The 576,716-nt window shown below is 36.6% G+C and overlaps 19 protein-coding genes and 1 long non-coding RNA gene across 26 annotated transcripts; 11 read left to right on the top strand and 9 right to left on the bottom strand.

Moving 5' to 3' along the window:
- The first annotated feature begins 62,234 nt into the window (after nucleotides 1-62,234).
- On the top strand, nucleotides 62,235-73,094 carry LOC133526436 (segmentation protein Runt). The gene is made up of 3 exons (XM_061863066.1): nucleotides 62,235-64,488; nucleotides 69,346-69,480; nucleotides 71,189-73,094. The coding sequence occupies exons 1-3, from the start codon at nucleotides 64,041-64,043 to the stop codon at nucleotides 71,827-71,829; spliced, it is 1,224 nt and encodes a 407-aa protein (XP_061719050.1). The 5' UTR covers nucleotides 62,235-64,040; the 3' UTR covers nucleotides 71,830-73,094.
- A 57,856-nt stretch (nucleotides 73,095-130,950) lies between these two features.
- On the top strand, nucleotides 130,951-131,658 carry LOC133526619 (uncharacterized). The gene has a single exon (XM_061863312.1). The coding sequence runs from the start codon at nucleotides 130,951-130,953 to the stop codon at nucleotides 131,656-131,658; it is 708 nt and encodes a 235-aa protein (XP_061719296.1).
- A 35,809-nt stretch (nucleotides 131,659-167,467) lies between these two features.
- On the top strand, nucleotides 167,468-249,690 carry LOC133526689 (runt-related transcription factor 3-like). Of its 2 annotated transcripts, none has more exons than XM_061863398.1 (6): nucleotides 167,468-168,261; nucleotides 182,928-183,167; nucleotides 208,604-208,717; nucleotides 215,880-216,047; nucleotides 248,079-248,210; nucleotides 248,921-249,690. In XM_061863398.1, exons 1-6 carry the CDS (start codon nucleotides 168,138-168,140, stop codon nucleotides 249,439-249,441), a joined length of 1,299 nt encoding a protein of 432 aa, XP_061719382.1. In that variant the 5' UTR covers nucleotides 167,468-168,137; the 3' UTR covers nucleotides 249,442-249,690. The 2 variants fall into 2 exon arrangements, with proteins under 2 accessions (XP_061719382.1, XP_061719383.1); XM_061863399.1 differs by having other exon boundaries at nucleotides 167,469-168,246; nucleotides 248,921-249,689.
- Nucleotides 249,691-257,603: 7,913 nt separating this feature from the next.
- Nucleotides 257,604-290,979, top strand: LOC133526682 (carboxypeptidase B1-like). Of its 2 annotated transcripts, XM_061863389.1 has the most exons (11): nucleotides 257,604-257,754; nucleotides 257,879-258,103; nucleotides 263,092-263,216; nucleotides 263,876-264,203; nucleotides 264,340-264,578; nucleotides 264,978-264,980; nucleotides 286,831-286,991; nucleotides 287,599-287,730; nucleotides 287,919-288,015; nucleotides 289,872-290,018; nucleotides 290,477-290,979. In XM_061863389.1, exons 2-11 carry the CDS (start codon nucleotides 257,914-257,916, stop codon nucleotides 290,714-290,716), a joined length of 1,662 nt encoding a protein of 553 aa, XP_061719373.1. In that variant the 5' UTR covers nucleotides 257,604-257,754; nucleotides 257,879-257,913; the 3' UTR covers nucleotides 290,717-290,979. The 2 variants fall into 2 exon arrangements, with proteins under 2 accessions (XP_061719373.1, XP_061719371.1); XM_061863387.1 differs by lacking the exons at nucleotides 257,604-257,754; nucleotides 257,879-258,103; nucleotides 263,092-263,216; ... (1 more) ...; nucleotides 264,340-264,578; nucleotides 264,978-264,980 and adding exons at nucleotides 282,374-282,575; nucleotides 284,876-285,376; nucleotides 285,562-285,753; nucleotides 286,469-286,602.
- On the bottom strand, nucleotides 274,607-291,405 carry LOC133526681 (centrosomal protein of 162 kDa). The gene is made up of 6 exons (XM_061863386.1): nucleotides 290,974-291,405; nucleotides 278,645-279,191; nucleotides 277,809-278,330; nucleotides 277,294-277,511; nucleotides 274,659-276,477; nucleotides 274,607-274,625 (listed from the first exon to the last, which is right to left on the bottom strand). The coding sequence occupies exons 1-5, from the start codon at nucleotides 291,358-291,360 to the stop codon at nucleotides 276,247-276,249; spliced, it is 1,905 nt and encodes a 634-aa protein (XP_061719370.1). The 5' UTR covers nucleotides 291,361-291,405; the 3' UTR covers nucleotides 274,607-274,625; nucleotides 274,659-276,246.
- Nucleotides 291,406-292,097: 692 nt separating this feature from the next.
- LOC133526690 (uncharacterized) lies at nucleotides 292,098-303,227 on the top strand. Of its 2 annotated transcripts, none has more exons than XM_061863402.1 (8): nucleotides 292,098-292,243; nucleotides 295,557-295,723; nucleotides 298,129-298,331; nucleotides 298,720-298,809; nucleotides 299,911-300,385; nucleotides 300,750-300,877; nucleotides 302,607-302,741; nucleotides 303,090-303,227. In XM_061863402.1, the coding sequence occupies exons 2-8, from the start codon at nucleotides 295,570-295,572 to the stop codon at nucleotides 303,147-303,149; spliced, it is 1,245 nt and encodes a 414-aa protein (XP_061719386.1). In that variant the 5' UTR covers nucleotides 292,098-292,243; nucleotides 295,557-295,569; the 3' UTR covers nucleotides 303,150-303,227. The 2 variants fall into 2 exon arrangements, with proteins under 2 accessions (XP_061719386.1, XP_061719385.1); XM_061863401.1 differs by having other exon boundaries at nucleotides 302,607-302,760.
- An 817-nt stretch (nucleotides 303,228-304,044) lies between these two features.
- LOC133526680 (pre-mRNA-processing factor 6) lies at nucleotides 304,045-327,537 on the top strand. The gene is made up of 17 exons (XM_061863385.1): nucleotides 304,045-304,286; nucleotides 304,368-304,427; nucleotides 304,509-304,632; nucleotides 307,829-307,959; nucleotides 308,108-308,367; nucleotides 308,681-308,941; nucleotides 309,272-309,465; nucleotides 310,354-310,624; nucleotides 311,167-311,303; nucleotides 311,597-311,674; nucleotides 312,227-312,443; nucleotides 313,417-313,580; nucleotides 315,670-315,846; nucleotides 316,490-316,623; nucleotides 317,103-317,253; nucleotides 323,121-323,231; nucleotides 326,251-327,537. Exons 1-17 carry the CDS (start codon nucleotides 304,192-304,194, stop codon nucleotides 326,473-326,475), a joined length of 2,790 nt encoding a protein of 929 aa, XP_061719369.1. The 5' UTR covers nucleotides 304,045-304,191; the 3' UTR covers nucleotides 326,476-327,537.
- Nucleotides 327,538-328,234: 697 nt separating this feature from the next.
- On the top strand, nucleotides 328,235-331,808 carry LOC133526685 (uncharacterized). The gene is made up of 2 exons (XM_061863394.1): nucleotides 328,235-329,719; nucleotides 330,739-331,808. The coding sequence occupies exons 1-2, from the start codon at nucleotides 328,491-328,493 to the stop codon at nucleotides 330,974-330,976; spliced, it is 1,467 nt and encodes a 488-aa protein (XP_061719378.1). The 5' UTR covers nucleotides 328,235-328,490; the 3' UTR covers nucleotides 330,977-331,808.
- On the bottom strand, nucleotides 331,661-340,411 carry LOC133526691 (uncharacterized). The gene is made up of 6 exons (XM_061863403.1): nucleotides 339,729-340,411; nucleotides 337,419-337,573; nucleotides 335,904-336,440; nucleotides 335,335-335,447; nucleotides 334,730-334,873; nucleotides 331,661-333,727 (listed from the first exon to the last, which is right to left on the bottom strand). The coding sequence occupies exons 1-6, from the start codon at nucleotides 339,913-339,915 to the stop codon at nucleotides 333,592-333,594; spliced, it is 1,272 nt and encodes a 423-aa protein (XP_061719387.1). The 5' UTR covers nucleotides 339,916-340,411; the 3' UTR covers nucleotides 331,661-333,591.
- Nucleotides 340,412-342,251: 1,840 nt separating this feature from the next.
- Nucleotides 342,252-344,186, top strand: LOC133526693 (uncharacterized). Its single transcript, XM_061863405.1, has 3 exons — nucleotides 342,252-342,479; nucleotides 342,563-342,706; nucleotides 343,559-344,186. The coding sequence occupies exons 1-3, from the start codon at nucleotides 342,379-342,381 to the stop codon at nucleotides 344,184-344,186; spliced, it is 873 nt and encodes a 290-aa protein (XP_061719389.1). The 5' UTR covers nucleotides 342,252-342,378.
- On the bottom strand, nucleotides 344,184-376,219 carry LOC133526683 (probable ribonuclease ZC3H12B). Of its 2 annotated transcripts, none has more exons than XM_061863390.1 (4): nucleotides 375,855-376,219; nucleotides 351,908-352,084; nucleotides 346,933-347,165; nucleotides 344,184-346,569 (listed from the first exon to the last, which is right to left on the bottom strand). In XM_061863390.1, exons 1-4 carry the CDS (start codon nucleotides 376,077-376,079, stop codon nucleotides 345,474-345,476), a joined length of 1,731 nt encoding a protein of 576 aa, XP_061719374.1. In that variant the 5' UTR covers nucleotides 376,080-376,219; the 3' UTR covers nucleotides 344,184-345,473. The 2 variants fall into 2 exon arrangements, with proteins under 2 accessions (XP_061719374.1, XP_061719375.1); XM_061863391.1 differs by lacking the exon at nucleotides 375,855-376,219 and adding an exon at nucleotides 365,359-365,843.
- A 1,941-nt stretch (nucleotides 376,220-378,160) lies between these two features.
- LOC133526558 (early boundary activity protein 1-like) lies at nucleotides 378,161-385,459 on the bottom strand. The gene is made up of 8 exons (XM_061863232.1): nucleotides 381,762-385,459; nucleotides 380,294-380,440; nucleotides 380,127-380,213; nucleotides 379,600-380,040; nucleotides 379,398-379,514; nucleotides 379,143-379,255; nucleotides 378,905-379,048; nucleotides 378,161-378,434 (listed from the first exon to the last, which is right to left on the bottom strand). Exons 2-8 carry the CDS (start codon nucleotides 380,432-380,434, stop codon nucleotides 378,299-378,301), a joined length of 1,179 nt encoding a protein of 392 aa, XP_061719216.1. The 5' UTR covers nucleotides 380,435-380,440; nucleotides 381,762-385,459; the 3' UTR covers nucleotides 378,161-378,298.
- Nucleotides 385,460-385,587: 128 nt separating this feature from the next.
- On the top strand, nucleotides 385,588-395,163 carry LOC133526336 (uncharacterized). 2 transcript variants are annotated; one of them, XM_061862899.1, is made up of 7 exons: nucleotides 385,588-385,937; nucleotides 386,413-386,528; nucleotides 389,686-389,799; nucleotides 390,355-390,897; nucleotides 391,261-391,373; nucleotides 393,033-393,176; nucleotides 393,851-395,163. In XM_061862899.1, exons 1-7 carry the CDS (start codon nucleotides 385,754-385,756, stop codon nucleotides 393,990-393,992), a joined length of 1,356 nt encoding a protein of 451 aa, XP_061718883.1. In that variant the 5' UTR covers nucleotides 385,588-385,753; the 3' UTR covers nucleotides 393,993-395,163. The 2 variants fall into 2 exon arrangements, with proteins under 2 accessions (XP_061718883.1, XP_061718884.1); XM_061862900.1 differs by lacking the exon at nucleotides 389,686-389,799.
- A 3,309-nt stretch (nucleotides 395,164-398,472) lies between these two features.
- Nucleotides 398,473-401,496, top strand: LOC133526652 (U3 small nucleolar RNA-associated protein 14 homolog C). Its single transcript, XM_061863344.1, has 3 exons — nucleotides 398,473-399,206; nucleotides 399,463-399,655; nucleotides 399,898-401,496. The coding sequence occupies exons 1-3, from the start codon at nucleotides 398,554-398,556 to the stop codon at nucleotides 401,479-401,481; spliced, it is 2,430 nt and encodes an 809-aa protein (XP_061719328.1). The 5' UTR covers nucleotides 398,473-398,553; the 3' UTR covers nucleotides 401,482-401,496.
- Nucleotides 401,492-402,595, bottom strand: LOC133526653 (U6 snRNA-associated Sm-like protein LSm3). The gene is made up of 3 exons (XM_061863345.1): nucleotides 402,432-402,595; nucleotides 402,156-402,263; nucleotides 401,492-401,698 (listed from the first exon to the last, which is right to left on the bottom strand). The coding sequence occupies exons 1-3, from the start codon at nucleotides 402,450-402,452 to the stop codon at nucleotides 401,519-401,521; spliced, it is 309 nt and encodes a 102-aa protein (XP_061719329.1). The 5' UTR covers nucleotides 402,453-402,595; the 3' UTR covers nucleotides 401,492-401,518.
- A 126-nt stretch (nucleotides 402,596-402,721) lies between these two features.
- LOC133526651 (probable ATP-dependent RNA helicase DDX46) lies at nucleotides 402,722-417,777 on the top strand. Its single transcript, XM_061863343.1, has 18 exons — nucleotides 402,722-402,870; nucleotides 402,941-403,132; nucleotides 403,483-403,627; nucleotides 403,786-403,990; nucleotides 404,432-404,532; nucleotides 405,011-405,134; nucleotides 405,396-405,565; nucleotides 406,133-406,347; nucleotides 407,146-407,380; nucleotides 408,175-408,336; nucleotides 409,167-409,286; nucleotides 410,079-410,286; nucleotides 412,725-412,887; nucleotides 413,940-414,151; nucleotides 414,398-414,561; nucleotides 415,089-415,298; nucleotides 415,882-416,049; nucleotides 417,512-417,777. The coding sequence occupies exons 1-18, from the start codon at nucleotides 402,857-402,859 to the stop codon at nucleotides 417,752-417,754; spliced, it is 3,051 nt and encodes a 1,016-aa protein (XP_061719327.1). The 5' UTR covers nucleotides 402,722-402,856; the 3' UTR covers nucleotides 417,755-417,777.
- Nucleotides 417,778-419,635: 1,858 nt separating this feature from the next.
- LOC133526650 (uncharacterized) lies at nucleotides 419,636-421,533 on the bottom strand. Of its 2 annotated transcripts, none has more exons than XR_009800758.1 (2): nucleotides 421,520-421,533; nucleotides 419,636-420,305 (listed from the first exon to the last, which is right to left on the bottom strand). It is a non-coding gene; the product is annotated as an uncharacterized LOC133526650 (long non-coding RNA). The 2 variants fall into 2 exon arrangements; XR_009800757.1 differs by lacking the exon at nucleotides 421,520-421,533 and adding an exon at nucleotides 420,734-421,513.
- Nucleotides 421,534-451,037: 29,504 nt separating this feature from the next.
- On the bottom strand, nucleotides 451,038-452,180 carry LOC133526288 (enhancer of split mbeta protein-like). The gene has a single exon (XM_061862839.1). The coding sequence runs from the start codon at nucleotides 452,003-452,005 to the stop codon at nucleotides 451,400-451,402; it is 606 nt and encodes a 201-aa protein (XP_061718823.1). The 5' UTR covers nucleotides 452,006-452,180; the 3' UTR covers nucleotides 451,038-451,399.
- Nucleotides 452,181-498,659: 46,479 nt separating this feature from the next.
- LOC133526516 (enhancer of split malpha protein-like) lies at nucleotides 498,660-499,793 on the bottom strand. The gene has a single exon (XM_061863189.1). It carries the CDS (start codon nucleotides 499,485-499,487, stop codon nucleotides 499,008-499,010), a length of 480 nt encoding a protein of 159 aa, XP_061719173.1. The 5' UTR covers nucleotides 499,488-499,793; the 3' UTR covers nucleotides 498,660-499,007.
- A 55,402-nt stretch (nucleotides 499,794-555,195) lies between these two features.
- On the bottom strand, nucleotides 555,196-557,290 carry LOC133526534 (uncharacterized). The gene is made up of 2 exons (XM_061863211.1): nucleotides 556,663-557,290; nucleotides 555,196-556,516 (listed from the first exon to the last, which is right to left on the bottom strand). Exons 1-2 carry the CDS (start codon nucleotides 556,744-556,746, stop codon nucleotides 556,148-556,150), a joined length of 453 nt encoding a protein of 150 aa, XP_061719195.1. The 5' UTR covers nucleotides 556,747-557,290; the 3' UTR covers nucleotides 555,196-556,147.
- Between the last annotated feature and the right edge of the window lie 19,426 nt (nucleotides 557,291-576,716).

The following is a 576,716-nucleotide window of genomic DNA, read 5'->3' as shown; positions in this document are numbered from 1 at the left end:
GGTACATGTACGAACACAATACAATCATAAGAAATACACTAACATAAACATACATATATATATAAATAATATTGATACAAATATATATATACTTACATATACATACATATATATGTAACCAGATGAACTTACAAAGCAGAAACACTAAGATTTTCCAGTACTGCCAGCAAAGTGCTCACTTAAGGATTTTTTAAAAGCAAACCTGTTCGGACACTGTCTAATGTTGACAGACTATTCCAAAGGCGAGCCGCCTGAATAGAGAAAGAATCGGACATGTAACCAGTTCGGTGAGTGGTATAGACAGAGATAGATTGCCAGAAGAGCGAAGCTGACGGACACGAGAGACACCATAGTAATGGAAGAAAGATTTTAGATATTCGGGGGACTGAGGGTCGTTAAGAACAGAAAAGAGGGTGCAGAGCAGGCGAATGTTGCGCTGAATACGAATAGGAAACCAGCCAAGTTTTGAGCGGAATGAGGAAACATGATCGTATTTGCGGGGACAAAAAACAAAACGAATACAATTATTCATTAAACGATCTAATTTGTCCAAAAGCTCCTCATTTAAGTCCGGATAACACACATCACCATAGTCGATTATTGGTAGGATTAAAGTTTGTACTAGTAATATATTTTGGTTTTAATAGGTAAAAAGTGTTTAGGTCTGTTGAGAGCATGTGTGTGTGTTTATAACTTTTTATTTTACTTTCTATTTGTTATTTAATTATTTTTATTTTATTAACTATTTCTAGTGATCGGAACCCCTTCTTGGGTATAGGCCTCCTCCAGATGATGCCAGGCCTCTCTGTCCATTGCACTCTTTCTCTATTCCTCTCCTACTATCGCTTTTATATCATCTGTCCAGCCTTTCCTGGGACGTGCTATTTTCCTCTTTCCTCTTGGTCCTTCCAATCTTGTTGTCTCTAATGTCCATTTTTTGTCCGTATAACGTGCAATATGTCCTGCCCACCGCCATTTCTGTTTTAGAGCATAGTGTAAGACATCTATAATTTTTGTTTTTCTTCTCATATGTTCGCTTTTTACTTTATATATTTTTCTTATTTTAAGTATGGCATGCTGCTAATTTGGTTTTTACTTTTGTGTTATACGTCCAGGTTTATAAGATTGGTTATAATTTACTATATCAGAATGACTTTGAAGGTGAAATTTATTAAAATTTGTTTTTGTTTTAAAGTTAGTTAAACAAATGAATTTATATTCAATCAAATCATGTGGATTACAATATTTTTAAAGACAATCTATGAAAATCTAACCAGATTTTTAAGTACATATTATTAGCCTACAGATTAAACATAAATGATATAGCAACACTGGTCTGCTCCAAACTTTTTAAACTTCCACAAACATGTGAGGGCGGCTAAAATAGAAGTTGTTGTCGAGTTTAGAATTGTTTCGGCGAAAAAAGAAACTTTAATTTGGACGTTTTAAAACAAAAGCCGGGGGATAATGGCGGGGGCGTGTGTCCTTAAGTGCCTGCGTTTGCTGGCTTTCGTTTAAGCCTTTGAGAATTGAGGAATGCCTTTAATAAAACATATTGCAATTTTCACATACGTCGACAGTCGATGCATGTAAAATACAAGGTAGGTTTTTTATCTTATTCTACAAATAATAAAAGTATAGGTATATAATACAATTTATTTGTAGCCCATATACATTATACAGTGTGTAAGAAATATATTGACATAAATTTTGCTTAGAAATACAATGAAAATATTAACCACGCAAAATAATTCGACCCGCAATGTAAAGCAGCATTCCAAGTTACGAGATACGACCTTTTTAAAGTACCTGACAACGTTTGTTGGCAGTTACTATGAAAAGCTCGTATCTCGTAATATCATGTCATATTATGTCTCGTAAATTATGGAAGGTGGAGGTAAGGAATACAATCTCCATGTACCAAAAAGTGTCCGTCAAAAGCCTTAAAAAGGTGGCGCTACAATACCCATACCATACCCAGAATATAAAAAAAAAATCCTAGACAGCGCAGTTTGATCCGTCAAAAACGCCTAGGTTCTTAGCTGCTCTAGCGCTACTCTGGAGAGATTTGGAACTATAGTATTATTTATAGCTGACAGCTGGACACTTTTACAACAGTTCTTCCTATGGATATTTTATTCCTTACCTCCACCTTCCATATCGAAAATATTTGCAGAAAACATTGATGATCGGTAAATTTTCAAAAAATAATTACGGTGTCATAATTAAGTGTTACACGGATAACTTCTATAGATAGGTAATAGGTATCTGGTTTAATTTATCAGCCGTCTTGGTTTTATACACTAGATATTTCAGGTACCCAAGGGTTTATTGATTTACCTATTTGAGTTGACTTATATCGAAAAAAAAGTTTAAGTGTACAAATTACAAAACAAAGAAATGTCAGTTTTGACAGCTGACAGATCATATTCTTATCCAGTAATAGTAGGAAGTGTTGGATAGACGCTTTTGTAATTACTAACTCGACTACAGTGTAAATTAATAATGTAAAATATCTGTCAGACTAGCGCCGGCACGCCGGCATCCTTTGCAAGATGCCTGACGCGCTCCTTGCGGAATGTAGGTGCAGGCAAAAACTGGACGCTTCAAACGGAGGTGACCCGAGCGGCACGACGCCTCAAACTGTGCTTTAGAGGCTAAACCTTGTTAAAAATAAATATATGATAATTTAATTAAGAAGCATCGAGTTTCAGCTACCACACACCAAACTGTTTGGAAAGATATTTAGCTCTTTTTACTTTTAAATGGGTAATGAAATTGGTTTGAATGACAAAGAGGAGGCAATTATGTGGCCTGAACAAAGATATGTATAAGGAAATATAAATTAAAAAAAAAAGTGGGTATATAAGAAAGTCAACAATTTTCGCAAAAAAAAACAGCAACGAACAAACAAAAAAAACACACACAAGCACACTAGGGACAATAAGGTTGTTGACTGAATTATGAAATAAATAAATATATAAACATATTTTTTATATTATACATCGTGCATGACTAGCAGTAAAATTATTGAAAAAAATATATCAGGGGCATATTCGCAAAGGCGGCGTTACGCGTGGGCGACGTGGGCCCTCGCCTATGGCCTCGCGGTCCGAGGGGCCTCGCGCCTCAAATAAGTATATCTCGGACACAAAGTAAAAACTTTTGTTATTTCTTGCGCCACCAGAGGGCCTCGCTAAATGATCCTTGCCCTCATAAAATTTTGGTCTTGCCCCGCCACTGAATATTCGAGTCGACTATCTCGCAGTCGCAAGTTGTATACTTACCTCTTAAAAATAAGTATTTTTAAAACAAAAGTGAAAAGGTACAGGCAATAACTTCATGGATACCCTAATCCCAATTTGACTTGAAAGGTATTTCTGTTTTATCGCATGTTATACCTATATAGGTATCTACCTCTTATCCGACAAATTCAATAGATCAAAAAGACATATTTCAATAAACTTTGAGAGCCGCAGCTGCCACACGATATAAATTTAGATACAATATGCTTGCCTAATGAAAATGAGCCCTTTCTTTCACGGAACCCACCGGTCAAGCGGACCCTTCATCTAAGGAACCCTAATGGAACCCCGTATGTTTTAAATGGAAATCGCACTTGCAATTTATGTGAAAGGGTTTGGAAATTGTTCCCCACTCATGTTCTATATGTGTTTTTGCGCTAATTTTGCGTAATTTGGGCAGGTGGTGTGTTTTACGAGAGGTTTTATTGCGTTTTTTGTGCGTTTTGTTTTATACACGGGATTCTTCTAATGAGAGCTTTCGAATGGGATAGATGTTATATGTGCTCGTGATGTTCAATTCTAATAAGAAGGGAGCCAGCATATATGGGTACCTACCCTTCCGCAGGATTCCGATCTGGGTGATCTAGGCTAATATTAATATATTGAACTAACTATACATCCATGTTTTTTATGTTTTGTTAGGTATTAGTTTTAGTTTTGTAGTTAGTTTCAATTTTAGGTTACATTGTATTCTTATTTTGTTATTAATTGGGTAATATTTACTGTTTTTATAAAATGCTTATAAGAAGGTTTAATTAGTCGATGTTGTCGACAAATCAAAGAACCCGAAGGAACTGAGACCTGTTTGTTATTTATTAGGTATATTTTAGTATTTGAAGGCTCTTACATAGTTATACGTTTAAATAAAGTATTTAATTTTATTACTTTCAAATCTTATACCTATTGTCACATAGCGCCATCTAGTGGTTTTAGCGTAATAACTTCGTTGTTTTTTTTATTTCTCTTAGTGTTATATTTTATTAGAAATATTAAACATGATTTAATTTAATTAGTTACAAATATAAACAGTTGTATCCCAGCATTTTTTTCTGGATATCGTGTCGTTAGGTAATGAAACCTACATGTTTTAAAAGGTAGCACAATTGGACTGACAACACACAGTTCTGGCTGAAAAGAGCACTAAATTTGAAATGTAGGGAAAAAAAGAAGGAGAAGAAAAGACGGCATGGGTTAGTGTCAGAATACTGATTGTTACAAAAATTTAAATAGATATTTATAAAACTCAGCGTGGAAATTTATTGTCGGCATACGAGTATATAGTTCCGGAGATTCAGATTTTGGTTTCTGGGTAAGCAATTCTTACAAAGTGTTTTCATTGCAAACCAGCTTAATCCTAACTCGGAAGACTAAGTATTTATTCTTTCCAGATTTTAATAGGTCGAGGCAAATGTTGCTTTCCTTTGCCAAGTTGCTGAGGAAAGAGGAGCGTGCCCTTGAGCGTGGCAGGCTGATGTAAGAGACGGGTCATCTCTTCGTCCAGTTCAGGACGCCTTCACGGCCATTATTACGAGTTCCAACCCAAATGCTATTCTTGACTGCAGCAGACTTTTCTGTCGTCTGTCTTGTTCGTCAGGCGGAATGCAGAGGAGTTAATTCGGAGGAATAAACATCGTCTGTGGCAGCAGGTATGTGTTGGCCTAGGTATTATGTAACCAGCCGGGTACATTTCATAGATTTACAGGTTACACTATCTACTTATAAAACGTTCAACTTAGGTATTATCCGCCTTCACATACCGATCACATTTATATTTCCTAATAAAATGAGATCCTACAGTATTTCAAAAAGTCGCAAACGCGCATACTTACCGGTACAAAGAATTGAACAGCCTCCTAGCCTAATCGATAGGTAGTGACCCCACCTACGTAACAAGAGGTCCCGGGTTCGAATCCTGGTAAGGACATTTATTTGTGTGTTCATTACGTTTCATCATAGTTCATCATGTTTGTTCGTAAGTTATGGATGTTATCTATGTATCTAAGTGTGAACCTCGGCACACGGCGCTTGGGGTTGGTTTAAGTGGCAAGTGATGATGGGAAAAGGTCGGACGGCATGACCCTCTTTCCCTGGAAGATTGGATGGCCTTTAGTTTGGGATGCCACATACCCTTGCGCCGTTCCAAGAACGTCAAACAGAGCTAGTGCTGCCGCCAACGCGGGTGAACACCTCAAGCAGCGCAAATATCTGCATCGACTCTGGCTGTATGTTTGAGCCGTTTGGGGTGGAAACCCTGCGGCCGTGAAAAGTACTTACCTCGCGCAACAAGTACCTATGAATATCATCGTATATAACCCAAAAAGAAGGGCGACCGATCAAATTTATTGAAACACGGTTACCTACCATATTATGATGCACAATAGCTAAAATATGTGCTAAAATAACAGCAAAATAGATAATTTCTATAAAGCAAAATAACTCTATTAAATTAAAATACGCGGATATATTTAGGGTCAGCGGACTCCCCTACAAACTAATTAGCAGCAAGTTATTCTAATTGCAAATTCCAATTAGATATTTTGGGTCTCGAAGAATTCTTGTCGGTAAGATAATTGTTATCGCCGGCCCTTTGATTGATTCTGGAGGGAATTATTTCGGGACCTTTGGACCTTCTGGGGGAACTTTTGAATTTTCGAACAGTGGGTGTTTATTTGATCTTCTGTTTTGAGTTCGTTCATAATTACCTGTAAATTCATCTATAAATACAATACTATAAGTAGTCTTGTTATTTTAGGAACCTCATTAATGGTATCACCGTGTGGTTTACTTCTTGAATGTAATGTACTTATTAGACTTAAAATATAAACTTTACAAAAAATTCTCTCTTCTTATTTGAGCCCAAAATTGGTATAAAAACGGGATTATTGCGGAAAAATTGTTCAATAGATCTGTTTAATATCTGTGACTATATCACGATCTTATTTTTACAACGTGTTACTATGCCTGACACTTTCGCACTTACATATTTGATAGAACGTGACAGGTATAGTGACGAGTGATAAAAATGCGACCGTGCTACATCCGCTGGACATAAAAATAGAGCCTAAGTACTATATTCGAAAATACGATTCCTGATGACGTTGTTACGTTAGGTTACCTACTTACCTATTCTTATTGAAAGCAAATAATACATAAGGTTTTAGAATTATCAATAACACAACAAACATAAATGCCACGCCACACATTTAAACATTTCTTCAGATCATTACCATCTTGCCGAGCCCGCCAAAAAACGTCAAGTTTAGCCAGACGGCGTGGCACCGGTTTTGTGCCCAACGCTGGCCATTACCATTCGTTGCACAAGCAACGGTGAGCTTATTCCGGGTAAACCAGTTTAAAGTGGTCTTCGCATTTTACGCAGATCCACAAAATAAGGTGTTTCATAATAAAGTACATAGTTCCATACTAAACCATGCGATAATGGTATGGAAACTAGGTTTTTTTTTTTGTGATTTCAGAGTTATAGTAAAAGTTGATCATAGAAAGTGAATGCAATCGTAAAACGTTTATTCTTAAGAACCTACGGTTCCTTACAATGTAGTTTATCAACGTTTCTGAAATAATGTTTCGTCGCCTTGGGTACCAACTATAACTATTTTTTGAAACCCTCGTAAAATATTAAAAATAAAGTAAAATGTTATATTGAAATAACATGCTTTAGTACAACTTATTTCGTGTCCAAGGGCCAGCGTTCAATGTAAGGTCCAGGTCAATCAGGACGTAACAAGATAAGATGAATAGCCTTTCGGAGAAGCTTTTGGGAGTTTAAAACAAGTCAACAAGCCACAAGCAAGTTAAGTACCTATAGTAATCGTTATTTTAGGATGAAAGTAAAATGGACAGATTACCATAGAAATGGTACCTACCAATGGTACCTAATAGGAATCTACATTTTATCAGGATATTTGGTTATTTTGTACATTTCAAAGTCACAACAAATGTATTTGGTTGGCCTAACATTTCGACTCACGCAAGCTTGGCAGGCGATTGTAATGATGGCACAGGATTGAACCGACGACATGTGTACCATAAATCCGCCTGTCGGAAACGGTGGCCGGCCCACGGAAGACCTTGTTGATTTTGGGTAATGCCACTGTTATAAAACAACTGTGCAAAAACTAAAGGTCAATAAAAAGTTGTGAATTAATGATCTAGTTTTGTGTGGGCCACACATGGATTCGAGAATTTTGGGTCATACACAGATTTTAATACCAAAGTGGACAATAGATAAAAAATAGGCTTTGTGAAAATGAGGCCTTAACTTTCAGTGCATGAACCTAACTGCCGTTTATGATATTCCGTTTAAAGATTTTTATTTCTCGAAAGAATAACAATTATTCACTTACATGAGAAAAAACACAACAATCAATTACAAATTAAATTAGTGAGCAAAAATAGTAAATACATAAATAATGGTGCCGCGCTAGTAAGTAGTAGAAATACAATCTATAATTTCTTGCTTAATATATTCTTGCTTACTTTACAAATTAATGTTTACTAATTGAAAATTACTTATTTTATAGGACACAATCCCGATTTACTTTGAACAATTACTTCCCATCACCAAGTTCTTTCTAGTCACCTTCACCAAGGAAGAGTTTTGGTGGAAGGGCTTCCGCCAGCGGTTCCGTAATACATCGCGCTTATAATTTTTATTTTATTTTTGGATTTAAGTTATTACGGTTTTGAGGGGTATGTATATGTATCTGTAAATGCTAGTTTAAAGGTTGATATGCGTCTATGAGCCATTTACTAGTTACCTGAGTATATAAATGTTTCACTTTACATCACGAAATTCACCATATTTATATCTCTTAATAAATTAATTCAAATACTTATTCTTCTTCCTGGGGTCCGCTTGACAACTAATCCCAAGATTTGGCGTAGGCACTAGTTTTTACGAAAGCGACTGCCATCTGCCCTTCCAACCCAGAGGGTAAACTAGGCCTTGTTGGGATTAGTCCGGTTTCCTCACGATGTTTTCCTTCACCGAAAAGCGACTGGTAAATATCAAATGATATTTCGTACATAAGTTCCGAAAAACTCATTGGTACGAGCCGGGGTTTGAACCCGCGACCTCCGGATTGCAAGTCGCACGCTCTTACCGCTAAGCCACCAGCGCTTCTCATTTCAAATACTTACACAAAATTTAAATACTAAAATAAAAAATACTAAAAACTTAAATACTAAATACAATTCAAATACTTATTAGGTAGAATAAATTTACAATTCGCCGTTAACATTACCCTTTTTCAAGAGAGTTTGCTTATGGTTTCCATGGCAGAAGCCATTGCTAATATAAGCAAAATTTACCTCCTGCTTTCTTTATTATATACTTATGATGTCTTCACCCATCACGGAGCAATCCGGAACACCGGTTCCGGACATTTTGGGGGTGTGCGCGGAGCCGAAGCCAACACGTAGAGGGTTTGATACTTTAGTCAAATGTAAGGGGTACGCCGAGCAGATGCTGCCTTGTCAAGGAATTTAAAATGAACTATTAGGTTATTGGGTGGAAACGATGGTGTTAATACTGGGTTAAAGCACAGATCATATAATACTAGGTTAAAGGATAAAAAAAATCGGACGACTGTCTAATAAAACGTTATTGCTTTCTGGCTGACGGTGACTTGCCCCCACTAGATGGGCTCTAATTATTTTATTATAATATCTAGATTTCCTGTCTTCCATCATTAGATCAGCTCGATAGTACCATAATGTTGCAATTTCACCCGACATACATATGTATGCAAATTTTGAGCTTCATCGGAAACCAAAAAGTAGGTCAAGTTTAACTTGCAAGATTTGACCCGTACAAACATACATAGTCGTAGTCGCATTACCAGTTCAATATATATAAGAATTGTAATAAAAATAGGTAATGAGGGTTCACCCTTATTCCTACACAAAATAAGCCCTTTGTCTTCAAAAGTAGAGCACCCATACATCCCCACAGCTATCCGTGCCCCATCTATGCCCCCTGTGTACGCTCATAACATTTGACGTATGCGTTAATGAAATGGAGTGTGTATTTATTGAGTTAATTAAACCCGTCTTGAAGCCTCGGGTGATAACTCTTCTCGTTGCTTACCGCCTGGTACTTGTAGCTCAATGTCAACTACTTACCTGTACAAGATACAAGTCAGTTGCCTTTTTTTGCCACCGACTTAAACTGTCTTGAGTAACCGCTTGAAGTATTTAATTTTAAACCCTGGACAGTGTTACATAAGATTCATAATCGTAAAAGTAAGTAATTAATGTTAACCATTGAAGGCATCTTGGATAGTGTGGGCGTTTCTTGAGGATTCCAAGAAATAATTGTAAATGTTCTTGCACTTTATGATGCTCTGGTACTCGTAGTTCAATATCAACTATTTACCTTCTATAGCTAGATAAGCGCTATGTTTATAATAATAGTAGGTTAAGCATGTTTTGAGTCAAAGCGTGACTTTAAGGAGATTATTATAACTGGGCCGGATGATAATGTAAAGTAGGTAACTAACTACTTACTGATATATTATGTACTGATCAGTCTAATTATATAACATACCTACACTTAAATAACATGCACTTAACCAACGTATATTATATTGACACACTCCAATGTTAATTTAAGTTTAATCAAAGCAAGAGATTATTATTTATGTTCTTTGAAGCGCATATATGTGAAAGAGTCTTAATTTGAATAATTCATAACAATAATGAGATATTATTAGGGAAGAAACTCGTATTTAACGTTTGAAGAATCGACATACAACATCTAATGAAGCGGCAGTACCTAGGGTTGTCACTTAACAGCGGTGGTGCCCGAGTGGATATGACGTCCGACTTTCAATCCAGAGGTCGCGGGTTCAAATCCTGGCTCGTACCAATAAGTTTATCGGAACTTATGTACGAAATATAATTCGATATTTACCACTAGCTTTTCGGTGACGGAAAACATCGTGAGGAAACCTGCATACATCTGCGAAGAAATTCAGAGGTGTATGTGAAGTCCTCAATCCGCATTGGGCTAGCGTAAGGACTATAGCCCTAGCCCTCTCGCGCATGAGAGGAGGCCTGTGCCCAGCAATGGGACGTATATAGGCTGATTTTTTTTTAAGCAGGACTTATGCCAGTGCGGGTAAAGTTTAAATAGATTTTAAGAAAACAAAACTTTCGGTGTGTAATATTTTTATTGGTGTACCTACATACATCTCTTAGAGGAAACGGGTCCACCGTTTCTCCATACAAACTTAGACCCCGTTTACTTCTTTGGATATTAAACTTCCATTCCGTCCTTCCGATTTGATGAATAATAATTATGCCCCTCGCTTTACTTTTTAATTTATTAAATAAGATTATTGGAAGCTCTCTTATAACCACAAAAAACTCTCATAACAAAAACAAAACGTTTTTTTTGTTTCTAAACTGGAGTTTTATAAATTTTATTATAGATGTTGTTGTTAAGCGCTTGGACTGCTATTCCTCAATATTAAAGATCAATCTTAAATGTACGATGATAGATAATCATACACGTTTGTATTTAACTTTGAAAACTGCGTCGTCAAAATGATTTTAAGATTATTATTATTGTATAAGTATGTATGTTAGTTTGTAAGACATGTGTCTATGGGCCTTAGTTGCCTGAAAATAAATGATATTTAATTTACTTAATTTTAATTTAATATTCGGTTGGCAGCCCTGAAGTCAGGGCTCAATTCATTAGTGGAATATATGAGTGCGTGGTCGCGGAGATTAATTTCGAGCGAGCGAGAGTTTTCTTCATTACCCGATTTGTTGTGAAGGAACTTTCTAACCTGATAAACAAAGCGCAAATTGTGATCAACTTTTATGAAAACATTTCTTAATTTAAACATCTTCATTAAGACAGAAATAGAGCTTAAGAAAAACTAAGTTCGTAATTTTAACCTGTCTCTGAATAATATTAATCATAAATTTTGTAATTTATACCCTGCTAAAACAATACGTCGTATTTATAACCTTCAGTAAGTTGAGTATAATAAATACGTATTAAGTAAAATTGTATATAAGTGTGTGTAAATTTCTTAACCAATTTATATTATCAGATTATCAGTTACTCGTAAATTACTCAGATAAACAAATCAATGCAGAAGCCACGGCCATTATCCCAATCGCATACAATTTGCCTCATCTCAATTCGGCCCAATATCAGTTATTCCATACCCCGCCATACATCACTCTGACAGCCCCAGTAATGGAGACGTGCTACAAACTATAATTCCCTATCTAAATGCACCGTCGACAGGCATAAACAATTGAAATAATTATCAGGATAAGCCTCCCGGATCAACGGAAAGCCCTCGAGAATCCAACCCTTCTGAGAACAGCTTGACAGCATCTTATGCAAATTCACAAAACTTAACTAACTCATCCACCTATATCATAACCCCTTCCACCCAACGTCCAAAGTAAACCTTAAACATACGATATCAGAACCCCTATCAGCTTGTTGGTCAACGTGTTTTGTGTCGTTTTGGCATGAGTATGTATTTCTTGTTGCTCAATTGGCCCCACAGTCTGCGATATGGTAACTCGTGTTTCGTTTAGCCTCTTGAATACGGTGCGCTAAGTAAATCACTTGTTCCTACGGGTTCGACAGGAAGATGAATGACGTGCGATGTTTATTAGCGAGTCGTTGATTGCGTTAGGTGTATTGTTTGGCTTAAAAGATATTCGCTCACAATATCTAGCAAGTTACCTACGTTTTACAATGTCTCCAATTTCTGTTTGTCTTCGGTTATGGATAGAATCTATTTTTCAAGATATTTAGGAAATGCAGCAATTGCCGAAGTTTACTCTAAGCAATGCTACTTAGAGTAGATGCTCAAAGACACCTGTATTTGGGGATATTCTCTTAAAATCTCTATACGTAAGTTAAGTGTAATCAAATGTGACATTCCTTGTGTAAGGATCCTTATGCACATGGAGCGTAAGGACCCGTTAGGCATGGAATGCCATAAATTTTCATAATATTTTAACATTAAGTTTTGCAGCTAAATAGTTGTAAGGATAACGTAACCCATAATAATAAACATTTTAGGGATGTATCGTAAATCTATGGATAGATTTATTGTCATAACATACCACTCTATGATTAAGTAACCCTAAAAAAATCGAGTAATTGAGTAGATATTATGATTGCAATATTTAATACCTTATGTTCAAAAGTAGTAAATGTTGCACCTTTACAAGTAAATCTATAAAAATAAGTCGTGAATCAAAGACTATGATTATTACCATTTAAAAACTCACGGACTAATTGCGACCATATTTCAATATTTATTTATTTTAATGAGTACCAACAGCTACAAAACCATTATGCAGATTCAGTTAACAATAAAAAGCCAATTACAAGTACTCGCATAAAAATGGAATAAACAAATATCAAACTTTGCGCGCAATTTCACACAATGCTATCATGATTTATACATAATAAAAAAAACTCAATTATATACAACTCAAAGCATTGACACATATCTAAGGACGGGCCTAAATACGGGCACTAAGAATGGTACTAGTTCAGTGGTGTCACTCACTGTGCGTTATTCCGCTGTACTGGCCCCATTCTTATTGCCCGTAAGGCCGGTCCTTAGATATGTGTCAATGACTCAAAGCTTATCTAGGTTATAGAACTGCTAGAAAAAATAAAGTTTACTTAAATATTAAGCTCTCGGGCAAATTGCAAACCTGTTAAGAACTTGTGAAATTAAATATGTCAGTGTACATTCGAATTGGCCTCTACTCCTGAAAACATGTCACGAACAGCTTAAAAAACTCTGGAGTCGCTACCCCTCTGGTTCATTTGAATAAATGTCATTGAAAAATATCTTTCAATCGTCGGGGATGACAAGACGGGCTATCATAACTGCGAGTAATTTCTGCTATTGACAATGATGGCAGTTGACCAAGGTTTAAATAAAATATGTAAGGTTTAAATTAAATAAAATAAGACTAAAAACGTTTTGCCATTTCAAACTGGCTAGATGAGCGCGATAAATAATGTGAAGTCTAAAGTCAGAAGAAATATTAGAAAGATTTTTAATAAAGACAGTAAATGAAACAAATGTACAATGGGGACTGCTCCAAAGAACTTTTGAATTGCTGCCATCGTCACGTTTTTATCACCGCACCTCCCGCCAAAGGAGCACAGCTCATCCTCACTTCTTAGATACGTGGCACACCAAGAATAAGCGGGCATCTCGCTCGTTTCTTCCTAGAACGTGCAGAATGTGTAATGAGTTGCCTCCTGAGGTATTTCCTTTGCGCTACGACATGGGATTCTTCAAGAAGCGGGTATTTAGGTTTCTCAAGGGTCAGCAACGCGTAAGTGGCTCCTATGATGTTGCTTATGTCCATGGGTGACGATGACCGCTACCCGTCAGGTGTCTCGTCCGCTCGTTTGCTGACTATACTATAACATAAAAAAATACTTATATGCGCAACAAAGATTATATATCAAATGAACGTCAAATATTTAAAATGTGCAATTAATTTTGTTGAGTTGTTAGGAAAATAATAAGAAAATAAGAAAGAATTTTAACAGTACCTGTAGTCAGGGAGATAATTACTTGCGTTTATTTTCGTTGAGCGGGCCCACTATTTATTTTCTCTGATCTTCTTACTCACAAATTTAAGTCAGTCAGTGTCCACTCACAACAAAATAAAATGTACAAGGCCCGAAGTAGAACGGGATTGATATTTTAACTTTAAAATTGAATGCAGGCACGATGTATCGGTCGGCCATGATAGGTTTTTGTCAAGTAATATTCTGTCAAACTAAAAAATGACTGAATGCAGTTTTGACTGGTGGATATCCGGTGAATTAAGGAATGTAAATTTGACAAATACTGTTGCTAGATGAAATTATATTATTTCTATATATTAATAATTCCTAAACAAAAGTGAATTACCGCGGTTCGGTTATCATATTTCTCATAGCTAGGCACGTACCCAACGACGACCTGACTGTTTAGGGTTTGGTAGTCACCTAAAAACATAGCATAAAAAAACCGGACAAATGCGAGACGGACTCGCCCACCGAGGGTTCCGTACTTTTTAGTGTTTGTTGTTATAGCGGCAACAGAAATACATCATCTCACGGACGGACGGACGGACAGCGCAGTCTCAGTAATAGTACGGAACCCTAGAAATTGTGAAACAATAGCTTAGTAAATTCTTTAAATGAAAACTATAGCGCACATGATCGGTCTAGCCGTTTTTGAGTTATTGCAAAAATCTTCTTTTCTTAGCAAAAAGACGTACAAAGCGCTGCGAAGGTACTCCCTTATGCTTCTAATTACTAATTAATAGCCCTTGTTTGGCTTGTTCTGACAGAATGTTAACTACGAAATCCTACACTGTGCATGGCCCGACATCCTCTTGGCCGATTTTTTACAAATGGAATAATGGCCTTGATATAATTAATATCTTGTATGAGACAAAGTATTAAAAAAGATATTAAGTTAGTACTAATTGTAATAATTTTGTACTTACCTACTAACCTACCAACACGAAAGAAAGTTTACATTTCTTCCCAATAAATCTGTCTACAATGAACTGATCATGATGTATTGGTTGAGAGCTAGGTAGATATTAGAGAACTAATGTTTGCAATATAGGTACACTGAATAAAAACTTTTCATAGTCCGTACGCCCACTACAAAATTACAAATCTAATTTGAGTTGTAGGAAGTGGTATGATGGTGGTAACATCAAAAAGATACGTCCCGCTCACGGTGGGCCGGCTGTTATTCCTGTTATAAAGGACTGATATCATTAACTCTCCTTTTACAAGTATTTAAACAGCCAATAAAAAGTACAGTAAAAGAGGAAACTAGAATAACAAGCCACATAATGAAAGCACAATTTGAGCAAACGGGACATTAAAAAAGACAGCACAGATTAAAAAAAGTTGTCACTCTCCATTATGAAAATAATACAGCTTGTCTGTATTTAATATTAACGATTTTATCACATAGGTTTATAAAAAAGAGTACTTAATGAGCAGAGGCGGCGTTAGGCGTTGGCGACATGGGCCACCGCCTACGTCCTCGCGGTCCGAGGGGCCTCGCGACTCAAATAAGTATAACTCGGACACAACGTTAAAATGATCGTTATTTCTTGCGCCACCAGAGGGCCTCGCTAAATGTACCTTGCCCACATAAGTTTTAGCCTTGCCCTGCCACTGTTAATGAGGTACAAACAGAAAAATAGGTTTAACTGGCAACAGCCCTTAATTTTGGGTATGTTTTATAGAAAATACTTAAAATTTATTGCTGTGTTTGGCCTAAACAGTACTAGAGACGAATGTATTCAGTGATGAAACGAAAAAATTAAATTTTAATAGTGATTAGAAATTATATCTGATAAACTCTACGTCAGTATAGATACCAATTAACTCCCTTAGTAGCAGAGGGTTAAATCACCTCATTTTACATCCACTAAACGTACCAATAGCATTAACCCATTACGTGTAACTAACAAACTTTTTACTGACTCTACCCGCAAAACAATCCCATAACGAAACAACCCGCCGTAAAACGGAACGATTGTAGCTAACAGCTCTTCAAACCGACGGGTAAACATCATTGTACCCGTGTACCGTGCCGTGTACCCTATAATCGTGTAGCATGGGTAAAGGTTATCGCTCACATATCAATATGGCACTGCGTTACCTCATTCATGCGCTATCGCATTTTGGACGCAGTGAATGAATGAATAAAACAACGTCCCTCGAATTATATCGAGCGGCGATAAACAGTTGTATTGGACTATCACATGACGTTATCACGTGATAACAGTGTCCATTATACGCCCCCTGGTAATTAAGTAGCTAAATAAATATAATTTATAGCGCCACAAAAGATTCAATTACAATTAACTACGGAAAAAACATACATATTTCTTCCATTCTCAAAAGTTCAGAACCGGAGCCTTATTTCTGTATATTTTTAGGTAGTTTAGCCTGCACCAAAACCGTCGTGAGCTTTTGTTTCACCCAATGTCCTTAATTTTCAGAATTAATCAGATTAGAATCTAAATCTTTGCATAACCCAGCTTTTTCAACACCTTAAAATAAAATACAAGTAAGTTACAGTTACGCCAAAAAAACAGCGACATAATTATTGGTCAATTGTTCATTTTCGTGGAAAGCTGCCGTGTTGGCGTGTGAGCGTTAAACCTTACTCCCGCCGGCCATTACTTTTGAGCGGAAGCGTTCCCCGGTGAATAATTGAGCGGGAGAGATGGACCCGCGAAAATATGACATTTCGAGATTTGTCCAGGTGAGCGAATAAATAATGGTGACATGTTGGCGACAAATGACATGCTTAGTTAACTCTTGACAGCGGTCTGTGACAAATAATAATTGTGTGGGAGAGATGGATCCGCGAAAATATGACATTCCGGGATTCATCCAGGTGAGTGAGTAAATAATGGTGACATGTTGGCGACAAATGACAAGCTTAGTTGACTCTTGAGAGCGGTCTGCGACATAATGACTGAGCGGAAGAGATGGACCCACGAAACTATGACATTCCTAGATTAGTCCAGGTGAGTGAGTAAATAATGGTGACATGTCGGAGACAAATGACAAGCTTAGCTGACTTTTGACAGCGGTCTGCGACATAATGACTGAGCGAAAGAGATGGACCCACGAAAATGTGACATTCCTAGATTAGTCCAGGTGAGTGAGTAAATGATGGTAACATGTTGGCGACAATGACATGCTTAGTCAACTCTTGACAGTGGTCTTCTGTGATATTTGACATAATAATAACTGATCAGGAGAGATGGATCCGCGAAAATATGACATTCCGGGATTCGTCCAGGTGAGTGAGTAAACAATGGTAACATTTTGGCGACAAATGACATGCTTAGTTGACTCTTGACACCGGGGTGCGACATAATAATAATTTGCTACAGTGTGAGCAAGTGGTTTATGAAGATAACTGCTAAACTTTTGTAATTAACACAACTACTCGGTAAAAATCATACGTTAAAAATATCAACATAAACTTTATTTGACAACAGATGGGTACATAATATAATTTTCGTATTAACCTAGTCCCTAAAGTCGAAGACTGTACGGAAAACTAATCAGAAATATCGCAGGACACATTTACATTCTTTAAATACTTTACTATACAATTTTGGCTATTCAAAACATAAACTTAATATTGGCATATTTATATTGAATGTGGAGGAATGAATTGATTAGTGCTAAAACATACCAAAGATTAATACAGAATTCAGTTAAATTGACTTAGTTAAATGGTTTTCGTCCAATTTTCGATTATGTTTTACAATACTGCACCAAAAACACTTCTTATGGAGTATAAGCGGTAGCTTATAAACAAAAATAGCAATTAATTACTACTCAAAGGTAGGTCTGTAATCCTATAAGTAATAAAAAACATTCGGCGCACGACCGGACATGAACCAACGACCACCGGCGGCTCGCAGTTTTTATGGCCTAATGAGTTTTGAAAACGAAAATGGCCTGTTGGCACACTGTGGGCTGAAATTCGGCTCTCGTTGACATAGAAACCAAAATTGTTATTTTCAATTGTTTTGATTCAAGTAGGTTTTGCCGAGCATAGTTATAGTAACTGTGACGTCTTGTCTCCGTTGTATGACAAGGTGGTAAATAAAACACAGATTATGATCGTATGCTTTGCGACCCAGCTGCTCGCACGGCACTTGACAACCGAGTGTCGACTTGCAGGTAGTTTCACAAAATACATATTTTATTGTGTAAACGTCACAGTAACTTTTGAATTTAGGACAATTTTGCATTAAGTGTCGAGTTATGTTTTTTAGGGTTCCGTAGTCAACTAGGAACCCTTATAGTTTCGCCATGTCCGTCTGTCTGTCTGTCTGTCTGTCTGTCCGAGGCTTTGCTCCGTGGTCGTTAGTGCTAGAAAGCTGAAATTTGGCATGAATATATAAATCAATAAAGCCGACAAAGTCGTACAATAAAATCTAAAAATTTAATTTTTTTTTGGGTACCTCCCCTACACGTAAAGTGGGGGTGAATTTTTTTTTTCGCTTCAACCCTAGAGTGTGGGGTATCGTTGGAGAGGTCTTTCAAAACTAATAGGGGTTTTCAAGAAACATTTTTTAATAAAGTGAATATATTCGGAGATAATCGCTTCGAAAGAAAAAATAAATGTGTCCCCCGCCCTCTAACTTTTGAACCATAGGTCCAAAAAATATGAAAAAAATCGTGGAAGTAGAGCTTAAGAAAGACATTAAATGAAAACTATAGCGGGCATGATCAGTTTAGCTGTTTTTGAGTTATCGCAAAAAGTTTTCCCTTCATAGTAAAAAGACTTACTTTAATTAAGTACTGATTATGCAAATTTGCCTATTTGTTTAACTCGGGTGAAAGGTACCGTTTCATCCCTTGGTTAACAATTTAATATACTTTAAGCTCCAGTTTAGCTTATTGTGACGGAAGAGTAACTACGGAACCCTACACTGAGCGTGGCCCGACATGCTCTTGGCCGGTTTTTTTATTATGGAGCAGGAATAAAATCTTTTTTTTTTTACCGCAATACAAACCGTAATATCCTCGCAGATGGTTATACTACGAATCATTTGTGATTTTTTGGTGTACTACATATTCCCGTCACGGGTGCGTTTTTTTATATCGTTAATTGTTTTGTATGGAAGTGGTAAAAACTGAAATTGACATTTTAAAGTTTTTTTCTATTGAAATGGGTCTTGCCCATTATTTTTATGCTAAACTATGAATTTCAAACGATTTGGCACGAAAAAAGTCGAGTTATGATTTTTTTCAAAAACAATGTACCTAGCAGGAACAAAAAAACAATATAATTCAAGAATCGCAAAATAATAGCGTAATATCCGTAAAACTGAGATCATAACGATTGCTGCTCTGAGTATTTTTACCTTAATTACATGATAGCTATAACTTAGTAACAAGAACAGGAAATCAGCCTATCTCCCAGGTAGGTCCCTAATCCTATAAGTAATAAAAACATTCGGCACACGACCGGGCCCGGGCGACCACCGGCCCTTCCGCGCGGTTTTTGTGGCCCGACTTTATACTTCCGCCTCGGACATGTGAATAAACATGTGATAGAATTACATACGCGTAAAATGTGGAGCTTAGTTTAGAGTTAATTATCTTTGATAATGATGTCTATAATTATCTTTGATATGCTTCTGATCCTGAAAAAAATCAGATCTAATTGTCACTGGTCAAAGAAATCTATAAATTATATCTGAAAGATCTCTGAGACCATAAAAATCAAATCAGAAATGATCAGAAACAATAAAGCTCTTATTTTTTATACGGTGCACAAAACTGACGACGAAATCAGAAAACTCCATATTTATTAATTAATGTGACCGCGGCCGGCAAAACGTCCCTCTTTGTCGCTTCCCGTAAGGAAGAGATTTGCTTTTATCTTTATACGAATAATCTAACAAGGCGTCCTTATGGCAAGCGACAAAATTGGACGTTTTGCCGGCCGCGGGCACATTTATTCATAAACAATAATACCTTTGTGTGAATGTTACTGCTAATTTACAATTTAAAGAAATATATTTACAAATTTACAAAAATACCTATCTACAATCACAATACATACCAAATTGACTAAACTCCACAGTCAGCAGAAGAAGTATTGTGAGTACTTGAACAACACTATAGGTACTACTCGTACTCAAAAGAAAATAGGGGCCACTATATATCGTAGTTTTTTTTTTTTTGCATTAGAAAGAAGGCTAGCAATCTTGACGTGTCTTTTTATTAAAAATATCTTTTGAAAAATAACTCAAACAAATATTTATCAATTATAAATTATATACGAGCTTTTAAATTATTTTGCTTTCATAAGTAATTTAAACTAATTTTTTAAAAGCGTTTTTAATAATTTTCAATAAAAAGACATGTCGAGATTGTTTACTCTTTTTCTAATGCTAAAAAATTGAACTACTTATAAGAAGTTTGACCTTTACAGGAAATCTCAAGTTTATTAAAATATGTAAAACAAGACTACTTATTTTATTTTTATAATCCATAATAACAACCAATCCCTTGTTTTACTGTTATTAAAAAAGGACATTTTGCGAAAATACAGGATGTATAAAATATAAGATCAGTGGGGAATTTGTTATCTTTTCACAAAAAAATCTAGTGCACAAGGCTGTTTTAAATTAATATTAAAAAGTACTAAAGATTTACTCATTTGTACAAAAAATATAGGCGTTAACATGTTTTCCACTTTTTTATCCAAGTTGAAACGGCTAAGATCTAGAGGACTTATCAAAATTAATTAAAAAAAAAACGAAAAAAAAAAGAAATATACGCGGGCACGTGACTTTTTTGGAGGTCAGAAAAGATAGTTAACGATCTAACCCACCTGACCCTGATATTTAAATTTGGCAAATTAAAAGGCACCATATCCCTGTTTGAACGTTGTGTTTTTCACGTAACGTTGAAAACACGCAGTGGCCCCTATTTTCTTTTGAGCAGTATAAATATTATATTACATACTACTTATAGATTCTTAAACACATAGAACACACCCTAAGAAACAAATATCTGTGCTCAATCACACATATAAATTCTCTTACCGAGATTCGAACCCGGGACCATCCAATTTGTAGGCAGTATTACTTATCACTACCCACTAGGCTAGACCGGTCGTCAAAACTAATAAAACTTAAGATTTAAAAGTCATTAACACAATAATATATTTATTTTTTCTAACATTGGCAGGCTCGTGATTGATAAGTAAAGAAAATAATATAAAATTATACATACGTACATATATTACGTAGTCGACACTCGTAGGGAACCTTCTGTAAACATAGTAATTTCGGTATGCGCCACTAGCTTTGTACCTATATAAATACTATGTATAACGATGTAGCAGGAATTAAAAAAGAAACAATACAGAACAGCAAAGACAGTATACTATTACGTGTTTTTGTGTATGCTGACTATGAGAAAATTAAAATGTAGATACGCTCTTAAAACAATTTACTATAACAATTATTCACATTAAACGACTACTAAGTATGATCATGTCTAACTAGATCTACCAAAGATTTCCTAAAAATAGGTTGCATTTTATTAGGTTGCAATTACGTCAGGCGATTCGTCTGATCGTTTGCTCCTATATCACAAAAAAGAGATTGCTAAAATTAAGCACTTGCTTAATAAGTAGATTATCTGTACAATATATCTAATAATAATCATTTTATAATGATACAACCAAAAACCTCATACGATCGTAATCGTTATACGGTACGTAAACCCAAAACATCCTCACACATCCCATCTCGCCCACGAAGCTCTCCATACTGCCGGAGCAGCTGAAAACTTTAATTCGTTAAAGTAGTCGCGCGCGCCCTCCCCTCGGCGCGGAAAAACCGGGAAACTCCGCGAGCTCGCGCTACTAAGCCACGGAGTTCGGGGATTAGCTGGCAGAGGGCGTTGTTTTAATCCAATTACCAACACGGCTTCGCTGGAAATTTAGAATGGGTGTTGGATTAGGATTTTTTTTTGGCTTTCGGAAAAACTTGTATAACCTTTTTTTACGCAATGATACGAGTACCATAAACGATGTCTACTGAATTACAAATGGTGTGGATGACAAGTACGTATTCTAATTAAAACACTGACTGGTTTATTCCAGGGCTGAAATGAAATATGCATATCTAAAACTAAGTTTAAACAGGAACTCTAAAAATTACTAATTAATGTTATTTACATAGTAAAAGTAAACCCTAAACTCTTTTTTAAACGTACCTACGCTAGGAAATGTCAGTTTACTTCAGGTAATTAAAAGATTACTGATGTAGGTAAGTTCAGTCACATCTCCATAATAACGTTTGCATACAAAATAAACAGTGCACATTCACCATACGAATATCAAACAACGCATTTGTCACACCCGTCACTGAATAATCATTTAGTGCGTGGACGTGAATATTGAATTAGTTACGGGTGTTACATAATATTATTTATTTATTTTATCCTTATTTAATAGTATGCCAAAACACAAAAGAGAAAGATGTCTCCACCAACTATCAGGGCAAACTGATATGAAATGAAAGATGATATATGGCAGTAAATCAACAGTTAAATAGGTATCAAAAATTCATCCCTTATCTACTTCCCACATCTCAGGCATGTTTTTTTTTAATTTGATGGCAAATGGGAAATTAGGATAACTTATTTAAATAAAATTGATTCGCGAAAGCTGGTGCGATTCAATTTTGACAGTTGTGAAAATCTTACGCCAGTTTTGATTAATCTATCTATTATTTTTGTAATAATTCATTAACTACTCATTTCAGTAATTTCAAGAAAGTTCAGAAAATATGTACGAGTAATACCTAAGTAGGTAATAGGTAAGTACTAGTGATGGCAGGCAGCGGTAGTTGTAGGTAATGCGAGGTAGGCATCGGACGCTAAAAACCGGCCATGCATAATTACCTCCCGCGCGGATCGAGAGCCGTGTGTGAAACAGAGCCGACGATAGAGTTGACTTGGCCCAAAAATTATTATTTTTAAATTATCCTTTAACTTTTTTTCTTTCCTTAACCTTTTGAAATGTTGGCTTCTTTACTAAATATAATCTCTAATTACTTAGGTTACTAGTATGTAATATAAAGATTCATATGCCATTTATATCAATTTATTGATCATTGGTTATACCAACTACGTACGTAGCGTAGTCCGATCATATGAGGTACGTAGGTAATGGTACTAGATGAATGGCTTCGACATTCCAGCTAACTATTGTGGGGATCGCGCGGACATGAGACCGATTACTAACTAACATAACGAATAATAACTTGTCAAGAATTATCTTGGAAGATATGGGTTTGGAATCGATGCGGCAAGAAATGCCGATCGGCCACTGGTTTATACAGCCATAGCAATCGATGTAGGCTGTAGACTTCCTCCTCAAAATACCTCCTTAGACGCTGCAACTAGCATCTGTAAAGGCCAATCATAATTATGATAAATGAGGTAGTGAGGGACTTTTTGAGAGGATTTCTATCAATTTGTATTCTATTATATTCTATTCTAAAATACAGATGGTGGTGTTTCATGCCTGTAGTTTTCTATAAGACTCCCTTAACACAGTATGTTTACAGAGGTAGTGACCTGCATGTCTAATATTTGTTAAATTTATTTTATTTACTATAAATATACACAGCAATGAACTTAAATGTAAATGTACTTATATCATCACCGCAAACCACCTTATTTCATTATATGTAAACTCCACAAATCGTCACTCAGTATAACGATTCACTCTCTGTAACGTCGACATTTGTTGGCCATAGTTACTTTAGTTCACTTTAATATTATTTCTCTCTGTATAACGAAAAGTCTCTATAGCGTTAACGGTCCCTCGAGTGTCGTTATATAGAGTTTACATTTAAAACGGCTGCGGGTTCGGTTAAAAATTAATAAAATAACAAATGTATTAACAAAACGTTCCTATTAATACATATTCAATTGACAAATTACCATCTGGCGAGCCGTTTGATTGTTTGCCACCGAAGTAATATATAAAAAAAATCAAGCCCAAGAATACGTTTGTACCTTTTGAAATATTAAAAAAAAAAATTAAGCTAGTATTGAAATTCATGTTATCGTTGCGATTTTAAAGCCTACTATTTCACCGTTAATGACAGTTGCTGACATCTATGGATACTTTCCCCTTTCCTCGAATTCGCTCCTGAATTAAGGTCTTTGTAAATTACCTGAGCCTCTCCAAACACAGACAGTGTTAAACAACGTTGATTTAATAGAGCCATCGTATAAATCAATTCAGCATATAGGTTTGTACATATTATACAGCCTGTTTTCTTCAACCATCAACCAGTGACACTGAGCAACTTACACTATAGGACCAACCACGAAATCGTGATTTTTATTCGTGATTTCCTTGTTGCCTTATAGTAAAAGTTGCTTACATTCATATTCACTTAGAAAATATGACTAAGGGTTGAATAAACACCTAGTAGGTATGTAATTTTTGGCACCAAATGTTTATTGTTTTCCCACTAACTTAACTTATCCCCTTTTAACTACTTTTATCACAATACGTCGATCCCTATAAACCACGTATTTTTAAAATAAAACTTAACCACCGCTACTCCACAGAAGGCGCTGTGCTTCACCGGACTCTTTTATACGCGTTTGTCAGTGAATTACAACGAATGGCTATAGCAGCTTTATGCAGATTATTATGTACTGCCTTGCTTATTCATGCGTGGGTAATGCATTGTCCCTCATCCCATATACATATTGCGCATTACTTATTTATATTTAAAATAATGAATGAAAATAATGTGTAACAATCGCGAAAGTTTAAATCAGTGAATGAGGTAGGTATGTACTTGCATTCGGATTCACATAACGTTTTTTCGAAATATTTTTATACTTAGGTTGGTTGGACACAGTATTTTTTAAGATAACTGGCAACAGTTATAGATTTGAATTCAGAACTATCGCCCTGCCAGATGAATAAAGATCTGCAGACGGGCATTTGGAAGGTGGCAACCACCAAGAGTAGTCGATATTTGTATAATCTAACTGAATGTTATGAAAAAATATATAATATCAGAAATCTACGTCTGCGTTTATATTCGCCACCACAGATAGACCGCATTTCCTTATTACAGTACCTATTTATCTTAACGTCTTTCCCATCACGGAACAATGGTGTTCCGGACCTTTGGGAGGCATCACGGAGCCGAAGCCAACACAGAGAGTTTTGACACTTTAATGAAATGTAAGGGGTACATCGAGTGGCTGCTGCCCTTGCCCGTGTCATGGAACGCGCGCAGAGGCGGTACCCGCCAGGGTGTAAGGACTAACTGAGGGTTGATGGAATCTAAAATGAACTGGGCTATTGGGTGAAAGCGATGGTCTAAATACTGGGCTATGGGATAAAAAACAGGGCGCCTGCCTAATAAAACGTATCTAAATATAGTATCCAATTTTATTTCCAGCAGACTGTGACTCGCACCCACAAAAAGAGACATCTAGGGTGGCTCAAGGGCAACAACGGTATGAGCGGCTCAGGGGTGTTGAAAGGTGCCGCTTTTTACCTAGTGATTGACTGCACTCTGGAGCCCGAGGCTTAATTAAGTTCTACATTTTGAGTATTTTGACATGTGAAACTGAAATTGTATTGGTTTGTATTATAATAATGTTAATTACAATCCATATTATTTTTAGGTACTTACTTTTATTTTAAATCTAAAATTTAATTTAATTTTTTCATTTTAAACAAGGCTGAGTTTACCCTCTGAGTTTGAAGGTCAGATGGCAATCGCTTTCGTAAAAACTAGTGCCTACGCCAAATCTTGGGATTAGTAGTCAAGCGGACCCCAGGCTCCTATGAGCCGTGGCAAAATGCGGGGACAACGCGAGGAAGAAGAAGACTTTTATTTTAAATCTCAAATGAAATTTTACTCTTATTTAAAATTTCCGCCTCGCAAAAACAAAAACACATAAAAAAAAGCGGCCAAGTGCGAGTCGGACTCGCCCATGAAGGGTTCCGTACCATTTATGACGTATTAAAAAAAACTACTTACTAGAACTGGTTCAAACCAATTTTCGGTGGAAGTTTGCATGGTAATGTATATCATATATATTTTTTATATTTTTCATTCTGTTAGTTTAGAAGTTACGGGGGGGGGGGGGGGACACACACTTTTTACCACTTTGGAAGTGTCTCTCGCGCAAACTATTCAGTTTAGAAAAAAATTATATTAGAAACCTCAATATCATTTTTAAAGACCTATCCATAGATATACACATATGGGTTTGATGAAAAAAGATTTTTTGAGTTTCAGTTCTAAGTATGGGGAACCCCCAAAATTTATTGTTTTTTTTCTATTTTTGTGTAAACATCATAATGCGGTTCATAGAATACATCTACTTACCAAGTTTGAACAGTATAGCTTTTATAGTTTCGGAAAAAAGTGGCTGTGACAGAATCGGACAGACAGACGGACATGACGAATCTATAAGGGTTCCGTTTTTTGCCATTTGGCTACGGAACCCTAAAAAGGAAAAACAAAGCTCTCGCGGTCATACCATAATCCAATACAGGGAAAAAATAAGCTATTAAAAATAATTTCCGACTGACCCCGCCGGCCAGTAACAGAATTACGCGGCGCGCGTTCATTAGCCTTGTTTGCCGAAGCTTTTGCCGGCAATGAATAGATTTATACGAAGGCTATTAAATCAACGCGGTTCAACACTGTCTGTGTTTGGAGAGGCTCATGTCATTTACAAAGACCTTAATTCTGAAGAGGAGTCGGGGAAAGTACCTATACATGTCACCCATTGTCATGAAAGGTGAAATAGTTAAGAGGGAAGTACTTATACAACAAGAGGAAAGGTTTTTCCACTTTTAAATATTTTCCATTCTCCATGATTATTTTGTATGTGATTGACATAATGAAAAACTAGGTTTATGGATTTTCTTTTTTTTCAAAATTTGCAAAACAAAAAAGAAATATATGTATAATTTTAATTAAAAATCGGAACTCTTATATCATTAATCGTAGGTAGGTTAAGAGTCTGCAGCAAGCTCGGCCGGATTTACCTTCTCATACGAACGGAGTTTCGTTCTTATTTTAAAACTACGTGTTGGATGATAATGAAACTTTGCACATACTTACAATGACATTGAGGTATATCTAGCAACTAATTCATTTTTATAGCTATATCCAGCTTATAAAACAAAATAAATAGAGCAAAAAAATATATATTTCTTCATGAAAAATTTAAATTTGCTGTGTTTTTTTAAAACTACGGTATCTGAAGCTACATAAACTAATGACAGGCATAGATATAGCTTATCTTATTGTAAGTATTTACAAAGTTAGTCTTCGTTTTAAAATGAGAGCGTAACTGCGTTTGTATGGAGAATCAAGCTTGTAGACTTTAATTCTGGAGACACGTCGTATTTTTGTAAATACTCCGATAAGACGAGCATAGTTTATTTTTCTTGGGGCAAGACAAACGGTATAACGATTCCATACAAGTGTTTGTCTTGTCCCGGTGATATTCTTTGGCACAAGTGGGGATGGAGCTAGTCGGCGACGTGCGAGTGTGGAAACCCGGAACAAGACTACACACCACATGGTGTTCGAGGTTTCAAAAATCTAACGAAGAATGCGAGTTCATATATATCTGCATAAATGTACATTTTTTTACCAGTGTGTAACCGTCATACGATAAATAAATATGGCAATATCTCGAACCAGAGCAGCAGCAGCATGGGTCCATTTTTATCACCTGTCACTACGCCTATCACTTTCGCACTTACACACTTGTTAGAACGTGACAGGCATGGTGGCAAATGATAAAGAGCCGACCATTATAGACCTAATCAGGAATAAGTATGACAAATGAATACTATATGTATCACATAATCGAGGACGAGCGATTTGACTTTAACTAAGTTTACCCAACGTAGGTAACGTACCAAATAACATCAAAAATAAGTAACGCCTACCAGAACTACGAGCCACGCGAGCCTACGAGAACTATGCACTTTTTTATAACTAATCGCTCAGTCCGTGGCTGTATTACAAAAGTTAGACGGCGAGATCAGTATCGATTGGTCTCGCTACTCGGATTCAATTCGTGTTTGTTTATTTTCGCGATATCGGACGGATGTAGGTTTTCGGGTTTGCGGTGCGTCCGTGACTCCGTGTCCAGTTAGTTGTGCCTACAGTGTGCGAATACAATTGCGTATTTGTTTTTTATTTTTATTTTTAATCAACAAACCTCTTTTGGCAGGGTTTACTCGTTCAGGTTTGGGTTGTTGATTTTAAAAGTACGAGTCTAGGGTGGATTTATTGTGGTTTCTGTGCTTTCTTATACATTTAAGATACTTCTATGATATATCCAATGGAAGTAAACAGTGATAATACAGGAAGTTTATTCGTTACCTGGAATAATTCACGGGGTCAGTAAAGGTTATATTTATAAGCAACTTTTACTATGAGACCAACCCCGAAATCGCAAAAAAAAACTCTCCCATATGTCAAGATCAGACAACCAAAATGCATGAAACAGACAATTTTTTTTCGTGCTTTCGCGCCCCATCTAAATAAACATCCTGTATATAATATTTTGTCAGTATAACTAGCATGTGGATTATTTTATAGATGAACGAATGAATCTTCAACAAAATCATTAACTTAAAAGATTAAAGAAGTTGGCTCCAATAAAAAATGAGACACAAAACGCTACTGATCATTTTAAACCTATAAAATATATCTGTAATAGGGAAATTCTTAAAAAAGTGTATTTAACTCATTTGATATCGTATCTTGAACCGCTTATAACATTTTGTATGCAATGCATTTCGGCCACGTTTCTTGCTAATACATTTTTTTACATCTCAATTTCTGGTCAGATTGATATCAATACGAGCCCCAGAAATCCACCGAAACCAAATTCGACTCCCGGCTCCCTAATACACCGGCAACAAAAGAAAACATAACTCGTATTCGGAACCAAAATACCGTGATATCTTCAGAGTTTTTTGGCTAAATATCCCCAAAAGTAGGTTAGTAATACGGCCAACAAAGGCAGTATTTGAACAATGATGTTTCATAAAACCCAAACGGTTTAAAATTATAGGTTAATGTATTTGACTTACACCTTTTTAGTTTTGACATCTCTCTGACGCGGTATTACATGGTGGATATAATTAGTTATGGTGTATGGATTTAGATTTTGTTGCGATAATTTTTGAATGCGCCGAACAAACATCTGTTCGAGATTTGCGAATCGACAAGCATTCATATGTCAAGTAGAAAACTGATATGCCTAGCGAACAATGGTGGACTGGCCAGTGCACGAGAGCAAATGTTTGCATCGTGGTTTAATAATAGGTTCAAGTTTTAAGGAATTTGAGTGTATTTTTTAGACATACTATTAATAAGAATATAGTATTACTTACAGTAAATTTGGCAATTTAATTACACTTCTCCTTTTTTGTACTTTAAACATATCTATTCCTTAGTTATTAAAGCAACTGTATCATATCCGCGTGGTTTTCGATGATCAATAGTTATGCTTTATATTTGGCATGTTCACATAAGCCTGAGAGAATAGAAGAAAATTCAGGAATTCAACTCATAAGATAGACTATAAAGTATTAGGTACTAGAACTGTGAAGAAATGCAGAAAACGAATAGGCAGCATATATTTATTTATTTATTGAACAATATATGCAAATTTACAGTACTAGATCAAAGGGTACACTATGGGTACATTTTATATAGATTTAATAAGTAAAGGTAAATGTAAATAACCTCGGTTATCTGTCTAGCACAAAACGCTCACAAGTCGATTATGACAGAAAAAAGCCAATTTCATATATTCGTGTTCCGGCACGTGTCCACGCCATAGACACAAGGCTTTTTATTAAAATATTTACCCATGACCTTCGTCAAACTGACAGATTGCATATCACCGATGTGCACTGGGTTAAAATTACAGACGCTCACCGAGAACGGGCAAGTCGATGCTTGGAAGTCCAGTATAATCGCGAAGTCTGTTTAAGCATTAGGTACTTAGAGATCTCGGGGTCACTTTACGCTGGTTAGTTTAAGAACTCAAGCTGCCCGTGTGTATGCTGTCAATTGGATTGCCTGGCCTGTTTGCAGTCACGTTGACGTGCAAAGCATCTACATGACACCCAAGTTATTGACGACATGAAACAAGCAAAAATATCTTTTTTGCCAGTGGGGTAAGGACTTTATCGATAAAAATTTGTTGGTAATTTTGACGTGTCAGTGATGCGTTGATAATTAGCAGTATTTCGAGTAGCTTCCGACGTCTGATTTAGGAAAGAATACAATTTTTTATTTATTGTAGTTACTATGAATGTTAATATTTTCAATTTTGCTTACAATGTGGCAAAACGTTGAATGCTATAATTCCGTTTGTTATACTAACGTACTTTGCTATAATTAACGAAGCCAAAGTTTTTGTAAGATCTTTGGCTGCAACGATGCAGCTGTATTCAACGTACGTTGTATACCTTGAATCTAGTGGGTAGAATTAAAACTGGCCAATCAGTCACAACTCATCGTAAAATTATCGGATTTTCTTGTTACAAGTTATAGTTGCAGTTGGTAATCGAGATTTCATTTTAATACAAGTTGAAGTTTTGTCTAGTAACAGAAAAATGTCTACAGGTATTTTCTATACCCACCGAGAATTCCAACCAGACCAGCAATATCTCTAAAGAAACTTTCGTAAGCTAATATCTTGGTCAACATCCCACTCGCAAAGACAGCTTTATTCCTTATAACAAAGGTCTTATTTTCGAAAACAAAAGATAAGAAACCGTGAGATTGTTTAAGATGTTTCTAGAAATTGGTGCGTTCAGCGGAAACGGTCGATCACAGTGTAGATAAGTAGCGTCGTAGGAGGAAGCGTTTGGCACGGGCAATTGACGCCGCTGATAGAATCGCGACGGTTGCGCTTAGCTGGCAGATTGTGTACCGGGAGCTAGCCTCAGACTATTCAGTTAAGACATTTTTGGCACATCTTCAAAGCTTTTATTTAGGAATCCTTAGATTATGCTTAAAGGTTTTATTATTATTCGATTACAGTGTAAATATACTTATTTCGAAGGAGTCGTAGGAGGAATCAGTTTGGCACAGGCGATTGACGCCGCTTATAGAATCGCGACTGTTGCGCGACAGATTATATACCGAGAACTTTTTTTTTTTTTTTTTTTTTTTTAGTTTATTTCACAAATCACAATATACAATGTACTTATAATTAAAGTTTCGCCAAACTGTAAAACAGTTTGTTGGCGATGCGCTCCAACTAAACTAAAACAATAATAGGTACTGCTTGAGAGCCATATATCGACAACACAGCTGTCACCCGGCAAATAATAAACCGTATTTCGACGCAATAAGATGTCACAGCATTTGTCCGGTAAGTAATACCTACGCCGCACGGCTTACGCTAAATTATTGTTATTTCCGCGAGTAAAGGTGCAAATTATATATTAAAGTCTACCTTAGATCAAAATAGGGTTTACTATTGTAGGCAGGTAAGTAAATCTTTGTTTACATAACATTTTAGGAGTATAGTAATACGTATATTGTTATATTATTTAACATATGAATAGTATTTTATACATTCGGTTTTTTATTGTATGTTTTTTAGGACTTAGTTTTATGTATTTGAAATTTTGTATTTATCTAATAACATTTTTTTGAGTTGTAATTTCAAACTGCCTATTCTTAACTTAGTCTCGTCAAGCAATAGTGGGTACTCATTATAAATCTTTGGGATCATATATTCTCTTGTTCTTTTTCCGTAGTAATTTTTAACTGAAGGTTGCAATAGTTTAATTATGTTAGTTGACCTAGTGTTTCGTTTACTTATTCTTCTTACTTTAAATTCTTCACTATAGTAGCTATGTAAAACATTTAAATATACGACCTTACATTGCACGGGAAGAATACCACACGTTGAAAAAAGTAGATCGTAATTATAGCGGTGCTCATGTTTAGTGGTTTTATTAACCAAATATTTAATTATTCTTAACTGCAGTTGCTTTATTCGGTCCAAATACGATTTAAAGGTAAGCCCATAGCTACTGAGTCCATAGCTTATCAATGCGTCAGCGAGTGCATGGTAGACAATGTGCAGTGTGCGTCTATTAACTATTCGATTTAAATGGTAGAACTGACCCAATATAGATGTTAGTTTATTGCATACTTGATTAATGTGTAAATTCCAGTTAAAGTGCTTATCAATCAAAAGTCCCAAATATTTAAATTCGTTAACTAATTCTATTTTATTACACGTGCAGTTACATTTATTTATATATAAACATTGATATGAGTGTCCTATGACGTTAATATCATTAGGCAATATAGTTTTCGCCGCTTTATTATACGGAGAGTGTAGGATCATACATTTCGTTTTATTAATGTTTAGAATTATTCCATTATCATGTGCCCACCTGGTTATATTCTCAAAATCATCCTGCACTATGTCTACCATGTCTGCCACACACCTGCCGGCGAACAACAGGCACATATCATCCGCGTACATAACTACCTTACAGTTTTTGATGACATTCGACACGCTGTTCACATGCATGATGTAGCCGACGGGCCCGTATACCGAGCCGGTCGGCACACCGAGGCTGACGCGGGCTTCGTCTCCGGCCGTCCTATTGATGACAGTGCGCAGGGTCCTGTTCATTAGGTATTCACGGAACCACTGGTTTGTGGGGCCCCTGATACCACATTCATCCATGGCCCGCAGCAGCTGTTCATGGTCCAAAGTATCGAATGCTTTTTTGAAATCAATAAATAGGACCATGACCTGTTGTCCGTCGCCGAGGTTGTTATTTACATAATTCGAAAACTCAGTCAAGGCAGTGGTAGTGCTCCGACCTCTCCTGAAGCCGTGCTGGACCTGTGATACTATATTATGATGCTCTAAAAAATGGCTTACCTGTTCTATTACAACTTTTTCTACTATCTTGTTTATTACTGGTAATATAGCAATAGGCCTGTAATTGGTGTAATCCATATGGCATCCTTGTTTAAATATCGGTCTAATTAGCGATTTTTTTAATTGATCGGGGTATAAGCCTCTTGTCACACATAGATTTACAAACTTTGCCAAAATCACGCTAATATCTTTTTTAACCAATTTTATATCTTGGACTCTAATTTTGTCAATCCCTGGCGCTTTCCTCACGCTTAATTTATCAATAATTTTTTCTACATCGCTACAACTAACCTTCTTAAACCTAAAAGACACATTACTCGCATTGACATAAGATTCTCTGTTTAAAAATTTGTGGCTACAGTTATGCTTTATATTTAAAATTTCTTGTGTGAATGTATATGAAAATTTATTACTAATGTTTTGCTCACTATCCGATTTCCCCAGATATTTCGTTATCGTACTGTCTACATTACCTTTGTTCCGACCTAACCACCTATTTATATTACCCCATATCTTCCTAAAATCCCCCTCACATTTTTTTATCTCATCCTGCCTAAACTTATTTTTAGCAACGTCTATAACTTTGTTAACTCTATTTCTGTACCGCGTGTATTCTAACCTTAAGGTCATACTTTTAGGATTACGCTTCCAAGTGCGGAATAATTCATCTCTGTGCTCAATCATACCTTCAAGTTTTTTATTAACCCATGGTTGCGTTTCTCTTTTACTTTTTTGATTTTTAATTTCAATGAATGCATCGTTATAGATGTTGCTAAAAATAGTACATAATTTTTCATAAAGGATCAAAGGGCAATCGATTGTTAAAAGATCGGTCCAGTTAGTTAGTTTTAATTTTTCCATAACTCGCCTGTTATTCAGTACAAACCGCGCCGCTGGTTCATTTGCGCCAGTACCGCTTGGTTCGAAGTCCAGCCGTAGCCCTATCATATGGTGGTCCGAGAGCTTGCAAGTGAGCATATGCGCCGAGGCGCGCGATACACTGCGCCGGCGCACCCACGCGTGGTCGATGCACGACGACTGCAGCCTGCCATCTACTATCGCCTCGCGCGTTATCTCGGTCGCCGGTATGGCACATTGGAGGCCGTATCCACACAACATGGTTTTATAAGTTGAAATAATCCTATTCATGCTGTCTCCGCGTAGATCCAAGTTGATGTCACCAATCACCACAATATCATCTATTGATGGAATCTGTTTAAGTCGGTTTTTTATTTCCTCTATAAATTTTATTTTGTTAGACTTCGGCGGCCTAGCCTTATACTATTCGCTTAAGAAATTTTTTGCCATAAGCCATTGAGAATGATGGTTAGGTTACGTGACAAGGTTTTATTATTATTCGATTACAGTGTAACTAAATACGCAGCGTAGGAGAAAGTGTTTGGCACAGGCAATTGATGCCACTGATAGAATCGCGATTATTACGCTAACCTGGCAGATTGTGTACCAGGACCTGGTTTCAGACAGCTGTTGTTTAAAAATAATCTTAATAATAACATAGTTCAATTTTTTTTAAGATCCTTGTTTGAAAATACACTTATAGATATTATTTGTTAGACCAACTACCTCTCGATTAAGACCGTGGTTTCCATTGGCGAGGTTTATATTCTAAAGAGCTTATACTCTTTGACGCAAAGTTTTGTTGGTATTTGCTAAGTGTATCTTCAGTTTTTCAGTCTTGTGTCCCCAATTATCCATCTTATTCTTTACCTAGACGACAGCCTGCTCTTATAATAAGTTATTAACTAGAAAACCGTCCCTAAACCTGATGCGCCGTGTTTGCTTAAAGTTTTTGGCTACTTAGTAAAGAAGTAAGCTACATTTGCTCCAATATTCAATGGAAACTTCTTCGAGGTTAGTTAATTATTAAACCATCTTGAAATAAAGTATATACTTAAATAAATAACGTATGTTTTCTGTCCCCGCTCCCGTTCGGCGGCGGGTGGTGCGGTATCGGTTTCCCGCGACACCGCTTCCGATACTCCGCGCTTTAGATAAAAGAAACCTTCATATACTGGATACTATGTATTTTCACTCGACTGACAAAGGAAGGATAGTAATTTCGAGTGTTTGTTTGTATGTTCTCGCATGTTTAAAGTAGGTTCTGCTAGGTTTTCGTAGAATAAACTAGTATTTCACTTGCTTAATAGCTACCCAATTAATTTCCGCACCAAGTTGCTGTAAATCTCGGATTAATTAACTAAATAAATTTATATTGATAATGAAACCACAATGTTTGAAATGAAGAAAAAATCTACAGTTCCAAAAAGTTAGAGACTCTAAATACACTGCGTTGTACATCTTTTCTGAATTATCTACTTGTCGAAATTTAGGAAAAAGCAACGTGTTTCAACAAAACTTACAAACTTTATACCGGGTGGGGCCTGTAACACGAGCAAATTATACCTACTCCTCTAGCGATAACACTTTTGCTCCATAACTTTTAAAAATTATGAAGTCTTACGGTCTTTTTGTTTCATACAAATTAAATATGTAATATCTTCAATCTACACCATCATCACTGTCATTGACGTAACTTGTCACGCTTTAAACATAGCTAAATTTGCAATACATTCTATCTTAAAATAAACTTTAAAGTGTACTTAAGATCAAAAGACAATCTATTTTTAAAAGTCACTGAACAAATATGACTCAGTTTGGGGAATACAGCCTACGGTTTCATTTTTTACTCTTCCTATGTACATATCCAAAACATTCGTATTAATACTTTTAATGAAAGAAACAAAATAATCATCTCTCAACTCAAATGTTATTAACTTAAGTATTAACCAAATGAACCCCCGACAGCCCGATGCACGTCTTCCGCAATCGATTATCGTTTCACGCTTAATTGTAGCTTCGAACAAAAGCTTACGTCTGCCGTCTGATACATTCACAACCCTTTTCCTGTGACATGAGTCCGCCAGTATAACTCTGAACTTTTATTGCTTCTTTTTCTGCCTATGAAGCCGATGGTTCCTGATTCCAATCCTGGGAAGGGCATTCATTTGTGGGATGAGCATGAACATTTGTTCCTGAGTCGTGTATTTTTTATGTATTTAAGTATTTATATATTTTATATATCGTTGTCTAAGTACCCATAATACAAAAGCCTTATTGAGCTTACTGTGAGACTTAGTCAATTTGTGTAATGTCGACCTATAATATTTGTTTATTATTGAATACTAACTTCTTCCCGCGACTTCGTCTGCGTAGAATTAGTACCTACTTCATAGTCAATTTTAACCCCGTTTTCACCCTTATACTATCTTATGTCCTTTCCCGAAACGCAAACTACCTTATTACAAAATTTCATCTAAATCGATTCAGCGGTGTATGCGTGAAGAGCACACAAACAGAGAGACACGCAGTCAGACACTATTATTACTATTATTGTAGTAAGGATAGTATGGAAAATGGTGTTAACACATTGGTTCACGTTATACTACTTATACTAGACAATGGACTCCTAGTTATTGTAAAAGACTTAGTGAATATATATGATGCATAATGGGCCCATAAAGGAGGTATTATACGCTTGGTTGAACAACCGTTGTTTGAGACCAATGTTTGTATTCCTTAGGTCACATGTGATCGTATTTATGAATATGTAATATATATGCACTAAGCAGAGAAGAGTATGATTAATGATTATAATATTGTCACACAACCATAAGATCTATAGTTTAATGGCTTTATTCATAAACGCACGATAGGCCTAAATTAGCTATGGATGGTATGTCTTTATCTGTCATTTTGACTTATGTATAATGTAAGAAAGGGATAAAACATAATTTAACTAATTCAGGCAAAGTTTTATGAATAAAGGGGCAAACGTTTATCATCGTGTAATTCTAACTTTTACCGTATTTCTAAATTTAGATTTGGAAATACGGTACGTTTTAACGATCACATATCAATTTTAAAACGAATTTCAAATGTGTCATGCAACATTTAGATTGTCTATCAACTGCTTTTGAATTCAGACTATATTGCTCTCAAACTCAACCATCGATGTAGATACCTAAGATATCTATAGATAAACTTATAATATATTTTATTTGAGGGATAAAAACACATTTAACTTCATCACCTTTTATAACCCACGCAGTATCAAATAATCTCTTCACAGTATCTCCACATATTGAACTCTTTGTGACAATGTCTTTTTATCAGCGACGAAATCGAATGCCATATAATGCGGATGGGCTTCTCAAAGTTTTCTCAACGAATGTGAACCTTGTGTAGCTGTGATAAGGGCTAGTGGGGTTGGGTTGGGGTGCGAGTTTCGCGGGAGCCACGATGAGACCGCGCTGCGCCCGCGGTTTATGACTTTCCTTTAAGATTCGATTTACAGTATCGTCTTACAGGATGTGCCGAAAAAGCTATTGAATATATTAAGAAAGGTACTTAGTTGATATAAGTAAATACTCAGTCGGTAATTCGGGCAGCGAGATAATACCTTAGATGTAAAATATTTTTATTAATTTTGTCATACTCTAAACTTGATTATGTTTATTTTTAACCGAATTCCAAAAAAGTGGTTCTGGATTCGACGATGTTTAAAAAAAATTACCTCAAATTACAGACCCATAAAATCTAGGTTTTAAAAGCTATCTAGGGAAACATAATTATGGCAACAAGTGACAAGAAAAAGTTGATTCACCCTTTTAAATATAAGGGCATGCCAAAGTATCCGAAGCATATTTTTAACTTGCTGTCTAATAATTATAACAGCAGGTTGAATGTTAAACGCTATTAATTAATGAAACAAAATTTAATTTTTCCAACTGACTCTTACAAAAAAAAGTTATGGCAGGAACGTGCAACTTACATAAAGGGTTCTTTTTTGAATTAAAATTGGATTACCTAGATCGACTTTATTCGATCAGTAAGTATTTATCATACAGGTACGATACCAAACCAAGGCTTTGATGTATATATACGAGTAGCAGGGGGTTAGTTATCTCTGCAGCTCACTGTACGTAGTCTATGTGTAATTAATAGAACTAGCTACCCAGCCGTTTCCGAAGCTTTTATAATGGATTACAATATTTTGATATTCACAAGCTTTGTTTTAATTTTCCCTGTTAGTAACTGTATGTCTGAATGTATTTATTTATTTAAACTTTATTGCACGATATACAATTTTACAAGTGGCGGACTTAATGCCTGTAGGCATTCTCTGCCAGGCAATCATTGGGTCAAACAGAAACTTTATGTACACACTATGAACTATATATTATGTATACACACTATGTATGTATGGGTCAAATCTTAGAAGATAAATTTGACCCACACCGATTTTGGATTGGAGCTGAAAATTTATAAACATATGCCGGGTGACAACGCAAAATTATGGTACCATCGAGCTAATCTGATGATGGAGACAGGAAATGCCATAGGTGCTGTGTTGTAACAACGCAACCTAATTGCGTTTGGGGTTTTTAGAACTATCCCAGTGAGTATGCCTGTGAGAAGAAAAGTACCGTAGAGTAGTCACCGATAAAAGTTTGTAACAAAAATGTTTGTTTGCTACAAACTTATTGAAGTTCCGTTATATACTAACAGGTAATGGACTGATGGATCAACTATTCCTTACACGTAAGTAACTAAGTACACGGTAATGAATGAAAAGAACAAGTTGGTTCGGCCAGTTGGGCCATGAATAATATTTTTCTTCAACCCGCGGATCCCTATAATCGATATTCCACCTGTTACAGTTATCCCGACCCGGAACAATCGTAAAAAGCGCAACGTTTTATTTGTTTAGATCAAATGGAGTCATTAGGCAAGCCGCAGGAGACGCGGTTTATGTCTTTATTGGCCATTTATGGCGGTGATGGCTAAGATCGATCTTTAACAACTGACGGGCTGATGCCGATAAGATACCAGACATATGCATACGCATATATATACACTTACTGATCTACAGGTCTTATTATTTTAGGAACTTAAAAAATTTACACATTTTATTTACAAAGTATGTATTGGCTTTAAACATTCTCAACACAGCGTGTATTTTTGATACGACCGCATAACCAAAGGGATAGACTTTAACGCATAGTTTAGGCTTTAATGAACACACTTTCATAGGTTTATTCCATATAAAATAACTCAGCAAGCAATGTATGACTACTTTGTTTTAACTCCGTCGCATTTAATGACGCGACGTCAACTGTCATAAGTGACTATGATGTACAAAATACATTGCCGCTTGAAAAATCGCTATGCTCTGGTAGTTAAGACTAAATTAAAAAATCTTTCAGAATAGCGCTTGTGCACAAATCACGCACTTTTTGACCCTCTCCTCCCGCTTGGTGATATTTGGTGAGGTTCTTGTCTCCCCCTTTCGTCCCCCACATAACCTCACGTGTATTTTTTAGTTTTTTTTTTTTCATTCGACCTAATTTTAAGATAAACAGTATTTTATTTAGTAAATCTTGTTTATTCTTCTATTTTCGTTATGATGTAATACCTATATATTTATTATACAAGCTCCAAAATCACGTAAAATAGACTGGCTATTTTGAAGTGCGAAGTGAAGATTTATGTTTCACGAAACAGAGTAAAAGTATCTACTCATGTGGTAGATATTTTTTCTTAGTTTCGTTTACTGTAGAAAAATACATGTGAGGTCTCCTTACAATGGTGGCTGATGGTCCTAGTCGAAGTGCTAGCAGGAATTTTTAAATCTACATAATTTTAAGTATGTACTTTACTTTCCAAAATACGACATAATTATCGAATAGACTTTACTAGGTTCTCTGTCTGGTAATAATTGAATATATCTACTTCATATACCAATAGTGGTGTATGTATATAATAGTAGATTGTGTCACAAGGGAGCAAAATTACATTTATGGCGTGGGCGTGCATTGAATCCGGAACGAAGCGAAGGAAGTGTTGGTGCCCAAGGTGGAAATATGTAATTTTGCTACCATGTGGTCATGTAGTCATACTGCTTTTCACATCACCTATTATAGAGTACTGTTTCAAAATACTTTTTAAACTAAAATAATACATAGTAGGTAACGATGCAAAAAAAAAAACAAATATTAGTGTCCTAGAACAGAAAAGTGCCACTTTGATCCCTCCCAGCAGGGAAGAAAAACCTTTTTCCATACTGGTGATGTGAAAATTATATTTTGTTTTTCACGATCGCATGCAAAGGGCTAATAATTCCTTCTCAAGCTCTCAAGCAAAGCGTGCGCGCGCCTGCGGTCACGCACGAACGCGTGGATCCGCGTCCGCACACCACCTACGTGTAGACACTTTTTTATCTATCATTGACATTTCGTCACAAAATTCAAACAACATCGCACCTCTAGTCTAACTTTTATACTTATTGTTATATCCACCCATAGGCCATACATGCACATGCATATACAGACATATAAGCAGCACGTTTACACGATCTTATGTAAAACTATGAATTCCCGGTCCAACGGAGCGCGACCGGCGGCGGTCACGCACGGCTCGCGGCGCCCCGCCATCGCCGCGGCTTCGGTTAGACGTAATTACCAAACACCAATTGCCGCCATATTTTAGCCAGTGGAGGGTAAAAATGTGTAAAAGTGGCCGTTTTGGAGGTTAGTTACTCTGTGGATACTGTTATTTTATTTAGTATAGTGCTCATGCAACTGCGTAAACTGCATGTCAAGCCGCTGTGTAGGTAACTGCTTACCAACAGTCGTATGACGTATGGTGTGGAAAAAGGCTTACATTTTCTATTAACAATGTCAACTATTAAACAAATATCGGCGCCATATCTCAAATCAAATCTCAAAACAATCTGCGAAGTCTTTTAAGTAATGTGTATGATTAAACACATTACTTAAAAGACTTCGCAGATTGTTTTGAGAAGTTTCTTGAACCCAATTAAAATCATTTCCATCCTCATTATTTCCACTATCAATATAAAGGATTGCATATTCTAATTCACAAAATAACATTTTAAAGACAAAACAACATTTTTAATGGACGACAGGATACTCTTACTAAGTTTTTTTCGCGGATGGCATGAGCTACTCAGAATCTATACTACTCATTGACACTTAAAAAATAATCTCTCTTCTCTTCTTAAAATTGTGTAATTATGTAACTTTTAAATAAAAAAAATAATTATCATTATTTTAGAATGTTTTCATATTTTAGCGAGTATTTTCAATGTTTTGGCGTTGCCTGATGTAAGTTTTAGATTATAAATAAACAATAAAGATAGAAACATGAGATATTAATGAGAACAACCTTGTTTCCATAATTTTGGCCTTGGGTGTACTACTTAACATTGAAGAAACATCGAGCGAAAACCGCGTACGTGACGTAGCCTACGTACGTTAGAGACCCGGGGAAGGACATATGATAGTTGTTATCCATCATCATTTCACGCAGACGAAGTCACGGTCAGAAGCTAGTGATATTATAATCTGAATCTTTCCGTCGGGCCGTCATCCCATAAGAGTAAAGGTGCACGTGTCACCGTTGAGGTAAAGCGAGCACTTTCATCAGAGCTCATCAGCTAAGAGTTTCAGCCCGCCGCGCACATTGTGTGCGCCAAGTATTGTTGCCTAGGTCTGTTACTGCCATATGACTCTCTGAAAATCTGCTCAAAAGTTACTAACATTTGTTAAAGCCTGGTCAACCATTTCTGTTCTAAGATTGTGTATGAATATGAAGGGGTAACCTTCCATGCATGTAACCTACGTAACGGATTTTGAAATTAGTGACTTTTTATTGGACTACATACCGGCACATTTTACTTATGTAAGTAGACTCATAAACATTGGTAGTAATAAATATAGGTATTTATAGCTAACCTAGGTACTGTAATGTAGCGTAACGTAAGTTACAAAATCGGACATGTAGTAAATTACCTTCCAATATTTAATAACGAGCCTGCCTAAATAATAAACATAAAGAGAAACAGGTCTCACACAATACATTATATTTTCTTCTATCTTTATGGATTATATATGTGCAATATATTTAAAATAAATTAGATATCTTAAATACAACTAAATCAACTGACATCCTTAAACTACGTCCAAAAGAGAGGTATGGGCATTGTGAATTTCATCTCGCTTTGTGTGATAGGGCACAGCCAGTGGATGTCATTCCAGATCTAGAGCAGAGCCCAACTGGGGAAGTACCTCCACCTTAAAGAAAACCGCAGCCAAATAACACTAGACCCTACTCATACTGTTGTGTTCCTGCCGCTGAGTTCAACGAGGGGGGGGGGGGGGGGTTAGCGTCGGCAACGCGCATGTAACTCCTCTGGAGTTGCAGGCGTACACAGGCTACGGAGACTGCTTACCATCAGGCGGGCCGTATGCTTGTTTGCCACCGACGTAGTATTAAAAAAAAAAAAAAAGACGTCCTAACTTTGACTTGCCAAAGAAACAAAGCTCATCCTCACTTCCTTGTATTAGATATTAAGGATATCTCGAACGATCTTTTAGTTTTATTCTGTCAAGTGTTTGACAAGTGACAGATAGTTTTGCCGCGGTTTTGGTAAAATGTGACATTGACAGTTAGATTAGGACTGAGAGGAAAAAACTCAAGCGATTGAAGGAAGGATTTGTATTGTTTTAATTGTAAAAACTCAAAGATAAATAAACTATTATAAACTAATTCAGTATTTTAGTGAGACAATCTAATATCGGAAGTGGCAAAGAACTGAAGAAATATCAAAGAACAAAAAAAAAGGAAAACTGGGACAGGCCATCATGTTCAGAGTTCATGTTGACAGAGCAAACTGAGTGCTATAGTGTCTAACAAATCTTGAATCCTGAGTATTACATATATGAAAACATTTTACAGCATGAAATCATAGCTATAATGGCATATACCCATGTGAACAACAATGCTCATATGCTAACCTTAAAACATGCAAAGAAAGATACGAAAGTTTGGTTATTTAATATTGAGTAAAGCTTCATGTTAGAATTCTAAGATGAAATTGCAGGGTGAACAAGATGGGGGTTGGCATACCCACAAAGGCCTAATTGTTGAAGAATTATTGCACTCAAATATGCACTATGGCCGTGTGTAAAAGGTTTGGAGGTATAAAAATATATAATCACAAGATGAAGTGAGGTAAGGTCAAATTATAGAATGTTTCATTGGCATTCACATAATTTACAAGTAAGTATTGGTTTAAATAATGACATGTGAGTATTACTGCCAGACATAAAATTGACTAATACAAAAGATTAGTCGCTTTGAGGTATGTTTCCGACAGATCAAAATTGTTATGTTAACTGAATAATTAATATTTGTTAACATGTTTCAAATGAAATATATCAAGCCAGCATAGCCACTAAAGGCCTGTGTTGTCCAAATGGTATGGTTGTAGTAACATGTGCAGTAAAAAAGAAAAAAGTATGAAATTCTTTTACACATGAATTCTTGATGTTGACTGTATTATCAGAGGTAGTTAATTCAGTGATGAGTAAATAAGAATTAGGCCTGTTGTCTAATTCTTAGTTATGATACTTGTAAAAGTGGCCATTTATTAATTATTAGTTTTAGTTCTTTCGGCTCTGTGTTAATGAATCAGTCAATCAGGACACACATTTATATATCTATGCATATAGAATTATTATTCATAATAATATTTTGTTGTGGAATGCAAATTGTGTCGATATTAAGAGATATCGACTAAGTCTTGGTTAGTCATGAAGACCTACTTACTCATACTAATTACTTGAGTGCAACCAAAGAATGTTACTGAATGCCTTGCTACAAGAAGAATAATATTTCAAGATTCATATTACAGAGTTAACTTACAGTGCAATAATTTTACAGTAGAATCTGCATATAATGACATCAATCGATTGTGACAAATATGTCATACTAAGTGGATGTCATATAAAAAATAGTTGTTGTTTATGTTGTCTTAATTAATCTCAAATTCCTTTATGAGAGATGACTTTTATTAATTTTGTACCAATTATCAACTTGTCAATTAGAATCAAAACTAAACAACTTAGACGCCAAGCATGCACCAAGCATCCTCGCGTAGAAAGTGTGGGGACTGCCATAAAAACCAGTGAATGTGTCAGCCATGATTTGATAAAAATAGGATAAATAGGTCATACTAAGCGAATTGTCACTTTAAGCCAAGTCATCTTATGCGATTTTGTTACAAGGAATTTTATATTCAAACTTTCACACAATAATTATGTCATAGTAAGCGGTTGACTAATAAATGGATTCCACTGTATTTATCTACATGACGAGTGATAATGTGGAGTGAGATGTAACATGTTGCATGTTGTGTGTTGTTAGAATCTCCAAATGTCTTCACAAATGGGTACTGCAAGTGCGTGATGGGTGTCCTCCCCGAACTGGATGGTGCAAGGGATTCTTTACAGTAAAAGCAATCTGCGGTGAGAGATGACTGCAGGTATTATGTCAAAAGTTAAGGGGATGCTGTATTTGCTGCTATAACAAAAGTTAAGTATACTCCACACATGTTCCTTGTTTCAACAAGTTGAAGTATTTGAAAGTTTCATGCAAGCAAATTTGTTGAAATCTGACAATGTCATGAAATGGTAATAAATTATTGGCACTAGATAAACACAAGTGCTGTGATATACATGCATCCTTATATACATACCACCATACACTTCAAAAACTGCTAGTGTATATATAAAATACTTATAATAATAAGTGGTACAAGACATATTTTTAATTACAAGAGTTAAAATAAAATAAATTATTGGTATATAACATTCTGTATGGAGAATTAACATTAAAAGATCATAATCATAATCTTTTTTTTTGTTTGTGAGAAATGCATTGACATAAATATACTAGACAGGCTATCGAGAACAAATTGTGTCCGCCATTTTCGGCGTTTGACATCTGTCACTAAGCTAAAGAATAAGGATAGCTGTGTAGCTAGCCAGAGGCGAAACTGTTATGACAACTGTTCATTTTCTGTCTACATATGCATTGTAAAGAATCTAGATAAAATGTATTGTATTTCCTTATAAGTGTATTTAAATTGTTTTACGTATGTGATACGGACGACATTAAGATTTATAAAAATAGTCATAAAGCTTTGAACTTTCTATTTGACTCTCGTACTCGTAGCAATTTTGATCAAATCGCACTTATAGCATAATATACTCTTTAAATATGAGAAGAGAAGAAACTACAAAAAAAATTACGAGATAAAGAGTAATATATCATTATTGGTGTAGGTATATAATTATTATTTTGCAAAGAATAAGGTAAGTAATCATTAGTACCTATGTATTACATCTGCGAGATGTAATTTATGCGCCACAGAAAATGGCGTACCACCGTGAGTGTTTAAAGTGACGTTTGAAAATAATCTAAATGAGCTTAAAACAAGAGCTTTTCGCATTGAATCTTTATTATATTGCTTTAATTACGTTTCTTGATATTATTAGAATGCATTTTCATAACGCACAAAGGCATTTTCAGTTTATTTAAAAAAAAAAATAACTTTTTTTTTTTGTCACATGCGTGTATCACGCCTGTAGTCGGAGTCGTACTAAACCTAATGAAGTGCCGACACTTCATTGAGGTGTGGAAACATTTTGTTAGAGATGCCGACTCTAGTACAATGACTTAATGGAGAAATGGGTTACATTGCCGATAATTACTATTGTAACTAAGATAGCTTGCTATAGCTCATACAGTATTGGATCTACAACTTAAGTCAAAATTTTGATCATATGTTTATTGACATTATTTAATTAATACAAGACCTATTTTTAATATGAGAGTTTGTGACTTGTCTTGTAAGTTTGCATTTTAATGCAGTCAATGAAATTGAAGCCATTATCATTTTTACAATGGAGAAATGGGTTACATTGCCGGTAATTACTATTGTGACTAAGATAGCTTGCTATAGCTCATACAGTATTGGATCTACAACTTAAGTCAAAATTTTGATCATATGTTTATTGACATTATTTAACTAATATAAGACCTATTTTTAATATGAGAGTTTGTGACTTGTCTTGTAAGTTTGCATTTTAATGCAGTCAATGAAATTGAAGCCATTATCATTTTTACAATGGAGAAATGGGTTACATTGCCGGTAATTACTATTGTGACTAAGATAGCTTGCTATAGCTCATACAGTATTGGATCTACAATTTAAGTCAATATTTTGATCACATATTTATTGACATAATTTAACTAATATAAAACCTATTTTTAATATGAGACTTTGTGTCTTGTTTTGTAAGTTTGCACTTTGATGCATGTCAATGAAATTGAAGCCATTATCATTTTTACAAGATAATGTCCCACTGCTGGGCACAGGCCTCCTCAGTTCATATTTAAGTAATTCGTTTTGATCAAACATTTAGTAAAAAGTATTTTGATAAATTATTAGAAAATATTTAGTAAGCAAAGATAGTTCAACCGTAATTTCAAATGTTGAATGAAACATGCTATGTTAAGCCGAACACAGATATTGTCCTGAGTTATGATTGCAGAATGTACTGGCAAGAGTCTGCACGTCTGAGCGACAGTGCGAGTCTGGACTTCTAACGCGAGGCTACACGTCTGAATGGCGGTACGAGTCTGTACCGCTAAACGGCTGTGCGAGACTGGACGCCGGAGCGGTGCACGGCCGTCGGAGCAATTGGAGCCGCTGAGCATAAATCGGCAACGTCACGAGACCCCTGATGCGTTTTGGAAGGCGCACGAGGCGCAGAGGTTCTGCGGTGCTGCTTGCTGACATTCGGGGGCGAGGGCTTTTCTTCTGAAGGCTGAACTGATAACCGATTGTGGGGATTGCTCGAGCGCAGTCCTATGTTCGATGTCGCAGATGGTCAGATCACTACTGGCGTGACCATAACTGTGAGATGAGCATTGCCGCCATTGCCAACGTCGTGATATGGTAGATTATGTGCCTAAGGTAGACCTGTTTCCTGTTATATATATATTAGGTCGATCCGTAACTGAATGATGTATTGATGACTGCACTATTGAAGCAGATGCTGCATTTGCCCTATTTACTGAACCTCATGACTTATGGAATTATATGTAGAATGTATATAGCTATGTTTATAGATATGTTTAAACCTGTAACATACTTTGACTTTTTTTTTTTTTGTAATTGTTCTCATATAAGCGATTTGGTGTACACTGTAAGTTTGTATTGAAAATGAAATAAATAAATGTATAAAGTAGGTACACAAAATTCAGATATTTATAGAATTACAGGTGGAAATAGGGCAGTTAACAAAATAATAGGGCATAAGACCGACACAAGGAAAATGCAAAAATGTCCAGGTTATAGATTGTATACAGTCATGCAAATTTAAAGTATAGCATTATGATGATTGATATGTTGATGATTCAGGTTTAGCAGATTATTCAAAATATTTTTTGACTTTTAGATGATACAATATGATATGTTGATTGATCTGAACAAAGTAACCGATAGTGAGAATAGTTAGTGAAAATATAATTGTATGCCTGAAAAGAAGGCCATTCCACCTAACCTAAGAAACTTGATGTACTTAGTAAAGAAAATGAAAGTCAAAGAAAATGATTTTAGTTTATGAAAACGTCATGTTTATTGTTGTCAAAAGACATTCAAGTATGAAAAGATTTAGTGTTGCCTTTTTTGCTGTTATTTGTTGGTAAATATGGATAGACTGAGTGAACCGGTTCACCCGTCACACTAAAGACTGGTGCGGTTTGGATTTAAATGTCACATCAAGAGAATATCGTTAATGTTGTAGGCTGAGTGACCAGGTTCACGGCTACTCTAGAGATTACTGTGGCTTAGAATAAAATGTCGCACCAGGTGAATATTGTTAATGTTGTAGACTGAGTGACCAGGGTCACGGCTACACTAGAGATTACTGTGGTTTAGAATAAAATGTCGCACCAGGTGAATATTGTGAATGTTGTAGACTGAGTGACCAGGGTCACGGCTACACTAGAGATTACTGTGGTTTAGAATAAAATGTCGCAGCAGGTGAATATTGTTAATGTTGCAGACTGAGTGACCAAGTCCACGGCTACACTAGAGACTAATGTGGTTTAGAGTGAAATGTCACACCAGGTGAATATTGTTAATGTTGTAGACTGGGTGACCAGGCTCATAGTTACGGTAGAGACTAATGTGGTTTAGAATGAAATGTCACATTAGGTGAATATTGTTGATGTTTTAGACTGAGTGACCAGGTTCACACGACTGCACTAGCGACTAGTGTTGTGCGGAGTGAAATGGAAATGTCACCTCAGATGAATATTGTTGATGTTTTAGATTGAGTGATCAGGTTCACACGGCTGCACTAGTGACTAGTGTGGTGCGGAGTGAAATGGAAATGTCACCTCAGATGAATATTGTTGATGTTTTAGACTGAGTGACCAGGTTCACACGGCTACTCTAGTGACTTGAGTGGTGCGGAGTGAAATGGAAAATGTCACCTCAGATGAATATTGTTGATGTTTTAGACTGAGTGATCAGGTTCATACAGCCGCATTAGTGACTGGTGTGGTGTGGAGTGAAATGCCATCTCAGGTGGATATTGTTAATGTTTTGGATTGACAAAGGGGATATACACGGCCGCATATTAGAGACCAGTGTATTGAAGGGTGAAATGTTACAAAATTTTGCGTAAATAAGGTTAATTAAACAAATTCATGATGGCACATTAGAGACTAATGTATGAACTTATGTATACTCGTGTGGTTCATTGAAAAACAAGGTTTTATACTGTTCAGTACCTGCTAGATTGAGTTTGAGGACAAACTTCTAGATTATCAGGTTGGCCGAATATTAGATATTAAGGATATCTCGAACGATCTTTTAGTTTTATTCTGTCAAGTGTTTGACAAGTGACAGATAGTTTTGCCGCGGTTTTGGTAAAATGTGACATTGACAGTTAGATTAGGACTGAGAGGAAAAAACTCAAGCGATTGAAGGAAGGATTTGTATTGTTTTAATTGTAAAAACTCAAAGATAAATAAACTATTATAAACTAATTCAGTATTTTAGTGAGACAATCTAATACTTGACACGTGAGTGGCAAACCAAGAACAAGCGAGCATCTCACTCGTTTTTCCCAAGAACGTGCAAGTTGTGGAATAAGCTACCCTTTGAGTTGTTTCCCTTGCGCTATGACATGGGGTACTTCAAAAGCAGGTATTTAGGGTTCTCAAAGGTTGGCAATACATAAGTGGCTCCTTCGATGTTGCTTATGTCCATGGGCGGCGATGACTGCTTCCCATCAGGCAGCTTGTTTGCTCGTAAAAATAACATCAGTCAGTTCTAATATTCATCTTTCTATCTAAATGCCATGGGTGGCCACTAGAGTCCGACCACGCTAAGTCGGCCACCAAACTTTACACTGTCACGAGCGCTAAGCTGGTGCGAACTTAACGTGGTCGCAGTAGACAATTTCTGGCATAAAATATTTGCTTAGAGATTTCGGTTTCTAGTAATCAGTGTCCAAGACGTATATATTAATAAACAGCAAAGCATGTTGAGCGTGGCGCGGTGTAATGTTCGCGCGCGTTTCCGCGTCGGCGGCCGCCGACAAAGCGCTGACACCCCTAATGTCGCCCCGTGTGAGCTCGAGCCACCTCGGGTCCTGCGTGTGTGGTGCTCGAGCAGCCAGGGTTGTCAACAGCAAAATACATCAGCAACATACATCTTTTTCTTTTATTATTTTCATATGCTTAGCTATGGCATTTATAAATATTTTATGAAAAATAAATTTCCGCAGCAGTTATCGTTTAAAAAAATAAACGGATTAATATGGCATAATATATTTTTGAAAAACATCCCGACCCCGACGAAATAGCTTCTCTCGTAGTCATAGGTTAAACACAGAAAATATAAATATCTGCCAAAATTACATTATGCAAAACTACCCTTAAATATTTTTGCTAAGGCTATAAATTTAATAGTCGGTTTTAGCCTCATATAATTATAATATTTGGGAGACCGAGCTCGGAAAACATATAAAAAGTAAAAAATGCGCCTTTTCCCAGAGATAAGACCTAGCTAGATCGAGTTTTCGCCCCCGAAAAGCCCCATATAGCAAATTTCATCAAAATCGATAGAGCCGTTTCCGAGATTCCCAAAATATATAAGTAATTAAAGGGTCTATTATTTCCCATATAGTTTTAAGGGGTGCGCCAAAGTTCATATAAAATTGCAAATTCGATTATTGAAACTCCGAAAATGTTTCTCATAAAATTTTACATTCTAATGATCATTACACGTATTTATTTTAAACAATAATGATTTGAATGAACTTCGAATTTATTATATTATTATTCATAATGTCATTCCTCATAAATATCTCTATTGCTAAAATTGATGCATATATTATTGTTCGAATATCGATTTAAATTAATAAAATTGGAAATTCGATTACTGAATCTTCGAAAATGTTTTTCATAAAATTTTACATAGTTATGATCATTATTAATTTTAATTTTAAACAAAAATTATTGGAAAATCCTGTCACAAAGGTGGGTTAGGTTAGGTTAGAATTGCGACCCTCGCAGAACCGTAATCCTGCTAGAAAAGTGGGTTAGGTTAGGTTAGAACTGCGACCCTCACAGAACCGAAATCCTGCCAGAAAGGTGGGTTAGGTTAGGTTAGAACTGCGACCCTCACAGAACCGAAATCCTGCCAGAAAAGTGGGTTAGGTTAGGTTAGAACTGCGACCCTCGCAGAACCGTAATCCGGCTAGAAAGGTGGGTTAGGTTAGGTTAGAACTGCGACCCTCACAGAACCGAAATCCTGCCAGAAAGGTGGGTTAGGTTAGGTTAGAATTGCGACCCTCGCAGAACCGAAATCCTGCCAGAAAGGTGGGCTATATTATGCTAGTCCTCGTTTTGACTACTATAACTTCTAAATAATATATATATATATATATATTCTATTTTAATATAACTTCTGATCAAACAATTGTATGAAATAAGTTTATAAATAAAGAAATTCATACAAATAACATTATGAGCACCGATACATTCTCAGTAATAACATTCTGGGCACCGATACATTCTCAGTAATAACATTATGAGTAAAAAAAAACGGAATATGTATCGTTATGAATAATGTAGGTAGTAGTATAAAAAACCATTAAAAAAATATATGAGTAACAATTTTCGGAGAAACGATGATTATGACTACAAAGCGGTATCATTAAAAATATTCGAATAATAAATTGTATATGAGCCAATATGGACCCAGTTTTAAGTCATAATGTATGGTTTATCCGTATTTTTGTTAGTCATCATTTGGTTTTACTCAGAAACGCGTAACTTTTCAGAGTGTAAATTTATTCGATTCACTAGTGTAAATTTATTCGATTTCGTAACGTGACGTACGCGTTTGCGTTAAGTCTCATTTAGTATGGGATTTTGAGTTTCCAAAACGTCCCGCTTGGCGCGCTGTTTCTAAATTTTCGTACAAAATAACACTTAACGCAAACCTAATGATCTATGGGATAACCTTACGAAAAGTTAACGGTTTCAGAATTGTGACCAATGATAATCTGACAATTATTACATTATGACTTACAATAATTATCAAACAAAGGGATCTGGTCATTAAATTATAGATCTTATTTCAATATACCATATAGCAACAACTATTATGGGCAAAGAGTCTGGTCGAGTTATTTGCCACACATCCTAAATAGCCTTCCCAGACATATAATAGATAACCTAGATGAAGGTAAAACTCACAAACTAAAACTAATGTTAAAAAAGCACTACTTAAATAAATAAGTTGTTAAGTCTAAAAGCAGAAAATTACCAAAAATACCATATTAATCAAGTAATAATAATGTAATAAGAAATAAACCTTTATACTCCTTAGCTTACAATCTATAATAAATAGGTTATGCTAAGTAAAAAACAAAAAATGTGTAACTTTGTAACTAACTTTATTATAAACTGTTTAAGTTTAATTTTTTTTTTATTATAGTTTCGTTTAGTTTATTTATCTTTCAATACAATGTTCATAGTTAATGTAAAAGGATAAGCAATTACTTATCGTATAGTGATCGTCGGATTTAGATCTACATATAGTATATACGAAAACCAAAAAGCTTCTTCCTTGATATTGCAGATTAGCTATCTACCTTCATCATGAAATATATCGGTAACAATATTATTTTAATGATGAAAAGTTAATTTTACAACTTCTCATATTAGACACTTACATGTTTAAATTTTGCAGTGATTTCTATTATTATAATAAAATAAGGGCGACAGCTGATAACTATACAGTTACCAAAAGCAAGTGAGTGGTTATTTAACCTAAATTAGGGTTTCAAAAATAAAACGAAATGAAAAATCATTATTAAAACAAAATTAAAGTAAAAGAAAACTAAGTAGTTATAAAGTTCATCGGTGGCAACCCTGATGATGTGGCGGCTTGCTGGGAGCTCCGCGGGACGCGACGCCACCTTTGAACGCCTCTTATTTTGCACGACCCTTAATTATTGTGATTAACAACGGAATATGACTACCTACGTAAACATGGAAATATGGCTTTGACGAAATAAATGTGGTTTAATTGAAATAAAAGCTTTGACTTTTTACTTTCACACACACGTTAGCTTGCTAAAACAGTAGGTTTTTTACGGTTAGGTAAGTAATATCAAAACGATGATTTTGTATTTATTTTGGAAATTATTGTACACTTATAGATTGCTACAACAAAACCTCACGTGAAATTATTATTTATTTAATAAATCTTACAGTTTCTCAATGCGATAGTATAGACAGACAGGGCCAGAACATTAAGAAATTATTTACTATAAGTAACTAAGAATAATACAACACAAAAAATGTACATATTTGTTGTAATTTCACTCTCAGAACAATAGAATATAATTTTTTGTTTAATTTTATGGCTGTAATAAAAATGTCAAAACCGAAACTCTTAAAACTCCGTTACTTTAACATAATATCCTGTGGTCCTGTCGAAATATCCGTTTATCCATTCGTCCGCATGTGACAAACATTTAACTTTAAATTAATAAAAAATAAACTCCTTACTCATACCAAAAAATCAATTTTATGTTACAAATGCCTTACATCATTTTGGAAAAGAGCTGATACTCTTAAAACTGCTGGATCGATTTTTATCAAACAGCTAAGAACCATCGCAAGGAAATTCGCTTTTCGTAAAAAAACTGCATCGAAATCAGTCCATCTGCTGGAGACCTACGATGCCACAGACAGACTGACAGACATTGGCGTCAAACATACATAACACCCTGTTTGCGTCGGGGTTTAAAAACTGGTGTCACTTGTGACTTCCATAAAAAATTGTTCCCGCAAAGGGGAAATAGGGGTTAAAAATCGCAACGTGAACATTGGTAGCCATGGCAATACCTCGCGGGGCGCACGGCTGCTACTGAAAGAATGATACATCATCAGACCAATAATAAATCACACATGATTCAATTAGAAAAATACGGGGAGCGTAAAACGGTGGGAGCGTAAAATTTTGTCGTTTACGCTTACATTTGTAGGGTAATTTGACGCCCGGAATTGCGTCATCAATCAAGTACAATTAACAATGCGAGTTGATGTTTTGTTGATAAATTGCGTTTGAGTGTCGGTTTTGTTGAAAATGGAGATAAAAATGGTTAAACTCCCCTAAGTATTTTTTAGGAAAGCATAGATTATTGGGGCTTAGAGGGATTAACTTTTTAATTATCGTTAAGCGTCATGAAATTTGGGAATCCGCTTATTTGTGTAATGGATTTTTAATTTGTCGAAAGCAAACTTTAGGAGGCATACGAAGAAACTATAGCCTGTGGCTATGATTTTTCTCTTTTAAATAAATGTCAATGCTATTTTGACTGAACTGTACTCTATGTAAGTTATACACAGCTTGATAAGAAACAACTATTTATGGTAATTATTTGGCGACATATTATTGGCTAAGGTACGGTGTAACAAAAAGTTAATAGGGTTACTTAAGTAATTTATTTTCGTAATTGTTTTGCATATGTACCTACAAATTGTAAGTATTATTTTAATCCGCTGTAAAAGAAACTTTTTCTCATCCAAACCAAGCATTAATACAGTCACACCCGAGCTTTCACTGCACTCAATAACTCATTGCCAAAATGTAACAGTAGGGGAGAGTGGGCGCGTGTCACGTGCCAGTAATGAGTTCCACGTCTCCCCGCTGCCCTCTCGTATGGAATTTCACACATACCTCAATCCGTTGTTATTTGAATATGGCATCATATTTTTAGGGACTGCCTGGCATGCGTATGTGCGTAAGCATTTTTAGTTTACACATAGTCGTAATATTTTTGTGTAATGTTCGACGACCGGTCTGGCCTAGTGGTTTGAAGCCGATGGTCCTGGATTCTAATCCCGGTAAGGGGATTTATTTGTGTGATGAGTATAGATATTTGTTCCTGAGTCATGGATGTTTTTATGTATTTAAGTATTTGTATATTATATATATATCGTTTTCTGAGTACCCATAACACAAGCCGTCTTGGCTTACCGTGGTACTTACCCAATTTATGTAAGACTATCCCTATAATATTTATATATTATTTATTAATTAATGTTTAAAAATAAATAGGGTTTCTTTGATCTAAGCTTGATATCAGTAAAAGTGTCACATGTGTTCATATAGAACGAGTATCGAGGGTATTGTTATTGCCTGGTTTTTTTTTACCCACAGAGCTAAAACTGAATTACAAGATCAGTTTTATACATAATATGTAGTTATGTAGTTCTTGCAGTTGGGTGCCCGTGAGCATTGCGAGATATTTTAACGGTGCATTCCTGATGGCAACAGAAGCATTAATGTTATATGACTTTTTGTGAAACTCGACAAAAAAAAATGTTTTTTATTCCCTTTTTTTTAACACTCCTGTACATAAAACGTAATTTTTATTAATAAACACATAACCTAAAATTAACTAAAAAGTTTTTTTTTATTTGGAGGTAGCCTCTCGAATACATTTTTTAAATTTTTCGATATCAATCAATAGGTATGTCCAGACTAGACCTCATAGTGGCAATACCGCAGTCAAAAATTTGTTTTGTACCGACTTATGGCGAAAGAATGATTTCGAAAAACATTTAATTATCTCTGAAACTAGGCCTAATCCAGAAAATGTTATATGACATTTTAGTTTCTAAATATTACCAGGAATTCTTAGTTAAAATGTCTCGCAATGCTCATGACGATATATACTATATCTGTAAGTACATGTAGCTAACTGTATCCACTTTTAATAGAAGTGCTCTATAGGTAATAAATAATATAGAACTTCAACCTTGCAGACCCTATAGATCTCTAAGGCTAAATTGATAAACTAGTTTTTTGCACTTTGAGACATTTACACCTCTAAAGAATTCTAAAACTCTCTAAAACATCACAAAAATATTACTTATTCTTACTATTAGATGCAGGATTACTGTCATTATTATATTGCACTTAATCTAATCCTTAACAAGTACGTGAAAAATACAAAGCAAGTAAATATTAACGGCGCTTAAAGCACCATATTGTACAACGCACAAATTAAACTTAATTCCAAATTGACCAGCAACATCCGTTCCGGAAACCGTTCAAAGAAAAGTGGCCAATTACACCCATAATACTCGACGTCACTTCAGCCCAGTACACCCACTTCAACGCTTTATGCTCGCTGCTACGTCGCTAAACATTGGACGGAGTACCTTAACATAACTGCGGGGATATTACATACTTACAAAGAAATCAAAAAGTTCAGTCAAGCGATAAAAGACACTTTATACAAAGGCATAAGGGCTGATATGTGTGATATAGTTTAATATAGTTTTATAAGTAATGCGTTAATAGCTCTAAAATGTGCAATATGCGTTAAAAATGGGTTTATTTAGAATGTGCAACGTATTTGTATTAAGTACCAGATGTTGTAAGGGCTCTTTTTTTAAAGGACCTAAAGGCAGTTCGAATAAAATTAGTGATTTTAAGTATTTTTAGGGTAGTCGTTTCAACCGTAAGTCAGTAACTTTAGGAACTAAGTTATGACTTTACTAAGGATGTTGACAAGTTGTGTTCATACGAAATTCAATGCCTCTATTTGTACAGGGTGCAGCTAGGTAACTGCATATACTGTATATAAACAAAACCGACATTGTAGATTTCTAAAATTTAATATAGAATATCGTCCAACGGCGACGAATAGTATCGTGTACCCTACATATTTGTTAAGTAATATTCGGTAAAAAGTAATTTTTTTCAAGTTGCTGTTCTACCTACTTAATTGTTAGTAGGTAAAGCGTTTTAGATGTTTTTAGATTCAAATTAATCTATAACTATCTAAATATAGGTAATTACTGAATAACTATTACATACTTAAGTTTGAAAATGGTATAACACAAAGTAGTAATCACTGATAATAATATTTTTTTATTACAGCTTCCCACTTCGAAGCGAAATACATTGATTTCAACTAAGATACCCTAACATGTTTGCTACGCTAAAGCATTCCAAATTCAATTTTCCCACATTGTAATTCTTTAAATCATTTAAATGGTCTATAAAGAACATCTTGTATAATCTTGCCACACCTTAACCCTTCGAATGGGTACGCCGACATTTGCCGGCGTTCACCGACATTTGCCGACATTTGGCTGCAATTAACCGACGTTTGATTGCTTGATTGAGCCCCTGGGTCTTGGGGCAATTGTACCGTGCGTTCCGCTTGCATTTCCGCTACAGAATTACACGTTATATAACCAGAAAGTCCTATAACTGATACCCTTTATACGGTTATAATGCTTTTTGATTGATCAGTCTGCTCTCTACATTAATGTAGTATGTTGTCGAGCGATTGTAGATGGTATTTCGTTTTGATAAAGACTATGAATGGTACACGTGTGAAGTTAGTGTTGGTATCCGTTCAGTCGGGCGCTAAGTAATCGTGTGGGTTGCCTGTGTACAAACAACCGAAATGCTTCATTATTCTACGTCATTGAAACTATTGCTAACTTCATGACTTAAGCTAGATACCAATTTACTTGGATAAAATCTACCTTCATGCTTTATCAGCCGGTGGCGTGGCACTTTTTTCAGAATAAATGTAATTTCATTAATATTCTCTCAAGTTTGGGTGATAGAATACGTTAAACACGTGGCACTTTTCGTAGTATAAAAGCCGTACAACATTTTTTTACTTAATAATCATGTCGGGTCAGTATAAAGATAACTAAGGCTATGACCAAGGATAGCGGTCATATAATCCAGGCCAAATGTTCAAGCATAATTGCCACGCTATCTATCTATCCCAACCCAAATCCCCAGCAACCATTTAGAGCCGCAATTAAAAATAAACAAAGCATTAGAAAGCTCAAACACCGCCGCCCGTGCTGTCATAGAATTTTCTCTCAATTACGGCAATAAAAATAATATTGTACGTAAACAGAGACCGCTTTGAAGTACTCGCCGACTGCTACCGAGCGGTCTTATGCAACCCTCACCGTAAAACTATACAATGCGTCAGCGCACAATACAAGCATTTCTTCAAAGACCTTTTATTTTGGCCCAAACATCGGTATTGGGGTATTGTCGACCCCCTTTGTAAGCTATTTACCGACTTTTGGGTTAGTTGGAAAAAATGTGGGTCTCAATCCAATAGAATGGAGTCATCAGAGCGAAGTGACTGCACGGGGCTCAATGCTAATTTAAAAATAAATGCTAATGTTTGTGAGGTAGCGCCAGCTTTGGTAGCGAGATTGTGCTTTCTGATTTTATAATACATTGAATAAATACAGGTTTTAGTCAAATATATCTACTACATTATTCATTGTAAAAACAAGTTGTGTGTGAGATTATTTTATATACTTCCGCATTTTAATTTGAAGTAATTAAAAATCCATTCTGAGTTGATAAGTGACTTCACACGATTCAGTTTTGTGGGAAAAGTAGAGAAAGATACAGTATTCACTAATTTATTTGATCTAATTTTACTTTAATCTTTACTCTGCTTATCATGTAATGATTTTTAACAAGCCATTTCCGTCGGTATACAATTTTTTATCAAAAATAACTAAGAACCACCTCGAGGAACTTAGCTTTCACGATCTATCCAATTGAGAGCTACGATGCGAGCGATAACCCCTTTTTGCGTCGGGGTTTAAAAAATAATATTTACTGGTAACCCAACATGTGACTTTAGTAAAAGAAAAAACAACCTAGAAATATACACCTGTTAAGAACCAGCCTATAACCTAGGTAGATAACCTGTGTAGGTTGCTCCGTGTTTTCATTAACATTTCATATGTACACATTACATGATACAAAATATAATATTATTTAATTGCGAGCGTGTATTTCGATTTTCGTCTGATAATAAGCGGTCTTTTATGCTAAAACTAGGTTTTTATATCATTGATAAAATATGGCATAATAAATGGTGTTACTTAGAAAAATAATCGTTCAAGCCCGCATTTCCTGAACTTTGGATTATCTTGAAATATAGTTCGTACACTAGAGGTCGCTTATTAGTGTACTTTTTCACGTAGATTAAGGGAAATAAACGCCGTAAAGGATATCGTCATTTAGGGCCCATCGCATGTATCTTATACAGCGCGTATTTTTAGGCTTAGGCGTCATCCTAATACAACGCGACTACGCGATTATCGCCAATTCGCGCGAATTTTATTGAAAATTGAGAATCGTGCGACCAATTAGGACACCTATTCGAGTTCAATATTGTTTGATCGCACGTTCGCGCAAACCTCCGATAATCGCGTAGTCGCATAGTATAAGAACGACCCCTGAGGCTTTAATGAACACACCTTTTATAGGTTTTGCAAAAAAATGGGCGACTTTTTTTTCCATAAGTATAAAATAATTCAGCAACACCTGAACCGTTAGGTTTTTTTTAGTTATATTCTCTTTGCACTAAACTTTATGAAAAATATCATAGTATCATGTATTATCTATTTATTTGTACCTACGTTTTAATTAAAAAACGACTATGAAAATGCCTAAAATACGTTGTTTAGAAAAATACTTGACTTTGCATTTTGGTTCAAAGTACGGAGACTTAAATATAGGTAAGTTTTCAGAATTAGGACAATATTATGCTCCTTTTCTACAACGAAACATATCCATATTTTTTTCAATCTGTCAAATATTTGCAAGCAACGTCAACCTTAAATATACCTTAATTCGATGAAAGAAGTGTTACAAATGATCAGTGATCAATCTGTTAACTGTCAATAGGAAATATAATGAACTACGAACAAAATCAAAATACAACTTTATATGAAACGATTCCAGTTTTATTTACTTATATGCCAGATTTTGTTTATTTCCCTGAAAAAAGCTGCACTAATTTTACGGAATAATAATTATGCCGATAATTATGTTTTTCTTGTGAGATTTAAGCTTTCACTGTAGGATTTTTCAACATTCCCTTTTTATTTCGTGGTTAAGTTTAGAAACAATCGTAATCTAGAGATTATGACGATTAATAACAGGTACGTTTCAATCAAAAACGCTCCAGTTAGTTCTGGGTCCAAGTGCTTGACAAAATCGACGGTCTCCTTATGTACTATTAACAAACTATTATCTAAGCAATCATGCTTATAAATATATATGCAGGAGTGCTAAGCTAATAGTTTTGCTGTGTGCACCTAGAGAGATAGACTAAAACGTCGAAAGCAGTTTTTGCGTATTTTTACTTTAAAAAACTTAAAATTTCGGTCTGTAAGTAAGTAAACCCTATAATTAAATTCTCGCCTTGAAAACTAAAACTCGGTTACAGGACGCTTTTCGCAAAAACTCACATTAAATTTTATCTAACATGCATAGATATTTCAAACACACAGATGTTTTATTACACCAACATTATACACCGAGCTACCTGCCCACTATGAGTATAAAACATCGTAAAAGTAGAAACCAACATTTCGCCATTTGCAAATATCAGTCATAATCATAAACCAGCCAGTTTGCACTTGCCTACCCTTAGAGCTAAACTATCCTAACTGAAATATTACATAACCTACATTCTCAATCTTGTCAATAAAGAAATTAGGTCTAAATTTCCGCAATAAGTATTTAGCTATCGGCTTATTTGTTTTCAAGAAACGTATTTCAGTTTTAAATCTTTTGAGGTGTCTTAAGCCTATTTCAAACAATAGGCAATCGCAATTAAAAACAAAGATAAGAAGTTTGAAAGACGCCGCATGGTTGTTCGGGTCAACATAAAGCCAGGTAGTCAGGTCAGACCTTTACGGCCTGTGTGCGCTAACCCTTATCAGTGGGGCAGTTATCATAAATATTTATTAGTCTGTTTTTATTGTTTAATTCTATGCATGCTAGAGATAAGAGCGCGGGTTAAATTGTTCTTTTGGTATTTAGTTTATTACAGGAGTTTTAAAGTTCATACAAAATACCCTTCTAAAACAACAATGACCTCTATATGATTGTTCGTTATATCGGTAGGAATATTGATAAAATATATTTTATGACCTTTCGTGTTATTTTCAGTTAAGGTATTTATTATTTTGTGGGATTTCCATACTCGCAGAACAATTGAGAAGTATCGCATCACACGCGGACGTGGGAGCGTGTCAATCCAAGTTCAATAGAAAAGGAACTAGCAACGCAGCGGTCGTACGAGTATACACTGAAAAAAATAGATAGCCGAACTGGTTTTGTAACTTTACTAAGTAACTAAACTACGGTTATAAGAAAATAAACTTTGCATAAATTTACAAACTTATTTTGTAGTGTATACCCAGTACCTGAACACTGATAGCCAAACACGGTTTTGTAACATATAACACATAGTTCGCAAGTCCCAATTTTTGTGTAAACAGTAACCAAAATTTTGTTACAGTTATGCAAACATTTCTTTCAGTGTAATAATAATATATATTATAATTACATCCTTGGTTTTCAAAGGCCTATAGATTGCGCGGGGATATAGATCCAACGCGTAGAGGCCCCTTGGAGAGCTGTAATATCATGTCATTAATATTACATATAATAATAGGTATAGTATTATTATACCTATAGCCTTATAAGTATACTATAGGCAGTCGAGTTCACAAACATTTTACAAGCTAATGCTTCAAAAATATATTCACACGTCTCTAAGACACTTACACTAAGGTCCTGTAAATATATTTTTGGGAAGTTGACTTGTAAAGATGTTTATGAACTAAGATAAGTTGGCGGCGATTTTAATAGCCCAGCCTGTGCAAGTGTTAAGTAAAAGTCATAATTTCATAGAAGTTTGACGTTTTAAATCACTTGCACTGTCTGGGCTGCCAAAATCGCTGCCAACTTATCTTGGTTTGACTCTATGTTAGTGTGTAAGGTCTTTGTACTATGGGCATTGTTGTCTGATTTCAATTTTAAATAAATAATCCTAAATGTCATAACAATAAAACTCAGTGATGTTGCACTTTTATCGTGGATTCACTGGCATTGGCATACGTAGCGGGCTAGCTACATGATCCAAATCCTAACCTATTAACAGATGTCCCAATTGGGTACTTGACACATATTGAATATTATAACAAAATTTTGTTAAATGGATAGAAAATGAGCCATCTATTATAAAAAAGTGGAATTTAAAAAATTATACTGAGATTATAAAAAAATACAGGGCTCCAAAGTCTCAAAAAAAAAAAATTGTTGTCCTTCAAAAATAGAGGAAAAATAGTACCATTCGATTCCATACATTTTATTGAAAAATAAATTGTATGACAACTATACACATAAACGCAATATTTCAAGGTCAAAATGGCATTTTCCTTGATCTTCCATACATTTAGGACAGACTAATATAATGTGACGTCACATCATGTTGTCATTTTGTTAGAGGCGTTTCAATCGTCGAGTGCGTGCGTCAGACTTTAACTCTCATTTTTGACCTTTGTGTTGCTTAAATGCCATGAGTCCCATATAGACATTTGATCCTCAGGAAAATCAAGATCGTTTGACATTATTTACAAAAAACTGTCAAGTACCCAATTGTTGAAATTTGGTAGCGGGTATTTTATGTGAAAACAAATCAGGCATAAAGAAAATTATACGTTTTTACAATGTGACATACCTACAGTCTTAGATGGATCAGTGAAGACAGCAACCAAATTCAACTCTGTTTGGCATTCACGTACAATCCAAAGCTATAGAAATTTTCGCATTGAACATTGTAGTGTCAAACGTCAAGGTAAATAAATACTCAACTAGGTATGTAAATAACTTTTTAAATGTGTATACATTTGTGAGTTATGGAAAATCAAGTTTAAGCAGGCTAATGTTTCCAAATCTTCGCGGATGTAGGTAAGTATGCAGGTTTATTCACGTTTTCCTTCACCTAAAACCTAGTGGTAAATATGTATCAAATGATATTCCGTAAGTACATAAGTTCCGAAAAACTCATTGGCAAGAGTCAGGATTCAAAGGTGTATGTGAAGACCTCAACCGTCATTGAGCCAGCGTGGGGACTAATATAGGCCAAACCCTCTCGCGCATGAGAGGAGGCATGTGCTCAGTAGCTGAATTATTATTATTATTATTGTTTCCAAATTTTTATAACACGTTCAAACTTTCGAACATCGATTCCATATTTGTAACTGTTTTTTTGTAATTTTTATTGTTTGTAAAAATGGACATGTAAAAGTGCACCTGTGGCCTATTTGCTGAATAAATGTTTGATATTTCTTAACAATAAAGTAACTATTATCTACTAACTGAACGAAAGATAATATAAACAATAATTTCTCTCGTAGTACCTATTTGGAAGTAGGTAAGTATTACTCGTAATTATATAATGGATTATTATCCCATAATAACATAACTCACAACATAAGTTTGACAATGATTAAACAATAATTACAATTTACAATGCATCTTGCGTGTTCCAATATACGAAACCAAATTAAATCAAGTTAAGTTTTTAAAGTTCAAATGTCGCTCCAGAGCGCTTAAATCGCAAACGCATCGAAACAAGCCGCCAACTAACTTTTCCGTGCATTCTCGAAGTTTCCCGGAGCGCGGGAAAGTGGCGAAGTCGCGGCCCACCGCCACGCCCCTCTTGCGTCCCGCTCGCACGCGGCTAACCGCAACCGACTAATTCTTTCCGTACTTTATTTTCTTACAAGATATATTGGGTTTTGAGGTTTTCCATTTTGTATTTATTGAGAACTGGTTCTCAATACGTAACATATGATTCTTCAGGCTACGACTGTAGTAGGTACTGGTAAAGTTACTGTGAAGGATTATATTTAATTATAGTTCAGTAACTAGTTATAAAAACTCAGTTCCCAAGTATCTGAAGCATTTATTAATTAAAGTGAATGAGAATCAAATATATTTCCGTAACCCGCTTAAAATATGGCAATTACAGGCGTCAATCAAAAACCCCTGTCGTTGAAATAGCTCGCGTGCTCCGTTAATGAAGTGCCACCCCGCGAGTGCTCCCGGCTCCAAACATGAAAATCATAATTTTTCATGAGCTCGTTGATAGGTTTTCGCGCCGGCCGCGGTTTCCCGCCGCCCCGCGCCCTAATTACCGCCGCCTCACGATACGTCACCGCGGTGCCTCAAAAAAATCCTCCCATCCCTCTCCCACACGACACCGGTGAGCCGCGGTGTCCCACTCCGCTGAACATTTTTATAAAAACGCAGAGACCGACCGCTACTGTCCCGCTTCTACCCGCTGCGGCTCCGCGGCGCCCGCACCCTTCGTCTCCTTCCCGCTTTTTACGAGACGCAGGGGCCGCCACCCGGGTGGGGGGCGGCGACCGCGCGAACGCAAAATATTGACCATCGGAAAAAGTCGCGTCGTATCGCAGTCATCAGTCGAAACCGAGTCCTCGCGAGCACGCGTCCCCTTCGCTGCGACTTCGGCGCGAGTCGTGAGTCTTCGGATTGCGGTCACGGCGATCCCACCGCCCGCTTATTTTTCGATCCCCGCCCGACGTCTTCCGCGCGCCCAACAAGTGGCGTAGTCGCTCACACGACGTCGCACCCGCGTGAGCACAACTTTCCGGAGCGCGCGACTTTGTTCGAAATTTGATCGCGTGTTTGGAAACTTTTTCCGAGTGTCTATAAACTTTAGTGACGTGACGAAGGACTTCAGTGGCGTGTTGATACGAGGGTTAGACTGGAGTCGATGCACTTACCGCACGCGAGCCCTCCCGCAGCCAGTATGGCGGATGTATACTCCCATATCCACGATTACTACCGGCAGAGCCATGGAGAGCTGGTGCAAACTGGATCTCCTGCCGTTTTATGTTCAGCGCTTCCGAACCATTGGCGGTCAAACAAATCTCTACCGGTGGCTTTCAAAGTGGTCGCCTTGGATGATGTCCAGGACGGGACATTGGTGACCATCAAGGCTGGGAATGATGAAAATGTGATGGCCGAGCTGAGGAACTGTACGGCGGTGATGAAGAACCAAGTGGCCAAGTTCAACGACCTTCGGTTCGTGGGTCGCAGCGGCCGTGGGAAGTCCTTCTCTCTGACCATCACTATCAGTACCTTCCCCAGCCAAGTGGCTTCTTACACCAAGGCCATCAAAGTCACCGTTGATGGACCAAGAGAACCTAGAACTAAACAAAGTGAGTATCGGTTGTTAAGCAATTTACTTTTCAGGATTTTTTGGTCTTTATAAGCTGTAAGGTCTAGGACTGTAAGCTTAGGCACCTAGGTACTGTTTACAGAAATTAAAAAAATCTATTAAAAATTATAAAGATTACGATTAACTTCGAAGGTAAATTTTAACTTTAACACAAATAATTAAAAAAATTACGTGCTTGCCATAGACAGATTTCAAATTAATAGTTTTTCTAACATTTTATTAATACCTACATTAACCAACCAATGAAAGATTTATCTCATTCATTTAGTTAATTGTGCAATTTAAACTAAGTAAAAAACACTTTATATTACATTATTACATTTCTAATTCAATTGTCAATATCAACTTTATAAACTGTAGTAATAGATAATACAAAGCAGAGTTGCGCGCACGCTGGCACCCAGCCAGCCTCGCTGCGGCTGCGGCCCACCGCATTCGAAATAGTATCGGCCCAATATCAGTCATTTAATTGTAATAAACTTTTTACAACATTTAAAAATTAATCCAACTATTTCTTGAAATTTCGACGCGATAAAATAAAAGTCAGAGAGATAGTAAATTTCCTACAAACTTAGGTATTTGGATTTAATTTTTCATTTAACCCATTCAGTTTTTTAGGTTTAGCGGGCCCATACGTATCAACCATTTAATTCTAATAAACTATTTATAACAGAAAAGTTAATCCAATTAACTCGACACGGTACAATAAAAGTTAGAGAGAAAGTAAACTTTTTAAAAACTTACCTTGATTAAAGAATTTTTCAATTACCGATTCCAGCTTTTTAAGTTTAACGGCCCCATATCAACCATTTAATTCTAATAATGTTTTTACACCATAAAAAGTAAATCAAGCCATACTTTTTTAAATCTCGACGCGCTAAAATAAAAGTCAGAGGGAAAGTAAACTTATCAAAACTTATCTTAACTTATGTTCGTTAGAGGGATTATTCATTTCACGAATCCAATGTTTTAAAAACCTCCAGCCAGGATGATAATTTGGTATAGGTAAAGATCTTCGATCTATAAAGATGTAAAAGTAATGTACAGCACCCCTACATACAAACTTATATGCATGGGTGCTAAGCTAATCGTTTTGTTGACTGTACAAAATTACACCTTCATAACTACTTATTTAATAAGAAACTGCCACATTGCATGCTTAAATATGTATATAGGTATGTATTTAAGAATGTGCTCATAAATCGTTTCAGCATTAAGTGACTCGCATCACCATTAGTGCAGTTGTTCACCAGTTTACGTGAGAAGAACATCTTAAAGACATCCACGATTGCTCGTTTAATCCTCGCTCCCGAAATAGCCCGATTGTTGCCTGCTTTTACAGTAGAGTTAAATGTTTTGACAGGGCTTAAATGGTTATTGATGTTCACATGGTAAACATGCCTTTTAAATTGAAACAATGCCCCTGTAAGCATACATTTGTTTTGACAATGAAAAGCTAAACTTAACGATCAAAATCGACGTCGTACTTACTTTTTAATATGAATGTAATTATTAATTATTCACTTCGTTTAACATTTGATTTGCACATAAAATTTGCGTCACTACAATAACTGAAATACAATTAACTAACTGCTTTGGCTCAGCGATCCAAAAATAATCTTGGCCTCCGAAACGAGAGAACGCCACCTGTCCCGATCCAAACAAAAATACAATTGATTAACGATAAAAGTAAAAGGTAGCGACTATCACCACCGATAAAATAATATTAATTTATTGTGATAAACGCCATATCATCCAAACAAATGTTTAATGTTTCTTTGAAAAACCCTTTCTTTATAGTAAGCGCCAGCACATTCCACACATCAAATGTAATTATAAATGTTTTGACACCACAAATCTATTTCGGATGTTACGGCGCACCGAGATGTCTGTATAAACAGACGCTGCCCAAACTTCGGCCAATCATAAAAAGACAGTATGCGGAAAAACTAACATCCTCGGGTTATAAACATCAAAGGAAGTTAATAAAGCTATCAATGGCGTCGCGGCTTAGGGCACGGTAATTAAATGCAGTAAAGACTTTGAGGAAATAAGTATGGTTTACTTTAAGGCGTAGGCGCACCGGGGAAACCGATTCTCCTACTTGCTATAGGCGGTAATTAAGGTTGAGTTGATTTTGACGACCGGTCTGGCCTAGTCCGTAGTGACCCTGTTAATGAAACCGACAGTTATGGGTTCAAAAAGCACTGGTGGCCTAGCAACTTGCAATCCGGAGGTCACGAGTTCAAACCCCGGGTGGTACCAATGAGTTTTTCGGGACTTGTACAAAATATCATTTTATGTTCACCAGTCGCTTTTCGGTGATGGAAAATATCGTGTGGAAACTGGACTATTCGCAATAATGCCTAGTTTATCTTCTGGGTTTGAAGGTCAGGTGGCAGTCACTTTCATAAAAACTAGTGCCTACGCCAATTCTAGGGATTAGTTGCACAGCGGACCCCAGGCTCCCATGAGCCGTGGCAAAATGCCGGGACAATGCGAGGAAGAAGAAGTACCCACAACACAAGCCTTATTGAGCTTACTGTGGGTCTTAGTCAATGTTTGTGATAATGTCATGTAAAAAAGATCAAGTTATCAAACATTTATAATACACACTGACGCATTAAGAAATAAGCTAGGATCAACGTTACTACAAGTTACCAATATTGTAATTTTCATATTATAATCAAATTCCACATGACAACGAACGCAATACGCACAACCCTACCAATCCAAAATTAATATGAGCCTAGAAGTTTCTGCGTCACAATAATCCTGTTTAATATGCGGCACTTGCAGTTCCAGCGGTTACCAAGTTTCTTGAGCGGCCACGGGCGTAGCAGATGTAAACAATCTCGGGTCGCGTCGTAAACTCCGTTTGATCTCCCCGACCCCGCTCCCCTGACTCTAAAATATGGATTTTATGTCCCTGAGCTGCTAAAATACCCACACGCTGAGACCCTCATAACCCCGAGTCGGCATACTCGATATTTCTGTGAAGTTAACCTACGCGATGGACGTTACGAAGAAGTTATAGCAGCTACCCCGAATGCGGCGTTCAGGGAGACCTTGTTAGAAGAATGACTACTTCGACTAATGTAATTAATGACTTATAACTTCTTACCCCAAGTACTCTCACGGGCGCCTACAGTCATTTTAACTTGTCTTGTTAAAATGCGCGTTTACATGTTAAAAACACTATAACTCTTTAGTGACATTTGTTTGATCGACGAGCGGTGATTATATAAATGTCCCACATAAACCATTGTTAATATAAATAGAGACAAATATTCTAATAGTCGGTGTATACCGACACCGCCGCCGAGTTATGAGCCATAACACTCTGATTCCATTTATTTAACGCGCGCCCGTCACTTTCATTAATTTACGAGTGACAACACGCACAACACTCGCATCTCGTTCGAGTTATTTAATGCTTATTTGACACTTAAGTCGTATCTCATGCGTTTATTGTCCTGGTGGTACCAATTTGGCCGCGATGGCTTTTGATTTGAGACTCTCTTTAATGTTCTTTTGTTTTCCAAGACGCAAATAACTGGCAGTAAAACTGACGATATCAACCACGCACCACGCTACAAAAAGCAGCAGCTTCGGCGAGCCAAATATTTATCCTAAGTATAACGAGCGGGCATTAAGAATTACTCTGGTTACCCTTGTTAATAATTCGAAGTCCCGCATTCGTAAAGGGTCGGGGAACTGGATATAATTGAATACTGGCATTTACAAATGGAACGGGCCGTTTCCGAGTTCCACATTTAACTTATTATTGTTTAGTCGAGTCCTTTCCACGATCAACGCGACACCAGCGGCCCATCCATCACGTTGCTCGAAACATCCGCGATCGCAGAAATAACATCAGAGCTAGCTAACACCAACTTAGGATTACGTTTACAAAAACAGAGTGCGCATTAACAACACATAAAACTAATAAAAACGTCAAACGCCGATCATCAATTCAATAGCAAAACAACCAACGTTTAAAAAAGAGTTATAATTAGAAAATTTACTCAACTTGCACAATAAACTTCAAAAGTCGCTAAGAAGCTGTGTTTACATCGATAACAAAGTAGATGAAGAGCTCGTAAACAGTTTAATCTCGTAATAAAAAACCTATACACCTGAACTATATCGATCTATCGGGACTGGATTAAAAACACCGTAAAACAAAAAAAAGACGTCGGCAGTGGTGTCTTCAGTAGGCTATTGATTAAACAAATAAAAACGCGTTTCGCTAGCTGAAAGGCGATAGGCAACGTGACGGTGGAGGGTCGTAAAAACGTATGGCACAGAGGAACCGACTAACTGCAGTAGTAAACCGGCTCGTTTTGTATACAGGCCCCTTGTTATAGCTCGGTAAACAGAGCGCCGCCGTGTGTCGCCGCCTTTACAGCCAGCCTTTGTGACTTTAGTACGGACGTGGCTTGAGACGGTGGCGATTCTGACAAACAATCACATTGGTACTTAATGGGATTAGTCTGGATTCAATAGCGTATTTGTTGGTTACATTCTCATTTCATTATCCATGTTCCTCCAAGGAAATATCGCAAAGATACAAACAGAAAAGAGTACCCAATTCTGAATTTGTGAGAAGCAAGACAGGAAAACCCTATTTTAGTAGAAGTTAACAGTTTCAGTATAACTTTCTCGATGTCCCAGCAAGACTACCGTGGTAAACCACACAAACATTACTTACACAAAATAGTTTCGACCTCGAATTTTAGACCTCTATTGTTTTGTTTTGTTCAAAACAACCCAGTGTAAGAACTCCTTGAACTTTTTAAAACCAATACGCTAAACTGTTTTCCTTTTGTTACAGATTACGGATACGGGCATCCCGGCGCTTTCAGTCCGTTCCTTCTTAACCCGGGGTGGCTGGACGCGGCGTACCTCAACTACGCGTGGGCCGACTACTTCAGGCCACCGCAGATGCGGGATCAAGCCCTTGTTAAAGGTTCGTATTTTTATCATCACAACTTATTGATTCCCAAACAGCATTTGAGTGTTACCATTTAAGATGACCTCAATTCTACGTCTAGCTAGAGTTAAAGGGTCTTTTAATAGTTTCTAGAAACCACGAAGAACTTTTCGTCGCTTGACCTCCTTGTTAACAATGGATACTCGCAAATCCCTGAAAGCGGATCAAACAAAGCACCCCGTGTTTAGCACTCAAAAACTCCCAATACGTCCTTTTTTACCGGCATTTGTTAATTTAAAAATTCCCGATTTAGCAAACAGCACTCGAAAACATGTTGCTTGCAACAGCACCCCCTCAAGGCCGTACAATGCTAAAGCGGCTCAAATAAAAGAAGCAACTCTTGAGCGCTGAAAAACAACACCGCCCCGACCGAAGCAAAACCACCCGTTGAAGTCCGCGTAGGGGGAAGTGGGGAGCACCTATAGAAAAAGGATAAAAAAGCATCGCCTTCACGTTCGAGAGAGTGTGGAGTCAATTTTATTCCAATGTAGGCGGCCGCGCCACCAGCCACTTTTTGTTTCCGTCGTTGAAACGCGAGGAGCGCTGTACTCAAACGCCTACAGACTTTTATTAAACCTACATTAACTTCGTTTGCACAGCAGAATTCATAAAGTTGGGAAATGAATAGACACCTTAGTTTTATTACTATACTCGTACGTCGAATATTTGCCTGTTGTTGGGGTTTTTCTTCCGCTTCTCTAATTTAACATTTCGCTCTGATGCTCTTTCACGAACGAAGTTTTAAATTACAATTGTAGCTTTTTTAGTAGGTAACAGAATTTCGAATGACTCGAATCTACGTTTTTAACTGATGAGGTCATGAATTTTTTGCATTTCTGTTTCATAAACATGGTTAATTCTTTCAAGCCTAATTAAAAATAACGCACAAAGCAAAAACAGAATCAAATCCAACGAGCGGGGATCACCTCAATCAGGCGCGACGCCGATATTGGCCCCCACCTCGCCAAATTACCCCCTACTTACGGCCCCTCCCACCCTCACTGCCTTTAAAGTGGTCTGCGCACCACTGCTACTGCTTCAAACAGAAAAAGTGCAAAAGAGGCGAGCTCGGCACCACCTCGGAGCCCTTTGTGGCCCAATCTACGCCGGCATCGGCATCGTGTCCTTTTTATGCGCCTGCTTCTCTTACACGCTATCGAGAATCAAAGCTTGCACGGCGCTACAAGAACATTTTGAACACTGCTGCTAATGAAAATTTCACGTTTTCCGAGCCCTCTTTGTCCGCTCTATGCGATACATCGCTCCTTATCGCGATGGAGCTCTGTGGCACACGTGTTCGCGCGTGCTCGGCATCGCTAATGTCCCGACATATACTCTACTCAACAGAAAGGAGATGTATCGTGCCGAATTACGCCGGCGTGTCTGCTCCGTAAAAGACGACGTTCGGATAAATAAATATTGCACCCTCGCCCTCCGATATTGCGCTAAAAAAACATCCCTTTCGGTGAAGCCGCCTTTAAACGCCTACAGATTGTACATTATCCTTAGTACGATTATGCACCCTCGTTGTTCAGGGAATCAGCGGAGTGCCCGCGGGCCCGGGCGTCCCCAGGGAGCCGTATCTCATATTACGTCATGTCGGCAAATCAGACTACAGTAGCCGTCGTAAAAACCTGAATATTGGGTTGAATGGAAATTAACGTTTGTTTTTCTTTGTCAACAGGTGGAACCTTACCGCCTCCCGTGCCACTACCGGGAGCGGATCTCTTCCCGTTCCCTCCTGCAATGGCTAACCTGCCGCCAGGAGCAGGCGGTCTGATACCTTCGCCCGGCGCATTCCTGCCAGGCAATGGACTCTTGCCATTCGGTCCGCATCCTGGTGATTTGGCGTTGAAGTCGTTGCCTCCTGAGCTAACAATGAAAAACGGAATCAGTCCTTATGATGCCTTGAGACAGCTTCAAAGCAACGTGTCTTCATTGGACAATTCTAGTGCTCGTCTGTCTCCAACGAGCAGTAGGCAGAGCGGCAGTCCGCGCAGCATAATCAATGCCAGTCCGGATAGATCGAAAGCGGACTCGAAGTCTGAAGTGAAGTCAGAAGCCACAATCTCTGATGAGTCGGACGAAGAGCCGATAGAGGTGGTGAAATCAGCGTTCCACCCGACTAGACCTGCGAATGTTGAGTTGCAGGAAATGAAACAAGTACAGGCGGCTGACTCGACAGTGTCGGACCGGCCGCGTATGCGCAACGAACTTAAAGCGCCGACGCAGCGCACCACGCGCATCGTCTCTACCAGTCCCACATCAACCAAAATCGCCAACGGGACGATATCAACGCACAAATCCGTCTGGCGGCCATATTAACCATAGTAGTCAAGTGTTATCTTATTTGTAGTATCCGCTCTTCTTAGAGCTTGTTAAAATGTGATAAACCAATGAGCTTGTACATAAGGTGTAAAGATTTAAATTTGATTTATACAAGATATTTATTGTTAGCGTGATCTTAAGATTTGTGATTTAGAATTTCTAGCTGGTCTAGATTATTGTACCGATGCATGTAAATAGATATTAAAGGTACTTGAAATAAATGTACAATACGGTTAGTATTATTGCACATGTGTTCAAGCTTGTCTACATTAGAGTACCTAAGTATTGTTTATTTTTAAAATATTTTATTAGGTAGTACTTCATAGCGACGTTTAAAACCATTTAGATATAACAAATAGATGTATTTGACGATTTTCTTTGAAAATGACTGATTACTATTAATCTAAGATACAGAGACTTGTATCATTGTAAATAATGTAAGTACATATTTATTAACTTGACAAAGTGTAGATATAGTCATAATGGTAATTATGCCGGTTGTAAAAATGTATTTAGAAAATCGAGATAAAGAGAGTATTATAAAAATTAAAACACAATTTTATTACACATCCTAATTTCACCCCATTATATCTGAAGAGCAATTTTAACCAAGGATCTGACCTCCCCGGCTCACTCGATGAAAAGCCATGTGGTTATTGTTTGTTGGTATAAGAAGAAACAAACACATGGCAAGGCGACTACTGCGCCTTATTTGTGGCCGAACACGTACACAATCTGTCAAGCACATGTTTGCGAAGGACATTGCGGTGACTGGTACTCTATAAATTATACCTACATATCTGACAGTATTTACAATCTTAATTTCAGTAGCAATATAATTTATTTAGTGGAGTTACGAACTCCCACTAGTACTGCTAAATAAACTAATACACACTATAATTACGGAACAAAGTTGATAACAATAGTTATTTGTACAACAAGAGAGCAAAGTTTGATATTTCTTCGAGTGCTTATTTTGAGTCCTGCGAAGATTACTTTGAGTCCTCCCGTGAAGCGAACGATTCTAATTTCGAATCTTGATCGCAGGAAGAGACTCAAAAGCGCACGTGATGTAAATAACTTTGATCACGTGTAGTACACTATATTTTTCACGACAGCAGTGAGAACATATTTGGAAGGTAAAAATACAACCTGAAAAAATGTAATCCGTCTTCATCACTATTTCACTCATGTTTTCTTAAGGTATTATAACAATTAAGTTTAATTATCGCAATAAAACAAAACGAAATAAAATTTCAATAAAATAATACGGAAATAATGAAATAACTAACATCAATTGACATTTCAATCTACAACTTTTTTATAGAAAAAAACTTTGTAAGATACGGTCCGAATCGCGGATACAACTATTTGTCAACTAAAGTAGAGATCGTTAAAAGTAGAATTATTTAGGTTGCGTAACAATTGCGTATTTTTTTAAGTTCATTGTTTTTATTGAATAATAAAATACGTAAAATATGGTGTTTTTATTTAATTTTAAACTTTTATTTCATTAAATAATTATTACGAATTGGGAGTCGTAGGGTGTTTTGGAACGATTCGGTCTGACTTATTTCGGGCGTCTTTTATAAACTGTCAGTATACCATGCACTTATTTTTGTCTCTTTCTTTTTGCTTATGACGTGAAAGGGACAAAAACAATAGAATCCAAATATTTCGAACTTGTATTAGGCCCCGCACGTTGAAATGACATTCGAATATAAAGGTAACTTGAATGTTATTTTGTCTCACTCAGTGAGCAAAATGCGATTTTGCTGCTGACGTGAGGTGACGTGAAAAATAAAGAGTTTAGAGATACAGGAAATAATGGACGTGTTTGATTGCTTGAATCAGAAATGTCTTCATGATGCATGGTAGGTTACGTAAATATTGTAGTGCATATAAAGATTTAAACAAAACAATTATTTCAAAACTTATTCTTTTGGTTCTCACTCAGAATCATTAAAACATTAGATCTAGTGTAAAGATCCCTCGAATATGCCAGCTATCCGGTAGCCACTTAAACAACTTATGCAGAAAAACTTTTTTAATATGTAATTTCAAAAATTCCCAGTTAAATGCACCGCAAACCATTATCGTACATTTTATATTATTGGGAAGTTTGTCGAGTCTATTTGTTGATTGCAAACTAATTATATTTTTATCATAAGCTAGATTCGCTTCAGTCTGATAATCTTAGTAGGTAAGTGCTCAAGAAAATTCGGTCGGCGTTTGTTTTTATCTTATATTATCGCCGATTTTAGATATAGTAAATACCCCTATGGTGAGACTGGCACCAGTAATGGGATAGTATAAACAAATCCTGTAAAATTAAGTATTTACCATCCGTTTTTAAACGCTGACAATATTTTACCAGAAACAAAAGTCTAATTTTTCATTAATATTTGTTAGTTTGAAAATTAATGGCTTAATGGCGACACGACTGGAGCAAAAAAAAACATAGTTTTAATTTTAATATTGAAACCAATTACATCATCTTTCATTAAATACATTGAAAACATAAAGGACTAGGACATTCAACTTTTAACGCATATAGCGGTAAAAATTTACAGATGTCGTTGAAATATCAAAAATAATCAAAATTTTCTCTTAAATGTTCCATAATTGATGCAGTTAAAATAGATAGATTATTATTATTATGAAATATTTTGATTTGTGACCTATCTCGCTATATCGTAATCCCGAAAGGTATTCGTATATGTAGGTCTGCACCTCCTGTCTGCACTACACTGCTCGCCCTTAGAGCTGGTCAAAGATGCCTAGTCTAAATAAGATAGGTATACTTAGTCAAGAAATTGAGACCGGTTCCGCCGTGGCAGAGAGGCCTGGGGGTTCATAGCGTTAGCTGCTTTAGCTAAAGACGCCGGTTTGAATCTGGCCTTCACCACTGGAGGGCGTCGTTACTTTTAATTTAATATATCTATTTCATATTTTACTTATCCATAAAAACAAAAAAACAGCATTTGAAAGGGCTTCTAATTCTGATATTGAATAAAACCATAACCGCGTTAAGCACACCGGCTCCCACGACATCCATAGGTTGACCCCGTGTTTGAGGAGAGGACCGCGGGCGGGGCGCAATCAGCTAACCGGATCAGCTCGCAAACACAATTGATAGCGCACTGACTGGCGCGAATCGGGATTGTTTTAGGTAAGTAAGTGATTCAACTGACGCGTTGATGCGCGATCTAGGAGCTGTGTTCTGGCATCTGATGATATAGCTAGACGTATTTGTTGATTTTCTTTGATAATTACTGATTATTATTAATCAAAGAATACAGAAACTTGTATCATTGTAAAACATGTAACTACCTACTTACAAACCACCACCACTTACCATTACGGCTGATATAGTCACAGTACACTTTGTCAAGATAATATATTTAATATTATATATAATGGTACATCGGTCAAACTGATAGTTCGTATAACGAATCACTTAGAGATGGCGCAGTGGAATAAAACTTTTATTGTATGAAAATATAACTTTATCAATTTTTGGAATACGTATTTTAGGAATACTGGCATTTTGAAAATTGTATGTCGACCGTTTCTTTTTACTCGAAAAATGTTTTGTGCTAGAATTTTATACGACTTTCAAAGTGCCCTTAATCATCCCTTAATCGACAAAAAGTTTATATCAGGCTGTGAATATTATCTATTTGTGGTAGTTTTTATAATCTGAGTTGCTTGAACTGAACGAACTATATAAAACTATTTATAAAATTAAACCCACCGGATCAGCTCGCAAACACAACTGCCGGCCTAGTCAAGGAGACAATCGCTATCGCTACGACAACGAAATGCTTTGTGTCTCTCTATCACGACGACCGATCTGGCCTAGTGGGTAGTGAGTACTAGTGACCCTGCCTATGAAGCCGATGGTTCCGGGTTCAAATCCTGGTACGGGCATTTATTCGTGTGATGAGCATGGATATTTGTTCCTGAGTCATGGGTGTTTTCTATGTATTTAAGTATTTATAAATATTTATATTATATATATATATCGTTGTCTAAGTACCCTCAACACAAGCCTTATTGAGCTTACTGTGGGACTTAGTCAATGTGTGTGTAATAATGTCCTATAATATTTATTTATTATTTATTTATTTTTATTTATCACTCTTCCATATTAGTGCAAGAGTGACAGTTGCGTTTCTATCACTACGGAGCGTAAACGATTGGCACGTTGGTTGGCTACGCGGCCTGATAGGGATGCACTGACTGGCGCGAATCGGGATTGTTATTGATAGGTAGGCGATTGGGAGAACTAACGCGTTGGTGCGAGATCATTCTACTTAGGTGCTGTGTTCGTGCATATTATGATGTAATGAACGTGAATATCAGACACTCAAATAAACTACACTATTCGCCGATAAAATGTCCTCAGCTTGGCGAAAAAATAATACCTACCACTTAAGTTATATTTTGAAAAAAAATCTTGTCAGCAGAGCAAAATGTTTACCAAAACACCTAAATTTACTCTTAAGATTATTAACTACACATATTTATTATCTTTCACACGCTTCGCTGTAACCGTAAGTAAAACAGTCAAAAGGTAGCTATACAGAGTGTCGCGGCGTACCTACGGGAAAATGAATAGAGTCCTTCATTATGCCTGCCTTTGATTCGCATCTCTCATGATTCACTTTTTGGAGCGACTACGTAAATAACGAGGCTGCGTTCGGAGATGAACGGCAATGTAGGGGAAATTCTAGATTTCCAGGCTAAAGTATTATTAAAGCACATTATATGACGATGGTAATAAACAACATGTGATTATTTATACAGTAGGTACGGGCATAGACTTTAACTCAATTTTGTTGACCCATATACTCTAGACAATTTGGTTTTCAATACTAAATCTATGACATCTCCAATGTACAGTAAACCCTAAATGGCTTAACAATTAAAGTCCGTGAAATATCGGTATTAAAAATGTGCCAGAAATATCTATACACTTAAAATATGGGCAATAAAGTCGTGTATACATATTTTTGGCACTTTTTTCGTAACGATAATTTCAGACGTGACCGTACCGTGAGTGGAGTGAGAAATGCCATATTTCCATAGAAATTTGACATTAATGACAATGTTGCCACATTGTCATTGTGAATGACTGTAGTTATCTTCATTTACATAACACGTACTGTAAGTACAATTATATGAATTGTGTCGCTTAACTTCAAACTCGGATAAATTCATTCGACTCTCTTACAAAATATCTATTACCTGTTCATAGTACCAAAATTGTGATTGTTGACTCTATGTTATTTTATGTCTTTCTTCTTCTTGTCTGTTACCTTCCGTGCTTCTTCTCACTTGATGGTCTCATCGGAAGATCAGCGCTGGAAGCCACCAGCAATATGCTGAGATGAGGCCATTTCGAGGCACTTCATACTTTCTAGGTTTTTGTTATATTATGCAATTTGTCTTGTTAGTGTTTAAGAATAAAATAATTATATTCAAAATCGCAAAAAAAGACAGTTGGATTTATCACAGTTCGAAGTTAAGTGACTCTATTATGAAGTGTTTGTGTTTTATTAACCATTTGTATGTTTATATTTATTTAGTAGGTTAGGTAGCTTTCATTATTGTCTACAAAATATTTTTCACAGCGAAAGTAGTTGTTAAATTGCATTTAATTTGTGTAAACATGTGTACTTTTTGCGTTCTCATAAATTAGGTCAAGAGCGAATCAGTTGAAGTTCTCATACCTTTAATATAGTACCTAGTAATCGACCAAATAGTAAAATGCTTGCTATTATTTGTATACGTTGTCAGTAATCAGCTAATAAATATGCCCTCAATCAGTAATCAACCAATATGAGTTATCCTGCGCGTCATTTATAGCTACCACAAAATTTCTAAATACATATACTTATGTATAGTATAGGGACCGTGCGCGTTGGAGGGTCTGCCATCTTGTGGCCTGAATCGGAACCATAAACATGCACATGTACACGTCACATGTTTTCTTGTGCATAGTAGGTTCTGCCATCTTTTGGGCTACATCGGAACAAAAAACATCACATTTACGCCTCGCGCCAAAAATCTGACGGCTCCTGTGCTGCCTCCTACAGTTCATGCACGCTCCCTATAGTGTAAAGTGGGGCGTTAAAGGAGAACCATTTGTATTGAAAATAGATTTATTCTGTCTTAAATAACACAGTGCATTTCTGAACGCAGGCTAACCTTTACCTAGCACACCGTTGCATGACCACCCTATTTGGCCGTATTAAAAACTTGTGGGCAGACAGGCCCGCCGCGCCTCACTGGGTTTATACCATCGACTAACTTTAAAAATATCGTACTTCGCATTTATAAAAAGTTTAAATTTGTGTCCTATGCCAATTAAAATTAGGCTTAATATTATAATTAATAAAAAGGGGTAAAGTGAGGAGGAGAAAATGTAAGGTAGATTTTGAATTTCAAAATTTTGTTTGAGCGAATGTTTCAATGCATGACTGATTACGCTAGTTGGGGCGTTCGGCTTCAATGGCGTATGCAGAAATATATTTTGTTTCACGGTTGTAATTAGTCGACGGGCTCTATTCGTTTTTAAGAGGGAAGAATAGCTTTGCGATCCTAACCGACCGTACCTACATTTTTGATGAAATTTCCATTTCGGGAGAAAACTGTTTGTACTAACTAAATCTTAATTAAAAAATACATATTTTTTATACATCAAACGTATAAAATGTGATTAAAACTTGGTCGAACTCCCATACAATTTATTTTTTTTTGCTTTGGATAGGTCTTTCAAAATTTAAACGTAAAATTAATATTTTCCGAAATAATCGCTCCGATAGAAAAAAATATGTGTTTAATATGTGTTGTTGTAAGGACCAATTACTTATTTAAAAAAAAAACGTCAAAACCATTCAGTTCACGCTTAAGGCGTTTTTACTTTTGTAGCTGTTTGTGTTTTTTGCAAAAACACTTCTAAGTTTAGAGTCAGCATCAAAAAAGTAAATAAGTGGCTAAATATAGTACAATCTATTTTATGTTGTTTTTTATCACTTATAATTAATGTTTGTAAATAGTATAGCTTAGTATTAGGTATCAATAATCACGTAAGAGCGGTGCCTCCCAAAACAAGAAATATTGCTTACCGGGAGACACCATCCCTTAAATTATATTCACAGTAATTAATGGAATAAAGAATTTTGTATTTGGAATAAGAATGGGTTGCGCCCTCTCTATGTACTCTAAACATACGGTCAGCATTATATAACTATAGATTTGTTGACTCGAGTTGATGCCGACTGCCGACTGTACACCGTTCACACAGTTCACTTTACCGCGCTCGTGTAAAATCGCCTTAATTCACATTACAGCGACAGTGACAGGTGGAAAATGTTTTAGAATGGACGCGAGGAAAATTGTCGAACAAAGGATCGGGCTGGGGCAAATGATTTTTTATCGCGGAGCAGAACCCGCCTCGGGCTGTTACGGCCAAGCTGGAGTTTCTTTGGCGCGAACGTTTTATTTATTTATTTCAACATTATTGCACAATGCATTAGGTATTCTTTATTCCATTGGCCATACCAAAATATGGAGTTGACCATATAGCTAGAGTTTAATACAAGATTTTTAATACAAAACACATTTCATACATCAATAATATATACAGAATTAATAATAATTCGTTGAATAAAAAAAAACATAGACTAAATTACAGAACCTTAACCATAACGTCCATAACTTACCAAATAATAATACCTGATTTATGACAAACGTGTAATTACATAAAATGTGGCGGTTGGAACTAGTCAAGAATTTCGAGGCTGACTGCAGATAGAGTTGCAAATCGCAACTTGCGATAGATAGATAGATACATTCTTTATTCATATCCTCAACATACATGGCATTGGCATCAAAAGAAACAAAAAAGAAAAGTGTAAAATAAAAACATGCAAACTTAATTTAATAAAAAACATTTTTTTAGTTCATTAATACGCCATGTGCCGTGCCACAGAAAAGGCGCTGACTCAGCATGATGATGCAGCAAGCCACATCGGTGGTATTCTGCCAGTACCTTACACAAAAATGTGCAACGCTTTTTAAACACCTAAGTTGGTACAAGAAATAAAGAAAAACTACTGTGCAATTTGTGTGTGTGCCGTTTACTTTATAAGTATTATGTGAGTGAGTGTATACATATATGTGCGTGTGTGCATGTTTTTTCCATCTTATGGACTTTTGGTAAATTGTAATGAAGATAAAAAGGTAAAAACGCGGTTGGCAAAGTATTTAGTTATAGGAGGATGAAGCGAAAAGGAGTTTAAGGCTTACATTGTTGTTTCTGTTGATTAAAAAATTGAAGTCGATATTTTACTTTAAAAATAGCTTTGCTCTTTGATTGACGAATTGGTGGTGGTATATTTTTCCACAATTTTGTTGCGCAGTACCGAAAACTCCCTCTAAAAGCGGCAGACCGGTGCTGGGGGACCTGTAACACTATCGCTCGCGAGGCTCTCATTTGGTGATGAATGCAACTTTTTGCAAACCATAGGAGTTTCTTATAGAGATAAGACGGCTGCTTGGATTGAATAGTATCAAAGAGCAGGCAAGCGAACATGAGTTATTGGCGAGCGGCCATTTTTAACATACCCGCATTGTTCAAAAAAGGCGTGACATGAGTACGAGGAGGGATTTTAATAAAAAAAAGAAATAAGAGTGCAGAAATCTGGCACAAGAATTCTGCACTCTTTGGATAAGGCGCCACGATCGTGCTAGAAGGCAGGAACCATAAGCTGCAAGGCAATAATTAAGTTTTGATAAAACAAGAGCTTCACAAAGTCGCATTCGCAGGGTGACAGTAAGAAGATTTTGAATATTATATAGAACTTTTAAACGGTATAAACAATTTCTAACAATGTCTATTACATGCCTCTCGAAACGCAGATTTGTATCTAGCAAGAGTCCAAGATTTTTTGCTTCGTCAACGCGATCTACTTTCACATCCTTAATCCTAATGTTTGGTTGTTTTGAAATGATGGCATTAGTTTGATTTCAAGATCCAAGTACCATATATTTAGACTAATATCAGACTACTCGAAAAAAAAATGTAAATCCACCCAACCAATTCGAGCGTAATACTGATTGAAACGTAGTTTTATGGCTGTGATAGAAATAAATGCACGCTGCTGCTGAGATAAAAAAAAATACATTGCTTAACAAACACTCTAAAATTTAAAAAAAAATCTATGTGTAGATAAAACATTTTACATAACCAATTTTGAACATAACAAAATATATTTTTATACCAAAAAAACCGTGTGGCAATCGAAACCCCCGCCTATCCCCGGTTTTGCCGCGGGCCGGAGCGCGACACCACATATCGATAAGATCGGCCAACGTGCTTTTATTGTTTCAACCGTTTCAGCGGAAGACCCTCCCCCTTCCCCTCGCTACCGTCACCTCACCCCCGCACACCCCCCGGCGGTGAAAAACCTAAATGGACACTCTAAATGTCTATACCGACATTGGTACGTAAATTAAATATACGTGTATTGGAATTTTAGGACTAATTGGACCTTAATAAAACAGCTTGATGCTTTTATATATGAATGTACATATTTGTAAATCTTGAAGTACGATTTTCATATACGCATAAAAAATATGAATCATAAAAGTAAACAATTTAACAAACTTTCTCTTCGTTGATTTAGTTTTATTAATATCATACACACAAATTTCACATAGTTAAAATATACATTTCAGCTTACATTACCATTCGTATAATGATCCGCAATATTGTATAATATCAAATAAATAAATAAATCATAATAAATATACATTAAAACGTTAAAATGTCAAAATAGTAAAAGTAAAACTATTCAATTTTAGTAACTAGATAGAAAATACAAATCAAAATAATTAATATCAATAAATAAAAAATCAATCAAAAGTACTGTCATAAATAATCAATAAAAATTATTGTATGTATTGTGAAATTTGTGAAGTGTTCGGATAGACATTTGATGGTCTTAGAGGTCTTGGCCTTGGGTTCATAGGTTACAGGCGAACCGCTGATCAAACTAGATTTCATGCTTCGGTATGTTGTTTAATTTATTAAATTGTATCTATGTTTTTAACAGAAAATAAGTAAAATAAAATAGTTTAACAGAAAATAAGTAATAATTATAAGTATATATTTTTGAATGCTGATAACTAGAAATAGCTCTTGTAAATTGTTCTGTAAGTATTGATAATTAAATTGTTTCACTACGAATATAAGTAGAGTACATAAATGTAAATAAAAATTTACCAAATAAAAAATACTTTCACACACCCGTCGATGAAACTCAAAGAGCAAATTCTGCGTTTAACTTTATTATCACGCATTCCGCTCAAAAATTATCTCAATAAATCTCCCACGTCATCCCACTCAGTCAGGAGGGGACCGGACTCACTGGACAATGCAAAGAAGTCTGATAAAAATTTAATGCCTGTATAAAAAGGCTATAAATTTGATTTACTGCTCCGCCCCTGTAAAATGGGGTAATATCGAAAAATAACATGCGATAATGGTGGGTTTACAGGGTGGGGTTGGATTAGGCAATATTCGCGACTACTTACTTGTCTAACCTCTTATTTAACCGCCAAGCGATTCCCAAATATAAACCTTATTTGTTAGGCATTATGCTTGCTATTTAAATCAACAATGATGTGTATAAACGAGGTAGGGGAAGATAATGGTTAATATTTGCGTTCGGCTGTGGCCGCCGCTCGGCTTTGCTGCTTACGAGGATTCATTAGGGCCCACGTCAGTCACTGATGAAAGAATTCAGACTGTTGGTCATTTTTGCGCGTTCACAAATAAGTAATCTAGCTAATTAAAAAAGTAAAGTTCGGGAAATTCTAGAACATTCATATAAAAAAATTTAAAACATCGGTATTTTTGCAAAGTGTATGAATTTATTCTTGTGTCACCTCACATTTTGCCGAAGTGTGAACCCGTATGAAAGTCTCTAAGGATTCCATATTAGAGATATAGAAAATACCTGTTATATGTACAAGCTTTTAACTTGCCATATTAGTATGTATGTATGTTAATTTGTAGGTGTTGTTCAAATCTTGGAAGCTAAATTTGACCCTCTTCCCGATTTTCGATTGAGCTGAAATTTTGTATACATATGTAAATCGGATGGCAATGCAATATTTTGATAACATGGAGCTGATCTGATGATGGAGATAGGAGGTGGTCACGGGAACTCTGTGATAAACAACGCAAATTAATTTGCGTTGTTTGGTGGTTGGTAGAATTGTATCGATGTGTATAAGTTGCCTGTGGAAAGAAAAGTACAGTCAGCGATAAAAACTTGTGTGTTAGTATTTCAGCTCTTGTTTTCACGCAGACACCATCTTACGGTCATACTTCCGTTCCTAATACCTACAAAGATCCCTATGAAATTATTTTAAATAAATTTTAAGTAAATTATCTTTCCCTGTTTTTGTATGAAGCAAAATTATACGTCGATTTCCATAATGCCGTATAATAATTGGTTTCTATTGTCCATCTTTGCCAGAGTACCGGTATGTTTGCTTGCAAATGGTCCCGTTGCTTCCATTTTTTGCATCCTCCTAATTTGTTTTCTATTGCATAATTTACATATAACTGTACCGGCCAGAGAAAGGTGCCGTTACTCCACAAAAAGTGCATTACTTTTGGGTTCTACTTTTTACTGATTTTACGGCTGCTCCTAAACAAATAAAGACATTTTTATATTGCTCTGGAGCAATTTTCATTAAAAATGGGGCACCGTTATGCGTGGGTGCAAAAAGATGCTATTTTATGTTTAAACAAGAGCAAGGCTTTGTTTTGGAAAGTAATTTGCAAACTGTAACTGATTTGCAAAAGTTCCTAATTTCTTTTCTATTGATTCTCATTTCTTGGAACTCATGCGTCACTATTACGGATACTTTTTTTTTAATTTACAAATGAATGAAAGCCTACAAGGAGTACCTACTAATAACTAATTTGTTACAATTGTTATGTCTGCCTTCAGTAGCAAAAGTTTCAGTTCTATAAATTACCTTAAGCAATATTCATTACTCAAATAAAGCCTCAATCAAAATCTCCGCCTCTCAATTAGCCCGATTTGCTCTCGAGCTAAACCAAAGTCAATAAAATCCACCTTAGCCCTATACAAACAGCGGCATTAGGCGTAAGTCCGCAAGGGTCGGTCCTCGGGCCCACCTAAATCATAACAAACATCTTGCGTAACCCTTCGCCCGCCGTCCGCAAGTGCCGTTAATTGGTGACCCGGCCTAGGGAAATTGGTCCGCTGTACTTGCTTCCGTGACTTAATGACTAGCGGCCCAGTGGATGGACTACGGAACCCATTTAGGCATGTGCAATTTGTGTATGCGACGGGGTTAGCCGAGTGGATTTGGTGAGACTGATGTCTACGTAGGTATATAAAGGAGGATGACCGGCTGAAGCGAAAATGCAGGTTTAATTAAAATTTAACAACCTACGTTACTGAGTTTCTTTAATAAATTGGCAGTTCCGAATAAAGAGATAGGTACACAATATGTTAAGAGAAACATTTACAAGGGGAGCGAGGTCATAAAAATGTAAATATTACAGTGTATTTTGCGATAGTACGCCTTTATTTTGACGTCGAGATAAAACCGAAGCGAAAACAATTTCATCGGCTTCTTTCATCTCGGACTAAAGCACATTTTGCACATGGTCAAGAAAAAAACTGCATTACAAGGAAACGTTGAGGCAATAACTGGGGCAGGTACAAAATGTCGTCGAAAAGAAAAGCACGGTAGCTTTCCTCTGGCGGATATTTTATAGCTCGGGCCACAGTCATGTTCTAGAACAATGTTTTCGGGTGATTTTATGATTTTTATTGCATCCCTTTTTAGTTTTGCCGCCTTTTCTGTGTGCTTACTTTCTTTTTGATCTTTCGGCCGCAATAAACTACTTCTATGTGCTCAATAAGGTTATTTGTTTTACTCTCATGTTGGTGTGGCGGTGCTAGTTCTATTCTAAGTACCTATGCTTTCGCAGATAAAGTAAAAATAAAGTGAATCGTCGTGCACGTGGACGAGGAGGGAGATATTTAACGTGATTGAGGTAGTCAGCGGAGGCGTCGGCCCGAGATTAATCGTGTTCGAGTCTCATAATATTTATTCGTCTCATCAGCAGTATTTCGCAGATTTTCACATTTTTCTTGATTCGGACGAGGCATGGAATAAATATTAATAATAAAGGAGGGTTTGCCTTCCGAATTATTCCGAGGAGGCGTGTTGACGACTCCTAATTTGACGTAATTTGCATAGATTATGCCGGGTCGCTGAGTGCCAATCTTTTTAAGTGGCTTCTTGTACGCGGTGCAGGCCGCGGCCCAATAATGTCTGTTTATTATTTCAAGCAGATTTCCTGCTTTTTTATAATATTTTTGTTTACATCTTCCTTGTAGGCACTTGATTTGAAGGATTACTGAAAATGAGGGAGATTTAAGTGTAAACCACCCTTAAAAAAATTTGTTATATGTTAAATTTATTTCACCTCTCACTTCTCAAATGCTTTTTAAATGTTTAAACAGGAAATATTCAACAAAGTGCGAAATAATCTAGTTCCAACAAAAAAAATTGTAGTCACATTTCCAGGTTGCTTATAGAATTTATATGAAGTCAAATATTTTAGCATGGCTTCTCTGCCTAAATTACGCACACAATATTATCTAAAACATCGGTACTGCGACAAAACACACGTTCACATAACATTATGGAACAAATTCACGCACTCTGAATGTTCTATGTTGATCGAACAAGCCAAAGTGTGGCGGCCCGCAACCGCCGCGGTGGCGGGCCCAAGTTGTTAGCTGCTGATACTAATGATTAATCACTGATTACTATAAGTATATTTACATTATAAAACTTTTAAACAATTGTACAGATATTGCTTATCATTTATTCAACCAGTTAAAGTGCAGCATTGGCAACATGACGATACTTTTAGCGGTAACTAGCATTTTATACTTGTGTGATTTTGTATAGGTACTAATAAGAAGTGGAAGTCTAGGAATAGTTTTATAATATAAGTAAGAAAGCAATCGACAGCTACTAAACGCTACGCATCCAGCTTTATCATGCAAACGGCTAAGTAGTGGAACTCATTTCTTGCAAATTTATTTCCAGTCTACTATAACTTATATAGGTATATCTTTAAATCGACAGTGAATATACCTACATCTTTTAGGTAAGCGTGTTCCATTCTACACTGCATCGGCGCTTACCATCAGGTGAGATTGTAGTCATTTGCTTAGCTTTTTCCAATTTAAAACAAAAAACGGAATATCTATATCAATAGTGTGCGAAACGGCGGATTTATATAATACATACTTTCTTCTAAGGGTTCAAAGAAAGGCGTATCCAGGTTTCCAAAAAGTCGCTTTTGCGTATGTGACACCACTAGAAATTAAGGCCATTTTCGGTGACCACTTATCATCGGACGAGCCTGATTTACACAAATCTTATTACACACCTAAACCTTCCTTAAGAATCACTCTATTGATAAGTGTGAACCGCATGAAAATCCGTCCAGTAGTTTTTGAGTTTATTGCGAACATACAGACAGTCAGAACCGGTGGGGGACTGTTTTATAAGGTGTACTTAGTAAGAATAGTGATGTACCTATGTAATTTGTTGAAGATTGAAGGAGTCTCAACTTTTTACAAAAAAATAATATCCAACGTGAAACGCAAGTCTCTCAACATTTACACAATCGCACTTCGGAAAAGCATTATCATAACTCCCGCCTCCGGCATTACTCAATTTGGTCACAGGTGAGACGAATATGAATGAGTCGCGGTGAGTGAATAATACGGACACTGGGAATTCAGAATTTCAGCGTCTTTTGTTACTTAAATAAAAAATTGTTTTGCATATTTAGCTACATATATTTTATAGTACACCGTTCGGGAAAACTGGCGTCTTTTCAGTGGACACTACGAAAGTTAACGATTTGAATACATTTAGTTTTGGATATATTTAAGAAGTACAAGGTCAAAACATGGCTTTAAAGTAATTTTATTTTATAATGCCCACAGGGAAAACGTATAACCTTACCACTAAAAAGTTTTTAACCCACCCAGCATCAACGTTGTTGTGACGACCGGTCTGGCCTAGTGGGTAGTGACCCTGCCTATGAAGCCGATGGTCCGGGGTTCGAATCCCGGCAAGGGCATTTATTTGTGTGATGAGCACAGATATTTGTTCCTGAGTCATGGATGTTTTCAATGTATTTAATTGTTTATAGAATGAGGAGTTAAATAACAGAATGGAAATTGTATAACAACTTAAAACCAAATTTCAATTGCTTATCGTAAAAAAAATTAAAAAAATGGTACTTGGAAAGCATAATGCTCTAGTGCGGAATCGCATCACTTTCTGTACACTTTTTAGAACAACAATGACCCTCTTTCAGAGAATGAGAAATGAAAAATTAAATATAATCGCAATGTTCAAACCATGTTCAAACGTTAAAGTTGATAAACAAGACCAAGTGCGGGTAGTTCGCAAAACTCGTGCCACCAGTCTTCTCTGATACAACAGAGAAAATGCTGTCCTCAAAACAGTCGAAAGCAATTTTAAAACTTAACTATAAGCAATTAAGTCCTGTTTTCATATATAATAATGTGTAAAAATCGTGACAATTTAATTATCTACTGAACATGTTGCAACAATCCAAGGCATTGATAAATCTCGGATAATAAAAGAATCAGTCGGATAATCGGCTTTGCGAACAAGCCGTAAGGTCGCGACGGCTCGGCCTAATGCGTCGTTGAGTAAGACAAAGTCGGCCCTTAATCCGACCCACATTTGTTTACATTGCTTCCGAAATTGAATACTACGCTAATTATCAAAAAAAATATCTGCATCAAGTCGCAACATTACAACACAAATAGGAAACGATAATAAAAGGATGTATTTATAAGGAAGATAATCGGCTTTGCGACAAGTTGTAAGCCGTCGGTGAGTAAAGAAAACTTCTTCTTTCTCCGGCCTTATCCCATGTTCAGTTGGGGTCAGCTCTCCTAATCGCTTTTCGCCAGCTTGTTCTATTCTGGGTCGTCATTGGATCTAATTCTAGAGCTTCGAGGTCGGTGAGTAAAGAAAACAATGCCAATTATCTCCGAGTATATACGAGTACCTATGTATCCAGTCGTAATACAACAAAACTCTATTCATCTCAGCTTATTAGGTTTGGCTGGCTCGTGATGGATAGTCGTAATGCGTAGTTTCGTAAGACAAAACCGTAGTATTGATTAAGATTCGAGTCCTGTGAGACCTCTGCTTTAAGACTTGACTCAGTTTTTCAGTCACTTATGAATCTTATGATTAAGAATTTTGTAGAGACTTCAACTCTTTTCATATAACTCTTAATTTATTTACAGTCTTCAATTACTAATTGATATGTAGGTACACAAATCCTGTCTTTACTGTTACTCAGATTGAATCTTTCTATAAATTTAGATTTATTTATTTAATAATATGAAATTACAATATAAATTACATTAAACTAATCTATATGAATTTATGAATTTATCGATGCAATTTTTTCCAGAGGCTCGTGTCTTTTGAGACTAAAACAAAGTCAATAAAAAACTTGACTCAAAATAAAAAACGCGGAAGTTTTTAAAAGCGCTGTCCTGAAAAACGAATCAAGTTCTTCAAATTTAGACTCAAGACTCGAGTTCCTATCAACACTAGAAAAATGTTTGTTACCCCTTCACGCTTAAACCGCTGAACCGATTTAGATGAGATATCTATTTCGAGGCCCGGGGAAGAAGATATATTTTTATTAATCATCATCATCATCATCATCCCCCCAGACGAAGCAGAAGCTACCAACAATACAAAACATACTAAAATTATCAACAGCATAGTCTAAAATAAAAATAACATCACTGAATTCACTGAGGAGGCGCAATCAAAATTTGCTAAAATTACTTTCATTGCATAGTCTTAATAGTTAATTCGGAAGCAACGTAACAGACGCGCTCCTTACACGAGCCAGAGCTATTTGGGGAGCAGATTGAGTCAGATTAAACGCCTTACTGCGTTTACCTTGTTCTTTCCGTAATCTACTCCCTGTACAGTGGTTGTAAACTCGGCGATTAGAAGATGCAAGCCATTTGGGTATATCAACATGAATATCGTACAGTTTTATCGTATCAGAATGTGTATCTAAATCAACTGCGATTTGATATTTTAATCAAGCTATTCGTAACTAGGCCGATTTTTTTGGTTGTATTTTTGTCAAATTTCGACTTAATCGCTCCTTATATGCTAAATCTTTATGGGGAGCAGATGGAGTCAAAAGAAACTCCTTGCTGCATTTACCTTGTTCTTTAATTTATTTTATTTATTTGCGTAATCTGTTACTCTATATACAGTGGTTGTAAAGACGATTAGAAGATGCAAAGCCGTTGGCTTTTATATACACAAACATCAGGAATTAGAGTTAATAAGGGTACTTGTATTTATGTAAAAATATGTAACTTTCATTCTAAAAAGTATGCTTAAGATTTAAATAACATATCATAATAATATAATGAAAATATCATTATATGCCTACAAACATCAATATAGTTTATTTTCAGCGATTTAGAAACTTCATACCTTAAAGGGGGAAACATATAATTACATAAAGTTATAATTTTTTGATATAGCATTACAAGTAATTTAATTCTCACAAAAATTTTTGATAACAGGGTTTAACCGGTCAGCGAGATAAGATTTGGATTCAGTCTACAAAAATCTCATTCCCTGGCCACAACTATTCGCAAATTCCCAGGAAATTCCGCTTTATTGGCATCTCATTTTTAGTGACCGTGTAACTCGTGCCAAGTTCTACAACCAAAACAGCTAAGCGGAATCTCCTGGGTATTTGCGAATAGGTATAGCCAGGGGAATGTGACTTCAGGAGAATGAGAGTAGAATGAATGACCCAATTAGGTATGAGGTATCGAGGGCGGATTCTCACCGTTAACCGGTGTCTTCAGATATGCAACTGAAGGTGTGCGGCGGGATTGCTTGCTATTCGGAGGCTGATAGAGCGCTTTTCTACTAACGAGGTAAAAAAGGCGCATTATATTATCCAGTTATATTCCAAACCTAGCAAACGAGCACAGCCAGCGCTAATCCTAACCGAACTAGGGCGTTATTGGGTTGTTTTTTCAACATGTCCGCGTTGGGAACAAATTGAAATTCATTAGCGCGCTCCATCGGTCGGCGTTAAGGAAAATTAACGAGGCGAGTATGAAATAACGCCACATACCGCGGGTTCAGTGAGGCAGCTGCCTGACCGGCGAGAAAGCGGCTAGCAGATTTCCAGCTATAGAGTCAATATAAGCTACCATTTGCAACGACTTAAACAGAACAAAGTGAGATGGTGTCATTATATTGTCATATTTTCATAGAAATTAATTGACATTACAATGATGACATCACCACACTTTGTCGTAGCAAATGCCATGCAGGGTTAGCTTGGTCTGACTCTAGCTATCTACATACTAGCAATCGAATGTTTTCTTACACAAGAAAGTTACGTGAAGATGTTGATATGGTGCGAATAAAATATGTAGATATATTAATCATTGATCGCAGACTGTTCACACTGCCGATGAGATATCTATTCTAAGAGACAACACTCGCCCGCGATGAAAAATCTTGCTCATATCTAATCTATTATATACTATTTAATAAATCTATTTAATTATAAGTATTTAGTCTTAAGTTTTAAGTATTAGATTTATACTATACACTAACATATTGGTTTCTACCCTTACTTATTGGAAGAGCGGGGTTTTCTGTCACAAAGCATATTTGTTGCTTAACAAAAACCAATAAAATATTTTCACATATTTTTTTTTTTCATGTACTTGCTGGACGATGTATTATCATAATTGCTGTATCGCCGATGCTTGGTATAAATAAAATTACTTGTATGATATGAAATATATTTATAAGTATAATAGAAACAAAGAATACACTAGTCCGGATATGCTCAATCCTAGGCCCACACATACCTATTATTGTTATTCCTACTATGCCTGCTTAAGAGGCTGACGTGATCGTCCACACAGAAAGAGAAAATTTATCACTTCTAATTATTTTCCATTCTCCGTGATTTTTTAGTAGGTACTTATGTTATTGACACAATGAAAAAGTAGCTTTCTAGGTTTATTTTTCAAAATTTGTAAATAAAAAAATATATTTTTCTTTTTTCAAAAAAGCGAAACCTATAAACCTAGAATATATTATGCTGAGGCATCGTCGTCAAACTCAAAGTGATTTATTAAGATTAAGATTTAATTTATTTTATATTTTATTTTTATTTATAAAAATTATTATTTATGAATAAAAATAAAATACTTAAATACTTTTTTTTATTTTTTATTTTTTATTAAGATTTAGTTAGTGGAAAACTTTTCCTCCCGAAATGGAATTTCATAGAAAAATTCCCATTATTTCGTTACATTCGAAAAGCTATTCTTCCTTCTTAATAATATTACCCATGCGAATGTAACTCTGTCCGTCTATTACTTCTTCACGCTTAAACCGCAGAACCGACTAGATCAAAGTTTGTCGAATGACATCGAGTCCTGGGAAAGAAAATAGCATAGATTTCATCATGGAAATAAGGGCAATTTACTATGGAAATGAGATATTGAAGTACATACAAAATCCACGTAGACGAAATCACCGGCTGGAGCTAGTTGTATTTATATCTAGTTTTACCCGTTCTGTACACAACTGTACTTGAATTGCACTTGTATGTATATCCGGCATTAGGTCGGGCGCGTCACCGCACGCCGGTCATTCGGCGATTTTTCCATTTCGATAAAGTGTCGCGTATTGGTATCGATCGGCCGTCGTCTCGCTTTTCAGCTGTGGGGCGATTGACTCATTATTGCACTCATGTGTATTATTGAGGAAAAAAAAAACCACAACAATTAAAGTAAAATATACATAACATGTACAGACTGCATCAAAAGTAGCGGATGAAAAAAGTTTACCATTATCTAATAGCTTAACAAAAATAGATGTCTTTATAAACATATTACCTACATATTATGTAGAATAATTAGATTATCACAGATACTTTTGAACGCTAATGGTAGCGATATAGATCTCTATTTGTAAAAGTATTCCAGGGTTGCAAATACCCACAACTCAAGCCTTACTGTGGGTCTAGGTCGATTTGGGTAAGATTGTCCCATAATAATATTTATTACTTTTTACTTATTTATTTATATTATTAGTTAATTGTTCATAATTTTGTAACAGACGCTAATTTAACTACTATTAACCAACGACCATGTTAGCTTGAATCTTATGAGGCGCTGACTGCATCACCAGATTACCACCTAAAGCCGAATACACATCGCCCGATGTAAGCATACACTGTCAATATTTGGCATCTCTCGTATCTTAGACTGGTCTCGGACGTGATCTGAAGACCAATTCAAATGTACATATTGATGGATATCATCAAATATGATGTAATTTTGTTATCATCCGCCGGTGTGTCTCACTCGCGCTAGTATCTGTACGAACAAGTTACGTCCGGAATGCACGCGTAGAATGATAACATTGATAATACAATGACATCATTTAGATATCAAATGTACGTTCGAATTGGCCTCCTGCTAGATAAACGTAGAGAAATCAACGCTACGTAATATCGTAGCAACTGGCTATCCAAGGTCTATAACTGTATACCGGCGGTAAAGACATGGGAATGTGTTGAACTAAGCTTGCCAAGGAGCGTGAGTGACGTTTGCTTTTATATTTGCTTTGCGCTATAAGTTGGGCCTGATTTACGTACATGAATGTATCGTATCACTTCTACTTTCTTGTTTATTAATAGGTACGTGACGATCGTTTATTATCAAGCATTTTTATGAATTTTAGAGATACATAGTTGTTTTCCAATAATCCTTAAATTATTTTTAAAAGTTATACTAATCAAGTCCGCTATACTTCAATGTTGAGGTGAAAGCAAATTGAAACTATATTTATTTTCTAAAACAAAACCATTAAACCTATCAATCGGTCATTTTCCTTACAGTTAGTCACCATTGTCAGATTGTCACAAATGAATAAGTGCAGTTACTTGGTCACGGTCACTAGGAAGTGATTGTGTGCAAGTAGTGCAGCCCTTTCTCGGAGAAAGTCCTTTGTCAGTCCTGTTACTTTCTTCCCTTGGCGACTAACGTTACTCTTTGTATAACTGTATTACTGTACCAATAATAGCTTACGGTGCCTTGTGTAATTACGTATTCATAATTTGAAAGGGTTGCTCGAAAATGGTGCAGTGGGACCGTTATACGGTTTATGAAGATAACGGGTAACGTGACGTAGATCTGGACCGTTAATGCCGGGACCAATAAAATTGTAAAAGTAGACAATGTGGACAGTTCGAGTAACGGGTTGTTCTGAGATGGTTTGATTGGGCTGTTGTTCAATAAAAGGAAAGTGTTGGTCCCCGTTGGGTTGTAATTGAACCACCAATGACAGCTAAATAATAGTGCTGCGTGTGAAAGGAGAGATGGAGTGACGTCAGCGTACCACCATCGCAAACTCAACACAATAATTTATAAATCGGATTATTGATGTATGCATAAATATTGAATCATTTATTAAATCATACAAATTTCTTCAGTTCTATAAGGTTCGCATAGAGTTAAAACTTGCGTTAATCTTATAGATATACCTAATTTTAATTTGGTTTGTTTTTATATTTTTGTCGCTTTAATCGCCATCGAAGAACCTTGAGCAAAACATTAATTACTGCCAAAGTTCTCGTAAACTTAGAGCGTTGGCTTCCATTGTGTTTTTGCATTTTAAATTGTGTGCAACAAATCGCCACTTTTGTCATAAATAATAATTGCCGGGGACAGCCACTGGTGTTACTTTCTTTTGTTTGTGTCATTGTGACATTGGCTTCTGTTAGATGGTAAAAACATGACCCATTTCTGAGCTTTTGTTTTGGACCCATTACCAGATTGGGTATTGTTTATTACACGCGGAATTTATTTCAGTTTACGAAACAAATGAAGTCGGCAGGGATAAAGACAAGTTTATATAGCTTTGTTGCGAATCGGTTGCCAAAATATCTTTTCTGAAAGCAAATATTAAATTTATACTACATATAAAACATTTTTTGTGCCTACCAATGGCAAGGCGTCAAACATATTTTGTCTTTAAAAAGGGGCTAACTCAAAATCGCTATTTTATATTTGATATTTACACATTCATAAGGACAAATGGCTTGAAAAAAATCACTCGAAAACAAGATTATATTTGCGAGAGCATACTCTAAGAATAACTTAAAAAAAGTTAATATGGCTTGATAGAAATAAAAAACACTTAAACATGTTTAATTTTCATTTGTTTTCAATGGTATATCGTTACCCTGGATACCATAACGTTATAATTTTAGTATAAAATAGCTTAATGATACAACCGAGGAATTAGACTAGCAAAATTTAAAACGAAAGTAGACTTTTAAAGGAGTAACCCGCGCGAACGCGATATCTTTTGTTTCTTTCTAATTTCCTGGCTTTAGCCCCTTCTAAAAGTCATAAGAATATTGTTCTGAATTGTCCCAAAATAAATGAAGTGAAGCGAATTACGAATACATACTTGCAACTGATGTATATACCGTCGAGTTTCTTATCTTCGCCTGTGCTACCTATTTTCGCCTAGTTTGACATAAGTTGCCATTAACAAAATGTTTCTAATGGAAGCCTTACATAAAACTGTTAAATACAAAGTATTTTTTATGGGTGTCAACATTCTTCGAACAACCTGCGGCTAACTTCACACAGTTGACTTTCAGTGAGGTTTTTTCGCGACACCGACCAGACGTTTTTTTAAGCCAGTGTTTTAACTTAAGTTTTAAACAGTGATACGGACCAGGTAATGTTAAAATTTTTAGGTGATTATATCCTATAACTATTTCTTTTTCAATTGAAACTATTATTTAATGGCTAGCTTACGTTTAGAAGTCACAAGTGGATAAAACATTGGTGAGGGTACTTTGCGTCCATCTTATTGCCAAATTTCGCCTACACCTAGGGTTGTCAAATTTGTTGTACCACATTAATTGGTGGATGACATTACTTGTTTCCAAATTTAAATATTTTCTTGTGTTTGGTTTTTCGGAAATGGCTTTAACAATTTGGAGGAAAGTCAATAAGTAGATTAGATTACGGATGGTTCCGAATATGGGACAATGGACGATTATATCGCGGCAAATGCCTTTATACAGTTCCTGTTGAAGACCTTATTACTTAACATGATTTTAGACTGATAAATTTTGTTGAATACTATTTAATGCCAACAAAATGGCCATATTCTGTATAGCTGTCGCAAAATTGATATGTTATTACTTATTTTACGTGTAAGCCAAAGTCGGTACTATTATTGTTATTCGTAGTGCAATCGCAATAAAAAGAATATTTAAATTAAGAAGTTAAATATTTTAGTTTACGCTATATGAGTATATGCGAATGTTTATCTCTACTCTTGCCGATGTTGAGTAGATATTTTTATATGTCTAACTTTGAATAATAAGGTTGATTTGATCTCAATTACTATCACAATAATAAGCGAAAAGAGATAAGTTTTTGTTTAAATATAAACAATTTTATTAAAAATATATTTTTTTACTTATAAACCATTACTCCCCTTTATTTGGCATGTTGGTTAATTTTTGGCAGCCCTAGCTTCATTATAGAAAATGTATGTAAACAACTTCAGTCTGGTACCAAACTTCGCCTACCACACCGTTTTTTAAAAATATGCCTAGTCTGGTGGAGTCAAGGTTCATAGTATATTAACACATTCCAAGGAGATAAGACTTAACATGCATAAGTCACAGAAAAGTTTATTATTAGCGGTAAGGCATGCCATAGGCGAAGATTGGGAAAAATACCCATACTTCGCCTATTGCCTTCGGGTCCATTTATTACCAAGTTTACCAATTAAATTCAAAGCTTTAGTGGTATATACAGATAGTCAGGAGTACTAAAAAACGTTTTTTTGCCATAACGCACTAAAATGCTTTCAAATTTGAAAGATTTTTTGGGAAAAGTGTCAAAATCCAGGCGAAGATACGAAACTCGACGGTACATAAATAGTTTATCTCAAGGACTGTTTACAGTGAGTGCCTGAACTGATTCCTAAGTAGGTACCCAGTTTTCCAAATCATTGAACACTGTATTATAAAATTAGTACAATTTTTGTATATTCTTTGTATCTCTCCTCTTTATTCATACTTATAAGGTCCAGTTTGTCCAATACCGTATCTAAAACTTCCTAAACGCATAAATTAACATTGTGCTCAGTATGTTTACAGCCAATTTCCCAGACCGCATTCAGCAGCATTATTTTCTAACGAGCCTCACAAATCAGTGTCAGCACGAAGCATAATGTACGGCGATGACTAATAGAGTCACCTCAACACGACAGGTCCCGCCGTCCTAATAAACGACTCGATACGGCGACAACGACATCGACACCAAGCTTTCCCACCTATCAAAACGATAAGGTGCTAACAATGTATGAAGCTCATACGTTCTTACATCGTTTTGAGCTCAACTGGAGGCCTAGCCGCCACGCAGCAGCGTGAAATCGCCAACAACACACACAAAGCGCTTAACTACATTTAACTTCCTAACAATCAAACAACAGAACAAAGCTAAAAACAAATGAACACAATAGGCAACAATGGCATGAATTCTTTAAGATGTTCTCAGTAAGTGACACAATGACCGATGTCTTTGACCAACGATATCGCCGCTTTGTGGGCCGTTTATGGCACCCACGCGACACCATAATGGCATTAGTTCCACTGTTTTGGCAACATAGATTCCTGGCAATCGTCTCAGTTCTTCGAACGGGAGAAACTAGACTGCACTGGATAAAAAACTGAACGCGTGCCGGGGTTGATTCTGTTTTAATTAGCTTCTAGTAAACAATGTAAGCGGAGTTTTTTTACTCCTAATGCTTTAAGCTAAATGACTAGTGTAAGTACCTATGCTTGTTTTAAAAGGCTACCTTTTGCTTGTTTGATTTCACTTAAAAACCATTGAAAGAAGCTGTGATATAAATCGGTTTCGTTAGATAAGTCCTTTTCGTTTGGATGTCATATATTAGTTAGTTTTTCTCCACATAGGTTGGTTTACATTTATATTCGATTCACTGTTCAAAACACGTTTAATTGTTTATTTTAAAATCAATATATTACAAAGAAGTACTAAAAATAATAAATGTCCACGGTTTTTAATACAAGATAAGGAAAGCCACGATATAGATATAGGGAAAAGAGGTGCCTAACTACTTTTTTGCCCCATAAATTATTGAATACTCAACATTGCTGCATATTTTCTTTAAGCTTGAAAATAATCCGCGTTGTAGCGAATATAAATACCCGTCCATCATTACGACCGAGGCGACCAGTCAGACCGATAATTTGCTTGCAAATTTTTCACGTACGTTAAAGCGGCATTTTTATCGACGCACGGCTTGTGATGTGGACATTAAAATACGGCGGCGTAATTTTACGCATATACAACCAAAGGAGCCTATGTGAGTATAGATTGTAAAGTGACATGTGACGTTGTAGTTTTGTGAGAAGTCCGAGCTGCACTCGTTAACCCGGGCCTCCGAATGTTTGTCGGGTGACAGCGACGCATGTCGAAAATACTTAGTGGGGCTGCGCCTCATTATAATCCCTGCAGCCCTCCCGCCCTCCGAGGTCGCTCGGCCGATATATTAACACGTCCGTCTGCCCACTATGGATACGTGCTTTGGATTTATTTATTTTTTTCAATTGCCGCGAAATTTATTGATACAGCAACGCTCTAAGTGATCTGAGCTACTAGGTGGATTGGCAATGGGTAAATACAAAAAAAAAATATGTTGGTAAAGCTAAAAATTAGTCTCTTATTTCTCCCCCATAGTTTCCTTTTATCTGGAGATTATTAATTAACACAGCCCGATTATTTAACTAAGTATGTTGTTAGTTTAGATTGTACCGTTATAGCATAGTAATTTTTTTTCGAATGCGTTCATCCTGTTAATGTCCGAGAACAAAAAATGCCATAATCGAACAGCACTTTGAATAGCGTAGATTAAAGTCAATCAAGTGCATAATGTTTGACGATTCTAACAAGTCATCGCCCGGCAAGATGAAGGTATATTTACAATTCTGTCTCCTATTTTCTTTATTTTAAGCTCTCAGAGTTACGCTTCAGTTGCTGACTTTATCATTCTTGGTACTGATGATGATGAAGATAATGATAAACGACTTTCTGTTACTAAACTTTATCAGAAACAACAGCAATATCATCAAACGTTTTCAAGAGCTCTCAAAGTAAGATAAAAAAATTGTTGCGTTTTAATACAGTAGCACGTTCTTATCCATAATATATTACCGAAATCAGTGAGTGTTAAGAGAGCGGCAGAGAGCGGTGTGCCATTGTTATAATTTTCAATAAGGGGCGCGATCGAGGGGCATCGATCGATCCGCACTATGGGGTACATGCAGGGGCCCAACACACTACCCGGGGGTACTCCGGTGCATCCAGCGTCTGTGGTGTGCATCCAACTATAAATATCCGATGGGTGCCAAACTCTCATAGAGCAATAGAAAACACGGATTTGAAAGATCGATGGATGTCGTAAGGCGCAGCGAAAATAGACGTACACGATTTTTAAATATTGTTAGGCATTACTTTAAAGACATCATAGTCATGATCGCGTGAATATACCTAATGCAGTACTTAAATAGCACTTTACAATAACATCATACAAAATGTGCTACATAATCTGCGTCTGAATGTAAGTTTAAAACACTTTTAACATATTTATCCGTGTATGGGTAAAAATCTACAAGAAATTAAATAACACTCAAGCTACGAGCACTAACAGCCCGATTCGGAGAATGAGATCCGATAAAGATAAGTTCTGGTTTAGATATCGTTTGAATGTCGTATAATTGACAGAAGCAGCTCGATTCGGGCAACCAATGTCACTTTGACGTTAGAAATATCGTAATAGATAGATCTTATTGGGATCACAGCAGAATCGAAATAAACGTCAATTTTGACATGTCGTTTAGTTATCGTTTTTTCAAAGATCTTTCCAAGATCTTAAACATCTCTTAAATCATTCTTCGAATCGGCCAGTAAGTTATTTTCCAGTCAATGATTGGCTCTTCCTTAACTTTTATCATTTCAAGCATTAAGAAGTAAATGTGAAACATTTAGGATTGCTGAATATATAAGTTGATAGAAACTATACGAACTAAACAATCTAAATGGTAAATTGTCTTATCAAAACCCATAATAATTTCTAAAATAATCATAAACCTTTTACCCAATATGAGTTTCGTTAAGACAAATTGATCTCATCTCAGGGGCGTTAATGCCAAAAGCTTACTTAATTTGCTTTGAACGCGACGTCAGTAATTACTCTGCAATATGCCGCGGCACCAACTGCTCGCAACGTGTACCCTTGTACGTGTACCCAACCACCCGGGGCGCAGGATTCTATTAAAATCCAAACAATGCCAACTTCCCCAACTAATATCTGGACTAAATCCCTAATAAGTATGCCATTGTGTGAGAGGGACGTGGCCAAAGCGACAAAGAACACGTTATAGCGATCTCCAATCCAACGTCAGAAGCAAACGATCGATCACTACTTGCGTAGTCAAGCTAAAATAAACTGTAAACTACAGCGTAGAGAGTACAATTTTGATTGTATTTTTGTTAGTAGTTACGTAGTTTTAGTTTGGCGTGTGTCGGGAGCTGTACACGCGGGAGTGTGGTGAGCGTCTGGCCATGGAGGCTCACCAAACTTGCCACACTCCCCTACCAAACTAGATTTGCAGTCCGGTTATAATACGAAGGCGACCATTCATTACATTCACGCTTCTGTTCGGTATAATGTTTCTAGTTTCGTGACAGTTTCAATTTGATATTGGATTATGTAAGATGAGATGAAGCACGCGATCTGGAGGAGTGAAAAAAGCGGCTGGTATCGCGCCGATTTCGTTATGCGCTAAAAGCTTTTTATTCTTAGTCAATATTTTCGACAAGTTTCGTCAGTCCATTTGTCCTGTGTAAGTTTTAGGTCTATTTCGATACTGATGAAATTGTATTTATTTACTGGATCATTCCGGTTCTATTTTACTAATGTAAATTCATCAGAAAAAAACGATAAACATTCTTAGGACTAAGTATTGATGCCAAAAACTAATAAAGTAGTCAGTAGCTATTTAAATTTTAGAGTAGGTAAAAACCGGTGGTTTATGAGAAATGTCAGCACTTTTTTTAAAGCATTCCATTGATACATACGTATTAATATGTAGGTATATCAATAACTTCCATCCAAGATTAATTAACGAGTGATTTTTCCATAAGGTTTTCAATGACGATGACGGCAAACACGATAAAAGTTACGAACTAATCTTGGTAATACTATTGAACTAATATTTTAGTTATAACTGTATAGAATATGTATCTATTGTATCTTTATAGACAATCAATTTGGTTCATGATATCATTTAATACTTAAATTTTCTTTTTTGCCATTTTTGTGAGTATGGGTTATGGAAATTTGTCTATGCCTACGAAAGAAAACGGCATTCCTTTTATTAATAATGGTAATCACAGTTTCGCAGCCGAGACTAAGCGCTAAAGTATAGTGTCAACAAAGCTAAGCACTTTTCATGTACGGTCATGTCTGAAAATATTGATACGGACAAAATGGCAGAAATATGTATACACTACCGTAATACATGGGCCATAAAGTCGTGTATACATATTAATGGCACTTCGATTGTGAAAGAATATGTACGTGAATCTCTACAATACAGTGCACTATACTTCCTCTTAGTATAACAATTGGCAATCACAGTGTCCCAGCCGAGAATCAGTGCTAAAGTGTAGTGTCAACAAAGCTAAGTGTTTTCCGTGTACCGCTTCTTTGTGGGGAGCACACGGCACTCCCCTGACCTCTTGAAAGATCACGTATGTGAATTTCCTCAAAATATACCTCTACATACATTTCGACGACCAAGATTAGTGGTTTGTGTTACAAAATGATGTTTATTTTAAGGCATTGATTTAAACAACTGTAACACAATGCCATAAACTTTGACTGTTTTTAACGTTTGTGAACTTAATGTCTTACGTCAATAATTTTGTAATAATCGATCTTCTCAAAATTACGAGTTACCTACGTGATAAAATGTACTTTTTAACGATTTGTTACTATGTACTTTCCTTTATAATATTGAGCCCAATTGTGAAACAAAATCATGCTTATTACTACACAAGCATGACTTATTACTACGTAATAGTTATTACTACACAAACGTACTCGTGCATAATTTTATCTGAATATTTATTTTAACTATCACCACAAACTATAAACGTGCTTAAGTAGGTACAACGTAATGACTTATTGACAAATGATACGCACTTTAGACTATCGAATGCACTATCACATTACAGCCGCATATTCAAAAGTATCATTACGAATAACAAAAAATCTACAATAGTTAATTCGCGCAATATTATGATTTGTCAATTGTCACGTACGGGTTCTGGCGGCTGGCAGAGAACAGGGGCGAGACAATAGCGGCTAACTACCCCTTTCTTCCGAGGGAGGCGCGGGCTTAACCAAGCATACACTGCGTTTTGGGGTAGCCAGTGTGGGGACACTCGCGTGCAACAGTTTTAAGATTGCTTTGATTTTGTTGAAAAGTTTTATTAATACATAGTTAGCAGTGGACCCGGGTACGTCCTTAAATTATGTCCAAAAGAGAGGTATGGGCATTGTGAATGTCATCTTGCTTTGTGTGGTAGGGCACAGCACAGCGGATGTCATTCCAGATCTAGAGCAGAGCACAACTGGGGAAGTACTTCCATCTTACAGAAAACCGCAGCCAAATAACACTAGACCCTAATCTTAGTGTTGTGTTCCTGCTGGTGAGTGAGGTCGCCAGATCTCGACTTGGGTGCGGAGTGTTAGGGTCGGCAACGCGCATGTAACTCCTCTGGAGTTGCAGGCATACATAGGCTACGGAGACTACTTACCATCAGGCGGGCCGTATGCTTGTTTGCCACCGACGTAGTATAAAAAAAATAGTTTTTGAATAGGCTCATTAATAAATTGAATGTGCCTATGCTACAATTTAGACCTGCTATGGATATGACCTGTGAAGAAAAGAAAATTATTAGTTTTTTATTTATAGCTTTTGCTGAAAACCCAGTTTCAGGTTTACAGAAATTTGTTGTTAAGAACTTTTGTGGATGATTCTTAAATATTAGTCGGGATATCTGCAACATTTTAACCAATATTCGATTGCTTTATATATCAATTCAAACAAAAAAAACAAAAATCCCACATTAAGTTTGTTTCATACTCTTTACACTTGAATATATTAATTATACGTTATCCGTTATGGTAGGAAATACACAAATGCTAGTAGAACGATATAAAAACAAAAAAAAATGAATTATCTCGAAAAAATGAATGTGTAAAAATTTACAAATATAATTTTTGTCCCGCATTTTTTATACTAATGCCGTTGTACCCGACAGTCCCCAAAACTACTAGTGCTGGGGTCCCACAGCGCTACAATGCCTGCAACCGGATCGGCAAATTGAAATGTTTTATTTGGCCCCCGGGCTTGCGTTACGGGATAATGCCGACTTTTAAATTGATAACCGACTACGCCTCATATAACAAATCTCTATTTGGGGGCATCTGTAGAGCGCTCGTGTGCAGCTTACGTACCGATTTGAATAAAAATCGGTCCAATCTTCGATTTTTCAACTCCGCTTCTTTTAACTCATTTTTTGACCGAATCTTTCCTACCATTTTTACCTATAGCTTTTGCCTAGTATTATTGTGGTATTCACGACGACGTGTGCCTTGACTCGTATAGTCATGTTATTAAAGGTTAGATTTGACAAATTTGCGCTTCATCGTGGATGACACGAACATTAAGCGCGCTTTTGGAGCGCACGTAGGCGCGTACAGGCCAAAGTAGCGCGCGAGTAACCGCGAAATGCCGAAACCACCATATACGCGCAGAAAAAAAACGCTTATCTGAATCCGCCCTTTGCGTCAGCTAACTCTACACCAACTTTGGGGGCATTCTACACAAAGGTTTTCTATTTCGGGGACGTGACGCGTAGTGCAGCTATTATAGGTACCTTAATAACAAGCAAATATTTATATTACCTATATACCGTTGAAATTAAAGGTAAGCTAAGCTATCAAACGTTGTCATACCAAATATCGGCTTCTTTAGCTTTATCAGAAGTTAAAAAGTACCGTCACGTAGCCGACACTTTTCTTGAACACAGTTCGCGTCATCCACGATGACGCGCAGATTTGTCAAATCTAACCTTTAATAACATGACAATACGACTAATTCGAGTCAAGGCACGCGTCTCCATGACCCGATTGTACATTAACGCATTCACTGCCACCGACGCATATATGCGTTTACCGTCATACAAGTTTGTTCCTAGGTCACGCCCCCTGGCAGTGAATGCGTTAACCTGACGACTACGATTTTATTTTCATGAAAAACCTCTACTTGTTTCAAAGTCTGTTAAAAATTTTGCCTGTGCGCTTCATAAAAACGAAATGATTGACTCTTCATTCTTTAAAATTGGATAATTTTGATGCTACGGGAGTCACTCGACACAAACATACCTACATACATACGTAAATACGTAATAATAATTTTAATTATACGTAAATAATGCATTGTGCAAAGATTTCAACCCTTCCCATAGTCGGATAAAAATAAACTACATACACACCCACATGAATATAACTAGGTATACTAATATCATAATATTTTTTCCTACATCATGTTGAAACTAAGTAGGTGCAACTAAAACCCAGCTCTATGTTTTTAAGAAATAGAAAATTCTGAATACAATTAATTAAAATGTTGGAACATATCTGACATCATCACGATACGGTATTCGTAGATTTTCTCACACCATATCGTAAAACCATGCTTAGTAGTAACTATTTGCATAATTTATTCTCCAGTATTGTTTAATGTTTGTTATTGCCACCGTTTTACCCGGAATCCAAATGGTCTTATTACTATTTTTGACTTGAGGCCCGATTCGAACTTTAAGATACTTACGTCATATATTAGATCTAGATACGATATGAATCGGATATGTCTGTGTTAAAAGTGACGTTTTTGTTAGAAGAATCAGACCTAATATTTGACGTATCTTAAAGTTTGAACATATATTTTTTTTTTTGCGTTGCTTAGAGTGCCTCTATATAAAAAGATTATTATAATGTTAGGTAATTTTTACTTCTTCGATCCTTTGTAGAAATAACATATTTTCCTAATTCACATAAAATGTCGCTTTCCGTAAAATTGCCCTGGTAGGTAGATACCAACTTAGGTACTATATAAATACTTACCTATGCACGAACATACGTAAACTAAGTTAACATCTTCGCATCTCATGGGGTACTCGAATCTTCCTTTCGAATGACATTTGAATAAATCTTTTCACCTTAAACCTAATTCAATTAAATTTTTTTAACGCTACTGAACATTATCTGGTTAGTTTTAACCATACCTTTTAAACCAGCTTTGTGTTTCGCCGCCATCGATATGCCCTTTGGTATAACTTTCTGTAATTCTAATTCAAGCCATGTTGAAACTGAATAGAGTTTAGTTTCCCGTGAATATTTAAAAGAAGATGGTGTTTCGGTAGGTGACGTGAGTGTATTATTATCTTGTCTAATTTACATACGTCACTATTATTGTCCTAAATTGTATTATTTAAAGTTATGTAAAATATATATTGGTTAGAGTAGGTAACCGTTTTATCCAATTTGTTTTACCAACTAAGAAGAATTCTTAACGTTTTATTGATACTTTTATAGATAAATCAAAAGAAATGCGCAAATTGCTAACTTTTCATGGGACTTTATTTTCAAACCGTTTCATAGATGTACAAAAAATTAATGTGACCGATTACATCCATGTCTCATCGATTTATTGATGGAAGTGATGCCGCCCCGGTTACGATGATTCTGATATTTACCATAATAGGTAACGCTCGCTTAACCTTAGAATTAGGTATACTTAAGGAGCTCAATAATTATTTATCGTTATTTTGCTTGTTTTAAGTTACTTATTCTGTTTTTTTTTTGTTTAATGCCTGCACATACTACTGTTTCTGTTTAGCCTGATGGTTGACTGGTAGAGAATGCCTTTAGGCATTAAGATCGCCATTTGTACTTTATTTGTTATATTGTGCAATAAAGTTTAAATAAATAAATAAGAGCAGGTTTAACGACCGGTCTGGCCTAGTGGGTAGTGACCCTGCCTATGAAGCTGATGGTCCCGGGTTCAAATCCTGGTAAGGGCATTTATTCGTGTGATGAGCATGGATATTTGTTCTTGAGTCATGGGTGTTTTCTATGTATTTAAGTATTTATAAATATTTACATATTATATATATCGTTGTCTAAGTACCCTCAACACAAGCCTTATTGAGCTTACTGTGGGACTTAGTCAATTTGTGTAATAATGTCCTATAATATTTATTTATTTATTTATATGAGTTACATAATCATCGTCATCATTTTAAGAGCCTGGTTCTTGTCGGTGGATTAATCACCATTCCATTCATCTGTCTGCCTCTGTTTTGAGCTCCTGATACGTCACTATGTTGGCTTTCTGTTTAGCTTGGTCCATAAACGCGTCGAGGACTTCCTCTGCCTGTCCTTTTTCCATTATCCATTTAATTGTAGTCTAATATGTAATTCTGTGGCTCCAGTGATTAAGGGTAAGAGTCTCGGGCAGCGCAGGTGTAAAAGGGTGTAAGTTCCACGGAACACTTATGCCCTTTTATACCTAAGCTGTGAAAGACTGTACCTTTTTTCACTAGCTCTATAGAGTTATAGTGCCGAATCAGCTGCCTCAAGATAGTTCCCCTTCTGTTTTTCATCGTTTTCAGCAGACATTTTTAACCTACCAAATCCAATACTTCCTCATTTTGTTTTTTTCCACTGATATAAAACTAAAACCCCTCAGAGAATTTAAATGACTTGGACGAACAAGACATTTTATTTACATACGGCGGCACGGTGCCATTGTCAGTGATCATTTGCATGTTTTGTGGATATTTGTTTGCCACCGGCCTACCCGAAATGTTTGCTATGATTGATGGCCCATGGGCTGTAAAGCCGCATTTCGCACTTCAGTAAAATGGTAAAAAATTACTATTGTTCTACTAGTGGTATTCATTTTCGCATACAATTTAGTTTATATGAGTCACGTTCTAAGGCAGAACAGAAGGTACACTTCTAGGCCTTGCTTTTTCGGAATAGCATGGGTACTAAAATATTCGAGTTAGACTAGACAGAAAATCGTGTCTACTCCTTGATCAGTTTGATTAACGGTATGTAAATTGGTTATTATTAGATGGCCACAACTCCAGAGAAGAGTTCAAAACGCCAGCACTTCTGAAAAAAATAATAAGCTTCTGAAGCTGATTCTGGTCGGAATTATATCATTTAAAAAAAATATTTTAGGTACTTTAATCCAGCCATAAAAATTATATGGCTAGATTAAAGTAAAAGTGTCAGACCCAACAACGCATTTCTTATATTATATATTTAAAACATCGTCAAATTGTCAATGTCAAGTCTGTCAACCGGGAATAACCATGCTGTTGTAAAGTTTGCTTCCAACACGACAAATGAATGCATTAGGTAATCAGTTACATGTTATTTGTAAAACAAAAACGAACAGTATTCCAATTTCCGCGAACTGTACGCAATGAATTCAGATGACATGCTTCCACTTTCCACGTAAAAGCGCAAAATAAATAATTACTGATCATTTTTACAAAAGCGTACAATATGAGTTCACATCAACGAACCGAAACCGCCATTCTTATTAATATGCAACAAATTAATAAAGATGAAAACGCCGTAAAAACTCCGATATTGTGCTCTTAATAAATAGTGCGAGAGCCGGCGGTCGATTTTACAGTCATTACGGTAGCGCGTAGCGGGTAGCGCGTCGGCCATATTTTTGAACCCGCGTGACGGTACCGCGCGTCGATCGCGCTGCACCTATTATCGCAATGATATCGCGATCAATCGAACTGGGGTGGGGAGGGGGGCAGGCGCAAATAAATGTATCTGCCGGGCGGCGGGCGGATAAATACGCAAATAATACGAAACTACAAAAATCAAAACCCATCCGCCACTCGAGTTCGGTGGCATTGATGGAGTGTTTACTCTACTCCCCAGTACTGGTGCTCATTTCAGCAGCATCGTATATGTAAGTACACCGAGCTGCAAAGTTGCATAGACACATTATGTTTTTAAATGGCCATTTGATGTTGAGGCTGGGTGTACATAAGTTTTAGAATGTGATTTGAATTATTATTTTAGAAATAAAATTATAGTAGATAATGAATAGGTACATTGGTTCGCATAAATTTTACTTCTACTTTCACAGAATCTTTATAACATGTTACGCCTATAAAGTTAAGCTAGTTTAAATTAGCATGCAACAAATTTACATGGGAGTTTTCAGAAAATAGTGGACCCAAGACCCAATTAGTGTGACTAGTTAAGAAAAGTTAATCACTGTCAGTTTTGTGAAGGCAATTAATTAAGCATGAAATCTTTATTGCAATCAATTTTTTGTTTTTTTTTTTTTATATTGTAATTTTTCTTATAGTTTATAAAGTGAACACCAAAACCAAGTTGTTATCGAAATTTAATGCTTGATTATCGTCACAAAACTAACAATGATTAAGATTAATTTCTTAATAACTCACGTTAATTGGGTACACTATTTTCTAAAAACTCCCATGTAAAGATAGAATGATATAATTGTAGAAAATAAAAAAAAATATATAAAATTGCGTCGTAGCCTGGTATTTTTTTTTTTTGGAAACGTTACTTAAAAATAATAATTTAATTTTCCAACAATGTCTGTTTTTTATTCTACATTATGATAAAAGACATTCAAGTAGAGCACCGTAGCTGGTCAAGTCGCGCCCCGCGAGGCCATTATCAAGGCTATAGCTATTTGCTCCGAAAAACAAACTCTGGCGGGATGTGCGGGGCCCGTGGGAGGCACACAATGCAGCCAACTGTGCGTTCACAACGCCCAAACGCAACAACAAAACGGCACAACTATCTACGGGCTCTCGTACTAACTCGGGCCTATATGGTCGGGACAGTCTGACCACCCCTCCAACATTTGCATTCAGCGTGTATGCAGCTGCAAACGTATCGGCTTTGATTTTGACTGTTGCGAAATATGCCAGTATGAGTTGATGTGCATTTTTAATAACATTAATGAATTCGCACGTTCTGCGCGAAGTGTTAGAATTTTAACACTTTTTAGAAATCAAAATGCTTTTTTGTTGGCGTCTCTCGATGCTTATTTTAGGTGGTAAACTGACAGGTCTTTTGAATATTTAAATTTGCTTTTTTTTAATTCTAAATTATAAAATGGTATATGTCCTCATTTTATATTCTTCTTCTTCTTTCATGTCGAGGTTCCCCTAAACAGTGGATGCCCAGAAAGCAGCAGTGCTGACAGCCCTGACCGTCGTGTTCCTCATTTAATATTTTAGTGCCATAATATAAATTAATGGATTTTTTGCCAGAAATGCAGAAATTTAATGTTATAGGCGCTTAGTAGGCTGGATCCGATTCAAACGTCGCTCCGATATTTGAATGAGACGTGCGTATCTGATCTAGTGTGCTAAGCGCCGTAATGTGTCGAAAGTGAAGAACACACATTAATCCGTTCAATAACGCACAATCCGTGATGCAATTTGATCAAATAGCATCTAAAACCGCCTGGTGCTCTACTAATTTGACCCAGGCTTAGCTTAATATAGTTCGTGTCATCCACGATGACGCGCAGATTTGTGAAATCTAACCTTTAATAACATGGCATTACGACTCAAGGCACGTGTCTTCGTGAATGACACGATCTATAAAGTGAATGGCCGGTATTCCTGAAAAATAATATTTGGTAATGATTAACAAAGAACAACCGCAAACATTTTCAGATAAGAGGTGATAATAATTTGACAGAGTCCGCCATCGAGAACCTTACTTTTTGATGGCCTTGGTGAGCTTTCCTGTTTTTTTTTTAAATTGTATGAATGATATATTAGTGACCGCTTTCAGCTTATTGCTACGACATTCGATGGGTGTGTGTTGTATTTTTTAGTTAATTTGGTTCTGCTTTGTTGTGCAGCAATAGTAGATTGTTAACCAAGGGATGAAAGGCACCACTTTCTGTTCAGAGACCGAAATGTTGCCTTTCTTTCGCCCGAGTGAAAATGAAAAATGAAAATACATGTGCATGAGCGGCTAAGAATATTAAACTTCAGTAGTAGGTATTTCTTGAGTGTACTTTCAATTAACAATTTAGGTAAAATATCGTTATTTATGGAATGGGGAGTGAATCATCAGAATCACAACAAATCCATTGATAAGGTTTTGGCGAAAAAATCATTTTTGGTACAAGCTTTTATCGCTGACTGTACTTTTCTTTCCACAGGCAACTAATACTCATCGAGACCATTCTAAAAACCCCAAACACAATTGGGTTGCGTTGTTTCATCACAGAGTTCCTATGGCCTCCTCCTGTCTCCATCATCAGATCAGCTCGATGGTACCATAATATTGCATTGTCACCCGACTTACATATGTACGCAAATTTTCAGCGATATCGGAAACCGGGAACAGGTTCAAATTTAACTTGCAAGATTTGATTACAGACCGACACTCAGACAACGGGACAGGTGAAACTAAATAAAAGCTTGTAAAAACCAATTTTTTTATTGCTTATCGTACAAAAAAATTAAAAAAAATATATAGTTAGGAAGTCCAGTGCTCTAGAGCAGAAACGTATCGTTTTTTGCACCGTTTTTAAATCGTTTTTAGAACAACAACGATCGACTTTCAGAGCATGGCACGCACTTTCGAACCAATGTGACTGTTCATAGAGTGTCATTATATGTCATATTTTCAAAGAAATTTGACATTATTCAATCCAATTTAATTGATTTATTTCAGGTTAAAATGGGCATTACATTATTAACATTTTTCAAAATTGAAATAAAATAGAATAAAAATAAAACAATATCACATTAAATGTCAAATTGGTAATCAAATCAAAACCAAAATAAATTGCAATTAAAATATACAAATATAAAAAATAAAAATGGTCAAAACAAATTATTAAAAAGATTAAAATCACTCAAAAAAACACACACTATAGTGTAAAGTGCTTTTTAACTCTTTTTTTTTGTAATCTCTTGTTTCTATTTAGTTAATGCATATATGTTAGTTGTACATCTGTTATTGGCTATGTTTTCTGTTCACTATGCTATATATTACTTTTTGTATTGCTGTTGATGCCCCAAATAAATAATATATAAATAAAATAAAATAATAATAAACCTATAGGTACAAAAATGTCAATATAAATTAATTAATTAATATTTTGCATTTAAGTAATTTAATATATATGACTAGCGTTTTGATTTCGTTATAAAGCCATTGCCATACTTTGTCATTGCAAACGCCAAACAGAGTTAGCTACTTAAAAATTAAGTACATCGCTGTTATTTCTTTACCAACATAATAACAACAACAATTATTTCCAGGTCTCTGATCTCTCACAAATGTCAGCTTAGCTGCAACCGCTCTTATTTAACCACTAGTTCACTGGTTCACATTTGTTTTAACACAGTATCTATCAGTTCCTAACTGCCCGCATAGCCAACATGCCAATCGTTAACGCTCCGTAGCGTAGCGTAGTCATCTCTCTCTATCACTCTTCCATATTAGTGCAACAGTGACAATTGCGTTTCGTTCGCTACGGAGCGTTAACGATTGGCATGTTGGCTACGCGCGCTGGACAGATTCAGCAGCGCTGTGATAAATGCGTTCCGCTTCACAGAACGCATGAGCATTCCATTAATACGAACTCAGCTGTTACTCCCATAGTTTAGCATTAACCCAGTAATATTTTGACCCCTAGATCTATCAAATCTATTTGTAATATGAGATCACAATGACACCGGTACATTAGAGGCCGGTGCTCGGCAAGTGTCTGGAAGAAGAGTGCTGATAACCAACGCGAGGATTTGCGCTTTTCATATATTGTCATTTTGAATAACATTGTTTCGCGTAAATACTGTGCGAATCGCAAACATTTCCGTATTCCCACTATGTTTATAGCATCAACGTTTTAGAAAATTTACAACAATGTTTCTACATGTCACACAAACTGCAGAATGGATATGTGTCGTTTTCAATATGGATCTAACAATTCCCAATGACGGAGGGCCTTAAGAGCAGCAGCTTTAGCCCTCATGTATATTCAGCGAAAATTAATGGTCGGCGAAAACGTTTCATTTTCCCTAACATTCATGGGGGTCAAATCGGTAGCCCCTGAAGTCTTCTGTCTGTATAGGCATTTGCTAAAATAAACTTTGGTTAAAAAATTAGGTTAGGTAGTTTCCCAACAAGTGTGACTTTGTTATGTGCTGCATCTTTTTTATAACCATCACTTTAATAGGTACCAAGCAATTTGATGAATCACACTAAAGATAAAACATTCCACAAAGCTTGAGCCGCCACCAAAAACACAGCAGTTTAGTGTCGACAACTTCCACGGTCCTAACAAAAATTCATCAGACAAGCACCCAACTTTTCACATGAAAACATTCCACGAGAAGTATTACCCGATTTTCCCGATGTGTATAGATATCCGCCCCAGTGAAGCCTATCTTTTTTATTCTATTGTCGCCATGGAAAAATCCCGATCGCGGTCAAAATAGTACGAGAGCAAGTTTGAAAAGCCAGGAACAGGATACATATTTTATAAGTTCGCTTCGATTGTTCCGGTAGCGGTTTTTTTTTTTTTTTTTGCTACTCGTATCGCGGCCCGCGCTCGTCGATGTACCATCGACACATGCCGGAATATTATTTCTTCTATTTTTGAAATGCGGTTCGAGTGTTTGTTATAGAGTAACAAGTCTTTATGAAGTTTGAAATTCAGCACGGCTTTTTTGTTGGTCAAACTTGACGGTAGTTTTCAGAAAGTATTTTTTTCGAAAATGGGGAAGAAAACCGTGCGTGTTATATGTGGAAACAAGGTTTCTTACTTATCAAATGTAGCTGTAATTTAAATTAGTAGATATGCGTAATAGATGCTTGATGAATAAATATCAGATTAACATACCAGATTTAAAAAAAAAACGCGATTGAAGCCTCTTGAAAGTACAAAAATTCTGCATTAAAAAAAAAACGATGATGTTATAAGGTGCTCATTTTTGCCGTAAAATATCGCTTCATTCCCTGGTCAGTTTATAATTACTTCACAAACACTATCTAGTTAAGTAAACAGCAATACAATATAACCTAATCAAATGATTGCTTAAAAATGCGAAGCCGATTCAACATGTAACTGACAGTTGGCATCCATAACACACGATCTTGATGTCTGGCGCAGCAACAAAAACGCTCCTTTGTGTGGCGGTCATTAATTAAAGCGGTTGTCACCACGGCACTGGCAGATAAGCTGTTGCGATTTTTTAAGGATCAGGGCTACAAATGTGACATAGAAATCATGTACTTTTAGGATTTTTCCTGATTTTTTTTACATATAATCTGGATTGTGACGGAGTTTGTAGACTTTATCTATGAAAAGTATAGCAATACTTATAATAAATTAGCTTTTTCTGAGATTATAGATGATCTTTTTTCGCAGATGCAGAACACGTCTATCGTCTACCTAATACAAAACAAAAACGGGCCGAATTATTTATTTGTAATAGGTGCTTAGTTTAAGTGGTTAGGTAAGTACCACTGCTGCGTTCTTGACGAAATACAAAATGTAATTAAAACTTACGACATCATTTAATATCTAAATATACCACAATGTGACGCCAGAAGAATTGTTGCAGATAACGAAGCATTAAATAACTTAAACTAAAACATTACTATAAAGATTATATAACTGTAGTTTACTAAGCCTAGCCACACACCTCGAAGCAATTCATCATTATTTAAAACTTAATCCATTTGATGACATATTATTCAATGGCTGTAAAACCAAAGCACAATTTGTAAAGCTCTTCCTACGTTGACAGAAGGTCTATAATCGCCTGCAGTCTTCGTGGTCCACCTATAAACAAAGAGTGAGTTGAGAGCTATCAAATCCTTGCGTCCATTGCTTGACTCACGAGCCGGGCAGATGTTTACTCCTAGCTCCGGCTGTCCTATTCCGGTAAGTACATTAAGATGGACATTACATATTTTAAAACAATTGAGTTATTAAGGTGCACATTATGTAATCTTATTTCTTTCTCTTTTGTTCTTCTCGTTCAATGTTTATACTCAGTCTCACTGTCAAGGAACTTTATTATAAGCATAATAGGTATAATTAATTTTGTAATTTCGCACGTCATGTACTTTACGCAGTTTCTACCTGCGGAATCATGTAATTGGCTTACTGTATCTATTTCGCAACCTATTTTGTTACTCTAGCTGTAAGTTCTCCTAAGAAATAAAATTTTGTTACCCCGTCTGTAACAGATTTTCTGTTACAGACGGGGTAACAAAGACGGGTTAGAAAGGACAAATCGTATTGATTGAACCACCCACAAGTCAATAGCAATAAATATATATATTCCGTACATTTTGGCAAATTAGCTTTCAAAGTTTCCCATGAAAAATGAGAGTAGGGCTTATTAGTTTGATTTATTAAAACTGACGTCTGTTGCGCTTTTAACGTTTTATAATCAATTATGGGTGCCCGAGAAGCTTATCAGTTTTATGGTTTTTGACAAAAAACTATGGCGTCAGTGGGCAAAACAATGGCAAATTAGCGATGACGGTTAAAAATGACGCGTAGGCCGGCAGTATAGTGGCGACCGTGCGGCGCCAGGCGTTATTAATTGCCTTACGATTCGACGATGCGACTTCGCACCATTTTATTAGGATGCTGACGGCTTGTGGTGTTTTACAGCGGTTTGTTGAACACATTGGAATGTAATGATATAACTCATTTCTAATTCCTTTATTTGCATTCAATACACTCCACAGTATAGACAGTATAATAGTACATGAAACCCCTAGGGGTGTGGCAAAAGATAAAAATTAATATTTACTCAACAGTCAATGATTATAACAGTCAAAAAAAGTCAGAGCGAAATATAATACACATTATTGGTCAGCATATAAAAACATGTTAATTGGCTTACTGTATCTATTTCGCAACCTATTTTGTTACTCTAGCTGTAAGTTCTCCTAAGAAATAAAATTTTGTTACCCCGTCTGTAACAGATTTTCTGTTACAGACGGGGTAACAAAGACGGGTTAGAAAGGACAAATCGTATTGATTGAACCACCCACAAGTCAATAGCAATAAATATATATATTCCGTACATTTTGGCAAATTAGCTTTCAAAGTTTCCCATGAAAAATGAGAGTAGGGCTTATTAGTTTGATTTATTAAAACTGACGAAATAGGACCAATTATGGAAGAAAAAAGTTAACACAACTAACACTATTCACGGAAATTTGGACTTAAGATATTCTAAGCAATTAATTAACATAATGTTATATCCTTCTTTATTTAATCTCCTTTATTTAATTAATTGGCTCGAGTCAGGACCGCATACTCGTTACATAGATTCCGGAAGGCCGGGAAGGGCCCGAATAGGACCGGACGCATTGTGTCTAGTGCCATTGACTTTTGTCGCTTGAACGACGTGGTCAACGACTGCCATTTGTAAAGGCCACTTTTCATTCGTTCCATAAAAGATTTTAAGAGTAGGTGACGGTGGTGACACATGTGTGGACTCTATTGAAGACGCATGACTATTCGTCGTTATAGAATTTTATAAGTTGTTATAGTCTCGTCTATTTCATAGCTAAACATAAGAGCTCGGGTTTAAATAAGAAATCCAATGTCCACTTTGGCAAATGCTAGTTAATGCAACTTAACATCAATGCAGTGGACCAATTTGAATATTGGGATAATTTATTATTATTAATGGGGTGTTGTGGGCCTTTGAGTGCCACGTCGGCAAAGCAGTGATCCTTTGTGACGGCCCTTTATAGTTCATTACTAATGCCCGTTGAATCCAGGAAATTCCAGATTCTTTGGACCATAATACTCTGTACCTCATAGGGTTGCAATACGTGCCGCCCTAAGTAGGTACTTCTTTTTGACACTAGTGGTCCACAGTGGTACCAGTGTTGGGGTACTTTAATAATAGCTACAAAGTACAAACATAGAAGGTCCTTCTCAGTCTTCATAAATAGAAGTAGTAAATATGTAGGTCAATTCCGATGTATTTTGTATATGATTTTCTCTATATAACTATTTACTGTAATACGAAGAAAACTAAGAAAAGTACTTAAGTATAATTATATCATATCACAATAAGATTTACAAAATCCGTCACTAACACTTTTCTGCCATAAATGTATGAGAAAATATCAAAAGATATTATTTTACGCTGCATGCAGTGACATTGCACAAAGTCTTTCAGTGGCAACTACAAACGAAAAAGCGAGTGAGATATTTTATCTCATTCAAATAGAGATGTCTCACTAAATTTTATCTGCAGTAGAATTTCTCAGGAAAAATTAAACACGAGCGCATGCATCCAGCGACAGTACACAAACCCTTTTAGCAGCAACGACCAACGTAAAAGCGCCTCATCAAACGTCCATCTCCCGTTCTCAGCCTTTGCCTCGATGTGCAAGCGGGCGCCGCAAAAAGAACAAGAGTACGTGCTGACCCGATCATTAAATAGATTGATGGCACCTGGGTGGAAGGCTTGAGCGATAAATAGTGGCGATTCGAGTAATCCTGCCGGCGGCCGGCTGGCTGCCGATGGGCGGCATCCATTCTCTTTATTGCACCGTGCTTTATGCAGCCCAGGCCTCTTGCCTTGACGCTGCACCGAGGCGCACCTGACTTATTGCAGCTTCGCCGGCCCTTACTCAGCCTAAATCCATTTATAGCCCGGCACAAACATTTAGATATTCGACATCTATTGCAGTTTCTTATCTTGCATTATTAATTAGTTTGCTCGGTTTCTTGAAGTCTGTTGCGCTTTTAACGTTTTATAATCAATTATGGGTGCCCGAGAAGCTTATCAGTTTTATGGTTTTTGACAAAAAACTATGGCGTCAGTGGGCAAAACAATGGCAAATTAGCGATGACGGTTAAAAATGACGCGTAGGCCGGCAGTATAGTGGCGACCGTGCGGCGCCAGGCGTTATTAATTGCCTTACGATTCGACGATGCGACTTCGCACCATTTTATTAGGATGCTGACGGCTTGTGGTGTTTTACAGCGGTTTGTTGAACACATTGGAATGTAATGATATAACTCATTTCTAATTCCTTTATTTGCATTCAATACACTCCACAGTATAGACAGTATAATAGTACATGAAACCCCTAGGGGTGTGGCAAAAGATAAAAATTAATATTTACTCAACAGTCAATGATTATAACAGTCAAAAAAAGTCAGAGCGAAATATAATACACATTATTGGTCAGCATATAAAAACATGTTCGCTTGTATTGAAACTAGGAATTTAAAAAAATTAAGGCGCCAAAATACATTAAGTACTTAGCGAGAGGAACATTAAAAAAGCTGACATCGGTTTTCAAAAGTGGCTTCAACAGAATTGATGAAACTTACAATATGGAGTTTAGAAAGAAGAAAAATTTACAACTTTTTCAGGAATGAAATTAAGGTAAGACTTAATTCAATGGGAACGTTGTTTATAAGGGATAATTATCACTGTCACATTGATATGACTTAACCTATAAATGTTATGTAACTCTTGTGAGGCCCGGCCTACCTCAATAAGCGAGGTCGTGTCGCGCCTCACCTGAACAAACTGCTCGGATACGGCGCGCGTGTCCATTGTCTGACGGTACCTACGATATTTTCTTTATAATGAATTCTTACGTAAATCTTGCAGAAGCCTGTCCTATCTCTGTAAGCGGCCACGATAAAACTCGGAAATGGTGATACGCATACCCTCTCTAAATTAAATTTATCCAAATAAAATCAAGGAAGTCTATCTAAAATTGTAAATTGGAAAAAAATCTTCGATACGCACATTATATAAAATTTCTGAATTAGAAACTGTATATTAATGAAGACTGCCAAAAGTTAAATAAATTTTCCTATTTTAATATAATATTTAATATTTAATTCGCAAAATTTATTCGTAATGTAATATTTCACATTAAGTATAAACGGTATTATAACACATGTGTTTAGTAGGGAAATAGATTTTGATACTTGATGTACGGTCACGTCTAAAAATATCGATATGGACAAAGTGCCAAAAATATGTATACACTACCCTATGTTATATGTGGGCCATAAAGTCGTGTATACATATTTTTGGCACTTTGATCGTGTCAATACAAACACAAATTATACTTGCATACGAGTAAAATATACAATACAGCACAAATCCTCTTTATTGCTCAACCTCAGAATAATGTACATGGAAACACATAATACAAGAAAATATTTTATTTAGCTTTGTAGTTTATAGATTAATTTAGTTACATTTAAATTATTTTTTCTATGATTGTATATACCATTAGCTTTACGTTATTAAATACCTACTTATATTTATACTTATAAAATAAAAGATCAATGGAAACTCGTCCCAAGGCGCGCAGAGGGCGGGCGGCGCAGTTCCGGTCAAGTCGCGGGCGGCGCTCGGTTTCCGCTCGCCCAATTTGGCCACATTCAGCCCAAGGCGGGGGCAAGACGTCCTACATCTTACCCACCCTACCCCTCGCCACCGTATAAAAATTATGACAGTAAGCTCTCTTAGGCTGTCAAAGAACTAATATGCTTGAACGCAACGACTACCCCTTTTACTAAAATACAATATAATAATATTTTTAAATACAATTTTCTTTTCCCGGATGTTAAGAATATATCATCAGATGACAAACAAAACGATACGCTAGTACCGAAAAACACAAAGTTGTTTTTATTTCAATTAGTGAATTTTGGTTGTCACCTGAAGATATAGCGATACAAATATCTGTAATTTTGATACATAGGTACATAGTTAACCAAACTACATTGGGTTATTTTTTAAACTGGAACTAATACTCGTATTTAGGTTCCAGTTCCTAACTTTAGGACTCTGAAAAAATAACTTTTGTTTTTATTTGTGTGTATGACACTAATAACATCAGTCTTTATGCTAGCGGTTTCCCTATTGTAGTGTGTATCGTGATATTTTTTTTTATCACGCGAGTCGGTTGTGTAACTGTAACTATGTATGTTTGAAGATGGATTACTGGGTATAAATCTACTCTGTATACCCCGCGAGTCAAGGAAGAGTATATATAAGGAGTTTACCGTGTTTTTATTGCGGGTTTAGGAAGTTTCTTTGTAGAGCTAAATTGGTTTGTTATGATTTACTTTTTGCTTACACAATGGTGAGGTTTGTTGTTTATGTTATGAGATGATTTGCGGAATTTTATAAACTGAAGAGGTTTTGTAGACTAAGGATGATTGATTTTGTGACGTTTGTGTTAGTATACTGACGTTATTAACCAATTTTAAGCGACTCACCTAAGAGGAAAGTGGACGACAGCGGGACCGCTCTCCAGACAATTTTTGTTGCAATTTTTGAGTTTTTCTTGTTATCTGATGATATAGCGATACAAAATGTCTGTAATTTTGATACATAGTACCAAACTGTGATGGGTCATTTTTTAAAACCGGAACTAGTATTTAGGTACCAGTTCTTAACTTTAGGACTCTGAAAATATAACTTATGTTTTTCTTTGTGTGTATGATACTAGTAACATCAGTCTTAAGTTTAGCGGTTTCCTTATTGTAGTGTGAATCGTGATTGTTTTTTCGCGCGACTTGGGTGTAACTGTAACTATGTTTGAAGATAGAGTACTGGGTATAAATCTACTCTGTATACCCCGCGAGTCAAGGAAGAGTATGTATAAGGAATTTACCGTGTTTTTATTGCGGGTTTAGGAAGTTTCTTTGTAGAGGTAAATTGGTTTGTTATGAATGTTATGATTTATTTTTTGCTTACACAATGGTGAGGTTTGTTATTTACTTATGTTATGAGATAATATACGGAATTTTATAAACTAAAGAAGTTTTGTAGAACAGGATTTTATAACGTTTGTTAAATTGAGATTAACGAAAGTGGATGACAGCGCGACCTCTTCTCCAGGCAAAACAATAAAACAGAAACAAGGGCTTTTACATGTTAATATGCCTACATCGAATATGGTAAGAATACTTTCTGCAATGCTATTATCCAGAGAGGAAAATGGGGACTACGATTGTATGAAGGGGTCGTTCTCTTAATAGTTATAAAACGAAAATTCCTGAATATTAATAAGACTTTAACTAATATTAAATACTTGGATATATTCTTGAAGTTTTGTAGTAATAAAAATAAATATACATCTATTCCTGTAACTTAAAATCAGTTATAAGTAGATAATTGTTTAGTTATTAGAGCCCCGTTTAGTTAAATACCAAGCATTACACAAAATCCTAATATTAATTAGACTGGAGCAGCGGGCTAATTAGAAGATGAGCTGTATAAAACCCAGTGGCCATTAGGGGGTTCTTCGGGTCAGACCCTTACGGAGGGATGTTCATTCTGACCTCGGTCCATTGCTATCATTACTGGTGGCTTTGCCTTACGGATTGCTGCTTAGGATGCAGTAGGTTCAGAAAACGGGGTGCGGAGAAAGCGGAACGGAACGGAACCCTTTGAACGCTTTAGCCATAAACTTTCCGAACACCACCGAATGCGAATAGACTAAAACTTGCAAAACGTTCGCCAAATGCAATGGGCTGTGAACATTACCATAAACTGCCTTACCATATGAAGAATATCGAAAGTGAGAGTTCTGACCGTGAACACCTGAAAACGCTGCTATTATCTCACACACTGTATAGCGTTAAAGAATACCTTACTAATGACTACTCTGAATTAGACGTTGATATAATAAATGAAAAACAAAATAAATCGAATGAAAGAATGTAACTTTTATTGTAATATTTAATGTAAATATGCACATAATTATGTTTGAAGATAATTATTTAAAATATGTATAAGTTTGAGGTACAAATTTATATTGTGTTTTTATAATGAATACACTATTCTATTCTATTTCATTCGTAAATATCACTCAAGCACCGAAATCTCGGGCGCAAGAGAGCTAATACAAACCTTACTGGAAATCGTGAAGGTAACTTTGACAGCGTCCGCCATAACACCTATAGGAGTCCTTGGCGCTGTGGGCACGACTTAGTAACGACGACTTTAGGTGTTCTTGGCGTTCAAAACACTGACATAGATGTACTAGACAAGCTCTCGAGAACAAATTGTGTCCGCCATTTTCGGCGTTTGACGTCTTCTGTCACTAAGCTAAAGAATAAGTGTAGCGGCGTAGCTAGCTAGAGGCGAAACTGTTATGACAACTGTTCATTTTCTGCCTACATACGCACTGTAAAGAATCTAGATAAAATGTATTTATTTCCTTACAGGTGTATTGAATTTCTTTTACATGTGTGACACTGACGATATTATACTTTATAAAAATAGTCATAAAACTTTTTATATTTAACTCTCGTACTCGTAGCAATTATGGTCAAATGGCGCTTATAGCAAAATATACTCTTTAAATATAATAAAAACACTACGAAATAAAGAGTAATATATTATTTTTGTGTATATATTCCCGAAAACAATCTGGTAGGTAATCATTAGAACCTACGTGTTACATCTGCGAAATGTAATCTATGCGCCAAAGAAAATGGCGTACCACCGTGCACCGCGAGTGTTTAAGGTGGCGTTTCAAAATAATATACATGAGCTTAAAACAAGAGTTTTTTCGCAGTGGATTGTTATTATATAGCTTTTATTATGTTTCTTGATATTATTAGAATATATTTTCATAACGCACAAAGGCATTTCTCACCAGAAGTCGGATACGTACTAAACGCAATTAAGAGCCGGCACTTCATTGAGGTGCGGAAACATTTTGTTACAGATGCCGACTCTAGTACTATACCTCAATGGATCAAAAGGCTAAAAAAAAGTCATTAATTGTCGCAAATAAACAAAAAAAAAGACACACAAGGACAATAGGGACAACAGGGTGTAAGTCTCAATAAGATTGGACTTACACTTAACAGTCAACCACCCTAAAGGAATTTATAATGAATAAACCATGTTTTTAAGTTGTTGAACCACTTCCTTAGTCTTTACGGTTACATAACGATGTCAAAAAGCGCTTTTAATCTTACGTCCGTTTTTAATGTTCTTTTAAAGCTGGCCACACAATATAAGGAAGGGGTCCCGTGAAATCCACACGACGGACTCTGACCATGTAATCCCGTTCGTTCGCGAACGCGGGCGAAACGAGATCTTGAGAACCGGTTAAGTGTGACCTCGGGTTCTGTGACAATCACGAAACTTATATAATACTGGATTTTTTTTTTGTCTATATGCTCTTTAATTTTTTGGGCTATCACCCCAACTAAGTATAAGAGTCTGTGCAAAAAGAGAAGACTGGTGGAATGTACTCTTCTCTTTCCGAACAGACTCTAAAATTAGACTTACGGCCGATTTGAACTTTAAGGTACGTCAAATATGGTCTAGATTCGATATGGATCGGATATGTCAGTGTCAAAAGTGACGTTTTTGTTTGAAGAACAAACTTGTGACCATGTTGTGGTACTGGACTATCCTCCTGAGACCTAGAAGTAGTTGTTTTGTTTTTGAATTTGGAACCCCTAGTTACACAATAAAATTTTAAAATTGATTGTGGAATATGATTGGACATGTGGATTTGTTGGATTGATGTGGACAAAGATTTGTACGCAGAGTCTTAGGAGGCTATAGTTAGGTTTGTGGTACGTGCAAACTACAGTATTTTTAGAGTCAGACCAAGCTAAGTTGGCAAGGATTGTGATAGCCCAGCCTGTGCAAGTGTTAAGTAAACGTCATCATTTCATAGAAGTTTGACGTTTAAAAAAACACTTGCACTGTCTGAGCTATCAAAATTGCTGCCATCTTATCTTGGTCTGACTCTGTAAGCTTCTAGGTGACCGTGCGTAATCAAAGAACACTTATTACTAGTTTGTCTGAGCTTCACTTTTCACTAAAGGTCGTTGAGCAATTGAAATAATACCTTTTGGTCTCATTAAGAGTCCGGGGGTCTCGCCCTCGCGTTTTTGTAAAAAGAGGCTTAATTAGGGCTCATGCGGCTTCCCTACCCCTGTAACTTTTAATAAATGTTCGAGGAGCGCTCTTAACATGCCGTACGTATGTGTTTTATATGTATGTGTGATTGGAGGGTGTTTTAGGTAGGAGTTGATTTTGGAGCTGATAGGCGACTTTGGTAGCAGTGTCGTATGAGGTTTATTTGATTTATTTTCAAATGTAAGATTAATTTTCCCTGCTTAGTAATGTTAATGTCTATGCAAGAAGGGTTGCTGTTTTATGCACTATGTTACGAGTATGCACTTTCAAGCGATATGTCGTAAATCCGTAGGAATAATATCTGTCGAAGAACCATTTTTTATATATTTACTAATATATGTGATCACACATACAAAATAAATTTAAGGACCACGGCTGGTCCAGTGAAAATTAATTCCGAATTAGTGCTTATAGTGGCGTTATGGTGCATTTTTAATACACGCTTTACAACCGATCTGGCCTAGTGGGTAGTGACACTGCCTATGAAGCCGATGGTCCCGGGTTAAAATCCTGGTAAGGGCATTTATTCGTGTGATGAGCATGGATATTTGTTCCTGAGTCATGAGTGTTTTCTATGTATTTAAGTATTTATACATTATATATATCGTTGTCTAAGTACCCTAAACACAAGCCTTATTGAGCTTACTGTGGGACTTAGTCAATTTGTGTAATAATGTCCTATAATAATATTTACAAACATTATTTTAACTGGATCAGCGCATACGCTTAGCTTACGTATGGTATATTTTATATATCTAGCTATCGTTACGCGCTGATAATGTTCTCCTGACCGGCACAATCACTAAATGAAATTGCTGAAAATATTACTCTTTTTGTAATAAGTTTGCCGACCCCTACTAGAGGTATACCCTAGTTTTTTGAGTAATCAAGGTATCACCAGATCATTTCCCACAGCGAACGCGTGCGCAGCCCCCAGTCCTCGTGGGAAGGTATTACATATCTCGAACCACTGCAAATCGCTCAATGAACCCTCAGATCAAACGTCCGATTATCTCCAGCATCACGCCACTCTATCCTGGCCTCCGTACCCTCACCTGCCCTATCACAAAATCCCCAGAAGTATTAGTTTCACTAGCTCACCGTAAACTGGTTTTATTACATCTTATCTTGACACAACAAAGTCACAAGCGGTTATTAAGCTCAATGTCACTTAGGGCTTTCTGAATTCGAGGTTCGGATATTAATAAAACGATGCGCCCACTTATCAGCGCCATCTGTGAGCCGGCGGCACAATGACGGATCATCCCATAATGCGGACGGGAAAAAACAGAGCATTGTAAACGTTTTTGTCTGCCCCAGCGTGTTATTGTTGTGTTCTTTAATTTTATGGGGCTTTTTAAGCAAATGATACGGTTTTATCTTTCGCATCTGCGATCCGAGTACCTGTGAGGACAGATTTGCCGAAAGATAGGTTCCGAATGCGCTTCCGTTAGATAATGGTTTATTTTATGTAAATGGTCTCATATTTTACAGTCTCAGCTCATATGTCAACGACAGAGATTCCATCTGGTGTTTTTTGAGTAAAACGTAGTCGGTAGCTACGAAAGGCTACGAGACGTAGCACTAAATCGTAGCATAGATTAAAGTTCTCGTTGTAGATCAAAACTACGCTCGCATTACCATAAATGATTAACGGTTAATTTTTAAGGCTTTTACAATTTAAGAAAATACAATTTAAATTTGAACAAAAGAAGTTGGTAAGATTATGCCTTTGTAGATGGCACCGTCTACGCTAATATCTGTAACAATAACCACAAAAGTTGACCCAATTTATTAGCACTTGCAAGAAATTTCAAGCGCAAACCAGCTTCGCCTCTGGTTATTTAACTTCACCGAGCTTTTAAAGTCCGCTAGCCCCAAATAAATCCCCGATATAGGGACGAGAAATGAACACTGATAGTTGCTGGGTTAGATTGCGGCGGCCGCTTTTATTTTATTTTCGTTTCCGCAGTCACTCGCTTCAAAATCCCGCTCCAAATCCACTCTGGTACACGCTTTTCACCTTTACAGTGTACACGTACACTGTATCGTCTACCATCGTACGCACTGTTAACTGACTATTTGAAACCTTACTGCGAAGACTTTAAGACTACCAATGGTCAGCAACCAATAGTTGCTGTTAGTGTCATCCTTGCCTATGAAGTTGATGGTCCCATTTGGTGGGTGGGAAGCACTGGTGGCCTAGCGGTAAGAACGTGCGACTTGCAATCCGGAGGTCGTGGGTTCAAACCCCGGCTCGTACCAATAAGTTTTTCAGAACTTATGTACGAAATATCATTTGATATTTACCAGTCGCTTTTCGGTGAAGGAAAACATCGTGAGGAAACCGGACTAATCCCAACAAGGCCAAGTTTACCCTGTGGGTTGGGAGGTCAGATGGCAGTCGCTTTCGTAAAAACTAGTGCCTACGCCAAATCTTGGGATTAGTTATCAAGCGGACCCCAGGCTCCCTTGAGCCGTGGCAAAATGCCGGGACAACGCGAGGAAGGTCCCATTTGGTGGGTTTAAATCCTGGTAAGGGGATTTATATGTGTGATGAGCACGGATAACTGTTCCTGAGTCATGGGTGTTTTTTGTGTATTTGTACATATTTATAAATATTTATACCTGTATTATACAGGTATATCGTTCTAGTACCCACAACACAAGCCTTATTGATCTTACTGTGGGACTTAGTCAATTTGTGTAGGTAATAATGTCCTATAATATTTATTTAAATTGGGGTAACCCGGAAATTTTGGGCGGATTATATGTTCTTTGGTATCAGTCGTAAGGAACTTATATATTTTGTAAATTGATAGGAAAATGGAAGAATTGATATTATGAGGAGGATAGGCAGATTTGAAATTTAATGTCATTTGATCTACGTCGCTAGTGATACATACTATATATAGTGGTGCGAGCGAGAAGAGGTCGTCCTAATAGAATACTACTACGCGATTATCGAAATTTCGCGCGAATTTCATTCGTGCGAATGCGTGACTCTCGCAAGATTGTCAGTTAGAACGCCTATTCGAGTTGAGGCTCAGGACTGCTTCGTCCACAATCTTATTTTGTCACCTTTTTAAATCATCTACAATATGCCATGTCGTCAGCATACAATTACTAAATCGTCACCTTCCTAACTCGTCCACATTATTATTTTGACTACAGTTCCAGATTGTCTACATTCCTATTCTGATCAGGTGTATAGGTATACATACCTATATATGATCCTGACTGCCTTTTACTTCTATAAATGAAACAAATAAGGCACTTATCATTATGACATTAATGTTGGTACGAGTATAATGATTGTGACATTTCTATGTGACAATAATGCCAAGTTAAGAAGGTGACGAAATAGGATTGTAGACGAAGCAATCCTGAGTCCAAGTTGAATACGCTATTATCTCAAGTTCGCGCCAATTTTACTCATGCAAAATCGCGTCAATCTCGTATGCGCGTTATACGCAAATACGACGACTCCTAATAACATAGAAGTAACAGATTTTTAAAGTCAAAATTACGCTCCCCTCCTTTTTCCCTAACATGGCTGGTAAAATCATTTAACAAAATAAGTCTGACGCTAGATGATTGGTTAGATAAATTAACAAAATAACAAGTCAAATAACAAATAAAACGTTTGAAATCTATAATAACCAACCTATGCTGAATGGGTGCGAGAAATAAATCGCCAGACATTAGTAGGTGTACACTATTTAGACTAGAAGAATAGAATATAATAGAAAAAACGTTTATTTGTAAACCATCTATAAAATTTAGAATTATTATTATTATTTTCAAAATTGAGAGAAACATTATACTTACTTATCTTATATAATACCAGCACGTAAACGAGGTGCGAAAGTTTTTTAGGTAGGTATATTTACGTTAGCATAATTTTATTGTTTCTTACGGCACCCTAACATGTAAAACGACTTCGAATATTTGCTTATACAATTCACAAATACTTCAAAAACATTATTCTGAACCCCACACCACCTAACAAAGACGCAACACACCCCACATATACAAACATTAACACAATCCCATAAAACCATGCGTTCAATATGACAAACAAACATAAATCGTCCGTTTTACGTTCCTTGTCCCAAATTATGCCATCAAATGGCACCTCCGGTGTCGTAGTGGCGTTTGAGTGAGACTTCATACAGATTTCCATATAAATTTCCATACAAATCGGTTCGCCACGGTCGCCGCTCACGTCGCACCTCATAAATTTTGATTTTAATATTTAGCCTCACCCCTGTCGCGGGAATTATCAATTTGCCGACTGCGTGACTAATACAGGAGCTGCGTCCCCATTGGAGCTGCCAGAGTACAGGTTTGTAGAGGGTATATGCATTATATATGCAAACAATAAAAATATTAGAAAATAGTTATCCCGTTTTCGGTTAATTTTTTTTTATTGTAAAAGGATGAGGATCTATCTAAATATATTATACTTCTTAGATCTCTTTAAAAGTGCATCGTTTTGTACATCAAAATTAGCTCAATCGATTTGACGTTAGTTGAATATTCGTCCGTCAGATTATCCACAAAGTTTTCTATCCAAGTATTTCTTAAAGTGAGCTCATGATTGTATAATATAAGCAGATACATAACTATTCGTAGGTATATCCTCCTGGCCCTTATACAGGACGATTATTTTTAGCGCATGTATGTATACCCTGTAGGTCATATGAGGACATGGCATAAACAACATTGTCTAGGGAGCGCGGGTCCAATATTGGTATTCATAATTTATAACGAATGTTTCTGTGGCGATGGTCCGTTGGACAAAAATCGAAATAAAGTAATAAATAAAATAACAATTCACAGGGTTAGCATAATACGTGAAAGACAAATTTTAAATAAGAGAATTTAAACAATGTTTTTTGTTTTTTTATCATCAATCCATTTCAGAATTTAGATATTCGGTATTCATTGTATTATTTCATAATGTCACAGTGTGACAGTCACACTTGTTAAATATTGTAGTAGTATTAAATTAAATTAATAAATAATAAATTCCGCCATAAAAATAATCTTATACAAGTATCATGAAAGTTAGCAATACATAAAAACGGACCTTATCCCTCGTCGATAAGGATCTTTAATAACCTGCCAGACCACATAAAAAACGAGCAAAACCAAAATAAATTTAAAAAAATGTTAAAAAATTATCTCGTAGAAAAAGCCTACTACTCGGTCGACGAATACCTACAGAATAACAATGACTAATTATTATTACACAAATAATATTCCGGATAAATACATGCTACATCTTTCGTTCCTATTCCTATTCTTTTATTCGTTTTATACTTAGTAGATGTAAATTTGACATATAAAAATTATAATATTGTAATGATTGAAACAAGTATTTCATATGTGACGTATATCGTTTGTTAATGCATGTTAAGGGGATAAATTGATGACGACTGTATTATATATATTCTATCTGTAAGTGAATTGCAGTGCCCTCTCAGGGTTGTGTTGAGTTGAGACATAATTTATTAATAAGACCCTAAAAGCAAGGATATAAACGCAAAATGAAATTAAATAAATTCAGTTTGTGTGATAGGCGCGTTTCAAAACAACTTTGATAACAATGAAAAACAATTGACGGTTTTCCTGAAACGTGTCCGCATTCGAATTTCTAAATAAATCAGCAGGGGTTGTTTAAAAAACCGTTTATCCACGATCTTTCGCACAAAGGAAAAACGTACTAAGCGCGTATCAACTCGAATGCGTTTTTGTCGATTTTTGCTTGGTTAGTAAGATGCCCCGGTTGATTTCTTCCCAACCATAAGCCCGCACACGCTGGCAATAAGGGAGATAAGCCTAATCTATTCAAAATACACTTTTACTCGCCTTCGACATTATCACTAGCATAACTTGACCTCTACATTCCTACCAACTGTTCGTACTTGTAGGTTAGATTTATACTGGTCGGCTTCTATCGCCGTAGTCTATGAACGTCGTGAGTAGCAAGGAAGCGCAATGGAGACGTTCTATCGCCTTATTGGTATGTAAATAACCTCCATTGAACAGATCGGCCGATAGCTGCGGCAGCGTCTTTATGGTGCTGTCATTTACTGCCTTTTCAATCGGCGTCGTGACTGGTTAAATATTATGAAAATCTCTGGTCAATGCAACGCAGAGAATCAAAACTATTATATACTCATATACACCTTGACCTTAACTGGTTTTGTTAAATTTACTAGAAACTCGTTAGTGGCAGCAAGGAATCTACCCCAAAACCAAATATTGTAAGAGCGTTTTCACATTTTCCGATCCGATAGCGGATGTAGGATCCTACAATAGACCAGGACAAACAATACTAAAAGATACATAATTCTATGCCTTTCGGTCATTTCAGATCACGCACACTACTAGAAACATATTGCTACACATGCACGCACACAAACAAAAATAATCGTCCGCCATAGCTAAAACTGTCGGAAGCACCTTCCGATATCGGATGTTGAAAAAAGCTGCGGGAGAGTGCCATATGGCATGAAGTCCGTCTTTTTGCGTTATTTATCGTTTTTCAGTAATAATAAATAAATAAATAATAAAAATAAATATTATAGGACATTATTACACGAATTGACTACGTCCCACAGTAAGCTCAATAAGGCTTGTGTTGAGGGTACTTAGACAACGATATATATAATATATAAATATTTATAAATACTTAAATACATAGAAAACACCCAAGACTCAGGAACAAATATCCATGCTCATCGCACGAATAAATGTCCTTACCAGGATTTGAACCCGGGACCATCGGCTTCATAGGCAGGGTCACTAGGCCAGATCGGTCGTCAAAATAATGATTTAGTAAATGCATAAATAAACACAAAGAAGCACATATATTTTACAATTTATGTCCTTCCGACAGCCGACAATCGAGACAATCGAGATCGGACAATGTGAAAACGCTCTAAGTTCGAACGACGTCTGAAAAACTCTGCTAACACCGCCGCTCCCTTCTTCTTCCTAGCGTTTGTCTCGGCTTATAGCCACGGCTCATGGGAACCTGGGGTCCGCTTGGCAACTAATCCCAAGAATTCACATAGGTACTTACTAGTTTTTACGAAAGCGACTGCTATCTGACCTTCAACCAAAAGGGGAAACTACTCCTTATTAGGATTAGTCCGGTTTCCTCACGATGTTTTCCTTTACCGAAGAGCGACTGATAAATATCAAATGATTATGTACGATATAACATAAGTTTCGAAAAATACATTTCGGGGTTTGAACACTTAGAACCCGCGACCTCCGGCTTGGAAATCGCACCGCTATGCTAACAACGCTTTTTTTTCGATACCTAGGTCCCACAGGTTCCATAGTTATGGAACCCGAAAACCTAGAATGATACCTAAGCTCATTCACATGCTGGCAACACAATCCGACGATAAATTCCCATCGAACCGTCGCACGCGCGGATCGGCAAAAAGTTTCATACGTTGTTGGGCTAAACAACAGCCGCGTATTTTTCATATCGGTGAGACCCTATTTCGGAACGAAGCAAGTAAAACGTTTGAAAACCCTTAACACAACTACTATTTTACGTTTAGGATCTCTTCTTATTGGATGTTTGTAAAATGAAGCTTATGTCTCCGAGCTATAAAAACGAATTGATTCGACATAAGGTTTCACATAATCATAATGCTGTCAAAAATGATATTGAGGTTTCTAATATAATTTTTTTCTAAACTGAATAGTTTGCGCGAGAGACACTTCCAAAGTGGTAAAATGTGTCGCCGTCCCCCCCCCCCCGTAACTTCTAAAATGAGAATGATAAAACTAAAAAAAATATATGATGTACATTACCGTGCAAACTTCCACCGAAAATTGGTTTGAACGAGATCTAATAGTAAGTAGCTTTTTTTAATACGTCATAAATGGTACGAAACCCGTCATGGGCGAGTCCGACTCGCACTTGGCCGCTTTTTTAAGATTAAAATCATCAGCGTAATAATCTTCAAAAAAATCCTCTTAAATTTTACCAGAATACGCCTATCAGCTGAGCGCAGCTTTAAAACAGTTGAACAAAAAACATTTTCACCAGGGTGACCCAGTGATACTAGCTCTTTCTATGCCCATACATACATAAAGGACAGCAGTGTAAAACGATAAATGGTTTAGCGCAACACGGTATCGAATATACATTTTGATCCTGGTTTTTTACGCATCCATAAGTTGACCAACAACCGCAGGTCCATTAAAAAATATAGAATCTAGATTCGATATGAGTCTCAATGCATCTCGTACTAATACACAAATGCGAGCGAGATGCGCTTCCAATATCAAATAAAATCATACTTTTTTAAATTAGGAGCCTAGATGGCCAGTTTTGACGTTTTCGAATGCTTTTGTGAGAAATATCGTTGTTGCATAATGTTTTATCAACAGTTGTAATTATTTTCTAAAAATGCATTATATTTTCCATCTTTATCTTATTTAAATAGAACAGAAGTATCACGAGGTAGGTATGTATATATGTTAGGTAAGTACGCAATTTACTAACAAAATTACAAAATAAGAAATAACCCTTTATAGTGTAGGGAAAGCGTAAACTAATATTATTCTATTCTATTCTATTCTGTTCAACCTTTATGTAAACCAGTTGATCGAGGAACTCAGCAGCATGCATGTAGAATGTCATATTGACGGTGTCAGTATCAATAATATTAGCTATGCTGATGACATGGTGCTGCTAAGACCGTCCATCAACGCAATTAGGCAGCTGGTTAGCAAATGTGAGAACTATGCCGAGCAACATGGCTTGAGGTACAACTCTAAAAAGAGTGAAGTTATGATATTTAAATCGAATAAATATAACCCGACAGTTGTGCCTCCGGTAATGTTGGGCGGCGTTCCACTAAAGGTAGCGGACCAGTTTAAATATCTAGGGCACATAGTCACGCCGGACTTGCGAGACGATGCGGATATAGAGAGGGAGAGGAGGGCCTTGTCTGTGCGAGGTAACATGATTGCCCGCAGGTTCGCTCGGTGTACGAAGGAAGTAAAAATCACATTATTTAGGGCTTATTGCCAAACCTTCTACACCAGCAGCCTGTGGGTGAGTCATACGCAGCGCACATACAATACGCTCAGGGTTCTATATAATAACATATTCAGGATGCTGATGAAGCTGCCGCGATGTTCCAGTGCGTCGGCTATGTTCGCAGAGGCGCGCACTGATGGCTTTCACGCCGTCAGAAGGAAGAGAGTAGCGTCACTGCTGAACAGAGTACGCGGCAGCTCCAATACCATCCTGAGCATGTTCGCTGAGCGCTTGAACTGCCCCATGACAAAACACTGGGTAGAAATCATCACTGGCCAAACAAAGTGATGATTTCTACCTAGTGCCGCTAATAATTAATGAATTTAATTTATTTTTGTAATCATTTATTATGTTTGTAGCTGCTAAATTTGTTATTTAATCTATTTTTAGTATTTTTTGTAATGTGCCTTATGGGTTGGTATACCTGAAATAAATTATTTTTATTTTATTTATTTTATTATTATATGGCAAAGATGACCAATCTGTAAATTTTTATTTGAATTTTTTTTATACAGAATTTTAGAGGCGATGAGGCTTGAAACATATATTTTTTTAATATGGTCCGTTAAAGAGTTATTTTTTTTAAAGAAATAAGAACAATCAGGTATGAAAAATCAGGTTTCCACAGTGTATTTATTGATAGTATTTACGTAGGACACGGCGACAACAGACGCGACAGCGACACAGCTCCGCGTGTCAATTAGGCTTCATTCATTTATTCACTCCGCGCACTGAACAGCGATATTATTAGCGTTACTTTTCGGGAACGCAGCGGGTTGGATTTTAAAACTTTACTGAAAGGTTGCTGACCTTATATAGTATCGTTTTAAAAAGTTACTTTAAAAGTTTAAAATATTGTTTTGATTATAAAGGAAGCAAACGAGCAGATGAATCACCTGATAGTAAGCAATTACTGGCGCCCATGAACACCTGCAATACTGCAGTGTTGCCGCCTTTAAGATGAGAGTACGTTCTTTTCTTTCGACAGGGCTATAACCGCGAAAATCGAAGTTCGTAAAGTGCGGGCGTGTTTCTCTGTCACTCTTATTAAGTCTCGGTAAGAGTAAAAGAGAAAGATCCCGAATTTCGGTGTTCGCGGTAGGCCCCCAGATTACTCGTAGTTCATTAATAGTATTGACACATATGAACACTTACGAGCATACCATATTATGTTATACACATACAAATGTAACTTTTATTACGGCTATATTTTTGTATCAATACTACAATGGAGAAACAAGTATAATGGTTAGAACATCAAAAGTCTACCATACACGTTGCCAGCCCTTTTACTTTAAAACTGCATTAAAAAAAACTCAAAAATTCCCAAAAAGCAAAAGTTATCAATTTACAGTAAAATCCACTGCCATATATAGGTACATATTTGTCTACAGTTATTTTGTTTGCCTTAAGTACTGTTGCATAAAATGTTCACCTTGCTTAAAAATCTAAGTTTACTTACGGAAGTTTTTAAAGATTTAAAAAAACATGTTATTTGTAACAAAACCCTTATTATCAACATCTTTTTTCTATAAAGCTACGTACACAAGTAGTGCCAGTAAGCAGGTATCACTTCCTATGAATGGAGCCATATCAAGCAATTTGTAAAAAAATGTTATTGTATCGATATCGATATAAAAACGCATTATGTTGGTAAGATATCGCCTGGAGCTCGACCGGAAGCTCTTCCTTCTCATGGCGACGGACAAAGGAGTTCCATGACAAATTCGTCACGGATTGTTGTCGGACAATGACTGAGATGCATTGTCGTGACGTTTAATAAAATTTATTAACACATTCGCGGCGCGAATGTTTTTGGGATACGCTGGGAATTCGCATTTGATGCCTCAGTTAACTCAAGTTGCTTGTATGTTATGAGTAAGTAATTTTTCTATACCTATTTTAAAATTAAGTCGACGCAATAATATTGCATCGATAAGCTTCTACGATACCATCCCATGACAAGCATTTCAAAATATGATTATTTCTCCTGTGTATTATTCCTTCTATCATAAATGTATGCAAGTTATTGTCATATCTCATCAGGTGCCTTATACACAAATTTCCTCTCTTATTTCCAATCGTCTTCTAATCTGCTATAACAGAGTTGTAAGTTAAATGTATTAAAATTGTATGTAAACAAGGTTTTTAGGTAAGCTTTTTGTAATGTAAAATCCCTACTAATATTATACAAATGAAAATAACTGTGTATGTTTAACTGTTATCAATTCACTCTTAAAACAATCAACCGATTTATATCAAATTTTGTATAAAGATAGTTTGATGCCTGTGGTGGTAGCACGGTCGCATTTCTATCGCCTCTCACTATGCCTGTCATGTTCTAGCAATTATGTAAGTGCGAAAGTGACAGGCGATAAAAATGCAACCATGCTACCACCGCTGATGGGAAAGGGAAGGACAGAATAGTTTTTTCAATCATCCTAGTAATTTCACGAAGTCGCGGGCAAAAGCTAGTATCAAATATAAATACTTATAAAAACTTAGTTACAGCGATTTAGCCAAACAGCACGGAACCCCTGATCGCTAAACACGGTCCCCACCAATTTTTTCCAAGTGCCAATGTTTACTTTAGGTGGCGTTACAAAGACTAAGCCCGGGTTTTGTGCCATACGAGCCAGATATTAAAAGCACGTGTGGCCAAACAAAGGTTGCGTATGTGGGGGATTATTTGCCAATTTATGGGGCTTTTTGTAAATTCCGTTGAAAGCCCGCCGGAAATTTGGCACCGTTTCAACAAATGATCTTTTAACTATAAATACGAATAATATATTCGTGTGATAAAATATTTCGGATGAACTTTTTTTACTGGTTACGCTTTTTGCTGTTAAACGCAGTTATCGATTTGGATTGACACTTTACGAGTGAAATTTGAATCTGGGTATAATGGGTATGGTATTCTTATTCATATTCATATTTCTTTACTGCTATAACGTCCAAAAAATACAGGTGTTACGATAAATACATTAGTAGGTACATGACACCCTGTAAGGGCACTGCAACATTCTTAAATTGACACATTCTTGTGGTGAAAAATAAATTATATATCTATGAATAAACTAAATCTAACAATCCTAAATAAATCTAACATTAAACACACAATATAAAAACTTTTGAAAGAGGCCTCCTCGCGCAACCTCTGGGGCAAAGGTGCCTATCACACTGGATGCGTTACCGCGTTGAATTGCGATGGACACTTTTTGCACTTGGGTAAAATTTTGCATTACCTCTACCCTCGTTACCTACACCGTTACCTCTCGTTGCATAGGTATTCAGAAACTATTAATAATGACAGTGAGAGCAACCATTTCGGGCGCCGCGCGATGCTGCGTGGAGCTACAAATCTCCGCGGATGCCCATTAGAAGCGATAAAATTTTACGAGAGCGCGATTTGGATGGTTTCTGATGCCGGCGCGCATCACGTGGATGCCGCGCGTTTGGGGTAAAGCGAGGGTTACATGGAGCCCGAATTAAATCAGTCTCATTTTTTATACTACGTCGGTGGCAATCATTTAGCTCTCCTGATAGTAAGCAGTCTCTGTAGCCTATGGACGCCTGCAACTCCAGAGGTATTACATACGCGTTGCCGACCCTAACACTCCGCACCCTCTTTGAACTCTTCGCTGCGGTTTTGTGTAAGGTAGAGGTACTTTCCTAGTTGGGCTCTGCTCTAGATCTGGAACCCTACCAACACCAATTTCTACTAATATTATAATTGCGAAAGCAACGTTGTCTGCTCTGTATATCTGTCTGTCTGGCTGTATATTACCTCTTCACGATTAAAACACTGAATCGATGTATTAAATTTGATATGGAGAGAGTTTGAGGCCCGGGGAAGGACATAGGGTAGTGTTTAGCAAACATCATTATTCATCATTGTCATACCACGCAGACGAATTCTAGAAGCTAGTATTCAATAAGAGCGCGATTCGGATGCTTTCTCATGCCGCCGCACGTTTGGGGTAAAGTGCGGTTTATATAAAGCTAAGGCCTCTTACCTACACATAGGAACGTGGACCATTTGGAGGTACATGAGGGTAAGGAGCCCACTTGAAGTTAAGATCTCTTTTTATAATAGCATGAATTGCTTTCTAACTCCGTTCGCGGTAAGGTAAAGAGTTCCCATATGGCCCGATATATATAGGTAACAAAAATCTAATTCAGAAATAAATTCTGAAATTTTGCGAATTATCTTAACCAACTTTCTCACTCTCTACTTAAGATATTAATTAATGCAGAACAGTTACAACTTAAAATTACTCTAATCTTTATAAGTTTATCGTTCGCTGAAGTGAAATACTCGTAACCTGTGATAAACAGTGTAAATTTTAATGAAAAAGGGCACCTAATTGTAATGAAAAATAAAATCACTAGAATTAAAGTGGCGAGTTAAATAATTTATCTCCTATTACGTCAATTCCCAACATGTATAATTCCGGTGGCATGTAAGCCAAATCGAGATATAGTCACACTAATTCGGGAATAGAACACATTTAGCCATTCCCTTTACTCTCTTAATCACCAAACCATATCACTTAATTATCCTTTTGTTTTCTGCTATCCATTTTATCTTAATCCAAAATATGAAACAAGTTGGAAATGGTAAGAATGCCCAAAAGACTATAAGAATTTCATTATATCTGTAGGTGGCCTCAGGGCGGGGCAGCTATGGACATAAAATCTTATGTTGTAAAATAAATTTAAATTGTAATTATACGTTTCTGTGGTTTATGAACAAGTAAATTAGTGAATCTGGCGTGTTTATGAATAGTAGGAAGTAGTAAGAGTATGAGGGGTAGTTTCGAAACAACTTAATTTAAATGGCATCTTTTGTCAATAGCGCGCTTTAAAGTTTAGGTAAGGTCAGCCAAGGAAATTTATTTGCATTTGCCCCATAGTTGCGATTGCCTTGGCTGACCTTATCTATATATTCCGGTTACGCAATTAAAACTCACACAAATAAAAATAGTATTTCTTAATTGTAAACCCTTGAGGACATTGCTATTATAACTTAGGGCCCAGATTCACCTGCACTTTACGTAACTCTATTGTAATCATTGACCGCAAAATCCTTATCGACGGCTTTTGTCACCAAAAAATTCTCATCGCAATACCCATTTAACAACATTACTCACAACGACATCAGTAGTGACTGACACTTACTAGAAACCGTGAAAAAGCCGTCAGTCGGTGCCCCCCGTTGACACAGCCTTTGCGGTCGCAAAATGTCTCAATCTAGTTTTTTGTCAACTTTACCGAGTATTTCTGATCCATAACGTTGTCTAAAAGACGTAAGTATATAGCAAGTTTAACAACACTTACAGCAATTTATGTTAGTGTAGTAACATTAATGTTGACATGAGTATAGAGCAGGTATGGCCTGCTGAGAAGATGAATTTATTAAGACCTTTTTATATGACTTTTGCCGCTTGAGTTGTAGATACTAGGGATAAGTTTGAAAGTAGTGAAAGGTTGTTTATTGTTAGACGGTAAAAAATAGGTTGTTGGGTAAGCTACTGATGGAAACTGGGGCAAGTTGTATTGTGTTCATTTCACGGTCAGATAGGAGCAAATAGAAGTCAGAATCCTTTGTAGACACGCACTAAATGAGACAGATAACATACCTAAAAAGCCCCCAAAGGTTAACAGATAACATACCTAAAAATTCCTGAAGCGTAAAATATGTATGAATAAATTAAAAGTACGTGAAAAAAAATTAAGTAAATAACACCGATAGTTATACCGATAATATAACCCACACACAGCCTTAAAAAAGTATTGTAAAATATGAAAACGCAATAAAATAAACAATTTGCAAACACCTTCCCCAAAGAGTTATCTTAATAGCTTGCAAAAACTTTATATTCGCAAAAGGCTTATTACCCTTCCCGATTGTCTTTCGTCTAACGGCACAACAAAACTAACTGTTATTGCATCTAATAGTCCGCTAAAAATCCGCTACGACTATAAAACACAATTGGCGAAATTTTAGCAGGAGAAAAAACGTTTTTTTCAACCCTCGCAATGTCGCAATTATGAAGGGGTATAGAAAGCTGGCAATAAAACGCACCGCCACCGAAGGGTTGGCGAAGCCGCTATTTCTATGGCCCATCAGTGCCGGTTCCAGCTTGGCCACTTTCAAATCGAATGTCGTAAAATCTGGCCAAATGGAATACGGTGGTAAATGTGTAGTATATTTTGGCGTAATATTGATTGCAACAGATGAAATTCAGACGTTATATTAATTGGTCCCCTTCAGAAGTTAATGCAGTTTCATCAATTGGAAATTGGACGTCTTTCGTTTTTTTTGTCAGTGTACCTAAGATGTTTTTACAAAGCCGATATCAAATCATTTTCGTTTTCTGTTCCTGATGATATGATAAAAGATTATTTGATTGCTCATTCTACCCAATCAATCTGGGTTCTCCTAAATTGACAGTCCGATTTGGCAATCAGCTGGGCAATCAACTGTCACTTTAGTATCTGACTTACGCGTTATATCGAAGTAGATATCTGATGTAAATTCGTGCGATCGCGCACACATGCAACTCGAGCCATAAGATAACTCTAATTCCTATAGAGAGAATTGACTACACTACGCCACGGAGCGTTAACGATTAGCTCGTTGGCTACGCAGCATGGTACCGTCGTTACTTATTAACCCAGAAATTGACAGAAAATTATCACTGTCAGGTGGCAATTGTGGCCCTTCATCAAAAACACAGACCAGATTATTGGGTTCTCGTATTACATATTAATTGCTCGTTGTCCAGTAAAACGGTATTAAACATACGAGCAGTCCATAAAGTTGCGGCCTCCCAGGGTAACTTCACAACAGCCATTTCCACCTCGTCGCATTTGTAAACGATTGCGCAAAAAACGTTCTCCCATTGTACTATCTCATAAAGTAATTTGCACAAATTCGCAAAAGGGTTCAACTCTAACGGAGAACTTTTATTTGAAATACCCGTTACGCATTGAGTTCCGGTAAAAAATCGCGTCGGTCCCGCTAGTTGTAGTTTTATAACTCGTTTAGCCTTCGGGGTGTAAAATACCCTTTGTTTCATCATATTTAACTTCGTATTAGAGGTTTATAATGTCGGTTGCTTTTTAGCCGACTATGGCAAAGCCAAAAGACCAGTGCTCCAGAAGTGAAAACCAAGGGATGTATCTTAGGATGTGTGCGCGGATGTACTTACTGAGTTTTGCGTGTTGAACTATCGACAATAATTTGGTGGGTACCTGCAAGTTTTGAAAACTTGAAAGTTTTAAATGTTATAAAGCCAAAGGAATTTAGGAATATGACATTATATGTAGTCCGTCTACATAGTTTTGGCTAAGACAGCAGGCCAAGTGCTACGTCAAATAGCGTTCATACGTCGTTGCGTTGTCACTTATTCAAATCAGTGGATCTTAGACTTTTTATTGCAGGCATTCTTCACGTATTCTTATCACAAATGCGCTGAATGTGCTTCAAACGAAACTATAGTGCGATTTTGATAAAAATGAGGAGTAAACATGGAGTGAACAAGCTATAATTAGTATGAAATTTTATAAAAGGAGGCGAGACTAAGTATGATGAGATGTTTTATTTTACAGTAAATTGGTTTTTATAAAGTATATTAGTTTCAGTTTCCCCCTTAGCCTAAATTTAATGACCAATAATCTCCAAAAATCACTTACCCAAATACTTTCAGGCACCTAATCCTCTATAATTAGGGGCTCGATCCCTGAAAAAGAAATAAACCGTTTTATAACATCAACTTCCTTAACCCCACGTAAAGCCAGCCGTAAAACTCATAGAAGATCGGCTCGGCGATATGGCCCGGAAATAAATCGCCATTTAAAATCAATTTGTGTAAAGGCCCTGGAAAGTAGTTTGGTGACGGGGTCAGCTCTGTCAGAGTACATTTATGTAGAGTAGTCCATCTTCAAACAAAGATTGGCATAATCACATACCTAAAAGGGAGCATGCATAAACTGTACGGGGCAGCACAGGAGATGTCAGATTTTTGGCCCCAGGTGTAAATGTTTATGCTTCCAATGTAGCTCAAGATGGCAGAACCACCTATGCACAAGAAAACGTACGAGAACTACCGTTCTCCCGATCCATCTACCGATGGCAGCACTTGCTTTGGCGTGAAGTATCGAGTGTACATGTTTATATATTATTATGACCCTCCAACGCGCGCGGTCCCAATACGTATTAGGTACTACATACATGGATATAGGCCATGTAGATGATTGGTTAGGGTAGGTTAGGTTACCTATGTCCGGTTCCGCACCGTGATTGTTGAGCCGTTTAGGGTACTAGCTAAATAGGTTGTTCAATACTTACGTGTGCTTACGCTATACTAGAATGTCCAATTTACCTAGAACCCAAAATAAAAATATATTAGACAAGTGCATAATATTTTTGATAAGGAGTATATAGGTATGATGCCAAAGTACCGATAGCATTGAGTAAATCGACGAATCATTTATTTTAAATCGTGATTTTAAAAGCTCTTGAGCCAATGAGCCCATGACCCATCCTACTATTCATACATTTTTAAAAGTTAAACAGGGCCGGAGACAGATTACTGTCATAGTCCGTACACTGTTGCCCAGTTCGTTCCGCGTTATTGGCCTTTGTTGCCCGCGTGGGCACTAATATGACCTTAGAAAGTACGTGCCTTTTCATTGGTTACGTTGCCACTTTGCCATATCATTGAGGATTGAGACACTTTAGCTTGTGCGTTTTATGAACTAGGTTTAGATTCTTTTGTGAGTAAAAATAGATTTCTTAAGTATGCCTATTTAGTTTTTCTCCGTAGGCGGGAAACCACCTAAAGATAAGCATAAGCATTGTCGTTAAAGCACTAACTTAATGGAATAGCACACTAACATATTGTTTCAACCCAATATTGTAGTCCTCGAGACCCCGAAAGATCCTCAAGATCGCGTGAGGTTATTCTGTTCCGTTAACATCACATAATGCTTTTGTTACCTTATCAAGCGATCAAATTAATTAATCGTTAACCAGCTTCGCCGCGTCAACGCCGCGGAAGAAGAGGAAATGTCCCGGCAAAGGTAAACTCAAGGGGGACTAAACAAAGACAAAAAGATAAAGACTGTGAAGATGAAAAGCCCTGATCCTGACCATCGCCACTTGTGACAAGTGAGTTGCTGATATTTTAGAAATACAAGAATGACTGTTCGAGGTTCGAATTCAGGCCCTTATCGCAATCACAGTGTTCGGAAGCTCTAGCAGCAATAATTATTATCAGGAATACAATAACATGTTGCTCCAGCGTACACGTTACAGATACCTTCTTTACCATTGCAGCGAAATCAATACCACCAATGTTGTAGATGTCTACTCTGACGCCTCATCGCAACGTCATCATTTTTAACATTTTCAGAGAGCTCACTAGGATAGCGTTGCGTTTATTATGCCTGAGATCTCTCTTATTAGCGCAAGATAACAATCTTTATAATTTACTTATCTCTGACCATGGAAAAAGAGCGAATGTCCCGAGAAAGGTGAACTCAAGGGGTTACGGGACTTAAGGGCTTAAGCGAGTGCCAGCCTCGCCTCGTATTGGGGCTTACCGTGATTTACTCGTTACGTCGCCTCGCGGGCTCGCCTTTTCTTTTTTCTGTTTACTTAACGGCTCAGGGGTTACCCTTTATTGGGTAAAGTCGGAAAACTGATATCCCGCGCGACATAAAGTTTGGCGCGACTTACTGGTGGATACAGATTTGTATCGGATTTGGTTTTATGGGTAAAGAGAGGATTGGAACGGTTAAAGATCCGTGGAGTTTTATTAGGTTGACGTTGGTAGGTTTGTATAGTTAGTACAGAATTGGAGGCAGAAATATTATATTGACAATTGCACATATATTGTACTGCTGCTAGTAAATTATATTTGTTGTCTTGGATTTGGGTACTCGTATAATTGTAATCAAACTTCACAGGTAAGTTCGTTTGATTATTAAATATACATACCGCTTACAGCTATACAGAGGCACTAAGTATAAGCGGCTTTATTTTTACATTTACAATGGCAACAAAGAAAGCTTATGAAATAAGACTATTGATTATAAAAAGTTTCACCTTCCACAACTGAATCAATTTAAGAACACGTCAAACAGGCCAATTCGGACGTAAACTGATATCAGAATGAGATCTAAATAATGTCTTGTCACTTGACCGTGCATGTATTGACGCGAGTGAGACGCACGATTACTATAATTGACATCATTCCATATCATTCTCATGTCAGGGTAAGTTCGAATTGACCTAATAATCAAAAGAATCGTTTCGGCAGTATAGAAGGGGAATTAATTCAATAATCAGCCGTTAATAAAAGAGATCGGCAAAAAAAATTTGCCATGCAATCATTTGGACAGCATACAAACATTTTGATTGCAATAAATAAAAATCGAGCTACAACTCTTGTTTAGCAAATTATTAACAAACGGTCAACATTATAAACAATATCGATCTGCTTCTTTTATTATTTATCTACTTTATACCTAAAGAGTTGAGCTCCAAAATTATTATTTGGTCAGCAAGATTGAAAAATTGGTTGGTAAAAAAAACATGTCTGTAAGCAGTTTAATTGAGACGTATGCATATTAAATGAATGGTAATCTGATATAATAAGGTGGCTAGCGTTTGATTTGAAAAATCGACAGAGTTGCAGGCTGAGTGAAATCAGCCCACGTGACACGATACCAAGTAACCAAAATGTCAAGGTCATCTAAAACCGAATCAGAGCACCCCACTATCCACGTGGTCTTGTCTGGCCTACCTCTAGAGAGCAATTGCGAAAACGGAGGCGCGGAGGGAGGGCAGGCGACCAGCAAGCCGAAGCTGTGGAGCCGAATGTAGTAACCGTGCTGCGCTTCGTCACGCGAGGGCGAAAGGGCTGCTCTTCCGCAGCGCCGGAGCTACCCGTTGCGTCCCGACGCCCTCACCCCTCAAGATACCGTCCATATTGTAAATTTTTACCCTTGAATACACCCTCTCCAACAAAGAGCTAGTTGCGCACATTTTGTGAATGGACAGTAAGTATTTGAAGGACAGAATGAAAGAGAAGTAATCAAATGATGGTCAATACTTTTTTTTTAAATAGCTGATTAGCAAAGGTTTTTCAAGTAAAGTAACCAATTTTTCCGGATCAGGTAAATTGTTATCCAAAATGAAATAAACTGCCTACCCACTCATTGCTTATCAAAATTTGATTAATGGTGGACCGCATACCGCCGAGTGCCGATCAAATAATTAATTTGCCAACCAAATCAATTTAGAGCAGCTCAGTATGACATCAATTGCGAACTGGTTTAGAAATACTTGCTTACCAGAAGTTGCTGACCAAGTATACATTTTGGCTGACCAAATATATATTTTTGTTCACAAAATAGGAATATTTTGCAGATCAAGTAATGATACCCGTTTAGAAGTGGCAAATTTTAACTCACCGGCCGGCATCAAATATATGTTAAATTTTTTCCGCTTAATCTTATTGTTACATGGCAGAAATATATTATTTATATTATAGACTTGAGCTCAAGTATAGAAACCAATCATATTTTCAATACTTGCATTACATGCAAAAACGACTCCAAATTTTATTGAATAGTGGTAACCGACGTCGAACACACCGTCGTAAATCACCGCCATAGCGATAAATTCACAAGTATAACACGTCATTAATCATGCCTAAATAGACCTTAAGCGCCCACAGCCTTTTCAAGGGCCGTGAAATTTTGCTCAAAACTTTAGTAAACATTGTTCGCGCGTTTCTAAAGCCATTTTTAGGATGTCGACGGAATGTAGGCTTTTATTATGATTCGCTTACTGGTTCGGGCAAAATTTTATCTTTTATTTTCATTTTTACACGTTTTAATAATGACACAATTCACACGGAACTGTCCACTATATTTGCAAGGGCAGACTATTACTTAAAAGGTTATAAAGGTGGATCAATAGAAAACACACAAAACCACGGAAACATGTCTAATTTTCGTTTATTTTTTCTTTATATCCTTACTTTGCATACAATAGGAAGTATAATTTTAATATAAAATAGCTATACTTCGTTTTTGTAGCATTAGGAAAAGGGTAAACACATCTTGACGTGAGTTTTTATAGAAAATTATTAAAAAACGCCTTTTAAAAATAAAATAAATAATCGTATATGATTTATAATTGCTACATTTTTAGTGAATTATTTCACAAAAGTCTTTTATTGATAAAAAGACACGTCAAGATCGCTTACCAAAAAACCGGGCAAGTGCGAGTCGGACTCGCGCACAAAGGGGGTTCCGTACCATTATTTAAAAAACGGCAAAAAAAAATGTTTGTTGTATGGGAGCCCCCCTTTAATATTTATTTTATTCTGTTTTTAGTAATTGTTGTTATAGCGGCAACAGAAATACATAATCAGTAGAAATTTCAATTAGCTAACTATCACGGTTCATAAGATACAGCCTGATGACAGACAGACGGACGGACAGCGAAGTCTCAGTAAAAGGGCAAAGGTGTAGTTTAACCGTTCGTGTTAATATTGATACCCGAGCAAGCGGAAGATTCCAAAATTGAAACACGAGCGTAGCGATTGGTGCGAGAAGTGGAATCTAGAGCGTTGCGAGGGTTAAACAAACTTTTCCTCCGAGTGAAACACAACATTTTTCACCACACAAATCCAAATAAACGTAATAAAAAAAACATATATAATCATCATTTAAAAGTCAATTCTACCAGCTAACAGACGGAAACAACTCAAAATTTGCATGTGATTACTTTGCCATTAGTTAAATTGCAACTTTCTCATTAGTTTTTGAACAATCAAGAGGGCCTTTACCAGTTGGTGTGGTGAAAAATATATTTTCACTTTTTAGTGAACATATTCTTAGCCATTGATATTGCACGAGTATTTTATTTGGATACGGAAACAAAAAAAACACCAAACGAAATACCAAAATCCAGCTTAATTCACACGAAATCGCCATAAATCAAACGCAAACAAGATATTAACGTTAAAGTTGCATTGGCACGCTAGAGGTGACAAAAACTATTGCTTTAGTAGTGGCTTGAATAGCAGAATGGCGGCCGTGGCCTTTGCGGCCGGACTGTTGGCATTCTATTCAGTTAGCGTGGGTAAATGGCAATATTTGAGCCTAACACCAAGATTCTATCCAAATGGCAGCTTTAGTACTTGATTTTAGCAATAGTGACTCCATCATCAGACCAGGTCATTCATAGCATAATAATTGCATTGTTATGTGAGATACAGATTTACCTCAAAAGAGTCGCCTAAAATACTTGTATACAATTAGACAGACACTCCTCCCAATTAAGGAATTTTTGTACAAATGCGTCTAGGTATTTCTACCATAATAGAAATCGTCGCCGGTCCTAGACTCACGAGCGATGCTTTGCCTACTTATGTGTCTTTTACCGCTTGTAGAATGGGTTATGCTCTGAAAAATTGTTTGAAAAGCGACCGTTGGCTTTCTACCAGCGCACCATTTACGTGGGCAAGGCGTTCACCCTCAAACAGGGTCCACCATTTCGCTATTGCCGTCGTGTTACCGACTTCGCAGCTTGACCGAAGCTTTAGTGAAGGTCTACGTTTTGACTCTGGCAATTTGCTTTCGTATGTCCGGAAGTCTACAGATCGCAATTCGCAATCAAGTGAAACTTTGTAAACACGTTCAGTAGCTCCATAGAACTTTTCTGTAGATTGGTTTTTTGGAAAATGTTCAAAATGATGGAAATTGACATGAAGGACTTAAGTGCCATCACGGTCTATAGCACTTAAAACTATTGTGAGTACGCTGTAAAATGGATCAACGAAGTAAGTATTTTCTTGTTTTGCATGTTTACAGCTTATCAAGAGGTCTACAGCTCACAGAGCCACAAGTTTACCATGACTCACACTCACACATCATTGACTGGGTGTGAGCGGAGGTCTCAGTTTTAGCTTGGGTGCTTTCGTATGTTCTCCTCTACAGGTCGTAATTCTCAACCGATTCTCATTAAATTTTAGGAACAGTTTCGATGGTTAAATATAACTTTTTGTCGATTCAGTTTTTAATTTTTTTCATAATTGTGGAGCCATACATTTATTCAGTTTTAAGTTATGCTCGCGAGGTCTACAACTCACAAAACCACTAGTATATAAATGGTTAAAGTAACTCGGCATCACTACACCTTATAAAACAAAGTCACCCGCCGCGTCTGTCAGTTTGTGTGTATGTATGTTCGCGATAAACCTAATAATTACTAAAAGGATTTTCACGCGGTTTACCTATCAATAGTGTGATTCTTGAGGAGTTCAGTAGGGCTAAGATGGTCGGCTATTTAGCATTTGTCACCATGCCTGTCACGTTCTAAAAAAAGCGCGAAAGTGACGGGCATAGTGACAAGTGATAAAAATGGAACCATGCTCCCATCGCTGGTGTGTGATTTGTTTATTAGGGTTTCGTGTAACCCTTGCGAAGCTAGGGCAGGTCGCTAGTAATACGTATATATATAAACTACAAATAAAAATACAAGTTAATTAATATTTGGTTCTAAATTTCCATCACCGAAAAGTTGTTACCTAATTGACTTAAAAAAGCACAAATAAATAGCTAGAGACACCTGAAAATAAAGTCTGCACGTAGATATATGCAGATAGACTGATATCATGTATGTTGACGCAGACGCCTTTGACATGCAAACGCAGCACATAATGACGGGACAAAGCGTACATACCCCACTGTTTACCTTAACATAGGTATTCTACCCCTCCCAGCGTAACAACAGTAAGTGCATGACGATCGAAAATTCAATTTGTTTACTATATTTTCTTACTGTTCCAAGTTGAAACTGATTTTTGTTTTTGTGTTAATGTATATGAACGTCCAGGAGGATTATTTACGAATAATACTTAATGTTACTTTGGTACATACGTATAATCTTCTGGCGACTCAAATTATCAAAAAACCTGAACTTCATCAAGATCCGGATAATTTCATACATTTCGGTGATCCCAGATCTTGCCATACATTTCAGATCCGTCGTGCAAACCCTAGGTTTGTACAGTCAACATTATTAGTATCGCATGAAAAAGCTAAAGAATAAACATACTTAGCTGTGTAGCTATAGCTAGCCAGAAGCGAAACTGTTAGGCAGAAAATGAACAACTGTTCATTTTCTGGCTACATACGCACTGTTAAGAATCTAGATAAAATGTTTTTATCGCCTCACTTTTTAGGTATTATTTTTAATCAATGATGCTAACGCCATCTGTCGCTTAACGCAGTACCTACAACCAGTACCCCGACTTCTGTTTGCACACATAGAGCTCCCGCGGCGTCTCTTTTTACAACTCAATGATCCCTGTATTTTGACAAAAGCAACATGCCTTCCTAAGTGGATTATTCCTTCAACACAGATTTCACGTCACATTTGCCCGCCATTGTCTTGTCAATACCTTGTTACGTAGGTGTTGTTGGCAATGAATACGAGAAACTTTTTATTCGGCTTTTTAAGATCTTTAACATGGACATGGACAGCTGTGGATATGGATTGGGGAGCGGTAAAAAGAGCAAAGTACAGACATTTATGGAAGTAGTTCTCGCGAGTTACATACACATTTTTTATAAAACGATGATGACTTTCTGCCCTTATGGCCTAAATTCAAAATATATACTTCAGTTTTAGTTTGATTTACTCCTGTTTATGCCGTATTCTTCAGCCTTTGTAGTTAAAATCTGATAGACAAATTTGCCTACGCGTGCTCCCTGTTCTCCATGTCTATCAATACGAAGAAGACCGTAATATTAGCGCAAGGGTACACTTCTCAGCCATCCATTCTCCTGGAGAGTGGTCGACCAGTTCTGTTACTTAGGGTCCACCGTGTCGAGCAACCTCTCCATTGACGATGAGGTTGACCTTCGCATCGGCAGGGCGGCCACGACGTTCGGCAGGCTGCGTACAAGAGTGTGGAATAACAAACATCTTACTATCAGGACCAAGATGATTGTTTACCAAACTTGCGTGTTAAGCACGCTCTTGTATGGAGCCGAAACCTGGACGTCGTACGCTAATCAGGAACGTCGACTGAACACCTTTCGCATGCGCTGTCTTCGGAGTATTCTCAACATCACATGGAAGGATAGGGTCACTAACGAGAGGGTCCTGGAAATTGCGCAGCTTCCTAGCATCACTGCCCTACTGAAACTAGAGGCGCTTGCGGTGGCTATGGACAGCTCTCGCTTGCCTAGGCAAATTATGTTAAGCCAGATAGCATTTCAAAAGCGTCGCATTGGACGGGCCTTGCTGCGTTTTAAAGACTGCGTGAAACGCGACATGGTCTCTTTTGACATAGATAGAGGGACACTTGGGAGGATCTCGCGTCAGATCGTGATGGATGGAGGGGTGCCATCGCGAAAGGTCGCGATATTCACGACGACGCGTGGTTCCAAGACCTTGCCCGAAAACGCGCTAACAAGCACAACCCACCTGAAGTTGTTGCCGATATGGCTCCCTCCTTTAGCTGTCACAAATGTGGTCGCAAATGCCGGTCCCGCATTGGCTTATACAGCCACGAGAGACGTTGTCCCTCACATACAAACGCTGCATAAAATCATCTGTCAAGATGTTAAAGGCCTTATGATGATGATGATGATCTGCATATTTATGCTTTTAAGATATAAGTATGTGCATATTAAGCGGAGATGGCGGGATGACCTTGACAGCTTCCTTTAATAACTGGCCGGAGGAAACACTAAGTCGGGAGTCGTGGAAATTAAGGCGAGAGGCTTTTGCCTTTGCTTTGAAAATAATCAATTAATAATGATTTAGATTAGGTTGAATACAAATTTAAATCAATCAGATTTGGATAAAAATAAAAGTTAATTCCATTATTATGAAAAATGTCTTTAAAAAAAATCTGTCAACATGTGCTATGTCCGTTGCTAAATCTATTACACATATGTCTGTGGTTAAAGAGCAGAGATAAAAAGAGCAAACACTTTGACGGCTTGATCAAACATTGATACGTTTATCGTCACAGTCGCGAAATGCTTCAACCTTTGTGGCGACCACTCGTAATCCTGACAATATGGTAGGGTTCATGCATTGATACCTTTTATTCCGTATTTGTTGAACACAAAACCAAAACATATGGTTTGATGCTTACCTGGAAGTTTCTGTTTGAGATTTGTATTCTTTGTCTTTCCTTATGAAATTTTAAACCTTTAGTGAGCAAAGTTGCACAAAAATAGCCTACGTTTGCCATAAAGAGAGAAGATAATTATATCCGTAGAGATATTTATCTTTTCTATTTTAGTAACCTATGAAAGGTTCGGTAACACTTTAGCAACCTAGACTTTGACAGTTTGACCTATATTTGTCCAAAAAGTAAAAACGATTTTTTTATTTATCTTACATCTCTCAAACTCTTTAGTTGTCAAATATCGTTGTTCAAAAATGAATGTCAAAAATGTCAAAAACTCTAAATCATGACATGACAAACTATACAAATGGATATCGTTGAGATTCATAATGGCGAAGACGTCTCGAGAATATTTTTGTGTTTTGCTCATTAATGTTGTTTAAAGTGTAATAAGTATTGATAGCTTATTATGCAGTAAACTATCGTGGAAGTGTGCATCTAATAAAAAACTAATCTTGAAACGCGTTTTAACCATGTTTTAATCAACACCCGGCAATCCATCGTGGCTTTTAGGTAAGTGCAGCTATCTCTATACTAAAAGCAACCACCGAACAACGTCATGCTCTACGAGCACACTTAAAAGTTACTACTGAACAACGACATAGGCGAAATCATCATAGATTTGATGGAGGCCATATTTTAAAAGAAGAAGAAACTATACAAACGTTTTAAAATTATATTAATTTCTAGTGGTTTCAAATATTCTATTTTCCACTCTGACCTATGAAGTTAATATCGTTATGCGGCTGGTTTCTCTGCCATTGCCATTGTTATGAGGTAGATAGCAACCACTTATGTCACCATTGGTCATTTGTCAACAGTAAGTACATTGAGTCAAAGTAAGTAATAAATTATCTCGACATCCCAATTTGATAATTTAGTAATTTAGTTCTTAAGGATAGAGTTATTGTTTAAGATAACCTACATTTTTAGTTCTTGGAGTCTCTACAGACTAAATATATTTTGATGTTTTAAGCTGGACTTGTGCAATAATGAATAAAATCAGGCGTTACTTTGCAGAAATCCATAATATATACATATTTCTCTGCTAATCCGCAATTAGCAAAGTAATATTTTGTTTAAATTTTTAAGCTGGAAGCCTAAATATTGGTGGACTATTTGTAGTAATAATGAGACATTATTCATCGTTGAATCAATAGATCACAAATATCGTAAGACATTATTATATTATCAACTCATATGGTCTCTGCCTCCAAACATAATAGAGTTAACGCTGCCACATTGTCTGGCAAGTTATTTCTTTATAATTCCTATGGTTCTCCAGCTAATCGACTATCGCTCTAAACCCACTGTAATAAGGCATGGTTAATCGATTTCATATTTTAAAAAGTATAGCGATAAAGCACGTGCAATGCAAAACAAAGTGAATTCGCGGCATCACCTATAAATCAAGCATTATTATAAAAGGGCTTGTTCGAGTGGCCGTATTGTCGCTTTATGGATGTTATGCCATTCATTACAGGCCATTAAACGTATTATAACGCGTGCAGCAGCCCACATAGACCCCTGGCGGCTCCGTTGTTCACCGCACTTTTGTATTGCCAATGGCAACGTTAATGTGGACTCATGGGTCTAGTTGAACTGGCGAGGTTACCTCAGCAAGCTTTGTTTGCGCGAAGCGACAAGCCATTCATATATCGGATAATAAATGGCGAATGTTGATTGAAAATAGACACAAAGCGCTGTGAAACCGAAACGCCTCCGTATACGTGTTTGATAAGAATTTATGTGTGAACTGGAGAAACATTGAGATGTACGGGGGCGTGACGTGTAGTTATCATAACTTAGCCGGAGCCTCAATGAAGCTGTTCGATTGAAAAATTGTTATAGGCTAGCCAGGTACATAAATAAACTATGTGTAAAAGGCGATTGAAAAATAGAATGCAATTTGTTAGCAAGATGTGTTGTGTGGACTAGGTACAAACCAATTTATAAGGCTTAAAAGAATAAAGCATTTTGCGAATAAAACACATGGGAATTTAAGCGAAAAATTTCAACGGGTTAACAAGCATTTGATATATAAATATGTACTTGGATACAGCGCGTCTCTCCAGATACACAGAGGAAATAAAAATAATCTCCATTTCGCTAGCAAAATTACTAGCTTTAAATTTATTTATATACAAACTTATTGATAGAATATTAGCCAAAAAGAAAATTAAATAAGCTTTTGGCAAAAGTTTCATTTTTGTTACAAGCTGTTATCGCTGACTGTACTTTTCTTTCCACAGGCAACTAATACTCATCGAGACAATTCAAACAACCCCAGACACACTTAATTTGCGTTATTTTATCACAGTTCCCAGGGCCAGCTCCTGTCTCTATCATCAGATCAGCTCCATGCATCATAACATTGCATTGTCACCCACATATGTATGCAAAATTTCAGCTCAATCGGAAATCGGGAAGTGGGTCAAATTTTGCTTCTAAGTTTTGACCCACACTAATATAATTATTTATAACATAACTAACACAGTAGCATGGAAATAAGTTAAATAAAACCTTGTGATTAAAAAAAATATCACTTATCTTTATAGATAAATACATTCTGAATGTTGTGCCGATGAAATGTATGTCTACATTTCAGATAATTTTTCAAATAGAGCGTAGGTATATTGAAATATTGAATAAAATACATAATTTAAAGGCTTTTAACCGGTATTGACCAGCTATCACATTTAGCCACATTAGCTCTCGACAGTCGGGAAAAAGCCTAATTAAAACGAGTATTCATAAATCTATTTTAAATTAAACCTGAATAATCGGACGTTTCATTTGGATCCTAATAGAAATCCAATGGTAGCTTTTATTTTTAGTTTGTAAACTTTCGGACCTGTAGATAAGTATTCTACGTTTTCAAAATAAAATTTTGGGATGTAAGTGGAAGCACGAAATAAATATTATTATTTATCCACTCTTCTATCCGTCTGATCTTCTCATAAATCGGGTACAGACCTACAGATGATTCTAAGACCCACTCACAGGCTTAGTATTTTTACTGAGGTGTGCCAATAAAGAGTATTCTATCTATTCTATCCATCTATCTTAGTGATGTCATTGAATTAACTATAATTATATTTTAGCATTGTTTAAAAATACTTATTTATATAAATGAATATGAGTTATACGAAGGATCCGACTATAACTGTAACACGTGGATTAAATCATAACCCCCACAACCCGCGCTATCATAAATAAAATAAAATTAACAAAAAAACCAAATAAGACGTTACTTTTTTCCCGCAATCCGACTCCGCGAACATCTGCCGCGAACCCATTCACAAATAAGATTAATAGTTCACGCGTTTTACATTTATTCTTTAAAGAAAAACTTTAAAGAAGTTTATGACGTGGAAATAACAATTTGCAGTTTTGGTGAAACTACGACCTTCCTTTTGTGACCGAGAGAGGGCGTGACCACACTCGGCCCGAGGATTTAATGTTCTGCGATTCCAAAATGTTTTGAAACGCCGAATCCAAATATTTACTTACAATGCGTTTCTTTGTCGACGAACATTAACTTTTGTGAGATTTTATGCTATCTTGTGAAATTTATTGCCGGTGACACCATTTCAGGGATTATTTTCACGTTTTCATTGAAAGTTTTTTTAGAGGTTTTAAACATTACCTAGTGAAAATATCATAATCGAACTGTATGTACAGGCCATATAATTTATCAGTTATTATTTTCTATTTAAATGCAGAAAAACAGCAGCGAATCTAGATAACCCAGCACAACAAATACTAAAAAGTGCGGAACCCTCGGTGGGCGAGTCCGACTCGCACTTATCCGGTTTTTAATGGCTAAAACCAGCGGTGGCAGCATGGTTCACTTTCGCGCTTACATACCTGTTAGAACATGACAGGCATGGTGACAAATGATAAACAGTCGACCATCATAGCCGTAGGGCTATTGTTTATCTGTAGAGATAGCGGTTAAATTTCCGTTAAATTAATTATTTTAGTATACGTAGTTTATTTTGACGACTACTTACTTAAAAACATCAAAATATACGCAGATTTGCTCTAACTTCCAGTAATCCGCATTTTCCACTAATCCTATTGAAATGAAAGCCGAAAACATTGGCGCATTGATGTGATCGCATCAATCGTACCTACCTACTTTTGATTGTTTTGCACCTTGAGTGGTCTTATGCTTAATCAATTTGTATTATTTGTAGTTAATCAGTATACTTACCTATATTTTGCTTTATAGATACAATCATATAAGAAAATATTATAAGTAACCATTCTAGACACAAAAAAATCATAATTACTTGCCAATTTAATGAGGAACCTCTGCCCAACCCTCTTCGGTACTAGAAAAGCCCTAAAACACTATAGGTACCGTAACTTTATTGGTTATTTTAGTAAAGTTATTAAAGTTATTAAAATAAAAAGGTAATCTATAAACCTAGTTTTTCATTGTGTCAATAACATACTAAAAAATCATGAGAATGGAAAATATTTAGACGTGGAAAACATTTTCTCTTTTTGTATGGACGAGTATGTAGTATACTTCCCTCTTATAAAAAATAAAAATAAACAAAATATTTTTATTTCAGAACCATAAGAATTCCATAAAACATTGTTAGTATTCTTATGTTGTCATAGCTACATGTAAAATAAAAAAATAGGAATAAGTCTATTGCCACAAAAAATAAAACATTTTTGGAAGCACTAGCTTTTATCGCTGACTGTACTTTTCTTTTCTTCCGACTAATACTTGTCGAGACAATTCTAGCAACCCAAAACACAATTCGTTTGCGTTGTTTTATCACAGAGTTCCCATGGCCACCTCCTGTCTTCATCATCAGATTAGCTCCATCTCGTCAGAACTTTGTATGCAAAATTTCAGCTCAATAGGAAATCGGTAAGTGGGTCAAATTTAGGTTCCTAGATGAAACTAACAAATCAACATACTAAGCGTTGTTTGCACCAAACCGTCTGTCACCGCTAAAGCGTTCCCTGAAGTGTATTGTATGGTTAATCTAAAATATACTTAACGTTTGCCTAAAATGGCTATAATTCAACAACATGCCTATTAGACCAGGATCTCTAGAACTGTGTCGTAGCATGCATAATTATTAGACCGCAGTTTGACATCTGATCCCTGTAGAGGTGCTCCTAGACTTCTAGAAACCCGATGTTGCCAGGCTGAAAAGTGGTGCCGGTACTCCCACCAGCCCTTTGAATTCTTACAATTCTCAAACATTCGCCATCGAAAAATTCACTTTTTTCAAAACTTTGCCTTTTGAGTCTAGCTCTTGGTGTAATTGAACTACCGAATTAATATTGATATCAATTTAAAGCAAGTTTACAACCTTTATTTCGACATATTTTGTGTTTACAATTTTTTTTATTTTGAGTTTAATGCGTTTGAAAAATATGAAAGCAATTGTTTGAAATAACGACACCACTTTTGAGCCTAGCAACATCAGGTTTATAGCCTTTATAGGAACCTAGAAACTCCACTATAAGGATCAGAACTCAAACTGCGGTCTAATAACTATGCATACCTACGACACAGTTGTAGAGACCTATGTATATAGAACTATGCACATCTTCTCGTTATTTTCCTTTGCATAGTGCTGTCGTGTAAAAAGTTTCCTAACTTGCAAAATTAAAATCATTCTTTATTAGTTACATTTATGCGACATCTGTTAGCATTTGTGAGAACTATTTTTAACTGTTGTGCACGATGATCTGTGCTGCCATCTATGGCATGACAACGGAACTTTAAAGTGGTCTGCATAACCCTTGAGTTACATCTATGGCCCAGATAGTTTGACACCATGACACTAGATGGCGGAATAATATGTTCAAGCTTCTTTAAAAGACACATAGATGGCGTTTTAAATAAATAATACGCAAAATTAGAAAAATATATTTATATAAACGTCATCGGAACGGGGGCTAAATTCCTAATCATCCAAAATGTATAATTGTACCTATTATAATAGGTACCTTAAGATACAGCGGGCTCAGCCAGCAGAGTTTTAAAAAAGCGGCCAAGTGCGAGTCGGACTCGCGCATGAAGGGTTCCGTACCATTTATGACGTATTAAAAAAAAATCTACTTACTAGATCTTGTTCAACATTTTACCACTTTGGACACACATTTTACCACTTTGGAAGTGTCTCTCGCGCAAAGTATTCAGTTTAGAAAAAAATGATATTAGAAACCTCAATATCATTTTTGAAGACCTATCCGTAGATCCACGTATGCACGTGTACACGTATGGGTTTGATGAAAAAAAAAATTATTTTTATTTTATGACTTATTAAAAAAACTACTTACTAGATCTCGTTCAAACAAATTTTCGGTGGAAGTTTACATAGTAATGTATATCATATATTTTTTTTAGATTTTTCATTCTGTTATTTTAGAAGTTACAGGGGGGGGACACACATTTTTTCACTTTGGAAGTGTCTCTCGCGCAAACTATTCAGTTTAGAAAAAAATGATATTAGAAACCTAAATATCATTTTTGAAGACCTATCCATAGATACCCCACACGTATGGGTTTGATGAAAAAAATTTTTTTTTTAATTTTATGACGTATTAAAAAAAACTACTTACTAGATCTCGTTCAAACCAATTTTTGGTGGAAGTTTGCATGACAATGTATATCATATATTTTTTTTAGTTTTTTCATTCTGTTATTTTAGAAGTTACGGGGGGGGGGGGGGGGGACACACATTTTACCACTTTGGAAGTGTCTCACGCGCAAACTATTCATTTTAGAAAAAAATGATATTAGAAACCACAAAATCATTTTTGAAGACCTATCCATAGATACCCCACACGTATGGGTTTGCTGAAAAAAGATTTTTTGAGTTTCAGTTCTAAGTATGGGGAACCCCCAAAATTTATTGTTTTTTTTTCTATTTTTGTGTGAACATCTTAATGCGGTTCATAGAATACATCAACTTACCAAGTTTGATAGCTCTTATAGTTTCGGAAAAAAGTGGCTGTGACATAATCGGACAGACAGACGGACATGACGAATCTATAAGGGTTCCGTTTTTTGCCATTTGGCTACGGAACCCTAAAAATCATGGCGCTTTATTAGATCATGCGTTTACAAAAAAACATTAATATAAATCTTAAATAAGGCCTTTTTTACTAAATTTATAGATTTGAAAACCGATAAACAACTTTCGGTCGATAGAAATAAAATCACGAACACAGGTCTAAAACGCACCATTAAAAATTTAATATTTCAGCACAAAAATTCAAAATATGATAATTGCTTCCTAAAATGTGAAATTTTATTTTTGGTCGATTACTCATCGATTCAATTGAGTGCAAGGTAGACAATAATAACAAAATAAGCTTCAAGGTTTTATTGTTGTTTCCTTCAGTTTTTGCATTTTGCCAGATGTTGAATTGATAACTAAATAGTTACTTGTCTAAAGCATTGCGTCTAAACGATGATTCCGAGTTCTTGGTAGACCCTGGAGACACTATCAAGTTAAAAGTAACTGCTGAAAAGTTGTACCAAGAATATTTTACATAGGTACAAACCTTGCCTATATCATACAGTCCATAGGTACAAACAGTAGTTGTACCTATGAAAAGAATATCAATTTTTACATTTTTTTATATCTCTGGTTCCTATTTAGCTAATGTGATAAAACTAGTCAGCAAATAGACCATTTCATATTTATTTAAAAGAAATAAAGAGTTTAGTGATACTGTCAGTAGTTCATGATTCATGAATCATAATTCAATCCCTTTATTAAGGGATCCGGACCGGACCGGATCCCCATTCCGGATTTTATATCTCTAATTGACAAATTAAGCGCGCAAACCTTAATAAACAACAGTAAAAACATTAGTGAAGCGGCTCAAGCGACTTTCATTTTAAGTATGATTTTATTACGACATACAAAACGTTTGTAAAACCTAACGCTAATACCTCGGTGTTATCGCAAAATGTTTGACCCCTCTAATAAAGTCGGTAAAACGAGTCTATGTCAGCCGCGCCGTAAGAGCGAATCGATCGACACCTTAAATACCAAAATCAGCTCAGTTCTTTTCATCCAACCGTGGGATACCTAGAGGCTAGAAGCATATTGTGATAGTAGATACTGATGTGCCGTTAAAAAATATCTAAAACCGCATAATTTCTACTTGAAAAAACATTCTGAAACTTATTTTATTTCTGTATGTCAATCAAACGCGATTTTTAGCGATAAGTCCGCCTGTTGTTACCTACTCACTTATGTCCTTTCTTTGTTTGCAACATGTTTTTTTCTTTGTAGTGCACAATAAAGTATTTTATTATTATTATTAATGACAATGAATTATTCTATTTCCAAAATTAAAGTTTTGTTTATTATAGTTTTGTATAAGCCTTTAACTTTTCCATTTTTTTGGAAACTTTCCGCAACTTGCAAATCTGTATATAATAGTAATTTCTTGTTGTCAAACGATATTATGGATTATGGATATTCTTACCTATATTATTAAGTAGGTATAATAAATAAGTAAGTAATTTCATTCTTAAACCGTATCATAGAGAAATAAGACTATGACCGTATGCATTAGCACTAAGCAGATTAAAACTCTTAAAAAAAACATTGTCAATTAAATTCCTAATTCGACCGCAGACTGCAGCCTAAAACAAAGCAATTGCACAAAAGGGCACTAAGATCAAAGACCAAAGCTTTGTCCACGTGCCTTCGTTAACTGCCACCGCGTACCTAAAAGGGCGTAGGTGTGTGTGAATGGGTTAAGTGTTTGTTCTTTATGGAGAGGGGTTAGGGTAACCCGATTATGATGACCAAGACGGGGTGGAACGGGTAGGATGGGAATGGCTACTGACGACGTTGAAGGGTGCATTGATGTTGTTTAGAGAGAGAAAATGTTCAGTCTGTAATAATAAGTTCAGAGAGCGAAGTTTTTGAAAAAACGTACCGCTTTTTTATGGCTCCATACCCAAAGGGTAAAACAGGACCCTGTTACTAAGACTCCGGTGTCCGTCCGTCTGTCTGTCATCAGGCTGTACCTATCTCATGAAGCGTGACTAGCTATCACAGTTGAAATTTTGACAGATGATGTATTTTGTTGCCGCTTTAACAACTAATAGTAAAAAGTACGGAACCCTCGGTGGCCGAGTCCGACTCGCACCTGGCCGACTTTTAGATAATAATACGGTTACTAAAATGTAATTAGCAATCTTAAGGATTTCCTCTAGGGACTTCAGCTATTCGAATCCTGATTTTTTGACTTTCGCTTCGTAGAAAAATCACGAACATAGGTCTAAAACGCGGTTTAATTTGTAACAATTAGTACAAAAGAATATGAAGTAAAATGTGTGAAGCGCTTTTAGCCTGATCCCAGTATAACCCATTCAGCGCTAATCACGACACGTTGTCGTTTTACCTCTTCGAAGCATTTTCGCTAAATACCGGAAAATCCATGTTATCGGCTACGACCCTAGCTCTAATGAAATTATTTTCGATGTTTTGAGCAACATGTCAGGCATGTGGTTCGAGAGAAAGGCTGACTAAATTTATCGCCGATTAGAAATTAAAGGAAAAAGAAACGATTTCAGATAGCAGGCTTCAACTGCATTTTTGCGACTAATAAAAAAAAACTTTCTAATATACACAAAAGTATATTAACGTCTAAATTTGCAATTTTTTAAACCTATTTAATTTTGCATATGTTTTAGTTGGCAATATTGGCATTGTATAAAACTACTTACATTTATTGAACTATATCTAATGTTTACCATGAATAATCAAAAATAGAAAAAAGATTTACCACAATTAATTATGAATAAGTAGTGAAAATTCGCGATAAAAATGCTTGTAACTCCCAAAAATACTATGCATTTGACATTTTGAAAGACCTCCGTCAACACTAGCGCCCCTAGCGGCGAAATTAAGAGGTCTTAATTAATGCCAACATTGCCAACTAAAACGTGCATGGAGCAATGAGGGCATTGCTGCAGGCACCCATACATAGGAGGTTCTAGAAGAGAATAGAAATTAGTTAGGCACTCACGGTGCTCCCCTCTTACCATACGGTTTAAAACACTAGAGATTCACTGTTTTGCAAGTGTACGATATAATTATACCCGAGTAGCGCAGGAAGTATAGCCATGTTGTTGACAGGATCTTATTAAAACAGCGTTACTGTGTCAGGGTATCACTGAGCTGAAGGTTTTGCCACCCGACGCCCTGCGGCGCTAGACGGGGCCTTGAATGGACGTCGATTATTTCCGTGTGATTTGTAAAACAACTGAGGCTGTTTTTGATTAGTTTTGACACGACTTTGTCGATCGTCCTAGTGATTGGCGCGCATCTCACGCACGACTCACTTAACTTTGCATGCACGAATCAGCGTCAGCGATCTTCAAGGTCATATCAAAATAAAATCAAAGCCGTAACAGGTTGTTAAATCAGAATCGGGCTCACGGCCTCTTAGCTTAGTCGGTCTATAAGTCCAGCTTCTTACAGCCCGATTCGAGCATTAAGATACGTCAAATATTAGGATTAGATATGATATCGATCGCATATGTCATTGTCAAAAGTGACGTTTCTTCAAACAAAAACATCTCTTTGGACACTGACATATCCGATATTTCACGTATCTTAAAGTTCGAATCGGGTTTTTTTCGCCGCTAACCGTGCACATGGCGAGGTGACGGACGCCACAAGACTTCGGTTTGTTAGTAAACATTTGTGGTCGTGGTCGACCATGCCCGTGCCCGTGACCTGCGTGGTCGGCGAATTGATCGTCTGCGATTCACACTTTCAGCTTTCAGGGGCACTTGTGAATACACAGTTAATTTTACTTTGATAAATAATTAAAATGTAAGGAAAATAAATAGGTAATTAAAATATAAGTTGTTTTCAGACTTTGCAGCTTGCAAACAACTTTGTTAGTAAAGAAGGCGTTAAATTCAATTTTTGTATAAAATACTGACCATTCGGGTGTACATTTTTCATATTTGCCGCCTTTTTCTACTGACGGAAATGATTGGCCAAACTATAGTAGGTACGCGACGTGCTGGCCGAAAACTCCGAAAAGCCATTGCGCGCCGCCGCGCGCGTATTTTGTTTAAAAAAAAGTTGTGTGATTTTTTTATCTGTTAAACTGATACGAACCGAACTGTTGCTGTTTTAGTTTATTGTGTAATGTTACAAAGTGTTGTAAATAAGCTATTTTTGTGTATATGTTTCATCATTCACGGCCCGATCTGCAGCAACTAACCATACTTACTGAAAACTTTCCGATACTCCGGTATGGTACGGTAATAATTAAGTGGTGACTGATTAATAGATTTATTATAAACTACGGCAACCTTGAAATAAAAGAGAAGTCCTAATAACTTTTAAATAAAAAAAATTAAAAACCCCTTACGTATTATTAAAAATACATTAAGTCAATTTGGAAAAGAGTCGATACTCTTCAAACTGCTAGATCAATTTTTATCAAACATAGCTGAGAACCACCAAGGAAATTCGCTATCACGTAAAAAAACCGCATCGAAATCGATATATCCGTTTGAGAGCTACGATGCCACAGACAGACATTGGCGTAAACATATAACACCCCTCTTTTTTGCGTTGGGGGTTAAAAGAAGAATGAACGTCTTATCAAAGCTATCTAATTGATTTGCAGGCGAGTGCGGTGGCTTCGATGAAAAACGGACAACACTGCGGTTGCCAGCGGGTGAGGTCACTGGACCACATCTTCTTAACCAGGTGACTGTTAATATTAATTCATTCGTTATTTTATTAGCCGTTCCATGTGTGTGGTGGTCAAAACTTGTGGGATTAAGAGCAGCAAGCTTGGTTCTCGATACAAACGTAGTTATGCTCTCATTTTAAAACGACTAGAGATTGCTCTGAAACTTTGTACTTACAATATGAAAAGGTATATCTGTGCCTGTGATTAATTTATGTATTAATTAGCTTCAGATAGTATAGTTAAAAAAATATAGCGAATTTAATTTTAATTTGTTAATAAGCTGGAGCTATATAAACTAACTACAGGCATAGATATACCTCATGTTATTGTATGTTTAAAGTTTCATTATAATCCATCACGCAGTTTTAAAAGGAGAATGAAACTCAGTTTGTATGGGAAGGTGAAATTCAGCCGAGCTTGCTGCGAATTCTTGAACCACGGTTGTGCTTTGTAGGCTGTGTAGAGCAGAAAATCTCTATGAAACCATTAATTTTATTAATTAATTAACCGGTAAAAAATGGAGATCATCATTATATTCTTTATTTGAATTTGTTATCAATCGGTGACTGCTTACCATCAGGCCGGCCTTAGATATAAAAAAATCGGCTTTACAAAACAGTTTGAAATGCCGTTAATAGTTATTTGTTTTATAAAGGGGCAAAGTTGTTCTTTTAGGTGCCATGGGTTCAGCCAGCGGAGTTTTTGAAAAATCGTATCGCTTTTTTGGATCCAGAATACGGTTGCCAAAAAATATGAATAATAAAATAATCTTGAGACCTTTATCTATAGTTTGGCACATTCGTTCGTGACACTCCATGATCTGCGCGGAGGGGCGGGGGACGTTACTAGTCTATGACGTGTTGCTCACCGGCCGCGGCCTCACCGCTACGCGCGATATGATTAAGGTTACGGATATGTATCCCTTAAGTAATGTTCTGCAAATCTGCATTAATCGAATTGGTTTGTAATATTGTGTATACGTGATATCGATTAACCTCGAATTGAATAGCATTTTTCCTTGGCGGGTAATATTCCTGACGGTAGTTCTTGATAATTATAAGCCTGTACCTAAACATAATTTTGATGTTCCAGTCAACTTGGATCTTCCTTGAGTTTTTTTTAAATAGCTAATAATATAAATTACATACAAATTGTTTAATTTGACGTCTAATAATAAACTTTGCCTATCGACGGACTCATTTTTGCTTTGCATCTCGTGTGCATTTTGCTCGCCGACTGAGGTCTATATAAGGTCACCGGGGCGCTTGCTACACCAGGTGCCCTCATTCATTCACTCTATTCATCAACTAGGTTGGAGTATGTGTGAGCGATGGTAGAGCACGGAGCCTCGGAAACTGGGGAAAAGTGACCATAGTGTGATGGTCACCGGCTGAAGTCTTACGTTACTGGGGAGCGTGCTACACCAGGTGCCGTCATTCATTCATTCATTCACTCCATTCATCTACTAGATTGGAGTATGTGCAAGCGATGGTAGAGCACGGAGCCTCGGATAAGTACTGGGGAAAAGTGACCACAGTGTGATGGTCACCGGCTGAGGTCTTAGGTTACTGGAGAGCGTGCTACACCAGGTGCCGTCTTTCATTCATTCACTCCATTCGTCTACTAGGTTAGAGTATGTGTGAGCGATGGTAGAGCACGGAGCCGCGGATACTGGGGAAAAGTGACCATAATGTGACGGTCACCGGCTGAGATCTTAGGTTACTGGGGAGCGTGCTACACCAGGTGCCGTCTTTCATTCATTCACTCCATTCATCTACTAGATTGGAGTATGCGTGAGCGATGGTAGAGCGCGGAGCCTCGGATACTGGGGAAAAGTGACCACAATGTGACGGTCACCGGCTGAGGTCTTAGGTTACTGGGGAGCGTGCTACACCAAGTGCCGTCTTTCATTCATTTACTCCGTTCGTCTACTAGGTTAGAGTATGTGTGAGCGATGGTAGAGCACGGAGCCGCGGATACTGGGGAAAAGTGACCATAATGTGACGGTCACCGGCTGAGATCTTAGGTTACTGGGGAGCGTGCTACACCAGGTGCCGTCTTTCATTCATTCACTCCATTCATCTACTAGATTGGAGTATGCGTGAGCGATGGTAGAGCGCGGAGCCTCGGATACTGGGGAAAAGTGACCACAATGTGACGGTCACCGGCTGAGGTCTTAGGTTACTGGGGAGCGTGCTACACCAAGTGCCGTCTTTCATTCATTTACTCCGTTCGTCTACTAGGTTAGAGTATGTGTGAGGATTTGTTAGACCTGTACCCCAAAAACATAAAATTGTTGTAGTAATTCACCGAATCGCATTTCACCTCGATCTCATATTTAATTTTCGCATTGTGTCTCAATAGTTTTTTTTTCTAGTGGCTATAAGTTTTAGTCGCATTTCACCTCGACCGTACATTTAAACATCGCGTTGTGACTCAATCGTTTATTACTTTAGTCGCATTTCACCTCGATATTGTATTGGCGACGTGATTCAACGCAACGTCAACGTCACATAGATAAAATTTTAATGAGTTTGATAGCACTTGAGGCTTAATCCTACAAGTACAAAACGTGTTTAAAAAAAACACTTAATTTTAGTGCAAGCATCAAATTAACGTATCAAGTTAAATAGAGTCCCAAACAAACGTCGATCGCGGCGAAATGCCTCTTCGGTAACATACTACACGAAAAATGAAATACTACAAATTAATTATACTAATGTCAAAGGCTACGGGAAAAAGTGCGTCAAAGTAAAAAAATCCAGTGATATCTTTTTCATTCAAGGTGAAATGCGATTCGGTGAATTACTACAACAATTTTATGCTTTTGGGGTACAGGTCTAACAAATCGAGCATAGACTTTCGGATATTGGTAACAGGACAAAATTGTGGTCGCCGGCTGAGGTCTGAGGTCACCGTGGCAACCGGGGCGCGAGCTATACCACGTGCCTTCATTCACTCATTCCGTTCATCTGCGAAATAGGTTGGGGTATGACCACGGAGCTATTTAATATAAGTTTTTTTAACTCTCACTTTTAGTATGTTCCATGACCATAATATTTTTACCTGTTATAGTTTATGTGACTGCTATGTAACAAACAGCGTCATTACGATATTATCGTCTTTGTTCAATTTCACAAATTTTCAAAGATCAATTTAAAAATATGTAAACAAATCTAGAGTGTTTTCTAACGCAATAAATCATTTTTAAAGGTTAAGAGTAAACAAATATACTAAAAATAATATCGCCATTCTTTGATTCCACCAAATTTCAAACGTCGGTAGCGACCCCTAAAATATCAATTTAAAAATTTATAAAAAAATCTAGTGTTTTCTGGTGTAATAGATCATTTGTAGAGGGTGAGCGTAAAAATATATATAAAACTGGTTTGAATCAACCGCAGATCAGATATACCTATTATATCTGATCTGCAGTTACGCTGCAGGTTATTTCCGAAAAAGTGATGTTATTTCTGAAAAAAATGAAAATAAGTACTTATACTTTTGCGATTTCGGGGTTGGTCGTATAGTAAAAGTTGCAATATGACATATATATTCACCCCGTAAATTATTGCAGGTGACTAAATAAACATCCTGTATATTCCAAATATAAACGCGTTTAAATACAATACTAACTTGACAACCCTCGGGCACCTCAGACGGGACGCTCGGCTAGGGTTGCCATGTAATAGTACTTCCCTTGATGGTGGGGGGGACTTGTTGAATCGTCTCAGGGTTTTTGCTCAAACCTTCCTGAATTTAGTAACTAGCAGGAAGGACGCTGCAATACTTGAGACGCGATAGCAGATATCTCTTATTCGAATCGAATGAATTCTTGTGTTGGAGAATAAAGCTAAGTAATGTAGTTTTGGAATAAGGGATATAAATTTAATGAAAATTATTTAATTAATTTTCTTTTTGTTATATTCTTTTACTTATGTGTGTGTTACGAGTGTGTGTTTTTTAAATGTGTTTTTAAACATTTTTTCTTCTTCACGTGCCATCTCCGTCCAGGAGGTTGGCGACCATACGTCTATATGTCTCTCTATGTTATTTTAAACATAATATATATTTTTTTCTTGTATAAAACTTTAATATCGTTTGGAGAAATGGCTATTGAGGATATGTCAAGACTTTTAGGGTTATATATGGATTTTTTTCAGAATGTTCCATGTTTTTCTTATGACAAACCTACTCCCGGCTCCCGACTTTATATTAATACTAGACGAAAACCCGGCTTTGCTCGGGTAAAATAATAACTCTGGCACACTCAGTTAGTCAGTAGAAAAATGCGGCTATATAATTCTTAAGAAAAAAAAACCGACATCAATGAGGGAGACCGGTGAAAGAACGATTATTGTTGATTTTAGATTTCATACAATGAAATTAAAAAGACAGCGTCCTACGCCTAATTATGTAGAAAAGGAGATAACATGTTTTTTTATGCCACTGCACCCACCTTGACACATTTCAGATTTGCCTTATAGTTGACTGGTAAGATACCCGCAATAGGGTATTCGACTGTATTTAAGATAAATTATTTCACACCATGCATGAAATAAAGCACCAGATAATTATTAAAAAAATTAAATAGGATGGAAATATAAAACTGTGCCTTGAAAACCTAACTGCTTGGCAAAGAGAACAAATTGCCAAACGTGAACTATGCATCATTGAAGAGTTCCATTCTGTTCATCATCAGCAGTTCCACTTCATCAAATGTCATTTCTACAAATATAAATACTTGACTAAGATCACTATATATATGCCTTTAACATTTGAGGAGTTCCCTCGAGTCCTCATGGACCCCATCGTCAGAACTCGACTTGACAAAAATTTGCCTTTAAAATCTAATTTGCTTAACAAACACAGCGAAGAGGACAAATCGCCAAACGTGTACTATGCGTGGTTGAAGAGTACCATTCTGATCATCATCAGCAGTTCCCCTTCATCAAATGTCACTTTTTTAAATGTAAATGCTTGATTTGTTAAAGAAAATACAAAAATCACTATATGTATGCCTTTCATATTTGAAGAGTTCACTCGATTCCTCATGGACCCCATCGTCAGAACTCGAACCTGACAAAAATTTGTCTTGAAAATCTAATTTACTTAAGAAACACAGCGAAGAGGAGAAATCGCCAAACGTGTACTATGCGTCGTTGCAGTGTTCCATTCTGATTATCATCAGCAGTTCCACTTCATCAAATGTCACTTTTTTTAAATGTAAATACTTGATTTGTGACAGAAAATACAAAAATCACTATATGTATGCCTTTCATATTTGAAGAGTTCCCTCGATTACTCATGGACCCCATCGTCAGAACTCGAACTTGACAAAAATTTGTTTTGAAAATTTAATTTACTTAACAAACACAGCGAAGAGGAGAAATCGCCAAACGTGTACTATGCGTCGTTGAAGATTCTGATCATCATCAGCAGTTCCACTTCATCAAATGTCACTTTTTTAAATGTAAATGCTTGATTTGTTACAGAAAATACAAAATACACTATATGTAAGTATTTTACATTTGAAGAGTGCCCTCGAATCCTCATGGATCCCATCATCAGAACTGAGTTTTGACAAAAACGGGACCAATCTGTATATATATAAATTCAAACAAAAAAATAATTTTCAAAATCGGTTCAGAAATGACGGAGTTATGGAGTAACAAACATTAAAAAAAACAAAAAAACATACAACCGAATTGATAACCTCCTCTTTTGAAATCTTGAAGTCGGTTAAAAATTTAGGCGTGAAGGGTTGTCCTCCCATATAAAATTTTATTTACCGCGCCTTACTTTATACATCATTTACAAACAGTGACATACATAGTCATTCTTTAAAAAAAGTTTGTGCATCTTACACACCAACCAACCAACCAACATGCCGTCGCAAACGTGTTCACAATTTCCGAACGCACCCGTCGCTGTCATTTTCCAAATTTAATATGGCCTACCTTTCGTCACGTGTTTGTCTTTAAATTAACACTTTTAAATGCAAAATACGCGATAATCCGAATTTTGCCAATATATGTAGTCGATTCAAAACTCTTATTTTTTAACGCTCTTTCATTTGAGTATAATTTCATTCGGGTCTACCGTAAACCTCGACGGAATTATTAATATAGATGTATTTGTTTCTTATATAAAACTTAAATATTCTTTGGAGAAATGGTCATCGAAGAAATGTCAGGCTTTTTAGGGTGATGTATGGATTTTTTTCAGCATATTTCATGTTTTTCGACTGACAACCCTACTCCCGGCTTCAGAGTCGGGAGCGTCCGCGACGTGACGCAACAGGTGCATTTTTACGTCCGCGCGTCTTCGCGACGAGGGCGGGCCTGCGCCACGCCCACCGCTCGCCACGCCCACCGCCGTCTTACGAAACTTCACGACGAGAAAACGACCAAAGCGAACTTCAACGCCCTGGCTCAAAAGACTCACATCCTCGCCATAAATGTTAAAAAAAAAACCTCATGCGCTTGTTTTTCATGGTTTTTTGACGCGCGCTTGTAGCATTTTTACATGGTCAAGTGGTAAAAACTGTTATCGCGTTCAACACAACGCGCGCAATTATTTTTATATTGGAATAATTTATTATGTATTCAATTGTAATAACGAACTGTACGATAGGAATAAACTGATAATTAAAACGAACAATATCAAATTTCAGCCGACAGCATAATTAAGTGCTTGTTACAATAAACTAACCACAAGCATCATTAATTGTTGTCGAATGTGAAACGATATTAGATCTAGGTATTCGTTTTATTTCAGCTTAAGTAATAATTATTAATATATTCTGTTACTTGTCTTGTTTACAAACTTCACTGTGTTTGAAAATCTGAGAATAATTAAGAACACTGGCTTTATGGATGTCTCTTTTCGCTCAAACCGCAACGCCTAGAGCAGAAGAGCGAGACATATCTACTACGAAATGAAAAAGCTCATAATATTTCCCCCGCAACAATGGAGCTAAACAAAAATATTTAATGGCACAACTTTCTTACATCTCGCTCGCACGCTAACTTAAACAAGCGAGTGTGAATAGGATAGAGTTGTGCATTTTCCCAACAAATGAAGCGTGGCTGAACCGCAGATTGACCGCAGAGAAGCGAGTGACAGAATGACGGGCTCAGTCGTACACGGTCGGGCGGCGAGGCAGCACGCACGCCGACGATTGCACCCGAGCACTCACGGACATACCCGAAGTTGACGCATCGGAAAACTCGGACGCAACAGCTGATCGCGATCGAGCCTCGCATCGCCCGCGCACGCCTTGAGACTATTTCTGAGAACTTTAATCCGAATGTCGTCAAATTTATATAAAATTATTAGACGCCGAGTGAGTCAGCTAAGATGACGAAAGTTAAACTGAAGCCAAGGGCGACGTAGAATGTGAACGAACTGAGGAAAAATTGTTTGTTTAATTGTGAGTTTATGTGTTTGTTGTGTCCGTATAATAAAAACAGACTAAATAGTTATAACAGACTTCTTGCTATTTAAGACTGAAGTATAGACATTTTAATTAAATCCAAAGAATAATTCGCTAACTTAAAAACAATACTCATTAAATCGGGAAATAAACAAAAGAATCCAATTGGAAGCGCGCCAAACATTACCATAAAAAAAAACAATTGGAGAAAGTCTCCCTATACACAGATCCAATACCCAAACAGAGTAACACAAGGACTCGTCGTTATCAGTAGTGCTGTGTAGTGATCAAAATACACAGACTAAATATACAAGACAGAGCAACAAAAAGACAGTGGTTGATGTAGTGATGCAGTGAGGATGCACCTGCCGTACGAGGCGCGGGGCCGGCGCCGGCGGGACATGGACCCGGAGCCCTGGTGGCTGCAGTCCGTCGTGGACGAGACGCTAGCGGAGCACCCTGACCTCGGTGAGAACCATCTAGGTAAAGCTAATTAACGGAAATGACAAGAAATGTAAACAAATATGGCTGATTCATTTAATGAATGGGTTTAAAAATGTATACTAATTTCTATTTTTTTGTATTTAATGTTCTTTTAAATTCCGTGACGACTTTACAAAATAATAAAGGTAAATTGGTTTGTTTACATTTTTTGCCGTTTCTGTTGAATTCCATTATACATATAAGAATTAATTAATATGGATTTTAATATAAGAATTGTGAGGAAATAAATTTATTTTTGTCGGTAACGGGTATTAGTTAGAACAAGCGCTTATATTTAAGTCACAAGCAGGTATAATTGTAAAGTAATTCAGAGAATTAGTAAGGCAGATTCCATTTCAATTTTCAGTTATTTTGTGCTCATATATTTTGCATGCGAGCATATGGGGACCTAACACTATCTGTAAGAATAATACAAGCACAGACAAGGTATTAAATATCGACACGGAAAAAGTGTACAAAAATATGTATACCAGACCTTATTGCCCATACATATTACACATGTTGTTTAAATATTTTCATTGCAATCACTACACTGTCAATTGTACTCAATGGCATTACATAAAAACAATGTCAGTAATTTTACTTTATATATTTCTGTTTGTGTCTGGCGCGCAATATACCTATGTTAATTGTCTAATTAATTACTCACTAAATTTTCGATGAATAAAGGCATGAAATAAGATTTTTACCATCGTAACTATTACTTACCAATGTTCCATAATATTTTTTTTTACATTTTGTATGATTAAGCAAATATATTTAAGTTGATATCTCTTTCTTGGTATTTAGCCGAACTAAGATTGTACAATACAATTCATACATATTTAGTATATTTACGTATCCGTTTTTATTATATGTAACAATTATAATATGTAATAATGATTTTGTTAATTAATCCAATAATATATAAAAATGTTTAGCTGCCTTAGATAATTTTGCTTGGATATACAGATTGCACTAAAGTACTCGTAAAACCAGTACGAGAATGGACAGTTAAAATAATAAAACTAATAAAATAACATTTTAAAAGCCTCTAAACTCAATCGTACACGTAATTTTATAACTTATTACACAAATTACTTTATTAAAAATATATTCCTTCTGAACTTCGGTCGTTGAACCACAAATTAAATTATAAAATGTTTTTATTACGAGTATTATAAGTAGATATTTACCTAGCAAAATATATGAATGATTTATGAGTGGGTAAATAATCATACAGATAGAATGAAGATAAGCGACTTCAAAGAAAAGACATCAACGCTCCGATGTCTATCGAGGTATCTTTTTTTTTTTTCTAAACTTATCATGATAGAAATTCTTATATTTTTGACATCAATGCAAATTTATTATGTAATTGTCTTTCATGAAATAAATCATCTAATCTAATCTAATCTTAAAATACTTAATTCTACTTATTTCTTTAACGTATTCACGTTGTCCGTTAAACCACATTGTGTCCAGCGAGTGGTTAATTGGTTTCTTCAGTTAAAATATTTCTGAGTTTTAGTCATACATTCCCTCGCCTGCCAATGTCCTACCTACGAAAACGGTATTTTTTCGTTCCTTGTTAATTATTTCATTTCTAATTGGGCAATCTAATAATACGAAGTCGTTATCTAAAAACACATAGTCCTACATTTGAAGTATAACATAAAACGAAATATATGGTTATTTCGTAGTTTATGCAAAAAACCGGTTCCGATCCCCCCAACACCTTACCTAACCTTTCAACATGCAAACATTGATCTAGTCTGAGCTTAATGTTTCAGTAGTTGCTAAAATAAAAATTGGTTATACTTATTCGTATATGAAGTGACTAAACCCTCCAGCAAGCTGAAGATGCCGATTTGGATCCGAAATTAATAATTATGCGTTTTTTCTTATCATTTTGTTTGTAGGTACCATAATTTTCATTTAGCCTGCACTGTTGTCAGCCCGATCGGATATTTCAGTTACATCCCGTACCTTGTTCATTGCATTCGAGCGTAATTTTTTGAAACTGTTTTGTATTAAAGTTCTAATATAACTAGTCCTAAGTCCAAAAGTCGTCACCGTTCCACCCTGCAGTTGATAAGAGACAAAACCTATTACAATTAGCGACAATCACCTCGGGTTAGGGCGCACTCACGGTAATGAGCTCGTCGAATGAGCCCTAATGAGCGCTTGTCCGACATAACCGTCGATATTTCCACACGCGTGCTCGAAAAGGCCACAAGTCTATATAAACCACCACGGCACTTACGACATTTTGGTTATGTTATAATTTCCAGTTGATGCTGAAAAAGGGAATATGTCTGTTTGTGTTGCTGAAAGGCTGAGAACCATTCTCTTTTCGCATATTTTGCTCAATGTTGGGGTTTGAATCAAGTATTCTGGATTCCTATAGCTTTGATGGCAAGAATAATTTAAAGGAATTTTCCAAAAGAATGGACGGACGTCCACGGTAAAGGCAAATTCTCCCGGCACTTTTAAGCAGGGTCTTAAATTTATATGCAGTCAAGTCGTTTTAATTAAATTATCGCGGATATTGACGTCCACGATATGCTGTTACATCCACGGTTTTCCGTCCTTTAGGCCCCCCTACTCTATCATGATGCTAAAAAAGGGATAAAAGCTTACATTTAATTTATTTATTTTAATTTATTTTATTTATTTATTCAAGACAGATTTTTAGATATACATATGTACCTATACTTTTCTATTTTGAATTTTAAGAAGCATGAAAACAATATCGGAAATTCTATGGATAGGTACTCATACTAACATTAAACTTTTGGGTTAACTTGCGCTAAACATTATTTGGCAATACAAGTATTACGAGTACGTATATTTGTGTTTTTTTTATCAAGTTTACTCAAGTCTTGCGAATAAGGAAAACCCTTAGCCGGTCATTTACCTACTGCAGACAAAAAGAGGCATTATGTAATGTCATTGATTTCACGCCTCTATCAGGCACTGACTTTTGGGCGTATATTCAATTAGTGTGTTCAGAAAAACATGTCTTTGTACTTTTTTATGCCAATATTTAGCATTGCTTAGTTTGTATCCACACATGTCCGTGTATTTCTGGAAGACACTGCCTTCAGTGCACTGCAATGCAAATGTGGAGTGTGAATGTGCATGTGCAATGCTTTTGACAATTTCGGAAGAGAGTAGCTCAGGTCTGGGATAAGTGGCGTACGCAAAAAGATATCTGGGGTATCTTCTATTGTCGTTATTTATCATTTTTCTCAGATTTTGATAATATTGGGTGGATAGATATGATTATTCTGTACAACATAAGCGCAATTTCACCGTATCTTCTACAAAATTGTCCACTGGGTTACGGAAAACGTAGGGATTTTTCCGTAACTCAATAGGAATTTTAATTTTTTTGTCCCAAATTTAGATTTAATTACCAATGTAAAGCCACACCACCCATAAAAATTACAAGCCCAAACTCGATGAGGGCAGAATCACTTAGCGTATCCTAGCACGGCCTTTCATGTTATTTTAGAGTGTATTGAGAAGTAGAGGGGAACTAGAGAGGAGTTGGAAGGGATAGACCTCGGCGGACTTTCTGTGATGAAATCGGGGAAATCCTGAAGAAAGGCCAGGCCAAGAACACCCTAAGCCGGCGAGCGTGTATGAGGAATGGTATAAAAGTGAAGGACGCGAAAGAGGTATGTTAGGATCGTAGCAAGTGGAAATCCGTGGTCTCTGCCTACCTCTCCGGGAAACAGGCGTGACTATATGTATGTATGTACAATTTCTTCCTAGGAATACTAGTACCAGACATAGATATGTGTTACCTAGGTGTTACAGAGGACCCGGACGTGTCCTTAAACTATGTCCAAAAGAGAGCTATGGGCACTGTGAATGTCATCTCGCTTGTGTGGTAGGACTCAGCATAGCGGATGTCATTCCGGATCTAGAGCAGAGCCCAACTGGGGAAGTACCTCCACCTTACAGAAAACCGCAGCCAAAACACTAGACCCTACTCATAGTGTTGTGTTCCTGCCGATGAGTGAGGTTGCCAGAGCTCAACGAGGGTGCAGAGTGTAAGGTTCGGCAACGCGCATGTAACTTCTCTGGAGTTACAGGCGTACATAGGCGACGGAGAATGCTTACCATCAGACGAGTATAAAAAAGTATAAAGTCAATTGTAGGGCTGCGGCTACATACTGAGGCATTATTTCCAAAACCAAATAGAATAAGACAAATTAACGAAGAAAATCAGTAGCAACTAGCAAGTCCATTAACGAGGCTGGCGAAAAACTCGTTACGTGAGTGCATTAACGATAATTTGTTCCGACATTACACACGTCACGGAATCTAATCAACTGATTCTAATGGTGGGTAGAAAGGAAGCTGCCAAGTGGCTTAGTAAAATTCGAGTACCTAGGTATATATTTGTGTGATGAATGATGATAGGTACCTATTATTGTAACAAATCAACACTAATTTTTTAATTTTGTTTTTTTTAAAATACTTTATTGCTTAAGAACCAGATCAAGCTAAGTTGGCAACGATTTTGATAGCCCAGCCTGTGCAAGTGTTAAGTAAACGTTATAATTTCATAGAAGTTTGATGTTTAAAATAACACTTGCACTGGGCTATCAAAATCGCTGCCATCTTATCTTGGGCTGACTCTAATAATATGTGTTAGTTAATCTTTTGTTTATCATATAAGTAATCTTATTTAATCACAATTTTGTAGGTTTATTTTATTATGTTATATAATATTTGAATTTTCGGTTAAATTTCTCTTTATAATTTATAAAACTCTCCTTCACCAACATATATGTCTCTGTTTGACTTGTTTGGTAGAGAATGCGTTTTGGCATTAAGTCCACTATTTGTACATTTTTCTTGGTTTGTGCAGTAAAGTTTAAATAAATAAAAAATAATGCAAATGGTGAACTTACTTGTCACATGTACAGTTGTAGGATATTGAAGACTTAGACTCAAAGGTTAACTGGAAGATTAACTGGTCCCTTAAAGGGATAAGTTCGCCTTTGTACCTACTAATAATATGTGTTTTTGCCTGTTGTATGTTTCGGCCTTTTTACGATAAAGTGTTTTACTACTACACTGAAGAATTTTGGCAGACTATGGGTATGAAAACAACTTCTATTTTGACACAAAATAATATACGGGTCAGGCGATTGGTCTGCTCGCTTGCCTTCTATATCACATCAGATATTGACGACTTCTTACCACTTACTGACTATTAAATTTACAAACATTAGGTTATCAGGACGACCTGTCTGGCCTAGTGATGGGTAGTGTCCCTGCCTATGAATCCGATGGTCCCGGGTTCAAATCCTAGTAAGGGCATTTATTCGTGTGATGAGCATGGATATTTGTTCCTGAGTCATGGGTGTTTTCTATGTATTTAAGTATTTATAAATATTTACATATTATATATATCGTTATCTAAGTACCCTCAACACAAGCCTTATTGAGCTTACTGTGGGACTTAGTCAATTTGTGTAATAATGTCCTATAATATTAATTAATTTATTATTATTATTTATTTATTTATCAGCAATTTTGCCTCTCAATTTTTTAAATAGGTACTATAAAAACCGGCCAAGTGCGAGTCGGACTCGCGCACGCGAGGGTTGCCGTACCATTCTCTATAAAAACGGCAAAAAAACACGTGTATGGGAGCCCCCTTAATTTAATTTATTCTGTTTTTCAATATTTGTTGTTATAGCAGCAACATAAATACATCATCTGTGAAAATTTCAACTGTCTAACTATCACGTTTCTTGAGATACAGCCTGGCGACTGACGGACAGCGGAGTCTTAGTAATAGGTTCCCGTTTTTACCCTTTGGGTACGGAACCCTAATGAATCTGTTTTGGCGCTAATGTAATTTATAAACATAGGTTAGAATAAATCAAGTTAAAACAAAAATAGATGGTAACGTCATTCGATCATAATATGTTATAGACGTCATCATCATCACGTACCTATCTCGTAAAACCCCGTTTATTAATGAACTTGATCGTCACTTCAGTGATGTATCACCGCGGCCTTGCATCTTGTCCTGACCAAACCGTTCTAAATAAAAAAATTGCCCAGTGCTAGTAGGACTCGCCCACCGAGGGTTCCGTACTTCTTGTTATTTGTTGTTATAGCGGCAACAGGAATACATCATCTGTGAAAATTTCAACTTGTTATCACGGTTCATGAGATACTGGTGACAAACGGACAGATAGACAGACAGACGGATAGACAGCAGAGACTTAGTAATAGGGTCCCGTTTTACCCTTTGGCTTCAGAAGCCTAAGAATGGTTTCACTTCGCTAATTTTACGTCAGGCGCGGTAAAGAGTAAAACAATATCAATATTTTAGATTGATTTGCATAAAAATCGTTTTAAATTGCTGTTGTCCCTACTGTCCCGGCAATAATTTTATCCTGCACATCTATTGTCCTTAGGACCAAGGTGTAAAGACACAATATTAGGATTGTTTCATATTTTTTCGCGATTGGTGGCAGCAATTGGATACTTGACACATGCTGAATATTATAACAAAGTTTAGTTAAATGGATAGAAAATGAGTCATCCATTATAAGAAAGTGGAATTCAATAAATTATATTGAGATTATAAAAAAAATACAAGGCTCCAAGGTCTCAAAAATAACATTTTTTTTTTGTCTTTCAAAAATAGAAAAAAAAATGGTACTATACGATTCCATACATTTTATTGAGAAATAAATTGTATTACAACTATACACATAAACGCAATATTTCAGGGCCAAAATGGCAATTTCCTTGATCTTCCATACATTTAAGACAGACTTACACATTATCATTTTGTTAGAGGCGTTTTAATCGTTGAGTGCGAGCGTCAGACTTTCAACTCTCATTTCTGACCTTTGTGTTGCTTAAATGCCGTGATTCCCATATAGACATTTGATCCTCAGGAAAATCAAGATCGTTTGATATTATTTACAAAAAGTGTCTCTCGCCCAAACTATTCAGTTTAGAAAAAATGATATTAGGAACCTAAATATCATTTTTTGAAGACCTATCCATAGATACCCCACACGTATGGGTTTGATGATTTTTTTTTTTTAATTTTATGACGTATTAAAACAAAAACTACTCACTAGATCTCGTTCAAATCAATTTTCAGTGGAAGTTTGCATGAGAATGTATATCATATATTTTTTTTTAGATTTTTTCATTCTGTTATTTTAGAAGTTACGGGGGGGGGGGACACACATTTTTTCACTTTGGAAGTGTCTCTTCGCGCAAACTATTCAGTTTAGAAAAAATGATATTAGAAACCTCAATATCATTTTTGAAGACCTATCCGTAGATACCCCACACGTATGGGTTTGATGAAAAAAAAAATATTTTTTATTTTATGACTGATTAAAAAAACTACTTACTAGATCTCGTTCAAACAATTTTCGGTGGAAGTTTGCATGGTAATGTATATGATATATTTTTTTTTTAGATTTTTCATTCTGTTATTTTAGAAGTTACGGGGGGGGGACACACATTTTTTCACTTTGGAAGTGTCTCTCGCGCAAACTATTCAGTTTAGAAAAAAATTATATTAGAAACCTAAATATCATTTTTGAAGACCTATCCCTAGATACCCCACACGTATGGGTTTGATGAAAAATAAAATTTTTTTTTAATTTTTTATGACGTATTAAAAAAAACTACTTACTAGATCTCGTTCGAACCAATTTTCGGTGGAAGTTTGCATGGCAATGTATATCATATATTTTTTTTAGATTTTTCATTCTGTTATTTTAGAAGTTACGGGGGGGGGACACACTTTTTACCACTTTGGAAGTGTCTCTCGCGCAAACTATTCAGTTTAGAAAAAAATGATATTAGAAACCTCAATATCATTTTTAAAGACCTATCCATAGATACCCCACACGTATGGGTTTGATGAAAAAAGATTTTTTGAGTTTCAGTTCTAAGTATGGGGAACCCCCAAAATTTATTGTTTTTTTTCTATTTTTGTGTAAACATCATAATGCGGTTCATAGGATACATCTACTTACCAAGTTTGAACAGTATAGCTTTTATAGTTTCGGAAAAAAGTGGCTGTGACAGAATCGGACAGACAGACGGACATGACGAATCTATAAGGGTTCCGTTTTTTGCCATTTGGCTACGGAACCCTAAAAACTGTCAAGTAGCCAATTATTCTAATACATTACACCAACATACAACAATCCAACAAATCGGATACATTTACGCCGCTCTCTTGTTTTAGCGGTTAAAGTGCAATGGTAGGTAGAGGTAGCTCTGTAATCTGTATATCTCTCGAACCCCTTGCATAGCTCCGCTATTTAAAAAAATTACATCTAAATCGACAAAAAGTTCCTTATAATTTTATAACCTACTCACAAAATTTCACGAGAATCGATTCCTAAATGCGATTCGATTCCCAAGCTGAAACCACCTTACACCTTAGCTCTCGGTCTATCAATAAATCATACGGCCCGATTCGAAAAATGATTAAGACACGTTTAAGATCTTGGAAAGATCTTTAAAAGATCGATAAATAAATGACATGTCAAAATTGACGTTTATTTCGATTTCTCAGTGATCCCAATAAGATCTATCTACGATATTTCTAACGCCAAAGTGACATTGGTTGCCCGAATCGAGCTGCTTCTGTCAATTATATGACATACAATTAATTCTCAATTAATTCTTTTCTTAATGAAAACTTATCGAAACCAATAGGGCTAAGATGGTCGGCTCTTTATCATTTGTCACCATGCCTGTCACGCGAAAGTGATGGGCATAGTGACAAGTGATAAAAATGAAACCATGCTGCTACCGCTGAACTAATAACCATGCTAATTAAACGCCTTGAAACCCCTTTATGAATGAACTCGATCGTCATGTAGTGATTGAATGGTCGCCGGCGCATCCTGCGACCCTTATCCGACCGCACGGCGGTTTGCGGCTCTATAATTTGTATAGATACCAACTTCCGTAAATATAGAAACCGCGGTTACACTATTAATGCTTTTTATGACTTCCCTCACCGTTTCACGGTTAGTTTTTCCACTAACTAGTTTGCTAGTTAAAAATTGACACCGGGTTGCGGTGGATACTTTTATATTGAGATACCAACCTACTAATGTGATATTAGTCTCAAAACGATTCTGTCATAAAAACATTATTCGCGAAGTCGTGTAGCAGTGAAATTATAAAGCTTATTTTAGTTATTTTTTGGTTTTTGACTTATCTTTTGACCAATTCAAAACGGTCTACTTAAGCTCTATATTGGGGTGTACCTCTACTCCACTGTTGTTTGATCAACAACAACAACAATAAAATGTAATTTTGACCTGTGTACGACCCAAGCAAACAGACTTATGTCAGTCGACTTCACGAACATCTTTATAAGACAATGTTTCTAAAATATATTTACACGCTGCTAAGACCCTGACAGTAAGGTAGTGTCAATATATTTTAGAACATTGGCTTACGTAGGTAAGCCAATGTGTGTACCATAGAGAAATAAGTGAGCATAGAGTGCTCACTCCATACATCAGTTTTCTTACCAAACGCTTATTATTGTAGTCGATATCCAGCCTCAAGTAGCGGATTTATGCGTACTTCTACCTGAAAATAGATGTCGCGACAAAAGAAATGTCTAAAAAACCGATCATTTTCAAAAAATATCCGTTTTAAGTTGCTGTCGCCGCCCCTGATAGATTTATGTGGAATCACGGTGTCCCAAGAGTCAATGGTATTTAAGTCCATACAGTCCATTCATTAGTCTCGTCACTCTAGTCAGAGATCTTGCATTATAAAATTTATAAATTATACAAACTCATTATAGTCATTATCCTCCTTTCTGCAGGAGTCAGGATGAAATGGACCTCACAGCGCTTCTTAGAATAAGATGACGAGATGTTTCTTCTGTGAATAACATTTTATGCACCTGTAATATGTATTTGTTTGGATGTATTAGGTAAGGATAGCTTGATATTTTACTCACCTACAGTACAGTAGGTTTAAAATTGTATGGACAAGTTATTATGAATGAACCTGATGGTACCTACGTTTGTACAAACAGATTTTTTTTGTTAGAATGTATTTTTTAAATACTTACTAAGGTACATACTGCCATAGAGAAATAAGTGAGCTTACCTACTTATTTCTCTACGAAAGGTACATTATAAAAAAAAATCTCCAATATGCTCGGAAATGTTATGCTTATTGTAGCAAAAATAATATAGGAAGTTCTTCATTATAGTCGAGCTCAAATTAAAAAAATCAAACCATTATTGTCGTGTTTTAGCGGACGGGAAGTTTTGTTATATTACTGTATTGTTTTTTACTTTTTTTAAACATGTGTACACTAAGAAAACCCCAAAGAGCCAATTAATATAGCCGCGGGCCGCGTCTACACGACCCAGTCAACATCATTTCGAGTTAAAGGATAGAGTGAAATAGTAAGATAAACGACCTTACATATCTCGCTCTTACAAGACCGTCGTGTATGATCGTGCGATTTCTGCTGAATAAAATTAAAGAATATATAACTTTTATATTTTTTTAAGTATCTTATGCGTGTATTCTATTGAATGAACGAATATTGAATGGTACTGAATGGCAGAATAATTTGTGCCTTTAACTTTTTTTAATAATTAACGAGGAATATTGTTTTTGACGCGAAGGTTTGATTTGAGTGATGGGCATCAACCATCACTCAACCAATTGCCCTTTCCCGGCCTCTACAATAATATTATATTATACTACTACAAAAAAAATCTAAAAGGATTATCATTATCATAGTGGTTTTTTAAAATTTACTGACTCGATTACCCGAAATCATTATTCGTCACAATTTACGCATGTAAATTGACGATTTCCAGAAAAACGTCATACTCGTATATGAAAATAGGATTAAGGTACCTACTGTATATTTTTCCTGGAATGACTACTTACATACGAGTATAAGTCATATAACGTCCGTGTTTTATAGTGAAACTTATAATATATAATTTTAGGCATTTAGAGTAAAAATAATTCTGATAATTAAAATATACTTGTTTCGAGTAAAATAAATAATTAATATATTTCTAACTATAATTTACCCTATTTTGTTTTAAAACATGTATTGTAGGTATTTATTTTTTTGCAAGTAACTTTTCAGTGGAGCTTAGGCAGAGAGGATTATACTCTCTTACTCTATACATAACCCAAAAAATAAATGAGTATTTTTTATGCTAATATTAGTTAGGTACTACCTTTAGTACAGTCGAGTTCATAAATATGTATACATTTTTTCACCTTATAACAATGGATTAAGGCGAAGAAATGTATACATATTTATTTACTATTTACTATTTTTATTAGCATTGGCTTGGGTACAAAATGATTTAACAACTAACAAGTGAGAAATAAGAGATGAATAATTAAAACAGCAGAAAACAACAGAGGAAAGGACTTGAAATATTATCGTCAGTAAGACAAAGGGACAAAACTAAATTATTTAAACTTTATTAGCAAATTAGTTGACCTGATCATTCAGCAAGTATGCTCGGCATTTAAATTTAAAAGTAAGCTTTGCCAGATCATACGTCATCACAATTTTATTTTGCTGCCGTTACTTTCAATAATAACTACGTTCTATTTGGATTGAAAACAAGTACGTACACATTGTTTAGATATTTAATATATACACTACTATCCGTGACAACTATGTGTATTATTATATTCAAAGAGGGGGGATGAATGTAATGAACCGCTAATAAATTGAATTATAACGCTTAATAATAACCTTCCCATACCTACCGTTCGCCGATAGTGCATGAAGTCCATTTTAATCCTGTCAGTATCACAACATAACATAATTATTCCACGCAATGTTAGGAAAATTAATTTTGTTACGAATAGGTTTGGATAATCCAATATGGCAAACTAGATTTTATTATGTATATCAATTGTTGTCATTGTATACACGGTGTTCATGAGAAACTCGTAAGATTCTAATTTTAACAGTGAGTTCTTCATCATATTTAATTTTGAAGACTAAAATGTCCTATAAACATTTCTAGAATTCGCCTAGTTTCATGGTTAATATCAATTTAAACAAAAACATCTATGTATTGTTACTTTGTGTAAAATGCTTTTTTGATGGCGATGTTGCAAATATCCTTATTGTTAAATATCAAAAAGTGACAAACAAGATAACACTGCAAAAATTAGGTTTTACGAAAAAAACCACTTACAAACCCTCTGGTGTTGCAGGTGTCTATGGGCGGCGGTAATCGCTTACCATCAGGTTATCCGTCTGCTCGTTTGACTCCTCTATCCAAAAAAAAGGTTAAAATTAATTTTAAGTGACAGTTTTATTGATAAAATAATAATTTTTATACGCGTGGTTTAAATCTTTCGGGTTCCTCGTGAGCACCGTGTATATTTTTTTAATAATCCGTACAATGGAACATGATGTCAACACTGTTAACCACAATTTTACTTTAAAATATCACTATTTAATATCAAACTGCTAATGTTACATTTTCAAAAAAATTGTGGTTCACTCAGTTTTATTCTCTCACTTGTAAATATTTACCTCTTCAAAATTGTTTTATTCCTGTAGGTACCTACACAGTGTATCACACGGAAAAATGCTTGTCTTCTGCCAGCTCTATAACGAAACTTGTTTAATAAAAAATCGTCAACTTTATCTCTCGGCAATAACGCTAAGGTCGACTAGGGTCCGGAAACGACGGAATATTTTGATCTTTTCGGTCATACCCGCCGTTACATGCGCCATGCTTCTGCGCCTGCGACTATACTATCTGCAAATCAAACTGACGACTTCTCTTTCACACTTGTCTGGTGCTCAAAAGAGTGAGAGAGATAAGCCTCTACCACTATTCTCGCTACGGCAATTATTATATTAGTTAACTTTGCAATTAAGCATGCTTGCATCCGACTGAATCGACCTGATGGCGCAGCGAACGTGTTACACACTGTTGAAAACCAAGCTTCCGATAGTCCAAGGTCACCCTGACCTAGGTCGACTCGCAATACCTTTTTTCTGTTTTGTTGGCGTATGTGTTGCTGAGTAGGGATCCTATTTTAACGTCTAATGTTTATGTTTTTGTTTCAAGTGTATGTATTTTCAATGTAGGTGCTATGGTGTGGTGTTAAATAAATGTATTTTCGTTCTTCTTTCAATATAATCTGATGGCCAACCACCTCGGTCGGAAACTTACAATCTCACAGTGGTCGCGTGCATCGTTCCCAACCGTGTAGGGGTTATAGGGTTGTATGACCCTGGTCCTCAGTTTGGCTTGCGGCTACTATAGTAAACACAGTGTTTTCCTCAAACAATCGCATTTTATCTAAGCGTTGTTAATTAGACGCAACCCATGCGTGTGATAATACTTTATTATGTAAACCGTATGACCCTCGAACTCAACTTAATTATGTCAATCACGACTCTGGAATATTGGTTTTATTGACTTTACAATTTAAGTCTCATTTATAGAAATGGCACTTATAGGTACGTGCCCGAGTTCACCTTTCCTTTTCAATATGAGATGTGTAAATGTTTAGCCAGTTATATAGATACAAAATATGAAAAATATGATAATGATACACATGCTATTGTTTTTCGAATTTCGAAAATTATTTCTAAAGATAAAGAGGGGCGTTTCTTTTAAGAAATAATTTGAATGAATAAAATGGTCCAGCATTTACGCTTGTAGTATTTTAAACTTAATTACAAGCTCGGTCTTAATTAGTACAATCGTAGTCTTTTGCACGTTTTTTTTTTCAACATACATGTAATTTTGTCTATCACACGTGATATGCAAAAATAGTTAAATCTTTATCTCTAATTCTGTATTCCCTCGTTCAGCTATTTGTTTATATGTATTAACCTTGACATTACGCGATAGTCTATTTATGTCTGCAGTGGTTACCTAATTAAAACGATGATTTGTACTCTATTGTGTTATTATTTTTATAGAAAATTAAGAAATTAATTAATATTCACTGTCACTCACAATAGAAGACTCCCTTTTTTTTTGACGGAGTGGGAAAATAGAAGACTCCCTGTTGGTTATACTGGTGAAACAGAAATAATCAAATATCATAGTCTTACGTTAAGAAAACTACTTTTAAACTAAATCTTATTGCACCCCAAAAGAAAACATTATAATTATAACAGTTTCAAATACGATAAACTGCAGTAAATAAGTAGGTTGTTTTATTGATACGCCACTTTTTGATATTCAACAAGTTTAACACATATCAGTAAAAGAATAAGAATCAAAGTCAAATAGCGTTCTAAAAGTTTTAATCATGTGTTGAAAGATAGCAGTAAATTTACTGTGGCTACAAAGTTTTCTTTGACAATCCATCTCTATTCCAAATTCTCTTTGCTTGCATTAAATAAAGGTTGGCTGGTTTTTAGGGTTCCGTAGCCAAATGGCAAAAAACGGAACCCTTATAGATTCGTCATGTCCGTCTGTCTGTCCGATTATGTCACAGCCACTTTTTTAAATATGATATTAGTGACAAAAGCTCTTGTCAAATCCAAGTTTCTGACCCTGAAAGCCCTCTGGGTCATTCGTGAAGCAGCAATGTCGCTTGTATGAAAAATGAAAGTTTTGACAAAGTCGTGTTATTTTCAGTCCGCACCGGCAGCCCCGACTACATGTGCTCGATGCTGCCGCAGCACTGGCGCTCCAACAAGACCCTCCCTGGCGGCTTCAAGGTGGTGGCCCTCAGTGACGTTATCGACGGGACGCTCGTCACCATCCGAGCTGGCAATGATGAGAACTGTTCCGCTGAACTGAGAAATAACACGGCGGTTATGAAGAATAGGGTCGCCAAGTTTAACGATCTGCGGTTCGTTGGGCGAAGTGGGAGAGGTGAGTTATAACTTTATGACTCAGGTTCATCGAAGGGACGCTGGTTGCCATCCGAGTTACCAATAATGAGAACTGAGAAATAACACGGCGGTTATAAAGAATAGGGTCGCCGAGTTTAACGATTGGGGTTTGTCAGGCGAAGCGGGAGAGGTGAGTTCTCTCTTTCTTACTTTATGACTTAACTCGGGGTTATTAAAGGGACGCTGGTTACCATCTGAGCTTGCAATGATGAGAACTGTTCCGCTGAACTGAGAAATAACACGACGTTTATGAAAAATAAGGTCGCCAAGTTTAACGATCGACTCAGCGAAAGCCAAGCGAAAGAAACCACATAAACTAAGAACATTACCGTACTGAATCAGCCAAACTTTACAGCCCAATCTAAACTCAATGAAATCAATAACCCGATTATTAGACGGTTATAACCGGGTTATTAGACGGGCGGAGCAAATCACCCGGATTAGGGGAGATTAGGCAATTACGGCCGGTCCTAATCGGCACCGTCTCTGTAATGCCCGCAGTGTCCCGTGGCCCTAACTGCCCATTCTGTATGGCATAATTTGACTAATCGGAATAACATAATGTTCATAATGTAGGTACTACATGCACATAACATACACAAACCATTTTTAGCAGGTACAGTCAAACAAAGAACATTAAAAGGAGAGGAAGGAGGAAAGGAGTAATTCATCCGCTCTGTTTTTATTTAAAAATTTGGCAAAAAAGTAAAAGATTTTTCGTAAAAAATGTGACAATAGGTGATTATATTTACGTCGCTTTTATACGTACTAATTACCTACTAAGTTGGATTCTGGCATCAGTCGTATCCACTATTTTAGTTATCTTCACGTAAGTGAAAGCCAAAGCGCTAGAGCTTTGATATGTTAGCTACATAATTGATACAAAACTGTGGCGGGTGTCAAAAACTCTCTACTTGTAAATGAAACCCTTACCAAATGTCGCTTTTCTGTTATTTTTCACGAGGCTCTGAGGCTCATTTATGAAATATGCGCGTTCCGTTAGCGGGTAATAAAAGAAAATCTCCGCTAAACGATCACGCGATTAAGGCCCGTCACGCCGCGACAGCAATGAACAAAATAAGCGTTTGCGGTGAGGGACGAACAGTTTCTAAATCACGAATGTGAAAACTCGCAACTCGCAGTACACAGAACTCGTCACAGGGTTATGTTGTCTTGCCGTCCCCGTTAAGGTGCATCCACACCGCAGTTAACCTTGTGCAACATTAGGCAACGTAGTAACACTGTGCAACATTAGGTAACGTAGGTACCTACCTAATTAGTTACTTACTACTCGTATTTCACAGTATTGCTTCACAATTGCTCTACAAAAGTTAACTGCGGTGTGGATGCACCTTTAATCGTGCCGTTTTACATGTCACATTTGTAAGTGTACCTATTTGTAAATAAGTATGTAATTCTATAAATTCACTAAAATTCGCATTTTACAAGAATTTGGTACACAGATCTGTGTATCTAAGTACAACTCCGTTTTAATTACCTCTATTCATTAAACTTTTAATTTAAAAGTCATTCATTCTTCATTCAAGATAAGTAATTTTAATAGAGTGGGACTACGCTAACTCTGCATGGTATTTTCAATGACAAAGTGTGAAAAAGTCCTCATTCATGTCAAATTTCTATGACAATATAACGTTCACAATGACTATGACACTCCCCACTTTTTTCTGTTGGTGCAAAGTTAGTTTAGACGGATCTCTACTAAATTATACCACTACTTTACACTTTTTAGTCCACGATTGGTACAGCTCCATCACCTACTGTTTTAAACTTGTGTACTGTCTGAAGACTGCGTAGCGTTCGTGCTGTAAAATTAATATCAATTCATTTTCTATTACCGTGCAACTAAATGGATCCGCCACTGAATTATTACTTTACTTTGATAATTTTTGTTCGTCAATATTTACCGTCAAATAGAATTCAATAGTTATTCGTGCTAATATTGATACCCGAGCAAGTGAAAGATTCCAAAATTGAACCACGAGCGTAGCGAATGGTTCGAGAAGTGGAATCTTGAGCGTTGCGAGGGTTTCAAGGCACGAGGGTTAAACAAATTTTACCTCCCAGTGAAAAACAACATTTTTCACCACACCAACGCGAGGAAAATAATAACTATGATATCCAAAAAAAAAACAAACCAAATCAAATCCAAATAAACGTAATTAAATATTTGTCATCGAAAATCATCATTTAAAAGTCAATTCTACCAGCTAACATAAGGAAACTACTCAAAATTTGCATTTGATTACTTTGCGCCACATGTGGATAAAACGCAACTTTCTCATTACTTTTAGAACAATCAAGAGGGCCTTTACCAGTTGGTGTGGTGAAAAATATATTTTCCTCGATACTGAATCATAACATCCTCAATGCTGTTTAGGTCGTTCAGTAGATAAGTGAATATGTTAATATGAAATATAACATTTTACCGTTTAAACTATAGTTTGACAGTTTTTGTTTTTTCATTTTTCAGTAGATTTAAGTCGCACATGATCTTAGTTGTTATTCGGTAATTTCGGTTTTTTTTTTACAATGAATACCTACATTTGTATTGTGCTCAATGAAATCAAAGTTACCTATACAATTCGTTGAAGTAAGTTTGTGAATTACATGTAATAAGTAATAAATAGGTTAAAAAATAAACAATTTAAATGCTATGTAATATTAAAATAAGGATTTGTTTATTTTTGTTATCTTGTGAATAGGTACTCCCTCAATTCGATTTATAAACACAACAACATTAACTAAATTGTAATTAAAAATCGAATCGAAACCATTGGGCCGTGTTCATCAGACAACAGACAAGTTGTGAAAGAAATTTCTCATAAACTTGACTGGGTGTCTGGCGACCTTCGTGCGGAGAATATTTCACTCAGCGGCTAAGCCTGGCAATCCAACGAGGAAATGCAGAAAGCGTCCTGGGGACGATGCCCTGGGCAACTCTATTAGATTTTATAGACGAAAAGTGTTATTGTAAACAAACCGATTAACATACGTAATTTATTTAACAGCATACATTTTAGTAAAAATTTAGTTCATGTTGTTATGTTTCAGAAAACAATTCTCCCTATACTAGTAGTTAGCCCCGAACAGATTTATTAATTTAATTTTTCACAACTACTTCGTCGGCAATGGATCTAAAACTGCGTGCGATTTATTGCAAGGTCTGTGGAGCCCTGACTTAAAGATTTAAGTCACCATAGAGATTAAAATAAACGGTGTCTCTGGTAAGCTGTAATATTTCTTGTCAAATGTCAAATACTTATATTATGTTTATTTAATTTCATTTTGTTATCTTGATAATTATTTTTAAATGGTAAAAATAATCAATTTACAAACCGAGCACTTTCATTTGATACTAAACTCGACTATACTTTCTTGCAGATACAAGCAAATCTTATCATTATGGCAAGCGACAAAGTGGAACGTTTTGCCGGCCGCGGTCTTAATTGAAGGGCTTACCTTGTGACAAAGTGTTCAAGTTAGCTTTAGTCGCACCTGGGCAAGCGAGAAATGTGCACGTCCTAAAACGAGCTCCCGCTCACCGATAGAGAAAGAGAAAAGCTCATGTTTAAAAACGAGTATGACAAAGATGCGAAAATTAATCAAAAATAACAGATTTCTTCGTAGCTTTAGAAATATATATGGAAGTATTTTTTGTGCTCCTTATCTTTAAGTATAACATATCTATAGTTATATAATACCATTGATAACCCGTTGATTGACCCAGCTCATAAATTCATAAAATATAATACCCCCAACTATACTTCTATTTACCTAATATCATTTAAATTCGGGAAAATTTACTTAAGTTATTACGTAACAACCTATCCTCTGGTAGTTCAAGTTATAAACATCGAAATGTCGGGACGTGCCCCTAGCCAGCTGTGTGTTCCAAGTTGGATGCAAGAACTTCACTTTGCTTCGCTCGCTCGTTAGAAAATGACCGATATTATGGAAAATCAATATAATCAGAGTATCGAAACATCTTTTTTGAAAATTACCAAATCTTTTTTGAAGAGTTCCACTTACCATTTGGACATCTTAAAAAAATAAGCCTATCCATGCTTGCTTTGATCCCTGCATTTTCTGGAAAGAACCTGAGAATTGGCATCGTTTCACGATCAGATTCCTTTCCCACTTTCACCCCGATAGTCTCCGGATCGTGCGAGTACATATTTTAATTTCCAAACCGCACATAAACGACGTTCGCACTTTACTGTTCTATTGTGTTGCACCCAGGCAACTTTTCTACCATAAATGAGCATATCTGCATCTGCGAACACGTTCAATTTTGTACCTTATTGTGTAAGGACAAGGTATACTTTGAATGAGTTTTCGGATGTAATTGCTGCACATATTATTATGCTCAGAGATATATTATGGCCCCCATGCGCCGGAGTAGTAAAACGAGATCATTCCGTCTTTACTGAATATCATGAACAACTTGAAGTATATATGTATATGAATATACGTATGTACCTACTTAGATACAGGATAACATCATATGCTATTGTAAGAAACTTGTCGTAAAAAGTCACAGTCTATATAGCAGGTACGTATTTGTGTTAGTTAAGCATCTTTAGAAAACATAATAGTTCCCCGTAGTCTTGTTTAAAATTTAGTTACAGAGGGAGAAAAATTGGACATCAAAAACCCGATAAAGACAAAAAAGGACCCAAATCTGTAAAGTTTGTTCATTTAACCGAGCGTGTAAAGATTTTTATTTTAAATAGCGACAAAATTACCTTCCCATTGATTAAAGTTATACCGGACTAGATAGTCCCGGTCATGTAAATTCATTCAGTCGAACAGGATTGAAGACTTAGGATTGCTCGGTTCAGTTGACCGAACTAAACGCATGCCTTTACGCTTAAACGCATTTTAACTTAATTAGGTATCTGTTCGAAAAAAGCTATTGCCGTGTTTACTAAAGTGACTGAACTTGACATCCATAATTTTATCTCTTTCCGATTTATACCAGCGGTGGCAGCATGGTTCCAATTTTATCACTTGTCGCTATACCCGTCACTTTCGCGCTTACATACTTGTTACAACGGGATAGCCATGGTGTCAAATGATAAAGAGCCGACCATCTTAGCCCTGTAGACTAGATAATTAACGTCATCTTCCCTTACTCAAATGAACATAATGAAATTTGTATTCAACGATACAAAACGAATGGTATTTTTATTTCAGTTGGAATAAAAGTGTTTAAGTACTTTATGGAACAGAAGAGGTCTTTTAAAAAGCTTTTGAGACATATATAAGATGGCATAGAAACTACAAATACACATTGTACGAGTATACAAATAAAATTGTTACGTACGGGACATAGACCTAAGTTGTTTATACATCCTTTAAATAGTGATTACTGATTACTATAATTAAGGTCTAATGTCAAAAATCATTAATTTGAGATGTGGCCGTGTTGCAGGCACCATATGAGGTAGCTGCTGCCCTCAGTGCCCCATTCAAAAATACCATGTACACATCTCTTACCATGTTAGATTATTCGTCAATATCCTGAGCCACCGAATCGAGACTAACCTGTCCGAACCCATCTCATCACATTACCGACGCAGTGTTTTGATAATCACGTCACAAACGATGACAACGCTATCCGATTACATATTTGGACACCAACATTATTAGATCGTATCCATAAAAACTGCTAGTAAATAAACAAGTAACGAAGCGGTTTGAAAGGGTCATTCTGAACTGGTTTGAAGCAATGATGTGATTAATGTACGGAACTTGTAATCAAGTGGAAGTAACGAGTCGATATGATTGGACACTGAATTTTGGTGTTGAGAAGGTCATGTCCGAAAGCGTTATGTGGAAAGGTTTGTGATCGTTGGATCTCAAATTTCAGAATGATGGTTTACATAAGTTAGACTAAACGTACAGTCATGGACTTTAATTGCTGAGCCATTTACGGTTCAAGCAAATTTGGTAGTCAATACTAACGCTATGATATCTCCAATCTAAAACAAACCCTAAGCGGCTCTACCATTAAAGTCCGTGACAGTACATGGACATTTTTACTGCACCAAGCCTAAGCGTACCAATACCAACTTAAGTAATCTACATATTTAAACCATATTCCTAAGAAAAATTCAAGCGAACAGGAGTATAGGTAAAAAACTTAAGTCACCTTGTATGTAGTTGTGACGTGTTCGAATAGACATTTGTTTTGTTTGTGTGTGTCTTTTAAACATGTATTGTCTATTCGAACACGTCATAACTACATACAACAGGTGACTTACTTAAGTTTTTTGCCTATAGTGGAATTAGTATAATAGGTCTATTTATATATTAATAAGTTTCTAAAAAACAAAAAAAATCTGAGTTTGTTTCTTAAAAGAATGATGTAAAATATAACGTTATACAGAAACCTGCTTGCAAATTACTCGTATTTACAAATTACTTTTATATATTGCCTTCTAAGACTAATTTAAGACGCACTATGTGAAAGAACAATTTTATACTAATTTTAACTTTATCACTATTTATTCAAAGCCGAAAATTATAAAACGTTTATGTGTGGGTATATGGATGTCTTACGTTTGAAATTAATTATTTATATAATGAAATATTAATTGGACAGGGACAAAACAAGTTACACAATCTGAGATGCAATTTTAAAAATATCAGCTTAATGGAAAGAGATGTCTTGAATGGTCATTATCGCTAGGAGCCTGCAACGTAATTTTTAGATCAAGGTGTTGGTCAATATTAATACCAAGTCAAAGCTAATTTTGGAGTTTGAAACAACACAAACTCATGAAATATTACTTATTCAAATCATCTTAATAAAGGAAAAATAAAAGCTTGTACTTATTGAATATATTTTCTAAATAATGCTGGCTTCTTTTGCATTTCAAATGCGCCTTCCCAAATGTTATCATTAACAGGACTTGCCCGCAGCAACCTCGGTTCTCCATACAAACGTGATTTCGCTGTCATTTTAGATTTAGATTGTTCTGAAACATTGTACTTACAATAGAATAAGGTATATTTAAGTCTGTAATTAGTTTATATAACTTGAGATACCATAGTTAAAAAAACACAGCGAATTTAAGTTTTTCATACAAAACTTGTTTTTGCTCTGTTTTGTTTGTTTTATAAGCTGGAGCTATATGAACTAATTACAGGCATAGATATATATCATGTAATTGTATGTACATAGGTTCATTACAATCTAACACGTAGTTTGTATGGCAAGGTGAAATTCGGCCGAGCTTGCTGCGGACTCTTAATAACTAATAGAAATTGTTGTGTATTCTAGTTCTAGTAGCATTAAATAAGAACGAAACACATCAACACAACTAGCAAAAACAACTGTTGATTACATTGTCTAACTGAAACTAAAGTCCAAGTAAGATATAAGTCCAAACGAAATGAAGCCATCTCGGTACAAGTTGAAGTCACATTAAGAGCGAGCAGTAAATGGCATGACCAGAATGTGACCAAATCATTTTGTGTAGCGGTAATCAAGGTGTTACGCTTGTCATCGGACGTGTACGTTTTATTTTGACCTGTAGACTGTTAGAAAAGTTATATTTCTTGTTAAATACCAGAGAAAATACTCATAAGAACTACTTAAATGTACCATTGAAAATTTGATTTTTAGCACCACAACTTCTCCATTTTCTCCAACTAGGCATAGCAACACAAACTGAATATAGGTAGTTTTACTTATTGTTAGACTAGTTAATGATTTGTTAATATTACGGAACAGTATTTCCGAAGGCTATTTCATTAATATGTAAAATGATCTTAATAAATAATAACACGCATTCATAAAGGTATAGTAATAGCATCAGTTGTTCTTGATATAGCGTAACAAATTTGTCGACTCAATAATCATTATGTATATTTTTATGCGCCTAGTATAATAATGACGTTGTATTTTGAAATAAAGACATTAGCTGCCGAAGCTTAGCAAATGTAACTTCATCAGCCGTAACATTTCGGAATTCAACACATCAGAAACCGTCATGTGACATTTTTCGAGATTTATTTAATGGGTTTTATTCACAGCACAATAATACTCGTATCTCCCAAAAGTCTCGCAGATTATCGATCAATCTTACACTCGATGTTTTCACTCGCAAATTGCCCCAACGGAAGACCAGCGTTCAGCCCAGCTAGGCTAGCACCGTATTGAGTCGAGACCGTTTCATGGCTACATAATGTGAATATTATTATGTTATGTTAAAATGTGTTTCTGTAGGGTTAAGATGGTCGGCTCATTATTATTTGTCACCATGCCTGTCACGTTCAAACAAGTATGTAAGTGCAAAAGTGACGGGCATAGTGACAAGCGATAAAAATGGAACCATGCTGCCACTGCTGATTTTGTTTTTCGATTATTTACTTGTTTCTTCATTTACTTTTTGCATGTACTCGTACAACGTTTTTTTTGCCACGAATAAATAATCAATATTTCTGTTTCTATTTCCTTGCGTTCTAATATTATCGTAGAATAAAAAGCGATTTCTAACTAAGTACAATAGAAGTATACGTTCTCAAGATAATAGGTAACTTTACCCATATATTAGAGAAAGGGACCAACTCTTTGTCGTCGCACCCATTCGCCCGTCTAGGGCATATAACATTTTATGTTTATGCTCATTGGCCGTCAACAATACTGCATTGAGAAACCATGATCCTACAGACACAAACTACTCTTGTTGAAACTCGCTTTCCATTGACGCTGCGACACCTTCTTCACAATACAAGCGCCAAATCAAAGCAGCAATAAGTGTAAAACTTACGAAGATTTTTTCCTGAAAAGCGCATCATAGTAGCGGTTTGCAAAGAGACGAAACGTAGTTCGTCTTCACTCACAAATGTCACTCAGGATTTACGCTCGATCGTAAATCAAGATGGCTGCCATCCCCCCCTCCTTTCGCCTACCCACCTGCGCCTGGGCAGAATAATTGAATATTTCACGCATCTCTCTCAACACCTTCGACATCGGTCGTTGGAATACAATGTTATGTTTTATGGCTCCGCGCACATTGTGTTAGGTCCTAAACTGTTGATGAGTGATCACGCGAAATGCATTAAGTTTAATGGCGATTTTAAAAGCAATATTTCACATCGTTCGGGCACGCCTTTAGCGACTTATATTTTATGATGATTTGTTTCCTTATTTAATGCAGTGCGGCTCGATTTTGTAAAGTGCCTTTGAAATCTGCGACATGGATATTGAGACCTCAAAATAACCGATATCACTAAATCGAAAAGCACTAAAATTTTATAGTTATATGCTATCACCAATTACTCCAATCTGAGACCGACATAATGTAAATCCCACAGAACAGTAAATCCTATATGGTGGTTCTTCCCTCATTTGTACCAGATTAACCTATGCTTATCGTATACATAATATAATAGTTGTGTTAAAGCACCACATTACACTGTAAAAATGATGTAGAATACAAATGAAGTGTGAAATCGAGGTGTGATAAAATTACTGACATGTAACGACTTGTCGACTACAATAATTGTGAACATGAACATACACCACCACATAAGATAGATATACGTGCCGATAACTAGGTCAACGCAATTCCATTTGGTAGGTACATATAGTTTAAATAAAATGTAATTAGGTAGTGCAAAGCCTAGGCACGACTTTAAAAACTAAGTGAGGAGTGAAAAACAATTTTAGATTCATCATTCACATCATTCATGTAGGTGCTATTTTTTTTTTATCTCATTGCATTTGGTTTGGGTGGCCTCTAGAAAATATAATATTTATCTCTCATCTTAAACTACTTATCTAAGAAATATGTTAAACATTTTAGTACAACACCAGCCATAAACAGTATTTTTTTCACCTCAGCAGCTCGAAAAAGCTTACTTTCATCACTCCAGGTAGTGAGACAAATAAGCTTTTTAATTTAGTGAAGCCCATGAATACAGGAATAAAAATTTTACCTGATGTTGAATTTTTTTTACCTTTAATATGTTCTCACTATTGACGTGAAAAGTTATGTGTCACACGAGAGCAAAGTTATTTTACTTCTCGTGTTTTTGAGTCCCGAGTAGGCGACAAGTTCTATAATTGAATCACGAGCGAAGCGAGTCTAGAGAATCTAGAAATCAACACTCGCAAAAAAAACTTAACTTTCCTCTCTTGTTGCACAAATAACTATTTCTAGTTTTTAGGGCAATCGCCGCGTGATGTCCAGGTTACTTCGTACTACAGGTGAAATCAAGCGGGACTTTTTATCACCGATAGTAGAGTAAATCGTTAATTACAGGGCCACCTCATACTAATAAACCAGCCCAGTGCGAGTCGGACTCGCGCACGGAGGGTTCTGTATCATTATGCAAATAAATCAAGTTTGTTGTATAGGAGCCCCACTTAAATATTTAATGTATTCTGTTTTAGTATATGTTGTTATAGCGGCAACAGAAATACATCATCTGTGAAAATTTCAACTGTCTAGCTATCACGGTTCATGAGATACAGCCTGGTGACAGACGGACAGACAGACAGACACACGGACGCACAGCGGAGTCTTAGTAATAGGGTCCCGTTTTACCCTTTAGGTACGGAACCCTAAAATGAATTAAGTTTGTAAGTGAACATAATTCATTTTAGTATAAGGTGGCCAGTTATTAAAGAGTGGCCAGTAATTGACGATTTACCATATAGTACGGTCGCCAAATCTCAAAAGCCCTCTAGAAACACGATTTAATTGACTCGGCTCGGCCTTACCCACAACCGGTATCAATGTGTTCGGATAGTTCTCCTGATCACCGTACATGCGGTAGTAAAGCGGAAAAATGGTGGAGGGGATAGTAATGACGTCACAAAGATGGCGGCCGGACCTATTCTTTTTGGCGGTGTATCTCGAAAACCACTTAACCGATTTTAATCATCGAGGTGTCAAATAATAGCTTATATTATGGAGATTATTTCCTTTTCTACAAACATTTACGTGAAACCTATAGGAAAAAAAATAATCACAAAAAACAGTTTTTTTATAAAATTATTATTTTTTATTTTGTAAAAATCTCCGTAAATATTAGCATTTCGCAAATTTTGTTTAATATAAAACATATTGCTTCATTATCAAGGAATATAATGAGCCTTAAAACATACAGATCGAGTAATAAACAATGAAGCTACACTCATTTATTTGCGCATGGGTAACGATAACTGGCTTTTACCGGTCGAAACTGTGGTGACTGTTACGATACGTATTGAATGGAATTTATAGAGTATCGGTTTTAATTACTGAAATTATAATTAAAATTATAAAAACCAGACACAATAATGTTACCTTACTTCGACGTTTAGTCTCTTTTTTCGTCTTAATCATAGGTAGGTACATATTTCTTTATACTTAAAAATTTTATACAGGGTGAACTTTTAACCACCAGTCATACTCTGCGCAGCGACTTTATAGGTCATACTGAACAACTTTTACTATTAGTAGTCCCCAAGCCGCTCCGAGGCCAGATTTAATTGACTCAGCTCGGCCTTACCCACAACCGGTATCAATGTGTTCGGGCGTTTCTCCTGATCACCGTACATGCGGTAGTAAAGCGGAAAAATGGTGGGAGGGGATAGTAATGACGTCACAAAGATGGCGTCCGGACCTATTCTTTTTGGCGGTGTATCTCGAAAACCACTTAACCTAATAGCTTATATTATGGAGATTATTTCCTTTTTACAAACATTTACGTGAAACCTGTAGGAAAATAATAATCACAAAAAACATTTTTTTTTATACATTTGGTTGGTAGGTTTGTCTTATGTTTTAAAGCAGTAAAATCTTTCAAGTCGAAACACAGTATAAATATACATTTTGTTGTCTAATCTAAAAGTATGATGTTCATTGTTTAAGACTGATTAGTGATTACTGAATTAAATAACATGCTATTTGTTATTTTTGTTTTATTTTTTAAATCAGGTATTAATTTATTCACTATGTATCACTATACAGGCAAAATGTGTATCATAGTTGGTCTGTAAGTACTTACTACTTGTGTCGAATATAGGTATAAGATGAAATTTTAACCACCAGCCATACTCTGCGCAGTGACTTTACAGGTCATACTGAACAACTTTTATTATGGGACCAATGCCGAATCACGCAAGAAAATTTGGATCTGGAATGACACCCACTGGCTGTGCCCTACCACACAAAGCGAGATGACATTCACAATGCCCATACCTCTCTTTTGGACGTAGTTTAAGGACGTACCCGGGTCCATGACCCATGCTCGCCACACCGCTGCTTAAAATAAGCTGACGCACCGTAAATTGAACTGCGTAAAAATCGCAAAAAATATTACACGGAGATCTTATGGCAGACACCGTACCGGTGACGTAAAAGACGCAACTGTTTTGCGAACAAAAAAGATTCGCGTGAAGCACGTCACTGCGATTCCGTACCGTCACCGTTTTTTAAACAGCGGTGTGGGGAGCATGCGTCAAAAACGGTACGCATACGACGCGTCACTGCGATTCCGTATCGTGACCGTTTTTTAAGCTGCGGTCTGGTCGCACCTTGTATTGTATTGTATTGTATTCGGGCGATTTTTCCGCAACTCGACGACTTGCGCCTATTTTGCGTGATATGTTGGGGGTGGGCTAGTCCTGCCAGCCCAGCTCCTCGAGGAATCCTATCAAACCTTTGATGTTGAGTAGGACCTCGGGGAGGTCTCTCGGAGATCCGAGATGTTTAGCCCTGTACGGAGTCACTCCGCTGCATTCCAGCACCACGTGAGAGGCTGTTTCTTCTGTCTCCATGCAACCTTGGCACAGAGGACTGTCTGTGACACCTGTTGTGAAAAGATGTTTGTTAAATAGTCCATGACCTGTTATGACACTGGTTACCATACTCAGTCGGACCTTCCCTAGTTGCAGGAGCGCCCTTGTGAGTTTTCCGTTGATGCCAGGCATGGCTTCTTTTGCCTGTCTGCATCCAGTCTGGTTCAGCCAATGTTCTGTGTGTAGTTTCCCTGTACGTGCCAGCAGCATTGAGCGTACCTTGCTAAATGGTATCGGAAGAATCGGTTCCGGACCAATCGCCCCCGCATTCGATCCTTGCCTGGCAAGCTCGTCCGCAGCATCGTTACCTCGGGATCCACTGTGTCCCTTGATCCATTGTAGGGTGATCTTGTTATTATGACATACCTCCATTAGTCGTTCGTGGCATTCGTGTATAAGTTTGGATGTAACTATATGGCTATTTAGAGCCATTAAGACTGCTCTACTGTCGGAGAGTATGCGGATGGAGGATCCTACTACCTTCCTTCTAGTGATGGCAGCCGCCGCGTTTATGATACCCATGCACTCAGCTTGGAATACCGAGTTATGGGCTCCTAGCGGAGTGGTGATCGACATGTTCAGGTCTTCTGAGAAGGTTCCAGAGCCCGATCCGCTGTCTGTTTTGGACCCATCAGTGAAGATTCTCAGCTCCCGGGGATTGAGTCCTTCATGATTGTCGTCCTCATATAACTGTATTTTGTACCTTTTATCGAAGATAGCTTGTTTGTGAATCCGGTCCGTGCTTGACCTAAGCACTGGAAATTCGTCATACACCTTTTCCAGGCATTTTGTGTGAAGAGCTCCTGTGATGTTAGACCATATCTTGAGGGTTCGCAACCTTACCGCTGAGAGACTGGCCTCTTGCTGTATGTGTAGGTGCAGCGGTGGAAGGTTTAGCATGACCTCCATGGCTGCAGTCGGGGTAGACCTCGTGCAGCCAGTGGTGGCCGCGCATGCGAGCCTTTGAAGTCTTTGTAGTTTGTCTCGTACGTTGCCTAGGTTTGTTCTTGGCCACCAAACCAGAGCACCGTAACAGAGTAAGGGGCGGATTATCGTCTTATAGAGCCAGAGGGTAATTTTCGGGTTGAGTCCCCACCTCTTACCAATCATCCTACTGCACTGCCAGAAGACAACTCCCGCCTTGTCTATCCGTTTGTTGATGTGGTTGTTCCAATTGAGTTTATTGTCGAGAGTTAGTCCTAAGTACTTAACTTCATCGGACAGCTGTAGCTCAGTTTGGAAAAGTGTTGGTCTGGTAAAGTTGGTCGCACCTTTATATGGGACAGTCAAAATTTTTTTCGCGATTTCGGAATTGGTCCCATAGTAAAAGTTGTTAAGTATGACCTATAAAGTCGCTGCGCAGAGTATGACTGGTGGTTAAAAGTTCACCCTGTATAAAATTTTTAAGTAAAAAGAAATATGTACCTACCTATGATTACGACGAAAAAAGAGACTAAACGTCGAAGTAAGGTAACATTATTGTGTCTGGTTTTTATAATTTTAATTATAATTTCAGTAATTAAAACCGATACTCTATAAATTCCATTCAATACGTATCGTAACAGTCACCACAGTTTCGACCGGTAAAAGCCAGTTATCGTTACCCATGCGCAAATAAATGAGTGTAGCTTCATTGTTTATTACTCGATCTGTATGTTTTAAGGCTCATTATATTCCTTGATAATGAAGCAATATGTTTTATATTAAACAAAATTTGCGAAATGCTAATATTTACGGAGATTTTTACAAAATAAAAAATAATAATTTTATAAAAAAACTGTTTTTTGTGATTATTTTTTTCCTATAGGTTTCACGTAAATGTTTGTAGAAAAGGAAATAATCTCCATAATATAAGCTATTATTTCACACCTCGATGATTAAAATCGGTTAAGTGGTTTTCGAGATACACCGCCAAAAAGAATAGGTCCGGCCGCCATCTTTGTGACGTCATTACTATCCCCTCCACCATTTTTCAGCTTTACTACCGCATGTACGGTGATCAGGAGAACTGTCCGAACACATTGATACCGGTTGTGGGTAAGGCCGAGCTGAGTCAATTAAATCTGGCCTCGGAGCGGCTTGGCGACCGTACTAATACTTACGAACGTAATGAAATTACCTTAGGTACTTACGGTTTGATCGTATTGTCCATACATTACCAACATTCTAAACAGCGCTCGAAACCAGGTGAAATCAATCATTTAAACATAGAGTGCGCCACACCCGAATTATCTGCATTAGACATGTTAATCCACTCATTTTAACTGTAATTTTATTCCGTATTTATCGGTGCATTCATTACTGCTGACCGCAAATCGGGCGCCCAAAAAGCTCGCTATTTTCCCTGAACGCTACGCAATAGTTTCGGCACAGTGATACTGTTCTAGTCAGTATCGACTTCATCAACTATCAGTCCATCCATGACAGCTTATCAGTATTCCGATAGAGACCGTTTCTAAGCCCCATTGAAATTGATTATACGATGTAACAGAAAATTATTCAGCCTACTACTATGGAATTGTGTAGCAAACATTCGCTTTTTTCATAAACAATAGGTATACCAATGTATAACCTTTCGACCCACCGCTTCCGTTTTGTCAAATATAATAATATGTGTTTATAATTTTTTTTTTGTGTTTTTTTGTTATTTCCTTTCGCATTTGATACCTATAGAAATATCCTACGTGGGCGATCTCGTTGCGAACGCGAATGCCTTGGGCCGCCGCGCCGCACCGCTTTGCTTCGCGTTCGTGAGTTGTTCACTTACGTAAGATACGTAAGACGCTGCGTTAGCTGTTGACTGTATAAGGTTCAATTCAAACACTTAAATTTAAAAAAATCACTACTGTAAAAATTACATTTACTGTGACTCCCGTACGAGCAGCGCTCAGAAAAGACTAATTTCATTCAGCCAAACACGCCAACACATTTGGCAGGTAAATAATTAACAAACTCATGTAAATATGCGTTTTCTATTTTATCAACTGTGTCCAATTATTTCGATAAAATTGTGGCGACAATAATACTTCAATGTGTGCTAGCGTGATTGCTGGTTTTCGTAATAACATTGCAACAGTAAATAGCTTGTCATTTGATTTATAATAATTAACTGTTACCTCAATATAGAACTTTCTGATAGTGCATACCAAATATGACTCGGATGTACTAAATATTAAACCTCCCAACTATGATGGTCCAAAACTAACTAAAATCGTAAAATCTAAAAACGAAGATCATTTAAGTGTAACCATTAGGTACTTGAAGACGCAGTTCTAAGGATTTTTTTTTTCTACTCCCGTACTTTTATTTGTCATTTAAAGGGTCGTGCACACATCTTTAAACCCCAGGGACCGTGCGAAGTGCATGGTGGGGGTAAGTAAAGCGATCCCAGCGCATAAGGTGGTAAAAATTTTAACTAACTGCGGATAGCGTCTTTAACATTCCGTACAATTATATGGCTCGAAATGAAACTTTGATTTACTATTACTTGAAATATTCATTTAAATTGTATGGTGTAAGGGACCATTGTAAGCTGTATGAAATGCTTAATATAACTAACGTATTTATTTTGATAATTGTTACTAATGTATCCATGTAAATAGCTTTGCAAATGCCACGTATTACGTGATCTTTTTCTAGAAGTTACGAATATGTATAGTAAGCTATCCTTAAAAGATAGACATTTAACATCGCGGACTTTTTTATAGACCTATGAATGAGAAACAACTCCACCATACATTGTGTTGTTATAGCTCAAGCGGATTAGGCAGCGTTTTCGATTAAAGTTCCTAGCCAGCGTAATTTTTTCCAACAACTCCGTTATATTTCAAACAATTTACACAAAACCTTAACAAGTTATATACTTAAGCCTTCCTCAAGAATCACTCTATTGATAGATGAAAGTCGTATGAAAATCCGTTCAGTAGTTTTTAGTTTTGGAGTAGTTTTATAAGATGTAGTGAATTGACGTTTTCCCCTAGACTTGCGGACACTAGGTTGCGTGACAGTCGTGCACGCTCCCAGTCTATTCCCCAAAAACGCATTTTTGCATACACGCAGTATCTTTTTGGTACTTTTCGATACTTCGTGTAATGGCCACTTAAAGAATATTGTATGAAATACAATGTTGCCAACCTTATTTTACATGTCATCTGTGATAAATAAGTGAACCATAGACAAGTTTTTTTTAATTTCATTCATTAATATTCCCGCCCGTACCCTACTCTATTCTTTGTTACTTCTTGAATGAGGTTATTGTGGTTGTCGAATAAAAACTTAACTTTTGTGTTAAATAACAGTATATCTTTCAAGTTAAAATGGATGAAGACGAAAACTTAGTGTCTACGCCTGAAGAAATATCAGTGATGGCCCAAGAAATCACTAAAAAATTTCTGCCTTCAAAATCGCGATAGATGAAATGAAAAATATTTGTTAAATTTACAATTTTATTTCAAAGTAAGTGCTTGGTCGTAGAAAAAGAGTTGTATGCAACGTTGTTTAACTGAGTCAAAAAATACTCGCGGCGTCTTTATTAACAATTTTCGGCTTCGCCTCAAATTGTTACTCACGCCACTCGCCTTTTTTGACCTCTCTTAAACAACGGTTGCATAAAATACTATTATGACTCTATTCTTACCACGACTGACTTAGCAGTGTAAAACTGACGTACGGCCCGATTCGAACTTTGAGATACGTCAAAAATATGGTCAGATAGATTTGGGTTTCTTCAAACAAAAACGTCACTTTTGACACTGACATATCACTGGCTGATCTATGTGGCCGATTTTTTAATTTGGACCGCTCGATTTCGAGTTTTTAATCTCAATACTATCTCCACTACTAGGCATTTAAATTCTACTATTAGAATTGAAAACAATACCACTAGACTCCCAATTTCTATCGCACGTACTCGTATTTCAAAAAAGAATTTAGCGCTCGAAGTTTAATAATCGGCCCCCTTGTCTTGACGTAAATTAAGAGCAATTCCTAGCTGAGCAACTTTTCAAATCTCGAATTTTTGAAGCTATGTTTCTGTCGCGCTGCGGTGGGCGGGAGCCGGAGCTATCTCAGTGTGAGTGCGCGCACACAGACGCGAGACTCGTGCGCTCGCTCATTGCGCGCCGTTCCGTCGACATCGCCCGCGAGCCAGACGGAATTTATTCTGCGCTGCCCGACGCAAGTTGTTTTTGTTGTTACCACGTAATATTGTTTTTCATTTTTATATTATACTGTATCTATTACACCCTAATACCAAACACCCTATCACCTGTACTAAATGTATTTTACACCTATGATGACGAAATAATAAATGATTGATTGATTGATATTAATTACCATATAGGTAAAAACTGCAAAAAAGAATGATGTCTCAGCTTCGGTTGTCGTCGTACAGTCAAGTGCAAAAATATGTATCGAAAGAATCGTCTCATAAATATGGTACTACGCTCTTATTACAATGGAATAAGATGCTATGGGACATATTTTTGAGTAAGATGTGTACACCTATATTTTTACACTTGACTGTACCTATCCGTATCAGTAAATTGGGAGTGATCATGGTGTGTTCTGAAATTTTGTAAGTAGGTATAATTAATATAGTATAGTTTTTTTTTGTTTTTTTATTAATTTTTAAATGTTTCTGTTTTTATTATTATATTGTGTAATAAGTAATGTATGGGTCTTGTTATCCGAAATAAATGATTAAATAAAATAATGCCGGACAATTTTGGGACCAATTGAGAGAACTCGTGAAAAAATGTTTTTTCGAGATCTCAAATATCTCAATACGTGACAGATTCTTGAAGTATGTAGCGAAACGTTAAATAATAACCGTAGATTCGGCCTGAATTTTGGTAATCTTCAATATAGAACGGTTTTAGTTTTGTACCTGTGTAAAGATGAGACATACTTTTTTTTAGGGTAACGAGTGTTTTGCCATCAAGGGAGAACATTGGATGGTGAAAAAAAGTTGCTTCTAATGGAAAGAGAATAAGGTATCACAAAGAAATAGGTCCGGTGTCTACCCTTTTGTATCCGATCTTAACCCTGATACAAAAATTAGTAAAATTGTGGCTCTCAAACTTTGATACCTATGTCATAAGGCAATTTGATAAGTAAACAATGTGCTAAGAAACCTCTTATTGTAAGGTTTACCCGAAGTAATAAAAAAAAACCACTAAAATAATAGATACGTTGCGAAGTTGACAATTTAAGATTTCGTGAACTGTACAGGTTTAGGGAAAGTGTAAATGTATTGTTTATTGAATGGAATGTACTGGAAGATATTAAGTACTTAAGTAGGAGGGACAAAAATCATAATAAAAAATAAGCGTGCCCAGTCATTTTTAATGAAGGTCGCCAAAAAAATAAGAATCAAACTTAGAAATCAAAAAGACTAAGTATTTCTTTAACAAGGTCAAGGTCACTGAGAGCCCATCTTGAAGTATCGAAAATAATTAAAATTGCGATTTTGTTGGTTTAATTTTGCAATTATGTATATATATATATATATATATATATATATATATATATATATATATATATAGTTGATATACAATCTTTTTTTTTTTGATAAAATGTAAGGATCGTATGTAAAGAGTAAAGTAAATATATAGGAAAAGAGAGCCCTCTTGAAGCATTTTAAGGAAACTAATTTCGAAGCCCTATCTCTATTTTGTATCCGAAACTAGCAATGTATGTATGCGTGCACATCTACATATGCATCCGTATGTGTAGGTACTTTATTGCGAAAAATTGCTCATTTGCTATCTATTTTACTCGATTTTGTTATAAATTTCAACATATATCATCATCCCTATACAATATAAATACTCTTTATTGCACACCTCAATAAAAGAAAACAATACAAAAGAAAACATACACATAAGCACAGGTAAACAACATGCGGTCTTATCGCTAAAAGGCAACCTTTGGGCTGCGGAAATTAAAAAAATTACATTGTCAGTAACCGTCGCCCTGGTAGTGGTACTGGATAAAAAAAATAATGGTACGAAAGTGTGATCAAGAAAACAATAAATGTGATAATTAAGGTCAGTAGGTAAATTGAAGAAAATTTGATGAAATCACTGCTGTTTTTTAAATCCGATCCGATCGATCCGATTCTCCGTCCGATCTTTACCTGGAAGGGTCAAGATCGGATATCGGTCTACAGCAGTGCTAGGTCTGTTAACACAATTACAAAAACAAACACAGTTTCATCACAATACGCAAAATAAATTACAGAGCGAAGATCGGATAGAAGGAAGAATTCGCGAAATTTACCTTGCTCTCTGTGATTGCACATAGCACAAGCCCGACTCCCTGAGCGACGCGGGGACACAGTCGAGGCGCAATGAAATGGCGTCTTACACAATGTTGCCAACATTAAAAAATAAAGCAAAATTAGGGGGAAATGAATGTCCTACGTTCTTCACCCGCATCCGGTATTTACCCAACATACCTTAATCGTTGAACCGCCGCATTTCAAAATGGCCCTTATTTTGATATCGGCTAGCCGTAATGGAATACGGCGGATTATACAATACGACTGCGATACTTATATATAAATCCCTTCGTCAATGTAATTTCATTAAATTTGCTATCTAGTGGCAAACATCAAAGTAGTTATCTTTTACTTGTGACGCACAAGTGTGAGCAATGTAAAATACTATATTTCTAAAAAAAAATGCCTACTACGTAATAAAAGAAAATGTGATTATTAAATTATAATACGAAAGGTGGTCAAATCGCAAAATGCTGTCGTTTTATTTAAAATAATGAAATAATTAGACCAGTTCCGATAGTACCGGGAAATCCCGGTTCTTTAAAACAGTACCGGTTCTGCAATCCCTATAAGGATGTTATGCCCATCACTATTCTTTCTGTGTACGTATATTTAGAAACTGTCTCCGCCTCCAATTCGTGCGATAGGGACAACTGCAGCTCGGACCGAAATTCACTCGCAAAAAACTCAAAAATCGAGGTTTCGCTCTCGACTGTTTCCTCCTCCAAAACGCAACTAATCATTATGAAATTTTGGAAATTGCAAGAGGAAGAAATAATCTATGCCGCTATGTTTAGATTTTTTGGATATTTTTTGTCATATTTGTATACTGTGCCTTTTTTTACAGCCAATTCAATTTAGCTGTTTTTGCGATTTTCGAGGCGCTGTATCTTTCTTCAAAATAAAATAATCCAAAAAAGCGAAACATAGCGGCACAGATATTGATGATATTGATCTTATTTGAAAAAATCACTGCTCTAGGTTAAAAATCCAGGGAGGAATCAGTCGAGAGCGTTTGTATGGAAAAATCGCAACTAGGAATTCCTCTTAAAGTACGAATCGAGCCGATATTCGCTAACGTCTGCGTAACTTACTTTCTATACATCTCGCTCGCACTAATATGCGAGTACGACTGAGATGCATATTGTTACATATATACTTACATATTGAACCATTACCATAGTATACAATAGTTGAGTGGGGGCGGTACCTTAAGGTGGTTCGACTAGGTTACCCAAAGCTTAAACCTCACTAGATGGCGCCACAATTGCAAATTTTGAGTTTTAATTTTTTTGTGGAGTAGTCTTTGGTATTTCTATACTGTAAATTATGTTTAGCGCACTCTTTAAATAAATATTGAACTATTAAAACAAACATTGAACACTTCATTATACAAAAACTACCCCTTAATGTCGACAGAATGTTTCTTGACTCTATTTCTAACTATCACTTACACATTCAAACAGTCGTACTGGGATCCTTGTAGTAGACAATTTGGCACAGCGTGAGTAGGCTTCAATAGCGTTGCGGTATGTACGTGGAAACACATTCAAGAGGATGTGGGTTCGAGACTCATTAATTTTTTTTGTTATCAGTATTATCAAGTACGTTATTAATAAATTATTTTATGAGAAATATGAGCGTTTTTCCATAAAAAATATTAAAAATCTGATTCTAACACATCATGATATTTTTGGGTTCTTCCAACTCAGAATCACTAGCATAATCAATCCTCGTGCTATAAAAACCCGAAAATTTGTATTGAAATTTTAGTTTTACACTGAAATTTCTTTCACATTAAAATGTGACGTAATGGTATGGATATTTTAGGATATCTTTTTTTAATGCTAGGGTGGAGAAGATTCTAAGTAGAATGAACCTAAGAAAGTCCAAATTTGTAAGTCAGATTTTCCGGTATTTTTTTCAAAAAAAAAAACGCTGTTTTCCCTTACTGCCCAGCCTTTAAAAAAGTAGGTACTATTTTACAGTAGAATTAAAAGCTTTTTTTACGATACATTTAATTAAATTACAGTGAGTTACAAAATTGCATGGCCTTCTATTTATAACCATTATAAAAAGAAATGAGATATTTACCATGTTTGTTTATATTATTGATTTCCCGATATTTTGACACAACTAGAAGTATCACACAATGCCTAGGGATAGAAAATTATTTATTTATTTTATTTATTGTCAATTTCATTCAACGGATCACATCATATCCAATTTATGTGTTTATGTATTGCATTGTTTTCTACCTAGTTGGTTATTAAATTTTGTTACTGCAATAATCTTTATCTACATAAAATATACCAACGAAAGTTTAATAAAGTATATATTATAAAATAATAAGTAAAATGAAGTACACAAAATCAGGAATCACATATGACAATATCATTCAAAATCGCCTCCTCTGGCTTTGACACAGGCCCTGAAACGACGAGGCCAGTCATCAATAGCGGCACGCACGATTGTCATGTCTAATTCCGTCACTGTCTTAACTATGGCCCGCTTGAGGGAGTTAAGATTTGTGTGGGGTTTAGCACAGGCTTTCTCCTCAATAACCTGCTATATGGCATAATCCAGAGGGTTAAGGTCCGGGCTGGAGGACGGCCAGTCTTCGTGGGCAATAAAGTCAATTTTGTTCCTTCGAAACCAGGCTTGAGTTGTTTTTGCCTTATGTGCAGGAGCTGAGTCTTGTTCAAAGATCCATGGCTGGTTTTGAAATAGGGTGTGGCTTAAGGGCTTCACTATTGGTTCGAGAACGGTTTCCAGTTTCCGGTTTTCACACCTTTTTCACAGAAATGAATCTGTGTTAGCCCTGAGTATGACATACCCAAAATCATGTTTGGCGGTTGCCCACATTTGTGCAACGCAATAGGGTTGTTTCCATCTACAAATCTTAGGGCATAATTGTATCCCAATAAATTCTTTTGGATTATAAGAACACGTTAAACTACTTTTAGGGGACCTGTAATGACCATATTTTTGTAAATATTGAATTTAAAATATCTTTTGGCACACGTCACGTGACCAAACTCGAAACGTCATTGAAGATTCTGATGACGTCACAACTTTCGGATTGACACCGTTGACAGTTAGGCGATTAACAACAAATGACAAATATCAGTTGACAGTTCGTATCTTCTACGTGTGTATGTAGTTATGTGTCAAATCATAAACTGTGACGTCACACAATTTTCAAAGAGCGTTTTGGGCGCGAAAGCGTCTGTCAAAATATATTTTGTTAATTTAACAATTTAAAGCCGTTTTTAGTATAAAAGCTGAATTTTAAGGCAACTTTTAGTTAATATAGAAAGTCATACAAGCGTTTCAAAAAATTGGAATACGATTCTCTTTTAGGCCCCAATTCATTATAGATACGACGAGATAAGCGTTATGTGTGGTATATAATTATAGCTCACAAATCCACCACATTATGCCATTTTTTATTTTTTCGGTAGCATTTGTTTTAACGGGAATAAAGAGGTTGCAAATCGAGTAACAGAACTTCAGAACAGATATCATTTAATATTTACCAGTCGCTTTTCGGTGAAGGAAAACATCGTGAGGAAACTGGACTAATCCCAACAAGGCTTAGTTTTACCCTCTGGGTTGGAAGGTCAGATGGCAGTGGCTTTCGTAAAAACTAGTGCCTACGCCAAATCTTGGGATTAGTTGTCAAAGCGGACCCCAGGCTCCATTGAGCCGTGGCAATATGCTGGGACAACGCTAGGAAGAAAGAAAGAAATCGAGTAACAGAACTTAGTAACCAACTAGGTATAGTTATGATGTAAATGTCCATATCATGTTGGAGTCATATATTAGCCAACTAATTATTCAATATCAATACACTTAGCTCCCTTAGGTATTCGCCTAAGTACAATCTCGGGCAAAATTGAGTTTTATAAAAATGAACTAGTTTCTAGGTCATATTTTCTATGAATTGGTCATTTTTGTAGACTCCAATTACAGTTACACTTTTCCTGGTTTTTCGCGGACCAGAATATCGATGATTTTTGTAACTTGATTTAGACGTCGCTATCATTTTCAATCCAAAAACACATAAAATCACAATTCAGAACATGCGGCAGCGTTGTTTTCTATCAAGTACGTCAAGCACCAGGGCGGCTACCGGGAAAATCGAAATTCGTCAATTTCGGGCATTTTTCTCTGTCACTCTAATTACGTCTTAGTGAGAGTAAAAGAGAAAGATCCCCGCAATTTGCGAATTTAGGTTTTCGCGGTAGGCCCCCAGGTCCTGTCAAGTTTCAGCAGTGTTGCCAGGCGAGCGGAAGAGAATTATCGTACTTGAGAGTCAATATTATTGTACCGTTGAAAAAAATATCGTACGCCAATCAAAAAGGCAGCCCCTAAAAATGTAAAAAATAAGCTTAAATTTCCAATTAATAATAAAAAAAAGACAATTTTCGTCTAAATTGCGCAAAAACTCTGTTTATGTTTGTGTATTTTTGGGATAGACTCAAACGGTATACAGGAAATTGAGACATTTTAAACTTTAAACTTACACCAAGGAGCCGAACACCCAAAATATACTAATTTTAGCCTATTTCTGAGAGAAAGTGTCATATTTTGCTTCAAATTACTAGACTTTTAAGGTGGCATCATCCAAGGGCTGAAATTATAGTACTTTAGTGTACGATAATGCTCTTTGGAACATTATGTCATACCGGGGCCCAAATTATCGTACATGTACGACAATTATCGTACGCCTGGTCACACTGAGTGTCAGTGTCGACAGAGTCAGCTAAAAACGCGTCAAACATCGCAACGTCGCGCCGATGGCCGTCCGAAGCATGGAGTGGCAACGCCGCAATGTATTTGTACACGACATTTGTCACACACACATGAGTAAATTTTATAAAAATATAACGTTGATTATTGCATGATTTCTGTATGAAACAAAGTTTTTCTATTAATTTAGCGCAAATGAATATTCGAAAGTAGATAGATGCGCAACTATTTATGTAATAATATTGTGTAATTAATTAATAAATAGCGATTGTTTTTTGTATGAAAATCGAACCACCTTAATTAATATATTAGACAACATTTATCGCTAGTGTAAGTGTCAAGTAAACGTCATAATTTTATAGAAGTTTGATGTTTAAAATAGTCCGTGCACCGTCTGGGCTATCAAAATCGCTGCCAACTTATCTTGGTTTGACTCTATAAAATTTTCTCGAGAAAAAAATGTTAATTACCAGTGTATAATAAATAATACCAGTAGGATTAAATGCTTGTGTTATTTGTTATATGATATTTTTTATTTGTCCTATTTTTGTTGCAGGCAAGAGTTTCTCGCTGACCATCACAATATCGACGTCGCCGCCGCAAGTAGCTACATACCAAAAAGCCATAAAAGTCACCGTCGACGGACCGAGGGAGCCCCGATCTAAAACTAGTAAGTTTTTCTTTGTACCACAAAAGTGGCAATCAAGCGTAGGTTATATTGATTTAAACCAACACGATTTTCATTGATAATTTTAAAACTAATACGGGACTTAATCGCTTAAACTTACGTTTATTATACGGCCTGACGTTTCGAACGTAACCCCAAATATTATCAAACTCCGGGCGTTTATAAGATTGAAAACAGCTGTAGTTCCTATATTTGCCTTGACTCGGTAACAAAACATTTGGATTCATCACTAAAATATTTGTCATTTCCGTGGATTAGCTTTCTGTGGCACCCTGGGGCAACTTCTTAGGCAATTAATTACACTCATCATCGTGACCCACTAACTATGTTAACCGCGCACCGGGCTGTATGACTTTGGTGCGTAACAAATTAAAACCTTTAACAAATTTAATAATGTTATTTTATACTAAATAAATATTATATAATATAGCGTTTATTGCAAACCATGGTACAAGTAGTTAATACAATAATAGTATCACATGGCACCCTGGTAGGGTATGGCAATTTTTCTTAACCCTTTACCAGGCTGACAGTTCAAAAATGACAATCGAATGTCAGTCTTACTCATCGAAAATAGAACACATGTTTGAAGTGTCACATGTGGGAAATATATATCCCTTAGCCTGGTAAAGGGTTAATATGTACTATTACAACTTACACATAAGTTATAAATTAACTTAGAGCTTAGTCTAAAAGAATGAAATACTTTACTACTATAAATATAGGTATCTATCCTAAGTTACATTAAGAGGGACTTATAAAATTTGTGTAATACGATCTTGCATATACTCTAATAGTGTAATATGCTTTTTCTAATAGAAAAGCTTTTAGTTTGTTTGTAAAGGAGTTTTTTCGATATTTTTATCTGGTTAGGTAGCTTGGTATATATTTGTATTGCTCTATTCACTCGTCAAAATAGATATTCACTCGTATAATTTCAGGAAGCCCAAACTCAAAGTGAGCATCTTTGTATGATACCTTCACGGAAATTTTCAGCTGCCTCTATTTAAATTAATATGGATAGAAAAAGCTAAAGTCTAACATAATTATCCCTGCCCATCCCAAATAAAATTGATCATAATTTGATTGCACACGTCACGACACGACCCGGGGGCCAATTTGTTATTCGTCGCTGACAAAAACCGCACACGGCGCGTAAACAATTAAAATATATTGTCATTTCTATTATTATCGTTAAATTTTCATACGATATTGCAGTAGGTATACTGGCTACATATTCAATTATTGAAGCGAGTCAAACATTCAAGCAATCCAGTATAACTAGGTCTCAAGTTTCGTAACAAATATACGTAGTTGGACAACGCACTTATACCGGTATTTTTGAGCTTTTGTTTCAGTAAATGATAAGAATATTTGCGTGGTCGCGTTATCAAGGTTTGTAGATAACATGTTTTCTTCCCACGGGACTTTGTGATAAGCAAATTTGTGACGAAGGCCATCGTTATGACGTTTTCCAGTTTATTTTTGTTACGATATTTTTACGCGAACCCACGCGATCTGTGATTTGCGAGTTTTTTCCTGGTTTGCCCATTGAGTAGGTGTTAATCACTGTAATCTTCTTCTTACTCGCGTTGTCCCGGCATTTTGCCACGGCTCATGGGAGCCTGGGGTCCGCTTGACAACGAATCCCAAGATTTGGCGTAGGCACTAGTTTTTACGAAAGCGACTGCCATCTGACCTTCCAACCCAGAGGGTAAACTAGGCCCTGTTGGGATTAGTCCGGTTTCCTCACGATGTTTTCCTTCACCGAAAAGCGACTGGTAAATATCAAATGATATTTCGTACATAAGTTCCGAAAAACTCATTGGTACGAGCCGAGGTTTGAACCCGCGACCTCCAGATTTCAAGTCGCACGCTCTTACCGCTAGGCCACCAAAGCTTTTTTTTAATCACTGTAATCACAGACTTACAAGGTCAGATTGGTCTATTGAACAACATTTGTACAGAGTAGTTTAGCTCCTAAACTCTAACAGTTAGAAGCTCCTAAACTCTAACAGTTGTAATGTACATTTACAACTGTTAGAGTTTAGGAGCTTCTCCTATTTAAAATTATATTTTTTATGTACCTACCTGTCCCCAATTTCACTTAAAGTATATTGATTATGGCAAAATACCTTGTAGCTTCACGTTATTTATCTATTATATAGGTACAATTAGTCGAATTCCGTTGCCGATGTAGGTACAGTCAGCATCAAAAGTAGCGGATGAAACAACGCGCCAAAAGTATCTGATATTCGGGATAACTTTTCCAAATATAGATAAATTTCTAGAATTCGCGTTCCAAAGTATATATTTTACAGTCTTTGTTGTTCTATATTAAAGACATCACTTTTTGTTAAGCTGTTACAGAATGGTAGATACTTATGAAGCGTTATTTGATCCGCTACTTTTGATGCTGACTGTACAACATAACAACTAGTTGAACTAGTACTTACTTACTTACTTAATGGCGCAGCGCCCCAAAATGAGCCTTGGCCTCCGACACGAGTACACGCCAGTTGTCTCGATCCTGTTCCATCTCCCATCAGTTATCAGCTTAGACAACTAGTAGATACTATTGAATCTACTATTCCTAGAAAAGGACGCTACGGACGCTATTCGATCTAATTCTATTTTAACTCAACAGTCAAATATGTAATTTTAAGGACACTTTGGTGGTCGAATATACCTGCGAACTAATTAATATCGGAAAGCGTCGTCTTCCTGTGTCCGCTCTTCTTGCGAGGTTGCCTGAGTCCAGAGAGAACAGTCTCTCCACTTAATTTAATTCTTTTTTTTTCATGGTAACATATCAGAATAGTTCGATATCGTAAAACATACAAGACTATACCTAATTATTGTCTTCGATTATATTGTTGTGATTCCAAGATATCTTACCATTTTTTGGGAAAGCATAATACCGAATACCGACAGCTGTATTGGGCAGATGCAAGCAACATAGTGCCAACACTGACAATGTAGCAAAATTGACATTTCCTTTAAACATACGAATTTACGATATTGCCAAAGGGTTTATAGTAACAGGTTAAATTTGGTAGTTATTTATAGCCAAGATTTTCCGCGTGAAGTAATTCCGCTGCCCTCTCTGAGCATTGCGTACACGCACGCAAAACTAAGGACTCTCAAAAGACTATCGACAAAATTGGCTGTCAGGCAAAAAAAACACGTTACGCCATATGGAGCAGCAGAGCGCCGTCGGCACAATAGCGGAATTATCCTGTAATAAGTCCAGCTCACGCACGCCGCAACTGCTCCCGGCTTTGAAAGCGAATTCGATCGTCAAAAGTATAATAAATTGTAAAGTACCAAAATTTTGCGAGAAAGTAACAAAGAAAACTAAAGCAAGAAAAGGATGAGTAAAGAAGATGACAAGTCAACATCAGACGAAAAGGGGAAAAGGCTCAGCAGAATTCGATCTTTGAACTTCCGAACGGTCCTGACGTTTTGGTATACTCTTGGCTCGTCTCAGTCGTTTTTTGTCACGTTCTTAAATTCGTCCGTTTCTGCTTTCGTAACCCATTCTTCATTCGTCACTGTCGATATTTGGCTATTTCTTATTCCGGCTTAGTTCGGTATTCGTCAACATCATCTTTCGGCTTGTTCAATGTTAGTCTATGTTGTTTTTAGACTCACTCTTTATTTGTCTTGTCGTTTTTGGGACTATTCTAAGTTCGTGTTTTTCTTATTTCGCCTCTTTAGTAATTTATATATTTCTTTGTTGAACACATTCTCTGTTTATCTCTTTCGATATTCGCCCCACTCACTATTGGAAATGAAAACATAAAGTTTCTTGTTTATGGCTTCCTTCATTACTAATACCCAACGCTACGCTAGGAAAAGACAAACAGCAAACATGACCAAAGATGACAAAGACTTCTAGCGTAAGTGACGAATGCAGAATAAGATGAATTAAGAACTTGCCAAAAATCGAATAGGACCAACAACGAACGTGCCGTGAAAAAAAATACGAATAACGAGTGAGTCTAAAAACAACATAGACTAACATTGAACATGCCTAAAGATGATGTTGACGAATACCGAACTAAGCCGGAATAAGAAATAGCCAAATATCGACAGTGACGAATGAAGAATGGGTGACGAAAGCAGAAAGGGACGAATTTAAGAACGTGACAAAAAACGACTGAGACGAGCCAAGAGTATACCGACGTTTTGACACTATCATCTAGTGAAAAACGCTGGCAGAACCCTACTGGTCAACCTAAACCTGGACTTTCTAAATTCTATAAAATAAGTAGTTACGTCGAAATTTTAACATGATAATATATCATCATTTGTGAAAGAACGACTACAGAGTTGATTTAATCGCATTTTAAGAATGCAAATATGTGACTTAGTAACAATCGATCGATTCAAATAGTTTCAGTAAAGTAAGGACATGGATATGGATTTAAAAAAAAAAAACATTTTTGTATAGATACCTACAGATCTAGATCCAATGAAAAAATTTAGATTCCCTTTTCGAAATTAAAATCATATCATAATACTTACTTACTCCGTTGGCTCAGCGACCCAAAATGAGACTTGGCCTCCGACACAAGACAGCGCCACTTTTCTCGCTCCTGTGCGACTTCTCGTCAATTGTTGACTCGAAGTTCGCGCAGATCCGCTTCCGTCATGTCGCTCCAGCGATACCTGGGTAATATAGGGGACCTACCTCGAAAACCGAAATTCGCAAATTGCGGGGATCTTTCTCTTTTACGCTTACTAGAACTTAATTAAGAGTGACAGATAAAAATGCCCGCAATTGACGAACTTCGATTTTCGCGGTTACAGCCCCGTTATTTAAATCATATAGGTACAGACAAATTCGTGAGTTTATACCTATCATCACACCCCTTAATTAAAACCAAATGAAAATCACATAAACAAAAAAATAAGGGACAAGCTTCAAACACCAATCAAAGTGCGGGATCTCCCTACACTAAACGAATGAATGGACAAAAGGTACTTAGCGAATAAGCCCCAAACTCGAGTGAACAAGAAAGGAAGATTTGTGCAATGGACTTAAAAGTTTGACTTAATGGACTTAATTTGGAGTGGAGGTGCCCTGGTAAGCCGCTTCGGGCGGACTAATTGTGTTGGCCGTTGTAACATCGAGATAATATCGACTGTCGATAAAATTAAACTTTTTACAGGCCTAAATATACATAGTTAGTTACATTAATAGTGAACTAATTGAAAGTCAAATTTAACTTCTAAGGGCTACTAACACCGATCACTAACCCGGGGTTAACCGGTTAAACCTAGAGTTCCCATAGTTACCAGTAAAATTTGATTGGTGTTAGTGGGATGGTGCAAGTGCCACTTAGAGGCTTAACCTTTGGCTGGTTTTAGTTTATTGTGAATTTATAGCGTACACGATGACAGTAAATTAGACAGTATTTTTTCTGTAAACAATTATGTAGTAGTAGTATTATGTGTAAACATATTTTATCGATAATTTTATAGCACAGATGTGAGACAACACTATTGTAGGTTTAAATTATGTATGTTAGAGTCAAACAACGTTCATTAGTAGTTGCTGTAATAGGTACGAGTAATATGACAAAAGCGTAAAATAAATTTTAAACATATACATACGCATAATTAATGAGTAAATAACAAATATATTAAACACTTATTTTCCTTAAACAAATTCTATGTATTACAGCTACATATCAATGGCAAAAATACATCTGTTGGAAATTTAGCGTAGCAATAATGCTGACAAATTATCACTTCCTCTACCTACTCGCTTTTACTGAATAATTAAATTGAGTTTCATTTAGGTCAAGCTATATTCTGAACTGAACCGTATAATTCGCTTTTATGTTTTTCCTGAATGCGATATATTAATAAAATTAATCGATTTTTACTAAAGTCTTTATACTCGTAAAGTACCATCCAAATTGTAGTGAAATCAATCTTAAGCCAACCGCCCCTCCATTGTGTTCAAGCTTACTTCTAAAGTTATCGAATAGTGGAGGGATGGCCGTTTTCTATACCTACACATGGTTGCTTGTTAATATTTCTATTAGAAAGAAAATATTTTTCTAAAGAAATATTTTTTAACAAGCTAAAACGTCGTATTAAGCTTAAAGTAAATTTAAAAGTGGAAAAATTACTGCCTTGGCTGAGACTTGAACTCACGGCCTCTAGATTAAGAAGTGTAACGCTCTTACGGTACAAGTATTAAATATCGCTAGGGTCCCCTAGACCCATATGGTGGAAAGATTCGCTGGCTATTGTCTTGGTGGCTCAGTTGGCAGAGCGCTGCAGTGTCTATCAAGAGGCTGTGAGTTCAGGTCTCACCCAAGGCAGTATTTTTTCCGCTTTTAAATTTATTCTAAGCATACTTAGAAAAAAAACATCACTTATTAAATAAAAAGTCTATTAAAACAACAGATCGGTTGCATTGTGTAAACTTGTTATCTAATTATTTGCTTTTTTTGCCTCAAAAGGTCTTTGTAATTGGCACGATGTGGCTCATCTTTTAAACAGCGGCCGGTGGGCAATTTCGGGGGTAAAATAGAAAAAATCTATTGTCCCTAATAAGTGATTGACACGAGGTTTGCCGGCATGCGGATATAATACCCTTGTAATTTGGGTAACATGCGTAAAGGGCGAGTTTTGAAGGTTTAATTTTTGCCATTCATTATTTAACTACTCAGATCCGGAACGCAACGGAATAGCGGGTGGTTTTTGGTGCGTTTAATAAATATCAAATATTCAACTGTTATAGTCTATGGTTTAACGTATTTTATTACAAGTATAACTGTAAAATAAAAAATTAAACTGTAGAGAACTCATAGAACCTGAAATGGTATGTTTTATTAACAAGTTGAAGTCATGTTTGATTTATATACTCACATCACAGAAATTAAAGACCTCCTTTGTTGCCTTAAGATATTTTTTAACTTAAATATTAATATATTTTAAATCTTCTTCCTCTAAATGCATACATATACAAATTTATAATGAGTATTTACCTGTAAATAGAAAATGTATTGCATTTAATATTTATCTATTATTTTCTTCCCAAAAATAATGTTGTTATTCTTTAAATGTTGTACCTATTACAATACAGTATATTTACTCAATCATTAATATTCATTTTTTCCAGGTACAAACGTATCACCGCACCAAATTCGGAGCATAGGCTTCCACAGACAGTTCATAGACACGTCACTTCCCATCCGCGACATGGAGTACAAGAGTTCGGCGAGGAGTCTGCGGTCCTTGTCGCACGAGGAGAGAGAATACAAGACCAATGCCAACCTGCCTGTTGGAGGTAAGTCATATCACTAGAAGCAACGAATTAGATTAACTACAGAAGTCTGACTAGTGCCACTAGTGCTCAAAAATTACCCCACGGGATTGTACCGCGAGCAACTGTGAACTCAACTGTACAGTGCGCATGATGTCAAATATTTGTAATAACTTTCTGTGTTGTGTCAGATAAGTGGCATATGGACCATTTTTCGAAGTCAAAAATATACAGCAAGTTACAGCTCTTGTCGTTATCAGCTGTGTGCCAGCTAAGACTTGTGACTAGGGTTTGCAATCCGGATCTGAAATGTATGATCAGATCCGGATCCACTGATCTTCCCATACATTTCAGATCCATCGTACAAACCCTACTTGTGACGTGTGTTGTATTGAGTAATAAACAAACCCTTGGAGTCTTCTTGCAGAATACATTTATGAATTTCGACTTTCAAGGTTGCGAGAAATTCAAACCCCGGCTCGTACCAATGAGTTTACAAGAACTCACTTTGGTTCTTTCGATGGAGAATAACATCGTATGCAAACTGGACTAAGCCCAATAAGGCCTAGTGTCTCTGTGTTGAAAGGTCAGAAGACAGTGGTTTTGTGCTTACGCCAGTTTTTTAAGCAAGCTTAGTTGCCGAGCGGATCCCAGGTTCTCTTGAGCCGTGATAAAACGCCCGAACAACGCTACGAAAATGATAATAATGATGTCATTTTCAGTAAGTAAAGCCTAAGATTTTGTACCTATCGTATTATTTTTATGTAAGGCTGGAGTCAGGAGAAAGGCTGTGATTCTCACTCAGGGCCATATCTGGTTCAATAGGTCTTCATAGCGATTCTGCGAGGTAACACAGTATGAATTATGGGAAGCCTTCAGCCAATGACCAGGGACAATTCAGAATAGGTTATTTTAAAATTGTTGAATGTCGACTAATATCCAATTCAAATGTAATTTATTTTAATTAGAATACCTACGATTATTGTTAACTGCACATATATTGCGTTTTATAAACGTCCTTATCATACATGACGACACGTGTATGTCGTACAGGTACATACGAGTATTAACATGTACCTATTCGAGTTGACATATAATTGCCAATTAACATTAAGTTAGGATCTATTGAGTTGAGATGCGCCAAATAGGTAGGACAATGGTCTCATTATAAAAGACCAAACTTTGATCTTAACATGTTTCTATTATTTGATATAATGTTCATCAAAACTTGATATTTCTTAGATGGTCGAATTATATATGACGGCCGCCGATCGTAAAATTCACCAGATCATGGAATTCCTAGGCATATCATGAAACGCCGCCATTTTATAATATGCCTATGTGTTCCACAGGAATATCACGACCTGCCGAGGCATATTGATGAGAGCAATATGTTTGTCGAAATAAGTACATTATGAATAACGAAAACGTATTTTATATTATTTTCTTATATTGTGGTGTGGAATAAGGAGTAGGAATTGTATTATATTAATTTCATTAGGTCACCTGTATATGTATAATAGCTTACATTTGAAGTCGGTAAAAAAGAGGCAGATGCTTCAAATTAAAATAAATAAAACCGTCAAGAGCATGTCGGGCCATGCTCAGTGTAGGGTTCCGTAGTTACTCTTCCGTCACAATAACCTGAACTGGAGCTTAAAGTTTAGAAGATTGTTAACCAAGGGATGAAACGGTACCTTTCACCCGAGTTAAACAAATAGGCAAATTTGCATAATCGGTACCTATATAATTAAAGTAACAAACTTACTTGCAATCGCAGACTTTGCATGTCTAAAGATAAATATCCCATAGCGAAAAACATTTACATTGCTATATAGATTAATAAAACAAATATTTTAGCAAACTGCAGTAATTTTAAAATCATTAAAGCATGAAAAAGTAAAGTATAACAATAAGTCCTAGACATAATGCATCGTACATAAGTGCAATAAACGAATTCTTCTTCCTCGCGTTGTCCCGGCATTTTGCCACGGCTCATGTGAGCCTGGGGTCCGCTTAATTCCAAGATTTGGCGTAGGCAATAAACGAATATGAATATAAAATTAGCGGGATTTCCTCTTACTTTTTAATTTTTACTCTTTCGTTCTAAAACTGCCAATAGTCAACGGCTTTACTCATACAGCCAATGAAACTGTTTTAAACAAATTAAATATTAAATAAAAATAGAATGAGTAAAATAAGAAATTTTTACATGAATAATGCCAAATAACTTTACAACCCATTTAATGTCGTAATAACGTTTAACTGTGGATATACGTCTTTTTACTATGATGGGGAAACTTTTTGCGATAAATAAATAAATAAATAAGCTAAACTGACCATGTCCGCTATAGTTGTCATTTAATGCCTTTCTTAAGCTCTATTTCCACGATTTTATTTATATTTTTTGACCTATGGTTCAAAAGTTAGAGGGGGGGACACATTTATTATTTATTTAGGAGCGATTATCTCCGAATATATTCACTTTATCAAAAAATATTTTTTGAAGACCCCTATTAGTTTTGGAAGATCTTTCCAACGATATCCCACACTGTAGGGTTGAAGCAAAAAAAAATTCACCCTAAAAATCGTTCAGTTTCCTGTCCACTCAACTGTCATCTTACAAAAAAGTTATTTAATCTAAGAACTATTCTGGGCAAAAATTGGTAGGCAGATAACTCATTTTCTTGATGCAATTATATCGTAAATAACTGTAGTGTCCCGAAGTTGCGCTCGCGCTTCCCACACGCGAAGTTTAAAAACAGTAGGTCACATTCATTTTATTTTTATCATTGCACTTTAAACACGTAGTAATTGACACGTAGCAATATCATTATTATTTCATGAGACATATTATAAAAAAACTTAAGAAATGTTTTAACTGTAAGTAGGTATCACACGATAATTATTTGAATTAATTGCTTGGTAAAATAGTTCTGCTAAATTACAATGTTCAGGCTGTATAAAAGGTTAGTTATATCAAGAGAAACACATAAGTTTTTCACATAGCTTGGGTACGGTAACAATGTGACAGCCGGCTTATATCAATGTAAACTGTGTTAACCTATCTATGTAAAATATTATGTCAAGTATAATACCTAGTCTATGTAATGTGGCTGCGTTAAATGTATTAATGCCCCTCGCTCTTTCTTATTACACTCACAATCATGAGCTCTAACTGACCTGGCTAATATCAATGTAAGCTTTATTTGCCTATCTTTCTAAAGAAAATATTAATTCAAATGTAATTCCTGGTCTGTGTACTGTGGCTGCGTTAAATGTATGAATGCCGCTCGCTCATTACATTCACAATCACGAGCTCTAACTGACCTGGCTAATATCAATGTAAGTTTTATTTGCCTATCTTTCCAAATAAAATATTAGGTCAAATATACTTCCTAGTCTGTGTACTGTGGCTGCGTTAAATGTATTAATGCCGGTCGCTCATTACATTCACAATCACGAGCTCTAACAGGCCTGGCTAATATCAATGTAAGCTTTATTCGCCTATCTTTCTAAAGAAAATATTAAGTCAAATGTAATTCCTAGTCTGTGTACTGTGGCTGCGTTAAATTTATTAATGCCGCTCGCTCATTACACTCACAATCACGAGCTCTAACTGACTGTTGGCTTATTTGCCGCCGAGACGAGCTGCCTCTGCGCACGGATGTGACAGACATTCTCTAATAAAAATGGGATGCTGTATACATATATCTTCAAATCACGTACTTTACTTACTTACTCATTTTTTAAATAACATTGGCTTCGGTTTTAAATTTTAAAAGAAGTATATTTATTTTACTGTTTTTATTCATTTGAGCCTTTAATTTCATGCATGACTTAGTAAAAGCAAGTAAAACGTAGTCACGCATTCTCATGTGTACAATTTCACAAACAGGTATTACGAAAGTAGTAGTAGTAGTAATAAACACTTTATTGCAAAAAACTAGTACATAACATAAAGAAAATATAGTAAATGTGTACAAAGGCGAACTTTTTAAGGGATGTCTTCCAGAAAAATAAAGAAAAAAAGGCAAAGAAAAAAGCTTATCTGGAACATTACAGATTTTTGAAAAACTTGTTTACAATGGTTAAAATAATATGAACTACCACTGAAAACTAATCGGGATTTTATGGATTTTACTATCCAGAATAACGTATATCATACTAAAATTGCTGAACGTGCATGGGGCTAAAAATCAGTACCTAATATCTTCTCTGAGTTGTCGCCGTTTAATATTCGGTATAGACTGATAAAAATGTTTCCACCGTCGCCTCTACAGCATCCTCGGTTCGTGGATCTGGGACTTTCATCACCACGACGGCAATCTGGGCCTAATGACGCGGCCATTACGCACATTATTAGGCCGTCTGCGCTCGCGCCGCTTCACAGCGCACAGATTTATTCAGTAGGGCCTTGAGTTCATTGAAATGGTAAAATTGGCAAATCAAATATTTCTTGTTGTTATTCTGACATATGACCCCCAGGATACAACGTCAGTTTTTTAAAAGTAAAACTTATTTATGCTACTTGCTTTGTATGAATAAGTGTCATTATTTTTAGAAAGCTATAACTCCCTAGGAAGTTATAACTTTTTTTTCACAATCCATAACTCCCGCGGGAACAATATAGGTCTTTATCTTTCAATACACCTGCATGAAATAAGATCTTTTTCGAGCAAGTGTTTTTCATATTGTTGGCACGTTTTTATGCCGCCGCCTCGCGCTTTGCAAAGATTTTTTTACATCACTGCCCATTTTCTTAAATATTTTTGATTATTTTTGCTTCACTACCCTAGTGACAATCGATGAAAGGAGTCCTTCCAATACCAATACTGCAAAATTTGCTTGTCATCGTATTTCAATAGGTCTCATAATTTCCATAAATAATCATCTGATTTAGATAGATAGATAGAATACTCTTTATTGGCACACCTCAGTAAAAGATACAGCTTAAAGAAAAACAATTGATTAGTGATAGAGGCAGACAACAGGCGGTCTTATTGCTAAAAAGCGATCTCTTCCAGACAACCTTTGGATAGCGGAAATAAAAACAATTAATCAAAAAGAGTAGCTGTTGCAAAAAAAACGTTATGAAGCCTACTTTCATACACACAACTTAGGTCAATAAACATACACGTATAAGAAAATAAAATAGACATACATAAACATATATAATAAATATATCAGACACAAATAAAAATATACCAACATATAACAGCAACATATCAACCACAGAGTAGATTTGTTCTATAAAAAAAAACATCAGCAAAGGATGATCCTTACATTCTTTAATCCTCCATTAAAATCGGTATTCGACAATGGATATAAATTACCTATCAAATCAAAACAACATAAATTCATGCAATAGGGTTGGCACAAGGTGTTCGATCAGCAGGTAATTGGCCGGTTCCGATTGTTCCGTCGGCGTCTGCATCGGTAACAACCCTATAGCTTTGTTTGCCTTATGGTATTGTAATGGAAATTTAGCGCTAGAATGCCATAGAATGCTTTTGATTTACTATTTAATCTGTTTTGCCTTAAATTATTATATGCAATATAAGGGTCAATCATGTTTTTTTTCGATGTTGTCCCGCGAGCCAAGAGATAACAGATACAAAGATTGTTAGAAAAAAATATGTAAATACGACCTTCAAATCTTCAAGAAATTACTCCTATCTTAAATCCGACAACGTACTTACAACCCCTCCGGTGTTGCGGGTGTCCATCCACGGCGGTAATCGCTTACATCAGGTATAACCTCCTATAACATAAAAAAGATACATGATTAGTAGATATTTTATGAAGAAATGGTGTTAAAATTACTATAAAAATGCCTGCTGAGTGCGATAAAATTCCTTATAATTACTATTTTAAGTTGTGAGTTGTGACCCAGGCGACGTAACCATGCCAACCAGGTGCACAAAAAAAATTGGTTAACCCAACCTTCCCGAATATAAATAACCAGTCTGTAAACGAGGTCTAAGTACAAGTATGTACTTACAGATAAATAAAATTTATATTATCTTCGGTTACCGCGATAAGAATGTATTTATTTAAAAGACCACGATTGGTGAATTTACTGGAACTGACAGGAAATACAAAATATTTTATATGATTCGTTTAAATAGTGTACAGTATTATTATTTATTTGTTTTAATGTTGATATTAATTCTTTCGTCATTATACGTTTTTGCCTTCAAAAGCTCACTTCAGCCGTGTCAAGATATAAAGAAAAAACTTAACTGGGCATTCGATCGAGGTGAAATTGATATGATTTATTTTATATTTTATAGACAGGAAGCCAATCATTACCGCACAGAATGGCTTCTTTTGTACCCTTGTGAAGAAAAACTTGTTCGAACAAAAACGTTTTGAGAGGCTGACACGGATTGTTTGGACGGAGACTGTAAAGTTGCTAATTTTACGTTTCATAAATGACTAGCTGTGCCTGCGGCTCCGCCTATATTGGATTTGGTCTGTTTTATGTCTGTTTCTCTCGGAAGATAGGTTAAATAAATATAAAGTAAAATAAAGTGACTTTACACCAAATTCGTAGTCAAATACTAATTATATGGTTAATTTATTTCCTTCACAAATCGATAAGATTTTGTCTTAGATTTGCCTTTTAATATAATACAAAGCGTAACACAACATAACAAACATCACGACATTGATAAAAAATACCAAAAAAAATATATATATAAAACCAGTAGGCACGTAGTGTGTTAATTGAAATATAATACTGTATTGCAACAGGAATATCAATTAATGATTACATAGTTCATTTATTTCCTTTCCAATTCGATAATATTTTGTTACACCAGCGGCACAGGGTAAACCCAACCTTTTCTGACATTTATTTCCTGTTTAAAATCGAATTACATTAGGTCAAATCTCCATTTCGTGTTAGGTTTGGGTAATTACATTTAATTGAAATAAATTATTTCAGGCATTATAGATCCATAGATGAATTTAGATTACTCACTGCGTTCGAGCGCCAAACTACCTCGACAGAAATGACTTAAATGGGTGCCTTCCATCCCTTGGTTAGCAATCTACTATTGTTAACTATAAAATGTAGTGTTAGTGTGACTCGCGTGAGTTTAAACTTACCTATAATTACATCTTCATCCACTCTCATTACATCTATATGTGATGTGACTCTATTAATTGTTGATGTACTGACACTGACATACTCCTACTTTCAACATTTTCATGAGGACTAAACAAAAGCTGTTTTATGGACAAGAGCACTATATTAAAAATATAGAACGCGTTTTAAGTTTTATTATGATGAAGATGTTGATGTCAACTTTTGCCAGTCTTCTACGAGACTAGTAGGATATAACCGTGCTCCAAACGTCGGAGGTAAATTTAAAACCGCGATTAAGTGCCGTTCTATAATTTAATAATGTGTAAAAAATCTTGATAGTTTATATTAATGAAGAGCACTATAAACTACATAAAAATCGTAAAATTTTTGCCTTTGTTTGTAATGTATAATCAATTAAGTTAGTTACTAATGAGTCGACCAATTATGACACATGTCCTATCCTACCATTATATAAAAAGCTTCGAACAGTCAACAAAAAACTTGGTAAAATCGTACGGCTTTCTTGTAAAGAAATCAGGATGCCAGCTTCGGTCGTTCACCTCGGGATGCGATATAATAACAATAACATCAAACTCTCGAGAAAAAACCGACGCTAGCACAATGTCATTACTGACTTCGTGCCCCACAGACCTATGCACCAATAGACCATACTTCCACTGAACCTTATAACTGAATTCGACACGTTTATGTATGGGCGTTTTAGCTAGACAATGAATGATCCGATTATGACAAGTTATCATACAAAGCAAACACTTTATTTAATTATTTTATGGCACACAAATTTCAGGAACTTGTAAAAGCCATTCCAATGTACCTACTCCTCCTCCCCTATTAGCCAGATATTTTTTTTTTTATAAGAGGTTCATTTCGTAAGTTTGTGACTCAGAACTGGGGCCTATACCTAATATCTACTGGTCAGCTTCACAGATCGTGACATGGCCACCATTGTGTCCACTTTTTGCATACATATGTTTATATATTATTTTGTTTACACTACGTCGGTGGCAAACAAGCATACGGCCCGCCTCATGGTAAGCTGTCTCCGTAGCCTATGTTCGCCTCGAACTCCAGAGGAGTTACATGCGCGTTGCCGACCCTAACACTCCGCAGTCTCCGCACCCTCGTATATAAGTATAAAGCAAGTATATTCTAAGTAGAAATTGACGAATCTAATATACAGCCAGAATCGTACTGCAATGATCTTCTCTAGTCTATCATCTGAGTAACAATCAAAGTGGCAGCTTCATCACTTTTACATACTATCTCATTACCATTTAAAAATAACCACGCATACTTTTTGTCCTAAGTCAGAGGACTAAATAGAATAACACATGTTGAAATTGTTAAGTAATTATATTTATGTATTATTCACACAAGTTTTCTGACACTTCACCATCATACTTAATAAATAATAAATAGATTCCCAGAAACAGAAATCTATTTCGTCAACCATTCAATTGAACGAACAGTGTAATATAATATCGCGCCTTATTTCCGGTACAATATTTTCGATTTGATTGACCAATTTCGATGATCAACTCGGGCGCCATGATTGGCTACCGGCCTAACCTAATCCAACACAACCGATTTACGATTTCGATTTACAATGCTCGGAGAGATTGTAGATTGTTTAAAAGTGGAACTATCGGAGCATTGTACCTGATCCATTAATGCAACGCGTAGCTTTGTGGTTACACTTGCTCAAATAAAGTCAATCTTGGTGCGGGCCCGTGTGAAAATTTGATAACGAAACTATAGATCGATGGGGCTGCAGAAATCGAGGGGCAACGGTTGCGGTTTCAATCGGTGTGCTACTGTGGGAGGTAATAAACGGCTTGCCGCCTTCACCGCCGCACGCGCCCGACATGCGAACTGATAACATTGACAATCTGCAAACAAGGTTAGATTGCACGATTAGTCAGATGGATTTCGAAAAGCTCGACAGATATCGTTGCATGTTTTACAAGATGGCCTGACAATCTAGCAACTAAAAGTTGCAGAAGTTGCTGGCCCATTCAGCCTGGATTAGGACGGCTAGGATTCTAGCAATTTGTTATGAAAGGCCTAGTTATGGCGAGCGCGTTTTTTAGCTGATATGACATCATATTATTTTTAGTCTCGAGCCAGTATCTATTAGCAATAAGTCCGATGTAGGCTTAGTAGGGTCCCGTTTTCGCCTTCAAAATCATAAAGAGTTACGCAGTTCAAACTGGATTGACGAAGCGGTACCTTGGAATAGCCCATCGATGATTATAAAGATATAGTTATAGATAATAGGGATCAGTCCAGATCGTCCAGAAGCTGCGGTTTGCGGCCGGGAGCTTAATTCTACCCGCAGGCCCGCCCTCGTAACATTTTAATAGTTTTAATGCCCCTAAGTTGCTGGTAGCTCGATTATTGCTAGATTCTGATTAGATTGGACGTTTTTACGGTGATTCTAAATAGAGACGTTACGTTGAAGTATCGTGATTCGATTGATCCTTCGGAAATGGTAAATCAATTTCTTTGAATCGAGAAATACACAATACAATAAATGTACCATTGATTTGGAGTGTACCTTGAAGGGGATAACGCCAAATTTTAGTTTTAATATTGATTTGTTACATGTTTTTACAAAGGCCATGAAAAAAATCACACGGAAACTAGATTATATGTATTTGCAAGGGCAGACTCTAGCCAATACCTTAATTTGGTTTAAATTAGTTCGATACATTTAATAAATTTTATTTACAATAACTATATACAGAGGATTACTATAACTAGCTTAAATCTAAAACAGGCCCTTGAGGCATTGGACCAAGGATACTGGCGGCATTTTCTCGTTGCATCGCGTTGTGGGAGGAAGCCACCAGGTCCTCGGTCACAGTTACGTCAACCAGACGCTTCGCAATTTCTACAAAAAACTAACCATATTTATTTAATTTATATTGTATATCATTAGATCGTTACCCGGCATACCACGGCAGTATAATTTTATTATAAACGTGACAAAAACATTTTTTAACAGAAGTATACCGAATTATATTAAAAGAGAACAAGATAAACGATTGCATGAGTTTTCCAATGTGATTACTGCATTAGCGATAAGCAGGGCAGTTTGGCCGTTTAGTTTTTGAACGTAGAATCTCAATTTCGTGACGTCCCATAGATTTCTTACATTAGATTTTCATGTAGAGACGTACTTACCTAGCATAACTATTTCAATTGCCCACGAAATAGTCGCTCGACACATCACAGTCCAGTTTATTGTAAAACTTGCTTAGTCATCTATCAAAAAAGATAAGGAAATTACAGACATTTATAATTCTAAGCCATTGGTAAACCTTTTCCCTTTAAACATAAGTTCGTCAAATGTTCAGTCAAGTGTGTATCTGTCGATACGTAACACCAATTTAAATCGGATTAGATAGGCTAGTCCATCAAGCTGCATAATATATTACAAATCACCAATCAGCATCGTTTTAACTACTTTCGCGGCCCGACTCTGTCTATTATTCATTTAATTGAGCCTTTCCCCTCGCTCATTAGCGACCACTATTTTCGGTGCCATTTTCTACCATCCAGACCATTTTCTACGGTAAATTTGTAAACGGTGGTAAAACGCGCCGACCGCAAGTCTGAACGCATCTGAAGAAATTCTTGGTCTTGGATTATTTATGCATTCTGGAATGGGAACGCAAAACAATCGATTTAGCACTAAAACTTTACTTTTTCAACGTTTTGCCGTTAGTTTCGCATTCAAGAGAAATTGATTTTCTTGTATCGTTCTCTACAGATATTAGGTGTGTTTATAAATTCTTAAATTACTTGAGCTCTTATTTAAAGTCAGGTAAATAAACCCAAATGAGTGAAAGAGTTCATAGCGGCGCATTTTGAGTTCAGACAATACCTATCTAATACTTATTATGTGTAAGGAGATAAAAAAAAGTGTTCTGTCCTGTTTTATGTTTCTTTCTGTGCAATAAAGTGTTTTATTACTACACGTGTATTTATATAAATTATGTTTTTTTTTAACTTAAACTACTGATATGACTAATATTGCGATATGGTTACAAACAGTTCACTCAATAGAAAATTAAACCAGAAATTATACAGATCGCTTCTACACTCCGCACCTCCGCTCCGCAAGGGTGTATTGAGCTTTAACCTCGGCACTTTAAAAAATCCCTTGCTCTATAAAAATGTAATCCGTACTCGTAGTATATCGGTAGTAGCCGGCACGTATGGAGCATTAGCAGTAAGCACATCGGGTCAGGTGTTCCTCGCAGCCGCTCTCGAAAGCACCGCGCATTTGCGGTCGCCGCAGGATGCCTGCTTGTTCAGTAATGAGCAACACATAACGAAACCTTACAAATAATTCCAGCTACGAAAAAAACACCGAATCACGTACCAAGGATACGATCCTCCGGAGGAAAATACGTATCGGATAACACCGAGCAAACTTCTCTCTCGCTTTTACAACTACTAACTTACGCGTAAGAAGAAGAAGCGAGAATAATAATCGCTTTCGATATTGTCTGATACATTTTTGAGGTGTCGGCCGGCTCAATACAATCAATTATTGTTCTACGTGTTACACGGCTGCCTTCTGTCGGTAATGTGCATAAGTTTGGAAAAAAGTTTATTGTTAAAATTATAAGTTGTGTAATTTGCGTAGGCAGTTTACGTCGGGCGGAAGGTAATTCGAGGGATTAACCATGTAATTTGTATGGCAACTGCTCGACAGACTAGCCCAGTTATGATACTTTCTCGGATAGCGTAAATAAGTATAGGTACTACTGGTATTTCAGGTATCTATTCAATCAAACTCTCTCGCTCAAACTTGTAAAATATAACAAATCTGAAGAAAGTCAAGATTAAAATCAAATTAGTACTTATACAGTTTTTTGCATACTAATCTATTCAATGTTTTGGTTTCTACAGACTGAATTATTACCAAATACAAAATACAAGAATTTACCTGCTGAGATTAGTAGTAAATTCAATAGAGTTGGTGTGTTTAAAATTTTAAATCAATACTTACCTTTTGTTAACAATTTTATTACTTTACCAATATTAAATCGCTCAAAAAAGTGCAAATGTTGACAGCTTTCAATAGAAACATACAAACGGTAACATTTCCCGGTTCAGTGCTTCACATCTCAAGACACGCTCGCTGTGGCTAATGTGACTTGCCGAGATTAGGTGAGGCCACTAAACCCACGGGGTAAACAGGGGCATTCCACAAAAATGTCGACTTGTGAGGGACGTGACGCATATGGCAGCTACCTAACTAACCTAACCTGTACCCCTAGTGTAACTTTGATCGACATCATAATGTGACGAACGCGTTTGCGTTAAGTCTCATTTTGTATAGGATTTTGAGGTTCCAAAACGTCCCGTTTGGCGCGCTCTTTCGAAATCCAATACAAAATGAGACTAAACGCAAACGCGTACGTCACGTTTGGAAATCGAATTTATTTACACTAGGGGTACTGCAGAAATTTAAATATGTATATTGTCGCCTAATATCGATAGTCGAACTTTGCTTAGTTTGGGACTAGGTCGATTTATGTAAGAAAGTCCCCAAATATTTATTTATTTAAATTTGTTTTGACCCACCCATGAATTTGGAGCTAAATTATCAAATTTATTTCAAGTGCATAAGGATATTTCCATCAGAAAAGTCCTTATGGACCATGTGCATGCCGACCCTTATCTGATGGCGTGATGGAAAGCCACAAACATTAAATACGTACCTAGTTGATTATTTGCATTGGGGGAATAAATCTAATTAGAATGCTAAGGTGTAAACATCAGGTCCACTCGTGCCCTATCCTATTCTCGCCCTCTTATCTGAAGTTTAGTTAATTCGTAAAATCGCTCCCGCTTCCTCCTCCGCCTCCACAAGTCTCACGGCCAGCCCGGAGGTATTGTTACACGGAATGGATCCGGCCGATTGGACCGTTGATACAGCCCGCCGGTCGCGTAATACTATACGGTGAACACGCGATACGCGGGCTAGCGTTACCTATCACATCTCGGCTAATGCTGCTCTACAAGAATGTATACGTGTTTTATTATATCCAGTAATCATATAGGTAATGTTCTAGGCTTATTTTAAACTTGCAGGTTCTCGGCCAATTTTTACGTACTTTCTGTTTCTGAATAGTCGACGATGCCATTATTTAACTAGACTTTCAATGGCTGTTTTAAATGAATATCTACAATTACTCTTAATAATGTTACTTTTTCTGGCGATTTTTACAAAACTTTTTCTGAAAGATTGACAATGGCATTGTGCAAGCGGGTTTTACAATTGTACCGTAAATATTTCTCTGATCTACGGCCCGATTCGAAGCATGATTAAGACACGTTTAAGATCTTGGAAAAATCTTTAAAAGATCGATAACTAAACGACATGTTAAAATTTACGTTTATTTCGATTCCGCTGTGATCCCAATAAGATTTATCTTTGATATTTCTAACGTCAAAGTGACATTGGTTGCCCGAATCGAGCTGCTTCTGTCAATGGCTAAGATGGTCGGCTCTTTATCATTTGTCACCATGCCTGTCACGTTTTAACAAGTATGTAAGCGCGAAAGTGACGGACATAGTGACAAGTGATAAAAAAGGAACCATGCTGCCACCGCTGAACTTATCGTTATCGTATATCATTGTTCGAATCGGGCCGATAGTTAAAAATGTGAAAATATGTCAAACCAACATACCTATAGTGCTACCTAACACATCTCGGCAAATGCTGCTCTACAAGAATGTGTATACGTGTAATACTATAGGCAGTAATCATATTAGACAACGTTCTTACCTTATTTTTTTCGTAGCTACCAACCAATGTACTATGCTTTATCAATAAAAAACTTTAAGAAATCTACACAAGGTGAAATAACTTTTTGGAATCTTTCTTTCTTTTTATAAAAGATTTAATGCACTTTTAAAATCTACAAGTGCTCCGTCAACCACCAAAAAAATCCAGTATTGATTGTTTTTTAAACGGCCAACTATCCTAAGGTCACTCGCGTTTGAATGCCCCGTGAAGCGGAGGTGATCTGATTATGCCGGCTGGGAGGGCGCATACTGCCCGGAGGCCAATTCAAATATTAAAAACCCTGCTTCATTTGGGCTAATTTTTATATTTTATCATTGTTTTTGTCTGATTTCTATACAATTTGATGGATAGACAGCACAATTACATGTAGGCGCAATTTCATCCTAAAAAATCTTCTGAGTTACGAAAACGTATTGGATGTTTCATAACTCAAGGAAAATTGTACACATTTTTAGGATGTAAACTAACCCAATGAGGGCCATGGCTCGGGGCGGAAGGCTGCGAAGGGCGGCGCAGACCCCAAGTTTCCAGAAGCTGCCGAGAATAAAAATGCTATTGTGTTTATTACATGAGGCGGCCCAGGTACACTGGCCCAGGGCGCCAAATATTAAAATACACCTCTGCATGTAGCAATAAAAAGGAGAGAGATATATAATGCGGGTAATAGTTTAATAATATCAAATCTAATTAATATTTTTAGAGTTTGAATAGACGATCTGTAGAGTAGGTAGCACTTGTTAACTGCTGAACATGCAACGAATCCAATAAAGTCAGGTCCAGGGAATTCAGTCGCTAAGCTCCTATTTTCCATTGGAATTTAAATTAATTGCTTATTAGGTTGATGAGTTTTCGCTTAGTTTCGCAGCAACGTAAAAATGTTGAGGTCATCTCCGTTACAAAATCAATTAACATAATATGCCTATGAAGTTGATGGTCCTGAGTTCAAATCCCGTTAGGAACATTTATTTGAGTGATGACTGATGAGCATGGATATTTATTTGCGAGCCATGGATGTTTTCTATGTATCTCGTCATTTACCTATTGAGCTTACTGTGGGGCTTAATCACTAGTGTAATAATGTCCTACAAATACAAATACAAATACTTATTTTCTTTATTATTATGTATTAATCATATCGGCCATAGCCTCCTAAGACCCTGCGTACAATTTTTTGTACTTATTCCAAAATCTATTTTGAACTTTTATTGTGTAACTAAGGATTCCAAATTCAAAAACGAAACAATTGCTTCTGGGTCTCAGGAGGTTAAGTTTATGAAAGGTTTCTTGATTTTCTACAATGGCCTCATTCATTTACATTTTCCTCATGTACCTACATATACCTAGATATGTTGTAAGTTTTTACTTTATACGATTATAAAAACTCAATTACCCGTAAAAAGTACTACAAGAACTATAAACTCCGACAAATGTATTTTTTTTTCGATTTACTTAAAAGGAACATCATTGATTAGTTACGTCATGTGGGTGATTTTGTGCTTAGACTACACTCAACTATTGAGGAAATCATAGGAGAACCAAGGTTGTTGACAAGTTGATATAGGTAAGTAAATGAGTGGCCAGACTTTTAGAACATTGCTCGAAGAATCAATGGAGCTCGAGTGATAACCTGCAACGAAAGACGCAGCGTACGAAAGAAATAAAGTAGAGCAAGGATTTAAGCCAGGTTTGAGCCTCTACCTTGTTACCTGTAGAAAACAGTTGCAAATACTAAATACCTATAAGTTTTTAAATAAATACTTGTAGGCATTTAGAATTAAAATAAAACATTAAAAAAATTGAATAATTTTCCGTTTCGGGCAAAACTCAAACTTGCGAACTTTCGGAGCGCCGGTCCAATAGCTCTTTACTGAGCTTCCGATCTTCCAAAGCTTACCAGAAACAGCGAATCTTTCCATTCCTTACACGACATAGGGAATAGCTATGCGCCCGCTATGCGCACTATGTTATCGAGTTCTGCCTTAAAAAGGTTTGACTTATCATATCTTCATTCCTTTTTTGAAGTTCCGTACCCAAAGGGTAAAACGGGATCCTATTACTAAGACTCCGCTTTCTGTCCGTCTGTCCGTCTGTCACCAAGTTGTATCTCATGAACTGCGATAACTAGACAGTTGAAATTTTCACAGATGATGTATTTATGTTGCCGCTACAACAACAAATACTAAAAAGTACGGAAACCTCGGTGGGCGAGTCTGACTCGCACTTGTTCGGTTTTTTTTTTCTTTAATATTAATAAGTCAATGCATTCTAAAATTCTAACTTCTCGGGGTGCAGGAAATCATTGAATTTCGGCAGCACAATTATTTTAGCTTAACTACTTAACCATTTTACATGCTTGTTGAAACCAACCGGATGAAAAAATACATCCTTCCTTTAAAAAAGTAATGAAGTTTACACGTATAGTTTAATTAGACATTATTTATGGCCGGCCTTTTTCACTGGAACTCATGTTTTTGCATCAGGTTAGCATATGCATTTGCATCAGATAAGTAGGTACTGACTACTGGTTGGGTTTCGCCAGTTGATAATGCATTACCATACCTACACTATACTATCTACTAACTGTGCCCGCGGCTCCACTATGTGGGTATTCGTGTCTGTTGCTTCTAGGGAGCGCCCCCGGTAATAGTTTTTTTTTATAAAAATACAGTACGGAAACCGGGATTCCAATCTCGCCATATAAACTGAATACCAGGAGCAGTCCTTCTAGTCGTTTCTTCTCTCGGTCGCAATAAGTAAGTACCTAACCTATACCTATCCATCCAGAGTCTCCAGGACTTATGCTTTGTACCATATTCATCAATATAGCCATTACAAGGTATCAGACAGATATAAAGAGCACTATCTTTCTTTATAACGAAGATAATTTGAGGGCAGCATGAATTATAAACAACTGACCAAAGATATGCGATAAAAAAAATGCTTGATACAGGTCTTCTTTCAGTCCACGCTTCATGCTTTCTCCACGTAGTAAAATAATTTCCTCTAGGCAAACTTAATGATCACATCCTAAAAGTACGTGCGAGACGTAGCTCCCGAGCTGCGGTCGGCACGCTATCATTACAAAACATTACTCGTACCAACGAACATAATATCACTGACTGTTCTTGAACCTTATTTTCAAAAAGATAAGGTATATTAATGTTTAGCTTGGCAGGTCCTCGGACCAGCGTTCGCGCGCCTACGATCTAGTAAATGTAACTTAAGCATATCGCTGCTATGTAGCTAAAAACGTAATTTTAGTATTAAATGGCTTATTATGCAGTGGATGATATGTAAGGGTACAAGTTTGTGACAGCAGGAGTTTCACCAGTATACTTAGTACTTATATACTTTATATAAACCTTTCTTGTACCATCTTCCATGCTCTGAACTAAAAATTAGTCCACTTTATTGCAAACACAAAAGGTCCACCAATGGCCAAAGTATTTATTTAATTTCCTGAACCATGTAAAACAATTGCCTATTAAAGTACAGTTTTTTTATCCCTATTTTTGGCCTTTAAATATTACGACGAGCCTCTTATAGTGAGGAAGGACTAGTCTATTACTTGAATTTCACCATGAAGCAAAAATTTAAGTACATTTTCATACAATCATAAATAAGGACACTTCCTACTAGCATTTAAGTTAAAAAGGGATATACCTAATGTCAACACTACAATACCACAGATGAATTTCATTAATCATAGTACAGTATTACGGAGACGTAAATAAAATCTTATCCTATAAAAAAACGAACGCAATCTGCTACTGGGTACAGCGAATCGTCGAGTACCACCATCCACTCGGTTAACTGACAGTTTTCAAACCTTATTGCAAAGACTTAAGGTCTACTGATGGTCAGTGAACACTGTTAGCTTATCCACTGCAATGTAAAAGTTGAAGACCTAAAATAAAAGTACTCCCAGCCATTTGTACCCGTAGACTGCGTAGAGCCAGGCTGACCTCTTTAAAAGAGACTGCAAGAGGGCATCTGCGCAGGGTTGCCTTCTTTTATTTGTATTAATTTTTAGACAATTCTTCGTCCATAAGATCATTGTCGTCTTTTTATCTATTTATAAAAGCTAAGATGATATTTGCGACAGTAAACACATTTTGCAATTAAAGAAAATATTCCTGCAGTTCCCCTCACATACTTACCTACTTCAAAATCCAGAAGCGATCGACATTGAGGGGAAGTTCAAACGCCGAAAAATGTTCCTTTGACAAAAGCAACTGCCTTCAGATCTTCCAATCCAGAGTTGAAATTAGTTCTTGTTTGGTAATGTTTCCCCACCGTAAAAAATGTGCTTACTGCTATCTAAAAAAAACATATCTTATAAACTTTGTCAAACATTAACATGTGATGAAATTAATTGATATTAATGTATGTTTGGAGTGGCTTTCTGGACCAATCCTTTCACACAGCCTGTCTTGTCTTGTTCTGCTTCTCTATAACCAAGTGCCAACCCTATCTTTAAGGGCAGTTAGACCCTTTCCCAAGCGGGCCAAGCCGTCGACTGCACAGGATGTATCGAATTACGCCAACTTACGCTGTAAGTGATCGGCTACAAAAACTCACACAAAACGAACAAGAACGCCCGAGGGGTGAGAATATTCTTATGGGAGTTTAATGAGATTTATAAAGCTTCAGTCAGGTATTTTATCTCACTGAAAAGAGCAAAAACCGTGTGACTTGAGACGTTTTGAAGAAGTATACGAATATGATTCACGTGTTTTAATATTTACGGCTTCTGTACAGGTTTTTGTTTTTGCTAATATAAAATATAATACATTAATCTAATAACTTGAATAGCAACGGTACCTAAGTTTTTAGTTAATTTACTTTTACAGCCGCTCTACTGCGAAGTACGTTAATAGTGGATTTTAAAAATATAATACTGATTTGATTAAGTATACCTATGTATTATAACTATCAATGCATCTCGCTGCTATTGGTGCAAGACGAGCGCATGGAAAATGTAAATTATCTAACATCAAACTATGTTTTGTCTATGTAAGATACACCTACCTTACCTACCCGTTTCATTAAGTTCTAACTAATATCTACAGAGCATTTTTCAATTAAGTGTGAAAAACCTTCAGCAAAAATTTTTCATTTGATCTTAGTAACTTACCATGTTATCTATTCTAAAACATATATTCGGTTTCCATTAGTTGACATCTACATTTGCCGGTATTTACTTAACATTATGAAGGCTAGCGTAGGTAGAGCACCGCCTAGGCCTGTGCCTGACGTGAGATAATTACTCCCTCCCCCTTCACCCCCCGCGTAATGTCACATTAACACCCTCCGTCCGCGTCGCGACCTGTCAAAACAGGACCGAACTGGTTAACAAATATGCTACAAATGAGAGGGAATTTATTCGGAATTCAACGGAAAAGGTACGTGCTAGTGACTTTTGGACGTTGGAAATTGAAATCACGTTAAATTTCGGGAACACAAGCACTTATTTTTATCACCCGAGTCACGATATTGTGTTAAACAAGGTATATGTAGCTAAGTAATAGATAATTTACAAAGTCGGATTTTTATTAAGTCTCAAACCTCTTACCTCCTTCGAAAGGGAGGTTGCAACTTTAGAAACCTTCAAGCTAATAATTTCGTAAAAAATATCTGTTATAACAAATTGTATCCTGCGATCGAAAATAATATAGGTAGATTATATAGTTTTTTGTAATCCATGTATTTAAGTATTTGTATTATCCAAATTACACAAAAAAAAAAACATAAGAAACTTAATACTAGATTACAGGACGATATTATAACAATTTTTTTTGTAATAGAAACAATTTAAATGTGTGTAATCTTTCACCATATTGCCATATATTTTTTACCGAAACATATGTATGATTTGACATCAATAGTTTTAGGCACATAGTTATGCCGCGTGCACGTCTGGACGTCGTTGATTAGACGGAGTAATTAGGGCCCTTTGATCAGCGCTCGTTCTTGTTACAGCGAATTCAGACGCCAGGTAATTAACGCTATTAGGTCTTAGCTACTTAAATAGCCCTTTTAAGAATGGAAATCTTACGTAGATACTAATACTAATATTTTCTTAGCTGTGAGTAACAATTTGTACACGTAATCGATCAATGACATTTATGCATATGACATACGAATAATAAAGTTACGATTAATAAAAAAAACCCCGTCGTATCGTATTTAAATTTGACATCTCACCTTATGTACTCGTATGTTCTTGATTGGTGCTTATTATATGTAGAGTAAATGTCAAAGATATGTTTAAATTTTTCGCCTTAATACAAAGGAGTTAGATGCAAAAGTGTAAACATATTTTTGACGCCGACTCTACTGTAGCCTTCAGCTACATAGAAAAAAGTAAGTTAGCGCTCAAAAGTCAAAATTGACTCTTTTATCATGAATGATTGAACATGACTCTATTATCATTACGGCGTTATTGTGTGTGATTAAATAATTTGAATATATTATGTAGGTAGTCTCTCTGTACTTCAGTACAGTCAGCGTCAAATACTGTGTAGCAACCAAAGTAGCCAAATAGTTCGGTTCACCATATATTTAGTATGGTGTACCGAACTATTTGGCCACTTTGACTGCTACGAAGTATTTGACGCTGACTGTACATGCATTTTTTGATGGCATGTATTATGGGGCAGCTGACCCCAGACTCCCTTAGCGAGCTATGGTAAAACACCGAGAAAACACTAGGAATTGATGATGATGCAGTAAGGTGCATGTCTAAATAAGTTAGCTGAATTAGTGCAATTCAAAATATCCATAAAGTATTATAATTTATGAGCTTATTTTAAGAACTTATTTAGTATTCAGTCAGCTTGCTGATGACGATGTAGATTAGTATTTCACGGTATAAGTTAAATTATTCATGTTTGAGCTTTTATTCGTAAACGCGTTTGCGTACATAGGGAAAACCCAAGGAATCATTGACGACTTGATGTCACGCAATTATTAAAAAATACCGATTAATCACTTCTTTGTAGGTCAAGAGAAAAATACTGGGGACACAATTGTAATATTTTTCAATTACTTTACGCTTTAACGTACCTATCAATACACGACAGCAACACAACAGTGCCTTTGTCTTTAAGACGGGTTTCAACACTTATCGACCGTATTACGAGATGTATATTTTATCCATCTTATTACGTAGATATTGCCAATCATTCGACATACCTATCTACCGTAAAAAAGTGGCGGTGACATAATCGGACAGACAGACGGACATGACGAATCTATAAGGGTTCCGTTTTTTGCCATTTGGCTACGGAACCCTAAAAACGAGCTATTCGAAATAAAGCCTCTCTACGCTATAGACGAGATGAGAGAGGCTAGCTCATATGGTACCTCCGTAAAATTATAACTCTTTTTTTTAATACTACGTCGGTGGCAAACAAGCATACGGCCCGCCTGATGGTAAGTAGTCTCCGTAACCTATGTACGCCTGCAACTCCAGAGGAGTTACATTCCATTTTGACGACCGGTTTGGCCTAGTGGGTTGTGACCCTGCCTATGAAGCTGATGGTCCCGGGTTCAAATCCTGGTAAGGGCATTTATTCGTGTGATGAGCATGGATATTTGTTCCTGAGTCATAGGTGTTTTCTATGTATTTTAAGTATTTATAAATATTTATATATTATATATATCGTTGTCTAAGTATACCCTCAACACAAGCCTTATTGAGCTTACTGTGTGGGACTAAGTCAATTTGTGTTAATGTCCTATAATATTTATTTATTATTTATTTATTATACGCGTTGCCGACCCTAAACCCGCCCCCTCCCCCCTCGTTGAACTTAGTGTTAGTATGACTATAAATTCGATTATTATTATTATTTGTTTGTTGACATAATATAATATTTTAATCAGTATTTTATTATTAGTATAGTTATTTACATTGAATAACTACTAGGTATTTACTGTGACTGCAAAACGAATGATTGTAATGTATTTTAAATTATTCCGGAAGTATACGTTGACTACTAAATTTAGATATTAGGCAATAGGTAATGCTTAATATGTTTTGTAAGGTAATTTTAAGTGTTTAGCTATTAATATTAACTTGCTATACCCTAAGGGTCCATGTTGTGACAATTTAATTTAAGATAACTTCTGTATGTACCATGGAATGCAATAAATAAATGAAATGAAAAGATAATTAATATAATTATTTAGGTTACGTTCTCGTAAATTACAGTAAGACTGACTACATTGTAAAACATGTAGGTACATTGTACATGTATTTAAAATTTATAGATATTTAAGAAGTTATACTTATTTAAATAGTAGATATTGCTACATCTTCTTTGTATTCATTTACGCGCTGAAACCTTTTATGAGTTTTAGCCCTTTCGTATTATTCCATTTCCACTGTTTTTTTTTTCGTTCCGGCCCTATGCTTGCATTCTTCAATATGTGTGTCAGTATTCCTACAAAATCTAAATACTCAAACACCATTAATCAAAGTCAATCCTCGCCCAACAGCGATATTCGTAGCAAAATCCGCGGTTTTTGCGCGCGCCACTATATTACAGCGGTGCACGCGAACCGCAAGCCCCAATGCACCGAACGCTTTTATTTAGACACCTAATTAAATATTTATTAAGTGCATATCTCATTTATACATTAACCCGATTTTAATTTCATGTCCGAGCGCACAAAATTAGGAACACTGAACGGTCGAACCACAAAATGAAGTGGACTCGTTGAGCGGGCTGAGTGGCATTGGTATCGACACGAATGGAAATCATTATCAGACACTTTTAACGTTAGCACGTAATTGCGAAGTTGAATCGAATGCAGGTTGTTAGCTAAACAAAATTGGTTTTTCATTTTCCAATCTAGTGTGGTAGAGGTGATATGGATGTGTGGCAAGTGGGGTTGATTTCGTTAGGTTTTTTATTTCTAAACTGATTACGTCAATGTTGTTACGGACTTATATATTCTAAATATAGTTTTATTATTTTGGAAAGTTCTTGATTATAAATTATTTGAGCCTCGCCTTTTTCGCTACCCAAAGTTTATCTTGAAATGTGCAACAAAGAAGAACCACTGAACCACAATCCAAAATCAAATCCATGGTAAATGAATTAGTCGTTAACATATAGGTTTTTATATAGACCAGTTAATGTTAATACGATCCATGATCTGATCATGTGATCTGTTGTTATACAATAATAATATGCAAAAAAGAAGAACCACTGAACCACAATCAAAAATCAAATCCATTGTAAATAAATTAGTCGTTAACATATAGGTTTGTATATAGACCAGTTAATGTTAATACTATCCATGACCTGTACCCCTAGTGTAAGTAATTTCGATTTCGAAACGTGACGTACGCGTTTGCGTTTAGTCTCATTTTGTATGAGTTTTTGAACAGCGCGCCAAGCGGGACGTTTTGGAAAGTCAAAAATCTCATACAAAATGACACTTAACGCAAACGCGTACGTCACGTTTCGCTGTCGAAAATATTTACACTAGGGGTACTGATCATGTGATCTGTTGTTATACAATAATTGTTGTTGCTTCTAAGAATAGACACCTTCATGGTACAAACCCTAATAGAGGTACTCAGGAGCTCACGCCACGTCTCTAAATCTCCTTGAGCTCCACAACACTCCATCTGAACGGCGTTCAGTTCTTTCTCAGGAGAGCGCCGCCGTGAGTGCACGGTTGACCCGATCTACTTTTACTTTCTTCCAGCATTACATAGGCGGATCCAGGGGGGGGTAAGGTCATGAGGGATATGACCCCCCCCCCCCCCCCCCCTTCTGAATTTGGGCCTAGGAAATAAGCTTCTATGTTTTGTTTTTAAATAACTATTAAATTACAAAATTTTAAAAACCATATGCTATATACCAAGAAATCAATGTTATGCCAAAAATGCCTTGCATCATTCTGGAAACAAGCTGATATTCTTTAAAACGCCAAAACATAACTAAGAACCACCGCCATAAAACTCGTTTTCACGTAAAAAAACACATGGATATCGGTCCATCCGTTGGAGAGCTACGATGCAGACAGGCAGACAGACTGACAGACAGATAGACAGTAGACAGAAATTGGCGTCAAAAATATTATCTGCATAAACAAGTTAACAAGTATTTTTAAATTAGAACAGTTCTGAAGTGTGTAAGAGAAATATCCCCTTAGTAAATATTACTACGCACCACTTTACTACTTAATTTCAGTACGTAATGTTAATTTCGCGATATCTATCAACCAATTTTATTTAAACCCTGTAACAATAATTTAATTAATTAAAAGGAAACATGATGTCTTTATAATAATAATGGTGATTAAATGTGAATGAGTAAATATTTAACGTTGCCATGATTCACCCATCGTACTTACAGATACGTGAAACAAAGAAGAGGGCATTTTATAATTTATTAAACCACTATTTAACCGCGAGTCATTGTTTAGGCGCGACTAATAATGATAAAGTTATCCTGATAGTTATTCGAGTGGTTAAGGATACACACAGGCAATAATACCGAATTGCTAATCCACAGGCTACTTCTCATAGACTTCGCGATACGAGTTTAAAAATACCCGCACAATTTGAAGAAGGCTGCCTGTCTATCCTGGACACAAAACACTAGCTACGCAAACATAGACCTAAGCCCTCCTACACATACAACGCGTCAGGGCAACGCTACTGTCACGAGTTTCACAGGATTTTCGAGAAGGAGGAATATTACGATTATGAAGCTGATGATATCAACTCAAGACAGATCGTCTTGGCGCCGAAGGATAAAAAGAGCCGACCCCGCCTAATGTGGGATAAGGCAAAGCAAAAGAAGAGAGGAGAGAAGCTGATGATATCAACATGCTGGTCTGATGATGAAGTGGACGTACTATCAACTGTGTTGGTAACTAAACGAAACAACTCTATCGACTTCGGTCTAGTGTTATTAGTAGCAACTCGAGTCTTTTGAGTCTAAATTGAACAACTTGTTTTTCCGAGACTCAGACCTTAAAAAACTTCTGAGTCTTTTGTCCCGAGTCGAGTCCTTTATTGAGTCTTTTTTGAGCGCTACTCAAAAGGACTCGAGTCTCCGGATAAAGACTCAGTCAACTATTTTATAGGTTTGACCTAAACAACAGTAAAGTAAATAGGCGTTATTGTATGATTTATGTTATGTATATCCATGAATTTCACATAAAGACAACGCATTTCGAAGTTATTTGTAAAAAAAATACAAGTTCTCCGAGGACTCAAGTCTCTACAAAAGACTCGAGCCTCTAATAAGTTGAAAAGAACTAGAGTTCCATCTTAATTATGAGAGTCTGAAAAACTGAGTCGAGTCTTAAAGCAGAGGACTCAAAGGACTTGAGTCTTAACAAACACTAGTTAGGTCTTAACAAATGTCTCAAATTGGATATCATAGATTATTGGATGTACTTATAGGTATCACCTTAAAAACCTGTTTTTATATAGTGAAAACACGCTTTCCCTAGTTTAAATTAGTTTTCTGTAACGCCTTAGTGAAAACGCTTTTTCATTAATTAAAACTAGTTTTCGGTAAGGCCTCGGTAATAACCAGTTTTAACTGGAATTTCGTAGTCAAAACTACTTTTCGTAAGATGAAAACTCATCTTCTCACCGCTCCTTTTGCTTGAACAGTTTTTGTGTTTTATTTTTGTGTTGTATGAAGATACGAATTATGCATACGCACTTAGCCGGAAGGACAATAACGTGATCCATTTAAATCATTTTAGATATGGAATCCTAAAATTTGTAGTCAAGTCGTAAAAACAAAAACCAGTCTGTTCCTTTTTGATCTATTGTTTTTGTTTTTAACATCAAATACCCAAACGCCAGACATAATTTGATTCCAAGTTAATATAATATTATTCCACAACAACGGGCATATTTTCCTGTTAACATACTGAACTGAATTAAATATTTTTTGTAAGCCGAAAGTAATAACATTATTATATTTTATATATTAAATCCCCAATCCGAAGTTAACTGTCTGGTTCATGAGAATCATGAGAGCCTCGTATCTAGCAGTGGTACATATGAGAAGCCGATGATGACGTTATAATTATGAGAAGGTTTTTTTTCTTAGTCTATTTTAATGTATCACTGCTAAAAAAGAGGTATATTTTTCTCGTTTTGCCTTCATTGGGTTAATGTTTAAATATTTTTCTGTAGCTATACATATTTATTCAAATAAATGCCTGCAAATTGTAATTTTAGTGTAAAAGGTGATTAGATCTTAGCAGATCTATTATATTAGCATATCGATCTCCAGAAATACATACTAGGAATAATATTAAGAACGATAGCCGAAGTCATTATTATTCATTTTTATTTGCATTAGAAAACCCTTCGAAAACCTTACTTATTTTCATCTGCTTCTGATATACTTGAACTATTTTTAAATTAGGAAAAATGGCTTCCGACGATATTTGAACTCGCAAGTTTCTACAGCATAGATCCAGTGACGTAAGCCAATTGAGCTACACAGCATGCTCGTCCCCAGTGAATATAATTTTTAGGGTTCCGTAGTCAACTAGTTAGGGTTCCGTAGTCAACTAGGAACCCTTATAGTTTCGCCATGTCCGTCTGTCTGTCTGTCCATCCGAGGCTTTGCTCCGTGGTCGTTTGTGCTAGAAAGCTGAAATTTGGCATGGATATATAAATCAATAAAGCCGACAAAGTCGTACAATAAAATCTAAAAATTTAATTTTTTTTAGGGTACCTCCCCTACACGTAAAGTGGGGGTGAATATTTTTTTATACTTCAACCCTACAGTGTGGGATATTGTTGGAAAGGTCTTTCAAAACTAATAGGGGTCTTCAACAAACATTTCTTGATAAAGTGAATATATTCGGAGATAATTGCTCCAAAAGAAAAAAAAATGTGTCCCCCCCCCCCCTCTAACTTTTGAACCATAGGTCCAAAAACTATGAAAAAAATCTTGGAAGTAGAGCTTAAGAAAGACATTAAATGAAAACTATAGCGGATATGATCAGTTTAGCTGTTTTTGAGTTATCGAAAAAAGTTTCCCCTTCATAGTAAAAAGACGTACACCCACAGTTCATCCCTTGGTTAACAATCTACCATACTTTAAGCTCCAGTTTAACTCATTGTGACAGAAGAGTAACTACGGAACCCTACTCTGAGCATGGCCCGACATGCTCTTGGCCGGTTTTTTAGAATTTCTCATTATGTTCTTCTTCTTTCTTCTTTGTAATCTTAACCGAGAAGGCAGGCCCAGTAGCCATCTTTACCATAAGAACAGCCCAAACTCCCAAATCATATAGAATTGTTAATTTAATATTATTTAGAAATTTGGAGAATCCCCATCAGCTCACTCCAACGAACCCCTTCGTGATTACTTGTAAATCCTCGTAAAACCCTGAATATAGTATCATTGTTTAATCATAATTTATTTCCGTATAACAGGTTTCTCGCTTCTCATTAAATAGTCTAATAATAATCGATACGTTTCTACTAACGTGGGAATTACCTCTATATATCTACCTACGTCAGTGCAATAATAACTATTGTAAACAGAATAAATCCGAACTTTGGCTTCGCACAGTTGTTATGGTTATCAAGGTCAATTTATAATGGTTTTTCAGAATTGTATCAAGTTGAATATATAAATAACAACAAGTTGTGAGAAACCGCATGTTCTAGCAACTAAATGAATTTGCCATATGTTACGGCAAGTCTAAAGCTGTGCAAACATTAAACGTTAGCATATTTTACACAGAGCCATATTTTGGTTTCCAAAATGGCTATAACTGGTTTTACTATCTCTACACTTTAAGACGAAAGGGGACGACCGCCCTGAAACCGTCTTTCCATACAAACGTAGTCCCCATTTTCCTCTCTGGGTATTAACATGATTGAAAATATTTTTACACAATTTGATGTGTTTTAATCATAGCTATGCCTGGCCGTTTGATTTTTTTCGGATTTTTCAATATTATAAGAAGAGCATTTAAAAATTTGTATGAGACCTGTTTTTCGCTCCTAACTTTAAAAAAAAGAAAAAATAATTTTAAAAAAAACGGCCCGACCGTTTATAGCTATGACTAAAATACATACAATTCTTTAAAAATATTTTCCACAATGTCAATATCCAGGGAGGAAAATAGGACTATGTTTGTATGGAGAATCGATCGTCCCCTTTCGTCTTAACCTACTCGTATGTGTTCTACGATATTCGGCTAAGCTTACACTGCAGTTTTTTTGATAGCACAGAGTGTGAAAGTGTTATTTTAACAGTTATAATTTCATTTAAATTTTTAAAGTTGGACGTTTAAGGGCATTTCTATTAAAAAGTGTACCCCAACTTGCATTTTAGTTTCTAGAATTTTTATACAGGGCTGGAATAATTTACAGGGTGAAGTGAATATATATAGGTCATACTGGCAACTTACTATGGGACCAACCCCGATATCGCGAAAAAAAATTGGCTGTCTCATACATAGGCTCTGACCTTGACATTTTCTAAGTAAATTTACGGACTGCCCTTACTGCCCTTACAATAAAACTTGCACACTGTGCTATCAAAAACGCTGCAGAGTTAGCTTAACCTTATTACTTACTTCATATTATGAGCACTAAAAAATTGAGAACGGGGTTATATTGTTAATATTGATGAATAGTATTTATAACATGTTTATTGTTTATGTTTCAACTTCAATATCTACAGAGCGCGTTTATAATTACGTAATGGAATATCCTATCAAATACCACTTACATTTGTCCCTGAACAGTTGTTTTACATACCTACTTATACAATCAAAATATTGATTGATTGTTGTTTGGCCAAAATCATTGTTTACAATACAATGCATGTCACATTATACTTTCACAAAAAAACAAGTGAAAGCGAAATTCAGGCACAAGTTACAAACAAATCCATTGTCCTTCGAAAATCCCAATTTAAATGGGATTTTTTGCCTTTATTAATGCCACTAAGGGCGTGTGTACGTGTCCCGAGTCATGTACCGCAAATATACATACAAAGCTTGTTACTTACTCATTACCATAGCGTTTCGTCCACGACATCAAATCTTATTAGTCAGGAGCGCTCATTGACACAAAGAGTAAGCACTCCTATTATCACATCGTATTGCTCACTTAAAAATGGACCTTACTCCCTTAACTTACAGTTAATATTTCAATCTGGCTAGTGAACAAGATACGACATTGCGTATGTTGACTGTTGCCTTTGCGCAGGCTACGCAGGTTTCCGTCTGTTACTCGCGCGCAGGATGACGTTGACGTCAAACCTAATTGATTAGGATTTAGCGGCCTTACGAGTACTTATAGCTTACGCACAGCTGATTTAAATTATACCTTAGACGTGATTATCGTCACGTGACAAAAGCTTTTCAAATCTGTATCATTAATAATAGGTCCTTTGACTTTGAATACAGCTTTAACTTTATTTACAATCATTTATTAGGTCACAAACCACAACTTTGATAATTTATTTATATTACAACGGACTGTGGGCAAAAACGGTAGGCAATTCTCAAAGTTTATCAACGCGTACCTAAGTTTTAGATCTAAAACATATAGATTTTAACTATTTAATCTAAAATTTATATTCCATTACCTACCTACGTATTCACTGAAATAAATATCATATAAGGTAGAAGTACTAGTGCTCGACGCTGCACTAGTACTCGACATGGGCACTTTATGTCAAAGTGACAAGGATTAAGTTCGAATACAGAAAAATCTTCGTTGTTCAAATTTAACCTATATTTCCATGAAATAAAGTGGCCATGTCGGTGACTAGTGCAGCGGCGTCGAGCACTAGTACTCCTACCTTACTACTTAAGAAAAACCTCACTGGGGCACTAGAGGCCTTGATCACTTTTTTTTAGTAAATGACATATATTTCAGTTTATAATTTATATAGTAGTGTTTCTACTTGAAATAAAAACAAATTCAAATATTTTCTGAAAATAATTTAATTTGTTCTAATACTTCTTATAGTACCTACGTATTCGTCGTGAATTTAGAGGTCAGCGCAGAGCGTACTTACGATTTACTATTGAGAATAAATATAAAATACTTATATATAAAAAAATACTTACCATCAATACGAGTAAATCTACTAACTATACCTACTAACTACTAATTCTAAAAACATTACAACTTTAATATGTACTCATATTTTGTATACACTCTGACATCCTCTTAGTATACATTCGTTTTAAGATAATAAATATTATAGGACAATCTTACAGTTAACTCAAAACATACATCATAACCCTGACAAACGAATTTCACCAATAAACAGATTCGGCAACGTAATCCGACCTCGATGACTGCGTGTATGAATCAGCGGCATTCCCAGCACCACACCTACTCACTCGTAGTATTAGTTCCGTAAACGGGTCGTACCGGTTGGGGACTGTACTGTTTACTTTATGTGAAGTTTCTGTTTACCTTACGAGTATGTTGTGATCTAAGTTTTATTTCCCGTGGTGATTGGAAAATCTGTTATCATATTATTTCCATGTTTGCATTCAAATTGCATGAGAACTATGTATATGCCTATGTGTTTAAATCAGTATGAGTCAAATCCTAATGTTTACGTTGTGAAAAATTTTTGTTTACTTTATGTGATCTAAGTTTAAATATCCCGTTCTAAGTTTAAAATTTGTTACCATATTCAAAAACATGATTGCAATAATTGTGAGTTCTATTTGACTAATTAATTTGTTTAAACATGTATGAGTCAAATCCAAGCATTAAGTTATGTAAACATGCGTTTACTATTCTGGGTAATCCAAGCAGTTAAGTACAATTTATGCGTAGTCTTAACTGTATTGAGTATTAATTATAATTTGCGAAGCCTACCATACCTTATGGGAACCCATCGAATAAAACAGCAGTCAGCTTAACTTTAACTTTTTTACGTATGATAGGAATTGGAATTTTTTGTTCAGTACCCCTAGTGTAAATAAATTCGATTTTGAAACGTGACGTACGCGTTTGCGTTTAGTCTCATTTTGTATGGGTTTTTGTACAGCGCGCCAAGCGGGACGTTTTGGAAAGTCAAAAATTTCATACAAAATGACACTTAACGCAAACGCGTACGTCACGTTTCGCTGTCGAAATTAGTTACACTAGGGGTACTGAAGTACAAATGACAAACTTAATGACTTCTTTACTACTTATTAGAAAACTACTGCGAGTAAGGCTCGTAGAATACGCTCTTCTAAATAATGAAAAAATGTCTGCCACCTTCTTTTAACCGGGAGTTTTCAGAAAATTGTGTATGTAGCGTAAGTAGTTAAGAAAAATAAATCGCTGTCAGTTTTGTGATAATAATTAAGCATGAAATCTTAATGGGAATCAACTTTTTGCCTTTTTTCACATTGTAAAATCGCTTATTGTTTATGAAATGAACACCAAAACCAAGTTTTTATTGAAATTTAATGCTTAATTATCGTCACAAAACTGACTGTGATTAACTTTTCTTAACAACTCACGCTAAGCTAATTGAGTACCTACACTATTTTCTGGAAACTACCAACTACACCCTTCTAAAATATGTAATTCACAATTGCACATACATATTTTATGGAGCGTCAAATGAAAAGTAATAAACGCTATTCACTCAATTAAAATATCTCTAGACCGTCTCGTAGGTAGGTATACATTGGATGCTAGAGATGTTATTCAGTTCGTTTTAAGTAATAAAGTACGTTTCAATCTCTCTTTACATTTTTTTTCTATTTTCTTATTCCTGTAGACAACGCGGTAAATTTAGCGGTCAAAGCCGGAATGAGCCCAGTCGCGTGACTACCATAGTGATGAGCTTTGACAATAACCGATTGATTTACCTGACCTTATCATCGGGTCGTGTACAGTAGGAACTTTTAAAATGATAATTACTCCGTTAACCTAACGTTTATAAATACTAGTAGGAAGGTATCTTATTAGAAAAGTGTCCATGAATATTAGAACACTCTTGATATCATTTTTTTTTATAAGAGAAATAAGAATTTAATAGAGAGTCCACTTCAAAAGTGTTTTTGACATTCCAAAGGGAAAATACATATTTTTAAACCTATGTTTTTCCTTTTCCAGAAACGGGCGGAAATATCCTGGGAGCCAGCGAGTGGAACACCGGGTACTCCTCGACGGCCTCCGTGTACCCAGCCTACGGGGCGCTACAGCCTACTTACTACAAGCCCGAGCCAGCGATACATATACCCGCAGGTACGCGTCAGACCTCTTATATCCTTCTATGTTGATTGAGATAACAAACATGCGATGCCAGTGAATGGAACACCGGGTACTCCTCTATTACCTCCGTGTACCCAACCTACGGGGCGCTACAGATTACTTATTAAAAGCCCGAGCCAGCGATACATATACCCGCAGGTACGCGTCAGACCTCTTATATCCTTCTATGTTGATTGAGATAACGAACATGCGATACCACTGAGAGCTGGAACACCGGGTACTCCTCGATTACTTCCGTGTGCCCAGCCTAACGGGGCGCTACAGCCTACGGTACGCATCAGGTCCCCTAACATATTCTTCTGTGGCCCTCTATGTGGTACTGTGGGTAATAGCCAGTGGGTATTCATTTATCTCCTCCATGTACCCAGCTTAGCGGGCGTAACAGCCTAATAGGTACTAACTACAAGTCAAAGCCATGTTTTTCGTTTGTAAAAAAGTATATATTCCATTATACTTAGATAGCGGAAAAAAAACTATAGAATCGTCCACATTTCCCTTAATACGTCGTTCTTATTTAGAAATCTTATAATTCACTCACTACTGCCGTGTTTTCCTGCTTAACTGTAACGCGTATTAAATTTAGAAAAAAATATTTAATGATTTTAGTAACGTGTGATAAACAAGAAACTCTCCCTTTTAAAAATTATGCGATTTAATAACTACCAAATCCTTTTTGTCCACAGTTCTGCCAGACATCCCCCTACCTCACAGCGACTACGGCGGCTTCCAAACAACCAGCTCCGGTTTTGTAAAAGGCAGCCCGAGCGGAGCGGGCGCTCTAACCGAGCTCAACCCCACCACCTCGCAGCGCTACGACCCCAACTACTACAACTCCTGGCCCACCAATAACTACAATTTCAACAACTACCAATACAATAACATAAATAATAATCCATCCTGTCTACAGTCGCACACACCCTATATAAACTCCAACCCTCAAATGCTCCTACCTAACCTCTATTCCACTGTAAATCAGAACCAAATACACGTACACTTACACAGTGCAGGCGATAAACATAACTTAGAACAGTATACAATACCCACAGACATCAAAATTAGTGATATAGATGGTGGTATTTCTATAACTGCGGAGCTACAGGGCGGTGAAGCCAGCGGGCTAGTTCCAAATTGTGAAAGCAACGATGAAGTGAAACACGGGCTTTACGGCGGTGGCAATCAGGACCAAGTGTGGCGACCCTATTGACGTTTCGTCAGAACTAAATACAATCTTAATGTTGTACATATTGTGATTGAATACATGTCCAATTGTTAAGAGGTGTTCCTATTTGAGCGACCGCTCTAGGCGTCGGTACAACCTAGCAATATTTTATGGCTGACTTGCTTAGGTTGCTCAAATGGGCACACTTAGAATATTTAGTTTATATATATTTATAACTGTATAGAAATAATCTAAGCTCAATTAATGTTAAACATTAATTTTATTACTTAATTAAAATGTTGATTATCTATTAGATGATGAAGTAAGATAATAAAATATAAAAATATATTGACAGTATTTTATTTCCAAGGTGGTTCAACTAGGTTACCCAAAGCTTAAACCTCACTAGATGGCGCCACAATTGCAAATTTTGAGTTTTAATTTTTTTGTGGAGTAGTCTTTGGTATTTCTATACCGTAAATTATGTTTAGCGCACTCTTTAAATAAATATTGAACTATTAAAACAAACATTGAACACTTCATTGTACAAAAACTACCCCTTAATGTCGACAGAAGGTTTCTTGACTCTATTTCTAACTATCACTCACACATTCAAACAGTCGTACTGGGATCCTTGTAGTAGACAATTTGGCACAGCGTGAGTAGGCTTCAATAGCGTTGCGGTATGTACGTGGAAATACATGCAAGAGGATGTGGGTTCGAGACTCATTTTTTTTTTTTGTTATCAGTATTATCAAGTACCTATTATTAATAAATTATTTTATGAGAAATATGAGCGTTTTTCCATAAAAATCGCTGAATCAAAAAAAACGCTGTTTTCCCTTACTGCCCAGCCTTTAAAAAAGTAGGTACTATTTTACAGTAGAATTAAAACTTTTTTTTACGATACATTTAATTAAATTACAGTAAGTTACAAAATTGCATGGCCTTCTATTTATAACCATTATAAAAAGAAATGAGATATTTACCATGTTTGTTTATATTATTGATTTCCCGATATTTTGACACAACTAGAAGTTTCACACAATGCCTAGGGATAGAAAATTATTTATTTATTGTCAATTTCATTCAACGGATCACATCATATCCAATTTATGTGTTTTATGTATTGCATTGTTTTCTACCTAGTTGGTTATTAAATTCTGTTACTGCAATAATCTTTATCTACATAAAATATACCAACGAAAGTTTAATAAAGTATATATTATAAAATAATAAGTAAAATGAAGTACACAAAATCAGGAATCACATATGACAATATCATTCAAAATCGCCTCCTCTGGCTTTGACGCAGGCCCTGAAACGACGAGGCCAGTCATCAATAGCGGCACGCACGATTGTCATGTCTAATTCCGTCACTGTCTTAACTATGGCCCGCTTGAGGGAGTTAAGATTTGTGTGGGGTTTAGCACAGGCTTTCTCCTCAATAACCTGCTATATGGCATAATCCAGGGGGTTAAGGTCCGGGCTGGAGGACGGCCAGTCTTCGTGGGAAATAAAGTCAATTTTGTTCCTTCGAAACCAGGCTTGAGTTGTTTTTGCCTTATGTGCAGGAGCTGAGTCTTGTTCAAAGATCCATGGCTGGTTTTGAAATAGGGTGTGGCTTAAGGGCTTCACTATTGGTTCGAGAACGGTTTCCAGTTTCCGGTTTTCACACCTTTTTCACAGAAATGAATCTGTGTTAGCCCTGAGTATGACACACCCAAAATCATGTTTGGCGGGTGCCCACATTTGTGCAACGCAATAGGGTTGTTTCCATCTACAAATCTTAGGGCATAATTGTATCCCAATAAATTCTTTTGGATTATAAGAACACGTTAAACTACTTTTAGGGGACCTGTAATGACCATATTTTTGCAAATATTGAATTTAAAATATCTTTTGGCACACGTCACGTGACCAAACTCGAAACGTCATTGAAGATTCTGATGACGTCACAACTCTCGGATTGACACTGTTGACAGTTAGGCGATTAACAACAAATGATAAATATCAGTTGACAGTTCGTATCTTCTATGTGTGTATGTATAAACTGTGACGTCACACAATTTTCAAAGAGCGTTTTGGGCGCGAAAGCATCTGTCAAAATATATTTTGTTAATTTAACATATTTAAAGCCGTTTTTAGTATAAAAGCTGAATTTTAAGGCAACTTTTAGTTAATATAGAAAGTAATACAAGCGTTTCAAAAAATTGGAATACGATTCTCTTTTAGGCCCCAATTCATTATAGATACGACGAGATAAGCGTTATGTGTGGTATATAATTATAGCTCACAAATCCACCACATTATGTCATTTTTTATTTTTTCGGTAGCATTTGTTTTAACGGGAATAAAGAGGTTGCAAATCGAGTAACAGAACTTCAGAACAGATATCATTTGATATTTACCAGTCGCTTTTCGGTGAAGGAAAACATCGTGAGGAAACTGGACTAATCCCAACAAGGCTTAGTTTTACCCTCTGGGTTGGAAGGTCAGATGGCAGTGGCTTTCGTAAAAACTAGTGCCTACGCCAAATCTTGGGATTAGTTGTCAAAGCGGACCCCAGGCTCCATTGAGCTGTGGCAATATGCTGGGACAACGCTAGGAAGAAAGAAAGAAATCGAGTAACAGAACTTAGTAACCAACTAGGTATAATAGTTATGACGTAAATGTCCATATCATGTTGGAGTCATATATTAGCCAACTTATTCAAGATCAATACACTTAGCTCCCTTAGGTATTCGCCTAAGTACAATCTCGGGCAAAATTGAGTTTTATAAAAATTAACTAGTTTCTAGGTCATATTTTCTATGAATTGGTCATTTTTGTAGACTCCAATTACAGTTACACTTTTCCTGGTTTTTCGCGGACCAGAATATCGATGATTTTTGTAACTTGATTTAGACGTTGCTATCATTTTCAATCCAAAAACACATAAAATCACAATTCAGAACATGCGGCAGCGTTGTTTTCTATCAAGTACGTCAAGCACCAGGGCGGCTACCGGGAAAATCGAAATTCGTCAATTTCGGGCATTTTTCTCTGTCACTCTAATTACGTCTTAGTGAGAGTAAAAGAGAAAGATCCCCGCAATTTGCGAATTTAGGTTTTCGCGGTAGGCCCCCAGGTCCTGTCAAGTTTCAGCAGTGTTGCCAGGCGAGCGGAAGAGAATTATCGTACTTGAGTGTCAATATTATTGTACCGTTGAAAAAAATATCGTACGCCAATCAAAAAGGCAGCCCCTAAAAATGTCTAGCAAAATAAGCTTAAATTTCCAATTAATAATAAAAAAAAGACAATTTTCGTCTAAATTGCGCAAAAAATCTGTTTATGTTTGTGTATTTTTGGGATAGACTCAAACGGTATACAGGAAATTGAGACATTTTAAACTTTAAACTTACACCAAGGAGCCGAACACCCAAAATATACTAATTTTAGCCTATTTCTGAGAGAAAGTGTCATATTATGCTTCAAATTACTAGACTTTTAAGGTGGCATCATCCAAGGGCTGAAATTATAGTACTTTAGTGTACGATAATGCTCTTTGGAACATTATGTCATACCGGGGCCCAAATTATTGTACATGTACGACAATTATCGTACGCCTGGTCACACTGAGTGTCAGTGTCGACAGAGTCAGCTAAAAACGCGTCAAACATCGCAACGTCGCGCCGATGGCCGTCCGAAGCATGGAGTGGCAACGCCGCAATGTATTTGTACACGACATTTGTCACACACACATGAGTAAAATTTATAAAAATATAACGTTGATTATTGCATGATTTCTGTATGAAACAAAGTTTTTCTATTAATTTAGCGCAAATGAATATTCGAAAGTAGATACACCGTGTCCAATAAGTTCGAATACAGTTATGATCCTTAATGAAATAAATGTACGCGTAGTTTATGTTATGAAAATTATATTAAATGAAAGCCACATTTATATACAATATTTACAACAAATGTTTTGGAATTACTCCACCTTTAACTTTTTTTACAAGTTTCAAACGTTTCTCAAAAGAGTCACAAGCGGCACGCACCGCATCCATCGGCATATCGTCCCAAATTTGCATGATAACCTTTTTAAAATGGCTCAGGTTTGCGACTTTATAATTATTTAGCTTCGAGAGCATGTATGACCATACGAAATAATCTAGTACGTTTAAATCTGGAGAACTTGGTGGCCATTCATTTTTCGGCAAAAAATCGGTCAAATTAGCCTTGCACCAAGCTTGAACAGCGTTTGCCGTATGCGACGGAGCTCCGTCTTGTTGGAAAACATAATAATCGTCTCCAAACATATTTTTTAAATTTTGGGCAACATTTTTCTCCAAAACCTCCGATTTATAGTATGCCGCATTGATTTTAACGCCTTTATCAATAAAAACTAGAGGCAGTTTGCCCCTCTTACAAAGAGCACCCCAAACCATCACTGATGGTGAGCTCTGGAACCTAGGCACATTCTTTTCATACTCTGGAATGTCTTCTATCCGTGCTGCCCACAACCGGTCGTTCTGGGCGTTATGAGGCTGCTCTAACACAAAGAGTTTCTCGTCCGAGAAAACAAATTCGTCACCTGCGTGCCAAGAAAGTATGGTGCTACATCTTTCTACTCTCTTTTTCTTGGTTGCATCTGAAATGCCATGTACTTTTCGTTTTTTATAAGCATGACATCCAAGATCTTTTTTCAATATATTATGTACAGATCCCCTGGAAATTTTCAGATCAGCAGCTAATTTTCTAATAGAACGGTGTTTTTTCCGCCGAATTCGCTCCCTTATAGCCTTTACCACTTTTTCAGTTCTAGCTGAGCGGGGCCGACCGGATCTTTTCCTGTCCTCTGTAGAAGAGATCTCTTTATACCTTTTTATAGTAGTATAAACCAGATTCCGTTTAATTCCATGGGGTTGTAACGCCTTGAATATAGCACATGGCCTGTCGCCTTTAAGGAATTTTCTAATAATTTCTTCACGAACGTACTTCATCGTGTATTGAAGCCAAACTAAAAATACGTGACTTATGAAATTATAGTACTATGTTTATGTCAATATACTTTTTAAATTAAAATAAGAATTTTATAGCCAGCGATCCGTATGTCTATACAGCAAGTGCTAAAAGTTTGTATTCGAACTTATTGGACACGGTGTAGATGCGCAACTATTTATGTAATAATATTGTGTAATTAATTAATAAATAGCGATTGTTTTTTGTATGAAAATCGAACCACCTTAACCTTTCTTTTTCATATGTAACAAAAATCGTGCAGCAGAAAAATGCTTATACTTCATAGTCTGTACTTTTAGGTATTTAAAAAAATGTTTTTGTTTTTTGTATTTTAAAATAATCGCAGACCGTTTCGTCCCAATAACATGTAATTCCGCTTAATTTTATCGAATATATACACATTTACTTTTGACAGCTCCCGTTTGTTTACATTTTTTTAAATACCTAAAAGTACAGACTATAGATGACAAAAACAAACGGTCAAAATTCTTATGATACACAGACAAAGGCTTAAAAGTTATTGATTACCCTGCTGTGAACCAATTGTAAAAAATTTAAATCAGGCTAGAATTAAATCAGAGTACCTTATAGACTAACATACATTTAGTTAGGTACTTAGATTTTATAAACTTAAAACTAAACACTATTTAGGCTACAAAACGGCGACGGGGGGATATTGAAACTCGAACAAGCGAAAGACTCCAAAATTGAACTGTACCGAGCTACCGAGTGGTTCTGAAAGTGGAAACTTGAGCTTTGCGAGAATTTCAACAGTCAAAGCCAGCCTAACTCTGCTGCCGAGTAAAATAATACGGTATACCGCTCAACTCGGCTCAGATGACTGGTGAATTTGATTTATTTTATTTATTTATTTAAACATTATTACACGCTATATAATGGCAACAAATGGCAGACTTAATCCCCTCTTCCCCTCCCTCTTGTCGTTCCTCTTTTTCGCAATAACATTCATAAAACATGTTTCTTCCCGCGAACAACTAGGCTATTTAATGAACTGAACGATGATGCCTGACGTAGATTTGTTCCATAGTAAGATTAATATTGTAAATTTTTTTTTTCAATTATTATTGAAAATAATATTTTTAACAATATTAATCTTACTATGGAACGTTAGTTAACGATACCCGACATAACTCTGCGTTCATAGTTTGTGACCAGTACCCCTAGTGTAAATATTTTCGGCAGCGAAACGTTACGTACGCGTTTGCGTTAAGTGTCATTTTGTATGAGATTTTTGACTTTCCAAAACGTCCCGCTTGGCGCGCTGTTCAAAAACCCATACAAAATGAGACTTAACGCAAACGCGTACGTCACGTTTCGCTATCGACTAAATTTACACTAGGGGCACTGAATACTACTCATATAGTGTAATATTTGGCTATTTCGAGACCTTCATATTTGTGTCATTTTTATATGTGGAAGCTTGTAATTTGCATCTAGTAGATAAGTCTATTAACCTATGTGTTTTAGGCAGTAAGCATCCCGAATAAAATAAAATAAAACAATGTCTTAAGGTATTCTCTACCAGTCAAGCATCGCGGGAAACTACTTATATATAGAGGCATAGAGAAATAAGTAAGCATAGAGTGTTCACTCCATACATCAGTTTTGTTACCAAAACGCTTATTATTTTCGTAGTCGACATCTAGCATCGAGTAACGGAATTATCAGTACTGCTACTTGACCTGACGCGATGAACGAAAAGTCTAATGTTCAACAATTTTCAGCTAATATTAAAACCGGATTAACCGGAACTCTATTTTCAACTCCTTCTGCTTGTAATATTAGTTTTAAATAGTTGAGCAATACAATTTTCGTCAGTCGCGACACTTGTCACATCTAGTGTCAAGTAGCGTTACTGATAATTCCGCTACCCGATGTTAAATGTCGACTACGAAAATAATAAGCGTTTGTGTATGAAAATAACAAAACTGATACATGGAGTGAGCACTCTATGTACTTTTTTGTCTATGGTATAGGGAAACTGAATATAGGGAACGTAACCAATCACTAAGAAGGGATTTTTCCATTGTTTTATACACGTCAGTACAAACAAATATACGGCCCGCTTGATGGTAAGTACTAGATAGTTATCTGGAAATGTCTTGCTATCTTCTACTAGAAGACATGTAGAAAGCCATCTCGCAGCTCAGCTACCCAACCAATCCCTTTGAATGCCAAAAACATTTTTTTTTATAATTGATTTGAAATACTTCGTTAGACTTACGAAGTAGGAGTAATAAAGCGCAGGGATTCTCAATCTTGTGACTCATTATTACTGGTAGGTAAATAAATGGGTAGGTATTCGTTTTTTGTTACTCCCCCTTATAAGTGAGGAGGTAGCTCTAGCTTGATAGAATCTTAGAGACCGTGCATTGAGCATATTAGACTAGATTCCTACACCCCTGACATTCAAGACACAATCGGGAACTCTAAACGGGACGGGACTGGACGAAAACCAAAATTTGTTGTCGCCCCCCAGTATAGCGATCTCTTGCTATGCATGTATTGATATGAATATGATATGATTACTCCGTACCGTACGAGATAGAACGACAACGCCAATAATGGTTTAGAATGCCATCTATCGATCTTTTAGGCGACATGTTAACACTAGCCCACGTTCATTCCATATCAGTCTTTTGTTAATAGGGTAGATGGCGTTAATATAAACATATAAACGAAATAAAATATAAATGAATTATTTACCTTGACCATAAAATAAAAATTATTAATTAGAGTTGTTGCTTCTTCATTAAAAGAAAATGATTAAATAATTAGTGGTTAATTAAAAGGGCACAAAAAGGCGCCGCACGGGTGGTTGTCATTGTGTTGCTAGATGTAAAGAAAAAACCGTTTTTTACCGTTACATAAAATTGTAGAAACGTTTCTTGAAATAAATATTAACATGGTATTATCATAACATATTATATCATTAGTTACTGTATGGAGATTCTAGACTTATTAGTGTAATGCATAACAACACACACTCGCACACTTTTTTTTTATACTGGCATTCTGACCTGGGCTATAACCACAAAAATCGAAGTTAGTTAATTGCTGGCTTTTTTCTCTGTCACTCTAATTACGTGTTAGCGAGAGTAAAAGAGAAAGATTCCCGCAATTTGCGAATTTCGATTGTCGCGGTTATAGCCCTGGCAACCATTTCTGGCAAATCTGGTAACATTATTTAAAGTGCTACGTGATAAAATGGCGTCTAGAGAGTACCGTTCGGTGTCCTCGTAATTTTTTATAACAATTACGATTTCAATGATAAAATATTGACTAATGTATAGTTTTTCTTCGCAGTTTTATGTTTAACGCTTAAAAAGTGTAAGTACTTCGTCTGCTAGCTCCTCTCGCTGTATAAGAACGTGAATTCCAGGTTTCTGATAACGGCGGCCAAATGCAAATGAGTGTTCAATTTGCGGCGTTAACAGCAGTTATTTGGTTTCAGTCGAAAAGCCCTCTAAACGTTTTTGTAAGAGTGCAATGTCCGAGGAGTTGGAGCGGCATGGCGAGTCGGCGGCGGCGTCACCAAGCACCGGCGGGGCGAGCGCCGCGCGCGTTGTGTTGACCGCGCACCAACTCGAAGCCACTGCCGCGGAGACGCTTCGGTCCGCGTGGTCCTCGCAGGACTCGTACATTGACCACCTCGAAACTTTGAACAAGCAGCTGGAAGGTATTTACGACAGTTTCATCGGCTTGGTAGCGTCGCGGTCGGCCTGTGATCCGCCCGCGGATTGTTTATGTGCAAACATTACTTAGTTCTTCTGTATATCGACAATGCTTTAACTAAAATTCTAGTGATACTGTTATGACACATGTTAAATGAAATGTTACTGTGATTTTGAAATGTTATGATGAAAATTTGTGGTACAAGGGAGTATATAGGTGTTTTAAATTTAAACAAGAAGGTGGTTCAGAAGGTGGTGTCCTGTGTTAGCAGTGGAGTGTTCAGTGGAAGTGCTTACAATGGTCATGGTGTAGGCGACCTGAGGTCAAGTGCTCTCCGCAAGCCGGAGCTGTGCCAGTGTTCTAGTGCTTTCACTCTGTCCAAGATGGCAGCCTTCGGTGCGCCAGACGCAGATTCATCTGATTTATGTTCACATGAAAAAGTAAATATGATTTTCTTTTCTTCTTTTGCTCTATTTATAAGATTATTTGGTACTTTCTAGCTTTATTTGTTTGTATAGTTATTTTTTATCTCCAAATTGTTATTGTAAATGTCACTTGGTTCAAGATTATTTTAATTTGGATTTGTATTACCAATTGTCAAACTTTACACTAAGTTATTGTTTATTTATAATATAAATCTAATAAGTGATTTAATAAGGCTGACCTCTTGCATTAAAAACTTCTGGTGTGCTCTTGGTATTGATATTCTGTACAAAAACACCTTTGAGTCTGTGCAGAAAGAGAAGAGTCATATAGGTCCCATATATTCTACGACTTTTCTCTTTCGGCACAGACTTTAACTGTGATTTCCTAGTTTTTTCCAAACCAGTTTAGTACTAAGAGCATTCCTTATTCTATATCATTGCTGAATTTAGAATAAGGTCAGTCTTGTGTGAAATATAAAGAAGCATTCCTATAAATCTGTCCTACATGCAATGAACTAGTGTAAATGATTTGTTTTGCTTTAAAAGTAAAATGTGACAGCGGCTGGCAAAACATCTCACTTTATTGCTTGACAATAGGAGGAGATTTGCTTGTATCTTTATACAAATAACCTGACAAGGCCTCCTTATGGCAAGTAACAAAGTGAGATGTTTTGCTGGCTGAGGTCACAAATAATACATTTTAAATCATGTTGCACAAATATTGCTTGACAGGATAGATAAAAGTTTGAGTGAGATACCACTAATTTCATTCAATCTTCAAAATTAGCTTTGCTTCAATACTATACGTAGTAATGAATATAATCAAAATTATTTATGAATTACATCTGACACAAACATGGATTTTTATGAGTAACAATCTAAATATAATACATATTTCATATTTTTAGTGATTTAAAAGAATGAGGCAAATTTAACCCAGAATATAATTAGAATTAAAGCAGTATAAAAAAAGAACTACATTGGTTCCGTGACTATGCATAAATAGAAGTATCTATCAAACACATTGTTTTACATGGTAATTTCCAATGTAACAAATTATAATAATTAGTGTTAATGCTTTGCTACAAAATATTTGGGTCAGCATTATCACTGATTTAGAGATGTTTTTTTTTTTTTTCAAAATCTTATACCACCACCTAGGTACTAACTAACTGTGTAGTATAAAAGTATTTTTATATCAGGTACATTTGACATATGGTAATCCATAAAATCAAAGTATTGACCAAATCATGCAACATTCCTTCCTGAAGGGCAATATTCTAAGATTTAGAGAAACCTCATTTTTCTCCATAAAAGTTGAAGGAAGGTTCACTATATACATCTACACCTTATGCATTCCATACAAATGTAGATTAATGTGTTTAGCATATGGTCTTATGTTATTATAACATGTTAGATTTTATAATAAAAAATAACACCTTTGCTGGGGCAATTAGTGTAACTTGTAATTAAGCATACTTTGCATGTGTTCTTTCAAGCCCATACTGCAGTGAACATGTAGTAACTCTTAACTAACTAGAAAAGTACCCTAATAAAGTTAAGCATTTATATATTAAAGTAACTAACTGGCCTCAAGTTGGTTACAGCAGAAACTGTTAAGTATGTGGCAATAAGTGACTGATATTGGGAGAGTGGCTTACATTATGACTGATTGCAATAATGTGGTAAAAATAATGATGTTTAATGAGACAATTTGCTCTTTAATTATTATATTATTTACAAAATCTGTATATCAGTTATTTTTATAACAACAATTGAATTTTACTATACTATAAGATTGTTACTCTAAAAAGTCTAAAAAACAATGTATGAAAAGTTAAACCAAATCAGCATAATGAGGGAACGGGCTGGTATCTATGTTTTAAGCAAAATATACAACTTTTGCCAATTTTGTACAGTACTGTAGAAAAATAAAAATTGTCCCTGTTGAAACCCCACAAATTCCTTTGAACATTATAATTGGCACTGTAATCTTTATTAATGCTGTGGTCAAAATTTAGTATTGAAACCATGACCTTGAATGAAGATTAAAGTCCAACTGATTGAGACAAATAAAGTTCTAGGCATACAAAAGGTTACACTACTTGGAGTTTACTGTCATATCAAAATGATGATATGATATGTCTAAAATCTGCACAGTTTTGGATCCCATACTCAATATGCAAATACGCAGTCACCATCAGATTTATGTTCCGATATTTTTGAGCACCATGACCACTGTGATATCACAAATATCTGGACATGCACTTTAACATCTTACAATAGAGGCTTGGTACAGATATTTGTGACCACATTGGCTGCTCAAAAATATCTGATGGTGACTGAACCACTGCACTCATGTCTTCTTAAGCTGGGCACAGAAATGGCGCGACATTATGTCGCCCGCGAGATAGACTACCCATCCCTTTTAATTTAATACAGTTAGAAAAAGGCGGGTGGTCTATCTTGCGGGCAATATCGGGGGCTATCTGTCGCGCCCCTCCTGTGCCAGGCCTACTGTTGTGTACCAATTTCAATTTGTCTTGCATCAAACATATACAATATTGGGTGCCATTCAACGAAGTCGCATCCAATATAAACAAGTACTATGTAAGATACAAGATGAACAAGTGCACTTTTATGACAATAAGTAGACTTCAAACTGTTTTAAAGTGGCAGAAACCTTTTGCATCTTTTTCTTTTCACACAGATATAAATAAAGAGAAATCCTAACATGGAATAAGTATGATAAATGTTTATCAGTTGGTGCAACTCATAATACCATTACTATAAAAGCATCATTTGATTTAAAGGAAACTTGTAGACTCAATTTTTTATTACTTGTGATAGCAGTTAATGAAATATTCAGAGAAAGCCTGCAAGTGAATACATACATAAAAAAGTATATATTTAATTCCTTATGATTCCAGACTAAAGATGGAAAGCACACTTACATGTCAAAGCTGTTTTTTAAATGTCTTATAGGATAGGGTGGTCCTTATTTCGTCGAAGTTATACTTTTCTACAGGGCATCCGCTTATTGTAAAATGTACCACTATAAAATCTCTGTAATTTTTTTTTTTCAGAATTATTAATTACATTTTAGAGGTCACTACCGCGCTTTGAAAATTTGGGGCCTCTGTACAAAATGTTTTTTTTTTTTCGATTTTTCTTTGTGGGATGATGAGTCAGCGAGTAAAATAACATTGTTTTTTAATTATGTCATTCATATTTAGGGGTTCTAAGTATTGATTTAGAGGTATTGAAAATTTATTTTTTGTTAAATTGGACATTAATACACTTTGTCACACAAAAATCTGGAAAAAAAATTACATTGGTGTTTTAGTCGTATATTTTACTTTAAGCGAGAGTGCCCCTTAGGAAAATATAACGTCGACGAAATAAGGACCAACCTAATAGTGGACGCCTGCTTCTTCATACAGACATCCCCCCTTTCCCTATCTGGATATTGACATTATGTAAAATGTTTTTACACAATTTTATGTTACCATAGACTGACTTTTTTTCGATTTTTTTGACTATTAATAGGATTTAAAAAGAAAAAGCCCTACAAATTTTTGCAAGCTCCTAAGTCTTACAATTATTAAAAGTACTAATAAAATCAAATTAAGAGCACAAGTATGGTTAATATTAATCAAATAATGTAAAAATATTTTCTATAATGTTTATATTTAGGGGAAAATGTGGACTCTGTTATGAAGAAGTACCTACTATTAAAGAAAAAATATCTTGAAAGGGTTTTCCATTGTGCACTAAAATTGAAACAGGAGGTCAATTTTCCTTTAAATATTGATGTTTCGTATTAGGTATTCGGTATAATTATCTTACTATAAGTACTGCCTTTTTATGTTGTAAATCCTACTAAGCTTCTTATAACAAAACCAGGTTAGTAAGGTGTTTAGACATGAGATGGCAGAAAAACAGGTTACTGTGAATTTGTTAAGGTGTTGTCGATTGTTGTATTAGTGGTACAATTTATTTAAGGACATAATGACAATTGATCACAATATGGGATCAAATATATTTTTTTAATATTCTAAATTTTGAAATATTTGGTCATATATTGGATCAAATATTTTCAATTTTAGAATTATTATTAAGTATTTCCCATGCTTTCCTAATTTTTTCTGTGATTTATTTAATACCTCAACTCACATTTTTTGCACTTTTTAACAAAAATATTAATGTATATACAAGCTTTTGATCACAGTTAAGTTAAAGTATCAATATCGCAAATTAAATAATTTTGTATATATATTTATCATTTAACAAGGGAATAACTGTCAACTTAATCATTATTTCATATTTTTACACTGAAAGTTACATTTAGTGCAAGAACCTTGTTTTATAATGTTCCAAGATTTATGTAACTCTGTCTATAATATCTTACCTAACATGTTTATATTTTAATGTAGATGCCTATATTACCTAAGTATTTATTTCATTATTAACAAAGTAACTATATTTTATTTATTATTATATTTCATTTAAAAAAATGTAGTTTTTCTACTTTGGTGTTACTAATATAATTGTAAACCATCTTCAGGTAGCTTGGAAAAGGCGAAAGAGGTAGAAGACAAAATCAAACAACAATATGCAGAATCACAACACAGAGAGAAAGTGCTTGTTAGGAGGCTTGCTGCTAAAGAGCAGGAGATCCAAGATTATGTTGTAAGTTGTCCTCTTTCATACAAATGCCTAAAAGTACAAGTTGAAACCCGGCAATGTGAGACGACCGCAGGAGGTTTCTATGTATTTGTATGAAATACCATTCGAACTCTGCGATACTTAGGCTCGGAGACGCGACGTCGCCGGGTTACAATTTGTACCTTGAAGCATTTAGAACTAGACAAAGGATTACTTTTGTCATTTTGATTTTATACATTATTTCACTCAAACCCTTGTAATATTTTAGAAAAATGTGTTAAAATAAACAACAACATTTTCCCATCAGTCCCAGTAATTAATTGTTTTGGATGTTTGATGGAAGTACATTTTTTACCCATCTTTTTTTTCTTTTTAGAATGTAATAAGGTTCACTTTATACTATAACTTTTGTCGGCTATAGCCGACTGTGACGGCCAGAGATATAAAGATTAGGTCTTCCTCCTAAAATATAACTGACCTCATAATCTAGTTTGCCAGAGACGTTGCAATACCTAAATGATGGGAGTAACAACCCCATATCGACCCGACTATGTCTTATCTGGTCTTATCACAGACGCATCCTCATTGCAGTGATAATTATTCCGAATGCATAGTCGTTTTGCCTCCCCAGATCAACAAGACATGTCTATTATCTCAAACAAATATTTATATTTAATTTCCAGAGTCAAATTACTGAGCTCAAATCATCACACGCAAGTCTAAACGGGCGGCCAACACTACTGGATCCGGCAGTCAACGTACTTATATTAAGGTTAAAACAAGAACTAACGTCCACTAAGACTCGACTGGAAGAGACACAGAATGAATTATCAGCGTGGAAGTTCACGCCGGACTCGAACACAGGGAAGAAGCTGATGGCAAAGTGTAGGCTTCTACATCAGGAGAACGAGGACTTGGGCCGCATGACGTCGAGCGGGCGGATAGCGAAGCTGGAGGGCGATCTGGCGTTGCAAAAAAGCTTTAGCGAAGAAGTAAAAAAATCACAATCAGGTAAGGAATCGATTAAAAATCCAAGCGTGACAAACTCCTTAACATTAACCAATAACGATCAGAACACGCAAAAGCTTTAACATGTAACGCTCAGAGGTACGAAATAAATATAACATTGGACCACTTTAATTTTCAGAACTGGACGATTTTATACAAGAGCTGGACGAGGACGTGGAGGGCATGCAGAGCACGGTCCTGTACCTGCAGCAGGAGCTGCGGGCGGCGCGGGGCGGCGGGACCGGCGCGGTGAACGGCGCGCGCGCGTCGCCCGACAAGCGCGCCTACAGCCCGCGCAGCGACGCGGGCGCGCCGCCCGGCAAGCGGCGCCGCGCCTCCGTGCTGTCGCTCGACTACAACGAGGACGAGGAGCCGCTCGTGCCCAACGGCGACGCCGACTAGCCCCGCGCCGGGGCCCACTCTCATCCGTTAGTGTGTATGTACTCTTAGAAGACATGTTAGACGATTATTGTGTCGTTCCCGTTGACTAATCGGTGAAGCTGTGTCTAAAAACGTTTGGTACTTTTGCGTTTTAGCACCGTGGACCGCGTGACCGTCGATAGTGAGTCGGTTTTTGACATGGTTTTATACTTGTAATGAATTTTAAACAGACTCGGTTGACAATTTTATAATTTATTTATTATAAGTGCATCGATTGTGATATGTATTAGATTGCAATAATGTGTGAGCGATACCGATTGATCTATGTTGTGGAATTTAGTTTCGACGTGGCATTTATTTTATTTATGTGCCCGTATTGATCGGTTATGATATGAGACCGTTGAGACCGTCAGCAATAATGATGAACACCAAGCCTAATGTTGTATGATAGCCACGTTTTTATGAAATTTGTGAATTTCTACATAGTATATTTATATTTTCAAATTACAATGAATGTATATAGAGCTATGTTAATAAACATGTATTACTGGCATCAGTTTCCTTTGTTTTATTTTCCAAGACTTAATTATTAGGGTGTAGACCGATCTTTTCTTGTTCAAGGTGACACTAGGGAATATTACGCGAAACTCTGCGTAGGGGGCGCCACTACCACAATCGATCACAATCTGAGGGTCTACAGCGAAATAAGAAAATCGAAATTTCGTTATCTAACCTCTATCACTCTTAGTACGGTCAAATTAACTCAAATTTCACTAAAGTCAGGAACTAATTCTAAGGACTAATAAAATCACTACGGATTGTTTTGTATGGGCTAAAAATCGAACTTTATACAATCGTTACTAAATTCACCCCCCCGGAAAGGGGTGAAATCGGCTGAAAATAATGTAATGGTTGTAACTAAGAAGAGAAAAAAGGTGTACTCGGTGCAATTTGGCGTACGTTTTACAACACTTATATCTAAATTCGCACGTGTTATTTATGTTAATTTAAGCTACGGAACAGGTAAAAAAAAAAAACAACATACAAAAAAATCTATTTTGGCCATTGCGGGTCTGGGGAAAGTAATGTACTCGGTGCAAATTGAGTAAATAATTAGAAAAAATATCTAAATCCAATGTCAAATTCGCACCAGGGTGCGACACCCGGAAAGTAGTTTTTCATGTTTTACTGTCGTTGTACTTCGGGGGAAATTTTAATACTATTGGAAATTGATGCAATCATATTCATTTGATTTTGTTTACATTCGCACCCCATAAAAAATTGGCATTTTTATACGGAACATGCAGTTTTGTAATCAAGTACCAAAAACGTAGAGCAATAAATACACAGAAGCGACAAGCGCGTGATTAGTGGCAAGAGAAGGAACGCGCGTAGATGCACCGACGAAGCACGGCTCTTGAGGCACGAGTAGTGGCATGTACGTACTGCAAAAATAGTATGTTTTTTTTTTTCTTTTATACTACGTCGGTGGCAAACAAGCATACGGCCCGCCTGATGGTAAGCAGTATCCGTAGCCTATGTACGCCTGCAACTCCAGAGGAGTTACATGCGCGTTGCCGACCCTAACCCCCTCCCGCCCCTCGTTGAGCTCTGGCAACCTTACTCACCGGCAGGAACACAACACTATGAGTAGGGTCTAGTGTTATTTGGCTGCGATTTTCTGTAAAGTGGAGGTACTTCCCCAGTTGGGCTCTGCTCTAGATCTGGAATGACATCCGCTGTGCTGTGCCCTACCACACAGAGCGAGATGACATTCACAATGCCCATACCTCTCGTAAAAGGTTTCTGAGTATGCAGACAGACAGTCAACAAATTAAATACAGGTACGCTCAATGTTTGTTAAATTCGAAAAATCGCGTTTTTCCATATACTTACGAAAACGTTAGACTTAGGTACTTAGTTCACTCAATGATTGTTTAAAACAATAGTTCCGTTTTAATGCCAGAAGAAAGATTTGTGCTCGTTGCCCGTCAAAAGTGTCAAACAAACTGTCTCGGAACAATCGCTGCGCGTAGGGTTTGAGATCCGGATATCCGGATATCCGTCAACTATAAGATCCGGATCTAGCGGGTCATAAAATCCGGATATTACGGATCCGTTAAATATGGTTATTGACCTATAACCGAAACAATATTCTAATGAAATTTATGAATAATTTTGTCATTTAAATATAGTATTTTCATATATTTAAGCAATTCAAATACTAACAGCACATCAATTTTGATAAGTACATCATGTCAAGCAGTAACTTTATACAATGAATGCGAATGTTGCTTAATGCAAACATTAGATCATTGGATATCCTGATGACTTGGGGCTATAGGCTCAAAACAAAAGCGACCTGGAGGCCAAGGCTAGGATAGTAGAGTAGGAAGGAGAGAAAATTGGTCTGATAATCAACCACTAGAATATCTCCAAATGAATAGGGCTAAGGGTCTCCCCAAACCAGTCGACGCGGAGTCGGCTTTCGCCGAGTGTTTTACACCACACTATTCGCATTTAGCCGATCGACCGTCTCCGCGGTTGGACACCTGCGTTTAGCAGTCTCATCCTCCTTGCGGCCATAGAGACGCCCGATCGCCTGCGACTTGCTATCGCAACAGTTGTAAAGCGACGGTCGGCTCTCCCGTGCTCCGTCCTGCCGTCGAGACGTTAGACAGCACACGTACAACAGCCGTTGAGTCCGACGAACAGATGTAGGACAGCGGGTGATCGGCAATCGTAAATCTCATTTTTGGAGACTGGTTGTTAGTAACAACCTGAGTTTGAAATTGAACAGACCTGTAAGATTATTTTCCTTGGTAATTGTTACATATTATATAATAACCTGTGATGATGGATATTTTACGTAGACGGGCATGGAAAAAAAGGCTTACCAGCATTTTTATCGTAGCCTACTTGTTGGAAGAGAAAAGCACCTACACCAGAAAAAGCGGAGGCGACCGTGGGTTGATTCTTTGTGGCAATATAGATTAAGTGAAGGTGAATTTAATTTACGATATCCTCGTTTGAGACTCGATCCAAAAATGTTTTACGATTATTATGGCCGTCATCGGCTCTGTTCGGCCGTCGTCAGCTATGTTCGGCCGTCGAAGACGCTGATCGGCTTCCGCCAGCTCTGACCGGTCCTTATCGTAGGTACTCGGCCGTGATCGGAGCCGTTCAACTCTTGCCGGCACCGTACGGCGGTATAAGGAGATTTATGAATGCGAACGTGTGCGGTAGGCTGCAAACAGCGTCGTACGAATGCGAACAGCTTTACGGCAAAACGCCGTTTTCCCGTCGAAAGACGTCGTTTCGCGTGGGCCGAGCCGATTTACGACTTATTCGCTCTTATTGCGTTGACATACAGATTTTTCCGTACGCGATTTGCCGAAACGGCGTCGACTAGTTTGGGGAGACCCTAAGATGGTCGGCTCTTTATCATTTGTCATGAAGGGCATAGTGACAAGTGATAAAAATAGAACCATGCTGCCACCGCAGATCGAAAAGAAAAGACCTACCTAAAGTAATCGGGAAGAGGAGATAGATGTTCGAATCCAAAATGCCCGAAGATGCTCAGCAGCGCTTCACCGAGTTCTAGTATCCAAGCTGATCAGTAGACTGTCCATGATTCAAGTCTATAAGACAATAATTAGATTTGATGAATGGCATCGGTAAGTATTACACTTGGACTCTGAATCAGAAAAAAAAGAACAAGTTCTTAGTTAAGAAGACGAAATTCTGGCGGAATATTCTGGGACCTATCAGAGATGAAGATAGAGAAGATGAAAGCGTAGGAAAAATAGGGAGCTAGAGTAGCTAGTTGCGGCACCCAATATAATTAGCGAGATTATAGCCGCACGACTTCGCAGACTTGGTCACTTGGAGTGGACGGGAGAGAATCGGGCTGTGAGAAGATAGGAGCGATGTAGCCCTAAAACGCCCTCGGAGTATCCAACTAACGTGGAGTGGTGCAGAATAGAGCAGAGTGACGTTGTACTTCTGTCAAAGGCCAAGATTCTTTTTGGGTCACTGATCCAGTGAAGTAAGTAAGTATTGCTTTCATAGTTAGTATTTCATGACGAATGAACACGAGGTGAGGCATTGGATGTATTTCCAACTATGCACCAGCTAATCCAGATATAAACCCTCCTTATTAAGTACGGTTTTAGAGATAACATTATGTTAGCTATTATAATAATCAAGTAATCATTTAAAATTGGTTGGGATAATATCATTGTATTAAAACATAGTTAAAAACGTTATTTCTGTGTTATCTAAATCCGTTTATTCGGATATTTATTTTGGTGGATATTCGAATAATTAGAATATCACAATATTCTAATTGCAAACCCTACATATAGTAGTGACACCCAGTAGTGACACAACTAGGTAATGTAAATACTGCGAGGAGGATCTTGTTTAGGAAATAATCGGACAGACAGACGGACATGACGAATCTATAAGGGTTCCGTTTTTTGCCATTTGGCTACGGAACCCTAAAAACAGAGCGATCGAGTATATTCCTTCAACAGGATGCTCTCTTACAGCATATAAAAAGGACTTAACAGACCCACATTGGGACCAATTTACCTGAATAGCGACCCACAAATGCTAGATTCTTGCAACTAGGCTTGGCGAAAGAAAAATGATGGACCAGCGTACACCTCTTTGTAGAAAACCCTTCCTGATGCTAGTCTCAGCTGCAAGAAGCTATTGTCTTGCAAGTGCAAAGAACGCTGTACAGGGTGTGGGTGAGTAAAACACGGATTTAAATACACTATGTTTTGCGCATGCGAAGGTGCATGCTCTGGGACAAAATATCACGTAAAAAAATTTTTTTTGTCTAATTAGTGTGTAACTTTAATTAGCTAGATCCGGAGTAAATTACAATAAAATGATCTCAGTATTCTTAATTTTGATAATAATACTTTTATCGAAAATATTGCTTTACTATAAATATCGTTCAGCAAGTTACCTTTACTTAAACATCATTTGCCTTGCAAATTGTATTGAAACAGCCATCCGACTCTTGGTGGTGTCATCCGGTATGGAACAAAAATAGTGTAATTTGCTTGTTTATTAACCGATTTTCAAAATTTTAATAGAATTTAATAGCTTACTAATGTAGCATTCATATCTTGATACAATATTTTCCTGTAAAGTTACTAGTAAAGTTGATGAAAACAAAAAACGGATTTTTTTTCGGGAAAATTTAAATAAAACTTAAAATTTCTCGCAAACTATGGTACTTACAAGGTCAAATGTATAAACGATAATGTAGCGCATTTAATTTTGCTTTTTATGACTCCCCACACAAGCTTACATGTGATATACTTTCTGTGATATACGCAATATTCTGAACACGGCACCGGCCATTTTGATGACGTCATAACTGGTGACTTAACCACGTTAGAAACTGTCTCCCGATGGTTTTGTTGTCAAAATAACATGCTTAACAACATACTAAAATATGGTGCTGGTTTCATCAAAGGCACCTTTTGGGCCCTATATGACCCTAAGGGAAGCGCCTTCATACCTACTCGTATAACATTTTTTTATACAATCAAACACATTTGAATAAGTAGTCGATAAAGCGGTCAAACACCGATAGATTATTAATATGTTGTAACATAACATCACTATTTTTGATCTCACATAGACAATTTACGCACAAACTTGCATTTCATTTTTGGTCGCACTTTTGAAGTTTGACAGTCGTTCTTGATATCCTATTTCTATGTATCCGGATCCGAAAAATTGTCGGATATTGCAAACCCTAGCTGCGCGCTGCGCTATCTCCCCGCCCCGCGCGCCCCGCGCCGTGTGCGGCAACCACCTTCGCTTGCAGTTCGTTGCGATTAATTCTATTTACATTTTGACAAACTTCCGGTAAAAAAAATCTATTTTTTATTTAGTGCAAATGTACTGTCTTTAGATAAGTACCGTTTTTAAAATTTTCATGTCTCTCTTAATTTTCCCCGAAGCACAATGTACAAAATAATTAAAAATACATGTTCCATAATTTGCCCAGGCGTGCAAAGTTAACTGAATGTTTATAATGCTTTAAAAAGCTTAACTTGAGATTGCACCAACCGACTGACTTATCCTCGAGCCGCAATCGAAAAAAAAAATTTTTTTAGGGCATCATACATTGCACATCTTTTTAATTAAGATATACTATGCACCAAGGTGTTCTCTATACACTACTTAGCTTGAACCCAATAGCTTTTAATTTACTCCAAAATTACGGCACTTTATAGTTTATACCTAAAATTTAACGGTCTTCCGTACATAATAGAAACGGTGCAACTCGGGGGAAATAATCTAGTTGCGCCATCTAACGAATCCAAAAAAAGCACGACTACACGACTTACTTCCATACTTTTCGTTAACTTGACTATACTATCTTGCATATTTAAGCGATGAAGAGGAATAAATTTCGATTTTCACGTTTCCCGGTACTCCCTTTGTAAACAAACCGCCTTGATGCATCAATGACATATTTTGAAGTGACTTCTTTAGCGGCGCTGTGCACTTTTTGTGTTGGGGAAAAATGTTAAACTTGCGTCAGGGGTCACGTGACCGGTAGATTGAAAATTCGTAATATTGTAGTGTGGAATTAAGAGGAGGGACATCTCTTATAGTAGAACTGTTGCAAAAGTGTCCAGCTGTCGGCTATAAATAATAGTTTCAAATCTCTCCAGAGTAGCTAAGAACCTAGACGTTATTGACGGAGTGAATTGCGCTATTTGTTTTTTTGTTCAAGTACTCTAGGTATTGTAGCGCCACCTATTTAAAGTTTTTTGATGACACTTTTTGGTACATGGAGATTTCGTTACTTATAGGGACCATGCGCGTTGGAGGGTCTGCCATCTTGTGGCCTGAATCGGAACCATAAACATGCACATTTACACGTCACGTGTTTTCTTGTGCATAGTAGGTTCTGCCATCTTGTGGGCTACATCGGAACAAAAAACATCACATTTACGCCTCGCGCCAAAAATCTGACGGCTCCTGTGCTGCCTCCTACAGTTCATGCACGCTCCCTATCTCCACCTTTCGTAATTCGTAAGACGGACACGTGACATCATGGTGACGTGCAATTTGAATGTCATCGAAACCTGGTTACTATCTGGTTAATTTTGAAAAATCGTATCTATCAAGTGTGACATTTTATTTTCTTCATAATCAAAGTGCTGTCATAAGGGTTAAAGAGGTTAATTGTGTTGTTGGGTGTCCATGATTGTGGATACTCAAATTTGTCCTTACCAAAAAGATAAATAACAGAAAAGAAGAGCGATAGTTTTACTTAATATGATGGTGAACGATTCATTAGCATTTACTGATTGTGTAAGCTGTAGTCCTGCTCACGTCTCAAGAATTACTCTGTATGTGTTATATATTAACATTAAAATTCGCATTTCAAAATATCTTTTACACTCAAATTTATTTACGTAGGTATAATAGAGAATTATCTCTTTTTATAAAACTGCTACTCAATTTCTCCAAAATATAAAAAATGCACAACGTTAATATTCAAGTTTTCACTTCTGCCGGCACTCCCGGAGTGCAACCCGATTTTTTTTATTATCTGCGAAAACTTGTCAAAAAACAGACACAGAATGTATAGGTTACTCTATGGTTTAGGAAAGGTGCTAGTAAGGGAAGGTAGAGGCAAGGAACAGAATCACCATATACCAAAAAGTCTCCGACAAAAAAACCATAAATAGGTGGCGCTACATTACCTAGAATACTTGAGAAAAAAATCTAATCATAGACAGCGCACTTCACTCCGTCAATAACGCCTAGGTTCTTAGCTACTCTAGCGCTACTCTGGAGAGATTTGGAACTATTATTTATAGCTGACAGCCGGACACTTTTGTAACAGTTCTGCCTAAGGAGATTCTGTTCCTTGCCTCTACCTTCCATAGTGCTAGTGCTGCACTCTGGCGGCTGAATATTGCTGTAATACTCCAACAACATTGCTACTAAAAATACTTACATGGCTGGATGCGACAAGAACATCATTACTTTTTCTACTTTTACAAAATTTAACCGATATTTCAACCGCACCACCCAATCGATAAATGCTTATGAATCCCATTGCTTTTACATCATAAATCAACCTAACGCACCCAAAACTTCTAACAGTCCATAGTTAACCGTAATAACTTCTGAAGAATTATGAAAGACCAACAAACTTACAAAATTGGAAAGGAAACTGGCATAAGGATGTCAGAAATTATGCAAAAATGAACCCTATCGCTTCGCAATAAAATTGAAAATTATAGTGGGAAATGTATTCCCTCTGCTTTATAAAGGCTAAACAGTCCAGCGGTTGCAGCATGGTTCCATTTTTATCACTTGTCACTATAACCGTCACTTTCGCGCTTACATACTTGTTAGAACGTGTCAGCCATGGTGACAAATGATAAAAAGCCGACCATGTTAGCCCTACTGCGGTAGCATCATGGTTCCATTTTTAACACTTGTCACTATGCCTGTCACTTTCGCGCTTACATACTTGTTAGAACGTGACAGGCATGGTGACAAATGATAAAGAGCCGACCATCTTAGCCCTACAGACCGTTCAATCGTTTTATCCAACTGCGAAGCCAAATAAGAAGGGTATCGGTACTTAAGTTTAGGTAAGATATTTTTAAATATTCGCTTTTAGTATTTTTTTTCCAGTTAGGTTAAGCTAATACTACGGTTTAAGTAACTCACGAATTATAGTCTATTATTTTCAGGCTATTAGGTTGTTAAATATTATTTTCGTAAAAGTAAATAAAAATCGATCCATAATGAAATATAACCATTTATTTTCATATTCAATACTAGAAGGCACCACAATACATAAGGCGACATCGGTGGTATCGTAAAGCATCACTCACAAAAATAATCATCTGACTAGACATAATTTACTTAGGAACCTCACTGAACAGTCATTAAATTCTAATTTGTGCTTATAGAATATTAGTATCACTAAAACCATCGTTGACACAATTAAATGACCAAAATTTAAAACCTTACAACAAAATAAGTTCTACCAATAATCAGTTAAGTCTGTTATGGTGCATTGGGATAACTTCATTACAATTTTGAAAAAGGTATATTATCTACTACTAAGATGTAGATGTAGACCTACTACTAAACTTAAAGCAATATCTACTGTAGCAACAATAAGCAAAATGCCTTAACAAGCGTTGCAGTTTTGTATGTATGTTGCCAAGTGCTTTTGGTTTAGTAGATATTTGCAGTTTTCAAAATTACTCTGCTTTGAAAGTTACCCCAAAGCACCGTTTACTGTTAGTACCTATGAAGGTGATTATAATTATCCTCATTATTGTAAATAGTGTTATATTATCCCTTTACCAGACAAAGGATGATATGCCACCCATATTAATATATCGTTTACCATAGTCAGGTTTTAGCTCCAAATCTCCTATAAAGCATTATATCGATCCCGGAAAATTTTATTTTACATCTTCATTAACAACACGCTTCTAAATCCAATTCAGATATTTATTGATAAAATGTTGTATTTTATTATTATTTAAACTTTATTGCACAATATAACAAATAAAGTACAAATGGCGAACTTAATGCCTAAAGGCATTCTCTACCAGTCAACCATCAGGCTAAACAGAAACAGTAGTACGTGCAGGCATTAAACAAAAAAAAAACAGAATAAGTAACTTAAAACAAGCAAAATAGCGATAAATAATATATACTAACGGTTATAAACTTACATAAATATACTATAAATAAATATACATATATATATATATATATATTAATGTATGTACCCAGTGCAAAAAATACTATGACTACGAAGGACAATTAACCAGAGAGCTTGTCGAAAAAGTGCTTGCGCAACATACGCTTAAACGAGAGCTTGGTCTGAGCCTGTCTGATGTTGATTTTACATGTCATTTTACAGTATATATGTATATAATAAACAAAATAAATTATTACTAATTAAATCCGTTTTATATACCTTTTACATACTTTTTTTAGTCACTTTTATACAGGTACCTGATCAAAGAATATAATACTCACTAGGAGTACCTGATTATTTTGTGTAGTTGGGTTGGCCACTAATATTGACAAAGTCCTCTATTTTATAGCACAATTAAATACGTTCATTTGGCAGTCGTTTGAATTCACTTGACCTGTACTTTCTGTGGTTTATGACGAAAACCGAACACGAATTAATTTTAGAGAAATAATAGCACAAATTTTTGATATTTTGTAGATTTTGAGTGTTGTAAAATTAACTAATCTCATACTTCGCTAAATATTCATACATTTTTTTAAATGACCAGAATTTCGATGTGGGAGGATACTATCCCATTATCTTGTAAAAGTTTGACTGTGTGGGAACTATTCTGCCTATAGCCCGGTTAGTTGTCGAATCTTAAAATTTGCGTAGTCTTAAAATTTCCCTTTAAAGACTTAGCCTCTTAGGAGATTTAGAGTTAAAAACTGACTATGGTTAATTATATATTATGTGGGTGGAATATCACCCGCTGCCTGGTAAATAATACATTTTTTTTAATAACACGTCGGCGGCAATCAGACATACAGCCCGCCTGATGGTAAGCAGTCACCGTAGCCTATAGACGCCTGCAACATCAGATATATAATACCATGCGCGTTGCCGACCCTTTAAAAACCTGTACACTCCTTTTTTGGAGAACCATACATACCATACAATTACACTAAATTGACTGAAATTATCAGACTGTAAATACATTTTGTACAAGACGTTCGTTAGCAAATCTATATTAATTACTTAATAAAACGCTTGTTCTTCGCGGGCTGGTAAATTGTTAACCCTTTGCGTTCCAATGATCTAAATTTGCCAAGCATAAAACGACCTTGAAGTTTTAAATTTAAAATAGAATTTAGATTATCTTTGCTCATCCACTGTGTGTAATATAAAACCAAGAAACGATTTATATACTATTGCTAAATCTAAAAGTTCAAATTCACCAGCGAACTTGTAGCGGACGCTCAAGTATCTGCCTAATCGCTTTACGTTCATTATTATTGCAAAATTCACAATGCATTACATATACCTAAACACAATTTCATATGATAAACCAACTACTCACACAACCATAATTATTCTCTATTTTGTTTGATTTGCGCTCCAAAACATCGACAATGGTCCCAAGCTATTAATAATGTAAATTAACATAGGACTTGAAGGCACGAGCACTTGTGCTACGAATTAAATGTATAAACACAACACGAAAATACGTATTTACTTAAACCGTTTTAATCTTTTGAACGCCAACCAGCTTACGAAATCGTTTTAATATACCTTCAATACTTAATTCAACATGGCTTTCAAAAAGTTGTTAATAGTGAGGTGTAAAGTGTAAGAAAGATAGCACTATACAGTGTTTTATGGTAACGGACGGACCCTTAGACTGACAAAGATGTCAACTGAGTCGTGCAGATACAGCCCAATATCAACCTTCGTGCATTCCGACAAGGTTCACGAGGCGTGGCGTTCAAAGGGTTAAAAGTCAACTTTTGGCAGCCTGAGTTAGCGAATAATGTACGGGGCCGTACAGCGACATCTACCGCTGTCTAATTTGATATATTTCCACGATTATTTCTCAGGCTTTACACCTCTGGATCTAAATCAACGCCCAGTATCTTTTCTATTTCTAAAATTAGGGTTGTCACCGCCCGCATGGACGTCATACTCTTTAGAGCTGGCTTGGTACTTCACGAGCTTGTCGTCGGCAGCCCTCACACGTTCTTGGAGTATTTCCACGGTTCTAGTTAGAAGCTTGATTTCTTCCTGCAGAGGATAGACTTGCATGTTCATCTGCATCAGCTCCTTTTCGTGAGCCAGTTGAAGGGTGTGAAGCTACGAAAAAATACTTATTAATTTCGATATTAACCCTAGAATGCTTGCGCCGAGTATTTTGCCGCACGTGGTGAAAATCTGAATTATTTGAACACATTTATTTAGGTATTTTTTTGTACTAGGTGTAAAACGGTAATACAAGTTAATTTAGCCCATAAAAATGATTGATTACAAAATTAGTAATACAAACTGACAAAACAACAACAAAATGCTCCCCAGGTGAGCACCCGCGTTTCACGGAAAGGCGAGGCGAGACTAGAGTTAAGAGGCGATAAAACAATAGGTACACTCACGGACTTCTGCTTGTCACCATTAATTTAAAAATATCAAAAATTTATTATATGAGAAATTACTTAGCTAGTTCTCTGCCAGTGGCTCAGACAATTGTGGTTGGTGCAACTGGCCTTTAATATGGTGCAACTCGATGCAATAAGTAGATATTCATTTTATAAGTGATGAACTGATGATAGGCAATTAAGTTTAATTATTACTTGCTACCTAAACTTAATGTTCCTGGGCCTATAATCTTAAAATGGATTAGGGGATATTGATAGTAAAATTTCTAGCATTTACCTCTCACCTATGTTCACTGAATAGGTCATGAATATGTATACATTTAACCCATTGAAATAAGGCACAAATATATATATTTAAGACCCTAACTGACCTACGTTGTTACAACGACGAGGCGTAAACTTTCAAGTAGGTATAGGCCCGCTAGTCCTAAACATAACAGGGGCGTCAATAATAGTAATTCCTTCCTTATATGTATGGATGGACGCTGTGAGGTAGGGCCTGATAATCATTTGTACTTACATCCTGAATTCTTTTCTTCTTAAGCAGTATGAACTCCTCATTTGTCCGTTTGAGCGAGTCAAGCAAGCTGCTTCTTTCTTGCATCAGCACTTCTTGATGTTTCTTACTCTCTGACAATTCGGCTTCCATCTCTGAGGTCACTTTGACTAGAATGTTCTCGGCTGATTTGGCGCTTGGTCGATAGCCCGGTTTCTTTTGAGGATTCAAATGTAGCAACACTGGAATAAAATTGCTCCTATTATATTTTCTTATGCATCCATTGGCGGTAAAAAGGTAAAAGTTGTTATATGAAAAGAAATTTTAAGTAAAGTGATATATAGGTAAAACAAAAAAAAGATTAGAAGAGTAAAGAGGAATATACCTTTGGTATCTTGGCCTTATATTAAAATGAAACAATAGTTAGGACGGGAAAGGCCAATTTGTCAAAGGTGAAAAGTCTATGTAAATACGATATGAAATATTAGAAATATACTTAACTAAAAATATTATACAAGTAAAAAAAAATTAATACACACCTTCTTTTTCCTTTTGTAGGCTACGTAAATTCTTCCTCAGTTCTTCAGTTTCTCGGTTAATTTTGGCAATAGTTCGTTGTTTGGCAGTCAGTTCCGCCTGCAGACCCTTTATAGTAGCACACAGATAACTATCTTCTTTCAGTCTGTTTATAAGAAGCGCCGAATTTTGCGTCATCCTGCTCACGGCCACGGCAGAAGACGCCCTGTCAGGTTTCAGAACCGTCTGCGTACTTACAGAGTGCTGACCCCTTGGTACAGTTTGGGAAGCTGTATCCACCAAATTAAGCTTATTCAATTTATTTTTCAATTCAGTGTTTACTTTTCGATCTTCCATTAACTGACGTTCCACGTCTATTATGTGGCTCTCATACTTTTGTTTCATGTCACCAAACTTTTCTTGGAGGGTCAGCAGAATTCCTTGGAAATGGGTCTCTTTGTCTTTTAGTTCTTGTTCCAAACGCGCGATACGTTCTTCTAATAACTTTTTCTTATTGTCCTCGACAGTTGACGATTTTGCAGCAACTGAAAAAAGTCATAATATCATGGGTTCAATCAAACCTACGTTGTGCTGACCAGAAAAAATAGTTTTCGAAAAAAAAAACTAAAAGATAACTAAAAATTCTTAATAGACAAGAGGTTAATCTAGAAAATTTACCTAAACATTTAGAAACCCAAGAGATTACTTTAGCCTATACTACAATATGTCTCTCGCGCAATTAGCTGAGGAGGAAGGAGAAATAGCATAGACCAAATCCGAGACGGGAGCCGGGAGAAATTGCGATGACAATTAGTCGATATTATTTTTTGTAAGTAATCTTTTTAATACTCGTACTTACCTATTAACGCTGAAACAGAGTCCGGATGTTTCCTCCTCAAAATCATTTCCATTTCCTTGACTTGCCTCTGCAAATCTTGAGTGATAGTAGAGTCCTTGTCGCGTTGTATCGCTAAATTCTTCCTCTCATTACGTTCCTTCTGCAGTTCCGCCATTAATTTACTCTCATTTTGTCTCACCGCTTTCAGTTCGGCGTTTCTATTCTCATATTCCTTCCCTAGGCGTCCGATAAACTTTTCACATTCGACCAACTTGAGATCAGCAACATGTTTCTCTTCGTTGACTTTTTCTAATTGCTTTCTCAAAACTTTATTGTCGTCTGTCAATTGTACGTTAGCAAGCTCTAGACTTTTGGCTCTTTCATTGGTGTCTTTTAATTCTTCAATCAGCGGCTCGTGTTTGCAAGTTACGGCACGTTTTGGTGAATTTGTGACAAACCTGGCGACTTTCGCAGACTCTCTTTTCTTGGAATCGATGACACCGGCTGAATAAGGTCTCGCTTTGGCTTTACGTCGTGCTTCGGTTTCTTTACTACTCTGCTTAATCACCTGTAAGTGTAAGGTAACCACAATGAATTATGAATTGTGAATAGGTAGGTGCCTGAACCAATTGATGCGTACCTACTGCAAAAAATAAAGGTTTTGTCACTTTTGAACCTTTGTCATAAGTATAAAAACCCGAGTTTGTTTTCGTTAATTACCTATTTTTAATACAATTCGTTAGATTCTATATAAAACAGTATTGCACGTAACCACAAACTCAAGTAACTCGACCGATCTTGCCCTTACATACTTATTTACCTACAAATTAACCAATACTATCACAACTGTTAACCTAATAAGGTAAATTGACGTGTGTAAAGAAATCCCATTTGGAATAAATCGATTGATGAATCACTACTATATACCTACATAAATACACCGTGTTTTCTTTTCGTTAATTTCAAGGATGTATTCCTAAGCTTAAATAAAGTAACTTTCCCAAAGACACCGGTATTCTAATTAACTCCATTTCGGAGATAATCAATTTTTTTTAATGATAAGGCCCTTACGAGCGTGTACACTTGCCTTAGGGTCTGTTTACATATTGATTAGTGTTTTGTACGAGTTGATACATTTGCTACTAAACATAAGTAGGTACTTACTATCTCGGAGTTTTCAATTGTTTAGTTGAATTAAATGTAATGCCCGTGTTACAACAACGCTAAATATATATAGGTACAACATTTAATTACATTTTATAAAAATACAAAATATTTTTTTTAACTAACTATGCCATTTAGTTTCCTTAAACGTACCCATACCCCGAAGTTAACGGAATTCAATAAAAACACGGTGTACAAACTAAAAAAGTAGGTAGGTAAGCCAAGCACTTGAAACCTAGGTAACAACATCATTTTACCGTATCATGAACTCTATTTGGAGCAAAACTGTTTTTCTATCAAGTTTCTTCTAATATTAAAATACGAAAAAGAAGATAAACCCGTTCGAGAGGAAGATTGTCAACAGTGTTAAATAACTGCAACTGGAGGCAATGACCGAGCGGCACCTTATTATGGTGTTGTCATTCTGGTTCCGAAATGAACATTAACATCGGAAAATTATTCGATATTAGGTAAGGATCAGGTAAAAAATTACAAGAAAATATAAGCGTAACGAAACTATAGGTATATTTAAGACTGATTTGCCTATGTATAGCTGTCATACTTAAAATACATACTTAAAATAATAAGTAATTAAATAAATTTTTGACAAAAATTTCATTTTTGGATAAGCATTTATCGCCGACTGTACTTTTTTTCCACAACTAACACTGATCAAGACAATTCTAAAAACCCCTAACACAATTAGTTTGCGTTGTTTTATCACAGAGTTCCTAGGCCACTCCTGTCTCATCAGATCAGCTCGATGGTACCATAATATTGCATTGTCACCCGACTTACATATGTATGCAAATTTCCAACTTCATTGGAAATCAGGAAGTGGGTCAAATTTAACTTGCAAGATTTGACCCGTACAAACATAGTTACATACGTTTTATATAGTACATTGCAGGTTAAATAAAAACTTGTCAAATAAACAAAACGCCTAATCTTATTTTGTGGTAATTTTCATTTCACGTAATTTCTTTTAAGGAAGGAAGCTGAATGGCAGACACTCTACACCCCAAATGTTATTAAATAACCACTCACATGCTTTTGGTAGTTACCAGCTGTCACCCTTATTTAATTAGGGTTCCGTAGCCAAATGGCAAAAAACGGAACCCTTATAGATTCGTCATGTTCGTCTGTCTGCGTCCGATTATGTCACCGCCACTTTTTTCCGAAACTATAAGAGCTATATATACTGTTCAAACTTGGTAAGTAGATGTATTATATGAACCGCATTAGGATTTTTACACAAAAATAGAAAAATAACAATAAATTTTGGGGGTTCCCCATACTTAGAACTGAAACTCAAAAAATCCTTTTTCATCAAACCCATACGTGTGGGGTATCTATGGATAGGTCTTTAAAAAATGATATTGAGGTTTCTAATATCATTTTTTTCTAAACTGAATAGTTTGCGCGAGAGATACTTCCAAAGTGGTAAAATGTGTCCCCCCCCCCCCCCCGTAACTTCTATGAAAAATCTAAAAAAAATATATGATATAAGTACACTGCCATGCAAACTTCCACCGAAAATTGGTTTGAACGAGATCTAGTAAGTAGTTTTTTTTTAATAAGTCATAAAATTTAAAACATTTTTTTTCATCAAACCCATACGTGTGGGGTATCTATGGATAGGTCTTCAAAAATGATATTTAGGTTTCTAATATAATTTTTTTCTAAACTGAATAGTTTGCGCGAGAGACACTTCCAAAGTGTCCGGGGAGACACAATTTTTTTCACTTTGGAAGTGTCCCTGGAACTTCTAAAATATCAAAATGAAAAATCTAAAAAAAATGTATGATATACATTACCATGCAAACTTCCACCGAAAATTGGTTTGAACGAGATGTAGTAAGTAGTTTTTATTTTATACGTCATAAAATTAAAAAAAAATTTTTTTTTCATCAAATCCATCCGTGTGGGGTATCTATGGATAGATCTTCAAAAATGAATTACTATGCAAACTTCCACCGAAAATTGGTTTGAACGAGATCTAGTAAGTAGTTTTTTTTAATACGTCATAAATGGTACGGAACCCTTCATGGGGAGTCCGACTCGCACTTGGCCGCTTTTTTATAATAATAGAAGTCACTGAAAAATATCAAGCACGTGAGTAATATTCAGTTAGTAGAAAAAAACATTATTGAAAGGTAAACAAATTAGTTAATATATGCCGATATCTTTTCCACTGAAACGTCTACGTTTCTAACATACCAGGTCTGGTACCTATTATTATTATCCGAACTTTGTCTCTAGAAATTCTCTACATTAGGTAAAAACATCCAGTGCTAAACTGGGGAATATCGAAAAAGTTCTTTATTTTGAAATTGCCAAGTCTGTGGGAACTGCCACCTTGCAAATGAGCTTAGCATCTTAAAGCTTGACCAGTAATATATGATCACGCGCCATATTGCGGCATTTCAATGGAACTGTTTTTTTAATACTAAACTGAAATGTCACCCTGTACATAAGAATAACAGTGCCCTCTTGACAATGATCATATATTTCTGGTCGGGCTTTAATTACAAATAAGGTTACATGTAGAATCACTAGAAAATTGACTACTCCCAAATACACCACGCACTTTGAATAACAATGATCCCGAAACCACTTGATATTGAAAAGCCTCCTGAGTTCGATGCCGCGGACGCCGGCGCAAGCGGTCACTGCCAAGAGCCAGTATTGTCAGTAGCCATGGAGTCGTGGACCGTGCTGGTTGTGCTCTTGGCAGCCTCTGGGGTGCTGGGCACTCCGTTTATCAACAAACTTGCTCCGGAACAAGGTAATAAATTTTATGTAATAGGTATCAAATGAGAAAAGGAAATGCTTAAATAACTGTTTAAGACAATTTTATCTGTCTGTCCCGAACTTTGCAATAAGGCACTTATCTAACTTAAACCCGGTTTTACATAATTTTTGGGACGAAGCTTTTATAGTTAAGTAAATCGTCATAATATTTTGAAATTTTAGCTGGACGCAACGCTCCCATGTCTAAAAAATATTATATCAATCCAATACTTCATTTTGCGTAGATTTTGTTATATTTCACAATATACAACATGCCAATTGCCAATGATCGGTTAAGTGAATCTACAATTAAATTAATACCACAGGAATAAAATAAATATCAACATAGTTAATCGCACATCGTACACGTCGTTCATTATTCCAACTTAGACCAATCATCCAATCTATTCTTTAGTCAATTAAATTCTCATTTATTTATCGCCCGTTTTAACTCAAATGCTCTTCATTTTAAATCATCATTTTATTTAACAACATTACATATAATGGGCACCGCGGATCCCAGGTTATCCCAATAAGACTTTTTTCAAGCGACGAAAGAACTGCCAAGGAGCATCAAAACATAATTTAGGTCATCTGTAAGACAAAAAGAAGATTCTCCCCCGTCCGAAACCCAATAAAAGGCACTAGCTTAAGCGAAACAATAAAAAAAATTAGTTGTAGCCCCTCAATAAATCAAAGGTAAAAGTGGCTGCCGGCTCGAATATCAATGTTGTTCTTTGATACGGTATCAATTGCGAGCGCCCGTGGCCGGCATACTAATTAACACCACTAGTACAATATTCAAATGTAGCCTTTACCTGTGACATGTTTAATGACTTTCTCCGTGCTTTTCGACAGTTGACTACCTCATATAGACTCCGCGTTAGGTTTAGGTCAAATTCATTCACCTTGGAACGCGGGAACCACATATTTACTACACAGGCTACGCCAAGAACAAACTAGCTACAACTGTAGTGACCCTGTCAAAAGCATACTCTAATAGGTTTAAATAAGATATGTCTATTAGATTATGCACGTAAAGTAGGTAATTAAAATGCGGCATATATTTAGTACCGAAATTTAACAAAACTAAAACTATTAGGGGTTGTAAAACTATTAGAGGGTGGATAGCCTTGGCGCGTTGTTCTGTTCTATTCTACTATTGATGCTGACTGTAATTATTCAGTTGCATCCTATACTGCCTGTATATATTATCCTACATAGTTACATACGTTTACGCCCACAAATTAGTACTATACTTCGTTTTTTAGGGTTCCGTATTTAGCATTAGAAAAAGGGTCAATCTTGACGACGACGTGTCGTTAAAAAATAGTAACTATTACTTACGACAAGAGAATGTAAATTATCATAATAATGCCATATAATTGTTACATATTTGCTGTGACTTTAAAAGAGTTTTTCAATAAGAAGACACTTCACGATTGTATACACTTTTTGTAATGCAAAAAAACGAAGTATTGATACACGCCTTTTCTGATTCCTAATTTACATGCAAAAATACATAAAAGTGGTCACACATAAAATGAGAAATCGCGATCTCTTATTTCATGAAATACTAGAAATACATTTACCGCTGGGTACCTAATAAAATAATGCGCGGTTAGCGCGAGTCTTATACATATGCAACATCGAGGGCGAGAGATCTGTGCGTTTCCACTGGTCACCCGATCTTGTCCTAACGGTTAAGACAAGATCGGGAACTTGATTTTGTTACAGCTACCGGAATTGGTTTAGATTTCGCTCACGTATCAAGGCAAGTCCAGAATCACTGAACTCGGCCGGGGTTTTAATGTGTTAGTTCCTTCCGGGTGTTTGAGTTAAAGATAACAACACAATCTGAATTGGCATAGGTCTTGCAGGTTTTATATCACAATCATTGAGTGTTTCTTTCATAACAATATGAAAGAATCTACAACGAAAAAAAATACTGATGCAAATGATTTTATATTTACGATTTAGTGTTACTTACGTCTTTTTTACAATATGTCATTAAAAATTAAAACTAAAATAATTGAATCAATACAAAATAACGTACAATCTTCAAAATATTAGTCTCCTTTAGCTTTGACGCACAAACACAAACTTGTTAAATTTATGAAAGATAAAAATACCGCCGCAGTAATAAAAGATTTCAACGTATTTTTGGGAGAAAATTACTCCAAAAAAATCTTTGCCGATGTATTTTTGGGCTACCCTGTCATTTTGCATAAATAAAGTAAGTGCATGAATACATCCTTCACATCTCGAAAACTAAACAATTTCTTTGATTTTTAGAATTCCCGGCTAAAAACACTGTTCGCCAGCCATCTAACATAGATGCTTCAACTGATCAACCCGAACCATCTGCATCAGAATTAACAAGCACCCTAACTGACGCTGAAAGCTCCATAGTTGGCATAGATGAAGAAACACCGATAAAACCTGAAACTGAACCTGCAGCACCAGAACCACATATTAAACCGGATTCTGTAAACCCCATAGAAGAAAAATCTGACTCAGATGACTCTGCTAATGAAGTTTCTATCAAATCTGATTTAGAAAACTCAGTCGTAACTGAACCTGCACAAACAGGGCCTCAAGAACCTGAAGCTGCACCCACAGAAACAGACCCCGTAGATCCGATTATAGAAGAAGAACCAGGTGTTTTAATACCCAAGATAGGTGATCTTTCAAAAAATGAGGTGAAAGTTGACTATTCCGGAGCTCAGGTGTGGAAAATCAGCACAAACAGGACTGGAGTTCGTGCAGTTATAACGAGACTGAGACGTAGAAACCGTAAGCTTTCGTGTTTAAAGTTCGTCAAGTTGAAAATTGCATGAAGTCTAAGTAATTTAATTTGTGCCAATTAACACAACATAACATGTTTAAATTTAAAGTCAAGATTTAATGTAATGTAAGGTACATAAAACAATTTGCAACGGCGCAATAAATCTTTTTAACGACCTTTTGTATAATTGCAGTTGTCTCGACATGGGGAGGTGATCACTCGTCCGCCGACATACTTGTTAGGCACGACGCTATAGAAAACGTGACGAGGATTTTCAAGCGGGAAAACATTTCGTATGACGTCATCATTGAGGATTTACAGAAGAGAATCGATGAAGAAAACCCGCCTCTTAGCCCTGAGGAGATGGAACTTCATGATAGAAGAGGTATATATTTTGCTAACCATTATTTTCCATAGAACATGTCACGCGAAACTAAAATTATACCTTCACAATTATAACTGTCATATCAGAAAATTGATTAATTGAACTTAGCAGCTTTGCCTAAATAATCGGAGATTTCACCCATTAGCTGAAAACTACTTCTTAATTTCGCCGGGAACCATACAATAACAATATTCGACGGGTCCATATCGTTCTGTTGCAGCTAGAGCTTACACTTTTTGGCGTTACAGGGCCTCCCATCGCCGAATAGGTTTAGTGGGTGCCTACATGGGGTATAATTCTCTTAATCTACACATGGAATTTTGGCCGGAAGCCCATTGGGGTTCGTTGCTATTAGGCACAACTGCACGATTCAGCTAGCACGATCACGAGTCACATCGAGTGCTTATTTTCAAAGCCATCTTATTCGATCGTTTAGTTGCAAAAATAGCTTTACGCTATGAAAAATAAAGACGTGTTGTATAAATGATTAACATCGGATAAGATAAAGGAGATAATCACTTGATATATAGATAATAAGGCTCGAGCTACTGTGTCTAAACACCTAAAAACATTGCCTGCGGTTGCATGTTCTGTTCCACTGACCCAATTGTGTCCGGCAAGTCATGACTTTGTAACTAACTGCAAGTGTGATAGGGCTCGTTTGACACTTTTAAGAATATGATAAAGGATTTTGAAACTAGGTTTTTGTTTTCAGGACATCGCATGACCTGGAAACAGTATCACAGGCTGGAGGATATACACGGATTTATGGAATATCTAGCAAAAACGTATCCGACTCTTATTAGTACGAAGTCAATCGGAAAATCGCATGAAGGTCGCGATTTGAAGGTATTCCTACTTTCCTACTTATCTCGAATATTGCGAAATGAAATGAATGAATGGTGCCAGTAGGTACTCGGGTCCGAGATCTTAATCTTGCGAGTCAGTAATGGTCCCTCTAGTCTTAGTATCTACGTCGCCGACTAATAATGAGAGTGTTACTGACGGGTCACTTTGTATGGAAATGTCCTAACAAATGCCAAACCTGTTACTCTAGAGTGATGATTATATTTCTAGGTTTTGAGAATATCCGATGGCAAGACAACAAACAAAGCGGTGTTCATCGACGGAGGCATCCACGCCCGGGAGTGGATCAGTCCAGCGACCGTTACCTACTTTATCAACCAATTCGCGGAGAACTTCGACGAGGAGTCCGACGACATCAAAAATACGGACTGGTAAAAAAATAAAATATTCCAGACTGATACTATACGATTTATAAACGAACACATGCAATAGTCGGTCATCTTCAACTTTGCCGTGCAGCAATATAGTTCGGATATTAGGAATTTAGGATACCTAACATACATAGGGTTACATGCGTTGTATCCACAGATGTGCATCATAGTACGAGTATAGGAGACCTTGTCTCGTTCCAATAAAGCTAACAAATATATGGTCATGTAACTATGTCATCTATAGTATTTTTTTTATTTGTCATTAATAAGGCAGCAGAGAAGACGAGGGCTTTCATGGAAAAAACTAAGCGACAGGTATATTGAGACATAGTTTTAAAAATAATCTATCATAGGGCTGCGTAGATCTTTTCCATCTCACCACTTTATTGACAAGAAAGTTATCGTGTAGACTCTATCCTTGGCCATGTAACTTGCGGTGTTTTCTGATTTGCATACATTATACGGCAGAAAGGTAGAACGCACGCGGGCGTTAACATAAACGGCTATCTAGATATAGTATAGTAACGCCTTCAAACTAGGCTTTTTTCCCCTTTAGTTCCCCTTTCTCCTACAATACACTACATTAACGACTATATTATTTTTCCAGGTATTTCTTGCCCGTGGTGAACCCTGATGGCTATGAGTATACGCACACAACTGACCGGCTATGGCGAAAAAACAGGAAACCGAGCAACCTGGCCAGAGTGTGCTCGGGGACAGATCTCAACAGGAACTTCGGGTACCTACTAAATCTAATCTAAAACGTTAATGATATATATGTTTTCACAGAGTAAAGGCAAAAGCCACTGTGATGCATGCTACACACAAATTAAAATATATACATGATTTTATTGGAACATATAGAACGTCAGCGTGGCGTCCTACATACAATATCGACTACAATTTAATATCTATTCTAAATTACAGATACCGATGGGGAGGCAAAGGCGCTTCCAGTAATCCTTGCAGCGAAACCTTCCGTGGCAGAACCGCATTCTCTGAACCGGAATCTAAGGCTCTCGCTGTGAGTACCCATTCATCAACTAGGATTTTAGGCCGAACCAAACCAATGCGTAATGCAGCACTACTCCGGCCGTTCTCATTTACTTTACATTCGATCTTTTTTATACCTAAGACATACATATAGGTATGTAAAAGAATACTGCTTACACTTAGTGGGCCATAACTTTGTAACTTAAATTATATAAAACAAAGTTTTATTCTATTAATTCTAACTCCCCCGTCACATATTAGGTCTTAAAGTGTTGAGAACATGCTTTTCTACTTATCTATACGTGATCGACATTCTACTATACAAATAGATGCGGTTAACATTAAGAAAGGGAGGCATATCTTTGGCCCTGTTCTGAATCCTCATCAAGGGAGACAGGCCAATTACGACGTTAAACGTCTACTGCTTGACAAAACCCTCTCCTAAAGATAAAAGACTATTGTCCCCTGCTCTCATCTCATGCACCGGTTCCCTGTGATCTTTCAGTTCACCTTGTTGGGGGCCTTCCCACCCTGGGTTTTTTTTACGTGGATGCCACTCAAGAACCCCCATTAAGATAAAGAAATATCCAAGTTTTCCTACTTGAAAAGATAACAGCTGATAAATATCTACCGCGTTTGAAGCGAATACTTTCCTATAAAAGCATATTTAAGTTAATTGGAATGTGCATGTCTTTTTCAAAGATCATTATTTATGCACTATACTTGAAACGATAAGATAACAGGTAACAGGGCTATAACCGCGAAAATCGAAGTTAGTCAATTGCGGGCATTTTTCTCTGTCACCCTAATTTCGTCTTAGTGAGAGTAAAAGAAAAAGATCCCCGCAATTTGCGAATTTCGATTTTCGCGGTAGGCCCCCAGATCATTTTTAGGGTTCCGTACCCAAAGGGTCAAACGGGACCCAATTACTGAGACTCTGCTGTCCGTCCGTCCGTCCGTCCGTCTGTCACCAGGCTGTATCTCATGAACCGTGATAGTTAGCCAGTTGAAATTTCTACAGATTATGTATTTCTGTTGCCGCTATAACAAGAAATACTATAAACAGAATAAAATGAATATTTTTTCCCAATCTCGAGGTTCTCATCCAATCACCGAAGTTAAGCAACGTCGGGCGGGGTCAATACTTGGATGGGTGACCGTTTTTTTATAAATAATGGTACGGAACCCTTCCTGTGCGAGTCCGACTCGCACTTAGCCGGTTTTTAATAATTACAAGTAGTGGCGTGTCCAATTACTGGATCATATACATACTTCCTTGAGTTAAATCCTACCCGTATGTGGGAAGTCTATAAATTTCCTGCATCTGACAATCATATCTTATTTTGAATAGACCTTATTCTACGAGTAAGATGTGTTCTTAAAAATGTGACAAAGAAAAATTTAATCTAAATGTAATGTAATTTAATGTCTATATATTGTTTTAATTATTGTATAAATAAAATTTCGCGACTTACACCTGTAAAAATAAACTATATTTAATGTACTTAATGTAATATTTGGTATAATTTGAATCTTATAAGATAGATATAGGACCTACAGATGATATCATCCTATGCATCGACAATCCCTGAGCTGTAATGTAAGTATTTTTATGAATTATACAGATTACTTTTATTAAATTTGTGTAGTAGCCCGGAATAGAATAGGTTCTCTAAAATTATTTTTACCCTTCTATTAGTAGTTAATGTTCTAAGTATGTTTGTCAGTGTCATGTGTTCTTGTTCCATTGTTGCTAAAATTGATTAACAATTACTTATTAGGGCCGGTAACACTGGTTTGTGCGTGAGGAAATTGCCTCGCACGTACGTGCGCTCGCTCGCTCTGTGTGCACCCAGTTAATGATAAAATAAAACTTTCTTTCATCAGGATTTCATTAAAAGCAGTGGTGCCAACTTCTCAGCATACCTGACATACCACAGCTACGGTCAATACTTGCTGTACCCCTGGGGCTATGACAATGTGGTGCCACCAGACTACAAGGACCTTGATGAAGTTGGCAAGACCATTGCTAAGGTAATTATTATGGAGTAATAAAACATAAGATTATGTTATGTTATATCAGTATACATATGTAGAAGTACCTAAATTATGTTACTTCTAAAAACTTACTCCCATAAAATTTCCAAAAACTTTTATATGAGCACTCAGAAATATTACAAGAAATTAAGGAAATTTCCATTTTGAATATGGAATGGTTTGTACCCAATATAACAATATATGAAGTTCTTGTAATTTTTCCATCTAAAATAGTTTACAGTTTCAAAAAACTTTTTGTAGCGCAGGTGTTTCTACTGCCCAAAACATGAAAATGTAAATATTTAAATTCAATCTGAGTAGTAGAGTCTGTGTAGCAATAGAAGAGTCATGGAATATATGGGCTTCCTTACATTCCACAATTCATCTCTTTCCGCACAGACTCTAGCTGTGATACTTTTCACTACTTTATATTAATATTACAAAACTATTATCAGGCTATTGAAGAAACCCGTGGCTCCAAATACTCTGTAGGATCATCCAGTGGTCTCCTGTACCCAGCCTCTGGGGGCTCAGATGACTGGGCTAAGGCTCAGGGCATTAAGTACAGTTACACTATTGAACTGAGTGACACAGGACGCTACGGCTTCATCCTGCCCACATCTTACATAGATCCCGTGGCAAAGGAGTCTTTGGCAGGACTTCGGGCACTCATGAAGATCATTCATCATGGTTAATGTTGCATTTAACAAAATAAGAATTAACTCATATTTAAGTACAGATGAAACATGCCATAGAAAATAAGAAAATCTTTTCTATAAAAGCCAATTTTTACAAGCTGGCTCATCTAAAAGACAAATCTATTGTACAACATACATTAGACAGTATTTAAGTATTTATTTTAAATTATTAGATATAAGTGAAAGTGATTTCTATGAATTATTAAATAAAGAGATTAAAAAAATAAAAAGTGTAAGTGAATAAAAAATATTACCTTGTGCACAGGAGTTTTATTTTCAATCTTGTTTTCATTATCTGCTGGTTTTGTAACTTTAATTTCTGGTACTTTATTGTTACTTGTTTCTGGCGCTATGTTTAGAACAGATGCTATGGGACTACTTTTCAATAAGTTCTCTGTTTCAAATGCAATATCTTCCGCTCTCTTGAGTATCACATCAACATCGTCTGTTTCACCAGCTAGTAGACTGTTGTTGTTGCCACCAGAAAGCTTGTTAATTTCAGTCAATATCATCTTGATCTCTTCGTCACTGTCTTTAAAGTTCTCACAAGATTGTTCATTTTGTAGAAACTCTTTAGTAGACAAACTATTGTCGTTAGAATTACTAGTGTAATCTCGCACGGAGACAGAACTCTGTGCCATTATGTCTAATTGAAGCGTAGTTGGTCGAAGAGTTGTCTAAAATAGTTTAATTGCTTACAATAAGGATAAGGCCACTGTTTAGGGAAATCCATATACATATAACATATAACAAACATCTCAAACGATTGTTGCTAAGCAACCATTTTTTTTTATCACATCAGTAGGTTTTTTATTGAATCAGCAGCGACAAGTGTTTCAGTTTTAATAAAATGATATTTGTATACATTATGAAATTTTATGGTATTAGGAATTGCATAAGCATCTTTTGATTAGATTAAACAACTAAAATTGTTTTATTTTAACAGATTGCATTTATTTACATAAATAAATGTAACTAAAACTTTTAAAATAATTGCCATGAAGGGGCACTTATTTTGTGCTCAAATAAAACACCTATTGGTTTGGTTCGTTCAGAAACAAACTATAAAAGCGCAGAACTCAAAGCAAATTAGTGTTTACGTAATTTTAAGTATAATATTATTTATCTCATAAACGTCTTTTTATTCTTATTATAGATACAAACAAAGATTTAATTTAACAAGGGATATATGGACATCTTGTGACCATTGACAAATTGGTTTGGAGCGCTATCTATTAGGTTATTAACAAAATTTATAAGGAAAATAATACAAGAAAATATATGACATGAAACAGGAGACTCATTAGTTGCATTGCAAATGCAAACCTTGCAACAATACTAATACTACTCTTTGCCTTGCAAACTATAGGAACCTACAGTTCGCTGCTGCTCGAAAGTAGGTTTAAAGTGGTTTTTCATTGTGTATTAATTTTTCTATGATATTCTATCTACTAGGATTAGTACTTATGTCGTTATAGTGAAACTAAATTGAATCCTAACATCTCAGTATTTGTATTACAACATGTAAGTACCTGTTACTTTTAAAGAGCCTAATCAGTATACATGATGTTTCGTTTTTGTTCCTGTTTTTCAAAACTTAGGTAATACCTGTTAATATAAATTGAAATTGCTTAAAATATTGAATATATATAATTGTTTGGAGTACATTTTAATTTTGCAATTTTTATTTAAAAGTCGGTGTAATAGGTATTCGCTATTTTGCCGAATAGTACGCGAATACTGAATAGTTGTTGAATATTCGTAACATCTCCATTTAATATCAAATAATACGAATATAATAAAGTGCAGAATAATTCGGTGATAGTAAGAGATACCTAAACCCTCAGGTTGTTATCTGCATGATGTTCATGGGCGTAGGCAGGTACACGTAGGGTTGCCAGATCGAAAGGCGCTATTATCGGGAAAAGATATCAATTTTTCGGGATTTTGGGACTGAAGTCGGGAAAAAAAAACGTTCAAATTATAGTAATTGTATTAATAACAACGATATTTTACATTATTGGCACTACGTCAGCTGCTCTGCCATCGTCATTACATAGTAGCATGTCTACGTTTTTATATAAAAATAGTATAAATTCTTTGAGAACTTGAACAAATAAATAAAAATGTCTTCTCATTATCTACCTATACTATCATACTTATACTTATTAGGTATCAATAATCAACCAAATTTATGGAAATAATATATTTCTTAGCTTGCCACATGTATATTATATTACTTTTGACCGATTTTACCATTTCTTGGCCTTTTTCGCTATTTAAGCTAGACTTGAAAGTCATGCAGTTTTCGTCAAAGTTGAGTCGAATCATTAATTCGGCTTTAATTAGATCCATTCCCATTCTATTTCTTACTTTTGTGTAGAGGTATTAAGGCAAACGCGCTCCCGCCCCGCACCGCACCCCTCGACGCACAATCTCACGCCAGCTCGGGGCGCGCGCGCAGTCAGACGCCCTTGACGCGGGTCGCTCGCTCGTTCGCTCGGCGTCAGTTCGGAACTTGAAATTATTGTTTTATTATAACGTGAAGCTGTTTTTCGGGACAGTCTTCACTTCGTCGGGAATCGGGAACACATGCTAAAAATCGGGAGAATCCCGCCAAATCCCGACCATCTGGCAACCCTAGGTACAGGGCAGCAGGTACATAAAGTTACTGGTACTGATTCCAGATATATTATCTAGTCACGCGGTAGCGTGTCCAGCCAAGTTCAAAGAAAAAGGAACTGGCGACGCAACCGTGTGTACACACGAACCATTTGTAGCAAATTTCGACCCCTTCACAACTTGAAACCTATTTCACATGAAATTTGGCACATTTATTGAAGCTTGTCTAAAATACAAAATTTCATAAACGCAGCTCAACTCGTTCTTGATAAATTAATGAAACCGGCATTTTTGTGACTTATAGATGAAAAACCTAACCTACTTCCAGACAAGCTAGAACCTTGAAATTTGGCATCAAGGTAGACTATTTGGTGTAAGTATATAAATAATCAATCTGAAACTGAAAATTATTTGATATTTCGATGAAAAAAAAAACATATATTGATAATCATTACATTAATAGGGTTGTTTCCATCTACAAATCTTAGGGCAAAATTGTATCCCAATAAATTATTTTGGATTATAAGAACATGTTAAACTACTTTTAGGGGACCTGTAATGTACATATCTGTGGCCCTAGTGAAAAAGGGTACAAGTCTCTGGCAGCGCAGGTGTAAAGGGGTGTAAGTTCCAACGTAACACTTATGCCCTTATACACCTCTGCCAGAGACTTGTACCCTTTTTCACTAGGGTCACAGATATTTTTGTAAATATTGAATTTAAAATATCTTTTGGCACACGCCACGTGACCAAACTCAAAACGTCATTGAAGATTCTGATGACGTCACAACTCTCGGATTGACACTGTTGACAGTTAGGCGATAAACAACAAATGACAAATGTCAGTTGACAGTTCGTATCTTCTACGTGTGTATGTAGTTATGTGTCAAACCGTAAACTGTGACGTCACACAATTTTCAAAGAGCGTTTTGGGTGCGAAAGCATCTTTCAAAATATATTTTGTTAATTTAACATATTTAAAGCCGTTTTTAGTATAAAAGTTGAATTTTAGGGCAACTTTTAGTTAATATAGAACGTAACCAAGCATTTCAAAAAATTGGAAACAACCCTATTAAGGATTAAAAACCTAACCCACTTCCGGATGATCTAGAAACTTGATATTTGGCACCAAGGGAGGCTATAAGGTGTTAATAGGGGAAATATCAAAAAATTTAAAATTCTATTGAAAAAATTCATATACGGATATTTATTCGATCAATTAAGAAAAAAACTACTCTTAGATAAAAAAAACCTAATCCGCCTCCAGGTGACCTAGAAACTTGTTATTTGGCATCTCTGTCAATCTGAAAATGATTAGTAATTCGATGGAAAAAAATCATATACCAAACAAGCTGAATTTCAAACGAAGTCTCTGCAAGCACCTGCTAGATACTGTCTAGTGTAATAATAATAAATATATATATTATAATTATTAAATTAATGAAGACTTATATACTAAAAACATACTCCACCACTTCTAGATGACCTAGAAACTTGATAATTGACCTCGCGTTAAGCGCCAATTACATCTACACTTCCTGATTTCGGGCCCAAAATCAATCCCGATTTCTGGCCTGATAATTGTTTTCGTTTCACGGAATATCAGCACTTCGTTAGCAATATTTGAAATGTAAAAAATACTTTTTCTCTAATTGCCAAAAATGTTCAATGTTTGATATTTTTTGCATATGAGACATTTTTTTACATTTCAAATTTATACAAGTAAACGATGAGCTGATGTTTGGTGAAACAGGAAAAAATATCTTTCTCGAGCCCGAAGTCGGGTCTGGGCTATAACCGCGAAAATCGAAGTTCGTCAATTGCGGGCATTTTTCTCTGTCACTCTTATTACGTCATAATGAGAGTAAAAGAAAAAGATCGTGTGTCGTTGTTGACTCGCCGATAAAAGAATTGAGATCTATATGGGTACCAAGTTGTGCCCTGTATATAAAATCCTGAAATTATAAAGGATTTGACTTGGCTAGTTTTTATGTATATAGGCTATATTATATTTATCTATGTTACTTTTATAAAATTTGGTTTGTTGGTAAAAACTAGCCAAGTCAAATCCTTTATTATTTCAGGATTTTCTACGCAGCACAGAACTTGGCGCCCATATAGATCTCAATTCTTTCATCGGCTAGTCGCAACGACGACACATATTCTTAATATTAAACTTTGCTCTCATTTCACATTTATGTTTTTGTTGGGATAGCTTATTAGCGCAGATGGCAGATCCAGAGGCATATTCGCCAACAATACTAGACTATTTAAACGAGGACTGTTGGCGTGCTGTGCTTGAGTATGTGCCTATAAGAGACATCATATGCACGGAGCGCGCTAGTCGCCGCTGGCAAAGAGCGATGCTGGCATACTTGCGAGGTATGTTACTCTCAATTTAACGGTTTTATTTAATCGTATGGCATTTTTATACATCATACAGACACAGAGAAATCATAAGTCGAACTCCAGAGAATTAATCCACTTGATAGCTTCGTCGTTCAGTTTAATCAGGTCTTCCTGGGAGCCTCCAGTATATCGAGTAGATGGGCACTCTTGGAAAATATGTCGGATACTCTGCTCCTCGGCACCACAGTGACAGGCAGGAGACTCCACCCATCCGCAACGATATTTATATAGGGCAAAGCGACCATGGCCGGTCCGGAATCTATTAAGGTTACAACATGTCCGTTTTGGCGAGGTTTCGACAGTTCGAACCCATCTATTTTCTTACTCGGAATAATCCCCAATCCAAACTACATCCATTGCAGTACTCCAAAGTTGCATTCACCATACACCATCCACCAAATTTAACGGTTCCGATTTCAGAATAACATTATCTATCTATCCAAGGTGCATCCCACACGTTCGGCAAGTAACATTCAGAATATCTATATTAATTATAGTTAATAGTTACCCATCTTTGTAATGCAATACACTAAGAAGTACAAGTATTGTTACTAAGAGTGACTAAGTTTATTGATAGCTCATAGAAACGGGACTTAATAATGTGTAAAAACCGTGAAAGTTTAATCAGTGTTAAGTCTATTGATGTAAAATTTACCATGTTTTTTTCTTTCAATCTTTTCTCTTTCTCTCATGAGCACAAAAAAAGTAGTATTATATATTTCGATGTATAATGTCCGACCGTCCTTAGTCTGGGACCGGTCTGAAAACCAGCGCCGGGCATGTCGGCCCGGCACACGCTGAGACTGGAACCCTTTGCCCAATACAATAAATACAATACCGGTTGATCTGTATAAATTATTAATGTATCTTTTTTTTTAACTATTATGTAACCTTATTCTCCTATGTACTTGTATGTGGCAATAAATGATTCTTATTCTTATTCTATGGATTATGGAATAAATTCAGATTCTCGGAGCTTCTGTATCTGTACGAAATCAATTTATAAAGAAGAAGATCTGCACTGCATGAGAAATAAGTTCGTAAAATTGTCCAATTGTGGGCCGACCCAAATTGCAGTGAGCTGCTCACATTTTTTGTACCCCAATTGTACCCATTTTGATCCCACTTTAAGACGAAAGTGGACACCCGTGCGAAGTGCGAAATCGCCTTTTCATACAAACTTAGTCCTCATTTTTCTCTCTGGCTGGATATTAACATTATTGAAAGTATTTTGACATAATTTGTTGTATATCAACCACAGCTATGCCCCTAATAGCTTTGGCTAATATACATGTAATTATGTAATAGTACATTACGATACAAGTGCGAAAAATAGGAAATTCGAAACGAGTGGCGATAAATTAAAACACGACCGAAGGGAGTGTTTTAAATCGACACGAGTTGCGAATTACCTATTCGCACATGTATCGTACAACGTTTTACAGTACATATGGCCCTTTAAATGTTCGACACAGTAACGTAATATGCTACTTCTCGCACTAGTGCTATAAAGTAGCCCCATATGTACTGTAAAAATATTTTCCATTATGTCAATTCAATATATTATTATTTATTCCCTTGATTTCATTTTTTCTCTTACGTTAGGTTTTTTACAATATGTGTATAAAAGGGGGCGTCCATAAATTACGTGAGGCGTTCAAGGGGGGGAGGGGGTTAAGCTTAATCTTACCAAATCTCACTCGGGGGGAGGGGCGTTATTAGCAAATATCACGTAATTTTTTTATTAGTGGAAAAAAGTGTAAATTTGCGTGGAAGTAAAGTTGAATCGGAATAAAAAAATTATAGCCTGTACACAAATTCAAAAAATTCTCAAAAAAGCCTCACGTAATTTATGGACGCCGCCAAAGTAAAATATAAAAACACTTACAAAACAATACAAAAGATATAAACACATTATAAAAAACCTAACCTAGGGTGCCGCCAGCAGCGGGGCAAGGTCCAAGCTGCCGGTGGTCAGGGCCGCAGAGAGAGGAACCGGCGGACTATCCGCGCCGTGTCCAAGATCACCGCCTTCTGCATCGGACCCTTGATCCAACCACCTAGCGAGTCTATCAAGGTGTTGGTCGAGACTTCGCTATGAGACCGTTCGCTGAAACGACTATCGGGACAATGATCGTCGAATCAACATCCCACATGGCGGTTATCTCGTGAGCCAAGTCTAAGTACTTACTGGACTTGTCCTTCTCGGCTTTCACGAGATTCTCGTCATTATTATTTATTATTATTATTTGTAGATAGAAAAATAGGGACTACGTTTGTATGGAGAAGCGGCCGTCCCCTTTCGTCTTAAAATGTCAGTTTATATGTTTTTGTAACACTTTTTGAAAATCATAGTAAAATATGCAATTTTTTTACAGACGTACGAATTGGTATAGGAAGCTGGATGTTCCGATTCAGCAAGGAGTTTACCTTCCGTAGAATAATGCGGTGGGAAATTCCTGAACATTCATTTAAGAAATGGACCCACAAACTAGGCACATCAGTGGTGGCCATTTACTGCGTTTCGCAGGAGATGTTACAAATCATCAGTGGAAACTGTCCACATGTAGAAGTTCTTATAGTACGTACTAATCATACATAGATAAGTAGGATATTTTTTATTATTTTATTTTAATTTTAGTATTATTTATTTTTAGATTTGGGTTTTAAATTTTATAGTTTGATTATATAATTGAATTTGTATACATTTACTGAACTGTTTACATACAAGTAGTATAAAGCTTAAGTTATTATCTAAGTATTTTTGTTTTATTTTCCATTCATATATATGTAGTTATTTAGCTATTAATTCTTACAGTCCACTTGGTATGTAAATATTTTTTAAAGTCATAATGAATTGAGAATATGAAGTTATTTACTGTTTAGTTCACTTTTATGCCAATCAGTTTCATTAGTACAGTGAATAATTTTTACTCTATGTTTTAACAGACTACTTACTTTTATTCCAGATTTACGATCCAGAAGAAAAAATGTTACTAAAAAATCAAATTAAAAACTTAGATCGCCTGCGGAAGCTTTCCTTCCAAAAATGTTATTCTGTAAGTTACCACTACTGTAAATGGATATGTATAATATATACCAGTACCAGATTATACAGGATGTTTATTTAGTGACCTGTAATAATTTACGGGTGAATATACAGGTTATAAGTGAGCAACTTTTACTATAGAACCAACCTAGAAACCGCGAAAAAATAATTGATTGTTTCATACATTTTGGCTGTCTGACCTTCATAAATCATAAATTATTTATTTGCGTGAATAGGGTCAGATTACAGTTGTTGTATATACATAAAGTTTCTCCTAATTCAACCGTCCACAAACAGCATGCAAATATTAGATGTATTTCATGAACTAAGTATTTATTACAATATACATTATGTACTCTACATTATATTACGAATTATTTAAATAATCATTAAGTGAATAAAACATTTTATTTACCAGTCATTCATGTAGGGTTTTCTTAAATGTATTAATTGGCCAGTATTTAATGTCAGGTGGCAACTTATTAAATATTTCTACACACATTGCAGGGCAATTTTTGTTAAAAATAGCAGTTTTTTTTTGCATTCCAACTACAAGTCTTTCACAGCTGTAATAAATAATTCAGGGTGTTGTTTTACAAATTTGGCTACTTCAAAAACATACAGGCAAGGAAATGGCAGAACTTTAAGCTTAAGAAACATCGGCTTACATGAATCGAGAGGACCAATACCACAGATTGCACGAATGTATTTTTTTTACATCGCAATACTCTTATAATATCTACCTCATTACCCCAGATTGTGAGTCCATATCTGAGAATTGATTCTACATATCCGTAATAAGCAGCCATGACAGTTTTGTAACCAGATATTCTACGCAATCTGTTAAGGACCAAAACCTTGATATTTTCTAATGGAAAGTAAAAAAAAAATCGCGATTTCGGGAATGGTCCCATAGTAAAAGTAGCTCAATATGACCTATATTCAGCCCGTAAATTATTACAGGTGACTAAATAAACACCCTGTAAGCATACTACAGCTACCATCTGCGACTTTTTATTTTGTGTCAAGCGTCAAAGTCGTACGTTAAATATTTAATTCATATAATCTTGGAATTTAAAAAAGGTGACACATATATTCTGTTTATTTACAGGTCTCGGACCAATGTATCAGTGAATTTATTGGCAGCAAAGCCTTAGAAGAATTAACAATTGGCTGCAATGACGAAGTGACTGGTCAATGTTTGATTAATATAAAGTCGAGGAAGCTAAAATCCCTTACATTATCCACTTGTCGATCTTTACAGTACCATCACTTGGAAAAAGCCTGCCACCGTTTCAAAGAGCTGACAAAACTCGAGCTTGACGATCTTCCCATTCAATTATACGAACACATACCTTCGCTCTTAGACAATTTGCCAAAATTAGAAGTTTTGAGTATAATTGAGTTTGAGTTGGATTTTATTGATCTTGACAAGAATTATTATAATTCTATTTGTAAACTTAGCAGCTTAAAGTATTTGTGTCTACATGTGCCGAATATTACGAACGAAGACTTGGATAAAGTGACACGGTGCTGCAAGGAACTACGATCATTGGATATTAAGGTTTATTCCTTTAGTGACTTAGGTTAGTCAGTGTTTGATAACTGACATTGCTTGTAATAAAAGCTTTTAAAGTATAACTGTGCAATAACAGTTATAAATGTTATAATCGTTCACATGATATTTTTCTTTTCTTAATGTATGTTGACAGATGCGACAGAAACGTGCGGTTATATATTTTAATATATTTGCATGAATTTATAAGTATGTACGTATATATGAGTATATATATGTTTGACTACCATTTCGTGTGTATCTCTCTCAGTTACTTAAAGGTTAGCTGGAATATATCTATTAAGAGGATAAGTTCGCCTTTGTACTCATTTATTTTATTGTCTCTGTGTATTTGTGCAATAAAATGTTTACTACTACTACTACTACTATTACAGATGCTCGATGTTTGACGACAATCTGCCTAAACGCCGGAGCGCGCCTGACTACACTACGCTTCACAAACTGTGACAACTTGACCGATGACGAATTACTACGCTGTATTTACACATGTCCTAATCTCACGGTAATAATCAATCCGGTCCTATAAGAGCAAATAAGGACTGTTTAATTAAACCGTTAGAAAATAATATTCCAAGCACGTATCCTAAAAATGTCCATCCATCCATCTCTGGTTTCTCCACATATATCGACGCTAAGGCACTGGTCCCACCGCCGGCTACAAACTATAAGCGAGTGAAACTATAAACTACAAACTAGTGGGCGAGCGGCGAGAAGCGAGTATAGTTTTACTAGTTTAGACGCTGAGCTATAAGCGAGTGTTTGCGTGCGACGGGCGATTACTCGCTCCACTAGCTCAGCCGGGTGGCTCAGCATAAAGGTAAAAAACTTAAGAGGGCCCTATTCGCCAATGACCTATACAGGGTGGAAATAGATTTTGGGTCAGTGAGTGCAGCCACCAGATTCCGTACTGCTAAGCGAAAATGGTCTTAGAAGACCTTCCTTCTATTTCAAATTAATAAAGATTGGCGTTTAAAGATTTTTGAAAAAACATACGGGGTGCGAGAAAATTTTTGACAAACTTTTTTATTATGTCTATCGATTCTATTCCTATCCAGTATCAATAGTTTCCGTGGGTCAGCTTTCGGTAATGTACAAAAAAGTCAGAAATAAAAAAAAATGTTTTCGTACATTTACTATGAAGAAAAATTTACAATTGAGTGTTACAAAAATAGGTACCTTATTAGTGCGGTAGAGACAGGTAGATGCGATTAACCCGCAATTTTTTCCTTTATATAATAAGTTCGATCGACCACTTGCAAAGTATGGTTAACTATGTACAAGGTATATTTAATTGCCGCAGCCAAGGTGTTAAAAAAAAGAAAATCCTAATCAAAATGTTTGTTAAATAAATCGATCTCTTTCAATTGGCACATGCCACACGTCAAAATTTATCAATCTAAAAAAAGTATAGAATTTTTTCATTTTCGTATAAGCACTTGCTTATGCTCGGCTCGGCTTTCTTGCATCCAACATTTTCTTGTCATTCTTTTTAAAATATCTTTTTTTTTCTTCCGTCTCTTCAAAATTGCCACTGCCACTACACACACGCTTTTATAAAATACATCATCATCGTCATCCGAACTGGACAACAAAGATAGTTCATATGATTGTTTTAAATTCATTGTAAATACGTGCACTCGCATCCACCTCATAAGGTAAAATGATCGGTCTGATCGCCAAGCAGGCACCGGCGAGTACCGCTGAGCTAGTTTTATAGTCGATAGCTTTTATCGCGGCGGTCAATTAGAAAACAGTGGTCCCACCGCCAACTATCAGCGAGTTCGGCTATCAACTAGTAAAATTATGTACTAGAAACAGTTGACAATCAGCGGGCGGCTAGTAAACATTGTATGGAATTATCGCTTACTCGCCGGGCGGTGGGAGAGTGTCTTCGCCGGCGGTGTGAACAAGCCAGCTATGAACTATAAATATATATCTCTCTCTTTTATTTACACGAAAGCGATTATCTTTTGTTCGTTTCTTGAGCTAGAAAATAGCCGATAGTTCATAGCTTACTCGCTCGCGGTGGGACCAGTGCCTAAATCGGCAATAGCCGATAGAGAAAAGCTTTATTCTGTAGACATTAGACAACCTTACCCTTCAGGGCAAAAGTGACGGTTTTACTATACATAGATTTATCACATGTGATTACAGTTGCGAAATTGCTCTCTAGTGACCTCAATAAATTACAGTGGCTATTCAAATTGCTAGATTTGTAGATCTCATTTCAGTTACTAGACATCAGCGCATGCTGCCTACTTACGCAGAACTTTTTGGGGCAAGCAGCGGCCGCGCGACGTGAGATGCGTTCGCATAATCCCCTACGTCTTTTTGTGGACAATACTTCGATGAACCACCATTATGGGGTATACTGCTGTTTTAATTGTAATTATTTAATTTTAGTCATATAAACTCTTTAATGACACTGCAGCATTTCAGCTAAACCTATATTGACAGCTGTGCAAAAACAATGAAAAAAAGTTTTGGCACTATAGTAATGAATATACTGGTGCTGTGTTAATTTAATATGTACCTACTTGGAGTTAGACCAAGATAAGTTTGCAGTGATTTTGATAGCACACGCAGTGCAAGTGTTATTTATACATCATAATTTCATAGAAGTTTGACGTTCAAAATAACGCTTGTACCGAGTGTGCTATCAAAATCGTTGCAGACTTGTCTTGGTCTAACTCTACCATTTTTGCTTTTTTCAGATGGACTTCAAAGAGTTGATAATAGATCGCTGCATGTGTTCTCGCAAGATTTGGTGTTGATTCATTTTTAAATGATTACCTATAATATATATATAGCCTGTACAAGAATTATTAAACTTCAGCAAAAAAATACCTACATAGATGCTGTTTCATTTGTTGTGTTTGCAAAATATTTAATACAATATATCGCACCATATCGTGTGCGGCGTATCATTATAAATCTTGCTGGAATGGACGAAAGTTGATATTAGGCTGTAGACGTGCGCCAAAGTTGATGACTTGTTTGACAAAGATTTAATAAAAAAAGAGAGCCGCAAATCAAAGATAAAATAGGGTACTTTTCTACTAGTCAAATCAGTTTCTTTTCCGAACTGTCAAAACGATTTGCCACTATGGAACTTATTTGAAAACTGAACTGTGACGTCACGGTCAAGTCACCTAATATTCTTTAGTTCTATCCGATTTATTAAATATAAATTATGTCAAAGAATATCTGCTCTCTACGATTTTTTAATAATTATCTCATGCTTTATTTGTCCATAGTATGAAATAATTTATTTTAAACACAGGAAACACCTATTATTAACAAGACGAATATTTCCACCTGTATGAATGGCTCTATACCATAGAGGTAAAATAAGTATAGAGATGAAATGGTAGAGCCGGCAGATGACCGAACGAGATGCTCTTATGGAACTTTCAGTAGGAGTAGCAGAGAAAGCGCTATGATTGTTTGTTCTTGTCAGTCTCATTTTTTTATTCCCTACCATAAATTTTAGTGAGGTGGGCAACAAATAACCCGACCAAATTACGTAGGTTGTTTTTGGTATGTTGTCAGGAATGTTAAAACGTGTTTTTAATTTGGCTCATTGCGAATGTTCTGTCCCTCAATGGCGCACGCCTATAGCACACACTGACATAAATGTACTAGATAAGCTATCAAATCAGGATTTTGATTTTTGCACCTGGCATGGAATTTAAACCTGGCAACATTTCATTGTTATACGTCAAGTGACAAATAGCGACAACAAGAAATTGTATTTATTTTCTTGAAAGCTACGGAAAACTATATTTAAGCAATAAATAAGTACTTTCTTGAACAATGTCTGTGCCACCGCAAGCGTTTGTTAATAAAAACAAGAAGCATTTTCTCGGAATCCCAGCACCTTTAGGTTATGTTGCTGGTGTTGGGAGAGGGTACGCATTTTATACAATTTTATAAGATTCTTGTTAATATTGACATTTACATGTAATTGCAACTACTCTTAAACATTTCAGAGCGACTGGTTTCACTACTCGATCTGATATCGGTCCCGCTCGAGATGCTAACGACGTATCGTAAGTATAAATAAACAATAGGTACTATTCTAAAATTGTTCCCTACTCTAAATTGATACTATAACTTTATTAACTGTTTAGTGACGACCGACATGCACCACCTGCCGCGAAACGCAAGAAAAACGAGGAAGAAGATGATGATGAAGACTTGAATGATTCTAACTATGATGAGTTCTCGGGGTACAGTGGATCTCTGTTCTCAAAGGTAATGATATGAAATTCATATTTCTATTGACATAAATCTAAGGACGGGGCTTACGGGCAATAAGAACTTAGACTGCATGATTGGTTCGAATTCATGAGTGACACCACTGAACTAGTACCATTCTTACTGCCCATAAGGCCTGTCCTTAGATATATGTCAATGCATATTTCATAACAATTGATGAATTTGTTAGTTTTATTTCGATTATTAGGGTTCTACCTCAAAAGGAAAAAACTGACCCCTTATAGGATCACTTTCTTGTCCGTCTGTCTGTTAAAACTCGAGTTGAAAAAAAAAAAAACCAAATACTCAGGTCTCACCAACAAAACATCAACTAAGGTCGACAGTCCCTTTAAGCTGTAAAAAAATCAATCTTCTAAGTTAACTTAAATAAAAGATATGGCAGTTTATGCCGCAAAAAACATATATTTAGACACTCTCAAGGGAATCAAAATGTATGGGGTACTTTCTGTTGACCTAAAACTATGCATAGAATGGTACTATGGAACAAATCATAGAATGGAACGAGTTAAGTTGAAAGCAAAACCACAAAAGAAATCAAGACCAATTCCCAACCCTAAAGTTCTGAAGATATGTGGTAACATTTGCGAATAGATTAATAAAATCAACAAGGATATCTTGAGCAACTTCAACACCGAAAGAAAAACCTAAGTGTTCAAGAAAAATACAACCTTTGGGAGAGGAAAATTAAACAAACAACACAAAATCTTACAAGAAGAAATAACACATTAGAAACGGAAATAACTGACTACACAAGAAAATTAATTGAAAAAAGAGCAAATCTGATAGAAGAAACTAACAAGGGTAGACAAACAAGGAACCACATAGTGGCACTAAGTAAACTAATAAAAGCAAATTTACGAAAAGATATAGGGAATGTGTCATAGAAGAGCATGAGAACAAAACTGGAGGTATTAAAAAAGCATGGAAGGATTTAGACAACAAAAAGCGGCCAAGTGCGAGTCGGACTCGCCCATGAAGGGTTCCGTACCATTTATGACGTATTAAAAAAACTACTTACTAGATCTGGTTCAAACCAATTTTCGTTGGAAGTTTGCATGGTAATGTATATCATATATTTTTTTTAGATTTTTCATTCCGTTATTTTAGAAGTTACAGGGGGGGGGACACACTTTTTTTCACTTTGGAAGTGTCTCTCGCGCAAACTATTCAGTTTAGAAAAAAATGATATTAGAAACCTAAATATCATTTTTGAAGACCTATCCTTAGATACCCCACACGTATGGGTTTGATGAAAAAAAATTTTTTTTTTAATTTTTATGACGTATTAAAAAAAAAACTACTTACTAGATCTCGTTCGAACCAATTTTCGGTGGAAGTTTGCATGGCAATGTATATCATATATTTTTTTTAGATTTTTCATTCTGTTATTTTAGAAGTTACGGGGGGGGGGACACACTTTTTGCCACTTTGGAAGTGTCTCTCGCGCAAACTATTCAGTTTAGAAAAAAATGATATTAGAAACCTCAATATCATTTTTAAAGACCTATCCATAGATACCCCACACGTATGGGTTTGATGAAAAAAGATTTTTTGAGTTTCAGTTCTAAGTATGGGGAACCCCCAAAATTTATTGTTTTTTTTCGATTTTTGTGTAAACATCATAATGCGGTTCATAGAATACATCTACTTACCAAGTTTGAACAGTATAGCTTTTATAGTTTCGGAAAAAAGTGGCTGTGACAGAATCGGACAGACAGACGGACATGACGAATCTATAAGGGTTCCGTTTTTTGCCATTTGGCTACGGAACCCTAAAAAAGCTGGATCACTAAAGTAAATAACAACCGCATGGATAGTTGTGAAACAAGGAGACAAAACATACTAGAAGTAACTACAACGTTTTACAGGGACCTTTACGAAACGACAGAACAACAGAATAGAATCAATTTGGATGAAGGAAAAGAAGAGGAAATACCAACCATATTAGAAGCCAAAGGCGAACATGCTATCACTTCTCAAAAAAAGGAGAAATCTCCCGGACCAGATGGTATAACAAAAGACGCTACGATTCCAGTACTAACTGCTCTCTTCAACGAAATTATCACTAAAGAAATAATACCTACGCAATGGACTATTTCAAACATTATACATTGTATTGTTGTTCAAAAAAAGCGACCCTTATAACATAAACAACTATAGACCTATTAGTCTGATGTCAAATGTCTATAAAATATTTGCAAAGACAGTACTAAACTGCAAGTATGTCAAAGGTCCATGGAAAGAAGCATGATTGGAGTTAAACTGAAAGATAGAATAAGAAACAAGTTTATTCGATCCAAAACACGTGTGGAAGATGTAACAATCAAAGTTAAAACACTCAAATGGAGGTGGACAGGACATATGATCAGGGGCAAAGAGAAATGGAGTAAGAGAATTATATGGTGGTTTCTAAAAGATAGAAAAAGAAAACATGGACCACCAAAAATGAGATGGGAAGACGAAATCGTAAAATTCGCAGGGAGGCACTGGACCAGACTGGCGAGAGATAGAAGAAAATGAAAAGGGATGGAAGAGGCCTTTGCTACATGGCATACAGAGTCTGTATTACAGACCAAACCGATGTTGTCTGAAATAGTAAATTTTATGTCAAACTACATATCTGATAAGAAATGTACAATTTAAACTTGAAAATGTAAAAATTGTCTGAATAAAAGGCTTATATTATTATATTATAAAAATATGAAATTTGGCAAGTAATATCGTCTTATACTACAAGGACAGGGAAAAATCTACAAACGATAAATTTGTAAAAAATAAAAAACCCTGGAACATGTACGGAACCATCGGTGGGTGAGTTTGACTCACACTTGTCCGGTTTTTTTATTATTATAAGATTAAGGAGGAGGATTATAAAAACAAATACCAATAAAAAAATTAAAAGGTGTTATATTTATTAAAAAATCGAAAAAACAAACGTAGGGGCATAACTGTACTTAATATACATCAAATTGCGTACTCTATAATATCTAGAGAGGAAAATGGGGACTATGTATGATTAAGCGGTCATCATCCCCTTTCGACTTAAGTATGGGGAGGTTCGGTCTCTTCTGATTATACATACCTAAAAAAATTAGAGTTTCTATCAATCTTTTATTTAATTTCTAGCTGCTAACCATGTGTTAACCATTAATTAAATGTCTGGCATGTTTAGGATCCATATGACAAAGATGATGCAGAGGCTGATGCGATTTATGAGTCAATTGACAAGAGAATGGATGAGAAACGAAAAGAATATAGAGAAAAACGACTCAAAGAAGACTTGGAAAGATATCGTCAGGAACGGTAAGATATTTGATAATTTTTACATGATTTTTTTTTATATGCAATTTGCTCTAGCATCTGTTGACTCCAGCTCCAGCTACGAATATCAGCCAGATATTTTATGTCCAAATCAAGTAACTGATTTTACCCTATAATAATTTATTTCCAGACCAAAAATACAGCAGCAGTTTTCTGACCTGAAGCGAGAATTGAAAACTGTATCGGAAGACGAATGGTCAGCAATTCCTGAAGTAGGTGATGCGCGTAACAGAAAACAACGTAACCCTCGCGCTGAGAAGTTTACCCCATTGCCAGATAGTGTACTGTCCAGGAATTTGGGAGGAGAGTCCACTTCGTCCATTGACCCTAATTCAGGCTTGGCTTCTATGATGCCTGGAGTTATGACTCCGGGGATGTTGACTCCATCTGGTAAGTTATTTTATGTGTGTACTAATACAAAGAAATACAAAAACTTCAAGTATGCAAAATAGAAAATTTAATCCCGAAAATTTAACAGCTGCGTCAATGGTGCTGTTGGGCGCCATACAATTTGTGGTAAATGTGTTGTCAAACGTCCTGGTTAAGTAACCGGATAATGTACGGGGTCGTCTAATTAGCGGCTGCAGTATTTTGCACTATGTTACTCCTGTTTGGAAGGTTGTCTATGATGTTTAATAATCAAAATAATCGTATTTTCATTGCTCCGTTTTCCTTCTCCTCTCTTAATGCATTTTTTTCTCAGGTGATCTGGACTTGCGAAAGATCGGTCAAGCGAGAAACACCCTCATGACAGTCAAACTATCCCAGGTTTCTGACTCAGTCACCGGTCAAACTGTCGTCGATCCCAAAGGTTACCTCACGGATCTCCAGTCGATGATACCCACGTACGGAGGGGACATTAATGATATAAAGAAAGCCAGGTTGCTGCTAAAGTCCGTGCGTGAGACAAATCCGAACCACCCGCCTGCTTGGATTGCTAGTGCTCGATTAGAAGAAGTTACTGGTGAGTTATCTTTTTTACGTCATGTCTTTTTATTTTTTTTATTTTATCGAGAAAATACATGATAGTACTAGTGTCCCGGGCGATAACTCATGTACCTAATGGTTACGGGAGATGTATGAACTCTCGTGGACGTCAGCTGCCATTACGTTAGTGGGTGAGCAATGGCGGCCGCCAAAACACGTGGATTTCTGCAAAGTAAAACCTGATTCCTTTAATGATTTTTTCCCTTCATGGTACGAGAGATTTTGGGGTATAAATCCCTCGATAACTGAATGCAGATCGCGAATTTCGACTACCATCCCTCTAACAACCATGCCTCTATACTTACAGGAAAAGTGCAATCAGCCCGTAACCTCATTATGAAGGGCTGTGAAGTGAACCCAAGTAGTGAAGAGCTTTGGCTGGAAGCAGCCAGGTTACAGCCCAGGGACACTGCTCGCGCCGTCATAGCACATGCTGCCAGGAATCTACCGCATAGTGTGAGGATCTGGGTGAAGGCTGCAGATTTAGAACAAGAACCTAAGGTAAGAAAGCTTTTAAGCCTTTCTTGATATTTTTCGTCTCACTAAAGTCGTAGGCTGCAAGGCTGCAGATTAGGCGGGTCCACACACAGCGAGCATACGCGCGAGGCAATTTCCTCGCGCACAATCTGGCCAGTGTAGACGTGCCTCGGCCGAGGCGGCGTGCTCATGCGAGAAAAACGCGCGCGGCGCCTCGGCCGAGGAACATCTACACTGGCCGAAGAACCTATTTAGAACAAAAACTAGGGTAAGAAAGTCTTGATGTTATTCGTAGTGATACATTGGTATCAATAAACTAGGACTAAAAGCAAAGAGAATTTGAAATAGAGGTGGATTGTCAAAGAAAAATTTGTAGCCACAGTAAATTTACTGACATCTTTCGACTCATGATTAACTCTTTTAGAACGCCATTTGACTTTGAACCTTATTCTTTCACTGATATGTGTTACATTTGTTAACTATCAAAAAGTGGCGCCATCTTACCGGGTATCCGCTAAAGGTTGTGGCGCCATCGCTCGAAACGATGCCGCTATACTTTTGGCCTTTGATCTATTAGATAGCGCCACACTTTTTGATATTTAACGAATTGAACACATATCAGTGAAAGAATAAGGTTCAAAGTCAAATGGCGTTCTAATAGTTTTATTTTAATCATGTGTCGAATAATGGCAGTTAATTTAATGTGGCTACAACGTTTTCTTTGACAATCCAACTCCGTTTCAATTTATTTTTGCTAAAAGCGACCAGGCTACAACCTAGAAATACTACTAGAGTTGTCATAGCACATGCGGTCAGGAATCTACCGAATATATGGCTGCCAATTTGGAGTAGGAGCCTAATTTCATAGTGCGATTCGTTAGCGAGGTTATATTGATGTTTTTTTGTTCACAGGCAAAACGGCGAGTCTACCGCAAGGCTTTAGAGCACATCCCCAACTCAGTCCGTCTCTGGAAGGCCGCAGTCGAACTAGAGAACCCGGAAGACGCCCGCATTCTCCTCTCTCGTGCCGTGGAATGCTGCCCTACTAGCGTAGAGCTGTGGCTAGCTTTAGCAAGGCTCGAGACTTATGAAAACGCGAGGAAAGTCTTGAATAAGGCTAGAGAGAATATTCCGACGGATAGGCAGATTTGGGTGACTGCTGCTAAGCTTGAAGAAGCTCATGGTAAGTTGCATTAGTTCCATTATTTAAATCTTATTTCCCGCGCTGTCGAGTGATCTCCGACTGTCTGACTAGTGTAGAGTTGTGGCTGGGTTTAGCAAGGCTCGAGACCTATGAAAACGCGAGGAAAGTCTTGAATAAGGCTAGGGAGAATATTCCGACGGATAGGCAGATTTGACTTTCTTGTTTTGTGCCCTCAAATGTGTATTGTACCTACGACTAGATACGAATACGAATTTCATTCACCTTCAAGGAAGAGGCACATAGCGTAATTCTATTTTCGATGTCTGCCTTAGGTTCTCCGCGTAAAGTACCAGTTAATTTTAGCTAGGCTTGACATTTTACTAGAGATAAAATATCTACTGATGGGTTCGCTTGAAGAAAAAGTTGTTCTAAATCAGGCAATTTAATTGTGGACAATTCCTTGAACTCATCTTTAAAAAAGTAAATATGTAATTCAGAAAACTATTTGGTATTTTTTTGTTAAAGTTGTCTAAAAGTATTACTTGCTGCTTTCCATGTCTCAAAAACCATATTTTTCGCAGGCAACACCCACATGGTAGAAAAGATCATAGACCGAGCCATCACATCGCTAAGTTCTAACGGGGTGGAGATCAACCGCGAGCACTGGTTCAAAGAGGCTATGGAGGCAGAAAAATCCGGCGCCGTTCATACTTGTCAGGTGAGTATCGACCTTATGTAGTTTGATATATGAATCATTTTAGATTACTACACACAGTAGAAAAGATGATACCCGAGCGAACATATCGCTAAGCGCCAACGGACAAGACATTGTCGTACCCCCTCTCCCCTAAATCGTCTTACGTAATAAATGAAGGCGCCAAACGTTTAAAAAAACTTGCTCTTTCTTATTCAACGGAGTAAAAAATAGAATCTCGTACTTCAAAGGAGTTGAGAGCAAACACTATTCCCGGGCATTCCCGTGTAAAAAAAAGGTTGATATTTTATTTTCAGGCTATCATCAGATCTGTTATTGGACAAGGTATTGAACAAGAGGACCAGAAACACACTTGGATGGAAGACGCCGAAGCAGTGAGTTTCATTTTATTAAATACTTGTATGTAGTAAATGTTTATTATATTAATATAAACTACCCACAATGGTTCATACAAATTATGAATTGTAACCATGTGGTGGCCTAGTGGGTGTGACGTCCGACTTTCAATCCGGATGTCGTGGGTTCAAATTCTGATTCGCACGTAGTTTATCGGAACTTATGTACGGAATATCATTTGATATTCACCTCCATTCTGTTATTTGGTGAAGGAAAACATGGTGAGGGAAACCTGCGTAAATCCGCGAAGAAATTCAAGGTCGCGGGTTCAGATTCTGACTAGTACGTAGTTTTTCGGAACTTATGTACGGAATATCATTTGATATTCACCTCTATTCTGTTATTTGGTGAAGGAAAACATGGTGAGGGAAACCTGCGTAAATCCACGAAGAAATTCAAAGTTGTATGTGAAGTCCCCAACCCACTTTGGGCCAGCGTGGGGACTATAGGCCATGACCTCTCGATTATGAGAGGTGTGTGCCCGGCAGTGGGACTTATATAGGCTGAATTATTAATCATTTACCTTCCAGTGTGCAAATGAAGGCGCATACGAATGCGCCCGCGCAGTCTACGGCTACGCGCTCTCAGTGTTCCCTTCAAAGAAGTCCATCTGGTTACGCGCCGCGTACTTAGAGAAACAACACGGAACCCGCGCAAGTCTGGAAGCATTGCTGCAAAGAGCTGTGGCCCATTGTCCCAAGTCTGAGGTGCTTTGGTTGATGGGAGCAAAATCCAAATGGCTGGCTGGTAAGAACATTCATTTTATACGGCTGCTGTGTTCCCTTTCCATCTGGTTACACGCTGCGCATCTTAAGAAACTACTTACATGTCATGCCCGTCAGTTTACATTCAAAACGTGCTTTGTCCAGGTGAATCTAATGCATGCTGGAATATCATTTATAGTTTTACGGCTATCATCAATTACTGCTCTGCAGCTAACTGTTCTTATATAAGTGACGACCAGTCTGGCCTAGTGGGTAGTGACCCTGCCTATAAAGCCGATGGTTCTGGGTTCGAATCCCGGTAAGGGCATTTATTTGTGTGATGAGCACAGCCGGATAGCCTAGCGAGAGTTATCATGACGGGCAAAGTTGAAGGCACCAGACCTCAGGGCCCTCCCCCTACTAGATGGTGTGCTCAAATCACTGCACCTATGCAATTAAAACTGCATGAGGCCATGCGCTTGGCGAGGAATAGAAGCCTATGGAGGAATCTGGTCTTCAACAGAAGGACATGATGTCACGATCCTCAGCATTGAGGGACCGACTCAAGAAGAAGAGCACAGAAATTTGTTCCTGAGTCATGAATGTTTCAATGAATTCATTCATTCATTCATTCATTCATTCATTAGTCAATTTGTGTAAGAATGTCCCTATAATATTTTATTTATTTAAGTTTGATCATCATCTTCCTCGCGTTGTCCCAGCATTTGACACGGCTCATGGTAGCCTGGGGTCCGCTTGGCAACTAATCTAAATGGCAACTAAAAAATGGCGTAGTTACTAGTTTTTATGTAAGCGACTGCCATCTGACCTTCCAGCCCATAGGGTAAACTAGGCTTTATTGGGATTAGTCCGGTTTCCTCACAATGTTTCCCTTCACTTAAAGCGACTGGTAAATATGACATGATATTTCGTATGTACATAAATTCCGAAAAATTCGGCTGTGTGAGTGGACTAGGTTGTTTTGAGTATGACTGTCTCATATTAGTTATTTGTAGGTGATGTCCCAGCAGCCCGTGGTATTCTGTCGCTAGCTTTCCAAGCCAACCCGAACTCTGAAGAAATTTGGCTTGCTGCTGTGAAACTTGAGAGCGAGAACAAAGAATACGATAGAGCGAGACGGCTGCTGGCTAAAGCGCGAGCATCGGCACCGACACCTAGAGTAAGTTGTACCATATTGTATTTCTCAATTACTTATGTGCGGAAATATTGACAAGACCTATATGACAGATTGAAAAAATGAATTTAATAAAGTCTTACTTACACGGTAGAATACAAAGGGTTGATGTGAGTGGACAGCGATCACCGGGGTCATTGGTCTCTATGGGTGTACCGCAGGGATCAATATTGGGGCCGTTCCTGTTCCTTATCTACATTAATGACCTGCCTTACCTTGTAAAGACCCACCATGACATAGTATTGTTTGCAGACAGCAACAAGCTTGCAGTGATGTAAACAATGCTATTTCTAAAGTAGTAAATTGGTTTAATGTTAATAATTTATTGTTAAATGAGAAAAAGACTAAGTGCATTAAGTTTGTTACAAGTCACATAAGGAATGAGCAAACAAGTGTCATTGTCAAGGATGAGGAATTGGAACTAGTAGATAGCACAGTTTTTCTTGGTATAACTTTAGATTCTAAACTACAATGGGGTCCCCATATTGCTAATCTCTCGAATAGACTGAGTTCTGCAGCTTTTGCAGTGAGCAAGATCCGTCAGTTAACAGACGTGAAAACAGCTCGATTAGTTTACTTTAGTTACTTTCATAGCATAATGTCATATGGTATTTTACTATGGGGCAGTGCTTCAGAGATAAATACCATTTTTGTTCTGTTCTGCAGAAGAGGGCTATTCGTGCAATATATAAAATGTACCATAGAGACACACTTAGAGATAAGTTTAAGGACATTAACATAATGACAGTGCACTGTCAATATATTTATGAGAATATTCTGTATGTACATAAAAACATTGCCAGTTTTAATAAAAACTGTGAAATACATAATATTAATACTAGAAATAAGCATAAGCTCGCAGTGCCCTTCACTAGGCTCCATAAAATTAAGAAATCATTCATGGGTAATTGTGTAAGATTTTACAATAAACTTCCTAATATTATAACTGAATTGTCTGTTAGTAAATTTAAAAATTATGTAAAACGTAAGCTTATCTCTAAAGCCTATTATAGCACACAAGACTACATGAATGATGAAACACCGTGGGATTAAGTGTGATTGTAAAGAATGAATTATTTATTGTTATGTTATTAATGATGAAATTGATAATTCAATGTATATATATACCGTATTTTTTGACATTTAGATTTTATTCTAGAAAGGTTCTAGACTAGTATTTTTATACAATTTTGATGTTTGACGATCCTTTTTGTGAAATTCTTATTATTAAGTTTACCATATCTATAATAGTTCAATGTTTTTTTTAGAACAATAATAACTGCATCAATAAATTGCTCTGATATTTAGATTAAGATGATATTTGTAAAATTTGACGATTTAAAAGTGCTTGTTGCTAGGCCTATTTGAATAAAGAATATTTTGACTTTGACTTTGAAATCATGTCGCTGGTGCTTTAGCAAGACGCGCCGGTTATAAATATTCAAAAAATATTCTTGGTATAGGCGGCAGTGGAGTTTCGTCAAACCACAGAGAATTTCAAATAGAGGTGGATTGTCAAAAAAGAAACGCCATCTCATAGATCAAAGACCAAAGGTATGGCGGCATCGTTTCGAGTGATGACGCTACAACCTTTGGTTTATGCCCGGTAAGATTGCGCCATTTGATATTAAACAAATTGAACAAATACCAGTGAAAGAATAAGGATCAAAGTCAAATGGCGTTCTAAAAGTTTAAATCATGTGTCGAAAGATGGCAGTAAATTTAATGAGGCTACAAAATTTTCTTTGTCAATCCACCTCTATTTCAAATTCCCTTTGGTCAAACATACCTGTTGGGCAAGTTGGAGCTAATTTGAGTCACTTTTTCTTCGACGTCTGATCTGTAGGTCATTGCCCTCCATTGGACAAGCTAGTAGAAATTGGATCCTATAGACGACACTGCTCGGGCGGTAAAGTAGACTTGAGCCACTGGTCGCCCCTATTTAACAATATATTACATATATTCATTTAAACAAACCTTGGCTAGAATAAAAATTCCCAACCTTGAGTTACTATAAGACCTCGCTTCACTTCCCGGTCTTTGTTCTAATGCTAATGTCCTATTTACTCAACAGGTAATGATAAAGTCCGCCAAACTGGAATGGGCGCTCAACAATCTAGAAGTTGCCTTGAAACTACTGGAGGAAGCAATCAAAGTGTTCGGCGACTACGCGAAGCTGCACATGATGAAAGGGCAGATAGAGGAGCAGATGGGCAAGGATGAGGACGCGCATAACACTTATACGCAAGGGGTAAGGTTCAATTTTTCTTGTATGGAGCCGAAATCTCAATTTTTAACTTAAAACTGAGAATAATGAGTAATATAACAAAGCATATCGTCAGGTGAACACCTAAAAATTATTGTTATTGTTAAAATAAATAATATAAATAAACAAAAATGAACTTTGTTTCGTTAGTAGCACTATGGCTCTGAAGCTGTGGGAGTATCGAATTAGTGAGTTTTCGTTTTGGTTGTCACCTGATGGCGTTGTCATGTCTTTTCTTATCGCATTAATGAATGAATATTTTGACAAAACCCGTAGAATGGATTTAAAAAGTATAAATTGACTGGCTTAGAGTTGTCTGTTTTTAAATTTCAAGATTTTAGGTGCAATAAACATTGAAAAACAAAACAAAATAATACTAATTTCACGTAAGATAATATTGACTCTATTGTAGAATAAAGTAGATCATTCAGTATATTTCGTTCTAAATGTAGCTTGAAATTGGACCTTTACAGGATACAATAAGGTTTACTTTCAGGTAGAGAAACGGTAGGTAAATATTTAGTATGAGAAATACCGGTAATTTCCGTATAATTTTTTACCGGTTGTATTCTCAATTTTCAGAGAAAAACACAAATAAATGTAATTCTCAAATGAATCTTTGTTACAGTTGAAAAAATGCGCGACCAGCGTTCCCATGTGGATATTACTGTCGCGGCTGGAGGAGAAATTAAAGCACATCACAAAAGCCAGATCAGTTCTGGAGAAGGCTAGACTTAGGAATCCAAAGAATGCTGAGCTATGGTAAGTTACTAGTACCAAAGAGTTTTGATTTGACCTTAAATAAAAAAACATAAAATGAAACATTCTCTTGAAGTCGATAAACATTGGGACATATAAACCCCCGTTATGTAACTCTTAAATATTATAAATGTGGCTACAATATGTAATATGAACGGAATCAATATACAATGTTATTTTACGCCAAAAATTTTAATCTTTTACGAAGAAAAAAAAATTTGCGTCAAAAAAAATTACTTCTACTTTTTCCTAATCAGAACACGATACCGAATATGCCCTCAAATGGATCCCCGCTATTTTTGTTACATCTTGTATACCGAAGAAATAATGAAAGTTAAAAGGCCTCAAGTTTTATTCTATTTTGTTTGAATCTTTATTTAGACAAATTAAAATTTCATTTCTCCTGGCAAGTTTTGGCGTATAGGCGGCTAGAGGATATAGGCTTTTCATTATAACCTAAGCTTACTTTATTTACTTTTCAGGTTAGAAAGCGTGCGCCTAGAAAGGCGGAACGGCAGCGCGGAGATAGCGAACGCCGTGATGGCCAAAGCCCTGCAGGAGTGTCCGGCCGCGGGCCGCCTGTGGGCCGACGCCATCTTCATGGAGTCGCGGCCGCAGAGGAAGACCAAGAGCGTGAGTTGCACAGGCTATACACACTTTTTTATTGTATTGACTTTGTTTGGAAACACATATAGACGTGGTCACTTATAAAGGGTCTAATAAGTCACTTAATAAGCAATGGAGCTCGGAATTTCTTTAAGAGTTCGAATAGAAATGAGATCCGCAAGGTCACATGGTTCATAGAATCGGTGGTCGCTGGGACAGAAAGTTTTTTTTAAATACTACGTCGGTGGCAAACAAGCATACGGCCCGCCTGATGGTGAGCAGTCTCCGTGGCCTATGTACGCCTGCAACTTCAGAGGAGTTATATGCGCGTTGCCGATCCTAACCGTCCGCACCCTCGTTGAGCTCTGGCAACCTTACTTACCGGCAGAAACACAACACTATGAGAAGGTCTAGTGTTTTGGCTGCGGTTTTTGGAGGTACTTCCCCAGTTGGGTTCTGCTCTAGATCTGGAATGACATCCGCTGTGCTGTGCATCCCTAACACAAAAAGCGAGATTACATTCACAGTGCCCGTACCTCTATTTTTGGTTTCGTACCCGGGTCCATACATGGGCTATATAGAGATATTTTGTATTTCTTGTGTTTGTAAACACATACACATATTGACGTGGTCACTTATATAGAGTCTAATAAGTCACTTAAGAGCCCTTAATCCTTGGAGCGTTCTCCGATTTCACGAAATAACGCTCGATAGATGGCGTTGGCGCTCGGTACGCGAGCGCCGGCAACGCGACGCGCGTTTCAATGTAGACTAGAATAATCTTGATAGTTTACAATATAATTTCAAGCAACATTAATTTTAGTGTCATATGATATCATATGGGCACTCTTTATTTTATTGTATATGCACAGTAGTTTTTTTTTATGTACACTACTACTAAGTGTACAGACAACAGAGTGTACTATAACCCTTGCTCTTTATTCTGTCTCTTTCACACCAATGGAAAATGAAGAAGTTAGTAAATGACTGCAGGTATAAATAAAGTATATTAGTGCGATAGAGAGACAGATAGTGTTTCGTTGTCGTATCGTAAACGATTGGCATGTTGGCCACACACTTGCTTAGTGCCTAGCCAAAATACCAATCGTTTGCGTATATTAGTGCGATAGAGAGAGAGTAGTGTTTCGTTGTCGTATCGTAAACGATTGGCATGTTGGCTACGCACCCATGATACCTAGCCAAGAAGCCAATCGATTGCGCATATTAGTGCGATAGAGAGACAGATAGTGTTTCCTTGTCGTATCGTAAACGTTTGGCATGTTGGCTACGCACCCATGCTGCCCAGCCAAGATGCCAATCGTTTGTGCATATTAGTACGAGAGAGAGACAGATAGTGTTTCGTTGTCGTATCGATTGGCATGGTGGCTACGCACTCATGCTGCCTAGTCAAGATGCCAATCGTTTGTGCACATTAGTGCTATAGAGTTTCAGTGTTATTTGAAATCACGTTAGGGTTTGTATTATTATTTTTGACCCGAATGAAGTCCATCCAGGTTCTTATGATGGAGTCAGGAGTTGGGCACCAGAACTCCTAATCTACTCATTATAATTCCATCGTGCTTGGGCTCAAAAGATTTGCCCTGACGAACACCATCGATCTAGATGAGGTCCAGGGTCTCATGACGGAGTCAGGAGTTGGTCACCAGAACTCCCCAGAACTCCTAATCTACTCATCATAACTCCATCGAGTTTGGGCTCAATAGATTTACCCTGATGAGCACCATCAATCTAGATGAAGTCCAGGGTCTCATGATGGAGTCAGGAGTAGGTCACTAGAACTCCTAATCTACTCATTATAATTCCATCGTATTTGAGCTCAATAGATTTGCCCTGACGGGTACCATCGATCTAAATGAAGTCCAGGGTCTCATGATGGAGTCAGGAGTTGGTCACCAGAACTCCTAATCTACTCATTATAATTCAATCGTGTTTGGGCTCAAAAGATTTGCCCTGACGAGTACCATCGATCTAGATGAAGTCCAGGGTCTCATGATGGAGTCAGGAGTTGGTCACCATAATTCCTAATCTACTCATCATAACTCCATCGTGTTTGGGCTCAATAGATTTGCCCTCACGAGCACACTCAATCTAGATGATGTTCAGGGTCTCATGATGGAGTCAGGAGTTGGTCACCTGAACTCCTAATCTACTCATTATAATTCCATCGTGTTTGGGCTCAAAAGATTTTCCCTGACGAGTACCATCGATCTAGATGAAGTCCAGGGTCTCATGATGGAGTCAGGAGTTGGTCACCAGAACGCCTAATCTACTCATTATAATTCCATCGTGTTTGGGCTCAAAAGATTTGCCCTGACGAGTACCATCGATCTAGATGAAGTCCAGGGTCTCATGATGGAGTCAGGAGTTGGTCACCATAATTCCTAATCTACTCATCATAACTCCATCGTGTTTGGGCTCAATAGATTTGCCCTCACGAGCACCATCAATCTAGATGATGTTCAGGGTCTCATGATGGAGTCAGGAGTTGGTCACTAGAACTCCTAATCTACTCATTATAATTCCATCGTGTTTGGGCTCAAAAGATTTGCCCTGACGAGTACCATCGATCTAGATGAAGTCCAGGGTCTCATGATGGAGTCAGGAGTTGGTCACCAGAACTCGTAATCTATTTATCATAACTCCATCGTGTTTGGGCTCAATAGATTTACTCCGACAAGCACCATCAAATTACCATTATGATGAATAGATTAGGAGTTCTGGTGACCAACTACTGAGTCTATCATGAGACCCTCGACTTAATCTAGATCGATGGTACACGTCAGGGCAAATCTTTTCAGCCCAAACACGATGGAGTTATGATGAATAGACTAGGAGTTCTGGTGATCAACTCCTGAGTCCATCATGAGACCCTGGACCTGATCTAGATTGATGGTGCTCGTCAGGGCAACTCTATTGAGCCCAAACACGATGGAGTTATGATGAGTAGATTAGGAGTTCTGGTGACCAACTCCTGACTCCATCATGAGACCCTGGACCTCATCTAGATCGATGTTGTTCATCAGGGCAAATCTATTGAGCCCAAACACGATGGAGTTATGATGAGTAGATTAGGAGTTCTGGTGACCAACTCCTGACTCCATCATGAGACCCTGGACCTCATCTAGATCGATGGTGCTCATCAGGGCAAATCTTTTGAGCCCAAACACGTTGGAATTATAATGAGTAGATTAGGAGTTCTAGTGACCAACTCCTGACTCCATTTTGAGACCCTGGACTTTAACTAGATTGATGATGCTCGTCAGGGCAAATCTATTGAGCCCGAACACGATGAGGTTATGATGAGTAGTTTAGGAGTTCTGGTGACCAACTCCTGACTCCATCATGTGACCCTGGGCCTCATCTAGATCGATGGTGTTCATCAGGGCAAATATATTGAGCCCAAACACGATGGAGTTATGATGAGTAGATTAGGAGTTCTGGTGACCAGCTCCTGACTCCATCATGAGACCCTGGACCTCATCTAGATTGATGGTGCTCGTCAGGGCAACTCTATTGAACCCAAACACGATGGAGTTATGATGAGTAGATTAGGAGTTCTGGTGACCAGCTCCTGACTCCATCATGAGACCCTGGACCTCATCTAGATTGAAGGAGCTCGTCAGGGCAACTCTATTGAGCCCAAACACGATGGAGTTATGATGAGTAGAGTAGGAGTTCTGGTGACCAACTACTGACTCCATCATGAGATCCTGGACCTCATCTAGATCGATGGTGCTCATCAGGGCAAATCTTTTGAGCCCAAACACGTTGGAATTATAATGAGTAGATTAGGAGTTCTAGTGACCAACTCCTGACTCCATCATGAGACCCTGGACTTTATCTAGATTGATGATGCTCGTCAGGGCAAATCTATTGAGCCCGAACACGATGAGGTTATGATGAGTAGTTTAGGAGTTCTGGTGACCAACTCCTGACTCCATCATGAGACCCTGGGCCTCATCTAGGTCGATGGTGTTCATCAGGGCAAATCTATTGAGCCCAAACACGATGGAGTTATGATGAGTAGATTAGGAGTTCTGGTGACCAGCTCCTGACTCCATCATGAGACCCTGGACCTCATCTAGATTGATGGTGCTCGTCAGGGCAACTCTATTGAACCCAAACACGATGGAGTTATGATGAGTAGATTAGGAGTTCTGGTGACCAGCTCCTGACTCCATCATGAGACCCTGGACCTCATCTAGATTGAAGGTGCTCGTCAGGGCAACTCTGTTGAGCCCAAACACGATGTTATTATAATGAGTAGATTAGGAGTTCTAGTGACCAACTCCTGACTCCATCATGAGACCCTGGACCTCATCTAGATCGATGGTGTTCGTCAGGGCAAATCTTTTGCGCCCAAACACGATGGGATTATAATTAGTAGATTAGGAGTTCTGGTGACCAACTCCTGACTCCATCATGAGAACTTGGACTTCATCCGGGTCAAAAATAATAATGCAAACCCTAACGTAATTTCAAGTGAAAATGCGTTTTTCAGAAAATCGCAGCCAAATAACACTAGACCTTACTCATAGTGTTGTGTTCCTGCCGGTGAGTAAGGTTGCCAGAGCTCAACGAGGGGCGGGAGGGGGTTAGGGTCGGCAACGCGCATGTAACTCTTCTGGAGTTGCAGGCGTACATATGCGGGCCGTATGCTTGTTTGCCACCGACTTAGTATTAAAAAAAAGTAACACTGAAAATCCATCAATAAGCGAGTCTGTTAGGCATACTGTAAAAAATGAACTTTTATTAAGATTTTCTAATCGCAGTATATAGCACTTCGCGGAACTCCGTAGCTGATTACGATCGCAACGAATGCCTGACAATCGAGCACAGGTCCGTCCTCTAAGCGCGCTCCGCGCGGACTGAGAGCGGGGCGTCGCTGCTGCGTGATTTATACGTGTTTTAAAAAAATATAAATTTACGGCAATGTAGGTCCCATAGTTACGATTTTTTTTTTATAGGTTAACATAAAGTTACAGTTTGCTATAATATTATTTTTAAAGCAAAATATGCGTACAATTTGCGGAAATAAAATATAATAAAACCCTGTTTTCGCCAAAAAAATTAAGAAAACTCGGAAGGTATTTTATCAGTTTTTTCAAATGAATCTTCGATTGTTAATCATTCCAGCCCCTCGTACGAGATATGTTGAATCAAATTGTAGTCATTCATGTACCAAATGATTCTTGTTTATAGCAAAATTGAGAACCGAAACGCCACATCTCACTGCAAAATTTGGAAAAGACTCCCAAAAAACCTCATTAAAAAAGAGGTTTAAAAGAGAAAATGAAAATTTGAACTGTTGGAGCCCCTAGTTTAGGAAACGATTATTTAAGTACGATATCAGTTTTTGAATAAATACTAATAGTTACGTCGTAATCTTGAATGAAAAAGGAAGCATTTTACAAAATACGCTCGTCTGTAGGAATAAGGACTCTTATGGAGCTCGGAAAATCTTTGCGAGTTCGAATTAGAAATGAAATCCTCAAGGTCACATGGCTCATAGAACTGGTGCTCGCTGGGACAGGAAGGTTCTTTAATAGCTACCGGAGGACGCAGCCAGAGAAAGTCCCTTGGTTTTCTAAGTACCCTCAATACAAGTCTTATTGAGCTTACTGTGAGACTTAGTCAATTTATGTAATACTGAACTGTAATATTTATATATTGAATGCTGTTGGTTGATTCCTCCCATCTCCGCTTGTCTTCGCCTTAGTGAAAATCAAGCCTAAGGCTACCCGGCTCGTATCTAGAAATTTACTGATTAAGCTTTTAGGTTGAAGTTCAGTTGTACATAACTATTTGTTCACGAGATTTAAAATACTGATTTTACTGTGCAAGCTATAAGGTTGAAATTCATTTGTCCACAGGTGGACGCCCTTAAAAAATGCGAGCACGATGCCCACGTATTGCTGGCTGTTTCGCAACTCTTCTGGACTGAGAGGAAGCTGAATAAGTGCAGGGAGTGGTTCAATCGCACGGTAAGACTTATATTGATGAAATTATTTTGTACACAAAAATCGACGCAGCTTTTTGCTTTGCAAATGTCACTCACGAGTCATGTTAGCGTAACACAGAAAACTGCCTATAGAAGCCTAATATTGGCCATTTTGTTCGCGACGCGAATCACCAAACCGTGAGGTGCGGGACGGGTGCTCACGGCGTTGCGATTGGCCGTCGCAAACATGGCGCGCTGGCACGTGTATGCGTAGGGATGGGACATGTTCATTACGGGAAGTGGTTCTGGTACCAGTGATACCGTACTTTATCGTGGTAATATTGTAGTAAAATTGTTATCAGTAAAGTCTACAGAAAAATTACTTAATAAAATTAAAACAATATGATGATTAATTACGTACTTTAAAAATGTATAAAAAAAATTAATTTGCATATTAATGGGATAAGATTAAAATCATAATATAATAAGGGTCCCAGAAAATATGTATGAAATTGAATACTGGATGTTGCATACATTTTGTGTTGAAATTCACATTCATGAGATTTAGACAGTATGTATGTACTTGGTAAAGGCGTTAAAATAATAAGGTGCTTCGGGGTAACTCCAAACAGTAGGGCTAAGATGGTCGGCTTTTTATCATTTGTCACCATGCCCGTCACGTTCTAACAAGTATGTAAGTGTGAAAGTGACGCATGACATGACAGGTGATAAAAATGCGACCATGATACCACTGAAGGATAATATAGAACTATAGATAGTGCTAGGTGAGTACTTGTAGTAGTACGGTAGGTACTTCGCGGTCGACAAGGCCGTATATAGAAGAACAAGTTCCTGGTGAATAATCCTGGCTACGAGATTATTATTGCGGCCGTATATTATAATCATTAATTAATATACGGCCGTAAGAGGTTTGCAATGCAAATTTTCTTGATATATAAATGAATCTTATAGAATTTCAAAAATACACATATTTTTATACCTCGTCACTTTAGTGGCAATCGCAGGCTTTGGACGTTTGCAACTAGGAGAATGTCACACGGGCGTTCCCGTCTCTGAAAGCCTGCTAAAAATTGGATTTGTTATTTCATTTCTTATTTTGATACTATCTCAATAATGATCATTCTACTAAGATAAACTACCAACGAAATAACTAAACTACATATTAATTAACAGTTTGTTATATTTTTTTAAATGACACAATACGGTACGAACGAAAGCACGAACTCCCCGCAACTGATGAAACCATCATCGTCACATCATTATTCGTTTACGTGAAAGGGATAGCACATTGCATTTTCAAGTTGTCGAAAAGGGACGGGCGTACTTCGTTCCCGCTCAGTACAACCATATTGACCAGTATAACATGAACCCCGCGGACAAGGAACAATTTTCAACAAAATAATGTGGTTGACTTACCTATGGAATGTTATTTCATCTGTTTTGTATTTGAAAGTCTTAGATGATTTGCCATACCATTTTACGCTGCATTATACCATTATTGGGGAACGAATTCAAATTTACGATTTATTTTCGTACAGACGGGCACACTGCTAACAGGTCCTATAAGCTTAGTCTATAGGGATTGGTCTGTGTAGCGTAATTAATTAAGCCAAGATTGACTGCCAGTTCTTCAGGATTTTTAAAACCTCCCTCCCGTGAAATCCCGTGATGCGATATCGTATCAATGGAAGGCAGATGCAACTTTTCTGTTGACGCGATATCGCGACAGTGTACGCTTGTAACTAAGTGTATTTGTAAAGTACCTATACTGTAGATACAGCCAAGATCGGATATTGATGATCACAAAAAAAAATGTATCACTTTTGAGACAGCTGAAGTTTATACTTTCGCCATGTCGAGCACGCTTGTCATCGCTTTTAATTTACACCCACAACGGTAATAAATTCAAAGTACCTGTTTACATGTAAAGTACATGTACAGTCACGTCTGAAAAAATGGATACGAAAAAAGTGCCATAAATATGTATACACGACTTTATTGCCCATTTATTAAGCTAGTGTACATGTTTTTTTCGTGAATGCAATGTACAAAAATAATGTTCATGCACGTCTCGGAACGTTAATGTATCCGACACACAAATTAAACAAAGGCACTTTATACGAATAACGTTGATAACAAGCACGTTACGCATTCGGAACGAATTGGATAATAGGCTATTTTCCTCACTCATAAATACCTAAACGACAAAACGATTTGTTACTATGACGTTAGCAAGACACGTGCGCTGTGACGTCAAATTTATTAATGATGATTTGGTCTCCTTTGTCACACATTTTCTATTTTTAAATAATTGAATACGCATATATATATATATATATATATATATTTGCCCTTGTTTTTTAAATGTATTTTCGTAATTTAGATTTCATTATCCTCTTTATGGCCGCGATTAGGTAGGTTAGCGGTACCGCGGTAGGCAGTAGGCAGTTTTAATGCCATTCAATTCTGCAGCAGTCGGCTGTTTTAATGCCGTTAAATTCTGCAGCAGTCGGCTGTTTTAATGCCATTAAATTCTGCTCCATTCAGAAAATATACTGTAATATTAACATTAACGCATTAGTGACGCAGCATTTATTCATAGAACCGATTCCTGATTACATAAACACGAACAAGAATGTGATAATCATGAGGAGTCTGCCAAATATGGCAAACAGACGTAGTGCCTGTTACCAAAGACAATTTGAAATAGAGGTGTATTGTTAAAGAAAACCGACGTAGATTTACTGCCATCTTTCGACTCATAATTAAAACTTTTAGAACGTCATTTGACTTTGATCCTTATTCTTTAAATTTACGTGGCTACAAAGTTTTCTTTGACAATACACCTCTATTTCAAATTATCTTTGCTGTTACTACAACATGCTGCTGGGCGATTAGTTACTATAGAGTTAATAAGAGAGAATAACGCGTGATGTCACAAGCGTCATATTGTGCCGATATAAATTAATCTAAAGCGCTAAAAGGTGTTTCACATTGTTTTCCCCGGGTATTTTCGTAAAACCGATTTCCTTCGCCCACAGGTAAAGATCGACGCCGACTTCGGTGACGCCTGGGCATACTTCTACAAGTTCGAATTACTCCACGGCAACGAACAACAGCAAGAGGAAGTGAAAACTCGCTGTAAAACGGCCGAGCCCCGCCACGGCGAGCACTGGTGCAAGCACGCGAAAGATATTCAGAACTGGTGCTTTAGCACTGAACAGATTTTATTATTAGTGGCTAAGAACTTGCCCGTGCCTACGTGAAGTGTGCATTTGATTGTTTATTTGGTAAGTATATTGTATATTGGTTGTTAGACAGCAGAACCACACTTTGACGCCCACTGGTGTATCGGTACAAAAGACATTCAAAACTGGGGGCCTACCGCGAAAACCGGAAATCGCCAATTGCAGGGATCTTTCTCTTTTACTCTCACTAAGACGTAATTAGAGTGACAGAGGAAAACGCCCGCAATTGACGAACTTCGATTTTCGCAGTTATAGCCCTGGTGCTCCCTATGCACTCGTATTAATGTTAATGGTTCAACCCAGGTGCCTACGTGAAATGTCATTGCAACATCTACATGGTTTTGACCTTAACTGTAGATTGGCTAAAAAAAACAGATAATGCACGGTTCCGTGGTTGACTGTTGTTTGGAGTGTGACATCTAGGAGTAGTGTGAAAACAAGTTTTACTTCGTCATTGAAAATTGTCGTTGTCTTAGAAAATTGTTATAGTATAAAAATATTTATACTGAAGTGTATATCACAATATTCCCATTTAATGACGAGTCTCCGTCTGACGCTGACAAACAAATGTGTTACATTACAATTGAAAAGAAATGAGTGAAAACCTTAATTAATTTGGAAATTAGTGTTATTTCAAAATTTAACAATAGTACAAAGTTTTTAGTCCCGGTTTTTTTCGTGTCAGGTCAGGGGGCAGATTTTTTCGCGCGCTCGATGTCGTCACTCCGAAATCTGTGGAAAACGGTGAATTGCTATTTTTGAAATACGAGCGATACAAATTGGGAATCTAGTCGAGTAGTCGTATTAGCCACTCGGTTTCAATTCTCTTTGTATATTTATGTATTTGAATGTCTACTAGAGGAGATAATATTAAACTAACTACACGAAATCGAGCGCTAGAAAATCAGAATTCGGGCCCGGTCTTATAATATTTGTGAAGTCGTGTAAAGAGCATTGTAAATAAGTGAGAACGTTCTTGACGTTGGTATTAGGACGGCACGGGTTGTCGTTAGAAGTCAATTTAGACTAATTAAATTTAATGTTAAGTTAGACTTAATCGTAATATAATGTTAGTTTGAACTGATTGTGTTTTCATTTAACCTATTTGTTATAAAGATAAATTCATTTTAATCTAATGAAGGTGCTAACGCTTTATTAAATACTAGTTTCACCCAGGTACTTCATCTGTGTGTGATTACCTATTTCCATGATTTAAAAAAAACACGTCATTCCCCGACCCGGGAAATAACGTTTAAAAGGTAACATACAGCTGTCTGAATTCAAAATGAAGTCTGAGAAAGTCTGTGCTTTCTTTGGCATTTATACCTAATATTACAGTAGGGAATTGTTGTTTCAATTGGAATCTAACTTTACATACTGAAAGCTAAAAGTTAATAAATGGAATAAAACATCTACAACATGTGAATTTAAAAAACCTGTTCCACAGATATTAATCCGAAACGATTTAATTAATCCGAAACTGGCACTGGCTCAATCTTAGATAGCCTAGTTGTGTTAAGTATCGATCGTCTAAACCAGACGCAAACAATCCATTGGCGGAGGCCATACTGAAAAATGTTTAGCTTCTGATTCATCGGATTGTTTACCCCATAATGCGAGTCGAGTAGGCAGTAAAGTTTTAATATCTTGATTAGAGATATCATATGTCGCTACTGTAGCTAAAAATAAATTAAGTCTGAATGAAAGAAAAGTTCTGCTTTGAAAATAAACCGACCTAACTTTACTATATTATTTACATATTTTTTGGTGGAATACAGATGTAACTCTTTACTCCAGCATCAGATAATTCGAACATAACCACTGGACGCATTGTAAACACCTTCACTCATAAAAATTTCTATAAATATGCGCGTTTGTGTGTGTTTGAATTATAAACGGTGCGCTGGCGCCGCGCCAGAACGCATGCGCTAAATAGCTTACGAGGATCACTTCTCACCCGCCCCGACACCGACGCGGAACTCTGCGATGCTCAAAAGATAGTACAAAAAAGTGATAAATAAAGTGCTGTGAAAATGTCCCCAAAGTGCCCAGTTCCTCCTCTTCAAGAAATTACACTATCTTTAGTAGCCAGGCAGCTCATCCACGCCCTCTCCAGAGTCACCGCTGACGAAGATGTTGCTATGCTCTTCGCGATGGTCTCGTCGTATTACGAGCAAATGGGGGCTACTAGTGACATATTTCAAGATCTCATGAACTTAATACTAAGCTCTGAATACCTCGACCCCTCTATAAGATACTACACAATGAAGTTACTGCTTAGAGAGAATGTGAAAACTCTTGCTACGGGAATGTTCCCCTGCCCTTACTACAGGAAAGTCATTGAGCTGATTGTTGAACAGGGGCATCATTTGACTACTCTCAATCTTAAAGGAGTATGGGTTAAAGAAGACCATCTGACGCTCATGTATAATCTAATCAAGAATCTTACAAACCTGACAGTTCTCCATATTCCTTACATCGCTAACGATGAAGTGCTCAAATTCATCGGCGAACATAATAAACAGCTGAAACTCTTAGACGTGTCTGGAGAGACGGATATCACAGAAATTGGTATAGACGCCATGTTGTCTGGAAATCCGGAGCTGACTCGAAGTTTAACTGTGGTCAACATAGGAATTTACGGCGAAGAAAACATCGACCACACAGACGTGGCGTTGTTGATACGACGGTTACCTAACCTTACAAACCTAGGCAGTTACTCATTCGTCGGGAAATCTCTTTACTACATCTACAACAATGATTGTCCGCCTGATTTCAAAACAAAGTTACAGTACATCCACGACGCTCAGACAAACATGAGGACCATGAAAGCGATAGTAGCTTTATGTCCAAGTCTCGAAACTATTTATCTAGAAGAGCCCGATTCAGGCGTGCTTGCGTTGATCAAAGAGTTTAAAGACATTAACAAAATTAAGCTTAACAAATTCCAGTGCCATGAGCTGCATCAGCTACTCGACAAAATCGGATATAAGATTGTTACACTAATGTTGTCTGGATCGTTGGGATCATTCAACTTTACTAGGATAGCAGAAACGTGCAGAAACTTGGAGAGTTTGGAGTTCTATCAAATACAGACCGCGACGCACGAAGAAGAAGTTCCATTTACAAAACTAGAGCATATAGAAATAGTTCAAGGAAACTTATCGTCTTCGTGTCTCAAATATTTAATGTGTGGGAGCCCGAAACTGAAGAAAATCATAATAGCAGACGAAATTAAGTTGGATGACAACGATATGTCGAGGTGAGTATAATGCATTTAAGTTTCGTTCGTTGTAGATATAAATAGAGATACGATTGTTGTTTTAGTCCTGAGAATCAGTTGGGACGATAAGATGAAGTTATTTACGATCAGAATCTGCCTACGCAGGACCAATGGACCAATAACGTGAAATTACGACGCGAGACAAATCGGTCTTTGAAGAAGCGTCGCATCTTAAATGAATTACCATGGAAAGTTTTCTGTCCAATAACCTATCCAGAAATTGTTATTCAATCCAAAATCCATGCCTCCAGTGCCCAAGTAGGATTCAGTCTGTCAGTTCGAATTTTAGGATTAATCCTGGAGCTTAAGTTTTTTACTTGACAAATTCCATTAAAGTACGTTGAGTAGTTTATTTGTTAAAAGAAATGACAGAGTTACTTCCGCGTTTTTGTAATAAAACTAATAAATTAGAGTTTTAGCTTTCTTACACATATCTATACATAGAAGAAGAGTTATAAAGACTCAATAAAACAATAAATGTTTCACATGTATAATGTATATAATATATATGTAGATATTCATGTAAGTATATCATACAAAGTATATGTTTAAGTTTATGATTTCATTATATTATATTAATTACAAGTATTTAATTTGTAAATTGTAGGTAGTGATATCGGTTAATTATTCTTAATTACAAAGCCTGCACCTAACAAACGTCTCTTTTTGACCCAGTGGTTGACTGGTAGAAAATGCCTTAAGTCCATCATTTGTAATTAATATTTTATGTGCAGTAAAGTATAAATAAAAACTAGATCTATACTTTGACTAGACTAGACGTGATTACGTTTTTATTTTCATAATTTCCAAGAAAGAGAAAGGCATGAAGTTAGTCAATTTTATTCGCCCTAATGTTGTGAATGTCGTTAAGTATTCATAAATGCTCAACAATACTATTTTATTAAAATTAGTTCGTCCTCGTCTGATTCAATAACATTGCGCTTTATATCAGGCATTTTATAAATAAAATTATAAGAATTTAAATTTTTAATTTTCAGAATGCTCCGCCGCTACAAATTTGAGAACCTCGAAGGCATTTGGTTCCCGAACGCACCTCGGCTAACACGTGACACCGTGGAACTACTCATGGAGTGCTGTCCCAAACTGCAGAGCTTGGGACAGCTGAGCGGCTGGCGGTTCACTCCTGATGACATGATGCTTATGAGAGCTATAATAGCAAGTACTAATATTGATCTAGTGCTGTCGCCGCTCGGTATTTTCCAGCAAGGTAACTAGGAAATGTGGAAGGACAGTAAAGCTAGTTCTAGATGACACTGATGATGGTACCTTCGTTTATATGGAATTTGATGGTTAAAGTTGTAGGTGGCGCTCTCGACGATATGGTACTTTTTGTATGGAATTTGACAACACCATAGATAGACAATCAAAGTGACAGTGGCCTTCTAAATTGTATGCTCGTCGCGTGCCTAGCCGATATCAACTATAATAATAGAAACGATAATGGGTCAGTTTAAATATAATGGGTCAATTACCAAATAAAGTGAGCCGTTTCATTTCTCTTGAGTGTACAGCAAAGAAGGAGGCGTATACTTAATGCCGGTGATAAACGTCATTGGCTATGTGCACGACAGTAGTGGGTATCTGGGTATACCTGGGTACCCTTTCAATATGTATGTATGTATGTATATACTTTATTGTACATAGAAATAAAAACACGAAAAACACAGTTACAGAGTAAATTAAATACAACAAAGGCGAACTTATCCCTGTATGGGATCTCTTCCAGTAAATAATAATATTATAGTGTTAATCTTACTGAATACGAGGAAAACATCATTGGCTTGTATTACTGTGACTGATTTTTCTTAATTTGCAATGAGACTCTTATGAAAAATGCAATTTAGAAAACTCACTGTCATTTCTGATAGAATCTATTGATTTTATTGATGTACTAAAAAAGTTTTATGCTGCAAAATGTATTCATTTATTCGTTATTTAACAACTGTGGAAATACCCAAAACCTTAAATCTATTGATACCTTCTGCAAATGGCATAAAGTAAGATATACCACACGTGGTATATTTGAAAATAAACAGTTGAAATACAATGTAGTTTTTCTTTTAAACATCAAATAATTTCATCAAATTACGGCATTACAAAATATCATTTTAAAATACGCAATAACTGAATTCATTATGAGATCAACTTGCTGCTAAAACTTAAATATAGAATTTATAAGGCGATTAATTGCCACTTTGAGTTGCAGACTTAAAAGTAAAATAATACACGCATGTGAGTGTGAGGGCCTGGCCATGGTGCCCTTATGCAAATCGCGTTGTCAGTGTTGTGAATCGCCTTATAGCAAAATGTTAAAAAACTGATTGTTCTTCGTTAACGAAGTAACGTGTTCGAATTGGTAAATAACTGTGGTGATGCTAAGGAAGTAATAATGAATATGGAACATATTAGTTATTTGGCGGTTAACACTGACTTATATATGACTTCATATTCATAAAGACGGGTCTTACGGGCGGTACTAAGTGGGCCAGTACATTTGTGCTCATATCGCGTCGTGAGTTATATGGAGTGTAAATATTAGTATACGTTTTTTCTGTTCCTTAAAAAACTGATTGTTCTTCGTTAACGAAGTAACGTGTTCGAATTGGTAAATAACTGTGGTGATGCTAAGGAAGTAATAATGAATATGGAACATATTAGTTATTTGGCGGTTAACACTGACTTATATATGACTTCATATTCATAAAGACGGGTCTTACGGGCGGTACTAAGTGGGCCAGTACATTTGTGCTCATATCGAGTCGTGAGTTATATGGAGTGTAAATATTAGTATACGTTTTTTCTGTTCCTAGTTGCGTTACACTGCACGTCTGGCTCTCATTGGTGCAAACGACTTGTGTACCAATATACTGGCTTACTTTTTTTTACCGCCCGTAAGGTCTTTACGAAGTAATATATATTTATAAGTCAATGAATTTACATCAATAAAATCTGTGGTATGAAAACTTAAGCTCAAAAAAATGTAATTTTCCCACGCTGGTCTTTGCCGTTTATCCACCACATACCCACTTATTATTAGTCCATATCTAAAACACAATTCGTGTTCTATATTTTGAAGTAGTTTCTATAAATTATATTATATATAAGTCCTGAGCCTACCGCGAACATCGTAAAATGGAATTAGTTTTCTAGTCCTTCGTGGATCTAAATTATTTTCATTGTCTTGCTTGTTGCTACATTGTAGGCATAAAAAATATAGAACTTCATCTCATGCCTACTTCGTAAAATTTAGACGCCTGCGTTATTTTAAGCGACAGGAAGAGATACCGATTTTCGAATTGTGAGATAATTTTCCATTATAGATTACCGCGGTAGGCCCGTGTACACTACATAGACAAAGGACACTGCCATGTTTTGCCTATGCAAAGTTGCAAATACACAATCTTAATCCATTCGCGCCCAAGGTACCACATAATCTGGACACTAATCCCACGGGATAACACTGCCCATCTGTACAATTCCATCGTAAGACTAAAACTGCTTTGGTTTAATCTTCGGTACCTATCACTGTACCAGTGGTAACAACTGATAATTTAATCCTGATCTGTTTTCAGTTGTTACCACTGGGGACAACTGAGATTTTTCTCAATTTTTACCACCAAAAATTTGTTAGTGTTCAAAAGTAGGTAATATAAATGCCTAGATTTTTTTCTCAGTAGGTAAGTTGTCACCACAGTGGTAACAACTTATCTTAAAAATTCTCAGGCGAGAATTTTATATTAATATTGGGAAAAATCCAATCATAATGAAGTAGATTTTTGATGCAGATTGCTCCTTCAAGTTCAATAATAAAATAAACAATATTAAAAAACCTAATTAGCAGTATTATTGGCTGCCGGTGGTATATTTTCCTGGTTCTTGCTTTTCTTTTTGTCGGATGCATTGTGTTTGTTCTTTTGCATTTTATACATCTTACATTCGTCCGCGCATTTCGTTGTTATAATGCTCCTGAAATAGAAATAACAATCTATGAATACAAATCCATTGCACTCGTGCCAATTTTGAATTCTAACAGATTATTAGAAGTAGGTCAAATTATAGAATCTTACAATCACATCTCGTAGCACTAACGGGGCAAAATAATATTCGATATGGGTAAAGGCTTATTTAGACGGTGCGAGAACTTGCATGCGAGTTTCATTACATTGCGGTATTTGATCGGCCGGCTGAATTGTATGTAACCTCAATAGTCCGCTATGTTTGTTTGTTTGTTTAAACTTTATTGCACAAATTTACAAAAAGAGTACAAATACAAATGGCGGACTTAACGCCTTGAGGCATTCTCTACCAGTCAACCATTGGGCTAAACAGAAATAGTTAGTTATGCTATGTAACTAAACCTTGTTAAATCTAGCAAGGCCCTTCAACATCCCCAGATCAGATGTTGTGAAATTAAGCTTAATTCAGCTGTAGTCACTCTCAGCTAAATATAGTATGTATAGGTAGGTATATATCGTCGTGATTGGGTTCTATTTAGGTAAAAAACATGTAATATGTACATTACGATACAAGTGCGAAAAGAAACATGTTGCGATAAATTAAAACACGACCGAAGGGAGTGTTTTAAATCGACACGAGTTGCGAATTACCTTTTCTCACGTGTATTGTACAACGTTTTACAGTTCATATGGCCCTTTAAATTTTCGACTTACGCCCGTGTAGTGCTAGTTATCACACTGGGGCGGTAAAGTAGCACCATATGTACTGTACAAAAAATAGTAGCTATATTTGGCCAAGGTAAAATTAGAATTAGAAAGAATTTGAAATGGGTACTAAGGTATACCTATTTCCAATTCTTGGATTTCTCTCAAAAAAAAGTGGCTGTGACAGAATCGGACAGACAGACGGACATGACGAATCTATAAGGGTTCCGTTTTTTGCCATTTGGCTACGGAACCCTAAAAATCTTGAACGTACCTAGTTTGATGGAAATATAAATTGTTTACTAACCTGACTAAATTATCCTTGACTTTAAATTTATCTGTAATTTCTATCACGATGTCGGAAACTATTTTCGGGTCGAGGCACATTTTCGCCGGCTTGTTCGTGAACGCCGGTGATTTCTTCCCCGTCAGAGAATGTGTTGCCAGCGTCCTGAAAATAAACGTTGATTGTTTAAATGCGTTCTTTATGATATAGGAGGCAAACTAGCAGGCGAATCGTCCGATGGTAAGCGATTACCGTCACTCATGGACACCCGCAATACCAGAGGGGCTGTAAGTGCGTTGCCGGAATTTAAGATGGCTCTTTTTCTTGAAGTTTGGAAGGCCGTATCGGTCCGGAAATACCGGAAAACTGACGAAAATTACTGAAGATTGAGCATCAGTGAAGTTCCGGCGCGGTAAGGGGTGCATATTTTATTTTTCGGGACTTATTATATTGAAATATATTTAGATATGTAATATGTAGGTACGTAGGTAATGGAACCTATGATCAGCCTTAGGTGTATAATTTTGGATATAGGTACGAGTAACTAGCAAACTTCTATTAAATTGAAGTGTCCCAAGTAGCAAGGTGATATTAACAATCATAGAGTTTAAAATCATTTGAAATACCTTCGCGAGAATGCTGCCAACAATAGTGTCCGGGTCGCGACAGTATAAGACTTCCAATTAACTTTTCTGTATTTATCTTTGTGTATCAGCGTTGTTCCACTTCCAATTGGCACCTAAAATCAGGAAATAATTAATATAAGTATCAATAATAAATATTATGATTTTATTTTATTTGCAGAAACACAAACACACCCAAAAGCAACTGTTTATAGTTCGTGTCATCCACGATGACGCGCAGATTTGTCAAATCTAACCTTTAATTACATGACAGTACGAGTCAAGGCTCGCGTCTTCGTGAATGACACGATCTATACACGAAGGAATTACTCTGTCATCCTTTCTTATTTAGTACCTTCCTGCCCGTAGTCAAAAAAAAAAAACGGACAGACAGACGGACATGACGAATCTATAAGGGTTCCGTTTTTTGCCATTTGGCTACGGAACCCTAAAAAGGATTATTAGTTAATGCGACGGCGCGACTATCACTTTCCTTTGCAACTTTACCGTAAAATTATGTTCATAATAGTATAAATAACGGCCTTTCAAAAGAGAAATATGATATAGCTTACCCATTCGTTCTTCGCAGGTTTCGCGTTCTTTTTATCGACGGTTTCATATCTATTAGTGATCAACACGTTATCATCCGACCTATCGGAATATTCGCTGTCCATCCTCTCATCCTCCTGTGTGTCATTTGTATAATTCATCTCGTTCTTTATATATTCTGAATTATCGTGACTAATTTCTGGTACTTCAACTTCGATAGCACTCTGTTGAAAATCGGTAATATCGTTTAAGTTGAAATCAGGTTTCATCTTGCTTAATATCGTAAATAGTTCTTGAAACATAGATTTCATGCTAGTTATGAGTTCGGGCACAGATTCTTTAGCATCAAACGGCAAGTATTTTTTATTTGGAGCTGTGTTGCCATAGTATCTCATGTCGTGTGATTTGCGATTCCGCATGGAGTTCTGAAGGGCGAGCTGCTGCATGCCGTTGGGGATGACAGCTTTGGGCCTGTGGGTTGGCGTGAGGACTTTTCTACCACTCTTGTTGGAATATTGACGAGCTGGACGCTCTAATTTGATTTTCTTGTTCTCTTCCACCTGAAAGTTGAACAAGATTAGAATTTTATCTCTTTTTTCGCAAATGGAGAGTTTTGTATGCGATATTTGGACCCTACCTACGTATTTAAACTATTAGTTTAGTTTAACAAGTTAATCGTTTGAGAAATTATGCCTTAATTGCCTCATTTTGGGAGTCAATTTAAAATTTAGCATTTGTCACCCGGGCTATAAAGACAAATCCATTGACACCTCATTTATCAAGATCGGCTCAGTAATTAATTACTTACCTGTTACGGTAGAATACACTATATTGCTATACCTACAATTCGTAGATTGCAAATAGACGGCGAAGTCATAAACGTAGTCGAAAAAAAATCTATCAAGCGGGAATTTATATCAAATACTCAGGTTTACTGTCTCTTAGAGCTGTGAAAAAATTTAACTTCTAAGCCAACGCAATCAAAAGATAACTTACAGCCGTTTATGCCGCAAATTTTCGACACTCGCAAGGGAATCAAAACCTACAGGGTACTTCCCGTGAACTCAGAATCTTGAAATTTGGTACGAAGCAACGTCTTATAGCACAGATAAAGGAAAAATTGCGAAAACCGTAATTTTATTGTTACATCATATAATTAAAACATTTTTATATAATTGATATGGCTCGATTGTCGTGATGGGTGAACTTTTACTTATATACCTAAAGGTTTGTATGGAACCCTCGGTGCGCGAGTCCGACTCGCACTTGGCCGATTTTTTTATACCTAGTTAATGTGTATTTTTTTTATATAGGTATATGATGCAGCTGTCATGTAAAATGTTTGTAGACATTTTTTGGAAGTTTAGCACTTGAATTTATTTAGAAACGTTTAAGTAATAAAAATGCGGTAAAAACATTTTTCTTCAACTATTTTTTAAATTAGGCCCATCTAAAAACGACTTAGAGGAACTATAATTAGAGATCATCATTCGACGCGTGATAAATTTACAAGTCTGTCACTGTTCAATCCAACTTACCTCTTCCTCGGATTCCTCAGAGCTGGACTCGCCCGTAGGTTCCCAATCAGACGCACTTGGGGAATAATCGCCCTGCTCCTGCTCGTTCTGGGCGCTCGTGCCGGCGTTCTCTTGTACTTCCTCTGCCGGAGGCTTCTCCAGAAGCTCTCGTTCACCTAATTTGGAGGATAGTAATCTAGTCAATAAATCAAAACTGACAGTTCATAACCGCGACTTAACTTACGTCATCTGTTTGATGTTAACACATCTAACCGATCAACTGATTTTTTGCGCAAGAAAAAGTACCTACACCTACTACCCTCTTTTTATTATTTGTAAAAGTTTGAATAAGACGAGTGATCGCATGATAGGTATACACATATTTGGATAACTAAATACATATTACTAAAATATTTTTTTATTATTATCTTATAGGAATTATTAATATTTTAAAAACTTGACTTTCTGACTTGCACGGCAATTTTCTTGAGATTTGTCTAGATATAGGATTTTTTCACCTAAGTACTTGTGATAGGGCTTTATCTTTTCTTTGTTAGCACACGAATCACGATCTAAGGCTTTGTAAAAAGTAAAGTTTTTACTTTAACACTCCTATTATTAGACATACCACGAAAGATACCCAGAAACGAATAATTTGTTTTGTAAATGAAAATGGTCATAGATAATTATAGACCCGTAGGTAAGGAATATCCCCAAAAAGGTGCAATTGTGGAGTTGGGCCCATTCAAGCTTCGGCCCTTTGAGCAGGTATCAGAAAATACCTAAAAACTATGGAAAGGAATTATGTTTTTGTTTTATAATATGGAACCATTCGGCATCGTAAAATTTTATTAGTAAGCATTCTCTTTGTGCTAACCAATACTAATATAATTAGGTCATAATTATAGTACGTAGTTACAGACCAATATATGCTGGCAGCGATTTTGATTGCCCAGACGGTGCAAGTATCAAGTAAACGTCATAATTTCGTAGAATTTTGACGTTTAAAATAACCCGTGCACCGTCTGGGCTATCAAAATCGCTGCCAACTTATCTTGGTTTGACTCTTTTTGATATTTAATTTTGTTTTCTAAACGGTGTGGTACAGTCGCCATCAGATACATCGGAGCTACCAAGGTGCTCCCAAATATCTGAACACGTCTTTATCGTCAAGGCGTTAGAGTGCGTGTTTAGATATTTTTCATTTTTTTAGCACTTCGACCGCCATTACCATTATTTTAAATGGGTTATGTTCATACATTTATGTATGTAAAAAAGTAAGATATCTTTAACTAATAATTTACTTACTTTCGTTGAATTTAGAGAATCATGACGGCAAAAATAGGCAAGTAGGATCTTTTAAATGACTTCCTAAATCAAACTCTACGTCTATGTCTACTCATAATAATAGTTTGTCTAAAATTCAGACATAGAACTTTTAGACTCATTAATCTCATTATTATTCATTTGTAACATGAGCCTGATATAACGACGCGGCAACGCGCACGTGATACATCTTGAGTTATAAACGGCGCCTGCTTACTTACTGCTTGTTTGTTAAAAGAGATTTTAATGCTTTTTCACCAAATATCAATGATTTTAAACGAGTATTTTACTCTATTTTTGATTACATTGATTACTAGGAAAATATAACAGAATATACTACCGGCTAAAACTTTTCTATTTAGAATCATTAATTTCTAATCAAAACTATTTTGAACAAGTTTTCTTTTTCTAACGCAGTACCGACATAGGTACTTATTTCTAACGGTTTCGGCACCCCCGGCCGCGGCCCACCGTTGTAAATCCTGCTTTCTATTATTCGTAACACAATACGGATGGAAAGCCGTCTATTCTATGACTACGCTTTGTCATGCATTTGCTGCGCGGTCTTCCTTTGATCGGTTAGCGCGCAAATTCTATTTCAGATACAATCACTACAATCACGTGGTATTTGCGCGTGGAATAATTTTAATTTAAACTTTGTATAAATTCCATACATATTCATATTTGTACATATTCAGACTTATATACAGTTATGTTAAAAAATCGCAAAATAAATAATATTGAACTGGGGCTTGATTCTAGTTCGATGGGCGTTAAGCTTTGGTTGGATGGTTAGTATACTTGATATAGTAGACAAGGTTAGTAGTGTTAGTACGTCGAAAAATATTCTTATTTAGTCAAATAATCTATTAAGATTTATTTGAGCTTGCTAGATCTTCGATAGCCGTTGCGTAGTGCCTATCTAAACAGCGACACACTGAACTGATCACACTGCTAAAACAATACAATTATCTAATCCACATTTATAAACAGTTATATACTCACGTGCACTCGCCAGAACAGTTGCCGTCAACGGAGTTCCATTCTCCTGCTTCCCGATGGTCACCACCGTCCCAATCTTCAGCTCCTCACCATTAGGCAGGCTCTTCAGCAAATACCTCGCGTTCACCACACTCTGCCCACCACTGTTCCACTCAACTTTCATCCACTTATCGGCCTTGGGGATCGACATGTTTCCCGCTCTAGGCCAGCAATGCGACTAGTCTATAAGCAGGTAAAAGTTTCATTACCGCACCCTATGCTGCAACCCCCGCTCCGAACAATGAGATTTGCAGACCCGACAAAAAATGCATCCTTTTTTGCAGCCCACTTCCTAGTAAGTTTCTTAGCGGAGCTATTGTTTGTGGAACCCTCGTTTCTAATGCGTCTGTCGGAAACTCATAAACTTGAGACAATGTGAAGGATATTTTTAGGACATCTTTGCATGGAGTACTTACTTACCTGCCTGCTGAGCGACCGATGGTGGAGGCGTTACCTGCATTTTACGGACGTTTGGCGAAGAACAGGTGAACTAATAATTAAATTATAAAGTATTTTTTTCGTAGGTATAAACATCGTTATTTTGGGGCACGAGAACGAATTGTTTGACACTTCATCAAAATAGTAGTTCTTGACGATACGATGGAAGTGGAACACAAAAAAAAATCACTGCAACTGACTGTATGAACTTACCTATACTTACAGGCGGTTAGTTAGTTAGTTAGTTAGTGCTTCTGGGCATTTTCCGCAAATCGACAACCATTGTGCCTATTTTGCGTGAAACGAGGTAGTGCTACTCCAACCACCCCAGCAGCTCCTCCACGAAGCCTAGCAAAGTTTTCAGATTGCTAATTGCCTCTCCTAGTGTGCACGGATTCCCTAGGTATTTGTTCCTGTATACTTCTACCTGTTTGCAGTCTAGGAGAATATGTTTTGTTGTTTCTTCTTCTTCCATGCATGCTCTGCACATGGGGCTGTCTGTTTTACCCATATTGTGTAGGTGTTTGTTAAGTGTGTTATGTCCTGTAATTAATCCTACTATTTTACGTAGTTGGTAAAATAGTAGGATTAATTACAGGCGGTTATTACTGCGGCTTCATATATAAAGTATAGAAACATTCGCATATTACCCTGTCCTCACGGAGTGGTTCCCTTCAGACTATTGCTGTAGCTATAAATTATAGTGTGGTACTCGTCCTTGGAACTCGTGTCATAATGTGAGTATACATACAGGTTTATTGGAGGCGAGCTGCGTAGTATGAAATTGGAATAAAGAATCTGTAGGTTCTCTAGTTTTAAAAGACTTGTATAAGTAGGTATAAAGATTATAAAGTATTAACTATGCTAAAAAAAAAAAAAAATAGCTTTATAGGTTTAGGTACCTACACCTAATAAGAATTGTATGTAATCTTATCACTATATTAATTGAAGAAATATAATCACCTTTATTACATTTCTTTCACAGTAAACGTATACTGCGATACCTATTCGACTTTTTTAAATCAGATCTTGGTTTGACATTACTATCTGTATATCTTGCTCATACAGTCGAGTTCATAAATATTATTAAGGTGAAGAATTGTATACATATTTAAGAACTCGAGTGTACTCATGGTTAAACTAACTTCTGCCCGCGACATCATCTGCGTGGAATGATGATGATCATTGATAAAAACTAGGTACCCTACGTCCTTTACAATTCATGTCATCCACGATGACGCACTGATTTGTCTAACCTAACCTTTAATAATATGACAAGTCAAGGCACGCGTCTTCGCGAATGACACGGCCTGTACCCTACCTAATTGCATCTAAATCGGTTCAGCGGTTTAAGCGTGAAAAGGTAACAGACAAACAGAGCTACTTTCGCAATTTTATAGTAAGTATTAGTTATATTAGTAAGGACAAATGCATAGTAGAAATTATAAATACCTACTGCGCCATTCATGCACTAAGTCCCGAGTACAGGCTCATTTTCAAAAACATTTTAAAGTGAGGACTTAAAGAAATTAATTTAGATATGAGTTTATAGCATAGTTGAGCTCATACCTACTTATCAGGTGAACTTTTTTCACTTTACAAGCCCGAGATGAATAATTCACCCGATAGGTGGCCACAACTTAAGAAACTTCGGCCCGTAACAGCTAGATGCTAAAATATAAGTTTTCCAAACGAAAATACACAGAAAATAAAGACGCGTTTTGCTTAAGAAAATACTGACGTCAAATGTCATATTATTGGTGTCCAAATTATACACAAGAACTCTGCTGAAAGATTATATTGCGATAAACATAATATTTAAAATAATCTGGTTTATATACATTAAAAGTAAACTAAACACGAATAAAATTATTTGCTTAAATATTTTTACTTTTTTTACATGAATACTGGAAACCAAAACGCTAAATAATAAGTATTTTTTTCTAGTTATCTACATAATCTCGAATTGGAACTTGATAATCTTGACATTGACATTTGCAAGCACAAATCTATCACAAATCCGATACCCATGTGAGAATGTTTATGTTTAATTTGTAATTTTGTATTACTCATAATAAAAGTTTAATTATTCTAAATTATTAATATTTGTAAGTAAACCTTTATAGTTGGGTTGGTTGGGCTTTTATCAGTTCGTTAAATCACTTTTCTATTCGGAATGGAAGCTGCTACTTTAAAGAAGAAATCAACAGGTCTTAGCAAAGGGAAATTAAAAAAGACTATTAAAAATGTGTTATGCCGTCCGGATTCTATAAATTGGTATGTATTTCAATCTAAATCAATTCTTTCTTTATTCTGTTACGGAGAATTAAAGCAGTTAACTGAATCATTCGGATTTTTAGGCCAGTTGTATCAGAAGAAAACGCCAGAGATTTAAGTATGTCTTTAAAGAATTATAAAGTGGAGATTCCGGAATTTAAGAAGTTGAAATGGGACGTACTAAAGAATATACCTAAAGAAGAAAGGCCAAAGCCACCACCAATTAAGTAAGTAAATAAAATTGTCAATTTTTTGATAATACTTCCTTTTATTAATATAAACGAATAATTGGGTTTGAGGTTAGTTAACCTTTTAATTTAGTTAGCTGATTATATTTTGAAGAAGTCACAAGCCACTTGTACTGGTTCTAAATGTTAACATATTCACCGGTGGTACTTATGATGACAGCTGTACTGCTAAATCTTAGTTTAAATTAAATTGGCAAGTAAGGCTTTAGCCGTTACTGCTGCCAACTGTGTAACACACTCCCTAAGCTGACATCCTCAAACTAAAAGGCAGCTAAAGTCTTGTAGAGTAGCAGACTAGCTCTCTTAGTTTAAGGATGGCAACTTGGCGCTGGGACAAAACACCACAACCCCCAAAGTATGCTTAACTACGACTTACTGATTGCTGCAGCTAGTGTTTATGACACAAACCATTGGGGTGTGTAATAGATAGCTTTTTTGCCTTAATAATAAACAAAAAACAATTACTGTGTAAACACCCTATCACGTCACTCAATATAATGTTCACTCCCTATATCGTCAACATTTGTTGGCTATAGTTGCTTTACTTTCATATTAATTTCTCTCTATATAATGAAAACTCGCTATAGCATCAAAAAAACATCCAGTTCAGTGTGAGTGTTGCTATATAGAGTTTACACTGTATTTGCAATGATAAACAGTGCAAATTTCTTAAACAAATGATTTGAGTTTCTTACTGTTTTTTTTCAAGTAGACTGTCAAACTATATGTTAAAGGCCATACCAAATATGAATAACCTAAGGATTAATTTTCTGAGTAAAGGCCATACCAAACCAAATACGAGGTTTTATTTAACAATGTTTTACATTGCAGAAAACCAGATGGTCTGCTATTTGGATTAAGACATTGCTCTGGAGCTATTGAAAGCAAAGATTGCTCTGCATTAATGGTTGATTCAGAAGTTAATCCAAAATCTATTGTTCAACCCATAATAGAAGCCTGCATAACAGCTGAAGTGCCTGTTATTTGCCTTAAAAATTTAAAGGAATTATCTCTAAGCAACTTTGGTGTAAAAACCGCCTGCCTGGGTGTTAAACAGGGTCATCTAGAAGGAATCACAGAAAAGATTAGAGAATTAGCAAAAATGTGTCCTCCAATGAAACCACAATCAATTCAAAATGAAGAAGTGACTGTCAAAATTGAACAAAATATTAAAATGTCAGATACTATTGACAATACTGAAATAAAAAATTACCTGCTAAAACGAATATCTCAGAAAACTAGAGTCTTTGTACCTCCATCAGATATTGTGACCAAAGAAGTCAAGAAGAAATTCATTGGACAAGATTTTATAAAATTATCTGGAAACTCTCACAAAGAAAAAACCAATGAAGAAAGGAATGCTAAATATGGTTATAAGAATATGAAGCTAAAAAGAATTATGAATAATCCAAATAGGGTGCAAATGGGGAAAAAAAGGAAAACTATAAATACCAAATAATAAGAGAAAGAAACTTTATTTATAATAAGAGTAATCGCTATAATGTCAAAAAAGACATGCTTATTTATAATGAACATTCCACAAGGAATGAAGTAAGCAGTTTTCAAAACTTATTTGTTAAATAACACCTTTGAAAATCATCAAATTTTATCAACTTTAGCATACATTCTATATCTACAGTTATTAATGTTGGTGAGTTGATTGTTGATAAAATTTGGCTTACTAATTACATTAATTTATCAAACAGTACTACACAAAAGCATTATAAATTATCGAGCCCTCTGAGCAGTACTGCATGAGGATAGATATATTTATCTTACGCTTCAATAGATGCATTGCATTTCAAGTTTTAACAGTTCAATTTAATAAAAATCAAACATAACAAGTTTGTTTTAAATTTTATTAGTATTATCTATAAAGTAGTGACTATTAGTCCACATTGATGTCTGGCCAAAACTTACTAAACCTACAATATTTATAGAAGATAGTAGAGACAAGAAGTTGGAAACACTAGCAACACAAAATAAAAAGTACCTATACATAACAAAAAACTTATCTATCTTGTGCTATTGGCAGAAATACACTTAAGAAATTTCCGATATATAAATATGTAAGTAATTAAATTATTTGCTAAGGTATAAATATAAAAAATATTTTCCTATTACAAACAACCAGGAAAACATTTTGTAGAAATAAGCTGATATTTTACAATATCTTGATTTGAACTGATACATAGTACCAATATTTTTTATAAAATCTCATGTCTATCTAGGTACCCTAGTTCAACCTTTGCGATTACATAAAAAATGATAATATTTATGCAATCAACAAGTTCCAATGTGATACAGTTCACTGGAATATTACCAATTTGTAAAAAGTGATGAGTGTTATATTTATTAGTTTGATGACAAGGCATGCGCTTCGCGTTCGATGTTAGTCATTATCGCATAATCCATAACGCCGTTTACTGGAGGACCTTACAGATTATGAATTTGTACATCTACACTTACAATAAAATTATTTAAATAACGCCGTACACTTCTCAGAAGGACACGACTAAAACGATATCAGAGAATGTAAAAAGTGTATAAATGCTACCGACGTAATAAAACCAATATTGGCACGTACTTCTCGTCGCACCAACAAGATTCCGCATCCACTTAACATTCTCGGGCTAACTAGAACGTAGGTCCGAGTGAACGAATGTCGAGCGTGCATAACTCATCCAACGAGTTCGAATGTAGATTCGATTTCGTTTCGAAATCGATGAATTCAAACCGGTGTGCGTCAGTGTGGCGGCACCCGCGCCTCGGCGGGCCTGTAGCGCGCGAGGATGATCGCGCACATCGTCTGCGGGTCCGTCTCCTCCGGGTACGTCGCCATGGCTTCCGCCACTTGAGCTTCGGGGAAGATGCCGGCTAGATGGAAGTGCATGCATCTTCTAGCTTCCCAGTGTTGGAGGGCTCCTTCAGAAGAGCAGGGAGAGACCATGGGAGCTGGATTGAGTGCTGCGGCTGCGCCTACGGGGGCGGACGCCACTCGTGCCGCCGCCGCATGCAATCTCGGATCGCAGGCAGGGTTTAGAGTCAACTGGCGCGCCAGCTTACGATGGGGGTTGGTGTCCTGCTGGGAAGGCCCGGGAAGCATCTGCGCTCGATCAAAGTGAGTGGCGAGCGCCGCGTCAGATATCCTCGGTGCGGCCGAGTGCGCTCTCGCTAGCGGCCGTTTGATTTCAGCCGGGCGCCCGCCGGGCGGCAAACTGAGCGTGTGCAGGTCGCGAGCTTTGAGCGCTCGCGCGGCACGCTCTGATAATTTCTCGGCGACGGACTTGTGAGGCCGACCGGCGCGTTCCGGGTGATGGAACTTGCATTTGTTACCGTACGTGCACTTCCTGCCGTACGGGCACGCCGGGGGCGTCAGCGCCGGGTCTATCCGCGAAGGCGGGCCTCGTAGAAAAGCGTCGAGCGTCGGTCCGGTCCTGCCTAGTGGATCATCGGGAGGCATGAAGCGGTCGTTTACAAATGAGTACATGAGTAGCCGTTCTTCTACAATTTTTCTATAGCCTGGGTTTTCAGCGACGAGGTCTCTGTAGTTATCGTTGGAAACTACGATGCCGTTGGTTTCTAAGGCTAGATTGAGAACGTAACGGTCGTCGTAGCAGATGAGACGTTTGCCTCCGACTTGTCTGCTAGGCGTGTATACCAGCACTCGGTCCCTCTCGAGTCTTACCAGGGAATCTCTGTCCGCGACCGGATTGTCTGGTCTAGACGCTTCTTTCCTCCACTTGGGCACGAACACGATGATGTCCTTGTGTCCGCGCGCTCGGAACCAGTCCACGCAGATCTCGATGCCGCGGCACGAAAACACTTCCTTGTTGCCATGGCTGAAAACAAACACAATCATCAGTACAAGTACGTGACAAGCGATTAAGCGGGGGCTTATCCAATTTCAAATAACGAATAAGATGATCTATTTTATTTATTTATTTTAAGGAGTACCAACAGCTACAAAAACATTATGCAGATGTAGGCAACAATACAAAGCCAATTACAGGTACCCACAGATAGAAATGGAATAACAGTGTAACAAACTTATCAACACAATGGTTTCCACTCCAAAGTCCCTAAGCCTTAAGCATACCTAACGCACCCAAAATGGTAAGTACTTAGGTTATAAACTGACAGAGTTCAGCCATATGTTAATGCGAACGGTTAAGCAAAGTTACTTATTTATGGCTATTTCTTACCTCATAGCGACATTGCTGCCATCTATAACAATGTGACGCAGCGGGCTGCGGTCTAACGGCGGTTCGGGCTCCGCGGGCGGTGACGGCGACAGCGGCCGAGGGGGTTGCTTAGATGCGAGCTTGATGAGTTCTGCTAGAAGCTCGTTCCGTGGCGGGTCAGGCCCGAGCCGTTGCAGCGCAGTGCGTGCTAGACGCTCCGAGTAGCCCAGCTTTACAGCGAACTCGATTTTAGCCTGAGGGCAAATAAATTAACATCATCGATAAATGAACGAGCTACAACGATGACACGATTTAATTTATCTCACCCAAAAGTTAAGAAAGAACATTAGTAAATTAAATGTTCATAATATTTTGGCATAGCCCATAAAAACTCCTTCGGGACTTATTTTAGGTGATAGGTATAAAGAAAATCAGAAATTAGGCTGCATATTTTTTTCATACTTCGGTAATACTATATAAAAGGTAATATAATACGTTTTCTCTAATCACAGTTGCAAGTACGGACTTTAATTTATTGTAATAGATAAATAGCGAATTATCAAGGTGGACTTCGAATTTCCGTCGAACGGCTTTGTAACTGTGCAAAGGTCGATTTACCAAATGCATGCATAAAATGAAGTCGACGAAAAAAAATCTATACTTCTTTGTTAGGTTTTCATTAGGGATTGCAAACCGGATTGGTTTTCAATCCGGCCGGATCCGGCCGGATTTTGGCCGTAGTCCGGCCGGATCCGGCCGGACCGGATCCGGTTTGGTATAGGAATATAAAAGTTAATTAAATGACATATTTTTCTAGTTTTTTGCGTAATACGTATTCCTGAATCTATAATTTGAAGTTAATAAATAACTTCTTCACAATAAAATAGAACTTGGTAGTAAAAAGTGTCACAATGTCAATATCACTTTAAAAACAAGAATTTTAAATCGGTAATTTATTATATTTAACCATTCAAAAGTGCTCAAATTTTCGTTTACAATTATAAATTTGCTTAGTTTCCAAAGCCTGATGATGGGATGTGGGGTGGGAATTGGAGCTCCTTGAAATGACAAGTTTTCGTAACTGTTCTTTGATTGAATTCTTTGTAGAGTCTGTTCGGAAAGAGTAGAGTCGTGGAATGTATTGGGCCGATTGGGCCCCATACATTCCACGACTCTTCTCTTTCCTCACAAACTCTAACGTTGACATCCATTCTAGCATAGAGAAATAAGAAGTACATAGATTGCTCACTCCATACATCAGTTTTGGTACCAAAACGCTTATTATTTTCGTAGTCGACATCTAGCATCGAGTAGCGGAACTCTCAGTACTGCTACTCGACAATAGATATCGCGGCAAACAAAAAGTCTAATGCTCAACGATTTTCCGCTAATATTATAACCAGAGTAACCGGAACTCTATTTTCAACTCCTACGCTTACTATTATTTATTACTTTTAACGAAGATATTTTACTTAACCAATTATGATATAAATGCGCTCTAGTATTATCTTGCTCTAATTTATTTGTCCGAAAAAGTAGTAGACTGTATAACTTAAAAAAATTGTACTTTTTTTAATTTATAGAAAAGTATATTCGTCAAATTATAAGGAACAACACACGACACGACGATCTCATGCGAAAAATAATAGAATGTAGGATTGAAAACCATCGCGGAAAGGGAGAGTTACATAGATCAAATAAAGAATTGGCTAGACGTAGAGTAGCATGTACCATGAAGGAAATTGCATAAGATTGGATGAAATTGTAAAGACAAAAGATTCTCTCTTAAATTTGAATAGAAAATAATCTATATTTTATTATATATATACATATATCGGAGAAAACTAAAGATTATCAATATTATCATATATTCTTCATTCACACATATTGATGAGCCCAACTGTAGTCGGTTAATCTCCTATCACAACATTATGACACGTCATGAACCTTCTCTTTAGCATAAATTACAAATGCCTTCCATGGCATGTCCATCCTTTCATTTTTCCTTCTATTACAGTATTTATGTAATCGTCATATCGTGCCACCAACATGAAAGAAGAAGAAATCCTCATCTGTTCCCAGTCATCGTCATAATAAATATATTTTTATCTAACTAAATTTAAACTTTTTCATTCGTTTTTTGTTCTGTTCAACTTCATACCTCGTATCCGTTGCCTTTTCCTCATCTGCAACGCACAGCGCGTGCTGTATTTAGGCGTTTTTTATCATACCGGATCCGGTCCGGATCCGGTGATTTTTACCGGATCCGGTAGCTCCTGAAAAGTGCCGGATCCGGCCGGATTACCGGATCCGCCGGACCGGATTGCAATCCCTAGTTTTCATCCTTACCCGTCAACCAATCTGACATACCTACATCATATGGAGAGATGACATCTAAGCTCAAAGAGAAACCCGTAATAACCGCTGAACTCGTCAGTAGTATAAAACGTCGAGTTTTACCAGTACAATTAATTTAGGCCATGCCGGCTTCGCCCGCATGTTGACACGTTACGAGCGAGTGTGATGAAATGAAACAATGCAATTTTACGTGGTGTTGCAATCTAATAAGTAATGCCCGATATACACATGTTGGGCCAACGCTAATCAAACTAAAGGATGCAATTAAGTGTTGGAGGGTAGTACGCGATATTGCTATGCCATTCTGTGTTCGTTAATAGATGATCATCATTACACAGGTGGCCTAGCCAAGACGATAATTGTAGAATTCTTAAATCGATAAATGCCAAACGAAAAAAAGTACCTGTATGGATGTCTAATGCTACGAAAAGTCACGTGCCTATTTCTATACTTACATTATTTAAGTTTCGATTGGCTTTTTCCATCAACGATTGTAATCTTGGCTAGACCCCCAGTTTCCAAATTGGCTTGGCTCAATATGTGTACTGTGTGTACATTTAGGTACTGGGCGCAAGGTTACGGACGAACCACACGGCTCTAGCTCATTGCCAGAAACCCGCATTTATACGATTGTATTAAATGGAATAATATGTGAGATGACGGCACACTCACTTGCGTACTCGTAACGTATGCATATGCGTGGGATACCTACAAGGAACGTGTCATCTGTCATATTACAACATTACATTACAACCGTCGCAGCGGCACGTGGGAACCATGCAGCCCACTTTCGTATCACGTGTAGTACGGCCTAATCCAAACCGACATTCACCGATAACTTCTATAATTCTTTATCTTTCACAATATCGTATAACAAGAATAGATAAAGCAAAAAGCCTATTATAAGCTACTTAGTTGATATCGGACACCTGGCATTTCCTGTTTATTGCGTTAGAGTCTGACTACGCTACGTTTTCATGTCAAGTGTTACGTCAAGTTTGGCGGTCCTAAAGCTATCTTCCTAGGATAACGGCACATATAGCGGCCGTCTCCATACAAAAACTTTAGGCGGTGAAGTGAGAGGATGGCAGGAACATTAAAGAACGACCGTGCAGTGTAGGATAAAACGTTTATTTATTACATTGTACCTACATATACATTACTCGTCAGGACTATTGGTTTCTAACAATCTAAATACATGTGTAATAATTCCCTCCTTTTTCTCTCTGTCTGTCACATGACAGAGAGAAAGAAGAGTGTTGCCGTGGTTGTTTGTAAAGGTGGCTTCACACGAATGTATGTGGTCGCCACAAACTAATCCATCCATATTTAGACGTATTATGTTGTATGGAGGCGGCCGCTATATGAAGGCACCGTTATCCTAGAGAAACCGAGTCAATGAAAACTTAGCACGGTCAAAGGCTATCTCATCATTGGCCTCATCATATGTTGTAGATGATTGTTGCGGCGCTTGTGGGTTTATGGGGTCCCGCATCGCCGTTGATGGCTATAAAGTCTTATAGCAGCGCGACATTTCTTCCCACACATCGATCGAAATCGACTTTTCTGCTTCAGGTTCTCCAGACAGTCATCGTTGTGCTTTGATGTTCCGACTTTAATGTCGTGACGCCATTCCGGTCTCAATACCGCCGTAATATACCAGTGAAAAAATTACAAATTGCAAATCATGAAAGATAACTTGTAATTCAAGTCACATTCGTCGTTCTTGTAGCGCTTATGTTACCTATAAGTACCTAATATACATTTTTTAAGTTAGTAGAAAATGAACTTGGTACGAAGCGTCTGTACTCGCAGTTATCTCAGAGCTGTGCTAATCACGATTTCTCAATTTGCAATCGGAATGCTTCTCGTATTGCTAATTTATTTATTGCTTCCTGTAGTGGGCGATCAAGATCGAGACCGGTATAACGCAATCCACTGGCAATTAAATTATTACGTTCAATCAACTCCATATTCAATGAAGTTAGGAATAGTAAAAGCAATCCAAAAGAAATACACTTGAAAAGTACCCTTATAATTAAATAGCAGCTCAAGTTTCTGCTATAGGTACCTACGTAGTTAAATAAGTGAATTAAGAACTATCTTGCAACTACAGGAAAAAAAACTTACTAAACCGGTCCATTCATTGAGGAGCTACATGACGGCGTAAAGGCTTGAATTGTATTAATATGTAATAGTTGTAATACCCCAAATACTCGTTTCTTTGTATTGAGGAATACACATGAAAGTATTTAACGTTAAACCTATTGATATATAGATAAGAGTTTAGACATGCAGACTATCAGATGTCTGTGATTTCATAAATCTATCGAGATACACCCAAGAGCAATGAAAACTGGTCTTTTTAAATAGAAATTTCCATTTAATAAAACTTTATAATCAATGTAGATAAAAGAAATAAAGTTATGTTGACTGCCTATCTGTTTATTTACATGATTATAAATTATGAGGATTTTTTTGTTATGAAGTTGACGATATGATTTCTGCATTTTCACTAACTAGTTAAGATGGCAGACTCTGGGTTCTAACACTGTTGAAATTCACCTGGTTAGGCTGCGATGGTGGCGGAGTCCTCGTCACACCTGCCCCAGGGATGACTCCACATATTGTAACTCACCTGGTTAGGCTGCGGAGGCGGCGGACCAAGGGTGACGTACTCCGCGAACTCTGCCGCGAGCGTGTCCGACGGGGTGCGGGACGCGGCGCGGTGGCCGCTCTCATCCTCGCACTCCGAGTCGTAGCTGGAGTCCTCGCCACGCTCGGCTGCCCAGCCAAGGGATGACTCCACATATTTCTGTAACAAAAATAACAAAGTTACTCTAAAATATTAAATATAGGCACGTTCCATGACTAAGAAATCTTGGAACGTCATACAAACCTAACAGCAATGTCCGCAAGGTTTACAAATGACATTGTTAACAAAAAGTGTGAGATTTAGCAAGCATACGCCACGCAAAGACGTATGTCGGTATTAAACCGTCTTTCAGATAGATAGCAAGGGCAGAGCTACTGCAATGCAAGACAAAAAATAACTTAATTCATCATAATCCAGGTGAACAAACGCTGAAAAAACTCGACCTTTAACATACACAATCATAAAAACGTTAGTTATACCATCGCTCACCATATTAAGGTTACAAAATGCTCTAAGGATTGATAGGGCGATGAACAATCTACTAACAATTTCAACATTATTGCAACGAAAGTTGAAGAAAATTTGCGACCGAATAATATTGTCATATTCCTCAACAACTATCATTACAAGTAGGTACATTACTGTATCTAGAAAATTACTCGCACTAATAAGGCACGCGCAAAACCCACAGCGTATTTTTACGCAAGTGCGAATGTTGTCAAAGACTTGACAATTGCTTTACGTAACGTTACCAGGCCGTGTACAGTGTTCCTCTAGCAGACTTATTGCAGATGAGTCAAAAGTGTATTCGGACCAGTGTGGTGTTCTCCTGATACGCATAGATGTTACGGATCTCACGATTACAGATAAACTGGTTCGCCTGAGAGTTCGTCTTAAAAGGCGTCGGTGAGCGACGCACGCACGGCCTACGTTGGCGTTGTCTCCCATGTAACGCGCGTGGAATAATTCACACGCTGCGGTTTCCATTTCACCGAAACCATGAGACAATGAGTTTGGGAAACCCCCACCGAGAATTAAGATAATTGACATAATTAATTCTTAGTTACAAGATGTTTCGTTTAGTTGCCGATGCCGCCTGATAAAGTGTGCGCATAGGAATTTAAGAAACCACTTAGGTATATGTAATCTCGAAGAATCAATTGTCTTATTGAGACATTATCTCTAATGAAAATGTGTATTTCTGATGTCTGTTTAAATGCCACAAGCCATTAGTAGAGTGTCAGATTAGGTATGTTAACGGCATCTAAGAAGCAAGATTGCCACTCATAAATAATTCTAAGAAACAAACCTCGTTGTACTAAATGCTGTATTTTACGTGGTAGGTTAAGGCTGCGTTTCGACCAGAGATATGCGAACTTGGTTGTTAACAAACACAACTACGCATGCTAGCATCCATCTCTGGTCGAACCGCAGCTTTTATAGGTAATTGTCTGGAAAATATAGCTTTTTAATAAATTTAATCGTCTATTCTGGCTTTTCACTATTATGTTCTCATGTTCTCCGTGCCGTTCCATTTTCTTTTATTGAGAGGTGTTATAACAATATTTGTGCTGTATCAACCATTATAACATAAATATAACTTTTTAATCGGTTTCACGTACCGCGACCAAAGTAATCAATAAGCAGATTTTACGTTACAGCCGGCACTGCGGACAGGGTCAGGGGGCCGTCGAAGCGGATCTACAGATGATCATTGACCTTTGCGTGTGCGCAACGCCAGACCATACCGGTTGTCATTCATTATTTGACCATTTTTTTTACAACCTGATCCGCATAATATTTCTTATTAGATTATTTTTTTAGATCCTGAAAGATCCGCATAATATTTCTACAGGGTTCCTGGTGTTGAATAAATAATGAATTTTAATACTAATTGAATTTATGATAATTGACTTATATTGATTCGTTCAAGGCATCAGCTTCTCTAAACAAACGAACAGTGCATGAAATAAAGATAACAGGTATCTTACAATTCGTCAAATATAAATATAATTTAGTAATAATAATTGCGGTTTTTAATACAGTTTTTAAATTAATAAAACAAAATTTACACATATTAAACATACAACACAAACTTTTAACACCACATAAACACATTAAAAGTAGACATATATGTAGATATAATACAGATGATAATAGACAAAAATATAAATAATGCTACCGGTTCATATGGTAAAGAAGAAGGTGTGGGGTTTGAACAGTTCTGTCAATTCCCCATGGATCCCAGCAGCATAGGCTTAGTTCTAACAAAAAACCGGACAAGTGCGAGTTGGACTCGCCCGGGCTCCGTAACTTCTGTATCAAGTTTAAAAAATGTAAAAAAAAGATTGGGTCACCCACATACAAATACACAAAATAGGTACAAAATGATTTATTTCACACAAACAGGTATTACAATATTAGTACACTATACATCAGTGATCAAACTAGGCTGAGCCTGTATCTTGGCCATCTGCGAGTACGGTTTACGATTAACAATAAATATTTAACAGAAATTTAAAAACATACAATTATACTCGTAGTAAGTACAAGACATATTACTTGCCAAATTTCATAGTTCTAGGTCAACAGAAAGTATCCTATAAATTTTGATTCCCTTGAGTGTCGAAATATACGTTTTTTTGCGGCACACGCGGCCTATTTTGTTTTTACGTCAACTTAGAAGTTTGTTTTTTTTTTTTTTTTTTTTTTTCCAGAGTCTATAGACCTGAGTATATTTTTTATTATTGGGGTTTTGACCTGAGTATATTATGTATGGTTATAAGTTCAACTCGATACCTCTATGCGTCCCCGTGATAAAGGGACTTGACAGACAGACCAGACGTATAGACGGACAACAAAGCGATCCTATAAGGCTTCCGTTTTTTTCCTTTTCGAAATCGACAAGGATTACGATTAAGTAAAAATTTGGGAATTTATTAAAAATCAAAACCCCTTCACAATCGGGGGCGTTGAAACCGAAAAGTTAGTCATAGCCGCTACATCCGCGTCGAGGCCTAGTTGGCTGCGATACAAAGTTTAGATAGTATTGGTAGGTGTACCCATGCCACGCCAGTTCGATATCCATTGGAGTGAAGCATTAGGTCAGCCACCAGGATCTGCAAATATTTACTTAAAACACATAAACACATCCGTCTGAGGTGCAAATTCTTTAAATATTTATTGAACTAAGTTTTTTTAATTGAATTTTTACTTATTTAGCGCTTTAAGTAATTGGGTCTTATGTGTTTGCAATTTTGTAAATTCCTTAATAATGAACAAAATTATGGCTAGTAAAAAAAAACCTCGGTCCAGGTCGGGAATCGGGAACCCAGAATTATTTTTGTAGCTGACGCGTGACCTTTAAACTACATCTACTTTGAAAAGGTCTCAGTAGGGCTTTGATCACATCCGGAAAGCCGCACGGAAACGGCCCGCCTACCTGCAGCCGGATGCTACTTTACTTTCTAAAAGAATATGGTGCGCGCGGGCAACGAATGAGACCGATCCGTGTTTCTCCGCGGCGAATTGATAGAAAATTGTAGCTCCGTGTTGAGCGGAGATGGGATTTTGAGGTGATGCGTCTCCGGTTTTCGGTCAGAAGTAGGACGAATGATATGCCAAAACATATTTAACTCATAATTAATTACAATTCTATAATAATTTAAGTATTCCTGATTACTCTAGCTTTGAAAATTGAGGGGTAATTGATAATTTGTACACCTATACTAAAACAGGGGCCAATGGATGAACTAAGGATTCTCGGTGGCTCTTTCTAAATAAGAGATCCAACTTCTTGAAGCAACTACAATAACGTGTAAAAGCGTCACTGTAAATTTGAAGTGTATTTTCTAGTTTTGTTAAGGAAATGTTTTATTAGTTTTTTTTTTATTAGTAAAAGTCGACTATATTAGGGAAGAAATACTAATAGATCATATTTATTAACTTGCATAATTTATTAGCGCCTGATGATAGATCAACAAGCATAAGCAGTCCACGATTTACTAAAAACGTCACGAAGAGAGGAAACATAAATTTGACCATAATTCTGTGTCGCTAACTTTATTCAAACGCGTTGCGTCATCGGCCGTCGGTCAGGTGATTTATATTATAGGGGTCATCTATTATGATATTGATTGTTATGCTCTATAATAAAAAGAGGATATAAGATAAGAATACCGAGTAAAGATTGACATATCGAAATCAAACATACATATTTGTCTCTATGTAATTATCAAATTGGACGATTATCTAGCATCAGGGTTATCAAGATACCGTAGATTTGAATCCTTACCGGACAGAGTACAGATGCAACTATACATGCAAATAGACAACGATGTTTTGCGACGGAACGGTTTGACAAAAAGGGGGTAGCGAACTGCCTTCACGAAGTGGAGGAGATAATTCTAAAGCCGAGAGATAATTCTGATGCCGAAGCATGGTGCTGGTGCATATAGAGTAAACGTTAAAATGCGGAGAGAGAATTATGAGATCATTAACTTGTATGAAAATGAGATACTCAGACGGACAGGCACAACGAAAATGCCAAGGTAGTTTTTTTATCTTAACTATTACGGAACCCTACAACCAGAATTAATGACCATAATGAATTATAGTTCATAAATATACAAGTCTCCAAAGACACAAAAAAAAATTTTACGATATTAAATTAGTAGAATTCACAAATACACACAGTCAGTAACAATGACGTGAATAATATAGTCATTCTATTATATATGTATTTCATTTTCATTCACAAATTAAAATATCATTTCTACCTTCATATTGCGAAACAAACGATTTGTCTTGATCACTATCACAAATTCTTGAATAAACCTGTCTACGACCGAAACAATGCCGATGTTGTCGTTTATCTAATTTCCTTATAGTTTTCAAACGCTAAAAAACCCGTGGTTTTACCACATAGGCTTCCTCTTGAAAACAAGTGTCGGAAACACCTTTCGTACTGTTTGACTTTTAGCGACAGATTGGTAGGCCACCCCAACCTAATCTTTATTCTTTACCATCTAACCATTTTCTAATTTTGATGTAGTAAAACGCTTCAGAATAATTTCACAGTTTTTTTGTGAATTTTTGATGTTGAATATTTTCTTGTAAGAATATGTGTCGTGATATTTGTGATCGTATTAATCGACATCGGAACAACTCTTCATAATAAGTCGTTATGAGACGACTCCTTAAAATTGACATTTCTGATTTATTTCGAAATAATACCACAAGCTGTTATTGACCTCAAGAGCCTGGGACATTTTGAACCATTATTAGAAAAATGCGGACTAGATAATTAGACAGGTAAGGCACACCGTATCAATTTTTATACAGTAAAAAATGACATCGGTTAATGGAACAAATACGATAAATACAAACGGAGGTAATCACTTATTGATTAATGAATGATCGGAAGCCGTTAAACAGTCGGTTAAGCGCTCTCAGATTACACATTCATGCAAACAGTTGTGTAGCAATTGTTCTAGGCAATGTCGATGACTGTCCTTTAAATTATGATACCAACAAGTCAATGAATATTAATGCTTTTGTTGAGATGCCTGAAGCCTTCTCAACCAGTTTACCGATGGAGGTCGATCAATTGTGTTAACAATTAGTAGACTACGAAATGAACAGCTAAATGTTGATTGACGGCGTATCGAATTATGGTCTTAAGATTCTTAAAGGATGAGGGATCAGACTCTTTTACTCTAAATTTAGACTCATTTCTACCTATACTCAGTTTATTGACTGTGCCGTTAAAAAGACTTCAGATAATTTACACTATTTGAGTCCTTATTAGAGTTATAGAGTTTTTTCATTCTTGAAGTGTGATAATCCTTTAGCAAATAAAATATGTTGTATTGTATTATTAGACATTGTTTATTTTGTGTTGAATACAAGCTTAACCTATAATACAAATATCTTATTCGAATACAAGACAAAGACACCAAAATGGATGCCACTCGGCATATACCGATGACTATCACCTTTAGCCATGGCACTGGTTTTCAGCGCAACCAAATGATATGATAACAAATACATAATACAAAATAAAACAAATACATGTGGGAGAAGAGGTTGTAACTTAAAAAATGTTTTACTAAATTAAAACTTACTTCAGTGAGAACTGGAGGGCTACAAGAAGAAGAAGACTTCCAAAAAGTTTAAAGTTTAAATGCCTCTATAACCGGCTAGGTATATTAATGTCTTAAAAACTATACCTACAGACAGTCTTAAATTTGATTAGGTATTTCAAAGGATTGCTTTACAATAGGTACTACTTATGTACTGGTGCTATAAGTGAAACGTTCGTAGGTTTCATTTTATTGTTATCTTATCTTGTCTCTTATGCAGTCTCGACTGGGCTTAACAATCGAACAGTAACTTTATTAGGTGCAAATCATCGTTAAAAATAGGTAGATCGGTAGTGATTTTACTTTATGCATATTAAAAATAAGCTCTAACTTGTTGTTGCACTATTATTTACTAATGAAACAAAACAAGTCTGCGTTTGTTATATTATAGACCAGAGAAAGATTATAAGCAAATTGCGCGTTAAGTTAAGAGTGAATTTATGTGTGACGTGTTCTGATAGCAATGACGTCAGTAATTAGAACAACTGTTAATAAGATAAATGTTATGTGCACGCTTTCAATTTGTTTACATAAGATAAAGACACTAATGTATAAATATTCAATATTTTCGCGATAAATACATCGCTAATAGATTAAGATTTGAATAGGATGTTTGTTAGCATTGATATAATTATAATGTTTGGTATTATCGAATAGTAATTTCAAACATCCGTAAACGTTCACCTAGTTTTCATGGCCATTGATATGTATGTACAACAGCTGATATGGGCATCTAATCTCATGCAATAATTCGAATAACGAATTATTGCTTGGACACGTTTACCTACATTACAGTACAGTCAAGGTTTAAGACATCGAAGCGACCAACATAGCATAGTTAATATGTACGCCATCTAATGACTCAACTCGCCCTTAACCCGCCTAATATAAAATTTTGTACGGACACAAAGTGCATAGGATGCGTGAAAACGGTAGAAAACATAATGAAAAACGGGCACATTGGGACTGAAGGAAAATAACTTGTTTGTCTTGCCGTCTTAAGTGCAATTAGACCAGGATCTGTAGAGCTGTGTCGTATGCATAATTATTAGACCGCAGTTTGACTTCTGACCCTTGTGGTGTTCCTAGGCTTCAAGAAATCCGATGTTGCCAGGCTGAAAAGTGGTGCCGTTACCCCCACCAGCCCCTTGAATTCCCCCCTTAAAATTTTCATACCTTTGCCATCGAAAACATCAATACATTCTTAAGTCTAGTAATACCACTACAAGGATCAGATGTCAAACTGCGGTCTAATAATTATGCATACGACACAGTTCTAGAGATCCTGGTCTAAATGGTAGATCAAAGCACAGTGTGGGATTTTCGATCAGTTTTGACCACCCTCGTTTTATATTTTTATAATACGCATTATAATATCCTGCATCCCAGTGTAAAACTCCCGAATGATTATCATGCGTAGTTAATGCACAATATTTTTTTGTTGATCAGGTCAATGACCTTAAGAAAACATGTTTATTGGCATAATTACTAAAGTACCGTCAATATAGTTCCAATTTTTATTTCTGAGTTTTAGTGAGAGATACTCATTAATTGTACGAAAAATCCAGCATTTTAGTGCCATTCAGTTAAAAGTTAGAAGTTACTAAAGTTTTCAAACATTTTTTTTATATCTCCTATATTTTCCGATATTAGCGTTTTATTTTTTATTAAATGTATTTAAAATATGGTTAACTATAACTACTCAAAATTTCAAAAGCTTATCGTGCGGGATTTAGGATTTATAACATTTCTAAGTTTTTTTACCGATTTCTATGGAAATAGGGTTGTCAAGATTGACTTTAAAACATGATACAGTAATATAGTTTTTAATAATTTGAATTAACCAGTTAAATGAGAATCGTCTTCAGTCGTCAACATCATTATCATCTGAATGAAGTAGAATTTCTTCTGTAGGGAGAATTAAATCCGTGCTTAACTCCAATTCCGACAAATCCGACTCCTCTGTTGCAATGGAAGAATTTGGTTCGATTGGTTTTAAAATGGCCAAAACTTTTGCCGGAATAGGCTGACGCTTTTGTTTACTTAAACGGTCTTTCAGGGAGAAATGTGAAATGTAAGGATCAGATGACTCTAACGCACACCGAAAAAGATCTAGGATTGTAATTTGCTTATTGATTTTCCTCGTGTGGTGCTCTCTGTCATAACGCCAGAATTTGTTCCTGGATTCACCGGCCTGGGTCAGCTCCTGCCGGGGCAAAGCAGCGTCATGGGTCTTTACCGGCACCATGACGCCTCACCCCCGCTCCTCCAGATATAATGTATAAGTATTGGGTTTCAGCAATTGCTTTACGAGGGCGGACCCCTTCCCAATACCACATGATATCCTTCATCAGAGATATAACGCAGTGCTGATATGACCGTTTGTTCTGCTGTAGAGTTAAGGCTTTTAGGCAAGACTATATTGGTTAGTAACATAACAACACATCCGTTGTGGTGTAACAATTTATCTTATAAATACTTAATGTACTGAATAAATGCTTAAATATCAAAACAATAAAAATTAATCATTATAATTCATTGTATTTCCAGACATTGTAACTATGTAGGTATTCACCTAGGTACACCACCGGAGTTATGTGACAGCCCTGACCCAAATATTTAAAAATTCATATCTCGGCAATCCTGCGTTATTTTAATTCATTTTTTTTTTCAGTACCGCCTTTTATAGCATAGAACAGTTTCGTTTAGAAATAAAATGCTAGAAATGTAGGATTATCGAGCAAAAAAATATTTTTCAATATATTAAAAAAATATATATCGCCACCCAGAATAAGAAATTTTAACTTTATTTTGATGAAATATATACTTCAATATATCCCTAATAGATATAAATTAGATTGACACAAAAAAGATGCACATAAAATAAGAAATTTCGTTTCTATGTTTTCTATGGACATTTCTTAAGTTTATGATTATCTCCAAAACTACGCATGATAGAAATTTTGGAGTTTCATTCTGAGCTTTTATTTGACGAGACTAATGCGATAAATTAAACAATGAAAATAGTCAAATCTGATCGAAAATCCCACACTGTGCAAAGCTCTTAGCACTTTGCCGTATATGCGAGGCTCGTTTGATATAAGTATAACTTTATGGCATACAACACATTTCATTTAGGTAATACGGGAGCTATTTGTATAAAATTTGCACGGTGACCAAAAAACAGAAGAAAAATGATTTTTTTTCCACCCTAATAGTATAGTGAACTTGCCAAACGCTATGCCAAAAATCTTCCTAAGGTATTGACAATTTGACACCTCCCAAAGTGTGCTCTTGAACGGCACCAACGCCTATTAGGCGAGTTTACTGCATTAAAACTGACAATTTAGCTGTTTTCTCCAGCCGCAGCCCTATTAATCTGCGTCTGCGGTCCAGTTTCTATTGCATTAAAATTAATAGGCTTTGCCAGTAAACAAGTTCGGCGTACGTCTGATTACGGCCAGTTCCGTTTGTAAAGGAGAAATTCTATCATGCGTTGGAGCAGAGATAAGAGTGGGGTGGTTGCGATTGGTCGACACCACCTCGTGCGATGTGGCGTCACGGCGCTGGACCAACAGGATGCCTCGCGACACACTCATAAAATATAAACACAAACACCCCAGACTGCTGATAACAGAGTGTCAAAGCGTTGGCCGAAATTAAACGATAATTGGGAGTTCTATTGTGGTTCTTATACGAAACGAGTTAATCAAATCGCAATAGCAGTTGTCATATATAAAAGATGTTAGGATTTAGATACTTACACACTTTTAAGTTCATTCGCCTCTCGAAGGCAAAACGTTCTCGAATATTTTAGTACAATATTCGCAATAATACGTTAATCGCTATTGTCATACGTTATAAAAAAACATATAAATTAGTCATATTGAAGGACATGTGTGTCATCCTTGCAATGATTTCATTACGACCTGTCTTTTGTTTTGTAACTAGGACGTCGTAATTCTTGGAAGTTTTTGTTAATGTTTGCGAGCGACCACGTTCAAGTCAAGCCTAAACAGCTGACTGGGTTTACTATTCTAACTGTAACGTTTACGTAGGCATTCTTTTTACGTCGTCATCTAGCCAGCAGGCAGGTGGTGTCACGGATAATTATTTGGAAATTATCCTGAGCAAATAGTCAATGTACTTAACAGGAAAAAATGTCAGAGAGGCCATGTTTGGGCACCAATTTTGGCACTAACACTATTCAAAAGATCATTGTAGATTGCATTAGATAATCATAAATAATCTTTATAAAAAATAGTTTTCCAAATTATGAATGCCATATAACGTAGGCTTAGGATTTTTTTGTATTCTGTTCTTATGATATAACACATGAGCATAACAAACTGTCAAAAGTTTACTACAGGCTTCAGCGGATTTGGTTCACGTTTACGTTACAGTTACGTATCCGTCTTGACCGGTTTTTATTTGTCAACGAGCCGCAAGTGGGCCTCGGTTGAGCCGCACGCTGTCTACCTATTGATATTCGTTACATCACGGCATAATCATACCGGATACACTTGATACGTTCCAACCAACATTAGAAGGTTGCCAAGCCACTCTTTTTATGCTTTATTTTTAGATTCGGTGGATTAGAGTAATTATCGGGATTTTTGATTGTCATCTAATCGCAGGAAGGTCGGTGTTACAATGGGATCCGTGTTGTGTGATTGGAAGATGAGGCCACTTATGTCAAATTGATAAAAATACGTCACTAATAGATATCGTGCAAGATAAAGGATGCGCAAGTAATCTACTTGTACAAAGGTTGTTATTTTAACTAGTTGGATGTCTGATTCACTCTGATATGCAAAATAAGCTGATCTTTATGAATTTGTCATTGCGGAGATAAAAAGCAAGCTTGCGAGATATCTTAATAGTTTTACTATAAAAGGAGCGACTGTACTAACTTATTTATTTATTTATTTAATCTTTATTGCACAAAAGAAAACAATCTTATAGTACAAAAGGCGGACTTAATGCCACGAGGCATTCTCTACCAGTCAACCTTAAGGCTAAACAGAGAGATTGAGAGCGGTGCTACAATTACAATAGCAAAACAAATCAAGCAAAAATACATGAAATAACATATACATACAAACATAATACACACATACATATATAAATAAATATGTATATATATATACATATATATAAATAAAGACGAAACATCTGAAGCTAATAAATAAATACATTAAGAATCTTTCATTCTGCTAGCAAAGAAAGCACGTAATGATTTTTTGAAAGCGAACTTATTTGGCGCATTTTTGATGTAAAAAGGAAGTCCATTCCAAAGACGCGCCACCTGCACGGTGAACGAATTTGACATGAACCCAGTCCGGTGAAGAGGGATGGACAGAGACATATTGCCAGAAGAGCGAAGTTGACGGTCGCGGGTAACGCCATAATATTGAAAGAAGGATTTGAGGTATTCAGGAGAATGTGGGTCGTTAAGCACAGAAAAAAGAGTGGAAAGCAAGCGAATATTGCGTCGTTGACGAATGGGAAGCCAGCCAAGTTGTGCGCGAAAAGAAGAAACGTGATCATATTTGCGGAGGCAAAAAACGAAGCGAATGCAGTTATTAAGCAGGCGGTCCAATTTATCGAGCAACTCTTCGTTTAAGTCCGGATAACACACATCACCATAATCAATAATGGGCAGTATAAGGGTGTTAATTAGTGCAACTTTAGTTTTGATCGGTAAGAAGTGCTTCATTTTGTTGAGAGAATGAAGTGAGCCCATGACCTTACGGCTGATTTCAGTAACCTGTGCTCTCCAACTCAAGGTACTGTCTAAAAGCACACCCAGGTCTTTAACACTTTGACTAAATATTATTGGGGAGCCGTTAAAGTTTACTGGTGCAAGTGCGTCCAAGTCTAGTTTAGTAAGCTGTTTGGAACTACCTATAACAATAGCTTGGCACTTAGACGGATTTACAAAGAGGCCAAACCTCTCGGACCACTGCTGGATATGTAAAAGGTCTAGGTTTAGTTTACCAATGCAAGTTGGAACGTCAGTCACGGAGCACTGGTCGTAGAGTTGCAAGTCATCAGCATACAGATGGTAGGAACAGCGAAGGTCAGGTGTGATAAAATTAATAAAAGTAGAAAAAAGAAGTGGAGATAAGATACCTCCTTGAGGCACGCCAGTCGCCAGGTCACACCAGTCAGACAAAGACCGGTCAACTCGGACTGCCTGCTGGCGGCCTCGCAAGTAGGCAGCAAACCAGTTAAGGGCTATTTCAGAGACACTCATATGTTTGAGCAAGGCAAGGAGAATGTCATGGTCAACGGTATTAAACGCGTTAGAAAAGTCAATAAGAATAAGCACCGTGACCATTTGCCTCTCCATGCCTCGCCTGATGTCTTCTGTTACCTTGAGAAGCGCAGTACTGGTGCTATGACTTGGTCGGAAACCTGACTGCAAAGGGCTTAAAAGGTTATGCGAGTAAACGAAGACGGAACTTCATGTAAATGTAATAAACAGAAAGGAATTGATAGTTTGCCAAGCTCTTAATTATTGAACATTATGTTTCTGTTGTCTTTTGTCTTTAATTGAAATAAAAAAAACAACTGATCCCTTTATAACCTTTGAAGTTGGAGCTTGGAGCTTGAAGGAGGATGCCGGGAAACAGTCGATTAGGTGATTTAATTAATTGGCAAAAGTTTATCATTCCAACAAATCAACGGATAATGGGATTGTAGAGCTTTCAGAATACCGCAAGGAATTGTACTGAGACCACAACATTATCAAACAAAACATAAGTACCTAAGTAAGAGTAACAAATAAAACAAAATCAATCAGCAATATGAAATTGATATGGATCATTGATTGTAAATAAGCAAACGGATGCCGCGGATAACGAGCGATTATAAATCACCGGCGCCGGTGAAAGTCATGATACTACCGGACCTGCGACACTTCACACGACTGATAAACACATTAAACATTAATTGAAATGACTTTCACGGAACGCTACAAAAATCACGGCGCCGGGGTCGGAGCATACCATCTTGCCAAATGACACGCGACGATAATTGGAATAAACATCCGAAGATTCATCAATACACGCACAGCACAAAACTCACAAGATGACCAGCTCCTCGAGCATCCTTTAGCAATCCGAATGGTGCAAAACACTGTCTTCGCTGTCATAACCATATGACGTTAATATCACAACAGCCGGCTACTTCCGGGTACGTTATGTCGGTCATGAATGAATACGTTACATCCGGCTGGGGCGAGCGTGACATGAGGTTATTCATAAGGGATGGTTTCGCGCTCACCTGGGTGTCAGTAGCGTACATAATAAATGTGTGTGTGTGCGAGAGAGTACGGCATGACCGCGGAGGCGGCTTGTCGCGGCGAGACTGCGCGTGCGCGAGATATCGGCCGGCGCAGCGCGCGCGCCGTCGGTGAAGGGGGGCAGCCAGATCCGGGTTGCGACTCGCGCGTAGGGATACCATTTATTTCTTTACAAACAGACATTTCGCCAAAGATGTCCGGGTGCCCATTGTTTGCCGACACGGTTGAAATCGTCAATGTATAATTCATGAATGTTGGAGAATGGATTTAGAGCTAAAAGAACGTCTCGTCTTAATACAAGATTTGAAGAAAACAGAAAAATATAGGTAGTACTGGTTTTGCTAAAGACATGGAAAAACAATGATGAAGCGTTTATGCCAATCATGTCCAGTTGATATAATGACATAAAAGTAATCGCCTTTTTATCTATTTCAAATCTTACTAATGCATATCAATGAAACGGAGATAACGCATTTTATACCAAACTATTGATTCTTTATCATTTATACCCTAAAACCTTTACAGACTTTTCTGTATCAAAATTTGACTGAGCGCATAGCGGATTAGATGATTTTTGCAATCGCAGCAATTGTGGTGTTAAATGGTAACCCTAGTGGCGCCCGCCCACTGCAGTGCGGGTGGGCTCAACGCAGCCTACAGCTGTATTGGCTATGCATCCACAACTTCACACCCGGTGTCATCCTCATTACCCATGTTACTGGTGACCCTAGTGCTTCGCCCGATGCGGGTGGGCCCGACGCAGCCTACTCTCCCAAACCACCTCACACTGTACCACTACTGAGCAGCGACGAAGCAGCCTACTGGCGATGCATCCGGAAAAGATGCACAACCTCACATTAGATGTCATCCGTGTAATCGTGTTTGGTGACCCTATAGTGGATCACTGCACCGATGGAGAGGATTGGTGCATCCGGAAATAGCTTCACATCACAACCTCACATCCGGTGTCAACCACACGTCTTTTGGTGACATTAGTAGTTCGCGCAAAGCAGAACGGGTGAGCTCCCGATGCCACCTAGTGGAAATGCTAATTCATCCTAATCCATCGTTCAGCCGAAATGATTACCCAGGAGAACTATATGAAGTGGATACTTAATACTTATCCCGCAACTTCGTAGCGATAATTCTTCTTGATAACAGGCAACAGCAGAAACATGGGACAAAATTGTAAAGTAGTAATGATTTGGAATCAGAAGTCCCTTTCAGTCCTTATTACGGACTCACCCTTATCAAAACTCTCGGCAGCAGTAGAAGAGGTATAACATAAATGGGGTTTAACGAACTCGCATTCTTGACGACCCGGATGCAGCCGAAAAAGTTCTTAACAACATTCAGTATCACGTTAATGCGTCTGTGCTATTGTGACCCTGGTCACCATAGGGTTACCAATAATGTCATATCGATAGGCCTAATGTTGAAATCGTGAAAACGTCGGGACTTTTAACTTTATTATGATGTAAGTAAGTAAAAAGTTTTAAATCAGGGACTTACTATAGAGTCGCGAGAAATACGTCCGCCTTTATTAAAAAAATCCGAAAACTTAAATCGATAAAAAGTATATACACATCATTATCGGAAAGCCGGACGGGTAAACGCTGAAACGGAAATCTTCAATTCGGTCAATTCGATATATGTGACCGAAACCGGCGAAAACGTTCCACTTTGTCGCTTGCCATAAGGACGCCTTGACAGGTTATTTGTATAAAGATACAAGCAAATCTCGTCCTTATGGCAAAAGTGGGACGTTTTGCCGGTTTCGGTTACGTATGAAGTATAAGTAAATAATTTTGCGTTTCTACGCCCCCGTAACCTGCACCTATCGATGCATCCGGCAACATTTCAAGTTCATAACCTTACATCCGGTATCATGTCATTAAGCGCACATACTACTAAACAAGAATGCAGTTAGCATTTAGACCTCTTTTCAGGATTCCATATGTCAAAAGGAAAAAAACGGAACCCTATAGGATAAGACGGGCGTCTGTCTGTTCTTCTGTTTGCTCCAAAAATACTGGACGAATTAAGAAGAAACTTGATACACTTATGTCAGTCTGTAACCTAACGACTGTCTGTGACAAAAAAAAAATGTATTTTAAACAGAGGTCACTTTTGGGGGGTAAATGAGAAATGTTTAAAAAGTTTGAGAACTGTATGATACAAAAGAGTTAGATAGCATTAGTTATAGGTATATTATATATCAAATGAACAGGTTCATTGTGAGAATCTCAAATAAGTACATACATTTTTTTTTTGTAATTTTAAGATATATTTTAGTATAGAAGTTATTATAATAGAAAATAGGCAAATATTACATTTTTGATTAATTTATTTATTTAAAAACACAAAAAATAGTTCTTTACCTTAAAATATTACAGAAAACCCTATAATAAATAAGTCTGCGGTCAAGCATAAGTCAGACATGAAAAAAACATTGTTAAAAAATGTGCCAAGTACGGAACCCTTGTGCCGCGTGTTCGACTCGCACTTATAGTCGTCAGATATTGTATATACGAAGGTTGATTGAAAAACTGGGCAAGTGCGAATCTGACTCGCGCACGAAGGGTTCCGTACCATTATTTATAAAAACGGCAAAAAAAATATGTTTGTTGTATGGGAGCCCCCCTTAAATATTTATTTTATTCTGTTTTTAGTATTTGTTGTTATAGCGGCAACAGAAATACATCATCTGTGAAAATTTCAACTGTCTAGCTATCACGGTTCATGAGATACAGCCTGGTGACAGACGGACGGACGGACAGCGAAGTCTCAGTAATAGGGTCCCAAATTCACGGCCTGGCCAGTTAAAAAAAACTTTTTTCTTTTTTCTGGCGCCGTTTCGAACTGTCATTATTCAATTGTCTTCCCGCGAAATTTCAATTGGCGTCTATATTTAAAAGCAATTTTAAGGCATATTTAAAGTTACGTGTCGGTAGATATCGTGAAAATGGAGAAATTAGAGCGGCGGCGTGCTGTGATTAAATACTTGCATAAAAAAGGATTAACACCGAAGAAAATTTATGATGATATGCAATGTACATTAGGGCAATCCTACCCCATCATATACGATGGTAAAAAAATGGGCAGCTGAATTCAAGCGTGGACGAGACAGTATCGCAGATGACCCTCGTCCCGGGAGGGCAACAACGGTGACTAACACGGAAAATGTGGCAATTATATGCGAAATTATAATGAAAGACCGGCGATTAAAGGTGCGGGAAATAGCTGACATCGTAGCCATCACTTATAAGTTATGAAAGAACTCAAAATATTATAGTCAACGAATTAGGTTTTTCCAAGGTGTCGGCGAGAAGGGGCCCCGAGCTTCTTTCAGTAGAACAATAAATCGCTCGCCGTGAATATCTAGACCTGTATGAAGCCGATCCTCAAGACTTTTGGTCAGATTTGTAACTATGGACGAAACGTGGGTCCACCACTATACACCAGAGACCAAACAGCAATCGAAGCAGTGGGTTCGTCCTGGATCTCAGCCTCCCAAAAAAGCCAAAGGCAAAGCTGCTGATGCAAAGGGAATAATAATGGTTGACTATCTTCAGAGGTAAAACTATAAATTCCGACTATTATTGCGAGTTATTACGCAGATTACGCGAGGCTCTGAAGATAAAAAGACCTGGAATGTTGACAAAAAAAGTTATCTTCCACCAGGACAATGCACGAGTTCACACCTCACTAAAATCGATGGCGAAATTGCCAAATGTGGGTTTGAATTATTGCCCCACCCACCCTATTCACCCGATTTAGCACCATCGGACTTTCTTCTGTTCCCCAATTTAAAAATACATATGGGTGGTATGAAATTTTTAAGCAACACCGAGGTCCAAGCTTAGGTGGATGCCTATTTTGAAAGTCTTGAGGAAAGCTTCTTCAAAAGTGGTGTAATGGCCTGGAATCCAGATGGTACAAGTATAAGTTCAGTACAAGTGCATTGAACTCAACGGAGACTATGTAGAAAAATAAAAATAAATTAAAATACCTGTGTTTTCTTTTGAATAGTCAGGCTGCGAATTTTACAATCCACCCTCGTAATTACAATAATTGTTTTCACAAAATTCGAACACGCACAACATACTGCACAAACTTACATCCGGTGTCATCTTAACTAAATAGATAGTGCTAATGTGGCTGGTGGGAATGCAGTTCAAAATAAATGTTCAAGGAACTATGAGGCTAATAGTCTGTTCTAATCTAGAACAAATGTTATTTACTTCAATATTCATTAACGATACATAACGAGTTTTGTAAAAAAAAATGCTTAAGTACACCACAACTCACACATATTACGGTATCGTTTTTTAGGGTTCCGTAGCCAAATGGCAAAAAACGGAACCCTTATAGATTCGTCATGTCCGTCTGTCTGTCCGTTTATATCACAGCCACTTTTTTCCGAAACTATAAGAACTATACTATTCAAACTTGGTAAGTAGATGTATTCTATAAACCGCATTAAGATTTTCACACAAAACTAGAAAGAAAAAATTTTTTGGGGGTTCCCCATACTTCGAACTGAAACTGAAAAAAAAAACCATACGTGTGGGGTATCTATGGATAGGTATTCAAAAATGATATTGAGGTTTCTAAGATAATTTTTTTCTAAACTGAATAGTTTGCGCGAGAGACACTTCCAAAATGGTAAAATGTGTGTGCCCCCCCCCCCCCCTGTAACTTCTAAAATAAGAGAATGATAAACCTAAAAAAAATATATGATGTACATTACAATGCAAACTTCCACCGAAAATTGGTTTGACGCTCCGGCTGTGGAATGAGCTCCCTGCTGAGATTTTCTCGAGGGGCTAACGTATGAGGTTCTTCAAAAAGGAGTGCTGTACAGATTTTTAAAGGGTCGGCAACGCGCATGTAAAACATGAAGTTGCAGGCATCCGTAGGCTACGGTGACCACTTACCATCAGGTGGGCCGTAATGATTGTTTACCACCAACGTAGTATTAAAAAACATAAACATGATTGACACAATATTTTTACGAGGTTTGTAAACAATCACTTACAGAACCAGTTCACAAATTCACATCCGGCACTAATTACGCTTTAATGGTGAGAATGAGAATGCAGTAAACATTTAGAAAAAATATTAGATGATAATTAGTGCATGATGTATCGTGTCTGGTTTATTTTTACATGACTGACGATGACGACGTAGGTTTGCGGTAGATTTGAAGTGTAATCCCCCCCGCGGGTTGCTCACCCGTTGTCGTGGTGGACGGAGTAACCACGGCTAGGTCCCCCACGGTGAAGCGAATTTAAACTGTCGTGAGACATACTAAAACATTAAACTAATTCTACGGATTGCACTCACGTGTTTTAGTCACTCGCGCGGCATGTTTCGGAGAGCCTAGGTCTCCTTACTCAAGCACTAACACTGCACTGTTACACACACGTGTAAAAACACGTGAGTGGAATCCGTAGAATTAGTTTTAAGTCAGGGCCGGTCTGTTTGAGGCGCGGGCTGGCCCGAGCAGGACGCTCTTGTGACGCGTGGGCCGTTTTCCCTATCTTCGGCGGCTGAGGTGAGATCGCAGGGGATCCATTCGTGGATCGCAAGTTGTTCCAGAGACCTGTCGCCATTTCATCCATCCCGCATTTATTCTATTTTTCACGTCACGGTCGATGTTGCCGTCACTTTGGATCAATGACCCAAGGTACCGGAAATCGGAGCAGACTGGTAGGGAGACACCGTCTAAGGCAATATGGGAAAAACTGGATAAACCACCGAAATCGCGGAACATATGCTCCGTTTTGGTTCTGCTTATTTTCAGTCCCACACTTTCCAGCTTTTCTTGCCATTTTCCCAGTCTGCTCTGGACCTCAAGTGCATTTTCTCCGACAAGAACAATGTCGTCAGCAAACAGCATACACCAGCGTGCTTCCTCCTGTATGTTCGATGTCAGAGCATCCATAACCAGGAGGAACAAATACGGACTTAAAGCTGACCCCTGGTGTAAACCTACGGCCAGATTGAACTTGTCGGTTACTCCAGCTTCAGACCTGACGTGAGTACTGGCTCTATCACACATGGACTGAATAAGCCGCACATTTTTCTCTGGCATTCCTTTTTCTCTCATAGCCCACCACAGAACCTTACGGGGGACTCTATCGTATGCCTTTTCCAGGTCCACGAACATCGTGTGCAAGTTCTTTTGCGCAAGTCTATATTTTTCGCACAATTGGCGAAGTGCAAATATGGCGTCCGTAGTTCCCCGGCCCGGCATAAACCCAAATTGGTTCTGTGTTACCTCACTTTCTTCTCTCATTCGTCTCGCTACCACTTTTTCCCATATCTTCATACTATGTGACGTGACATGAGCTTTATTCCCCGATAATTGTTGCAATCCTGTACATCACCCTTATTCTTAAAGATGGGCACCAGCGAACTGTTGCACCATTCATCAGGGATCGCCTCTTCTTGAAACAACTAATTAAATAATAAAGTCAGCCACTTCCATCCATCCGCTTTCAGAAACTTCCATACTTCCACAGGTATACCATCTGGCCCAACCGCTTTCCCATTCTTCATACCTTACACTGCCAACCTTACTTCTTCTACAGAGATTTCTTTCACCATACCTATGTTACATCTATCATTTTCTAGCACTCCACTCCAATCATTCTCTTCGTTCATAAGTTTATTGAAGTAGTTCTTCCAGCGTTCTTTTATGCTTTTGTCATCCGTCAAAATCTTTTCTGCTTCGTCTCTCATACATTTCATATGATTTATATCTCTTGCATTCTTCTCTCGTTCTCTTGCTATTCTGTAAAGGTCTTTTTGGCCTTGTGGGCTCTCCAGGAAATCGTACAATTTATCTTGTACCTTGGCCCTTGCGATTGCTATTGCTTTCTTAGCCTTCTTCTTACTTGTTAGATAAGCTGACCTCTTGATTTCTTTCTCTCTATCGTTCCGCTCTTCCACCTTTTTCCATTCTTTAAAAGCATTCTTCTTTTCTTTCAGAATCATTCGCACATCTTCGTTCCACCACCATGTATCCCCTATCAATCTTTCCTTTCCCTTTTGTTTCCCCAAAAACATCCCTTGCCACACTTCTTAAACATACCGCCATTTCATTCCAACAATCATTCGCTCTCGTCCCTGTCATGTCACCCATTCCTACCATTTTATCGACTATTCTTTTTCTAAATCCACTCTCCCTATCCCCTGCGAACTTGGCGGGGCCAACCCCTGTAGCGGCGTTGGTGGGGCTGTAGAGGAAAAGGAGAGTCGGTGTTACGATTTTCCTTCTTGTCCTTGTCCTCTACAACCGAGTTGTGGTTTTGCGGCGGAACCATATAGCTGATCTGTCGCCGGGCGACGGGGAATTTTCTGGCGCCCGTGCTTCCTTGTGAGGGGGGGTCCACTACAATGCAGAAAGGTATCTGAGGAGGAAGGCGCGCCTTGTGTGAAGGGCTTTCGGGCGTCCGCGAAGGAGCCGCTCGTGGGCACCTGCCGCCGGTGGGGTTGCGGATGAGCATGCAAGCGTTCCTGCAACCCCACCAATAGGGCGGCGAGGCGGCATATGGGGGGTTTTTAGTGGGTATACCATGGGCCTCATTAGCCTAGAAGGGGACTCCCACATAGCCACTTGGGTCACCCCCCGCACCCAGGTGGTATGCGGAATGCATTTTCCCCCCTAATAAAAAAAAGGTTTGAAGTGTATTGGTCCATGTATATGAAGGTGGCAAACGACGTGCCTTCTGCGACATGTACATATAAAGCTTGTGCCAATTTGACGTAGTTGGTCACAAATCATGCAATTATCACAAAAAAAAAAATCACGCAATGCGTAATCAGTTTGGCGAGTAACTTTAATATTCATTATGTATATGCCTTAGAAAAAAAAATGAAAATTACCATTTTGTTTGAATTATTGATAGAATAGATATTGCATTTTTTCTAGTACCTATTATATATTAATTAAATATCTAAAATGTAATGAAATGACCCCCGTCACCCGTTTTTCCTTTTATATAAATAAAATATCATTTCTAATCGTGTGTGTGTACGGTCACGTCTGAAAATATTGATACTATCCAGGGATCGGAACCGGTTTTTTGCAAAAACATCGAAATAACCATATATTTCGGTTTATTTTATACTCTATATGTAGGACTCAGTTGTGTTTTCAGATAACGACTTCGTATTATTAGATTGCCTAATTAGAAATGAAGTAATTAACAAAGAACGAAAAAATACCGTTTTCGATCCCATACAAAAAATACCGGTTACCGATCCCTGATACTATCAAAATCAAAACTATTATCGACATTTCAAAATGAATGAAATGTCAGGGGCCTTTCTTTCTAGACATATGAACAATGTAAAACCTATAATTCATGCAGGTGGTATAAATTCTCATGTACTAAGTCTTTTATCTGGTGTTTCTATGAAACAATTTATAAGTCTTTTTTTCCTGCTACTGATTGATGGAATATTTTTTAACAAGATAGAGGCCAATTAATGTATTCTCATCATATTCAAATAATGGATTTGGTATGACCTAAATCATTGTCTAGGAATGAAATTTAGAATTTAACCTAAAAAGAACAAGGTGCCAATTTTCATTTAATTGTGCCACCAAGGCTATGGTCTCCTATAAACGCCAACGGCCGCTTACAGCGTCACATCATACTCTGCGTCACAATGCTTACTATAGAGAAGTACTATTGTGGTCTCCTTCACACGTCAACGGTGGCGTCTTGACGTCTTACGCGGCATCCAATCGCTTTGCATCGCGTTTCTAGTTATTTCGAACCATTGCAGCATTGAGTATAACAGCATACAAAATGCCATTTCTCTTTAACTGATATAGGTCTAGGAAGTCTTTTTGATGGCAATTTTGTTATACCTCCCTGCACCAAACCTACATTATATTTGAATTGCTTTTGCTTAACACAAATACATTATTCAGTAAATTTTGAATTGTAATCTTTTAAATCTTTTTTTATCAAAATTACATCCTTATTTCTTTCTATTCAAAAATATTTGATGCAGTGTTGTGTTTACTTTTCTTCGTTCTTCTTCCAATAACAAAGAAACCATAAAAAATAGTTAAAATGTCCATTAATGCAAAATTACAGACTATACCACATATGACCACTCGTATCATCAACAGCGAAAATTCGTCAACCACTGTGGACGCATTGACCGCCGACGCTTTGCGTTGCGTTCAGACGTTGATCGGAAAGTTGACGCTAACGTCAGATGTCACATATAACATAAAATAGGAGACCATAGCCCCACTAAAATTTTTCCTTTCACTTGGTAAAAAAAAACTTACTTGGGCTCTCCATTGCACTAGTTTATTTAATAGACATTTATTTATTTATATAGCCCTTTGTTCTGAACATGATTGTTCTTTCTGATAGTAAGTCTTGAATAGTCATATGAAGTCTCTTAGCTTTCTTATTAATATGTAAACAGGCCCTAAGGCAAGTGTACACGCTCGGAGGAGCCTTACCAGATAGAAATAAATCTTTGAGAAAGTAAGTTAATTTAAGCTCAGGAATACAGTAGTTACAGTTAAATGTTTATTACATAGTTCCTATGGCTTGCTTGCTCACCGCCAACTTTAATTTTGTATTTCCATTTCTGTCACTCAATAAACAAAAGAGATTTGTTTCTGGAGATATACAGAAACTAAGAAGTTAATCATTCTCAGCAGGCCTCATTCTTCATTTGTTACTTCCATTCCATGTCAATCTGATTTGATAATTTCACAGGTAATTAATTTGAATGGGGTTAATTATTACTTTATACTATTTGTTGGGGTTATTACTTTATACTGGAAATATCAATTTGATAATAATTGTCTGATAAAAATCTGGTTTTTGTTAAGTCCATATTCACCATTGGGTAAAAGAAAACAATACTAATAAGAACCCGTTATTGTAATTATCAAACTAGTTTTCTTAGTCTCATAGAACTTGCCTGACCATATGAAGTGATAACATATAGTCTCTTTCCTGGCGTGTTTATGCAAAGTTGGCCTTAATTTTTTTTATAATTTAAGTTTTTTCAGCCCCAAGACAAAAAATATTGAGGCGGGATGAATTTGAGGAACAACAAGATTCACTTTCTAACATTTTTTTTTTTTTTTTAAATAAAATATATAAATTTAATTTAAATATTTTTAAATATATAAATGCTCAGTAAGAATTCTGTGTGCCTGCTGTTTATGAGACATGATAATAAGTTAAACAAGGTATTTGTTTGAACATTTTACACCAGTGGGTAGGAATCTCTACCCATCATCTTTTCATTTTTTCTTCCATAAAAAAACTGAAAACAAGGCCATCTAACTCTAAATCTGTAATAGGAAAACCATGCAAAAGCTTCCATTCTGTCTCAAAGTAATTAATAAACCATATTCTCACTCATGTGCAATGTAGGGAGTTGACGTAGAAAAAAAGATACCAATTGTGATTTCACTTACTTGAATACGTCCGACGATTTCTCGTGGATTAAAGTTTCCATCCGCTGGGCTCAAGTTGAATAATACATTGAAGTACACATATTCAGGTTTCTCTTTGGCAACGGCTGATTTATTCTCCGATAAAGTCACATAGTAAAAAGTTTCTACTAAATTGAGGTACTTGCCGTAAAACTCTGTTATACACGACCGCGGCACTGATATCAATAGATCGGTATCATTAGACATTTTTAATAGTCTAACAACAATGTCGCAATAGTAATCACATGGTTATTTCACAGGTTTCACAACAAAATTGCATAATTCTAATCAAAACACAACTTCGTCATTTCGTTTCGCCTGCCTGCCATATCTTCGGACGGTTGACGTTTGTTTTTGGTGTTGCCATGAAAAAATAATATCAATTACATTACCATGCCAAAATAAATGAATTCTTTGATTCTATATAGCGATCTACAGATCCTGCAATAAATCGCATGCGTTTTTTGGTATATTGCTTACTAAATTTGTAACAAATTATAGTTTGGCAAGCCATTTTCGTCAGTAGTAAAGGCGAAAAATTAAAAAAATATAGGCACGAAGGAAGGAATTCTAAAGAAAAATAGATACACACCACTTTTATTATATTCTAGATTGTAGTTTACTTACTAGCGCGGAACGATTAATCGATTATATTTAATTTTGTAACTGATTGTTGTGTTTTTCTCATGTGAGTCAATATTCTTTTGAGAAATGAAAATATTTAAACAGCATACGAGCCTTTTTCTACCGTTTGATCAAATGCTGCAATGTATTAAAAATCATACGTAATTGCGAGCCCCTACAAACATTTATACTCTGGCACACCCAATTTGTCAGTAAAGCAAGGCGACAAATAAAAAAAAATTGGCACAAAGTGTTCACTTCCTATAGAAATTATGAATTTATCGCCTGTTGTGATTCTGAATTGAATATGTTTTTTTAGATAGGTACAACCATTATATATTTTTATTTATTGTTTATTAAGAAACAAACGGATGTATACATTTACAATTAAACAGCAATATATGGTAATATTAAATTAAACCTACAGTTTCCTTAATTAAAGATACAATAGCTAATTACATTTATAAATACTTTAAACAAACAGATCTGAGTTTTAACTGAATGTATTTATCCGGTTACAGTCAAGGTTGCAAAATTACATTGTACTTATATTATTAAGACCGCCTTAAACTTATTTGTAGTTTTACATGTATGTAAAATGTATAATTATTGGTGCAAAAATAGTTATTTGTACAACAAGAGAGCTAAGTTTGATGTTTCTTCTATATCTTATTCTATTATTCGTATATTTGGCGGTCCCGGGTTCAAATCCTGGTAAAGGCATTTATTCGTGTGATGAGCATGGATATTTGTTCCTGCGTCATGGGTGTTTTCTATTTATAAGTATTTATATATTATTATATATATCGTTGTCTAAGTACCCTCAACACAAGGCTTATTGAGCTTACTGTGGGACTTAGTCAATTTGTGTAATAATGTTCTATAATATTTATTTATATTTATAACTATATACATACATACTTTTATAAAAAATATTGTTGAAATGAAACTAAAAATGATTATTCAAAAACTAATTTATTACATTATTACTACATTTAATATCAACATATTTTACATTTTATATTTACAGTACATTCATGTGGCATATGGCAGCTAAATGTAGTGACGTAGAAAGTATTAAGTAAAGTGCGCGATATACCGGGCATAGTATTTGTGGACTGCCAGGTATAATCATATTGAATGTTATACTTATGATCAAATAAACTCATTAAAAAAACGTAAATCAACTTACAGAAAAAAATGTAAAACTTTCCTTCTATAAAATAACCAATTTGCAAATGTGCTACGTAATTTCGTAAAACTACATATGATATATTATGATAGAAATTCTTCTATCGCATTCTTACATGTTAATTATACATATGGCCCTTTTGACTCAAACAATTTTATTCATTTATAAGAGATATAAGAGGCCTACTTCACATCAATAAATGGAAACAAATTTATAAATTTCAAATAATATACCTACGAGGTATTCATAATCTACAGTATACACTTCATAAAATTAAATATTACAGCATGAAATGCAACTTTATTTGTCTTTAGACAACAAAGCTATTTGCATAATTGCACTGGGATTGCGTTTCGGTAATGCATTATATTCTTACGATATACATTATTATATTAATAATTTACAACTAGTGAATTAGTTTTATATTCGAAATTCATTATAAATCGATAGCTTTGGGTTCCAAAGGAATTCAAAGGCATCGAAATGTAAGAATCTGGATAATGTTAATGGCTTTCTTAACTAATCAAATCCAGAGTTTGTCATAGTCCAGTACTTATTTGCCACAGTAGTAGTAGTTAATACGAAACAGAAATCGTAAATCGTAATCGTATTAATACGTATCGTCGGAAGAATCAATGTACGGCGATGGAGGAAGATTTTCTTGGTCCGACGGCCGTTTCTTTTTATTCTGTTGACGACTGCGGTACATTTTGCTCTCATCAGCACATTTCGTGGTAATACTGGTTCTGAAAAAAAGAACGCATGGTAATTCTAATTTTAAAAGGATTAACATGTTTTGTTATCTTATGCCTTCGTTTACCTACAGCACGGGTTAGAATTATTTATTTATGTAAAATTGTAATCTTTCTTTCAAATGTGTAAGTTATTTCTACTAAGAATCTCGAGCTCTTTTAATCCTAATATGTACTCCTTATAGTAGAAAAAAAATCCAACCTTTTTTTCTGCTACCTATCGTTAGCAAAATTTGTGAAAAATGGGAACGGAATAGAAATAAAAATATTGGGACACATTTTTCTTCCTCTTCCGATCGAAATGATTATAAGTAGAAATAAAATAAGTTTTTCTAAAAAAAGTATAGTGTACAACGTTAAATAAAATAGCCCTAACGTGGGCATAGCTTTCCGGGACATTTGGAGCTTAGACTTATGTGTACGACATCAACAAAAATAACAAAAAATATTTGAGTAGGACTTACCGCACCAAACTTGCATTGACGCCGGATCTTTCAACAACAATTTGCACGATGTCATTAACAAGTTCCGGGTCGAGACGTTTCTTTGCAGGTTTTCCCGGGAAGGCGGGAGAAGATTTCCCGGTCAAAGAATGAGTGGCTAACACACTACAAAAAAAAAATGTTTTTTAGTATACTTTTGCTGCAGTTTAGTAACATTAATCAATGAATAGTATATATTTATGGAGTGAAAATAAATTACCGGCGTGTAAATACCGAAGTCAACAGTTTCCTTGTCGCACTAGTGTATGATGACCAATCAATTTGCTTTAGAACTCTGGCAGGCACGGTAGCGTATCCTTCTCCAATTGGCACCTGAATGAGAAAATTACGAATTACGATTTACTGTAAATATACTAGATGTAAATTAACATATTATGAATGAAATTATTAATCCAATGGACATGCATTATTATCGCTGGGTGTACGAGTACGATCAAAACATGTTTACATTTACCATCTCATTTCCCTTTGGTTTCAGCATCTCATTAATAATTTGCTTGCTTGGCTTGTAATCATCATCAGGCTTCCACTCATCGTCAGATGCATCTGTGTCCGAATTTGGAGTATTGGCCTGCAAGCAGGACAAAATATAAAATGTCAGCGACTAAAATTATACATTATTAAAGTACTCATATAAAAATATAAAAAAAAATTACCGTAATGCAAGAACTTGAACTACGCTTATATTTTCTCTTATTGTTTTGGATGTTTTCCTGCTGATGTAGCTGTTTGATCTTCAGCACATCAGTCGAGACATCAGGGTCCAGCTTTTCAACCCGAGAAGGGGGTGATCTCTTAAGACTGTCCTGTAGTTGTTTGCGTAAGGAATGAATCGTTGCATACAACTCGGAAATTAATGTTGAATTATCTTCATCGGTCTGTGTTCCCTGATCACGAGTCATTTTGTGATTTAAATTCTTCGGTTCAGAATTTGATACGTAACCGTAAAAACGGTTCCTTTGTAGAGTATGTTTCGTCTCTGGTTCCTTTTTTATCTTGCGATTGTCTTGTCTTGAGTGGGCTGGTGCAGCGTGTCTATATTTCTGAGCATATTTATATTTTTTGTATGTAATCGGGCTATGGAATGGACTGCTGATCTGCGAAAAGTAAGAATAGTTAGTTGTTGTTTATATTGTTAATGTAATTCTAATGAAATAAAATCTATCGTGTGGAATTAACTTACTTCCGAGTTTTCATCGCCAGAACTGACACTTCGAACCGTCTTAGGAGTATTCAGAGGCGTAGATTGAGACTGATGAGCGGCCGTTGACTAAAATTTAAAAAATATTAAAGTTTTTGAAAACGAATTACCTGTAAAAAAAGGATTCACAAATAAGATTTAATTCTTACCGGAGTTTGGGGAGTTGGCAAGCAGTTCAAAAACAATGTAGCAGCGCCCTCTATTTCCAACTTAGCGCGCCCCGGAGCGCACTGAAGTTGCAGTAGGGCGTGGGCGGCGTTAAGCTCCATGACGGATGCGTCAATTGACATAATGTACTAGAAACAAAACATAACCTAATAATAACCATATTATTTTAGTGCCGAGCCTAATAAATAAATCTACCTACTTATGTATTTTTTATAGTTTTGATAGTATAAGAATTCAAAAAATAACTTATTTAAAAAGTTCCTATATAAAAGTCACACAAGATTCACAACGCGATTTGACACCAATGCATATAATTATCTGCTTTGCCTAAAGGTTGACTGGTAGAGAATGCTTTATGGCATTAAGTTCGCTTTTTGTACAGTGTGTTTTCTTATGTGCAATAAATATGAAATAAGTCAAGAAATAAATTTTATTATTGCGATCCACTTCGTTTCGGCCGTAATTATTTCAGCAAAAAAAATTAAACATTTTTAAGGAAGGACTGACTATGCATGATATCTATTGAATAACTAAGTTTGCCTATTGTTTGAATTTCCATAGCGTATAAAAAATGTACTTCTTCGACCACGACCCTTGAAGTGATAGTGGGCTAACTTATAAACAGGTAAATATTTTACCTGGCCTGGTTTACTACAATTAGGTACCTATATTTAGAGATACACTGAAACGCAAAACAACAGCTCAATTTAATTAAAGCACTTTCACGTTTCATATTAACTAATCCGTACATAGTATCCCAATATTCCTCTAGATATATAATGCTGGTATACATATACGCTTTTTTCACAATAAATGTATTTAATGGGATTTGTATTATACTGCAATGGGAGAAGTAACTCAAAGTGGTATTTACAATAGTTACTATTGTAGCTTGTAGGTATCAGACGTGAGACGGGAACACATTTTTATTGGAGTTTGTTTGTTTTTTTATTTAATCTTAATTACACCCTAAATGTTATGTTAAATTATGTTAAAAAACAATTTATATAGGAAAATTACTTAATAAACGTGTACCTAGTAAACCTAGTTTAGTTAATTACTTTAGAGACTAATATTTTCTGAAGAACTGATAAAAAAATGCCCGATGATGAATATCGAAATAGACATTTTAAAAATAAATAGATATTTAACAGGATTTTTCTGAATTTAATGAAGTAATTAATTGCAGGATACACGATGTATAATCTCGGGGCGTATTTATAAACGTAAAACTTTATACCAATTTCAATATTATCAATACGCGCGTATATAGTTAAGTCACACTCGCACACCGAAGCGGCGTGCAAATCCGCATCCAATGTGAACACAGCCTTATTCAAAACACACATAAGTTCTACCAAATTCACACATAAATTACGAATACCAAACAAAACAAAATAATTGAATTTAATAAAAAATAATAAGTTATAGTAAGAAAGTAATACTCACTCACTGAGACGGCTGAGAAAACTACCAGAATTCTATTTAATGGTCACACTATTAGAAACTCTCACTAACTCTTAAGCAACCCTCTGCTGGAAGGCACAGATGTGTACTGAACTATCATTGCCAAATTGTTCCTGTCGAAAACTCCCATGCCTATTGTTTCAAGAAAATACCACGATATTCACCACTACTTAGTTTACACTCTTAATTTTAGAGGCTTATTTTTCGAAACAGGTAACAAGTAACGTCCATTGAATATCCAGATGCGCGGGCGCGCCAATTGTTAAACAGCTTAGTTATAAGATAATCTTTATTGGCCTCTAGTCGTAAAGTGATTGTTCGCTATTTGGAAAAGATAAACTTTTTACCTGGGGTAGTATGCGATGTGATTGTATTTTTCAGAATCATGGTACATAACGTAATATATAATTGTGTAGGTATTGGTGGAATTTCTAGTTTATTAGAGTTTAGTTAGGCGATAATTTAATGAAGACGAGAAAATTATTATTATGTAGATCTTATTATAGATATCTATTATCTATAGTTCTATACTTCAGCCATTTTTAAATTGGTTGACTGCATCGAATTTTACCTTATCAGAGTTATTAGTTCTTATTGCAGTAATACCTATTAGATCCGTTCCGTAGAATCAGAATATACTCCCATAGAAATTCAAACCTGTACATATAGCCTATTCTTAGTATTCCTAAATGATGTCCCCAGACCGCTTTGGGCTATCGTAGGGAGAAGCAAACCATCTTAGAGTCAGACCAAGATAAGTCTGCAGCGATTTTTATAGCACAATGTTATTCAAACAAAGTAACAGAAGTGTTATTTAAACGTCATAATTTTATAGAAGTGTGACGTTTAAAATAACACTTGTCTTGCACGTCTGTGCTATAAAAAACGCGGCAAAAATATCTTGCTCTTACTCTGTGCATGAGAGAGAAATAGTGGTCGTATATAGGGTATATAGGCTTTATTTAAACAAGAGCCGTTCTTATTACGGCGACAGATTTTAATAAAAAAATTAACCGCATGTATTTTTTTTCTTCATCAGTAATCAGTTCTTTAACACAGACAGATTGTATACATAATTAATATTTAATAATACATACATAATCATTGCAATTTGTCAACGAATAAAAAAAACACTATTGTGTGAACAAATAATGATGTAAGTAGGTACCTGAAAGATAACGCCCTTTTGCTTCTACATATTTTTAGAAATACGGAACTCTTCATTATGGGTAATCCGACACGCACTTGGCCGGTTTTTAGGGTTCCGAATCCGAACCACGTTGAACGGAACTGTCAGGGGGCCTACCGCGAAAACCGAAATTCGCAAATCCTTCTCCTTTACTCTCACTAAGACCTAATTAGAGTTACAGAGAAAAATGCCCACAATTGACGAACTTCGATTTTCACGATAGGGTTGTTTCCATCTACAAATCTTAGGGCAGAATTGTATCCCAATAAATTCTTTTGGATTATAAGAACATGTTAAACTACTTTTAGGGGACCTGTAATGACCATATTTTTGTAAATATTGAATTTAAAATATCTTTTGGCACACGTCACGTGACCAAACTCGAAACGTTATTGAAGATTCTGATGACGTCACAACTCTCGGATTGACACTGTTGACAGTTACGCGATAAACAACAAATGACAAATGTCAGTTGACAGTTCGTATCTTCTACGTGTGTATGTAGTTATGTGTCAAACCGTAAACTGTAACGTCACACAATTTTCAAAGAGCGTTTTGGGCGCGAAAGCATCTGTCAAAATATATTTTGTTAATTTAACATATTTAAAGCCGTTTTTAGTATAAAAGTTGAATTTTAGGGCAACTTTTAGTTAATATAGAACGTAATACAAGCGTTTCAAAAAATTTGAAACAACCCTGTTATAGCCTTGAGCCTCCGTTGTCCGTCTGTCGGCGGGTCGAAGCTCATCACTGGTAATAGGGAGGCCGGCGACATTTTCACGAATTGTGTGCATCTGTAACAATCAAAAATAAATTTAATTCAAAATGTCTCGTATACAACGCCGTGGTATTTATAATTAACAGTAAATTTGGTGTAGTTATGCAGAAAGATGTACAGTCAACCAATTTGATTCCTAGGCCACTATAGAACCATGCCATAATGACTTCTACGACAGTGCTTATTGAGTAATGCGTGTCAAGTATCTAGTAGTTAAAGCGACAAGGTTCTATAGTGGCCTAGGATTCAAATTGGTTGACTGTACCTAGTGCATAATAACGAACTAAACAGGTCATAAAAATTAAAAACAAGTCCAACTTGAGTTTGTTCGTTAGAAAAAAATCAAGTGTGACAAACAAAATCATTGTGTGATAATAAGGAACTCGAACTGGCCACTTTTTTCCTTTTTGATTAATACAATTTTATCTTAAACATTTATTTACTCTGTCAAAGACAAAAAATCGTGTCTAGAAATTTGGCAGCTGAAGTAAAGGACGCTATACCATCAGCGGCGACTTTATCGATGAATTCATTCATAATTTCTTCATGCAATTTCGCAGCTCACTATACAGGGCTATAACCGCGAAAATCGAAGTTCGTCAATTGCGGGCATTTTTCTCTGTCACTCTAATTACGTCTTAGTGAGAGCAAAAGAGAAAGATCAACGCAATTTGCACATTTCAATTTTCGCGGTAGGGACCCCAGGCTCGTAGATTATGTAGCAAGTAGTTCTGTAGCAAAAGTCGATGATTGTCAATTCAGTTACAACACAAACTTATGGTGCCATATAGCGCCATCTAGTTTAGGTCTTCTACAGTCAATACCTAATTCTTGCTTCGCTTTAAAATAATTACTTTGTCAAAAATATAATTTTTGATACAACCTTTTATAGATAATAGTAGAGATGCCACGAATATTCGGCAATTATTCGGTATTCGGCCATTTTGCCGAACATTCGGTATTCGGCCAAATGTTGCCTACTATTCGACCGAATATCTGTTGTACTGTAAAAAGAAATTTTTTAAAAATAACCACAAACCACTATATTTAATTTTAGCATGTTTCTTGGAAAGTTGTTAAATACAAACCCTGTTTTTTAGCATTTGTTGATTACAAATAATTTTATTTGTATCATGGGTCTGATTTGATTGGCTCTAACTACATTCACTAGTTCTGATTCTGAGCAACAAAAGTTAAACGTTGTGCTTTGTTGGCGAACAATTTTCATAATTAACGTGACTCAAAATGCTCGCATGTTAGGCGCCGAATATTCGGCGACCGAATAATGCGCGCTGGCGCTTCGGCCGAGAGAAGGGCCGAATATTCGGTATTAGGTCAAAACCACTACTCGGGGCATCTCTAGTTAATATAACTTTTCTCATAACAATCATTTACTGCTCGTCAAGAAGATTCCAACGAGTCCAAACATAATTATGGTGCGTTGTTTTTTTCTTCATTATTTATATAGAGTACCATAAATATAATTTTATATCTTCGCCTATAGTTACCCCATACTCCATAGGTCATAATCTCATAGTACAAGCTTTTAAGCTTTTCTGTGTTATGATTAGCTTATGAATGTCCCCAAATACAAAAAATACGGTTTTCGTCAGACAAAAAAACATTGTGAAAATGAAATGTGAATAGCCCGGCTTTTATATTTGATACCGATATGTATACTTCAATTTCTATAACTTAGAATGTGCATATATGCTAACCCCAATAAAATTTAAATTGAAATTGTCTATCATATACTTATTCCTAGTATTTCCTAGACAAAACATTTTTTCTACACAGTAACACAAAAGCTGACTCGTAGCAAATAACGAAGTCGCTCGTTCATTTGCTCTTCGTAACCGAAGGAGGGTGGGACGACAAAGGTGCATATCGCACTTGGGGTATTGCATTCAATATTTTTACCTGAGTTATTTCGGTGAACGGTCCCCAGTGTCTTCCCTTTAGTCAGTAACTATAATTTCGCGTCTTCACTTGTGTTTGAGATTTAAAATGTCGCAAAGATTGTGGTTGCTTGTGGAATGGGTGGACGAGCGTGATGTATTTCCCAGTTATGGAGTGGTCAATGTTGGATCCTTGATTGGTAATGAAACACAGTTACACGTTGGGAAAATGATATATGTTCGAAATAAGCACGGGAATAATACTCGGCGGGCGCAGGTTATGAGGATATCGGGTAAGTTTTTAAATAACCGTCATATAACTGATAGTGGACGACTGTTGTACATGTTTCGCTAACGAAATTAACTAAAAATCAAATAAAAATATTTTCACCACACCAGTTCGGAAAAAGTATCTTTATTCTTCAAAAAAAGATAGGAAAGTTGCATTGAATTGTAAGATTGCGGTAGCAATTTGCTGTAAATTTAGAGTGGTTTTTTTTTCGTGTAAAATGGATTCATTTAGATTAAAATTGTATAGTTTTATAATTTTGGTGTCGTGAAAATGTTTGTGTTTTACTCGGTAGCAAAGTTTGTTTAACAATCGTGCCTTGAAACACTCGCATCGCTTAATATTGAGTTTTTCACTTTTTAATCACTCGTTACGCTCGTGGTTTAATTTTAGAATCTTAACGCTTGCTCGGTTATCAATATTACCACGAGTGGCTTACAACAACTTTTTCTCCTTGTAAAACAAATAACTATTTCCAGATAATAAACACTATGTGAAAGAACAAAAGAAATTGGTGGAAAGAGAGGATCATCAAGTGAAGAATGTATTGTCGCTTTGTATGCGCACTATTCGAGAAATGAAATCCGGCCCAATGGTAATTATTATTATTATTATTAATGATAGATAATACTTATATTAGTTATATTATACCTCACGCGTCGAATGTCAAATCCATATAACAACAAAGGGGCCTACCGCGAAAACCGAAAATCGCTTATTGCGGGGATCTTTCTCTTTTACTCTTACTAAGACGTAATTGGAGTGACAGAGAAAAATGCCCGCAACTGATGAACTTCGATTTTCGCGGTTATAGCCCAGGGGTCCTATCGCGAACGACGTTCGACGTGTTGCTGTCTATCGCACTTGTAAATTCGTATGTAAGTGTGACAGGGAGGCAACAAGTCGAACGTGGTTCGCGGTAGGTTGTCCTGTTCCTCTAAGTCGCTTTTGGAAAGGCTTAATAAAAAAAAAGAAATATTTTTATTATTTAAATGTTACATTTCTAAATAAATTAATGTGCTCCATATAAAAATGATTTGTCATAGGGATCATCATTGGATGCGCGAGGTATAGTAGTTAATAGTGTTAATACTCGAATCGAAATATAAATGTTCCCCCGATGGACATAGAGGGATGATATAAGTTTAACATGCTATTATGGCATGAACAGATGAACCGATACGAGTGCGATTTTTATAAATCCAGTCATATGGGACGATGGGAATATCTAAGATTTAACTGGCTATATTGCGCTGTTATACACTGTGATTTTGTTATGCCTGACTTCTGCTCTGAGGTGTCAATGTCAATCTACAACGTGGGCTGGTAAAAACCGACAGTTTGACCGCATTTAGAGATAAATTGTCATACAATGTTTTCGGAAATTCTTGTGAAAATTTATTTCTGTAATAACTTAGTGAAAAGCGCCTTTTTGGCTGTGACGCTGCCACTATGTGACTTGATTTCACGTGGTTCAGACATACCTACTGACAATCACCCACCACACACACATGACCAAACCCACACCACACATCGCATCGGCCTCCACAGTGACCAAACACGTTGTCTAATCAGCAGTGCTTATATCGTCTGCAACAGACGCAAAGGCCTGTGATGACTGACAACCATTAAAGTTTTAAAGGAAACTCTAAATTTTATCTGTAAATAAATAAATAAACTTTACTAAACTTGTTTTTTTGATTTGCCAAGATGTAAAAAGAAATAAGGTATCGTGAGCAGAAAACGCTAAAAAAACGATTTTTTTTTTTGCCGAAGGACCAAAACCCGTATAATTTTGTTTACTCCCTATGACCTCAGGAATGCGTAATTAAAATGTTAAAATCTGTAGGGTTTTACCAGCCCACGGTGTAGAACATCATACTGAACAACTTTTACTACGATGCCAACCCCGAAATTATGAAAAAAATTGACATGTGATTCGCCGAAATGTATGAAACAGCAGATTTTTTTCCGTTTTTGGGGTTGGTAAACAGTATCAGTCAGAGTATGACCAATAACAAAAACATCTGTATAATCGGACGTTATGGTAATTATTAGATTAGACTTATTTTGGATTCTTGTTATCAACTGTTGATAACGGACTGGGCGGCCCAGCGCATGGGAAATTTGTACTTTCTAAGGAATAAGAAAAGATGCGATGACAAAAAAAGCACATTATTTATGGAAGCTTCTATTTAGGTATAAATATGGTGGATTATATGACTTGGCAAAGCTATGAGTTTAGTTTCCTGTCATTTTTGCACAATAGAAAAAAGGCCACGCACATGCTTAATAATACCCACGTTTTGTAAAGGTGAAACACAGCGGCATTTTAATCCAGAATACTTATCTTATCAATTGCCTTTTACGGATTCCGTACCTTTTAGTCTGGTGTGTCATAGATATTTTATAATTTACTCAAAACTATTATACCTAAGTATATTTTTATAAAGATTGAAAAGAACAATGTTATTGTTCACAAGATAATCTCTCAAGTGCTAAACGGTCAGCTTAAAAAGTTTCAACTACTCATAACTAAAAAACGAAAAAACAAAAAAATCACAGAAAACTTAAAGGTTTCATTTTTTTATTAAGATTGATTACTTTCGAAAATAATCACTTCTTAATTCCAATCCAGGGGGGGATTCTCCCTCTCATTTTTATACTGGGCGTACATAACAAAGAAAATATATTAGCTTAATAAATAAATACTTACCACGAAACTTTTTTTTTTTTTTATATATTTATTCACTTAAATACAATGCAAGTTTACAGTATGCATTTTATGGCTTTATCGTATCGTATAGAAAGAAAAATTCATTATGCGTGGCCCGACACGTAACCGGTTTTTTAACCAGCGCGTGTAATTCCAGTTATTCATCATTAATGCCACTTCCACTTACAACTTCTCTTCAAATTACCACACCTTTGTATATAAGCATGTAGAACATACTTAAAACATACACTGAAAAGAAGCAACACAAATAAATGTTTGGGGTTGTTAGAATCATCTTGATGATTGATAGTTCCGTAATAGCCAATAAAAAGCCTGGGGGCCTAGCCAAGATGACAACCGTACATCTGTCGTCGCCTAACTAAAAGAAAAAAAATAGTCGGGATGACAGATGCTACGAAGTCACGTGACGTTTCCATTAGAGATGCAACGGATATCCGGTTCATTAATATCGTGCTAAATTACTATTCGGTATCCGACCGGTTACTACGCAACTATCCGGTATCCGGACGGATAGAAATATATGGCCTGGATTGAATACAATATGCACTAAACACTAAAACATCTTATAAATAACAAAACAAAGTTAATTAATGAGCACTCGCAACGAAAACATTAAGATACTTACGAAGAAATTTGTAACATACTTACCGCTATTCAAAACTCACTGTAAGTGAATTTCTTTCACTCGTCTATAAACGACTGCCTATAATAAGTTGCAACCTGCGTAACTTTGATCAATCGCGCGATATAATTTAATTAATTTTGGACACAACTTTTAGCCGGATATTCGGCAGCCGGATGCCGAAATTTCTGCTAACCTAACGGCCGGATATCCGGTATCCGGAAAACGAAAATCCGTTGCAGCTCTAGTTTCCATACACTATTTAAGTTTTGATTTAGGCTGAGTTTTCAATGGCTGTTATGCGTGGTGTGGTGGAACAGATGAGGTAACTGTGTAAAGTAAGCTTTCAGTAACAAAAGCTTGTACAAAAAATACAATAACCATTTATTCTAGTTTTCCGGGATGATGAATTCCGACCAACCGCCTCCAGGAGGTTCGACTGGACCGGTATCATTGCCTCAAGTGGTGCCGGATACTGATAATACTAGCAGCGAAAGTGAACAGGAGGTTCGTATTTTTGATTCTTTTACATTTATCGTGACCTATGAGCGCTCCTAACAGATTTTTCAGTACATATGGTGCTACTTTTTTTTTATTAGCACATTATGTAACTATGTCGAAAATTTAAAGGGTCATATGTACCGAAAAACATTGTACGTACGATACACGTGCGAATAGGTCATTCGCAACTCGTGTCGATTTAAAACACTCCCTTCGGTCGTGTTTTAATTTATCGCCACTCGTTACGAATTTGCTATTTTTCGCACTTGTATCGTAAATAACTATTCCATATCCATCCTGGCTCAGTTCGCAAACAGTAAGTATACTAGAAAGCTGTTGTTATTATACACAGTTATCAAGATCACCGAGTGAAATATATTACCTATTCTAAAAAAAAATGAATTAGACCCCAAAGACCCTAATACTGATGATACTTAGAACCTGACGCTTCCGACAAAGAGGCAGAAAAAAAAACTTAAAGCAATTTTGGTGTTTATCAAAAATAATGTTGGTTTTCAAAAATAATATTCATGTCCAAAAACTATTTCCTGGTTCTTACAGATGCATTATGAAGTTAGTCGACGTCATAAAAAGTCGTCCCAAAATGCTCACTATCGTGATGCTTCCAACAGCCGAAGCAGACAGTCCTCTCGGTACCAGGCTTCAAACCCCAGGAGCCGCTCCATGATCTGCAGCACTCCAGTATCAATACCAAGCGCACGTATACCCTTATTGACCTTCGACCAGAGCACCCAGGTTGACTTCGACGCGGAAGACCGTAAACAAAAGATGGAGGAGATGGAGGTTGTCGTTAAAGGTCTCTACGCCCGCTTTCTGGTATTAGTGGCTAGATGTCATAACGAGAATATCCCATTGCCGGAGGGTGTGGCTGACCCTTTTGAACGGAATGATGTACCAGAACGTCAGAACGGAACGAGGTCACCGATGGAGCAAGCCAACGCAGTGGGGGAAAATATGACTGTGAACGGAAACCCTGTGAAAGGCGAAGCGGTTCCGAATCCGAAAACGTTAGAAGTTCGTCGAGTTTCAGCGCACACCACCAACACAGGCGAAACGAGCTATAATGGGATCGATTACGATATGGTAGTTATCTGTTTTTAATTAACTTTAGAAAACATAGCCCATTCTATATTCAGGGAGCTAGCGAAGCGGAACGCGGATGTGGTGATTAGTGACCAGAGGGCTGGTCCCTTGCTTGGGCAGCGAATTTGCATGGCTATATAGCGTGCAGCGTAGCAATGCTAGCAGCCTACTGGGCACCCTATATACTATAAGCGCCGAGCTAGCCCCTCTATTTAATGTACCTAGCAGTATATTTTTTGTGAATTTAGTATTATTTTCGTCTTTACATTTTCATATTTTTTTTATACATAAAAAAGATTTTTTATATTTTTTTATGTGAAATCATATCTCGAATGTGCGTGAAATAATAAAATACCATTTCAGGTACAGATTGGCGCAGGCAACGCCGTTGTGCCAAGCAGACTGTTGAACGATATAGACTGGACATCCTACAGCACCGCCACGAGGCAACTTCTGCAAGCAGTGTTTCCTCGCAGGTAAATATTTTTTACCAATTTACAGGTGATTTAGATACAGTTATTTGGCAGTTTGAGATTACTTAAGTATTGGTTTTGCCCGACTATGGCAGGCGTTATGCTTTTAGCTTATATCTAAGCACGTATGTTAGTTACACCGTAGGTGTCAATAATCGATTTGTTATTGTGACAAATATCGGGCTCGAAAAGGAGTATTTTTCCGTTTCAGCAAATATCAGCTTCTTCATCTTTTATAATATATATTTGGCATGTAAAAAATACTTTGTCTCTAATTGCCGAAAATGTTCAATGTTTGATATTTTGCATATGATCCATTTTTTAGGGTTCCGTACCAAAAAGGTACAAAAGGAACCCTTATGGTGCGACTCTGTCCGTCCATACGTCTGTCACACCGCTTTCCGCTAAATTTCGAATAGTTATGAACAACGCTAACCCAGACACATTGAAAGTATTATTATGTCATTTTATTTTTAATAACTATGCATGGGAAATGCCCAGGGCCAGAGCGTAACCTGTAGAGGGGGCACAATTTCAATGTCTAGTGACTAGGTCAAGTGGGGTGAGGGTGAGGAAAATGTGGAAAAAAAATATCAACCCCCCCCCCCCCCCCTTAGCTCCGAAATTAAGCGAAGAAAAATTATGAAATTTTTACATAATATTAACATTACTATAATTTTTACAGGAAAAATGTAATCTCTATCTCTATCTCTATCTTGGTAACTTTTTTTTTTATTAACAAAAAACATTTCTGAATTCAGTTTGCAATTTAACCAACTATAAGTGTGTTTATTACACCACAAATAATTATGAGATTACATTAAAGACAACTTTTTTCAAATAAAATAATAATTTTGAAATCGGTTCACATGATAGAGAATTATCCACGAAAAACCAACATACGTGCGTTGCGTAAATTATTAGACAATTTGCCGATAGATGGCGCTGTACACAATTAAACTTATTGTTAGTATAGGTACTTCGGATCAAAATTCTTCCGCCTTTATAGTTACACAAGATAATTCAAAGTTTGTACGGAACCCTCGGTGCGCGAGTAAAACGAACTCGCACTTGACCGGTTTTTTTACATTTCCAATATTGTAATGCAGCACATCATTGCACATTGTGAAACGTGTGTTCGTGAAACGGAATACGATTATCAGGCCCGACATCGAGAAGTGTGGATGTATTCATGTAATTGGCCCTTTATTGTAACGAGAACTAAAAAACCTACGTACGTATGACTGTTATGTAGTAACGTCACTGCAATATTGGCGCGGATAGGGATAGAATATGTCTACTATACGTCATCCGCCTAATTCTAAGCCAAAATACGTTGTCACTGACAAAAGCCTACCGCGAACACCGAAGTTCGCAAATTGCGGGCATCTTTCTCTATTACTCCAATTAAGGCAACCCCACACTAGCGTCTCCAGAGCGTCAGTGTCGAGTCAACTCTGGCTGCTGCTCAGCGCGACGCAACGTTGATGCAACTGCGCAGCCACTTTCCATGACTAAGACGCCGACGCTCAAAAGACCCTAGTGTGGGGTGTTCGCGGTAGGTTCTCAGAGTAGACTCTAAAGTCTTAAGTCTAAGTTCGACAAAGTTAATTTAATATTTTAGATGAACAGATGAATGTGTTAGGTACGTTTTTTTTTCAGGGTACTAGCAACGCATTCACTGACTGGCAAGCAATCGCCAGCCTTCATGAACATCCCGCCCAAGAAGCGGCTCGACCCTCAAATCGTGAATGACATCGTGGACACCGTTGCCGAGCGCTGCGGCGTATCTAAGCGACTGGTCAGGTAAATAAAAAAATTATACTGGTTAGGTAATGTTATGATAGGCTGATAGCATCTGGTTTTGGCTTATAAACGAATAACATGAGGGAAGGGTGGGAAACAATAAGCTACAGGATCACTGGACTGAATTGAGAACATAGAGGAGGCCTTTACCCACCCGTGGTACACTTAAATAGGCTAATGAAGTCGCTCCTGCTGTTACCGAAGCGATACTGGAGCTAACCAACTGCGGTTTAATTCATAAGTCAATACCGCTTCAGATGAAGTTTTGTCCAGTTTAAAGGTTGTTAACTAACGTTCTTAATTTTCGAAAACAGTAAAGCGCCAATTACATCCACACTTCTCTGTCTGTCCCGATGTCGGGCCTGATAATAGTTTTCCGTTTCACGGAATATCAGCCCATCAAAAACAGAACTTCATTGATGGAGCTAGCCCCGGATCACCAATAGAGACCAATAAAACCCCTTTACTTAGGTTAGGTATTTGCTATAGATACCATGCTTATTAGGTATCCGGGCGTCCGAGTCTTTTAACACAACGCATATAAAATTGGCAAAAAACCTACTTTTTGTATTCATCTATAAGATTACTTCAGACATGACATATAGCCTAGCTGCTTTGCTGCGTGCGAAGTTTAAAAATGGCGTACGTATCTCACCTAGGTTTTTTTTTCGCAGAGGCAGCATAACAATAAAATGCACTGACGAGGCGAAGCTTTACCGCAACCGGCTGCATTATAGGCAGTCTCGCCAGCACCCGAACCAGGAGAATGTCCCGCCCGGACCTTCCTCGGACGAATCATCTACCGTCACTGAATAAATTCTTGACGCTGACAAATTATTCACTAATATTAAGAATATGATACCTATGCAAAATATTAATGGGCGCTTTCTACTTTATCGTGGACGTCCACGTCAATACCACCTTTGACTGTTACGATACTTACGATAAAGCAGGAAGTAATGTATGAGATTGTATGCAACCCCTCTTAATTTTAGAGTAGAGGTACTGGAACCCCGGCTCGTACCAATGAATTTTTCGGAACTTATGTACATAATAAATATAATTTGATATTTACCAGTCGCTTTTCGGCGACGGAAAACATCGTGAAGAAACCGGACTAAACCCAATAAGGCCTAGTTTACCCTCTGGGTTGGAAGGTCAGATGGCAGTCGCTTTCGTAAAAACTAGTGCCTACGCCAATTCTCGGGATTAGTTGCTAAGCGAAACCCATCGTGGACCTGAATAGAAATAAAAAACTAATCCGAACACTTTATAACAGAACCTTTATATTATAACAGTTAAATGGAACCAGCACGTTTGTAAATAAATAAATATTATAGGAAACTATTATACAAATTGACTTAAGCCCCACATTCAGCTCAAGACGAAGGCTTACATATAATATATAAATTCTTAAATAACATAAAAAACACCTATGACTCAGGCACAAATATCCGTGGTTATCACACAAAGAAAAGCCCTTACCGGGATTTGAATCCAGAATCTAGTTTAGTTTGCGGACAGTACTCACGCTCCGGTTGAAGTCCAGCAAGAGCGAGAGGCAGTTATCTGTTAAAGTAACCTACTTGTATCAATTTCTCACTCTAATGCTGCCTCTTACAGGACTCCAAACAGGGCCGTGACATATTTAGTATACAGTTCAGTAGATTTCACAGTTCCTTGGAACTCATAGAAAGTATCCCTGAAAAGTTTGAAAAGTCTATTAGTCATATATTTTGAGATGAACTTATAAATACCAACAAGTTCATCTCTAATACTGTGAGCTAACTAGAAAGTTTACTTTTTTTATTAGTGACGATTTGTCAAAAGATGCTATTTGTCATTGTGTTTTAAATTTCGAATACAAATGGCGCTGCCCAGAGACATGTCAGTCGATCCTATTTCTATGGCGCTGCCTTACAATCGAATTAATTGCAAGCTACGCAAACGCAACACAATGAACAATGAATAAATAAATATAACTTAACACGTGTTTCAGTTAAGCTAATACCTTTTCAAATAGGACCAAAAAAGACATTCTTCTCAAACAGGTGCGCTTAGGAAAACTTAGGACAACCGGGAGGCCTCCCTACAAAAAGTGCCCGGCGACCGTGTAGATGTAATAAACGCTTAAGTTTACACCGACGGCACATTTGATACTGACTATATAATATCGTCAGGTGACAAGCGAAACTCACTAATTACCACCACAAGTTCATAGCCATAATGAACCATATCACTACTAAAATAAGGTTAATCTTTGTTTAATTATTTTTTAGTATTTAGTGAGTTTTGCTTGTCACCGGACGATATATACTTTGCCAGATTTGGACGGAAAGGCACCGGGACGTGCGGGACATACCTTCGTAGGTGCTTCAGTGAGGTGAAAGCTGAAAACGAACTCTAGAAGCACGTCACGCGCGGCATCGGCACCTCGCTGCTTCTTTGGTCGTATTACCGCGCATTGTTTGGACAAAGCATTATACGTACTTTGGGCGTACGCAGAAGTACAAACGGGAGAAGTGTATAGCATAGCATGAGTCACTTGGTCGTTCCGCAGGGTCACTCGTGGAAGTCGTGGACCGAAGCTGCTGAGAGACACAACTATGAAAAAAAGAAAACCCGGCCAAAGTCATGTGGTAGGTTTATTGTTTATGGATTCAGAACTAAGGAATCTCTAAGCACACTAGACTCTGACTACGCTAACTTTGCACAAACTTGGCAGTAAGAATGTCTACAAATTCCATAAGCTCCTTACTTGACGTAAAACTTGGCATGAAAAGGTAGTGTGTTTCGACTTTAAGAACCTATTATCAATTGTGTCATAATCAAAGGAGATTCTAAACTTTGCAAATCAATTATAACTATTATAAGTGGGCTTAGAGATGCTTTAGCTGAATCGATAGAGTCTGGCTACTGAAATATTACACAATATTTTGGCGGGAAATTCGAAAAATCTTAGGCTGGTCATACTATTACTAATAATAGTTTGCGGACCTCACTCGGTATAGTCATTATTAATATTATTTCAAATAAACCCCTTATAAACCGCGAACAATTTGAATGAATGACATAAATTGACAACAGACTTTTAGCTTTTTTTTATATCATAGACAATTGGTGATACAACATGAAAATATCTGTCAACAATATTTGGCTAGTCAGACTCGAAACAAAAATTGCTCTTGCACATGGCGTAAGTAACCCCCACATGTCGAAGGTTGCACACGTTAAATTAAGAAATCAGAAATCATATAAGTATTCATTGTGTGAACATGAACAACAGCAAAAACGCATGCGAGTCCAACTACTTGAGCATGTGCCAGTGCGAGCCACCTGCTGAGGGTGTAACCAGTATGATCTGCGTAGCCGGAGCAGATAAATTTTCAATGTCTCAAAGTAGCTTGCGCAAGGAAATCGCACCAGTTACATACAATATGTGTAAACATTTGCGTGTAGTGCACATAAGGGACAATAGGGTTGTTTCCAATTTTTTGAAACGCTCGTATTACGTTCTATATTAACTAAAAGATGCCCTAAAATTCAACTTTTATACTAAAAACGGCTTCTACAATAGGTAATACAAGAGCCTGAACTCCTTGTTCAGGCTCTTGTATTACCTATTGTAGATTATGCTGATGTATGTTACACGAATATCACACAAGTTTCTCTGAACAAACTAGATCGGCTTCTTAATAATAGCATCAGATTTATTTTCGGACTCCGTAAATATGACCACATATCATATCTACATATCGCCGTCGACTTAACTGGTTCCCTGTTCGTGAACGTAGATCGTTGCGAATTTTGTGCACACTATACTCTGTTTTATTCGATCCAACAGCACCGGACTATCTCAGATCCAAATTTCATTTTATAACTGCCCGAACAGGTTGCACCCTTCGGGCCGGTACAGACGGACTGCAACTTGTATGGGAACTGCACGTCGACGTTGCAGTTGCAGTGCAGTCGGCATGCAGTTCCCATACAAGTTGTAGTCGATTTGCAGTCCGTCTGTACCGGCCCTAACTCCTTCACCGTTCAGGCGATCCGGCTTTGGAATGATCTCCCAGTCAACAGGCTCAAACCAAGCTCTCGTTTAGGCGCATGTTACGCAATTTTTCGACAAGCTCTCTGGTTAATAGGGTTGTTTCCAATTTTTTGGAACGCTTGTATTACGTTCTATATTAACTAAAACTTGCCCTAAAATTCAACTTTTATACTAAAAACGGCTTTGTTGTTGTCCTAAAGCACCCCAGAGGTGCAAAGGGCCTTCACAAGCTCGCGCCACTCCTTCCTATCTTCAGCTCGTCCTCTGGCCTCGCTCCAGCTCAACCCGACCGCTCGTAACTCTCTTTGGACGGACCGTTGCCAAGAGTGTACAGGACGCCCGGAGCCACGGCTTCCGTCCGGCGGTTTCCACGCGAAAGCTATGGTAGCATTATTCGTTTCCCCTCTTCGAATAGTATGTCCTATCCATCTCCATTTCCGTGAAAAACGGCTTTAAATATGTTAAATTAACAAAATATATTGACAGATCCTTTCGCGCCCAAAACGCTCTTTGAAAATTGTGTGACGTCACACACAGTTTACGGTTTGACACATGACTACATACATACGTAGAAGATACGAACCCAGTGTTGTCACATCTACCTACTTTTTGGTAGATCTACATATTTTACCTGCGTTCTACCTATCTACCTCCCTCGGCCTGAAATCTACCTATTTTTCAAAATGGTACAATTGTAAGCAATTCTCAATACATGTGACGGAACATTACCTAATTTCTACCGAATTTAGATTTGATTTAATGAAAACTTGCCAAAGAAACAGATTATACAAGCAGGTTTATTACCTAGAAACCATGGAAATCCTAACTTATGTTTGAATTTCTTTAATGAACATGTGTACTAACGTCACAATATTAAAAACTTATAAATAATTCAAAAAATTTTAATCATAAAAATGTACTTCTATTGAGTGGTAGATCTACCTATTTTTCATTTTAAATTCCACCCATTTCTACCTATTTTTGCACCCTATTCTACCATTTCGGCAAAATTGTATGTGACAACACTGTACGAACCAAAGAGCATATAATCACTACGTTTTAATACGATACGAACTGTCAACTGACATTTGTCATTTGTTGTTTAATATATGTTTATGTATTATATTATACTACTCTTTGGCATGTAGCCCGCGCAACAACATGCGCCACGTGAACAATCCCCACGTTTTTATTTATAGCTCAAACAAGTTCATGTTTTTATTTCAGCTGTCAACTTCTGATTGTCTTATCAATTATGTAGCCTGTAGGTTATAAGTATTAAGGCAGTGTCGTGTTTTGTATTACATTTTACTAAAATCAAATAGAATGGAGGACATCGAAGAGTCCGAGTTCGTGGCTTCCGAGCACGATAAGCTAGTCCACGCCGTATCGAAACTAGACAAAACTCAATTCATTACCGAGCCAACACGAAGTGAACCAACTAACCTCAATTCAGAGTTTAACTTGATCAAAACGAAACCAAAACTCGATCTTACAAATGTTGTGAAAGTGTTAGAAGACACATCTCACCATGTACAAATTAGTAAGAAGCTTAAAAAGAGCCAGGACGATAAGCAAATACTGGCAAAACCGCTTGAAAAGCCGCAGGCCGAACGCATCAAGCGAGCGACAGGGTACGAGCAGGCGAAGGAAAAAATAGGCAGGTGGGACCCTGTCGTAGCAAGAAGCCGTACCGTAGACTTTGTCTCGTTTCCTCTTAAGCGTGTCTCAAACAAAATGCAGCCGACACATGAGTTCTTATCCAAGTTTGAACTCAAGTCAAATCTTGAGAAGGAGTTGGAGGAAATTGATCCGCCTAATATACCAGTTGAAGAAGATGAAGAGGAGAAAGTGTATCCAATGACATATGAGGAAATGCTGGAACACAGGCAGCACTCTGCTAAATTGAGAGCACAACAATCTTACAAGGCTGCAAAAGCCAAGAGACACAGTAAAATAAAGAGCAAGAAGTATCACAGGTTAGTTTTAATTGCCAATAGATTAATTTACACAATATTTATTGAACCTTGTATAATACACTTGTGTAATAAGTAATATGTATGTTTGTAAGTTGTGCAGTATATATGTATTGTTGATGGAGTATTTTTGTAAATCTTTAGATCCTTCAATTTACTTATTTGAGTAAATTTTACTTGCGTACATATTTTTTTTCATATTTATACCTAATTCCTAAGATGAATTGGGGTTTCGTTCTGAACCGGTACTTGTTTTCAGAATTCTCAAGAAGGAAAGACTAAAGTTGCAGCTCAAAGAGTTTGAAGAGCTACAGAAGAAGGACCCAGAGGAAGCTCTCAAGAAGTTAGAGGCTCTGGAGAAAGCTAGGGCTTTGGAGAGACATACACTGAGACACAAGAATACTGGAAAATGGGCCAAAAGCAAATTGGTTCGCGCCAAATATGACAAAGAGGTACAGTTCACATTTTATTATTTTTCTAATTAAATCAAAATTAGATAAAATTTTAAGAGTATCTTTTGCTAGCTTACTTGCTAGAACAGCAGATCTTCATATCTAGCCTATGTCAATATATAACAGGGTCAAATATTATGTCTAGTATTTTGGATGTTGCCAGATAAAGAGTTAAAACCATGGTACTGGTAGTATTAGTTTTTTGATAGCCTGCTTTAACTATAAACCTATTTCTATTACAGACCCGACAAGAACTTGCTGAACAATTAGCAGTAAGCAGAGGCCTAACTCAAAAAACACAAACTAATCAAGACAGCTCTGATGGAGAAAATGATGACTCTGAAAACATACCAGATATCACTCTATCTCAAGACCCCATGAACCCCTGGATGATGAAGAGGTCAGATAAATCAAATGTTGATGCTGAATTTGATTTCGGCTACAAGAAATATGTTCAAGGGAAGACAAACAAGAAAGATGATAGTGATAGTGATTCAGATGATGATGTAACACAGCATACTGGTAGTGATAAAGATAGTAAAGCACTAGATATGTTGCTTTTGGGAAATACTATTAATAGAATTGGTCAGGAAGACAGTGATGCACAAGCTGAAGACACTACTAAAATACAAACAGAGACAAAAGAAACACAAATTCCTAAAGCAAAGAATGCCGGTAAAAATAAACCAGATAAACTTAAAATAACTAAACAGAATGATAACCAACCAACAATTATAGAACAAAATTCTAAGAAATCTAAACCAGTGAAAAGAAAAAATCAAGTTAACAATACAATTTCATCTAAGAAAACCAAGACAGCTGTAGCTACTTCTAGTTGGTCTGTGGAACCAATTAATATTGCCCCAGAGACAAAGACAAAGAAAGCAAACAGTGACGTAACAGAAGCATTTGAAGTACTTGAAAAAAATATTGCAAACAAAGTTGCAAGCAAAATTAACAAACTTAAGAAAGATATAAAAAATTTGGAAAAGGTTACTAAAAAGTCAAAGAAAAATGAAACCAAACAAGAAGAAAGAGACAACCTAGACTACTTGAAACTGAAAAAACAAAAAGTAAAACCAGTCATAGATGAGGAGTTAATTGAAACAGCTGCCAATGCTCCAGAAGATGTACAGGCTAGCAACAAGCCTCTCTCTGATATAGTGAAAATAGCACAAAGCGATGTGCCAGTTGAAGAAACTGTTGATGCAAATATTGATCCAACTAGATTCATACAAGCTAAGCCAAAATATTTGAACTCTATTGTACCAGAAGGAGAAGGTGGCCATGATTTGTTAGATGATGATGATGAACAAGTTGTTCCAAAAGTAAATATTGAAGAGGTATTTGAGGAAGATGATGTAGTTGACAGTTTTAGACAAGAAAAAGAAGATGAAATAAATAAGGATAAAATTGAAGACATTGATTTAAGTTTACCTGGCTGGGGCAGCTGGGGAGGAAAAGGAGTAAAAGCCCCTAAAAAGAAAAAGAACAGATTTATCTCTAAACCTGCTCCAAAATTTCCAAGAAGGGATGAAAACAAAGGTGATATAATCATAAAAGAATTTAAGGATCCCAAACTAGCTGTTCATAAAGTAACCAATGTACCATTCCCTTTCAAGAGTGTCAAGGATTATGAAGCATCAATCAGAGTTCCACTCGGTAACACTTTTATCACTGAAAAAGCACACAAGAAGTTGATCAAACCAAGTGTTATTACTAAGGTTGGTGCCATCATTGAGGCTATGGATGAAGATGAACTGCTTGACAAGAAAAACCAGACCTTCAGAAATGAGAAAGTTATGAAATTATTGGGACAGAAATAAAACTAATCAACTTAATTAATGTTTTATTTGTTCTTACTTATACTCCAACTCGGATTGGTGGTGAGACTAATATGACACCATCACCTCTCACAAATAACATGGGAATAGTCCGTTTTGTTGTTCTGTAGACTTCCTCATATGTTTCTTCATCAATCTCCACTGTTGTGATTGTCTCTTCTGCATCTCCTAGGACCATGTTTAGATGTTGATCATAAGCCTGTGACATAAAAATATAAATAAGTAAAATGTTTTAAATTAATATTTAACAAACATACATGATAATTTAATTGTAATATCCAAAGGCCTGATTGAAAGGCACCTTTGGATATTTCACCTATCATTGTCATTAAAAATGTGATTTGGGAAGAAAATGAACGTGCAGTACAGGGTAAAAAGTATAAAAGCTGTACTAGTGATTGACAGCTGACTTTTTTTTAAGTTTTTTTTTAAATTTTTGGGTGCAGACTACAATCCCCATGCAGTGTATATCCAGCTGGATCCATAATAAGGCCTGTAGGATTTTTTAATTTAAGCAGACTGTAATAGGGAAAACTAATACCATACTTCAAAGCCAGCACCTTATGATTTACCGCAGAACAAATTACGTCTTGAAGTCTACTGCTACATGTTGAGAGGCAAAATTATGTAGTATATATATATATATTAAAACTTACATGCAGTTTGCCACGAAGTTCTCGTTCATTACGCATTTTTACGTATATTCTTTCATCTAAGCTTAGCCTTATAAGATCTAATGGCTCCTTCACAGTCATTACCGATACCTGAAAACAAGGCATATCAAAGTAAGTGAACAGTAAAAGAAGATCTAATACAAAATATAAGAGCGAATAAAAATATCATGAATTGTCTTAGTTTTTGATAACTAAGACATAACAATAAGAACTACATTTAAGGAAAAATAAACAAATATGTTCAAACCAGCAACCTACATTTTCACCGTCATCTGCCATGATTTAAAGATGACTCTGTAAATTTAGTAAGTACGGAAAATATATTATTCGAATAAATTCGAGTCACAGACACGGGAGAAATTATTAATTTTCACAAACGTATTATTTCTTGGTTATATTCGTTACTTGAAGCCATTGGAGCAAAGCGTTTGCCGCTAGCCGATGATTCTGTCAAGTTTTTTTTTAATTTTATTTAAGATACCATTTTAACTGCTCACATGGTATTATTTCGAGAATTAGTATGATGAGTATTGCTTTATCTGTTACTAAGAAATGTCAAAATTCAGGATTCATTCAAGGATTGATTGCGTGCGTACATCGTTCATTGCATTGTTTTATAAAATTTGGAAGAATTAATTGCTTGAATATGCGACAAGATAGCGATTAAACTACAGTAAAGCAACATGGTTAGAAGTGGGTTAGTATCAACAAGTTATTTGCTTGTTAAAATAGGTTACAGAGTCCAGTTAAAATATGGTTGTTTCCAGGCGTGATCGAGAACGCGATCGTGAACGTCGTCGTTCCCACAGTCGGTCAGCTTCGCCCGACCGCAAGAGGCGGCGCTCCAGGTCTAGGAGCAGGGACCGAGCTTCGAAATCTTCCAAGAGGAAGCGTAGCCGTAGCAGGGAAAGGGAATCTAAACGAGATCGCAGCAGGGATAGAGATAGGGACAGGAAAAGGTAAGCACCCGAATAATAACACTTGTTTACTTTTTAATCTTAATACAACACCTTGATTGATTATGGCACTGCTCCACAATTTGGAATGAAATTGTTGACCTTATGTTCATTGTTTTGTTTGTATACAAGTTATTTTATTACAATACACAACAATATCCAAAATTAAGTTTCTTTTGTGAAATTGGTATGGCATGAACTGGGAATTCCAAAACTGTAATTATATAGAAAACCTGTACCAAGAACATGCCCTAGTCACATTAGTACTTTAATGCAGTGATCTTTAAAATGGCTGGTTAAATGTGTCAAGGTAGCAACTTCCAATTTACCTACCTAAGTTCATTACTTTTCAGTGATAAGAGGGATGACAAACGCAATGGTGCAAGCAGTAAGTCATCGAGGAAAAAGTCACCTGATAAGGATAGAGATCGATCAAAATCCAAAGAGAAATCTATTAAACAAGACTCAACGGAATATGACCTCGGCTCTGTGGACAAGGTATGTTAAGTTCAAAGTTTTGTAGAAAAGATTCTTTATGGGATACAATCATAATATAACTATAGCTTATATAACAGATTTAGGATCCAAGTTTAACTCAATATTTCAAAATTTGACTGTCACATTTTTGTTTATGAATGATTCCTTTTATGCATTAGGAAGAAGAACAAGTGCGCTTAGAGGCAGAAATGCAAAAGCGCCGTGACCGTATCGAGCGCTGGAGGGCTGAACGCAAGCGAAAAGAGCTGGAGTCCGCCAAAAAGGAGGTCCAGAAGGGCAGCATAGTCAGCAACATTCAGATACCTGCCAAGAAGTGGTCTCTGGAGGATGACTCTGGAGATGAAGGTGAAATTGCTCGCAATGGTATTTACAACAATTTTTATTTCTTTTTGCTGAAGGGAGCGCTCTGACCAGTGTTTTCTCTCCAAGAATTAACCTGTTCGTAATATGTTAAAAAGTCAGCTTTCAGCGAAAAGTGTGTCAGCCATACATAAAATGACATACATTTATTTTGAAAGCAAATAGTTGATTGCTACTCCTACTTGTGTCTCGAGTTATCACTACCGTTCAGAGCACTACCTTAGTGTTAAGTTTCTTTTAATACTTATACTTCTGTTTAAATGTTGGTTTTAGTGGCCAATTTACTTTGATCTTTTTAAATTCTAATTCTGTGTCATTTCTAGTGATGCCTAATTTGTTTTTTCTATACACAGTTTGTCGTACTTACACATAATTTTTATTTTGAACTTTGATTTAATATTACTTTAATTTAGTTAGGTATACACAAGTTTTATTTTGCCTTAGGTGAGGATGGAGAGGGCAAAGAAAAAGCCTCAGTTGAAGACAAAATGGAGGCAGAAGATGAGATTGATCCCCTGGATGCTTACATGCAAGAGGTCCAACAGGTAAACCATTAAAATACTATTCATTAGTTTATTTACATATTAAGCTTTAAATACTAGTGTCCTAGCGAAACCGTTTTTTTTCCCCAAAATACAAGTTTTGGATTTGCTCTTGTTTGAGCAGACACCAATCTTTTGGCGGAAATATGATTTTTATGCCGGAACCGAAACCCAAACTTCGACTGGGGACAGTTTCGGCGCGGCCGTTTTTTGTCCGAAACCGAATATTCGATACCTACCGAAACCGAAATAGAAATTTGGTCGGACTCTCTTAAATATATGACACTGTGGTAGATGACTTATGCATGTTTGTAAATTCACATAGCCCCACTGGGGAAGCACAAAAACATTATGTCTAAATATGCTTTTGGCTTTTACTTGTGTTCTAGTGGTCTGTCTTTCAGTCTTTATCAGTACTCAGTACTAAAAGAATGAATACATGCTCGGTGCCTACACATATGTGCATGTGTACTTGTTTTAGGAGGTGCGCAAAGTGAACCAAATGGACCAGCAGAGGGGAATGACTGTGCCAACTAACGGAGGCACGGGTGTGGTCATTCTGACGGGAACGGCCAAGAAAAAGGTCACAGAACAGAAAAATAAAGGTAATTTTAATGTTTTCTTTTGATATATCAATCTTTAACTTGAACGAATAAATTAAATCTCTTAAAAACTTAAGTAACGAAAACTGCCAGTTGCTAATTTGCTATCCAGATTGGTTGGACAAATTGGGACCATCAAACTGCCATGTTCGTATGCGGGCTATAATATATTATAATCGGAGTTTGCTAACTTAGGGAGCCTAAGTTCATTGACTTACTCAGTCGTCACTAGCTTATTATATTATAAATGTTTCTAATTGCCAGGTGAACTAATAGAACAGAACCAGGACGGCCTAGAATATTCGTCTGAAGAGGAAAACGAGGACATCAAGGACACGGCGGCGAACCTCGCGTCCAAGCAGAGGAAGGAATTGGCTAAAGTAGACCATGCCACACTGGACTATATGCCGTTTAGGAAGGCCTTCTATACTGAGGTAAGGGAAAATGTCCGTACTACGTGACCTGACCCATTTTTTACAATTTTGTACCCCCCCCTTGCCCCTCGGTGCAGTTGTCACATAGTAACTTACAAATGTGACTAAACATTTTTTTGCAAAGAGAATGTAAAATAAATAATAGTTGAGATGAAAGCGAAATTTAGCTTGGAATATATCTGCTTTGTGCAAATAATATGGCTGTTCTGTGTTCATAAGTTCCTAAAATATTTAAATGTAAATGTTGGTTTGGATTAGCTTACCATAAAAAACACAAGAACTTGTGTTTCATTGTTAAACTACCTTGTAAATTATTTGTGACCGCGGCGGGAAAACGCCGCACTTTGTCGCTTGCCATTAGGACGCCTTGACAGGGTATTCCTATAAAGATACAAGCAAATCTTGTCCTTATAGCAAGCGACAAAGTGGAACATTTTGCCAGCCGCGGACACATTTACAGAACTGAAAACTGAGAATGATTATTATAGTAATTCTAATTCAGCTCCTATTTCCACATAATTTTTGATGGAATAATTTATTTATAAATATCTATCTATTAACCACCAGGTTAGTGAGTTAGCCAGAATGACCCCTGAAGAAGTGGAAGCCTACCGCACAGAACTAGAAGGCATCCGCGTGAAGGGCAAAGGCTGCCCCAAACCCATTAGAACCTGGGCGCACTGCGGCGTGAGCAAGAAAGAGATGGATATACTGAAAAAACTCAACTTCGAGAAACCTACCCCTATTCAGGCGCAGGCCATTCCAGCTATCATGTCGGGAAGGTGAGTTTTAAAGGATCCTTGAATACCAACACACATAAAGAAAAATGTCGCGCAAGTTTTCGTTGAATTTTGACTACGATTTCTAATTATTATGTGACTTGCTAACAGTAGAAGCGCTGGTGGCCTAGCGGTAAGAGCGTGTGACTTGCAATCCGGAGGTCGCGGGCTCAAACCCCGGCTCGTACCCATGAGTTTTTCGGAACTTATGTACGAAATATAATTTGATATTTACCAGTCGCTTTTCGGTGAAGGAAAACATCGTGAGGAAACCGGACTAATCCCAACTAGGCCTAGTTAACCCTATGGGTTGGAAGGGCAGATGGCAGTCGCTTTCGTAAAAACTAGTGCCTACGCCAAATTTTGGGAATAGTTGTCAAGTGGACCCCAGGCTCCCATAAGCCGTGGTAAAATGCCGGGACAACGCGAGGAAGAAGATGCGAATTAGCAAGTACCTGGGTCAAAAAACTAAAAATAACAAACTATTGTGGAACATCTTTGAAAGTACACTTACTATTCTGGAAAGAAAAATAACTTTAACTTCTTAGCCAAAATGTTGGATTTAAAAATTATGGGTTAGTTATGTACTTTTATAGGGATCTGCCATCTTGTGACCTAAATCGGAAACTTAAACATGACATTGCGCCAATAAACAAGGTGTTCCTGTGCTGCCCCCTACAGTTCATGCCCGCTCCCTATGGTGCTTTGAATGTTAATGTCATAAATCAAAAAAATGTGTATCATACTTATAAGTTGTTACTTCCAGTTACATCCGTGTCACACAAATATTATTATTCCCAGGGACCTAATAGGCATAGCCAAGACCGGTTCCGGCAAGACCCTCGCCTTAATCCTGCCCATGTTCCGCCACGTACTAGACCAACCCCCATTGGAAGACACCGACGGACCCATATCGCTCATCATGACCCCAACTAGGGAGTTATGTATGCAGATCGGGAAAGATATAAGGAAGTTCGCTAAATCACTGGGGCTGAGGGTTGTGTGTGTTTATGGAGGCACTGGGATATCTGAACAGGTTTGTGTCTAAACTTTTAGGATTTATATGTTTCTGGAGTACGCTACAAAATGTTGATTAAATCATACACTTGTAAGCATCATTATTCCGAGCTTAGATATCCTCACGATTAAAAATGGCATAAGGATGTTAGACATGAATGTAGTAATGAACTGAATCAGTCATGAGCGGTGAGGGGAAATGATCAAAAGGGATAGTCTTATGTATCTTAGCGTTATTATTTTTTGGCCTTGTCACATTCTCACTTTGTCTTTATTGCTCACCGTGAATTTAGTATGGTTTATGGTGGATAACAAATAATCCGACCAAATTACGTATGTTGGGTTTGGTATGTTGTCAGGATCTTAAAACTTGTTTTTAACTTCGTCGTATTGCGTATGTTCTGTTCCTCACAGGCGCACGGGTATTGCATATCTATATAAACTATTATATATCTATGATATTAGACCATGGGGCATGCAGAGAAGGGGTCATCCATAAATTACGTCACATTAATTTCTAGATTTTTTGACTTGTCTTTGGCTGGCAATCCCGTCCGCCCTGGGTTGGCGTCACATATTTTGCAATATCGTTCTCAACGCAATTAGCAATTCGGGTCGGTACTCGTATTATTATTTTAATAAAAAATATGTTTGATAAGAGCAATATTAATTTTTTTTAACACAAAACCGATTAGGAATAAAATGTGGGCGAAATTTTTTATCATTGCAAAAATTCGTTATTTAGCCTGCACTATAACAGCATGAATGAAACAAGCACACATGTATGGGTCATAAGTTTTTTAAAAATTCCAGATCGCCGAATTAAAACGTGGCGCAGAGATTATAGTATGCACTCCAGGCAGAATGATAGACATGCTTGCTGCCAACTCTGGTCGCGTCACCAATCTGAGACGAGTCTCCTACATCGTGTTGGACGAGGCTGACCGCATGTTTGACATGGGCTTCGAGCCGCAGGTATGTTACAGTAAGCTGCAAAAGTGCATATTTTATGAATGTCTTCATAAAGTGGGTATGCAAATTTGCAGCTGTGTGCACAAAGAGAAAATGTTTCGAAAATAAACCTTTTTTTACTGATTATGGCCTTGTCGTATAAAACTTGGTTGTGACAAGCCAAAATTAGTATTGGCTTCTAATCATGGATTACTGAGACACCGCATTATGAAGCGTTTACGGAGAGCATAAGGTCACCATAATGGTCTCAGATTTACTTGTAAAATACTACGCCAGGGGCATCATTACTTGTGACATTCTACCATTTTATACGGCGTACGGACGCCGGATCGTCTCCCTCCTCATGAAAGCTTATCCATACATAGATAAAAACACATTTATGATCATTTTAATCGAGCTTTGCGAAAATTTGTTTGTAACAAAATTAAAGCTTAATAAGTAATAACTTTTAAGCGAGTTTTAAACTTTTTTGTGCCTTTTTTCCCATAAACTGATCTATGGAGTGAGCCTTGTATAAGATACACAAGATTTGTGATACTGGGGATGGAGCTGCACGGTAAGCAAAATATTGCCTATCTTGGGTTGCGCCGCTCTTCCCTTGGTTTATAAGTACATCTTAAGTTATATACTAATAGCAACCGTTAAAAAAGTCTAATCAGACGATCAACTGATTCACTGATCAATTGATCATTTGTCGATACAGGTTTATTTTTATGAATAAGGCTGTAATTTATAACAAAAAATATATAAAATAAGTTGATTTATTCAAATGTATGCTTTACTTAAGTATATTTATTCTTTGCTTGTGTACAAGATGTTTTTGAATTGTCCAGGTGATGAAGATCATAGACAACATCCGGCCGGACCGGCAGACCGTGATGTTCAGCGCCACGTTCCCGCGCCAGATGGAGGCGCTCGCTAGGCGCATTCTGCAGAAACCTATTGAAATTCAGGTAACAGCAATGAAAATTTATCAAAAAGCTGACTCCCAAACTTCGTTAATGTAGAGGTATCTGAAGAAGAATATGGGAATTCCATGCTAATCTTATGTAGGATATCGGGCACTGCTATATTTCCCACTTCTTTCATTTATTTGCGTAAGCAAGTTGTCTTATCTCGCTTTAAAAGTTATGCTTGTTGTTTACCACTTTTTGGCCCCACAATGGAGAGCAACAACCCTCTGATTGACAACAATTATTTTATGATATTCTGAATGGTCTATGTAACGCAGTTCTCGTTAAATCAATTTCATTTTATTTAAGGACCATCTAAGATCTTTTATTTTGTTAGTACAAATATGACTTATAAAATATGGTTAGTAATTACTCTATACACTATACAACGTAATTCTATTATGCATGTTATAATATATCCCAACAAAAACATAAATGTGAAATGAGAGCCAAGTTCAATATTAAGAATATGTGTCGTTGACTCGCCGACAACAGAATTGAGATCTATAAGGGTGCCAAGTTTTGTGCTGTGTAGAAAATCCGCTGTTCGTTCGTCTGTCCGTCTGTCACCAGGCTGTATTTCATGAACCCTGACAGTTGAAATTTTCAAAGATGATGTATTTCTGTTGCCGCTATAACAACATATACTCAAAAATATAGATAATGGTACGGAACCCTTCGTGCGCGAGTCCGACTCGCACTTGGCCGGTTTTTTGTTTTTTACTGAGGCTTCGTGACGCTCTTGTAAACACTTCGCGACCCTGTATTGTAAACCATCATGTTTTCTGTTAGGTTGGCGGCCGCAGCATAGTCTGTAAAGAAGTGGAACAGCACGTAGCCGTTCTAGAAGACGACGCCAAGTTCTTCAAACTGCTGGAACTGCTCGGGCTGTACAGCCAGATGGGCAGCATCATCGTCTTCGTGGACAAGCAGGAGAACGCCGACAGTCTGCTCAAAGACCTGATGAAGGCGTCGTACTCCTGCATGAGTTTACATGGAGGTATGTTCATGAATATACAATGTATTGTGATTAACCTTTTGTGTGTACACTTTTCTTGTCCAATCCTTAAAGTAAAAAGAATCAATAGCTAAAAACTGGAAAAGTTTAAAAAATATATGTCTTAAAATAAACTGCAAAGAAAAGTGTTAAATTATTTCGATACAGGCTCATATACTTTATAACCCCTCGGGCGGCAAAGCAATATTTTAAATTTTCGCGGTGCGGTTTCCACATTAAAAATGTCGGCCGCCGCACGCGCGGGGTGTCGGAGAGCGTCCATTTCGAGGCATCTTGCCGCACGAGGGCATAATAACTTTATTTTTTAGAAAGAAAAATCTATTGGCCTTTTTTTACGTTTTATATTATCTGTATGAAAGTTTTTAAAACATTCTCTGGATTCGGTATTTTTTTATTGATACAATACCTATATACTCGTATGAAGCATCTGCTTTGGATTTTTAGTATATTTTGAATTCTATTGTCAATGGAATAACACACCCAATTCAAGTTCCAGAGGATTGCTGAATCAGCATCTATTTTACATAGATTTGAAATATACTCTGTATCTTTAGGTATTTAAATAAAAGTAAACAAAATCTACCCTCAAATGGCTCCATAAGCCAGTTGAGGGTAGATGAAAACATTACATGGTCAAATAATGTATGTTAAAGTCAGGTCATTCAGTCACAGATCCAGGCGGTTTTGTATTTGGTTGGTTAACCAATAAATGTTGTAACTACCTGAAAATGTACACATTATTTGTGGACTTTTATTTAAATACCTAAAGATACAGAGTATAGGAAAGACAAACATTCCAACGAAAAGAGTACTATAAAACTTTCAGATTCAATGATAACATGTGACTCAATTCTAGACATGTCAAATTGAATATATGGCTAGATTTTTTGGGACTTATTCAAATAAATATCTATGACTAAATATTACATATTTCTATTAACTCATAAGGTTGTAGAGATATAAACCCTTTGATTATTTTTAAGTTTACTACAGAACAGACTACAGGTTTCAATATTTCTTTACAGGTTGCTGTGCGACTTCGACTTTAACTTTACCTTGTTTTAAACTAAACTTACAAGGGCCATAAAATATTTTATTTTCTTTATTGCTCTTCGCGGCTATATTTTCGGTTCTCCAAAAGTCAATAGTTGCTGATTTCATAAAATAACAATAGGGAATATTACGCAAAATTGCGTAGAGACCGCCACTAGCACATACTAAGGGCCTACCGCGAAACACAAAAATCGAAATTTCGTTCTGTCTCTCTATCACTCTTGCATATTCGAGCAATAGCGAACACATAACGAAAGATCGATTTTCGCGTTTCGCAATAGGCTAAACAAACCGCCTTACACTTGATGCATCAATGTCATAGTCATAACATCTCAAAAACTGTTTAAGGTTTGTTTAATCTATGGTTTACAATATGTGCCAGTGCTGCACTCTGGCGGCAGAACATTGCAGTATTACTCCTTATTATTAGTTTCGCCTAGCCGTCACTAGTTTTTATAACCAATAACTATTATTGAGCCTAAAGTAACAGAAATCTAAACATATTATCCTATGGCTTTAACAAATTCACTGCCAGCGACCCGCTAGGCGGGTTCTCTGTTCGTAGACGCTTTTCGCTAAATACGGTTTTCTCATGTTATCGGCTACGCTCGTATTACGTAGCTCGAGCTGGCACGGAATGTTTTAAAGATTTCGTTCAAAAAGTTGATATTTCAAACAATCTGTGGATGATTTTCTTAAATAATAATAAATAAATATTATAGGGACATTCTCACACAAATTGACTAAGTCCCACGGCAAAGAGAATTTGAAATAGAGGTGGATTGTCAAAGAACACTTTGTCAATACGCCATACCTTTGGCCTTTGATGTATTATATGGCGCCACTTTTTGATATTTAACAAAATTAACACATATAAGTGAAAGAATAAGGATCAAAGTCAAATGGTGTTTTAATAGTTTTAATCATGTGTCGAAAGATGGCAGTAAATTTACTGTGGCTACAAAATTTTCTTTGACAGTCCACCTCTATTTCAAATTCTCTTTGCCCACGGTGAGCCAAGAAGGCTTGTGTTGTGGGTACTCGTTGTCTGAACAAATATCATCTCAGAAACAAATATCTGTGTCTCAACACATAAATAAATGCCCTTACCGGGATTCGAACCCAAGACCATCGGCTTCATAGGCAGGGTCACTACCCACTAGGCCAGACCGGTCGTCTTACTATGAAACAACGCGATTACTTTACTACTTTGCCTGGCTTGATAAAATTTTACATGCAACGACACAATTTACTTCTCTTTATCATACTTATTCATCTGTAGAAAAATACTTTCACAATCCAAGTGAAGGTATCTTTCTACCCAACTGATATTAACTATGGAATATATTAACGCGTGCCTGTTACAGGGATTGATCAATTCGACAGGGACTCCACCATCGTGGACTTCAAGAACGGGAAGGTGAAGTTACTCGTCGCCACCAGCGTGGCGGCGCGCGGGCTGGACGTCAAGCAGCTGGTGCTCGTCGTCAACTACGACTGTCCGAACCATTACGAAGACTATGTGCACAGGTGACATTTATATATTGGATACAGGTGGCTTTTTCAATGTTTAGCCATACTCGCACTGAATACATTTTACTATGGCAGCATCCCTAAATAAAACTAAGGCAAGTTAGATGTCGATAGTCGAAACCTATGTAACATAAAGGCTAGTAAAGAGGGTGAAGATGGAACATTTGATTTGATGGATTATTTCTATGTAGTACTACGCGTAGGTATATTTAATGTGCCACCTTTTGTATCTGTGAAATTTTGCGTCAACAACATGAACCATAGAACGGAATGAATTAACCAACAAATACTTTTTGGCAAACTTGCAATGAAATGTTGACATGGCTTACTTCAAATTAGGTCCCGAAATACTACGTATCTGGTGCGATGAGTGAAGATGATATGTAAAGTCCCGGATAGACGTGCGAGTAAGTTCGCGAACTTACAGCTCAACGACCTTTTTCGCTCGTGTGTCAGCCTAAGTACGCGTACTTTACAAGCGAAAAAAGTCATCGAGCCATAAGTTCGCGAACTTACTCGCCCGTCTATCAGCCACTTAAGGGAATTTCATACAGCCTTAAGTCCCGGATAGACGTGCGAGTAAGTTCGCGAACTTACGGCTCGACGACCTTTTTCGCTCGTGTGTCAGCCTAAGTACGTGTACTTTACAAGCAAAAAAAGTCGTCAAGCCATAAGTTCGCAAACTTACTCGCCCGTCTATCACCCACTTTACACACTTAGGCTTGTAAAGCAACCTTCTTTCGTTTTTAAACGTCAAATTGTGACACGTCAAGACGTGTCACAATTCGACGAATACCAAGGTATTCAACCATCAAATAATAGTAAATCCGTTATTTTAGCTGTGTAAACCTACGAATAAAATAAATTGACTACAATTTCTTTTTTTTCATTGCAAGTTTGAGAAAATCTCTATACACATCTCGGCGAGAAACGGGGTTGCCGCCTGTGTATCCCTATTCGTCTATATCTACTTGGCCTGCAACCATACGTTTCCCGGCCTCTATTGTAATGCGTACTATTATTGCTTTCATAGTAAATTTAATGTACAGATGTGGACGTACCGGCCGCGCAGGTAACAAAGGTTACGCCTGGACGTTCCTCACACCAGAACAAGGAAGATACGCGGGCGACGTATTACGAGCGTTAGAACTTAGCGGGGCGCCCGTACCGCCGGCTCTCAGGCAGCTGTGGGAGACGTACAAGGAAGCGCAGGAAAAGGACGGCAAGAAGGTGCATACTGGAGGAGGATTCAGCGGGAAAGGTGAGTGATACTTCTATTAACGTTCTGTACTTTAGAACAGAGGAGATAGCTGGAGATGTGCTTCGAGTGTTGCAACCAAAGAGTAAATTAAATGGTTGAAACTTAGTTATATTGTTATAGGTATGTAATATCAAGATACTCTGACGATAAGTAGGTCGGTCTGTCTTATAAATCTTATGATCTGATTATCTTATTTTGAGACACTAGTTGCAAGTTTTAACACATAATACTATTATCGTTTTTTAGGTTTCAAATTCGACGAATCCGAAGCGATGGCGGCGAGTGAAAAGAAGAAATATCAGAAAGCGGCGCTTGGGCTCCAGGACTCTGATGACGAGGACGTGGAGGGAGATCTCGACCAGCAGATCGAGACCATGCTGGCTGCTAAGAAGATTGTCAAGGAAATCAAGGTAGGAAAAATTAGAAAGGATATAATATATGTAAAGTTTTGTCCCAGATATCGCGGATATAAGCGGACTTGCGCGATCTCCAAGCCGATAACTGGTGGGAGATGGCACAGGATCGTGACAACTGGTGTGTACTCGTGTCAGAGGCCAAGACTCATTTTGGGTCGCTGCGTCATTAAGTAGTAAAGTTTTGTAGGTATAATGTTTAGTAATAATCTGATGCTCTATTGGACGAGGTGTGTATACTATTTTTCTGTGCGACGGAGCCGGAAAGCAGCAGCTTTTTTAGCGCAGCGGGCCGAAAGTTGACGCTTCCCGGCTGGAGGGCAGATATAAAATTAAAATCGCCTAGAAGGATTTTAATATCGAATTATTTAAATTGTACGGCCATTCGGAATTTTCGCTTCATTGTCGCGGGCCAGTTTGTTTGGCCTTCGACATCTTCACACGGGCCAAAACCAGGGGTCGCAGGCCATAGTATGGAGACCCTTGGGACTAATTGCATGTCTGAAGTAGTTGTTTGTTTTTAGCCGGGCGTGGCGACTCCGGGCGTGCCGGGGGCGGGCGCGGGCGCGGCCACGGCGACGGCGGGCGGCGCGGACGGCAAGCTGGAGCTGGCGCGGCGGCTGGCGTCGCGCATCAACCTGGCCAAGGGGCTGGGCGCCGAGCACAAGGGCGCCACGCAGCAGGCCGCCGAGGCCATCCTCAAGGGCGCGCCCTCCGCGCACACGCTTATCACGGTACGTCGGTCGCCAGGCACCGTCTTCTGTCCCTTTTGGACGGTAACAAATAGAACGGACCAGGTAGTTTAATTTGCACTAATATATGTTCGCGAGGCGGGGGTCCTCATCCTTTTTTTATTGAACCCAGGCAAGAGTGGTGACAAAAATTGTTTTCGATACTTTTTAAACTAAAAAATATTCGCTCTTCACTGGTGAAGCTTTCTGCACACCCCTTTCCATCTTGTCGAACCCTTCTAGGGCAGCGCCCGACTGTTTGGGATGTCCTGGGGAGACATACTTTGTACTCATACTTATTGACAAGGAAAGGTACTACAAATAAGTGTATGTGAACTTATCAGTTAACGAGAATATTCTCCTTGAAAAATTCTTATATCACAAAATGCAACACCTTGTTTACTCCCAAGTTGATCGGCAAATAAATATAGATGCACTTAATTGTAAACAATTAAATATCGACGCCTATATTTTAAATGCACATATTTTATTCAAAGTACAAGCCATGCCGACTCGTCGCCAATATTGCGTATCATTCTTAATAACATTTGCAATGTTTCTATTATTCGTTATATTCTACTTCCAGGCGAAGACCGTAGCGGAACAGTTGGCGGCCAAACTGAACACCCGATTGAACTACCAACCGCGTGATGAGAGCGCCAACGAACCGGCTGAAGAGGTGTTCCGGAAATATGAGACGGAGTTGGAGATCAATGATTTCCCGCAGCAGGCGCGCTGGCGGGTCACTAGCAAGGTCAGACACTGATTCCTTCTTATTTTTAATGTATGAACCATGTACCTAGATCGGAAACCTTAACTTGACATTAAACCTTGATAGTCAAGAACCAATGTCAAGTTTAGGTTTCCGATCGCTAGAAAATGCCGCTCTTGCTGCCTACTCAATCCCGATGAATCATTCCATCGCCTCCTTTGTTTTAGAGAGACTCCCTCGTGACATCTGACGTAAAAGTACTACAATTTAACCAGGTCCAATTCATATTAAAACTTTTCCTGGTATAGTACGATTTATCGACCAAATACGCGAATAGATTTTAAACGTTAGCGTTCCGATTTAAGGTTCAAATTAGATTTTACTTTCGGGAAATGAGTCTTCAAATGAATCTTCGAAGCCGGATTAATTGGAATATATTTTGGAAAAACCTTGTAGAATGATGCGGTCTGGAAAAGGGTTAAGACGGTAATCTGTATTTAAAACATTCTGAAACTCCATGCCAGCTTACAGACTCAACAAGATATCTTACGACATAATTTAATGCATCGAATGCATCTTTCTTCATATAGCAATTTCATCTTTGTTGCTATGATAACAAGATCGCTAATGTGTTATAGTTTTTTAATACATTCTAATGTATTCAATACAGGTTTATAAGATGCCTATTTTCTTATTAATTGGTTTACTGCATTCGTTCGATTACTTCTAGACGTGTTTACACCAAGTCTGCTCTTAGATAACCTAAAGCCCTAGTATTTATACGCCCCTTCCAACAGTACAACTCTCAGTTCGTATTGAGTAATCGTCCAAGATGTTGTTGAAACTGGCTCTCATCGGTGCTTTGGTGTTCTTCTGTATTAAATTACTAAAGAACAACCGGAATCATTGTTGTGTATCTAAATGTCACTAAAGGTTAGTTCTCTGAAATTATTCTGCTTAGTCTGTTTATCTTGACCAAACCAGAATAAGGACTTAAAATATATTAATCATTTTAAATCTGTGGACTTATCTTGTAATAAACCCTTTTCTTGATTGGTCTATTTGATACTTATTATAGTTATTATACACATACATTACACACATTATCGTGATAGTAATTTAGGTATAGGTGACTATCGGGAGAGAAGGTAAATAAAGTTCACTTTATAATACCGATTTATTATGACTCGAACAATATATATGAAGGTTACGAAAATAGATTTATATCGTATTAACTAGTTATGTGCGCACTGTATGCCTTGCGCTAATCCACTGACCGGGCTTAATGCTCCTTTGAACTGAATACCGATAATACTGACTCTAAACACACGTCACCGCCATGTGCCTACAGTAATTTGAACAGATGGTACTCGTACATAGAAAAAACAGCAACATTACCACTTGAAATCTTGACTTCCCTATTTGAATGTTAATAGCAGTGAAACCAGGTTTGATTATCATAAAATGAACGTGAATATAACCAATCTTCCACTTTAACCAACAGGAAGCCCTGGCCCTCATCAGCGAGTACTCGGAGGCCGGCATCACAGTCCGCGGCACGTACGTCCCGCCCGGCAAGACGCCGCCCGAGGGCGAGCGCAAGCTCTACCTCGCCATCGAGAGCTCGCAGGAGCTCGCCGTCGCCAAAGCCAAGTCGGAGATCACTCGCCTGATCAAGGAAGAGCTGCTCAAGCTGCAGACCTCGGCGCATCACATGGTCAATAAGGCTAGATATAAAGTTTTGTAAGGGAATACATGATTGGTTGTAAATTGGTGTTTTATTTCATACCCAGTTCTCAGAGCGTTCATGATTGATTCTTTTGAAAGTTAATTTTGAAGGTTTATGTTGATAGTAAAAAATATTATTGTTGCCAAGTTGTCCCCCGCTTAGACGTCAATATTGAAACATGCACCCGTGCACAATTGTTAGCAGGATTGGTACGGATTTTATGTTTTGTTAATTTATTTATAATGGTTTATCTCCTAGCCGCCCAGCGCAGAGGCTTGTCAACATGTATCCCATTCCATTCTATTTTGAATCTTTACTTGGATAACTCAAGATTGCATTTGTTTTGGCAATTTCTGATTTCTGAGCGACTATAGAGCGTGCCATTCACGAAGACGCGTCCCTTGACTCGTCGTTTAATGTTATTAAAGGTTAGATTGGACAAAGCTGCGCGTCATCGTGGGTGACACGAACTATAGAGCATGCAGTTATAACATTAAAATCTAAGTGGCCTTATGTCGGCCGTAATACTACTTTTCGTATATTTGCATCGTACTATATTTTCAATAAGTAGATATAGCGACACTTTCGATGTGTCTGGGTTAGCGTTGTTCATAACTATTCCAAATTTCAAATCGATAGCTTAAGTGTTTCTCGAGATATTTAGCGATGTGACAGATAGACAGACAGACGGACGGACGGACAGAGTCGCACCATAAGGGTTCCTTTTGTACCTTTTTTGTACGGAACCCTAATAAAAATTGAGAAGATGTAAGTGACTTAATTACCTACCATTATAAGATCACTGCAGGACAGGAATTAAAATTAAGAATTCAAAGGTGAGGTGGAAGAGATCATTGTTAGGGATAAGTTCGCCTTTATACATATATCTTTTACTTCGTTTATTGAATTTTTTAATTTGTTTATTGCAATAAAGGCCACATCTTCCCTATAAACAATTCTAAAGTGTTGGGAAACAAAGTTTCTCACAAAACGTATGGTACTCATTACCAAACATTAACCAGGGCTATAACCGCGAAAATCTAAATTCGCAAATTGCGGGCAACTTTCTCTGTCACTCTAATTACGCCTTTATTGGAGTAAAAGAGAAAGATCCCCGCAGTTTGCGAATTTCGGTTTTTGCGGTAGGCCCTCAGGATATAAACAAAAATGTTTATAGTGAATATAGATCGTGTCATTCACGAAGACGCGTGCCTTGACTCGTATTGTCATGTGATTAAAGGTTAGATTTGACAAATCTGCGCGTCATCGTGGATGACACGAACTATATGTACGTGGCTAAAGTGACTTACATACATACATACAGGCTCAGCCTGTCAGGCTGTAACAAAAATAGTGGGGATCCGATGATGGGTAGATTCGGTACAGTCTTCTGATTGGGAAAAACTAGGAAAAAAAATTGTTTGACGCGAAAAAATGTTGGCTTTTGTATAGAGGGTTTGGAAAAGCTGGACGACCTGCCTAATACAAAAAAAAAATGCGTCAAAAAAAATTCTTCTACTTTTTCCTAATTAGAACACAATACCGAATATGCCCTTAAACGGGTCCCCACTATTTTTGTTATACCTTGTAGATTACCTCTTCATACAAAATATTTGTTTAAAATTGAACTTTAATAGCTATCAATAGAGTAGAATATAAAACTACCATATATGGCTCCGTATGCGGTAAAGATCCCATGATGTTTACTTTCACTGTATTTTGTGTATCTATTATATATTTTCTATTAGTTAGGTGAAGCAATGAAAGGTAGGTTGCGTAGTATAATAAGCTTAGGTATCGATGGAGAGATAGAGATAGAGATCTTTATTTGTATACCAATATATTTTACATACAAGGACCCTAGAAAGGGTGTAGCCCGTGTAGCAAGATAAAAGGTAAGTAGTTCACAATATCCCACTTTGCTTACTATTACATTACTTATATTGGTTAAGTACAACACGGCCTATACTTAGGTTATAGTAAATAGTACTAGTACCTATATTTTTAGAATTGCAGTTTTCTATAAGTAACAATAAACACTTCAATTGTATTATTACATAGTAACATAAGAGCCTCTTCTAACTAAAAGTATAAATATAATACCAATAAACGAGGATTTACTATATGCTTATTAAAGTATACTGTTTTAAGCAATATTCATACAAGGTGTGTTGTAATGTTCTATTATGTGTATACATATATACAAATTACATAGTAATGTGGTTTCACACGCTTTAAAATTAATATTAATCTGTTAAAATTGCAGAATTGCCTGTGTGTTTGTGAGGAGTATATGTACCTCAACCTAAACGACCTCCGTCCTCCTATTGAAGTCTCGAGATCGGCAGTTTTGGATATTTGGACGCGACGATGATTGTCCCATGGTGCTACCATTGCAAAAAAATGCTGTCGGGCTTCTACATTTGAAAACGTTTTGGCGGCGCTATACCAACGTGCAACGGTAAGTTATTCTAAGGGTTCTTAAACGTATTTGCTGCTTAGGTTCCTGCCTGCATTACGATACTGCTTTATATTATTTTTCTCTCTCTCTCTCCTAGACAGCTCTTAACTGTGGACAAAAGTTAACTGTTAATAATCACACAGGGTAAAACAGAAAGTGGAAAGTAATGGATATGGGTATAGGGATATATAACGTTAGGTTTTGCACAGGACTTGAACCAAATTATTGCGTGTGGCCCATACCTACCTACTACAAGGCAATGGACCGGTCACAGCTTAGCGCTATTTAAGCAAATTGACATAATGGTACCACAAAAATACCTACTTATAAATCAGTGTATAAATCGACTCATAGTCTCCACGAAAGCCAAATGTGGATTCGGGACTTTATATATACCCATCTTAGATTTTGATGGCAGATGTAGGTATCTTAAGTGTCTTCACAATGTAATCCTTTACCGAAAGCTACTAGTGTTAGTAAAAATCAAACGAATGGGGGTTCAAACCCACGACTCTCGGGTTAGAAACACGTCTTACCGCTGGGCTATCAGAGTACCGTGCGCTAATGGAATGCGCTGCACGCACATCTTGTAAATGTGTTCACGCCTTTACTGCATACCTGCATGGACATTTCCACTGATAAGGCCATGCCAATGCACACATGAGTACTATATCCTACGCTAGTCATTCGTAAACCTTATTGCATGGAGATAAAGTCTAATAATGGTTAGTTAAATGTTGCTAGTAGTACACGTGTTCTAGGCCGAGACGTTAGTTATAAATAACACGGACAGGGTCTCGTGCCCAGCCGATAACCCTGGGTTATCCTTATCACCGCGGGATGATTCCACGACAAACAAGTTGCTGACTTAAACATGAAAAGTCGTAAGATAGCGGTTGGTTTTGAGTGCGATAGTCGACCGTAAATTGTGGACGTGATGAAACGGATGTATAGCGTTTGAATTTCTAACTTGATGTAAAATATTGCTAAATAAAAAGGGTAGGCGTTATTGGTTTTATGCGAAGTGGGGAATCGGGGATCTATAAGCGATGGCCGATGATCACGTTTGGCGTGGCAAAAATGCCAACTTTCGTGGTTCATCTGCCAACTCAACTGTCAAAATAATAATTCGTAATATCCAGACGAGCGCCACAGCAAATATCACGCTAGAGATACGGTAGAGGTTTTCAATTTTCAAGAAACAGTGTTGGTTACGTCAGCTACTGGATAAAGCGTAGGTACTTAGCATTATGGTGTACTATTACACTGTTTAAATCCAGGCACCAAGTCTATAGGTTTCTACTTAGACTTTAAATACTGACCAGGTGGGCGAGGCGACAATAGAAATGTACTATCACCGGCTTGCCTATTAAGAGACAATTTGAAAAAAAAGTAAGGATGGTATTCCACCTGTCTAATTTCTTGGTCCAATGCTTTGCACGCAATGCACATTGGACAAATAAATTGGACAGGTTAAGTGGTTATACCATCCTCCGCAAGATATAATAAGTCCGGCTTGGTTACAGACGCCGTTTCGGGGAACACGAAAATCTAAATTTCGTTGTCTGCCTCTCTATCACTCCGGCGATATCGTATTCGAACGATAGAAATTTTGATTTTTCGTGCTCTGCGGCCTACCGCAGAACCTATTCTCTGATATGAATGTTATACGTGTGCTAACTCGGGATACGGATACTAAAGTGATGTTTATTATTAAAGGTTAGTGTTATTACCTAGACAGGAGTTGCCTTTAAGAGCTTATCCCTCTGCCGAAAACCTCGCACAATCGTGCATACTTTTGTATAGACTGACGTTTATCTCAGATGGCTACTTGTGTGTAACGTACAAATTAGTACAAATAGACACAAACAAATTAAATTAGTACATTTGACGTGCCCCTCCCCCGCAAAAATTTGCAGACTGTTTTGTACAGAAAATGATAGACAAGGCGTCTCTAGTCTAAATGCTCTAAGGGTTTTAAACCTAAGAGGCTCGATATTAGACATGGTATCCAACCTTTTTACAGCAACAGAGAGTTTTCAGTGAGCTAATGTACAAATATGGTACATAACTTTAATATTAAACATCACTTTAGTAATCGTGCTCTGAATTTAACACCCACGTATGCAGATATGTATGTATGATGCTTCGTTCTTAATCACTTCTTCTTCTTCCTCGCGTTGTCCCGGCATTTTGCCACTGCTCATGGGAGCCTGGGGTCCGCTTGGCAACTAATCCTGAGAATTGGCGTAGGTTTTTACGAAATGGACTTAAACTAGGCCTTATTGGGATTAGTCCGGTTTTCTCACGATGTTTTCCTTCACCGAAAAGCGACTGGTAAATATCAAATGATATTTCATACATAAGTTCCGAAAAACTCATTGGTACGAGCCGGGGTTCGTTCTTAATCACTTACGAAATATAAACTAATTCTGGCACAGACTACCTCTTCAGTCTTAATCCGCGTATCAATAACTTGTTATTACAGTATCTACAGAATACATATGACATCACCGATATTACGAAACGTTGTGTAACGTCAGTCAGGAATATAGATATGGAATGATAAGTTTATATTAATACTTCATCGAAGTCACATGACAAGTGCGTTTAAATTTGGAATAATAGCACTTATTGATAGCAGTCCAAGATCCCAGAGCCACCGACGGCCATTTGTCCGGTACAAGGTGCTAAAGGTTGGTAAAAGTAATACTAATTTTTCTTAATATTGTCATGGCTGATTTTTATGTATGTTTTAGAAAATATTGTTAAAAATGTATAAACAACATTGCCAGACCATTTCCACTAGCGGTAACTTTTATCAGACGCTTTAAAGCTGTCATAACTATAGTAGTGCACCCAAGGACAAGCCCCGGTTAGTGTAGGACTATTGTAAGAAAAAGGTTAGTTATTTATTTAGATTAGTTAGTGTAGGACTATTGTAAAGAGAAACCGGGCTATTGGGTTGAGTAGCAGTGGACTGGTAACCGAGACTATGGAGGAGACTATGGCACCTGCCCTGATCATATGTTAAAAACACGAAAAAATGGATAGGTGGTGACTTGCCAACTCACAATATGGGTCCCCTAAAACGGCCGATTGCACAGAGCGACAAGGGGACAACATTGCGTAAGCGGCTCAGGGTGTGGAGAGGTGTGCGCCGCTTTCTACCCAGTGGCTGTAAGCAGCCACTGTGCCAACTCGCGTCTTATGCATATTTTACTTCCACCCTGCGAGCATATAGCTCTGACACCCCACTCTGGACGGCCGGTAAAGGCGAGCCAGAGGTGAGAGTCCTGCGGCCCCTGCTCAGTGTTCACTCCAGCCGGCCAACGAAGGCAAGCCGGAGAGAGGGGCCTGGCCGACTCTCGGAGGTATAGGACCCAAGGGACGTATGGAAGCGCAGCAGCACGTGATTGTCCTCATTTTTCTATAGTTGACTACAGCGTATCGAAATGAATATTATAAGTAGTTCAGTGAGACCATACATGAAAAGTACGCAATTATAGTTTGGTATACGAAATCATAATTCAAACATTAACGTCGACGAGTAGAAAAATAGTCATAATTATTTTTAAATACAAGTCTATTAGACCATTGTATTCATACAGCGATAACTTCGTTATACTCATAGGTACCTATTTGAATATTCTAAAATTGTTAAGTTTATTTTCTAATTTGGTAGTCGTTTCTATGTAACCTTATTGATCCCGACAAGTTTCTGTATAGTGACATAGGCACTGTAAACATGTAATTCGCGAATATCAGCGTCATGACCTTAGTTCAAACATGCTGATATAACTTATCGTAATTGAAATTGATTCCAATGGAAAATTTTTGCTTGTAATCAGAAACATGTTAGCTGTTCGTTATGTTTAAATAACACGGTTCAAAATTGCTTGTTACATCTACATAAGAAAGACTGAGGATATAAGCTCATAGAGTTAGTCCAAGCCTAGTTGGCAGCGATTTTGATAGCCCAGACGGTGTAAGTGTTATTTTAAACGTCAAACTTCTATGAAATTATGACGTTTACTTGCGCTGTCAGGGCTATCAAAAGCGCTGCCAAGTTAGCTTGGTCGGACTCCAAAGGCATTTCTTAAGTATGTACTTATTTAAAGCAATATATACAATATGTATATGTAAAAGGTAATCTGCGTTAGAACTAGGTACAAAGAAATTTAACTATGTAGCTACCACCGTTATTATTTTATCATAAATTTAATGTCATAATTTACGGCATTTTCCGTTTAGTGTTTTGTTGAGAGATAGATAAAGTAGCCTAAATGCCTATAGCCTTAATATAGGTATATTGCGTTTGCAACACTCTCAAGGAATATGAAGTAATCATAGCCAACGAGTATATATGAATTAATCATTTTAGATGTTCGAATAGGTATAGAATTCTTATGCGCCATTCGAACTATATAAGGACCGCTTGGTTAGGAGATCCGTACCCCTAGTGTAAATAAATTCGATTTCCAAACGTGACGTACGCGTTTGCGTTTAGTCTCATTTTGTATTGGATTTCGAAAGAGCGCGCCAAGCGGGACGTTTTGGAAACTCAAAATCCTATACAAAATGAGACTTAACGCAAACGCTTTCGACACGTTATGATATCGATCAAAGTTACACTAGGGGTACTGATGACAGTCAATTCGAAAAACTAGTGACTAGGTAGATACTTTTTGTTAAGTCTATGACTTGGGACGTACAGTCTTGCACAATAATATCTTGCGCATCAAAAGGCGCGCATAATAAAAATATCTAGCACAATTTTGAAATAAACATTGTTTGTAGAGCTATAGAGCGATTAGAGCGTGTCATATACAGTGTTTGGAAAGCTATATTGGAGCCGTTAGCCACATACAAGTACCGATGAATTTATCGACAAATCACCCATTATACGTATGTACCTATGTTGTTTCTCCGTGATACATTGTATTTTTTTTGCGTGCTTCGACGTTAAAGATATTTTTTCAAGTAATGTACAAGACGTACTTGAAGAAAAACACGTTGAAATAAACCAAACAACAGACTATAGTACTTATATGCATGTTTACTGGCTAATTTATCTATACTTAGTTTACAAGTGATTGCTTTAATTGTGTGGCTTCACCAGTAAAATAAGGGTTAACAAGCAATTCAAACTGATTTATCACATTGACGTCCTTAAGAGAAACTGAACGACTAGTAAATTCAATTTAGCTTCATTGAAGCTACTTGTGGGCAAAAATACCATGAATGAATTAAATTTTAGTACATACGTTTATAAGGAAAAAAACAAAGTCATTGAGTTAAAAATAAGTACAAGTCAACAGATAATGTTTGTTTTCTCACAATAATCAACTGGGGTCAGTTTAATTGTGTACCACGGAGAAAGCGACCGTTTGAGTAGCATATTGAGTTGACCAATGACTCATTATAGTCTACTCAATAAAGATATCTATTTCAGCCATTGCATCAGTGTAGGCCAGTCCAGACGGGAATAATATTTCGCCAATTTGATTAAATTGTCTGATCAAATCAGGTGGTGCGGACGCAAACGCCAATTTGGCTCGCCGATTATGACCGATATTACCGATAAAATGGAGATGCGGAAGAATACCAATTTGTGACGCTAGTATTCGCGTTTGGAGCCATTTTTTAGGGTTCCGTATCCAAAGGGTCAAACGGGACCCTATTATTGAGACTTCGCTGTCCGTCCGTCCGTCCGTCTGTCACCAGGCTGTATCTCATGAACCGTGATAGCTAGACAGTTGAAATTTTCACAGATGATGTATTTCTGTTGCCGCTGTAACAACAAATACTATTAATAGAATAAAAAAAATTTTAAGGGGGGCTCCCATACAACAAACATATTTTTTTTGCCGTTTTTATAAATAATGGTACGGAACCCTTCGTGCGTGAGTCCGACTCGCACTTGCCTGGTTTTTTTTAATTTAGATCGCACAAATATCTCAATAAATCTGTGATAAATCCAGGTGATTAAATAGGAGATTGTCGCCAATTCCTTTTCTGATCGATTTGATCATTCTGGCTGGACTGGCCTTGTATGACGTGACGTCTACCCCCTCATTAATAAAACTTGGCAAATCTTTGTTCAATGTTTTCCCTTTTTCTAACAAACATAGATCTCAAAATGACGGATAAGGATAAATGAATATCAAGGGTTTGTGATTTGACAAACGATGAATAACGCTTCACAGACCAACTGTTTTGTAGGATTAAGGATAAACCATTTTGAAGCATGATTCGGAGCACGTAAGCACAAGAAACGATTCCTACGTGTATTCAGAAAAGTAAAATATAATACGAAATTAACCACAATAGTAGTGCGTTATTTAAATACATTTATTCGTGTGTACTTACTGAGTTAAGGTTGTTTTTTGTTATTTTGAATCATATCTGCATATATCTTAGTTTTGTAACCTACCCACAACACATATGTTATTGAACTTAATGCTCGTCCACAGTACAGTACTTGATAGATCTACTCGTATTTTGTAATGTTGTCCAATAATTTTAATCATTTTATTTTATTTACTTATCATAGCCTATAAGCCATTAGTTTGCATCTTATAAAATTAATTTGTAAACAGAACTACGTAATATAAGGATTGATTAAAACTGGCATTGAATTTTAGATATACATAATAAATAAAATATGTAATCACAAATACGAATTCTCTATTTCGACAATAGTATATTAACAAAGTTTTAAATTAGGTACGTCATCACAATATTTACAGAATGCCAAGTTCACAATGCATTAATTATATTCGGGTCATAAACTGAAACTAATTGACGTTCCGCACTTCATTGAGCAGGGTAAACGCTATCTCGTAATTGTGAGTAAACTCGTGCGCTGTAAGAATGTCTAATTGTTTCATCATGGCGGGGTCAATGGATAATTGATGTACGTTTTATTGTGAAATACACTATCGGTCCAAATACTAAGTAGCGTAATTAAGTCGAATTAAGAAACTTGAATACATTCCGCTCCTTGATTAGGTGTCGTATTTTTATTTCTGAACGAAATTCGTTATTTTTAAGTAATAACTCAGTCAAGCTATCGCCACACACAACCTCAAATCAAACTAAGGCGGTAGGTGTAAGACTGTTTTATCTACCAAAAATATTGGTCGACCTTTAAGGACCTTGTTCCTGAAGTCATCATTCACTTATACCGTAGATATACCTACCACTCTATTAATTTTCTTTCCATAAGAATATTGCTATCAAAAAATCTTGAACTAAAATGGTTAGGGTTTTAGGTGAAATGACCAAACTGTATTTTGAATATCTATCATGGAAATTTTAATTTTAATAAAACACTTCCGGGGAATACAGACATATTATAGTAGTTTACGTGACTGCTACAAAATAAAGGCATTAAAATACACGAGTGTGGGTTTAAGAAACGAACGAAGTGAGTTTCTTTAAAAGATCACACGAGTGTTTTAATGCCTAATTATGTACAGTTACATACACTATTTTATCTATACACATATTATAAACTTTCTATGATATATTCACTAACCCAAATTACAGCCAACGTTGAGCATCTTTGCTCTCTTGGCGGAACTAACGGATATGTGGTGGCGTCACCGAAATATTTTTATCGCTCATTTTACACGCACCTTTTGCAATTGTTACTTTAAAAACAACAAAACATATTAATTTTATACTTAAAACTAATTAAAAGATAACTGTACATCAAATGGCGGTAAATGAAAACTTTTTTCACGCATGTCACGCATTCGTAGTTTTTTTTTATTGACAGACAAACTAGAGTCGGGGGCCTATTTCCGTAACATGCGAGAGATGTTCCAAATTTGAATGTATAACCACATCGATTTTGATGTAGTTATGAAGCAATAACAACATCATCACAGATAAGAAATTTGTTGTAACAAAACAGTTTATCGTAATGTTGGCCAATATTTACGGATTTTGGAGGCATCATAGAGGGTTTATGATATGTGTGTAGATAAAATATATTATAAAACGGGTCGCTCACGTATTTTAAGTCGAAGATTGCTCAGTATGTTTCGTTCCACAACGAGTAGCTTCAACGGGAGCACGCGTTGGCAGACCGACGCAGACTGCGGGCTGCTCGTTATGGAGCTTCGGCTTAAAATAAGTGAGTGATCCTTTTCAATATATTTTTGCAAATGACGGCCATTAGACCACCCCACCAGTCGGTGGGGAAGCGACCCGCGACAGCCGCCGCAGCCATTGTGCGGTAGCGGCCCCTCATACCCCCCTGACGGGGGGTATCGACAGATCACTCAAGTTATATTTTTGGCTGTAGGTACCTACCGTTAAACTGTACCTTTATTATTTGGAGCCTGTCGTACCCCACTGCTGGGCAAGGGCCTTCCCCCCAATCTCCCCACTGATCTTTGTGTAGTGCTGTGTCTGGCCACTCCTTCAAGAAGGAGTCCAGTTCATCCCGCCATTGCCGGTGAGGTCTGCCAGATCCACGATTCTAGTTTTCGGGCTCCCACTCTGTAGTGACTTTGCCCCACAACTCATTCGGAATTCGGCAGACGTGACCAGCCGAATCCCATTTTAGCTGTACCTAAACCTAAATTTTTATAGGGTAGGTAAAAATAATTCCGGGTCGAGAATCGAAACCGTGACTTTTACCTACGAGTATAACCAAACTCATAGACAATCAATTTACCTTCAATGTGTATGTAGGAAAGAGAAAGGCATTTGGTTTTGATGTGTCACTGCAAAAGGGACTTTATTTTATCATTGCCACGCATATTGCTGATGCATTAATCGCAATAATCTAGGTAAACAGGTAAATTACATACACGTGGCCTGGCCTGACGTACGTCTGAGTCAGATTAACGATGGACAATAATAGGTATCTGCTAATTATCAAAGGTGAAAAACCTTGACTATTTATTCGTAGCCGTAGGCAGGTATATTGTATGGGTAGATCACGGACTGAAACCCTTTTTAGTGAATGTGGCAATCGTCGCGTCTTTTAGTAGGCACTTATTACAGCTTTAGTACCACAGGGGGACCACGGGTAATTCCTCCTCCCACCGTTCTAAACAGGGGTCTACGGGTAATTTATTTATACCATGGTCCCACCGTACTCTTTCTTTTCAAAAAACGTTTCCTTCACAACTTAACTAGACGGAGCCCGCGGCGGTTTACTCTTCGGGCATCTGAAGCTACCTAACGAACCTAACCTACATATTTATATTACATAATCGCGAAAATATTAGTAATACCTACTAAAAACAAATCAAATATAAGTTTTATACATATGACAAGCATAATATAACTTCTAAAATGTTTCTAACACACTTCTATAAAATTATAACTCATGACTCATTTATAAATAACGAATAAATATTAAATATTATATAACTCATTTGCATTTTTCGACCAGCTTACTTTTTAGATTGGTTGCAAATTGGTAGTATGTCTGTGATGTTTTTAAATAAGCTATGTAGTGCACCAATTTGTCAAGAGATGGCGCCACCTCCGAGATAGAACGCGCTAACGATGTGTCGACGTAGAAACATGACCTCCGAGATGCAAATTACCGATCGATGTCAAAAGCTAGGAGCGGATTAGTGCTTGGTTGGCTGCATTCAAGCTATTGAACACCTTCCAACATTAATCTTGCGAACTATTTCGATAGCAGCACGGTGTCTCGGTCGAAACGCCTGCTGACGTCACGATAGTTTCGTTAGTCTTAAGTCCATACAGTTATATTAGTAGTTCTTGTTATTAAACCGACTCAGATATTTACGTTGTTTTCGTCTGCGGAGCGTAACCCTCACTACAGTGGCGTCCAACTCGGGCTCGAACGAACCCAAATACGTGGTTACACGACTCGGAAGGAAAACAACATATCCTGTGAAAGCTCTCCAGAGGAAAAGTGAAAACAAGATGTCTGTCAATCTAACTCAGGAGCAGTTCCAGCAACTCTTGGCCAGCATAGGAAGTAGTCGGAAAGGCAGTATGACGTCATGCAAAGCTACTTATAACGGTCGAAAGGATAGAGAGACGGTGGAAGCTTTTCTCACGGCGGTGCAAGTTTTCAAGAAGCTTGAGAACATTAACGATAGCGACGCACTAGCTGGTCTACCTTTAATCCTGCGAGACGAGGCTGCAGTGTGGTGGCAAGGAACCAAAAACATTATCACCACATGGGCTACATTTGAAGATGCACTAAGAAACACGTTCGCTCCAAAGAAACCCGTATATGAAATTTATTTGGAAGCTTGCGGAACCAAGCAAGGTCCAGAAGTCTCTACGGACGATTTTGTTACAAAGAAGAGAATGCTGTTCTCCGAACTCCCCAGCGATGAAGTTCTTAATCAAAAGCAGCAGCTTAACATTACTTATGGGCTGTTAAATCTTAAAATTAGGGAGAAAGTCCCTATAGAGAAAGTTAAGGATTTTGATGACCTTCTAAAGCAGGCACGCAGCGCTGAAGCCTTACTAAAAGAGAAAGCTCTGGGGGAAGGGAGGAAAGAAAGCAGCGATAAAACTGCAGAGGCGTCCAAATCAGACACTTCGGTCCCAACGCGTGCGAAGAAAGCGTCTCGATGTAATTTCTGCAAAAAGCTAGGTCACGTCATAGAAGAGTGTAGAAAGCGTAAAAAGACAATGGAAGCTGGCAATGGACAAACGGATACGGTCCTGCCAACATCAAGTGATGTGAAGTTCTCCTGTTATGGATGTGGTGCACCAGGGGTTTATCGCAGTAACTGCAAGATATGCTCTAACAAGCCCAGTGATACGCTTGAGAAGAAAGGCACATTAGGATTTTGTGCTATAAATATACAATTAGAGATGCGGTCTCGACCAATGGTGTTTCTCGAGGTCAATGGCGTTAAAGGTAAAGCCTATGTGGACACTGGAGCTAAGATTAGCGTTGCATCATTGGAACTATACGAGTTGTTAAAGGCACGTGGACAGATTTTCTACGAAGAAATGGCGACAGTGACCTTGGCAGATGGGCACCCAAGATTGCAAAGAGTACTAGTTTTCGAGGCTAATGTTGTCCTTGGTGGGCGTCGCTTACACGCCCCTTTCATCGTACTACAACAGTCCCATGACAACCGGACGTTGCTAGGAATCGACCTTATGCAAAAGGCTGGCATCATTTTGAATAACGCACAATTCACGTGGAGCTACATAGACCAACCACAACAGGAGTTTGAGCTGTACCAAGAGAGGTTCATCATGTTTACACAACCAGACGCGACCGCTTCTAAAGTCCCAGTTGCTCCTAAAATAGTCGTTGCTCCCAAAACCGCAGTTGCTCCTAAAATCGTAGTTGCTCCTATTGATATGGAACGAGGGAAGAGACCGTTAAGGCAAGCAATTGCTGCTGGTGAAGCAGAGTCTACAAAGGCTGAAGGAGCCGCATTGCCTTCGAAAATTAACTGCTCTCAAGACAAACTTCTTTTCGACGGATATTCACCAAGAATGGAATACATGATGCGAGATGCCATCCAGAATATTGAGGAAGCTGAGTACAACTTATCTCCGCACGCGGCCACGCTCTTTGGTGATGTCGGCCTATGCGCCATAGATGTATCCACCACTATGGACGAAGTACAAGCAGCACAACTCGACGGTTTGCTGCAGAAGTTCAAAGACATATTCGAATCGAATGGCAATCCAGTGAATGACGTGGAACACATAATAGATACACAGAATCATCTACCCATATCTGTCCCTCCCTATAGACTGTCCGAACAAAGGAAACAAATTTTGAAAACTGAAATCGACAAGATGTTAGCGGACAAAGTGATCGTACCTTGTAAATCTCCGTGGGCCGCGCCAGTTGTAATGGTCCCGAAGCCAAATGGGGAAGTACGAGTCTGCGTAGATTACCGAAGGTTAAATTCCATTACAGTGCCGGACACATATCCAATCCCTCGCATCGACGACCTACTACATGAAGCAAAGTCCACGGCTTACATGTCAGCTTTAGATTTAAAGGCTGGGTATTGGCAAATACGCGTACGAGATTGTGACCAAGCAAAGACTGCTTTTATAACGCCTTTCGGAATTTACAAGTTCCTAAGAATGCCTTTCGGACTTCGGAATGCTCCGTCGACTTTTCAGAGGTTAATAGACAGATTCCGTGTTAGTCTAGGCCATATCAAGCTACTTGCATACTTAGACGACTTGATCATCTTCTCCACGACATTTGAACAGCATCTGTCTGATCTAAGAGATGTTTTCGCCAAGATGAGGGAGTACAACTTCGTTGTCAACAAAGACAAGTGTCGCTTTGTTTGCACCAGCGTAAAATACTTGGGTCACCTGATTACCCCCGCAGGTCTGCAAGTTGATCCTGAGAAAGTGTCGGCTATTTTAAATCGACCTCCCCCGACCAACGTGAAACATCTGATGTCTTTCCTGCAGACCTGTTCCTGGTATCGGCGGTTCATAAGAAACTTCTCCAACATCGCCGAGCCACTCACGAAACTCACCAAAAAGAACGCTCTGTGGACGTGGGGTCCTGAACAAGAGAAAGCGTACAAAGAGTTGAAAAACCATCTCACTTCAACCCCAATACTTGGGCAAGCAGACTTTACCAAAGGTTATACTATCAAGACGGATGCGAGTAATTATGCACTGGGTGCGGTACTCGTACAAGGTGAAAAGGAAGAAGAACACCCAATTGAATACGCGAGTAGACTTCTAACATCGGCAGAACGAAACTACTCGACAACAGAGAAAGAAGCGCTCGCAGTCGTGTGGGCCATCAAGAAGTTCGCGGGTTATATTGAGGGTGCCCCTGTTACAATTGTCACCGATCATCAGGCCTTACAGTGGCTGATGAAGTTGAAATCTCCGACTGGTAGACTCGCTCGATGGGCTCTACAGCTGCAGGCTCAAGATATCCTCGTTAAATACATCCCAGGACGAATCAATGTTGTAGCAGACACCTTATCGAGGCCACCATGCACGGAGGACACCCAAACTGAATGCGGCGTGTGTATGGTCACGGTCGACTTGCGACCACGCAGCCCTGCTGAAATAAGGTCTGAACAATTGAAGGATGAGAGACTGGCAAAAATAATTCAAGCATTGGAGGACACCCAAGGCAATGAAAACGCCATATATTGGAGTAGCAAGGGCTACTTGATGAACGACGGCCTTCTGTATCGTCACAAATTAGATTCCAATTCGGATGAGGCACAACTAGCTGTACCGGAACACGAATGGGCCAATGTGTTGGCCATCTATCATGATGATCCTAAAGCGGGACATTATGGTGCTGATAAGACGTTTCAGGCCATATCACGTAGATACTATTGGATTGGCATGCGGAAGTACATTGAGAGTTACGTTAAACTCTGCATCAAATGCCAACGATACAAGCCTTCTAACCATAAACCGGCTGGACTTCTACAGACTCATGCGCTAAGTCAGCGATTCGAAGTGATCTCGTTTGACCTCTTTGGGCCATTACCTCCATCGTCTGACAATAAAACCTGGATCTTCATCATCGAAGACATAAACTCTCGTTGGGTAGAACTCTTCGCCTTGGAAGATGCCACAGCGGAAAGATGTGCGATGATTCTAATAAACGAAGTCTTCCTTCGGTACGGGTTCCCTAGAAGGATGATCAGCGACAACGGGCCGCAGTTCGTCAGTGCCATAATGCAACAAGTTTCCTTCTGCTTAAAGATCAAGCATGCCTATACGCCAGTATATCACCCCGAGGCAAACCCCGTAGAAAGAAAGAATCGGGATCTAAAGACGCAATTAGCAATCATTATTGGACAAAACCATAGGGAGTGGCCAGAACACCTCCCAAGCATCAGGTTCGCCATGAACACCGCAGTCTGCAAATCGACGTCTCTCACTCCAGCCTACATAACTTTCGGGCGACAACTGAGAACGATTGATGACAACTACAATGACTTTCGGCAAATAGTACTCTCGGAAAACTTCATACCAGAGATAACGCCGAAGTTGTTGCAACTAGTAGACACAATAGAGAAAACTAGAGAAGTGCAAGAGATAGAAGAAGAAAAGAGAAAACAACTGGCGGACCAATCCCGTCAGATTAGACCAGACTATGTTGAAGGTAACATGGTTATGGTGTCGTTACACCCACTGAGTTCCGCCAACAAAGGCATCAGCGCCAAATTTGCCCCGAAGAGAGACGGCCCGTATAAAATCACCAAACAGCACGGACCCTCTTCATATGCAGTCGCAGACCCATCAAACCCTGGTGTGTGCCTCGGAATCTACCATGCTTCAGCGCTGACACCGTACACTGGCCCAACCAATGAGTTACCTACTCCCGCCCAACCTTTGAGGAAACGAGGTCGACCACGTAAGGCACCCCAGCCAGATCGTCCCACCCGGGGTCGTGGCCGACCGAAGAAACAGTGAGTTACCCTCGTTGGGGCATCTCGGAACCAAATAGGGGGGAATGTAGTGCACCAATTTGTCAAGAGATGGCGCCACCTCCGAGATAGAACGCGCTAACGATGTGTCGACGTAGAAACATGACCTCCGAGATGCAAATTACCGATCGATGTCAAAAGCTAGGAGCGGATTAGTGCTTGGTTGGCTGCATTCAAGCTATTGAACACCTTCCAACATTAATCTTGCGAACTATTTCGATAGCAGCACGGTGTCTCGGTCGAAACGCCTGCTGACGTCACGATAGTTTCGTTAGTCTTAAGTCCATACAGTTATATTAGTAGTTCTTGTTATTAAACCGACTCAGATATTTACGTTGTTTTCGTCTGCGGAGCGTAACCCTCACTACAGCTAGAATTTTATTGTAAATTTTTATAGCTCTGTAATGGGCTGTTTTTGAAGATCTCCAGTTTTGGTTCCGCAAGTTCTGAATACTGATGGCGTCTGGCATTTTGGCAAAATTTAAAAAGATTTATTACAGAAGATTTATCTTTGCGCGAGCCATTGAGGTACAGTTTCTAGCAAATAGCTTAACTTCGAAAACATCAACATATCGCTTAAATATCATCCTTTTACTTAACTTCCCTGCGTGTATTTGTTTTTTTAATGTTTATATATTTAAATACATATTTATGTATTTAGTTTTAGTGGAGCGAGTATTCAATTCAATGTATTTATTTCAGACTCTGGGTCCATACAATTTTTAGTTTTACAAGTAGGTACTTTTTAGGAGTGAGTGAGGAGAGAGGATTGCCTACATGCTACAAATATATTCAAATATATGATGTATGAGTTTAATTTTTATTTAATAAGCCACTTTAGATTTTGTTACTTTTTAAACCACTTACTTATTTTGCTATCGATAACAATGCAAAAATATGCCAAATAAAAAATATTTTTAGTACTGTTTTATAGTTATTATCTTTTTTGGTTTCAGAATTTCAGGCCTGGTTAATTGGTTATTGCTTTAGCAGTAAAACATATACCTAATACCTACACATAATAAAAACATACAAAATTGTGCTTGGTAATAAAAGTGGTAGGGATTTACGAAAATCTTAGTATTTTTTACGAATATTTGGTGTATATTTAATATACTTATACATATAAGAATAGGTAGGTACTCTTCGCGCAATGACGATATAGCTTGTTCGGAGTATATTAATTGTTACTTGTTTACTTTTGAACATGGAATATAACTTGACGTCAACGCATCGAAATTGCCTACGAGATAATTTTAGTGTCAGGGTTTAAAGTACGACACAAAGTGTTGATGCTGACAAGCCAAAAGGCTGCACGGGCATTGCCCCATCCTTAAATATTCTATGTTATAACTTATAAGCAAGGCTCGGAAAAATGCCCGTCATTGTAAAAACATAACCATAATTTAGGACCCATTTATGAGTCGAAAATATTCGTTCACACTTCACAGTTGTACGTAACATCATTGGGGATAATTAATTGTTGACATTGGTATTAGTTGTTATATGTAAGTCTCTGCTGTAGGGAACAGGGTTATATTTTCAAAATAACGGGCGTTTTTACGAGGTTTGGTGGAGCAAATTTTATATAAAGTTTGGCTATGTACCAATTTTTTACTTTGAACGGATACTATACAAAAACTGGATGGATTAGCATTCGGTTAAGGGGCTCCCGGCGGTTTTCATCAATTTTTGGCGAGAATTGAGTCGTTACTCTTTTATTTGCACTACAGATAGAATTATAAGACAAACGGCTATCGGTTCTTTAATCTTTTATCTCCATTTTTTTTCTGCCGGATTTTGAAAGAAATTAATTCTTATTTTTTTATGATTTTTATAAACATTGTTTAAACAAACACTATTTTCGTAACTAGATTGCTATAAAGGATCTTACATATATTATGAGATCTACATATTTGGGTTCGTCTTTGACGTCTCTAAAAATTTGTTAAAGAGTTTAATTTTAAATTAATTTACAAAAAAGTTATGGCCAGAAAACCAGTTTTTTGGCCTAAAATTCTTCAACTTTGATGCTAAATATCTCGAAGATAATGAACTTTGAAGTAAATATTGGATACTATATTGCTTACTAGAAAACTAGGGGATTCAGATTGAAGGTCATTGGCGTTATGGACCCCCTTAAGAAGAATAATCCTCTATAAATTTTAATTAAAATCTTAAATCATGCGGCGCACTGTAGTCCTGTAGGTTTGCTATGGAAGAACTTGAGTTAGAACGCGGGAGCTAAGTAAGTACCAATGTATAATGGGATTTGGTTATGAAAATTGAAGATTTGGGAATGAGATAGAGTTATAAACCTTTTCGGTAACTTGAGACGTTCACTTTAAAACTGAAGCGACTTTCCTACTTTATTATCTTTATTTTATTTCATATTGACTGTCCTTGTACAAATTTCATTAAATGCGTGATTTTCCTGTTGTTTCCAGTAAAATTCCCAAACTAATACACTATCTACATCAAACAATTTACTAATTGCTGTCAAAATGTCCTTAAACATTGTTATCGTCACACCAATAGCCGTAGACTCGTGCCGTGGCTGTAATCACGTAGCCATATCTTCGCACGCCTACAAGCCAATTCGAACGCACACTCATATCAGAATGACATCTAACTGATGTCATTCAGTTATCGTGTATTTCGCTCGTACTTGCTCTTATGCTATTAGCGAGGGCGAGAAGCACGATAACTAAATAACATATTTATTTCATAATGATGATGAATGTTAGTGTACGTTCAAATTGGCCTGATACCTACTCGGACACGTGGCTCGTACAAATATTTCGCAATGTAAAAAAAAAAATCGAGTACTTAGGTACCTACGGCAGCTATCATGTAATGTGACGTGTGTGTTGACGTTAGACTATACCTAATAAACAGGCGCCTTAATTCCGAGATCTTTGAGAATTTAGACACTGAGATTTGTCTCTAACAGCTAATATCCAGCAATTTTTTTATGTATATTTTTGGCGTCTCAAAATATCCACTATGTAGGTCTTAAAAAAAGACCTCAAAATATTAAGGGTTGCTAGAGGATTTTATCAAGTTACCTGGGTACTGTGGTTCTTTTAGAAACGTACTCTTAGGTATTATATGTCTGCTGTCAATAATATTTTAATTAAATTGCTTGTATACGAGGAAGGAAATGGTAAAAATCCATACGACTTACGTTAGTATGATCACAATCGGGTGTGTTGTGTGTGTCTTTGTCTTGTTCATGATTCCACTCGTATTATTTTAGATTTAATATTATAATATTTTAACTAGTGTATGTAGGTAGTTTAATAAAAGCTCATATGTATATTTAGGAATGTATTTAGTTGTTTCCTATATCCAAGCATCGCAAGCAAGAAATCGAAATAGGATTGAAATAATATTTTCAGTTATCAACTAGATGTAGGTATATAATAATTTTATCCGTTTTATCATACAGGCACAGGTTAATAGAAAATAATTAGGTAACTACTCTTTTAACAACAATATTTCCGTGGGACACAAACATAATTAAAACGGTTGGTCGCGGAGAACTGCAGCTATCAGTCTGCGTCGGTCCGCCAACGCGTGCTCCCGTTGAAACTACCCGTTTTGTAGCGAAACATGTCAAGCAATATTCGACTTAACAATACTTGAGTGACTCGTTTTAATATATTTAATAGGTATTTAATATATTTAAAGGATTCAAACAGATGGCTTTTGAGCCCTTAACTTTAGGTATGGCCACAGGAGAGACACGAACCTAATTTCTGTGTATGATCATTTCTTAAATGTTACAATCTGTTAATTGTTAGGGTCGGCAACGCGCATGTAACTCCTTTGGAGTTGCAAAAATTTAAATGTTTAAATACGTGTACCTATACCTAGGTATACCTAAAAGTAGTAGTTTTCTTTGTCGTAATCATAATTATGGATGTAAACTACATATTACATCAGCTACTTTTACGTATTTGTAATCTTTTTCAAACCAGTGCCTTATCTAAAATGGGGGTCATCACAATAAAGTACACACTCTTATTATTTTTAATCATTTACGAAAACGTCTTCCAAACCATAAAAAAAACAAAGGTTTTTCGTCTATTTTCGTCGTTTTTTCTTCGCTATAAATGGATCCAATTGTAGTACTTTTTTCTTACTACTAACAATAAGTAGCCGTTTTTTCTGCCTTTGTCAAAACTAGAAAGCCTGAGTGGTTTTGGTAGTTTTTTTACCAAATAACAGTAAGTTCGTTACGTTTAACGTGTTAGACATTTTCGCGGATTGCTCCAAAGGTGACAAAAATACTATTAAAGTACGAAAACAAAATAATCTCATTATAGTCACAAGTAACGCGTCGTTGATTGATATCCTTATTTGCTGCTGTTATCTCGTATAAACTTTCCACGGACGGCCGTACTTTGCCGCTTGCTCTAATTATAGGCGTTATCGTCCATTACTTCTAGCTCGGAGGGGGTCGGTGCAATACAAATACATGTGTATGCAAATGTGACGCTTAATGAGTTAATTAACTGACTTGTCGGTTATATTTGAGTGAGATGCATTTAAACCAGTTGGCGGCACGTTTTATTTTAATGACTGGCAGTTTAATATTTATTTAGATCAATTACTATTTTTTACCAGCGTTTGGCTGTATAATTTTGCTTTTCGAAACGCAATAAGCCATGAAAATTTGAATGGCGAGTATGGCGACCATTTTGTCACCGGACTTCGTTTTCATAATCATAATCATTGCCAGACCACCTATGGCCATAACATATAATTACGTCGGAGGGGTGCTGACCTGCAGCGAGTGTAGCCGCACATTCGCTGCTAAGATTGGTTACGTCAGTCACCTGAGAGCGCACCAGCGACACTCTCAGCGGTAGAAAGCAGTTGCTGTGGCCGAAAATGGCTAGGAGATGATGATGATTTGCACAAAAAAGGGTTTACATAAAAGGTGTTACAAAAGTTACATGTCCTAGCCTTTTTAGCCGTTTTTGTCAGCATGCAAATGGGTCCTTATAATACATAAAATTTGTACTACATAAGACTACCTTAAATTAACTTAATTACTAAACTACATTAACTTAAATTAAACAAAAATAGAATAAACAATAAGTAAATGTTTCAGTGTACAGTGCCAGCACTAAATAATAAAATAATTAAGTATGTAATGTCATGGTATAAAGTATTTATAATATACATTTTACTAATATGAATTTTATACATTACTATCCGCAATAAATTCATTAATAGAGTAAAACTTTTTTACCCGTAGCCATTTAAAAAGCAGCCATGGCAGATCTTTTATATACTCTGGTAGCTTATTGTATATGGTGACACCCATTGAGTAACAGTTTTTCTTAAAAGCAGCAGTTCTTTGCTGTTTCGGTACAACAAGCCTGTTTGTATTCCTAGTGTTTCTAGGAAACACCTCTTTTGCTGTCGTAAACAAGTTCATATTCAGTTTTACAAATTAAGAGACTTCAAACACATAGAGATAGGGTAGAGGGAGGATATTTAATTCCGAGAAAAGAGGTTTACAAGAAGTCATTGGGCAAACTCCACGTATGGCACGAATACATTTTTTTTGGCAAATGAAAGCCCTTTGAACATCAACTCCGTTTCCCCACACGATCAGTCCATACCGAAGCACTGATTCCACGTAGCCGTGATATGCTATCAATGCTGTTTTTTGATCTGCCTTTGCGCGCAGTCTGTTCCTAACAAAAACAAATCGATTAATTATGTTACATACATGTTCATTCCATTTTAAATCCGTATCAACAATCAGGCCCACGAATTTAATTACATTAGCATTTTCCAAGGTATGTCCACAATAATTAATATTCAATGTCCAGTTTATACTATTAAAATTCATATAATTAGTCTTAGATAAATTAACTTTCATATTATTATTTTGCATCCAGTTAATTACGGCAGCTATGGTGTTGTTTACATTAATTTCATGATCTAATATAGATTCAATCTTATTATTTGTGACAATAATGCAGATGGCAGGGAGATGGGACAGTGCATTAATTAGGCACTGGACCTCCCAACATCTTAGTTTAGGTACTAACATAGTAATTTAAGTATATTTGTAGCTAACAAAATATGGATTGTGTCGTCCGAAATAAATGATTTTTATTTTTAATAATCGAGATGTCTTCGGCGAACAGAATACATTTATGGGAAGTCACTTTCGGTAAATCGTTAATATAGGCCAAAAATAGTTGTGGGCCTAAAACACTCCCTGAGGAGCTCCATAATGGTTAAATTTATAGTCCGATTGGTGTACCTCTGTTTCCTGTAAACTATTTACGCACTTAATTTCAATTTATTATTTTTCATGCGCAGAGGGTTCCGTACAAACGTTGAATGATATTGTAACTATAAAGGCGAAAGACTTTTGATCAGTACCCCTAGTGTAAACATTTTCGACAGCGAAACGTGACGTACGCGTTTGCGTTAAGTGTCATTTTGTATGAGATTTTTAACTTTCCAAAACGTCCCGCTGGGCGCGCTGTTCAAAAACCCATACAAAATGAGACTTAACGCAAACGCGTACGTCACGTTTCGCTATCGACTAAATTTACACTAGGGGTACTGAAGTACCTATACTAAGTATAATTGTCCACAACGCATTCTGTAAACTTTGGAGATAAGAGGGAGGGGGGGGGGGGGGGTTGAAATGGTTTTTTTCACATTTTCCTTCATAATATTTGTTTTTCACTATGAAAGAAAAAAGAAAAAAATGTTTTGGAATGTACAATTTGTGCTCTTTCAAATGATACCCCCATTCCGCTTCATTAAATGTCACTTCTACAAATGTAAATGTTTGATTTGATGATGAAAATACAAATATATATATATATACGTCTTTAACATTTGAGGAGTTCCCTCGATTCCTCATGGACCCCATCGTCAGGACTCGAACTTGACAAAAAATTTTCTTAAAAATCTAATTTGCTTCACAAACACGGCGAAGAGGATAAATCGCCAAACATGAACTATGCGTCGTTGAAGAGTTCCATTCTGATTATCATCAGTAATACCACTTCATCAAATGTCACTTTCAATGTAGTATGTTTGATTTGTTGATGAAAATACAAAAAAAAAACACTATGTGTATGCTCTTCACATTTCAAGAGTTCCCTCGATTCCTCATGCATCCCATCATCAGAACTGAGTTTTGACAAAAACGGGACCAATCTGTATATATACATAGATTCAATCAATAAAATATTTTTTTAAATCGGTTCAGAAATGATGGAGTTATAAAGTAACAAACATTTAAAAAAAACATACCAACCGAATTGATAAACTCCTCCTTTTGAAATCCTGAAGTCGGTGGTTAAAAATGCCACATCATGGTTATTTTTATTTATAAAAAGTTTCCTTATCATTTTTCCGTCAAGTACACGAACATTTCGCAAACATCTTTTTATAGAAACACTCCATCATTTTCACTGCTATTAACAGTCTTTATCACCAAATCTAGAATCGTCCACAGCCTGTTAGCAACAGCATCATGTCGTTATCAAGAGGTTTGTTATTATTTATACGACGAACACGTATGACGAGATAATGGCACACGTAATGAGTGATAATATGAACGTCACGTGTAATCACGGGTGGCAACCGGGAGGGAATTTCTGTGGCTTTATTTTCATCACCCATTCATCATTTTCATAAAACTTCATATTTGAATGTCTGAAGTGATTGCTCACCTTCACCTATGTTGTAAGGGACGCGAAGGAAGCAAGGTGATGTTCATAAATCCTACGGTCAAAGTATAGATGTACACTAGTCTAGTTGTCTGTTAAATAAATTCGATACGGATAATCAAAAATACCCCTATCTACTTCCTTCTTATACAGACTTGCTGGTGCTTTTTCCATTATCTGAAGCTAACTATCGATCTATATCTTCTCTGTCCTACATCGTGGTATCGATTCAATCTCCTTCAATACGGATATGATGGGATGGTTGCACTTTTCATGTGTCAGTCTATCTTATCATGCGTCACACTCGCACAACCTGCGTACTTGTTAGAAATTACAGTCACGATGACAGATGATATAAAAGCAAGGCTATCTTATGCCTGCTGGTTTTTTAAACCTTTCGTGTTTTACTAAGAACTAGTCGTAAATAACTTGCGGAGATTTTAGTGGTTATTTCAAGACTTAATTTACACCAAAAAAGAACCAACTGACTGCCGTAGGAATATCACGGATATATCTCTTTTATCCCTAGTATAAGCAATAGTCTTTTGTTTCAAATTTGGATTCTGTATAATTAATTAATGGATATCGGAAACTTTAGGTAGGTACCAATATGAAATCCTGTTAGGATGTTACTTAATTAACTAAGTAGCAAGCATTGACCTCTGCTTACGATAGCAGTAGTTAAGGCACGTGATCATTTATTACTTGTCTGATAAACTGTAAGTTACCTATACATATCAGTGGCGTGAGGTATTCATTTGTCCAATACCTACTTGAGTATACATTCGATTCCTATTGCCTGCCGTGACTGTATGAAAAAATGCAGCAAAATTTTGGAACAAAAAAAAGGAGTCGGACTCGCGCACGAAGAGTCCCGTACCTCATTTTCTTGAAGCCCACGGCTCATGATTTATAAATCAATTTGATGAAGGTTTATTATATGGTATAAAGTATGGTTCTAAATAAATAGCTCTCTTTGCATGTTCTATCGTCTGTACATTGGGGAATGCTCAGAAGAACTTTTTGAATTGGTGCCATCGTCACGTTTTTTTCACCGCACTTCCCGCCAAAGGAGCAAAGCTCATTCTCACTTCTTAGATACATGGCACAGCAAGAATAAGTGGGCATATCGTTCGTTTCTTCCTAGAACGTGTAAAATGTGGAATGAGTTGCTTCCTGAGGTATTTCCTTTGCGCTACGACATGGGATTCTTCAAGAAGCGGGTATTTAGGGTTCTCAAGGGTCGGCAACGCTTAAGTGGCTGTGATGTTGCTTATATCCATGGGCGACGATAACCACTTCCCATCAGGCGGCTCGTCTGCTCGTTTGCTATCAAATAAAAAACTTATCTTGCTTCATCAACAGGTAATTGAGGACTATTAGTTGAAGTGATGGTCAGTAATATATTCCGAAAAGAAGATTACTGATTTTTGGTTATTAAAACTTGTACTCTACTGGTATTCTTAAACGATATTAGGTAAAATCTACAATCTGCTGTTGTCAAGTTGCCCTTCTTGCTAACTTATGCCTGAACTTTTGAACGTCATCAATTAAACTTTACATTAAAATTTGTGCTATTCGAATTAGGACCACTACCAAATATAAAAAAACACACATTCTTACACAAATTGACAAAGTCCCACGGTAAGCCAAGAAGGCTTGTATTATCCCAAACAACGATTATAAACAGACTTAGCTTTACGAAAGAAAATTTCTCTTAATCACTTATTCACTTTAACTTTCGGACATGTCATCTCATTTAGGAGGCCAAACCAAACTTACATTGTGACATCATTTAGATATAATTTTAATGTTAAACAAATAAAAAAAAGGACAAATAGTCTTATCATACGTAAATGACATGTTTTTTTTTTGTTAAAAAACATGCAGAGTTGTTTACTCCGACAGCAGCGAAAATCAAAAGAAACAATCGAAACTTAAATAAACTTCAATTACCCCTCTCAAAGCTAAAACTAGTTACATCCAGCCCTCACTATATGTTAATTAAAATATACAACCACTTACCGAACTCCCTAAATATATTGAAAAATTACCGATGTTAAAAAAAATTAAAAACCTTTTTAGTGAGCAAATGTTATTTGCTAAAAATTTGATTAATAATGTTAATATATGCATGTTAGTTTTAAGTATATTGCTGTGCCCTTGCAGGGTGTCACATATGAACCCACCTACTTATAAGCTCCACCTAATAATGTGTAATGTGATATGCAATAAACATTTTGAATTTGAATGAATTCGGATGCGGATGCCATTTGTGTGCGTCGTTATCTCCCGACGCGTGATGCAATACAACGGAACAGTTCGTAAGACAATCAAAGATCACACACGTATAGTCACTGTTACACTTTGATTACACTTTGACAGGTTATGGTTCAGATTTGACTCGTGCATTGATAATTGGTTGAACTTATCTATTGTGTCCGGTATTTGGTGGTTTCGACCGGATAAATACGTAGTAGATATGAATCCTTTTGTTGTAAATAAGTAGGTACATAGTTATGACAGATGTTAAAATAATAATCCTTCTTTTATAATTGAAAAAAAGGCAACAAATTATGTTTCTTGTATGTCCAGTCACCATCAATAGTAGAAACAACGCGCCAAATGTATCTGATATTCCGGACAACTTTTTCAAATATAGATAAATCTCTATAATTTACGTTCAAAAGCATATCTTTTACCGTCTTAGTTGTTCTACATATATAACAGTAACATTATGTTAAGCTGTTACATAATGGTGGATACTTTTGACACCTTGTTTGATCCGCTACTTTTGATGCTGACTGTACCTACTTTAATTTTCCATTATTTATAGTTACAGGGACAATAGATAACTATGGGAATTCGAACTATCTAACAATTAAGAATATTACGATTCATACGAGACAGCATGCTTATGGTGCTGTTTGTTTCCCGAGCGGTTTGCTCGAATATGCTACCGATAGTGAGGCAGATAATACAATTTCGATTTTCGTTTTTCGCGGTAGGCACTCCGGCTGCCCCAAGTGAGCCGTGTAGACCAGAGGGCTTACCGTGAACCAAGTTCGACGTGTTGCCTCTCTGTCACACTTGTAAATTCGTACGTAAGTGTGACAGGGAGGCAACACGTCGAACGTGGTTCGCGGTAGGTAGTAGGTACTCAGGATCTCTAGAACTGTGTACCGTAAAATGGGGTGAGTAGGGATTAGGAGGGCAGTTGGGTCATGAATGGGGTGAAGAGGGACGACAGAGGGGTGAGTTGGTTTTTACATGCTACTGCTACGTAAATTATATATTCTAATAACAATTCAAGCTATTATAATATTCATAATCCAAAGTGTCGATCCAACAATTTTCAAAACTCACCTTAATAAGAAATCCCTCCTCACCCCTACTGCGAGGTGAGCTGGGATTTCCTACTATTTCGCATTTATCTTTAAAGTTATGAAATGGAACTACACAAATTCATAAAAGAACTAAAATTCAAACGACCGGAACATTTATTATGAATAAAAATCAGTTTGCCACATGTAAAAATAAGTTTTATCGAGGTTTGAATGTCCGTTTTGGCCCTACTCACCCCATTTTACGGTAGTATGCATAATTATTAAACCGCATTTTTTTGTAATTAGTTTGTAGGCGTTATTATCTCAACCGCAGTTTGACTACTGAATAAGTGTAGTGTTCTAGAGATCCTGGTTGGTCTAGTGGTAAAATGTCGGGACTGCTAGTAGCATAATGAATCTGTATTCTACGGGAGAATGACTCCTAGCAGGTTGAGGAGAGCGTGCTGTTGCCAGGCAATGGGGCCCTTTTGACATCTCAGATACTAAATACTAAATAAAACTTCGTTTTCATGTGAAACAATGAAACGTGTCAGAATACCTAATCGTTTTAAAAGGTGTCAAAATATTCGAACTTATTAAGTATTTACATACACCAGCAGGATTTTCCTCCACAACAAGGAAAACAGGCCTCAAACAGTCGTACGCGTCACGTGAACTCACGTGGCTTGTAAATACAAACATAATTTGAATATGAACGGATCCAGTGTTCTGTTTGTACTAAGCGTCAATTATACTACTACATATACATAGCTATAGGTAATATTACTGCATCAAAGCGTCATAATTTGAGCGTTTCAACCGCCCTACCTTTATACTACGTCGGTGGCAAACAAGCATACGGCCTGCCTGATGGTAAGCAGTCTCCGTAGCCTATGTACACCTGCAACTCCAGAGGAGTTACATGCGCGTTGCCGACCCTAACCCCACCCCCCTCGTTGAGCTCTGGCAACCTTACTCACCGGCACCTGGCACCTTCTTATATCAGAAGCTTTTGATGGCGTTTTCGATTTTTGGCAACACCTCAGAACAAATGTACATGCAAACACATATAAAAAAAACTCAAATCCTGGTAAGGGCATTTATTCGTGTGATGAGCATGGATATTTGTTCCTGAGTCATGGGTGTTTTCTATGTATTTAAGTATTTATAAATATTTATATATTATATATCTATCGTTGTCTAAGTACCCTCAACACAAGCCTTATTGAGCTTACTGTGGGATTTGGTCAATTTGTGTAATAATGTCCTATAATATTTATTTATTTATTTATAATACATGACAGATCTATATGTACACCTTGTTAATTTTTTACATGGTGGGAGGTACCTGTGCGATGCACTTCTACACACTTATGCAACGCAATTTCTGACATTGTGTACCTTCTCGGGAGTTACTAAAATGTAACTAGCAGTTTAGGGTACGAAAGTGGTACGAAAAGTCCAAGGTGCGAAAGTGGTGAAAGCTTTAAAACTTTGGAACCTGGGCTTTCTGGGTACCTGATATCATTTTCAGTCAAATTAGTTGCTGTTTTATTTATCTTAAGTGTCCCCGGTAAGCTCGGACGAATTTCACCTTCCCATGCAAACGGAGTTTCGTTCTTATTTTAAAACTACGTATTGGAATGTAATGAAACTTTGCACATACAATGATATGAGGTATATTTACTCCTGTAATTAGTTTATGTTTTTAATTATTTATTTTAAGATTAGTTTTATTTATATTTATTACATTTAATGGGAAACATACAGCACATAATAAAACAAAATGGTAAAAACTAATCTAAATTAAAATATATCTTAATAAGGCCCCCGCGGCATTGTGCCAAAGATTTATATTTAGATTTTATGTTTTATATGTATTATGTTGTTGTGTTTGTACCGAATAAGTTGTTTCTGTAAAAATGAAAGTATATTATGTTTATGTAACTCCAGTTTATAAAACAAACAAAATAGAGCAAGAACAAGTTTTGTATGAAAAACTTAAATACGCTGTATTTATTATCTATGATATCTGAAGCTACATAAAATACAGGACTAGATATACCTTTTCCTATTGTACGAGTAAGTACAAAGTTTCAGAGCAATCTAGCTATTCGTTTTAAAATACTACGTTTGTAGCTTAAGGGTCCCCTACACCGATTGTCGTAAAATTTTGTGACCCTATTTTATAATTCAATGGAATTTCATTATCAATCCAGTCTAGAATGTTGGCAAAATGCGGAAATTGACATAAAGGTCTTAAGCGTCAACTGTGATAACGACTCAACGAACTAAGTATTTTTCACTTTTCTTAGCTTTTCGCGAGGTCTACAGCTCACAGAGCCACTAGTATTCTTATTTTTATGAGTTACTAAGCATTCATTACCACCATACATACACAATACAGCTTTAAAGTTACAACGACTAAAGACAAAGTACTTGTCGCTAAACTTTAGCGGCTAAAATTGTAACTAGCAAGTTACGGTAACAAAAGTAAGTACAAACCTTAATCTTCCTTGGTATAAATGTTGAATCCAAAAAGCTTTTACAGGTGCGCAAGCGGCCAAAGCTTTAAAACTTTGGCAAGTTATAGAGCTTTCCAGAAGATGGCGATGCCTGCAATAGCTTTCAATTCTATTAGGAAAAATAACGTATTCTGAGCTTTCCGGTAGATGGCGCTATGCTTAGAGCTTTCGATTCTAGTCGGTAAAAGTGTTTTGAATACAACAACGTAACATAGATGGCGGTAGTAGTAGCGATTCTATCTTGCTTCTACTCCACAATTACCAATTATAGAGTTGTGAACTTATAATTGAGATTTATAAGTTGGTAAGTGTAATTTGTAATTTTGTCACTCAAAAATCTGTTGATGACGGCGAAATGCTAATTTTTGAAATACGAGCGAGCACTCGTTTCCAATTTTATTATTATTACTAGAATATCAATGCCTAGTAGTGTAGATAAGATTGAAAGGAGTCACACGAAATCGAGCGCTCGAAATGAAAAAAATCGGCCTTCAGATTATAAAGTAAGTACAACAGTGTACTTTTTTTTTTTTTTTTTTTCTTTTTATTAACTATTAATTTTGAAACAAGATTTAACACAAAAAGCCACTATTGAAAACCTCTAGGGTTTATGTAATAGTTGGCGAGATCGCGCGGACCGATCCGCGTATGCTTAATACTATTATTACATACTTAGTTATATTTTCCGGTCGGTTTACTTAATTTAATACTCTTTTAGTTTTATTTTAGCGTTCGTTTTCGTGTTTTGTTATTCGAATTAATATAATGCAATTAAACTTTTTTTTTAAAGCTGGGTAGGTAAGCAAAGTTTCAGTGAATTTATCAGTCCGTCACAAATTATAACAACAGAACTAAAAAACCGTTCAACCTCAAAATTTTATTTTCTATTCTACAAAATATATCTAAAGTGAAGTTCAATAGAAAATACAAATAATGTAAACGAACCAATTTACTTAATTTCTTCGTGATCTCGCATTGTGAACAACATGATTTTATCAACAGCAACAGCTTACATACTTAAACCTTTTATTTATATCAATTACTAGTTAAAATATTTCAATGAAAACAATAATCGTAACACTTATGTTATACGTCAAATGCTGTCATATTTGTTTTCATTATTGGTCTTTTCTATTGAACTCTACTTTAAATTATACTATGTTCCTTTTATAGTTGTCTACGAGTTTTAAGAATGAATATATGGTTCGTGTCATCCACGATGACGCGCAGATTTGACAAATCTAACCTTTAATAACATGACATTACGAGTTAAGGTACGCATCTTCGTGAATGACACGATCTATACCTATTCAAATATTTAATTTACATCACACTTGTAATGGAATGACTCCGCGTTTCGATAAAGAAAATGGAACATTAATTCTGTGACGTGATATGTACGCTGTGTACCGACATAGCACGTGTTATGCTATGAGTGCCTATAACCAGTCGAAACAAAAAAAAAACGTGTTTTTCAAATGGCTCTGTGTATTTGAAAAGGTACATTACCTATAGCATTTTTATGTACTGTCGTTAATTTAACGAATAAATAAACAAACATAGTCACAGGTCACAGGTAGGTCACCGTCGTCACCATCAGATATATCAGAGGGCCTACCGGGTACCACGTTCGACGTGTTGCCTATGTCACACGTACGAATCTACAAGTGCGGCAACACGTCGAACTTGGCTAAGTTGTTCACAAATATCTGAACAAAGCCCCTGTTATCGAGACGTTACAGTGCTTGTTCAGATCTTTCCACCTCGATATATCTGGTGGCGACTGTACCTATATTAAATTTCATGGTAATTTATTATATATAAAATTACTTATTTTAGTAAAGTTAATAATCAAAAATAAAAACTTAAGAAACTGTTTGGTAGCAGGTTCTACATATTTACTAAAAGATGGTTTGTGTTACTTCATAACCAGAGTCACACACGCCACTACTTACTGTGAAATCTTATTATTGAAGTATCTATATTGTGGTTAAAAAAAAAATATTTTCAAAATAAATTTAACATTTCACTTAAATAGAGAAAATACAAGATAACACATAAAATATGAGTGAGACAACACATAAATATCTTAATTTAACTGTTAAGATAGATACGTAAGTCTTAACATAGCTCATACGAGCAATCGTTCGAAGATTCATAATAAAGCCTGAATCTATAGAATAGTAACACTTACAAAGTGATACAAAATATTAATTAAATAAAGCTTTCTCAGATTTTAAGTCTATTGCAACACAATTTTTGACTGTGGTTGTGTTGACAACTCGAATGCAAATTACGTGACTATTTTATCTCTACAAACTCTGGTGTTAGCTAAGTTAAAAATAAGTGCAAAGTTATCTCATTTTTTACACGGTCTGTAGATTCATTGATTACTTGGTTGCCTAAGTACCAGCCTTGAAACATCATGTCCGCACCTACACCCACGTTGGTTACACTTATAGCTACAATCACTAAGTGATAAACAAGTGAAGCGATAAAGCAATAAGCGCGGGCGCAGGTAACCGGTAGCGATCACGTTTACCGTCGTGTACGGGAACGCGGGAGCACGCAGTCGGAGGTTCCGACCTTAACCTCGCTCAATATTTATCGTCTATGCTAGTATGCTCATTCAATTCGCACTGTCATGAATGTCAGATAGTTTATGAGACAGGAGTTGCTAACTTTACGACCACACTCGGCTTTAAAAAATAAGTCGTATTTATTAATGTCAAAACACTGTTAAGTCAAAGAGTGTGATCATAATGTTATTTTGTACTTTTTGTACTAAGTATTATTATATATCTTTGCTTAGTTTCAAGGTAGGGTTTTTGGGAATAAAATTCAGAAATGTAAAGAAATATGTGTTTTATTGACTTACTCTTTTGCCAGTTCTTTCACGATTTCGTGACATATTTTTTTCAACGATAAAAAAATAACAACCCGAACCATCTCTACTGGGTTCGATACAACATCTCTTACTTTTACAATAATATTTACTCTTTAGTATCACAAAATATACTTATTTGCTACTTTTATTAAAGCTTTCAAGTTGCTTACGAGCTAAGTTTAACACTAATTAAATTGTGAGATCTAGATATGTTTACAACATGAACATCACTAGTGTTGGATCACGGACTCAGTGGGGCAGGCGGCTCCGAGCGGTGCTGGAACAGATGTGACCGCGGAGCCGGGTCCGATCCGAGCACCGCTCTACCACGGCCGCCACACCACCGGGCTCTTGTGGAATGAGCCGCTAGTCGAGCAGTCCAGGGGGGTTGCCGTGTGCATGGGCACGGGCGACGCTGGCGGAGATGGGGTCACGTAGCCGGAGGAGGAAGACACTGTAGAAAGGGCAGGGCTGGGTGGGCTGGCCGGAGGTGTATCGGCACCGGTGGCGGCGCGCTGCATGTCGTTCAGTCTGTGGCCGAGATGGGTCATCAGCTGAGTTCCCAGCCTCACATCGACTCCAGGAATCGAAGCCAAGCACCGAGACACTTCATTGGCGGCATGGGTAAATCCAGCTTTGAAGCGGTCAGCGTCCACTGTGGGGTTGAGCGCCAAACGGCGCTGGCGGCGAAGCTTATGAAGGTGGCGAACAGTCAATTCCAAAATATCAGCCTTCTCCAATTTGGCGACGTTCTCGCCCTCCGACTGGAGAGCGCTGACCATCAGCTCCTTGAGTTCGTCGAGGCAGCGGTTGATGCGAGCGCGCCTCTTGCGCTCGAGCATCGGTTTCATCACTTTGCGATACTGGTAAGTACGCGAGACGGGCTGCGGGCCGTCGTCTGCGATCGAATACGCGATCTCGTAAGACATGGTGATTGTGTGTAAGTGAGTAGTGAGCGTGCGTTAGCGCTGAGCGTTGAACGCGGAATGCGGTGGAACGTTGGAGCGGGGGCTTATATAGGGAGCGGCGGGCGCGCGATCGTGGGAACGCACGGAGCCGTCGAGTTCCCACACGCGCCACCTGTGCGGCGCGGAGCAGCTGCCGGCGGGGCGCGGGGGGCGCCCGTGCCGCGCGTGCGCGCCGTAAACAATCGACGCTCGCGCCGCGCCGCGTCGCTCGCCGCGACGCCCTCTCTGGTAATTGCTGGCGTTAGTCACGCCGCCGATTCTACGCTCACTTGCTACCGGTTACCTACTTAGCGTTTAGGTAATAGATAAACAATGCTTTACAATAATTAGTATCTATATGCCTCTTTATAAGTTGTACAATGGAATAACCTAATGGAGATGGGTACAATCATTGAATATAATGTAAAATCTACATCATAGGACCATGGTTAAAATTACATTACATACATTGATTGTACAACTAGATCGTAGCATTACGTCAGGATAATTATGTAGAGCTTGTAGCACTATCCTAGTCCGTAGAGCCGTGTAGAGTCCTGTGGCGTAGCGCATTACCTCGGCCTCATCTGTAACAATTAATCAGTGCTCATTGCCACCAACTTACGTAAGTATACAATTAAAGCCATCTAATTAGGAGCGTGGATTTACATGCAGTTTTGCAACGCGATCAATCAAGCCGGTGGCGAGGCACAATGCAGCGTCAGTAACAAACGAAAACCGACTACAGTGGTCTATACAGAATCGTATTGCGTTATAATAAGGTTCAAGTATTGTCATTTAACCGTGTCGTCGATTGTACACACTACTGTTACTGTAGACATCAATCATGGATTACGCGTAATAATTATTGACAGACAGAATTACAGGCTTTATTCCGCCCCAATAAGATATCTTGGTTAATGACGAGATCATTGGGATGAATTTGTTGATGAGGAGGTTGTGCAATGTTGTTGTTTTGAGGTGTGGTCGCTATGGCACCAAGTATTGTAACTTACCTATACGTTGAATGCAACTAAGACTCCGTTCTCAGCTTTTTTTTTATACTACGTCGGTGGCAAACAAGCATACGGCCCGCCTGATGGTAAGCAGTTTCCGTAGCCTATGACGCCTGCAACTCCAGAGAAGTTACATGCGCGTTGCCGACCCTAAACCCCCCTCCCCTCGTTGAGCTCTGGCAACCTTACTCACCGGCAGGAACACAACACTATGAGTAGGGTCTAGTGTTATTTGGCTGCGGTTTTCTGTAAGGTGGAGGTACTTGCCCAGTTCCTTCCCTCTGCTCTAGATCTGGAATAACATCCGCTGTGCTGTGCCCTACCACACAAAGCGAGATGACATTCACAATGCCCAGACCTCTCTTTTGGACGTAGTTTAAGGACGTACCCGGGTCCAAGCTCAATTTACTAAGTAGTTTATTAGAGTTCTTTCTATGATTTCCTGCAGTAAGTAGGTAGAAATTTTATCTGTAGAAAACCCAGCGTATTTAAATTAATAAGAGTCAAGATATGTCTTAGCTAGGGAAAAGATACCTATGGGTACAGATGTGCAAGTTGCGGAAAGTTTCCAAAAAGTTGGAGTTAACAAAATATAGGAAATTTCTATATTATGTGTCGGGGAATTTTCAATATCCATACAAAAACATGAGCAGTTTCTGAAACTTTTCACTTTCAAATTTCGCAATTTTGTAAAGTTTCCTTCAGCACATCAGTACCTACAAACCTATGATGGTAGATACGAGTAAGGAGAGAATGAGACGGTGGCAGATGGGCCATATCAATCTTGACACATAGAAGTTTATTAAATGTAGAGCAAATCCACTGTCATTCTCGAACATTAAGTAATTAGTCTGTTGTTTTACAGACCGTCATTCATCAAAGCGTCAATCGGTTGGTGGCAATCAAAATAATTGGGATCATGCGGGACCTCGTCCCAGCTATTATGGTTCAGTTAAACCATAGCGCTGGTGATGTTGAGCGATGAGATCGGCGCGTGCGTTGCCGCGAAGAGATATTCTTACCATAGCCTTTACTCAACGATCCAATCTAGTGTAGTCTTTGAACACGTATGTTTCTGTAGTATCTCTAGGCCGCAGTATACTGGTTAAATGAGTGGAAGCTTGATGCCTTGGCAGCACGCAGGCGCCGGGCGGTAGCGCAGTCGGATGGACGCATTACTCAGACCGAGTGGGCGGCCGACGCTGCGCCTACACATATTACCTTCACAACAATAAAGCCCTAAACGGAAAATATTACTTATTGTAATTTAAACCTTAATAAATAAGTCTCTTAAGGTTCAAATCTCAGGAATAACAAGATAAGTTTTAACCGTTTTGTATTTGAGGAAATGCACCGATGAGAAATTGTCCCCCAGTATCGACACCCGATTAATAAAACCTGAGACCGTGCCTTCTCCCATAACACCCACTTGGGCACTTAACGTGCTTTATTCGGAATTTTTATCATTCAATCGAGGCAAATTTATTTGAATTTGGGTATTGTAAATTGGGTATTGAGCAAATTATGAAACGGTTAAAGTTTGCTTTAAGCTTTAAGAGTTACAAAATTCTTGTATGTAGCGACATTCGTTTTTGGGATGCGATTACTGACTTTTTTTCATTATACATTTGGAACGGAATATTTGTGAACCTGAAATACAATTACCCTCTATGTAATCTTCAAGCCTTATGTTTACTCGTACAATCCGATTACATTGCAAGTGATGTATTTGAGCTCTGTGCCATACCTAATGTTCGTGTCCAGTATTCCTATTTAAGAGGGAAGAATACCTTTGCGATTCTAGCGAAATAACGGTACTTTTTCTATGAAATTCCATTTCGGGAGAAAACGTTTTACACTAACCAAATCTTATCAATCACTTTTATTTTGATGTCGATCGCTTCAGCACACTAAATTCTATGTTTCGCTTTTTTTATTATTATTTTTATGTTTTGCAAATTTTTTAAAAAGAAGGAAAACCTATGAACTTAGTTTTTCATTGTGTCAATAACATACTAAAAAATCATGTAGAATGGAAAATATTTAGAAGTTGATAAACGTTTTCTCTAGAATTAGGATAGGATTCGAGTCTACAAATTATGCATTTTGTGAACTTAGAGTAACTGATTCACTTCTTATTAAGTCAAACTTTACATATTACTTTGTAAATAATATCATTTACGTGACTAATGGCATTATTTTATCCGAATGTCTTGTGACTCAGTTATGAACTAATAACATACACATGTTTACAAAGTGCGAGATTTAAACGACTAACTGACATTTTCTGGAATCGGTAGTAGGTCACAGTTTTTATTACGTTGTAAAATGAGTATTAAATTGACCATAGGTTAAGGTTTCTAGAATAGTATGATGGCAGATAAAATAGATTATGTAGTAAAAAACAATGCGTAGTATGCATTGTTATTGTGTGATATCGCACGACCTTGTTGACATAGTAAATTTGCTAAACAAGATAAAGATTAAGTCTAAATATAATATGCGCGTGATGGAAAATAATACGTGTTTATAAACTTTTACATTGTTAGTTTTCTAAAAATAGAATATAGTAGGTAATTAGTTGTCGTCGTTTATGGTATAATCTAGTAATATACCTACATATTATTAGTATGAACAGGATAACAATAGAGCTTATACCTACCGCCAGGGTTACCAGATACAAATTTTAAAATACCTGACAATATTCCTGACTTGTACATTTTTTCCTGACCACTCATATCGGAGACAGGCAGGAGATGTGAGGTGAGAGGTGTGTCCCTAGCGATAGCGACGTCGCGGTGAACGATGCAAAGGCGAATAAAACGTTACATTGTAAAAAATCTATTGATTCATTAAAATTCCTGACATGGCCACATTCCTAACAAACGGCCAGAATTCCTGACGTCTGGTAACTATATACCGTAGATCTTACAATAATCTGTAGATGTGGCAGAGCATGGCTACCTATATATAAGTTAGGAAATTTTAAAATAGCACAATCAGAAAGCAAGTCATATAATCGATCATAACCCCAAAACCAGGATTCCCAGAACGTTCAACTTAGATACTTACATTCGAATACACAGAAGCTTAAACTACCAATATATCAGCTATTCCAACTGAAAACTGGCTGACTTGGTAGTTCAATAACCGACCTTTCAAAATTAGTCTTATGTTATTTTACTCATTTGTTTCTTCTTATTGTTTAGTGTCAATGATCGTCGATTGTCTAAATCTTCCCACTGCCTTCCATGTAAGTCATTAATATAAAAATTCCACTAGGCTAATGTGCAATGGAAAAATGACAATTGACGCGTAACCGTGGCACGTGGTGACGCGGACTAATGGCTACTAATGACATTAACGAGAGGAAACTTTGTTTAATTCCGGTTCCTTGGCCTGCATTCTGCCACTAACTTTTATGTTTTTTTAGGGTCCCGTATCTCAAAAGGAAAAAAACGGAAACTTTATAAGATCACTCGTGTATCTCCGTCCGTCCGTCTGTGATCGCCAATTTGCACGGAAACTACTGGACTTTAAATTTCAAGAATTTCCCTGAGTTTAAAATTTTTACATACTATATGTAAGTCGTTGACGGAAAGTACAAAGACGCTCAAGTAACAGATTCAGATTCAGATTTTTTATTGGTAAAAAAAATACAGATTTTTACACGTCAAATAAAAATACCATATTCTTAATTTAAGATAGACTTAAATGTGCGGTATAGCTATAATTAAATTACAATTTCAAATAATCGTAGAATAATGTTATAAATTGATTTAGAACTAATAACAAAATGTCAAAATAACATCAATTAATTTAACGTACGTAAATTAATTTTGTGGCCTTATTTGGGGGGTAAATAAAAAAAATAAAAAAGCCTAAAATGTTGAATAAAATACAAATAATAAATTACACTACCCAAAGACTACAGGAAATCTATGAGATAGTAGATCAGTCGATCTTGAGGGGAAAAAATTGTAAGTAGTTACGCAACCCATGGGGCGGTAGTCAGATGCGCACTTGGCCGGTTTTATGTATATTGTGTATAAAGTGCTCGTCCCGTTCTGACGCACGTGGAAATAGATGTGTAAAATTGAGTGCAATTATTGACTAATGCTTATTATAATGATATCTATCAGCACGCCGTGGGCATGTGATTTCATTGATGCAATGAGATGTGTTTGAAATAGGTATATTATCAACATTTTATAATAGATGAGAGATTGTGCTAGAGGTCGCAATTGAAATTAACGAAGAGTTACTTAGTTTCACTTTGAAAACACATATTTGACAATACATGTGTATGAATGGTACTTATTTATTAAATCTATATTGCATAAAAGAACTATCGTATCGAAGTATCATTGGTCTAATTTACAATTTTATTTTAATCTTAATATTACATACATAGTCAGACCAAAATAAAATTGTCAATAAATATACTTAATTAGATCTTTTGTTATCTGAATGATAAATGATTGAAATTAAAAAGGCAGACTTAATTCCAAAAACATTAATTACCTTAAAGAAAAGCAGAAAAATTGTGGGCATTGCTAATAATGGAAAAAATATATTTACGAACAATGTTAACTTACAAATAAAAACGAATAGGTACTTAAAAAGGTGACATGAGAAGTCTCGTGTCTGTACGATGACTAGCTCTACCACAATCGTGTACACTAATTTTTTAACATATTAATAGAAAAAGTATTGCCAAATTTTCCTTTTCTTCATCGCATTTTAATGAATCAAGACATTTATATCCTATTTGCGATATCACAGTCGATAAGGTTTTAGGGTTAATGGTCCAGGTCGTATTTTATTCATAATTAATAATCGGAATTTTCCTATTCAACTGTAACTGGGTCTACTAAGTTGTTTATTGTTGATATCATGTGCACGTAATGGCTCTTATCAGATGAGGAAACTGGATTAAAGCGTTAAGTACCTATTTGTAATAAACATTACTCATATTGTATAGGTAGATACGGCATTCATTTTATTGCAAGGGTTTTTGATAACAGTAGGTAACTAACCATTTGTAAAATGTATTATGTCGTGACAAGGTATTTCAAAAAGCTATACTGGATGGCTTGTTAGTACCTACCATTGTAAAATTGTATGAAGGAAAACCTCAACAAAATAAATCGACGCGGCAACTAAATTAATATCGATGAAAACAGGTTCAACTATCGTTGGAGAACGACTTTATCTAGGATAGAAGGACATGATGGCGGCATTTGTCTACGTGAAAGCGCGATAATGAGATAATGATCGTGTCGTCCGACCATCAAATCGAATAAATGACTATCGTAGTCATTGGATACAAACCATTGCTTCATAGGTAAGCTACACACATTTGTGCGAGTACGAATACCTACCTACATTTTTAGGGTAGGGTAGGGTAGCGCTGTCCGTCTGTCTGTCTGTCTGTCTGTCCGTTTGACATCAGGCTGTATCTCATGAACCGTGATAGTAGACAGTTGAAATTTTCACAGATGATGTATTTCTGTTGCCGCTATAACAATAAATACTAAAAACAGAATAAAATAAATATTTAAGGGGGCTCCAATTTAACAGACTTGATTTTTTTGGCGTTTTTATAGATAATGGTACAGAACTCTTTGTGCGCGAGTCTGACTCGGACATGGTCGGTTTTTTGTTTGCCTTGAAAACAAAAATTATATTGATAAAACAATTTTAGCATCTCCTTAAAAACTAGGTATCTTTGTTTTTATTCCTAAGACGCCTACATTATTAATTATATGTTTGTTGGCATTGTCTACTCTATGTTTCGTTTGCATATATGTACACGGTTAGGCTTATTTGCAATTTGTTTAAACCGCAGTTAGGTATAACTTGATAATGATTACGTTGACGTCAAGTATTTCTCTATAAATGTTATTCTTAAGATTTCTAGGTCAAAAGTTATTTGCAAACATATGCGAATTATTTAAACTAAAGCGTGTTAAGTGTTAAAATAATGTATTGTTATTTTTCATTTTATCTAAACATTTGCGCATTTAGATATTATCACAGGAACTAATGCATTTTATAGGACATTGTTCTTTAGATAACTTACACAAAGTGCTTTTAAAAAATTAATTCATATAAAGTCAGTCGTTTTGGTGCTGTTTGTAGAACATCCGACTAATAGGTTCTGAAGCGTGAAAGAATTATTAACGTTTGCTGACGCACGTCTCGCCAAGGTTTTCCTCAACCATATTTACTAGAAACTGTTAAAGACACGTGTTTTTTACATAAAACGTGTAAATTTTTAACACCATAGATAAAATACCGGAGTATGGTGTTCCATGAAGGTTAAAACCTTATCTTATGCCACGATCTATAGTCATGCATTTAACTAAATTAAAATAAATTGATTTCCTTTAAACTGTTTACAATGATTTTTTTAACTAGAAACCTGTTTCTATAGGACTATGGGATAATCAGTGCTTCTAGAATCTTACAATTTCTGTACATTATGGTTGTTAAATGCAAAATAAAATTATAAAACTAAAGTAAAATATGATTCTAACAAACAAATTATAATATAAGCCCTGTATAAATGAGTGTGTGCGTGTGGCTGCGTGCGTGTGTGCGTGCGTGTGTATGTGTGTGTGCGTGTGTGTGGGGCTGTGTTGTGTATTGCTTTAAGAATTAAGAAAAAAAAATATTTTTATGAATAAGAATTGTAATTTTATTCAGGGACCACAATTTTATATCCACAACGCAGGCTTCGTCAGGTGAACACTAACTCGCGTTCAGCTACAGGCTTCGTCATATTAATTAATTTTCACACACACACACACACACACACACACACACACACACTCACACACGAACACAATTCGTGGAAGTAACCCAAATTGATTCTACCAACACCATGGTTCAATACAAAACGTCCACAAAGGTCAACAATGTAGGTGTTCCACAAGATAGCATCATGGGACCCCTTCTTTTTTTATTATAGACAATGACCTACCAAATGTAACCGCTTTTGACTGTACACTTTTTGCTGACGATCTATCCATCGTCATACCGTGTCATGAGGCTAGGACATATAATAACTATATTAATAATACAATTGCTGATGTTATAGCATGGTTACGTAGAAATAATTTAAATATAAATATTGATAAAACTACTTTTATACAATTTGTAAATAAAAATGCCAATAAACATTAATTAACTGTGTTGCATGAAAATCAAAACCTGGCAGAATCATGGCGCACAAAATTTTTAGGTATCTGGTTGGACGATGAATGTTCCTGGAGCGAACACATTATTAATTTATGCAGTAAAATTAACTCGTTTGCATACGCTCTATGGAAACTAACCAAGATAAGCACGAAAGAAACCGCAATACAGGCATATAATGGATACGTTTGTTCTCTGCTCAGGTACGGCATTCTTCTGTGGGGTAACTCGAGCCATGCCTAACGTGTATTAATAGCTCAAAAACAGTGCATAAGAGCTATACGTATTTTATTTAAGGATTTGAAACTTTTGACTGTACCTAGTATATATATTTATGAAATTTGTCTATTTGTGAAACTTCATCCGGAATTCTTCAGTAAAAAAAAGATGTATGTAAGTTCAACACAAGGTACCCTGACAGACTTATTATCCCACCTAAAAAAAACAAAATTTTATGGAAAGAATGCGCTATGTATGTCAATTAGTATTTATAATCGTTTACATGATGACATCAAATAATTACCATTTAATTTATTTAAATTTAGGTTAAAAAAATGGTTAATAGATAAATGTTAGTATAGTGTCAATGATTATTTTGATTATTCCGAGAATATTCTTAACTGATCACTGACTGACATAGCGAATCTCTTAATTATTTTCATTAATACTATTCATGTGTTGTAAAATTACTAATGTATTTTAATATTTTTATGTTTTCCTTATATTGTTCTGTTATGATTATGACCTTGTAAATATTGAATGAATAAGTGTAATTTGGCATGCCAGCTGCTGGTGAAATGTGTGTTTCCCTAATATATTGACCATCTTCTGTACAATGTTTCAAGCAAAATTAATGATTTATGATTTATATTGTAGGTAACTTGTTGTAATAAACCAAACAATTGTCGTGTTAACAAAACAAGTCATAAAGGTATCGTAATTTCTCATTCTTAGTTTTTATCTTCTTACGCACATATAGACATACATTCCCTGTCGATATCTTTTCATTTACATACATTTATAAACAGATAACAATTTTTTTGTTTATTTTCCTTGTGAATGCACGTGCTTCATTATTCCATGACCGATTTTCGAATGCGTTGCACCTCATTTGTAAATCTAATGTAAAAAGTGTAGCAATGATTGAATGTCAATTCATTGTTCTTGTTTTATGATGAATACGAGTAGCATTCATCATCATCATCTTAGCCTCCAGTCGCCCACTGCTGAGCATAGACTTCTCTTAGTATACGCCACTTATCCCGGTCCTGGGCTAGTCGCATCCAGAAGTGTCCCGCGATTTTTCGAATGTCATCCATCCAAGCATCACGTTCTAATATTTACTGACATAGGTATACTATTGTCAATATTTAAAAAATAACTGACTTTTTTTAATACCACGACACCAGTCACCGTAGCCTATGGACGCCTGCAACACCAGAGGCATTACATGCGCGTTGCCGACCCTGAAGACTTTGGTAGATTTGATTTTTTTTTAGTTACAGCGATATTTTATTAATACCACGTCGGCGGCCAACAATCATACGGTCCGCCTGATGGTAAGCAGTCACCGTAGTCTATGGACGCCTGTAAATCCAGAGATTGCCGATCCTTTAAAACCATGTACACTGGTTTTTTGAAATAAACCATACTGTAGCCCCTCCCCTCGAGAAAACCTCGAAGGGAGCTCATTCCACATCGCGGAGGAAATTGATTTGATTGAATTGATCATGACTACGATTTATTTAGTATAGAGCGTGAGATTTCTTAGCGGCATGTTTAGGTTTTAAAAATATTATAGTAGGTATCTATTCAATTTTTCCTACGTGTCGTGTCCGTATAAATAAAAATGATGTCATATTTTTAAAATATGTATTCACCTCTCTAGTGTACTTAGTGCTGACAGCTTAGACTGACAGCTTTATACTCGAAGTAACAAATACAATAAAAGTACTATTTATTTCTAGTCTCACGTACCAAAGAACACTAGAAACCAAAGAAAAAGTGAAAAACACTAGGTGATGCAAGAGTTAAAATATATACAAATATGTTCAATAATTACGTTAATTAAGGAAACATAACCTCAAAAGATAACGCAGCGTACGTGACAGCAGACATCGACGCACGCGTCACGCAACCGACTTGACTCTTGACCCGCCTTGACGCATTCACCTGCGCAAATACTGTACAAGGATGAAGAAAAAATTATACTCGTACCTAAGATTAATCCTTCGTTGGTCCATGAGACAACTTTCTACCTGCATATAATTGCTATAATCTGATGTATTTTTACTAAATGAGTTAGAAGCGACAAGGTTTTATAGTGGCTTAGAAATCAAATTGGTCCACCAGTAAATCAAGTCAACTGACTGTACAATTGTTTTGCTGGTAGTAATTTTCTGACAGTCGATTATTTATTGTTTATTTATTGTTTATTTATTTATTAACTAACTTACACTAACAGATATACCAAGCATGTAAGTTACTATACACTGAACTTAGTTTAACAAGACAACACTATACGAAACAGATAAACTTTATAAATATAACAAATTATTGTATTACTACTATATACTATATAAATTACTAATAACGCTAATATTAGGACGGTGTAGTCGAGGGTATGGAGATCGACTCCAAATACCGAGTTGCTGTGGCTAGCAGTCTCGGTTCCTTCTGTGAAAATATGTCTGTCTGGGGGTCGAATAGAAGGATATTATTTATGTGATTCAGTGCTGCATACAGAGGACTGGTGACTAAAGTTACTGTGTTGGTGCTGGGAATTGTAAAAAGAGGTGTGGGGCGAGGTCGAAGAGTAGTTCTCACAAATGGCGTAGGTACTTTAAAGGTGACATATTGCAGTAACCAAGGATTTGTGATTGATCCACGTATTAATCTAAGGAAGTATTTTATGATTATAGTAATATACTTTCCAAAATTAGACGGAGTAATTTAATGCACTAAAAATGATTCATATTTTTACCTAAATGAGAAGAAATAGATCGAAAATTAAACGTATAGTTAAATAACCAAGGGATGAAACGGTACCTTTCACGCGAGTTAAACAAATAGGCAAATTTGCATAATCAGTACCTAATTAAAGTAAGTCTTTTTACTATGGGAGAAACTTTTTGCGATAACTCAAAAACAGCTAAACTGATCATGTCCGCTATAGTTTTCATTTAATGTATTTCTTAAGCTGTACTTCCACGATTTTTTTCATATTTTTTGGACCTATGGTTCAAAAGTTAGACGGGGGGGGGGGACACATTTTTTTTCTCTTTCGGAGCGATTATCTCCGAATATATTTACTTTATCAAAAAATGTTTGTTGTAGACCCTTATTAGTTTTGAAAGACCTTTCCAACGATACCCCACACTGTAGGGTTGAAGCAAAAAAAAAATCACCCCCACTTTACGTGTAGGGGAGGTACCCTAAAAAAAATATTTTTTTATATTTTATTGTACGACTTTGTCGGCTTTATTGATTTATATATCCATGCCAAATTTCAGCTTTCTAGCACTAACGATCACGGAGCAAAGCCTCGGACAGACAGACAGACAGACAGACAGACGGACATGGCGAAACTATAAGGGTTCCTAGTTGACTACGGAACCCTAAAAAGTGTATTATTTATCATAACACGAACAAATAAAACAGTATTACACTCTACTTAATCAAAATTCGACTTGGGCCTTGTGCCGTTCTCTTGCGCGCACGCCGGGTCATCATGAGTCACAGGTCAGCGCGAGCGTCGCGTGCCCCGCACGAGGCTGACGTGCGTGTATGCGGACCTTTACCATCGTAACTTTAATTTGATAGATTAGAATGTTTTCGATTTGCTTGGCAGTTTATGTTGTTCAAAAGCAGGTCTTGATTGTCAAACAGTTAAGTCGTCAATAGCGAGTTAGGAAAATAATGAACAAGGATTATGCAAATAACCCGCTTAGCATACCTGATGCTAGTTATAACAAGTAAATTATGTAACGGGTCTAATTTGATTTTAATTTAGTTATTTTTGCAGTAGGCATCGGCTCAGAACCTGTGGAATAACGTGCTTTCATGCTATTTAAACATATTTGTATATTTGGATAATCTTGTTATAATGATGTAGGTATATGATTTGTAAAACGATTATGTAATGACTAACAGGTCAATTCGAACGTAGTATACTAATATCAGATAGACATCTAACTGATGACATTCGGTTATCATTTTGTATAATTTATTCAACATTGTTGGATCCTACTAAATAACATAACTCAAATTTCATTCTTATGTCAATGTACGTTTGAATTTGCATGCAAGACATAATAAAATATGTATAAACTTTTAGGTTATTAGCACGTGAAATTACCTGCTTACTCAGCTAACTATCTGGGAATCACATATTTTTCTCATGAGTGTTGTTTACTTAGTTTCCGGAATTTGGGAATCACTCTGTAATGCTGGCCGGATCTAAGCAACATTATGCAAAACCGCGGACCGGTTTCCACTGACGTGTGTTGTTAGCGAGCAAATAACGAGAAGCGTGATGCCACATCTCGCGCAACGTGACGGTGACGTGGCAACTCTCCACTCTGACGTCAGGGACATTTCATGTGGAAATATCTTTTATTCATATCACGACTTCCGAGATATGACATGATTAGAAGTGCGCGGGTATCCTTTAATACCCGGAATTAGCGACGTCATATTCTTTAGATAAAATACCAACTTAATTGATGCTTCAATGGGTAAATCTCTACTCACTTGTTGCACCATATTTTCTTCATGACGTGCATGGCGCGTTCGATATCGGTATCGGTATCTAATCGCTATTGATACGGCTCGCCATGAAACAGCGCGATACGAGTTCAAGTTGAAAACAATGCTTCTTGTAATTCCCACTCAGACACGCCGCGCCGCCGCCGTGCGTCGCAACAATCCATAACGCAGTTGCTAATAAACAAACATGTTGACTTTGTTTTAGCTTCTGTACTTGCCGACTTTGCTTACTTAGCGTTAAAATCTTTACGAATCTTAGGATTACTTGATACCCAATACCACGGTCATTTGTGTTCATTCGGCGCTTCGGTAAATATTTTCTTAGCTGCAGTTTCGTCGGCACTTGAAAGGGCGGCATTTTTGTCTCGCCGGTGGCGCCGGGATTTGCGGAGCTCGCCAATATTTAGAGACGCAGCCCCTGACTAATGACTTACATGTGCACGCATTTCTCAGACGCCTCTATCTTCGACAGATAAGCGATACACTTTTTCTGTTTCCGTCTTAAGATAGCGGAGCAAAGATTGGCAAAAGAGCCGCTACTCTTAAAAATATCACCTGCAAATTAGGTCATTAAATCACCGCCTAAATAAGTCCAACGTTCCAAAACCAGAATGAGCTGATGTAATCTCCATCGGTGTCTTTTATGTGTCAAGTCTCAAAATGATGGTTATCTGCGAAACAAAAGGTTGTACAGACACGTGTTCGTGTCGAATGTTTCTCAGAAATCTTATAAACAAAAAGTTGGATAAATGGTTGAAACAGGTACAGGGGCAAGTGCAAGGTCTGGGAACAATGAGATGATCACACTTGAGACAGTGAAGTTCCGAGGGGGTCGCGCTAATACAATGTGGCGCCAGTTTTTTTGCTGCTTGTCGCTCTGAAGACAGTCCCAGAGGTGTCGGGACAAATGACGTGAAATGTCTGGCTTTTGTACTTAAACCCTCAAGTGTCCGGAGGACAGGACACTTGACTGGTGACGGCTAATAGCAGTGCAAAAAGCAGACGCCTTCGGAATTAGCAGAGTACTTACTGACGGGCCCAACCCAGCTGCGTCGAAAAATAGAAAGGCACAAAAAGTCACGTTCCAGCAAAACTACCTACTTACTTGTAATAAGCTAAGTAGAGACCTTTAGGCAATGCAAGTTTTAGTACGTAGGGCGCCTGAGCGGCGCGATATCTACTATAGAGAATAGTCTACAGCCTCTATGGATAATGTAGCCTTACATGCTGACAAAAATTTCAATTCGTTTAGCATGAAATTAACTTACCGTTTACTCTTTTCATTGCTTGAATGTAAGTACAGGCGGACTACCGGATTTATAGATATTGTTAATTATTGTGTTCATTGTAACTTACGGAGCCGCATAATTTTACTATACAATATACGACTGGTGTTTAAGTGGATATTCGTTGTATGGAAATTACGGGTATTCATGATTTGTTTTTTCCTTGAGGCGCTTGCTTATTCTTGTTTATAGATGCGGGCGCAGATTTATTGAAAGGGATGACTTTGAATGTATCCGCTTAGTTACATCCTTGAAGCGGAACAAAGCCCTTTTCATATTTTGTGTAACTGTCCGGGCGTTATTGAGATTCCGGGAATGCTGTAAAGTTTTGGAACCCCTTTGAATGCGAGCGGGTAAGCCCACGTGCTAGTTTTACAAACGGGCCGCGACTGAGGGCTCCTCATTATTCTGAAGGACGTACTATAAATAATAAAATACTTCTAAATTCTTTTCAAAAAGCCGCAACCGGCCTTTGTCTGAAAATACGCCTCTATAATTTTACAAAGAAAAGACGCGGCCAAGTATTCTGCTAGGCCTTTGGCATCTTTGGTTCAACTTCGCTTGACATTAAATCATTTTAAAAGCAAGAAAACTTTTAAAAAAGGAAGGTTACGGTGATACTTTCAGGTTCGAATTTTTTTTTGTAACTTTTTAGGGTTCCATAGTCAAATGGCAAAAAATGGAACCCTTATAGATTCGTCATGTCCGTCTGTCCGTTTATGTCACAGCCACTTTTTTCCGAAACTATAAGAGCTATAGTGTTCAAACTTGGTAAATAGATGTATGCTATGAACCGCATTAAAATTTTTACACAAATATAGAAAAAAAAAACAATAAATTTTGGGGGTTCCCCATACTTAAAACTGAAACTCAAAAAATCTTTTTTCATCAAACCCATACGTGTGGGGTATCTATGGATAGGTCTTCAAAAATTATATTTAGGTTTCTAATATCATTTTTTTCTAAACTGAATAGTTTGCGCGAGAGACACTTCCAAAGTGGTAAAATGTGTGTCCCTTCCCCCTGTAACTTCTAAAATAACAGAATGAAAAATCTAAAAAAATATATGATATACATTACCATGCAAACTTCCACCGAAAATTAGTTTGAATGAGATCTAGTAAGTAGTTTTTTTTTTAATACGTCATAAATGGTACGGAACCCTTCATGGGCGAGTCCGACTCGCACTTGGCCGCTTTTTTAATTTATAACAGTGACAAGTAAGTAATCATTTTCAGACATTAATAAATCGAGGATATTTACGTTTTTCATAAAGACATGTATTTCAGTTGCTACATTCTAAACAAGACGATATATGTAAATTAAAGAGACTTGGCACAGCTCTCTTCCATGCTTCTATATTTCTTAAGAGGTTGATCTAAATTTTATGGCATATTATAAAATTATATGATGTTTTTCGGACTTTTCAAGTTTTACAAGCGTCAAGCTTTGTTGTCACCGCGATTTTATGGTCGGTATACCGACCGTAATTATCGCCGCCTTTTAAGAAAACTAACACAAGTCACTCGATTTCACTTCTTAAGTCTATTACTTAAAGTACATGACCGTTTCGGTAAAATCGATTGTCGTATCTATGATGTTAATGTGCTTTTTATTGGCGGCTTTTAGAATATTTTGCTTAATATTAGAACGGCATTGAAAACAGTTAAGGCTAAAAGGAAGAAGTAAATAAAACCATTAATGTACTTGTACATAACAAATAAACTTGGCCAGTAATTCCATTTTACGAGATGCATTATACGTGTAGTTTATTCTTGCCTATTTTTCAAAAAAGTATTAACTGTTTTTACCTATGCGGTTTACTATTTTTTCTATATTTGTACTGAAGCCTCAGGGCATTTATAAATGGTACTGACAATAAACTTTACTTCGTAAAAATAAATACGCAACCAGAAAGCTAAAGTAAATTATTTGAGGACTCCTAATGAATATGTGTCTGTAACGAGCAAGCTATTATTTATTATTTAAACCTTTTGATTACAGTATTCCAGTCGCATCCTTAAAAGTAAAATGAATTATACCCAATTTAATGCCTTTCTAATTTGAACTGTAACCAATTCTTGATAGAGTCGAAATTGTTGAAGTTCGTTTGTTTGACTTGATATTTATTTGTTTAACTCAGGTGCATACTACCGTATGGTCTGCCCTCAGGCTTACAGTAGCAGGTCCGTAATATGATCAATCGATATTTTTATGGCCCCTCTTTTAGCGTAATCACTAGCTTACGAGATGGTTGAAATATATTGAGTGGGAAAATGTGGCAATAAGTTAGCTGGAGCTGTAATATTGTGGGAATGATAGTAGATTTATAAAGGTTGTAGCTGCCTATTATTTTTAATATTATACTTTTGGTTGCAAAGTTCGTTCAACGCACGTTGTCGGTTTTGTAGGAATGTGAGTACCAAACCAACACACCTACCTGTTTCTGCACAATGCATGAGAACATTAATGACTTTGATTACCTATGTTTTCAACTCACGAACATACTCGTACCTAAATAGTTAATACTTAACACATTTGTTGCATTCCGTATTAACTTGTCACTGAATCACTGACAATCTGAGTTAAGCACTACCTTAAATTACGCTCGGTTTGCAATTTGGTATGTGTATACAATTTTAACCAATGCTTAAAAATACCCGTTATCTAATAAACAATGACAATACCAGTAGCAACGCATGAACCCCCATCGATAGCATAAATATCGTGAGTTAATTATTGAGCTATAGTGAGCAAATATTAAGCTATGTGCCTTCGAACATCAAGTAGTTCAAAGCAAAATATGTATCATCTTTATTAGAAAGATCTCTTCTATAAAAGGACTTAAGCCGGTTGAACTTCGTGCATGAATGACCTATACGTTTAAAACCAACAATATCCGTTTTAATAAGCCTCGCCAGTGCTACCTCGGAACAACGCTTAAGCCACGGTCTGTTAAGTAGTTCACTGCTGCGTAAAATTAATGCCTGTTATCAATTTTTGATGTAGTCCTTAGATTTTGTCCATGATAGACCTATCCGTCTAATAAGCCACGTCAGTACCACCTCGGAGCAACGTTAGAGCCACGGTCAGCGCCGGCGCGGCGCAGTTCACGCTGCGTAATATTAATCCCTGTAATCAGGCGCATGACCGCTGCCCGTCGGGCGCTTCCATATTCAACCCACGACCTGTCGATTAATCTTGATTTGGACTAATTGCCGTAGTAAAGGAGTATTTCGACAAGGGTAAGTAATACGAGATATAAGAACTTATCAAACAACAATCATAATACAAGTATAAGCTATCATTTCAAAATACATAATTACGTAGAGTCCGACTCTAAGTAAGCGTCATAATTTCACAGATGTTTGACGTTTGAAATAACACTTGGGCTGTCAGGACTATCAAAATCGTTGCCAACTTATCTTGGTCTTCATTTTCAATCATATTCATATTATAACGATTAATGCGTATAATGTTCATAACACCTAAGATTGTAATAAATAATATTCAATTAATCTAATATCAAAAAGCCGTGTGTCGGCACAAAAAAATTATCAATTGATTTTTCTAAGTATGATAGGTAGCTGAGTTTTTTTGAGTCTATTATTATGAAACCAAAATCGGCCTCCTAATTTTTCAGACATAGGTATTAAAAAAATAAAGTTTATATTTTAGTTGCTCCTAAAGTGTCATAAAGTCATTTTCTCGGCGATACCTTGGGTCGTTAAAATAAGACCAGAAGACTCAGTTTTTAAATAAATAAATATTATAGGGCATTATTACACAAATTAAATCCCACAGTAAGCTCGATAAGGCTTATGTTGTAGGTACTTAGACAACGATATATATATATTATTATATATATCGTTCGCTACGAAGCGTTAACGATTAGCATGTTGGCTACGCGAGCTGACGATGGAGACAGAGGTGGCCATAGGAACTCTGTGATGAAACAACGCAAACTAATTGTGTTTGGGGTTTTTAGAAATGATATTTAAATTACTTAAATACATAGAAAACACCCATGACTCAGCAACTAATATCAGGCCAGACAGGTCGTTGCCATTGTCATTATAGATTGCCTACTTGTACTTATGGGTCGTGTCGTGATGTGTGAATTGTAGGTAATGTATTTTTTTTAATTTCCTTTGCTTGAGATCTGAATTTAAATTATATTGTATTATTTATATAAAAGTCTAAATAGCTTCCTGAGCAAAATATATATTAATCGCTTTTAATACAAATCGTACAGCTAGATAAGTAGCGACTATGAAACGTAAACGTAATTTGACACTAAACATGTTAAATTAAAACGTCGAGTCATTTGGAGTTGGTAGAATGTAGAAGCACCCACGTCACCTATCTATAATCTCTTTAATGACTACCGGTCATTTAGTTTTTACACTCAGATTAGTTCGAAGAAGCTGACTCAACGGCCATTCACGGATAGATTGAGATTTCAGCTATAAGAATTTAATTTAATTTAATCTTTTTATATACTGATAAAGGTTTGATACGACTTTAACACTGTTTAACTGGTTCTTAGAAAACCGTTTACATTTTGTAGTAAAATTTACCTTGTTTAAAATCTTCTTTTTTTATTGCCTATCTTTACTTCTTTATCAAATAATCATTATTATGGAGCTTAGTGCTAAAATTGGCATTTTGACGGTAGAAAGATAAAATCAGATCGAAAAGAGGGGTAATTAAAATTAATTGAACTTAAACGTGAATTTAGGATGGGAAGATGAGAAGAAGGCAACGTGTTAACTCTTATCGAATTGTCTATGAACAAGTTTGAGTCAACTTACTTTAAAAAAGAAAATACATGACTAAATTTGTGTTTTCAACTAATTATTTAAAACATATAACGTTAAGGAATATGAAGCAATCAATACTTGACATGAGTCTGGGGATAATGTATATAGTATGTACATACATATTTTTAGTTATTATTTTTCTCACTTCCTCTCAAACTGGCTCAAAATAGCCAACATCTAGGGTTTCTGGTTTCTCTACCTTTTTTATTTCTCGAGGCACGGGAATTCTCGACTAGGATTTCTCGAGTTTCTCGAGTATCACCAGTAATTTTGAAAGTTTCAAAAAACACACTGTTATTTTAATTTTTTTGTTTTATTACTAATTAGACGCATAGGAGTCGTAAGTGAGACCAATAATCAAACAAATGGTCAATTTTTTAATTACCATAAATGGCACTTAATAATTAAAAATTCAACAACAAACAAAAAAAAAAATAGGTGCAGGCGTGCGCGCCTGCGATGTGTTATGCTATAGAGTTTTTTTAGGTATTTAATAAAATGTAAACAATCCACAATATGGTAGGCAAGAATATTCAAGTCAAATAATTTAACCCGATGTGACAAACTTACAGAAGATTTACTGCGTAATATATACTTACTCAACGTAACAATAAAGCTGCTAAAATTATGCTATTATGCCAATAGAAATATATCGGAATGATTTGATTTATTAATAGTATTTTAGTTTTGTAATATTTGTTTGTATGGCCCTATAATTCATCTTTTAGTATTAGAATGAAGATAAGCGATCTCAATGTGCCTTTTTTTGAAAAACACTTTTGAAAAATAAGTCCAAGTAAATGTGTAACAATTATAATCTAAATAATATACAATTATTTGCGTTATTTTTCTTTCATAAGTTATAGTCACTAATTTTTTTAAAGCGTTATTCAATAAAAAGACGCGTCAAGATCGTTTACCTTTTTTCTTACGCTAAAAAAAGGAAGAATAATAATGAATCTAAAACGAGACAAATTCTTTAGACATCTAAGGATAGTAGTTCAAAAGTTACAAAACATGAAAATCTATTAAATCGGAACGATAGGGGACGGATCAAGGCAGTTTTTTATTTGGTTGGTTAACTATGAAATATTTAAGTACTTGAAAATGTTAAAAAAACACAGAAATACACTATATCGTGTTATACGTGTATTTTCTTTTGACTTATAACAAGAAATTTATTTCTAGAGTTCTCGAGGCATTGAGTTTTTTTTTCCGGCTTCGACAACGGACAAATTTCTCGAGATTTCTCGCCTCGAGAATTCTCGAGCAGAAACCCTACCAAAATCTTTACTCATATAAACCTATAGCGAGTTTCTTTTCTACTTTTATTAGAAAACTTATTAAATATTTTAGTACAAAAGCTAGCCAACGTGTACCAGTATTTAGAATAATATCTCGTAATTATTAAGCGGAAAAAGCAGTGCCTTCAATTTGATATATATTTTTTACAATTAATCCACTGAAATCATCTTGACGACGTTAAGTTATACGCTACCTTCTTATTAAGATTGAACAAACAAGATAATTGATGATTTCTAAATAATCAATTTATCTAGAAATAAATAAAAAATAAGAATTTAGTATTACAAAAGAATGCATAATATAAATAATTATGATATAATTTTTTCTTTGTCATTCCAGTATTTCTCGTTCCTGAGTTCGGACATTAATTTTAGTATAATAATTTAACTCTTCAGTACTTATCGTGCATGATTTATAAGCATCAGATAGAAAAGTGAGCAATTTAGACTAGTGTTATATTAGAGCGTCCGCTCCCATAAAAATGTAGTTAAATTGTTATGACCCGTGCCATAACTACAGTCTGAGAGATCTATGTTCACACGGTTGACAGTTGTCTATTGAAGTTTGTAGTAATGTGGCTAAGACCTATCGTTTGTCAAATCTAGCGATTATAAACGAATTAGACGAATCGATTTTACAGCCAATTTTTGCATGTTGGTATTGTTTCGTTTGTATTCTAAATTAACCTTTTTTCACATCGTGATTCATTTTATTGTCATTTTGTTTTTGTTTCAATGTATTGCTTATTATTTTAATCTACTTACAAAAATGTCATATGAATCGAAACGACAGAATCGGCCACAACACTGTTTAATAAAGAAAAGACACAGTAGGCAACTGTTTGCGTAATAAATTATTATTGTAAAATATTCAATTGTAAAATTAACATAAGTTATGATTCAGAAAAGCGAAATAAATATTGTTTTTAAGTATTTGAGAAATAATATTATTACGGAATTTTATTTATATTTTCGATGGGTCATGCGCGTTTACGTTCTACGGGCATTGTCAAATGTGTGAACTTAGATCTCACCAACTATAGGCATGTTTTTATGTATGGGCAATAAGTCAAAAGGATGTACATATAATATAACATTTTATGATATAATTTTTCCTTTGCCATTCTAGAATTTCTCGTTTGTGCACATGAATATTCATATTATTATAATTTAACTCTTTAGCACTTAGCGTGTTTATTTTATAGGCAACAGATAGAAACGTGAGTAATTAAGACTAGTGTTATAGATATCTGTGGTTTTAGATATACAGCTTCCGCTCCAATACAAATATAGTTTAATTATTATTACCAGTACTATAACTGGGCATGTGTTTATTATAGCGAATTTTAAATTTAATACTTTTATTGGTCTGTCTCTAATCGGTGAAATTTCTCAAAACAATTGCCGTAAATTAAAAATATCATCATCATTTTCACCAGTCTATAGGTAGAGTGTTTGGTGTATATTACCAACACGCCCAATGCGAAAGGGTCTAGCCGCAATCCTATAGTGAAACTGCCCCTGGCTGAAATGTATACCTTTCTTAGAAGCGTTAATTGGTCTTATTATAAGATATCATTTTACAATATTTTAAGCCTGGAATCCCCTTGGTTTGGATAAAAAAACAAAAATATATAAAATCTTTTTTAATTTTTCTAAGCTAAACTAATGGTTAGATTTCTTTGAAATTCGGATTATACATGGCACTAATAGCAATACATTTTCAAAAAAAAAAACAAGGTTCTAACTTAATTACAAAGGCCTAAAAAAATATTTTTTTTGTTTAAATTTTTTTTATTATTTACAAGAGGGCGACAACCTCAATTTTTAGGTATTTAATGCACAATACAATATTGTATGAAATATATTTTTTTCATAATAATCCATTTGTGGCAACAAGGTAAAAATGTCTTACTAATGCAGGCCATTCGACTTAAGGCGTCTGTAGGTTACACATTGGGCCAACGTACTTGGCTCATTGTGTACTTTCCGCCTTTACAACCATTTAGTAGGTATTAACGAGCAGCAGCTAGTCGAGCAGAAAAATTGTTTACACTAAGTATATATTTTTTAATGCAGTATTGCGTATTTCATAATAGGAATGTTTACGTAGTAGTTGTTTACGTACAGCAATGGTAGATTACATACCGAGGCCAATAAAATAAGAAATGTCTCAGAACACATGTAAGTATCGGCCGAAGCGAAGCTGAGGTCTATTATGACATACGCAATACTGCCTTAAAAAATATTACGTATCAAAAGAAACTAAAAAAGTAAAGCACATTTTATTAAAATCCTACAATTTACACCTTAACATCCTCATCCACATCATACGTCATCATCATGCGTCATAATTACTCATCCTCGTCACTGTCTGTCATTAATACTAACATTTATACCTTCGGTCTTGAACAGTGCACAAAGTTTATGGCTAGGCCGCGGAATTCTGGATAAAAACCTGCAATACGACAAGTAATATATAATTGCCGCTACATGTGAACAACAACCTACTGTTCTTAACCCATTCGCACATTCACAACAATATTGATCGATTGCTTCTACTCCCCTCTTTTCGCCATCATACTTTATGAAGCATCTATATACCTTCTTAGACATATGCCGAGAATGTATCTATATTTTATGATTAATGGTCGTAAGACGAATGGCCTGCATTAGTAAGACATTTTTATCTTGTTGTATTGTGCATTAAATACCTAAAAATTGAGGTTGTCGCCCTCTTGTAAATAATAAAAAAAAAAAATTAAACAAAAAAAAAAAAATTTTTAGGCCTTTGTAAATAAGTTAGAACCTTGATTTTTTTTAGGGTTCCGTAGCCAAATGGCAAAGAACGGAACCCTTATAGATTCGTCATGTCCGTCTGTCTGTCTGATTATGTCACAGCCACTTTTTTCCGAAACTATAAGAGCTATACTGTTCAAACTTGGTAAGTAGATGTATTCTTCTATGAACCGCATTAAGATTTTCACACAAAAATAGAAAAAAACATTAAATTTTGGGGGTTCCCCATACTTAGAACTGAAACTCAAAAAATCTTTTTTCATCAAACCCATACGTGTGGGGTATCTATGGATAGGTCTTCAAAAATGATATAGAGGTTTCTAATATCACTTTTTTCTAAACTGAATAGTTTGTGCGAGAGACACTTCTAAAGTGGTAAAATGTTGAACGAGATCTAGTAAGTAGTTTTTTTAATACGTCATAAATGGTACGGAACCCTTCATGGGCGAGTCCGATGTGTTCTGAGACATTTCTTATTTTATTGGCCTCGGTATGTAATCTACCATTGCTGTACGTAAACAACTACTACGTAAACATTCCTATTATGAAATACGCAATACTGCATTAAAAAATATATACTTAGTGTAAACAATTTTTCTGCTCGACTAGCTGCTGCTCGTTAATACCTACTAAATGGTTGTAAAGGCGGAAGTACACAATGAGCCAAGTACTTACGTTGGCCCAATGTGTAACCTACGAACGCCTTAAGTCGAATGGCCTGCATTAGTAAAACATTTTTACCTTGTTGCCACAAATGGATTTTTATGAAAAAAATATATTTCATACAATATTGTATTGTGCATTAAATACCTAAAAATTGAGGTTGTCGCCCTCTTGTAAATAATAAAAAAAAATTTTAAACAAAAAAAAATATTTTTTTAGGCCTTTGTAAATAAGTTAGAACATTGATTTTTTTTTTGAAAATGTATTGCTATTAGTGCCATGTATAGTCCAAATTTCAAAGAAATCTAACCATTAGTTTAGCTTAGAAAAATTAAAAAAGATTTTATATATTTTTGTTTTTTTATCCAAACCAAGGGGATTCCAGGCTTGAAATATTGTAAAATGATATCTTATAATAAGCCCAATTAACGCTTCTAAGAAAGGTATACATTTCAGCCAGGGGCAGTTTCACTATAGGATTGCGGCTAGACCCTTTCGACTTCACGGTGTGCATGTGTAATAGAAATTCTTCCTTCCCTCTGATTATCCCTGCATAAAGGTTTTCTCACAATATTTTCTTTCATCGTAATTCGATGGTTAATTATCAAATTATATTTCTTATTTTAGACACGTAATATATTTTACTGAAAGTCGTCTTTACGCTTATGGTAATATTGATAGTTAGTCAACTGATCTAAGAAACGTATTGTGATATCAAGTTATATATCTCATCGAATATCAAGACATATTCAATTACCTGGCGCTGCTGCGTGACCGATTACTGATGATTATAATTTTTCACGTCACGTTATTCGAGCAGTCGTCCTCATACATATATCAGGCCCATTCGAAAGCTAAAATTCATTAACGAGACAATGTTACAATATTCCGTGCATACATTTAACGTTAAGCGAATTGCAGCTTTATAACAACGTGTTAAGGAGCTTTAGATTTTTTTTCGGATGTAAAATGAGTTGGCTTTTGTTTATGATTCAATGAGTATATGTCAAGTAATAATGCGTGCGCGCTATTGATTGAAACCTTCGTAATTCTGGATGATAGATTTTACTCTGGTTGTAAAAAGTGCGTGTAATTGAAGAATTTGCATGAATCATTAATACAGAAGTCGGGTCTGTCACTGCCATGATCAATACTGGTAAAAAGGGTACTCTAATGAAGATGCCGGCGCCAATGTTAGACTCGTTTCTCAAGTTTATTTTATAACATCATATTGTTTATAGTAGGTAACTAGCTTATATTGATATTGGTTGGCGATTATGTGGGAGAGGGAAAATATAGAGTGTAAAGTAAAATAAGACTAAGGTGTAGTATTTTTTGTTCAGGCATGTAAATAAGTAGGTACATAATGTCGTATACACACGAACATAGATGAAGCATTGTTATAAATAAGTAGGAAATCTACCATCTAGGGCATATTAATTACTACGAGAAGGCATCGTATAGTATAAGGCCTTAAAACTATGTTACGCTCCAATTTAGGTACTGTAATTTATGGGTGATATGCCCATAATACCTAACTATCTAATATACACAATTAACACGTCCATTTAAGTAACACTTGATGTTCGTTTGAAGATTCCTTTATTTGCAACAAAAAACATAAAATACCCTTATTAGTACTAGGGTTAATTAAAGGGCAATTTACAAATAAATTAACTTTTTTAATTGATACCGTTAAACCAGCAACTTAGCTAATTTGCATCAATAACTGAGTTTACAACCCATATGTGATTTTCGAACTTTAGTAAATTAATTAGACCATTTCGGTTCCACTCAAAGCATTTTAATTAACTTCTAGTTGATTGCTCCAAATTGGTTCTTTATGTTTTTATTACGTTTCTTCTAAATGAAACCTCTCAGTTTAGTTAGCGGGGAATGGTGCTGAGTAACATTTTATAATTTATGTATGAATAGAAAATTCGATGAACAAATAATTGAAATTTGTATCATGTCACTATGTGTTAATGAGTAAACTTGTATAAAGTAAGTTCGATACTGCGTGTGGCCTCTTGGTCAATTGTATTCATATAGCGTAGCAGAAATATTGCACAGTATATGCTAATAAGCGACATAGATGTTTTATACAATACATACATACATACAATATAAAATATAAACACGTGCGTTCACAAGATTTTAATCGTTAACGCTCCGTAGGGAACGAAAAGCAACTGTTTCTGTCACACTAATACGGAAGAGTGATTGAGAGAAAGTTTGCAACAGAAGAAAGAAGAAGAAAATTTGCAAATGCTTTCATTTCTTCAATAAATAAATATTATAAGACAATTTTACACATATTGACCTATTTCAACAGTAACTCAACAACTCAGGAACAAATATTTGTGACACAGAAAAAAATGCCCTTATAAAGATTCGAAGCCAGGACCTCCTGCTTCGTAGGCAGGGTCACTACCGTCTAGGCTAGGTTCGAGGTTCTCATCATCAATGTCAAGGTTACAGACTACATCAAGCATCAAAGTAATAGAATTATTTATGAAAGTTAAATGAGCACGTCACTATAAGGTGCATTGGGATAACTTAGAAAGCGGGGTAATTTGGTAAATGGCATATATCTATAAAACAAGAAGCACTTCTTACTTTAAATAAAATAAAAATAACAACTTACTTTAGCAACACTTACGCTACCTACTACAAGAAGGAGTCTTGTTTACAGTTTGATTCGGTCAAGTTATGTCTTAATGTATGGGGAAGACAAACAAATTATTTCTAGATTGAAACGAACGTAGTATGATATCTTTGGGTATGGTGCTTTACGAACACTTGCGTCCCCTTCCTTCCCCCTGGTACAACCCCCCCTTTTAGGCTGAAGTATGTCCCGCTCGACAGATTATTTTTATTTTAACAATGAAAGAAATAATCCTTATTAAATTCTTAAAATAAGGTTATTTTAATTTTTTTAGGTATATAATGCACTATAGGTATCAAAAAAATGAAAATAACCTTTTATGACGGACGCTATAGTGCATAAAGCACCATACCTAGAGGTACTCTTCGTACATACAGGTCGTACTGTATTACTTTCAATTTGGATATAAATTGTTTTTCAAAAAACATATTTTTTACCGAATCAGTTGCTGCTGCTACAGTAAAGGGCTTCTGATTTAGTAGAAATTTGCCATTTTCAAAATTATCCCCCATTCGAAGCTACCCCATTGCACAGTACAGGTGTTTACAAAAGTAGCATTAATAGAGTATCGTAAGTAGTAAAAAGCCCTGAATGGCGGAGCATGAATGGCGCACTCGTACGTATTCAGTTATTCACGAGGCTAATTAACTTTACGCATCGCGGTTATTGTGGAACCTTGCCGAAGCCGTTATGATAAAGATTTAAGGGGAATAAAACAAATGAAAGTGTTTATATAAACTTAATTATTTTGTTAATTTACATTCCCCGGAGTTTTAGGGTGTGGGCAAGTTTTAGAATAGTCAAAAAATTGGTAAAATCTTTAAAAACATTTACCCCCTTATTCATAAACGTGTACTAAGGGGGTAATTATTTAAACGTTTTTAAACATTTTTTGGAAATTTTACAATAAATTGCCCCAAAACCCCGAGGTGTGGTAATTATTTAATTATTTTTTACAAATTCCACGTGAAAAGGTACCTTATGGTGGCTGGCCCTTACGTTGTATTCACGTCGCTCCTATATGAATACGCTGCTACGCGTCGTAAGCCCCAACCGCCATAAGGTATCTTTACTAGCGATGGGCAATTTCTGAAATATTTCACACATTTCCTTAACGATGACATATTTCAACTATTGAAAATTACACAACAGACAATGTATCTGATAGAAATGTTACCGAATAACTTTCTCTTAAATTTCATGTAACCTTTCCGATACTTCTGACGTCAGTAGAACGAATTGTGATAGTTAAAAGAAATTTAAGCGAAATTTCCCATTTAAAACTCACATGCAATTTAGGTGTAAGTTTCACTTTGGAAACTTACAAGCTGACCATTATTAATCTTTACCCGTGGGACGTCACATATGTATAGAGATTGTTAGATATTTCTAAACTTATAATTTCAAACATTGTTATACATCATATAGTGTACTAATAACGTGGCTTGAAAAACAAACGAGATTATATTTTTATTATTGATAATCGAGTGATCAAATAACTTTTTTAACGTCTTTATCTTTACCTACGTCTATTCGTGTACAAGTATTAGATAAACGAAGGGGATTAAAAAAAGTTATAGTGAAAACATAGCATCGTTGGTAATTTTGAAACATCAAACATCACTATATGACTGAGATATGACGTTTCATAATTTGTCACTCTCGGTTATTTAAATTATGTAGGTGTCACGTGTCAGGCACCAATACAATTTTACACGTGTTACCCACGCGGCTATTACCTAGATTAGGCTCCAGTCCAGTAGCGGGAAATAAATACATTGAATATATACATTACATAATATAATACATACTTAATACTTGTAAGACATTAACATATTCATTACCATTTATCGGGAAGTATTAAATATAATTTTGATACAGCAAAAAATAAAGTCATTAATATTTATAGGTAAGTAATTTTAAAATGCAATCAGTATTTCATATTGATTCCAAAACACCGTTTACATTATTCATAAACGAAATACAGACTTGAAACACTTTGCACCAAAAAAAAAACGTCAAAACTAATTTAGTACAGATAATTATCATTTTTTCATCTTAATAGAGTCAGGCCAAGACAAGTGTTATTTTAAAGGTCAGAGTTCTATGAAATTATGACGTACAAATAACACTTGCACTGCGTGTGCCATAAAAGTTGTTGCAGACTTACCTTGGTGTAATTCTAGCGATATACGCAACCACTGAAACTCAAACATTAAATACATATGATAGTAGATTAAGCATGCAGGTAGATGATTAAAAGTTATCGGCCCTTAAAAAATAAATATCCCTAAACAATTAAAGAAAGATAATCTCCAGTCAAATCCGTGACGCGCGCCCGCCCACACGAAGTGGTTGTAAAAAAACCGTAAATCGTAAGAAAGTCCGGTACCTACAAGAAAAGTGTTATAAGTATAGCACACACGCAAGAAACCTCTAAGAAGTTACGCACACACATGCGCGTCACCCATTAGTATGTGAGGCGTCAGACAAGGACTCTGCGCGTGCTCGCTCCACGGCTTCTTATTATTATTATTTATTGTTGAATAATGTGAATGGTAATGCGTGGTTGTTCACGATCCCGCATAACACCTGCCGTCTTTTCCCACAGTCGGATCGGGCTGGAGGCGCGCGCAGGAAGTGCGCGAGCGCGGGTGCGAGCGGGACGGCTTGCGCGCGTGCAATGCGCGTGCGACGACGTGCGCGCGCGCGCGAGAGCGGGACGCAGCACGGGAGAGCGTAGCACCGTAGCTTCGTAGCACTAAAAAAAAATGCAACATTAACGTTAGACGCGACGAAATTAATGACACGCGGAGATCGCCCGTCAATGTTTGAGTTAATTGAAACGGCTCGGTAAATTGTAAGTGCACGCTGTATTAAAATGATCGATTTTCCATTAACTGCCTACGTGTTCGCTATCTCGTGCCATAGGCTTGTAAATAATCATCCATGCACGATCATTATGGAAATATCCTAATTTATCTACCTGTTGGCATTTTTTTCGTTGCGTTTTGAGGCTGTGTGTTACTTAGTATGTTGTCGCGAAACGATGAAGCATAATAAGTCCTCTTAAGGACAAGGAAACCTTGAAGGTTATTATAATTTTTGTAAACACGAGACGGTCATATCGTATCGCAGCATCTCCGTTAATGTCGTGTAATTTATTATGCAAATTAAGTGTTTTTATAAATTCTCCGTGAACGGGAGCCGTGGGCAGTGAGGGGTATTTTTAAGAAGTTTTCTGTAAAGTTGGCTAATTACTTAATTTTTCTTGTGATTTCGGGGTTTGATTACTGCTTAATAGCTGGTGTGATGCCGCCGCGATGTTGGAAATATTCAATTTTGTTCAATAATAACTGTACCTGCATGTCATGAGGAAATCAATGCGATAAGTAAATTGGCGAAACCAGTTCATCCATTAAGATTTCTTCATAAAAATTTATAATTGCGATGTAGGTAAATGTACAAAATATAACCTGAATGCCATAATATTTGTATAGCATCTTTTGATCAAAATAGACAATTGAAGACGAGAACTGGCGGAAATTTTGAAGAGGCGGATCCAAGATGCTGTCAGATAATAAAGTATCGAGTTACCGTGCATTGTTGATACCGCTTCCTTGTCCGATATAAAGCCAGAGACGAAGTAATTTTCCTGTTATGCTCACCGTCGATACAATAATGTACAAGCCTCGATATTACGAAATAGCCACAGCGTGAATAGACACCCCGGATGTGCGCAATTTAGTTTCGTTCAACCCAATGAATGCTTCTATAGTTCATTTAACAATAAAAATTGCTCATCCCGTGTCTTTAAAGATTTTCAACGTCCCAAATTGGCATTTTAGTCATCCGAATCTGACTTTTAACTACTTACATGTAAGGGTTATTTTCAGAAACAGCGGACTGGCCAGTTTTTGCATAAGGAATTGTCCACCCTGTAGGTCAGTTTATTAAATCGGGTTGTGCAGGACCGGATGGGACTATATCATGTTTCAGTGATTTAAACATGTTGCTTATGTTACGTAACCTTAACCATCGAGGGTTATGGCTTGAAACTTAATGCTAACGTGTTATAGGCAAACGAATTATTTTACATTTTATATTAATAATATGCTTTTACTCTATACATACGAGTATGTATATCTTAGACTTTATATTCTACCTTTTCCATGATATTTGTAATTAGAGCTAATTATACATATTATCAATCAGATATCGATGAAGTTTCATTTTTATTTTAGGACAAGAAGTTTGCATTTTTCGGTAGCTGTTTACCAGAAATTTACTGAAATAAGAATGAATGGTTAAACAACTTTCCTTGCCTATTCACGATGTTTTTTTTTATCTCCGTCAATTTCGGAGTATGGCTTACTTAGCATTTACATATACATTTAAGGAAACTGAATGGCATAGTTATTTTTTAAATTATTTTCATAAAAAGTAATTAATAGCGTTATTGTATGACATTTCGAATATCGAGTATCCGATAGTACTTGCGTTTAGCAGCAAATGTATGAACTCATTCTGAACACTAATATGTAAACAGGCCCTAAGGTAAATCACGCTCGTAGGAGCCTTATTTGAAAAAAAAAAAAACATTAATTATCTCTTAAATAGAGTCTCGTTTTTCTTTGAGAAAGTTACTTAATTTAAGCTCAGGGATGCGCCTTTGAAATTAAAGGACTTTAAAAGTGCAAATATTCTTAGAAACATTTTGCTCCAGTTGGATATTAGCAGTGAATGCCCTCCTAAATAAAGACTTGTGTCACTACAAATATGTACTACAAATACCTACCTACCCTTTAGGCGGGCCAGGGCAGATTCGTATTGAGACAGTTTCGTTTTTGGGCCCGAATCTGAGTAAGCCCGACTCTGTAGAGGCCAGATTCGCCATAGGTATCTTTCTGAACAAAACAATATCGACATACGACTTATGATATAGAAGTCACTTTCTTTTTAAAACAATTTCTGAGTAGGTCAGATTCGTATATGGTCCCGTGACATGACAGTAATACGTCTGATTGGTAATAAGTTGGGATCGGATTTATGCAGTTTCTTATCTCATCCGATTAGCAACGATTCGATTAAAATATTAAGCAGATTCTTTTAATGATGAATTCTGGAAATAACGCTTTCTTATTAGGACAGATTTTATGTATATTTAATTTCGAAAAGGCCAGGTACAATCAGCAGATATCTGAGATACTGGCCACTTTAAGATTAAATATGATAAAGTAATTAATAGATAGTTCTTAATGACAATGTCACAATGGTTATGTGATTTTCTGACCTACTCAGAATCCGGCATTATGAGAATCTGAAGAGCTAGGAATTTGAGATCTTAATAACCTGACATCTTAGGAACTTGGATAACTAATAAAATGCTCTATACATTATCGAACTTACTCAGAATCAGAATTAGATAGAAACTGGCAACATTAGAGTCATACTTACTCAGATTTTGGCCTAAAACTCAACTGGTTTAATACGAACCCGTCTTGCCCCGCCTTAAGGCTACCTACTATGTGTCTATTCAGTAAAATGAAAACACCGAATATCTATCTAGTGGAGTCCAGCACTGCATGTGGCATGTGCTTGCTTGCGATTGCATCGGTTATTTGTCGCCAACTTTTGATTTTCTATTCGATAAGGGCCTGCCCGCCAAAACATCGGAAAATTGATTACGGGTAGGTATTATAACTTATAATCAAAATGTTTTTTGCCTAAAGGTACTGGAGAGTAAATATTACCACCGAACAATGTTGTTCGCAAGCAAGCCGCTTTCGTCAGTTGGGTTTACCGAAGTCGACGCAAAATCTGTCATCTTAAGCCATCGGCTTTACACTTCACCGGCGCTGCGCCATCAATGATTGGCTTTTTGCAACATTTGGCGACCCTGAGCGGTGTGGCGGCCAAATGTGTGCTGTAACTCGACCTGGGCTAGTTCGAGATTCGCCACATGTTGCCAAATGGCGTGCCAAAGGTCGACTAAGGTGGCATTTTTTATGAGTTTCCTTGTTTATGTCTTGTTAAATCAACTGGCTATGGCGTGTACTTGGAAATGCTCTGAAAATAAATCACCAAGATGTTGCGCAGATTTCTCAAGTAAAAAATTTCTGAAGTAAATAAAGTCAAACAGATGATGTCAATCAAATCAAAATGGCAATGTATTGTATTGAGAATGTTGCTATTTTGATTTTGATGTGTAATTTGAATGTTATAACCAATTATTTGCATCTCCGATTGATTGACGATATACTTGACTATAAAAAAATTACAATAAGGCTGCCGTGTATTCATTTAGTTGCTTGTTATTATTTGTTAAATAAAATAAATAAATATGTATATGATATGACTGTTGAAACTTGTAGGCCCTACCATAGAAGGTGTCTATTTACTAAAGTCCTACCATAGTCCATTTTCAAAACAGAAGATAACATCTTACGAGTGGAATATCTTTTCTTGTCACTGTAACTACTAAGAAAATAAAACGTTGTATGTTTTCGACGCGTACCATAAATGGTTGTTAAATATAGGCCTACGACTCTACTTCTTATATTTCATTGTAAGTCATGCCACTGCAGCACTGGTAGCAATTACTTGTAACAAACGACTGGCAAGAGTGGTAGCGACGCACGCCCGTTCGCAGCATAAATCTACATCTCCATTACAGTTTGCTTCAAACCTGTTTTCACGCTTCGAATTTCGGACATCTATAAAGCCTTTATTTTATTGTCATGACATGTTTTACCTTTGGCTCGACAGTGTCAGTTGTCTCGTTTCGTCTTGCAGCGGTAGTGGCTGAGAGCACGTGCGACATGTTAAAGGCAGAGCGTTCCCACGGTCGCTCGAGCCAGACTGCCCCCCGCGCGCCCCACCCGCTGCGCCCGCGCCGCCCGCGGCGCGTGATTCCACTCCGGACACTCGTGCCAATGAAATAAAGTGCCCGCACAGCACGTACCAATTGCAAAACTGTCCTATCAGCAATGAAAGTGGCGGAAATGGCTCTTTCTGAGAGAGTTGAGTAATGCTCACGGCTCGCGTCGTTAACGGCTAGGGCCATGCAATTACATCTAATTGGTGTAGTCGTGGTACGCGACTCTTTTTAGTTTATGTACAAGGCTAGGTTTAAGTGAGCACCATTAGCGCCAAGTCACGTTCGGTGCATTTCAATTTGCGTGTTGCAGATCACTGATTCATTGCTGTCCTTAAAGACCTAGATCTACTTATCTAATCATGTTCTTGACTTGATGTAAATCAGTACACATTGAAATACAATGCTGAGCGATACTATTAAGGCATGTAGCCCACGTGTTCTCCTTATAACGATTCTAAAACTGGTCAGGGTAGGTGGTCAGCTTATCACTTCTCGGGAAATGGTTAGGAGTAAATATGTCCTCCGAATTCTCGTAAGTAACATGTAATGTAAGTATGGTAAATTTCCGGATGCCTAGAATTCTTTCCTCCGAACCGACCAAAGTAAGTAGATAAGTAGGCTAAGTAGGTAGATTAAAAAAACAGTTCACATTCAGTTACAATTGAATATTAAATAAGTACGACGATTGTAGTTCTATATGACATCCAATATAGTTATTATTTATTCAAAAACACTAATTAGATATTAGGTATGTAAAAAGCTACCTATATTAATGTTCTGGTTGCATTGGCATTACCTAACTGTATGGCAAGCGATATTTGCCGCGTCAATCTCTAGATTAAAGTAAACAAACCCACGTGAAATCCAATACAAATTGAACATAGCACATATAATAAATTGCGCTAGGTCGACGCGGTTGCGATTGCGATACGGCCGACATTGTGCGCGTGCGACCAGCGCATGCGCCGGGGCACGACATGAATTAACCAACGCGCGCCAAACAGGGAAAGGCAACTATACGCTTATTTTGTACGACTTTCATCTCGTGTCTAGTATAAATTGACCTATAAGTTATTATCAATGCGAATATACTTTTTAGTGTCACTCGTTGCCATGGCTACACCTGGACAGGGATTTTACTCTGATACATATATAAATTTACTTAAAATGATTTTTTGAGGTAGTTAAAAGCCGTCTAACAAAATTATGTTAGTAAAACGTTAAGGGCCCACTGATTACCAGTTCGCCGGACGATATCGGCCTGTCAGTTATTCGCGATTGTCAGCTTTTGCGAATAACTGACAGGCCGATATCGTCCGGCGAACTGGTAATCAGTGGGCCCCTTTATACAAGGTTCTAACAAATTTTTAACTGTTAACATTATTGTGATTCACCCATTAGTTGGAGGTTAGACTTATGCTGGAATACCTCCATCAAAAGTTCTTACGGCTTTGTGAACAGCTCTAAGCTTACCTGGGGACAATCTAAATACCTAGTTTTTGCGATTGTCTCGGTTTGGCAAAGAAGCGCGGATGCTTTAGATAATTCTTCTGGTTTAAGTGTACGTATAATTGCAGCGTCGTTTGTTTTTGCTTGACGTAAAAGTCTACAGATTTTAATCTGTGTCGAGTTTGTTTAAAGACTCTTAAATATACTACATCACACTCTTCAAGAAATATTTTTGTAATTGAATTAAATATACATACGATTATGATACATATACGAAGGAAAGCATTTTTTTCTTGCCAATAGACATTCCTGTTAGTTATCTAGTGGCTATAGTTGCCATAAATAGCTAATCGGCATGCCCGTTAAGCTAATCAATTCTCAAGTATGTTTTCTAGGCTGATAGATGCCTATATTGGGCCAGAAGACTTCGTTAAACTATTTTTCAACAGAAAATGTTAACTATCCCTGGGAACTTTTAAGTTTCTACGTTAGAATATGCCAGAGAAAATGTTTAAACTTACATACTTATGGAAAGCAAGAGTAGTAAATGGGTAGCTATATAATTAGCTGACGCACATAAAGGTCCTGGCTTGGGAAGTCATCGGCAACCACCATAAATTGACTGATTATCATAAATCTAATAACTAGGAAGTAGGAAGTCTACAGTGTTTTGCGTAGTCGCTAGATAAGTGCAAGCTAATGGTGCTGGCACCCTTGGCATTGGTGTCGAGACTGCATACCCTTATCTATAGTCAACGTGACCCTTATCTCTACTAGGAAGGCTCCTGGATGGTTCCTGACCTTAATTAATACTAAGGCCACAGACAGGTAAATAAAAAGGACATTTAATTCTTGAAGAGCTTCTAGTTATAGTAAGAGTGTCCGTTGTCAGGCTCTTTAGAATTATGCGTTACTTTATATGCAGATAGACAGTCTTCTTATTGATTTGTCTTTCCTGAGGTTAAGCTTCCTGGGTCGACAGCTATAATTCAACCGCTCGTAAATCATAAAAACAATAGCCGTACATAAGACGGAATAAAAACTGACGCAACAATACGTTGGCGCGCATGCGCGAGAAATTCTCAAAGAATCGAATGAGTAACGGAGCGAGATCGATTATCATTTTCATACAATCGACCATCTAAAGGTCACGCGTAATGCCATTCAACGTAAACTAATCTATATTGAAGAAACTACGCGATACTCCTATAATAACATCGCAAGTAGCTTTATGCCCCAAGCGATCTTAAACTTAAAGCATTAGGCATAGCGGCGGTTTCGCTGTGGTGAAAAATACCCATGTTAACTATTAAGATTATTTGTAAAACATGAAATACGCGACATGAATTATCGCAATATAGGATCTCGGCGCACACGCGTAAGGCCGAAAATTCCATTTGTCGGTCAGCAACACTGTCGTGTGTATCGTGAAGCCAGGAAGCCCATTGTTGGGTCACGTTCTCACAACTCCCCTTTTCTTCGAGGGAGAATAAATAATTGCACTTTTTTCTGTCGCATATGGCCAAGGAAACGGGGGATTGTGCAAGACGGTTCCCACGATTCGCCCCTAGCGTATAAAGGCCGATTGAGGTCAAGAAAAAATACGTGCTAGCATAATGTGAGGGTTTCTTTTGTCGCGGCAGATGCGCGATCTAGGGTTAAGTGTGGAATCGCATCTGAACTTGAATTGATGCGATATTGTTTGGGAATCTTGTTTGACAGGATAAAAAGATGTCCGTATTAAATATGATTTTTGTAAGACCCCGGTGACAATCTGACCGTGAGTATTGATATATTTTTTTGCAATTTAATTTTATGCATAAGCATAGAAATAAGACTGCTCGTAAATAAATAAAAAACAGTCGAAATAATTAAACACTGCCGTAATGTCTTGTTTAGCAGAAAATAAAATAAATAAAATCGCTTCCTAACTCTAAAAAACGATAACAGTAAAAATCTAAAAACGTAAAGAGTTATAAAGAAAACCGTAACGCAACGCTCAAACACTTTTTGCTAAACACTTTTAAATGCCATATCTCGACAAAATTTCAAGGGTTCAAATTTCAAAATCCACTCGCCACTACAGCCGCCATTAGAGATAATAAAAAACCATTGAAAAAAAAAGGAATTGCACCTTTTCTAAGGCGTTCTATATTTGAAACCTCGTCGCGTTCCCACGATCACCCACGCCAGTTGCGCTCTACCCCTCTATCTTGAGTTTTTTTGTGCCATTATAAAGGCGATATTTATGTAAGCACACGTGAAGAGACGTCGTATGTATAATTTAAGAATAATAATGATAAGTTAGGAATCTTAGAAGGCTTTTTAGGAATCCTACAATGTGATTTAATTAACGACAATGTATTTTATAGATGGAGGTGTCCGATATTTTAAGCTTGCATGTTGCAAACTTACATAAGTGATATATTCAAATATGCACATGATTTAACGTACTTAAGTATGTGTAATAAAAGCAAAACATTCTTTCAAGACCACTTAGGGACTAAGTAATCATAAATTACGGTCAATCAACACAGGGCATGTGCAAAATAAACACTGCTTTACTCACCCATGTTACGAAACAATCAAAAATAAAAACAACTGCCTACGAAATAAGGCTTACTTTCGTTCAGCTGTAAAACTTTCTAGAAGCATTGAATAAATGGGGCTTTATTATGACGCGTTTGAATTCATATTTGGAACGCGTGTATAGTCATTAAAGGAGAGGGCACAGGCACACATTGCGTTCAGCCGGGATGCGTTCCCACGATCCACGCGACATATGGCGCGAGCGGCCGTACGCGTGATCAACGGTTGTGAAAAAAAAAACTCGGACTTAGCGGATCTATGGGATGATGCCCGCGTACACAGATAAGGAAAACCGATATAGATAGGTAATGGGTCTGTTACGTTTTTGAGGCCATTTCACTATCTTGAGACTTAACTTAAGATGGAGACAAAACAAACTTCACAAAAGTGAAAATTTTACAAAGTTAGTTCAGTTTAATTAAAAAAAAAACGTATGTGATATGTGTGGTACGATTTTTGGCAAGTTATTTATCATTAATAGCAATTAACTGTAACTGTAAAAAAAGTAATTAATTGTGCATTTAACGATAATTGTTGCGAATTTTAATTGGATCGTTAAATTTAACTTTTTAACTCCATGAAAATATGAAAATACATATCCTAAAATCTAATTCAAAATTCAACTTATTCGACAACATACACGCATACTCTTAAAAAACAACAAATCCATTAAAAAAAGTTGACTGCCAAGGTCAGGCAAATTGTTCCGAATTTAAAATTTCTTAGTGTTTTTTTCCAGGGCAGGTGTGGCGCGACTCGCGAGCAACTGTCGTTGTTCCCACGGCTCGCACCGGCCCGTACGGGACCGTGTCATGATTGCCAATTACCACAGTAATGAATAATGATACAGTGCTTTTGATATTTAGAACTTTTACACGTAGGGAATCTAACATGGTTGCCAAATACTGCATTGATAATGTGCTATACATATTTAGAAGTATAGGTATAGGTAAGAAATGGTTAAAAAAATACAATAAAAAATCAACATCTATACCTACGATTTTTTTAATATCTTTAAATTTATATCTAAATAAAAAAATATGTTAATTTTACCGTTGGAAAAACTAAAAATAGAGTTTTTCAGACTTCGATTTTTCAGATTGTTTTTTTTTTTTTAGTTTTTGTGATTGCAGTATTTTTAGTTTGGATTTTAAAAGTCATGTCATGGATCAATAATAAGCAATAACTTTTTATTACCAAATCATAATTTTATTCGTTTCAGAATCTAGAACACTTACGCCGTTTTCATTTTGCGTAAAACCGTAATCGGCTGAGTACTCATTGTTAACGTATTAGTCAGTTGTAAACAAATTGGTTCGTAGGTAAAGTCGACAGAAGTGACTCATGATAAAAATTAAGAACATTCGAACTAACTCTGTACCTATTTTAAATAGTTTTCATTAACACTAGCGAAAAAAAAAATCGCAATACAAAACAGGTATGTAGTTATTGTCACTGATTGAATACCTAACTAAAAACTGTAAGATTACATAAAATTAAAAGCTTACAGCTGATTCATAAGTAGCATAGGTACCTATCACAAGGAAAGTTTGTGAAAAAAAAACCATAGTTTGGCAATAGTCGCTTGTCATGGGCACAGATAATCATACTGTATTATTCATATGCTGCTAATATAATCCCAAAAAAACTCTAGGTCCATGGGGTCCCAGCGCGCACCAATTTTTTGGAGAAATCGCGAAACGTCTGGTTGACGTAACTGGTGACCGAAGAGCTGGCGGCTTCCTCGCACAACGTATCAGTATTGCGATACAACGAGGAAATGCCGCCAGCATCCTTGGTACAATGCCTCAAGGGCCTATTTTAGATATAAGCTAGTTATAGTAATCATCTGTATGTCGTATAATGTCATTTTCATCCCAAAAAAGAGATGCGTATAGTTTTTTTTAATATTGGTACTGTTTTAGTCAAAATTGGTTTCACTATATTTCTAGTGAAATAGTCCTTGAGCCGTAGTTTAAGGTGGTACAAATGGCTGCGCGTGCGCCCGCCACGTGCTTCTGTTGCATTATGCCCTTTGTTTGAGCATAATGAATGGATAACCACTTGTTTGTACACTAAATACCTCTAATAGACACAGCAGTAGTCTGCCATTGAGTGACAAATTGGATAATTGTTTTTTTTTACTAACATCATTATGCGGTCAACAGTTTAAGGCAAAGGTATTTAGTATTTGTTATGCATTATAAATTTATAATACGTAAGTAATAGAAAATGACCATATTCGAATTTACTATATATTTGCAATTCTCGTAACGTAATGTCAATAATGTGATTTGTTTATATAGTGCGTATTATACTAAATGGCTTAGTGATTTTATTTTATTTTAAAAGTTACATTTATTGAATTTCAGTGTAACTAAATCGATTCCTTTGCTACAGAGCCATCTAGCGACAACCCCGTGAACTTTTACCAGGAAGAGATCGACCCTAACAATAAGGAGATAGGGGGACTCGGAAGTATTTGCAAGACAATGGCGCCGTAGACAATATCTTTATAGGTCAGAACCATTTATTAGGGCCCGTGAGAAGATTTCGCAATTCAAGGGTGACGTTAGTATAAAATTTGATGCTATTACATTTTGCGTTCAGTTATTTTTGTACCTTCAACCAGGAAGTAACGGTATCAGTGGCTAATACATATTTCTCATTTGATCGAGAAAAATTCGTCTATATTTTTTTTGTAAATTTTTGTTTGGTGTATAAATAGTGCAATGTGAAGTGAGAATAGTATACCTAATGTGAAAGTGCCTTTGGTGTGACTAGTGTGAAATTATTTCGGATTTAGAACTTACTAATCGTGCAAAAGCAGTTGTTTTTTTAAGTCATCATTCGTTAAACAGTGCAATTAAATACCGAAACCCACCGAAAGTTTCGTAAATGTCAGAAATACGTATGGATATTTCATCTGAGTCATACAGTGTTATGTTAATCTCTCAATATCAAAATTAAGGCTGCGTACGCCAGTTGTCAACAACCTATGTACACTAACTGTAACACACGAGTGACTCATTTATTTGAAGTAGTTAAGGCGATGTGGATGTAAGGCTAGAAGAATGTACAACTAGGGATTGCAAACCGGATTGATTTTCAATCCGGCCGGATCCGGCCGGATTTTGACCATAACCCGGCCGGATCCGGCCGGACCGGATCCGGTTTGGTATAGGGATATCAAAATTAATTAAATGACATATTTTTCTAGTTTTTTGCGTAATACGTATTCCTAAATCTATAATTTGAAGTTAATAAATAACTTCTTAACAATAAAATAACCCTTAGTAGTAAAAAGTGTGACCTTGTCAATATCACTTAAAAACCCAAATATGAGATCGGTCATTTATAACATATATAACCATTCACAAGTGCTCAAATTTTCGTTTACAATTATAAATTTGATTAGTTTCCAAAGCCCGGTAATGGGATGTGGGGTGGGAATTGGAACTCCTTGAAATGACAAGTTTTCGTAACTGTTCCTTGATTGAATTCTATGTAACGTTGACATCCTTTCTAGTAAGAAAATAAGATATTTTACTATTAACCAAAATGATATTAAATTTTCCCTCATTTTTGCCCAAGAAAGTAGTAGTCTGTATGATTAAAAAAAAATACCTTTTTTTTATTTACAGAAAAGTATATTGGTCAAATTATAGGGAATGGAACACGACACGACGATCTCATGCGAAAAATAATAGAGTGTAGGATTGAAATCCATCGCGGAAAGGGACTCCTTAAGAAAAGTTACATGGATCAAATAAACAATTGGCTAGACGTAGAGTAGCATGTACCATTAAGGAAATTGCATAAGATTGGATGAAATTGTAAATACAAAAGATTCTCTCTCAAATTTGAATAGAAAATAAACAATATATTTATATATATATATAATCGAAGTAAACTAAAGATTATCAATGTTATCATTTCATTTCATACATTCATTTTCAATACAAACTTACAATCTTATATTCATTCACACATGTAACACATATTGATTAGCCCAACTCTAGTCAGTTGAGTACCGCCGACTTAATCCTGCTCATTTGTTTACTTTCAATCTCCTATCACAACATTATGACACTCTTTTCTTCTCTTTAGCATAAATTACAAATGCCTTCCATGGCATCTCCATCGTTTAATTTTTCCTTCCATTACAGTATTTATGTAATCGTCGTATCGTGCCACCAACATGAAAGGCAACTTCTGTTCCCAGTCATCGTCATAATAAATATATTTTTATTTAACTAAATTTAAACTTTTTCATTCGTTTTATGCTCTGTTCAAGTTCATGCATCTCATCCGTCGCCTTTTCCTCATCTAAACCGCACAGTGCGTGCTGTATTTACGCGTTTTTTTTATTTGACCGGATCCGGTCCGGATCCGGTGATTTTTACCGGATCCGGTAGCTCCTGAAAAGTGCCGGATCCGGCCGGATTACCGGATCCGCCGGACCGGATTGCAATCCCTATGTACAACTGTTTACAATATAAATACTTGAAACATACGAAAGCTCTTAGTTCTTACATTATTAATACACATGATCACAAGATAAGGTGGTTGTTTATGCAAAATGCCGGCAGCAGATTATATATTTAAAGGTCATAATATATCTGCTTAATATTTAAAGATAATAACTTTTTTGCCTATAAATATTTGAAGGACTTATGATGGCTACAATGCCTGAACACCTGATACTTAATATATTTAACTTGATTTAACTTTACTGATAACGCCTTTTATGTTTACGTTCTACAAAAGAGATTTAGCCTGATTACTCCACAAACGTATTATTACAGGTCAACCCAATTATTTAGTTTGCAAAGTTATTTAGTAACATTAGCTACATGTAGCGTTAAAGTGCCGTGGATATAGTTATAAAAGAAGGATATGGCGGAAAATCCTATCAATATTAAATACATAATGATGTTTATATCGTATTTGACTCAATTACCCTTAATAGCGCTCACGCCAGCTCACAACTCTGACGCAAATGCCTGTGTTCGATAACTGTTTGTTTGCCTTCATCTGTGCAAACCTGGTGATATCATCGCTATACTACGGTTGCACAGGTGTCTCATTGTTACCGTACCAGAATAACTGTTCGGCTATAACCTTGGAATAACAGGGATTGAGGGATACAGTTATACTGGTGGTGTTGATTGGTATCTTAGATCGTTCTAATGCATGTAGTGGGTGAGGTCGTGCTTAATGTTGGTTGACGTGTGATATGATATGCCAATTTTATTAATGGATGGACGTACTTGACATTTGTAGCATCCTGGAGATGTCTAATTTGAACAGACATGCATATGTGTGGTAACTACCTCATAAAATCTTGTAAATAATTTACGTTCAAAATTGAAATATTTATGCATACGAAAACCGTGAGAAAAGCCGGATAATGTCTTTAGTTGGATATTGCGTTTGCCAATAATAAAGTGAGCAAGAATGTTTCTCAACAGAACCCTCGGGTCAAACGATATTATAAAATTAATGGCAGCATGCTATCTACGAAGCAGCATAGTCTCTTACACTATTTATTAAGATCGCTTTAATTGGTGAGGGAGATTCATTATAGGGCACCCTAAACAACACTATAAATGTGAAGAAATAACAAAATGGAAACCGGTAATTGCATTCGATACATATTAAGCTGCAAGAAACTCCGTTAATGTACTTCTAATTGCTTTTGCTGGGTTCATACAGAGTGTAGCGCCTTAATAGCAATTTAATTGTAATTGAAAACTAATCAACTCTGTTGAACACAATCTTCAATTAGCTATAGATCATAATTACTTGAGTTCAATAGCTGCCGCAGCTACGAGATGCTTACTGATATAATTGACCCTTCTGTTCAGTTTTCGAAATCGCTGCACGTGGCTACCTTTTATGGTAAGACGTACAGTAATTTCTCCGAACATTCCAAAGTAACAATTGAAATGCACGTGTCTTGAAAGCATTCCGAATTTGAAATTGGAAGCCGAAAAAAAATTAACCCAAATTTTGCAAGAGTTGCGGAATTGAAAATAAGGGTTGCAAAAAATCCTTTCTAACCCGAGCGATGCGTCCGAGGCTTTGCATCGAACACGTGCAGCGGTAACAATGCTGTACTTTACAACCAAATAGTCGCTTGTCTCGGTGGTACATTTGGGACGTACGACGTATAGCGTCTGAGGCCTAGCGCGAGATGACTCACGGGCAGCGTCGTCGATACCGGAGCGAACGCCGTATTATTAAAACTCGAAAGAAAAAAAAGATAAGCGTTCACTCGTCGTCCCGCGTCAAGAATTGTACATCTGCCGAAATTTCTCACGGGTCCTTCGAGCGCGCCTCGTATGGTATTATTACGCCGGACCACTCTGCTATCGCTACCTACGTATTATAGATCTCGCAGTTCTGGTAATTATGACAACCGGGCAACTAGCGGTATAACGCGGCTACTTTTTAATAGCGTGGCGATTAGCATATCGGGTTTGCGACGCGATATCTCTAGAGAGTCTGTCACCGCGCAATTAATTGACGCTTGGATGAAAGTTATTGCGGCCGCTTTTAGTTTGGTTTAATTATGAAACCGTGACTGCCATTTGTTGTAATTAAATTAACTAGTTAGTCAAATATACGTGCATGTTACGACTCGTTTCGTGGGAGAAAGCTTTTCGCACGCACGTGTGTCGATAAATTATCGTGCTTATTGTAATCGATCTTTTGTCATCCAAATAAGAATAGTTTGTTATTCTTTAAGAATAAGTGAGTTGCACAATACGCTTCTGAGATACGAGTCCTGACTTGTTAGAGGTGTTATTTCTCGTAACAGGTTGGGACTTGTCGAGGCTCGGGGGTTCGTTTTTTAAAATTGTGCAAAACGAAAGTGCCGATGCAGCCTGAGGAGTTTGCAAACTATTGGGTATTGCTTAGGTGGGTACTCTTATTATAGCGGGCTGAAAATAGAACCAGCCACCCACCATTATATATTATATATTATTAAATGTGTGCATGTAAGGTTTTAAAAATAATTTATATAAAAATGCGTGATTGTTTTACACGCACTATCACTATCTCTGTATTTGCATGCACTTTCACGTTTACCTATTACTTAACACAGAGTTGTAAATGGGCACCTACTGACTATAATTGGGTGTAGAAGTTGCATTTGAAGTTGCTGTGTGATAACAACAATAAATATCGGTTTAAGGTGGTTGGGTGGTGCATGAGAAGTTTGAAAAAATATCATGGATTCCTATTATATATCTAATAGCAAACTTTTCATTCTAATGATATTTTCATTGTTAATTTTGCGTGCATTTTCTTATGTATAAACACGGGATATCAGTGGATAATGAAGTAGGGAGTTATCAAAATTCTACTGCTTAATACCTATATTTGTTTGATTTACATGTTCTTGCCTTTTTTATATGTCAGTAATTTGTTTATACCTACATATCAGTTTCGTAACAAAGAGCTTTTAAAAATATAAGAAGGTAAGTTACTTAAAAGCCACGTGCTACGCCGATGCGTCGTAGCTTATTTTTGTAGAGGCTATGTCTATTGTTTTATGTCATAAGTACCTTTTAAAAAACTTTTCCGTACATACGTAGGCATGTGTCTTTTCATATGCCTCACGTGCAATAAGGACCTTTTTATTAGAATTTCTGTTGGAATTTTCGATTGAAAGAACCTTAAGGACCCTTCTGTGATGGAAAACCATATATACTTGTAACTATTATACCTATATTGAATAATTCCTACAAGTGTAGAATCCTGTAAGAAAAATTGAATGTATTTTAATTTTAGGATTTGTTATCAAAATGATATATGTACTTAATCAGTGATCGTTACCGGTATAACTATAAATCAAAAAATCACGTAGCATTCGAAATATTTCTTTATTATTCTAGAATGGTATTTAGATAAGGACAATGTATTATCAGATTTCCTAAGGGAAATGATAAAATATAAATAAACAACCGAGATACCGAAATTGAATACAGGTATGAAAAATATACCGGTATTCGATCCCTACTTACAACCAAACTTTGGTTGTACAGTCAGCATCAAAAGTAGCATTATGTAACAGCTTAACAAAAAGTGATGTCTTTAATATAGAACAAATTAAGACTGTAAAAGATACATATACTTTTGGGCGTGAATTTTAGAAATTTATCTATATTTGGAAAAGTTATTCGTAATATCAGACACTTTTGGCGCGTTGTTTCATCCGCTACTTTTGATGCTGACTCTACATACATTGGCAAAGAATTACATAAAAATCTTAACAAGACCTTGAAAGTTGTTAAAATGCTGTCTATTGATACTTGTAATTAATAAGGATTATAGTATCAATTCAATTATTGTTAATAGAAATAATATATGTGCTCTTTATCATGCATTTAGTGTTTTTAACACATAGATTTTAAGTGAATTCAATGAGTATTCATATTCCTCAGAGTAGCTTGCAAGCTTTTTGAGTTAAATAAAAAGATTATTAACAAAAGATTAACAATTCATTAGCATATGCTTAGGTACCTATCTAACATGTTTTGTAATATTATCTCTTTTTTTGAATCGTACTTAATGGATTTAGTTAAACAATGTACTTAGGTATTGCTAACTAATGAGAACACACTTGTAACGCCACAGGCGCCATGTATTGTTTTTGCCCTAATCATATCTTCTATCTCTCAATCAAAGTCCACTTAATCACGTCATACTGACGACCAAAATAAAACTACGGTGGTAAAAAGTGACCATTAAAACCCAGTAGCGAGGTCCGCCTTGGGCTCTGCACGTGCGCGCTCCTCCCGACCGGTATACAGATAAACCGAGACAATACAGTCTTCCACGACCACCTTAAGGCTTTCGATAAAAGGTCTGTAATGCCTTGACTCAACTGTCTTTCTTTGATGGTACCTCGTTGCTTTATATGGTAAGTATGGACCGTGGCTCGCGCCGACAACATCTCGTCTGACCACTTATGGAACGAGCCACCTAAGGCAGAATTCAGCGCTACAACCTCTGATACGACTCTTGTAAGATTGAGTTGCGGTTAAAATAGCACGCTACTGAATATAGTAAGTAGTAAAGTAATAACTTTACTATATATTTGTGACCATCTAGTGGTCATGTTATCTTTTATTTCTAGTAATAGGGCAAATGGGGATGTAATTGAAAAATATAAAATTCATTTAACTTGTGTGTATTTTTTGTCATTACATTGAACCATTGTCGTATAAAATTAACCTTCGCGTACAAAATAAATTACCTATCACTCTAAATTAAAGCTCAGTAAAGGAAGATCACAATTTCAATAACCCTATACTTAACCTACTAAGTTATACAATATTTTCAAAATATCACATCACGATTCGAAAATACAATTAAAGCTTTCGGAGTTATCACGAGTTATCCGAACCCTAATTCCTAATCCTATATGGCACCTTTGAGATTAAAGCTAACATCACAGACGATTGCAGAAACCGGCAGCACTGGTTTCACGGAAGACACTGATTGTCGAGTGTTGAGTTGAGTTTAGGCTTGCACCCAGCGGTCTTGGAAGACTGGGTACTGCTGCTCGGGGGTCTGGCATTCGGTGTAGCAGTGCGCCGCTGCGAAGTCAGCTTCGGTCTTGGTAACGGTGGTCCAGAAGAAGGTGCCGGCTTCGGTGCGAGCGAAGTGGACTGGGATGTAGAAGTCGTCGCGGGCGACGGGTATGAGGTCGCAGGAGGAATCCTCGTTGTACACCAGGAAGGCAGCGCCAGGCTGGCAAGTCTCCATCTCTTTGTAGATCTTGCGCTCCAATGCCTCGTTGCTGGCGTTCTCGTCGGCTTCAAAACTGGTCTCGACAGTTTTGGCGGGAGCGCTGCGCTTGGTCGTTTTCTTAATGATCTTCATTAGCGGCTTCAGGAGCGCTTTGATGCCGCTGTTCTTCATCTTTTCGCTGTTGTATTTGTTCTCGTTGATCGAGTTGTTAGTAGCGATGATGTATTCGTTGTTGGCGTAGTAAGACATGTTGAGAGATTGGGATAACAAGGTAGAGCGAGTGTCGCAAGTGAGATCACAGGCGGGAATGTGGGGCTGCTCGGGCCGGCCGGCCTTTTATACCCAGCGCGCCGCCCCCGACACAAAAGCTCCTCGTATGTGAAAAGCTCCCTTGTGTGTGTGTGGGTGAGTTAAGTGGTTTATTCGATACGTTTTCATATAGTCCAAGGGGTCTTTACTGTAATAGCAATGATGAGTTACATAGAGAGTTACTTAACCATGCACTTAAATAAATAATATGCATTAACAAAACAAATAATTTTCAGCATTGGTGATGCATTAGTAGTTACTTGGTGTATCATTGGAATTATTAGAGAAATTAACAATCTAATTTTTTTTTTCAATTTATTTTTGCAAGTTGCAAATGGTAAATTATTATCAGATATTTTAGTGCTATTTAGAAGTAGTAAAAATTTAATAATATAACGTATAACGTATTTCCATCTTATTACTAGTTGAGAAAAAAAAAAGAGAATGCAGAGTTTTGAAAATTTTAAACCAGATCCTGCTACCTACAATAACTTCACCCCTCCATTAATTTAAGCAAAGTTTTTAACATTGTATGCAAATATGTATCCACAATCCTAATCATAGACTAACAATAGATATATGTATTGATTTTGTAGAGTGTCCACGTGCCGACCACGAGCCGTGGGTAAATACAACATGTGTTGAACTGTAACAATGCGATTGTTATCAGGGGTCACTAAGTCATGAAGGGTAGCTCATTCCCATATCGGGGTCACCCGGGGGTAACGGCACCCCGGGGTAACCGCGTGCGTATCGCGCGCGGGTCGCGTGCACCTGACCAAGTGCAAAGTGCGTGTAATAGATAAATTGTTTTTTGGTAAGTAGATGGTAATAATGTTGTTAACTAATTCCATTAAAGTGATTAAAGATAAGCTTGTTTTTGGGTTTCTTGGGTGAAATGAAATCCGAAACTTAACCCTATCTCTCGATCAACCATTTGAATTATTCAAGTCAAGTTCGTGTTCATTAGCATTTAGTAAAAGAATTAATAAACATAAAATACCACCTACACACAAAATATTCGACTCGTACCGGTCCAAACATGTAAGATTTTTTTCTTGTGTCCAAAGAGAGTATTACAAAAAAAATAAGTTTAAAAGAAATCAGTGTAGCGGTGATAGTGCTGTCGTCCAATGGGGTGCGCGCGCGCAGGCAGGTGCTGCGATCCGCGCGCTCGCACACACATGCGCACCTTAAATATACGACCATTGAACACGTGCATTCGAAGGGGATGAACATACGAATCTGACCCTACACCGAGTGGGACGGCCAATATTTTTTATCGGAACGTATAGATTCACGACTCCCTCATATCCGAAATAGGGTAACGCAAAGGCTAATTTGGTTATTGAAAATTGAGGGGTTGTTCGTGGGAATGCTCCGCGCTCCTAGGTTCCCAGGGTTGCTCGCACATTGAGCTTTTTTTCGGTGATGCGAGATTCGGAACCGCGACAGATGGCAAGCGGGCCATCGTTCTGCTTTGTTATAATAAATCGTATAGGGTATTGGATATAAACGTTCCATTTTGATGGCTCAGCGCGTTTAGGGGAGGGATGAAGATGTAAACAAGTGTAAAAGGGGTCAGTGGAACTCGGGCTGTAATTAAATGACTATTAGGGCCATTTTGAGATTATTAGGAGAGATTGTTAGGGGTTGAAGAATTTGGGTTTTTCATAAGATTACACCAATTAAATTGCTGAGCATCGCTTTAGGAGTTTCGAGTTGTGAACAGTAATCAAATGGTAGTTTAGGAAAATGACTAATACGCCGAAGGGTAGTACCGTTGATGAAGATAGACATACATTTTGAAAACCGTATCACTAATGACAGCAATGACTACAAATATACATTTCGGTTGTGTTACCCATTTTTTTCTGAAGCTCATCATTTTCGACGGACATTATTTATTTTAAGGATGACGTTGACCAAGATACCTGTCCCGTTTCCCACGGCTGAAGACACTGCAAAAACCTGTAACAAAGGCCCCTAAAGAATAGCCTGAAGAAGGCACTTTGCGTAATATTAAGAAGAGGTATTGTCATCGCGACAAGTGCGTGGGATTGGGGGAGCGAGGGCAAACCAAAACCAACCCCTATTCAAACTCCGCTGCACTTGTCACGCGGGGGTCAATTTTTTTGGCTTTGTTATGCTTTAATTTATGAAATTTTCGTAAGCAGGTAGGGCGGTTAATGCGATTTCAGATTTATGATTTTAAGACGCCTGTGGGCTGTGAAATATGTTGTAAAGCGTGAGATACCATCAAGATAGCGTATTAATAGCGACGGCCTGGGTTTTGTCCCCAGCTTTGTTGTTAGGTTATCAATAAAGAGGCTGGAGTGAGGCTAGGCATTACGAATATAGGATTGACATTAGAGTCTGTCTAGTCACCTTGCTATATAATACAAAATAGGTTACAATACTCTTAAGTATCATATCGTCTCATAAGAGTATACAACTTTTTACTACTGCAATTAGTTAAAATGGTGGTTAGAAATCAATTTGATTCAGGTATCTTTCCAAAAAAACATACACATCTACTACGAGTATAAGATTGTACATTAAAAAATTATTATTAATTTATTATAGAAAGGAGGAGAGGAGGAGGAGGAGGAGGAGGGGGAGGAAGAGAAGGAGAAGAAGGAGGAGGAGGAGGAGGAGAAGGAGGAGAAGGAGGATTTGTTCTTTGTGTATTACTCAGGCTACCTACAACTTAATAAAATAATAAACATTTTTGTAAAATGTTTATCTACATAACTAAAGGTAAACCATTTATGACTACAACTGATATGTCAAACAGTAGGTACATAAACCTAAGGCTATTAAGTACTAACCAGCAGTATAATCCAAAAGAATAATATATCATTCTAGAAAAACGTTAGCAAGCTCTCCACTGTTCGAGTGTGGGAATTTCGGTTACAGCATTAGTCGAATAAAAATCGGGGGTGGAAAATAAAGGCCATGTATAAATCATCCCTAATCGCTTCTTTTGTTGTCTGTACACTTGTTGCGTCACTCGAATCGTACGAGAACTATATGCAAACTTATATTTACTACTGAATAACTATAAACTCACGATAATATACTCTAACGTCTAGGTAATATGGTTGCGAATTAGTCGACTAAAATGTTCAGTATACACATGCAGTGGGGGCGGAATTTTAGGGGTTGTTGAACAATTAACTGAATCGCAGGTAAAATCATTTCTAATTGAAGCGAACAAAAAAAGGTCAGATGATTTTGCATTTGTATAAGGGCGATTGGATGATGAATTTCGTAAGATTATGCCTCCACGAGTTGGGTGTGTGAATTGTTAACGTAAATTACGATTGTTGCTTTTACTTTGCGGTCATCCATCATCACTATCATCCTGCATCAGACCATTTTTATATGCATGCATGGTTTGCTATTGAAAAATATAATTTCTAAACGTTTAATCTATTTTTTTATCTGTCTATTTTCTTTAATATCACGTCGGTGGTAAACAAGCATACGGCCCGCCTGACGGTAAACGGTCACTGTAGCCTAAGACGCCTGCAACTCCAGGAGTGTTATTTGCACGTTGACGTTATATTTCAACAAAATAAGTCAGTTTAAAAAAGGAACAATTTTGTACATAAAAGTTTAAACATTTTATTTTTAATCGTAGATATTGGTTTCCATGTTACGATTTGCGATATTTATTTTAACAGAGAACCAAATTTATTTATAACATATATGTATCATTGGTTTGGCTGCCAAATTATTAATCGACCTGTTGTCCAGTTCGATCGAATGCAGCAATGGACTGCAGGCACTGGGTACTGGGTTAATGAGGTAACGGTTTAGTAATATAACCCTGGTAATTACCATAATTAAGGGGTAACGAACAGTTAATAAAAAAAGAACCTTGACGCTAGAAAAACACACCTGCAAATAGGTTTTTATGTAGGAAATTATATCTGTAATTTTAACTAGAATTGGTAGTTTCGAGCAAAAATAGTAAATCAAATATCAATGAAGTATATTGCTCAAGTCTCTTCAACGTAAACTGTCTCGAAAGTGAAACAGTACGAGAGTCCGCATTGTTTGACATTTATATGGTTACAGAACGCATTCACTTCATTTAAAGGTTGGACAATAGCCGCGATAACATCTACGAAATGTTCAAGTATTTGCGTTTGTTTGGCCACAGAGCCTTTGTTTTCGCCCACTGAACCGAATATAACAAACCCAATAAGACTATCTTATTGGATCACTGGTGATTTAATCCGATTCCTAAACTAGTCCACTTTACAGAAGACCACAGACAAAAACTCGACTACCTATTCTGAAATTTCCGAATGAAGCGTTGTGTTCATGGGTAAGGTATATTTATTATGAGTATAGTAGAAAAAGTCAACAAAGCATTTGTACAGTCAAGGTATTAAATATCGACACGGACAAAGTGCCAAAAATATGTAAACACTACTTTAATGTATGGGCAATAAGGTCGTGTATACATGTTTTTGGCACTTTATCCGTATCGATATTTAATACCTTGACTGTACTTACATCTTTTTGCACCAATGGTTAGTTAACAGTTGTCGTTGTTAGTAGCCAATGCTTCAGAGGAGGCACTGTTTCGATGATGATATCTGTATTTTGTCCTTTAAGATCTGTCAGTATAGTGAATCTTTGTATTAGTCAACGGAGTCAACAACGCGCCTGTAACACATCTGGGGGCATAGTCAAGATGACAATCGTTGGTAGAAAACGCCAATCGAAACTTAAATAATCTATGGAAATAGTCGCGTGACTGTTCGTAGGTTCTGACATCCACGTTTTTTCTTTTCGTTTGGTGTTTGTCGATGTACGATTGTCAACTTGGTTAAGCCCCCTCGTGTTGCAAGAGTCAATTTATTGAGGCAACCATCCGCTTACTATCTAGGCATTCATTTTTTCGAAGCCTCGTGTTTAACAAGTGATGTACACCACACAGTTCTCCACCTACAGAGTTCTCCAGTTTTTTATCAACTGCTTGAAAGTTAATGAGAGCGAGGTCATTAGTGGAGGGCTAGGGAGGCGAGGGGCGTGAGGCGATAATCACCCCCGAACCCAATCCTCGTTATCACACTTGCTTTATTTTGAATACCACCCGAATGAGTTTCAGAAGTACCGCGTGCATGGAAGCCTAATAACAGTTTTGGGTAAAAAAAGGATTGTTATTACTCTGAAGTTTTAATTAAGAATTCGATGCGCTCTACTTGTGCAATAAAAACTATTTTTCGAGGTTTTAGAGCCTGAACTATTAAATTTTATGTGATTGCTCTTGTAAATCTTTGAAAGTATGTTAGGTGGCTGTCTCTTTAAGTAATTCGATTGTATTTCGAAATTAGATATTTAGTTTTTCAATGAATACCAAGTACTGGCTATTCTTAAATTGCCTACGAATGAAAACTTTCTGATAACAACTCTCCAAAGTCGTAAATCTCCTGTTTGTACTTAATTGCCAGCGTCTAATATCAGAGCTTCTATTAAAGGCAATGGCGGCGTACAAGCAATGAACAGGCAGCAAATAAATGGTTAAGTGCAACGGACGGCTAATTCAAGCAATTTGTGGTGCACGAGCCCAACCGGCAAGTGACAGACGACAGCGAGACTGGTACGACTAAATTTCGATGAATGGTAAGTTTAGCAAGTCAGTTGCGTGACTTGTGCGGTAGTTTTCTTCTTCCTCGGGTTGTCTCGGCATTTTTGCCACAGCTCATGGGAGCCTGGGGTCTGCTGGACAACTAAATTTGCGGTGGTTTTCGGAACTGAAAGGTAGTTTGGGGCAAATTGTTGAATTTTGTATTAATTCATATTTTACTAAAGTTGAGCTATTAAGTAAAAGCTAATTCAAAGCACGTTGCTAAATATTCAACCAAAGCCCAAGTACTTCATATAGGTAGATACTTCGTGCAGTGCTACTGATAAGTCAGCGGACAGAGTTAGCCGTGGCATCAGTCATGTTATACTAGGTTACCTACCAGGTAATTTCAAAGTTATAAACTTTGAGGGTTCGAGTTTAATTTTCAAGGTGTACAAGCCCGTGGCCCCGTGCACACCAGAAGTATTGTGGTCAAAGTTCTAGGTAGCTACCTACATTAACTATAACGCACACTGGACACCTTCAAACCGTGGCAGTCAGAAAAAACCCCGGCGATCTAGAATTATTTTCTCGTCTAAATAAATAAAAGAATGCCAGAACGCCGCGGTGTCAACCGTCGTTGAAATTAAATATTGATCTAGTCAGAGAAAGGCGTTATCTGAATGATTTAAGTTATAAATAATGAAAGAAAGCTGAAGCTTGGCTTAAAATTAAGACAGTAAATACATCTGTATCTGTATTCGTCCACTAACTTGTGGTCAGAAGTTCTATTAGTTTACACAGACTGGTCGACATTCATTTAACATGAGAATTCAACTAACCTGGTCTAAAACATAACACCTAATAAGGTTTACAAAAATGCTATCCAGCAACGCTGCCACCAAAAGCCAAAACCCGCCTTAGCGCTTGACTCGCGGCGCGTGCGCGGTAATTGCGTCTAATAGTTGTCGCGGCCATTACTGCAACGGCGCGCGGCGCGGGCGCCGCGACTTAATTGATCGTGTGGGATTAGATACCGACGCATTGATCATAGTGACTCATCCATAATCCTGCTAATGTGGGTATCGAATTGTATAAGTGATAAGTTTGATGACCATTTGAGTTACTTGGTAGTGAACCTGAAATAAGCTGATGGTTTGAATTCGATTGTCAGTAAGGTACACATATCTTTGACGTAGCCAACGTGCTAATCGCTCCGTTGCGAACGAAACGCAACTGTCACTGTCGCACAGTAATTTGTAAGAGTGACACAGAGAGATGACTACGCTATGCTACGAAGTGTTAACGATTGGCACGTTAGCTATGCACCCTGATAATAATGCGTTGTCTTGATAAATACGGAAACATACCTACCTACACGCTGGCGCGGTGTTTTCTTCGAACTTGGCCGGACACACTGCTGTGTATGTAGATTTAGGTAATATACTTCTATTATAAAGTATGTAACATAAATATCGGGGATCCGTTTAAGGGCATATTTATTAACTAGAAAAACAGTAGAATAAAAAGCATTTTGACGCGAAAAAAAATAATGTTTTCTTTGCGCAGGTCGTCCAAATCAGCCAACGCTCTATACAAATGCCAAATTCTTTTCGCTACAAACAAAACAAATGTTTTACTTTACTGAACACGATAGGTGCCGAATATTATTGATTGTTATATACCTTAAATGGATCCCCACTATTTTTGTTACACCTTGTATACGTTCAAGCGTTACCACAGTCAAGCAAAGTTGAATGAATGGCCTAAGTTCTGTTTGTTTTGTTAGTTGAACACATGCAATTATCGGTTGCATTCAAACGTTCGAAGCACCCGAGTTTTTGCTCAACTTAGATAGAACTAATTACCTTACATCCACTCAGAACGTAAGGTAAATCTTATTCAAATGAATGTTTAATTAGCAGCTTTAAGAATTCTTTTATGAATATTAGTCATGGTAACGAAAAATAATAAAATCTTTTTTTTACAATCTACGTACGTGTAGTATATATAAAATACAGTCAAAAGAATCCTAACAACCGACCAACATTAATTGTTAAATTTAACGATACTTTTTTTAAACCCAATTTATTTTAATAGTTGGGTGAAAACGAAATTAGTTTTCAATCTCCTTAACAATAAGGACCGCGTAACAAAGGCTTGTTAAGAATTCTTTTATTTATTACGAAATTAACACGTCAGTGGAAGGTTATGAATTGTAGGTAAAAAACCAACCCTTTTGTTGTGGCAATTTAACCCTTCAGTGTCGGGTTAACCGGTAATCAATCGGGAGGAAAAGGCCCGAATTACTAAAATTAACAACTACCGATTTTACAAAAGCTTAAAAAGTCCATTGTTACACGTCACGTAGCGTGGCAACACTGGCATGTCAAGATTTCTGAACATTTAATATGCCTGGTTTTCTTTAAGAACATAATAATATGCAGAATATGGTTTGGCTTCAGATAATGAGTATAATTGATGCAGTAGGCTTATTTACCGGCATATAAAAGGAGATTCTCAGTTGGTTGAAAGCTTTTGTTGTTGTTTTTTTATTATATAATATAGACAAGTAAGTTATCTTTATACAGTATGTCTCTCACCATGGGGCTAAATCAAGCGACTTTTAATATGCGACCAACCCCGAAATTACGAAGTTTTGTTTCGTTATTCCTTAGAAAACATCGACATCCGGTCAGCCAAAAAAAAATCTCGATTTCGTAGTTGGGCCCATAATAAAAGTAGCTTAGTATAGCGAATCGAGCCTTGCACTTAAAGCCCCATGATGGGAGACACCCTATATACATATCATAGAATTAGCTAGCACGTTTAGCAGCCTTCTATCACTTGCACAATAGGTACGGAATCACCGATGCAAAACGTTTTGCTAATTAAAATATTTAGATATTAAGTAGTGTCCTACAAAATATTCCGTCATATATCCAAAATGAGCATTTTTTGCTAATTGGACAAAACTTGCAGGCACCATCATTATTTTTAACGAGAACTCATTTCAAAACCAATGCCTTTTACGACTGAAGATCATATTTAAATCATTAATTCCTGAAAAAAAAAATACAAATGCACAACATCGTTACCGGGCATGCAATTACGCGCACTAAACGATGTTTTGGCGGCCAATGACGCATCATTCATATGAGATTTTAATACGGAAAGGCTTACTTTGAGTATAACACCTTTTTTGTGTTAATGTAGGCCGGAACACGTAATTATCGGCGAGTCGATTCCGCTTAATGACGGCAAATTACGCCACAAACTGCGCTGCGCCCGCGCCGCGCCCGTGCGGCACTCGTACAATTATGAAGACCATTTAAAGGGAATCTTACTTATTGCGTGTCATTATTGCCATTCATTTGGTATGTTATTGCAAAATTTTCTTGAATTAAAATTGACTGAAAATGTGATTTCCATTCCATGTTTATTATATTGATGAATGCATACCTTTATCTAAAAACTACACGTGAAAACCACGTGGTAAAATCGCATTTGCGTACATAATTACGAAGAAAATCATGTATAAGAAAATAATATAATGTATCCAATCGTTATTTATACAAGAGTAAAATATGGAAATGGCAAAAAAAATACTTTTCAAAAAAAATAATTTACATTTTAGAACGTGGTATAAACATAATATTATGTACCTAAGAAGCTTTATATTACACAAAAAAGCAAAAAGAGTTTCACAACCTTAATCCTCTTATACGAACACTATCGGCTGCATATCACAGTCTACTTTTTATAAAACAATCCAACACGTCGACCCTACCTGTCCTTAAACTCCTCAAATTTATCACGTTCCTAAATAAGAGTGATAAAGTGCTAAATAAAAAAGATGCCCAAAGATAAATAACAAGTGTCGTGCAGGCATTTTATCGCTGTGATAGTGAAGTATCGCCGAGCACGGATATAAAGTCGAGGGCGTTTATCGCCGAGTGCAGGGCGTATGAGGTCTGATCTGACCTGCAAGGCTAAGATGGTCGGCTCTTTATCATTTGTCACCATACCTATCCCCTTCTAACAAGTATGTAAGTGCGAAAGTGACGGGCATAGTGACAAGTGATAAAAATGGAACCATGATGCCGCCGCTGAGTTAACTAGACTACCTACTATGGTAAGGGCAAAGATGCCAACTTGAACCAGAGCTGCCTTTTTATATCTTACTAAGGAACTTAATCGAATTTTGAAATAATTATAATATAGTCAAGCTTCCAAGAAGCAGGTTCATTTTATAAAATGTATGGAATATTAATACAAAATGTATAACTTTATTATTGTAAAAGTTGTAAGCATAAATGTATTTTTTTTACTGTATATTCATACATCTGGTTCACCTATAAGTAATTGTTTCGCTTAGTATTAATAGTTAAAACTTCTGTAATGAATCTAACAAAGGGAAAACAATTGTTGGTGGACCAATAAAATATTACAACTAATAATTATAATACTATTGATGTAACTTGTATTGGTGTAGCTTAGCTAATTAAGTATACTTTGTGAGTACTTTACATCTTAAAATTAAAAGTATTGAACTTATGGCCCATAAAATTTAAAAAACTTGAGTGATCAACAATTTTAACCAACTTCAAAAAAGGAGGAAGTTCTCAATTCGTCGAAATATCTTTTACTCGCCTAGCTAATCGGTCCCGTTATCTTATCAGCCAAAGTGAAGGTTTATCGGAAGCAGAAACTTGAACTTTACGCTTAAATGTATATTTAGAGAAAACTTGTTATTGATAAGGTTTTTATGATGATTTTGTCTACTGAAAGCGTAACTGGAATAGGCTAATAGGTAGTTTGTATATTTTTTCGAATAGTTTTCTTTGGACGTGTCAATACCCTTGAAATACCCTGATGTGTGAATTTAAGAAACCTATTTCCTAGTATTCTAACATTTAACTAAAAATAATTCGTTTTTAATAGCAAATAATTATCGGTTTTCTTAAACGTAACAAAAACTCCGTAACAAAACTGATTTGCTGATTTCTCGATTGCAGCCAAGCTGAAATATCAATCAAGAATCTCAAATGCACCGAACGTGACTTTTATTTGTACACAACAAAAACCGTTACCCAAACTTCCATGCGTCATCCTAAATCCACGTGAGCACCAACAAAGCCTACTCTGCCCTGTAAAAACAAAGTCGTCATCGATCATCGGACTCCGGTAAACCAAAAACCGTGCCCCGAAATTACTGGCCTAAGAAAACAAAAAAATGCCGAAGATTTATTTAAGGGAGCGTAAAGATCTGTTTATGGTATGCGTCGGTAATTAAGGGGCGGCGCACACGTGCGCTCGCGCAGCGCAAAAACGAACGAGAAAAAGGTATACCTGTTCCTGCTGAGCCGAGAGCGACAGGTCCGCTGACACGCTCTTCAGGAGGCACGGTGCTCAAACTTTGCCGTTCAGTGATAGGGTGATTTTAGATGATGTTAGAGAAAAAAAATGTTGATGATGAGAATGTTTTGAAGGATTACGTTTACATAGCGAAAGCGACACTATGTAAACGTAATCCTTCAAAACATTCTCATCATCAACATTTTTTTTCTTCTTGTAAATTCCGATGAACGAAATGAAACCCTGAAAAGTATACGTAAGGTTTTCTTTTCTCAAAATGTTAAACGTCATATAGCGGAATTTACAAGCGCAATGACGATAGCAAAATTAATATGAGGAGAGTAAATGTACGAGCGATGAAAAATTTTTTTTTTAAATTTATTAATTATTGTTTGTGTTGTGGTTTTATAATTTATTTAATTATTGTTACACACTTAGACATGTAATTAAATTATGCTCAAGAAAATATCAACATAGTAATTAAATGTGTTTATAATTTTTAAATAGATTTAAAAGTTTGAGCGCCACAGCCCACGCCTTCCCTTAATGTTATCTTATTATAGCTAAAATGAGTTCGGTGTTCGAGATAATAGCCAGCCCTGGGTTCACCACCGTTTTTTTATCCCGACTTTTTCATAAAAGTCAAGATAATAGTGCTTTTAGATGTTCCGTGTTAGATGATTTGATTTTTAGAATGGCGCGTCGTAAACGGAATAGTCGTTAAGTTTTATCGGGCCTGCGAAAATGTTTGTGGTGTATTTGGGTTAGGAACCATGTATTTTATGGCTGCAGCCTGGAAGGCTCCGGCAGGTAGTTAAAATGTGTGATTTTGTACCACTTTGATCTGCACATGCTCCGCTAATTTCAATATAACGCGAGTCGCAGGTTGTGAATATTTTAGCGTAAAATATTCGCGATTTTACCGACCAGAATTTGCCAAATTAACCCCGTTTTCATGAACATTAAGTGCAATGGTTCATAATTGTATTACAAACTGATTTGCCAAAAGTGCACTTTCTAGACAAGATCAGGGTCCTATTGCATACTAGAATACAAGCTAATACCATTAGTGATTTTACATAAAAATTCTCTGATAATATTAGTTAGTATTTTATCATGCAATAGGCCCCTAGTTAAACCTTACACAAAAGCTTAAAATTAACACAGTTGGATCCTCTTCCGACCAATTTTAATAGACCCATATTAAAGGTAAGCTCAATATCGAAATTGCTAAGCATGATGCAGGTTTCAAAAATATTTGTGAACAGTAAATATAACACCTATTTTTTAAATTTGAGCAGAAATATGAAATTGATTTTCCATTTTATCCCTCGGCATACGTGTTAGAGTTTTCCTTGGTTGTACTTTACTTCTAAGAATTCAGATTTCTATTAACTTTGAATTCCTATCATGCTTCACAAACGGTCAAAGAATATGATCGCTGTAGCAGGACGCGTGGATGTCATAACAGATAAAGATATAATATTAACGCATTCTTGGGGGCGCATGAAACAATGTTATCGAGGCATCGGCACGTGGTTGGACAATCTCTGTCATGTTTACAAATAACTCCATGAATTTATAATACTTGTTTATAAGTTGTGTAGGTAATGCTTTATGGGGGTGGTCTTGTCACTTTTAACTATTAGGTAAATATTTACAATAAACTATGTTTTACATATTAAGCCCTCGTATCGGAGCGCGGATCCGGTAACGAGGAAACTACATATAAAAAAAAACTCAGCACACGAGAGGTTAATACATATTTAAAGCATATTATTTTGGTCCAATAAGTATATGATCAGGCCTTAACTTCTAAGATACGTACATTGTAGAAATAACTTCATATGAAAGATTTTTTTTTGAAAAAATATGTCTTTTATATTGGCGGGTGTTATATTAAATGTATATTCTACAGGATATACATACATATGTGGAATTTTAAAGGATATTGATTTTTACGTTTAGGAAGAAGATACCTATGAACTAAAGTTACCAATACTAAAGACGAAGAGACTAATACTTACACGTTACTTGTCCCTTAATTTATATTAATTATCTTAACCTTATCCTATTTACAGCTAACACATTTTAAGTTTTTTATTCCAATCTGGAAACTCATGTTCCATTCGAGGCCGCGACAAGTTTGACAACAACCATTAATATTTACCAACGTTAACTCGCCGACTGACTTCCTGCGCCAGCGATGATGCATCACACTGCGGGGGAGGCACGATTAGTGATGACAGATAGACTCCGCTTTACTTTAATATGATTACACTGCACAAGCGCCAAAACGTCGTATAAGACGCTTGTTGAAACAGATATATGACCTGTTAGCGCTAGTATTCTGTTAGGCGATGCTTTTTTGTTTCAAACTTCAGTAACGTCGCCAATGCGACACTAAAACTTGAGGGTTAGTTTGTTATGCAACTCTGTCTTTATTTGGAGAGTATATAACGTACGTCAACAGAAAACCAGCAGTGGATAAAGACTGCATGTAGAATCTTGTAGAATTATAAGTAGACAGAGAATAGTTATAGACTTTCATCTTTCTCCAGGGAGCCCCAAGGGATGTTTCTGTTTTTAACTTTAGGAGCAAACATGTCCTTTGATGATAGGTTAGTTTTTGCTGTTATTTTAATTCCATAATGAAGTTTTAATTGGTGTTCGTTAAATTTAAATTTAGTCGTTAGTTCAATATTCTTTCCTTTTTAAATTGGTATTTCGTAAAGACGGAAATATAAAACATAAATGCTCTAATTTTATAGTTTGTCTAAACAACTAATTGTCATTCACACTGTCCACGCAATAAATTGTGTTCTTAATTCCCCTTAATATATGAGATGGCATTGAGAACACTTCTTTATCTATAATCTTCGTCAACTCGTGGTGTTAGTTTCACTGACGAGGCGGGCAAAGATACAGATCGAAATAAGAGGCACAAAACTGCTATTTATTTTTATAAACATACGGTCTTTTGAGTGCGATCGAGCTGGATGTCTTATCGTTATCTGATGGAGAGGTTTGTAGACCACTTATAGGCAGAGACACGTTTATCTTTCATCTCGGTAATTTTTGAATCAGTGAGCTGGCAGTGTGCTTCAATTATAGTAATCTTGTTTTCTTGCTTCGTAAAAAATACTCATAACTTCAATACCTGATAAAGTCGTAGCCAGAAGCTCTTAGCTTAAACTTAAGTGTTATTTCTATGGATTTGGGGAGCTTATCGTTTTTAATTTCGTGTTTTAAGCTTGGCTTATCTACCTGACAAATTCAGTAGTAGCTCCCAAAGTATAACTTCAACCACATTATCGGTTTCATTACCTACGCTACTCACATTTTAATCCTTCTTCCGATTTTAGCTTAGAAGCTAAGTAATTCTAAAATATTTTAGTTTAAGGATGATGGCACATGATGAATTTTATAAAAAAAGTATATAGTAGAAAATGCGTGATTTATGACAATAAATTGAACACTTAAAAAATTATGTGGAAAAAATACAAGACCTCAAATGAGACTTTATGTTTTATTGATTAATAGAGCGTGTAGTAGCGATATACTTCATCGTCTAAATAGCAATTTTCTTGTTTCATATAAGAAGGCTTCAACTCAAGCGTGACGTCAGGCATAAGTATCGCTTTATAAGGGGCATTTCGTGCGTAGAGTACGTTTGTCAAGTCAAGTGTACAGAAATCAGAAATGACTTTTCTGATTTTGGTATTGCTTTATGCATCCGCATTCAAAACGCACTGCACTACATCGTAGTGCGTTTTACTGAGAACAGTAAGAGTACAAAATTAAGAATCTATAAAACCGTCATTCGGCCTATTCTTATGTACGGCTGTGAGACCAGTACCCCTAGTGTAAATAAATTCGATTTCCAAACGTGACGTACGCGTTTGCGTTTAGTCTCATTTTGTATTGGATTTCGAAAGAGCGCGCCAAGCGGGACGTTTTGGAAACTCAAAATCCTATACAAAATGAGACTTAACGCAAACGCGTTCGTCACGTTATGATGTCGATCAAAGTTACACTAGGGGTACTGGATACTAACTCAAAAAGAGGAAAGTCAGCTCCTGATAGCGGTAAGAAAAGTGCTCAGGAAGATCCTGGGACCTGTCCGAAGTGTCGACGGCTCCTGGAGGATCCGGAAAAATGCCGAGATCGAGGAGTTGGTGGCTGAGCCCAATATCATCGGCGTAACTAAATCCCACAGACTTCGCTGGCTCGGTCACCTACTCAGAATGGGGGAGGATCGCGCAGTCAAGGAAGCGTACTTGGGGCGACCAACCGGCCGTCGACCGATCGGGCGCCCCAGGTACCGCTGGTGTGATGTCGTGGAGGCGGACCTGCGTCGGCTGAATGCCAATTCATGGCAGGAAACCGCGCTGGATCGAGACAGGTGGTGTTCTCTCGTTTCGGAGGCCAAGATTATTTTTGGATCGCTGAGCCAGTTAGTTAGTTTATGCAATGGGTCTCATATAGACATTTGATCCTCAAAACAAACTGGATCGATTGATAGGTACAATTAATAAAAAATTGTCAAATAGCCTATTGTAGGTATGTAATGTAGTAGTGGCAAGAAAGCTTTCGAAGCCTGATCGGCTGCTCGTCGAATGGGTTGGATGCAGTTGATTTAATTATGGTTATTGTATCTTGTTTTAAAAATACGCTAGTTCGCAGTGCCCAGGGGTGTGAATTTAATAGCGTAGTATTATTGTTAAGTAAAGGGATCTAGTTATTCTAGATACAGTGCCCCTGGGGTTGTTCATGTCGTCGCTTGGGTGACGTGAAAATTTGTCCAGTCTAGTTATTTTGTGCAGGTGGCCAGGTGCTTAGCTTAGCTGGAGTAAGTTTTAAATTGACGTTTCCTTTGCAATTTAAAATGTACATAGGTAGGTATTTGTTTGTTTAACTTGTCTAGCCTTGAGGTATTATTTAGTTTTACGAGGAACGCAAAAATCACACTAATTAAATATTTTAATGTTTTATGTTGGAAATTATTTACCTAGTGTCGTCCGAATTTCAGTATAGAAAGACAACACAATCAACCTTAATTTTTTGCAACTTTAGATATGATATCTTACATTGTATAATCTAATTGTATTTAATTTTGAGCCTTCCTATTACATATACTGGGTATTGGATTTTGCACAAAGTAGACCATCATTCCCCTGGACAACCATATTTGCACAATATCATAATCTCGTCACGCTACACTTGACACCAATACTATATTGTACTTTCGAAACATCTTAAGTTACTTATAATATCTACGGCATATACTTCAATTTGGTTATAAGAATGCCCTTGCGCATTGACGGAGGATTACGCGATGTTTATCTGCGAAGATGTTTTAATCTCATCGTTCACCGAATACTCGCCACAGAAAGTCCAATATAACATGAACCCTGTTTGCTCATGTTTGTTACAGATTTAAAACTCGCAACTACACTGGTCTACGTATATACCTCGGCAACTGTTACGAAGTTCAATTGATCCTGTAAATATTTGTCGAATTGCAGATCAGCGGTGTTACATGCCGTGACAATGACGGCATAATATTTTGCATTGTTGGTGAAGCATCGGAGCATAATCTAATGCATTGTGCAAGGCTTATTGTGATAACAGACTGTATTTTTTTGAAGCCCGCATTTATGTAGTTGCTGTGTCATATTTAGTGGGTGTGTGGTAGTTTAGAAAATATATATATTACCGCGTGGATATGCATATATTTTTAGGTTAATATATGTTTTGGGTGTGAGAATGATTTCTATTTTTATGATAAAGTAGTTACGAAACTATGAATCAAAAATAGTTAGTAAGCTCCAAATGAGCTTAAAATTGTTAAAATGGTTTCTGATATTACATTTTTAACCATTTTCTTGTCTAGTCTAAAACATTCCCGCACTCAAAGCGGAGTATGTATATATATAAAGGTAAAAATAGTTTCATACTGGACATAATTGTTCAGTGTTATATGCATAGGCAGGTATGTTATGCACACCATGTGTTTGCGCGCTTAGCATGCTTTTGGCGCGATAATACTAAATTTACTCGCTACGGCCTACGCCGTAGCACTTCGTAGCAAATCTGCGCATTATTTTTTATTTCTACATATTTAGTACTCCCATCTTATGTAATTGACAAACTTACAGCTACTAGGTAAATTATTTAATCGGCATTTATTTTACTCAACACCTTTACATAGCACGACAGCTTTTATTTTTATTAGGTACCTACATCAACACAAAACTTCCAAAAACCATTACTATCACCAAACATTTATACAACCTTTACACAAACTAAATAGAAACAGTAAACCTCACCCAATGGGGCGAGTCCTAAGTCTTCCTTATCGCGCACACACCATCTTTTGGCCCCGGTGTAAGGTTACAATGAGACAAACTACCAAGAATAGGAATTCAGAACCAACAATACCCGTTCCATTTGACCCTTACAAGAGAAATTCACGCGTGAGTTAATTTTCTTCACAGAAAATGCGAAATTGAATTTTTTGTGCCCTCAGATAATATCTGTTGGATGTTTTAATAATAAAGTTGCAATATTTTTTTTAAATCGCAAGCTAGTGTGAAGATGTAATTATTTGGTTATGTGTTTAAGATGTTACGGGACGGTTGGTTAGATCTCTTTTAAGCCAAGCTGATAGTTTTTGTTGTAATAGCAAATAAGAAGGTTTATAATTGGTTTTATTCGGGAGGTATGTTGCTCTTATTACTTTGTCTTTAAGAGAGGTATGTGTACTGTGAATGTCATCTCGCTTTGTGTTTAGATCTAGAGCAGAGCCCAACTGGGGCCAAAACACTAGATCCACACCCCATACCCACAACCATACTCCCAGCCATAAATAAAAATAAAAATAAATAAATATTTCTGCCAGTGAGTAAGGTTGCCAGAGCTCAACGAGGGTGTGGAGTGTTAGGGTATGGACGAGCATGTTGTTGTAGGCGTAACATAGGCTACGGAGACAGCTTATCATCACGCGCGCCGTATACAAAAAATGTTGTTCTGGAAGCGTATCCAGATTGTGAAATTTATAACTTTTTCCAGTAAGATTATCTATTTTAAGCACCTGTTTCATAATAATGTCCAAGTAAAGTCCTGAATAAGCTACTTGCCACTTATCTGAGAATAAAGTCATCGTTGGCGTTTCACAATCTTCAAATAAGCTTAACTAGTAGATAAAGTGCAAAGTAAATTTATTGGCAATTAATTTATTTGTTAATTACTGCTATCCAATACTTTACTTGGACATTGTGAAACAGGCCCTAAATATGTATAAATAATGGCATACGCGACAATGATACCTACTTACTGGGCAGATTTACATAAGCCGGCCTAAGTCTTATTTTATAATTTTTTCCAAGCAAATTACATTGTATCATTGTATTTGTGGATTTTCAAATAAAATCATTTATTTGAAAATCCATTTTACAGGTAAGAAAATAAAAAATAAAGATACATAAATATATTACAAATTAAATGATAATACTATAAATAAAAATAATGTAAAATAAATTTAAAAATACTTACGTAATATTTTATTTTCAGAAGCAGCATGTGCGTCATATGCCTACTGTTAAAGTGTTTTCATGAAATAAATCACCGTCTGAGTCGACATAGTGCGTGATACCTAAGATAATTCATTTTCTCCAAACTAGCAAATCCGTCATCACATGATTTTCAAAGATTAACGAAATAGTATCCGTTTCGGAAACAGTTCATCATAAGCCAAACTGTAAATGAAGCTAATAAAATTCAAGTATATTTTCAAGAAAAAAAAACATCGCAATATGAACATCTCGAAGCACTTTTTGCGAAGAATGCTTCATCTTAGTATTGAAGCAAATTCCGGTATATCTTCGATAACTTAATAGCACAAAGTTGTAAGTGACTAAGCATCTACATATAACATATGCTTTTTGTGCAACATGCCTCTGTTGCGCTGGTTGCGGCCCTTCGACGGTCGGGCGGGCGGCTTCACTTACAAATATTTTGGAAATATTTCTATAACTTGTCGGCATTTTATCTACCGCTTCTTTCCGTTTAGTTGCCTGTTGCATACTGTTTAAGTGTAGCAGGATTTTTAACACAACTATACCTTTATAATCATACGAATTAAAACGCAAATACTTGATGTTTTAGGTTGAATTCTGCTCAAAACAGACATGACTTATATCGTTTTAAATATAATTGGTAGTTATTATCTAACTGTGAGATCTTTACAAAAAAGTAAAAATAGATGCGCGCAAAAACGCACGATGCGATTTAGAATTAGGGATGTCAATAAATTAAAAGTTAATAGGGTTTAATTCATGTTTTGATATTATTATGTGAATTAAATTAGCAATAATGGTTTCCTTTGAATTATTTTCAGTGAAGTATTTTTACCGAATATTAGCATTTTAATTTAAATTAAAAAAAAATTAGGATATGTTCAATATCCGTTACATTATTGGTTTTTGATGAGGTATACATTATTTTATATAGACAGATCTACTGATTGTAACTCAGCAACAGTAATATTTTTGTATGTATGTGTATTTATTTGTATGTTAAATAGCGTGAGGGTAGCAACCCTGGCACTTATCTTCCTCCGTTCTCTGTAATTTGACACTTTTCTTTGACAAGGCCCACATTTGCTCGACACTGCCCGACCTACGAACCGCGCAAAAACCTACGAACATCTACAAAAAGCAATTAGGGTTTTTTGCGTGACTTCGTTTAAATTAATATTTAGAGGAATTTGTAGAAAAAAGGCTCAGCACGTGTTAACCGAGAATATGTGGACTGTAAACTATGTCTTATTTTTCATAATTAGGCCGTGAAGTTTTGAGGATGTTGGGTTTTGTTTGAGAGAGGTTTGGGGCATTCTTGACTGTGCTGGGGTGGTCCGTGTGTGATGGCATGCATGACGGAAATAAGGGTTTTTATTGCCTTCATGACGTCCAGTCACGATTCTGAGGGTTGAACGGCAAGGGTCAGACCCTTTTCAGAAGGTGCTGCATTTGATTAGTTAGATGATGATAAAGTCTTCACGGTGTCAGATAAAAAGGTTTTGGCGGCATAAAAAGTAATAATTTCTGACCTGGGTTAATTTTACCTTTTCGTGCGTTGGCGAATGGATTTTTCTACTGCTCATAAACATTATACCTCCTCGTCCTCGTTTGAATAGTTATACCTAATCTTATCTTAATTATAACTTTAAACGAGCAATTCTTGTATATATATTTATATATTTCGATGATCTCGGAAACGGCTTTAATAATTTCGATGAAATTTGCTAAATGGGGGTTTTAGGGGGCGAAAAATCGATCTAACTAGGTCTTATCTCTGGGAAAACGTGCATTTTGGGTTTCTATATGTTTTTCGAGCAAAGCTCGGTCTCCAGATATTATAAAGTATATAATAATAATATTATAGTTCTGTCTGTCTGTTACCTCTTCACGCTTAAACTGTTGAACCGAGTAAGATGAAATTGGGTATGGACATAGTTTGAGGATTCCGGTTTGTTACAGGCAAATGTCATAATGTCATTTTACCCATTTGACTAAATCCCAAATTGTTTTAGTTCCAAAAAGCCTAAATTCCCAAATTGACTTGTTTTCAATACAATCAAATGTCATAATAACATTTACACATTACATCCGATATTCAAAATGTATAGTTGGTAAAATGAACAATAACTTCAAATACCGAATTATTATTAAGACTGAAAGTGAAAATGCATAAGATTCATAATTACCAAAATTCAAACTTGCCCAAACATCATAATGTCACTTCATTTCTCATAATACCTAAAATTTTAACCACGCAGTATTTTTAGTGTTACGTATTTATAAATGTAAATAATTATGAAATAAAACTATGGAAACGGATTATATCGCGTATAATTATAATCCGTTTCCATAGTTTTATTTCATGAGAAACTATCGCGGTAACCGAAGACAATATTATGTAAATAATTAGTTCACTTTATCAGAATTGGTTTAGCAATTTATAACTACTATGCTTTTGTAAACGAAAACCTATACCACAAAACTTTACAAGCATACAATTTCAACTATATTATCAAATTTAACTATGGGAAATCAGGGACTGAAAAACCTCAAAAGCCGGTAACCTAAAATAAAGGTATCAATTGAATAGTTATCCGTAACGGTACCCGAATAAAACTGCAATAGACCGGTTACCTAAAATAAAGGTATCCATCGAAAAATACTGAGTTAAAAATAAAGAAAATAATTGCGTAATTGTTGATTTATTAATGTTTGTGAACAACCAACAAAACCAACCAACCGTTTTTGCATCTAGTTCATTTGATTTTTAGACATTTTGGGAAATAGTTTAATTAAAAAATCATCAAAACACGATCAAGACAAGTTTTAGACATTTTGGGAAATGGTAGAATTGAAAATTTATCAAAACGCGATAGAGTTTAAATGAGTTATAGTCATATTAAGAATACGGTAATTTAAGAAGTAGGCGTAAGTCATTTCGAGCTTTAGACATTATGAGAATAATCTGTTTTGATATTCTGACATTCTAGAAACACGTTATTATGATATTTGGCTGTAACGAACCGGAATCAGTTTGAGGTCCAAGAAATCATCGTTTTACGCAGATCAAGTCGCGGGCAAAAGCTAGCTAAACATATGAATAAGCTTAGTGGGTAAAGATAGGTAAATCATGGTTCGTAAATTTAGTAGCAGTAGTAATCTAAAATTGATCCCTTATTACGATTTGACGTAATTAAGCATTATAATAAATTTGAGATCACCAAAATCGCCATTACCGTAGAACATATGTCTTCTTTGTAGGTACCTGTATATAAAGCTCGAGAAATACATCGTATAATTATGTTCAGAATATCCTAGTACCATCAATACTCTCATCTTTTGTCAAGTGTGAACACAACACATTAGAATATAACACCGTAACATAATCAATCAAACTCGCGAATTCGATTGCAGATTCAAAAACATGTCTCCGGGCGAGATCCGTATCTCATAATCCGAACAGGAAACTCATTGTACATCATACTGCTGTCGCATTTCAAACAGGTATAAGTACATTTAAACTGTTCTGCTCATAAGCCCTTTTTACAATAGTGCGATAACATTATGGAGTACCAGATGCGAAATTCCGATGTTCCGTAATTGTCAGATTGAATAGTGCACTTGTGGGCGTGGTCGGATTGCATTCGAAATATCTAGTTTCGATTATAAATTGAATTTTCTTAGTCATTGTTGGGGAGATAAATAGGTGGAGAGAGATTTTTTGCAGTTTATACATGCATTTTGTTTGTAAAAATATAACGGTGGTGTTCAAAAGGACGCAAGTTTCATTCCTACGGCTCAAATGCAACGTGCAATCTTTCGCAATATCTCGGTAGTTACTTACTATTATGTCATATTTCGCTATTAATATCTAAATAATTATTTATTATGGAATTTATATACCTTATTGGTCATACAGTCAGTATCAAAAGTAACACATCAGACTAAGGGTCAAACATATCTACATTATCTACCCTTTTATAATAGTTTAACAAAAAGATATAAAGCCCTGCATGTTTTACAAATATGTAGAGTCTGTGCGGAAAGAGAAGATTCGTGGAATGTATGAGGCTCAATACATTCCACGACTCTTCTCTTTCCGAACAGACTCTAGAATGGGACAGGTACTTTTGAACTCAAGATATAGATATACGTCCCTGTTTGGAACATAATTCCAGGATACACCCCATTTCATTTACCATGGCGGGATTCCACTCGAAAATGTACAAAGAGAACCATAATGTTGATCTATTGTTTGACAATTGCTTTACGAGCTCTGCTCTTCAAAGACAGCGTGTGGTGGTATTAGGTAACGTGAAGTAATGTCGGGTTAAGCGATATTGATACTTGGGTACTTATACATATAAATATTTATCTTAAAGGTTATACTTTTGGAGCGTTCTTTCATCCGCTGCTATTGATGCTGACTGTAAGTACATAACTTGAACATTTTCTGATGACCTGAAATTAACACATTGGTTTCAGTAACCGTTTACGCATAACATTATATCAAAAGCGAAGTAGGGCAACGTACCGTTTTTGGCCTTTTGGCACCGTTTTTCGCCAGTTGAAATTTGAATAAATATTTAGATAACGATTATTTAAAAATATTTTTTAACAAATCGAGTTTATAATAGTATGTTATAAATACATTTATTTTATATTAAGATAATAAATGGCTATAAAGGGTACAGTTGGCCGCAAACGGTACTCCTACCCGTAATTCTACTAGCCCCAAGACAGTATAGTAACACCATATATGTACGTAGGAATTCACTATTCTCATTGTTCCTAAAAAATAACCTTTATATGTTTGCCTCAAATGCGCGAGAGGTTGTAATAAAGCCTTTTTTATTTGCCGTGTTTTCTATTTATTTTGCCATAATAGCTGCCAAAGATGCCGATACACTCCTTTCATTCCGATTATAAAAAGCCGGCAAATTATAAAAAAGTTATAAAACACGATTCAATATCCAAAAAAGGAACTAGAACGGAATAAGTCAGGCGTCAAATTGGTAACCAAAGGATTTCCTACTGTTTTGAAAATAGAACGTGCAAGGCGGTGGTGTTTGAGAAGGATTAGGCCGGGGCACCCGGTTGTCTTTTATACGGATTGTTTTTACAGCTTTGTGGAACCCTTTGTCGGTTTTGCGGAATTACTTAGTATTGAGGCACATAATGTTCTTGAATGGTTCTGGCCCTTTGACGCTGAATCTACGTGACGGTGAATAGTCTTGTTTCTGTTTCATGCTTGAGCCCTCAATGGGGCTGAAGGTTTTCTATTAGTCGCGCTACCTACCTTTGTAAGCCAGGAAATGGTTAACGAAACTTTAGGTAGCCATTGAAATCGTCGGGTTAAAATCGCCGTGGCGGTTTTGAGAGTAATTCTACGAATTAGAATTTCCTGGTATTTCAAAAATGTTTATTGGCTACCTTCTGTTCGCAGAGAAGTGCAATAATTATCACTAGCATGGAAGATCATTAACTATTAGTGGAAGGTCACGAAATTTAGCACCACATTGTCGAGGGTGCTACTTTGTGCTTAAACAAGATATGTGTAAATATTTTGTGATTTAAAATAACTTCTATACAAATGTGTCACTGCGACTGTAAAAAAACAAATCTGCAATATAGGTATATTGCGTTAGAACGTTTGGAACTGGCGTCGTCTCTGGACAAATTCGCCTTATCTAAGCCATCACTAATCTTACAAGATGATTTCCTCGAGATGCCAAAGCATATTAACTAAAACATGATAAAAACATAGGGTTGGTAAAAAAAATGACAAGTTTTTTTCCAATTCTTTTAGCATAACCCACTCGAAATAGCCGGAAGCCATGTGTACAAATATTGAAAAGTGGTCTGCCTGCGGACATTTTTTTGTCTAAATTTATTTAATGGTTACTAAGTATAGGAATCAGACCCTTTTCCGTTTGACAAAGATTTTTGGGCCCAAAAAGATTAGCGTCAGCATTGTGAGCCATTTTTTGGGCACACTTTTTGTCATATTCCTGACAGCGATTTTAATAAATAACAAATAGTCTAATAAGGATGCAAAAAATGTTTCCATTTTAATGCAACTCTTATAGCGGAGCCCGGGGGCTTTTGTCATGGCCGTGACTTTGGGTTATTGGATATTTATGCAAATAATATTTGGATTATAAAAACATTTTTCTGAAAATGTTAAAAATTATATTTTGCTCCAGCTGTTTGTTATGATCTGTATGTCAATTACATACTAGTTAATACATTTAAGATAAGAACATGTTTAAACCCGCTACTAATGATTTAATTATTCAAAATTTTTGGGTGGATCCATTTTTTAAGTTGTTATTCAATGGTCAAAAATCGCACATTTTTTTAAAAGTTATGTTGAAGCACGTTCTACTTATAAGCTTATTAGATGCCCAATGGATGTTTGATAAATTTACAGGATTTTAAGAGTTCCCTTTCCCTGGACAATTAACAATAACCATAGCAATGTGTGACACTTAGGGGCACTTGCACTATTCACTTACTCTGGGTTAACCGGTTAAACCTGGAGTTACCATGGTTACCAGAACAATTTGACACTGGGTTAACGGTTTAACCTCGGGTTAGTGGGATGATGCAAATGACCCTAAGAAGTTTGAATAGGTTAATTTACCCTTTTACTTTCACTTTCAACTTTTTACGATTCTCTTTTCACTTAGGTAGTTCGTAATTCAAAGTGTCCATTGTCCAAGGTTATACCATCTCATAGAAAAGCTCTCATTCAGAAATATAAACATTTTTACATACAATTGACCATCTTCGCGGTAAACATCTTAACACAGAAACTAGCCACCAATTTCAAAAACTCCAAACCTTTGTCACATCAGCCCAAGTTATATTTCCGTAACAATAATCCTAGATCAATTGTGAAGAAATATTCTGATTGATGATATACCGAAGGCACAATTTAGTACTGTCGCGACACAATAACTTCCATTGGCCCCAAATGCGCCTTCCGAGTGTGTGCTATAAATAATACATTATACACCTCATTGTTGCCAAACTGAATGTAAAGCCTTAAGGGTGGATGATCTCTTAAAATAACAAGTGTTTGCTTCAATGATTATCAACAATACAGATACCTTTAGCTGCCTATGAAAGCCTTATAAATCGCTTGGACATTTAAATGTCCTAACTTTCCAAACTGTTATAATTAATATGTACCTTATGGCGGTCAGTTTAAAATTGCATATAGAATGAAAAGGCTACTTTTTAACTTCACAGTTCTTGCGTTTAAATTTAATCCTTATTCCGAGGAGAGAAATTATATTTTACGTTGTAGAATTGATTATGATATTTATAAAATTGGTTTCAAAATAAAATGTGCGTGAAACATCACGGCCAAGTTGGTTCACCATAACACAATGCAACATTCATCCATTGATACTTACTATTTAAATGGTTTTACACATTTATAATATGAGTTACGGTAAATAGGGGCCTTTGTAATCGAAGTTCTTATTTTGTGCCGAACTTATTGTATGAAAATAATGCATTAATTCTATTTCAATATTTGAACGATAAGTTTGGAGATTCTTGTAGATGTATAATTAGGATCACAAGTGTCAAGTGTTTACAGATTATAAATTTAACGAGCAGATCGGCTCGGAAATCTGATACTCTAAGGTTTTGAATTAATTTTTGCACCACATAATATATGTATATTAGGTACAGTCAGCGTCAAATACTTTGTAGCAACCAAAGTAGCCAAATAGTTCGGTACACCATATATTTAGTATGGTGTACCGAACTATTTGGCCACTTTGACTGCTACAAAATATTTGACGCTGACTGTACATAGGTGACTACTTTAAAATATAATTTAGTTGGTCATAATTGTAATTCAGCCACAACAAAAATAGTGGGGACTCGTGTAAGGGCATATATTATTTGGTATCGTGTTCTGATAAGCTGCAGAAAAAAAAATTGAGATAAAAAATAATCTATGAGGGCGTCCATTTCGGTCAACCCTCCATACAAAAGCCAAAAAATATCCACAAAACAATTGCAAACTAAGATAATACATATCAATGACAATTCAAATATCGATTGTCCGAGATAGTACTTGCGTTTACTCATACTAAACACTAACTAATATGTACAAACAGGTCATAAGGCAAGTGTACACGCTCGTAGGGCCTTTATCACATAAAAATGAGTCATTGATTATCTCCAAAATGGAGCAGCAGAATACCGGTTTCTTAAGAAAGTTAATTAAGCTCAGGAATGCGCCCTTGAAATTAATGGACTTTAAAAAAACACCATACTTGAGTAAAATGCTCAAGTTGCATGGTGTGTTATTTATGAATGTGTTACTATGCAAATGGCAAATATTGTCTGCGGTGGTTCTTTCACACAATCTGTGAACAATGAGTTACTTGTTACAGTTACATAGTTGTTCCCCATTCCACAAAACAGTTAATATTATCTCAAGTGTCTAATTATGGATCGTTAACGCACGAGACCATTCATTTAATAAAGTTTTAGAGTTCTGGAAAAATGTTATGGGCCATTAGGTACTAAATTCTGGTTTACAAAGTTGTCTTTTAACGAGTTCTCTGTGGTCCTACTTAGCGACCAAAGTCATTGCAAGCGAATTAAAAAAAAAATTGGTGACATACTACTCGTATTATCCAAATGATCAATATCCTAGGAAAACACTGTGCACTACGTATATATCTGGGTCTGTTTCTTTTGGTATGGTAATCACAACTTTCCCGGTGAACTCCGGGAAATAGATAAAGAGTGGCCCAATACTGTGCAAAACAGGAAAAGATGGCAAGAGCTGGAGGAGGCCTTTACCCGTGAGGGGTCCTAGCCAAATTATATAATTATAATCTTAAGTGCATATAGCAAATAAAAAATAGATGTAAGTAACTTTTTGTTTCCGTCAGGATATGTTAAATTTATTATGTTGTTTTTGGTTATGGAATAAATGGGCTTTTTATTTATTATTTATTTATAATCACAACTTTAACAAATAAAACACAGCATGGAGCCTTTTAATTTGACCGTGTCTTTAAAATAAATAAATATCCATTAAGCTCTAACTATATTTGAGAAAAGGTAATTAATTCTCCTTAATCAGTCCAGCTGCATAAGAACCACGCCTAATATTAGTAACACGAAATTGGCTTTTGCCGGCTTATATGGGCTTGTATGTGTACGGGCCATTGAATGGTCTCCGCCCTCGGCCGGTGCCCGCCCAAATGACGCCCGGTGCTTGTTAGTTTGAGGCGTTATTGAAATTTTATGACCGTTCTAAGAATTTGCCGATTGGCAAAAACTTAGCAAAACTGAAACGTTTAGATTTAATTACTGGTTTGTTAAACGAATAACGTTTGCTATATCTATATTTTGCAGAATTAACATTAAAATCTAAGTTCAATTATGGAAGAATAAGCGGACTATGAAATTAGACTTGAATTTGATTTCGCTTGGTTTTAGTGTGGCATTTAAACAGTTGGGAAAGTAGAAGAACAATTTAGATTACATTATGTAGATGACATCATGATATTAAGCTTAGAATAAATTTAAAAGTGGAAAAATTACTATCTTGGGTGAGACTTGAACTCACGGCCTCTGGATTGATACTACAGCGCTCTGCCATCTGAGCCACCAAGACCTCATCCACAGGCAGCAAATTTTTCCACCATATGGGTCTAGGGGACCCTACCGCTAGAACGTTACACTTCTTATCATGATATGTCACACTATCAAAACAGAGTTTAGAGTACGTACCAAAACACACATACACATAGGTGTTTCGTTAAAAAGGTTAGTCTTTGGATTTATGAAATCTTTAAGAATATGCAACGGCCGATAACTGCTCATCAAGATTTCTATACACATATAAGATTTCTTACCTATAGGTACAATACAATATAAATCCTCTTTATTGCACAACCTCAAAATAGCACCTACCTACCTACCTACCCCGTACCTAGTGAAGAAGGAGTTAAGCCTCGTTCTTGCGGTCTGCTGCTAGATTTAGTTAGATCTGCTGGCAACGCTTATTTTACTTTAAATTTCGTATGTCCAATCAAAGCTGCCAACACCTAGCAATTTCAAGTTGGCACCTCTAACATGACTTAGCACTTTAAAGACATCTGCCTTTCTACAATCCGCCCATGACATTAATTTCAACAAATTGGCTGCCTTACTAGTTCATTCTCAGAACTAAATGAGCAAGTGTCCGCCCTTCTGATCTTTTTGACCGGGTTCCGCCTTTTCCCGCCCGGTGCTAGACTTGTTGCTCGACATATCAGTATTAAAAGATCCTATTTATATTTGGTTTCGAGTATTACGACTCCCTTTTCTACACTAAGTGCGAAAGGCGGTGTTCTATTAAGGACTTGACATGTAAATTGTTTGGCCAAACGCCTTTGTTGTGTGGAGTATCTTCGAATTCGGGGAAATTTTCAAAGAACGGGATGTTTCGTCTAAGAATGGTAAGTTACTATGTAGGTGTAAATGAGATTTATGAATGGTTTTAGCGAAGTTTTCTTACTAGGTTTCTATTTGGCGGTCCTTTTTAAGTGTTTGGAAGTAATAGAGCGGAGAAATATGTGAAATATGAAAAATTATCGATACCTAAGTATATGTCTTTGCGACTAACTAAACACTCTAAATTAAATTAATGGTATTATAAACATTTTACTAGAGTTCAGGTTGATCACATGCATAAAATTTGACAATAAATGTTAGCTGATTACCAATTAACTATATATTTAAGAATTTCGAAGGAGCGGTGTATGCACATTGCACAGGCATGAAGCACACATTGCTTTAAAACTGAGCAAACTCAACATTAACATAACATTAAAAATCGATTTCTCTTGAGAAACTGTAAAGGCCATCTGCATGATATTTGTCGTAAGAATAAGGCTCAGCACTACTCTATTTTAACTGTAAGAAGTACCTTTATATATGTCAGCTGTTTCACTGAAAACATTACTTATAGAACTCCACTGTCCCGGCGCCTAAGCTCCAGAAAGCCTCATTGTACGAAACAGCATGCCGTATTTTCCCCGCACAAATAACTGACCATAGTCTACAAACACCGTTACAAAACAATTGATTGAAACGTCTGAAACGTCATTTCCTACTCCAAAAACAAATGAGCATCAAGTTTACAAGTGTTCTTACTTATTTTCGACGTTATTATGTTCATACTATGGATCAAATTGCGACATGCTTCTCGTGAGACATACATTAACTTAGTTACATAGATGCTATTTTGTACTTCAATTCACTTGTCTTTTTTGCAGATCTCAATTTTCTTTTACTAAGGAGACTCTTATCGGTTCGATCTTGGATCGCGAGCTGAAAGGGCCGAGATGTTATCAGCGCAGTCTTAAGACCCAGAAGGGCCCTTTAATCCCATAGGGGCCCAAACAATGGGCCGATCACGACACGTGGACCGCTATTCAGACCAAACAAATTGGGCATTATGATATTTTTTTGGATATTGTTTTTTGGAGACTGCTTTTTGGTTGCATTGGTATTATTTGGTATTAGGTTTTTATAAGGGTTAAATGTATGTATCATCGCTTGGTTATCTTGAGATAATAAGAATTGGTTGATGACGTTGCAATTATTTAAGAAAAGGTTAGAATCGTCATCGACGGCTTACGTTATAATCTTAAAGCTTCATTTATAATGAAATGAATTTATTATTATTATTAAAAAAAACATGTTTCTCAATAAAGTATGTAGTGGGTTCAAATAGGTTAGACTAAAAAATAATGTGATCAATAATTATCATTACATTATGCACAACAAGAAAGATGCAAATTTGTACGGAGGCGTACACAGCGAATAGTTTTTCTGACTGTACATGCAAAGGTATACTTGAAAATGATTTATTTACTTTTTATTATTATTTATTCTGTTTGGTTGGTAATAAGGCTGTTAAGTGAAATGTGCCATTCTTAATCAAAAGGGTACGTATTGTCGGTTGTCAGTAAGGCGCTATTTCTATAAAGCTTCAATTTTAAATTAACCTTATTGACTACCGACAATGTGGTACCTTTTGGTTGAGAATTCGGTAAAGTTACGGAGTTTTGAGATATGTTATTAAGTCATCATAAGCTATTCATTGTAACAGATATCAGATTGTGTATATATAGGTAATATTTTTTATTTACACAATAGATATATAAGTACAGAGGTATTTACAGTAACTGTACAAACACTAAACTAAATTAATAATTAGCTTAAATCTAAAATAGGCCCTTGAGGCTTTGTAACGAGGATGTTGGTGGCATTTCCGCGTTGTATCGCCATATCATAATGCTGATACGGTCTGCGTTGTGCGAGGAAGCCGCCAGTTCTTCGGTCACCAGTTACGTCAACCAGACGCATCGCTATTTCTGCAAAAAACTTGTGCGCGCTGGAACCTTATGTATGTATGTCAATTTATTGCACATAAACAAGTTAACAAAAATAGACAAAAAAGATGTTATGTACAAAGGCGAACTTATCCCTGAAAGGGACCTCTTCCAGCTAACCTTTGAGAAAGTGCGAATGCCTTATGGAGCTAGAGTTCCGAACATTATGTGTGGAAACATGTTTTGTTAGTAGTGGAACTAGGGACAACGAAATAGTTATTTTTCGATAGGATTATTCTCCCTTTGTTCTATAAGTCACATATCATTAAAAAAAAAATTATATAAGGGTACTTTAAATGAATTTCAGAAACATTTAGGGACATTCATAGCGTTTGCAAATTTTGTTTGAACCATGCCGCTGACATGTTTATTCTATTGTGTACGTTGAATGTTAAGAACATTTTAAATAAAGTGTATTCTGCTAATTTCGTATGTTGGATAATTCCGGAATTCAGATAAAAATAAATAAAAATTTCATCATAATTAAATTTCGGTATCTGACAGTTTTCGACATTCGCAAATACCCGAATACACTTACCTACTTAAAATCAATACAACTGTAGGATTTCGCGAGGTTGATTCCGCTGTAGGTAATAATTTATCTACAGCTGACACAATGTAGCGCAATACATATACTTACTACACTACTTTATATACTTAGCTGATTTTACGGACGTCAGTTATCACCTTGAAAGTGACTTTGGGTTTTTATTGAACACTAAAATTCCAATAAAACGTGCAGATGTCACTCTTAATTCGACAATGTTGTTAGCACGCACCATCTCCCATGCACGACATTTATTACTCATTCCTACCCATTCAAAAGAACATTTGTTGAAAATCAAAAGGTGTCTAAACGGTCGGTCATTTCTTAATGTATCTTAAAGACGATTAATATGAATATAACCTATATTTTAGAAGAAAATCATTGGAGCACGAATGAGTGAAAAAAATGTGAACCGTCATTTCTTGAGTCTATTATGGATATTATATGTCTTTTGTTACATTTAGTCGCTTGATGTTTCGCTAAACGACTTTAAAATGCGTACAGGGTGTATTTTTAAATCCACTGTGATGATGATTAATATGGTATATACATAAAACGTGTTTTAGTCAATAGTTATGTCAAATTTTGATTATGGGTTAAAAAAAAATAGAAACATCGAAACACATGTTGGATTAAATTACTGTATCACATTATGAAACACTTGCATATTTGATTTTTATAATTGTAGTTCTATCTCTAAAACTTGTAATGACGTCAGGCATAGTACGAGTACTAAATTACCTATTTTGACTAGTTGGTAATAAGCCTGATGGTTGGTATCTTAGTATCTAGTAATGATAGTTTGCGATATTTGTTTCTGAGTTTGAGGTACAATTTTTTATGTCGCTATTTAAATATTCGTCTATGAATGTATAATTGTATATGGCAATGTGTATCATCTTATAAATACGTATTAATTTATCTGTTTGTCGTACTTATTATCCATGATAAATAAGTCTTGCTTATTTTACGGATAAGTTCTTTGCACTAATGATGAGTGTTTATTTTCATGTTATGTTTTCATTTTTGTACAATAAAGTGTTTTACTACTACTACTTTAAGGCGATTTAATTTACAAAACAATCCTCTAAGCCACCTAAATTTACCTGATACCCTATATATATGTATCATCCTGCACCTCATCCTGTACCTCAAATCGATTGTAGTCGCAGTCAACTACAAATCAATAGCGAACAAAGCACCATTAAACGGCCCTTTAGCGCCTAATATGGAGACAAATTCACTTTAAAAGCCAATCCCGATGCAGTCGCGGGAAATAATAGGTTATTGTTAATCCATTGTTGTCTAACATTGTTATCGCATAATATAAACACGTGCAAGATATGGGGTAACTATTTTTATTTATGTTTAATAAGTTCTATGATTATTGTAAACTGGAGTGTATTTCTTAGCTTAAATGTGTTGCAGCGTTAAAAAAATTCTATTGGTACCTAAAATATGTTAGGTATACAGAATGGTGAGGGTGAATATTGAAATAAATATTTTTTATTTATTAAGTAAGTAATTGAAGTATAAGATACGATTTCAAACTAACATGGTCTTTTAAAATGTTAATTATATTTAAAACGGGGTATTTAGCAGGATACCATATAAGTATTCTTTTTTCGGCACGCTTTCACATGGAAATGTTTGGTACTTCGTGAAGATAACTTGTGGATCTGTGCCATCAATATTCCTTATTTCTTGTTTGATTTGATTTTCCATAAAAAAGGAAATGTTTCAATTCGCATCAATATTCACAAGGATCAAAATTCAAATAGAATTACTTCTACTGAGACAGGTGGCCGTTATGATGATCTTATGATGCATTTAGTACACTGTACAGGGAAGTTAAATGTAAGAGTATGCTCTACCTATATTATCTACCTTTATTACGGAGTGAAAGGATTAAACCTAATTTATTAACCTGATCGCCTTATAAGTGCACCTTGCGTTAACATAAGGAACACAAATTCAATTGACATTTACTTTTAAGCTGCATTATCGTCATTAACAAGAGATTCAATGCATTATTGACAATGATAATAATGACTTGAAATTACGCCGCCAGTTTACGTTCTGAATAAAACTATGGAGTAAAAGATCAGACATTATATTCACATTTTACTTTGCTCCACTAAAACTATAATGACTTAATTCCTCGTTCAAAATGATTTGTGTGGGTATGAGCCTTTTGATTCAAGATTTAAGAGCTATTTTTTGATAGGTAACACATGTTACCTCCAATAGAGCGAATGAAACTATAATCTCATTAAGGAATAATCAATAATGTCTGCATTATCTATGAACCAATTTGTTCCTGCCCGATTACCCCGTCGTCTTATCACTTAATAGCATTACTTAATGCAAATCGTAGGATTTAGGATTTAGCAGATGCTGTGGCGCTGAAGCGTATAGACTATAATAATTCTAGTCCCTATTGTTCGTTTTAATATACCTAGTATGTATAAATATCGAAATTTTCCTTTCCAAAATGAATTTTCCGAGAATGTTTCCGACTTTTTTAAACATTCCGCAACTTGCAAATCTGTTATTAAAATAGATGAAGCCATATCATAATGTCATATAGCCAATGTTCGTAAAAAGTATACTTTTGTAGTAATATTAGCTCGCATTACGTCATTCCATGTTTCCAAATTAATCCCCTTAACATATGCTTACATGCTTACAAGCTGAGATAACATTTCTTGACATCATTTCATGTCAAAACCTTTCCGCCTAATATCCTTCGTCCTTTTAATTATTGTCAGCGCATGCCTGCATCGGCGATTCTTCGCAAAATATAGAAATTCCTTTCGCTCAATGCCCTAAACTGAATAGATTGAACGTAAGAATGAGATCGCCTTTTGGAGGCAATTCGCTGACAAAAGGCGACGGGATAAAGCATCATATTTATTTCATAATAAATGACAATTATCGTAAATTGATTTTCGGGTCGACAATACACGATGCAGCTAACCAAACATTGGCCAGAAAGGATCGGTCGATGTCATTGTAGAGTGATCCAGAAAAAATCTTGCGAGCTCGAAATCTTATAGAAACGGTTTGTATTTATTGTTAGGTAAGGCAACAAATATTATGTAGGTATTATATTTCTGTTATTCGAGTAAATATATTCATGGTTATTGGTTAGTTAAAATAAATAAGCTATCAAAGGATCTGAAAATAGCATTTTATAAGAGTGCATTAAAAAAGTTATTAATGTTAAGCTCATGGCAAACAAATAAGGAATGGAAAATAAGTTTAAGATAACTCTTCATTTTATTCTACTTAGAAGTTATCTCGTAGTTATCTCATAAAATACACAAGAACAAGTTTGAAATTTCGTATTGAAGATGCTGTTTATTAAGTTATGTATGACCTACGGGTAGGATACTAATGAGAGTAATGAATGACCCTGTGTAGTGTACTGTTAAGGCCTACCCAGGGATCGGAAACCGGTATTTTTTGTATGGGAACGAAAACGGTATGTTTTCGTTCTTTGTTAATTACTTCATTTCTAATTAGGCAATCTAATAATACGAAGTCGTTATCTGAAAACACAACTGAGTCCTACATTTAGAGTATAAAATAAACCGAAATATATGGTTATTTCGATGTTTTTGCAAAAAACCGGTTCCGATCCCTGGGCCTACCTACCTACCTCTGCTTAACGACGCGCGATTTAGGTACCTTCATACGTGTTCACATAGTTCAATACTAACAAGATACCTACAAGGACCATTTGACTTGCAAGTTTGCAACTGAGTAAGCGCTAAAATGAAGAAGAGGAGAAGGTAGCTGAAGCGCGTACTTACATACTTACTCTCCACCGGGAGTAATATGAATCTTTTAGACCAAATTTGGTCATACTTACGTGATTAAACTAAAAATAAAAGTCAAATTTTATACAATGTACTGTCACATGGGCGTAAGGCGAAACAAATATTTACTGTTCATTACTTTTCTGATATACAATACTTTTTACAGTACATATGGTGCTACTTTACCGCACTAGTGCGAAAATTGGCATATTATATTGCTGTGTCGAACATTTAAAGGGCCATATGTACTGTAAAACGCTGTACGATATATGTGCGAATAGGTAATTCGCAAATCGTGCCGATTTAAAACACTCCCTTCGGTCGTGTTTTAACTTATCGCCACTCGTTTTGTATTTCCTATTTTTCGCACTTGTATCGTAATGATGTCTTGTATGTATGTACAGTACATATGGGGCGGGGCTATTTTACTGCCCTAGTGCGGTAACTCGCACTATACGTGCGTTTCTACTTTTTGACAGTACGTCCTATATGGTACGCGGTATGGTTTTTTTTGCAAACAGAATCCATTATTCGAAACGTCATTCTGTCTTGCGACTCTTGCGTTGGTTGGAGAGAATTGACGAATCCTATCATGCCGAATTAATCGAGCCTATATTTAATTATATTTTGAAGTAAAAGTAACAACCCCTTTTGAGTTCGGGCCTTAAGCATATTATTAGTTATGAGTGGACAATGACTGACTTGAATTGGTGAAATGAAAAACGCATAAAAGACAACGGGCCCGTTCAACGTGGGAAATCGCAAGTATATCATTTCACCTGACCGCAGGTACTGTCAAAATTCGTTCCTATTTTCAGTCTTTCTTAACATAATTTTTCTTCTTCTGTTCCTAACATAATTTTTGGTACTGTGTCTTGGCAACATTTTAGGTATATGAATATGTTTTTGGTGACATATTTTATACTATTTCATCTTGGGATTATAGTCTATAACATATAGGTCTCGTTGAATATCATATTTAAGTAAACTGTAACAATCGAACATCATCTTACATTAAGGAGAGATTTAACCAACACCACCTGCCTATAGTGCTCGCCCACTCCACAATTTCCATTTCCCGATGTTCGCGACTTTGTACCACAAGTGGTCATCAATTAACCAACGACATCTCCATTGCCCCAAAATATATCGTCTCCGCTAAAAACTATATAAAAGCCCAGGTGTGTAGACAATTAGAGTATAATCAGTGCGTTTGGAGAGCTGTCACGATTCGAGGAAGTGGTCCATCGAGGTGATGTAAAAATGGCGGAATTTGACGGAGTTTTCAATGACACATAGGCTGTTTTGGGGTTAAGATTGGCATTGTTGGTAGCCACCCAGAGTGTTTGTTGTGGGATGAATGCGCGCGTAATATTTGCCTTACGAATGAAGGAAACAATGCGGTGGGACAGTTAGCGTTTTCTTGTGATTCATGGGGACAATATTAGGGTTTGGTTTCTTTGGCGCGACAGTTGCATTTTGTTTGTTGAGTTTTAAAGTAAGTGAGTTACATAAAGTCTGAAACACGAAGTAAGACTGACTATTACCTAAAAGTTTTGGAAAATCATTGAAGTCATTGGTACTCGACTATCACAGAACCGGCCATACCTAATATAGATCGTTTGTAGAAGGGGCGACCCTGCTAGAGTCAGATTAAGAGAAGTCTGCAACGATATTGATAGCAGACGCAGTGCAATTGTTATTTATGTCAAAATTTCAGAGAATATTGACGTTTAAAATAACAGTGGCACTGCGTGAGCTATGAAAATGGTTGCAAACTTGTTTTGATCTGACTCTAGCTGCTCTTGACTGAGAATGCTTCGATGTCAATCTGCTAAAACCAACCTCAAGTCGAATATAAACGATTTTTTATTTCAATTCAAAACAGCAGGAATACTATTATTCATTTATCAGATACATTTGAAGAGACAGACACTCAGAAACAAGAAGGTCTAATTTAAACTACGTTCCAGAGAAACCGCTCCCTAAACCTTTGCGATTCTGTTGTCATCCGTGTTGGCACGTCGCACACCGCGGGAGGCTCGACCACCTCAGCTCTTTGTCACTTCTATTTATTTACCTTTCCTATTTTTCTAACCAGCACGTGATTGCTGGCCCCCTAGTCAATAAAAGCTCCAAGTCTCTTAGCCTTACTAAGGCTTATACGGCTTTTTCAAATAAGGCTTCTAAATCTGCAATTCAAGTGACAAAGACGTTGACTTGGCAAGACTCAATTGTTGATTTTGAATTTATTTGTTAACCACGTATGACTTTGTTGGTAAAATATGCATTCGTCCTATAGTTTTTTTGGTTAAATGTGGTGCCAACATTGTCCACTTAAACCTTTAATAATGGAATTGAGTTACAATTCTGTGAAGCTGTAAATAGGTTACGAAATCTCCTTTTGCATTGACGTTGAGTTCTTAGGTCTCATTGTAAGCCGTTAAGTATGGTTTACACCTGATGGGTACATAGACACGCTCTTACTGTTAAGCTTCATGTAAGTATGTAAGTAAAGTCAGCAAAAGATCGGATCAGAATCCTGCGCAGAAATCCACGCATCGCGGTAAATCTTTTACAATTGTACATGTGATGTTATGTCTGTGAACTTTAAACGACCTCTGATATACTGCGTGTAATTTTGATAAAACCACAAACTTAAACGAGACGAAAGTTTTAGTAGCATGAAATAATTCTGACAAAAATTAAGTTAACCATATAATATTTTTTGAAAATTTTCGTACGGCAGTGTATTTAGTACTTGTGATGTGACCGTTCTGTGAATGCGACGTTTTGAATTAAGATAAAGTAGTGATACATTGCTTGCTGAATTATTTTATATGGAAATAAATATTTTTTTGAACCTATGAAACTGTGTTCATATAACCTAACCTAAACTTTGATTAAGCGGTCGTATCAAAAATACAAGCTGAATACTATTTTTTCGAAAGCTTCCAAGAAGCTTCTTGTCAACAGAAAAAGCTACACCAGCTTAATCTAGGACATTTCAGGCCAATATTTCACATTCTCATAGTTTGTTTATTTAAATAATTAGGTTTTACGGTATTAAAATTTTTCATTTCATTTCAACAAAAAGACATTAAACTATTACTGTCGATTTACAACAATAACTGGGTCAATAGTAATTGACTCTACTATATAAAACCGTCTACAAGTTCTTTTGTCGCTTTTAACTCTTGCGTTTGTGCACACACTCTACCTAGAGAAGGTCGTTAGAGCAGAAAGAGTGAAGCTCTTCCTTTCTCACTGTGTCTGAGCGACATATATGAAGCTTCGCTATGTCAGTTCCTGGGATATGGCCCCAGTGGGGTCAGTAGCCGCAGCAAAATACCGGGACAACACTAGGAGGATGATAATATTTAAAAAAAGTTGTAAAATAATTGGCTAGTATCTATTATAATTATTCAACCATAACTAATCCATTACAAAACACTTACATAGTCCTTCAATACACTTTAAGCCTGATACTTCTTGCATACATGCATCACCGTCTAATCACTTCGATACGCACCTCAATAATTTACAGAGCATCGTTAAGAAGGCTACTAAAGCGGTAAAGAAAACACATTAAACCAAAAAGCCTCATACCGAGTTATTATATCTTACAAACCATCACACCTATACACATCTACTAAAACCAAAGTATTAATTTTATCCACATTAAAATTAAAACGGCGTACTCACATTAAAAGCAGATGGAGATACGACGTTTTGTTATGAATTGCAAAGGACATACGTTCATCTGTTTCTGAAGGATTGCATGCAGAGTCCTGTGACACTATTGTGAAACTTCTCACTTCGGACGCCCGCAGTGCTTCGAGTATTGTAAGAACACGTGCGCTCTGAATGGACCCTTATACCCCGTAAAATATAGTACACTTCCTGACAATAACTTTAATACAACGGACTAAGCGTCATAGTCGAATGGCGAGGGAATGTTAAAGTTTAAAGATTATGGACAGTCTTGGATTGACGACCCATTTGTGTGAGCTGTAATTGAATTATAGGGCCTATATTAATGCGGGATGGGCTTGTTGTAGTATTTAATTAATGTGTGATCCCCATGGTTCAATAGTGTCACAATTTATCATAGCTTAGACTGGATTAGCTACGTTCTTATTAGGTTTGTACGGCTTGTTGTGATATTCTATTAACTTAATATGGGTAAAAAACAAAATTATCTTTATGTAAAATTGGTTCCCAAATTGTTAATCTTTGCAACACCCGTGCCATGTTCATTATCAGAGGACCTAGCGTAGAATCACTAGGGTAAGGTGGTCAAAGAGCACGCATCCGTTAAGAGTACGCAACAAAAAAAAAACCACGAGCTAATAGAAAACGACAAAAAAAAGAAAATTATGGTTTTATAAATTGAAATAGATAGCAAAAATGAAATAGATAGATAGGTGCGACTACATACTTAAATAGTAACAATCAAAATATTTAATAATATGAAGACGAAAGTGGAGGTCCTGCGCAAAATCAACTTTTCATACAACGGTAGCCCTCATTTTCCTCTTAATAAAATATAGAATTTGATTTGTTTTCTAAGTGGCGTTATATCTGCGTCTTAATTGGTGTTTATCGATAAACGATCATCTTCTTAGCTAGCCCTTATTTAACCCCCGTCTCAACACAGCATACACATATTATACTCGTTTAAGGTTGGATAAACATAAAATCCTTTTTTAGTTTTGATTACGTAAACTTAATCTGTAACACAGAGTAAGAATTTCGATTTCAGCTTCGTATAGTGTACACATTGTTCACATTTATTTTAGATAAGGTTCATATGATCTAGAAATACATAAAATTGTCGTTATTGCTATGTTTTTCAACAATTTAAGGAACAAAAGTGAACGCTGACTTTCCAACGGACGGACGGGCCCATGAAAACCCACTCGCGAACGCGTTGAACTCTACACCATGGACACGGAAAATGGCGATCTCTGCAATATTTCCATATTGTCACCCATAACTCTTGCGATATTATCTTAATAAAATAACAATAAATTATGGCACGCCTTATTTATGGCCTGCTAGCTCAAGGATCGTGTTTACGATAAATAAGCAATGACGCGAATGTTACTTGCGAAACTGGGAAAACATTGTATGCCTAATAGTTTTTTTTACTATTTGTACATGGGTAGGTAATTAATACTCATACAGGCCAATTAGAACGTGCACGTGACATTAAACCGATGGGTATTAGAATTGGAAACGTATTAGTTGGGTGTCATTTGCGCGGGCGTTTCGCTCGCAATAAGAAATAATATTTGCACGGACAAGTCTGAGGGAAATTAACGCGCGAATTACATCTAACTGATGTTTCCAATATCATTCTAATATCGGTTTGATGCCCGGTGCTCGTTCAAATTGGCCTGATCGACATTTCAACCAAAATTACTGGAGTTTCTAAATAGTTAATCTAATCGGGATTACCATCAGGCCGGCTCGCGAGTCCATACTTACACGGAACCAGTTCCGGAATTCCGGAATTGGGACGCAATATTAAAAATCAGTTCCGGAATTAGAAACCGTCCGATATTGCAAGCCCTACTTCTGATAACTGCTGTATAGACGTGACCAGAATCGAGGCAATCAAATTATAAGAAGCGTTCCTACGTATTCATATTTTATAAAAGATCCACTGTGGTAATACTTGACATCCATTGAACAGCAATGACATACGTCCGTTAATATCCTCTTAAACTTCATTCACACAACGATTTTACGTAACGTATTATGGACAGCATATTCTCGTTTCAAGGATGCACGCTTGGACGAGCTTATGAATGAACAGCAATCGATTACATAACGGTCACTCACGCAGTCATCAAATTCACAAATTCCTTATCAACAGTAGGTCCATCCCTAGTATAACGTGACCTCGATATAAACAACAACTACGCGTAAGCAGAGATCAGACTACACAGGTCCACCTGAGATCATGAGCCGGTTCGCATTTTGCATAACAAACATCTCTAAGGCCTCCCGCAAACCCGTGAAGTATGTGAAATCATTCATTCACTGATTCATTCACTCACCGTGAAAAGTATTTCCTTATTATCTTCTATATCAATGGACAATTTATGTATGTTACTTTTGATTTTGAACTGTAACTTAATGAAAGCACGTCCGTATTTTCTACATCTGAAACGTAGATTTACAATTTGGGAAGGTAACCGTTTGATGTACTCTTTGTAAATGCCTTGTATTTTTGAATTGAAGTGATTTGATACGGCTGATTCGAGGATTTTTAGAATGTGCTTTGTGTAGTGTCATTATATCGTGTCGGTGTCACTAGTGCCATTTAAAAGGCTCGTCAATGAGCTGTTCAAGAAGTCTTGACAAAAGTCGCCCATATTGTGGTTTCTAAGCATATAACATTCGTAACTCTTTTGTTACAGATTTTTCAATTCAAGGCAATTTTTGACTGCAAAGATCATCTATGTGGTACTTACATTCATATTTTCACTTTGTTGTAGTAATTTATTAATAATATTAAAACAGTGACATACACGATTGTAATATTGTTAACGCTCTACGTTTTGATATTTATGATGCTAGTGTATAGTAGTGTATAAATATATAATATTAAATATATAGCTACTTATATAGACTTACTTTTTTGACGACCGGTCTGTGGGTAGTGAGGTAGTGACCCTGCCCATGAAGCCGATGATCTGGGGTTCGAATCCCGGTAAGGGTATTTACACTTAGGAGCAAAGCTGTCCCAATAGTAGCATCTTAGTAGAATGTGGAGAAGTTGATGTCGATTGAAATTCTCTAAAAATTGGCCTAACATATAATGTACTTGGCATTTACGGTTATTTTGTAATTTCGAATCTAATAGTAAAAAAAACACTTTTTTATTTTTTCCAATATTTCTAGTTCCTCCTATGAAAATTTCAAATTGGGCACCATACATAATTAAGAAATTTTGCCTCTGTAAAATGAGGTATCAACTGTTTAAATCGTGAACATAGTTTTCTAGTTATGACAGAATAACAGTCGTCTTTAATATTGAACGAACAGACACTTTCTATGGCTGCTTTTAATGGTACACCTTTGCACTGAACCATAAAGTCACCTAAAAGTAACTTAAAAAATATGCCCCATTAAAACAATTTCATGATGATTTTATTCCCTATTTGGAGTTTCCATAGGAGGAAATAAAAATGTGTTTATTTCTACTTTTCGATTCGAAATTACAAAATTTATTATTTTAGGCTGATTTGTAGAAAATTTCAAGGAGTACTGTTATGTATTAATCATGTGCCCCTCCCCTTGATCGACATCAACTTCTCCACATTCTACTAATATGCTACTATTGGGACAGTTTTGCTCCTAACTGTATTTATGTGATGAACACATATATTTGTTTCTGAGTCGTGGGTGTTTCCTATGTATATATATAAGTATGTATTTATCTATATACGTATGTATATCGTCGCCTAGTACACTACTACAAGCTTTGCTTTGCTTAGATCTATGTAAGATTGTCCCCATATATTCATCTTTTTATCATGGATTATGTTAGGGCCTTTGATGCTAGTTTCAATACCATATAATTATGGATACAGGGAAAAGCACGTTAAAGTTAGCGAAGTAAAAATATTTATTTAATATGTATAAGAATAACAGTCAATCTTCTAAGCTTTTGAAAAACTGAATTTCGTATTGACAAATTCACCCTAAACTTCCTTCTTAAAATATTAAAGTTACCCCACTTTGCCGCCATTTTAAAGCAAACAACCGAGCAAGCCCCCGCACTTGTTTGCGGAGATAAGAGTCAGCCCTTGAACCAGTTGAACCAAAACAAATATGTGCTCAGCTCTCAAGGACGCTGCAATCTTATTGAGATTAGGGTAGGGTTGTCAACTTGTCAGACGTCAGTTTTGGAAAAAAAACAAGGCATGTATTTGTTAAGACTGGATACTAAGCACAAAAATTTGGAATAACATTAAGTGGAATGTCCTTCGAAGCATTTATTTAAAACTGTTTTTAAATGCTGAGGTATTTTGTTATTTATTGATATTAAGAACAAAAAAAACAATGAGAGAATTAATTATACCATCGCATTAAAAAACTGCAATATTAACTGAATTAAAGTTCTATTAGAATATTAATGGACGACTTATATAGATTAATTATGCTTGAATTGCTTGAATATACCGATATCATTTTTATTTATACATGTATCATTTTTATTGTACGAAGCATGATTTTTTAATTGTATGTATTATCATAAATATTACTCATTAAGATTGTACCTAAAGTAAAATAACAACCAAGTAATCTGCAATTCAAAAGTATGAAATCATAAAGCGTGGTGAGTGGTGACAACCTTACTTTGGCTGTCTTAGCTAAAGGGCTGACTTTTAAACAAACTGAAGATGCCTTTCTTCCAAAATTACAAAATATACGAGATAAAAAGGGTAGGGGAGGCAATCTGATAGTAGTGACTTTAAACAGAAGTTTTACTTACCCCTAGGTACGAGTATGTAGAGTTATGTAAAGTCGACGTCAAATATACGATATGATATTTATTTATTTCATAATCATCATCATTGTCTTCCTCACGTTGTCCCGGAATTTTGCCACGGCTCATGGGAGCCTGGAATCCGCTTGGCAACTAATCCCAAGATTTGGCGTAGGCACTAGTTTTTATGAAAGTGACTGCCATCTGACCTTTCAACCCAGAGGGTAAACTAGGCCTTATTGGGATTAGTCCGGTTTCCTCATGATGTTTTTCCTTCACCGAAAAGCGACTGGTAAATCTCAAATGATATTTCGTAAATAAGTTCCGAAAAACCCAATTAGATACATACAATAGCTTATTCATGAAGTTGACTTATCGTTTTCTATATCGTATCTAGATTTTAGAAAAAGACAATCTTCTTCAAATTATCGAAAGTATAGGTAATTATATTAAAAAAAAAACTGGAAATGTCCGTGATTTCAGATAAAACTAAAATTATCGATTCTATAATAAGCCCCTATACGTCAGGACCCATGCTGGGAGACGGGTCGAAATTCAATCAATAGAAATTTATTGCCCAGATTCGCGAAGATTCCTTTGAAGCGTCGATTGTGAGGCGGGCTACTTTTTCTTTTTTTTCTCTAATAAAATGGCGATGGCGCGAGCGCCCGCCGGCTATTGTGCACTAGGGCAGAAATGACAGTCAAAGTTACGCCCACTCTTTTTAAGCTTTTTGTCCGGGTTTCAAAAGTTTATAAAGATTATAGAATAAGGTAAGGTTCGGTTACCGGCTAGTTTGGGTGGGAGAGAGTGGATGCAAAAATATTTATCATAAGTTGATTTTAGTGCGCAATAAGAATGTTTATCATAACGAAATTAGATAATGATGGATATTTATCAATAACTCCTTATTTTGATTTTATTTGTTTTGTCCAGATTTTGTATTTGTTAATACAAAATCTGGTATATATATTAAATAATTATGAAACGCGATTACGCGATCCGTCGAAGAAATTATAGAAAGACAATTCCCTGAAAATGGACTCTAGAATCTTTCCTGCCAAAAAATAGGAACTAAGTGGGAACTACTAATTACCTATAGAAAACATAACAAGTTTGTGTCGTTGTTTATATGAAACAATCTTACTTTATCAAGCACCTACCCAAATATCTTTAGGTAACTTTCAAACTATCATACGTTTTAATGCATTAAATTACAGAATCCAAGCACTGCCACAGAGTGATAACGCCGTCATTATCGGAGATAAACAAGCTCGAATGCCTCTAGTGGCCGTCTAAACACGTGTTCAGACTATATTGTTACATCACCATCCAGTCCGTAAAGTTACATCTACTCAATAAAACAGCAAGCTGAATTTAACTTTAAGTAAACGATATAAAGTTCCATTTCAATCATTCGCTTAGACTAAGTTTGGTTGAAGTTCAGTTGGGAATTGCATCAAGCAATTGTCCCATTTTGTATTATATTTCAGACACCATAGGGTTGAATCTTCTTTGCATCATTGTAAGTTGGCCGTAATAGGCGTAGAAGTGAAGAATATCACTTGATTTTTAAGGGGCACTTTAAGACTCTCCTATAGTTCTCTCGTAGCGAATGATTGTGTTACGGCGATCCATCAAATCAGAGACGTTTCGAAGGCTTTTATTGAGGTTTTTGCCGCTCACTCATTTCCTGTGTCCCGGGGCTAAGGCTTCGGCTAAATTTTTGCGAACACAATTAGATTTTTTGAAACGTTTTTTCGAATGGGTCAGTGTTATATTACCGGTAGGATAAAAATGTGGACTTTTTAGGTTGAAAGATATGGTCGGATTTTTACCGAATCTTTTTGGGATGGTGTTTTTTCTTAACAATAGGCATGGCTATTGGACGATTTTTGGCCAAGCTGAATTTTAACCTAAAAAAAGTAGACCATGTGTGCTCTACAATTCGTGGTTTTTTCTAAGATTTATGTCAGAGCTTCACCTAATTCTAGCGCATCGTAAAAACTGTAGCCAAGCTTTTTGTCGTCACCCAAAAATTCGCAGTTTCCGGCTAAAAAAGGAATGTGGTAATGTGAGCCCGCGGCGAATTGCCAGTTACACACGTGCAGATAAGTGTATTTTTTCCACTTGTTACTATATTTTGAGAAAACAAACTGGAGCTGCAGCTTTTTAGGGATCCTTTAAGACGGGTAAATATTTTTAGGGCAATCAAAAATAAATGTGTTTGTTTTTACAACATAAACTTTTCTCATAAATACTAAAGCAATTAAGAATTTAATTTAATATTTGATCTTTTTCAATGGTAATACATTATTTTTTTATTTACATAATAGATATATACAGAGGTATTACAGTAACTATATAAATACTAAACTAAATTAATAACTAGCTTAAATATAAAATAGGCCCTTGAGGCATTGTACAGTAACTATTAATTTTATATTTTCTTAAAAATTGCAATCGTCAAAACATCAAGGGATATAGTCTGTTCGGAAAGAGAAGAGTCGTGAAATGTATTGGGCCCCTATACATTCCACGACTCTTCTCTTTCCGCACAGATTCTATATGAGTGTCTAACTATAATTAAGTAAATAACCGGGCTCTTAATTGTTACTTATGAAGGGGCCAATACAAATTTGTAATTTTTATACTGAAGTTGTACATATTTTAAGCGAGGGCAAATGCGATTAAAAAAAATTACACAAAATTTTTAGTAAAACAGCTAGTGATAAAGCGAGGGATCTGACGCGCAGAATTTTAAACAAGTATATTTTCGCAGTAATTGAGATAAAAGGTAAAAACTATCGCTATGGGCACATCTTTTTTGCAATTTACTCTTACATCTAACATGTAATTAGCTTGCTCAATTCATTGCTCCACAATTTAGACAAAACGTGTTTCATAACATAAATTAGCATTTGTTACTAACCACGATTTTCTTTAAAATACTAAACACACAATGTTGTTTCATTTCCACTGACAGAACCCAGCGCCAAACTAAACAAATTCAGTTGAAATTTTTACGGTCTCCTAGATTGTCACGTGTTACTGATTTGTGTTTTTGTTGTTGCTAATGGCGCGTGTTTTGGCGCTTCCTCTGCCGCCTCAACGCCAACGCCATGCTGCGTCAAAATCGGCGTGGGCGCATGTGACCATGATTTCCGAGCTATTGGGACATATAGGTATCTAATGTAAATATTGTGCTTGTAAACAACGGATAGTGATTGATTTACCACATAGCTTTTTAAGCACATATCAAAAAATGCTAAAACTAATCATATTGTAAAAAAAAAAATTACTTAATACAATTCGATGAAAGAATGTAAATTGTGTTCAATGTGATGAATTCTTACTTTGATAATATTTAATTGATCTATACCAAACCTTTTTTTTAGTTACTTAAATGATAGGTGTTCCTGGAAAAGAAATAATAGACATTGATACTCGTACTCCGTGACCTTCAAATGGTCCCGCAAAAATAATTGATTGATTACTTACCTATTTATTTATCTATGGTGAGTTTGCAAATTTATTAGTCTTAAAACTAATAAATTATATTCACCCTACCTACATCTAATCGGAAGTGGCTAAGTGTCACACAACGGCACCTAATGATGGCAACCCGTAATGGTTTCCTGGCACTTTTCCCTTGCGAAAGTCAACAAGTGCCACAAGTGCCTTAATGCGTCTTTCGTGTCACTTGCCCGGCCAACAATGAGCAGGAAATCGGTACGGTGACGACAATAATTAGTCCTCAATTTGCTCTTTAAGCTCATCGCATAAGGGATAATTTTCCGTGGTGCACTGTACTTAAAGGGTGTTGCGGTCAACAAAAACGCCGTTAAAATTAACACTTGAAGGTTTTGAGAGGGTAAAGATTGTGGTAAAAAGTTGCGAAGCGTGTTGTTTGGCTGTTTCCTGTGTGAAAGGTTTGAGGTAAAAAAAGGTGTAGAAAACCACACCGGCCCTGAACGATTGCACGAAATGCACTCAAATACTGTTGAGAGTTAAGGGCCTACTTATCATTCTCTGTGAACGAAGTGGACACATCGATGGTTAATTTTAAAATAAGATGAGAAAACAAAGTCACTCTTCATTTTTTTTTGAAACAACAATGGAACTACATATTACATATATTATTCATTCAATTGAATAATAATAATATAATGGGTCAAAGGTTCAACAAGGACCAGCTATATTTATTGATTATTCGACTTGACTAAGATGCAGTTGAACTCGAAGAATCTTACATTTTGTTGTACTCAAATTTTAATGTAACTAATGAATATATTAGTTAAAAACATCGCGTTCTTCGGTCACTTACTTATTTTAAATCGATACGCCTTATAAAGGCCGCATCGATTCCCCCGACACTTACGACATAGCACCAAAATAATCACCTGACACAAAACACTTATTAACAGGGACCAACATGGGCTTCGATCGAGAACGAAAACGGTAAGAATATTTCAGATTCATACCTTCTTGCAATCTTAAAAGACAAAAGATTAATAAAGATTGACCATCTCTATTAAAACTGGCGCTCATTGATGTGACACGGAATATATTTTGTAACAGTGTTTTGATTGTATTGTAACGCTGTAATGAGCTATCGTTAAGGGTTACAATGCTGTTTAGAGATTAGTTTATAGTGCTGAGCTAAAATCAAAACAACGTACAAAAAAGTATGTATTTAGGTAAGTATTTAGGTGAAGATTAAACAAAACTGCCGCCACGCACATATTCGAGCGGTTTGGCATGGGAAATTCAAAACATTGGGCATCTAGGAACCAGCCATTGATATTAGGCACCTGTATTTATTGTTTACCAATAACACCAGTGAGAAAAAATCACCAATTAATCTGAGTTGTAAGTGCAGATGGATTTCGTATTCGTAAGGGCTTGTGCCTGTCCTAGATCAGCTCTAGTTAATTTCCTGCTCTTGTGGTATGCAATGCAAGCAGGGAAGCGGTATAAAGCCAATCGAACTATAAAACGTAAACAAGTAAGGTGTGGAGACTACAGTCGTTCAAATATACTTGTCTCTGTTACCTTGTTGTCTTGGTAGGTCTGTAAATCTGTAAACAGCTCACGAAATGCCATGGGTTACAAAGACATAAGTCCACACGTTTAAATGAGACATAAGCCTTTTATTATAACGAAAGTGTGTCGATAAGCTCTGTTTGGCATACAGGGAATTTATTCCAATTGCTTGCAGGGTAGTCATTGCAAAGACTAGGAACTTCGAACAACAAAAATTACCTTCTCCGATTACGAAAGTTATAACGGATTTTTCTACAGGATATTTCTCAGTCTCAGTCTCCTTGGTCTAAATTATAAATTGTCCACTGCTGGATAAAAGCTGTAGTGTAAAAACTTGATGAACGAAAACTAGATTGCTGTTTGATACTACAAATAGGTAAGTATCAAGTCGTATCTAATATACCTACCTACTATAATATTCGTATGTTATTTCTCCTCCGTTAGCTTAGTCATTTATTTAGATCTTATACGAAGAATGGAAAGTGAAGAGAACATTCTATGTCCATCAGCTTTACGTTGTAAAGTCAAACAAGTTGTCTAGTAAAAATAATCATGTTTGAGGTCGGATCTGCATTAAGCTGTTGAGCCAACTAAAATTACGGACCATGGAGGATCATGAGGGCATGTTATACTGGATCAGCTGAGAGCTCCACTCGCCAGCGCTCACGGAACAATGACAATGCACAAACAGCACGATGGCGATTGCATTGTCGCACCTCTTTGAGACGCCGCCGGCGGCGCGTTTGTCAGCTCGGTGGTAATGGTGCAGATGTGTGGCCGAAAAAATGTTGCGTGACACGAATATGTGGAGCTCCGGTCCGTTTTGTTGGTACATGCTTGGACCTGATTTATACAAAGTTGATCTATGTACGTAACAGTAATTTACTGCTTTTTATTCATAAAAGGTATCTTAAAAATATTTAGATTTATTAAGATGTCATGCCACTCAAATTTTCGCTTTTTAAAAAATGGCTGAAATGTAAATGTTCCTTATCTTATCTTATAGTTTAATATGTATAAATTGTAGAAGTTAGAAGCTGGTATGTACCTACGAATATATAATATGAAATAACATTAAAATAGCGGTACATTTAAGACAGATAATCTGAAGACAGAGGAGTAGCATTACACTGATGACTTATGATAGTTAACGCCTTAATCTGGTAAGTATTGTATAAGGGAGGGAATTAATGGTTAAGGCAGTGATACTGATTCTTAATTAACAATTTGTAAAGGTTTTTCTCTTGTTTTGAAACGACCTTGACGAGCGCTCACGCTGATTAGTGTGTACGTAATGCAATCAGAGTCATGTCATTAGGCATCTCTTCGCACTTATATATCGAGTATAGCCAGTTTCTCTAATTGCTAAAAGACATTCATCAGCAAAATATCTTATCATACAAGAAGTGCAACTAAAAGTGAAGTGAGCGCAAGTGAAGAAGGGCACTTCCAGTTATAAGGCTTTTCAAAGAATAGGCTGTAAACTTTATTCGGCCACTTAATTGAAGCATCTTTTAACAGCGGCTTCCACTGAATGAGCCAAGTATTGTTGCTCGCAACCTGTGAAAACTAACACGACTCGCCGCCCGTCTTGTTAAAATTCACGACTCACACACCTTTGTCCTGCCCGAGTAGAACAAATAAGTCTCGCGTGAAATCCGGATCACTGTGTTACCAATAAGATTACAGCTATGATAACGATTATACTTATCAACAGCCTTTAACGTTACTGTAATAAGGATGTAAATCTAAACACTGCTACCAATCGACTGCATTTAGATTTCTGATGATGATGAGGCCATATAATTCTATAATATAATGATTCTGTCTATGCTGTAATTTTATGTTTTAACAATTCATAAATAAAAATATGTAGTTAACAAACAAGTCAGGTGGTGTGTTCGGACTTCGGATAAGTTAATATTGTCTTCCATTTTAGACCGCTAGGGTAATGTCCATTATGGGAGGCCAATCACTGGTTCCACGTCCATTACTTGGGTTCCATTAATGGAGTTTTTTGTCCATGACTGAAGAAAACACAATATAGTATATGGAAACTAATTGCAGAATCTTTGATACAACACACCCAAAATATTAAAGGCGGATAGGACATTCAACGTTTAATACGGAATATCCAATAACTGGTGCCGTTACGTTATATGTTCAAAGATGAATACGTATAATTATATCTCGTTGATACTTTTAATTATTGTTACTAAGATAGAAAGAAGCATAATCAGAATAATAGCGATAAACGACAGTGATAAAGTATCTTGGATTTTCCCTTTGACAAAATAAAAGATGGACACTAAAGCATTTCTTAAGATTTTATGGCAATGTCATCCCATTAAATTCATAACTAGCAGCTGTGACGGAAGGTAAGTCAACATCAATGTAACGCATAGCCCGCCGTGAAATCTGTCGCGAAATCTAAAAGCCGTTGCGGATCTTTGAATGCCGAACGAGCCTAAATCAAAGCACATGTGTTTGTAATGCTGACACCCGTTCAGCGCGTCGAATCGGCGAAGAAAGCCCGTACAAATCCCTAAGAAATAACCGAAAAACCGAAATTTTTCTGCGATTCGTCACAGCACTACGATTTCACGGGTCCCTATTGCCGTATCCTTCTATACGTTCGTATAAAACTACCTTTATTACAGTGAGGTGTCGCACACTTTTGTGATCCCGATATCGTCGGGTTGGAACGAATCGGGTTTAGAAATGTGGCCGATTTATCATTCTTAAACGTTGCCCGAACTTTACATGATATCCAATAAATGGACATCCGCTGCGTCTACCAAATGTCACGTTTCAGAACGGTTTTTTGACACGTACTGACATTTATTTTCGTAGAACACGTAGGGGTCCAAGACACTGTACATTTGACATGTAGTATTTATATTCCATGTTCGTTTTATACGAAAACATGAAATCAATATGTCTGTGATGCAAAAAATCTCAAAAGAAAAATAAAAAAAATCTCTGAAGTGAAAATATAAAATAAATCTCCGAAGTGAAAAACAATTAACAATACAATCCTGAACTATTGATACCTGCAACGATGGTGATTTATTTATATGTACCTACAAAGATTCTGTTGGTGGAAGGAATTGATGTAGAACGTTGATACATGAAAACATAATACCTCTGAAAAATAAACCTTGCGGGCATTAACATCAACATCGCATAAAAGTATAATTATTTAGTATTGATTTACTCAAACTTAAAATTTATCTCGCTACATCTCTTTAAGTAATTATGTATTTAAAAATTTTAAAATTGCGAAAGAACACCGTGTAAAAAATTTAAAGCACTCGCGTGTCCCAAAATTAGTTTAATTATAACTGTTTGCCTAATTGCCTTTTTTAACCGACTTCAAGATTTTAAAAGGAGGAGGTTTTCAATTCGGTTAGTATGTTTTTTTTAAATGTTTTTTACTTCATAACTCCGTCATTTCTAAACCGATTTTGAAAATTATTTTTTTGATTGAATTTGTATATACATATACAGATTGGTCCAGTTTTTGTCAAAACTCAGTTCGGATGATGGGATCCATGAGGATTCAAATGTGAAAGGCATACATATAGTGATTTTTGTATTTTCATCAACAAATCAAGCATATGAACAGATGAACAAATTCATATGAAACATTACACGATGACGTCACGGTCAACTCACCTACTTTTAGATTCGTCATGTCCGTCTGTCTGTCCGATTATGTCACAGCCACTTTTTTATATTTCTATGCTATTTATTATATAGAACTTGAGTGTAAAAATAACTGCTATCTATGTATGGTGTCTAATAATTTATTTTAAATATAGGCGAATACCCTATTGCGGGTATCTTGCCAGTCAACCATAGGACAAACCTGAAATGTGACAAGGTGGGTACAGTGACAAAAAAAACTTTACCTCTTTTTCTACATAATTAGGCGTAGGTTAGGTACCTAGCTGTCTTTTTAATTTCATTGTATGAAATCCAAAATCAACAATCATCCATCTTTTACCCAGTCTCCCTTAATGAAGTCGGCTTTTTTTTCTTAATAATTATTATTGTTATAAACGCAACATGAGTAGGGATATGTATTTTGACAAAATTTGATTCGGAGAAGTTTATTAACATATAAAATGTCAAGAAATACTATTCTGAATCTGATCTGATTATCTCCATCGAGTAAACTTTAACTTAATTTCTTTACATACTCGTACTAGTCTAGAAACTTGTCTTTGTGATACGCGAACTCACGAATCGCGAAAGTTGATTCTGAGAACTTTGCTTCGCTCGCTCGTTCGATAATTCTACATCTATCATTCTACGTTACATATAAGCACATTTTGCATAGCGTTGCATATTTTGGCAGTATTTATAAGCGAATGATATTCTGTTTTCTGTGAATATATCCAAATAATGTATAAAAAATCACTTGATTTTTTTTCTCTTCAATATTTCGCTTGTACTGCTAAGTATCACCCAATACCATCATAATCATAATTATTCAATAGTTTCATACGTTATGTATCAGGTACCAAAACCAGTGTTACGTATTTAATACGAAAAGAATAAGGTGTGTGTAGCAAATTAATTGTAAATATGTAGAGTTAGACCAAGCTAAGTTGGTAGCGATTTTGATAGCCTCTGGGCTATCAAAATCGCATTTTTCTGTGCAGGTGTTATTTAACCGTAATAACTTGATAGAATCTTGAAGTTTAAAATAACACTTGTACAGTCAGCATCAAAAGTAGCGGATCAAATAAGGTTTCAAAAGTATCTACCATTCTGTAACAGCTTAACAAAAGTTGATGGTTCTATATGTAGAACAATTTAGACTGTAAAAGATATAGTTTTGAAGGTGCTTATTAGGGAATTATTTATATTTGGAAAAATTGTCTGGAATATCAGATACTTTTGGCGCGTTGTTTCATCCGCTACTTTTGATGCTGACTGTACAGTCTGAGCTATCAAAATCGCTGCCAACTTAGCTTGGTCTAACTCTAGTACATTATCGTTTAAAATTTAGAAACATATATATATGCAGATTTTCATACAAGCTTTATTTATAAGCAATCACGAGTGATCATTTACCTAATCAAACGTTCATTTCGTTTGTATAGTAATACAAGAGATATGGTTGTCTCTTATGTGTTTTACTCTTTTGAGTAAAACACATGTCTCTATCCAATTGCCATAGCGAGGTCAAAGGTTACATTCGGATGTCAACTGTAGCTGCATTACTGCGGCGGCGTTGATGTCGTCATAATCGCAACAGTAATAGGGCGGCGAACATGACTCACTTGATCAAGAAAAAATACGGATACAGCGGTGGCATCAATGAACGAATGGACGATGTCAATTTGTATTTATTTATGTATATAAGCATGTATACATGTTATAAACTGAAATATATATCATACACTAAAGAAAAAAATACCAAATCCACCCGCTCGAACCCGCGTCTTCAGCTTACGCGGCTGATTTGTTTACTATAGTTGAATGTACATGTATTTGTTTCTTTGTCTAGTACCCATATAACAAGATTGCTTAAGAATTGATTTGATTGTGTGAGATTGTCCCCAAATACATTTATGAAAAAAACATCAGTCTGTTTTTTAATGAAGACTGGTTTACATTGTAATAAATCCTTTTATTTAAATAATTTCTTTGGCTGCTACCTGTGACAACCAAAACTCAATAATTACTAGGTAAAGAAGCGGTGGTGGCCGTGTGAATATGACGTCCGACTTTCAATCCGGAGGTCGCGGGTTCAAATCCTGGCTCGTACCAATGAGTTTTTCGGAACTTATGTACGAAATATCATTTGATATTTACCACTAGCTTTTCGGTGAAGGAAAACATCGTGAGGAAACCTGCATACATCAGCGAAGAAATTCAAAGGTGTATGTGAAGTCCCCAATCCGCATTGGGCTAGCGTGGGGACTATAGCCCGAGCCCTCTCGCACATGAGAGGAGGCCTGTGCCCAGCAGTGGGACTTAAATAGGCTGAATTATTATTAATTATTACCACAAATTCAGAACCATAGTGAACCGTAACAAGATTGGTTTTTGTTTAATTATTTTTATGCAATTAGTGAGTTTTGGTTGTGACTTGTCAATATTAGTTATCTATTTTAGTCCAGTAGCTAATAGATACGTACCTACTAAATTCTAAATCCATCTACAATTCTAAATAGTCTTAATAATAATCTAGATGCTATCCTATAAATTGCTATAGGCATAATTTCTTACCAGATATCATCGCTACTGTTCACGGCCAGCAATTAATTATTTAGTAATTACTCGGTTGAAACGGGTATCGTTATGTAAGTGGAGCTCTTGGGCGCTTCTGGATATACAGGTTTACGTTGTGTGTGTGCGTAATTTGATCAACTGGTTGGGTGTGTGGTTGCTATGAGGGTGTCAGGTTATTAGTGATTTTGTTATCTGATTGATTTCTGCTATCTTAGATACAAAGTATTGAGTACTGTGTTGATTTGTATATTTTTAGGTAATTAATTATACTTCAAGTAATTTTAATCAAATAAAGCAAACACACGTTTGCATTTCATTAGGTTTGGTTTTGGCGGGAAAGTAGAATGAAAGAAATAAGTATTTGAATATGTTGATATTTATTAAGACTGGGAGATCAAACGAAAGTCTTGAAATTCCTTAACAAATATTATACTAAAACTTAATCTAATGCCAAAAAAAGAGAAATCGAATGGTGAATTTAAAAGGACAAATTATAAACATTGTAATTATACATAATATAAACATAAGTAATTGACACATAAGGAAGAATTCATTAAGTGATTTCTAATTAACTAAAAACTAAAGATTTAATAAATCAAATAAAAATAAAGTTACAGCTACTTTAAGAAATTTCTAAATTAAAGTCTAAATAATTGACACATTCGGCCCGTTTTAGATTGTACAAACTAAATTACATACTAATGAACACTTGAATAATTTCGTTCAATCAGTAAAGTACAAACTTAAAAACTATTAAAGCTTTTGTCACTGATATGTCTTATTTCATACCAAAAACTACCTTATAAGCACTTAACTAAACACTGGATTTGATACCTATTGAGTTAAATACATTACTAACATTCCCGAGCACTCAATATCAAAGTTACAAACTAGAACATATTAATTACCTTCAAATAATCATTTTTACTTAACCTAATTAAAGCTTCGTTTACTTATAAACATTTATCACAGACAACATATAATAGAACTCTCTTATAACTAATGGAAGACATTGGACAAAGATCAACAAACAATAGAAGCAGAGGCTGCTAAGATCAAGAATTTGAGAAGATAGCCTGAAACTGGTGCGTTGATAATTACAGTGCAGTTTATCGTTAAAGCTGTCTACCAAAACTTGAATGGACAATTTTATACTGTTACAATTACATCGAAACTAATTTATAGCAAGTGATGTTACACCGCGTTCGCTCAGAGGCATCTATAACGCTAGAGATCACAGTTAAACGATACCTAAAATCACATTTAAACTCTAAGCTCAAAGCGTTGTATCACCAACTCACTGCACTAAGTCTAATGGAAGACATGGACTGCCCGCGAACTGCGAGCTACTAAATCTACTTGTTGGAAGACAAGATTTTGTTTTCACTGTATCTTTACCGAAAATTTTAAAGATTTAATCAAAAAAGAAAAATTGAAAAATGGAAGACGGAACAATTGAGCAAAATTTCGTTAGATTAATAACAAATCTTACATACGAAACAGTTGTGCTTGTTGGCGGCGTAGCAGATTTCCCGTACTTCATTGGCCATGTTGTCGTTGATTTCAGAATCGTCGGAGATCAGCTCGAACCGACTCGTGTTGACGATGTTCTGGTTCTCAGCATTGTCGTCGTCTTCCACTGGCACCGGTTTGACCGGGTCCAAAGGATAGAAAAAGTCGGAGAAAGGCACTATAATAGGTTCCTCAGGATATGCAGTCTTTTGTGATGGCAGGTCAGCGCGCGGCGAATTGTTGGAGATGAGCTCTCCAAGCTTCGACCAGCACTTGTTAAGATTCACACGCGTAGAGCTCGCCACTTTACGAGGAAGCCTCGGTTTGGAGTTCTGTAATAGAAGAAAACAAAAATAAGTCTCAAGTATTAATCGATTGAAGCACAGGGGGGAAAGTTCTGAAAAGTGCGCGAAAATTTTATGAGATGACAACACTTGATTCAAAGTTTGAGGATTTGTTGAGATTTATGGATACATACCTGTCGGTTCAGAAGCTTCGCCCAAGGCGACCTTGGAGGCGACACCTCCTTTTGCGGTGAATTCTCTTCCTTAGCTAAACACATCTTAACTAACGTTAATGCTACGAACTTATTACGAACTATCACTACGATAAAGAGAGCGACATGCGCGCACGAAGCGTCAGAAGGGAATGAGTGAATCAGGAAGGGCGGCTCGGCTTATATAGCAGGGGAAGACTTAGCGCGCGCGCGGGCGCGCGTGCGTCGGGAGCGGGGCGCGCGCGCAGCACGAGCGGTAGCGCGCGTTCAGACTGGTTTTTACGGACAACTTCTACGAAGAAAAGCTTTGACGTGCCGCGACTTAGAATAGTTACTCGTACCGAATAGATTGCGCTCGTAAAGATTTATTGATGACGAGCCCTCAGATGACTCCTTGATGAGTTTGCTTTTGTTTTTGTTTGTGAGGTTTTTCGTTGGCTCATCAGATTACATATGAAAGTTGGACATCAAGAGTATCAGATGCTTATCGGGAAGGGTGATTAGTCCGTTCGAGCTTGATTACTTTGTGATTCAATGTGCATTGTTCTTATCAAAGCTTTCGTTAGTGCTCGCACCCACTGTCCGCTTTCCGTCACTCCGTGGGCGATTTTCTAGCAAAATAAACAGCGCTATCGTAAGCACTATGAATCACTAGCAGCTGAGGCTTAGAGCTGGATAGATAAGTTCCTTTACAGATTTATCATAGCACGACGGTGTCGCTTCCTGCGATTAAATCGGTGCGCCGGCGGCTGCAAATCACGTACTGCGCCCTGATAAATCATTTCCTCTGGTCAGCCTAGCGTATACATGGCGGTTAGCGATGCTAGCGCACCTAGATATCTATCACACGCTAGAACATAGGCCTCCATATTCTAAGCTATAAATTATATTGTTATAGGCCTATGAATCGTTTCTTTTATTCGCGCAGCTCTTTAAAAAGGATGTCCTCGAGGCGATTACATTAGAGTATGTAACAACTTTGTTAATGGAAACTGAGTAATTAGAAATAACACGTATAGTATAAATCTTGAGAAGTTAATTTTTTTCTGTTCATAATTAATTTAATTGTACAAGTAGAAATTATTTTTATGTGCATATTGTATAAATCTAATAGCGGTTTATTGTTTACCGTTGCATTTAACCGAATCGATTTAAAATTATTTCCTCACGGAGAAAAAAAAATGTTTAACATCAAATCTGATATACCTAACAGTGTTTTTAATAGGCGGCTCTATCAAGAAATGAAATGTAGGTAAATGTTATCAAAAGTCTTAATAATTTAAACAATGCAGTGAATATTAAAATTTATTGGAAATATTTTTTAATCGCATCCATTAATCGCCTCGATATTATCTTAAGTGCTTGTTTTCAACATTTACTCAAGCCCGTTCGTAGGCAAACCAACAACAAACGTAATCAGATACGTTCGAGCGACGAAAAATAGGATAATTAACATAAACATTGTTTAGAAATATTCACCTACCTAATCAATAACCATATTAACACTTTAACAAGTAAGTATCTATTGTAATTCGGAAAAACATTCTTATAAGATGACCGTTATTCCCATTCTAAAACCAATTAATACTCTTTTATCTGAACTGAGACAGGTACTTCAATTTCCATTTGAACTCAATTTAAACATCAGGTACTTAAAACATGCCTTATCTTTTATAACCTTTTTAATGCTCAGTTTATATATGAACAAATTTTAATTACGATTTTGGTTAAAAAAACTACTGAAATGATTTTCCTTAAAAGGCATACATAAGAGCATAACCTCTAATGGGGTAACATTTAAATTGAATATATTTAAAATCGGAATAAAATGCAAGCGGATGTCGTTACAGTTTTATAGTTGAACCTGGGTCATTGTACCACATTTTTGATGTGTAATCTTTAGTGCTGTATTTTTAATTTCCCTCTACAGAAATATTAGGAATCTGTGTCCGTCGGAAAATATTTCTTGACATCATACTCCTAAAATATTTAACTTTCATATTTCAAGTATATAAGTAATTATTGTCAAACTAGCTTCGGCGGGATAGTGATGAAAATGAAAATGAAAAATGATTTATTCTGTAATAGATATCAGGTAAAAGTAGAACACCAGAAATTCAGTTACAAGGTTTTATTATTTATGTTCAAATAATTCACCTCAAAATGTTAATTACATTATTATTAATAAATGATATTTTACAATTTAGCACTTATTTTAATAACTAGTGAACGGCTTCACAGCTCAACCGCAAAAGACCCCGATCCTCAGTTGTCCAGGTATTTTATACCTGGCGAAAATAGCACCACCTCGATCGGACGTGACGTCACAATCAGCCGTTTTCATAAACCACGTGATCTCGTATTTTGTTAGCCAATACACTTACTATTTACGAGATCACGTGTTTCGTATTTGAAATAAATAATAAACAAATTATTTCTTACATTCGGCCTTTCCTGACATTAAGTTTGTCCCAAACTTGGGTACTTAACGATTAACATGGTCAACAATACATATAATATTTAAGATTACAAACTGGATTACATGATACTGATTTAAACTTTCATGATTTTTACACTATACTAAATTATAGAAACGTCGGAGGTAAATTTAAAACTCAATACGCTATTAAGTCCTGTTTCTATAATTCAATATAATATAATATAATCCATATTACATTATAATTGAAATTATATAAATTATTACCTTTTTTTTTTATAAATTAACTTACATCACGCTCAATCGGGACTACACATTATCAGTATCATCAACATTAACCTTATTATTCACTTCATCGTTCCACACTTGCCATACTACCATACTACCATACTACCATACTACCATACTAACCATACTACCATACTAGCCATATGGCCTATACTAACCACACTATCCTTACTAACCATACTACAATACTGATCATCTAAATATTTTGAAATCAGTTTAGCACTGTATTTACTATCAAAGGCAATCACTAATAACTGTAATAAGTTAATCATTCTTGAATACTGTCATAGAGATAATGAATTATGAGTCTGAGATAAACTGTGATAATTACTCCCAATTCAAATCAATTCAATATCACTTGCCAACGATTGTCTCTTTTTACTTAGCCATTGCTAACCACTTCAATCAACAACTTCATACTCGTATATACAAGTATAATTACTATTTCCAGCCCTTATCATTCCGAACACTATTTTACAGTAAAATCATAACTGAACAACACAAATAAATTTATTTTATACTCAATTCATTATGATTTATTCTAGTTTTTATTCAATCGTGCACCAAGAACTCACTAATTTTCGTTACTTTCAGATTCAGAGCTACTTGTACAGTCATCACCATTATCGTCAGTTTGCGTATTTATCCAGGGTTTAATACGATCAGCTGCCCATACATTACAATAGTTTCTCTGTGTAATATTAGACCCTACAATACTAGCTATTTCATACCTATCATTTTCGAGAACTTTTGTAATCCTAAATGGTCCTGTAAACTTGGGCAATAATTTCTTACTTTGACCTTCATTACTGGGGGTTGGTTTTAGTATCTTAACGAGATCTCCTACTTTATAAGTTCTAGCCTTTATCTTATGACTGTCATACCGTATCTTTTGAGACGCTTGATCTTTCCCAATGTGCGAACTTATTTCTGCTCTAATGTCATCTAAGGTACCGACTGGTCGTGTCTCGTGCAATATTTCTGAAAAAGCATTATCGCCTTTACTGACCATTCTAACTCCGAACATTGCTTCTGAAGGCGTTTTGCCAATCCCCTTATTCATGGTATTATTTAACCCCCACTGTACCTTCCCTAAAATAGTATCCCAATAGCGTTCACCTAACTTATTTGCGTACGCTGTCAGTGAATCAAGTATCGTTCGATTATATCGTTCTACTTGTCCATTAGCCCGAGGTGTACATACGGCATTAAGGATGTGCTTAATTTTTGATCGTTCACAGTAATTCTTAAATTCTTTTGAAGTGAAGGATGTTCCTCGATCAGAAATTAATCTATTGGGATAACCAAATGTCGTGAAGATATCTTCTAAGGCTCTAATCGTTAAGTTAGATTTAAGATTTCGAAGTGGTTTGAGTAAACAGAATTTCGTAAACGCGTCCACACATACCAGGAGATACGACTGACTCTTTGCACTTTTTACAAAAGGCCCTAAATGATCAATATGTATAGTGTCAAAGGGCCTATCTACCTTATGGATCGGATGCAATAGACCCTCTTTAGGTCCCGTTGGCTCTTTACTGTATGCACATTCAATACACGCACGGACATACTTGGTTATAAAGCGTCTCATCTTAGGGAACCAAAAGTCCTGTTTTATTTTCTCCAAAGTTTTCTCAACGCTGAAATGACCAATGTCATCATGATTAAACTTACACAACTGAAATCTTGCACATTTAGGAACAACCCATTTTAACTCATTTCCTACTTTTCTAAATAGTTTATTATCTTTAATCAAATAACTCTCTTTTATTTGGGAATACTCTTTATCTTCAAGAATTTTACGTATACGCTGAATTTCACTGTCATTTAACTGTAGACTAAGTAGCCAATCTTCCTGTGTAATTCTCAAAACTGAAGGTATAGGGTCTTGAATTGGTTCCGGTCCACAAGGCTGAGGGTTCCTACTGAGCGCATCGACATGAGACATAGTATGACCTGGTTTATATTGAATCTCGAAATCGAACTCCTGCATTGCAATCCACCACCGTGCTACGCGAGGGACGAGATCTCTCTTGGCAAAAGTTGCTCTTAATGCGCTACAATCAGTAACAAGGGTGAACTTTAAGCCTACTAAATATACTCTGAATCTTTGTAATGAACTGATGGCAGCCAAGGTTTCTAGTTCATACGCATGGTAATTTTGTTCTTCTAAGCTAGTTTTTCGACTGAAATAAGCTATAGGTCGGAAACTGCCTGTCGTATGATCTCTTTGCATTAAGATTCCTCCTAACCCGTATTTGCTAGCGTCAGTATGTACCTGCGTTTCGCTTTGTGGGTTATAAATACCTAACAAAGGTCGTCGTGTAAGTGACTCTTTTAGTTGGCGGAATGCTTGTTCTTGTTCTGCTGTCCAGCACCAAGAACAGTCCTTTCTAGTCAAATCGGTAAGTGGTCTAGCTATGACCGCAAATCCCTTAATAAACTTTCGAAAGTAACTTGCTAAGCCAATGAATTGTCTCACTTCATGTACGTTTTGTGGTGTTGGAAAACTTGCAACGGCAGCAATCTTATCTTTTCCCGGTTTAATTCCTCTCTCACTTATTTCATAACCTAAATATTCTAATTCTTCTTGAAGAAAATTGCATTTTTGTAAATTTAAAGTTAGTCCCGCGTCTAATAACAATGTAAATGTGTTTTCTAATCGTACTATTTGTTCATTAAAGTCTTTTCCAGGTATAAGTATATCATCCATATAAGCGAGCGTGGAATTAAATCGGGAATTACCTAATATTTTATTTATGGTTCGCTGAAATACGGCAGGTGAATTTGCAAGCCCGAATGCCATTTTTTTAAACTGATATAACCCATCCGGAGTGATAAAAGATGTATATGGTCTACAGTCTTCTCGTATAGGTATCTGGTAATATCCACTAGCGAGGTCTAAGCTTGAATAATATTTATTCCCATTCAACATGTCTAACTGGTCCTCAATCCTTGGCATTGGGTAATGGTCCTTGACAGTTTTTTGGTTTAGCGCCCTAAAATCTACACAAAGTCTTCGCCCACCGTTTTTCTTTGAAACTAATAAAATAGGACTCGCGTATGGAGAGTTAGATTCTTCAGCTATATCATTCTCAATAAGTTCTGCCACCATATCCCTAACTGTCTGCCTCTCTGTGTAACTCAATCTATATGGTCGGTAGACGACTGGTGTTTGATCTTTAAGCTCAATAACCATTTCTGACGCATCTGTACACCCTAATTCTGATAAATTTTGAGCAAAACATGGCCTGTATTTATTGATCAAATCAACTAGAATCTTTGATTGGTCGTCAGATAAGTTTGGATTCATCTTGATATCATCTTTATTGAATGGTCTAAGAGTAGCCTGATTCGTTATTCTATTGCAAGAAACTAATTTTGATTCGTCTAGAGATTCCATAACAGAGACCGCATCAGCACGTACAAACAAGGATCCAGCCTTCAATGTTATTGGTTTCGTAGATTGATTACATACTGCAACTTTACAGTCTCCATTATGTAAACTATAGATTCCTCCTACGACACTATAGTCCATATTCTTCTGAGATCGTAAACTATCGTTAATCAAAATGTCGCAATTCCTTTGTTCGCTACTTTTACAGTCCACAAATTCAAACGCGCCTACCTTAGTGTCAGTTACAATCCTAAGAACTACCTTTTCACTAGTAGATTCGATATTATTTGTCAAGGTAGCCCAATCTATGTTTGTATTGTTTGTGTCACATTTCAATATATCTAGTCGCTCATGTGTTTTCACTGCTAAAACTTCAGGTCTTTCTGTAAAGTCCTGCCCTACTAAAATTTCCTCAGTTAGAACAGTAGAGTCTACGATGTAAGCGTCTACGTCGGCTGTGACTTCCCCTAATGTCAAACTGAACTTTGCACGTCCTAAGGGTGTATATGTATTGGGTCCAAATCTTATATTAGGTATATCACTATCGGATTTTGGTAAGGAGTGTTTATCAACAATATCTTGTCTGATCAAAGTACAATCGCTTCCAAAGTCAACAAAACTTATTAACTCTATATTTTTGTTTATAAACACGGGCTTATAGTATTTTGAATCAGGTGTACGGCTTTGCGCAAACATTGTTTTCTTATCTGCAATTTTAGTATTCAATTTGTTGCGGAAACAATCATTAGACTTATGGCCCATCAAGTTACAATTATCACACTTAGCAATTGGTTTAGGACATTTAGTTGATATGTGTCCTTTTTCTTTGCAATTATAGCACGTTATTTCTGTTCTGTTAGAATTCCGGCAATTAACCGCGCGATGGCCTGATTTGTTGCATTTAAAACAGACTATATCATTGGAAGCGCTTGTATTTGGTCGCTTTAATGATCTCAAGCTAGTTTCTTTACAAAAATCCTTTAAAAATTTTAACAAATCCTCTGGGTCCGTTAAGCGGGCTGCCATAGCACTCGAACGCATGATTTTATCGTCTATAGCATAAACTAAACAATCGACAGCTTGTTTACTTTTAATACCGCATGCGTTAAGCAAAATCATTTTGTCATAATAATATTCGTCAACGGATTCTCCTTGTTTAAGTGACCTATCTAACATTTCCATTAATAAAGCAGCGTAATTTGTTTCTGAGGGAAACGCTCTAGTCAATCGTTCCTGCCATTCTGACCACGTCATAAGAATAGACTGCAACCCTTCGTACCACTTCTTAGCATAACCGGCTAACTTAGGTAACGCGAAATGAGAAGTTTGTTCATCCGTCCAACTATAAATTTTAGCACACTCATTTACTTTGGCTATCCAATTTTCTATCTTTTGATTCTTTTGTGCAGGATCGAAATTTGGTATTATATTTTTATCATATGACATTTTATGTGTGTTAGACTTCAACAAATTTTGAAAAAACATAGCAACGTCAGTCAAACTAGAAGTTAACATCGGTACCTCAATATTTTCTCGCGAAGCTGCTGAGGCAGTCTCCTGTCTCTCTCCTGGCTCCAAAACCGGCTGCTCCGCCACTCCCTCATCTCGTTTTCGCTGTGCAGACGCTGCATCCGTTTCATTCGCCAGCTCAGCATCTCTTAATCTTTTCATTGGTTCCGTGATCGATTCTTGCTGTTGTATTTCTCGTGCTGGTGTGTAACCCTGTCGCTTAGAATTCGAAGCACGCGGAGACCGCTCTCGTACCAAGCTCTCACGATGACGTTCGACCCGCCGTCGTTTCGATGGCGACCTGCGCTGCGTCGATCGTGACCTCCGCTTCCCACCATGGTGGCTTTTCGTAGACTCCGTGGATCGCTCTCTGCTACTCGTACTACGGTCTCGCCGACTCGTCCTTCGTCTGGATGTACCGCGCAATGTATCCTTATAGCGTGAACGTCGCTCCCTCGAACGAGACGTCCGACTTGGTTTGTTTTTATTACTCCGTCCCGTCATGTTTCATGTGTATGTACGTGTATGTACTTCATGTATCCCACTTCTGATAATAGATATCAGGTAAAAGTAGAACACCAGAAATTCAGTTACAAGGTTTTATTATTTATGTTCAAATAATTCACCTCAAAATGTTAATTACATTATTATTAATAAATGATATTTTACAATTTAGCACTTATTTTAATAACTAGTGAACGGCTTCACAGCTCAACCGCAAAAGACCCCGATCCTCAGTTGTCCAGGTATTTTATACCTGGCGAAAATAGCACCACCTCGATCGGACGTGACGTCACAATCAGCCGTTTTCATAAACCACGTGATCTCGTATTTTGTTAGCCAATACACTTACTATTTACGAGATCACGTGTTTCGTATTTGAAATAAATAATAAACAAATTATTTCTTACATCTGTAACAAGCATATTTAACAAAATACAGGTTGGTGTCCCTTTTTAAGTATAGAAATACCTGTGTTAAGGAACACCGCTCTTCCTTAGTGATGATTGGTAAAAACTATCCTGTCCTTCCCTGGGTCTCAAACTATATCTATCTCGATCCATAGCTAATTTCATCGTAAATGGTTTTGTGGTTTAATAGTAGCAAAAGCACTAATAGTAGTAGTAAGTAGCAGAATAGTAACAGTTTTGAATGATTCGCGGTTAGTTTTACTAGACTTAAATCGACCGGGATACAAACAGATATTTCGACGCAGTTACATGCATCTTGTTCACGGGTGCATGTAACTGCGTCGAAATATCGGGAGCTCGAAAACAATATAAAAGGTAGTCACGATTTATATCCCGGTCGATTTAAGTCTAGCAGCATAGTAGTAGTAGTAGTAAGAGTGGTTTATCAATAGGAATAGGGATCTGTCCTGTCGGTGACTTCTAGGTTTCTTTAATAAAAATCTTTAAGTCACCTTTCTAATTTTAGCTATCACCTTGGTGTTTGTTTTCGATTTCATACATAACTAACGTAACTGGTGACCGAAGAGCTGGCCGGCTTCCTCGCACAGCGTATCAGTATTGCGATACAACGAGGAAATGCTGCCAGCATCCTTGGTACAATGCTTCAAGGGCCTATTTTAAATTTACGCTAGTTTTAGTGATCCTCTGTATATATCCATTATGTATAGTATATACTTAAATATTGCTTTAAGTTAAGAAATATAAATGTTTTAAAAATAATTTACAATGACTAAAGTCTGCTCGATTTTGGGATAAAATATTACCTTTTACAAAAGCCTTTTCATATAAGTCACGAATACCAACTTGTGCAGTTTTATAATAAGTAGATTGAACGTTTAGTTTGTATACTCCAGCAAAATATTTTTGCTCCAAATAGACTGACACCTAATGGTGCTTTAAACGATCAAATTAACAGTATCTGTACGAAGCAATTTACTGCAGTCGTATCTGATCTCACAAGACCGGCCTAATTAAGAACGTTAAGATGACGCTTTTTTCCAAAAAATACGGTCTTCGTTAAATGCCTAATTGACAAAATCTTGTTAGTTATCGAGTCAGATGGCATTAAGTTTATTTTTATGGTCATTCTCTGAAACAATTAATTCAGCGACGTTAAAAGAATCGTGGGAAAGTATTTTGACACAACTAATCGAACAATCATATGTATTTTAGTGCTTCGAGATTAATACCAATTGGTTTTGGTATTTGTCTTAGGAATTCTTACTAGAGTTGAAATATCTTATAAGAAAATATTTTAAGCAACGTTACCTTACAGGTACCTTACCTGGACAGATGAATTAATGTTTGTTAAGACAAATCCTGTTAGTTGCATATATGATGAAACCAAGGGATTATGTCTAGAAGGAAATCTACCGCTGAAATGCAATTTGATTTACTAGCGGATACGATTCATCACGCTGCGTGTGGCGTCTTATCGACGGATAAATAATTCTTATCCCAAGAAGAAAAACGAAACATATGCTCCTATAATGTACATTATATGTGACATTATTCGTTCAAACAACGAATTTGTTGTTAATACGTAACCAGTTGAACCGGCTGATTAAGATTCAACTCATCAGTTCAAACCTATACTGGCATCGAAAGCCGTCGTAACCGACACCAACGCCAGAGAATTTTTCACAACATAATACTTTCATCAAAAGAAAAAAACCTAGACCACAAATCGACCACGTGCAGCCTTGCCTTTGAAAAAAGAAAGAAAATCTTCACTTTTTTGCCCCGTCCCCAGAGTGGGTAGGGTTACAACAAATGGGACTTTGTATAATGTGTACGTTAACGTATCAAACTACTCTTTTGAGTGCACTCGACTGCGTGTGTGCGTGTTGCATGTTTGTGTGCGCGGAACGTGCTGTACACACGCCTAACACACTCCTGTATTGTTGACTTGGTTTAAAAGGATTTTCGGTCGACAGTTCATATGGAGTTATTTATTTATTGTCTGTTTAGGATTCTACATATTACTTTTTTCCTTTTTCGGACATTCTGAATCATCAAAACTAAATATTGATTTGATTTTTTTTGATTTGGATGGAGTTCAATAAAAAGACACGTCAAGCTAACAAAACGAAGTATAAAATTTGTTGTCTAGTTTTTCCGGGTTCAAATCCCGGTAAGGGCATTAAGCGTGTGTTTATCTCGAAAAATTGTTCTTGAGTTATGGATGTTATTTAAGTCTTTAATTATCAATTTATCTAGTATTTATTTCGTCACCTAGTCCTAGTACCCATACTACAAGCCTAGTGCTTAGTTTGAAGCTAGGTCGATCTGTCACCAAATATTTATTTATTTTCAAACTGGATTATATCACTACTTGTATTAATTGGTATGCTGATAGGTATAATTCAATATACTAAATATAAAAATAAAAACAAACTAATAATACAGAAATAATATAAAATACAGATAAACATTCTTTATACCTAATATATAACTAATCTAGGGTGCTGCTGAGAGCAGCGAGGCCGCGCCCACGCTGCCTGTGGTTAGGGCCGCATGTCCAAGACTACCGCCTTCTGCATTTGATCCCATTTTGCTCATTTCAAAAATCATTACCCATTTTGCTAAATCCTAAAGTGCGTGACCCTTATAGGGACCCGAGTCTCGACCCCACGTATAAATAATTGTACATTTAGGGTTGTCAATAAAACAATCACGCACGGCACGCCACGCGACAATGACATTCCAACGCATGCGGGCCCTGCGCGCGCGCACGCGGGCGGTCAGCGGGGGTCGCGTTCAATTGTTTTCATTACTTAACATATTTGATTGTCGAGGGTTGGGTTATTAAATATTTGACAATGATTAAACGGTACTTTTTAAAATTTCGGTCATAGTTATAGTAGGTATCATAGTTCATTTTATAATTATCAACCCTAAACAGTGTTTAAAGAAACTTTATTTTTCTGTACTTAGGAGTAAACGAGGTTTGAAGAAGAAAGTAGGTACTTTTTCCTGCCTAAGTCATCATGTACTTATCTCTAAATTATAGTACACATAGTCAAACCAAGCTTAAGCACGGATTCTAAACTTAGCTTTCATTGATAGTTCTAATCTGTTTGTATTTCCCGATAACGTTAATTTATGCGACAGTAATCCTTTGATATAAAGTAGCGATGAATCAATAACACCTGGAATGTCGATGTATTCATTCAATAATCATTTCCTTTAACAACCTAGAGTCAACAGACTCCATTACTATGCGTTCCCAACAGGAAGACCTAATGTATATTGATTAGTTTATACTGACACCGTGCATAAATAAGTACGGTACCTATTTGTATAAATTTATCCAGTTTGTTTTGATTCTGAATAATAGTTATTGAATATGTCACAATTGATTTATTTCTCTTCAAATTCGAATGAAAATTAGACATGTTTTCGTGATTTTATTTGGTAAAGTAACGGCCCGATTCGAACTTTAGAATACGAATAATATTAGGTCTAGATAACGATAACGTAACGATATGGATCGGATATACTAAAACCAAAATGTTAAGATTAAAAATTGAATATTAACCAAATCATTTAATATAACTCCTTATGTTTTTCAATTATTTGCCACACTCACTGAGTGAACTGAGATAGCCACTTTTCTTTTAGATTACTTAGCACAAATACCCACGTTACTATTGAAAAAGAGGTGTTTACCATGTAAATTTGTTTTGGCGAGATAACACGCCATCTTCACGGAGTAACTGATGTGCAGTGAGTTTAATTACGTGCCCAGGTATATCTAACTACCCACATACAAAAATCAAAATGACTGGGGAAATTGTACCATAACACCTTATAAAGCCTTTACACGTTGCCGTTTTATTTCAGTATTATTCATAATTACCTTTTTTAATTCATGTAGGTGCCAGTGTATCGATAAATCTCACCAGTTAATCGATATTGAAAGCGATTGTCGATAATACTGCTGTATAAAATACCTATCTAATTAAAACCCCGAGGATGCGGGTAATAAATGTAGTCTCGTAAATAGAAAAGCCGAGCGAAATGTAACAGGCGTATCGTTATCATAAAATTAACATGGTATGAATAAATCTAGCGCACATTCTGGTGGGTGTAATCAGAGTCGAGTTGACTGGAACTGTCCACAACCGTGATTACGATTCTAGGTTATCTATTGTTCCAAATATTTGCACTTGTTTTGGTATTAGTGTGATTTTCTTGGTTCAACTTTACCTATGCAGTCTTGTACTAGTAGGTATTATATTAGAGCGATCAGTCAAGTCCTGTGGTATATCATAAGTATCATAACTGGCTTATACACATCACGACCTTTCATCAAAGACCTAACCTGACCGGACTGTCACTACACATAAAAAAACGCGCATAGGCACAGGTATCATATGCGATGCGAGGATAGGCTTCTATTAATATCCTACTGAAAAGATCAGAATTTCTGCCACATAAATGAAGAACCATAATTTTTTTGGTGGCAGAGCTACCGTTAAGTTCCCTGTATCATTTGATAGCCAAAGTAAATGATAGCTCCCGAACACTCCTTCCGATATCAGCTCATCGCGCGCACACATGCACCACGTGGCAGCGTAGGTATGCGTGCCCCCTTTTTGATACATAACAATATCTAAATTGACCTAACAATTAATTATGCATTGTGTTAAATAGTTAGGAAACATCAATGTCCACACTTAACGTTAACATCTTCCGATTTCAGCTCATCCTCACACACACGCGAGTGCGCGTGTCGGCGTGTGCATGCTCCCCGTTAAGGGCGCAAGCAGGTGTGCCCCGCTGAATGACGCCGTGGGAACAGCTCGCTACCCCCTGTTCCCACACCACCCACCTGCCGTAGTACGCATAATTCGCCGAGTAAGTGAACGGTAGTGACCACGTGTTCCTTTTTTCTGACGCGGAAGACTGGAAGGTAAATTAATTCGAGCTTAATGGGGGTTTGATTTTTTACCGGGTTTGCTGGTAGATTAATAGTCGAAAGGTCAGGAAAAGTCGATTTTGTTGAGGGGCGAGGACTCGGAAATGAAAAATTAAACAGCCGAATTCTTAAAAATGGTCCTTTTATGTAAGTACGACTTGTGTTGTGTGTACGAGTAACTTACATTGATAGATTGTGATGTTTCTAAAAATGATTCCTAAAACTTTCGCTACCCAGAAACCGCAAATATATTATGTACGAGCTGAAAAGTCTACCACTAACATCAACGGTAACTACGGCACAATATCGTATTCAAATGTCATAGAATAGCTTAAAAACCTGTCATTAATATGTTAGTCCTCCTTATTTTTGTTGTTACTACCTTTTAACTTTGTATAAATTTCACAATGTTTATTAAAATTAACGTATCACCAATTTAATTAGACGACATTTACGAGTACATCAACCTGTCAGCCGTTACAAAGATGGCCGACAACAATGCGGCGGCACAACGGAACAAGTCGGAACAAGTGAACTTGTTCCGTAACAAGTGCAGTTCCGAGTCAGTGCGCTATGGCGGTTACGATCATGCTGTTTATGGTAATTGTTGGCAGTTGCATTAATTACAAGCTTTTCAAAAAAGAAATAGTGACCAATTAATTAGTATGAATTTATATTTACTCATAAAATAGGTAACTTCATTAGGAAATTATGAGATATATAGTCTGACAAACCAACCCTGTTAATAGAAAAGGTACGAAATTCAAATTTAGTTTGACCTTTCGCGCCTACATTTTTTTAATAAATCGCCCTTTGCTACTGACGGAAATGGCTCGCCAAACTATGTTTAACATTTTTAAACGGGTAACTAACTCATGTATCTATTTATTGGCGAATATAGTCTGCTATTTATTAGCCTGGCCTCCCGGAGTCGGGTGTTTTGACAGTAAACTTTTCCTTTATTTCTAGGCATTATAGTGTCGTTTGCAGACGTTGTCGCTGAATACAACATTAATTTAGTTATATTAATGGTTATGACAATTCATATTACAAACGGAGATTTGCCGTTGCGCTTGATAAGTAATATAAATAATGTTGAACTTTAGTTAAATTAATAGGCACCTGTTATACATGTTCCACTTTAGTGCTCTATGGCAGTTATTCAGTTACCCATCATTATAACCTTAGTATCATGCTACTAAAGGGTCTCAGTAATCCATTATTATTAGATACCTTAGGGGGCGCCTATTAATTACGTGAGTGGTTCAGGTGGGAGGGGGCTATCTTTAAGCCGAATCTATATCTATCGAATACTAAATCTCAAGTAGGCGAGCTTTTGGCAAATATTACATAATTTTTTTTCAGACAAAAAAATGTGTAAAAATTTATAACAATCAGATTAATTTAAAGTAAAACATGTTTCTAGACTAAAACATGCCAAAATTTAACCCAATTCTTCTATATATTAAAATCCATGAAATGATGTAAGATTATTTGGTATTAATATACTTATGTTTATGTATTAATGATTGGGGACCGTCGTCTTTACTACTCTTAATAAAAATACTTAGTAAAGCAAATAGTGTCTTTGTTTAATAAATCTAACGCATTTACGAGTATACTCAAAATCAAAAATTTGAAAGATCGTTTTTTTTTACAGAAAATCTTACAGAAAACCGCAGTCAAATAACACTGGACCCTACTCATTGTGTTGTGTTCCTGCCGGTGAGTAAGTTTGCCAGAACTCAACGAGGGTGCGGAGTTTTCTCTGGAGTCGTAGGCGTACATAGGCTACGGAGACTGCTTATTATCAGGCGGACCGTATGCTTGTTTCCACCGCCGTAGTATAAAAAATGTTTTATTGCTAATAAACTTATAACTATTACAAAACCTCCCAAACTGCCAAACAGTTTGTAGGCGAATGAAATACACCCAATTTATCTCACCAGAGGGGGATGAGGGTCAAAACATCCTCAATAACCCTTCACGTAATTAATGGACGCCCCATATGGTAATGTTAAAGAATGGAATAATAGGAGCAAAAACAGGAGGCGGCCGTTGAGGTTTCTACGTAACTTTTTCTTCTTAAAAAATGAAACAGTTATAATAATGCCCAACTACTTTTGCCTATGGAAAGTGCACAGCTCTCATTATGTTTCCTTATACTATGATTAATTATATACTTCATGTTACCTTAAAATTTTACAAGTAATAATAAATGAATATGTTAAAGTCGTATGTTTTTATAATATGATGTACGTATAATAAAAAACAATAAATAACTAACAAAACGGTATCTATTACGGCGCCAGGTATTTATAATAAAATTAATAAACTACCCAACAACATTAAAAGTATTGAAAATGACCTGATGTTCTACACTCAACTAAAAAAATGGCTGACTACAAATGCCTTTTATGAGTATGACATGACAGAATATTATAATAATGATTTAATTTTAATTTAATTTTATATTTGATTTTTTGGATATTGGAATTGTGTTGATTATTTTGATTTGGTTTTATTTTATTTTACTTTAGTTTAATTATTATTTTAATTGACATCGACCTAATTATATGCCCGTTTGTCATGTAAAATTTGTCATTTTATCAATAAAGAAATATCAATAGCTAAAATACATAACAATCACTCATTCATAAAATTAGAAGACCATAATATACAAGGACAATACTTCAATATGCATTACCACATGTAAAATAAATTGAAATAGCACGATAATTATATTTGAAACTTCTTCATTATCAGAACATGAATATATAATTATGTAATTTCACCAATCAATTAACCTGTTTTACCCGGGTATGACATTTCCACTGCCATGTAATTACGTGAAAGAGCCACCGTTGCCCAGCACGTAAATTATCCCACTACAAAATAGCATAACTTACTATACAAGTTACAGCGATTTTCAACTTAACACAGTGAACAATACAGTTGACATTGTTTTGTTATCATATTCAATTCGACATCTCCTTCTTTTGAACGCGGAATACAAGTCTACAAACTTATTTGTTATTTAACCAAGTTCCTATATCAATGCAATAAAGTATATTATCCGTTGTTTAAATGCACATTTAAGTTGTTTAACGTGAACAGAGCTGCCTGCGGCTGTAAAATAATGGCAGATAGTGTGCCTGTCATAATTTAGCTACTGGATTTGATTGAAACCGTTTTGACGTTTTTGCTAAAATTATTATTGCAAAAATAACATGACTGGTTAGAGCATGGGTTCCCAATCTTTGTCGGTCCGCGGCGCACTTGCAAATTTAAAATTTTATCTCGGCATCCTAATCTAGATAGGGCTATTTGAAATCGATAGGTACTGTCAAAATAAATATTGCCTCGGATTACCTCACAACGCCCCTCTTTCCCGTCTACGGCATACCAGGGCGCCGCGGTGCAGAGTTTGGGAACCCTGAGATAGAGCTTTTAAAATCGGTATCTACTTGATATAAATCTTCCACTTTGACATCAAAATAATAATATGGCAAATCTTAAAGTGTCTATTTAAAATATTTCAAATTACTGTGCATCATATATACTAGAAGTGGTTTATGTGGGTTTTTTACTAGTGTTCTTAAACAGGTCATAAGTCCTGTCACAAAGATTTTTACTGATAAAAAAGTTATAGGTACGAGTACAGATCCCTTATTATTCATATATATGGTTTGAAAGCTTATTTAATACTGAATTAGGTAGGTACACAATAATTTAATTTATGTTCCTGTCTCAATTTGGCATAATTACATGTAATATTAGGAAAAAACTTATTAAAGATGAAAAAAATACGCTCCTTGTTCAAGGTTATATAGATCCCTATTTATTTATCTTTCAATTTTAACTTCTTTGAATCTTGCGTAACGCGGAAGCTGGCTCTTTTATCTTTACTTTTATATATATAATATAGTTCCTGTGAATTTACTGTTTTACCAAATATACTTGTTGTATGGCAATCAAATCTAAGCGTGTTACTGAAAAGTACCTTAGGTTTTAAGGGTATTACTCGTAACTGAAGTACTGGCTTGTCAGAGAACTGAATGCAGGTGACGAAATTATGCTCTTATAAACTAGATTCATACAAATAAACAATTGTGCCCATTTTATTAATTTGACACTGATGTTTACTCCTATTAAATATAATTTTTTCACAATCCAGCCGCGTATTCTCGTACAAGGACAATCCCAAAGTAAGCAAGTAGCACATAAAGTCGCGATATAAATTCAAACTAATTATATTACGCATTGATTCCTATAAAACAAGTTTTCAAAATTATGCCTAGCTTTTTTTTGTCAAAAGCTTTGTAATACATTTTATCAGTCAAAACCTTAGTGACAGAACTTATGACATGACTAAGTACTTTATTTACCAAATGAAAAAATATTAAAAAAGAGCCAATGCAACTTACAGATAGTTTGTTTTGCATAAAGCTAATAGTTCTATTGTAATGGTTGTGTTACCCACCAGAGGCATATTATGTTTTTAATTTAAAATTCATTATGTCTACATCCGCAATAAAAAACAAATTGACAGCAAATTAACTATCTGTGTAAGTTTGAATTAAATATTTTATCGTCTCTTGTCTATAAATTATGTATCATTATATTCATTATGCCTCACAGACGTAAATCTACAAAGTAATTCTGGCCTACTCTTCTGACCTGTAGTGAAAATATTGGAACTAATAACATACTTGGGGCTGTCATAATAACTTAAAAGCGACATGATATGTCCTAGGATGTAAAAATCGCTAAAATTTTACGTAATTTTAAAAATCATATTCATTTTTTGCAATGCTTTTGTTATTAGTGCTCATTTGAACGACTAGTCTGTACTCAAGTGCTAAATAGGCATTATTATGAAGTATTTTAAAACAATTTCTGAGAAGGTTATTTGTACAAATTGGCTTCTAGTTATCTTACGCGTATTTGTAGCACGTACAGATATTGTACTAGTCAATTCAATACATTGTTACAGGAAAGAAAAGAGACACGTTAGTAACATAGAATGTTCAAGTGTTCATCTACATACAGTCATAATCATAATACAGTTGCCTTATGAATCGCTATTGTAGTAGGTGTCGGTGACGCCCGAGACTCTCGAGAGATCGTCAGTAATAAAATTGCCTCGCTATCGCCATCTACAAATTTTAAAACTTTCACTGAGCTGTCACTAGATGTGTTATTCTTTCTACACACTAGTTTAGATGGGACAATTATATTGATAAATTGAACAGAAATTTAATTGGCGTCAATCTCGTCTAGCGTCCACGGGTACACTTAAACCAATTTTAGATTCATTATGACAGTCGAGCGCTCGAGATTAAAAAAAAACCGCAAATGCGCATACTAGCGTCGAAAATTAGTATGTTTACGTCTGCACGTCATGATTTGATCGGTCACAATCTTACAATCGTATCAAGTGGGAGTCATTTTTCCTTCTACACCACGCAATTAAATAAACAATTTAATCAGATTGTGCAAAAAATTGTCCCGTCCCACCCGCTACACCTGAAGCCATTAGATTGATATCTGACTGATGTAATTTAGTAAGCGTGCATCTCGCTCGCGCCAATACATCTACGAGCAAGTACGTGCGAAATACTCGATAACTGAATGACATCATTTAGATGTAATTTTGATGTCAGTGTAAGTTCGAATTGGCCTGGTAAGTAGCGTCATCAACAACAATATAGAAACATGATGTCAATTACTTAACAATCTTAATTATTTACTTGTCTTGGTTATGAGGAAAGATCAGTAAGAACGGATGTTATTCTGAAATTGTATAAACACAGCCCTCAGCTCAGTAATTGCGAGAAAATTGTTACTGCGAGGCGTTGGAGTATTTATTTGTACTCGAACTACGCGTAAATAATAAATGAGTATGGTCTCACCCGAGGTGCCGTCCTGTACCTTCTTTATTAATATTACTGGTGTACAATTCTTTTTTTCTTTTAATTAAGGAAAGGTGGGGTAAGATGCTATTTTGGCTCGGGCCAAGACAAACAGTAAGTATACGGATTCCATACAAGTTTTGTTTTGTCCCAATGATAGTCTTACCTCACCTTCCCTTACTTCATACTGAAATTATGATTCAGTTGGCTAATTTTATAACCTTGTTAATTAATAATCAGGATATTTTAAACAAATGTAGTCCATTAAGGTAGTGCATATTTTATTTTTATAAGAAGAAGACTTGGATTTAAATAAAATGATTAAATGCTCATCGTGAATTCAAATAAAAAAAGGATTAGGACTCATTTGCAAAATTATACCTCTTGGAACGCTCCTTATGTTATCATATTAATGCAAAATTTCAAATATCCAGGGCTTTTTCATCTTGATCCGATTCGCCCTGTGATCCATTTTACCTCGGTCTACCACAACGTTCCTTTTCCTGAAATTTCAGGAAAAAGGAGGAGGAGAAGGAGCATATTATTAACCAGGCAACTAAAATATTAAACGGGAATGTTCATTGGCCATATAATA

This window comes from Cydia pomonella, chromosome 16, assembly GCF_033807575.1.
Source record: "Cydia pomonella isolate Wapato2018A chromosome 16, ilCydPomo1, whole genome shotgun sequence".
Lineage (NCBI taxonomy): Eukaryota > Metazoa > Arthropoda > Insecta > Lepidoptera > Tortricidae > Cydia > Cydia pomonella.
Note: the sequence above shows the minus strand (reverse complement) of the source record. Positions and strands in the feature narration are given on the sequence as shown.

Bases quoted from the DNA above. Each gene is read 5' to 3' on its own strand.
- LOC133526534 (XM_061863211.1), bottom strand. From the start codon at position 556,746: ATGTGTTTAGCTAAGGAAGAGAATTCACCGCAAAAGGAGGTGTCGCCT. The intron at 556,517-556,662 runs GTATGTATCCAT...CTTCTATTACAG, and splicing joins CGAAGCTTCTGAACCGACAG to AACTCCAAACCGAGGCTTCC.
- LOC133526516 (XM_061863189.1), bottom strand. From the start codon at position 499,487: ATGTCTTACTACGCCAACAACGAATACATCATCGCTACTAACAACTCG.
- LOC133526680 (XM_061863385.1), top strand. From the start codon at position 304,192: ATGTCTGTGCCACCGCAAGCGTTTGTTAATAAAAACAAGAAGCATTTT. The intron at 313,581-315,669 runs GTAAGTTGTACC...TTTACTCAACAG, and splicing joins CATCGGCACCGACACCTAGA to GTAATGATAAAGTCCGCCAA. The intron at 317,254-323,120 runs GTGAGTTGCACA...ATTTGTCCACAG, and splicing joins CGCAGAGGAAGACCAAGAGC to GTGGACGCCCTTAAAAAATG.
- LOC133526651 (XM_061863343.1), top strand. The intron at 403,991-404,431 runs GTATTTACAACA...ATTTTGCCTTAG, and splicing joins AGGTGAAATTGCTCGCAATG to GTGAGGATGGAGAGGGCAAA. The intron at 409,287-410,078 runs GTAACAGCAATG...GTTTTCTGTTAG, and splicing joins AGAAACCTATTGAAATTCAG to GTTGGCGGCCGCAGCATAGT.
- LOC133526558 (XM_061863232.1), bottom strand. From the start codon at position 380,434: ATGTCAATTGACGCATCCGTCATGGAGCTTAACGCCGCCCACGCCCTA. The intron at 380,041-380,126 runs GTAAGTTAATTC...TACTTTTCGCAG, and splicing joins CTGGCGATGAAAACTCGGAA to ATCAGCAGTCCATTCCATAG. The intron at 379,256-379,397 runs GTAAATGTAAAC...TTTCTCATTCAG, and splicing joins AACCAAAGGGAAATGAGATG to GTGCCAATTGGAGAAGGATA.
- LOC133526693 (XM_061863405.1), top strand. From the start codon at position 342,379: ATGGAAGCTGCTACTTTAAAGAAGAAATCAACAGGTCTTAGCAAAGGG. The intron at 342,480-342,562 runs GTATGTATTTCA...TCGGATTTTTAG, and splicing joins CGTCCGGATTCTATAAATTG to GCCAGTTGTATCAGAAGAAA. The intron at 342,707-343,558 runs GTAAGTAAATAA...TTTACATTGCAG, and splicing joins CCAAAGCCACCACCAATTAA to AAAACCAGATGGTCTGCTAT.
- LOC133526689 (XM_061863398.1), top strand. From the start codon at position 168,138: ATGCACCTGCCGTACGAGGCGCGGGGCCGGCGCCGGCGGGACATGGAC. The intron at 216,048-248,078 runs GTAAGTCATATC...TTCCTTTTCCAG, and splicing joins TGCCAACCTGCCTGTTGGAG to AAACGGGCGGAAATATCCTG. The intron at 248,211-248,920 runs GTACGCGTCAGA...TTTTGTCCACAG, and splicing joins AGCGATACATATACCCGCAG to TTCTGCCAGACATCCCCCTA.
- LOC133526652 (XM_061863344.1), top strand. From the start codon at position 398,554: ATGGAGGACATCGAAGAGTCCGAGTTCGTGGCTTCCGAGCACGATAAG. The intron at 399,207-399,462 runs GTTAGTTTTAAT...ACTTGTTTTCAG, and splicing joins AAGAGCAAGAAGTATCACAG to AATTCTCAAGAAGGAAAGAC. The intron at 399,656-399,897 runs GTACAGTTCACA...TTTCTATTACAG, and splicing joins GCGCCAAATATGACAAAGAG to ACCCGACAAGAACTTGCTGA.
- LOC133526690 (XM_061863401.1), top strand. From the start codon at position 295,570: ATGGCAGATCCAGAGGCATATTCGCCAACAATACTAGACTATTTAAAC. The intron at 298,810-299,910 runs GTAAGTTACCAC...GTTTATTTACAG, and splicing joins CCTTCCAAAAATGTTATTCT to GTCTCGGACCAATGTATCAG. The intron at 300,878-302,606 runs GTAATAATCAAT...ATCTCATTTCAG, and splicing joins ACACATGTCCTAATCTCACG to TTACTAGACATCAGCGCATG.
- LOC133526288 (XM_061862839.1), bottom strand. From the start codon at position 452,005: ATGTCTTACGAGATCGCGTATTCGATCGCAGACGACGGCCCGCAGCCC.
- LOC133526653 (XM_061863345.1), bottom strand. From the start codon at position 402,452: ATGGCAGATGACGGTGAAAAT. The intron at 402,264-402,431 runs GTAGGTTGCTGG...CCTTGTTTTCAG, and splicing joins TGGCAGATGACGGTGAAAAT to GTATCGGTAATGACTGTGAA. The intron at 401,699-402,155 runs GTAAGTTTTAAT...TTTATGTCACAG, and splicing joins AACTTCGTGGCAAACTGCAT to GCTTATGATCAACATCTAAA.
- LOC133526683 (XM_061863390.1), bottom strand. From the start codon at position 376,079: ATGTCTAATGATACCGATCTATTGATATCAGTGCCGCGGTCGTGTATA. The intron at 347,166-351,907 runs GTGAGTTACAAT...ATTTGCCCTCAG, and splicing joins CGCCTCCGCAGCCTAACCAG to GCTAAAATCGAGTTCGCTGT. The intron at 346,570-346,932 runs GTAAGAAATAGC...GTTTGTTTTCAG, and splicing joins GGCAGCAATGTCGCTATGAG to CCATGGCAACAAGGAAGTGT.
- LOC133526691 (XM_061863403.1), bottom strand. From the start codon at position 339,915: ATGTCGATCCCCAAGGCCGATAAGTGGATGAAAGTTGAGTGGAACAGT. The intron at 337,574-339,728 runs GTGAGTATATAA...CCTCCAAATTAG, and splicing joins AACTGTTCTGGCGAGTGCAC to GTGAACGAGAGCTTCTGGAG. The intron at 335,448-335,903 runs GTAAGCTATATC...TCCTGATTTTAG, and splicing joins AACCTGCGAAGAACGAATGG to GTGCCAATTGGAAGTGGAAC.
- LOC133526685 (XM_061863394.1), top strand. From the start codon at position 328,491: ATGTCCCCAAAGTGCCCAGTTCCTCCTCTTCAAGAAATTACACTATCT. The intron at 329,720-330,738 runs GTGAGTATAATG...TTTAATTTTCAG, and splicing joins GATGACAACGATATGTCGAG to AATGCTCCGCCGCTACAAAT.
- LOC133526436 (XM_061863066.1), top strand. From the start codon at position 64,041: ATGCACTTACCGCACGCGAGCCCTCCCGCAGCCAGTATGGCGGATGTA. The intron at 64,489-69,345 runs GTGAGTATCGGT...CTTTTGTTACAG, and splicing joins AGAACCTAGAACTAAACAAA to ATTACGGATACGGGCATCCC. The intron at 69,481-71,188 runs GTTCGTATTTTT...CTTTGTCAACAG, and splicing joins GGATCAAGCCCTTGTTAAAG to GTGGAACCTTACCGCCTCCC.
- LOC133526619 (XM_061863312.1), top strand. From the start codon at position 130,951: ATGCATGTAGAATGTCATATTGACGGTGTCAGTATCAATAATATTAGC.
- LOC133526681 (XM_061863386.1), bottom strand. From the start codon at position 291,360: ATGGCACAGAGTTCTGTCTCCGTGCGAGATTACACTAGTAATTCTAAC. The intron at 279,192-290,973 runs GTAATATTTTTT...TTACACTTACAG, and splicing joins ATAAAACTCCTGTGCACAAG to GTGATTAAGCAGAGTAGTAA. The intron at 276,478-277,293 runs GTAAGTACAAAT...ATTTTTTCGTAG, and splicing joins AGAAGAAAAGAATTCAGGAT to CTTCACACCCTTCAACTGGC.
- LOC133526682 (XM_061863387.1), top strand. From the start codon at position 282,389: ATGATCCCGAAACCACTTGATATTGAAAAGCCTCCTGAGTTCGATGCC. The intron at 286,603-286,830 runs GTATTCCTACTT...TTATATTTCTAG, and splicing joins ATGAAGGTCGCGATTTGAAG to GTTTTGAGAATATCCGATGG. The intron at 287,731-287,918 runs GTACCTACTAAA...TCTAAATTACAG, and splicing joins GATCTCAACAGGAACTTCGG to ATACCGATGGGGAGGCAAAG.
- LOC133526336 (XM_061862899.1), top strand. From the start codon at position 385,754: ATGTCGCAAAGATTGTGGTTGCTTGTGGAATGGGTGGACGAGCGTGAT. The intron at 386,529-389,685 runs GTAATTATTATT...CATTTATTCTAG, and splicing joins AAATGAAATCCGGCCCAATG to TTTTCCGGGATGATGAATTC. The intron at 391,374-393,032 runs GTAAATATTTTT...TTTTTTTTTCAG, and splicing joins CAAGCAGTGTTTCCTCGCAG to GGTACTAGCAACGCATTCAC.